The 473,896-nt window shown below is 41.2% G+C and overlaps 7 protein-coding genes and 1 long non-coding RNA gene across 21 annotated transcripts; 5 read left to right on the top strand and 3 right to left on the bottom strand.

The window, feature by feature from the left end:
- Positions 1-11,620: 11,620 nt before the first annotated feature.
- Positions 11,621-15,993, bottom strand: LOC148184674 (uncharacterized). Its single transcript, XM_088052623.1, has 3 exons — positions 15,434-15,993; positions 14,357-14,528; positions 11,621-12,494 (listed from the first exon to the last, which is right to left on the bottom strand). The coding sequence occupies exons 1-3, from the start codon at positions 15,991-15,993 to the stop codon at positions 12,402-12,404; spliced, it is 825 nt and encodes a 274-aa protein (XP_087908749.1). The 3' UTR covers positions 11,621-12,401.
- A 4,806-nt stretch (positions 15,994-20,799) lies between these two features.
- FOXO3 (forkhead box O3) lies at positions 20,800-109,121 on the top strand. The gene is made up of 3 exons (XM_005518261.3): positions 20,800-21,715; positions 92,256-93,690; positions 104,945-109,121. The coding sequence occupies exons 1-2, from the start codon at positions 21,128-21,130 to the stop codon at positions 93,654-93,656; spliced, it is 1,989 nt and encodes a 662-aa protein (XP_005518318.2). The 5' UTR covers positions 20,800-21,127; the 3' UTR covers positions 93,657-93,690; positions 104,945-109,121.
- Positions 109,122-115,028: 5,907 nt separating this feature from the next.
- Positions 115,029-156,109, top strand: LOC106629134 (uncharacterized). Its single transcript, XM_014263280.2, has 6 exons — positions 115,029-115,124; positions 117,161-117,277; positions 150,242-150,360; positions 151,042-151,123; positions 154,489-154,690; positions 155,799-156,109. Exons 3-6 carry the CDS (start codon positions 150,344-150,346, stop codon positions 156,107-156,109), a joined length of 612 nt encoding a protein of 203 aa, XP_014118755.2. The 5' UTR covers positions 115,029-115,124; positions 117,161-117,277; positions 150,242-150,343.
- A 729-nt stretch (positions 156,110-156,838) lies between these two features.
- LOC106629149 (uncharacterized) lies at positions 156,839-188,127 on the top strand. Of its 2 annotated transcripts, none has more exons than XR_015772246.1 (8): positions 156,839-157,058; positions 164,831-165,045; positions 168,924-168,955; positions 169,610-169,713; positions 174,571-174,653; positions 180,689-180,847; positions 185,456-185,572; positions 187,815-188,127. It is a non-coding gene; the product is annotated as an uncharacterized LOC106629149 (long non-coding RNA). The 2 variants fall into 2 exon arrangements; XR_015772245.1 differs by lacking the exon at positions 156,839-157,058 and adding an exon at positions 163,540-163,638.
- Positions 188,128-188,736: 609 nt separating this feature from the next.
- On the top strand, positions 188,737-256,641 carry ARMC2 (armadillo repeat containing 2). Of its 8 annotated transcripts, none has more exons than XM_014263373.2 (21): positions 188,737-188,877; positions 189,121-189,173; positions 191,688-191,943; positions 192,615-192,687; positions 194,896-195,067; positions 196,366-196,576; positions 199,795-199,845; positions 209,000-209,070; positions 212,790-212,882; positions 215,685-215,860; positions 217,186-217,288; positions 219,790-220,010; positions 224,262-224,407; positions 226,567-226,666; positions 238,932-239,247; positions 240,689-240,811; positions 242,626-242,739; positions 244,088-244,220; positions 246,419-246,576; positions 250,559-250,733; positions 256,092-256,641. In XM_014263373.2, the coding sequence occupies exons 3-20, from the start codon at positions 191,702-191,704 to the stop codon at positions 250,708-250,710; spliced, it is 2,655 nt and encodes an 884-aa protein (XP_014118848.2). In that variant the 5' UTR covers positions 188,737-188,877; positions 189,121-189,173; positions 191,688-191,701; the 3' UTR covers positions 250,711-250,733; positions 256,092-256,641. The 8 variants fall into 8 exon arrangements, 7 of the variants coding, with proteins under 7 accessions (XP_014118848.2, XP_087908803.1, XP_087908804.1 ...); XM_088052677.1 differs by having other exon boundaries at positions 194,875-195,067; XM_088052678.1 differs by lacking the exon at positions 199,795-199,845 and having other exon boundaries at positions 194,875-195,067.
- On the bottom strand, positions 253,932-331,734 carry SESN1 (sestrin 1). 6 transcript variants are annotated; one of them, XM_088052683.1, is made up of 11 exons: positions 308,182-308,323; positions 302,335-302,494; positions 263,354-263,419; positions 262,267-262,467; positions 261,182-261,364; positions 259,747-259,989; positions 258,356-258,503; positions 257,449-257,561; positions 257,020-257,210; positions 256,648-256,792; positions 253,932-255,049 (listed from the first exon to the last, which is right to left on the bottom strand). In XM_088052683.1, exons 4-11 carry the CDS (start codon positions 262,435-262,437, stop codon positions 254,963-254,965), a joined length of 1,281 nt encoding a protein of 426 aa, XP_087908809.1. In that variant the 5' UTR covers positions 262,438-262,467; positions 263,354-263,419; positions 302,335-302,494; positions 308,182-308,323; the 3' UTR covers positions 253,932-254,962. The 6 variants fall into 6 exon arrangements, with proteins under 6 accessions (XP_087908809.1, XP_005518319.1, XP_087908810.1 ...); XM_005518262.3 differs by lacking the exons at positions 302,335-302,494; positions 308,182-308,323 and adding an exon at positions 331,456-331,734; XM_088052684.1 differs by lacking the exons at positions 302,335-302,494; positions 308,182-308,323 and adding an exon at positions 327,716-327,737.
- A 578-nt stretch (positions 331,735-332,312) lies between these two features.
- CEP57L1 (centrosomal protein 57 like 1) lies at positions 332,313-356,190 on the top strand. The gene is made up of 13 exons (XM_088053034.1): positions 332,313-332,408; positions 337,741-337,809; positions 344,802-344,913; positions 345,251-345,395; positions 347,134-347,313; positions 347,905-348,026; positions 348,447-348,563; positions 348,837-348,914; positions 350,646-350,744; positions 351,486-351,563; positions 351,666-351,886; positions 353,499-353,643; positions 355,774-356,190. The coding sequence occupies exons 4-13, from the start codon at positions 345,254-345,256 to the stop codon at positions 355,981-355,983; spliced, it is 1,392 nt and encodes a 463-aa protein (XP_087909160.1). The 5' UTR covers positions 332,313-332,408; positions 337,741-337,809; positions 344,802-344,913; positions 345,251-345,253; the 3' UTR covers positions 355,984-356,190.
- An 87,708-nt stretch (positions 356,191-443,898) lies between these two features.
- On the bottom strand, positions 443,899-456,080 carry CD164 (CD164 molecule). Its single transcript, XM_014263706.2, has 6 exons — positions 455,872-456,080; positions 453,310-453,387; positions 451,342-451,416; positions 449,164-449,316; positions 447,994-448,074; positions 443,899-447,031 (listed from the first exon to the last, which is right to left on the bottom strand). Exons 1-6 carry the CDS (start codon positions 455,972-455,974, stop codon positions 446,871-446,873), a joined length of 651 nt encoding a protein of 216 aa, XP_014119181.1. The 5' UTR covers positions 455,975-456,080; the 3' UTR covers positions 443,899-446,870.
- Positions 456,081-473,896: the final 17,816 nt, after the last annotated feature.

Here is a 473,896-nt window from a genome sequence, read left to right as displayed (position 1 = left end):
GTAAAATGTCACACTTATCAAATCCATTAAATGTTTGCTGTATGGATTTTTTTTTTCCCCAGAAAAAAGAAAAAAAGTCCTTTTGGCAGTGAATATAATGGGTATTTTGGTTTGGTTGTTATTCAGTTAATTTACAATTCCTCAATACACAGTTCTTTAAAAGTGAGAGTGACTTCATCCTGTGCTCTCAGAGCACCTGAGGACAAACATCAAGACACCTGCTCAAGCTGGTGCCTGCCACTGCCTGCCCAGCGTTTTTACATACGTTGGTTATTTGTTTTACCAACACCAAGCTGCTGCAATACTGTCTATGTATATGTATTACATGTGCTCAAGGAGTTATGAATGTGTTCTGCAGTCCTTGTGGCCTGTAACTGCTCCCATAGCCATGAGTTAAGACTTGATTAATGGATGCTAATCTGTCAATTCTTGAACAATTCAGGAAATTAGTTATTGACATAATGGAGAAATTATCTGAGTGTATCACAGCAATCCATACTTGAGGACACCTCTGTCTGCTAGGGTTGACCTTAATAATTAACAGCTTTACCCAGTGCCCCAGAGGTGCTTTACAAGGCAAGAGGCTGAAGGTTAAATAGCTTCTGTGCATCAGATGTGCTCATTACATCAGTATGTCTATAATGGCTTTTCTGAAGCCACAGCAGCTTGTTAATTGATTGTTCTCATTTCAAGGTCTTTCCAGGGGTCCCCTGTACCATTACAAAACTGCACCCTTGTCCTTGCCAGATTCCCTTTTCCTCTTCAGACTAACTAGTGTTCCCCCTCTGAACCGAGACTGCCTTTCATCCCTTTTCTTGCCCTTGGTGGCCTGCATGGTGCTGCTTGGGCACCCTCCATCCCACTCCTCCACCTCAGCTCTTCCTTTTGTCACACTCATAGGTTTGACAGCTGGCTTCCTGCTATTTAACCTCCACAGCATCCAGGCAGCCCTGCAGTTCTTGGTTTGGTCCAGCATTTATTTCAGTTTTCCAAAATGACGTGGCGATGATGAATCAGAAGCAAAGTGTTGTGACTTGGTATGGAAGAGGAACAAGGTTTGCAAGGAGAGCACAATCAACTGGGAAACTGGAAACCACCATTCATCAGTCACAGCCAGTATGACTTCCTGAGGGGAAGGTCTTGCTTGTCAAACTTCATTTTACAACATGGGAACCCACCTAGCTGGTCAAGGGAAGCCAGTTGATGTAATCTTTTTGAATTTCAGTAAAGCATTCAATACTCTGACAGTATTCTTCTGGACAAAAGGTCAGGCACACAGCTGGATAAACACATCATGCCATGGGTGAGCCACCACTCAGGCACAAAAGGTTATAGGGAATGGGTGACATTGGACTGGTGACCTGTCATCAGTGGAGTTCCACAGGGCTCCATCTTCAGCCCTGTGCTCTTCAACATCTTCATGAGTGACTTGGATGCAGAATCTGAAGGGATCCTGGATAAATTTGCCAATGATACTAAATTGGGAGAAGCTGAAGCCCTCAAGGGCAGGGAGGCCCAGCAGAGACCTTGACAAATCAGAGGACTGAGCAGTCACCAACCATATGAAGTTCAGTGAGGGAAAGTGCTGGACTCTGCATCTGGGATGGAGCGGATTCTGCATCCTGGATGCACGGACAGATGGGGAATGAGAGGCTGGAACGCAGTGCTGTGGAAAGGGGAAGAGGAGGGGCAGATACTGATCTCTGTGGTGACCAGCGACAGGACCTGGACAGGGAATGACCTCACACTGGGCCAGGGGAGGGTTGGGTTGGGTACTAAGAAAAGGTTCTTCACCCAGAGGGTAGCTGGGCACAGGCTCCCCAGGGAAGTGATTACAGCAGCAAGACCGAGAGAATTCAAGAAGCATTTGCACAATGCTATCAGATGCAAGGTGTGCTTCTTGGGGTGGTGCTGTGCAGGGCCAGGAGTTGGACTTAGATGATCCTGCGGGATCCTTCCAACTCAGCATATTCTATGATGCTGTGATCCTATGACCTGCTTCTCTGATCAACTGCAACAGCTGGAAATAGAAAAAAAAAAAATTCTGGGCTGAGAACACCTTTGCCAGCTCATTTAGAGCTGAAGCCATTGAACCATTAATGCCACAATGCCTATTTTAATTAATGCCTATGTCTCAAACAAGAAATGAGCTTCAGAAGTCTCAGCCTTTGGGTCAAAATCCTCCAATGTATTTAGGTACATGACTAGGGTGGAAGATGGATCCCTACAAAAGAGAAGTTGGGCTCTAGTACCTCCTGTCTTTCAAACAGAAAGATGACTGAATACTTTTTGCATATTAACAGGATAAGCAGAGGGTAAAAGTAAGGCAAAACGAGTTTCAGCAGAGCTTCCCATTTCTTGGCTTAAAACAGACACAAACTCCCATCTTCCTATTACCTTCACCCCACAGATCTCCTGTGGAAGGGGGAATGCCCCTCTTGCATGTGGGCAGGTGTACAAAGCCTGTAATACTACAGGTTCTAGGGAGATTTTACTGTTTCACCTGGGCTGAGATGCTCCTGGTGAAAGGAAATGTTAGGGAAGCTGCTAGGATGTGTGGGTCCCTCTCCTCTAACTTTGGTGCATCTACCATCAGTGACAACAGACAAGTTCAATGCCGTATTTTAAGTGAATTGATGCACCACTGTTCCATTATCCAGGCAAAACAGAGAATCTGGGCTAAGGCAGGATAAACAGTAAATTATCATGAAAGACTGACTGAGAAGGGAAAGCTAGCCCCTAGTTCTGTAGGAATGCTTTTGTAGTTGGGCACATCATATGCCATCATCTAGCTCCACTGTGTGTTGGAATCCCTTTTCTTGCCTCAGAGGAGGAAAAATTTTGTTGCTCAGCCTTTCCTAAAGAAGTGTGCACGCACTTGCCTCACTCTCTCTTCAGCATGCTGTTGTAGTAGTGCCAAGCAGGCAATTTCTCATCAAACACACTCATTGTTTATTGCAATTTCAGTGGCGCTTCCAGTCAAATGGCATTCCCTGTTCTTCGCTTGTCTTCTCCAGAATCTGCACACCCTGGCCTCTCCGATGGTAAAAAATTAGCAGGCTGGGGCTATTAAATCCTAGACTGGCAAGGAATTGTGGGGATACCTCTCCTTAGGATAACAAGAGTCATCCAAATAGCCCAGGTTCCCCACAAGACTTGCACCTGCTGGGACTCTGGAAACACACCCACTCCCTCTGCAATCAGCCATTTCCCAGAGGTAAAAGGGAATACCTGCCTTAGGACACTGCTTTCGGCTTTCTCCTACTCTTGTTTGCAAAATCACAGAACAGCTTGGGATAGAAGGGACCTTAAAGTTCCCACCTCCCTGCCATGGGCCGGGACACCTTCCACTAGACCAGGTTGTTTAGAGCCCCACTCAGCCTGGCCTTGAACACTTACAGGGCTATCCGCAACTTTTTTTTGGAAACCTGTTCTAGTCCCAGCTATCCTCCATATTCTAAATCTGCTCTGGAGATCCCGCTGAAGCCCCGAGCGCCGCAGGGTTGGGCTGAGGGCGGCCTGCAAGGCGGGCAGAGCCCACAAGATGGCGGGCGCGCTCCGCGGCCGGGCGGCGGCGGCGCGGGCCCGCGGCCTGGCAAGGAGGGGTTGAAAATACACCCCAGACTGTCACCGCCAGGCCGAGAACAAAGTCAGGCAAACACGCTGTACTAGCCTGGGCTGAGAGCCCTTTCAGAAAGTTTAGTTTGGAGTACAGAAGACTGAGAAGGGATCCCATTAATGCATCTACACCTGTCTCAACGGCAGGAGCCAGGAGGATGGTGCCAGACTACTTTTGATGCTGCCCAGTGACAGGTTGAGGAGCAATGGATATGAACTAAAACACAGTAAGTTCCATCTCAACATGAGGTAGAATTTCACTATGTTACTGGAATAGAGTGCCCGTGGAGACTGTGGAGTGTCCTTCTCTGGAGAGACTCCAAATCCACCTGGACACATTCCTGTGTCACCTGCTCTAAGTGACCCTGCTTTGGCAGAGGGATCAGACTGGAAAATCTTCAGAAGCTCCCCTCCATTCTGTGAAGCGCTGAAAAAAAAAGAAAAAAAAAAAAAAGAAAAAAAAGGAGACATGAAACACCCACACTCCCAGCATGGGATACAGCTCTGTGTCCCATGTCAGGGAGGGTAGACACAAAAATGGGGGGCAGAGGAGTCGTGAGGGGCTGCAGGGTAGCTGCTGGACAGGGAAGTGTGGGGCAGGTGGGCAAGCAGAGCCTTCCACGGGACAGGGATGACACAACCTTCACCATTATTTATGTTTTTAAATAGATTTATGTTTTTTATACACAACCAGTCAATTATAACTTGGTTTTGGGAAGCAAGGGCTTCCTTGAAATTTGAGCTGCCTTATATCACAGAACATGCTGAGCTGGAAGGGACCCATAGGGATCATCGAGTCCAGCTCCTGGCCCTGCACAGGACAATCCCCAAGAGTCACACCATGTGCCTGAGTACTGTCCAAATTTCTTGAACTCTCCTGGTGCTATGACCCCTTTCATGTTGCTTCATCCTATCCCAGCCTTCTTCCCATGGCCAGATGCCATGACTCAGGCTGAATTGTCCCAGTCACAGAGCCAACAGGATCCTTTGGTGCAGGGTACAGGGCATGCATGCTCCTGAGCAAAGCTGCAGGCAGACCCCTAAAACGCCTTTGGAAAGCTTCTGCTTGGCTACCTTGTGACAGGGATCCACCCGGATCCTGTCTCCAACCCATCATTTGCCCAACTCATATTTGGCAGCATGTTGCCTGGGTGATGGAAGACTGTCTTCACTCTGGGGTGCAGAAGTTCTCGTTGGGGGTCATTGCTGCCCTGCATGTGGGGACTTTTTGCCAAGTGGAGCTGGTAGTGCCACCTATTTCTGGGATTGAAGTAATTGTGGGGTGCTCCTTGCACAAACAGGTGTTCTTACAAGAAACAGTGACTCACACAACTTCAGGTGCTGCAGTGAATTCCCCACACTCAAGGGCAGCTGTGTCGATGAGTTGCTCTCTGTATCTCAGTGAAGAAATCTCTCTATTGTGGTTGTCTTCTGCTAGGATTCTGTTCTCAAAAAATCACAATATCCAGAACAGACTTACAGGATTCTGGCTTTTGAACAAGCCTGAAACCCCAATGCTCTGAAATCTGGAGCACTTGTAGGGTTTGGCTTATGACAGGCTCCTCAAAAATAACCCCATGACTATGCCTTTATAAAAAAAAAGATGGCCCTTGCTTGCACTTACTATGGTTAAGAGCTTTAAGAAGCTCCTAATCCTGTTCTGCCACCCCTTCATCATCAGTGTCTCCACTTCTCCTCCTCCTCCCACAGGGTCTAGATTGCAGAAATCCTATCCACTGACAAATCTTAGGAGAATGTATGGACTGTATCATCTCCAAAAACATGAGCAAAGAAACTAGAAGGTACTAGAGGGGATGGGTCAACCTCTGTTTGACATTTCATGGGTTGTTGTTCAGTTTGGGTTTTTTCTAAATTATTTTGTTGTTCGTTTTTATCATGACAGCAGCTCTTGTCTGCTTGGTCTTCCCCATGTGATTTCCCCTTCCAGGCTCATACCTCTGTTGATTGGTGCAAGCAGCTCCTTGTGCATTCAGGTTCTGTTCTTCTGAGGCACCAAACTTTCCCCTCATAAAGTGCAAGCACTCCACATAGCACTCAGGGAGTAAGGCGTTTCAGTGTTCGGGGTTCTTGCATACTTAAGTACCTTTTAGGCTCCATTTCTTAATCCTCCAGCATTAAAATTGCTAAATTCAAGTGGAAAATATAGATGAACTTGTTTAAACATCGGTCCCTTTGTGGCTTGCCTGAAGGAAGAAATTATATTGAGATTTTTTCCAAGTTAAACTATTGCACAAACACATTGAAGGGAGGTACATAAGAAGAGACCTTTCCTGGAAAACTTTGCCCCTATAGAGAATCTGCTGGAACAGAAGTCTGATGATATGCAGAAAAATTACCTCAGTGTTTCAAGATTATTGGTCCATGTAGAGTGAAGAAGAAACAAATAAAAAAATTAGCTCAAATCAAGCATTTGGTTATGCTAGAGCATAACCCTCTCTGCAGATCTCATAACCGTCCAAGCCCATGAAAGAACTGGCATCAATAGATGCTGAAGCCTACTGAAGGCCTTTAATGTAGCAAGTCAATGAACTCTGATGGAGCTGGCTTTTCTGGAAAGTCAGCTGGATTGCCAGGGTAACCACATCACAAAAGGATGCAGGATGGAAGGATACAGACATTTGCTGAAAAGTTCTATGGGCATGACAAAATTAAATGAAACTGGATGTCCTAGAAAACAGTTTTCACATTCATCATGTCTCTTGGCTGGATTCCATAGCATTACAGAAACATTTCTACAAGAATTGATTAATTTTCACATTCTGGGCCCTGGAGAGCTTCCCATGCTGCTCAGAATAGGTAGGATTTTTTGAGTACAGGCTTAGAGGTGAGATCTAAGCCAGCTGGAGAGGGACAACATCCTTCAGTTACACATTACCATGCATATGACCAAATCCTGCATCAATAAGCTGAAAGGAAAGAGAGTAAAAGGACTATCTGCCTATTTTATCCACATTTAGCAGCAGGATATGCATATAAAAGCAGATGAACTGTGGGGACAACAGTAAGCTAATCTCAGACAGAGAGCAAAGGTAAATCTTTTCTCTGAGACAAAGAATAACCTTCATCTGGCCAATGACTAAACAAATAGATCCAAGCTGTAGCTTGGTAAGGTTAAAAGCAACATTAGTCCAGAGTTTGAAGAAGGTTTAGACTCATGGGTTCAGTTCAGACTAAAACATGGGTCCTTAAGTTCTAAAACTAAATGTTTCTTAAAGTCTAGGTGAGTTCCTGCCTAGGTCTGTTTGCAACTGCAGTCTTTGCAGAAAAGCCTACCAGTGGCTGCAGGTCTTCACCACTTCCATCCCACCAGCCAAAGCCTTATTCTTCTTACATCCTCTGTACTTTCCTGTGCTGGAGATCTTCGCTCATGCAGATACTTCTATTGCTTTCCAGAGCTATGAGGGCTTCAGGAAAACAGGTTGGAAAATTTGTGTGTCTTCCAAAAAACCCCCAAATCTAAACCAAACATGACCCCCCTCCCACCCCCCAAAATTTCTTATTCTTCAAACTTTTTTTCCCCCCCACATAAAATTAAGTTCAGGACTCTCACTATTTAAAGATCTCAGTTCAAAATTCTGCTCTACCTCTGACTTCTCTGTTCTAGAGAGTCTATGAACCAGGTTAATGTTTTGTAAGTATTGACAACAACTGCATGACAACTGGATGACAACTCCACCCCTTCATTTCATATAATCATAGAATGGTTTGGGTTGGGAAGGACCTTAAAGATCATCTAGTTCCCACCCCCTGCCAGGGGCAGAGACACCTTCCACTAGATCAGGTTTCTTCAAGCTCCATCCAGCCTGACCTCGAACACTTCCAGGGATGGGACATTCTCAGCTTCTCTGGGCACTTGTACCAGTGTCTCACCCTCCTCACAGTAAAGAATTTCTCCCTAACCTTTAATATAGAGCTATCCTCTTTAAGCTTAAAACTGTTCCCCCTTGTCTTATTGCTACATGTAAAAAGCCTCTCTCCCTCATTTTTATGAGCCACTTTAAGTACTGGAAGGCTGCAATGAAGTTTTCCTGTAGCCTTCTCTTCTTCATCAAGAGAAGAGCATTCCCAGCTCACTCAGCCTGTCTGGGCAGGAGAGGCACTCCATCCCTCTGATCATCTTCATGGCCTCCTCTGGACTCACTCTAACAGGTTCACATCTTTCTGGTGCTGGGAACCCCAGAGCTGGATGCAGCACTCCAGGTGGGGACTCAGAGAGCAGAGTAAAGGGGCAGAATCACCTCCCTTGACCTGCTGGCCACACCTCTTGATGCAGCCCAGGATGTGTTCAGCTTTCTGGGCTGCAAGTGTACCCTGTTGGCTCCTGTCCAGCTTTTCATCCACGAGAACCCAAAAGTCCTTCTCCACAGGGCTGATCTCCATGAGTTCTTCTTCCAGTCTGTACTGTCTGGGATTGCCCTGACCCAGCTGCAGTACCTTGCACTTGTTGAACCCCATGAGGTTCTAGTGGGTCCAGTTCTCCAGTTTGTCCAGGTTCCTCTAGATGGCATCCCTTCCCTCTGTTGTGCCAACTGCAGTGCTCAGCTTTTTGTCATCTGCAAATTTGCTGAGGGTGCACTTGGTCCTACTGTCATTAATAAAGATACTAAAAAGACAGAGCCTCAAGGGACACCACTCAGCACCAGCCTCTACCTAGGCATAGAGATTTGACCGCAACTCTCTGGCTGCATCCATCCAGTCAATGCCTTATCCATCAAACAGTCCACCTTTTAAATCCATGTCTCTCCAATTTGAAGATAGGGATGCTGTGTGAAATTACTTGTTTCAGCTCTGACTTTGTACATAACTGTCCTTTAGAACAAGGAGAAGTGAGAAAACTTGTTTTAGTGATTGAGAGAATAAAATACTTGCATCATCCCTGGCAGATGGGGAATAAGCAGGACCCCAGAAAAAGGCAACAGGAGATAAGAAATTCCTGATCTCCACCACCAACTGGTTTTCTGAAAAAGGAGCCTTGTTTTTAAAATTAGAGCACTTCTCTAGATACAGACTGCAGGTATTTTGCAAAGATACCTTAGTGTGTTTCTGTCAATAGCTACAGCAGCTACAAATATGTACTTCTGGATGAAAGGTACTTTATCAAAAAGTTCCTGACAAGCTCTTATCTACACAGCACATCACTGACATACCCATCCCATGTGAAATCTCTGCAAGAAGGACAGGTTTTATTTTGTCAAAGTATAGGTAGGAAGCATCTTCCAAGACATCCTGCACCACAGATTATCAATGCAGGAAAATACTCTGAGCCTGGTGGCAAAGGCAATACAAGGAAATGTAGGAGGCGTGAACAGGCAAGTCCAAAGTTTAAGAAGATGGAATTAAAAAAAAAAAAAAACAACTGAAAAAGGAAACTACTTATCCTAGCTACCACTGAGCTGCTGAGCATTACAGATTTTTATTCACACTCTCCTAAAATTAAACGTGCTGATGCCAATCTGTACAGAGAGCTTGTGGACTGGAGAAAGGTTGTTCTTGTGTTGGGAGTAGAGCAAACATTAGTAAAGCCCCAAACAGGTGAAAGACACAGTTCTTCTAGAAATAGAGGTCACAGGAATGTGCCAGCGATAAGGCTGTCATTCTGGTTCCTCCCTCTCACTTTCTGCTAAGTGCTGTTTTTCTCAGCCTCTCAGAGGTTAAGGACACATGGGAACCATTAGATCTTCACAGCTCCATTGGGAGCTGTTAGTCAAGCCTGTCACACATCAGGGTCCTTCAAACCTCACCTGTTTACCTTGCCTGAGACTTGACTGCAGTGTCCCTTCCACTTATAACTGTGGTTAGTGCACACCCTTCAGAAACAGGCCTGTCTTGGCTTGGACACATCTGGAAAATGTTCCAACTACCCCGACAGCTCGTTATGGTGATTAACCACCTTAATTTCAATAAATTTATGCCCGGTTTTTCATATGAATGTATTTGATTTCAGCTTGCTGAAACACATTCCCATAATTTACTAGATTAAAGAGCCTTTCAGTACCTGATATTTTTCTTCCAAGGAAGTTCCTTCACCATCATAATCAATTCTCTGCTCGGCCTTTTTTGATAAACTAAAGAGACAAAGTGCTTCATGTCTCCCATTGTGAAGCATTTTCTTCAGGCTCTGAATCATTTTGTGTGGCTCTAATGTTCCACCATCCATTTTTCAACATCAATTTATAACATGCAAGCCATCCCAGTGCTAGTCTCACAAATACAGTACGTGCTTATATCCATTTGTTTGTCCCTCAGGACTCTTAAAAAAAAAAAAAGAAAAGGAAATCTATTCAGAGTCTGAGGCAGATGCAAGCCAGCTTCCTTCTGTCTGGCATTTGGAGCAACCAAAAAAAGAGCCATCAGTCACCTCTGCTAGTGCTGCCATCTCAGCAGGTAAAGGGAAAGCATGACAAGGCTGTCTCCCTTCTTCCCCATGACATAATTCAACACTGGAAAGCAAGGCTGCCCCTGTGCAGGGTTCTGCTCTGAGCACAGATCGCCCCAGGCACACCCAGACCACATCCATAGGGGTAAAAGATTTATCCAGTGGGCACAGACTAGATGTGTACAGGCTGTTAAACCCTCTTACCCATCAACATTTAGTGGCATATGGGCTTTTTATGCCCATACCTGGGAATTGTTTGGGAAAATGCTGATATCCTGGGGCCACCTGTGCCAGGGACCAGTCTCTCTGTGTACCCAGCTGAGCTCCACTATCTGGGAGTGCTCCCTGGCACTGCCACCTCCTTTTTCAAGAGAAGTAAATGTGACCTTAACACAGAACCAGCCTCCAAGGAGGGAGAAAGATGAAATTGCTCCCTCATTTTCTCCTTCCAAAGAGGTCAGCAGCGTTTCTAAGACCAGGGAGGCGGCAACAGGCTGGGGCATCCAGCAGTTGCATCAAACCTCTCAATGTAACCTCATTCATCTCAGCAGGGGAAAGGGCACAGGACAAAAAGGCAAGAAGGAAAAAAAGGCAGTAAAGGCACTTTTGCATAAGCTCAGAGAGGAGAGCTTGTGTCTAGGGCTTGCAACACCATGCATCTGGGATCAAACCCAGTCTGGCAACCTCAGCCAAGCTGATGCTTTAGCCCTGAGGGGTCCCTGACCTGCCTGTCCTGCACCAAACATCCACGGGGCGCCAGCACCCTGGAGCTTCCTCATCACAGGCCTGTCCTGCAGTTGCTTGTCAGAGCTGAAACAGCAGTCACCCAGGAATCCAATGCCAACAAAGCTGGAGGCACTTCACACAGATTATATATAGAAAAGGTGCCCAGGCTGTGCCTAAATAAAACTTGTCTTCTATTCCAGTGTTCTCAGTTCAGGAGGTTGAGGGGAGAGCGATTCTGGGAAAATATAATCTCAACCCCAGCTCATCATAAGGGAACAAAAATACCTGATGGCTAATATTTTATTAGGTTTTGATTAGAACAATAGGGACTTTCTTTTTTGCTACAGACTTTTCCCCTTTCTTGTATATCTCAGTGGCAAAAAATGCTGAATCACAAACCTGGAGCTTTAAAAAAAAAAAAAAAGGATTTCATATGCAGAAGAAACATATCTTACATAATTTCATGCTTCCTGCTCTGCTGGCTGGTGCCACGTTCCTCATTTTCAGGCTGTTTTAAAGGTCAGCTTCACAGAAAAAATCCTGACCTCAGACATGGGAAATATGCTGCCTCATCACTCCAGGATCTTTTCTCACATGATTAGTCCCAACATTCCTGCAAGTAGAACAGTCCCCATTGCCAGTGCTGCAGACATTAAAAAAAAAACCAACAAAACAAAAAACAAAACAGAAAAGAAAAAGGCAATATTTTTTTCTCTGCATTCTCAAAGTTAATGCTCACCAACATCAGCCTTATTTCACAGGCTGGGGGCCACTTCAGCACTGTAATGCTATTGCCATCTACAGACAAGCAATAGTCCTAACAAATATACATACAAGTTAAAATAGGAAAACATGCCTAAACTGACAAAAAGCTTGAAAGAACTTTAAAGAGGATTTTATTTAAGATGGCTAAAATATAGGATCTCGTTGTAATTTAATTGAAGACAGCAATTAGTCCACATGGTATTGGTTTTAATACTGATTATACATTCATTCAACTGGCTCAGTTTTTCCTGAAGATTTTTGTTTTGATACTATAATTTGAGCAGACAAAAGAGGTCACATTAACGGGCTGATCCAGAAGACATATGCATACTCTGTTTATTTTTAACAAAATATCTGAACTTATTTGAAATTACTACTATCAATTACCAAAAAATGATGGAAGGCACAGCCATGATGAACAAGCTCCAGTCCTACAGGAAAGCTGAAGATTAATTTACTTGCTTAATAAAGCTGCTGAAAATGTAAGCTTTCAAAATTAATAAAAGAGCCAGTCAATTATTCTATTGGTTATAAATGACACATATACACTGAAAAATATTTTGATTGAAGTATTATAGTTACTGCAAACTCTTTTTAGTGTGCTTTGGCCTCTAAGAAGGAATATGGCTCCTACTCAGTAACCTGGTGGACTAGTTTTTGTCAAGATCTGTAAGAAATACAAAGCAAAACTGAAGCTCCCACTCACTGGGAGACTCTACAGTTGACATTTAAAAGAAAGCATACCACCACAGTGAGATGAAAAATGGGGTTTCTGTTAAATTATAACTAGCCAGATGGTTATACTGCTCTCAGGTTCATGATAAAAGCAGAAAGGTTGCCTCCCATGCCTGCAGAGTTCATTGCCAGGTGGCTCAAACCATGCATGGTTTACTTGTCAGACTTGGCCTCTTCTTGTTGATCCTTGCTGAACCAGTGAAAGGGAAATGCCCAGGCCCTGAGAGCAAAGATTGCCCCACAGCTTGTCATTCTGGAGGGGGAAAAAGAAGGCAAAATGAAAAAAAAAGCAGCAAAGGCATCAGACCCATCTCAGTCCCTTGCCAGAGGAAAGACTGAAGACTGTAAGACTGAACAAGTCATATGAAAAAAACCAAAGCACAAAGTCCTCTAACGAAGTCAGAACAAAAACGTTTGGATAGGATTTCTGGAAGAAGGAGCCAGAGGTGTTTGTGAATAAGCACAAGAATAGGCACTTCCAGTGACCACAGAACTACAAACAAAAGCACTTTTGTGCACTCCCAGATTATTTGCTCTTATTTTCTCTTACAGTCACATGCTTATGTAGGCCTGTACTGTTTGAAAACATGATTTATTAAGATGCCTTAAATTGCAACCAAGTATTGTACTATTAATACTTTGTTTTAACTTTCCTGTTACTTAATATAAATTTACATAATTTTAATCTCTTACGGAGCCAAATCCCCACTGAATCCTTTGAAAGTTTTTGTTGATATGTGCACTATATTTCCAAAGTGTTTCAGATTTATGGGCTTCCCCCCCTATCCCCATCATTGTTTCATTGGTTTGGGAACAGCCCCTTCTTTTCAGCAGATTGAAACATCCAGTAATGTGAAACAGATCTGGTGACCCTATAGCATTAAATCATGCATTGTGGTGCTTTATTCCTGCTCCAAAAGACTTTATGCATTAGCGAGTACATAAAATTGCACCAGAGACTGAATACATATTGAAAAGCAATAAATGATTCCATATGATCTTAATTTTTCAAAGCAGTGCACCACTGTTTTAAAGCAATAGTGTTTAATTTTCCAATTAAAGGAAGTTTTTAAAATAGCCCTTCTAACCCAGAGATATGGGAACACTCTCACTTTGGATATTCTCTCCAGCTGAGAGATTTGGGTACACCAACAATTTTCACAGTCAAATGGTGTCCTTGGTTAGCAAGCTAGCAAGGGTGCAATTAGCCACGGCAGTTAATTTCTTCCTTTTATTCAAAAAAGCTTGTGTCATCATTACTGCGAAGACACAGGTCACAAAGGCTCTGTGAGCAAACTGAATAGCACACGTTCCTCTTTAAGCTTCACATACTTGAACATCTGTCAGACCTCAGCTAGAGTTCCTCCCCAGTTTTCCCTGTTTACTTCCAAGGAAAAAAGTCCATTATGATTAAACGAGGATTTTAATACCTCTATTTTAAACTAGACATGTCAATTATGAAGAGTACTACTGTGTTTAGAAGCAGCAAGCTGTTTAGCAGATCAGCATGTATTCAACTAGATGGGCTCACCTAAATGGTACCCCCAAAAAATAAATTTAAAAACCAATAAAATCAGTTCTCGCTCATGCTGTCATTGCCTCTCCATAGGTAAACTGGCATTGAATGACTTCAGTTGAAGTTTTGGTTTGCTAAACTGAAGGAAATGATTTTGCAAGGCAGGCAAGGGTGTGTGCAAATGGAAGAATTCAACTTCTCAGATTCCAGGAGGAGTTTGCAGGGCAGTCGCTATAACTGCATGCCCTGAGCGTGTTTGAGTGACATTCACACGAGCTGCAAGGAACGTAAGGTCTTTAATACCAGAACAGGACAGGGGCAGAACCGAGGCATTTAAGTTCAGAACTGCCCTCTTAAAATCCCCTGCTCAACTGATGCCTAATCCTGGAGGCAATGAAGTCCTATTTTTAGGTTGTCAGCATCTCAAGATGCAGGATATTCTGCCCTTCACATACCCACAACCACCCCGTGTTGGGCATCTCTGTGCCCGTCTTCCCCCTGGAGCCAGTGCTGGAATTCGTAGCTCGGACACGTTTCCATGCAAGACGAGACCCACGGCCCCGGCTGCGTAGCCTGCTCAGAGCACATCCAACACATACCAGCAGGCTCTGGCTTCCTAGAGCATGCCGCTGTGATGGCTCTTCCAAGACGGGACAGGAGGTGCCCGGCGCTATCCCATCGCTCTGCGGCGTGTACAGGCACTCAGGAAACATGACCCCTTTCCCATTCCTCCGACTTGATGCAGCTCCTGAGTCAGCAGTTACCCAGTTCCTCCGAGGTAGGAGAGAGAGAGAGAACCAGCTGCAAATGCTTATAATCGACTTCCCCACCATGTGCTAAGCCGCTGACTGCTTTTGCTTAACACTTCACCAACCCCTTTGAACCCTTCCTCAACTCCCCAGGGGAGATTTCCTTCCCCCTGTGTGCCTTGCAGTGCCCCTCGCACCAGGAGACACGAGGTCATTTTCTCCTTCTTCTGCCTGCCGGGGTTCAGATGCCTCGCTCTGACCTTGCCGAAGAGTATCGTACCAGAGAGGCAGGCTAGCCTAACAAGCGCTCCATTTCCAAGCAGCCTGTTGAACCCGTACTGCTGCTTGGGGGAACAGGGTGGAGCTTCGGGATTCACGGGAGCAATCAAGGAGAGGCCATGACCTAGCAGTAATAACATTGCCATGGGGAAGGGAGGGGAGCAGCCTTGGATTTCAGTCCACTTTTGAAAGTGTGCTCTATGTACTTCACATCAAACATCTGTCAGAGAAGAAAACACAAAGTTCTGGGAAAAGGACTAGGAGCCACATCTTCAGCTCCTGAACAAGTGCTCTGATCACTGGAAATACAGGATGACAGGATGAGGGAGGTGCTTGGACTTCTTCCTCCAGGGGCCACGTACAGGAGAAAATAATTTTGGAGGAAGTGAAATAGGCCATATTGGGCACCTGCTGTCAAAAAGAGAGGCTGCGAGCCTGAGAAAAGGTAAATCCTTTCCTGCAGCCCTCATTCCCGTCACCTGGTCCCCGGTTAAATCCCCTGCTGTACAAGCGTGCCTTCTGTTTGCAGGTAGAGGGAAGCAGGGTTGTGAGAGCTATTTTAGGGCTGTGCTGTGTAAGCACCACCACAACGAAGTAAGGACTGAGGATGAATCTCCCTGCACAACATCATGCGGACAGGACAGTCACCTCGGGGACGATTTTCGTCCCGCGAAGACAACCGACACGGTTTCAGAGGTGTGGCTTCCAGGTCTCCCTGTCGCTGCCCTGCCTCTAGGCATTTGGCACACTGGATCGGCACACCTGGCTGCCAGACACGTACCCAGCCCGTCCCTTCCCCTCCCACCGTACACAGATCTCCACTGCCTCGAAGCTCGTATCTGGAGGGCACCTGCAGCCTGGCACAACTTAGCTTTGAGACAAGAGGATCGGGGAAAGCCGAGAGATGGCTTTACTTGGTCTTCAGCGCAGCAGTAGCTTCTGGCTGAAGGCAATTTTCGTGCGAGCGCCACGGCGCCTTCAGGAAAGGCTTTTCCGGCGGCAGGGCTGCGGGCGAGGGGCAGCTCCAGGGGAGGGGGCGCGGCCGCCGCGCCGCATTTTACTCGATTGTTTATTATTTTCCGAGGGGCGGCGGCGGGGCGGAGGCGCCGGCCAATGGGAGGTGTCGCTGGCCTGACGGGCGACGGGCGCCGGCCAATAGGAGGCGAGGGCGGGCCCCGGCGGTCACGCGCGGCCCCGGAGCATGACATCATTCAGTTCGCACGGCGCAGCCTAGCTTGGTGGGGGCGGGGCCGGCGCGGGGGCGGGGCCGGCGCGGGGCGGGGCCAGCACCGCCTCTCCCCCTCCCCGCGCTGTGTGGGCGCAGGAAGGTGTTAAGTTATAATGATGGAGCAATTAAACGATAAGTGGGTATAATTAACCCGACGTGGGGTAACCGAGACGGGCTTAAGTGGACACGGCCGCGTTGCACAACGAGTCAGTGGCGGGGCAGAACGGTGTTTGGTCACTCGGACCAGCCTAAGCTAAGGGGGAGAGCTGTCTATCTTCACAAGTCAAAATTCTTTCATATAATCCAATATGAATAATAATAAAAAACGTGGAGTTTCTTGCTGTGTCTGAGCAATTTGACTGCACCCTAATAGTATAAACGCAAGAACTACATGTACCACCAAGAATTTAAAAATTACGAAGCAAGATTTTGAGCAACGTCAGCCTAAAGAGCAAGTTTTTTAAAAGGGTTTAAAATACGCAATTAGTTTTTGCTTTTCCCCACCTCTTACCTTTCTTCCTGGCCCTCAGAGTATATTTGGGTCACATCTATGCTGCATCAAGAACTTGGCTATTGATTTAAAATAGAAGCTGAGATGCTCCTTCAATGGGACATTAAAAGAGGGATTTCAGGGAAATACCAGTATTGCAGGCTCATAAATAATGCTGAAAGAGTCTAACTTGAAGTGATCTTTAAGTTTCTGTTCATCACTTCAGGGAAAATTTCATAGTTAAAAATCTGTGGCTGTCTTTGGCAAACCCATCAAGTTTCCATGGCACAGTTTGGACCCTTGCTCTGTGTCTGCCAGTCTTTCCATAACAACTGTGAAACCCATTCGCCAGTTTTAGCCAAACTGGGCCAGAAAGTTAAAGTTTGATTCTTGGGGTTTGATTTTGGCTGGTTTATAAATGACCTTTCTAATCATCAGCGTCCAGGTGGCTCCGAATCAGCCACAAAGGCTATTGCCTGTTGCCCAGTCTGTGTTTAAAGGACACAGTAGGGAACTGTGGGAAGAACAAAAACACACTAAGGGAGCCACTCTCTCACAGGGTGAATGGGAGGGGAACACAGGGTTATTGCAGGGGACACAAACTGCTCAGAGACCAGGCTGCAGGTGCCTTACAAAACTACCCATGATATGCTTGTTTGTGTGAGGTCCATGTAGACAGCGCAGCCATTGTTTAACTTAAGTGCAATATAACATTCATTTATTGAGCGGCAGTACACTTTACAGGAGATGTCCATAATGCTGAACTGATAAGAAATTCCAGGTCTCCCACCCCCCATGAGACTTTAGCTCCAACCCTGCTTCTGCAGTTAAGATATTTGTGTGAGAGGTGAAGCCAGAAATGTCACCTGCACTTCTCTAGCTGCCATGTGACTGTGGGCCTGCCAGATCCATATAATCCAGATACTGTGATAGGCACACACATTCCCCACATCAGCTTGAGCAGCCGTAGTAGATAAAAGGAGATGCAGAGGAAGACACAGCCCTGCCCTAAAACACTTGCAGTCTAAGTAGGCAAAGTAAGTGAGCTGGCTTTCAAATGGCCTGAGGGCTGGCCTAACTTTATTCCTGTTGAAGTCAGTGATAAAACTCCCATAAATGGAGCCTTTTGGAAAATCCCACCCTTGGGGCATGAAAGTACTTAAAGGAAGAGACTGAAAATTGTGCAAGCTTTAGATTCAATTTTGATCAGTTTTTATGTGTATTTCAGTGGGCCCAGCCATGAAATGACAATAAGCAGAGCTCCTGTGTCTTTCTGTTTTGCTTATGCACTTTTCACAAGCAAAATGTGTAGGAACAATTATACTGTGGTTTTAATTACGCCCTTAAACTGCATTATCATGGGCACACACGATGCATGGAGCTGGGAAGATCTGGCACCATGACGTGTGATAAAGGTCGTGCGACTGATATACCAGAGAATTCTGAAGAGGACAGATAATTTTGCTGAAGGCTGGCACTCAGGTGATCCAGTTTTATTTCTCAGTTCTGGCATGGGCTTCCTGTATGACCTTAGTACAGTCATGTAATTGTTCAGTGCCTCAGTCCATCATCTTTTTAATAGGGTTACTACTTACTTATTTCCTTTCTCCCGCCCTCTCCTGCCTCACTTAGACTGCAATTCTGCCTGGGAGTGGAGCATTTCTTAACCACGTGCAGCACCTTCATCCAGTACGAGACCTAATAGCAGTGCCTGTAGAGTAATGCAATGCCAATTAAATGAATAATAGAAGATGATAATATCATTTTGCTGCTTGTAACCCAGCCCAAGGTCAAAGTGCTATGCCTCCCTGGAACCTCAGGATGCACTCCATGTGGAGGTTTCTGCAGTGGTCAAAATCAGCCCCAAGCAGTAGCTAGTTTTGGGAAAGGGTTGAGCACCAGTCACAGTTTCGCAGCCGGCCTTCTCTGGCTAACTGCTGAAAGCCACAAGGAAAGGCTCCTTGGAGATGTGGTGTTGGAATAAGCATCTTCTCACCACGCCTTTTTGTCTGAACTTGGTTCCTGGCTCTTCAGTGCCACTGCGGTTTTCCTCCCTACCAACTGCTAAATCATACACACGAATGCCAGTGTCACAACTGCAGAGTAGCTGGTGTCCTTTTGAGCTGCCTCGCATTCCTGCAGGGGCCATGTTACAACAAAAGCCATGGCAAGGCACTCAACGTTGTGACCCAAAATGGAGTTGCAGTGAGAATTATTTCCATTACTCGAACCTGCATTCATTCTGATTAATTCAGTGTCTCCTGCTATATTTAGATAACCAGGGACTAATTGTATGCATGCTGAAATGCTGTCCCTTGTAATAAAATCACACTAAACTATTCCTAACTTCAGTACCACTTGGATTCAAAACCTAACTGGACCCTAAGGGTCTTAGGCCTTACTTAGCAGGACGTGTAAGGCATGCAGGATCAGGGCCTTGCTCTTTTCTAATCAAACTGAATGGTTTTCAAATCTCTCTACTTGTCTATAATGCAATACATCAGGAATAGTTTAATTTGTCTGCTAATTCTATCTAGCAAAGCTTCAGAAGAACACCTGCTTCTGAGTCCATGCTATTGTCTATATCTTGTCTCAGCAACAATGCTATTGGTGGACTAAATCTAGTCCACAGTCTAGGTCAGTGTCAGGTGAGAACTGATACATAGAAGATGCCACATGAAGCATTTGTAACTACATCCATATTAATAGCTTTTATGTTCCTTGGTTTTGTGGGTCACCCCTTTAATTCAACCCATAATTAACTGTCTTCAAATGAGCTACTTTGGAGGGCTTTCTGCTAGGGCATGACCGCCAAGGAGGAGGTACAGCGGGATTGTATTCACGTGTGGACATGTCTGAACATGTTCCTGGCATCATCCACAGGCAGAGTGAACGTTTTCGAAGAATTACTAAATTAGACTCTGTATTTTAAAGTTTACCAGACTATCTCGTGCACCAATAATTTATGACCAGTGGAAACAAGTACATTAAAGAAACACCCGTGGAAAGATTTAGCGGGTACTTGGAGAAGCTTGAGCGCTTTCCACCGGCCCGGCCGGCCAGGGCTCCGTAGCCGCAGGGACGGCGAGCAGAGAAGCGCGGCCCTGCCCAGGTGCGGGCAGCTTCTCCAGCCCGCCCAGCTCTGGCGGCTCCCCCCGCCCCTGCGCTCCCGCCCCATCGGGGCGGCTCCTGCGCGGCACCGCCCGCCCGTGGGCGGGCCGTGCCTAGCCGTGCGGTTTGGTTGAGTCCCCCTGCGTGTGTCTATAACTTTGTGTTGCTGCCGGTGGTTGTTAGGAGGAGGGATGTGGAAGTCGGCGGCGAGCAGGGTGACAGGCTGCTCGGGCGGGCTGCGGCGGCGGACGGGCTGGGCGCGGGCGGATCGCTTGCCTCTCGCTGGCTGCTCGCAGGGGGAGCGGGCGCTCTGCCGTTTTCCCATCCTTCGCCTTTAAAGGGAAGGCTCTCTGGAGCTGAAGGCGCAGGAGCAGCAGGAACCATGCAGCAGCGCTGCTTCTTCCTCCCGTGAATTCGGATCTCGATTGCTGCCGGTTGTGGAGGTGGCTGTCGATCCAGCACCCCCCCGCCGCCTCCCGCCCCTCCCGATGTGGCTTTCCCTGCCTCGTCTGCCTGCGCTTTTTAAATGACTTAAGTGAAGGGGGAAAAAACTGTCAAGATGGCAGCAGCAGGAGCAAGGAGGTTATGAATGTGGTGTTGATGCTGGAACAAAACCCATTCTCTTTGGCAGCCCTAGGGAGGGCTTAAAGCTACTGGACCTGTTGGAAGACTGGCGATTTGATTTGTTCCCGTTTTGTTTCCTTTTTCCCTGCAAGAAGGAGGATTTATTACTATTTTTTTTTTAAACGGACCAGCCCCCAGGGTGGCCTTATCCTGCCCCCTGCTCCGTCGGCTGTGAGATTTTGGGGTGTTGCTTGCGTGTGGCTTGGGGGCACCGCAAAGTGACAGGTTTGCGCTAGTGTACAGTTGGATGTATGCTAAGACTTCGGCTCCCTTTAGGGCGTTTTGAAGAAAGAAAAAGTCTTCGGCGTAACCCAAAGGACCCCTCTCCCTGCCCTCCTGCCGACGGAGGGCGCAAAGGACCACCCCCCCACAAAAGGCAAGGTATCTGCGGTAGCGGCGAGGAGCGAGCTCGGAGGCGCCGGGGGCGTGGGGGGGTCTTCTCCCGACTGGATACAGCGCGGTTCCCGCTGGAGCTACTTCTGCATCCGCATGGAGTGAAACATAAACAAACGCACACACGCACCGCGGGAGCGGCCACCGCTCCGCCGGCGCGGAGGGCAGTGCCGCGGGCACCTCCGGCACCGCCCGGCCCGTGCTGCCGCCCTGCGCGGCCGCTCCGGCTCCTAATCTGATTTTTTTTTTTTTTTTTTTTTCCCTCCCCTTCTCCCCCCGCCTCCGAGCTCCGGCGTGCGCATCGCCCGCGGGGAGCGGGGCTCGGGGCGCAGCGGAGAGCCGGCCAGCCCTTAGCGGAGCGCGGCATGCCCGCCCGGCGGTCTCCCGCCTGCTAGGCTCCCGTCGGCACCGAGGAGGCGGCGGAGGAGGAGCGGGGTCGGCGGCCGCCCGCCCGCCCCGTCGCAGCGCCCCGCAGCCGCCCGGGGGGGAGGCCAAGATGGCAGAGGCGTCGCCCCCCGCCCCGCTCTCGCCCCTGGACGTGGAGCTGGACCCCGAGTTCGAGCCGCAGAGCCGCCCCCGCTCCTGCACCTGGCCCCTGCAGAGGCCCGAGTTGCAGGCCAGCCCAGCCAAGCCCGCCGGCGAGTCGACCGCCGGCGCCGCCTCCATGATCCCCGAGGAGGAGGACGACGAGGAGGAGGGGGGCGGCTCGGCCATGACCGTCGGCAGCGCGGCCCCCGCGGGCGGAGAAGCGGCGGCGGCGAACACCGCCGTGCCGGAGGAGGCGGCGCGGCTGCTGGCCCCGCTGCCCGGCGGCGGCCCGGAGGGGCCGGGCCTCTCGCCGGGGGGGGCGGCGGCGGCGGGGGGAGGCGGCGGGGGGCGGAGGGGGGGCCCGGCGGCGGCGCCGAGGAAATGCTCGTCGCGGCGCAACGCGTGGGGCAACCTCTCCTACGCCGACCTCATCACCCGCGCCATCGAGAGCTCCCCGGAGAAGCGCCTCACTCTCTCCCAGATCTACGACTGGATGGTCCGCTGCGTGCCCTACTTCAAGGACAAGGGCGACAGCAACAGCTCGGCCGGGTGGAAGGTGAGGCGGGATCCCGGGGCCGCGGCGCTCCTGCCGCGCCGCCCCGACGGGCGGTTACTGCCCGTGGAGGATGCGGCCGCGGAGCGGGGTGCTGGCGGCTGGTCCCCACAGCAGCCCGCCGGGCGCTGATGCTGGCCCCGCTGATGGTGGTCGCCCTGTCGGCTTTGCTTTTTTTAAGGGAGGTATTAAGTAAAGTTTTGTCTCTTTCCTGTTGCTGTGTAGAAGCGGTGAGGGCTATTGACTCTGAGGGCAGAGTACACGCTGGAGCGGAGCTGGCTTTCGTGATGCACAAGCACATAAGCAGGGAAAGAGAGAGGGAGGGAGAGAAAGAAAAATGAAAAATATTTATAAGGCGTGCGGGTTTTATTTTGCCTTTTTTTTTTTTTAAAGTTTTGGTAACACCAGAGGTTACTCATGATGGAAATGGACAGAATTGCTTTTATGCATGGTCAGTCTGAGTCTCAAAGCTTAAACACCTAATGACTTTATTATTTTTGTCAAGAAAACCCCCAGTTTTTTGCCCATATGTTCCTCAAAGACAGTAGAAGGAAATTCGGGTTTTGACATTTCTTTATAAAGTTAAAGCATGGAGTTATTGGCTGTTCAGCCACGGGAGTGCTTGGTTTGCGATTCCTGTGGTGCCAGTGTATGAGAGCACCGTCTACTGATAGCCCAGCATTTTCTGTCCAGCACTGCGACAGTGAGCAGCTAAGAGTGCTACCGTTTTAATAAGTGAGGGTAAAAAAAAAAAAATCTGGTTTTGTGGCTTGTTTACTCAGCGCGTGCAAAAGCACGTTGCAGGCAGGCAGGGTTTTACCTTCAAGAAAGAGTCTTATTAGGCCTACCAGGAGCCAGAACTGCACGTGAAGCACATTTGAAGTGATTTCCAGAACTGTTTTTTTTCTTCTCGTTTTCCTGTTCATCTGTCAGCGTCTATTGGATGCCGAAATGTCACGTACTTGCAGCTGTACAGAAATGCAGGTGCTGCTTGATGCTGATACTGTCTGCAGAAGGAAACCCCGGCAAGGTTCAGTTGCTGCTGAGGGCCGATACAAGTGGCATCTGACACAGAGTTTTTGAATGGATGGCTGAAGGTGATTTTGCCGGAAAGTTCAATGCTTTTACAGAGAAATTAAATTTTCTCTTTGCGTCTGTCTAGGTTTGGATCAGGTGATAACTTTCAGTATACAAATTGGTCAGAAATACTGTATAGATTAAACATTTCTGGCAGTTTCTGTACTAGCAGCCCTGTCCTGTATTTTGGTGCCTGAGTAGGACTTGCTGCTAGGAATTGAAGTGCGGCTGTATGATTTTTACCTTCCAAATGAAGCGCAGTAGTTGACAGACTTGTCTCAGTCTGGAGAAAATACAAACGCAAAGTTTATCGCTGGCATAGCTAGTTGAAGACAAGGCTTTTAAAAGCACACATCTTTTTTACAGCTTTTGTGTCTGTATTAGGTGTTGAATTTTGATCTGACTTTTCAAGTGTGACGCAGAGTGTGATAAAGGGTTACATCTTCCAATGACAGCCTGTGCCTTCATAAGTTGTTTGGTTTCATATAGTAGCAGTGGCTTTAGATGTCAGCTGCTATGACATATCCAGCATTTTTATTGGGTAGTTTGAATTTTCAGTAAATTCTCAATGTCTAATTCAGACAAAGACTGACCTAACAATGGGCCTGACACTGTTTTAGTGGCAAAACTGTTTTTCACTGTAGCAGAAGCAGAATCTGGGCCATAACATGAAGTGCTTACATTGATTAGTATCCTTAATACCATCACAATTTTTCTGACAATTTATACTGTTAATTTGATATTGATTCTTCTGCTGAGCAGCATTAACTGGTACTTGGAGCTAATTAAAATGTTAAAAACTTGGATCCCTTGAGATTCTTCTGTTATAATTTAGTTCAGAAGTTACTCACAAACCTTTAGGATGACCTTTCTCAGGAAGTAAAGGCACACTGGTAGCAGCAAATTCTGCCCCTAATGATTGTGAACTGTCTCTGAAGTTAGGGTAAGGCATACGGTCGCGTTAACAGTGGGTGCAGTTGTGTGTGGGTGGTAGGGGCATACTGGAAGGGGCAGAGGGGAGGTCAGGAACTAATAATGTGCCAGGCATCTTAAACTGGAAAATGTAATTCCTTAGCAAGGCTAGGATTTCTTTTTCAAGTGCATATACATTCAGAAGTGGACTACTTCAATTTCTTGGCTACAGAGTAGCTTAGTTTGTGCAGAGGCAGCACTCTTATATGGGGACTCCATCTTAGTCTCCTGATGTTAAAACACATTATGTGTTATTACCATCTTTGTTTGCTTCACAGGTAATGAATACAACTCTTCAGGAACTAATGTCAGCTTTTCACATTAGGCTTCTTCAGATTGCTAGTTACACCAAGACTTTAAATGAACAGAAGATAGTTCTGTGTTAGAAGGCTTTTATCTTAATTTAGAATATTTTTACACAGCTAAATTCATCGTTGAAGGCAGCAAGCCCATTTAACAATATTCTGCTCTGCCACTGAGTGGGAAAATTGTTATTTTAAACAAAGGGAAGAAGAGAACTTGGTCTTATTACCTTATGTACTATTATCTATAAAATATTAATACTGTTTCCAGTGAGATGTGCCGAAAACCATAATCCGTAAACGTAGCCGGGATTATTCTCCTCAAATAATTATTTTAAGAGCTATAAATTAAAGTTACAACTATCACTTTTTTTTTTTTTTTTTTTTTTTTTTTTTTTTTTTTTTTCCCTGCCTAGGGCATTAAAGCAGAAGTGAATATTTCAGATGTGGTTAGGAAGATGTATATTACGTTTCTGGTAATTCAGATAAGGTTTGCCCAATACACCCCCCCAACAATCTCCTCTGCTTCCCCCTGGGCCTGGTGGGATGTTGGCTAACCTAACAGTGCCTGAAGCTAACGAGGGCATTAGTGTACGGTGCGGTGCTGCAGAGCTGCCGCACTCTGGACACTCCTGTGTGCCACGGACAGCCCCGGTTGGTACAATGCTGTACACTTCCAAGCTACTGGAGAGGGTTTCCATGCATGTTCCAATGTCTGCTTCTGTCTTGAAAACTTAGGGAAGGCTGGTATTTATGTTCATCATCACTGGAGGGAGGAAGAGATGCCAGGGTGAGCTGGTTTCACCCTTGTGAAATGCGACTGTTCCAGGTACTTTTACAGAGCTCCTCCATGACTAGATCTTTCCTCATTCAGGTATCTGTTACCCAATCAAAGTCCTGCAGTCACAAAACTAGTGTGCTGACTTAAAAACCAAGTTTTACCTCACAAGTATTTAGGGTGAAGCACTCACTTCCCTCAATAATCTCGAAATAGGAAACTATAAAAACTTTTCATTTTTTTATGTGTATGTAGTAGAGGTGCCTGGTTTCACTACAGTTTAAGTAATTCCATACCTCTTCCCACAATGTTGTTTAGTAATTTCTTGCAGCACTATCTTGTGAAACGGTCTTTTCTACATGGAGAGTACACTAGGGGGACTATTTCCCTCTTTGTTAAGTGCTATGGCAAGACTATGAATCTCGTCCTTTATACGGAGATACCAGCAATTCCCAAATTTAAATGTAGCTGATTTGCTTTGATTTGTTTTTCATATCAGAAGCCTATTCTGTTTAACATCTGTTGTATTCATCTTCTCCATAAAAGATAAACACTTGCTGCTGGGATATTTACTTTGAAGGGGAGGTTTTTGTAAACTTTGTACATGGACATTCCATCATTTCTTACCATGTTTCATTGGCCAGTATGTACCAAAGGGCTGCAGGCCGTTCAGTGCAGCAAATGCATGAGTCTCTTCTCTAATTACTGAGACTTGAAAAGGCTTGAGAAATTTGCCAGTCATGTAGACAGATATCTAAATCTGTTAGCCAGATGCTGATACACAAGATGTGTCGGACTCTTTTTATCATGTTCTTGCAAAGATGTGAGAAGGAAGTAACACCACTTTCTTCCTTCTTATTTCTCCTTCCTCGGACTGACACACAATGTCTTTATCAGGAGTGGCAATGTAAAACTGGAGTCTGCATCAGTTTCTTTTTTTCCTCTTCTGACTTTTAAACTTGTCTTCTTTTTATTTCTTTAAAGGTTCTGTTTCCCAATTAACTGCTAGCAAGAATATTTTTTTCCAGCCTTCTATTATATTTTTTAAATTATATTTTTGTGTTGCCTTACTTGTCTGTACAGACAAGGGTTTGAGTTACAAGCTGTAGCCTGATTATTTTAAGTTTTGACCTGCCAAAGAGAGCATGGATTTAAGCATGTGAATGGATCCTTAGGACTTCACTGGGATTACTTGTGTGCTTAAACTTGCTGCTTAAGCATATTACCTGATCAAAGCCTTACTATGTTGTGCTTTAACAAAACACTCAGAAACATTTGTAAGTGACTTTTGTGCTGAGCAGTGTAAAGAGATGTGTGGTTCCAGTGGTTGAAACCACTAGATAACAAACGTCTTGCATCAAAGAGGAGTATACTTCAGTATCACAGTAACAAATGACTTTTTTAACTTTCAAGTAGAAACCATATGTAGATATTAGGGCACATTGTTATTTCATATCTGTAATGTACATCAAAGATCCCACTCTTCCCCAGCTCATGCAGGCAGGTGACAGCTATTGAAGCAGTGAGAGAGAGACCAAGTAAGTAGCTCTTCCAGAATCACTGACATTGTTTGATCCACAGTGTGACAGTGAGGAGCACCTCTGTTGAGGGACTTGTTAAATCCAGACATAAACACATCACCTTGGTGAATGTCTTCAGCTGCAAAGAATCACAGGCTCTGATAAACTCAGCTTTTGATGTGAATGGGAAACTTCCAGTCAATGAAGATGTGGTATTTGCTGGATAGTATCGCTGCCAGGTAGACCTGCATGATAAATTCTGGAATCAATGTCCATCCATTGTTCAGAGACAGAAGGTTACCTAAAGCAGTGATGCAGCAATTGACATTGTCTGTAATAGGTTTATTAGTGTCAATATTTGTACATATTTAAAATTTGAACATATTTAAAATAGGAAGCTTGAGAGCCAGAGGTTGGCTTCTACTTTTACCTGTGTGTTTGAAAATACACAGTTAACGCTAATAAAAATTAAATCACTTTAGTGGAAGCTATATGCAATGTACTGTACTGGCTTGAGCAAACACTGGCTGAGATTATGAGGCCGGGGAGGAGAAATGTCCTGGCACTGCTGTCCTGGGACATCCTGCCTCTGCTTGGTGTTGTCCTGGTGAAGTGAGCAGTGTCTTACTCTCGAGGCCATTTTGTATTCGGGTCATTTTGGTGGTGCTACACTACTTTGCTGTAATCCTGGGAGATTAAGGGAGGCTGGGCACGTGCTGGTGCATTTAGAAAGGCGAGTGATTAGGGTTAGCTGTGTGGTTTTGTGAAAGCTCTTTGTGCTGATGTGGACAAAGTAGCAGCCCTGAGTGGAAGGTAGGCAGCTCTGGAGCAGTCCCCCCGCACCCTTCTGCAGCGGCTGGGTAGGTTTCAGCCAGCTTGCCTGGGGTGGATGGGGTGAACAAGCGTGAAACCACCCCAGAAAATTACAGTGGGTGTGCTGACTTCAAAGGGAGGCCGAAGGGATTGCCTTGGAGATAAGGGAAAACTGAGGATAAGCAGCCAAAGCATTTCTCTAGGTGGCAGCCTCCTAAAGGTGCCCTGCTAGATTTTGGCAGCCACTATTTTGCGTGGAAGTATGGAAAATCTTTTGTGAGGATTGTTCCTTATTTGCAATGCAATTAAAGTGGGTCTTGGTATAGTGGCAACTTGCCAATGGAGAAACTGAAAGTGCTTCCTAATGCAAGTTGCTACTTAGACTAAAGTCTCTGCATATTCTTGTTTCTCTCCCACTTTTTAAAAAGGCCTTACTACTATGTCTGTCACAGAAAATGTGTCCAAGAGCAGTGTTACAAAATGGCAATATTAGTTTGTTTTAAAACCAAGAGGCCCTCCGTGTTTGGAAGTGCTCTGTCCTGGGAAGGGCAAGCTCTGAGCATCCTCCTGCTGCTGATTCGTTCCCCTTGTCATGGAAAACTGTGATTCTCAAATTGGCTCTGGAAAGGGCCAAAGCTTGGCCAGGTCCTGGAACAGGAGGTGCATCCAAGTCCCACACATAGTGACGATCCCGATAAAGGCCTGGCTGATAACACTCAGGGAGCTGCAGGGTTTTTTTTGATGTGGCTTTTCTTGGGACTGACAATATATGCGTAGTGCCGCGCTTCAGGAGCAGAATGAAGTGTTCAAGTAATGTGCATAGTCATGCAGTTTTCTGTGCTGCTGGCTCAGCACACCATGAGTTAAGTGAAGATTATGCTTAACCTTTTATTTGCTCTTTTTTTTTTTTTTGTGCTTCTACTAACTTAGTGTTCTGTTACAATTTCCTGAGCATTGCCACACACCAAGCTTGGAAAATGAGGTGCATTTAGCCAATTTATGGCCTGACATATGTTAATTAACATTAATTACCTGCTTGAATAGTCCATTTAGCACTTATTATTAAAAAGTGGCTTGTCTACAGAAGGGGATTTTCCTTCAGAGTGAGATGTTTTGTTCTAACTTGCTTTTGATGAAGTCAGGTTGGGGTATCCTGTGTTTCTCTGCACGGCTCTACCGGTTTCCTGATGTTCCAGTTGTGTGTGTGGGATACAGTTTTACTGATAGGCACCAGCTCCTTACCCATGTGTATCTGGCATTTATTATGCAGCAGCTTAGCTTCCCAAGCAAACGAATACGTTTCCAAGCATTTTCTGCTAGTGGTGGGTACAGCTCTTGCTCATCTGCTTGAGGCAGCCGAGAAAGAGCCATGCTTCTCAGCCTGCCAGGAACTGTAGGGGCATCTGGAGTCCTGTGGTGGTGTGACCCCAGCCCCCTTGTAGGAAAGGAGTAGGAAAAAGTAGGAAAAGCTCAGGTGCGCAAGGCTGGAGAAGGGATGTAGGAGTTGCTGGGGCACATTGTGGTGCTCTGCAGGGAGGTCATTTCAGCTCTACGTGGATGATGGACTTTAGGGCTCCTGCAGCCATTGAGAGCAGGCCACTGCTGGAGTGGAGTGTGATCTCCAACAACAGCAGGAGTCTTGCTGTATTCATCAACTACATTATCTAAGTATCTCCTGGGCAGTGTGTTGGGTGAGGGTTGTCACAGATCATTGGTCTAAAACCTGTGAGGGGAGTGAGAACCACAGAGGACTTGTTTAATTTCCAAATACCAATATAAAAAAAAAAATAAAAATCCATGCCTCAATTCCCCATATCGCAGTTTCTCCTTCCTGTCTTGGGAGATTCCAGGGATGTTATGTCCTGCTTCACCTTCTTCATCATTCCCACTTGTAACACCAGCTGGAGGGTTGCATGGTGCACTTCCGTGGGAGGTGGAGGTCTGGCTCGTAGCTGTGCCAGTTTTGGCTGGGGATACAGCGTAGAGATGATGAGGCTACAGGACTGATGAAAAGCAATGCCAGCACAGTGTGAGGAGTTGGGAACAAGTGAGTGCTTGCATCGGTACTCTGCCTCATCCCTGGTGGGAAATAGCAAGGGAGATGCCTTCCGGTAGAGTTAGAGAAGAGCATTGCTTTTTGGCAGAGTGGTTTCTCCTGGTGCTGTGCTTGGTTGTGAGGTCCAGGAGGAGCTCCTCTTGCCCTGCAAAGCCAGAGTCCTTTCTTTGGGCCACCCACCTTGCATGTTTGCTCAAGGATTGATATGCTTATAATGCTGCTTTGCAGGGAATTTGTGGCAGGTTGGGAGTTAGCAGCATTGATATGTTGTTAATAACTGTCTGTGTGTGTCCTACCTGTATTTTGCTTACTGGGGCAATTTTCTTTTTCTGTATGCTGGTACATATTAAAAATAAAGGCTATTTAAATACTTTTAAAAATACCTTCTTAATATTTCACAGACAGAGAAATGCCCTTCAGTGGATTTGTTCTAGTAAAGAAATGCCTTGTGAAAATTAGCTCTTATAACAGACTTGTGCTAACAAATTGAGTGGATTGCTTGCTCTATCACAACATGCTACATACTTCAGAGCTGAATTATGGAATGCTGGGCTCTCACATGAACATGTTTATTTGGCAAGGTATTATTTTGCTTTTCTTCATTATTTTTCCCTGATGGTGAAGTTTCTACTTGCTGCATGTAAAGAGAGGCATGAGGACGGTGCATGCTGGTATAGAAGGGTAGAGGCAGCCCACGGGCCATTGTCAGAAAAACTGGTGGAGGAAGGACCACTTGAAGCAAGGAGGATGCCGTGTGGCACTGACAGCTGGTCTGTTAGGGCCTTCGCAGTGTGTGCCTCCAGTTTTGGGAGTCAGGAGGCTGTGGGTGCAGGGCTCAGCCTGTGCAGCCTGGGGCTGCCATACACCTGAGTGCTGCCTCTGGTCAGGTGCATGTCCCTGGGCTGAGTCACTGGATCACGCCACTTCTGCGTCCCTTCACCCACTGCCCATGCCGAGGTGAAGGGTGGGTCTGTGCTGAAGTCTCCACGCCAAAATCCAGTTGAGAGCTCTGGAATGAGGGCAGGAAGCAGGAGCCATTTTTCTCCTTTGACACCTGCTTCTGAGGCTGCCTTCACACTCTGTGTTGTGCTGTGGGTCTGCCTGGGGGCTGCTCGTAACCCAGCCCTCAGCCTTGCAGTGTCTTCAGGCCAGCCTGTCTCCCTATCCCTGGCCTGCTGAGATCTTTGTCTCTCTCTAGGGAGCAGCGGAGGCCGTGGCACTCCCGGGATTGTGATCAGTGGGTGGGACTCAGTCCTAGGAAAGAGTTTTCAGTAGGTTTGCTGGCTCCTGAGCCACATGAGCAGAAAAGGCAGGTCTGGGCTGTTTGCCAGGACTTGAACAGGGAGGTAACATCTGCTTATCCCAGCCCTAGAGGAGTGGGAGACAGCAGATAAGTCAGAAGAGTGATGAGGACAGACGGCGGTGTGCAGTGGGAGGACAGATAGAGGAACACCCAAAAACATCAGGATGTGTCTGCTGGGGTTTTGCTCTGTGCCCTGGCTGCTGTGACTGCTCAGTTTGCAGTGGGAATGAAAAAGAGTTTGCCTGGATGTAGGTTTATGACAATACAACTTTCACGAGTAGATGAAGAGGGCAGGTCTGAGTCTCATCCCTGTTAAAGGCCATGTTAAGTCAGGAGCACACATTTGCATTAGTGCTAGACAGACTCAAGCCGGCAGTGCCAAAAATCCTGATTACAGCTGAGCCTGAGCCCCGTGTGAGAACTGAGTATGACCAGGGAACGTTAGTAAGAGTGTCATACTTAAGTAAGCAAAGCTTTGTTTAAAAATGTATTAATTACCTAGTAATATCTAATACAAGCTGCTCTCCTAGTCTAGACAGTCAGCACCTCTGACTCTGGAGGCAATTTGTCCTGATAACTTAGTGTTTTCTCATGCTGTATCATGTTGGTTTCTTTGTGTTTTCCAAAATAGGATGCAGAAGAATAAATGTATTATTCTAAAGAAATAATTTTAGGACATGGGCTGAATTCCAGGGCCATATTTGTTTTATCTAGAATGTGGACTGAATTGTCTTGATATGTATTCACATAGCAGTGCTTTTAATTCCTCTGGTATCTGGTATCTTTTTCTCTCCATGCTATCTCTTCAAACACGTATTGCAGCTCTCCAAAGACACATTGTGACCAAGGTTAACCCCACTTTCTTACATGAAATTTGCAGTGTAAACATACCTTTAAATGTGAGACTTAATCCAGATCAAAAGTTTCCAACTTTGTGTGAACCTCAATCTTGTATAAATATATTTGCTAATACTTCACGGAGGATTTATCAGTTTCATGTATTAAGTTCTAGATATGCTTTAGTACATAAAATTTGGCATCTGACAAGTGAGAGCAGCGCTCAAGAATGTCTTATTGTGAATGTTTCACAGGCTCCCACATTATCACCATTTTTGCTCTTTGGTTTTGTGTAGAGAGCAGTGATGTGGTTTCCTGAAAGCCTATAACTTACTGTTTGTTCTGCACAACTGCTCTGGACCTTGACTAATTTTCAGAGAATGTTTTTTTTCCAGCAATTTGTACAAGAAGGTGACGCCAGTTCAAGTCTTGTCCTGAGATGCTTGTAAGCTGAGACATGTAGTGCTGCTGTCCCTGTTTTTGTGCAACACGATCTATTATGCCTAAGAGTTTCACTATATGGGGGAACTCAAAGCCGTTTGTGTGAGATGTCAGGTTTCAGAGTGAATGATGCTTCTTTAGTATGCATCAAGACCTACAATGGGAAGCTGCTGACCCTTCTCTGCCTTTTTAGGACAAGAACTTTGGCACTGATAATGATGCTGCCACTGAGGAGCTGTAAAAACTCTGAAGCATTTTTTGAATTCATAGCCTCAGCCATGTATGTGTCCCAGATAATTGGGCTACATCTAAAATCTTCAATTTGCAAATGGAAGTCATGTCAGAGCTCTGCATGAATTGGGCCAGAGGTTTCCAGCCTAGCTTGTGCAGCAGCCAGAAGCTCCAGCCTAGTATTACGATGATCATGATGTTGACAATGTGATTTTCACTTCCCATGGCATGTTGAGATTTATTTCCTGCCCCAGTGCTCTTGCATCCTGGTTCATGCATGGCAAAAATACTTCTGATTAAAATGTTCTAGAAAGTTTGCATGCTTGGGGTAGGAGAGAAATATTTTATGAGGAACTGTTCTATATAAAGCTATGGGGAAGGGAGCTGTGTACTTAGGAAGGTATTTGAAAATCAATAGTGAGGCCATTTTCCATACAAAAAAAGAGGGGAAGTGTGTAGTCCATAAGGTAGTGGCATACGGGCCTGGGAGGAGGAAGGATTCCATGAGCTAGCAGTAGGGTGTAAATCAACCTGATGTATGTTCATAGACATCTGATGTCTACTGGGCCTAGTGGGGTAGCTCAAAGCAGGTGGAAGAAGCATACTGTTTACCTAATTAGAAACATAAATAAAATCTTTCCAACATTCTTCTAAATTAAAATGCATTTGAAGCATATGTCAGATTTCTCACATCCAGGAAAGATCTCTTAAAACCCCGCCGTTCCTCATGAAGGCTGTTTCTAGCCCACTTTCTTCAGGGCTCTGCCAGGTAACAAATCTTCTTGGAAGATGGAGTGGGTGTTCATTGGCAGCTGGAGGTACTGGGGTTCTTCCTGAGCGCACCTGTACTGCTTTTTAATCAGAGGGAAAAGGCCTATTGTTTGAGATGATAGACCAGGGAATTGGAATAACAAAAGAAAATTATCATTGTTGAAATCATTGAAGACAGGATTTCACCTCTGTATTTATTGAGAAGTCAGTGATGGTGGGAAGCAGGGCCTGGGCTGCCGTACAGTCAGAGCAGCTTCATATCTCCAGTGTATTTTAGACACCAAGGAGACAATGATGATGCTAATTGCAAGAGAAACTACTTAACTGCTTTGTATTATGTGTGAAATGAAGGGGGAATAACGCTGATTGAATGACCTATTTTGACTTTCTCAGTATAATATGTTTAATGTTTTAGTCTTTTTCTGGAGAGTGAATTATAATTTTATCAAATCCTGCTGGAAATTAATATGTTGCTGGGCAAAGTTATTTTATCCTTGCGGTTTTAACTGTGAAGTTACATCTTGCCACTTGACTTGGTGGCAGTTTTCTCTTTCAGTTGGAAAGGGCTTTTGCCATGCAACACAGCAACAGTAGTACTTTTTGTTTTATACAAAGTAGGGACCTGTCAGGAGGAATATAAAATAGGGCACTGAAGTAGTCTAATTTAGAAGGAGAAAGGGCATAAATCTCCACCTCTCTCAGATGACAGAAGGCCAAAGTACAGCAGAAATGTTTCCCTGCTTGTAAAATGCCAGATGCCAAATGTAAAATACCAGAGAGGTTGCGCTGTTAAAGGCACAGCTGTATCTAGCCTCCTTACATGTTTTTCAGACTTATTTTTGATGTGTAAGGGGATTCTTAGACAACGAAGCAACTCTGTTAGGGTCTTCTCTGCTTATTGTGCTGTTACAGAAATTGTTTGCTGTTTTGGACTAGTGTCAGGCAGAATAATACTGAATAAGTCCCAGATGAATGTGGGTGGTGAAAAGAGAAAAATAATTTCAAATAAAGAGGTGCATTATCAGCTGAGCAGCCAGTGTTGATCCTATGGTGCTGAAAAATGAAAGCAGGAAAAAGGGTTCTTTTTTTTTTTTAAAATGTAAATTTTAGCTGAAAAATCTGTTCTGACCAGAGTTTGGTATTCTACTTAAACTTGCAGCAAATTGGCATTGGTGCAGCAGTGCTGTGAAGTGCTCAGAGGGAGAACAGAACTAGGAACAAGCCTCCAAAACTTGAGAGGATCTTCAGATTCCTTGTCCATTTTGGACAGCATGACCTGTAGCGTCACTTGCAGCTGCTGGATTCAAGAGTATAAATAGTGAAAAGAACACTGATTTGGCCAGGATAAAATGTTCATTTTGGGTTTTTCCAACAGCTGTGTCAGGACTTAACCCTGGCAAAAGCTTCTCACGTGTCATTTCTATTCAGGCTTGTACTAAGCATGTGGAATGACAATGTTCTCTAATTGAAAGAAAAAAAAGAGGAAAAAAGTAGTAAATTGAGAAATAGTGTGTATTTGGTGTCTTCTCAGTCTGAAGGAAAAACACTGCTTGAACTGTATGATAGCAGTTGTTTGAGAAATTAAGTATGGATTTCCTTCAATTGTAGTTGAATCATGACATCTTACTAAATTTATCCAGTTTTGAGTGCCTGCTTTCTGGTTTGACATTTTTGTTGGTGGCCGTTGGTTCTGTTTGGCTTAAAAAAAACAAGAAAGCTTTTCATGGCCATAGAGGTGGTATTTTCCTTATTCTTTGCAGGAAAGTGTATCGTGTGTCAGCCCATGAATTCTTCCAGGTGGTTACAGACTTGTGGGGTTTCTCCCTACAAGTACTGCAATGCAGTGGGTAGGTTTGAGCAATGCCAGTGATGGGTTTTCCCCATTTTCTAGGAGCTGCCAGGGAGATTTTGCACAGTTTGACCACGAACTATCGATCACTGGAGTATCTCTGTTGATAGTTTTCACTGTTCAGTTAAGGGCCAAGCAGAAGTACTAAATAAGAACATTCTTTATTTATCCAAAAATCTTCTCTGAAAAAAATGTATCCATATAAAAGTCAAGTGATTGGGAAGTACAAAATGTCAGAAATGAAGTTGCCTATAATACTTGAAATTACTTCTGCTGGCTGTGACACTCTTACTAGTAAGGAGCTCACAGGCTCTATCCGCCCCCACTCTCCTTGTTGGGCTGGATCCTCCAAGGGGTACTCAGGGTCTCAGCTCATCCCCTGTGCTCTCTCTGTGGGCCCTGTGCCATAGATGTTGCACTTGGCTCTGAGTAAAGAAATATGCCCTTGCTGGTGTGCTTGTCTGTGTCATTTGCCTCCTCAGTAATCATAGGCTTCCCTGACAAAACACTGTTCCCAGCACCATAACTTCTTCTCCCCTCCCCAAGCTCCTTACTATGTTCTCTTATCCCAGTCTCTTCTTCTGTGACTCCCTGTCTTTCTCCATGCATCCCTCCTTCCTTTTCCTGTGATCTTCCATGCCTCTGCCCACCCCACTGGTTTTTGTATCTGTTTTGCTTGTCCAGCTTGTCTGTTTTTTCAGTCCAGCTCTCCATTCCACATTTCTGCCCTGCCCTAGGATTGTGTATTTCCTGTGTCTTGCTTGCCTATCCTGGACCACTTATCCTGTTTCTAATCCCAGTTTCAGGTCAGGTTTCCAAAGTTGTTAGTGCAGAGGAATAAACAGGGTTTTGTAGTAGGAAGTGTTGGACAATACAAGGTGTAGGTGGGGCTCACAGCACGATCTATAATTTAGAACACTGTTTATATTTTTAACTGATCCACCCTTAGGTAAGCAGTCCTGGTGCTGTCAGTGTACAAATCCTTAGTCATTTGGATAATTCTGTTCCTTCTGCTGATACTGGGTAGTGAGAGGTTGCTCATTGTGTAAGAGATGGAGGATCCTGTCTCAGAGACACTTGTATGTCTTCTCTGTAGCCTGATCTAGATGCCAAATTGCATCTGAGGTTCTACAATTCATAGGGTTACTGAGCTGTCCCTGAAGTATTTAATGGTATAGGTAGTAATTTCTCTTATTTCCATGGTGAGGGGATGTTCCTTTTTCCTTCCTTATCTGTGAAAAGAGAGGAGACATTCAAGTTCCTCACTGAAAAAAATAGAAGGCATGAAAGTGTACAATCCATAGTCATAGCATATTCTGTCTTCCAGTAAGGACAGTCTGACTTGGTGCATTTAGACTTGAAAATGTAATGATATAGCTGACCTTTTCCGATATCGCTTCATGGTTTCTTATACCTTCTGCCTCTGATGTTAACTTCATGCCTGGTCTTTAATGGTTCTGGTAAAATGTCTTCACCTCTAGGGAAGCTGATGACAGTGTTTTTGTTACCAGAATTAGGTTGAGAAACTCATATGAATTGTGGTGCTAGCTAGACCAAGTCATTTATTGGTGTGAATAACCTTGTATTGACCTATTAAAGAGCTTGGGCATAGAGTGTGTCGCCTATGAGTCCCTTGTTCTTTCATGATAAAAGTTCATAACTTTAAGCAGGTAACAGGGTGTCCTGTCCTCTTTCCATTGCAATATAGTGTAGGCAAACACACATTGCAACAAATAGCGCAAAGGCAAATCTAGCATGCCCTGCTTTTTCCGCTGCAAGAGAAATCTGCCACTGCTCTCTGAGCCACTCTGGCAGGGTGGTTGGCTGAGGGATTTACTTGTGGTGGCTGATGCCTTTCAGGTGTGGTGCTTCAGTTTCCCAGGCTATTGATAACAGCTGTTTAGACACAGCTCTCTGGGTCACAGCGTATGGGGATTTTGATAGTTGTGGTGACCTTGGCAGGAGAATTAGAGTGGATGTAATGTTTCCAAGAATTGGAGACGCCTGTGCCATTGAACTGGTGCACATTGCTGAATCAATTACTAGCATTGGTAGGATTTTGCTTTAGGGGAACCTCACAGCTATATCACAGTCTTGTTATTAGTGGCGTATTGTTAATTTGTTTTAATACAGAGGCAGATATTTCCAGGGAGAAGGAACCTCAGTAGTTGGTTTCTGTGAAGTATTTTCCCTATATGCAGCACTGTTGTAGTGCATACCCCAGCACTGTCTCTCACTTAATTTCTTAGGAAATTTTTATTAACTCCCGTGTGGAAATAAATTTGGTATAAGACCATCATCCTCAGGTGAGGAATTGCAGCATGGTGCCCCTGCCTCTTCCAAAGCCATTGATGATAACTGAAACTCTTACTATGAAGATTTTCTAACTTTTTTGTAATTCGTCACTTTGGTGACTCGGTCTACTGTGGCAAAGGCGCCTGGTGAGCTTTTGCAGAAAGCCTCCCCAATGAACCTGTGCAGCCCTTGATCTAAATCCATTGTCACCAGCCTCACCTACGCCCACTGCTGTCAGTTTACTGTGTTTGTAATGGATTGTCAAAGTGTTGCATTTAATTCAAGTGCTGGCAAAATTTTCCTCAAAGTGCCTGTGTAGTGTTAAGTCAGTTAGGAGTTACAAATGTAAATATGTTTACAGAGAAAAGAGGAATGCATGAAAGTTGGCATTGCCTAAACAGCCAAAAGCAGTGTGATTTTATGCTAGAGGGACATTGAAAGTGTAGGTTGCCAGAGTGTGCTTCCAGAAGTAAAACCCAGCCAGAAGTGCTTGAAGTCCCTGCCTTCAAATACACTGCCCATCTGCTGTAGCTGCTGACATGGGGGAGAGGGCTCAGGAGTCCGTGGGCATCCTTATGGAGTTTTATAGGGAAATTTGAAATGCCACAGAGAAGTGTCGGCTGTATCTGAAGGGCTCCTTGTTTTAGATTCTCCCAGGCAGGAGCCGTACAGCTGGCAATAAAGTGACTCCTGACACCGGAGTTTCATAACTGAAAGTTCAGCATTTTTCACAAGCTGTCTTAATTGGGGTTGTGAGCACGGGCACACGCACACCCCTCGCACACCCCCCGCACGCCCCCCCAGCACATTGTTTACTTCCTCTGTAAGTTCTGGGACATTCAGTACTAAGGAGCATGATACGCTTGCATAAACACCCCAGCCAGATTTATCTCTCAAGCCTATCTTTCCTTTCCCGTCTTGGAAAGTGATTAATCTGCAGCACACATTTTGTTCTTTGATTGCAGGGCATTATTCTGTAATCATTTACAGTTTTGCAGAGCCACAGCACTGGCTTGATGGAGCATTTCTGTCGTGTAGCTGGCGCTGTGGGCTGAAGCTTTAGCTGCGTAATGTGGAGGGAGCGTTGTTACCCTGTGTCTCTGTGTCATGTTAAAACTGTTTTCTATTTACATTGCCTGGTTTCTGTGCATTCAAAAAACATTGAAATGTACACATTTAAAGTGCGGACAAGTGTCTGCAGCAACACGTGCTGGGGACTGATTTGTAGGTTTTAGGAACAGCATCAGTACTGCAGCATGCTGGCTGCCAGCTGAGATTTTCCTTTGCATTTATGGAGAGTGGAGGAGTTTAAGTAACTTTTGTTTTCCATGCTGCAAGTCATCTATGGAAGCCTGCATCAGTTAGAAATGGGCAACTTATGTAGATACAAGAATTGTACATATTTCTTAGGTCTGCGGAGAACAAAAAAGTGAAGAGATAGAAGATGAATCAAAAAATCTGTCCTTTCTGTACTGCACTGAGGCTTTTCCACGTGCCATTTGTTTATTTTGTTTGTTTTCTAGTGTGCAAGGAAAGGAGATGGAAGAGGTAACAACCTTGAATTAACATTTTGTGGGATTGAGATAAGGCTGTTGAGGAGAGTTTTGTTTGATGCAACTCTCCATGCTATAAACCTCTTCTTTCAGTAGAAAGATATGAAAAATAGGTAGAAAAAATTCAAAGAAAACCACATAACTTTGGGCTCTGACATAGTGGTAATTTCTTTTTTGTAATATATGTGAACCTTTCTGGCCTACAAAGGCCCTGTAGTAGATGGGCCTGGTCTAGTCACCCGTGCCAGTGAGCATCTTTCTCCAGTCTTTCAGAAATCTGGCCCACAGCATGCCAGATAAAGCATTTTTCTGTCACCTTATGACAAACCAAAGTCCTATAGTTACAAGACAGAGACCACAACAGTGATGTATTGCATGCAGAGACCAGGAAAAACTGAAGATGCTGAAGGTGCAGCGTGTCTGTTAAATGAAATATCCAGAGGATCCTATGCCAGAAGTCAAGACAAAAAAAATCTTCCAACAGCCTTCCTTTTCAGCCTGATTTTGAGGGCAGGACAAAGAAGGGGGGTTTTCTCTGACTGCAAATCCAGCAGTCGTTTTCAATGGGCAGGTGTCAATGGGCTCTGCCTTGGGGATCTGACAGTGCCGGACCAGGGGGAGCAGCAGCTTCACTCCTCCAGCAATGGGCTTCGGAGAAGGAAGAAGAGGCAGCAGAGACCACTGGTAGTGTGGTATTTTAGTTTAAACTCCTGTCCCCTGATTTCTGATGTAGAGGGGTGTCTAGAATATCTGATCACAAATGTCCTTTTTCCATCCTAGAAATGTAAATGCCTGAATTCTAAATGAAAGGAAACCTAAAAGCAAGGAGAAGGAGGGCTAAGGATCTTTGGAAGCAGCAGCTGTTTAAGAAAACTACCAAATTGTGAAGAAAATGACAGTTTCAGAGTGTGTGCATGTATGGAGATATCCAACTGCTTGGGTTGTGCTAAAACCCAGGATTAAGGTTCGTTTGGTGCAGCCGACTTTAAGCACTGGTGCGTGAGGGGAGACAACTCCAAACAGGAGGCAGAATGAAGTGCAGTGTTGCAGAAGTGCAGCCTTGCAGCACTGGTGCCTGTGCCCTTCTTGAGGCCCAGCTTCAGGAACACTGGGAGCTTCCTCTTACTCCACTTGGATGCATGCCACAGGGTCATGGAGTCAGGGTTCAGATTCGCTCACCCCAAATCCCTTATCACCTCAAAATGATTTGTAACAGTTGTATTTGTTTGTCTTTAACAGCGAGAGATGAACCCCTTTAATCTCTGTTGTTTATATTACTGTTTATACAAAGTACAGCTGCCCACAGAAAAGATTTCTAGGACATACTGGCTTCAATACAAAGGAGTTTCACATTGAAAGCTCGAGGCCCCGTTCCATGAGGCAGAAAGGAGCCTTTGCCTCAGTGTGGGTTAATTATTCAATAGTCGTCTGAGTAGGCTGGATGATCATGGACAAGGAATGAGGCTGATCAACTGTGTCCAGCGTAACGTTTCAGGGAGTAGGAGGGGTTTTGCTTAGCCCTCCAGAAGCATCAGAGCTAATGTCATGCTGAAGTTACAAATCATGCAAAAGCTTTGGGAGGAAAAGAAGCTTTGGACTTCAACACATTCAATTATGGAAGAATACATGCACTGAAAGCAAGGTCCTCTCAAGTGGAACACATGCCTCTAAGGGAGGGTTTGGATAAGAGCCAGGTGCTGAGAACATCTGTCAGAATGTCCCAACCACTTGCAGAGCTTCTGCTTGGAGCTCAGTAAAAACTTAGTCTGTTCCTGTGTACAGCCTCCTCTGCTCTGTAACTGTGGGGCTAATGCTTTACCTCCACTCTTGCCTGGTGCAAGGGTGGATGAAAACAAGATGTGTTTGCTTTCTCAATCTGTGAGATTGGGAAACTCACCAATGGGTGAGTTTAGAAGGTGATGCTGTGGGTTTCAATGCAGAGAGGCCATCTTCCCGATGCAGAGGAGCCACTGGCTCTTTTTCTTGCATCACATTAGCAGAAGACCCTGAACCATGGAAGCATCCCAGAAGGGTGGAAAAGTGTGCATTTTATCCTATTTCAGTGCAACTGAAAAGCATGTGTGGTGTTCTTTACTGAGAACCTTGTTTTTAGACAGACTAAGATCCACCATTGCCAAGTGCTGCTGTTGTGCACCTGTAGTTTTTGACAGTGATGGCTGCAGTTGGAACAGATCTTTAGAGAGGACTTGTGCTGTGCAAGTAAGATATGTAACAAACCCAGCAGAGACTGGAATAGGCACTGGTATATCTGAGGGACCAGCAGATGACAGGCAGCTCCTCTTTACCACCACCCAGCTAATTGCTAACTTTCAGTCCTTTCTTTTCCCTAAACTGTGAGGCATCAGAGATAAGTCCTACTTATAGGTCATCCACAAGGGAAACCAGACATTGAATTCTAAACTTCTAACCAGGCTAACATGTTACTTCTTTATTGCATGCTAGAGGCTAGTTCTGGTCTTGAAAGCACCTCCTGTGCAATGTAAAACAGGGCCCAGAGAAAGGAAATGAAATCAGAAATGGAGGAAAGTTATTTTAATCATAAATAGCTGTGGTAGGAAGGTAGATGTTTGTATATGCAATAGTACAGTACCTACTGTGTGTATTTTAGGAGAACCTGAGAATAGCAGCTGCTCTGAAATACTTGACGGTGAAGTCAAATATAGTTTAGGTTTAAAAAAAAAAAAAAGTGGCTGGGGAGGGTGGCTTTGCAGTGTGAAGCCTGTCGATGTTATCTCTGCCGTGTGGCACAGAACAGCCTGTGACTCTGGCACTTGTTTGTGAACGCGCAGTTCCCATAATGGGATACGTCCTGCTCCTGTCTGTGTGGTATTGTGCCTGGTAAATGGGGTAAATGCTCCCCACCTCCCAAATTTCCTCAAGAGCCACAGCTGAATGACAGCTTTGTTTCTCTGAAGGCTGTCTTTTCTGAAGTGTTGCTGATTTTGCAGGCAGTGGACCTGTTGAGCTTTATATCTATAGAGCTCAGAAGAAGCTAAGCTACAGGCACTAAACTAGAGCTCTTGCTAATGTGCCAAGGTCAAAAGGATCAAAACCTAAGTTAAACTTGTCCCTGAAATTTGGCTGTGAATCACAAATTCAGGAAGTTGTACATGAAAATCGGTCTGGGCACTGTTTCTTTCTTAAGAGTCCTTTAGTTAAAAATAATGTATTGCGCTATAGTTATAAATAATATGGGCTTTTTTTTTTTTCCTTCCCCTGTCTAATTAAATTGTTACTCTTGCCACAACGAAGGCAAAGGGAAAAGATAATAACATGAATCTGGTTGAACAAGTACGTAGCTTGCAGGTTTCAGATAGAGTGTTTGCAGCTGCAGATGATGCTGAACCCTATGCTCATGCATTTAATTGTCAAAATGAAAAGAGGGTGCTCTGGAGGGATCAGCAGTGTTTTCTATGTGTCCGTCGTATAGGGACCCCTTTGAAAGCTTAAACAAAGTGGGTTTTTCCTGCACTGTCAAAATACAGAAAAAAGGAATTTTTATTTTATGGTGGTGGTTTGTTTGGGGTTTTTTTTGTTTTTTGCGGGTAACTGAGTGGATTTTGTAAAACTATGGTTGAACCATATGGTAGGATGTTTTGAGGGACTATGGTGTTCTACTAAAGTGACAAGCAGTGGCTACAGATAGCTCTGCCATTATACAGTGTGACACTTTGGCAGGTTTGCTGTGGGTAAATAGTGGATAAAGCTGAATAAATGAACTTTTCTGCATTTTGGTTATGGCATTGAGGTGCTCTTTGAAAGCCACGTGGGCAATCTGACTGTGGCCTCCTGCCTGCTGAACGGTAGTGAAGGTCAGTAGCCTGGTAAGACAGTACTTACCACAGCTGTTGCTGCTGCTGTGTTTACTCCAGGAAAGTTTTGTGTGTTTTGATGCTGAGATTTGTCAGTGACTTCTGGGGCCTTTTAGCAGTGTTCAGGTTTGTGGTGGATTGTAGATGTTATTGGAGAGATCATCTAACTCACTTCTGGGAGGGCAATGATGATGGCCAGTGAAAGCAGTAATTCCAGGAGCCTAAGGGACAATGACAGGCAATAACATGGCTGCCAAACTTTAAGCTTAATCGGGACATCTTTCAGGTGGTGAGAATGTTATTTCCGCAAATGAGGCCATGCTGAAGGATAAAGAAGGATCCTACAAAGCAGAGAAGCTGGCCTGTGTGAGCAGTAGAGCTGGGCACAGGCTCAGAGATTTATTGCGCTGAAATTTTTCTGCCACTTAAAAAAGAAGGAAAAAAAAAAGTGGCGAGGCAGCTGTGTTATTTCACTGGCAGTGATGCAATGCTGGTGACACACCAGGACAGGAGGAACCAGCACGCTGTGTGACAGCACAGCATGTACATGGTGTCACCCGAGAGTGCCCCACCAGCCAACAGATCCAACCAAGTGCCAGCACGTTGTCTAGGGCTTCATTTTCAAGCCAATATTTATACATAACAGCTGGAAGTATGTTTTTGGGAATAACACATCATGACTGCACATGTACAATTCCCAAAACACCCCCTTTTGCCCCTCCTATATTCTGTACTTAAGGGGGTTTTAGACTTTTTCCCTAAATTTATTTTATTGCAGTGCAGTCAAGGCATTTACTAATTTTTCATTCACCTGTCAACTTCTCTAAAAGAATGAAAATCTCACAGGAAAACACCATGCTCTGATAAGGTTGTAAACAGCAGAAATCTTGGTATTAATGTTTACTGCATTGTCCTGAAGATTTCTGCTGCCTCCAAAAGTTAGTGATGGCACAGTCAAAAAAGAATATTGTAATACTGAAAAGAAAGACCCAAAAAGAAGAAACCTAAGCATTTTTTGAATAAAAAAATGCAAAAGAGGTGAGGAAGAAAGCTGCTGGTGTATTAAGTGTGTGTGTTTGGTTAAGGAATTGAATGGGTAGCAAATACTTTTCCATGTGTGTGGAAAAAATGAGTTGGCTTTTGCAATAGCATTTTATGGGAAGAAAGATCAAGGGTTCAGGAGCTGAAATACTTATTCATAAAATGTAAGGAGCAAAGACAAGCTACTTGTTGTGCTTCTGCCCATTTGCTGTTAGTCCAATCTAGCTGAATCATTTCTAGGAATGGAGTGGGTAACTGGATTTTCAGCCTCCTCTCTGTCCTTGGCTCCTCTCCTGCATGGCTGTTCCTGATCAGTACTTGTTGTACTGAGCTTTATATGAAGGGTATGTTCCTGTCCACTGCATTGCTAAAGCTTTTGCCACCTTGGGATCTATGCACAGTCCACCTGAAACTGGATTAAAACAGCCAACTTGTTTCACAGAGGTTTCTTAACAGCTATCAGACAGAGGCTTCCCTGGGTAGGATTTTAGTCTGATGCTGGGGAAATGGAAGGCCCTTCCCCATCACTGGTCCATTGCCACACTTTGTCGGTGGTTTCTGACAAAATCAAACCCAACCCAAGCATTTCCCATGGTGCTTGAGGTCTTCCGAAAGGCTGAAGATGGATGATCTGCCACATGAAGCCAAGCTTGCTGCAAGTGTAGCTTCTATTTGTTCTGTGAATGTGATTTTTTATTTGTGTATCTGAAGACATTTGGTGTTAGGCTGTACGGACTGCTTGCCTGAAGGTTTTTGCTGCCTGCTCCCTGTGCCCTGCAATGCCCAGATGATGTGAGCCCCACTCAGCTGCCAGGATGTGCAGATAGGTGTGTGCCAGGTGTGCACAGCAACCTGGGCTCGACCCCTGCACCGTCCCATGCTTGCCTTTGTTTAATCTGGCACCTTCCCAGCTCACCTTAGACATTGCTGTGTGCCTCAGGGTGGTGTGGCTCTGAAAGGCTGCACCACACAGGGTGATGGTTTTCCCCTCTTTCCAGTAAGTGTAATGAGAGGGGGAACTAAAACAGCTGTTCACAACATTTTTAAGAAGTTTTGAGAGCCTCTGTGCTTCCCATGGGTTTCAGGACAGGTTGATGTTGCATATGAAGGCTAAAGTTTGTCTGCCCGTCAGGAGGCAAAGAGGCTGGGCTGGTGCCACACGGGGTGAATTTGGATCTCTGTGGGTAGGAAAAGCAGCTGTGGTTATCTTGGTGATGAGTAGAAACCCTTTTGGTTGTTAACCAGCGAGTTTTAGTGTTCTGCATTTTTGAACTTCGGTTCTGAAAAAAGCACAATTTGGAGCTTGTGATCTTTTCCTCCCAAAAGAAGGAAGTGTTTGTAGTGGTGGTCTTGATCTAAGGTGCAAATTGTTTTTTAGCAGCAAGTGAAGTAGCTTCCTAGACGGAAAAGGTCCTAGGTAAGACTGTCACCTCTGTGTCCTTCAGTTGCTGTGCATTTAATGAATGTCTTGCAAGGGCTAAAAAAATTCATTAAAAGCAGTTTGTTTACCTAAAGAGAATCTATCTGAAAATGCCATGTCTGAAGGAATTCAAAGCCCTCTAATGATTTAGTGGGAGGAAGGAAAGTTTTTTCATTTTTCTTGTTTTTAATCTTAAGCATGATTCTCTTTCACCCCTCGCTTTTCTAGTTCTGCACCCATTTGTGTGTGTGCATGGTTATCTGCCCATGTGTAGTTCCAGGTTCCTCGGGGCAGCAGCCTTTCCCCGCCTAATGGCTCTGAAAGGGCTCTGCAGAGCCAGAAAGATCCCAAGGATTTACAGTTACCACCCTGTTTTTAATACGTGCCTCTCGCTGCCCTGCTGCCAAGGCAGTGCTGTACCAGGTAGGAGACTACTCTGCTGCTTTGGAGCAGCTGTGGTACCTCGGGGGTGACCTGCAGCCAGTGTCTGGGTGAAAGGATGCTGCCAGGCCAGGCGGGGCAGCTTTAGTCGGGATGCTGCCAACTTTCTGTCTCCTCTGGTGGGATCTCCCCACTTCTGCTAGGGGCAACCAAAAGAAAAGGATGTGTACTCCTCAGCATGCTGTTGCAAACACAAATAGGGGTGCAGAGAAGGCCAGCTCACTCCTGTGTGTAGTGCTCCATTGTGTGGTGTATGAAATAGCCACCCCCATTACCAGTTCCATAGATGCTTCATTCCCTTGCTGGCTGCCTCCTGGCTAACCCTCTCATATGGGTATTTTGGCAGTCATAGGTTCAGCAGGGTTAGGGGAGCAATCACTAAGGCTGAGGGTCTGGCTGCCTCTTGCTGCAGGGGGTTTGAATTGCAAGGAGGAGATGGTGATCAGCCTTTAGGGTGTGAGAAGAGAGGCATCTTGGGCTGGCACGCTCCCCATGCAGCTCCTTGTGAGGCCAGGTTTCCTCTTCAAAGCCAAGAGAATACTTCTCACTGCTCTTACTGCTCATCATGGTGAATTTGAGTCCTTCCCTATTTAAAACATATATTAATGTTAAAATTGGCCAAATCAGTGCCAGAATGTTTAAGATGACAAAATGCTAATTGGTGTCTGCTATCTCTTTCCTTTTCATGGGCACAGGTGCCCCACCCTGAGCTCCCACAAGAGTGCATGGCCCCAGTGTGTGAAACAGATCAGTGCTGCTATGCTGGAATTAGGGTGGTTTCTTAGGATGTGAGTGTTCTGTCCACTAGGACTTCTGCAGCTGCTTGGGGGATACAGTGGTGGGGACTTCCTATCTTCCTCAGGACTCCCATTATCCTGTGAGGAGATGTCTGAGTCAGGAACTATAGAGCCATAAAGGGAAGAGTGTAAATGCATGTGATATTTCAATCTGATAGCATGTCTGTGTTTAAATACCTTTTGGCTGCAAGAACTTGTCTTTCATACCTCATGCTGTCATTTAAAGAAATAAATAGCAAGAGATGGGACTGAATTGTTTTTTAAGTATCTTAAAGCTAGCCAAGATAGAGATGTTTCCAAGACCTCTGGCAAAAAGAAATGAAATTGTTTTAATCTACAGTATTAAGAGGATCAGAGGCAACCTGTCTTTAGGAACCTTCTGCCTCTTCTTCCCCAACCACCTGGGGAAAGCAAGCCTCTTTCTTTAGGAATAAATAGTTCTTTACAGTGATGGAACACAGCTGTCCAGCCTTCCCATCTTTGCCACCTCCAGTCAGTACTTCCCCGAGAGAGTTGTGTTTATTCTTTACAGCCTGAGAGCCCATTTCAAATTAGTGCTGTGTTTCCACATAGAGTCAACTCAGATCCTTTGTTATTGTCTCTAATATGTGAAGCAATTAAGATTGTTCAGTATTTTGCAAGGTGAGCAAAATCCAAAGATGTTCCTCTCTCTTCCAGCCTCTTCCACATTGTGCAAATGGTTTCACTCAGAACAGGCTGCATGTTTCGGGAGCTTTTCTGACTTCCTTGCATGTTGCTCCAGCAAAATGTTAAACCTAAAGGTTGCGATCAACTGCCTATGTGCTTTTGGAAGTGTTGCCATGTATGGGGTGATCCTACCAGGCTGTTTGAAGATGGAGGACATTGACATGGTCTGGTGGGGTGGGATTTACAGCTGTCCTCTCCCTCAGGTGGGAGGTAACAGGGACAATCAAAGCCATGTAACCCAAAGGCTTTGTTCATTGCAGAGTGCAGGCAGGTAACACAAAAACCTGAATGTTTCCTATACAAGATCTTAAAAATTTCATTCTGTTGTAGGCAGTTAGATGTATTCGTTGCAAACAAATGAGAGACTGGGCATTTTCTGCATAGTTTTCCAGTAGTAAATTTCAGAGGGTTGCAATTATCACGGGATCATTGTTTTTGTTGGGATAATTTTCAGCTGCTTCTCCATACCAGGATGAAGATGTATTGATAATTATATTGGTGCATAATATGTTAGGTGAACTAATTCCTGCTCAACAGAAAAAAATTCAGAATTAATATTTAATGGAATGGTCTTGGTTATGGAATGGAATGGTTAGCTTTATTTACTCTCCAGTAGCCTCTCTCTTTTCTTTGTCTCCAGTGATTATTTTTGTGGGAGGTTGTTTCATTAGCCCAGTGTGTACGGTGGTCATAGTTTGCTACCCAACAGCAGTTACTTGGATTCTAAGCAGGAAAAAGAGAAAATTAATTTGAAATTTCATACTTGTCATTTTTATTTTATCTAAATACTGCTGCAGGATTATGCCAGAGAAGTCTTACATGTAGCTAATATTCCATATATTTTTGGTTTAATGCAGGATGTTCTTTTGTGTCTCCTGACTCAGGAAGGAGGGAATGAAAGTTGATTAAATGTCATAATGTGTCATCAGTTTTGTACTACAATTCTGTTTTTTCACAGAAGGGTGAAAAGTTCTTAAGGAACAGCGTGAACAACTTTCCCGGACAATAAAAGTACATACTGAGATTTATTTATTTATTTATTTATTTATTTATCATTTACCAAATTTAGGCATCATTTTACAAACTCTTGCTTTAGCATGATAATTGATCCTTTGGAGTCAGTGTGGCTGGGCATGGACAGTGGTTTGGGCTGTGCTTTAAGGATGTTAAACACATTCCCAAAAACATCTTGAGACAGGAAGGGTCAAGATGAGAGGACATCGGTGGGACAATGGGGCGGTTTTGCAACCAGGCTGGACACATCTGCGTGTGGCCAGTGTTTGTGTTAAGGCAACACAAAAGCTGGCTCACTTGGTGTCAGGAGGCTCTGCCGCCTGCCACTCTATGTTGGGAGCCTCTGGGCTCAAAAGGAGTGTCACTTGGGAGACGGACTTCTATTATTATAGTTTTCAGTCTGGCTTGGCAGGCTGCTGAAAAGTGGCTCAGACCTTCAGTGAGTTAAGACAAGCCAACTGAAATTAATACCATATTTTACATTGTTTTAGAGAGTGACCTTTCCTCACTTGGGAAACATAAAGGAGCTCATCTTATTTCCCCAGTACTTCTTCCTTAGTCTGTGTTAATTTCCCCTTGGCTGGGCTGAATTTATAATGCTGGAAACAAAGACAAATGCAGAAGATTTAAAAGAGCTTGTTCGTGAACTTTAAAAGTTCCCTTGAATAGACTGGGCACTTCTAAATGTCTCCTTATTTACAGTTGGTTTCTGTTTTTTTTTTCCTTTTTTTTTTTTTTTTTCTCTTTTCCTTTTTGGAATTACTGACTCAGATGAAGGAGATTTCCAGTATTACTGTGCTAGAAAATGCTGGAAATTTATCTGTGCTTTCCACAATACTTTAACAGAAAGGATCGCAAAAAAGCACCCTATGTCAGAGCTGCATTTCTGTCCTATCACATTGTTAATCTAATTACTCAAGTGTAATCTTAAAACACCTGATAATCACAAACTCACAAACACCTGATAGAATGCACAAAGTCACTTTCTTGAATTTTTTAAATTGCATTGTATTTCTCAATCTCTGGCACATGAATAAGGACAAAAGGGCAGACACCAGAGCAATCTCCTTCCGTCTTCCTTTGCATGAAGGATGGGTGGCAGCTGTAACCTTGTACACTGAATGTCCTTCTCTAGGGACTTGTTACGGTAGATTTGCAAGGTGCTCTTTATTTTCTAAGGATTTTTTTTAGAAATTGTGAGCAGGGAAGTAGAACTGAGTGTAAGATCTAGTGTGTTTTATCAGAGTTATTACCTGTGGATTTAAATGTGTTAAAGGGTGGTGAAGGAAGTTCTTTTGTTCGCCACTCAGTTGCCTCTCTTAGAGCTTTGATCAAAAGCTTTAGGGAGCAAGTTAGTAGATTTTTCTTAACAAAAGCACATTGTATCCTTCACATGTAACCTGGTATCTTTTTTCATCATCAGTGTTTCTCAGTTAGAATCTGTGATGGATTGGATAATTGCATTCATTCTCTATCAAGATTGACACAGTGGAGATGACAACTTGGAGGTTTTTTTTTTTCCCCTAGAAAAGTCCAAGCCTTTGGACCCAAATCATCTTGATGTGGATGCACTTTCTGGGAGTCAAAGTCAGGGTGCTGTGAGGCTTTCAGGATCCCTGACAGCTGCTGGAGACCTCAGCTGTCTTTGTGATGTGCATGCCCCATGCAGTGTGTTGTACCTGTATTTGCAGGTTTGTAAGCCCTGTGGGTCCCAACTCTGATGGACAGAAAGGTGAGCTCTTGACTGATTTATATAAGCCAGCTTTAGCTGTGGTCTTCGAGGGAAGTGTTCCATGGAGAGTTGAGATCTCCATGTAGCTGGTCTAGCAGCTTTTTGAACACAGTTAACCTTTGCCTTTATTAGCAGATTAGTAGTTATCTCCTTACAATACCTTTCACGTTGTATTTTGTAATTCACTTTTGGTAGGAGGACCTGTTAGGCACAGCCCATCTCTGTCGCTGTCTCTCTGTACCCTTTGCATCTAGCTGGGGAAGACAGCCCCAGCCTGCACCACATGCTCTGACACATTCCTTCTAGCTCCAGGGTCTTCTCCAGGTGCTTTGAGTGACTGGCCTTGTTACTGTTTTACCTTTTTCTGATGTTCTCAAGATTTCCTGGCTTCCAGGGCTTTTATTTTCCCCCCATCTTTCAGTAGTTGATACTAGAGGTAAGAGAGCAATGGCTGTTGTAAACTGTGGACCCAGGCTCCTAGTTCTCAGAAGAGTCCCATTTTTCAAGGAAAACAAAAGCTGTGCTTCCCTTGCAGGACAGCAAAATGGCTGAGCTGAGCAATTCTGCTCATTAGGTCTGTGACTTGCTTCATCTCCCTCCCATGCAATTATTTGCAGAGAGAAAGACTCCCATTGCATATTTTTGCTCATATCAACCAAGCTTGAGGACTTGGTCTAGAAAGATTAAACTCGTGTTTTGTGTTTCCTGCCAAGATTCTGCAATCCACTGGAGATAAAATTAATTCCTTTTTGCTGAGTGAGAATCCAAAGCTATTTATTAATAAGGAAAAGAAAGTGCCAGATCTTTCTCCTTGTCTCGTATGTGTGGGCTTAGGAAGGATACTCATCCTGCTTTTGACCCTCTATTATCCCTTTCCATGGGACATTTTGTACAAATGATCATTAGAATTATCAAGTTTCTGAAACCAGGTGTGACAGAAAAGGTTTTAGTTTAAACCCCTTTTAATTTAAAATCATTCATGCTTTCCAGTTTTCAATTTGAACTGTAATGAGGAGATTTTCAGGTATACCAGAAGAGTTAGTTTCTCAACTCCTGTTGGCTTTTACTGGTGGGATATGAAGAGAAAGTTGTGCTGTTGTCCTTGAAAAATCTCTTCATAAATGTCTAGCATTTTGTGATGAGTTGGTGTTTCTCTCCAGGAGTCTTTGAAGCTAGTATTTTCCTGGATCCTTCTCACCAGAATTACCAAGCAAAGCTTTATATTCAAATATTTAAAAGATTGTAATTGCTTTAATTAAAAAAAACATGCACGTACCTGCATTTGATTTATATTACAAATACCTGTATTATCAGGTTGTATTTGCCAGAGTAAATACCTGAAAGGTTTTAAGAACCTCATTACACTGAAGCTCATGGACTGAGCTAGCCTGTTTCACAGGTTTCACGGGGTTTTGTCCTATCTCCCTATGTGTGTGCATGTTCATATGGGTGTATATATGTCCTTGTGTTTACCCTACCAAAAAGCTAGCAGCCTGAAGAGCTGTAGTCATCTGTGGTGGGGATAAATGCCCATTGCCAGGTTTTCTGAAGCTCCTGCAAGCACTGGTGGTATTACCATGAATTGCACGAAAAGGTTTGGTCTGCTCCTGTGGATACAATCTTGGTCTCTTCTGTGCAAACTAAAGCAAAATGGAAAAACATCACTACAAATGAGAGGCAGGCTTGGAGTCACCATCCCTTTCTGTCCAGGTGTGTGTTCCTCTGGTAGTGTCACACGCCGTCACCTGAGAATCGCTGGCATGACTAAGTGATGTGCGGGTGGTCTTCTGCTACCTGGAGATTTGATGTTATATTTCCCCCCCGTGTGGGGTTATATTGGTTTTCTTATACTCCCACTTAAAAATGCATGTTGGGAGAAAACACTAGGTAGGTGACAGCATTTTCTAACCTGTTCTGTAAGGAATTTTATGCACACTATTCTCTAAGGGTTGTAATGCACATTGTTGCACAGTGTAGTGTATCACATATACACTTCAGCATTTATTTATACAGCTGTATGTAATGGTTCATCAAAATGGATTGTGTTGCAGGGGTTTCTGCTTGTGTCACCAGATGAGTTGGGGAACAGTGTGAGCCAAACTCATTTCAGGAGCTGAGGTCAAGTCAGGCACATTTCAACTAAGCCTAACTTCAGAAAACCTCAGGAATTCAGAATTTAAATTTCACTGGGAAGTAAGTTAAGTAAATTTAATAAAGAGCAATACTTTTTTTTCCCCAGAACAATACAACAGTCCAGCTGTATGTGCTTTAAATGTGAAAATAGCAGGGGAGGCTCTAAATAGGAGGGGCGACAGATAGAGCAGTCAGGAGAAGAAAGGAAGCATCTTTTTCCTCACCTTTGTCCAAGGAATAGTGCAGTAGTGGAGGGTCTCACTGGATGTGTGATGGGGGTTGGAAGGTACATGTGTAAAATCTGGAAAGAGCCTTCAGCTTTGAGTGCAAGAAAGCCATCTTTGTTTGAAAGTGGTCTTGGGAAGAAGCAGAGCAAGCAACACTATCATAATGCGTCTTCTCTTCCTTGGCGTGCAGTTGTCACGAGAGATTTGTAACTCTTTTCTTGGTTCATTGTTCCCCAGCTAGTGTGTATTCTCCATTCAGTAGTGCCAGAATTAAGATGAAGCCTGCCCGTTTCAATAAGGCGGCTTTGTTGTCCAAATGGCAGCACTTGTATAGAAATTGGATTGACTCCAGCAGAGCTTGCACGATACACTGCAAAACTGTTGTCATATGATCCTTTTTATTACTAAGAAAAAGCCTGTTCTCAAAAAAATGGACTAGACCTCTTTTTTTTCCTGTTCTGTTAGGGAGGGGGAAAAAAAAATCACCATAAAATTCTTTCTATTAATAATAAAATGCAAATTTGAAAACTATGCCTAATGTTTGAGTGAAATAAAGAGATTGGATTAAGTAAAGTGGCAGTAATGTAGAAATATGACAGAGTCCCATCTACTTCATTTTATGTACCAGGAGCTGTGATTAACCTACCCACAGGTCTAAGTAAGCATGTACTGTTCAACCTTAGCAAGATGGGATGGAAGGTGATGGCACAAAGGGGAAGGGAGAGATGTTGGGGTGATACAAAGTAAAGCTGAAGTTTCCAAAAAGTACAGTTCTCTCACCTACCTTCTGCGTTTCCTTGTGATGTGGGAAAAAGGCAGCTTGCTCTAAACAAGCTGTTTGAAAGAGCAGACATTTCTTGGTATTCTGTGTTCACGTAGCACCCAGCACTGAGTCTCTCATCCAGGCCAGCCACAAGGGAGGATGCATCCTTATGAGAAAGACATTAACTGCTAATGTCTTCTAGTACTAATAATGGAAATTGCTGTTCCAACTAAAGTATTTTGTTCTCTAAGAATTTTTTCTTCCATCCTGGAATGAAGCATCTGCAAAGACAGCCCTTCTTATCAACTAGGGTCCAGGTGCTGGATTTGAAAAGACACTTTTCCTCCCTTTATTCTTGTTTTATTTCCCAGACAGGCGGCAGAAAATAGGTGAATTGTTATGATTATTGATACTATTTGTTAACCATGAACTTTTACTAAAAAAATTGTGTTTCAACGGTAGGGTAATGTGAGGAGGAATTCACTTAGATCTAGATGAGTTTTATAAAGCACCTTTTTTTTAAAAAAAGTAATTTATTAGTACACTTTCATTGTGGTAAGAATTTTACAATGCTTTGTGATTTATAAACTGTTTCTTCTCTAGCTTGTCTTTTGCAGCAATGTGATAATATTTGTATAGGTTTTGATGGTTACAAAATGTGATTGAGTTCCTAGCACATATAGAATAGAATGAATAGATTTTTAAAGCTGGAGTGACTGATTATGCTCATGATCAGATGTCTGTGTGACATACAGGACATCAAATTTCACCAAATAATTCCTGAATAAAGGATGTGAGTTCTGGCTGAGCTTGAGGATACTCTAAAGGCATCTGGTTCTGAATTAAAGACTGAAGATGATAAAGCTTTTGGAATTCTTTTCCCAGTGATTAATTGCCTTAATTGTACAGGGAAGGTACAAATGACCAGGTGTTCTTTTAGATAATCTGAATCCTTGGACTCCTTCTGCTCCTCCTGAAAGTTGTATCTTTTACAGCTTTACTGTCATAGTCCTTTAACTTTCTTAATAAAATTTTTGTAAGTATTGCTATTTCAGTGCATCCTGAAATGTCCTTGCAAATACACTTGATAGTATTTGAGTCTCTTCACTTGCTCCACAGCATCTAGCTGGAGTCTCCATTAAAGGTCAGTTCTATTAGAAGCTTTCTCCTACTAAAATTTTTTAGTCAATATCAAGGTTTTTTGGGGTTTAGATATTTTTGTTCTTATTTTAAAATTGAATTTAGTTTGTCAATTTTTGTATGTTTAGTGTTGTAATTGAATATATTTCTGATGCTAGAATTCCGAAATCCCCACTTTCCTCTCTAGACCTCTTGGTAGGGAAAGGTACTTTCTTCACCTACCCAGATATGTTAAGTGTTTTGTTTTAAGTAGAAATAATGCGGGTCTTCCATTCTGTATTCTTGATCCATTTCCCTGTTTTGTTCTGCATGTGATGGAGAATTTGGGCCTTTGTAGATGCAGGAGCTGCAGCTCTTTTGAAGCCACTGGAGCTCCAGACTGCATTTTCTGCTGCTGTTTGTTTGCCCATTACCTTGCACAGCAATTTGCAGGGAGAAGCAGCACTGAAGCTGCTACTTCTTGAAGGGAAGGAAGGGAACGGTGAGTTCCTGCATCTCAGAGCCACCTGCAGGAGGCTAAATGCCCTTTTACCATAGAGGTCAGCAGCATTTTGGGAACCTTTTCTGCCTGCATGAGGGTGTAAAAAAAGGTAGTATAATACTGTGATTGTGATTTTTTTTTTTTTTTCTAGACGTTTAAAAGGGAGCTGCTATTTCTGTTGTACATGGCTTCTGTTCCTTGAAGGTGAGCCATGGAGAGGGAGGTGCTTGTATCCACAAATGATTGTGGCACTGTCTCCATGCAGGGCAGGGCACAGACATCTTCTCTCAATGGCAGGCCACTGGAAGCTCCATGACAATTTTGGTTTGCTTCTGTGTAAATCCAAATCCGCAGCATTCCAAGTACGTGGCACAGGGGAGGTTACTACAGGTCACTTAGCAGTTTCCAAGTTTGGTGAAGCTGCTGTGTAGTGCTTATTAAGGGGACGGGAATATAACAGGTAAGCCAAGTAAATGGATTAGCTGTAAGCAGTCCTATTGTTGGCACTGCCGGGAGATAGGTTGTGAACCAGGCAGGCATGTCTTGCAAGCGATATTCTTTCATCCCCCGATTACAGAAGAGCAGCATAAATAGAATGGCCTACATTGAAATGATTCCTGGAGGAAAGAGGCATTTAAAGCCAGGGATGGTTACAAGCAAACTGTTCAAACAGAATACCATTTCCAAGAAGGAGGGGAGGGGAGAGGGGAAAGAGCATTAAGCCAAGTGTCTCTCTGTCCATCTCTGCCTGAATGCCTGAAATGTTAGGGACAAATGATTCCTTCGAGGCATGCAGCACTGCTGTCATCTTTAGAACCTTCATGGAGCAGCTTTTACCTTTATTTTTAGTGGTTGGATACTGTTGGCTTGAGGGAGAGTTAAAAGAGGAAGGTCGCTAAAGACGATGCCTTTGTGTTTTATCAAGAAGAATGGTTTGGAGTGGGGGTAGAAGCATTGTCCACTTCCAGTGGTGCATATCGACATGTTTAGAGAAAGCATTTGCTCCAGCACAGGGATTGCTAATAAAAGTCATGGCTTGTGCTTTTGTGCCTGTAGTCTCTGTCCAAGAAGGGTATTTGACTTTTGAGTCTGCTTACCCCAAGCACAAGAGACCATGGCTTTCCCGTGCTCACTGGGCAGGTGGGATGCCCACCCAGGCTGTTGCAGTGGCAGCTGGGGGGTGCATGGAATGGGAATGCCGGCTGGTGTTTGTCCTCAGGCAGAGCCATGGCTCTGGAGGGTGAGCTCTCCTTTCCCCTGCTCTGTGGTTTCATTTTCATCAGAGCAGATAGCACTGATTAGTTCTCACTGAGGCGTGGTATTCTTGGTCATGTGTTTTCAGTGTCTCCCCCCACCATCCTGGCAAGGTTTACAGCACTGGAAGTGCTTGACAGCATGGTTTGTTGGGATCAAAGGAGTTCAGGAGGCTTAAGGTTGTATATTTGTGAGTTTTTTATTACCTACTGTTGTCACTCATATTATCTAAGATTGCTCAAACTGAAAAGCTCAGGCAAAATAGTTGCCTCCACAGTGTTCCTTACTGTACTTGCTGCACTCCAGCCTTCTTTCAGGGTGAAGCAGTGTTACCTGGGGCTGCCTTCCCCTATCAGCTCTTCCAGGTGTTACTGCAATGGCTGTGTGTGTCCAAGGTGCTCTCTGCAGACAAGGAGAGCTCACAACACAGCTCACACCTGCTGGGTTGAATCGTGCTCTTTAGAAAACTACTCCCCATCTTTCCATTACAGCACTTAGGTACCACAGGTATCTAAATTTGGTCTCTTTAGGTCAGAAAAAAGACACTTTCCCAATCCTAGCATCAGTCTAGGCTTTCGACCTAGGTATAAACAAGCCCTTTCATGTGGGATGAAGGGGACTTCAGATACAGAAAAGGTTCTGGGCAGTTCCTGTCCTACCCTTGTTCTCTCCAATCTCACTCTGTCTTTTTTTTTCCTTTTTTTTTTCTCCTTTTATTTTATTAAGCTAATTGGATTTTGAGCTGATAGCAAGTCTTTGATGAAGATAGGACATTTTCTATTGTGTGCATTAAAGTCACCTGTAAGGTAAATGTCTTACATGCAGACTACATTGTTTAAAGTGTCCTACTGTTTCTACCAGGTGGAGTTGCAGGAATTAACACAGTTTTATCACTTAGAAACAATCTTTCACTATCTGCAGGCAGAAAAAAATACACTGGGAGATAGAATGAAAAATCAGATGATTTGTATCTGGAGACTAAAGCTGTTGATAGAACATTCTTCCTCTGCACTTGACACTGGTAAGGCCACACCTCAAATCCTGTGTTTGGTTCTGGGCTACACAAAGGACATTGAGGGACTGGAGCGAGTCCAGAGAAGGGCAATGAAGCTGGTGAAGGGTCTGGAGCATGAGTCCTGTGAGGAGCAGCTGGGGTTGTTTAGCCTGGAGAAAAGGAGGCTCAGTGGTGACCTTATTGCTCTCTACAACTCTCTGAAAGGACATAGTAGCCAGGTGGGGTTGGTCTCTTCTCGTAGGCAGCCAGCAGTAGGATGAGAGGAAATGGCCTCAAGCTGTGCCAGGGGAGGTTTAGTTTGGACATCAGGAGGAATTTCTTCACAGAAATGGTGATTAGGCATTGGAATGGGCTGTCCAATGAGGTGGTGGAGTCACTACCCCTGGAGGTGTTTAAGGATAGACTGGATGTGGCACTTAGTGCCATGGTCTAGTTGACAAGGTGGTGTTAGGTCATAGGTTGGACCCGATCATCTCAAAAGTCTTTTACAACCTAGTAGATTCTGTGATTCTGTGTAATATGTTAAGTGTTCAAGGATTGCAGGGACAGCTTCCCTCTGGGACTTGTCATCTCCGCACTGTAAACCTGTTATATCAGATGCGTATGTGTGGGAAATACAGCAGTCTTTTAGAAGAAAAAATTACTTTAAGCAATTGGTCTAAATAGGAGTACTCATTTTCTGATGTGTTTGATTTTGAATCTTTGTAGATTTCCTCATGGATCATTTACCCCTCAAAAGTAATGGCTTTTTTCCACGTGAAGTAGTCTGGTTATACCAAACAGCATTAATATTTAGCATAGCATGGAGATCATGCAATTTGAGTATGTCCAATTTTTACTTGCATTTTTTATTTAAAGGATTTCTATTAATGCAGCTCTTCAAATATCATGCCACACTGTCTGCACAGAGGCAGACATATAGAGGCTTGAAAATCACTGTAATGCAGAGAACCCTGCAATTCTCCAGTGAGGCTGAAGAACTTTCTTGATGCCTTGCAGCAGGTCAGAGGAAACTACTTCAGCTGCATTCTTCCACTGCCATTTCTGTGATTGCTTCCACTGTAGGAATGATAAAGTGATATTTCACATAACTTTGTTCTTCTGGCAATTCTTCACAGAGAACTGTGCAAAGCAGCAATGATCCATTTGAGCTCTGCTTCAAGCACTGAGGGTGTCAAGGAGTGGGTACATGCCATCACTTCTGGTCTCATTTTATGTGAAGAATCGATGAGTTTCATTTCAGGAATGTTAATTGAGCCATTAGAGTTCAGGTATGAACTCTTTGCATAACTGCCTTCCATCGAGGGAGTGAATTCACGTGACTCTTGCCTGTCCCTCCTGCCTTGTGTTGTTTCATTTTTTCACCACAGCCCTGCTCCTAGTTTATTCCATAATCTAGATTATGGCCAAGGGCAAGACCTATATAAGCATATGGTACACATTGCACATTGCATTATCTGAAGTCATGAGGGTGTGATTAATGGGCTTAGGGTTTTAATTTGGCCTATCTTACTCTCGTGTCTCTTTCCAATGAGGTTGCAAAGCCTGACCAGTGACTGCGACTGTGGGGTGCGTATGCGAAGTGTTGAGGTGATGCTTATTTCCTTGAAGTGCTGGGCAGCCGCTGGAGGTAGACCTCTGCTGCCAGGAGCAGGGGAGAGCCTGCTTCAAACTGGCTGGCCTGGTTTGAATGGCACTGCTTTGCCAGATCTGAGTGTCTTGGGGCATTTTGGGCTCAGCTGTCTGAGCGCCACTGGAAAGACTGGGTGATCTCATTCATGGGTCACATCAATGATGTTTCAGGTGTTGCTTGGGCTTGTGCAGTGGTGTAGATGCAGGTTTGTAGCCAGCAGCTGCTTCTGGTGTACCTTCTGTGATGGAGTTCAACAGATGTGTGGGTACTATCAGGGAAGAGTGCATACAAGCTGGATCAGAACTCTGATCTGCCTTGTGAATTTGCAATCTGGAGCATGAAGGTTTGTACCTTCATCCTCAAATTTAGAGCATGAAATGGTTTGACTGTCCAGGAAAAATATATCAGGTGTCTGTCCTGCACACACAGCAGGAGGCACTGGCTGGCCTGTCAGCTCGTCATGCTAGACAGGGGCTTTTTTACCTGCTGTGTGGCACAGTGGGAGAGGATGAGTAGATCAAAGCGGCAGGTACAGAAGCTCCTGTATCTACACTATATTCAAACTGAGCATTTTGTTCCAGACTAGATTTTGTCTGGTCCTTTGGACTAAATGTCCCTGTTGCATGTGTGGGTTGAATCTGCCCAAAGCACTACGTGTTTCATATACTTCAATCTTAATTCAAGGTTGTGAAGGCATTTGGTACATTTCTGGACCTGAATTTCCTTTTTAGTTTTTTCTGAAAGGAATTTCATTTGGGCCCAGCAGAGCTACCTTGTGAAGAGAGCCAGCTTGCAGTGGGATGGCTGGCCGAGGGGGTTGCTTCAGAACTGCTTCAGACCACCCACTTGTGTGGACACAGCCAGGGTGATCCTAGCTGGAGGTTTAAGAAACCCAGGTTTCCTTTGCATCTCCGAGGGGAGCCATGTGGCTTATGGGAAGTCACTGCACCTCAGGCTTCCCCATCTGCTTCAGGTAGGGTGATTTGAGCTCTCCAGGTGAAACCTGCTTCATCACAGCCAAACACATCCTGGCTGCTGGGGTTCTCGTAAACGCTGCATGTGCCTTGTGGTGGGAGTTGAGGACCTTGCTCTGCATTCGTCTTGCATGTTGTTGCCTTTGCTACTTTTGCAGCGAACCCCACGCTTCATTCATAAAATAATCTTGAATGTATAGCAATGGGACATGGTGGTCAGCCTTGATGATAATTCAAAGACTTGTAATAAGGCATCTTAGAAGGTAAATGAGGCGAAGCTTCAGTTTACAGCCTGCTTGCTTAAGGTAGTGAAATTAACTTAGAGATACAAAAATTGAAGTTGTATCTCTTTTATCCATGGTGTTATGTTCAAACGAACTAAATTAGAAGCTTTGTTTATGGTCTGATAGTCAGAATTCTAAGTTTTTTTTTATCTTGGAAAGATCTAATAGTTTGTTTTTAGTAATAAAAATTCTGCTAATTTTTATGTTAGACAGTCAAATGTTGTTGGCTTAGATATCCATGTCCTTCAGAACTGCTGTTTTTAATTTTTGGATTTGGAACAAACCCAGCATCCTAAGTTAAAAGCAAAACTTTTCTCAGCAGGTTGAGACAAAAAATAAAGCGATTGTATCACAGAATATATGCACTTAACAGCTGAGGTTTTTGATTCCATGGTTACAACAACAAAACAAAAAAGCCTCACACATATAGCCAGTTGGTGATTTTATTGTTCAAGTCAGATGGCCTTTCTTAAAATTAATTTTAATGGACAAGAAAGAAAGAATGTATTGCTGTACTTGTGCAACTGAAGTTTATGAAATAGGATTGGAAAAATACACAGAATAATTGGGCACATCCTGTACTTAGTGAATCACCAAGCTAGTGCAATAAACAGTGCTGTGTTTGGGAATTTAGATCTATACCCTGCTCTTGCCAAGAACAATGGGAATTGCTTGAGATCACAAGCTACCTGAACTATTTCTTCTGCAAAGTTGTTCTTTTCTTTGGGTATTCTGTGTTCTGAGGTAATCTCTGGTTTCATAAAATAGGTGTTAGTCCAGTTCTGTGACAACTTAGACTGACTCAGTGGAACCTAGGAGACAAGCTAGGAGCTGTATGTGGCAGGACCTCTGCAGACATTGGTATTGGTAAAGGAAAAAAGATTATTGAGCAGGAAACTATGCAGTCTAACCAACCTCTTCCTTCAGAGAATCAGTCTTTTGTCTTCAAATGTAAAAATAAAAGCTACAGACATTTGATAATTTCAATCTTGTTTGCCAGATAAGAGGGCTAAACTTGTGAACATGTTTAAGAAATTACTAAGTTTACAGAAAACAGACAGTTAAGGGGCATGAGAACCATTACGAAGCCAGAAACAAACACAACATCCAAATCTGCTCTTGAATACACACGTGGCTCTTGCAAATTATGAGAGCTGCACATGCACAGGCTTAATGGAATCCTGATGGAAACCATCCAGGGCTGGAGTCTGGCTCCTGGTGAAATTAGGACTGCTGTCTGGCTAGGGCTGAAGTTCGGGTCTCAGGAAAACTGATTGAGATGTTTTCTTCCCTCAAGGAAATATGTGTTATGTGTTTAGTTGTCAGCCAGAAAGGCGGGATGGCTTGTGTGCAAGGTTTTTGTAGCATTACTTAGTGTGAGCTCTGGACTTCTTTCATCTTATTTACTTACCCAAAACATGATCATCCTTCTAAGGAGAAACTTTACTGTTTTTCCCAGTAGCAGAGGCAGTGAATCGAGTGTACACTGAACACTGTTCTCTGTTGTTTCACCCTGTGAGGACAACAGCCATCCAGCATTTCTTATACCACTGAGCTGAGTGGCAAAATTTATGTATTCAGCCAAACTCAGCAGTAGTTTCTTTGAGTGTCTGCAAATATGCATTGATAAGTCTCCAAATGGTCTTTTACAGCTCTGCTCCATTTGAGGAACAAGAGCCAAAAAAGTAGGAATAAGCTGGAGAAGTCTCATTAGCCCCAGAGTAGTATTTGAAGTAGTGGGGCAGACAGAAAGAAATGGTATTACTGAAATGCCTGTGTTAGCACAATTTATGAATGTTAAACTTTAAAACATGTTTTTAACAAAACATGGCCTTTTTTGTTAAAGATGAACCCATTTCTCTCTTCCCCCAAGAGAAGCTACAAGCAGACAGCATTCCCTGGTCTTCTTGCCCTCCTGGATAAACACTAGGTTCAGGATGTTTCTTGGGAGGGAAAATCAATTTTCTGCACTCCTCAGTTCAATGCAGCTGCAGCTGTGGCCATACAGTAAGTGACTCACTCTGTGGCCATCTTTTTAATGATGAAACTATTATGTGCTGCACTGCCTATTCAGGCATTTTGGTTTCTAATTCTCTATCCCTGACTCCCAGAAATATGAATAATGAGGCTTTTACTGGAGAGGTGGGAATGCTCCCTAAGACACACCACCAGGGCAGGACGTGCTGTTGGTTGATGCCGTGTATAGTATTAGGGATACAGGAGCGTAATTGGCTTGAACTTTTGCTCACCCCTAGACTTAAATCCAAAGCTTTTTTATCAAGTTCAGATAAGGTCCCTACCTCTATTTGACTCCCATTAGAGCTCTGTGCTTCTGTGTAGTTCCTGGTGGTGTCTCCTTCATTCTGTTTGGGGTTTCAGGTGGGAATGCCAGCATGTTGTGGATGCAGTAGTTGAACCCTGGCCTACAAAACCAGCCAGCTCAGATGATAAGAAAGGCAGCTTCTTACTCCAAGAGCTGCCTTTCCCACATCAGGTAGATTTGCATCAGGGAATTGCATGAATCAGATGCTGATCTTTATTACCAAAAAATACAGTGAGGAAAATCCCATTTCTGGAAGTCTTTCTACTGTACACAGATCCAGATGTATAGCCCTGCTCTGTGTACAGCAAACGGGACTCGTATGTATTTTAATAATGTAAGTGTAATGTAATTATTCTCTTGTCCATCTGGCAGGTGGTGTTTTCATTAAGAAGTGAATAATCTAAGCTATAGGCTCTGTAGAGGGGGATGAGTATGGAGGAGATTCAGGTCATCTGCTGTGGGACCATAAATAGAAGCTAACAAGGGAGCCCTTGCTGTCCTTGTCCACTAAAACTGAAAATCTGTTGCTTTTATTTTTCCTTTAGCAGACTGCTTGCAGGCTTAGAAGCTGGTCTGTTAGTGAAAACTTTTCACCATCATGCAGTTGAATTCCTTGTTTATGGTAGTGGCTGGAGGTATAGTGTGAAAAAATAGGTATTACATAAGAGCAAAAAAACCCCTAAGTCCTTATATAAACCAGTATGGATAGGGAGATAAGATTAAACTCACACTTGTGGAGGTGCCCGGTATGTCTCTGGGCATGACATACTGACTGAAGAAGAAACTTAGATCACTTAGATTGCTTTTTATTCATGTAGAATGTCCTGATTAAAAAACAAAGTAAACCAAAACACACACAGAAGAACAACAAGCCTGAGCCATCCTCCAAAAAAAAAAAAAGTTTTGGGAATAGTGTTGTGTGTAGCTTTCTAAAGGAAGTCTGATTGCTCTCTGACCATCTGTGTGGCATCTTCTGTTTTCCAGACAAAGTTTTCTGATGTCCACATGGAAACGGGAACAATTTCCTCTTTCCTTGTCCTAGCAAGACTTTTCTTGGCACAGCACAAGGCCTAGTTTGAATTTTGCCCTGGAAAGATATAAATATCCTGGCCCTGTCCCAGGAACATTCAAGCAAGGATTAGGTTTTATTTTTTATCTGGTAACATTCAGAGAAACCTATCAGGCTGACCGGACTGGGAGGTTTTCATTCAGTAAACCTTGTAAATAAAGAAAACTGAGCTTTTAAAAAATTATTATTTTTAATCTATAATTTTAAATTTAGAAGGGGATGCTGAAATGGTGCTGAGCATCATTCATTCATGTATTTTGTAGGCATCACCAGGCAGAAGGTTAGAGGTTGTTGTTACCCTTTTGCAAAGGTGCAGATTTCCATTCTGACAGGTTTGTTCTTTCACGGAGAATCCTACTTATTTTCCTTCCCAGTAAAACTCAGATTTGGTTGCTGTTCGGCCAGGGTAGAACACAGAGGCTGTCACACCACCACTTCCAAGGAAACACCTCCTAGGGTGTTCATTACCGTGGCTGCAGATAATGGGAAACTAAAAACAAACCTGAGCAACAGCCCCTTGAAAACAGCTTTAGAGGCTGGGTGCCAAACTGTTTAGAGCTGTCTGGGGGTGCTAGTATGTCTTCTTATTAAGGGTGCTGCTGAGCACCCTTTCTCTTGTGTGGGCACTGAGAACACTTGAAAGGAGATATTTAACTACTGCACAACTTACTCAGTACAAGGAGCAATGGGAGTAGGGACTGTAAATACAGCATCTCAAGCAAGTGGTGAGCTAAAGCTTTGCTAGGCTGTAATAAAGCATGGGTGAGCCTTTGTCAGACATACTTTTTTGTCTCTGTTTAAACATGTTATTTATCCCCCTGACTTCATGAAGTGTTATATGGAAAGGTTCACTGTGCAGATCAGTCTTTACCCTAAGTCTCCTTTGATGCACTCTGCTTTAGAGGGGGTTCCTTGGGTTCTGCAGCAGTCAGTGATTTCAGTGTTTATGGTTTCAAGCGAGAATTCGTTTCTCTGAACGCATCAAGCCTCAGTCATTTGTATATGTGTGTGAAGGTCAGTGGGCTTGTCAGATAACCAATTGTAAATGCTGTCACTAAATCAATTTCTTTTAATTAAAAAAATGTGCTGCTCTTCAGAAGAAGCACACCCTTTCATCTGGACAAAATCCATTATGTCCCAGCACAAATATGATAGCCATAAGCTCTCTGCTAGTCTCATGCTAACTGCTTGTCTCAGCTGGTACATTGGGGGTTTGGAAATCTTGGTGGTCAGAGAGGGGTTGTGTTTTCCCTTCCTCTGAAGGAAATGACTGTTATTACTATTCTAACTTTGCGGCCTTAGAAGCAGAAAATGTGAATATCAGAAAACAATTAGCCACACCAATTCAAGCCTGAAAGATGCCTGCATCAGAAGCATGGAGAAGTCTGTCACAAGGGCTAAGAGCACGACAGGATTTCACATTCATTTGATAATTCCCTTGGGGGGGTTATACTCTTAGATGACTTAATGACTTAGTGTATACCCTGTCTGGAAGATCAGGCATAATTCATTGTAGGCAGGTCATTCATCCTTTGAGAAACCATAGGGAGCAGGGAGATAAAGACACTAGGCATCAGCAGCTGTAGTTCAAGGTTTCAACCCTTCCACTGCCTTCTGTGACCCAGAAGTCATTTACAGTTGATAATTCAGTCATTTGCTTTCTTTAGAGAGAAATACAGTGGCAGTGGTTGGCTGATGTGAGTGCATTTTCCATTCTTCCCCTGCCTTTCAACACAGCCACAGCATAGCTCTACCTGGAAGTAGGCATTCTTGTGTCCCTTAGAGGCTTTAAGGCTGTTAGATGCTGGTTTTAAAAACTTACTGTAAATTGATTCCAGTTTTTCTGGTGTTACTTAAATGTTGACTGTTGTTCAGGTACTGCTTGGGATGCTTAGACATTGTTAGTCTTAAGTTTCAGTGCAAGTGAAGCTTTAAAGGGTCCAGTTTATGTGCTAGGTCCAAACTGAGGCACAAAGAGAGAAAGAGCATATTACATAATATATACATAATATATTGTATTTGTTGATTTTCTTGTAAAAAGACATTTACTTTCAGTATCAGCAGGTACATTTTAAAACTGAAGAAGTCCCACACAGCAATGCTGCTCCAAAACCAACAAATATTAGGATCAAACATATGACATGACTTCTCTATAGTTAATATTCCCTCCTCCAGAAAATCTGTAGTCTGTGAACAGCAATCTACATCTTGAAATCCCTTGCATGCAAAGATAAATTATTGTCTCACTGTACTTTATGACTACTAACTCTCAGTAAAACATTTTTATCATGTCTGCGTGCCCAGCAAAATAAATAACAAATATAAGGCTTTTGATATGGTCATATGATGGCCACAATATGATTCACAGTCTGTGATGCTGCTTTATTTAAGGAGGAAGGGAGGGACAGAATGAAAAGTCTATTTTTGTTTGTTTTCTAATTACTTGGGCTGTTTTTTCTTTGACTCAGCAACTCTGAAGAGTACATACTGTACTACAGTAACCAGCAGTCAGGGCTGGGAAGTGGAACGATGGTGATAATAGAAGTAAATATCCTGCATTCTCAGAGGGATTAGGAGGAGATGGAGGAATTAGTCTCGGTATGGTTTGGTGTGGTGTCACAATCCCTCTGTATCAGTGCTATCCTGTATGTAATCTTTCAATCTGTATTTCTCAAGTGAGGTACAGAGAACAACCAAGTAATCAGAATAGTTTTGTTCTCACTTTAGATTTTTTGCATTTATGAAACCCACATGTTTAGATGATGAAAGCATTCACCTTGCACAAGAAACCATGCAGCAAACAAAATGGGTCTCTTGTTTTCAGTACTTGACAAATATGGTGCTTATGGTCTGTCTGGAGTGTGGCCTAAGAATAGAGAGGAGAGTGATTTTGACTGACATGAAATAATTTGATAAGTGACATGAAAAAATTTGATTGACATGGAATACCCCCTACCTTGTGATGCTTTCCTGTCAGTCTGCATACTACACAGCAAGAGTTGTACTCATCATGGTACGCCACATCACTCAAAACTGTTTGAATCCAAACTTCCAAGGTGAGCCCTTATTACTTTTAAAGGTGTTAGATTACATTTGTGATTTCAAATAATGAAAATGCTCAAGGCTGTAATGGATTGCAGGTGATTCTGTCTGCAAAGGGAAGTAGTGTAGCTTGTGGACTGCTTTGTGCAGGACGGGATCCTCACTAAAGCACTTTTCTTTGTGTCCTGTGTCAACCTGCTCCGTTAATGCAGGACATTCACATGTCAGGGTGCGTTAAATACAAGACTTTCTGGCTCCTTAGAGGATCAGCCTCACTTTAGTGAGAGCTGTTCATTAGAGTTAGTTGGGTCTAAATTTTAAGTAGGATGTGAATTTTAAGCAGGATATCCAGGCAGAAGAGCTGGTGTTGATGGTCACTGGGGAGAAAATTCTGGAGACAGTCTTTCAGAGATGCCTCTCAAGAACTGGGAATCGAAAACTACTTTTTACTCTATCTCATGGGCTAAAACCCCTGCAAAGTGCATTCTTCCCCTTTGCAATGTGCACTTCTGAGAAGTCACAAGTGACGAGGAGGCTTTGTGGAAAGGTAGTGGGCTTCTTGTACAGGTAGCAGCTCCTATCTGGTTCCTTTCCAGAGAGTGCTGTTATAGATTTTAATCCTTTATTCCATGCTCTTGCTTCCAATATTCATCACATTACTGAAAAACCTAAATATGCCCTCTTGCAGCCTTTAATTATGTGATAAAAACCATGTCCAATTTAAAGACTGTTATTTTACCAGGGAGGGTGGCCTGATGATGGCATTCTCTTGTGAAAGAACAGGACTTCACACTTGCTATTGATGGCCTGCCCTCCTTCTCTGTTCTTTACTGTATTTTTTCATTTCTCTGGTGATTGTAATTGCACTAAATGCATTGGATAATGCAGAAGTGGCCTATTTTGTACACAGTTCAGCTGATTCTGCAGTTGCCTGTAGGGTTTCCTAGCAATGTTCTTCAGCTGCTCCTTGGCTTACAAAAGCTTGATAAGTTTGGCATGGCCAGCACAACATACTTGAGGCAAGGAAAGTTCCAGGTAACGGAGGAGGATGAGCCATACAGGTGTGAACGCATTGGACCGAGTGTTAGTAAGGCAAGCTGGAGGAACAGACTGGGACAACTAGAATAGATGTTATTAAACATATTAAACTGTTGGAGGCCCTTTGTACAAGTTTGTTAATAACCAGTGACATGGCCGAACATTGTGCCCCTGTAGGCTCAGCAGTTAATGTATGGTACCTCTGGCATCTGTAGTACCTACTGAACTATTAAAAAAAATACATGAGCTGGGACCCATTACCATAAACACTGTCTGCAGCACTAGCCCTGGTAACAGATTGTTCTGTGCCTCATTAAAAAGGAGATAGCACTGTCAGAGGAGTCAGGGCTTCATTTTGCCATGTTTGCTACATAATCAGTTAATTTTGCTTAATAGTGCATTGTGTCGCAGATGTGCAAAAGGGCAGAGCCGCTTCCTTTTCTGCATAAAATCTCCACTCTGGTGCAGCTGCAATTTAACAGAGTGTGTTACAACCAGTGAGCTGACCTTAATCACTGTCCCTGCCTTGACCTCTTCTGGGTTCTCCCAACAGTCCTCTGGACAAGTGGCGTGCTTGTACAAGTCCAAGGTACAAGTTCCTTGGAGAGAAGTTAGACACAGATGTGTATGAGAGTGGTCATTCAACGTCTGCTGTGCTTGTGCCTTTTCTTTTTTTAAAAAAATCTTATATAAGGCACTGTCAAGGACTTCCACACATTTCATTGGAAAGTACTTAGTTTCTGTCTTTCATCTAAGCATTACTTAGAATGTGAAAGTCAGCATTACTGATTTCCAACAAGATGAATACAAATATGCCTATCTTAATGTGGATCTTTACATTTTACTTTCCTTTGAGTGCTGCTTTTGGGCAGATAATTAACAAGTCAAATACTGTAAGACAAAATATGTGGAGAAGCCAAGCTTAGACCCTTATTTAGGGACAGATTATTAAGCATTACAATTCAAGGTTTTAGAAGATCAGTGTATTACACAGTAAAACAGCATATCCAACCATTAGTACTAATTGTATACTGCTTGTATTTGGACTGAAACTGGGTATGTGTAAATGGTTTTCTTCAGATGAGAATTAATGTATTCCAAGTAAGTATATTCTGTACTCACATATCCCAGTCTGAGAATATTATAAGGATATAAATATAACAGCGTTTATAAACTCTGTAGTGTGGTGTGAACATCTTGATGAAAAAAAAAACAACCAAACTACAAAAAGTATTGCTAGATGTCCAAAGGGCCCTTGTTTAGAAGAAACATGGTAGACATGTAATTAAGTTCAACTGCCTTCAGAAAAGCAAGCAGGCAAGCACCTACTTAAATCTAAATGAGCTTAAGTTGTGTTTACTTCAAGAAATAGTTAAGTATTGTAGTTAACCATCCACATAAAAGATTTTCCCCAATAAAGACTTGTACACACACTCAAAAGGAGAAAGGTATTTCAAAACTTAGGTATGATTATAGATGTAAGCACTGGATTTGATTTTAGAAGAACCTGAAGGAAGTAAGTGCATGAATCTAATTGAAATTCTATGAGTCTGTCTTTCGTCCCTCTGAGAGCCATGGCCTCTTTTAAATGCAAACAACTGAGGGAGGTGCTGGCCCTTACAAACTGATTTCACATTAGCACACCTTGCTGGATGTTTCTCCCCAGATGCTTAGTGCCAGGATGGAATCTTCTGCATATGATTTCTCCAGTATTGCTAAATGCATGTCACTTTGAATATTTTTGAACTGAAAATCCACATCAAAATGCCAGTGTGTTTACAAACTTCACTGTTTATCACCCAGGTTGATTTGCAGAAGATAAAGGATGCGATTGGGGGGGGGATGATGGTTCAATTGCAGTGCTGTGAAGTGATGAGCAGAAGAGCCTTTTGGAAGCTAGCAGATCCAGGTGAGAACTTGAATTCATAGGTGTCTGACTTGCCTCTCAATCTTGTAGGGGTGTCCAGGCATCCTACAAAGGAGGATTAGATTTAAATTTTGAATTGTGCTCTTTCTCTGCTTTTGAAAGATGAACCAAGAATTTTTTAAAAAATACTTAATTTGCAGTGCTTGGTTGATTTCATCTGAAGCCATGGCTGTGAATTCCCAAGGTGCTGCCATTCTCACTGAGGCACGATGCAGAGCACAGAGAGGAGTGAAGAAGAATAAAAAAGAGACAAGTGGACTCTGGGAACCCTGTTTGGAGCAGTGCTGCCCAACATGAGTGGCATCATGGTGGTGTGGCTGTGTGTAGGCAGGCAGCTCCCTAGATAAAGGAGTTGCTAAGGGTGGAAAATTATACACTTGTGCAACCACCTAATCGTCCACAGAAAATTCAGGGGGACAGTCCAGGGGCAGGCCCGGGCAGCAGGTCTGTTGCACAGCTGTAGCCATGGAGTTGTCATGCTGCTCTAAACAGATGCGTTGGGACGTGTAGGTAAATATCTTTAAAGGAAAAAAGGAAGATTTGGGGTTGGCTGGGGTTAGCTCCTAGAACAGTGGGCTGGAAGTCTTGTTGGTGCTCTGTGCCTGGCAAGTCCAGTTCTGATGATTGAGCTGTATGGCCCATGGGGTCCCTGGCCATGGGCAGGCACTGGTGCATGCTACTTCCAAATTGCAGGTTGCTCAGATCAAATGGTCTTGCATAATGGGGCCTACAGGAGCTCTGGAATGCTATTTCATGTTATTGTATTGTATTGTATTTTTTATTAAAAATGACTGGCAGCAATATGCCCTTCTGAAGCTGGCATACTTCTCCATTAGCTCTTCCACTTGCACGTAGACACATACAGTCAAACTTGTGCAGCAGCCTGTCACATGCAATTTGTATTTTTTGTTTGAGAAGCAGCCTATAGACAAAACTCGTTTGCTTCTCCCTTTTGTGGCATTAAGCTGTTACTGAGCGGATTTCAGAGGCGCAGATGGGTTAGGCACCTGATTTCTGCTGATTTGAGTAGGAATCAAGGCATGTGCTACTGCCTCTGGTGACTGAAAATCTCCCCACAGGTTTTGGCTCGCTGAAAGCTTCTTCATTTTGTTTAGAAAAGGACGAATAAGTCTTAAAACAAGGAGTGTACTTTTTGGGGGTGAAGGCCTTGTCTTGTTAAAGCTCTTAGGAGTGTACCTATTTTTGATTTTTTTAAATTTCTTTTAATAGTTGCTTGTTTTCTGAGGTGCAGCTTCAGCTTTCCCGGTGTTGATGGGGAGATTAATGGTCAGGATCCCAGTCGGTGCTGGGTTCTGCACCCACTGCCTGGGGTGCTGGGCTGGGAACAGTAGCTGCTGCCTGCTTTTTGCCTGCACAACACCTTCAAAGTTAATCTGCTTTTAGGCTTGTTTGCACTCCCTTCTTGAACAATGTGTGCTGTGTGTGCATTGTTTGCTTTTCAAGCTTTTAGTCAAGCAGAAAGGCAACTTTTGCACTTACTTTGTGCCAAAAGCAATGGAAGTATTTTCCCCGTGTTCATATTTGGACTCAGTAATGAGCTTAACCATTTAGTAACTGCTGTAAAATAAGCTCAGGGAAAGAGTTTAAAAATTGCTGTAGTTTAGGCATGCACTGAAATGTACTTCTGCCTTACTGGGAGGTGGACAGGTATTCTGTAAGAAAGGGCAGCGTGAAGACTCTCTCACTGGGATTGCTAATGACAGGGCACGATAGCCTCACTGCTGCCTTATTAGCTGAGTACTATAAACATGCTTCACGGAGTCTCCATCAATAGCATTGCCAGCTTTCAATATTCAGCAGGAGAATCAAGGTCACCATTAAGGCCTTGACTCATGGAGTTGTGGGGCAAAGCTCACACCTCCTGCCAGCCGTTCCGGCCTGTGCTGTGCCAGCAGAGCAGGCTCGCCCTGGAGTGAAGGCAGGCAGCGTTGGTCCCACAGCCCTGAGGGCTGTGTCGGGGATAGACAGCTTTGTCTTGTGGATAAGGCAGGAGACACAGCCTGATCCTGTGAGTGAGGATTAGAGCCAGAGGCTGACAAAGGAGTATATTGAATGAGTTTGTGTCTTGGCCATGCACCTTGCTGAATGGTGGCTCCCTTTTGGGAAGTGCTGGTGAACCTCCCATGCTGACAGTCCTGGGCTACATGTGTGGAGTGCTGTCTGTCCCTTCCAGACTGGCTTTTCATGCCCTCTGCACACAGGTGATGGTGCTGGACCAGGGTCTTCCCTCAGCCTGTCCTCTTTTAGAAGCACTGGCAGAGCTTTTCCCTTCCATCCTGCTAGACGGACAAGTTCCAGCATCAGCCTGGGGAGTGAGCCCTTTGGGGCGCTGGGGTTCCATCGAGTGGTGAGTGCAGAGCCTGAACCCCGGCCCCTTGGGCAGCCCCCTGACATGGTGTGAGCACACTCAGGCGGCTCTGTTGTGGCTTGGACGCTTGCTCACATCCCCTTGGGTCTGGGCTCTAATCCTGGCTTGAAATTTTATATTGACAGAGTTAATTCCTGACTGCTTCAGACTGCAGAAACTGGTCTCTGATAAGGCTGTGTTTAATAAGGATATTCGTGGTAAAGAGCTTTGTTGGCTAGACAGAGCTTTACCTTGCTGAGCTCTGCTCTGTCAGACGAGAAAGAGAAGGTCCCCTCCCAGCGCGCTCCCTTCTTGCAGCCTGGCAGTGTGGTGGAGTAGGAGACACAGTGGGGGTGGGGGGTGATACCTCTTTCTTCAGGACAAAAAAATAGCCACTAAATATCTTTAAACAGTTGGCTGGAAGCAGCACATGGAGCCAGAGTAAATGTACTCCTGCAGTAAGCCTAAACTCTTAAGTAAATGCCAAAAATAAAGCCGCCTGCCTTACTTTTTCCACCTTACATAGCAGTTTCCAACCACATCAAGTGAAAAGTCTAGGTGGGTGTATAGTGTTTATCATCACTGAGTAATACACATTGCATTAGCTGGGATGTTTGTTTTGTACCTGACTACTGGCTTAAAAATAGTTTCAGTAAGGGCAGGAAAGATTATTTAAGTTTATATTGCCACCTAAGAGATAGGAGTATGTTCCTGATTTGGGGAGGAAAGCTGAGAATGTAAGGAATACTTTTTTTTAATTTTTTTTTTTTTCCTTCCCCCTTCCACTACTACTGTAAGTGGGTTGAAAGTCAGACTGTGGAAGTGCAGTATCCAGCAGTGCAGTCTCACTTTCTGTAAGATTGTGTTAGAGTGGTTTCTGTTCCTGCATTTATCTGCAGCAACTGCATTCCTCCAGTATTTGAAAATTGTTTACATAGGTGGTAGCAAAATCGGTGGAGCAACAAAAAATTTTAAACAGTTTCACATCCAAAACTATATTGTCACTGGTTCATGGCCAGAGATGGATTGAAGAGGTCCATGAAATTAAGGTGAGAGGCAAAGTTCAAGTATACCCTTTCTTTACAGTCTCTGAAAGTCAGAAATATACCAAACGCAGACCCAGAGGATATGTGAGAGTTAGCATAAGGGGAACACTGGTGCATCTGGAAGTACTGGACAAAGAAAACCTTGTTACCTTGCGGTGCCTTAGCCTTTGATGCATTCATTTCAGTCACAAGATCTTCAAGTTTAGCCAGGAATTGGCAGCCAGATGGACCGCGAGGCACTTCACAGAGTGACTCAGTCTAGGCGAGCATGAAGAGTCATTCACATAAAGGTAACCTATTACAGTATTTTCATAGAATTTTCTTTCCCTCAGTTTTCATGTTTTTGTGGTAGTGCTTGGGTTTTTGTTCATGGTAGTTTTCCAGCTGATCACTGCTTCCTGCCTTCTCTTCTACCTGGTCTTGTCTCCACCTCGGTGGAATGGAGATTGAGGGCTTTTATTGGCCTGGTCCAACACCTGGCTGTTGTTGGCGGCCTTGCCTTTTCCAGGACCTGTCAGGCAAAAGTATGGTCAACATAAAAGCTGTGACAGCATCCCTGTATTTCCTCCCCACTCCTTTGCTGTCCGTGTTAACACCATGGATGCTGGAGAACCACCTGTGATGTGTGATTAAAGGCACTCATCCTCCTGCTCATTATCCTGTTTCTGCAGTCAGGCAAGCTCTTTAGGAAGAACTGTTTCACTTGACCTTTCTTTCTAGAAAGCTGTGGTCTCGAGGCTGTATCACGTGGTGGTGATGGTGTTTTTTTCCTAAATGAGGAAGGTAGGAAAAGCACTATATTTATTTATGCTGTCTTTTCTCAAGAGGGAGCTGAACAGGAAAGTTTCTCCTCTGAGTCAGGGTAGACAGATTTCTCCTTTGGACTGAGATTTATCAGTGTCATATCTTGTCGTTTGATGCCTGCTAAATTGCCGCGGAAGCACCAGAGTGAGGAGCTAGTGATCTTTTTCAGAAGTAAAAGAAATTTTAAAAATGAAGGATTAACTAGTTTATTCTCTGAGGCTGAAATTACGGATATTAAGTGCTTTGTCTGTTTTATTGTTAGACAAACCTTTATTGTTTGTTACAAGTCATTTATTTGAGAAGGGCAGGGAGAAAGTCTGTAGACAACTCTGCAGCTCTTGTTGGTGGAGATGAATTATCATGTTGTTTCTACTACTAATTCCTTTTCCCATACCTTTCTGCCTGCCTGCCTTCCCCATCATTTGGGGCATAAGTGTTTGCCTCCAGTCACCTTAATAGAAACACCATGATCTTGAGATAAATGTCTGCTTTTTCATATGCTATTATTATGATCTGGTTTATTTCTCTGAGTATGCAAAGATGAGAACAATTTGCACAGAGCTTGTAATCCCAGCAATGAAAAGAGAGAAACTCAAAAAATATCTTTAGGAAGAGAGAAGAGGAGAAAATTGTTATGGTGTAGCTTCAGATGTCTCTGCACCTCACATGAGCAGCAGGGAAGTTCTGATCTTGAGGCCTCTGAAAGAAGCCTCAAGTGTCAGGATGCCTCACTAGCCTCAACTCCCAGCTTGGACATCCAGAATGCCTAAAGGTGCACAGTGGAACTTGTCCCTCTCTTCCTTGCCCTCTATCCCCAGCACGGCACGCTTCTCCAGCTGGGGATGGAGAGGGTGTATGCCCTAGCACTGGGATGGTTGCTTCAGGGATGTGTGTATTGTTGGTTTGGTATCAAAGTAGTTTTAAAAACAACCAGGCAGGCAAGACAGCGGCTGCTGGTAAAATAACTTTGGGAAGGTGCCTCAGGAGGGATTAAGGTACAATGCTGAAGCTATTAACTGGGAAGATGCTACCTCCTCAGCTTCAGTTTTTTTTTGCCAGCATTAAGGAGGAACAGATCAAAGGAAATGCCAAGAGTTAAAAAAACTCTTCAGGCAGAAAGTAGGCAGTTGTTTGAGAGCCACTCACCGGGATCAGACTGTCTTTAAGTTTGCAGGAATCTCAGCTTCTCATCAGCTCCTGGAATATGTATTGGCATGGGACCAACCTAGGAGAGACAAATACCCTCTTTTGAGTCAGTTTTAGAAAACATTATGCTGCCTACCTCTGTTACTATAATCATAAATCATATTTTGATTTGAGAAAGCTTTTTCATGGGGGCACTGTCATCAGTGGCCAACAGGACTTGAGGTCCCTGAGTGCTTCTCATCTGAGCTGTGGTCAGTGAGCCTCAGTGGGCATTTTTGGGCAGGGAGAAGGGATGCATCCACACTGGGGAGCATGTCTGTTGCAGCTTGATGCTCTGTTGTACACTGACCCGTTTTGTTCACTGAAAAGTTGGTCAGGCTGCCCAAGAAAGTGGTGGAATCACCACCCCTGGAAGAGTTAAAAAAATGTATGGATGTGGCACCTGGGGACATGGTTTAGTGCTGAACGTGCTGGGTTTAGGTTAGTGGACTTGATGATCTAAGTATCTAATTTTCCAGCCCTGAGGATTCTGTGATTCTATGACCCTTGCATAGCCCAGGGGAAGCAGTAAATCCTTGCTGGCCCTTGAGAAGAAGGGTGCAATGAGACTTGGGCAGGTAAGGTCAGGCACCTCCCACCCCTCCAGCAGCAGTGCTGCATCTTTTTTTCAAGGCAGTTATGGCCACAGGTGCCTGCACAGCCTTCAGCTTAAGGCATGTAGTTCCAGGAAGCCTGAGCTTTTGCAGTCTACTTTGAAGTCTCTCCTGCCTTCTCTGAGCGTTTTCAAAAATCTACTTCTCCAGTGAACAAGAGTCTCAGTCTTTGCCTTTGTGCTTCCTCTCCTATCCCAATCCAGGAAAAAAAAAGAGTTGCTTGGCCTCACTGGCAGACAGTCTGTCATCAATCTCTATGGGCCAGATGGTTCATAATTTATTGTCCACTTTACGCCGCCAAACATTTTCACATTACTCCTGTTACTTGCTGGTCTGATTTTGCTATCCATTTTCCCATTCTTACCCAAATATTTATCCAGGACCTTTCACACATATAAAAATCCTTAATTTAGATGCATCAGTTTTGAAGAAGTCTATATCCTCTGCTTTGGGTATGGTTTGTCCTTCTTGACTTTGACATCTCTCTAACAGAAATTGGTGTTGCAGAGGAATCTGTGGCTATTGGGTTGCCCCTTGTCTCTGCTCTCTTATTTGAAGCAAACAGTCTCTAAATTTAGGAGGCTTAAACTGTGTCCTTTCCTGGATCTCTTCTGCCACATGTCATTTCTTGTATGTGAAGTTGTTTATTTGGCTAAATTATGTCAGTCTCTGGCTTTTGCTATCTCTGCAGACACATATGGTCCTGCTGATAGAGTCATGTGTGTCTGCCTCAGATTTGTGGGCAACAGTGGCATGTGCAGAAAGAAATGGGTGGGGTTGGCCGCACTGTACGGCGTGCAAGGTTCTATGAAATCCCTATCTGTGGGAATTGCTAGTCAGCTCTTATCAGTCACGTCCCGATGCAGTGAGTTGTAGAAATCAAATTAGCAGACAAGTCAATTGCTTACGTCAGTCAGAAGTTTTGCAGTGGGGATGATGTGATAGCCCAGGGCCTCTCACTGGGTAGCTTTCCTAGGTTTGATCACAAGGGCTCTAACGGAATGAAAACCTGATAGTGCAGTTTCACTTCTGTTCTGCTTTTTGGTTTTCCTTCTTTCTTGCTCAGAAGACTTTTTCTCACTGTCATTTGGGGCAAGCAGAGCAGAGACTCTGTCCTTGCTATAAAAGTAAAGAAAGCTCTGCACTGTTATTTTATAAAACAAGTTGTTGTGGCATACTACATGGTATGTAGTACCTCACATCATTCAGTAGTTCATTAGTCTGTCACTGTACAAGCCTACTAAATGACAAGCTAAAAAACAGAAGACAGTACAACAGTCCATTAAAATTCATATAGAATATCAAATATTCAAAGTAAGGGATGTAAAAAGAAGCCGCTTGCTGTAAATACTAATACCTGTAGTTACATAAACATAATGAAGAAGTGCTGTGTACCACCAAGCAGTGGACTGCTGCTGACAATTCCAAAACTGCCTGGGAATCCTGTAGTTATTTATTTCCAGAGAGCTGCTACCACTTCAGGGAAAGGTCTCCTTCAGAAGCTCTGAAGCTCTTGTGAGCCTCTTCTAAACAAACACGGTGGCTAACTTGAAACTGGAGGCAAGAGCAATTACTTTCAAGCTCTCAGTGTCATGGAGTAGTGAGACATGATGTTATTCATTTCTTGTGTCCAGAGCAAAAGCAGTGGACCTCAAGCTTAACATTTTGGAGAGGTTTTGTGGTTTTTTTCCCCCCTGTACTACTTTCTCTGGAGAGTTAACATCATATGTCATGATACCCTCTAGTAATCCATAACTATTTTGAAACTGAAAATGCCTCTATCAGCAAACTGAGACTTAACTTCCCAAGCACAGGCAACAGGCAAGCTTTTAGGTTTTAAGGGCAGGACTTCTGACTTAAAGTATCAGATCTCCCATCAGATCTTTCAGTACCAAATCCCAAATTCAGTTTCAGCTTCATTCCGCCTTTTGGAAGAATATCCAGCCTTAAATGCAAAAACTTAAGGCAATGGAGAATCTACCCCACCTTCAAGTGTGTTTTTCAGAAGGTTAATTACCTTTGCTGTTAATAAGTACACGTTATTCCTGCTGTGGTTTTGGGTTCCAAATACTTGGGCCTTGTTAAGGCTTTGTCTGCTATTAATATAGTCCCCAGCCTCCTCTACTCAAATCTGTAATAAATTAGTTTTCAAGGCTTTTGTCTGTAGTGATTCTAAAAATAATTTCTTATTGGAATCCAATTGAATCCAAGGGAAGCGAGGTGATAATCAAATGATGTCACCCTCACGTCTTGCACTGCATCTCCCTGCCTGCCAAAACTAGCAACTGTTGCTATGTACCCAGGGGAAGGTGATACTCCCAGCCTTTTCTTGGTGCTGGAAAGCTCTCCTTTCCAGTGCTTGTGAGGCCTCTGGGAGCTGCTGACGTCTGTTCCAGGCTTTTCATTTTACCCTTATGTGTTGGGATAGTCATGGAGAAACATGGATCGTGCCCTGTAGGATGCTTGGAATTTTTCCTGTTCCTGAAGGAGACCATTTCTATCAACCACTGCAAGTCTGGAGGACTGATGTGATTTCACCTATTAAGTGCCTGTTATTGTGGTGCTTGGCCTGTAGGGTGGAAACCTTGCTGCAGCAAAAAATCCATCTAACAGGACTGTGGCACGACACCATGACATTTCCCTGGCAGTTTTTTTTCTTTTTCTCAGTAGCTCCCTTAAAAACTTGGCTCACGGGATTCATTCCCCAGCTTTTCCCTAGATACTCATTGAAGTTAAAAATACCTCACCAGAAGAGTGGAGCTCATTGTCCTTTGACACGTGGGGGTCCAGGAGTTCTTCGATAACAAACCAAATTGTGCCCCCAGATGACTTCCAGGCACCTGGGACTCAGGGTGGAAACCTGGGAGTAAAACAAGTCAAATGTTCATAAGGCTTCATCTGGTTAGTGCCGGTGCATCTTGGCAGTCACTCCCTGCCCTGTCTGCATTTAAAAGGGATTGCTTACAGCTTTAGTCTTCATTTTGCTACAGTTGTTATCTAAACATGCAAACAGTGTCTTTGTGGTTTTGGGCAGCAGAAGGGGGCTACATCTCGGGCAGCCTGAGATACAATCCTGGACTTCATTTTTTATTTCAAACATGCATGGCTGCAAATAGCATTGTGCTGAGTTCCAGCAATGTCCTAATTCTGTGGGGAGAGTGGGGGACGGAGGGGAGCACAGCAGAAGAAAGCACTCTGTGTTCACTGGCTGGTGCACCAGAATGATGGGGTAGGGTTGAAGCACTGAGGCGTTTTACGGTGTTACAATTCCCAGGAACGCTTTCCCAAGCATGTACACTGTCCCAGTATATAGCAGCAATCCAAAGCTAATTGACATGTAAGTGCCACGGGGGAGTAAAGTTATTTGAAGTTATTATTTTGTCTTTCACCAAGTGAAAAAAAAAAGTTATCTAGGTGGAAAAAAAGAGAGGAGGAAAAAACCAGCAGACTACCAAACTGTGACTCGTTCAGACTAGCTTGTGAAAGTATCTTGAGGTCATCTATCCTTAAAGCCTTTGAAATTTGAAGACTTTGGACTCTTGTCTCTTGGCACTCTGCCGATTCCTTCTCCTCCTCCTAGCAGATTCTGCCTAACAGTTGCCCTTTTTTTCCACTTTTAAATACCCTGAACCACAGAGCTTGCTCATTTTCTTCATTCAGGTCTAAGGCATTAAGGACTGTGTTGGAGTAATGAAGAGGACAGCATGTACTGGATGTTGGAGCCAAGGGAGGGGGGTGTGGGCAGAGGGAAGGGATGACCCTGCTTCCAGGCTTTGGTCCTAATCCTGCAAATTTTTTCTCAAGTGAAGAGTCCTACAGAGGTCAGCCAGACGTTTTGCACGAACAGCGACTTATTTGCTATTTGGCATCATGCTCGAATTATGCCTAAAGTAGTCATAAAAACATGGTCAGAGTTTGTGATAAGGCGTGGATGGGGTGCTTTAAGCCAACTCAGCAGGGAGTCTGCTGAAGACATGCATGGGATTAATTAAATGGAAATTTTGTGTGTTTGGCAAGCGTGGCTGGGTTTGGCTAAACTCTAGGGCTCGGAGAAAGTGCCTCCCTAAAAAGAAAATATAAATGCAGTGACACCAGTGTCCTGTGTGCACTCCCTGGCATTGCCCTCAAGGAGGAAGATTAGTCCAAGCACACATGATCTTGCCAAAAATTATCTGCCCAGGTGGCCCAGTTCCCTGCGTGCCGGTGCCTTGTGCACTCCCGTGTTTGGCTATCAGATAAGGAGGCGGTGTTCCGAACCACCCCTTGATCATGTTGCATTTGTGATTACATTGTTGGCTCTTGCAGTGGGTACCATTTGTTGAGGCCCGAAGGTGCAAAAGCAGCTCCCCTGGTGCAGCCCTGAGCCAGGGCTTACAAACATGACCTTGGGTAAACAAGCAAAAATTTAATGCTGTTGTGCTCTAATAGCTTATGAATATATATATAGGGTCTGCTAATACAGAAGGCCTTGTCAGGTAACTGCAGTTGATTTCCTGGAGAATCTGCTTCAGTCCTTACTTTTCTGCTGAACAGATATTTTCTAGAGTATGTGTATATTCCTTAGATAATTCACTAAAATGTGACTTACTAAAATGCAACTTGCAGCATGGAGTCCAAAGTGTCCAGCGCTTCTGCAGTGACGGAAAAAAGATGCTCCTCTGTACACAGAGCTTTAAGATTTCCTGCCGTCCTGACTTTAATTGCTTTTGACACACTCATTTAAGGGCAGTGGGGCAGGGAGGGGACACAACTCTTCAGTGTAAGTTAAACAAGAGGAACCCAAGTGCTCCAGCCTCGTGCAGGCAGAGTGCCACGGGGGCAGCAGCTGACGGAGATGGCAGCTGCTGCAGATGCAGGAAAAGACAAGTACCCAGCTGCTCCCTCCTGCCACCTTCCCCCTGTGTTGACAGCAGAGCTGTTTGTCCTGCCGAATCCTTGTGTGGCTATCACAACCTGTCTCCTTGAAGACCAGAGTAGAGTAAAAGGCCTGGCTGCTCCTAGCCTCTTCCTCCTTATTTATGTGTCACAGGAGGAAAAAAACCTAGATGGAGATAGGCTATTCAGGGTCATCCTGTTGTAGTTACGATGATGGCAACAATTCACAGCTGAAGCATTTGATTTGTTAACCTTATAAAAAGATGCCATTAAATACTGTATTTAGCTCCTCAGGGGAAGTAGCCTAGTTTCTTTTTCATTTTCCTTTTCTCATCCCTGTTTTAGCATTAGTGACTCAGCTGTCGCTCTCCTGGAGAAGGGCTGCTGGTGTCATAGCTGTGATTGGATGGCACCAAAAACCCATTTCTGCTGAAAATAATTAATATGGTGCATTTCACCTCAAAAAGAGCCTGTTACAAAACTACTATAAGGTTTTCATTAACTTTTGCAAGCTTTGAGACTTGCCTGTGAACAAAATGGGAAATTTCTGTAGGTCTCATGTTTATCCTTGTCAACAAGGCAGAGTCTGGCTAAGAGTGGTGCACATCTACCCTAGACATTGAGGGCATTCCTGTTCAAGCACACAAAGTAGCTCACATGCATTTAGACATGCAAAGAAATCCTTAGCAGGTAAGAGTCTCACTTTGCAACAGTCACCTAAGCAAATCCTTGTAAACAGAATTAGTTTTCACTAGCTCTGAAAAAAATCAAGCTGGAGATGAGTGTGGACTCTTCCATCTCATTATTTTTTCATTCCCCTTTTTCTAACCTTAACCAGAAAGTAGCCTGGTTCATTTATTTTTTTTTCTAGCTATCCCATCACCTCTAAACTTCAATCATGGCGGGGAAGAGGAGGGGGGGTGCAGAGGTGGGTGAAGAAGAAGGAAATAAAAAGCACAAAGCTAATAAGCCCATTTTATATTTTTGCATAATGTCTTATATTGCAAAAGTATTAGCAGACCTTTCATAATGTATGTACGTCTCAGGGTTCCTGGTGTAATGGGTTCTTTCCCTTTCTGAAAGAGGAAAAATATCCCCATAAGTATTTGCCACTCCTCACTCATTTTGCCCTCATCTCTTCAACTGCAACTTGAAGGTGCTTGTTTCTTGTGTACTTTGGTTATGAAAATGATACCTGGCATACTTAGGAGGCCTTGGATTCTTGAGCTATGAATGCTGTGAACAGTGTCCTAAGAAAAGGTTGATGTACAAAGACATCATCATTCTTGGCATTGTCCTTTGAAATTTGTCCTGTGTCTTGAATATGTAGGTGTTGAAAAAGAGCTTACATCAAGCAGTGTAGTTCTACTAAAAAAACTCAACAGTTTTCCCCTAAAAAACAAATGTGGCCTGTCTCCACCCAACCCATGTGGGATCTGGGATAGTTTCTCTAAGAAGCAGAAAGTTATCTGGGAGAGAATGTATCTGGAGGAATTGTAGGGCCATTTCTGAGTCCATATGGCTACTGCAACCCCAAAACACATAGATTTTGATTTCAGCAAGTCAAAACTTAGAATTTTACAGCACATAGGATGGTGTCTGTGAAGTTGCCTCAAGGCCTGTCCTGAAGGGCAGGGAAGGCAAGGCTGGTTTGTGCTAGCAAATGAAAGCGAAGCAAGTCTCTTGATTTTATTTTCTGTAGCATCTTTATTGAGTTAGTACTTCTTTGTCTGACTCTTGAGGCTGTAAACTTTCAGATGCAAGTGTCTTCCACAGGTGCAGTCCTTCCCACACTTGGGGCTCAACCAGATTGCACTCTACAGGGTAAATAATTCTTGTCATAGTACCTGGTGGCAGCTCTTGCTGTTGACAAAGTCAAGGTTCTAAAACCCATTGCCCTGTGGCTGCACAGCTGCCTCTGAAAAAGGCATTTATGGAGCAATACAAGAACCCCATCGTGGCCTGAGCCTTGGCCTCAGGAGGGATTACTCATGTGTACACATTCAAATCCAGAACATGAAAAGGTTCCTCCACTCATCATTCTGCTATTCAGGCTCTGGTGTTGGGGTGGGGCATTAACAAAGCATCAAGTGCTGAAGCATTTTGACAGTCTACCTTTAGGCTCAACATCCAGCACTTGGGACTATGACTGTATTGATGACAGTGGTCTTATTTTTTCAAATTAGGTAAACAGCTAAAAAAAAATAAATTACTTTCATACTTGTGCATTTACCTGGATTGTGAGGTTTCTGGGATGGTGCTGCTGCCAGTTGCGTGTGAAACAGGAATGTCCTGCTTGCTTTAGCAAAGGGCTGATTCATTGGCATTGTAATAGGTGTCATATTCCCTTTTGTCAGCTCCTCAGGTATATTTTGCCCCTGCAGTAAACAGAAAATAAATTTTAAAAATCCAGTAGAACCAGTAACATGCAAGTCGTCTGAGTGAGGTGAGGTTCAATGAAAACTAAAACAGTTTGTAAGTGAGGTTAGGCGAGGCTGAGATGAATGTGGAGACGTAGAGTTTGGTTTGGGTGCGGAGGAACTCTCTGAAGCTGCCATGTCCTGGAAGGCACTGGAGTCACCATCCCAAAACCCCCCTGCCAGAGGATGAGATCTGCCCCCACCAGCAGAGAGGGTCAGGCGCTCCCAGACAAGAACAGGAAGACAGGCTGGTGGGCCTGCTTGGTGGAGGTGCCCATTTCTCCCCAGGACTCCCGAGGGTGGCTGGTGTCACTAGCTTCGGGTCTTACCTGGAGCTGCCCGGATTTTAAGTCTGCAGAAAATCTTTTTCCATAGGGAGGGAAGAAAGAATCAAATGCTCTCAACTTGGAGATTCCATCCAGAGCATCACAGCATGGAAACTAAAGCCACATGCCTTGGTGGTGAGTTTCTGGGCAGACCTGGTTTGGGACTGGGTGCCCTGATGTAATGTATCAGTGGAAGTCAGATCAAGGAATGGGCTGGGGAAGGACTTCTGGAGTAAATCTTCCTTGCTACTATTCTTGTAAAAATGGTGTGGAAATGGATATTTTTGTCCACCTATGTCATCTGGCACAGCATGAGCTGTGTTTGTGTATATAGAAAGCAATTCTGTATGATTCTTCGAATATACTCCTAAGTCCAGTGTTTAAAATATGTTCCCCAATGCAGAGGGAAAACACAGGAATCTGTGTAACCAAGAGGCTAGGGAGGACCCATGTGTTATTCTCAGGACAAAAGCAGAATGCACATCAGAATAGATCAAAAGGAAAACCGATCACCTTCTGCTTTCGAAAGGCATTAATATTTTACAGCTGCCATTACATTTTGAAGAGTGCTCAGGTATTTATTGGTAGCTATCCAGTCCAGAGTTGTGAAGGAGGAGATACCTGTTTTTCAAGTTGTTCTGTTCACTTATCCCTCAGCTCCTAATTCACACCCTGTCCACGCCAGTGCTGCAGTAACTCAGTGGGTATCTGGAGTCACAGTTGCATGTTCCCACACCGGCTGCCCTTTGTGAAGCTCCTAAGGGCTTTTTGCCTGCAAAAGTCAGTGGGTCAGACCCACTGAGAGCCACATTTAGGTGCATCCCCCGCTTCCCCCAGAGCTCAGGTCTGTGGAGCAGGACCCTTTGCCACCTCAGCTGCCAACTGAAGCATGTCATATTTTAAAACGCTGTTGTTTTTTTTAAAAATCAGATAGTATCTTCTGGTTCAATAATAAAGTAATTATGTGCTTAAAATAGCACAGGAGAGGGGTCCTGTTTCAGATTAGTTGACAGAGCAGAAATGCTGGGGGCTGGTTTGGAGGTTGCTTGTGGGCCTTCTCGCGAGGTCTCAGGTGCCTGTGCTGGCTTTTGAAGGGCTTGCTCAGGCCTGATCAAACTCAGCCAGGCAACAGTGTATCAGATCTATTCCTCTCATCAGTCACATGTTTCCTGTAACTGTCACCAGATTCACAATTCAGTGTGTGCAGCTCAACACTTCCAATTAATCCAGGCCGGGTGTTTAACAATCTATCATTTCAGAGCTAGCACTTCGCAGAGCCGCATGCAGGGCAGCCTTGAGCTTGGGTTCCAGGAGCCCTGGGATGCTGTCTCCATGCACATAGGTTTTACTCTTCCCCACCACTGTGTGGTGGGAGCTGTTGCTGGTTTAATTGCATTTCATAGGCTTAGAAAGCATTAAAAAAAAATTAAGCCATGACCACAAAAGATTTCAAAAAATAAAGATTTATAATAGGTGATTCAGCAGTGAGAGGCTTTTGTGATCTTCCATGGGAAGCTACTATTTTTAGTGAATTATTATAAGCAGTAGCATCACTCACATTTATTTATAAAGGCATGAAAGAACGCCCATACGTGTTTCTAAATAGTCAATGTATAGTAACAGCCATATGCTGAGAATGAGTAAAAATAGAATTGAGCACTCTGGCTTCCACAATGCTGTGTGAGAGTTGTGCTGGAATCTTTGCATCTAGGAAATGAAAAACAGAGGCTTTTTTTTTTCCCCTCTAGATCTTCTTTCTAGCAATACAAACCCAAAGCTTTCATGGTGAAAGTCTGCCTTGCAGTAAAATTGTATTGTTTTCATTGAGGTATAACTGAGTGACCACTGAGGTTTGGGAGGACTCTTCCTGTAGTTTCAGCAGCTGGTGGATTGGGGCTGTGCTGAGTGTTCAGGTTGATTAGCTGTGTGTGCCTGTACTTCTCTGGGGGCTCTGTGGCATGGAGGAGATATGCAGTGATGCTGTGCTGAAGGAGCTCCACAAATAAAGCATGGTTTTATTTCCAAAGTTCCTACAGCGGAAACACTTGAAATGCTGGGGCTTGCCATTGAGAAACAGTAGGAGAAAAGAAAGATGGTATCTGCTGCTGATACCACTCCTGAACAGAAATTACAACTGTTTTGCTCTAGCTCTGCAAAGACCCAGCTCTGTGTGTCCATTGCAGCCTTTTTGTATGCAGTTCCTTCGGTTTAAGTTAAATAATGGCAGCATCTCCCATTTTCTTGCTGACTGTTCGTGTCCCAGTCAAGCCTGTGTTGAGTTGCCTTGAGATTTCACCTTACAAGAGCAATGCCTCGCAGTAAATTCTTGCTCTTAATTAAGTTAAATCCTTTTACCTAAATCACCTGTGTTTTTGGGTATTGGGCAGCCACAATATGAAGCAGGTGGAAAGGACTGGAAAAGGTGCCGCTCTACAAAGGTGCCCTAGCAACCTCTCAGTGGCAGTGCCTGCCTCCTGATTCCCAAATCCTATTATAATGTGTAAAAGCATTGCCATAGCATGCAGAGGATAACACTTCATTTTTTAGGGGACTTCCTATGGCCAAGGGGGCTGAGGTTCCTGGCTCCTGACACTGGGAGGGGTTGCTGGAGAGCCTGACCTTCCCTGTTCCACAGCTGCATTAAAGTATCATCATTTTCCTTGCACTCTGCTTCTCGTCTCCCAACACCCAGTGTAAATGACAACCAGCATGCTGTACTCACAGCAAAACAAATGTTATTTATTAGAGTCCTCATGTGGTCAGAGCGTATCTGACTCTAAAATAACTGGAGATTTTTCTGCTAACTGGAAGCATGGTGCTCTGAGGCAATTTCCAGGCAGTGTGTATTTTCAGCTAAGTTTTATTTACGTCAGCGTAGCAATTTGCAATATCACTGTTTGCAAAGAGCAAGGCAGTGGTTGTTTTAACTAGAATGATTTTTTTTAGCTTTCCTTACTAATTTTTTTTTTTTTTTAGGAAAAACTTTCAAGTCATGACTCAGTTCCCATAGGTCCATGCTTTGAGATGCTTTCCTTTTTAAAGAGGAGGGAATAAACCCCCTTTAGCGAGGTCACTTGCTGCCTGCCCTCGTGGCCAGCGCATCTGGGGAAGCGTGGTGTGCGTGTCGGGGAGGATTTGTTTTCCCTGTGCTAATCACTTTCTCCTGTTGTAATTTGGCACGGCGCGGTGCCCTGTGTGCGGGATGGAGGCAGATCCGTGTATTGCTGCTCTCCTATCCGAGCCAGCACATTTCAGGGGATGAACCTTTTCTGGGCTTACTGTTCTCCCAAGGGGCTTAAATCCCTCAAGGCTCTACTCTTCTGGGGTGGGGGACAATGGGCAGAGGTGCAGGCAGAGCTAATCATAGTGGAGGCTTCTTCTGGTGTTCTTCCCTACCACCAAGGTTGGAAAACTCCTTTGAAGAGAGGATGAGAAGGGGAAAAAAACACAGAGCCACCTTTCAGATGCTGAGCTGACTTTCTTAAATCTGTGGATTTTTATTTTTTTTTCCCCTTTTCCTGAAGGAGGGCTGAGCCTGTGTCACCCCACATATTCAGGAGTGTGAGGATAGTGCCTTTGCCATCTGGGTATGAAGGGGTGTACCCTGCAGGACTCTGGTGTGCTCTGGCTGCCTGCTTCTGCTGAACAGCTGGTGGGATTTTTGGGAGCTGCCTTGGGCAGATGATACCAAACATCAGGCATCAAAACTACACTGGGTGTCAGAAAAGATTTCTTTTTCTGTGTGTAATTTTCTTAATGCTTTTTTTGTCCCTGCAGCTTCCATAATTTAGGGAAAATGTAACAATCTGGAAGACATAATATTTGGTTTGATATGGAAAAAGAGGTATATCAGGACAACATAGCTGGATAGATATTGTGGGAGAACTCTGTATCTGCAGAGCAGACTTACTACTTTATTAAATTATATACATTTTTCTGGTTTGCAAAAACTCATGGGAAAGAGGAAGAAATTCCGAGACCTCTTTGGGATTTCAAAGTTCTTTGAGAAGAGTAGTACTGCAGCCTTATGGAGCTAGGCAACAAGGGACTGTATGGAACCAGTAGTTGGGTACTTCCCAAAGATCAACTTCCCTAGGCTTGCAAATCCCTTTCACTAGGGATTCCTATGTACATGCACACAACTGGCAGCTTTAGCCACTGCATCTGTTGTCTTGTTTAGTTGCAACTGAATTTCCTTGGGGACTTTACAACAAACAAAATGTAAGACATGCGAAATGTAAAATGTGATTGTCCCACTCTGCTCTGCACTGATGCAGCATCCACTTTAGTCCTGTGTGCAGTTTTGGGCACCACAGTATAAAATAGACATTGAGTTATTAGAGAGTGTCCGAAGAAGGGCCAGAAGGATGGTCAAGGGCCTTGAGGAGAAGCCATATGAGGAGCGCTGAGGTCACTCGGTCGGTTTAACCTGGAATAAAAAGAGACTGAGGGGAAACCTCATTGCAGTCTGCAACTTCCTAATGTGAGGAGGAGAGGGTACTGATCTCTTCTTTGTGTTGACCAGTGACAGGTCCCAAGAGAAGGGCAGGAAGCTGTGCCAGGGGAGGGATAGGCTGAAAATCAGGAAAAGGTTTTTCACCCAGAGGGTGGTTGGGCTCTCCAGGTAAGTGGTCACAGCCTCACTTGTCTCAGTTCAAATGTGGACAATGCTCTCAGGCACATGGTGTGACTCTTGGGGTATCCTGTGCTGGGAATTGGACTTGATGATTCTGATGTGTCCCTTCCAGTTCAACACATTCTGTGATTCTGTGATTCTTTGATTCTATGAAAACTGGTAGTTGAAGCTAAGTTTTGAGTTACTTGATGAGAAGTCACGGACGCTGGTGTGGACAGGTGGGCAAAATGTGTTGAATTGTTAACAGACTCCAGTTTCATCAGCCATTGAATGCAAAAAAAGTACAGTTTTCTTAAAGAAAATAATCTTTTGGTGGAAGCTGTCTCTAGGAGTGTTCATACCAAATGAGATTTGTATGACAACATTTTGAGCAAGATGATGTAAGTTGAAAACTAAAATTCAAGTGAGCAAGCAGAGCTGTAGAGAAGCTGGACTCCCTCTCTTCAGCTGGAGACTGATAAGCTGGAGTTATTTTCATGGCTTCTTTTCAGTAGGATTAGATCTGATGCCTTTCTCTACTATGTGGCCACCAGACAACTTCATATGGTGAAGTAAAAACATTAGATATGTTAATACAGGATAAAATAAAGTGTAATTCTCCCAAGTGAGCATTAGCAGCGTTTATGGGTCTGCAGATAGTGTTTGTTTTTCTCCCACCATGTCTTAATATCCCAGTTGTTAAACTTACTGCCTTTGGTTTTTAGCCCTAACTTTTAGGAGCCTGTATCTGAAATAGCAAATTTGCTACTCAGTACAAAACACTGAAAGAAAAACAGACCAGTGTGTAACTTGGACTTGTCAGCCACCAGCTGCACCTCATCTTGCTAATCTTTAGGCCTTTTATTTTTTTAAAAAGAAAAAAAAAAAGCAAAAAAAAAAAGCAGGGACTTTTAAGAGTTAAGTTACACAACTCTCATTTTATTTTTAAAGTGAGTGGATTCCTTGTTGCGTTGTCGAGGATGATAAATTGATACCACATGTTGCTTCCAGACAAAAAAGACTCTGTACTGCAGTGGAAGCACTTGCAGCTGGTGTCTGAGTTAGTGGACAGGCTCCACAAGGTAAACATGGCTTGGGAAGAGGCTGAAATGGGCACAGGGAGGGGGAATTTTCTCCATTTTAAAAGCTCAAGCATTTGCTGCTGTTGTCTGACTGGGTCTGAGTGTTGAAATAACACGTCCCAGCCTCCTTGGGAGACTCATTCAGTTGTTTGTATCAAATTAGGGATACGGCGCATTGGAAATGTTTGAGTGTCCTCTCTGTCAGCTTGCCTGTTTGCAGTCTTATCAAAATATTGAGAGAGACTCGTGTAATTAGGACACGGTAGCTGATCTCAGGGGATTTTCTTGCAAGGAAAATGTAGCTGGAGGAGTATTAACCGAATAAAACATGGTGCAGTGGATCAACATTTATCTCTGAGAGCATGTCCCTGAGTTTGGGAAAGTGATATAAGCCCTGGTGTTGCTGCCCTGGCTGTTCTGGGCACCCAGCTCACCCCTTCTGCTGGTGCCATCAGCCTAAGCCAAGGGAGGACAGCAGCACTGCATGCACGTGGCACTACTCACACCAGTTCTGGCCGGTCTCGTGTGTTCCTCTGCCCTCAGTCTTCCTTGTCTCCAGGGACCATCCCTCCCCTTGCAGGACCATATTCAAAGGGGACTTCAACCCAGCTGGTCTGGCCTCAGGGCAGTGCATGATGCTCTTGATGTTATCTGCAGGATTATCAGTCTTCTGGCGTTCAGTAGAGCCACAACATTCTTTGAGTCCAGTATAAATGATAACACTAATGAAGGGAGGAGCTCATCATATTTCTTTTTTGCTCTGCTTGAGTACAGTCCATATGTTGTACCCATTGGTGGTATCTGAGCTGTCTGCAGCCTGGCCAGCATCTATCCCATCTACATATGGTCTCCAGGACAGATGATGGAAGTTCCTTCATGGGTCTTTTAAAGTTTCTCATTGCATTTTGGCATGGAAAAATGTGTTAAGTTTCCATCATCATGGCCTAATTCATCTCCCACATCAGTCAAATTCCCATTAATTTCAGCAGCAGTGGGTTCAAATGATAAACTGTATTTTTTTTGCTTCCCTACCTCCTTTGTGGTTTGTTGCATGGTCATATATTAGTTATGCATATGGTTGTGAGCAACGATTGTCCCTATATACTTTCCTATCTTTTAAGCAGATGGGAATATTTTTTGACAGCTCAGAAAACAGGTAGAAAATACAGTTATTTCAATCCAGATTTCTACTTGGTAGCACAGTGCAACAGCCTTTACTGATGTGAGTTGCCAATCCTGGTGGCTTCTGCAGCAAAACTTGCATGAGAAAGGATAATAGGATCCAGCCCTAATTTGATTTGGCAGGGCATCCAACAAAAGGAGAAACCGAAAAACTCAGGTACTGTTGCTGAAGAGGTTAGTGGGGGAGGTTATGTGAAAGAAGTGGGTTTTAAGGCAATGTTTTAACAGAGGGTGGAGAGGGGGTACACAAAAATAAATTAGCCCATAATTATGCTTAAGAAAATCTTCCTGCAGAAGAAAAGCAAAGAAAAACAGAAGCAGGATTTTAAGTGGCATAGTGCTTAATGTAAAGGAAAACAAACTGCTTGGATTTTTTTATAACCACCAATTTTCAATGCAGAAGGATTATTACATTCTTTTATTATTTGTGTAAAACCGATGCTGAGCAAAAAGATATAATAACAAGAAAATTACAAATGTGCACATACATATCCACACATGCAGGAGTCCTCATTCTGAAAGGTGCCTCAGTCTCACAATTTTACCATTTAGGATTTTTCACGGTTTTAGGCCAAATACTTTCATACTACAGATACCAGCAGCAGAAATAAGCCCTTTTATCAGAACACTATAGGCTGAAAACTGTTAGCTGCTGGCACTTTGGCTGAGTGTTTTTATATCTGAAACTGTGCATGGCACACTGCATATGCCACCTCAGGTGTTTCTCCTCTCTGAGATTTGCTTTTCATTAGCAAGAGTCATGATGCCATGTATTCTTATACCCAGCATTTTTAGGTGGGGAACAGCATGGTTCCTGTGGCTTTTTAAAGCCTGGCATGGACTTTGCATGGAGAAATCCCTATGCAAATGTTCTTACAAGTGGTTGTCCATGTAAATAATAGGGAGTGAGGGTGAGAGCTACCTGCAGGGATGTAGTACAAGCTGGAGTATCAATAAGGGTTATTTAAAAAAAAACATCAGTTATCCAGCCATTTTACAGCAAGAAACCTGAGGAAGTAAGGAGTGGTGCCTAGTTATTAGAAGTTAAACTGTTGCCAGACTCAAAATATGGTTAAAATGTCATCAGCTGAACAATAAAAAGCTTTTTCCCTCGTTAGACTGAAGAACTATTATGGTGCAACTCAATCCACCATATTTTGATGGCATGATAGTCCCTCAGAAATGGACATGTTTATAGCTGAGGCACTGACCCAAACTTCTCTTGAGCATGTCAGCAAAGTCTGTTCAGCTGCTTTGTGTAAATTGTTTAAAACATAGCAGTTGCTGTTTTGAAGCATGGTCCATATGATTTCTCTTTTCATTAAGTGATAATCACAACCATGTCTGCTGTCTGCGTGCAAGAACTTCAGGCATGAAGTTTCCGTTTCACAATCTGACAAAAAGCACAATGCTCAACAGTGGGGAAAGAAAGGCATTTTATACTGAAAAGAATTGTTTCTAAAAAAGCTGGGCTGTGCTTCTTTATGTGTATCTCCAGTTTATTTATGTCAAGGATCCATTTTTCCTAAGGATGCAAATATTGAGGTGCTGGTGAATGATTTGTTGATTGATTTATTCTTTGCCCATTCAAATCTGGAGTTTCTTCAGTGGTTTGTAAACAAAGGGCACTTGTTCTAAATGGTTTGATTGTGTTATGGTCTTGCTGACTATGTGTTTTTAAGAGATGTTGATAAGACAAATATGATTTTATCCTTTTCATAGATACACCTGGCAATTGCCAAAATTCAAGAAAAAAGAACTCTGGACTCTTTAAGCTTAGAGGAATAGCACAAGGAGTTTTTCAAAGGACTATGGGATAGCTCCAAAAATCTTTTGAGTTCCACATAGGAAAAAAATGTTGGTTTACCAAACCTGGAAGCATTCACACTAACAAATACTATTTCCTTTCCCTTTCTTTGATCCGTATTTCAAGCACAAGATCAGCAGGATGAGTGGAGTGTGATTTTAATCTCAGTTATTTTGGTTTAAATCTAGTGCCGCTTCTCTGGGGGTACTCTGGGCTGGTTTTCTCAGGCTCTTTCTGATTTTGAGGTGATGATCATTGGTTTGAGCCGAGGTGGTGTTTGGGCAGTTGGATGTGCTGACAAGTGCAAGCAGATAGGATGCAAGAGCAGGCTGTGTGCAGGCTCCCCTGAGAGCCCTGTGTTTCATAGCATCCTGTACAGCACGGAGTAGCTGGCTGTGTACAGCAGCTTTATACGGCTCTGTATCCAGCAGCTTACGGGGACAGGGATATCGTTGCATACTGTGTCATATCACGTTCTGAAGACTGTGAGGATACTATAGCGGGGGGACAGCTGGCCAGCTACTGCCGTATGGGCATAATTCTGGTTCCTCTAATCAAGAGAGAAAGTACAGCTTAGTCATGCACAGAGTGCCTGTGGGAGAGGAGCAACAGCACATGCAGTTTTCTCAGGAATTATTATAACAAATATATAGCACACGTGCCCATGAAGAATGAAAAAGACATTTGCAGAGGCTGCAATGATTGTGACTACCCCTCCAGCCAGATTTCTGCTATGCCTTTGCAGTTTTTATTTCAAGGAACTGATGGCAAGATTACTGATAGTAATAGTTTGTCCTGAGAAAAAGTAATGGAGAAACATCCAGCTCCTTTCTGGCAGGAATGTCACGCTCCTTTTCTTAGGATGAAGCTTTTAGGGGTGTAGAGATGGGGACAAGGAATGCACAGCTATTGCAAGATTGGGGCTTTTTTTGGGACAGGCTGCTGCCATGCTGCACTTACACTCCAGCCCTCCCATATCCAGCACCAGAGAAATTCACGGAGATGTCCAGGAGGGTCCAATGATTTTGTCCATGTTGCTGTTATCAGGGGATATTGGTTTAATGATTGAGATTTGGGTTGTAAAAGAAGTGGGATGCCAGTCTTGACGTTCTGTTTTGTTCCTTTCCTGCAGAATTCGATCCGGCACAACTTGTCGCTCCACAGCCGATTTGTCAGGGTGCAGAATGAAGGCACCGGGAAAAGCTCTTGGTGGATGATCAATCCAGATGGTGGAAAAGGCGGCAAGGCGCCCCGGAGACGCGCCGTGTCAATGGACAACAGCAACAAGTACACCAAGAGCAGAGGGCGAGCGGCAAAGAAAAAGGCAGCCCTGCAGACAGCCCAGGAGACGAGTGAGGATAGCCCTTCCCAGCTCTCCAAGTGGCCAGGGAGTCCCACCTCCCGCAGCAGCGACGAGCTGGATGCGTGGACAGATTTTCGCTCCCGTACAAATTCAAACGCCAGTACTATCAGTGGCCGCTTGTCACCAATTTTGGCAAGCACTGAGCTCGATGATGTTCAAGATGACGATGCTCCACTTTCTCCCATGTTGTACAGTAGTCCATCGAGCTTGTCCCCATCGGTAAACAAACCATGTACTGTGGAGTTGCCTAGGTTGACTGATATGGCTGGGACAATGAACTTGAATGATGGTCTGACTGATAACCTCATGGATGATCTCTTGGACAATATAACACTCCCTCCCTCCCAGCAGTCACCCACAGGAGGGATAATGCAGAGAAGCTCCAGTTTTCCTTATGGTTCCAAAGGTTCAGGGCTGGGCTCCCCGTCAAGTAGTTTCAACAACGCTGTATTTGGGCCGTCATCCCTGAATTCCCTCCGCCAGTCACCCATGCAGACAATTCAGGAGAACAAGCAGGCCACCTTCTCTTCCATTTCTCATTACAACAACCAGACGCTGCAGGATCTCCTCACCTCTGATGCGCTTAGTCACAGCGACGTCATGATGACACAGTCTGACCCACTCATGTCACAAGCCAGCACAGCTGTGTCTGCCCAGAATTCCCGCAGGAATATAATGCTCCGCAGCGACCCCATGATGTCGTTTGCCGCGCAGTCCAGCCAGGGCGGTCTGGTCAATCAGAACCTGTCCCATCACCAGCACCAGTCCCACAACTCCTCTCTTAGTGGCAGCCGTGCCTTGTCCAATTCCATCAGTAACATAGGCTTGAGTGACTCCAACAGCTTGGGATCCACCAAACATCAGCAGTCACCTGTCAATCAGTCTATGCAAACACTTTCTGACCCGCTGTCAGGCTCCTCTTTGTACTCCTCTAGCGTGAGCCTCCCGGTCATGGGACATGAGAAATTCCCGAGTGACTTGGACCTGGATATTTTCAATGGGAGCCTGGAGTGTGACATGGAGTCCATTATCCGCAGTGAACTCATGGATGCCGATGGGCTGGATTTTAACTTTGATTCCCTCATCTCAGCTCAGAACGTTGTCAGTCTGAATGTGGGGAACTTCACTGGTGCTAAACAGGCTTCATCACAGAGTTGGGTACCAGGCTGAAGGATCTTTGAGAACAGGGAAAACGGGCAAACAGGTCAGTGCCCCATAGATGTGGTAAAATAATTGGTTCCTTAGTTTTATTGGAGTTTGCACCAAACCATTAATAGTTAGTGCACACTAATAATAGTAATTTCGCTTGTGATGGCTTGCTGTGTGTTGGTATGCAACAGGCACAACCAAGAAACGTGGAGGTGTGGAGGGAAACGAGGCTAAGCTATAAAAGCTGCTCGACTGCAACATTGTCAGCACGCATCTGGTGCTCAGCGCCCTTCTTAATTTAGGCATGAGAAATGTTAATGACAAATCAGGCAAACCAAGGTGGAATATTTGTGGCTTTTAGGAATCGCAGAGCTCTAACTCGTCTTCTTTGAAGTCAAAACAGATGGATTATTTCTTGCAGCCAATGCCATGTGTAGCCAAGCTGTTTTACACAGGGACGGGGCAAGGGGCTCTGCAGTCAGTGGAGCAGTGTTGCTGTGGGAGAGGAGGAAGAGTGTCTTTGCAAGATCAGAGGACCCACTGGGGATCAGGTGTGTGGGACAGATCTGGGCAGGATCAGAGTTGTGCTGCTGCTTTGCAACACTAGCAAAGTTGTTTGGGTTTGCTTTTTCGTAAAATTGTATTTCTTGGCCAAGAAAAGGTATCAAACGGAGGAATTATATATTGGTGGGATCCTTGTCTCAGGAATGTCCTGGCCTATTTAAGTATGCAATAACTCTTGTCCTCCTCCCCCCACCCGTGAATGGGGTAGGTATCTTTTTCTTTTGGACTCCTCCAAGAGAGTATCTGTAGATTTGGGTTCTGACATAGGTGTTTTCTAAGTGTTAACTTCTTCAGATTAATTTTTTTCAAGATTGATATGGTTTTTTCCACTGCTTATTTTCCACAGTTGGGGACTTGTAATCATTGTTTCTGTGATCCTTTTGTGATTCTGCAGGATCCTGCCCATACCTCTGCCTCCTCACACATATTCCCTGACTCATAGGGCAGGTGCCACATAAAGTACCTTTTCTCCTTTGTTTAGTTATTAGTATAAGGGAGTAAATTTCAAAATGTAGTAGGATAAAAGGTTAACTATAAATTATTGAAAGTGTTCTATTAACTTCAGAATAGTATGTAGAGCATCTCAGTGGTGAGGTTAAATGATGCATTCATTCAGTTTACAGCTTACTTCCAGCTTTCTTATTTTCCAGGTGAAGGACGCAAAGAAGGAGTCAGTGTCCTTTGACTTTACAGTGCATAATTTGCCCCTTTCATCTTTAATTGCATTTTCATTCACTGTTTCACAGTTAGATGTTCAAGGGGAAGCTGTGTGGTAGGTGAGCAGCAGTGGTGAACCTCGAGAATGTTTTCCTGTTTTCCTGTGTGTACAGAGCACCCCAGGAGACGTGCTGTGATCTGCTCTCTGTGAGGGAGAACGGGGCTGCCCAGGCATCCTCCTTTCAGTCAATCTGCAAAGCTGCCGTGTTCCAATGGAGTGGTTGGTGTGCACAGTCCTTTCACTGTCAGTGGAAGGATTTCCTCTGGTTCTTGCACATCTTCTCACTTTTAGCAAGAGCATTGCAGTTCACAGCCAGGAGATGGGCTGCAGAGAAGGGTTGTAGAGGATGCTGCATCCCACAGACCTTGAATAAGGCAACAACTCAGCAAGGCCAGGGCCATGCATGAGTTTTGGGCTTTCTTCAGCTCCAGTACTGGAGAATTTAGGGAAAAGAAAGGGAGGAAAAAAAGAGAATTGATTCAAGGATGAGGAAGCAAAAATTCACAGAAGGTCATGCTTGCTGACCAGTTCTTTCTTCCTTCAGGTGCATGAATTGCTTGGATTTAAAAACCATCTTTGCATGATGTAAAAAAGAAAAGGCTGTAGGAACTTTATTGCTGTGCAACATCCAGAAGTACAATCTGTCAAATGGGGCCTGAAGAATAGATGTTATTGACAGTTTTGCTTGACACAGGCAAATAGGGCAGCCTCCTGCTTCCATAGCTTCACGTGCTGCATGTAGGTAGCAGCTGCCGCAGGGAGAATTGTGTGGGCAGCGTGGAGGAGACACAGCACCCCACCTCCTCACTCATGCTCCTTGCCGCCTCTTCACCCCAGCCTCTGGCATCCACGGAAAGCATAGCTGCCGTGATCTTTTTCAGGCTGCTCCCTCCGAATAAAGGAACTGACACATCTGTGTGAGCACAGTTTCATTGCAGAGGACAGATTTATTAACAAGACAGCTCTCCTCGGTGGATTACTGTCCAGTCATCTGTGGAAGCCGCTCTCCCTCTCCCTGACAAGTGGACCGGCTGCTGCGGGGTGCCTCCGGTATCAGGTGCAAGCGCAGATGATTTCTGCTGAGCTGGTTCATCATGTACCCTTCCTCATCTGTTAAGCAGCGCTGGTTGAGAGTTTGCCTCCCTGTGAGCATCTCGTGTTTGGATAGGGGCTTCTCGCATGACATCAGATGCAGTTGTTCTGAATTGCTTTTCTTGGTTACTTCTTCTTACTTGATTACTTACTACTGCAGCAATAGGGATCCCTGAATTAAAATCTTCTTTCAGCAGGGTTCATGACCCCAGTAATGAATCTTTACAAGCCCAAAGTCTGGGGGATGCTTTCGGCAGAACAGCCTGGCAATTGCTTATGCTAAATCTGTTTCACAAGGGTAGCCAGGTGTGTTTTGTAGGCAAGCAAAAGCAGTTACAATGGATTATTGGCATACCTAGGAAGGAATAGTAAGGATTGTGTTTTGTATTAAAAATTAGAGAAACATTGCAGTCAGTTTTCAGGAAGAAAAGAAAGAAGGCAAATACGCAGGTATTTAATTTATACATACTTGGGTATAGAGGGAGGTTTACTTTGGAAGAAAATCAACTACAATTTCTTCATAGGGAAATTAAAAAACCCTGCAGGAGATGCCAGTGTTGCAGGTTTAGTGGCTGTGCACATTTGCTGCACACAAGCCTGTGCATGGTTCCTGCAAAGAGCCCTGCCCAGTCTCACCCCACCAACCTGTGCCCATGAGGCTGCCCAGGCCCAGCCTTTCAGGGGGCCCTCATTGAGGCATATAAATGAATTTGGGTTTGGTTTGGGTATTTTTCTCTTACAAGAAGGAGTGGAGAAAATCTGTATTTTTTTTCTTGCTTTATTCACTCAGCCATAACTTTTTCCTCTTACACTGCTTGAGGCCTCTGTTCCTCTATCTCTACCTTCTTTCCAAAACCACTGGATAATCCCCTCCGCCCACTCAGATAATCATCACCTTGGTATTTCAGTGGTTTAGCAATAAATAAAGACATTTCTATTCCCTCATCTGTCTCTAGAATACCTTTTATTTTGAAATTAATAGGTCCTTCTCTTAGTCTGGGATTCCCACAACTCTGCGCTTTGCTCCAGGTTCTGTCTCACCTGGCAAGTCCAAAGGCTTTTGCCAAAGAGTAATCCCAAAACAGAGCATCAGCCAAGACTATTCAGGACATGTGCTGCTGCCTGGAAGGTCAGGAGCTGGTGAGCAGTTGCTGAATGGGCAAGCATTTTCTCCAGCATCAAAACCCATCCAAGAAGTTGCTTTTACCTGGATTGTTTTAGTGATCCAGTTTACAGTGGCATCATGCGGGCAGCAATGCTGGCAGGGTTGGGCATGGGTGGAGAAAGGCTCAGCACGAGCAGGGCAGGAACTTCGTGGGTCAGTGTCATAGTCTGAAAAACTCATCTAAGCTGCATCTTCTGAAAGACACCTCAATGTGTCATTTATGAGGGTGCCTCTGGGCTCTAACAGAGCTGTGCTGGGCTCACATTGACTTATTTGAAAATTACATGTAAAACGCTTGACAGATCAGTTAAAATCACTCATTTTCCTCTAGTATCATCTAGGTCCCACATCTTCTTATTGCAGAATACACAAGCTGCAAATAGCCACGTCATGTAATGTTCACGCTTGATAATTAACATCTCTGGTGAAAAAAAATCTTAGGAAACCTAACAAAATGTTTGTTAGTCTTTCATTAGTCCGTATCAGCTTGGACTACTTGCCAGTTTGTTAATTGGTGTTCAGCCTGTTTCTGTGTACAGTTCATACTTAAGACAGATAGGTCTGAGGGTGACTTCATGTTTACAACACCATCTTAAAAGTGAAAATAGGTGCTCAAAGATCTCCATTTGGATGGAGTTTTGAATCAGAGAGTTCTGTACAGTTTTCCACAAAGAAGATGATTTTTGATTTCTGCCAGAAGACTTCTACCCATGCTGAATTACTGGACCTCTTACCTGATGACATGTGACTGCCTCAGGACCATAGCTGCACTTCCTTCTCTTTTATTTTCAAAAATGAGGTCTTAGGGATAGGGCTGCCAGGTTTGTTACAGAGCTAAGGTGGGGCTGTCTGCCTTTTAAAAATCTAAAGAAAATTCAAGAGCAGCACATTCTTCTGCTCCATTTCTAGGAGGCTAGTGGTTAAGGTGGTGGCACTTGTAACATTTAAATGTTGTTTCTGCCAGCCTAAGTTTTGAAAGGTGGTTTTGTGACTAGCTGAACTCCACATGTGCCAAGTTTAGTCTTTGAACAAAAATGTCTATGTAGAAAATGTATTTTGTGGGGAACAGGGATCCCTTCAACTCCAAGGAGGGCCTGCCCTGAGCAGGCTCTTTGATGGCTGGGGAACACATCAGTGGCACAGGAACAAACTATGCTCATGGCTGCTGGGGAGGAGGAGAGGGGAAATCTGGGAAAACCCTATTGGGATTGCCCCCCATGAGGTCCCACTAAAGCTTATCAAAGCCCTTGGCATACAGAGGCCAGTCCTGGGCTTGCAGGGATGCTGTGACTTTTGCTGTGTGAAGACAGCAGGAGCTGACACACAAACACAATGAATTGCTCACTCCTTCTGGGAGTAGGGCTTTTTTGTTCTGGTATGTTTTTAATATGGGTTTATTGTTTGGGGCTATATTAACCCAAGGAAAAGATCTGTTAAAACCAGGATTGCCTCCACAGGCTTGTGTTGTGAGTGTAAAGCAGCTGAAGCCAGGACAGTGGTCTTATCCTGTGGTTTGGGTGTTCTTCTCTTGGTGTTTTTTATAGATGTATTTTTTAGAACCTCATGCTTTGTCATGTGATTCAGCAGCAATAATTAGGCAGAAACTTGCTGTCCCTGCAGATGCTAAGATTACAGGATGACATACTCTCACCAGATGACAGCACAAACTGATATTTTTAGAACAGCCCACATCAACTGGTCTCCCCAGTGCTTTCCTCCTTGGATCAGCAGTGCACAGGTTTTGTTACGGAATGAGTCTTTGCAAATCGTCTGTCTCATGTGAATGAGCCATAATGATTGTTTAGAGCTGCAGATCAGTGTTGGTCCCTCGATATGTGGTTTGCCTGATAAGTGGGCTGGGTTACAGGTGGCTTTTCTTTGTTCATTCATTCCTTCCTTTGAGCCAGACTTTTAAATAGCCCCCATGAAAGCATATTTTCTTGAAGAAGTGCGTAATAAGAACTCCTTTTTAGAAACATAGCGTCATGCAGCTGAGGAAAGGTCAGGATCTTCTTTTCATAGCAATTGGGCACTCAGCCCAGGTGATGAACTGACAGCTGGAGAGGTTTAAGTCTTGTGTTGATGACAGCCAAAAAGCACAGGTACAGTGTGGGAATGCATGTTTGAATAGTACTGTGTGCTGATAGCCAGCCTTTCTGTCCTGGCATGGAAAAGGGGAATGAAGGAAGGAGCCACCCTGGGCTCCTGGTGCCAGTGGTGAAGGATCTCCAGCAGGATGTTCCCATCAGCAGCGTCTCCGATCAAGTCCGGAGTGGTGTGTGGGGACGCTGACCCTGTTAAATCAGGTACATGTGGATGAGTGGTGGGAATGCCCCGCTCTGGTCCAGTCTGCCGGAGCTGTTTAATCAGCTTTTCCACTCAGATTGCTGCACAGGGTTGCAGTTATTGGAGTCTGGCAGAGGGGACATCTGCTGAGCAGGAATTTGATGGGGGTGCAGCTCGGCAAGCGGAAGCTGCTGTGCAGCCATGACTGCCATTACTCCAGGAGAAAAGTTTTCCCAGATGATACTGTGGAGGATGCCTTGTGCTTATGCACTTCTACAGCTGAGCTGAATGTCTTGCCCATTGTTTTTGCTTTATTCTGCCCACATCTCTTGGCTTTTATCTATATACAAATGTAGATAAAATCTGGGTTTGAGGTAGGACCTTTCCTCTCTTGCCTTTTCTGCCACTTGTAAGTTATGATAGAAGATGTCCTGCCTTTTACCAACATGGTATTGGCCTCTCATTTTCAACCTACTGCAGAGAAAAACAAGAAGATTCCATAGTGGAAAAGACGTTTTTAAAATAGGCTTGGTACTTGGCAAAGAAAAAGAAGCTGTCTATGAGCACATTCAGAATTACGGGTACATAGCATGTTTCCCTAGCACTATAAACCCATAATTCAGGATGTCTCTAGCCATGCAGGTGCCTTTCACTCTAAAATGTGACTCTTTTTCTTCAGATTCAAAAATGCAAGCAAAATCCTTCTCTGGTCTTGCACAGGTGCAATAGTTACACATCTTTTTGTGATCCACAGTAGACATCTCCTTCCCAGTGCTCCCGAGTACCTAAAGAAAGCACATTAATTCCAGCTGATGGGCTTTACCCCTAAAAAAAGATGTATTTTGTAAGTATTTTTGGCCTTCTTCCTCTTTTCCAGCAGCATCCTGCCTAACAAGGGCTGTGTTGAGTACCCAGGCTGATGTCTCTCAGTCATTGGCAGTGTAACCCATAACTGGCAGGATTTCCATCCCACTCCTTGGGCTCCTGAACAAAATACAGGGGATAAAATTGACCAAAAGGTTTTCAACTAAGAAACCTGTTGACCTTATGGAGAGAAGCTGTCCTGTATCTAAGCTCTCCTGTGTTGGCCAGGGCAGAGGATTAAACCCAGCCAGATGTGATGGTTCTCAACAGCAATTGTATATCAAGAGTGTGCTTGGGCTCAGAGTTTCCTTTTCAACTGTAAAATGGGTAGAAGGGCCTTCACCCACCTTTGTGGGTAAAATTAAACGCCCAGAGGAGCAGTGGCTTCTCCTGTGCTGGAAATACTCCATACATGACAGGATCGTGAATAATCTAACCTAAGGCCCTGCCTTGAACAGAAAGTTGGACCAGATGATGCTGATCCCTTCCAGCCTGGACTTTTATATCATTCTGTAGACCAGTGGGATGTGAAAATAACCTGCTTATAAATACTTGTAGCAGCTTACTTCAGTTCTGGCCTTCTTTCCCAGGGAGCTGATAGAGGATCAGAGGATGATCTGCTGTCTGAAGTTACATTTACTTCCAAAACACTTGGTGGTCTCCTATGGTTTGTAGTATTCCTTGGAAAAGAAGAGCAGCAACAGAAGGAAAAGGGACACTTTCGTGCTTTTTGTGCTTATGCAGCTGCAAGCACTGCAACTCCCATAAGTCCTGGTTCTGTGCTGGCATTCTTCCTCTTTCCTCTTATTCTCTGTCACCCAGTTATGAGCTGGGAAAGACCTATTTTTATGAGCAGAATTTAAAGAGAAAAAGCAAAGTTGCAACATGCCTGAAAGTTCAGGAAATAAAGTCACATAAAGTTGCCAACTCTTTTTTTTTTTGTCCTTGGGCTTTGTCCCCAGCCTCAATGTTGTCCCTCAGCACAGGGCCATCCTAGTGCAGCGTGTGCTAAGCCTGTAGGGTGTCACTGTGGCATACCTGCTGTGGCATTGGGATTTCCAGTTTTTATTGTGCTTGAAATATAAATCTCATGCTGTAATTTTGTCATTACAGAAAGACTGGCCACAGTAATTATCTTCCTTACTTGTTTTTAAATAAATTCTGTGTATTTTCCAGTCTTTAGCTGTGAAACCTCAGGCAGAATATTAACTTGTAACCACACGTAATCAAGTCTTGCTTTTTGAGCCTACCCCCACTTTGGAGTAGGAGCTCTGTTGCTAGAGGCGATGACAAATCGAAGGGCAGAGGCACCAGAATGAATGCACATCTGTCACTAAAGGACACACTCTTCTTTGACAATGTTTGTATCCCAAGTGTCTCGACAGTAAAAGCAGTTACTGGGATTTCCTGTCCCTGGAGAGTTGTTGCAAAGTGGTACCCAGGGAGAATGCTTGTTTTACAGACCTCTAAAGGGTGATACTTTCCAAGATGAGATCCACTCAACAAGCCTTCCAGACAAGTCAGGAGATCCATGTTAGGCTGTCATACAGAAGAGCTGTGTGTTGGTAGTGCAGATTCTCATCCCATAATCATGTCAAGGAGCACATAGCTTTTCTTCCAACAGGAAACTTTACGTGCTGGTTGCTGGGTTGGCTCACTGATAAACCAGAGCATCGCCGCGTCACCCTTTCTGTTCTGAAGAAATTTCCAGTGCTCCATAATTGGCACCATTGGGAATCAAAGGAAGAAAGCAATAGGTGGAAAATAATTCTTCAGAGCTGCTCTGATGGTGCACAAGCTGGCATGGGGCTTGAGCGTCCAGTTAAGTGGTGGAATGATGTGAGACAGAGGTGAAGAAACGTTGTTGCTGGAGGGAAATCAGAGCCAGTCAGCTTGGCCACAGAGTAAAATGAGAGAAACATTTGTAGCTGGGCAGTAGTAAGGTAGAGGATGGGAGGGCAGAGGATAGGACAGAAGAAAGGGACATCTCGTCTCCTGCATGACTGTTTGCAAAGCTTTTAGCAGGGCCTGTTGCAATAGGATAAGGGTAATGGTTTTAAACCAGAATAGGGTGGATTTAGATAAAATAAAAGGAAAATGTTTGTTACAATAAGGGTGGTAAAACACCACAACAGGTTGCCCAGTGAGTTGGTGAATGACCCATCCCTGAAACTGCTCAACACCAGGTTGGATGGGGCTCTGAGCAACCTGATCTAGTTGAAGATGTTCTTGCTCACTTCAGGGGGATTGGACTATACCATCATTGGACTATACCTGCCAGCCCAAGCAATTCTATGATTCTGTGATAAATGGAGATGTAAGTGGAGCACTTATTTCCCTGCATTGATCCAGTTTTCATCACTGTGGGGCAGCAGGCTACTAACTCAGGGTAAATAGGCTTTTTGTGGTGAGACAGAAAGCAAGACTGCGTGAGTCTGTTGCAGATTTTAACAGGGCGACTTGAAGGCAGGCAGGTTAAGACTTTGAGCTAGCTCTTTTCATTTTTAATCCATTTTCAAAGTCCGTGTAAACAGAGCTGTGAAAATGGAACATAGTTTGGTTCTGCTGTGTGATGCACATCTCAGCTGTGCATCTGTCTCCAAAATGTTGGCACTGTCTGAAGTATAGGTCCCACAAGAAAAAATATTGGGCTGTACCACTTCCACAAAAGATGCTGAACTTAACCCATCCTCCAGTTTTTTTCTTATCGCTTGGTTTCATAGCATAATATTAAACATTTAGCAATATTGGGAGTTTCTGTAGTGTTTTAATCAAGAGATTTATTCAAAGTCAGCAAGACTTCTCACACGTGCCACAGTTAAGCCTGTGCTCAGCATAACTGGCAGCTGCCTGAGAGGGAGCTGACTTGCTGGGCTGTGGCATTTGGGACCCGAGCCTTGCCTTCAGAGGATGCTGTGCTTTGGGAAGTCACTCATTTCCAGCCCCCTCTGGTGCTCAGGATTTAAAAGTAGAGAAATGGGCTTGCACTTGTTTGAGCAGCTTACGAGCCACTAGCCAGGTTTTACTGGGGGCTACCAGGCCTGTCTGGGTGTCTTCTGCTGACCTTGTTACAGCCATCGGGGCACACCAAATGGAGTCATTGCCAGGCAGTCACATTAACGAACAGCCAGCGTTAATTTGCCCTTTGAAAATGAAGAAATCAATATGTTGATCCAGTCGGAAATCCCTTTATTCACAAAACAGTCTACCCCAAACCCCTCCACATAATTAAGGCTAAAGCCAAATTTTGTTTGGGTGAAATGCACAATCTGTCTGCTCCCTAAGCTGTGCTGAATGAAGTTCTCCCCTAATGGCGCAGGGAGCAGCTGTCACACTGTTGCTCTAATAACCATGAGACAAAATGATTAAATTTCCATCAATCATTTAGCATTATCAGAATAGGTCATTTTAATAAATTGTTATCATAGGATCAGTGCCTGGCACCTTAGACAGGACACAGTCTTTGAGTGATCTTCCTTGCAGGAGATGCCCGTCCTGGTTAAACTAGCAATTCCACTAAATCCACCATTTTTTATGACGGTGCCTGCTAGTAGGGTCTTTTGAAAGTAAAGGCATTCCTGTAATCAAGTCAATGGATTTTTGATTTCCAATGTCCCCTTATTCTTGCACTGTATAAAAAAATCATAAATCTTTCGTCTTGGGGAAAATCCTCAAAAGGTAGTAAGTGATGTGAGGGGACTAAACCCTGTTTTCAGAAGCCGTTTCAGAGCCAGAAGTTACATGTCCAGCATGTTACATTTCTGAAAATGTGAGAGGATTTCATGGGAATGTTTAAATGTACATATTTTCCGAAACCCTATGTGGTGCCTGCCTATATATTGAAGCCACTGAGTACCTTTAAAACTCTGTCCCCTTGGCCCCCTTGGTTGAAATGTTCATCTATTTTCAGTGTTTTACCTACTTACCAGGTCCCTTCATAGTCATCTCCATGCTGTATCCAAGGTTTCTTCCCCGCTTTTCTCTCTCGACATAGAAATTTCTTTGCTACCGAATAAAATAGACCCTAACCCAGTTTTTAAAGTCAGCTGGACCCTATCTGTTGCTGGTGTGTTGTGTTAGCAGAAAAATGGAAAACTCCGAAGGCCACACTGAAATTTGTGGCTCCTTACTGTTTGTCTTGAGCAGCCTCTTCATCTGTCCTTCAAGGGTGGTGGTGGACGTCAAACACTTACAGAAGATTTATTCAGCTTTTTGGTGATGCTGAGAAAAGGTGATAGTGAAAAATGGTGAAAAACTGGAAGGTCCTTCATTGCTTCTACCTGGAAATATGCTTAACAAATAGACAATACACTGGGTTTCTGTAAATCAGACTTGACCATCATTTTTCATCAGAGAGAGGGTTTTTTCTGTCCTGTTTGGGAGCAGCTAAGCCAGAAAAGAAACACATGAACCTTGGAAAGGAAAAAGTATTTTCAGGCAGGGTCATCTTATTCCTTGCTATATGTTTGAAGTTCCTGGGTGTAAACATATCTAAATTGCTTCTCAGTGTAAGCTGTTGTTTTATTTGGAAGTTTGCTTAGTTGCCTTTTTTGTTGTGGTGTATTTTTTTTTTTCCTACATGCAGTAATCTCACTGTCTTTTCTTTTTTCTCCTCTTCAGGCCCTCAAACTGACACGAGATGTAGAGAGAGAACCCTTTGCCAAATCTGCTGTCAGCAAGTGGACAGTGATACTGTTTACAGCTTACGACCTTTGTGAACCCTGCATTATTTTCCTAATGAAGCAGACTGTTAATAGGCCCCTTACTGGAGTGAAGAACCTACTCTTTTTTTTTTTTTTTTTTTTTCCTTTTTGTTGGAAATTGAACTCATTCTAGAAGTATGCAAAAATCTTCCTTTTCTGGGATGGCCAAGCACCTGCTGTGGAGACAATGTTCAGCACCATCCTGTTGAGAACACACTGTGTAGCCTTTACACTAGTTACTTGTCAATGAGTATGTGGTGTTTCAATATATTAATGGTTTATGGGATGTATTAAGTTGGTTTTTCTTTTTGGAGGTTTTCCCTATCTGCCCACCCTCCCCTCTACAGCCTCCAGTTTGATTTCCGTAGATTTTTAACCATTGTTGCTTTCTCTCCCTGGGGAATCTGAGGCACTGTGCACATGCATGGAAATGACCGTAACCCAACACTGCTCAGGTGTCAGGGTTTTCTGAAGATTCAGCGTTTGTTAATCCTATCAGCCAGCTGGATTCCAGAGAGGGGATGTGTGTGGCCTGTTTGTTTGTTGGGTTGGTTGGTTTGTTTCTTTCTTTCTTATTCTTTCCTTAGTTTTAATGGTACACCCCTGTTTGCCATGAGGGTCAACCTAGAGTTGGTTGCAAAACAAGGGAAGTTGGTGAGTTTGCCTCCTGGCTCATGAGGATGGACTGACAGCGGGTGCCATGGCCCCACATGCACCGAGGCAGGAGCCCCTTTCCTGCCCGCTGGAGCAGGCTCCCCTCCTGCCTCACATTAGCAAAGCTGCCCTCACTGCTGCAGTGAGCTGGTGAGGAGTTACGGGCTGAGCTGCCACACAAGGTGGATTTAGTTACCTGTAGAGATGTGTTTGAAAACACAGAAATTAAAGGAATGGGCAGCTGGGCATCGGTAGGTGACTTGCAGTGACAATGCCAGGAGCTGAGGCATAGATCGCTGCAGGGTGTGTTATGGCATTAGTGATCCTGTTTATTTTTGTTGTTGTTTTTTTGGACATATCCTTGATTATTTTTTCCTTCTCATTATGTATAATCCATTGTGGCAGAAGAAGCAGGAGTGGGAATGGCAAAGTGACAGTATCATACAAATGGCTTTTCATATGAGCGTAGACTGTAGCAGGATAAATGACACTGAAAGACAAGGCAGTTTTATATATTTTGCTTCTAAGATTTTCTTTTGTAAAATGAATAATAATTAATAATAATAATGAATAAAAGGTATGGTGCTGTATAGATCCTGTCTATAATCTGGAAAGTTTGATTGCTTTTTATTAGTATCCTGGGGGGGGAGGGATACAAAAAAAGAGGGGAAAACACCAGTGGTACATAGGAACTTGGTATGAAGAGGTTCTGAATAGGACAGTGTATACATAATTCTCCAAAGCGATATATGAAGTTTTTTTTTTTTCCTTTGCATAAAAGCATTATGCATATAAATATATAAATATATTTTATTATGTACAGAAATGGATCATTATGCATGGATGTTAGGAAAACAAAACTAGCATTTTAACCCAAAGTCTCAGTGCATGAGTTCCCACCGACCCGTGTCCCATGCAATGTGGAGTGACTCCCTCTCGCCACTGCCACTGCACATGCACAGTCATACACCAATACTCACACACATTCGTGGGCCCTTCCTCACTCCTTACTTTCCAGGTCCCTGAGGTGATTTTGGTGAAACAACAGCTCCTAGTGTGATGGAAGTTTTGGTTTTGTACCGTAGCTCCCATGCTGTTCTCTCATAAAGATGCACCTCTTGGTTTCTCCCCTGCCAGTTTTGACTGTGTAGGCTCTGTGCAGTTGTGGTTAGCATAGCCCTGTAGCATATCAACTCTTCCAAGCAGCCAAGGGTTTATCATTTGCCTTTTAAAAAACTTCTCTTTTTCTTTTTACACTGAGGGGTTCTATTTGTTAGTGTGTGACCCAGTTTATTGCATTCATTGGAGCTGGCTGGTGCCCATTGCCGATGTCTATCAGCAGCCGGCTTCCCAGGATGTTCGTGTGGCATAGCTGTGCACCCTGCTTACCCAAGTCCAGTTGCAGGCACCTTTTACTGAAATTGGACAAGAGTTCATCACTGGCCTCATCTGAGCATGTGCCATTAGCTCTTAGCTTCCTGGTACACCCCAAAATGTGAGTGTATGCTGAAGCACTTCCTTCTGGTGTTCTTTTGCTGAGGTTTCTCTGCAGCTGCTGCACTGTGGCTGGCCTTGTTCCCCAGCCCCACATTTTGGCTGTCGGCAGAGCTCACTCGGCGCCTCCCCATGCTGAGATGCAGCTTTTGATCCCTACAACAGATGAGCCTCCAGTGAGACCCCTGGTGCTGCCCAAAGACACACTATCACTGGCAGATCAGTAAAGCCTGACTCCATGGTATAGCCTAAGTGACCAAACCCCATAACTTAAGTTTTTTTCTTAGTTCAAATTCAGTTCTTGTCAAATGCAAGGGAAGGCCTGTTGAAAATTTAACTGAAAAGACTGCAAATTCTGCTCTGTTCCAGAAACTTAGACTGCTTGGGTTCAGGGGAACTGCTTTCCACTGAAAAAAATGAGAGATGAAACTATGGCCTTCTCTCTTCAGAAAATGGAGAAAAAACACTTGGTTTAGAGACAGCCCATCAGTGTCAGAGAAGTTTTTTTAAAAAGAAATAATAAAAGCATTAATGGCTGAAAGGCTTAACCTGTCTCCCAGCAATGTCAAGGAGAGCATTTCCATTGGCATAGCTGGGACAGCTTGGGCCCCTGCCTTGGAGAACATCCCAGCACCCACTGAAGAGGGATGGACTTGGCCATCCTCTTCAGTTTGGTTTGGTTTGTGTTGCTCAGTTTTGGGGCCAAAATTTTCAAGCAGAAGTGCCTGGTGTCAGGCACCAAACATCGGGGACTCCAGCGTGGTCACAGGGGCCGAGCTGCTCTGCCCTCGTGGCTTCTTGAAGGAAGGGGAGGTGACAGGTCCCCCCCAGGCCTGGGGACGGTCGTCACCCTCTACACCTGCTGAGGTGCCCAGCAAAGGCCCTTCACTCCAGAGGTGCTAAATAAATCTCCCTGAATTCAAAGGGCCAGGTATTTAGGTGTCAAAATTAAGCCTTGAATAGCTAGTTTGGGGAACCTGCTTTTTTGAAAAATTGGCCTTTGAGTCTTTGAACATGTTTATGCCTGGAAGTTTTCCTTGTGAAATCGTGTAAAACAGATGAAGGTCAAGGTCACAATTACATGGTTATCTTTAGAACACTTGGTCTAAACAAAAGGTCTAAAAAGGTGTTATTTATGCAGTTTCTAGTCACAGGTTGGGGCTTGATTTAATGATTTTGTGAAAAAAAAAAATCTCTTAAGAATAATCAGATAGTTAAACACTGCTTAACTCCAGAAATTTTTGTGCCACTGCTTAAAAGAGTTACCTTTTAGGTCATGTATTTCTCCAAAATTATATCATTGCTTGGCAATTGGTGTCCTGTAAGTGTTTCAAGTACACAATATACCTTTGGAATTGCCAACAGATGCGAAGGGGGACCAGATACATTTCGTAACTATGGGTTGGAAAAAATGGATTGTACATTTGGCTTCACATGTTTAACTTTTTGTTAAAAAAGTTGCATGATTGGAAAAAATATGTATACAGTATCTGTAAAACTGTTTTATCTGTTTCTGTTTCAAGCCATGTAAATTGGAAGAATATTAAATCCACAGCCTTATCGCGCATGGCCGTCTTTACATACCGAAGAGCTGAACAGTTTTTACTTTTCATTTGGGCTATCTTGTACTTTCATTTGAAAGCAGACACTCTCACGTTGCAGTCTTACTGAGGATTTTATATTAAAAAAAAAAAAAAAAAACAAGAAAAAAAAACCAACGAAAAAAGATGCTGCCCTGGAGGAATATATTACCTTACTACTCAGAGGTTGGAAGGAAGTTTGTTTTGGAGCAAAACCTGCCCCTTTCCAAATGAAGTAGAGACGCAGTGCTTACTCCACTTGGTGTTAGTAGATATTGCCTTGTGTATTCCATTTTAAATTGTAATCTAGTTTGTAAAAGAAATGGTGACGCATGTAAATAAAGCATAATGGATCTCTACGTTGCACATTTGCCTTTGCTCTGTTTTATTGTGTCATAGACAGACATGTAAACATAGGACCTGGACAAGGGGTGATTTTCAAGCAGCAAGTGAAAATGACTGGTGGGGGACTTGGGGCTGGGGAGGGGTCCCCAGCCTGCATCCACTAATATATGTCAGTACATACTGACGTGGGCTTCAGCCCTTCCATGCTTCAGCCAAGCCAGTGTAGTTTTGGTGGTCAAATAACCCCCAGGGGGATCATTTACTGCTGCTAAAAATCACAAAGTTCACTTGAATCTGAGGACAGAGGGGGTTGTCCCCAGGGGTGGCAGCTGTACTCTGCAGCTGCAGACCAGCTCGCCTGACCAGTCCAACTGCAGACCTGTCAGGAGAAGGGTTACACCCCACACCATGGGCTTGGCTGGGTTTCACACTGTCTCTGAAAAATGCCTGGAGTATTTGAAACCACCCATTTGGGATTTGGGATAATAAAACCAGCAGCCTGACTCAGCAGAAGGCTATACCGAGGGCTCTGGCTGAGGCACTGGAGAGTGTGCTTGGAAACGAGGGACATGTTGACAAAAAAACTCTTCTCCCACCCTGTTGGGAAGCCAGAGATGTGTATGGTCTTTTGGAGTCATCTTTCAGGAAGAAATTATATTTTCAAGAAAAAGGAGCTTTTCCTCACAGGGTGGGAGGGGGTTCTCATTACTCCGGGGGACAAACTGCGATGTCCGTGCAGAGCCCACAGGAATGCTATGCCAAAGTACTGCAGCAATAAAGAGCAGCTTGGGGATATCCCTTGTTAAACATAGCAAGAGCTGTTCAGGTTTTGTTCTAACTAGGGATAGCCTGAAACATGACAAGATCCAGACAGAGAATAAATAGCCTTTGACCCGGAGAAGGTGTGCATTAAAGCTCCCAGAGTGAGAATGTACTTGTCCTGCAGCAACTACAGCTTCCTCTCACAAACAAGAGCTTTTTTCGCTTGTTTTTTTCAGAAGACTTCTCCAACAAGGCTCTGCCAGGGAACAACCTGTGTCCTCTGCCTTGGCATTGCCCCACTGATTTTTGGGACAAACCATTGTGATTGTTAGGCCCAGTGAGGTGCCAGGTCAAACGGACTCAGCTTTAACCTGAATTTAGGCAGGGGCGGCAGCAGCAATGAAGATGAGCCGATCAAATGCTGAGCAAGTTTTGTGCTGAACCTACTTGGGTCTGTTGTGCAATGCCTTAGCTGTGACCTTCAGTTCAACCAGCCTTGGAATAGATCATTCTTATCTTTCACAGTACTTTCAAAATAAGTCCAAACATTTTAAAACTTCTCCAGTTTGTCCCAGAAGGCAAAAGACTTTCAAGTTGCTGCTGAGGCTGGTGAGGCAATAGAGAGCTATTTTAGGAGCTCCCCACCACATATGCTGAGTCGTGAGTTCAGCCAGACCAGGGAAAACAGTATTTTACAGCTCTTGTTTGGTTACTGCTTCCAAGGAAGTTAGGGGTGCTTTCAAGAGGGCTGAGATAAGTAAATCTGGGAGGCTACCTCTTTTACTGGTTGGAGCCATCATGACTGGAATCTCCCCCTTCAAAAGGAAGTCTTCCTGGATGAAGTGGAGCCCAAGCTAGATGAAGTAGATACTGTTCTTGCTGGTACACAGATTCATCCCACTGCCAGCAGCTTCTGCAGTGTCTCCTGACATCTCTGTTTGCCCAACCCAGCCCACAGAGCTTTTTTCCCACTGGCTCTGCCTGTGGAATTTTTCAAAATGAAAATATATTTATCATATAAGTACAAAGCATAGAAAATTTCACTAGAACAACAACAACAACAAAAAAAGCAAGTAAGCTTTTTTATGTTTTTTTTTTTAACTGTAGTTTAAATCTTTGAGAAACTTTGGAATTGTCTGACAAAATTCAGAATCTCCATCTTGGAATTTTTATTTTTGCACCTGGATTTTCTTTGCATACTCAGGACACGAGTAGGTTTGCATATGTCAAAACATTTACTTACTAGAACAAAGCGTCTCCTGCTTTTATTTTTTGATCGTTTGATGACAGACCAAGGACCTGATTTAATCTAGAAAATGAGAAAAAATGTCCCAATTCAGTAGGAACAACTGGCCTAAATGAGGTTAACTGTTATAACATTCTTTTATTGTTACATTATGCCATGGAGTTTAAAGATGCCTATATCCTATGAGTGACATGTGGAGAAATGGGGGGAAAACTGTAAAAATATATGACATGTCATAAAATTGTTTCCAACTTCCAAGACAAATATAATACTGATCAGGAGTCTTTTCCCTCAATTTTCACTCTTTTTGAGGCAATACCTTAAAACTTTGTTTTTGCTGAAATTAAAAGCACAGAGCAATTCCTAAGTGTTGCCTTTCCCTGGGGATTAGCCTTCCAGCAATGCTCACTGCAATGGGCATTGAGGCTGCTGCTGGCACCTGTGGACCCCGGCTCCACAGGAATATCAGACTTCAGCGCTTCTTCATGCTCTGAGGGCCACTGTAAACCCTGAAAGATCCCATGGCTGGTGCAGCAAGGTCCAGTGCAGGAGGATGGGAAGGACATCAGTGGGAGCAAACACAGCAGATGCCAGCACCTTGCTCTGGTAACCTCTCTGAAGATTCACCTGCTGCATGGACAATGGTTCCTTCTGCTCTTCCTAACCACCTTGGGAAAGGATGGCATTGGTTAGAAAGTGCTAGTTAAGAAATACAGGTGTACTCTACCTCTGACCTCCAAAGCAAAAGATGGAGGAAAGCTGTGCATTGGCAGAGTCACCTCAGAGGTGCTCCCTGGAGAGCAGCAGAGGGAGCTGCTCCTAACACCTTTCCCTCCAGGAGGGAGAGGTACAGCCTTTCCAAGCTTCTGCTGTGAATGACTGGCCTGGTGCTTGTCTTGCATTTGTAGTTTCAATAGAAAATTCATTCTGAAATTTCTAAATTTGTTTGAAAATTCATTCAAAAATTTCACCAGTGCTTTATCTTAAATCTCTATTAGGCTTCTCTTACTTAAGGCTAACCAGGCTTGTACACCATTAACTAATTAATGGATAAATGTCCTGGAGAAAAGTCACTGCTTAGAAAGCAGTAAAATAACTCATAAAGACATACAATAAAAAAAACCCCAAAAAACCAACAACCTTTTACTCATTAAATGAAACACATTGTCATTCACACTTCTCTGAAGAGTCGTATTTGCAATATCAAATTGTGCTATCAACCTCAGTATGCATCTGTTAGTCAAAATTTATGGTGAGGCTGTGTCATTTATACAGAAGTTTTTGCTATGTGCTGTCACTCAGCCTAGCAGACTCCCATGGAAAAGCCACAATTCAAGTGAAAATTCTACTCTGCCTGAGCGGTAATAAAATGATAGTGGCTTTCAGAGCTGGATCTAAGACTCTTGCTGAGGAAGGCAGCTACCTTTGGGTGTCTTCTCTGAAGCTTCTGCCTCTGGAGAAGGTAGCAGAGGGGAAGGTCAGGCATGGATGCACAGGGCATGTGCGGTGGAGTTGTGTTTGCTCTGCAGTCCGGGTACAGTGGTTGTCACCAAAGGGTCAGCGCTAGCCAAGTTACACAGACAGGAGCATGGGAAGTTTCCCAGGAGTAACACAAGTGCAAAGCCTCTCTTCCCTTCTCCTCACCCATACCAAGTACATCAGAGCCCATTTCAGTCTTTTTTTCACCAGAGGACGTCAAGGTGAAATGCAGAAAGTGCTCTGAATTGCTGGGTCCTGGGGGACGTGGCTGAGACTCTGCAGCTGCATTTCCAGCCTCTTAAATCTCCTACCTTAACATCTTTGCTTTTCCATAATGTCTTCACCTTCCCTTGCCAAAGCTTTTTTCCCTTGTTAAGAAAGGGCCTATGGGATGACAACATGATGTTACTGTTAGCAGGAAACTCAAAGGGATGTGTAAGGAGCAGGGGATTGGCCAGCTCCCACCTTCGGAATTTTATGGAACACGTATCCAAGGGGGCTTCTCCTTATATGCAGAGAAAATGTCAAGAGATGTGAGGACACAGGAGTGAAAAGCAAAGCAACAAGTGGAAAGGGTTTTGTAGAATGCTACTCTTGAAATGATACAATGCCATGGGGGCATTTGAACCACTTTTTCATTCCCTTCAGTCATATCTTCAATCCATATCTAAAGTCACCAATGATTTCCATTGCTGTCAGCAATGATCTTCCTATCTTTTAATCCTCATGAATATTTCTTTGGAAATAATTTTTTTTTTCTTCTTTTTTTTTTTTCTTCATTCTACGACTTTTTTACATTCTCTGTTTTTCTAAGGCTAGTTATTAAAATATTTGTTGGGTCAATTATGTAAGTTGTGGACATGATTATTTTTTATGAGGCTTTTATTTAAGCAAGAAGCCCAGGTAACACAGTTACCTGGTAAGAGCTCATTGCCAGCACAAGTCACAGCATTCCAGCTACACTAGGAAGAAGCACTCCTTGTTTTGCTGCTTCGAGCTACACCTGAGCCTGAAGACACAGTTTGCTGCTTCTAGCTGCATCAGCCACCCTTTCCCAGTATAGCTAAACCCTGAACATTGCCTCACACCAGCTAGTGTGGTCTGGTGGCTGTGTTCACAGGTCTGCTGAGGTAAGGAAACATAGAGCTGAGAGTACAAATGGTTTGTGGACCTCTTACCAGGTATGGCAGCTCAAAGGGACACGAGCCCACCACTTCAGAGCAAACTCCTACAGACAAAAAAATGGGAAAGAAATTAATGCCTTGTTCTTTTAGAAAGTGTCTCTCTTTGTTGGTGCTCTGCCAAGTCTTTTTGTGAGAAATGAATATGGTGAAGTAACTTTGTACAAGTTTAGGTGCAGCCCAGACCAGCTACAGAGTTGACAGTGGTGTCTGCTCTCTGGCAGTGCTGGCACGTACGACCGGCAATACTTCTCTGGGCCATAATCTACAAAATAAAATTGAAAAACTTTGATTCTCTCTATTTCAGTGAGTCAAGAATCTGAAAACTCTTCCAACTGAAGCTTATCAGAACTTGAACATTTTATGCTGATCACCTCATCCATAAGCTAACAAAAGGCTTATCTGTGTCTTTTCCACTGTAACTGGCAGTTCTCCGTAGGCGCATGTTCAGCATTTCAAGACTAACTTAAAGGTCAAATTTACCATACGGGCAGATTGGATGAGCTCGTGGTTGAGGAAAGACCATGTAAAAGTGGCTTGTCTAACATCTGTACGCGCACACACACACATTTCTTTTTGGTCTAGCCTTGTCTCAGACATGACCCATGTGCTGAGTATCAGGATAAAGCTGTACTAGAAATGTTAGATGTGGGTTGAATGTAAGTCTGACAAAAGAAATGTTTGAAGAAAGAGATGGAGCAGAATTACATTGTTCTGATCCCTCGTATTTGAAACCTGAGTTATGACAAACTGCTGAAGTACTTTGTGTTTAAGCAGTTTTCTCCCAGATTTTTGGTAGGCCATTATGGGATGCAGACTCTCATGCTGGAAAACAATGACCAGTCCCTACATCCTGGTTCTACAAACTCTCCCTCAAACAACCTGGTCCCTGGTCGTGTTCCACAAACTTTTGGGCTAATTGTCAGTTCTCAGCCCCTCTACCTTCCACCTGGCAGAAAAACCACAGGTGCTTCACCAGAGAGGAGGAATTTGGAGACAGCAACTGCTTTTTCACCGAGACACTTCAATAGCTATCGGCTTGCTTGTGTGCATTCCTAAAAGTAGGACTTGCGTGCTATCTCCCCTCCCAGCTGTCCCTATCCTCCTTCTGTGACCCTAATCTTGTGCCACACTTGTGTCCCTGGTCCTCCTGCCACCTGCCCCACCCAGCCTTGGCTGGGTGCCCATGGCTGTGGGGCCCTGGAGACCCAAAAGTTGGCAGTAGCCTTTGAGTGCTGGTTTGCCAGCCAGCCCAGCAGCCGGAGGACACGTGCCTAGCAGCCAGCAAGGCCCACGTACAGAATGAGGACTGCTAGCACGTGCCAACATGAGGAACTGGGAGGGAAAATCAGCCAGGTGAGATTCAGCAGAAAAAGGTGCTGTGCTGAGGAAAGAGACCAGCTGCCAGATGCCAAGTGGGGCACAAACAGCAGCCCTGGAAAAGGGGTGTTGTGGGCAGTAATGAGGTAGAAAGTGTCTGAGCTCCTGCTGTGGAGTTGTGCCACTGGGTCCCCCTCAGATGTTTATACCACCCTGAAAAGGAGCAAGGATGAACAGAGTCAGTGAGAGTGGGGACCAATGGGAGAAGGACGATGTTATTTGTTAGAACAAGTTGAGAAGGGGACACAAAATACCTTTGCATTACTTAATGTAGAAAATTACTTAGAACTCCCCACCCTTTATACCCACTAAGGAGAGGACATAGCCATGTTTCATCTGCAGGAAATTTAGGTTATGTTCTCTTAGCTATGAGGATAATTAGCACATTTCCTAGAGGTGTGGACTTTTCTTCATTAAGGGTGTTTTTTGGGAGCAAAACATTTGCCTGGATTTTCCATGGCCCTGCCTCAGAGCAGGAGGATGATCTCCTGAGGTCACTTCTAATCTCATGCTCCTATGACTTGCCTTAAGGACTTAAATCAGCTTTAAAACAAGACCAAAAAAAAACCAAACCAAAACAAAACAAAAAAAGGCACTGAGGATTCTATCCTTTCCTACCTGAGGCCCAGTCTCTATGTACAGTAGCAAACTGTTATCTTTTCTGTTGGTTTGACTGTAACAGGTATTGAGTAATGTTGTCCCACTGTGCTGATGCATGAGCCAGGGTGTGCCCCCGACCCCAGGGAGGTACTGATGTAGTTCAGTCACAGAATTACAGAATATGCTGAGTTGGAAGGGACGCCTCAGGATCATGGAGTCTGACTCCTTCTGGACCAGAAGTATAAATACAGGTGAAAATACAGACATTGCTGCAGTGGGTCATGTTTGTTTCAGAGCTGGCCTGCTTTCCCTGCTGGAGGCACGTGTTGGTCCTCCTGGCAGGGGCAACAGGCCAGACCAGGAAAAGGTGCAAGCAGCAAAGCCCCCACTGGCTGCGAGCAGCAGGACTGGAGTGGGCAGGGACATGTCAGGGAGAGGCAGCTTTGGGTGAGCACCTGCTTATCGGAAAACCCAAGCCCTGGTGGAAGATGCAGCCTGAAGCCTTTTGGGGTGTCCTCATCATTGTTGCCAGGCCACCAAGGCAGGTGACTGGGAGGGTGTCTTTCTGGGGCAGGAGGATCCAGACAGTCCATAATGGCAACTGTGGGCAAAGCTCTGGTGCCTGAGCAAGCAAATTATGCCAGAGGAAAGGAAGATGCTCATGGCAGCACCAGCCTCCTCTCCTGCTGGCAAACAAGAGTGATGGTTGAGTCCTTGCCCTGCAGTAGGGCCAGCAGTAACCTCACCAAACAAAGTTCCAGCATAGTCAGCCAGTAAACTGTACTGGACTTGGGCTCCCAGACAGAAAAAACAACCCCCTGCCTGTTGGATGTTTACATTAGAAGTTTATTTTACAGTTCATTTCACAATCTGTTTCTCTTCTCCCTTTGCTGTGAGGTGATTTATGGTGCTGCAGATCCTATCTGCCTGCCCTGCCCAGAGCACAGACCTGGAGAAAAACCTGCCAGGGATCTGTCCTTGTCCTTGTTGCTCTTTCATCTGCAATTGCCCTTGCCTATGAGTAAAACTAGAGCAGTTCCATCCACATAATGATAAATGAGTCTCTTGCTCCCTTGTTCTGGTGTTGGTGTTTAGAGGGGTGGGTGGCTCAGGGTCTCTGAAGAGAATGAGCAAACAAGGTGCCAAGGGGTACCCTGACCCTCCCTCTGGCTGACTCCTCTCCTGGTCCCACTGGTGGGGTGCTGAGGACTCCTGGCATGCTGTGGGACTGCCGACCCCTGGGTGTGGAGGTGCCATTCCTGGCTGTGAAGCTGTTGGCTCCATGGCTGCAGGAGATGGCTGGTCCTTGCCCGTTCTGTGCCGTACGGGACTTTCAGGGGCTGTAGAGATTAACTGGGATTGGTTGCACAATGGTACATTTAAATGCTGATTTTTCTGTTTCCCTGTCTTAGCGGCATTCAGGGAGGTGGTTTAGCTTCGCCGGTTTAATCAAGAGCTCCAGAGCTGAACATGCAAAAATGATGTGCTGCATTTTACTGAGAAAATAAGAGATCTGATCATAAGATCTGGTGAGAAATCCCTGAGTAATACTTGACCTTCCTTGCTGTCTGTGTGCTTTGAAGGCAAAGGATTTAGTGCTTCCTTGTGCAGAGCCAGGTGTTCCTTATGAATAACTGGACCCAACCTAAAAGCAGGAGGAAGTGTGTTTAAAAAAACAGAGGTGTGGTAATGACCCTATCAAGCTTTTTGTACATTGTGTAATCCGTGTGCTGCGTGTGGCTCCTGAAGAGACTGCTCCCCAGTCATGCCTAAATCATGCCATAAAAACAATAACAAAACCCTAATAAGTTGACTGGCAAGAGGGCTTTGTTCCTTTTCCCCAAGAAAACGGTGTTCACCTCACATAAATATGAAGGTTTATGGACTGAATGCTTGTGTGACAGACACAGTGCCTTGTAAACATTGAAGCCAAAAGTTCCGAAAGAACTTTTTCTCTTGCAGTTTTCTTTATCACCACTAATTGCCCTGATTATGACAATGTGTGCAGATGGTAAAAAACAGAATATGTTCACATGGAGGGCACTGAGGACCTATGATTACCTAGATTAACAGCTAAAGAAGTGTCTCTCCACAGTCTTTAGCAATTTGCACCTTTTGAATTGCAGTTGTACCAAGGGCGGGGGGGGGGGGGGGCGTTTAATGATAAGAACATTAAGAAATTATTTTCATGTTCAACCTAATGCAAACTAGAAGTCTAGAAAAAGTGAAACAATTTGGCAATACATGTGTTTGGGCTCTAGGGGACTAGTCCAAATTTAGTCCATTCCTACAATGGTTAACAGTGCTTAGAGGCAATATAAAAATACCTGCTTTTTGCTCCTTCCCTACAAAAAGCACATTCAGTTTCATGTAACTGAGGAATGATTCTTTCTTGTGTGTAATAATTCTCCAGACGTTGTTATTGGTGAATGATGTTGGAAATAGAGAAACAACTTTGTCAGGGAAGTACAAACTTCTCTGCTTTTGTGCACATGACTAAATACTTGAAGGGAAGATCGTTCCACCATTCATTTCACCATTTTATATGTCAATAACACCACCAAACAGTGCACTCAAGAATACTAAGCTAACACTTTGGCTATAGAAATTGACCTTAGATTAGCTAGAATTCTATCTCATAAGCCCCAGTAAAGCTTAAACCATTTGCACCAATACTGTGAAGCTGAGATAGGTGTTGGGGTTTCTTGTCCTCTAATTGAGAGTGCACATTTTAGGAAAGGTAGCAAAGCTGGCACTGCTCAGCAGCCTTGTGTGGAGACATTCTTAAAAGTTTGTAAGAAAGTCAAAGGCAGAACTGAAAAGCTGAGGGATGGCAGCAAGGGTGAGGATGATTGCAGGATGATCAGGAGGTGCATTTCATAAGAGAGAAACCTTCTCCCTGGATAGTTTTTCATAGCTAGCAACCATGCATTGCAGTTTCTGTCTTGCAACACAAGTTGTCTGCAGAGATTGTGTCTCCCTACCTGACCGGCATGCCCTGAAAGAGGGGCATGAAGCCTCAGAGGAAAAACACAGCCCTGGGGTGTCCTGTGGACCCCAGATAACCTCTCAAGCCTGGTATAAACTCTGCCGAAGAGGCATTGGCAGTAAACAGGCTTCCTCTTTGCAAGCCTGCCTTCACGTGGAGCAGAAGTGGAGAGGTTGTTCCCTTCACCTCCTGCCAACCTCTCCGGCCAGACCAAACTCAAAACCCCAAGGGAAAAGATGCAACTGGTGTGTTGCCACATCCTTCCTCTGTTTTTGCCAATCCCATTTCTCAGTCTGTTGGCTCAGGTCCAATATAATATCTCAAGGACACCCCAGTTCCATGGGGGGGAAAGGAGAGATGCAAACAATTTTGAAAACACTTGTTTACATTATTTTGTAATTTCTCAGGGATCTCAAATTAAATACAACCCATGAAATTAAAACAACCCAAGAGAAAATGCTAGTAAAGGGCTTGCCAATATATCCGATGAGGACTACAACATGGTAAACACACTGCTACTGAAAGGAACAAAGAAATAGCTGCTAAAGTCTGGGCCTGTCTGGTTTGTAATTCAAATTTAGTGCCCATTGAGGGTGTCCACTTCCCAGTTCCTGAACAGTTTGACTCCTGAACCTCCGCTTCTTACAGCAGGCTGTGTAGATTTGGGTCTCCACAGTTCTTCTCTACAAAAATCATGGCAGTTCCTGAGGAATGGTTTTCTAGCACTTTGGTCCCTCACATCTCTCAAGAATGTAGTGTAGGATTAAGGCAAATCTACGATGTATTTTCAGAGCAGTTTGCATTTAGCAGTGCAACACGTAATACTTACAGAGGTAAACCTTCCCCTAAAAGTCCGTGCTGGACAAAGGGCATAGGCACAGGGCTGTCCCCGCCTTGCCACTGGAAGGAACCCAGTGGGACAGGGACAGGGCTCCAGGAGCTGCATCCAGGGAAGGACAGCTTCATGTGAGACTGGCAGCTCAGGGGTCTGCCATGGAGCAAGCTGTGAGGGCTGTGGACCATGGGCACGCAGGCCAGATGAAAAGGAGCAAACTGCTGGCATTAAAAGAGCTCCTGCTCTTTATTCAGCATCCAGAAACAGCCTATGATACTGGGAAGGGACGGATCAGAGATCTGTGGAGCGCTACTTTTTCATGCTGATTGAAGGGGACTGCATTAATAGGGCTGCTGAATGTTGATAAGGGCTGCTATAGTGAGAAAAGCCAACTGATATGATAAGACATGTATTTTTGTGTCATGTTTCAAGCCATTTAATAGCATTGGGTGGGCGTGGGGTAACGTGAGCAAAAGTCGGGTTAAAAGATGTCCTTTATGTTAGAGAAACCTACTTGAACTTGCTTTCCTGTAGTTTAAATGAAAAACTGGGTTAAATTAGTTCTGATAAAGCACTAACTGCATGAATTATTGTTCACAGGCAGGAAAAGTGCAAATTCCTATCACAATTCTGCCCATGCATCCTTTTGGATTTGGGGTAGGCTTTTTATCACCTCCCACAGGACAGTACTTGAGGCCTTTCCTGAATAATACCATCAGTTGTATGAAAATGCATGTGAGGGTTCTGCATTACCACCAGCCCAGGGACAAGGATGCCAAACTTGCTTTCATTGTGGATGATTTGATTAATCTTTTATTGTGTCTGTGAAAGGCTATCGAACCGACTCGGACATGTTTTCTGTGTTTCAGAGACTCAAAGTGGTTTTTTTATCCAGCCCCTCCCCTTTCCCTCTGAGCGCAGAAAGCCTGCAATTACGGGCTGTTTTCAAGGATGGCAGCTTTTGCTGACAGCCAGGACTTGTTGGGGCACAGAGTAGAGGAGCTGGATTGCACTTGGACCAGAATGAAAGCTATTTCGTATGGTGCCACTCAACCCCCCAGGGCTGGGGCCTTCCCTCTGGATGTGCAGGCTTGGAAGCCAGGATTTGGCCTTGGAGCAGGCATGTCCTGTGATTCCAGCTGTAATCAGTTGCTCCTCTGCTGGGGGGAGCAGGCACCCAGTGAATCCATATGCACTTCCATGTCCTCTGCCAGCACCCCTAACTCCTCTGGTCATACCTTCCTGTGCAAACCAGGAAAGAGTAACATTTACATGAAAAGTCCCAGGAACTGGGTGATTACAGAGATCCTCAGTCCTGCCATGCTTGACCAAAACCAGGCAGTGGTTCCGAGAGCTGCTGTACAGGGAGTGTCTGACCTTGTGCTACTTGCTTGTGTAGAAAACCAAGCTTGAACAAATCTTGAGCAGGCCTGAGGGCCTTTGGAGTAGATGAGATTTCTTCACTTGTCTCCTGTTGCCTGGAGCCTTTAGGAGTGGGGTCTGGGTCTTTCCAAGACCCTTTCCACTTTGTCCCCCCCTCAAAGCCTTACCTGAAGCACTTGAGTGTGCTAGCAGCTGGTGTTTTTCCATCAAGAGGCTGGGGTGGTGTGAGCATGTGGCAACACAGGTGAGGAGCACCCAAAGGGCACTGCCAGAGGGAAAGGGAAGGGCACCCTCTATGAGCTCTGGTCTTCTCAATGAGCCTCAGGTCCCTCCATTAGAGGGTTGCAACCTGCTCCTAAAACTTTGCAGTGGAGAAGCAGCTCCCTTTGTAGGACTCACCACCCTGCTCGACCTACATTCAAATCTAAGTGTCCTGGTGGGTGCTCCATGGTGTCACATCTGTCTCTGGGTGGGATCTGTCTCTGTCACTGCAGACAGCTCTGCCCTCTTAGCCTGCAGTTGAGATATTTACATGATTTTTACAACAGTGCAGTGTGCTTGTGGAGGCAAGGCAATTTTTCCTCCTTGCAGAGGCAGTTCTGGGTCTTTCTGGCAGCTTTCTGTCTTGGCTCACAGGGTCATTAATGCTGTTAACGGTTGTAAAATTACTGTACCAATTCCTAGTATCGGTTGACTTTGACCTTGAGAGACAGTGCTACCCTTTACACTTTAGCATTTCACAAAGACTTTAAATGCTGGCAGAGAGCTGGGCATGAACTAATCTGGGCAGCAAGTTACAGGTTGCTTCACTTAAGCTTTTCCACGTGTTGACTTCAAAATCATAGTTACTGTATGACTCCACTGATGTAAATGTGAGAGTTCATTTTTCCCCCTGCACTTGTGACTGAGCTTGAAAAATTAGTTCCTCTGAAAGCCTGCGTGTTTTAGCATTTGCTAAAGTGAACCTTTCTTTCCAGGCAAGTAGAGCACTGGGCTAAGATTGAGCTTTGTGATTCAATTCTTTCAGCCACTCCTCACCTTTGGCATGAGGTTGAGGTGACACAAGGTACAGATCATTTCCTTCAAATAAAAACCAAAATGTTCTTCTAAGTAGGCCTGAAATATCCATGACCTGAAAGCTCCTTCAGGAATATAATTTATGTTTCAGGGTGGGGATGTCAGGTAGATGTATCCCATATGTCTGCGCAGCATGCATGTTTCTTTCTATGATCCTTCACCCAGAATTGTATTTTAATGTTACAACTGAAGACGTGTATTTAATTTCCGTGGTGTCTGTAAGAAACTCCAGGCTCTTCTGAAGTCCTCTGACGATGCAAAGTATTTCACAATGTATGAAGAGGTAATTTGCATGGAGAATCAATATGCTAATTATTGTGTCAACGCTTATTGTTTTGGCGTGTTTCTTGGCTCTTTGTCCCAAGGTATACAGCCACGTATGGTCCCAATTCCTCTGTGAGATGTAAGATGTGCCTTGGCTCTGCGACAGTCACAGGACTTGTTAAAAGAGATGCAAACCAAAGTAGACTGGCACAGCTTGTACTGTCTTATCCAGTCTAGCTTCATTCTGTCAGGGAACATCAATTAAATCAGATGAAGAAATTAGGGAGCTTTTGTCTAGCTGGTGAGTTAAATAAATATTGATTAAAATAAAATGATTGCTAAGCAGATGAGTCAAAGTAACCACCATACCAATTTGTATGTTTATATAAAGCCAAGTGGTGTGGGAATACAAGTGTCAAATATAGGCCCAGAGATGTTCTCCTTCTTCGTTTTATTTATTTCAAAGATGGTTGTGCTCTGAGTCAGGGACCAGGAATAGTTGTGCCAGGCACTGCGCTGCCTCAGAACAAAAAGATGAACTTTGCCTCTTGTCTTTGTCAGCAGCCTGATGGCACTTTGGGACACTGGGGCCATGCACACGGGAGGAGCGTGAGAAACAGACGGACAATACAGCTTTTAACATCATGGCTCCCAGCGGGAAACGGTATAAACACAGGGCACACACAACCTGTGGCTGCAGAGCTTTGGGCCGCTGAGTTCCTGACAGATAACACCGTGACGGGGCTGTGAGCCACACAGGACAACAGCCAAAATTGTCCTGGGAGCTTGAAAAAAGCCACCAGAAAACACTGTGTCCCTCTCTGCTAGACCTGCTAGTTCTTAATTGTTCCACAGTAACTAAAGACTGAGCTACCTAGGGAAAATTACAGTGCAAACTTGGATTACACTTCCAGTCTTAAAGTGCTTGCTTTCAGGGCTGTGTATACGTGTGGGGCATGGGGGAGGCTGCTGGAGAGGTGCTGCAGATTGGGATAAGCAGTCATAAGAGAAGAATGTGGCTCTTTCCTCACCCTTATTGTCCCTGAATGCAGCAAAAGCCAGTGCAGGCAAAAGGGACAGGTGTGCACCTGAGAGCTCCCTGTTGTCCACGTGTTCACAGCACAAATGAGAGTGGCTGGACTTCCTGAATTTGTCCACTGCAAACTTTCTGGCAGATCACTTTGCATTTGCTATTGTTTCCCCCTCACCTGGGAAAAAGGCTGCTGGATTATTGTTTTGCCAGCCAACTGCTAAGTTGCTGAACCAGTAGCACACAATGAAGTCTGACACCCCACTTGACCCAAGTTTGCTTATCAAACCCTGTCACTCACCTCCCAAGGAACAGAATGGCTCTTACACCCACCCTGCATATGTCTTCCCTGGGACACATGTATTTGTTGTGGATCCCAGACTTGGGGGCCAGGCCAGGGGCTGGTGGTGGGTGATGCTGAGTCAATCTTACACCTTCTTCATGCTTACTCCCCACCTCCAGCATGAGGAAAATAGTTTTTTACTCTCTCTCTACTGCAAAGATAAAAAGAAAGAGCAAGGAAGGGTTTATAATATATTTATATTTACTAATAATTTTCAGGTATACTTTTTCTAAGTCTCTGTGATCAAGAGCTAGGAGAAAAATATTTGTAAATAGTGCTACTTCCCACCTCAGGCAACCATCAAAGCTTTCTTTTCACAAATAGTTCTAGTTTTACTTTATCAAGGATTTCAAGGGCTTTCTGAGCCTAACAACAGGCCTTTTAATTTGAACATTTCTTTTTTGAACATTTGAACATTTGAAGCACATCTTCGGGTGTGTTTTCTCCCTAAAGTTGAGAGATGATATACGTGTAGGGTGAAGCTAACCTAGAGATGACCTGCCCTGCTGCTGGTTAACATGTCTTTTTTTGGTCTTTGATTTGCTTTGGGTTTGTTTTACTGGAAAATTTCTGGGCTATATTTGTTAGGCTCATGTTCTAACACTTCATATTTTTGCTCTTACATATCAGCTTTTAATTTTCAAATTGCCAGCTACTATCAGGTAGCTGAGGTTAACAGAGGTCTCTTTCTTTAGCTGTACCTTGGAAAGCAGAGGAAGCGTAGAGACTGTTGAGAAGTCCCACTTGAAATTTGGCAGGGTGCTTTTGCTCCTTTACCTGCAGTAATTAAGCTGGCCCCCCACAGCCTCTGGAAAGCAGCTGTGCCAGCGGGACACCTCCAGCAGCCGCTCTCGCAGGTGAGCACAAAGGCTCACAGAGCAGAAATGCCTTCGGGGCCCCAGCATGTCAATAGGTCTGCTCAGCTATGCCGAGTTTAGTCATGCATTTTAAGTTTCTTCCTGAACCGGGGTCTTAATTCTTGTGCCATTTTACTGGAACAAAGAGGTCAGATTATTTATAGGTCGGTCGCCTTTGTGTGCATGGAGCTAGCAATGCCTTCAGTGCTCCAATTTCTGGGACTCTTTTTCCCTCCGGCTCTTAAGTCTCAGCTATTCTGTCCTAATGCAATAACAGTAATTATCCTATCGCCGGCCACCACAGCACCCTGCATTAGCGCCTGCCTTGCCTAGTGCACAGCGAGGCTGGCAGCCAGGTAAAACCCCTGTAATTTATAGCTCATCAGAGAAGCCAGCCAGCCCACGGTCTTCCTGTTTTGCAAAGAGACAGACTTATCACCCAGACGCTGCTGCGATGGGTGCGCTGGAAAGGCAGGAAGATAAAAGTAGTGCACATACAAGTTCTGGCCCTGTCTCTGTTTGTGTTCTCTGTTGTTTCATCCAGGCATGCAGTCAAGCAAAATCATCATGGCTCGATGCAACCAGGAGACAATATTGATGTGTTTTTGCTTCCCAGTAGACCCATGACATTTCACAATGTAATTGTTGTTTCGCATCCGGCTGTTGAGTGTGGAATGAGAGACGTGGAGCTGGCCATGCCAGGGTGTCTCTGCTAAGGCTCGGATTCAGATGGGAACATCTCAGATGTTTTATGTGACTGGTGTCCTATAGCACCCTATAGGGTGTGCTGTAGGATGCATGGACTGACTTCACTTCTTCAGTTCTTGTACGGTTTGATGACCAGAGGACTGGAGCACCTGTCCTATGGACACAGGCTGAGAGAGTTGGGGTTGTTCAGTCTGGAGAAGAGAAGGCTCTGGGGAGACCTTACAGGATATTTCAGCACCTAAAAGGGGCTACAAGAGATCTGGCGAGGGACTTGTTCAAGGGCATGAAGTGAAAGGACAAGGGAGAATGGCTTTGAATTGGAAGAGGACAGGTTTAGATTAGATATCAAGAAGAAATTCTTCACTATGAGAGTGGTGAGACACTGGAACAGGTTGCCCAGAGAAGCTGTGGAAACCCCATCCCAGGAAGTGTTCAAGACCAGGCTGGATGGGACTGTGAGCAATCTGGTCTAGTGGAAAGTATCCCTGGCCATGGCAGGAGGTTGAACCAGATGATCTCTAAGGTCCCTTCCAGCCCAAACCGTTCTATGATTCTATTCCCATTCTATTCTGTTCTTCATGACAGGACTTGTGGTGTGTCTGCTCTTGTGAGGAGAAGACCTTTTCTTTAACTGCTAGGCTGACACATCCAGCAGGATTTGGAGGATAGCAGTATTTGATGAGGACAGATGAAATTAAGAGCAGATCTTGAAAGAATCACTTTCCCAACCTCATGCAGGCAAGGCCAGACAGTCCTTTGTGCAGAGGGTGCAAACACACACACATCTGCACTGGAGAGTAGAGCCAAGAAAAACCTTCTCCAGCACCTTTTGGACTTGGCCTGCTGCTGTTCTTCAGGTGGCAAGGGCATTTTCTGACATGCCTTAGAACACCTCAGGATGATAAGCACAAAGTTACTAGCAAAGAAGTCTCTGACAATCTTTTGCTGAGTAGCTTTTGCATTTCTGACGGTCCCATGGCCTCTGAAACTCATCAGGAACAAAGCTGTGGGGTCAGTCAGTAGAGAAAGTACACTTTCTCTTCACTCATTTACCTGCTGTTCATGTTTTTGGCTGAGATAAAAACTCTTTTGGAAATTATTCAGATCTTCATTCCATGCTTTGGCAATCTGAAGAGACTTCATTACTCAATGATGTTTCAAGCTAGCAATGGTAGGGCCCAGATATCCTTGATTTGACAACCAACAAACATCTTCATCAGTGAAGTCATACAAGGCGATGTTGTTTTGATGTGCAATTAAGTTACGAGAGATCTAGTCACAGAGCAGAGCTTTGAACTAAGTAACTCTCCCTGTTTGAAGCAAATGGGGAGAATAAACACAAATACGTGTGTGTCTGAGGCTCAGTTTGCCAGCGGGCAAGCTGACAAGTGGGGAAATGTTCCTCAGCAAAACTGACTCGAGTGGAGAAAGTGGAGGCTTCTGTGCAGGGGAGGCACAGACAGAGGTTTGGAGGTGAGGCAGCCTGCACCCTGCCTGCTCTCTCCATGTGGCTGGGGTGCCTAGTTCTCTGGTTAATCCTGAAGAGCCTTGCAGAAAGAGGACTTTATCATTTAGAGGCTGAAAAACACTAGTGTAAGCATAGGAAGCAAACCTAAACTGAAACTTGCAAAGCATTCCAGAAAAAAATGGGAAAAACTTCAGTGTAAGAAAGGAAGAAAAGCAAAGTCAGGCTGCTGTGCAGTAAATGAGATTAAAGATAATTTAGGCATGGCCTGCAATCAAAGGAGTATTTTACCTCTGCTCTGGTTTAAGGAAGACAAATCCTAGGGGTAAAAGAAGGCTGGTTAATGGGAACAGGGATATGGAAATAGAATTGTTACTGTGCTCAAAGAGCAGACAGTGTTCCTCTCGGGAAGGCAGGTCACGCCTGTCCAGGAGTTCTGGAAAGACCAGCATGAGAGATGGCACGTCTACTAGCAACTGTTTTTACACATCTGCCAAGTCAGAGAGGGACCCTGTGACTGCAGGATATCCATTACATCGTGTTCAGTTGTGCAGGGTTAAAAAATAATCCCGCCAACCATCGGCGTCCTTGTAACTCTGACCTCACTGGTATGCGGGGCTTTGGAACGTGCCTTGAAGGTTAATTAAAAATGCAAAGGCACATCAAAAATGGGATGAAATGCAACTGAAGGCACATCCTGACAGACTAACCTGATGGTTCTCTTTGATAAAACAATTATTTTTCCAGACAGGTGATATCTGCCAGATTTCCTTTATCTAGACTACTTTAATGTACTTGCTGTGATGTCAAGTGAGAAACCACTGATGTTGCTGGAGACAAAATAGATTATTAGAGAAATTGTGTTGTTGGTAAGAGAAGGAGACAATGAGTGCTGAGGCTGGAGATCTCAGGTCAGAAGTTATCTGTGAGAGTTCTTCAAGCAGGAGTTTTGGGACCAATTTTGTTCCACTGTTTGTGTTAATGGCATGCTCCTGACCCAAGTGAGCACTGTGCTGATGACATGTGCTGCACAAATCCATGAGGCACTGCTGGCATGGAGGTGGTTTGCAGGCCAGGCAGTATGAGCAGGGCACCTGGAGAATGGCTGTAATAAAAGGAGGGTGACATTCAAGTAAAAGACAAAGGGTCATGCAGGTGAAAACTGATGTCAGAGGTGGCTTTTGCTATTAACAGAGAGTGAATCAGTTGGGAAAAGAACTGAGGATAAAGAAAAATCAGCATTAGATACTCACAGGGGAGTTGTGTGCTACCATCTTGATTCTGATGTTGCACCTAGTTCCAGCTAAGAAGAGGAAGTATAAGTGCCCAGATCAACCCTCCTCCCTTCCTACCCCTCTTTTTTGGGGAAAGATGTGTTGACAGCAGAGCAGCAGAGAAGACCTGCAAGGGAGACCTGGAGAACGGAGACACTGTTTCCCAGGAGGCCATGGGTAGTTACTGGAGCACACGCATGTGGTGGTGGGGATGGCATTTGATGAAACAGGCATCCTCCTGCTGTCACAAGTATCAAAGTGCTACCTGCTCCAGCCTAAGGCCAGCCCCCAATTGTTGCCAGCCACTAGCACATCCACATCTATTTTCTTTGGATTAGGGTCGAAAGCAGCCCCTGGAACAAGAAGCATAAACAGGGGTAGGGTGGGGGATGGAGAAAAGCTCAGTGGTGCCTCCCAATGCTTTGGTACCAAATGAACCTGGGAGCAACATTCCACTCTCTGTCCTGGGAGCTGCCAGCTCTTCCACCCCCAGTCCCTGGCAGCTGAGCTGTAGCATCAGGGGTCCAACACCAACAGCGGCATTCTGTGAGGAGCAGTCACAGTGGTGTGCAATTGCATTTGTTTTAATGTTTTTCCTTAAAGCTTGGAAAAGCAATGAAAAAATGAATAAAAACAACTGCCTGTCTGCATGATTCATAGCCAAAGCAACCAGCTATATCTTGCTCTGCCTAGCAATTACCAGAGTTTTCACACGTGTGTTGTGGAGAAGGGAATTTGCAGGAGGGGTCCAGGTGAAGCCTAACCAAACAGGTACGAGCAGAATCTGACCCTCTGGCTATGCCTCAGGCCAGTCAGATATGGGGCAACCCGGGCCTGGAAGCGACATTGCTGCCTTTGCTGGAGATGCACTGGGAGAGGGGCTGTTGTAGTGAGCTGTCAGACATGGCCCAGCAAGTGGCCAAGAAATGGTTTCCAGCCCAGGTTTGTTGCCCAAATGCTCAGGCCAGCAAGGGGAGCAGAAGTGCTTGGGGCTGCAGGGCCTTTCACAGAGGGACGCAAGGTTACATTCCAGAATTTCTTCAGCTACTCTAGGAGCTAATGTCTCCATCACTACTGCCTTTCTAAAGAGAGGGGTGAGAGAGAAAGGCAAGAATGTGAGAGAAGAGTACGTGAGACAGAGAAAAGCTGGGTGCTCATGAAAAACTGCAAGAATTAAAAGTGGTGGCTCTCAATGCTTGTGTAAGACCCACACGGCATTTGCAGCCTTGGCAAAGCAGTCAGGCGAGCTCTGGCTCCTCTCACGAGAACAGTCGGGAGCAGAGCGGGACTCTCCCACCAGGGAGCCCTGGCAGGCTCTTGATTAACATGTTGGTGTTGAGAAGCTAAGTCAAATACAATTATTAAACTGATTATTCATATTCCATTCTGTTCACTGTGGGAAGATACTCCTTTTGGGTTTGTGTTTATGGGCCATACAGATTGTCGGAGTGAATCTAATTAGCAAGAGAAATCCAAATGGAACAATGACTAGTAATTGTTAATGATGCAAGTGTATATTATACCAGGTCAAATTAAATCCTGCGTTGCAAGAAGCACTGAAAGGCAAAAGAACATTTAGAGTTGCACATAAAACACTACAAGTCCTTACCTTGCTGTTCTCAGGTGTGGTTGAGCTGAGCTTCCACCTGTACAACAGCAGTGACTTGTGAAATGCTTCCTGGTCACCACTAAAATAAATATTCAATAAAATGAATGACCTGCAGAGCTTTGGTAGGAGAGGTGGTCTGTATCTGGGCTGAAAGCGATCCCTTGCTTTGCTTTCACCAGTGCAGACCTCAGCTGCCTACAGAGCTGGTTTAAAAAACCAGGACCCTTTTTACTTGCACAGTCTCTGGATTGTGTCTCCAGCCCGGGGGTCGGAGCATCACGGGCCGCCAGCTGTTGGTGCTGCTCTTGGCATGCCTCTCCAGCTCCACCAAGCAAATGTGGGGCGGGCCACCATCCAAATATTTTGGATTCAGTTTGGATTGTGAATTATGCAATACACACAGGCACTCACACAAAACCTATTTTGTTGCTTCTGCCAAAACAGGTGGCAGAAACAACAGGAGGTGGGCACATAGACCTTTCCAACTGTACAGTGATCTGTGCATCTGAATTTATTGAAATGATCCAGTCCAAGGCCTGCATTTTGGTTAGCAGCCCCCAAAACAGAGTGCTGGTGACTGGCACTCTCACTCTGTGGAAACTGCTATGCTTAAACAGCCAGTGGAGCCGGGACAACTCGTAGCAGTTGTGGGTTTGGTCCAACACTGAGCCTCAGCTCTCACATGAGATGGCCCTGATCCCATGCCTTGCTTCTCTCTTTCTAGCCTTGAAAATGTTTCAGATGGCTCTTCAGTTCAAGACCTGCATATTCCTCTGTGCTTTCTGGGTAGGATGGGTTTGTAAGAAGTGAACTGTATAGAAATGTAGTGAAAGACAGTTTAAGGTGCAACATTTTAGTTTTCAGAAGTTAAACACAAGTTAGATGTCTTTTTGGCAAAACTGTAAATGTATATGTGATGGGAAGCCTGGACAGATGAAACATTTTTTTACTTATTCATCCTTCCAAATGTGTGTGGGCAAGACAATACAGTACAGGAAAAACATACAGAATCTCCCTTGCAGTATTTACTTCACATTTTCTGTGTCATGAAAGATGGGAGAAATAACAGACAAGGGTAGGAAGGAAAGTATAAGGAATAACATGAGTTGTAAGACCAGAGCATTGGATAAGTCTTCTGTGTTCTCCACCAGAATGTGCAAGCTGGCTGATAAATGTAGTTTCATTCATATGGTGTTGGAGTGTTGGAGATGAAGGAGGACATTCATCTAAAATGAAAATATTGTAGTTAAAAGAGAAAATGTTTATATTAACAGTTGCAGAACTTGAATAAAAACAAACAAAAGGGCTAGAAAATCTAATTCAGATACTTTTGTTTTAAATAGCATTGAAGAGAGGTTTGACATGGTTAATGTCTTATAAAAACCATCAAAATTTCAACAACACTTTTTTATAATAAAAGTTTGGCATAATTGTTAAAAACACAGAGAAAAGAAACCTTTCTTCTGTGTGGTCCTCTTCCTATGTAGATTTGAGTCATCATAATGAGCCCACTGAATGGCACTCAGTTTTGCCATGCAAACGTGAGATTGAAAATTAAAAACCTGTGAAAGTACACAGTGCATTTAATATATTTTAAGGATTTTTGTTTGAGGGTTTTTTTCCCAATGACTTCACATAGAACTTTTTCCCTCTATCTAAAGTCATACTTAGAATCGTATTTTTCACAGCTAAGAATGTCATCATCGCTTCAATTTTGTCTTAAAAATAATGATGAGATTTGACTTTTTCTATGCTTTTATTTCTTCAGGATTATAAAGAGTGATTTTTTGATTTCTCTTTGCTATTGAGACGCGTCAAGGAATTTCAAAGGCAAACAAAATTTTGCCATTGAAAGCAAAATTCCTACACTGTCAGGCAACCCTTGTTTTAGACATAAAGACTGTATTTTTGTTTTGTAAATTATTTGTGTAAGAGAAAGCATAAGAACCCCAACTCAGTTATATTCTATCTCAGTTGAACACAGCACTGTGGAGTCTGAACTAGTGTAAGAGCTGGTCCAGTTATGAGCAGGGGGTTGTACCATAGGAGGGCTCCAGAGGTCCCTTCCAACCCAAAGTATTCTATGTTGCTAAAATAAAATATTTTCGCTTCACAGCTTCTAGTATATTTTTATAGACTTATGTGAATTTAGACTTCTTCCAGATTTGAATACTTTTTTAAAAAAAGTCAAAACTAGGCCCAGAGTCCATCTTTTCATTATTATCAGTTACAATAAATAAATCTGTTACCTTCCACTGGAGGACTAGAAGATAATTAAAAATTACAATGAGACCTCTTGGTATCACTTTAAGGATAGGGAACAAGTTCTCAAGAGGAATCTTCACAAGCCATTTTTCTAATTCACTTACTGTGCAAGAAAGCATAACAGAACCAGCAAGACATCTCAGACCATATCATAACCAAGCTTTATTCTGTAACAGCTTCAATACACTAACAAAAACCTTGCATCTTTATTGCCCAAAACCATTGCACTGTAGCTAACTGAAATTGCCTGGTGTTTTAAACGTGCTTGCATGGAGAAATCTCTGTAATGTGAGTTTCTCGCTTGATATTATCAATGGATGGAATGTTTAAGAATACAAAAGAGGAGAAGCGTGGCAGAGCAGGTTGAGGCAGGCTGCCCAGTACAGAGAGAATACAGGCTCTCCCTTTGGCCCACTCTTAGGGAGCACACCATTCCATGTGTACAGACCCCAGAGGAGTCAAGAAGGATGAAAATCTTATTTACTCTAGAATCCATGAACCTGCATAAGTGGAAATAGTTTTGTTAAGCCATAGATCAATCTTCCAAGCCTGTTTCTTTTAGCATGGCTCCTGTGGGTTTTCAGGAGCTAGAACTATCCCACCTGTGTCTGAGAGTGAGCTAGAGTGACTGTTTCTGTGTCTTAGGCATTGAAGAGTTGGTATCTGAAGATGAAAGGACAAAAAATTCAATAACATTTATTGATTAAATGGCCTCATCACTTTTCTTTTGAATGTACATTCAATGCTATCCCAAGATGTCATCCAGTGTCAGTGTCCACTACTGCTTTTGGTCCACATGACTTCTCTATTCATTTGCTCTCCTATGTGTTGAGGTTTTGTCTAGTCTACAAATACAGAACCAGAGGAGGAAGCAGCAGGAGGAGCAAAAACAGCAGCTATCCAGACAGGAGAGAAGAAGTTGTTTTCCCAGACTGTGAACATGGAAGCCTGAGAGAGATTTGTAACAGAGCAGGATGAGGTTTACAGGATCTAAATTCCACCTAAGTCCTAACATCTAATGTTTACTGTTGGACATTTGTTCATCTCCTGAAAAACATTGGTTAAAAAACCACACACCAATGAACTTCATCTCCCTAATCCCCAATTATAAAATGTGATTATCAAAGAACAAATAATTTGCCCCACTATCTTTATGATGTACAATTTACATAGTACCCCATCCTCCCAGTAAAGGTTGATAATTTTTAAAGGGCACTAAAATATGATAATAACAAGTATTATGCTTGCTGATGTATTATGAAATGTATCCCATTAGTCACTTTACATCTGAAAGGCAGAAAAAATTCCAACCTAGCAACAGAAAGGCTTTTAGGATTAAAAAAAAATATTTGGCAGGCAGTAGGCGTGTTAAACTATGCTAGGAGAAACCCAATTGGAGGTTTCTAGAGAAAACAGGAGCATAAATAAGTTGCCATCCATGTCCCCCACCACAGAGCTGGAAGAAAATTCAAAGCTTTGTAACCTGAAGGAGCAAAAGAAAAGCAAAGGACAGCCTGGTAGTAGCTGTGGCCTGGCTCTGGGATCCTTGGGAGGAACTACTGCCTTCCAAAACCATAGAGAGAAACGTGGCAGCAGATATTCCAGCTCACCTGAGCCCTACTGTGCCATGCTCCTGCTTGTCATGTGGGCTACAATAAAGATACCTCACTTCCTTAGCTTAGCAGAACAGATCTACTACCAAAAATGCTCAATTAATGATGGTGCTGACGAGACAGATTGAGATTCTTGCCAGCACTTCTTTTTTCCCTCCTACATAGGAAAATAGCTAGCGCATGAGATTTTACTGGAAAGCAGAGCAAGCAGAACACTTCAATTTCGGACACAAAGCAAGCCAGGCAAAGGACAAGAATTTTTCCTGCTGTAATTTTTCCTGTTTATTTATATCAGTAACTACTTAGAAAAGTTTGTTGTTTTTTTTTTTTTGCTGTGATCTCTAACTTATTCTGGAACAGAAATATTCTTGATTGGCCAGGCAAAGGCTCTTCCCATGGGAAATGTGTTTAATCACGCTAACATTTTCATTCAATCCCTTCTGTTTGGACAAGGAGCTCTTTCAGCAGAAGAGGAGCATGCAGCCAGCAAAACTCCCTGTATAGCACAAGATTGACCTGCTAAAGAGCAATAGGCAGCAATACTTCATTTCCCAGGTGTGTCCAAGCTTAAGACCAGGCAGTTCAGAAGGCAGGGAGCTTCTACAGGCTTTATAGAGGATGAGAAATATCCCCCTGCCTCAGCAGGACACATACCTCAGCCACAAAGTGCTATATTCCCTAAAGTCATCCTAAATTGAGATGGGAAAATTGCTTTTTACACTTTTGAAGAGACACTGCTTTCATGGTCTGAACACAGCAAGTAAAATGAGCAAAATGAGTATCAATGGGAAGGATATCAATCTGTTGGAGAGTGTCCAGAGGAGGACCACCAGGATGATAAGAGGGGTGGAGCTTCTCCTAGGAGGAAAGGCTAGAAGAATTGGGATTTTTTTCAGCCTGGAAAAGATAAGGCTTTGGGATGACCTAATTGTGACCCTCCATCACCTAAACAGAGCCCACAGGAAAGCTAGAGAGAGACTATTTACTAGGGAATGTAGTGACAGGATAGGAGGGATTGGCTTTTAACTGAAGATAATAAATTTAGGCTAGACCTTAGGAAGAAAATCTTTATTTTGGGAGTGGTGAGACACTGGAAAAGGTTTCCCAGAGAAGCTGTGGATGCCCCATTCCTCAAAGTGTTCAATGACAGGTTGGAGGGGGCTGGGTGCAGCCTAGTGGAAAATTAGTCTAGTGGAAGGGGGGGTTGGAACTAAATGATCTCTAAGGTCCCTTCCAACCCAAACCATTCTGTGGATCTATGATTCTATTGAATGAGCATAATGAATGCATGTCACACCTCAGTCCTGGAGAGAGCTGGCCTATTCACAGGACACTCTTTCTGCCGCACACTGCAGGCCAGCAGAGGAAGGAGGCCTGAGAAAGGACAAGCTACACCTGCAGGAGTCAATGTTTCTGCTCTCAGTGGGAAAAGAAGGTGTTTGCCTTATTTCTCTGGCAGTGAGTGACAGTATTTGTGCCAAACCTTTGGGAAAGGCTCTGTGCTGCACAAGAGGGCAGCAGGTTCACTCTGAACTGAGTGTTTCACAACACTGACAAACAAAGAAACACTGTCTGTGCCCCTTGCAACCTGGCCCCCAAATGCCAAGCTCAAGTGGCCTGGTGGCATCCCCCTGGAGGATGCCAGTGAGCAAAACAGCGCTGGGCAGGGGAAAGTGGTCTGCTGCTGCTTATCTGAGAAGCCTTCAGATTCTTCCTTTCTTACTCCCAATTACTACCAGAGGGTGCTGGGACTGATAAACCTCTGCCTGGAGTGAAGCCCTTCCCACCATTTATGTTAAACAGAACCCACTTTACTCTAGTTTGGAGACAAGTTGTAAGCAGTAATTTGAGGATACCTAAAATCGCTGTGTAGTTCCCTTCTGTTCAGCCCAGTCTTTGTGTTCCCTATCATGAACTAGGTAGGGCAAACACAGCCAGACAAAACACGGGCTGAAACCTGCCATCAGAGCTCGGCCCCATCACACAACCAGTGCCTGAGGCTGGAATTCGATCATGAGAGAGCTAATAATAACAACACACAGCAAAGAGCAGAGTACCTTGCTGCTGTTGCTGAAAGCATGAAAAATACCATCTTAATTTAGAGACTTATTATGGATATTATGGCAGGGCATGCTGACAAATGCGGAGCAAGCTAGAAGTGCTATGCTATGGTATGTACTCTTACCGTAATAGTAATAATAATGATAAAAGTAGTAAAAATACCTTCTGAAAATATGATTTAAAAAAAAAAAGGACATTCTGCTGTTTATTCAAAAATAAAGAGGAAAACTATGACATCTACAAAACATTCTCTCTTTAAAGTGGGCAAAAATAAACTAAAATGAGCCAAGTTACTTTTCTGCTTCTGAAAACCTGTTAAATGCCCCCATGGCCTGAAGAATATTTCACACAAATTATTTTGATCTTTTTCAGATTTGTTTTTCATAATTGTTAATATATCCATTTTGTAAAATTTTATTCTTAAAACCAGTACAGCTCACACTCAAAGAAACACAGGAACTTCAAAGCCTTGTGGCATTTCATGGCTTTCATTTTACCTGGATGTGAGAAAAAAACCTAAAAACTCTCAGACATTGCTGTGAGCTCAGTCAGGATGCAGGGCTTGCATACATGTCAGAGGCAGCAGCACATGTGCAGGACCCATCATTTTGCTAGGCTGCCTTCTTGTGCTGCTCCAGCTGGGGAAGCAGAGCAGGGCAGCAGATCTGCTGGTGGCTCCCTTGGGTTGAAGCAGGATCTCAGCTTCAGGCGGCCTGAAATTCCCTGCTCCTCACTGCCCTTGGCTCCCAGCAAACCAGAAACAGGACAGGTGGAGAAACTTAGGCATACCATGGGGTTCCTGTCCTGGGACATCCCTCAGGGCCAACGCTGGTTCTCTGCACCAGGCTCCCCAGTGCCAAGCTGGATTGAGGCTGCTCTTTGCTTTTTCACAGTGTCTCCTATAAAGCCACTGTAGTACAGGAGCAGGCTGCACCACCACCAGAACTGTCAGAGCTTCCCACATGCACCCTGGGAGGTGACCTGCATTTCATTTAACAGCAGCTTCTAATTATTATCTGGGGTTTCTTAGTGAAATACTAGAGAAATCCTAAATTCGGTTGGAAAAAGATCAGCCTTTTCTATTTGCAGTTACTTGCTGGAGAGATTATTCTCAGGAGTTATAAACCATTCTCCAGCAAGGAAGAAGTGTTTGGGATTTCCAGCATTAATGCTCCTAAGAAATCATTTGGCTGTCACTAACGTTATGTAAATAGATGGTTCATGTTTATACTCTACAAAATGCATTTACAAGAAAAAGGCTGACTAATTCGGAGGTCAGCTTCTAATTCAAGGTTAGTGCTCAACAGTTTTTTTCCCTCTGCCAAATAAAACCACTAAAGGCTGAATTAAAACCATGTGCTCTAACTTACCTTTATGTAGTTACTGATATAAAGAGGGTGAAAGCAATTTTGCTGTCAAATTTAATGCCTCTGTCTAAGGAGTGAAGTAAAACATCCTACAGGAGCTTTTGCACAAGGACACATGTCAAGGGTGCTGACCTAGAATGTGTGAAGTGCTTGAGTACATGAAAGCCACCTTTCAGTGACCTGTCATTGTTACAGACTGGAGGTTTTATTTCCCAGGAATACATTGAAATAAATAGCAATTTAATGAACAAATCATCTTGCTACACAGGGGGGGAAAAAAAAATCAGCAAGAAGACATTTGAGCCATACTAGATGGTACTATTGGAGATGGTTGCCAAATTTCTGAAAACTACCAGCTTCCAGAGTTCATACCAGCATTTTATTCTCCCTTCTAGCCGTTTGTTTATTACTGCTTAAATGTGGTACAATCTTTTGAAATTTCACTTAAAAGTGGAAAGAAAACTAAACTCCACTCCTTTTTATTAGCTTCTCTAGTATAAATAAAACTTTAAATTCATCCATCACTTAAAACATTTTTCCTGGAGAGAGTGGCTGTGCTCATCTGAGGACTTGAGCAGAAAGTCAGTGACGCTGTTCAACTTCAGCCAGACTAGAAGCAGGGTGCAATGTTTCTGTTCAGCCCCATGAACATGCTCCAAAATGGCTGAAGGACTGAGATCTGTCTGGCCCCATCTCTCAATCCCCCTGTGTGCCTAAGAAATATTTGGCCCAGGATGTGTGTCAGGGTGACAAAAACCCAAACAGATGTGCTGCTGCTTGAGTGGTGGGACTGAGGTGTGCAGGCAACTCCCATGCAGAGCCAGCCTGGTCAGGAGCTTCCCAGCTCCTTGGCTACTGAGCTATGGACCTGGCTTGGGTCATGTAGACTCTCCCACAGGTCCCAAACAACACTTCTGGTGCTTACAGCTGCAGAAGAGAACCTTTGGTTTATGAATGGAGAATTCAGCTGTGTGGCATTCAGCTGTAGAGCCAGACAACTCAAAAAGGTTCCTTCCTGGCAAAATTATTGTAGTTATCTGACTTTGAATTACAAAATACAAGTTGGATTATGAAATAAAAAAAAATGTTTGCACTTCGTGGCCTCAGTGAAAACAACCACTTAGTTTGTACTACGGGAGTTTGCATCTGTTCCGCAGCATCAAAAATGTCACCTGTCCAAGAGCTCAAGTTTCCCATAATGTCCAGTTGCTGTAACACACACACCCATCACAGTGTCCAAGTGCATACCACAGACTACAGGTGCTGAAGGAAATACAAATCACAGCCATGGATCTGTGGATGTGTCTCCAGAGAAGGCCAGGAAATAAAGAACATCCATTTATTTAACTGCACTGGGCAGGAGCAGCATGGGCATATGGTGGCTGAATGCAGAGTTGGGCTTGCCCTGCTGGTTACCTGCTTCCACCTGGGTCAGGAGGGCTCCTCTGCCCCCACAGGACTGGAAGGTCCCTGCAGCTCACAGTGCAAGGGTGGAGGTCTCCCAAGTGCTGGGTATTTATGTCACCTGGAGATGCACCCTGCTCCAAACAGAAATAACAGGGATGGCTCCAGGATCAAGGCACTGGCTCAGACACTAAACTGACACCACAGCCTGAAAATTACTGAATCTGTTCAGGACAAAACAAAGATCTCACAACTACTATGACAAGTGCTAAGTACTCACCTTCTCAAAAGGATTTCTCAGATGCTGAACCTCATTTATCTCTGCTGAAGTCTCTCTCATTTCCCAAACCCTCCTCTCATTTCAGGTTTTATGTTCATATTGTACCTTTAAATCAAATGAATCCTAAATTTCTTTGCTGAACTGAGCTGTCACTGAATGCAAAAAGAACCTTTTTCAGTATGTGCCCAGACTAGATGTGGTGACACCAGAAGAACTGCTGCTACAGTCATCTCATATGCAAATTTTTTTGTCTCTAAAAATGGTGACAACATGCTTTTATTCTAGGCTCAGTACTGTCTGTAGATCAAACACAGTGTCCAAGGGTGGCACCCAGCATGGAAGGGGAATAATCAGAGGATTTATTAGCTAACATTGAGCCTATATAACTTTAATAACTCCCACTGCATCCGAACCCAGATTCTGACCATGACTATAGCGGTACCATGCCTTCCACGAGGAAGGATATGCTGCCTGAAAAGAAAGAGCTTTAGGTTTTTGGATTAAGTGGAGAAGTGGTTTTGAGTGGATCAGCCAAGATAGCAATAATTGTTATGAGGCTTAATGTAGCTTGTGCAGAAAATATTTCTCAATTGCTTATGGTGGATTGTCAGATGTAAGAGCAGGCAAATTGAGCAGACTGTGAAAATAATCCTAGCATAGCTTCCAATAACAGAAGTTAAACTTTTTTGTTGCTAAGAAATGTGAAATTACAAAAAAGCAGCAATACCAGTTGCTGCAGTACCAACAAAAGCATAAAGTATTGTTAGCTGCAGTCATTCATTACACATCATCTGATTAAAAGAACCTGATAAGTAGCATTTTCCAAGGCCTACCCTTAGATAAAATTAGGTTTTGGCAGAAAAGGTCTTCTGTATTGACACATATTGCATACTGAGAAAATAGTTTAAAAAACTTTACTGAAGACAGCATATTTTTCCTGCTGCTCACTGAAGACTCACATCATATTAAACCACTTCCAAAGGTTTTTCATTATTTGAACAGGGACTGATTAGTTATTTGTCTGAGAGATTTCAATACAGTAGTGCAGCAGTGATAGAAATTTTTTGAAAAAAAATAAAACAATAAACTAGATTACAACTAAATAATTTGTATTTCGATACTACTTTTAGTTGCAGATGCCAGTATTAAATCTGGGAGATGCTACTTTCTAAAAATTTAATGAAAAATGAGAATGAATGATTGCTGCCAGCTAACTGTTGAAATCAAATATATTGCATACATCCATAATAGATGATCATTTAATCTTCATTTAATCTTGAAGGCTATGCTTAGCTTTCAATCATTTAGGGGGTTTAATCATCTCAAATGACAGAATTACCAACCTTTGTCAAACTTCAATTCATGGCAGTGATAAGGCAAGCCTTCACATGGCAGTTTATCTCTATTCCCTAAAGTTGAAAGATCTTAAAATGCTTTCCAGCTAATATAAGTTATTTTTGTACAGTAGTTAAGAATTGCTCAATTGTAATTTTAAAAATTCCTTAAGGATGAGTTAGATGGTGATGAAGGAAAGAAGTTTTGGGTGACTGAATACTCCTTATCTTCATCTCACACCGTGCTAAAAGTTTGACTGCTCTAATTTTCAAGCTATCTAATCTTTTATGTGCTAAAGCATATGAAATCATGCATTGTTAGAAGTATGAATTACAAGAAGAGTTCATTTATTTGGTGTTATATATACCCTTTATCTCAAATGCATTATGTGGCTAAAATTTTTTCATTTGGTAATATTCATTAAGTCTCAAACTCTTCTTTCAGCAAATAAAATTGCTTCAACCTGATTGAGATATTTTGTCTGGGGAAAGAAAAGAGTGACTTTTCTGCAAAATCTATAATCATCAGTGAATGTTTTGATGCTTGACATTGAATTAGATGTGAAACCTGTGTATAAGGGATGTTCTTTACTGGTAGATCCATTCAAGTGAGTGCACAGGCCTCAGGAGTCTCACAATGAAAAACAGCCACATATTCTTCCTTCAGAAATGTGAGTTTTTCAGTTTCTTAGAACATGTGGAATGCGTTATATTCCTTTCACTGTTGCATCTGAGGCACGCATGACTATTTTCTTTGTATACACATAACTGGAAAGAGTGCAGAAATCTATTAAAGGCAAACTCTATTTAATGCTGAGCTTTCAATTTAAATTATTTTCATTGTAGAAGTAAGAAGTTTTATCACTTGACTTTTTGTAAAGATATGATTATAGTACTAAGACAATGCATATAATTTTACCAATAAAGTGAATCTTATCAGAGCGGAGTGCTGCAGTGGAGAGAAGGGGACGTTTCCACCTTGAAGAAAATCGGACGATGCTTGAAAGGCAGAATAGAATTTCCCTGAAATGTCCTTTAAAATGATGTTCCTAATTCCTACCTGAAATGGTGGCCAGCCTTCCCAAGAATGATGCTTTCAGGACAGATGATTTGTCCTACAAAGAAAACACACTGTGAGCCTGCACTCGTGCTTTTCAGTTTATTCCTAGGACTTGGGGATTTGTTTTTTTGTTTTCAAGTGTCACTAAATCTTTCTCCCTGCCCCTCTGCTGCAAGATTAATTATTTTCTGTACAAGGGCCCTTCTTTCAAAGTCCTCCATTATTCTGTTTTGACCATACTGGGGAACTTATCTAAGTCAACAGAAAGGCAGCCTTTATCACAGAGAGGCTGTTCATGAAGTGGATGGTTTCATATATTGCTGGGGGAGAATTGCCTTAACATCGCTTATTCACACGGCTGTGCCAGGTGCATCCACTTACATGGCTCAAAATGCTGCTACCACCACATCCTCTGCTGCCAAGACCATTATGTGCTCCGAGTGATGGAGCAAGAGGCAAGACTTAGATCTTCTCTGCTGGGAAGCGGAGGGAGAGAGACCGATCTTTGTGTCTCAAAAGAAAAAAAAAATCTGCTGTAGGGAGCCTTTTAACTCGCTGCAGCTCTGCTACTGTGAGCGCTTCAGAAGAAGATGTGGAGGAAAATAGCAGGAGTTTAGAACAAGATTCTGCTCTGCATCACTGCCCCAAGATACTGTAAAGAGGACAAAGGGAAACTGGGATATAAATAGAGAATGACATTTTCCTTGCATTGTCCACAATGAATACATTTGTACATGAACAAAATCGTTGGAACGAGTCAACATGCATGCCTGATGCTGAAGAAAAGCTTGTTTGTGCTTAGTACATTGAAGACATTGTTCGAAAATAGTTCATCCTTTTGTAAATATTGCCTCGGCATTGGTGCCAGGGTCACTGTTGCTTTGCGCTCTCAGCTGAATAAGTATCAGTCATGCACATGCTGCTGGGAGAAATTTTAATACGGGCACCAGATTTAAAAAGCAGAAAATTATCCTCCTAAGGACTGTCCCCTTCATTTGTAGTTAATACTCCCTGCTCTGCTCTTAGTCTTTCTTTAAAACTTACCAATTTTCTCACACCTAAAGGGGGTTTCATACATGTCACCAGGAAATAAAACTTGCCCCATCCCTCAGGCACTGCTAATGTGTGTACAGAAAGCAGACCTCCCTTTCTGACAAAACCCTGGAAGGAGGAAACCTTGCCTTTGCTTTTCATCTGCAGTGATACAACTACAGCAGATACAGGCTACGCTCCCGCCTTGTGCAAAGTGGCTGAGGTCAGCTGAGCGGTGCCACGATGGAGAACTTGGCTCTTCGGTTTGTTTGCTTGTTTTCTGGAAAGACACTTACGTGGCAACATTCCTTTTCTTTTCTCCAGAAGTTTTGAGAATCCAGCAAAACAAATACTTGTACCACATGCAAAACCAAATCTACAAAATTAATACAGTATGTTCTGCATCCAGTGAAAGCTTGTATCCCTAAGCAGAAGGCAAATATGATGAACAAGATACACCTGTATTCATCCCCATACCCAGATTTTTTGGCAAGATAAACCAAAATCTGAAACTACAAAAATTGTAGGACCCCCCAGCATTTCACGCTAGCAGGCAAATACAGCTATCCCTACGATAAAGTCAAATAGATGAGGGGAAACTGAACTAGTGACTTGAAAAAGAAATGTTCAATGGAAAAGCTGAAAATTATACCTCTAAAAAATTTCTGTGATGTCCAGGCAATTTTGAAAATGTTTCTCTGCCCTAAATAAGGTATAGTTCAAGTTCAAATAATATGTGGTAGGAGCTATTGTATCAGGCTTACACAGCGTCTGAATATAATGATGCCACACATCCTGAAGATTACTATACTCTGCCACTCTGTGCTTTTATGTCTATGGCCATGCCCCAGGGTTAAAAAGGTTCAAATCAGGCCTCCATATTTTGCAGTTGGAAGTGGGAATTTCATTAGGCTGACAGAAGAGGGACATCACAAGTGTTTTTCTTGCAGCTTGCACTGCTCATTTTGAAGTTAAGTTGTACTGTGTTCACCCACCTTCACCTGGGCAAAAGGGCCAGACACTCAATCTGCTCCTGGCTGGTAGGACAGGGCTGAGGGGACATGTGCCCTGCTCTGCTGCTGGCTGGCTTGCTTGGAGACAGTGGACAACTTCTGAGAGAGCCCTCTGGGAAGGATGGTGGCTTGGAAGCTAGGGAGGCTGGAACTAAATACTCTTAAGGTCCTCTTCAACCTGACTCATTCTACGATTCTATGATATGTGATCACCCCAGGAATCCCATTTTTTTAGGAGGTCCATGTGCTTTAGTTCAACAACTGCTTTTATGCATTTGAACTCTGCCTGCATTTATGGCACAGAAGATGTGCTCTTCTGGCTGTTGCCAGCTCAGATAAACTTGTCCTATTACCACCTTGATACAGCTCTGGGGGGTTTTTGCCATGTTATTGCCTTTTATTTTTTGACATGTTAGTACAATAATAAACAAACAAACAAATAAATAAATAAAGTTTTCACATTGTGCTGTCTCCTAAAAAAGTGTAAAATAATCTATAGATGAAGGATGAATCTCCAAACACTGTACTAATTAATTAATGGAAAATTTACTTCATAAATGCGATAATAATTTGCTACAAATTACTCCAACATATGTCACTTCAGGCTTTCTGATAAATACCTTAATGAAGGCAATTTTTATGTCCTCTAATTCAGTTCTGCCATCCAGGAGCAGTTTGGAGACTGTGAAATACTAAATAATTGCCTGCAAAACTGTTTCACCTATTTGTTTGTTTAGAAGCAATATCACAATGCACCCCAAACTAAAACATACACATGCTTTCACACATGTTGGAATCAACTAACAATGGTAAAAAGTATATAACTGAAAAAAAATAAAGGCAGACCACTAAAATTTGTTGTTCAGTCTTTATAATTACTATTACTTAATTTGTGGCTACTGCACAAGTTGCTAAAGGGATTTTTATTTTTTTTTTTAGAATGTCTTGGTAGGTTTTTGAACTAAAATGTTGAGAAGACTGCTCAAAACCAACTACAGTAGCCAAATTGCTTTTGTTTGAGCCCTGGACAACTTGAGCTCTCATTTCAGTGTAGCTTTCTGCACATTTTCCAGCACTGCAATGAGTCTAGGATTCCATCCTTCCTCTCTCAATGGTTCAAAAAAAAATTAGAAAACCTAGGGATGAAAGGAAAACAAAATCCTTTTGCAGTTAAATTATGCTGACTAGAAATGTGAATTTAAATCAGAACTAGACTCCATTTCTGTAGCAATCACTGCAGTGATGGGCTTTTGTATATGGTAGAATTTAGCAGACTTTTTGAGTAAAATTTGTAAATTTTATTTAAAAAAAAAATGGAGTTAAAAAGTTCCTTCAGCACAGCAGAAAAAAGATCAAAAAGTTGCAACTGTAGAAGTGAGGACTGATTACTCATAGTGGACTTAGTAATCAAGGAGACAGTATATACCTATCTTAAGCAGGTATAGCTTACCTCCCTAATTACATTTTGCAGTGGGTGTAGAGCCTCAACCTTCTTCCATATTTCTGATAAGCAAAAGGAAGTTTATCCATATCTTCACAGGACAGAATGATAACAAAGACATTGCAATACAATGGAGTTATTTCAAAATACTGCTTCTCTTAGTATTGGGTGGTTCCTTGATAACTATAAATATAAATATTCAGGAGCAAGTACTGTCAACAAAGGAACATCACATCTTATGCCCTGGGAGTGATTTAAAGTAAGCAATTTTGTTAATAGGATTACAGCAGTACCCTATACAAGGTTTTACCACTGTCTTTAGATGACACTCTGACATCACAAACACTATATATTATTAATTATAATTTGCTTTTAGCATCCAGGTGTCCCACTTCAGACCAGGGACCTTTCCTTTAGGCACTGTAAAAATTCATTAGAAATGTGTCTCGAGAGATTAAGATGAGTATCTGGCTACATCTTGGCCTTGATTGCAAAAGAGCACTGTCAAGCATCTTAATAACATATTTACTGATGTTCAATTAGATGCTAGAGAACAAAATTGATCACCACACTTAAAAATATTGGCTGCTGCCTTACAGCAGTGAAAAATGTTACTATCCATCATGCATATGGCAGAACCCTTGGCTTAACACCAGTTCCTGCAGTCACCCTCCACACCTTGTGGAGGAGCTGCTAAGTGTATCCAACCCTGCGTCTCTTCACCTACAGTTTTCCACGTGTCCCTGAGCAGCAGTGACAGGGAAGGCTGCTGAAGTCTGAGAACAATAGCCCTCCAAAAAACTATGCCCTTCCTGTCCATTTACAGGTTAATGGATCCAATGCTCTCTCTTGCTTATCGATGATTTTTAGCTTGACATTGAACAGCTGCTTTGCCATTTTTATTAGATTTGATCTATGAGGATAAATTAAGGGAAGAGAGGTGCAAATGAGGATCAAACGATGATCAGACTATTCTACATACACACCTTTATCAACCCTTAGCATGTTTCCAGTAGTTTCCATAGCTATCTCCTCTTATGCTGAATCTTTTTTCCTCTGGGCTTTTCTGAAGGTGGGGGTGAGGCCTGTGAAGTAAACTGGTTTTTTCCTTTAGTGCAGTGGGTTTTGTTTGTTTGTCTGATACTGGCTTTCTAGCTTTGATTTTGCAATGTTTTTTAAACACACATGTTGCCATGCCTTTATGCTAAAAGCAGACAGACCAAAGAAACACGTGCAACACTTAGAAAGTAGAAGAGCTTCACGCAGTACCGTAATAATGAGATTTTTATCCTCTTTTTTCTTTAGATTTTGTTCCCTGTCCCTTTCTTTGCAATTCCTAACATTTTGCATGCTTTTTGAACCACTGCCAAGCTGTGCATTGATGTTTTTGTGGCAGCATTTATTAGAGCCCCATGATGCTACTCCGGAGGGGTAAGAGCCAGCCAAGACCCCTCTGTGTATCACAGGGCATTTATCCACAGCAAGGTTCATCTCCTGTTTTCTTGATCAGCTTTATGGCTGTGTCCCTCATCCTCTCCTCATGCTCACAGTAATCTCTGTAACTTTTATTCTTGCCCCTTCACAGAACACTTCTGAGCTTGCTGGTGAGGGAGTTCTGCTAGTGGACTCCACCACAAAAAGTGACCATTTGTTTCTGACCTTTGCTTTCTTTCTTTCGTGTGATGTTTGTCCATGTGAGAAGCTGCCTCTTTGCCCATGCAACCTAAGGTTTTTGCCTCTGGTAAAAGATGTCAAATGTCTTTCTTTAATTTCTTTTAAGTATGTCAACCAGATCTCCCTTCCCCACAGAGGGACTTGTGAGGCTTGTTTGTAAAAGCTGCCTGCTTCTTCCCCTGTGTCATGCTAATTTTCTTCAAAATACCTTGATAGTTAATAGTGGTTTTATATATATATATATATACATTTATATGCATATATATAACTGGCCAGCTAGATGTTCTTTTCTGATTTCTCCATGTGGGTATAACTTCAGGTTTTTAAAGGATGCTTTTTGACTTGTAGCAGCCCTGACCAAGTTGCTTACCTATGTTCACATTCTTCTTAAGGCTTATAAATCCTCTGAGATATGATCAGCCCTGGGCTGGAATAGAAGTAAAAGTCTTGGAGGAGTAAATTGCAGGATTTAGAGGCTCTTATATCCATGGTCTTCTCAGCTAAATACTGAAGACTCCAAGAAAATCCATGTTTTACTACTGTCTCAGTGAGTGAGCTTCTCTGTGAATCCTTTAGATGGAGGTGAAATGGCAAAAAAAAAAAAAATTAAATTTTGTTCTGGGTTTCTTAATTTCTGGGTGGGAAAACCTGTTGCTTGAATCCAAGCACAAGAGAAGTCACCTCAGCTAAGATTTTAGAAGTAATGAGAGTTTAACAGGAGGAAAAATTGTGACCACCCATCAAAAACTTGGATGCAAGAATGCATGGGATAAAACTGAGTAAACAGAAAAAAAGAAAAACACTACAAAGCTTTCCTAATAATAGATTATGGCACACAAGCCAGACGTTTACAAAATGCACCAAACCCTACTTTCTAAATCAAGGAAGTGAGTTGACCTAATCTGACTGGATTTCAGGAAAACATTTGTTAGTATGCTACTTGAAAAAATAAATAAACTGAGGAAGATAGCAGTTGCTAAATTAACTCTTAATATGAATAAAAGCTTGCAAAGTAGTTTGGAAGGGAAAGTCTCAAGCTAGCAGAATGTTTATAGTGGACTTCCTTAACAAATGATCTCAGACAGATCTTACTAGTTATTTTCACTGACTACCTTAAATTAGGAATGATCAACCAAGGATACAAAGCTGGGCTACTGCCTGCTCAAAGTGGGGCAGTATTGGAACATATGTGGGGCAGTGGAATATTGTATAACAATGGGCATGAGAGACATTTTACATAATGAGCTTGACTCAGTACCTGGAACTCGGCCTATACCAAACTTAGGAAAAGTTCTTCAGTATGGTATTTTCACTATAAAGACAAACCAAGTAGTCAAGTTTCTTAGCTGCCCCACAGGCACAGAAGCAAAATAGACCAAATAAAATTGCTATATAAAAATGCCACAATACAAATGCCATGTAGCCAGTTCCAAGGGAAGGTAAAAAAAAAACCCAAAACAAAACAAACAAAAATAAAACCAACATATTTTTGCTTGTTTTAATTAGAGACAGTCATAATGTTAGTTAACTTCCACAAACACAGCAATCAAAATCCTCCAGATTCAAAAGAGAAAATTCTTATTTTTAGATGTTATTCAAGAGTGCCACACAAATCCTGTACATCCTCCTTCAATTTCACAAGCATCACCTGTAAACTGGAGATTAACCTACAAGATAAATAGAAACAATATAATGAGACACTAAGTCCATCTCCTCTGTTGTTCTTGTAAAAATATTTCAGAATTTAGCCTCTTGCTCCCAGAGCTGTCAAATGAAGCCAGTGTGGGACAGCGAGTCAGAAGTGCTGTACAGATTCTGGAAGGCTTACCTGAACTAACACACAGTGATGTGCTGCAGGTAACCTAATCCTAGAGACAACTCTGTTTCATGAGCCAAGCTAGCTCACCTGCAGTGCCCTGTGCTGTATCGTGTGCGTGTGCCAGCTCACGTCCATAGTCGTGCAAAGTGCAGAGAATCCCAAACAAATCTGGACATGCCGGGAAATTCAGGGGAAGCCCGTGGCTTGTATGAAAGTGATGACACCCTTTCATAAAAAAGCCTTTTGACACCCTTGTCATGCAATACCAGAATGATAGTGTAAAGGTCAAGGTCACAAGCTAGGAATGAAGAAGTTTTGCTGTCAGTATGCATAAAAAAAGGGTAAATTAGGTGTTTCAGTCAATCCTTAAGGCTTTTGAGATGTTGAGAGCAGGTAGGTCTAATATAAAAATAAATGCATTAAAAATCAGAATATTAGTTGCTTTGTGTCTAGGAGGCATAGGGAAGGAATTAATGCCACCATAACAGGAGGCACTGGCAACATCTCATCTGGATCACTGTACTTACTTTCAACCCCACAGATTAAAAGAGATTTACTGGAAGGGTTAGAAGAATAGTCAGGGAAAAGCATCCTTCTGTACAACAGGTACAGCACAGCTGGTCTGGCTGAACCCAGGCTGAGCAGGTTTTGGCAGTAAACTGAAAAGCTCAAGGGAGGGCAGACAGGAACGGACTTTATACCGGGAAAGAAATGCTCTTTAAACTGAAGTCAAAGACCTTGCAGAATGTGAGAGGTTCAGCCGGCCATGATACACATGATCTGAAATCTTTAACCATGCAGAGGAACAGAAAAACAGAGGCAAGGTGATGGCAGGGGTAGCTTCAAGATGGAGTCCAGTGTCTCTGCATGTTAAGTTGAAGAGTGCAACACGGCTGCCTGTGATAGAGACGATCAGGTCCCACAGCAGAGGAGGTCTTCTCTAGCCCTGCCCACTTTGTCAAGGACAAAACTGGCTATGAAAGCTCTGATTTTCAAAACGTATCAAATTTACCCATTTGTCACCGGCCAGTTTATCACCACCCGCTATGTTATATTCAATGATGTTACACAAGAGTGTAAATTAATGTGAAGTGCAATACTCCTAATTATTACAGTTGGGGAGCAAATAGGGCCATGCATATGCAAATATCTAATTAGTCACATTGTGGTTGTCTGTCTGTGGAAATACCCTGTGTGACTATGAAATCATACTGCCTGCTTTGGCTTATACAATGATGTGTGTTGCCGTGAGTCTTGCATAAGGAGAATTAGACCTTCTGTTTTAATAATACTGCACCATTCTGCTCAATTCTGAGCCCTTAATCTTGCATCACAGTGAAACACTGTAACAGCAACACGTAATTGTCTATTTTTCCAATTTTCTGTTTTGTAAAATGCTAGTTCCTGACCTCTGCTGAATGTGTACAGTGGCCTACCTTGACACAATATCAGATTAATCTTAACTGAAAAGAGTTACAATGCAGCTATAACAGAAAAAAAAAGAGTATGACTTCACCTATCCATGAATTTCAGGTTTCGGTCTTCTTTTCTCAGAAGAATGTTATCGCCTCACTATGACACATTTGTAGTTTCACAAGTTGTTTGTTTTAGCCTGAGACGACCTGACCTTATTAGCTCCCTCTATTCCCTCCAGTTTTGGTGGGGTCCCAAGTGCCTCCTTAGCGGTATTGCAAAAGGAAATCCCCATAAACCACATAAATCCCAAAAAAAGCTGATGGCAAAACTGAGAAGATCTCTGTTCGGGCAGGCAGCGTTCTCCCTTTGCACAGTGCTGCCACGGGTGTCGATCGCAGCCCTGCAAAGAGGCAGAGGACGGCACAGCAGCCCGCAGGTTCTGCTTGCTCCCCATGACTGAAAGGACACCCTCACCCAGAGCACTTTTTCTGTATTTGCTCAATATTCAAGGGACCTTTTTGCTGGGATTTCCAGGGCAACATCATCACTCTGGTGCTTCTGTAATTTACAGATGAAGGGTGATGAAACAGAAATGTGGTTTGGAGGACTGGGCACGATATAGGTTTGTGTTCACTAAGGCTGGATACTTGCCTTTCTGCTCAATTTATAGGGCTAACTGTTTTCTGAATTATCCCTTCTTTGTTTAGAGGAGTGCCAGCAACAGATCGATAAAAAATGTGTTTTTATAAATACCTCGACCTTTTCTCCAGAATACGATAATTCCTTATCTTATTGCTTATACATAGCAATTCAGATTCCTCCTAATTACGAACTAATTTAACGGTTAATTTCACCTTCTTCCCCCTTTCTCAAAATGCAGACATACATATTTTTATGTACATACGCATACCTCATCAAAATTATTTCAGCGTAAGCGTGAATACTGTGAACCAAAAGTTTGGCATCCCTGCTACAGTGAAAGATGACTGCCACCTATGGGTAAGAGCTCATGTTAACATATTTAGATAAAATTTTAATATTATTCTTTTTAGTTAATTCAATTTGTAATTATCTGCCAGGACAGAGTTCTGATTCATTTGCTTATATTTTGCCAACAACGATCAGTGAAAATCATCCTTTGAAAGTTAGGTATTAAATCAACTTTCTTACGAAGAAACATCAGCTTTACGACAAATAAAAAATGGGGTACAACATTCTTATTTTTCTTATTCTGAATAAAGACTATATAGAAGTATTCTAATTCCCTGTGCAAAGAAAAAAGACTCATTGATACACAGCTAGGTAGAGCATATTAGATAAAGCTGTATTTAATGACGACTATAATTTTAAAGTTTAGCCGTCTCAAGGTTTTAATATTTTGCTTGCTGCTTTCTTTTACTAAATACATACAAACAGCTTAGCTGTGCAGTTCCATGAAAAAGTGTGCATAATCAGTATGTCATAGTAATTTTCTTTTCAAAATTTTTCATTTTTCATAGTAAAATGAAAGCTAAGTGGGGGGAAGGGAGGCAGTAGAAAAATGTATGTCCCAGTTACGTAAGCCTCAATTTTTCTGATAATCAATCTGCGCAGCATTTACCTAGAAAACTCAAAAGAAAGTACAGACTAGAAAGCCAAACTTATCATATCAAAAATAATTTTTTCCAATTCACTTTTCAGGTACCTAAAAGCAAACAGCCTGACAATTCGGTATATCCGACTACCAAAGAGAAAAACGCTCGATTACGGCTGCTATACTGTGGTAAGCTGCATTAAAATGGACATTACGATCTCTTTCTCAGAAATACCGCATGTAAAAATTGCTGGAAGTCTAGCAAATTAATGCATGTATTTCAGTTTGGGAAAAAATAATTTTGCTCCAGTAAACAGAAACTAATTGTAGCCATTATATTTCTCCCTTTTGGGGCCGGGACACAGTATTTCTGAAGGAACAAAGATAGAACTTAACAAAAGAGAACATTATATTTAAAGAGAGAGCAACTAATACAAAATAAAAGTAAGTCCAATACTAATTTTTTTTAAAAATCTCCCTTTTAAAGTAATCTTAGTTCTGGGCCTTCTCATTCATGTTGTACTTTGCTAAATATGATAATTGGCCTATCTAAAAAACCCGAAATCAGTATTACAGTACTGCTTACCTCCCCCATTTTCACTAAATAAAACTAATAATAAACCTATATTATAAACTTGCAAAATACTGTAAAAGTGGTCAGCAAATATTGCTCAAATATAGTAAATGCTCAAATATCTGAGATTCACACATCACCATTTCATGCTTGCCTTCCAACGGCATCGGTACCCTTTATAATCTACATAATTCAGATGCCTGCAGTAAAATCTTTGTGCTGCGTAGATAAAACCATCTTCTAAAAGGTAAAGTCACTGTTCCACAGTAATATATTAGTGATGTATCTTCCTGACGTATTTTGGCCAAAAATAGCATTCTTCAATTTACTTCCTTGTGTCCACTTTGGCTACTGAATCAAACTGTCACCGGTCCAGTAACATTTCCCTGTATTTTCAAACCACGGTTTAAACTTAAACCACTCAGTCTCCTTTAATGGGAACTTCATATCAGACAGAAATTACTCCTTAGCACATTTGATGAATCCAGCTTAAAATAAAACACCAGAACTGCATGAACATCTGTGACAAATGACTTGTCTCAGTCATCCTGCTCTTTCTTATTTAATCTCCCACTGGAGTACAATTTCGTAGGTACACTATTTTACAGTGCAGACCTCCTCCCACCAACCTACTGCTTGCAAAAGGAATAAAAAAAATATATTTTCCATGTGTCACTCCAAGATCTGAAGAGATTATAATTGAACCTTTCAAAATAATTAGAAGTAGGAAAATGGAAATAAACAAATAAGTTAGTACCTCAAATTTACAAAAGCAATGAAAAGGTAAAAAAACTGTAGAAAAGCAATAAAGGATTGTTAAATTAATAGATCTACTAACGGAATATGAAACAAACCCTCCTTTCCTGGTGACACATCGCTGAATTACTACTTGCATATTCTACCGGTATAAAAGAAGAGCAAAATTTTTTTATATACAGTCAGTACGATGAATTTTGAGATATTCCTATTTCAGTCTCTTTAAAACCAAGACCATGTTAAAGGACAGGGTACTCGAAAAGATCTACATGATATTGGAAAACCCAGACAGGTTTTTCCTGATTTTTTTCTGCCAATGATCTCTGTGTTTTACAGAGGGGGGGAAAAAAAATCCCACAAATCAGGCAGTGCTCCTAATTCTCTGAAGTGCTTGTTGTTAATTTTATACCTTTACAAAATGACAAGTAAAATTCCACTTTCCAAGTAAAGAAATACAGAACATTGTATCATAGCTTTAAAAAAATATTCTTTCTGTTCTATATAGATGTCTCATCAATTTCACTTGAATGCTGCTTGTACTGTATAACACAGATTTTACTTTAAATAATAGTACTTAATGCCCATATGGATTTTTTTTGTTACCTAATAGCTTTGCTAGATTGGTCATGGATTTTTCACTGTGCTATGTATTTTTTCAGTACTTAGTTATATGCCTGCATTCTCCAACAGACGTTCAAAATATTACTGCATTCTGGTCTATTTCACTGTTTTGACACTGAAGTGCATCAGATACGCATAACATGCTTGTAGAGGCAACTCAACAAAAAAAAATGGTTACCTTCTGATGTACTGGAATGAATGGGACTTTATTCTAATGAGGGTAAACCTGTTTGTTCGTAATAATTTAGTTTATAGCTGAGAAAGAGAGCAACACACCTGGAATCACCTCACTGAAAATTCCAGAAATGTAAGGAGCTTCACAAAAAGTCTGCAGTTACCTTGTTTTTTAAGTAACCATGCAGAGCTGACAGCTATTAGCAGTAGCAAGGACTTGCATAACAAGGACTTGAAGGAAGGCTTAGTACCATCCATGCCGGAGTGATTTAAAGAGAATGAAGGCACGTATTTCTTTATGATGCATTATGTAACAACAGAGAGGGCAATGTGAGGCATTCAAAAAAACTACAGAACCCACATTTGATCTCATTCTTGTTATTTATCAGACAAATATTTCACAGTGCTTCTATCGTAAGGCTTATGAAACACCCAACATAGGAATGTTATCAGGTACAAATTAGTTTGAAATGTTTTAGGTGATGTATTCTATGTTTTGTACATCTTTAGGAAAATATAGCAGACCCTATAATTCATCTGCTTAAAACTTCTACAATACATGCAATCTCAGATAAAATAAAATTGTCAAAATCAGTGATAGCTGGACCTTCTGGTTCACATTAGTGTGAAGAGAAAACTGCTGTTGAGCTGACACATTGATAGATTACGAGTTCTGCTGAAGAATAGCTAAAAATGGTGATTCAATCTTGTCGCTACTATATAAGAAGAATAACAGAAGTGGTGATGATACTCATGATATCATGTCTTTTATCAAAACCCTAAAGGGTATTGCTGCATTGAACACATTCTCTTCCTGAGAGCTTCTGGTTCCAAAAAAATACCTGTGTAAGTAAATGAAACTAAATAGGCCTATTTAAAAACTAGGATCAGTTTGTGCCCTAAATTTATTTAAACATTGATATAATTGTAAATTATAAGAAGATTGTAAAAAGACCCTTTTTTTTTCTGTGGGGGGGTTGTCCTCTCTCTTTTTTTTTTACAGTAGAGATGCTGGTCTTGTAATGACGAAATGGAGGGCTAGGAGGATTATGAAACACAAGTAACATGAAGGGCAAATCTGACTGAAAGAGAGGGAGAATATTATTCCAATTCTTTAAAACTTCACTGGGTTTCTTTACTAACTTAAATCAATACGGCTCCCCTGAAATCTATATGGTGATACAGATTCACCAAAGATGCACGTAAGATAACGTGGATCATCATCCTCTGTTAGGACAGTAAATAAAAACACTTGTATAATCATCTTTTCTAAACAGCTCCCTAATCTTTAGATATGCAAAAGAGAACTTTTAAAAGAGGCACCTTAAGTACTTCTGCTATGCTAGCCCTGGTCCTCTGTTATGTGAAACTTGCGTGGTCGTTAATGCTGAAGTGAAGTCAGGTTTAAACACTGACTTCTGTCCCTCAGTGCTTCATACTTCCCTGTGCTGCTGGAAATCACCATGGAAGGCTCAAGATGGAGGGAACAGGGCCTGGGTGGCTTGTGCCTTCCTCCCACAAAGATCACCAAATGCTCCCGGCGCTTACTTCGACACATCCAAGGAGTTCTGCAACAACAGAAGGGGAAACAAGGCTTCACAGTCCTCATCTTTCACTGAGAGGAATAACAGGTAAGGAGAAGGAGCAAACAGAAACATGGGGGAGGATGGGGGTAATGATTTCATTTTAGAGGTCCCCCTTTTCCAAAGGGAAAGAAACCTCAACACAGACTTCATCACATCACAGAGATGTAGACAGGTAGGCACCTCAGATTTCTGGTAACTCGGTAGGTTTGTTTCAAGGGAAGATTAAGCATTCATTTGATCTTTAGTTTTACTTTTACCGGGGCCTCTACAGCAAGAATTTGCAGTTTCTCCTGCAATAAGTAATGTTTCTTGTTGTATAGGAATTTCCGATTACATAAAAAAAAAACCCTCCAACAAAACTGCGGCTTAAGCTGTGTTCTTAATTTGATGATGAATGGGGAAGAAAAGCAGCAAGGCAGAAAGTTTATCACCCTACTCTAAAATGTAAGAGAGAATCAGAAACCAAAATCAAATTAAAAAACCAAAAAGGTCTCAGCCCTGTTCTGTGTTTTTCCTACAGTTTTTACACATGGATTTGCCTTTTGAGTATGCAGGCCGACATCTTTAGGATATTCAGGCAACGCATTAACGCACTGTAGATACGGGAAAGAAATAAGTCAGAAATATTTGTAGGGTGTGAAGCAGTAAACAGTGACCAAGAAGAAATGATTTACGTAATGCTATCATGGCTTGACAGCAAAGTAGATTTATACCATGTCCTCTCAAGCTAGTAAGCTTGGTAACAAGTGAAATGGGTTAAATTTTCTGAGTTTGGAATGCAATTGATTTATGTTTGTTCCACAACGCTACGCAGCTCTTAAATGTACGAGCTCCTGCGGATGAAAGTCTGCTTTTAGGACAGGCCCCGCAGTGACAGGCTGCGGCATGGCAGGGAGAAGCCCAGGTAATTCTGGCGGGGCAGCGGCTGGCGATGCAGGACCCAGCAGGTACCCAGCCATCCAGCCAGCCCGCCTTACGTAAGGACTTCATTTTCCTTCGGCTACATCTCGCCGCCGCGCGAGGCACGGGAGAGGAGCCTATTCCATCTCCCCGTGCAGCCCCATCCCCTGTGCCAGGCCCAATGACCGCATCCTCGCATGTTTTAATTTTTTTAATTTTTTTTTTTTCCTTTCTTTTTCTCCTCTCCAAACAGCACATCTACAGAGTGGCGTTTACCTATTCGCTCGCGCCGTGGCTGCCACGCAACCTATCTGGGCGGCCGGCTGGCACAGCCCGCGGTCACCGGAGCGATGCCGAAGAGGAAACTCCGGGTCCCTCTTGGGGCGAGGGGCGCGCTGCGGGCCGGCTCCGGGCGGGCAGCTCTCCCTCCTCGGCGGCGGCGGCGGCGGGGATGCTCCGCTCTGCGGCCAGCGGCGGGCAGCGTCCATTGCAGCTCGGTGGGTCCGCGTCCGGAGTCCAGGGGCTCCGGCAGTCAGCGGGGGCACCCGGCCCCCGCTCCCCTAAACACCGCTGGCCAGGTGCGTTTATTTCTCATCCCGTCCTCTTCCCACAAATCCACTGTCTGCGGCCGCCGAGCCCCAGCAGGAGCCCGGCCAGCCCCCGAGTCACCACCGATCGCTCTCTCGCTCTCGCTCTCTCTCTCTCTCTCTTTCTCTCTCATTTCGAGCTCTCCCCGAGGAGGAAACAGCACGGCGGGGCCGCTCGTCCTGCATTTCACCGCTCGGGAGATGCGGCCGCCGGAGCGCTTAAAACAAAGCGGAGAACAGTCACTTTCCACACTGTTCCCTTCCCTTCCCGCGCCGAGAAACGCGGCTGGCTATGGGAGCTCGCCTAGCAGGGATGAAAAACAAGGGGGGGCGAGGGCAGGAGAACCCACCCACCCAACCCGGAGCCCCCCGGCTGCTCCCCGTTCCCGGCGCATCCCGGCACACCTGACAGCCCGCCGCGCGCGCTGTATTTCCCTCCCTTAGCGACAGGGGAGGCGCGCGCCGGCCGCGGCCCCGCCATTGGCGGAGCGCAGCGGCGCGGCGCGGCCATTGGCTGCGGCGGCGGCCAATGGGGAGCGCTGTATCCGGGAGGCAGCGGCTGCGGAGCTATTTAAATCCTGGCCGGTGATGTCAGCGCGGGCGGTGCGGGGGGAGCGGCGGGGCGGCCGCGCCTGTCAGGCCGCGTTTAGGAGCAGCAGGGCCGCCGCCCCCTCGGCGGGGAGCGGAGCGGGAGGGAGGGGCCCGCCGCACCTGCACGGCCCGCCCCGCCTCGCGGGACCCGACAGCGTCCCGCTCCCCTCCCCGCCGGCTTCCCCGGTGCCGCTCCTGGAGGGTGCGGGTTAATCCCGGGGTGCTGGCTGCCCTCTCTGGTTGCCTGAGTGTTGCGCTGAGCCGTCGCCCGCGGAGAAAGCAGAAGGGCAGCTCTCCGCGTTAAAAACACTTCTGCCAACTGCTCCCGGGAAGAGGTACCCTCACTGTGATTTATTTGCACCCAGTGCCTCCCTGTGGCCTCGGTGCCGCTGAGCCCCTCACTACAAGAAGGACATTGAGGGGCTGGAGTGAGTCCAGAGAAGGGTAATGAAGCTGGTGAAGGGTCTGGAGCACGAGTCCTGTGAGGAGAAACTGAGGGAGCTGGGGGTGTTTAGCCTGGAGAAAAAGAGGCTCGGGGAGGCCTTACTGCTCTCTACAGCCACCTAAAAGGAGGGTGTAGGCAGGTGGGGTCGGCCTTCTCTCCCAGGCAGCCAGTGGCAAGACAAGAGGACAGAGCCTCAAGCTGGGCCAGGGGAGATTCAGACAACATGATGAATTTCTTCACCGAAATGGTGATTAGACACTGGACTGGACTGCCAAGGAACATGGTGGAATCACTGCTACTACAATTGTGATTCAAACTTAGCCATGCTGTGACCAAAATGCAAGTCATCTTACTTCACACAAAGGTGTGGTGATGGGAACACAACTGCAAGATTTTCTGTTTGCAAATAGGTATGTGCTGTGACCATAGTTTTTTGGCCCATGTAACTACAGGCATTTTGGTTGCCCAAAAAAATGTGTTCAGCTAACTGGCTGCAGAAGGACTTACAGTGAGGTGATATGTGGAAGTGGTTCCTCAAGAGCAATTCTGTGGTATGGTTAAGATGAACACAGGGGAGGTCACTGAGCTGAATATTGTCAATGCCAAAGAAGACTTGTCCTGAGGAAATTAGGACCAAAAGCCAGGAGGAAGGGGGCTGTCAGTGAAAGCATGTTGGTTTCTTTGCTGTGGCAGGGTATGGCAGCAGAGGTAGGGGACAACAGAAGAAGGCTGATCATGGGGGTGGCTTCTGTGAGTTTAGGGATGGCATGTCATAACTTGAGGTCCTCAGGATGAATCTGATATTCTTTTAAGGACATTCTTCCACTGAGAGATGGAAGAATATGAGAGCCCCCTTCAGGAACTGAGTCCATGTGCCTTTTCAGTCCCATTGGCATTTCCTTGTTTTCCTGATTTGGAAGTTGCTTGGAATAAAGATGAACTTGCTGCACCCAGTGTGTTAGGTAATGTATTGGTGTGTCCACCAATGCCACCATATGCCAGATTTTCTGTGAGCTACCAACAAGGCTCAGGAATAATACTTTTTGTTGTTTTGACTGTACTTTTTCCCCCTGGTTCCCAGCTCTGTTACTTCCAGGATGACTTGGGGAAGTTACCTTCCTCTAAAATATCAATTCAGCATTAGCAAGAGATTAAAAGCTGGGCAAAGGTATTCATGGTGGCCCTGCTCCTGACACATGCATCTTGCTCAAATGCTTAGAACTAGTGATCAAATCTGACTTGAGAAGAAATTTTTCTCTAGTGTGGGCTGTTGCATTTGAGGTAAAAAAAAATTCAAAAGGGAAGGAGGAAGCATTCACCCCACTCAGCAAGATGGAATGTGGCTCATTTTGTGAAAGGAATGTGGGAATTTTGGGGACAAGAACTGCTGGAATGGACAGAGCCCTCACCCTGGAGCAGTATAAACCTTAAATCTGTTGGCAGGGGGGTGGAGGGGAAGAGGTTAATATATGTAAGTGGAAGACAAATCATAAACTTACTGGGGTGGAAAGGAATGTGAAGAGTTCATCTCATCTTTCCTATGATTTTACTACCATAAAGCAGGATCCAATCTCCCCATCTCTTTCCTGGTAAATACCCAAATTATGCAAATATCTTTAGGGATGAAACTTGATAACCTCCTCATACATCTTTTTCAGTGCTCTGCTTTCCTTGGCTTAGGACAGTCTAGTTCTCTTTTTGTGACCCTGAGAGACTCCACTCCCTGACTCTTCCACACTCAGTTCCACACATCTGGTTAAGAAAGGTCTGGAGAAAAAAAGGCCAATATTTATGTCAACATTTCCTCATGGTTTTATTTTTTTTTCTTCCTACATAGGCATGGTGAATTAACAAAATTAATGGCAGGTCAAATTTGCAGCCCTGGGAAAGTAGCACACACTGCAGGGGAAGATGGATGATGATGTGATGACACCAGCTCTATAGAGAAAGGTAGGGACAGCTGGGTGCAGGCCCACTGAAATGGGGGAAAAAACCCTAACTTCCAAATTTTAGCATGCTTAAGAAAAGGGACACTGAATGATGAGCAATGAAATAGCTCTGTAAATGTATAGTCACCATACCTTATAGTGTGTTGCAGTACTTCAGCTTCAGAATTTTGAAGGGTGTACAAAGATCACTGTTAGAGTGGGGTAAACAGACACAGAGAAACTGGGAGGCATATGAGTAACTGGAGGTAGAACTCATCTGGAAATCCTTTCCCAGTCTTGACACTGTTTCTTCCTGGACAATCTTTAGAAATCATTCCTGCTCCAGACTAGTGATACATAATACTGTCATTTTTCCTGTTAAGAGCACATTTTGCAGAAGGATCTATAGCACGGTATAGGATTCAGTTAAATTCAGGCTACAAGATGGGGTCACTGCAGTCCTCTGCTTAAAACATTACTGATAAAAATCTTATTTTAAATGTTCTGGTCAGGACTAGAGAAGCTTTTCAATTTTTAAAAGTGTTTTGTGTGGAAAATCCCTCTGTTAAATAATTAGCAAGTGCTCTGAGCATTACTGCATATTTTATATTTCATCTGCCTGGAAGAAATGGACAGTTCTGTTGCTATAGATTAACTGCAATTTATTTTGTAGTACTCTGACTGCTGGAAGAGAGAGACTTCTTAGTTTATTTCTTCTACATTCAATTACTAAAGGAATGGGGCTGGACAAAAGAAAGGTTTAACCATACCATTTCTTCTATTCCCAGTCCTAGCAGACATTTGAGTTTACAAAAAAAAAAAATCTGCACAAGCTGTAAATGTGAAAAACAGAGACTGAGAGGCTCAGCAGTACACAGAATTCCAGTGCTGGATCTTATTTTTTTGGCAGACATTGGCTAGGATGGCTTGTTTATTTTACCTTTTACATAGCCTTATTCCACATTTTAGTGTAAATTTTCCTTAAGCAGGAAAAAAAAAATAAAAATCATTGCTGTTGCATGAATTAGTCTTGGGTGCCAATGGACACGAATTGTGTTTAAAAGGAAGAATTCAGCATAAAAAGCTCTTCAGGTTTAACCTTTTCCTCTCAGAAATGGCATTACAAATGATTAATTTAATGGAATGAAGGAGAAGATCACCTTTTAAGTAATTTTGAGGATCAGATCTGTGTTCCTGAGGCTTTTTGCACAGAAGGTTGTATCAGAAGTGTAGCCCAGGCTCTGCTGTGGGCATTTCTGTACATCTCAGTGCAGTTAGGCTATAACAGCAGGCCTTGGTGTGACAGAGTGGTAACTGTCACATCTGTTTTCCAAGAAAGTTGTTTCATCCAGTCTTCAAGACAAACTTTGAATTCTGAGGCAGTTTTATATATCCCTAGCACTCAATGGGCAGCACCATTCCTGAAGGAAAAAAAATGCTTCAATCCTCCTGTGTGTTGGACCTAAAAGCCCTCCAGGCAGTCTGCGGGACTCTGCCGCAAGTTGCAGATGTGGATTCCTCAGCCTGAAGAAATTGCTCTAGATTACAGAATACAGACAAATGTTGATTAACCAAATGTGCCTACAACACACAAAAGTTCTCTAAGAATATAAACTAACTTCCCAGTCTCCTCCCCTGGTGTCGCACTAATAGCTCAATTCTCTAAGCAGACCTCTGCTTAATTTCACAGCCACTGCTTCGGTGGCTGTTCCAGTTTGGTTTATAAGCTGTGTTATACAGAAAATGGTCACCTGTGCGTGCTGTCTCTGCACGTGCTGGGGCTCAGTCACGTATTTTGCCCGCATCAGTTTCTTCCACAGTGTTGCCTGGTTAGTGCTTGCAACAACCATCCTGTGGAAAGTCTCTTCCAGCTTGCTGGAACACACAGGATGCTGATGACCATCTTAGAGTGTAAAGGGGATGTTTGCAGTGGTACTCGGTGATCTGTTGAGGATCAGGTTCCTAGTCACGCCAATGAGGATTGCAGGATTGCAGGGAAGTGCTTGAATAAAACTAATTCTCCATTCTGGCAGTCAGACTGGGGAAATGCGTGTTTCCTTGCAGCCCTGCTGCAGCTTGCACAATCTCTTCCATCTCCAAAACACTGCCGTGACTGATGCCAATGAAAATAACAGGCAGAAACATTTTTAACATTTATGCTGCTCATTTGCAATTCAAGTATGGTGAACTCCTGTGTGCTGAAAAGCAGGGAGCAGAATATAACTGACCAATCTGTTTATCAAGACTGTAGGGGTTATTTACCATCCCTGAGATTTAGAGGATTGTTTTAATGTTATTGATCAGCATTTCCAAAATGGTGTTGAACTGTAGCTTTCCTATTGTGATAAAGATGAACAACTACGATCTTGATACTTTCTTTGTTAGCAGGTTGGCGCCACTTATCAAAAGGCATGGGACACCAAAGAAGGCTGTAAGAATGTGTTCACAATAGCATAAGGAGGAATTTTGTGTAGTATTTCCTAGACACAATGTTCCTGAAGAAGTGAAAAATTTTACTTTATTATTTCATAAAACTTACCTATATGTGTATAATAGAGTCTGGTTTTAAGTATTGGTTTGTTTGAGCAACTGCTTTTAGGTTTGGGATGAAGTATAATGTGATGTGATAGCATGTCAGTGGGCAGTATTAATCTCTGCATAATTTTCCATAAAGGGTATGGAACTTGACAGAAATGTCCTTTTACAATCCCTTATAATGAAGGGGGAAGCTTGGCAGCTGATTTTCCCAGTATGTGGATTATTTTTGTTTTCAAAAGTTAGCTGTCACATTTCACTGTGGTCTTTCTTCTCTTCACAATCCTGAAAAACAGATTATTCAATCGCTAGCATAAAGTTTAAGTCCAGAGATGACTCTTACAGTAAATACCAGTGTGACATTTAATAAAAATTCTTGCCTAAATATATCTGCAATAAATCTTAGATCCTATAGGTATGCATATGTATGTATTGGTACTAGAGGATGATGTAATTGGGGGTTGAGCACCGTGTTCCAAAAAAGCAAAGCCATGTAAACTACTCATCACCTCTTCATCATCTGAGCATATGCAGACACCTACCATTTTTGTGACACTGTTTTAATCCTATGTGGAATGTCTTCATGAAGGCAGCTGCATTTTTAGAATACATGGAAGATTACTGAGCTCAGCACAGAGCTATTTCCAGTCAAGAATGCAAAACAGCGGAGATGGTTATTGTCCACCTCTTTCCTAATGGCCATATATTTAGAGGATAGAGGATTTGGTGAGGAAATTAGACTTTCAGCACTGTCAGACAACAATTCCCACTTATTAGATGACAGATTTCACCTTAGTGGCATGAGTGGAATCATGACACATCCTCTTCCATGGTATTCAGAGTTGATTTATAGTCTCTACCATGCTTGCACAGGGCTGTTTTCCTTTCTATGACCACTTAAAATGCCATTCTCCTCTAGTTTCTGTGGAATTTGAGGTTTGTAGTAAGGAAAGGGATAATTTTAACACAAGAACTGAAATTGGGTCTGACTGTTGAGTAGATCGAGAAGAATATCTCTAGTGCTATTTTTCCATGGGTCTTTAATTTCTAAGATAAAAAATATATATCTATTCTCTGGTACAAACTTCTCTTGCATCCTTCAAATAGCTATTCTGTTAGGAGTTTTAAAGCACACAGTACTTTTCAATTCATTCAATTCAGCATGCGGGAGAAGTGCATATCAAATTTAAGGACCAAAATGAAATCATCAACCACTTACAAGGCAACATTGGCAAGAAAGCATTTACAGCTTCTTGTCCTGAGAAATACAGAGCACTGAGAAGCTACTGGGTTAACTTGTCCCAACACAGAGCAGAAGCCCCTGGAGTGAATCCAGCATTACTTATCTAGGAGCTGTGTCCATGTGTTTGATTGGTGTCTTGTTTTGGTTTTGTTTTTCCACAGGAATCATAACTCATTTGTACAAACAATCCCTTGACCACAATGAATACACATACCAGGATTTATAACAGATAAATTAAATGAGATGTGCTCAGGGGACAGCAAAGCATGCAGTAGTAGAAAGGAAAAGAAGTACCCTTTTCATTCTGCCTGATAAGAATGATCACTCAGAGCATGATATAATTTTAATTTCGAAGTTATCCAAATACCCACATCAAAAAAGGAAAACAAAGAGAAAACAGGTCATTATGGGCAAACTGGTATCACAAATGCTTTGGTATCTTGCTTTTGTGAGTTGCATTCAATATCTGATCATACAGCATACAGCACCAAAGCACACAGCATTTATAAAGATGTCATTAAAGAATGTGACAGTCTAGGCTGCAGGAGACAGAAAAAAACCCTGTTTCCACTTAATCATTTGCCTGAATCTTATATGACTTTTTCCAGGGCAAGAAAAACAATGACTGTTAAACAAGTTGCAAGTGAGCTGCTGCTCAAAGAAAGGGATGCAACTCTATATGGCATCCTTAAAAAATAAAAGCGAAGAAGTTGTGATCTGCTGCAGGGAGCTGAGGCTGCATGTTACTCTTCAAATGAATTTAGGTAAATTTAATTTATCAGTAAATCAGCTATGATAAGATGCTGGAGAAGGATAACCAGGTTATAGGTGTGGGTGGGAATAATCAGCACAGCAAAACAAGCTGGTTGGGTATGTGGAGAAGTCCAGAAGTTGCTGGACAATACTGTGAGATACTTCATCTAGCTGAAGTACTGTATAAACTTGTGTCACATGCTATTGATTGGGCAGAATTCAAATGTTGAAAAGTCTGAGCTGTGGCAGAGTCTCTGGATTTGTGTGATTGCCAAAAAAAACCCCAGTGTGGAACACTTGGTAGCATCTTAACCTCTATTTTCTGCTTGTTATGACTACGTGATGCTGCTTCATGGCCTTTTTGAGATTATTTGAAGGACTCTGGAGAAGGGAGCCTGAATGGCATATGGCATTGGAATGGACCCAGCAACTGCTAGAAGATGCAGGAGGATTCACAGGGGAGGAGAAGTGCAGAGGGCAATGGAGAGAAGCCAAAGTGAACAAGCATGGAGTGCAAAGAATGAACAGAGGGATACGATTACGTACCATTATGGTATAGTTTAGGATGTTACCTAGCGCTGCTTGGACCTGTGGGAATCTGAAGAGTGCTCTTTGCTTAGCATGGCGGACCTGCTTGTCTAATTATTTTATCTGTGGTAGTTCTAGAATACAAGTAATGTGCAAGCTGTACTGCAATGTGGAGAAAAGCAATAAAGGCAATTCATCTGCTGGATCTGCAGATGCTCATGCCTGAGGTCCCTCATAATCTGGTATGTGCCTGGCAAGTGAGGAGGAAGTGTAGTAAAGAAGAGTCATAGTGCACCTGGTTCCATGGTTCAAACAGCTACAGCTGTCAAACAACAGTGATTCTTGTTTTGGAGTTAGCTTGGGTTAAAACTCTTCAGGCCTACTTGCCTGGAGCAAGCCTCCAGGCTCCAGTGCTGTTAGGAATTTGTAGCTTAAATCTCCTTGGCAGCAGTTGCCATTTTTCAGCTTTTGTGGCAGTGAAGCAGGTTCCTGGGAATGGTAAGGGAAATCTCAGAAGGTATTTGTGAGACACCTGGGAGATACCTGTGGGGATAGGGAGGAAATCTGTGAGAAGCCAGCAGGATGTCATGGATCTGTGGTAGATCTGCAGTGAAGGGGAGGCTTTGCTCGGTTTCTTTCCCTTCTCTCAATGTGTTTTCATATTTTCCTCCTCAGGGGTGACTCCTCATGCTCTTGGGAGATTCGAGCTTTTTTTCTGAAGCCCACAATTGTCTACTTCCCACCTTATAGCTGTCTTCCTCTATCAAGTCAATTGTACCTAGAAAAAGCTTTTTGTACCTTGTGGCTTTGTTGTAGCCACTAATTATTCTCTGCTGAAAAGAAGAGGATGCTGGTGTGGCTACCATTATGGAGCAAAGAGGAGGCAGAAGGTGAGTGGGGATTATTTAGGCCAGAACAGCAGGTTCTGTATCCCGAGGCACAGTCCCTTACAGTCTTCAGCTGCCCCTGCTGGGCTGCTCTCCACTCTCAAGTAGTAGAACTGATGTCAGAGGCTCACCATTCAATCTTCCTTATGTTGCTATGTAGTTGTCAGGGATTAACTTTTGTTAGTAAAGCATGAACAGGCAAGTCCTATTAAGAAAACTTGACTGGTAGAAGTAGCTGAACTAACCTGATACAAGAGTACTTGCCCAGTGACTCAATGTACCCCTCATCAAGCAACACTTTAGAATGAACCACCAACCAGTAAAACTCAGCCAACCTGGATGGTGCTCTCCGCCTCATGATACTCATCTACCTCAACCTGAAGGGCAATAACAGAGCCCTACCCTCAGGAGTATCAGGGACCAAGCCTGTGTAGCTGGAACCAGCACAATAAATGCTGCTCCTCTCATCTATTGACAATCACTGTTCCTGTCAGCAAGGAGAGGGGAGGTAGAGATAGCCATTCTTCTGTAACTTTGTAGTGTCCTTTGCATTATTAATCACTCTTTCATAGAGGTAATGAATAGTCACACTCCTTCCCACATATCCAATTATTGCACAATAATTAATGTGCAATTCAGCCCATCCTGACCTAAACCACAGGATGCCGAAGTCTCTTGAGTCAGTTCAAGACTGTCTTGTAGGTTTCTAAACCAGGATCAATTAATGGTAGGTTTCTGCACACTCTCTGCAAGCTCCTTCCCAGTTCCTGCCCTTTGCCTTTGAAGTCTGTTTTCCAGTGCAGTGGTGATCAGACAGCAGTGGCTATTGGATATGTCAGGATCATAGCTCAGTGGAAAGAGCCCTGATGGACACTCTAGCCTCTTCTGTCTCTACACCTTTGTGTGTAAGCAGAGGTTACATTTATATAGCTTTGCATCTAGTTTAAACGTGCAACAATCACTTGCTAACCGAATGTGCAGGGATGGAATAAAACACTTCCCTCTTCATTCCAAATCTGTTTCTTAGCCAAACTAAAATCTTGGCCAGTTTATGTATCTACCTCATGGATAATGTCCGCTGTCTCCTAGCATAAACAAACCACAGCAGTATGTGTTTCCTGCTAATTACCCTGACTTAAATGACTAATCACATCTTCATTCACCTTCATTGCCTTTGGTCTTCTTGTAACCATGCATAGTGTAAAACTGAATGATTTTCCCACTAAGTTATCCTGAAAATAGTGTTCTTGAACAATAGAAAGTTACCTGGACTTACAGCTTTATTAATGAAAGATGAATTTCAGTGGTTGGAGAAGCTCTTTGTTCTCTTTCCTGGTTTTCAAGGAAGCTGGTTCCTATCTTTGCTCAGAATGCTTCCATAGTGGCTTGTCTATTTGAGTTTCAACTCACTCTTCAAAATGCTTTTTTTCTCACTAGTCTTGAAGTCTGAATACTTCTTTACAAACAGGTAATGTAGGACATTTTAAATATTATCCTCCCAGTCATTCTCCAAAGGTATCTGTCATGATAGGCCTATCATGGCTGGAGTTTAGTTGCAGGCATTCCAGGATTTGCACTCATCATAGTAGCTACTTCATAAATACCATCTCTTTCTACCTCTGCATCTACCTCTCCTTTTCCTAATAATTAAATTGCAAAATCTTTGTGACTGAGAACCTTGTCATATTGCTCTGTACTTAGAGAGATGTCTATTACAAGTGGCTTATCATTCATGACTGGAATTCCTAGGTGTTACAGAAATATACATTTTTGTAAAAAAAATTTTAATCATGTATTCATTCAAAAATACCATGTGTTTTAGGGGAATATTTTAGGATATTTTACTGGAATATTCCTGAAAATACAAAATGTCAGCAATTCAGGATTCTATCCATAAAATGGTTTCTCTATCACTCAAATTGCCATGAAGTTCTTTTTTTTACCTTGTTTGTAAAGCCAATATTAAACACTTTTAGTGTTTATCTGGACCCTCACCACAAGACCATAAACTGGACCAACCTTCCCTGTGGAAATGCAGTGATATTAGGACAGTGCAGTTTCAAAACCTCAGCAACCATGTATTCTTTTAGATACTTAAAGTAATAGATTTTCTAAGCTGTATAATCTCACCAGATTCTTAAAGGACACCATCTGTCTGTACCATCACAAAAGTCCAAGTATGCCCTCCCCCTCCCAAAAAATGCAAGATGTTTTTTAATCATAACTTGAATGTATTTTCACGATTCAAGAAATTTAACAATGCTTTTTGAAGATGAAAGAGCATCAGCAAAATTGAGAAAGCAGATTGTGGGACTTTCATCCCTAGACCTGTTGGGAATGTGTAATTTGAACAATGTTTCTCCTTTGTTTCCCCAACTCAGGAACACTATTCTTCCTGTACTACAGACAAAAATCATAATACAGATGTCTCGATGTACTGTGGGACTAACAGGGCAGGATAAAAAAGTTAAATATTTACAGCTGACCAAGTCCTACTCTTGTTTGTACCCAGGATGGCAAAGGAGCCATTCTCTGAATGTTGTTTCTGGTCAGAGAGTCTTCCTACGCTCTCGGACACCATCACTCCACCTCCTTTTTCAACAGTACCATTAAATTGTGTGCTGGCATGGGTTTCTGTGGAAATCCCTCATGCACATAAATGAGTAGAATGATAATGACAGCAAAGTGCCTCAAGCTGAAGTATCAGCATGCAGTTTCACAATTAGCCTACATTGCTCTCAGTTTGTTTTGCCATATCCTTCCTCTGTGCTCCACACCTGCCAGCAGCAAAAGTGGTCCTACAATTACATACAAACTGATCAGCCACCCTATTTGGCAAAGCCATCTGATTTTGGAGAGGGGAGTCTGTTTTCCACTTAGGCAGGTCCCTTGCCCCCTACACAGCCCTGTGAGAGTCAGCACCAACATGCAACAAGGGGCAGGGGCAGGACATAAGGTCATCCGTGTCTTTAGCAGCAATGCAGATGACTTAAGTTGGTAAAGACTCACATTAGAAAAGGCAATAGAACAGACTGATAAAAATTAATTTAGAAATTGCCAGGTCTTGACAGTATCTATTCCACAGTTCCAGCATGGTTAAAATATGAAACTGCTCTATTGCTTTTTGTGGTGCACCATTTGAATTGGGTGCAGGAATTGAAGGTGGAGGGTTTGGAATATTTTTGGCTAGCATAAGCCAGTATGTCTGATTTCTGTACCAAGAAAATAAACTAAAACTGTAACTAAAATGAGAACTAGTGTGTACAGCAGGTGGATAGAATATGAAGAGCCAGTGTGGCTTCATCACAGGGAAGTTGTACTTTTTGGAGTCCTTTATGCTGAGTGTATGAAAGTAAACAAGGAGCTGAGAGGTGATCCAGTTAGGCTTTCAAAATACTTTTGACCAGGTCCCTCAGTAAAAGCTCATAAAAAAATGTCTGTTGGTTAGTAAATGTTTAAAAGCTGTGCAGCAATGGATAAAAATACAAGTCTTTTCACAAGAAAGATTTGTTGCAATTTCACTGTTAGTAGCCTTTCATTACCCAGTGAAAAGATGAAGAATACAATATGGTGATGAGGTTTACTAACAATACTAATACTAAAATCAAAAGCCAGCTATGAGGTGTTGCAGGAGGACACCACAAATTGCTGAATGAGGAAAGAGCTAACAAAATAAGGTAAACATAAGCAAATCTTAACTTTTCAATACAGACTAATGGTTTCTAAACACCACTAACATTCAAGAAAGAGGTTATAGAATAATTTTGACCAATTTGATTAAAATCGTCACAGTTCAAAGGTAAACCACAAGGAAAGAAACTGAAATTAAGTGGAAAACATTGTTAAAGCATTTTACTTTTCTCTATCTCATATTTTTCTAGGTTACAAGGAAGATCAAGAGGAATGATCAAAGGTATGGAACATTTCCATCTGAGGAGATAGTAAATGAAAAGTAAACAGACCAAGATGTTTCTATTTGGAGAAAGGGTAATTGAGGTGATACTATGAAGGAAATCTATGAAATGGTGAATGGTATTAGAGCAGATAGAGAGCAATCACATATAACGTCTCACAATAACAGAATTTAATGGGAGTCTATGAAATTGTCATTTGGCAGGTTCGAAACACAAGGAAGTAATTTTTTTCCATAAAATAGAATTGAATGTCAAATACACTTGTTGTTATGGTAATAGAAATGAGAATGGGTTAAAAAAGGAATCAGAGCCATCTTGGAGATGGACTCTTCAAACCTATTGAAGACTATTATGCAGTGGTCTAGAAAGAAATCTCCATCTTACAATTATTTGGAGGTAGAGGATATGCCCTGGAAAGAACAGATTTGTATGTCTAATGAGCTTTTCATAAGCACCCACAATTGGCCACTGTGGGGAAGAGGGAACTGAGCTACAAAGACCTCTGGTCTGTCCAAGTACATTTTAACTTCTACTTTCCAAACACAGTAGGTTACTTTCATGAGGCTTCTAATATCAGCCACATAATGTGAGGTTAGCACAGGTAGACAATATTTTAGATATTACATCTAACTCCATATTGCCTTGATTAACAGCTATGAAATATCCAGAGGATGTTATCCTGCATCATTCAAGTGGAAATGGTCTTATGGCATGGATGCAACAAAACCTATATATGAGACCAGAGCACTTTCTCCTGGTAAACACCATGCCATTTGTTTTTATCAGGCACTAATTTGGGGGAGAATTAATCTTTGTAAAGTTACTACATCCTAGTTTTGTCAAACTATAGAACTGGGGGCTTCTTCAATTATACAAATATTGCTAAACGTTTAATCTAAACATTTAATTTCAGATATTCAGTCTGGTGCATACTAAAAAAATGACTATCCACCAAACTTGGAGCATTAAATGGAGACTGTATTTTTGGCAGCTCATCATAGAGGGATTAATATTACTGGAATATCTTTGTTTCTCAGCAATGCCTCCTTAAAAACAGCTTCCTCTGAGCACATATTTCTATTTTATTGAGAAAAGGAAATACAGTATTAGAAATCAATGTTTTTAAAGCGTAATTTAAAGAAATCTATCTTGGCAGATGCTGAAATATTTTCAATTTAGAACAAATAGTATTTCTGTCATCCAGTTGGATTTTTTAAATTAGACCATTACTCCTTGATAAGTTAATTACAAAACAGAAAGAGACTCAACCAATCTAAAAAAGCGTATTGATGAAAGTATAGAGCACATGTCTGAAAGCTGGTTTTACTGATTAATGGCTGAAATTTTACTTTTTATATGAAAAAACCTTGTCTCCAACGTCTTAAATCATAGGGAAAAATGCTCAATTTTTCACGCTATCACAACTAATTTTTTACATTGGTACACTGATGAACTATTGTTTTCCTGTGCTTCCATCCATTACTAAAAGTGACAGCATCATAATTGAAATTATTTAAAATATGGTGCATTTAGATAATTCTTTACTTCGGTATAAATATGACTACACAAGAAATGCTGCTACTGGAAATTGCTAGGATGAGCTACCAAAATGGAATTATTGCTCAGCAGGCCATATTCCTCTGGGGGTAGGAAATGAAAAAATATCAGAACTTCCTTTGAAATGCAGAAAGGTTAGAGGAATGGAAGGAACATTTTTTGTTGTGTCTGCGATGAAGACAAGGGAAACATGGAAGGGAAGTATGTTGCAATCATGGGTTGAAACGTCTCCAGGTCCTTCAGCTGAATCCTGGTCTCCCCAAAATCCCTGACAAGTTTTTCAGCTTGGTAAAACCATAATTTAACCCCAAGGATTTTGGGCTAAAAGGAAGTAAAACTCAACAAAAAAATTGCACTGGGTGATTAGCTAGGTAATCTCTGCCCATGGATGTCCCTGTAACTGTGTTGCATGGCTGCATATTGTGCTTCTTACAGTAAGAACTTGCCAAGGTGCCCAGTGGGAATCCTTCCTGACTAGTGCTGGGGTCTGAGCCAAAATTGTGACAGGTATCAGTCTAAGAGTTTAACAAAATGAATAGTGGCAAGCCAGAACCCAAACTAAATGCCATCTATGAGTAATGTACTAGTATAGAAACTGTTCCACAGAGCCAACAGATGTTGCTGTCCTAAAGTGAACAGCAGATTCAGCCTTTTCAGATACTGTAAAATTTTATAGAATTTCAAAGACCTGGCCAACTGGTGAAAAAGAACCTGGTGAGCTGCAGAAAAATGCAGAAATAACAAATCTGGATTATGGGAGATGTTGTATCTATGAAACTATACAGTATTTGAAAATACTAAATTGGCTTGTCAACTTTGGGGCAGCAACATCTTGGGGTAAGAAAATATTTATCATATTATAAACACATTCAACAGAACTGGCCCTATAATTGAACCTGGTAGAACACTGCTGATGATTGGTCACCATCCAGTTTTAAGTATGCCCCTTTAACAATAACCCTTAGACTGTTCAATTGCAGGTGAAATCATGAGAAATTTTAATAAAAAAGTGTTTGCAGAAGACTTCTATACCTCAAATACAGGGAAAAAAAGAAAAGAAAAAAAAAGGTATAGGATACAATAAAAACCCCAATTTTCATTATACTGTCCAGTGGTAATTTTAAAAACCCAGAACTTTTGAAAAAACAGGCAGTCTTTTTAAATTACATGTGAAGTCTCCTTTATACAAGGCTTTCCATATTATTGCTCACATCAATACTTTCTCAGATAACAGCAAGCCAGAAATTGCAATATTGCTTTCCTTCCTAAATGTGGAGCAAAATTTCGGCACATACTATGCCGTGGTTGTACGCCTTCATCCCCTCCTTCTGATAAACAGCAATACAAGTACCACTGTAAAGTTTGTAACTTTATGCTGTTACATGAGAATAATCTAGGGACACAATTATCTCTATTATCAGAAAGTATCCAGCTGTGTCCACCATCCTTTCCAGATCCTTAGCCACATCTCAGTTTACACTGTAATAGGAGATCTAAGATTGGCCAGTCTGACCATTTCTTTGAAAGTTGTATAGCAGGTAAAAAAAGAACATATTTTACCATGTATACCTGCAATTATGAAAGTAATTAAGTAGCACAGGTGAGCCCAAGAAGCCCCTCAAATAAAATCCCTGATAATCACAATGTTATTGTGATTATCTGCCTGTCTTAGTAGGTTTTGTGTTTATTGCATCTGCCCTGTGTGCTAGGGATGACAACCCATAATTTGACAAAAAATATTTTAAATTATTTCTTGCTGAGATAAGAACTTATTTTCATTTTCCCCAGTTCTTTCTTTCCTTTGCTTTTAATTACAAACATTCATGGCACTGAGAGACAAAGTAATGATCTTCACTCCTTCTATTTAAAGAAAAAACCTGTCTGGTGATGTTTGTTTTATCTTTACCTTACAAAGTGACGTAGTCTAAGGACCCTGAAGGACAGGCATGTCAGCTCTGCAGTTTTGGTTTGGGATTGTTCCAGGTTAGATGACTTTTCAAATACCCCTAATTACAACTGTGGAACAGTGTGCATTTTGATACAAATTAAATCCCTGTCTATAAGTGTGGAGTTCTAATTTCCACAGAGGAAAAATGCAAGTCAGAAGTTCTGTAAGAAAAATAAACATAGGCTGCATTGAAAATTGGACTTTGGATCATTATTCAGTGGTTCACATTAACATGCATTAGGGAAGTTACTGTGAACATGGTAGCAGCATTGTGAGTCCAGGTTCCAGTTCTGTCACTTGCTTGTGGCTTTTCAGCAGGAGTTTCTTGAGTTGAGCACATTGAGCAATGTGCAAGGTCAAGTGGGGAGTGTTACTGAAATTCTGTGTTGGGGACTGTGCCTGGCCTAGGAGGATGTGGCTATGTCCATTATCAGGGATTTGACTCCTTTATTTATCATAGTTATTAATGTACCAGCTCAAGAGGTCAAGTGACTTACATGAGAATCTCAATTTTCATTTGAAGAAAAATGTGTCCCTAGACTTGTGCTTATGGAGAAATCTTAAAAATGTAAATCTGCAAAGTCTTATGAAGTAGAATGATACTTTAAAAAAATCATTAGAAAACACACTAAACATGAAGAGTTTTTGATCTGATGTTATGATCTGGTGGATGAATTCACGACTTTTGAGTCAGGGATATAAAAGTCGAGGACAGACAATAGAAAAAGGAGTCAATCTTCCAAAACACTAATTATTTAAAGAGATGTTCACACGTGTTTAAAACTTGAGATAATATTTCACTGTCTGCTGCTGTAGACTGTGATCTTTCTGGCTGTTATCTCACTTCAGTCAGCTGAAATTTTACTGACCAATAGCTTGACATTTGTTGTTGCAAAAAGCCACCATCTGTCCATGCAGCACAGAATTGCTCTTGCACAAGGGCCTCAAGACCTGCTTCAGGGCTGCTGCCTCTCACCAATCAATTAAATACATTTATTTTTATTTTTAAAATGAACCCAGATTTTACATGAAGTATGGGAGAGCTGTGTGATACAGTTTGCTGTGCGAAAACTATCAATGGTCAGGCCTGAAATAATGTTTTGTTTAGAGTTTGTTCTGAATAGTGAAATGCTGGAACAAAATGTGAGGTAGTTTACTGAGCTTTCAACTACTACAAAGAGCTAGTAGAAAGAAAAGAGGCTGAAGAACTTGACTGAGTGTGAGATCTCCCTGGGTAAATTTTCACATTTGCCCCAACTCCAGCTTTTTGCAGGTGCTGAGTCTCTTGGCACACGTCTCTAACTAGTCTGTTACTGTAAGCATTCCTGTTCCATCTCTGAGTATCCTGTCAAGGGCTTCCCACAGACTTAGTGACAGAAGCATGGGCTACAATTATGGTACCTTGCACAGTGAAGATACCTTATTTTTAATTTTCTTATTTTTCTTTTTTTTTTAGTTTTCTTATAAGCACTTGACATTGCTGGCCAAGTATGAAGAGAGAACTTCTCTACCAAACTCTGGGACTCCAAAATTCCCTTTTGATCAGCCAGTGGTTATATTTTGAAGGGAAGGACACAGCTATTTCAAAAGTGAAGTTTAGCAGTTCTTCATAAATTCCTTTAATTTCACATCCTTTGACGTCAGACGAAATCTCAGTATTTCAGAAGTTTCCAAAAATTGTTTTCTAAAAATCACAGAATTAGAAAATTCTCTTTTAGTGACCATACATCTGTACTTTTCACTTTGAACCAGCTCTCTGTGGTTCAGCTTAATTTGTTTGGTTCATCTATCACTGATAACACCCTGGTGTCCATTCATGGCCAGCTGGGTATTAATAATGTGAGAAGATGTATAAACACACTTAGCAAAATTATGTTCTGTCCCAGAGACAATTGTTGTTGAAAACAATCCTAAAAATTACTGTAAACCTGAGAAAGGAAGAGGATTATTGGTCAATACACTACCATAAAACACAATAGGCTGTCTTTAGCTTGGCAGAAAGTTATCTTTTGTCACATATTTGCAGCCTTAGGGTTGCAGCTGTACAATAAGAGATCCTTATTTGCTTCTTACATTTATTAATATTATGTTGTTCTACTTGCATCACAGCTGGATAATGTTAGGAAGAATTTGGAAGCCTGCTGAACAAAACTCCCTGTGTTTTTCCACTGCGTGGGCTTCATCAAGGAGCAGTAAGTGGAGAGCTGAAAGGTAGAAAATAACTGTCTGAAAAAGTTGTGTGATAAAGGAAGACAGCTAAAGACAAATATTGGAGCTTTTAAACCCCTCCCACTTAGCAATTCTGTTTCTTGCATCTTCAGTTTCATCTGCTTCTCACAATCTATCTATCCTACCAAACATGCCTACCTTTCAAAATTACCCCAGCTTTGGTAGGTAGCAGCAGCTGCAAGACCCCATAGGGTGTGATTATCTTTCTCCTGTTGATTATGTTTAAACATATGCTAAACTGTAAAGGTCATTCTTCTAGCATGACTCTGGAGTACACTTAATGATAGTCTTGTTACCAACTGACCTCCTGTACCTGACAGAGATTAAACATCTTGGGCAAATTTTTATTGCTTGAATCTGTGCCAAATCCTTTTAATACATGAAGGACTTGATCACTTTTAAACTTGTGATGAAGTACAAACAAGGTTCAGTTGTTTGATGCCAAGATGCCTGCTTGATTTTTGCAGTATAGGAAATAGAAATTCATAACCACTATGGGAAGAGCAAAAGAAAACGTATCTGTGCAGATCTTTGTTGATAGCCTAATCTGATTCCTCAGTACATCCTGCATGGACAAGGCTGAGTGATGTTGCAGCAGCCAGCAGTACTACAGCCACACTACCTCATGTGATGAAAACACATTATCTGTTTCCGTGGCTTATCATCAGAAGCATAACCTCAGTTTTCAAAATAAGGGATATACTTTTTAAATATTCATATTGTGGAAATTAAAGTAAATTAAATCATGTTATAGTGTTGGTTTTAGCAACTTGTAATTACTCTTCCTCCAGCATAGTTAGACTTAAACATACCTGAAAAATCCCACTAAATCTACAGTGGGGCTATTTTCAGGGGTTTCTTTTATGCTCCATTGGCCATTAATATTTCATAGCATGTCACAACTGGCCATTCTGATTCTATTGAGCCTTGCTAAATGGGAATTTTTGTATCATTTAAGAGCAATTCATTGCACTGCCTGTAGTCTATATCATCTCCTCAGAAATAGGGATGATGACAGGTGATGTCTCAAAAGATAAGTAATCTTCCACTACATACCCTCTGTCTACAGTGAGTTCTCTAGATGTTGTACATGAGGTTCACCAGGAAAATTCATGATGGCATGTTACCTACTTTATTTATCCATTCCACTTGATACACCTACTAAAAATAGCTGTTCTTAGATGAGTGAGTCTTGCCCTCTCGCATGTGTCAGTCTGCAGGATCTAATTCTGTAGCTAATTTTACAAAACTGAAGAGTCATAAGATGAATGGGCTGCATTCACCTATTAACAAAATGGGAAACTATATCCTCCAGGGATATTTTTATGATTTAGAAATTCCTTAGGATAAATGTCAATTAAAAGGAAAAGGAAGAGAAAGGATTCCATACATACTTTCATGCTTATTTCCTCTTCTTCAGTGTTGTTTCCCTTTTATTGCATCTGTCCTCAGATAAGCCTTCTGTCACCAAACCAATTTTGCCATTTTGTATATATTTTCTTTTCTCTTCTTTACTTTTGCATATTTGTTGTGGTTTAACCTGGCAGGCAGCTAAACATTGCACAGCCACTCACTCACTCACTCTTCCCCATCTCAGTGGGATGGTGGAGGGAGTTGCCTAAGAAGAATATAAATCTCTCTGAGATAAAGACGGTTTCATAGGACAGAAAAAGAAAAAAAGAAAAAAAATATGCAAAACAAATGTTGCACAATGCAATTTCTTTCTATGCCCTGACTGATGCCCAGACAGTTCCTGAGTAGCAGCCCCTAGCCACCTTTCCCCCTAGTTTATATACTGAGCATGACACTATGTGCTGTAGAATGTCCCCTTTGCCAGTTTTGGTCACCTTGTGCAGTTTTCTCTCCTCCCAACCTCTTGTGCCCTCCAGCTTGCCTGCTGGTAGGGTGGTGTGAGAAGCAGAAAAGGCCTTCCTTGACTTCATGTAGCAACAACGAAAACGTCCCCGTGTTATCGACATCATTCTCATCCTAAATCCAAACTACTGCACTGTGACAGTTACTAGGAAGAAAATAAACTCTATCCCAGCTGAAACCAGGACAATGTGCTAGGTTGCACTACTACCATGTGAGATAATATTTCTACTTATTTCCAGGCATTCCCTGGATTTTTATTATTAATGACAATGAGATTGGGACCAAGTTCAGCATCAACCAATGGCTGATTAGTGGTCTTAGTATTTCTTAAAAAAATTAGCAGGTAGGTCAAATTTTGAAGGAGAGTGATTATAAAATTTTCTCACATTTTGAGCTTTTGTTGATACTTTAAGTAGAGAAAGTAGATGACTGAATTTAACAGCTTCTCACTTCTCACAAACTAGGATGGTTTTCTTTACACCATTACTGAAAACTGCACTGACAGGAGATCACAGAAAAGACTGCAAAACCTAAGCTTTATGTTTAACACTGGCTTAATGTTTAAGCCTGGTTTAACATTGGCAATAAATGTCCAGTGCACTAAGACAGAGAAGATGGGACAAATTGTGATTTTCTAGGCATAGGAACAAGGACAAAAGGAAAAATAGTCTTTCACCCAGTCTTTCCTTTCTGTGCTCAGAGGTAGGCTGTAGAATACAAGAAGTGATGAAAAACAGCAGCTGCAAACATACTGAGCAGGCCAGCCTTTCTTTAGAGGTGGTGCTGAGCAGGTCAGCAAAGGCTGCAAACTGAGGTGGGTTTAGGACAAGTATGAAGAGAGTACATCTGCAACAGTCACAAGGTCATGCAAATATCACTCAAGTATCCACGAATATTTGAGCTGCAACGCTGCCAGAAATTAAAGTGATTTTTCTTCCACTGTAATTCTACAGGTAAAAACACATTTTTGTATGTAGGGTCAATCCCCACAGGAAAGTTTGTGTTCCAAAGTAACAAAGAATGCCCTTTTCCTTAGTTTATCATGGAATAGAAGTGTCCACACAGGCAGCTTTTCATTCATAATTATATTGTAAGATTTTTAGTGGTTAACTTTTCCAGTGAGTCAAGTCTTAAAACTATTACTTTCTGGAAAACCCCCCAACCTTTGAGGAAGAACAGGAACAATATTGATATTGCTGTGGTCTGGGGATGGTACCCTTGTATGCAAAATCCATTGCCCTCTTTGGACAAATCTGGACCATCACACAAAGCACTATCAGCAATGAAAGCACTGTGATTAGCAATTTAGGAGAGAAATGTGATGCAATCAGAAAGGAACCCAAAGAAGCAACAAATATGGTAACCAGAAAATGATATATCAGCAGTACTATTTCTAAAAATAATGGTTTCCAAACTTTTCCACGAGGCATTAACAGCTCTTTAAGGGATAATCTTTATTGCTTTGTAATGTACAAAGCAATAAACAGCTGCTGAGATTGATTAATAGCCAAAGCAAAGTTGAGGCATGTAATCAATCTAAAAAGCCATTTATTGTCACTATACTACAAAGCAATGGAGATTATTGCTGTTGCACAACAAACCATAACAGAAAACACAGACACACACACAAACAGTTGTTTTCTTTTCAAGGCTTGCAGTGCTATGCTGCCTTTTCCTTGAGCTTTTCTCTTTAACAAAGGCAACTGACCTTACAGCAAGCAACGTACTGGGAAAAGTAATACTCTAAGAACTTCAGTGTTATCTAAAGGAGAAATTTTATAGCATTTTAGTTCTGTAGCTAGAAATACAAAATTCCATGGGTATTCATCTTGTCTTTGGTAGTGGTACTGTTATTCATATTACCAAGAAAAACAAAAAATTAGCTTACCAGTCAAAAAATCATCTAATTCATGCAAATGCAGTGCTCTTTTAGAAACAAAGGCTGTTTACTTTTGTAGAGTATTTTTATGAATGGCTACTAAATCACTTCAATTTTTTTCACAGTAATACTGAATGAAACAACTGGCTTTCAGCTCCAGCTATTTCCAGCATCGTACTTTTAATAGAACTTTAATCCAACTATTAATATAGTTTGGTTTTTGACTCCTCCAGTCTTCCTGGGAGGCTGTTTCAGAATCTTACCTCTCTACTAGTTTTAAACCTTTTAAAAAATTTGCATTCTGATTTTTCCAGGTCAGATAATACTCACTTCTTCCTGAACATAAAGTACTATTTGCTTTTTATCCCCTTTAAAGAGATGATATGAACAGAGTCTCTCACCCTTCCCTTTGGCAGAATAAACAAGCTATGCCACTGTAGCTTTATGGCATGATAGGCTTGCCCCTGGATCAGTCTCACCACCCTTCTCTACACTCACCCCAGTCTCAGTCTCTCTCTCCTGAATGTGGATGCTCTGGATGGCACTGAGCTACAGAGGGGCTCCCAAAACTGCCTTGTCCTCACATACACTTGCAATGTCTACTAGAAATATCTCACCCAGTAAATCCAAAGATCAAATTTGCCTTTTCCACATCCCTTTAACATTTGAAGCCAGTGGTTAACTTGCACTTCCATATAACTCACATATTTCTGTTTCTGTTTCTGAACTGATGACCTTGCAGCTTATGACATAAATTTGTATTAGTACAGAAGGGCACAAGCTTGCAATTTGCACTATTAAGTTTCAGTCCATTTTTATTACTCTAGTTCTCAAGGTTATTCAGGTCTTCCTGTATCATATTGCCTTTCCTTATTAATGATATCTCCCACTTCCGTGTCATCAGCAAATTTTATTAACAAACTCCTTCTTCCTATTTTAAGGTAATGAATAAAAATATGACTGAAGATGTATCCTTGAGGAACTTTTTGTAAAATACCACTCAAAGTCAGGAATCACAACAGTAGGAACTGAATTCTCCAATTTCACATTTGCAGGAAATACAATTCAGATCTATGAAAATTAATTTTTAGATCCTAGTGGTTCTAAACTTTCCAAACTGTTATCTTCAAAAATCTGAAACTATTTCATATCTGCAAGTACCAAAAATTTAATAACACCTACTTAAAATAATAGAATAAGGATTGTCATAAATACATGTCCATAACTCTTGACAGCTCTAAAAATTTGGGGTAAAAGAATTGTACTTATGATGTAGTCATCCCTTTGGCTGTTTCTAAGCATTTGACTTTGGTAGTTAAAGCAATTGTTTTAAAGTTATTATTGCCTTAGCAGTCAATTGTATCATTTATCCAGCTTTATATTTAATTTCTTATTACCTTCATACTATTCCTGCAAATCACAGCTTCCCTGGAGAAGACGATCTTCAGACTTGAGATGACATTCTCCATGATTCCTTTTCTCTGTGGGTCTGAGATGTCAAATTACCTCATGTTTCCATTTTCAGCAGCCATAGCATTCTTTCAGGAAATGCTGGACCTAGATTCATGACCTTCTTAGCCCTGCTTTACTTTTTATCCTTTTTTTTTTTTTTTTTCCCAGCTGGAGTGTTCAGTATCAGCAAAATCAATGAAAATATTTTTGATAATTAGCAGTGATATTTCTTTTGCTCCTGCTGGAATTTATTTGCAGAGGGATTGTCACTGAAGTACATGACCTTTTGTCAAAATTTTCAAAGAAAATTCCCACTTGCAGCAGGCAGACTGAAGCTCGTACCTATCTCAGCTGTGTCTAACCCTACACTTGCTCATTGTGCTCATGAGGCGTCCTGAGGCTGTGCACACTGCTGCTGCTGCTGCTGCTGCTGGCCATGTTTGAACTAGAAAGTTCTACTGGCAGAAGTTCTGCTGGCATGTGCTATTCACATAGCTGTTTTGGCAGGATGTGTTCACATTTGGCTGTTTTTAAAGAAGCAGTATATCCTCAGATCATCAGGCTTTTATCAGCAAGAGAAATCTGGTGGATCTATGGGAGGCTAACCCAGAGTACCTTGTGCTACATTTTATAGATTGCTTTCTGGTAATTCTTTGCAGCATGCTGTGGAGTTGCACTGTGAGATATAATGTCCCATCCTAAAACCTGTGTAAATATTGGGTCAGATTTAAAAATGCTTTTCTATCTTGTACGATAGCCTATTTTTATATGTGTTGTTTCTCCATATTGCAGATTCCACTACCAGTAACCCAGACTGTATCCAGCAGCAGAGCTCTCTTGTTCATTTAGAGCAGATGAAAGAATCCTTTCATATCCAAAGAGGAACTTAAAATATTGGGTACTGGGAGCAAGTGGAACGTAGAGACAATGAATGGTAGCTAACTATTTCCAGTAAGTATTTGCTAAACCATAAGAACAAATTGTAGTTTTGAGACATACTGTAAACACTGGACGAGGGAAAATTTCAGAGTTGGATGTAAAGTTTGTGTTATCCTTATAGCACATGCACTCTGAGTTAAGAGCTGCTTAAAGCGAAGACAGTGGGGAAATAGGTGGTGCCAGCATTCTGGTAAGCAGTGCCAATCTGGGCATTTTGGCATGATTTGAGGTGCTTGGACTCCAGTTAGATACACAAAGTTAAGTATTTCCTGCTGCACAGCCTTTTCATGCTGGGTAATGTACTGGAAATCAGAGATGAACCTGATACAATGAGCTTTGCTGATCGTGGTGGAAAAGTAAATAAAGTTTATGCCCAACTCAGTCCCATCTTCTTTTGAATGCATAAAATGAAAGCAGTGCTTCTCTGTGGTGATCCCTCTAGAGAGTATTTTATATCAACGTTGTTTGTGAGAAAGCCCATGCTTTCCTTCCCATCTATACGGTTGTCATTAATAGAGCTGCAAAGCTAACCCTGGCAGCAAAGACAAGGCAAATCTGGTTGGAAAGGTGTTTGTTAAAATAAAAATGCTGTAACTGGACAAAAATAACACCAACCCACAAAACTTTAATTTAATAGTCTCCTGCAAAACACATGAAGAGTCTCATTGGGTCCCTCCATTTGAGTGGAGTTTCATCCTGTTTCCTGAAGTCAACATAGAGGCACTGGCAGGGCTTTGTGTTTTTCCATAACGTCTCCAAATATTTGAGCCAAGTGGATTCCTTAGATAGCTATCATACATGGAGAATATACAGATGGATGGAAAACACATGGAGCTTAGAGACCATATGTAGGCATGGAACCTGCTGGACTTGTGCATAACCACATGTGTAAGGCAAGTTCCAAAAAACAAGTCTGACATGTTATGGACCTGCAGCACCTGTGGTCTGCAGGCAGCCTCTGTGAAAACAGGCTGAGAGAGTTGGGGTTGTTCAGCCAGTAGAACAGAAGGCTTTGGGGAGACCTTATAGCACTTTCCAGTACCTAAAGAGGGCTACAAGAAATCTGGAGAGTGACTTCTTTACAAGGGTATGTAGTGACAGGATAAGGGGGAATGGCTTTAAACTGGAAGAGGACAGGTTTAGATTAGATATTAGGAAGAAACTCTTGAGGGTGGTGAGACACTGGAACAGGTTGCTCAAAGAAGTTGTGGAAACCCCATATCTGTGAGTGTTCAAGGCCAGGTTGGATGGGGCTTGGAGCAACCTGGTCTCGTGGAAGGTGTTCCTGCCTATTGCAGGGAGTTGGAACTAGATGATGTTTAAGGTCCCTTCCAACCCAAACCATCCTATGATCCTATGACTTTTTGAACTTTGGCTGAAAACTAGTATTTCAGCAATCTTAACATGCCTTCCCATCAGATACAATTTGACAGAAGAATCTGTTTGGAGGAAGGGCAAGGAATACTGATGTATATACCTTGAGAAAACAAATAAGATCACCATGTTAATTCACTAGCTCTATTCAGTGAATCCCCTTCCTCAGTTTGATATATGTGTGGTTCAGTGAGATTCCTAATGGGTTCTGTATCTCAACAGATCTTTGGCTTTATCCACATCTCTGTGCCCAAAAATTCCTTCCAATTTAGTCAGTTCTTGGTATTCTTCACCACAGGCTTCTGTGAATTTTAAGTGCAGTGTCTGAGCTCAGTACGCTCCATAATGAATGCACATCCATCGTAAGTTGTGCACAACAAAATGCTCATGAAAGAAACACCTTTGACCACTAAACTGAAGGTTGTGCCTCCTGAGGGAAAAAAAGGCCCTTTCTTTTTCCCCTTTCACTGCTTCTTAACTTGCTTTCACTGGTTCTTAACTTGCTCTTTAGGCTTTACACTGCATTGCAACCTTCAGTGACCTTCACACTTTTCTTCCAAATTTATTTTTTCTTCAAAAAATGCTGTTTCTCCACTATTTCTTCTTGCCTGGCCTGAAGAAATTTGGGTCTTAAATTAAACCAGCACCAAAGTCATGGGGAGCTCTGTTCATCTAGCTGTGTCAATAGGCAGAGTAAAAGCAGGCATTTCACTAACATGCCAGGGATTTCCAGTCACTGGCAGAGGCAGCAGAAATATCAGGAAATCAATGAAAACAATCACTGTTGTAGGGATAATCGCATAGTGGGCGTTCAGCTGGTAGATTGCTCACAATGCTTAGTTAGTTGGTACAAGAAGTCTTTGCATGCTGTCTATCAGCACAAACATGGGTACAACTGAAGTGTATTTCACTTGGGAAGCTGGCATCACTGGGAAATCTCAGCTTTTGGCTGGAGGGTTGAGCACTGAGCATGGAGGAAAGCAATTGCTGGTCAGAGAGAGGGTAAGGATAAGAGAATGTTTGCAGGATCCAGTGGTCAAACCACACAAAGAAATGCAAGCTAGAGATTGATCATGGCAATCTCCAAAATCGAAAATTTCAGCCAAACCTGAATAAGATTCTTCTTCATCTTCCTCTTCTTCATCTTCCTCTTACTCTTTTTCTTCTTCTGCTTCTTCTGCTTCTTCTTCTCCTTCTCCTTCTCCTTCTCCTTCTCCTTCTCCTTCTCCTTCTCCTTCTCCTTCTCCTTCTCCTTCTCCTTCTCCTTCTCCTTCTCCCCTTCTCCTTCTCCTTCTCCTTCTCCTTCTCCTCCTTCTCCTTCTCCTTCTCCTCTTCTTCATTCTCTTCTTCTCTCTACTGTTGTTGTTTCACCCCAATACAGGGAGATTTTATTCATAAATCATCCAATCAGCTAAAAACATTCTAAACCATTCTAAAACATTCTTCCTACACCAATCTGAACTTAATTTTAATGTGCAAAAGTAGTGTCACTTCTTACCCAAAATCTACATATATATTTTTATCTGTTTACACAAATAACTCTATCTGTTCTATCTAGAAATGCAAGCAATGTTCTTACTATGTTTTTGTTATGTCTGGAGCTAAGTTAATTTTGTAAAAGGTAACACTACTGAACTTTAAACTAGGCTTTAGGGCTTTTTACTAGCTAACACAGTCTTTTAAGGCACTTAAGATATATTTCTACTTCCTTAAAACTAAAACTTACACTCCTACTTTATGTCTGTGGCTTAATATATTTTAGTTTCTCTGAAGGCTCTAATTCAATTCCTGCATTCCTTTCTCTCTCTGAGGGACTCAGAGAGGCTTCTATTTTATGCATTCCAACATATCATGGAATATTTAAAGTTTGAAAAAACCTCTGGAGATCATCTAGTCCAACCCCCTTACCCAAAGCATCGGTTTAATATCACCAAATATGGAGACCATACAAGCTCTATGAACAACCTGTTTTAGTGTTTGAGATGTTTAGGGATGACCACTCTCATCACAGAGATTTGGTTTTATGATTAAATGGAGTTTCCTGTATTTACATTTGTGGCTTCTTTCTCTTGTTCTTTCATTGAGCACCACCAAAGAAGTCTGTCTCCATCTTCCTTTCACCCTTCCTTTAGATGCACATGAATAAGCTCCCACCAGAGCCTTCTCTTCTCCAGGCTGAACAGTCCCAGCTCTCTCATCCTTTCCTCATACTAAAGATGCTTCAGTCCCTTAGTCATCTTAGTGGCCCTTCTCTAGACTCCAGTATATCCCTTTTATACTGGGGACACCATGACTGGACTCAGCACTGCAGTTGTGGCCTCACTGGTGCTGAGCAGAAGGAAAGGATCACTTTTGTCTACCTCCTGGCAGTGCTTTTCCTAATGCAGCCCAAGAGGCTGTTGGCCACCTCTGCAGCAAAGGCACATTGCGGGTTCAACTTATGTCAGCTGGCATCCCCAGGTCCTTTTCTGCCAAGCTCCTTTCCAGACAGCTGGCCCCCAGCATGTACATGGGGTAATTCCTCTCGAGGTGCAAGACTTCACATTTCCCTTTGCTGTGCTTCTTGAAATCCCTCAGATCTTCAGTCTGTTCAGGTCCGTCTGAATGGCAGCACAACCATCTGATGTACCAGTCACTCCACCCAGTTCTACATCATTTGTAAACTTGCTGAGGGTGCACCCTGAGGAAGAGTGGTCCCCAGCTGCATTTTGTGCGATCTCAACCCTTTGAGCTCTGCAGTTCTGCCAAATTTCAGTGCAGCTCCATATCCATCCTAATAGCCCATGCTTCATCAGTTTGTCTGTCAGGGTGTAATGGGAGACAGTCAAAAGCCTTACTTAAGATAAACAGCATATACCGCTCTCCCTTTATCCACCAACTAGTCATCTCATCATATACCCAGCACTCTTTCCTGTGACAGATTTCTCTGCTGCATGTAATGGAGGTCTTCATAAACTTGCTTTATTAAGACTTATTAGGCTACTTGGTATAGGAGTTGCTTCTACCTGCTATAAAATGAACTACTCCACCTGCCTTTGTAATGATCTACAAGTGATACAAAACATCGAGATTATTTAACAGCACATACCAGATGGTTTATGCAAGGTTGAACATGACAGGAAGATTTTTGTCCAGATTGGGGGTGGGACTATTGTTTCATTTTGAAAAAGAGGAAAGAAATATGGACAAATGGGGGCTGCATTGCCACTTGTGTTGCTCAAATTTCACTGGAGGCTGCTTTTACAGGTCAGCAACTAGAAGCAGCAAATATGGTCAATGAACATGCGGCGGGCAAAGTGCTTAACACTGTTAACTAATTCTGAATTGCATTGAAATACAGCCCTGGTATGTTTGGATATTCAGGTAAGTTTAATCTCTAGACAGATTTAAGTTAGCCAGACCAAAACCTGAGACTGGACACAAAATCCCTTTCATGTTTTTCAAATCAAACCAAATTTAAAGAAAAAAGTAATTTGAATGAATACGACAGAATTGAATACTTTGTATTTTTTCATTGGTTAGGCAGAAATGTTCAGAACACACTGCTTTTACCTTAGCAATCACTTCAGCAAATACTAACTTACCTAGACCAAGTCAATGTATAGGTTTTGATGATATTTCCATCCTAAAGCACTGTTACTGCAAACAAGATTTAATTATGTACCTGCATTTAAAAGGTGCTGAGAAAGTTCCTTCAATAAAAAGCAGAGGATAGAAAGGATTTAAGTGAGAAAGTTGTAACAGTTGAGACATAGAGAGATCACAAAAGAAATATTTGCTGTAATTGCCAAAGCTCAGAAAATGAATAAAATTTAACTCTTCAATTTGATGACCTAGAAAATAGAGAGGAGAAATAATGTGCATATGAAAAGGATTAAAGAAGAAGCCAAGAAAGGAAGCTTAGTGGGTTTAACTGGGTGGATTTAAAAATTGTTTAAAGAATGATGAGATAACAGTAAAAAGAAATTGAAACTGGCTTTACCAGGAAACAGATCTACACATTTTTCTGTGAAACTTCCCTTGCATTATTTAAATAAAAGAAAGGTTGAGAAGAAAGTAACAGAAAATGAGCTAACTGTGAATGATCTGAAAATAGAGTATGTGCATGTGCATACACACATTCTTTCAGCTTTTAAGGAAGAATATACAGAGAAAAGAGGGTGCAATAATAACAAGGTTTTCATTACTTCTGAGGTATTGAACTTGGCTGCAAAAGAAAGAGGACTAAATATCTAATAATTAGAGATAAAGTAGAAGCTAGCAGAGATAATGGCATGTGTTATGTAAACCAGGTAGTGTTACACATGGAGATCTTTTTACTGCTATCATAATGCCTGTCAGAATGAAAAAAAAGGAACTGGAAGAGGGTATTTTTCTAGAAGAGAGGGGCATAACAAAGCTTATAATAAAAATCAGGACAAATTAAATTTAAAATATCCACAGGGTTCTAGTCTTGTAAACATGAAAAAGTAAAAGTTACATTAGCAAGCGATTAGTAAAAGGAACTTCAAGCTAGTAAGATATCTATATATCTATATATCTATATATCTATATAGATATATAGATATATAGATATATAGATATATATTTACATATAAATATATAGATACAAGATTAATTTATTCAGGAGTGCTTTCAGATATATCTGAAGTATATAATAGACGAACAAAGGAAGAAGCTTGGTCAGATGGAGCTGTATTTGTTGTGTTTTTCTATTATTCACAGAGGTAACAACTACCCTCCTATAGCAGTTTTTAGATAAATTTCAAAATGCATTCAGATAGCAAATGAAGTCAGTCACAAACAACCCACTTGCCACAAAAGGCCTGTCTTTGTTGTTGTTACATGTCTGGAGATTTTCTGATACAGGCTGTGATCACATTACTCACTGCAATAGCAGGAGGCACATAAGGGAACTGTTCAGGGGGTGTCTGGTTCACCTGGCCAATGGGATCCCGAAATCTGGAGGTGGATGCATTTTTGGTGGGACCTTGCCCAGAGGCAGCCACAGGAAGTCACTGCAAGTGACCCCTCTGTGCCACTCCAACAAAGCCATCTGGCCTGTGGGACCCATGTGTGTAAAGCTCTGCTAGTCAATGTGAAAATATCCATTTTTCGGCCTTCAGAGAACAGGAGGCAAGTGGGAGATGTGACAGCACTTCTGCCATGCCAGGGAATCACTAATGTGAGCAATCCAACCTTCACTGCCTGACCAGAGTGACCCAGGCACAGGACAGGAGTTTGTGGCTGCGGCTACATCGCGTCTGAGACCACGGTTTTTACTCTGGAAAACTTTCAATGTCTCCATTATGAACCTGTAAATCTGAGCTCAGAGAGAAGGTATTAAAATGATGCTGACATCCAAAGAGTCAGAAATAGTCAACAATTCACCCAGAGAGTTACAGAGAATGAAAAGGAGGTTGGTAAACAGTCTTGCCTTATCAGTGAAACAGGCATCCTGGCTTTAAAGGAGTGACCCTAAACAAAGGATCACCTAGGCTTCTATCCAATAGTCTAGGGTCATCCTGTGAGTGTTCAGCTCCTGCTGTGTCACCTGTCTGTCCATTGTCACTTGCTGAGTCTCTTGTCACCTGTCTGGCCACAGGTCCTGTGCCCTTTATAATTCAAGGAATCAGTTCCAGTTCACAGCCTCTTGATTCCAGCCACGGTGGAGTCTCTGCCACCACTGATCACCAACTCAAGAAACTCAGCAACTCAAAAGAGAAAGATTGAGCATAAGGACTAATTAGCTTGAGAAGCAAGAGAATAATTGAACCAACCTAAGGTAAAATACTAATTAATAGGAGAACTCGCCAATCAGCTGTGATTTGTTTGCTAAAATGTATATTTAGTGTAATTGAAATGGACTACCCAGGGCAGTGGTGGAGTCACTGCCTCTTGGAGGTGTTTAAGGAAAAGACTGGATGTGACACTTAGTGCCATGGTCTAGTTGGCATGGTGGTGTTCAGTCATAGGTTGGACTTCATGATCTCAGACATCTTTTCCAAGCTAATAAATTCTATGATTCTGTAAATATTTGAGAATCTTGAGTACTTGATTTGTGTAACACTTCCACCTTGCACCGTGCACACAGCAAAAAACGTCTCCTGTCTAAACCGGGCCCCGTGTCTGTGTTTAGCGTCTCTAAATTTGGCAACAACATCAGGTCACAGCGAGTGACTTCTGCCAGAGGTGTCCTGGGTTTGTGCCAGCCACCACCACGCCCTCCCTAAACGTGCGCCAGGACCAGCCACGGGGGAAAGCTCCCCAGCAGGAACCCACCGTCCTGCGGGCCGCCGCCGCGGCAGGAGCCCGCACTGCCATCGGCACTGCGCCGGACTGTGGGCATTCCATCCCGGGGCTGTGGGCACGCCGTCCCGGCCAGGCAGCGGCCTCTCCGCGCAGGCGCCCGCAGGTGCTCGCGCGTGCGCTCGGGCGCGGCGGCGGCAGCGCGCGGGGCGCGGCCCTGCTCGGGCCCGGCCCGGCGGCGCCGCGGTGCGGCCGGTTGCTATGGGAACGGCGGGCGGCTGAGCGACGCTGGGGCCTTGCGGAGGCCGTGGCGGGTCCCGACCGTGTCACCTCGGGCAGCGCCCGGTGCCCCCCCGGCCGTAGTGCTCGTCCCTGGGGGTGCCGCCCGGCCGGGCGGGGGCGAAGGGCCGGACCGCGGGGTAAGTCGGGTGGAAGGTTTTGAAAAGCGGCCGGAGACTGATAACCCCTGTTCGGGTTCCCGGCAGCTTTCCCGTGCTCGGGAGAGAAGCTTGATTGCCGAGTGTGGGTTGGGAACAGCGTTTACTCCACAGGTGCTGTTTATTTGGGTGGGTTCTTGGACGTGTTGTCCCACGGATGCGCTGGAAATCTAACTCCGCTGAGAACTCAACTCTCGTAACTCCGTTCTTGTTTCTCTTTGATAGCGATTTCTCTGCGTCAAAATTTCACCAGGGTGAAAGTGCATCAGTTGTGATTGGTAAGTTGCTGGTGTTCAGAATTGTGTCTAATAATAGCTATTATTTGCATATTCCTGTAAGGAGGTTGTTGTGAGGTGGGGGCCCATCTCTTCTACCGTGCCTGCAGTGAGAAGACAAGAGGAAGTGGCCTTAAGCTGAGACAGGGGAGATGCAGATTAGATGTTAGATGAACAAAAATTCACTGTGAGCATGGCCATGCACTGGAATGGGTTGGCCAGGAAGGCGATGGAGTCACCAATTTTGGACATGTTTAGGAGGCATCTGGATCTGGCACTGGTTGATGTTGTTTAGGGGTTGCAGGGGCAGTTCAGGGTTGGACTTGATTATCTTAAACGTCTCTTCCAACCTTGATGATTCTGGGATTCTTACTTAACCTGTACTTGTGTGTTAGCTATTCTAGAGATTTGCTAGGGCAGCAGAACATGGATTCAGATGTCAGAGAGCAGAGTGCTCATAGCTTAGGCACAGGGCTTCTCCTCACCGTACTTAGTGATTGCAAACACACCCACTCTGCATCCTAACAATTAAATGACACTAGCCTTGAGGTGGGAAAGAGAATGGCAGAGCCAGTGTGAGATGGCACAGCCAGAGTGATGCCATATCTGATGTAGTCAACCGTGCTTCTCTCATCCTGATTGAACTAAGAGCTGGGAGAGTACAGCTGTCTCGCTTCTGGACATTGCTGGGATAATGTGTGGATACTGTACTGCTATCTACTGCTTTAAAATCTTCCTGTACAGCAAAGACCAGACTTCTGGAGTAAAAACTGGGGAATAAAGAAAAGAGTCCAAGAATGGCTTTTCAGACACTGCTGTGATACTCACCTGCCTTTCCAGCAGAGAGTCAGAGAGGAGCTCTTCATATGTGCAAGTTAAAGGCTACTTGGGAAATGGTGACAGTCGTGAGGAACAAGATCTGGGTGTAGCAGTTGTGCTGTCCCCATTGACACTGCAGCATTCCCTCTGTTTTGTGCTGGGTCTGGGGAGCAAAATTAGAGAATCGCAGAATACGCTGAGTTGGAAGGGGCTCACAAGGATCATGAAGTCCAGGTCCTGGCCCTGCACAGGACCATTCCCAACTCTATCAGACATAAGGCCTACAGAAAAGACCTGCCACTCCCAGTAGCTGGGGGAATAGGGAATGATAGTCCACCTTCTTTTTTTCAGTGAGGACTGACTGTATAATTTTTCCAGACAGCTGCAATGGAACTCCTTACTTTTTTTAAGTCACATTGTAATAGAGGGAAAAGTAAGGAACATAGAGAACAAAATTCAGTCACAGTGAAGACAAGTAATATATTAATGGTAGTCGGAAATATTAAAAACACTGATAGGCTCCTGATCTGTTCCTGAGGTTTTTTTAATTATGCATCATTTAGTGAAAGAGGTTGGTGCACTTCTCCTTAGTATTCAGTTTTATGTTGTGTGTGCTACCGTGGAAGATACTGTGCCAAAATGTGCAGGCTCTCAAAGAAAGAAGCAGCTAGAAAGGTTAAACTGCAGAACAGGAAGAATTGAACTAAGAAACTAAGGATATAAGATTTTTTTTACTCCATAGTTTAGAAGTAACCCAGATGATGGTGTCTGATCTACTGTCAGTTCATTGTCATAAACTGTGTGAGGGAATAGAAGTTACCAGATGGTCTGAGTCACAGTGCAGAAACATATTTTTGTTTTTATGTAAGTTTGAAAGCAGAAGTGGAATTTTGCATGGTGTAAGACTGATGATGAATTTGCTGTAAAATGACAAGGATAATATCTACAGAGGACTGCACCGTTATAGTGATGGGTTGCGGGTCCAGTATGGAGGCGATGGAGCAAGTCTGTCACTGCCCACTGCATTTACTGGAAACTACAGCAGGACAGAATACTGATTGGAAGTTTGGGTTTATAACTTGTATTAGTGTTATCTCTCTTTGCTTGTCCTTTGGGGTTGGTCAGGGAGTAGTTTCTTTCAGAGGAAAAAAATGGATTGCTTGTTCTTCCTTGTCTCTGCTGATCAGTTGCTGATAACTGTGCTTCAGTTACTGATAATGATGCCTCTGACATGTTAGGAAGCTGCCCTTGGTAGGGTCAATAATATATATTAGGTTTTTCCTAAGTTGGAAAAACCTGTCTCTTTGCATCATATTATTGGATTCTTGTTTTGGCTGTGATGTTTCCTATGTAATTGTGTGTCAAGAAACAGATTTTCTGTGGAATTGTAGAGGACCATTTTTAGCCCATGAAGCACAGTGACTTCCTGTGTCACAGTAGCTTCCTGTAAAAAAACTGAAGGTAGATCCTCCAGATCATACCTGTCAGATGCTTTCTGGTTTTGCATATTTTCCTGCAGAACTGAGGAACAGAGAGGAAATGCAATATCAGTGTACGTTATTTCCTGTCTAGGATTTACTTACCCTTTTTAACTATATTGTGGTAGCATAACCAGTGATGAATTAGTAGTTTGTAATTTAAAGCTAGCATAATACTTTGTGCCTTTCACATATATTTTCCATTGTTCTTCCTGTGTAGCACTTTGTAGAGGAATGCAAGCTTCAAAGATTGAAAATAGAGGAAAAGCAGGACCATTCTACTGGCTATCAGCAGCAAAGCCTAAGACAAGTTCTGAGATTGTAAATGAAGCCAGAGATGCTCTTGTAAAAGAAGCCAGAGATGCTCTACGAACAGTAAAAACTCAAAGACCATTCACACCTACAGATGAACAAAGGAAACTTTTTGGGTCCCAGTCCTCACTATGTCCTCAAAATAGACCCCCTTCAGTTTTTAGGTACTTTGGCTTTAAGATTTTTTCAAATATCCTTTAGGAACAAGAGATTTGATTCTGTAATTATGCTTCCGGTGATTATTTTCCCTGTGTTAATCTGTATTCTTAATCACATCCTTTGCCTTCTTCTAATGATTTTTACTGTTGGTGTTAATCTACATGTCCAAGAAATGTTCCTGTGGATTAGAGCTACCAGAGGCAGACATTACACTAGTTTTCTATGTGGAGAATAGTATAAGAAAATAGTCTGTTACTTACCTTTTCTTGAGATAATTGAATGCTTTTAATTGAGATAGTCTTCAGCTTTTTTTCCTAGAAAATGTGAAAGCTTGCTTGTTTCCTATAACCTATGTGCTAGATCTTTTTTCAGAACCTTCTGAGACCTTTTAAATGAAAAATTTTAGGTCCTGCAGTTTGAAATGCTCATTTTAAAATTAAGTTTTTACTACCTCAAAATGATTTCTAGGTGGAGTATGAAGTGCTCTTGTCACTTTTCCTTTCTTCCCTTTCACTGTATTCACTGGCAAAGGGAAGAAGCATGGAATTAAAACAACTGGGTTTTAAATTTTTAATTTAATTAATTAAATTTAATTAATTAAATTAATTTTTAATTAAAACAACAACCCACAGCTCTGGGTCTGCTTTATGCTAACTATGTTTCATTTCTTTGTTAGTCTTGATACATTCAGTTCTGACTCGTCTGAATCAAGACCACATTCTGGTGTTCGTCTAAGCCCACTGGCTCATGTAAGTACTCTGGAAATAACTCATGCAGTGCTGATATAGAAATATGTGTCTTGGTAATGTTAGGAAAATAAATGGTTTAAAGACATTTGGAAAAAATGGAGGTGTGTTGTAACATTAATCTGAGACTTATAAAGTCAATTTTGTCATTTTTTCCCCAAAAGAAACCTGAAAATAATTTAAACTACTTAAAATATTTTTGTATTGCTTTATGATTCAAAGTGACATTAACAAGAATCAGAAGATGGATAGTTGAGTCAGCTTTCTCATGTAAGTTTACTAAAATAGATGAAGTTCATGAGCATGAACATGTGCCAACAATGTGCCCTTGCTGTTAAGAAAGTGGCTGATGGTATCTGGGGCTGCATTAGGAGGAGTGTTGCCAGGAGGTTGAGGGAAATGATCCTTCCCCTCTACTCAACATTGGTAAGGCTGCACCTGGAGTGCTGTATGAAGTTCTGGGCTCCACAGTACAAGAAGGACATGGAGCTACTGGAGAGAATCTGATGAACAGCCCCAAAGGTGATGAAAGGACTAGGAAGAAATGAGAACGTTCAGCCTGGAGAAGGGAGGATCTTATCCTTGGATGTAAATACCTGAAAGGCAGGTACAAAGAGGATGGGGCCAGCCTTTTTGAGCTGACTGGACCAGAGGCAGAGGGCACAAACTGGGACACAGGAGGTTTACTCTGAACTTCAGGAAACAGTTTTCCGGCTGTGAGGGTGACAAGGCCTTGGCACAGGTTTCCCAAAGATCTTCAAAAGTTTAATGGGCATGGTCCTGGGCACCTGAATTTAGGTGGCTGTAGTTGAATATGGGGCTTGGACTTCCAGAGGTCCCTTCCAATCTCATCTATTTTGTGGTTCTGTGATCAGTAACTTGAAGGTAATTAAGTGGTTGCTTTATATTTTGCTTACATTTCTATAAAATGTCATAATTGTAGTTTACTTCAAACAGATAGAAGTCCTTTAAGAACCTTTTTTATCCCTCTGCTAAAGCTGTGAATTATTTTCAATTTATAAGTGTATCTGCTCTTTCACAGTTTTTTTTTTTTATGTTTGGTCTTCAAATATAAGATTAAGTCACGACTGTTTGCTTAGTACCCAAGATAACAGAGCATGCTATAACCATTAAATGTGCTTGCTGTATACATTGCTTTTTCCAGACAGTAACCTTTAGGAAATTTTTTAGGAAATTAGGGGAAATATCTAAGGAATTTTATACTTCAGTAATTTGGACAAGGTAATGTATTTATATGAATCAAGTTTAAAAATTATGAGCATACGTTTATTTAGATTAAATATATGTACATTTGTATTTAAGAACTGGTGTTAATTTTTTGTTTGTGTGAGTGTGGAAAACAATTAAAGAAAACTACTGATCAATGCAAGACCTGCATTTTTTGCTTTATCAATGGGTATAAATTAGTACCCTGTTAATTAAGAGCTTGTATTAATCATGATGGTTGTGGGTAGTCAGTCTTACCTGTTGGCTTTTCTAATGCTGTGGAGAGTTCTGAAGGATTGGCTGGAGACTTTCTAGTGGATTCTTTATTTTAAGGAAATTGGTATTGATTTTATAGGTCAGTGCTTTTATGTAGGGCAAGGGCACAACAAGTGCTTTGTCGGAGTGATTAAGGGGCTTGTTCACCTCCTCTAAGATGCAAGATACTGACATAAACCTGGGACTTTCATGTTTCTGGATCTGCATGATTTGTCTCAGTGTGATAGAAAGTAGTACATACGATGTGAACATATTTGGAGTGTTTTGGAAATGCTGTTTTGATGCTCAAAAGCAAATCAAAGAATAGCTGTATCTCTAGAATTGTTAGCAGTAGTCATTGGCACAATATTTATTTTGATAAATAAGCTTGCTGCAGATGTAGGTAAATGAGTATTTATGAAGAATAAGTAATTCTGAGTTGTTCTACTCAAACTAGTTTTGTTTTCTGCACCCCTGAATGTTGATTTTAAATGGCGTTTTGTGGTGGTAATGGTATAGACATCTGGTTTGTTTGGTGTAATGGTATCATTATATTCAGAATATGAAAATTTCTTAATGAGCAAGCCAGTCTAACTTCTGTTCTATTTTGGACTTAGCCCTTTGTTAGAAATTATGGGTTTTTTCTTTTCTTTTTTTTTTACAAATTTTACTTAAATGAAAATTAATTTATCTGTGCTTTTGTTTAAGTCTTCTTTATTTTTGTCACAGAAACCAGTACTAGTAATTTCTGAAAAAAACCATGAAGCTGCTTCTGTTTTCCTTCCAACACCTCCTGCTGATGCTGCAGAGGTTAGAAAAGTCAGCAGTGCTTGGAAAGGCTTATTTAGAATAACTTCTCCAAAAGATTTATTTTCTGCTAAAGTGGTTCCTCTGGATCAGAGTAAGAACGTTTTGATATGTATTTTTGCTAGAAAAATAACTGCATGATGGGTTTTAATATTGGTAATTACATGAATTATTGATTATTGACATTAAATTATTATTACATTATTATTATTATTATTATTATTATTAATAATAATAATAATAATAATAATAATAATAAATATTGACATTAAAGGACTTTTGTGTCCTTTCAGTGTGAATTCTAGAAGTACTTAAATGGATTTAAGGCAGTTTTGAAACTGTGGTTTCCCAAAATGATGCTGGCTTGCAATACTGAAAGTGAATTGAAAGCTACTCAGGTGCCTCTTCTTCCTATAGGTTTCCAAGTAATGGAATTTTACTGAAAGTTGTCTTCAGTGAGTAAAATTAACATTAAATGCTGACATGCTTAAAGAGATAATGAGATGCCATCATCTAAGGAGATTCTCTGATGGATTATTGAGCATAAAAGGAGGAATAAAAACGAATGATATGTCTTGACAGGCCTCCAACTCCATTGTATTTGTAGTTAAGAGTTTCATTAGTGGAGACTTAATAAAGGTCACCAAATGTGGGGTTTAAAAGTAATTTTCTTGAAGATGGGAAATCGCATCTTGGCTTCCTGCATGTTGGCTCATAACGAAGTGTGCTGGGACTCAGTCTTTATTTCAGAAGACTCATTTATAATAATGACAGTTCTTATATTGTCCAGGATTGTTACTTCACATGATAAACTGAATATCTCACTTTCTGCCTTACTGCAAAATAGCTCCTACATATAAAAGTACTAAACTTCATCTTCGTGTATTTATGCTATAAATATATATTTATGTAATGTACCCCTTCATGTAGCCTTAATAAGTTGATGTTGCTAATTGAAGAAGTTGAAAAGCTAGTGTAGCTGTAACCTGCCTTAGTCTCTTCTCCCCTTTTGAGGTCATGCAAATGTTTATGTGAAGGGTTTTATTTGTGGGGTTTAATTTGTTGTGTGTACATAGAAGCTACAGGATAAACAGCTACCTTTTTCTTGAATTCCTTCATAATACTCAGGTCCTGAAATACAATCACCTTTTTCACAATGTATAATCCACCTATGCATAAAAGGGAAATAAAGAAGATGAAATATTAAAAGTTCAAACACAACCCCAAAAGACTTTAAGAAATACTGTTCAAAAGAAGACATTGACTACCTTACTCTTAATAGTCTTGAGCTTTTTCACTTTTTAAATTGATACAAGCAAATTTTGATAACGTAACACGACAAGCAGTAATTAATTACACTTGAACAAAATGTGTTCTCTTTGACTATTTCAGATGAAGTGAAGCTAAATTTTGAAGAGCCAACTATGATGGTGAATGATCTTGACAGAAGTAATAATAACTGCTTAGCAGAACAAAAGCTGTACACATCATTTAATGATGAGAGTAGACAGGTAATTTGTAATGAGCATACCAGCAGATCAGGAAGTGGCGAATCCATGGAAGGGACACCAGTAAAATTTTCACTTCAGCTGCAAGGAGAAAGGTCAGCATTGGTCAAGTATGGTAATGTGCATTTTCCATACAATCTTCTTCCTAGATACTCAACTGTGCAAATATCAAAATGCTTAAAATTAATGGAATTTGAAGATAACATTACATATGCTTTAAAATGTAACTGTGTTTAGATTATTAGAAAAATTTACATTTCTTCTTTTAGGAAGTTTCTACATTCAGAAGACTAATCTGTAAAATATTGTTGGTAGAAATTTGTTCTATATGATTTGTTTGATCATTAACATTTCAAAACTAAGTTTCTAATCACTGCATGTAAAATGCTCAAGTTTAAATTTGATGTTCTTGCTTTTGCAGTTTAGTCCTGTTGTTTTAAGGTGCTATACCATCTTCACTTAGCTTGACAGATGAGTAGAGCCATGCTTTCAGTTCTGGTATGTGATCATACACCAAAACCTGGCTTAAACTCTTTGGTAACAGAAGCAGAATTTTTTGTGACTTTGAATTTTTAGTACTTTTTTCTTGCATGACCAATTAAGTGTAAGAGATTAATGAAGCTCATGTGCCTGCAGTCTGTTTTTACTGAACCTGGAATGTCATATCCGTTCTTTAATTCATACTCAAGTAATTTGTTTTTCTTTTGATTTAGATGTGAATTCTTGCGCAGGGAAGAATAGTCCCATGGCACTATATATAGTTGGTGTACAGTTACTGCATTAGCAGTCAGATGAACAGCTGTTTTGTGCTATTAACAGTGACAGATCTGGCAATCTCAACAACAGAAAATGAAAAACACTTTATTTTCAAAACACATCCTTGTAAAACTTGTTCACTCTTAAAAATATGCATTTGCCAGTAGGTATCTTCTTTTTAGCATGTTTGTATGCTTAGGGGAAAGCTATTTCCCTATATATTCTTAACCACTTTTGATATTAAAGATCGTGTTCTTAATTTATAAAATTAAAGGCCTTTAATTTACTAACTTTGTGATAGCATTTAATAGTTTAAAAGAATGTTGTCCATTGAGGCTGTTACAGTAAATGATACATAACAGAGCTATCATAGCACTCTTTTATATTAAACTGTAAGCAGAATTGAAAAAAAAAAGACAGATTCTAAAAGAATGAAGCCTTCTTGTAGCAAAGAAAAAAACTCCATGAGTGTGCAGGAAGAATGAGAAAATAAGAGCAGAGATGAAAAATGTAGGTGATAAAAAGAAAAATAAAGCACCAAGGAGAATACTTTACTGCAATGTAATTTTCTCCCTTTAAAATCAGTGATCTAATAACTTCTTAGATAAAGACGATTTTGATTATCATACTACATAAATTACTGTAGTTTGAATTTTATTTAATAAAGGTGTGGTGTGAAACACTTCAGTGTTGCAGTGGAAATGGGAAGTTCCTTTTGTGGAATATGCATCCTACTGTTTTCAGTTCTGCTTTCTGTTTGGGTTGCTGTTTTAGTTGATGGTGTCCAAGTGCCTCTTGTAGGAAAGGGTCAGTTGATACTTTTGCTAATTGAAAAGGATGACCTTCCTTCTCAGTCATAATTTTAAAACTTGCATGTATAAATGAATAGCTAACCCATTAGGCATGCTTTCTGTCTGTTCAAAATGATACACTTTCTTTATAAGAGCAAGAGCTTTGCACGTTTTTGATTTTGCATTTTAGTTACTATGCTTTTTGCAATCAGGAATCTCATACATCAGTTGAATCAGTTCTTAAATTACTGGCCTTAAGATAATACAAAAAAATTACTTTCCAATATTGTTCTGACTAGTTTTCTCCAAAATGGAAGAGGAATATAATATTCCTCCATCTTTCTGTGTTGAATGCAAGATCTGTATTTTTGAATTGCCCATTTTTACCTCTCCTGTGAGTTGTGGATGCTTTCTGTGTACTTGAGTCAGAGCTGATTTTTGCCAATGCTGCCTAAGGGAAGCTTCCTGACGCCATTTAGGTGCTCATATGGCTTAGAGCACCACATACATCTTCAGTGCTGCAAGATGCACAAGAATAATACAAAATGCTTTTCCTTAGCCACAAAGGTGTCTCATCTATATCAGCCCAAGCAGTTCATGCCATCATGTGATGGGATGGCTGTGGATAATCTCAGCTGCTCCCATACGTTCTAACTCCTTGCTAAGACTTACACCAATGAATACATTGGTCCAGTGTTTGTGTATGATACTACACAAGTCAGGCAGACCTTGCTCTGTATTCAGAGATGTCATTCTTCATCTGACAAGGCAGCTGAAAGGTACCACAAACCTTGCCTTCCATATAGTTTGTTGAGTTTGGTCTTCTGATACTTGTATGTAAAAGGCTCCAGAAATATAGAGGGGTCATTGCAGTGAGAGATTAGGCATTCTTTCTCTGTAGAACATGTTTACTAGATGATTGTAAGGTTAGATTGCATCTGGTTCTGTGTCATAAATACTTGAGGCATCTTGTATGGCGTTACAAGATATTTTCTATTTAAAGTACATTGCATTCAGGAGTAATAGGATGAAAGCTTAAAGGAATGTGAAATCTTTTATTACCTAGCGTCCTGTCATTCTCTATATGAAGCGGGTGTCAACCTCAATTCTGTATTGCAGTGATTTAAAATCCTTGGAGGAATTAAGCAAAAGGATTGTAGTAATAGTACACTTCATACAGGAGAAGGTGTGTGGGACTTCCTACCATTCCTTTCCCTACCATTCCTATAAATGTTCTGAAATAACTTCCCTAATGAAACTGTTTCTCTGCTAATGAGGAAACAGTAGAGCATGGCAAAATAGTATGGCAGATTCCTGCCGTTAATGCTATTATATTTATTTTAAAGAGAACAGAAGGGAGGTATTCTATTCCAGCAAGAGACTTGATAACTTTCTATCTCACATTCTTTTGTTGTCCCAAAAACTGAAGAAAAGAATGAACAGTGCTAATGAAATCACAACTGCCTTATAAAGGTACTGGTGGGGGCAGGGGGGAAAGGACCTTTTGAGGGGAAAAGCTATTTGGCATTTTGTTTGCAATTCTGTTCTGCAAATAACAATCTAGTTGTAATAGAATAGGTAAATTAATTGAAGCAAATTGAATTTATTGACATGTTGCCTCAGGAAAGCTGGGAACAATTTCTGGCAATCATAAGGAAGCTCGGTTTTGTTTACATCTTCCTCTAACCATTGTGCCTTGCCATCTATTGTGATTGCTATAGAAGTGAAACTTCTAAAATGTTTTCTGCATTCATATATTTCAACAGAAGTGTCAACAGTGATGGCAGATTTGCTGATGAAGAGCAACAGTTTCCCTGGTGAGAAAAGATGATGATTTTTTTTTTCCTACTCCAATTTCTCAGTATTCTGAAAGCTTAGATGTCATTCCAGGACTTCTTAAAAGCAGAGATGCCTTGAGTGAGGAAGAGTTTGGAGGCAGCAGTTCATTCCCAAGTGGCCTATTCTTTTTTTAATAAGTGAGTTTTAGAAAGAGCTAAAAAAGGATTAGCAGGTGCTGTAAAGAAGATACACTGTGCCCTGTTTTCTCTTACCATTGCTCTCTTTATTAAATGCCTGTTTTACAGAATCCTTGAAATATATTCTTCTTCCATGAGAGTAGTTTCTCTTTCTTGTGCTTTTTTAGAGTTTTGGAATATTTCAATAGAAAATGATAAAAGCAAAGGATTAAATGATAAAGTGAATCATATTCAGAGTAGGGTGAGTTGGAGAGTACCACTAGAAATCACTTCTCTCTGGTTCCTTAAACAACTTTCACATCTGTGCTCGATATATAAATTTTCTTTTCTCTTCAAAGAAAAGGATTCCCACAGAGGAGAGAGATTTATTTTTTTTTCCTGAGGGGAACATCCATTCTGTTTTGCTCTGGATGATTTTTTTGAAATGAGCAGCATGGTGTGGCTATTGGTTTGTTGTATGGTGTAGCTGATTCTCCAGACTTTTTTCAATATTTTTCCCTTTTTCTTTTTTTTTAATTTTGTTACGTATATTGGCAACTTCTGGAATTCTTATAAAGATGGGGAAATAGGAAATAAACCTACTCTCAACTAATCTTTATTTCTGCCTCAGTTGCACTGGCTATTTGGACCAATGATTTCAGAAAGAAACAATTGGGTGGTGGGAAATCCTTCACAAGCAGAGCTTTCTACAGTGTTTTCCAGGTTGTGACACCTACCCTTTCAAGAAAAGAAGGTGCCTGGTTTGATATAGGCTTAAGGATACTGAGAGAACACTGGGAAAGAAGAATTCTTTTTTTTTCATAACTTGTTATAGACTTCTAAAGAAAAGAATAAGAAGTAACTTATCTCTGGTCTCTTAGCTCACGAAAGAGACAGGGAGTTCAGTCTCATTTCTACCGTGTACTCCAAAGAGTCTTTCCCCTCTAGTACTTAGTTTCAGGCCAGTGTCATTTGGCACCAGTTCTGGGAGATCTAGGTCTTGAGAGTCCTTAATACCAATTGAATTGCAATTCTGGAATGGGTTAATGTGCTGTGCAAAGAGAGTAAAGAAGGAATGCCAGTTTGCTCTAGGTAGACCTGTAGTAACAATGGATTTTAATTTGTTTTCTGTTTAGAAATGCAATGCTTATGCAAGATTCAAGTTAGGAAGATAATGAGGGTGTGGTTTTCAGAGTCAAATATATTTAGGCTAGTGTTTTAGGTATTTTTTATGGTTAGAATTAGACTGTCAGATTGTCTGGTTGCCTAAAGATACTCTGCTGCAAATAGATACTGTTAATATTTTCAATATTAGACAGAACATGCAAAGACTGTGAAGAATAAAAAGGATAGAGACTTTTCATCAACCATGATTATTCTTTTAAGTCATACTGTTTAACATGTGCATGAGGCTCTCCATCAACAGCCTGTATAAATAAGAAATGCTGTATTTTTTTATCACTTGAGTTGTCATAAGAAATGAGTTATTCCCATGATTGTGTTTATGGAATTGTTATTTACTCATCTTTAGGATGACTCAGAGTGTAGTTGGTCTATTTGTCAATATATTTTTGCAAATTATGTTGTCTTTCTACTAGTTATCTTTTCTCATATAAGTGGTATCAGTTATACACTTAATTACAGTTTTCTCTCCTTTCGTTTTTTTCTGTTCTTATAGTGTTCCTTTTAATCCTCTACAGTTCCTGAAATAATTTCAGGATATCTATATTACCAGCTTTTGAATTATTTTCATGCTTTTGAGAAGTTTTGTGGTTGAGAAATAAAACTGACTCAAGTTGTGTGTAATTTGCTTAATACTTTATTTTATATCTCTTTTAGCTGTCTGCAGGTAATTTTGTCTCCATTGGTTTTTTTAAAAGGAAAATAGTCTTTTAAAATTGAGCTATTATAGTGGGGTTTTTTTATTTGAGACTTCTTTCCAGATCGTGTTTATCTAACTTGTTTGTCCCTCAGATGACATCACAGAAGGGAAGATTCTGTGGTAGCTGAGCAAAATAGGGACAGATTCTCTTAAGTGGCTCAGTGAAGGTCAATTCTTTGTCTAAAAGGATAGGGTGCTTTTCAAGTGCTAAGTTATGTGTCAGGAAGAAATCAGTTGGTTTGTAATAAAAACCACAAAAACATATTCCCTACTATTTAACTAATGGAAGACAATACCAGAAACTAATTCTGATGTCCTTCTGGCAACATAAATGGTCTGGATAGTATAATGAAATTGGAATAAAGGGATTAATGAGAAATGCAAATGTTAATTGGTATGTAGAAAAATTAATTTCCATGAGAGTAAATGACAGAACAAAATACTAATTTTTCTCATTTTGCCAAAAGCTAAAAACACTTCCTACTAGCTGCTTTGGCAAAAATACTGGGGTGTTGTTTATACTTCCTTTTGAAGTCTACAGAGCAATGTCTTGTTAACATCAGTAATTTTGGTTTAGAATTAGAACTCTTGTTTCTTGATCACTAAACACAGTGGAAAAATCATGGTAGCAGGGGATTGTGTTCTGAAGCAGTGGATCCTAAAAGCGTTGTGTAAATGAACCTGCTCTGAGAAGATCCACTGCAGTTTCTCTCACTTGCTGCAGCTCCGCATCTGACTCTTTGCCATGGAGCCCTTGCACCACTTTGTCTCTTGCTGCTGACTCAGGGTTTGCTCCATTGTCCTTAGTGCCCTAATTCCCAAGATCACCCCAGGATCATTCCCAGGATCATTAGCTCCTTTAACTTTCCCTGGAGCTGCTATTGTTCTTTTTGAGACAAAGTTGCTTAGTTTGGCTGTGCCCTGATAGATTTGGTCTAGAGCCCTATGTATCTTTGCACAGTGCTCCTGCCAAGAGATCTGATGGGCTGTTCATGAGACCACAGTTCTGAATAATTTAGAAAAAGTGCTAACTGGCAGTCACTACATAAACAACCCATTGGCTGATACACCAGAGAGTTGTCCAGAGGAGCCTCAACAGGCTGGAGAAATGGTTTGACAGGAACGTGATGCAGTTTAACAAAGACAAATGCAAAGTCCTGCATCTGGGCAGGAACAACCCCAGGCACCATTGTATACTGGGGGTGATCCAGCTGGGAGGCAGCTTTGCAGAAAAAGACCTGGAGGTCGTGGTGTACACCAAGTTCATAGAACAGCTCAGGATGGGAGAGACCTCAGAAGATCATCTGGCCCAATGTTTTGTGGAAGAGAGTAGATGAGATTATTTAGCACCCTGTTCATTTTCGTCTTGAAAACCACTACACCTGGGCTGCTGGGACCAGTTCCAGGCTCCCCAGTGCAATAGAGATATGAAATGGCTGGAGGGAATCCAGCTACTAAGATGTGAAGGAATCCTTTGTTTGAGGAAAGGCTGAGAGAGCTGGAACTGTTTAGCACGGAGAAGGCTTGGCAGAGGTTCTTATCAACATCTTTCAATACCTGGAGGGAGGGTGCATTGTGACACCATCATTGATTGTGTGACAAGAGCTCTTTCTTCTCCCCTATGGCAAGCACTCAAAACAGGAAAAACTATTTACCTGTGACAGTTCTTTTTAAGGATTTTTTGGTTGTATATACTTCCACAACACCACCTTGCAGCTTTTCCCTTTGTAGTCCATATAGAATTATGAATCTTGGGTTGAAAGAAAAGCACTCAGCTGCTTAAATAGCCAAATGATCCTTATCAATATAAGACATGTCATCCTGGACAGTGCTAGCAATGAAAATAAACCCAAATTACAGTGTAGATATGTAATCACACTCTGAATATACAGGTGAGTAAAATCTCAAATAACATTCTTTCTAAATGGCCTGTTTAAGGATTATCCACAATCAAGGGAACTGAACTCTGATTTAGTCTGGAAAAACACCTTTGTGCCTAGTAGTTATTTTGATACATCTGGCTTGTCTGAACAGGCCCCCAGGATCTGCTTAGCACTGCTTGAAATCTGTTCTTCCTAACACTTAGTGAAATGTCTTGATTTTTGGGTGTAGATACACCATGTCTGGCATTCCAACGCACACAATGTATGTTCGTAAAATCAGATGTTCAGTGCTTGTATTTATGTATAAACAGTCTGCATCTACTGCAGTGCCTAGACTGCTTCTAGAGCTTTGTGAAAAGTTAGAAATTGCTCTCCTAGACTTTTGCAGACCTGAAAACACTGATATATCAAGGATCCAAAATAAAACTTTGTAAAAATTTCAGACACATTTTTGGGTTTTAAATAAACTAGAAAATAATTTTGTGGGAGCTGAAGGCGATGTAATGAAGGAAAATACCTTGTGGACGAAGTGGATGACTGTGAGGGGAAGATAGACAAAAAGGTTTGTTTACCTTATCAAAATAAAGACCAAAAATAAAACAGCTTTAAGGTTAAATAAATAATCTGGAGCTTAGATTTGCTTCTGAGGAAGTAACTTAAAGATAAGAATGGTGGTTCTATACATATAGAAAGGGCTCTGCAGTTACAGATATGTAGAAATCATGTGCTCGTAATTAGAGTTCTTTGGCTTAATAAAAAGGGTATGTTTAAAAATGGAAAATAAATCTATTTCCAGACATCAGATCTTGTCTACAGTGTAGGTCTTCCTTACAGCATTTACTCAGGGCATGCTATGCATTGGGTAGTCCCAATTCCTGTCTCTACTTTAGGAGAGAGTCCATAGATCCAGTTTACATGGGTGCAAAAGGAAAGGCTTGTAACATCTGGGTGAGCAAAGTTGTGTGAGGCCTTGGCACTTGCAGAAGGAGATACTATGGGGCTTATGATGTTTTCTGTCCCCACTGCCCTTATCTTTTTCTCATTCCCCTTTATTCCTACTCTTCTCTTTGAAAAGTAACCTGTATATTCTTCATTCTTTGATAGCATTCTTGCTATCTCCATTACTGTGATTCTCTGTTCTTCTCCCACTTTGTTACCTAGTTTTGCTGTAAGGATATATGAGATGATACAGGATCCTTACCGTGAGGGGAGGGTAATGTAAAGAGGGAATGCCTTGAAGTCGGACAATTCAGAAAAGATGGTCATGTCCTCTTTTTGTTCTAGTTGAGCTTTTCTACCTTGCTGACCACCGGTACTTGATAGATACAATTCTGTAGAGAAGCATTAACTTGTTAGTATTAGGCCATGTGTCTTCTTAACTGGTAACTAAGTACTCAGGGGTACCAGCAATACATCTCTACTAATAATTAATAAAATTTAAATTAAGGGGTAAGTCTCTGGCTTGGTGGCTATCTGCAGCGTCATAGGTTATGTTAATTCAATGAAACTATCTTTAATTACCTCCCTATTTTTAATACCCACACGTAAGGTTGTGTCTGGGAATGTCCCTACCTCTGCTTATCTGTGCCCTGTGCCCAGGTGTTTGTCAAGGAAAATAACACCTTTCTTGGGCCAAATCTGTAGCAGGGGTGATGCTAAGGGTCTAAATCTGTGGGACAGTGTGAGACAAAGTCCAGGCCCGTTGCCAGACTCTGTTTGGCAGGTAAAGAGATAGCCAGATTCTCCATGTTTAAGGTGCAGTATGAGAAAGGAGCCCAAGCACTGTTCCTCCATTGGGATCTTACTTTCACTTTTGTGATTCAACCCTTGCTGTTGTGTGCAGCTTCTTTGGAGACTGCTAGTTCAATTCTTTGCCTCTGGGATATAGTTTGTAAAAATGTGGTTTTCCCTGGAATACCATGCAAGGCTGAGAGTTTGCAGATTTACTATTAACAAGAGGCTCATGGCAAGAACAAGCAAGTAAATGTCTAAACATGCAGAATTTCTTAATAAATGCAGCTTTCACTTAATTATCTATTCTTCCACCACGGGAAAATACTGAACACGTATTGGGTCTGACTGAGTTATTTTCCCTGGAGCAGCCCTCACAGTTCTGTGCTTTGCATTGGTAGCTAAAGGGTGTTGTTGAAAACACACCAGCATTTTGGCTACTGCTGAGCAGCACTGCACAGCATCAGTGCTGTCTCTCCAGCATAAGCCTGTCACCAGTAGGCTTGGGGTGGGCTAGGTCTTTTGAAGGGACATAACCAGTACAGCTGGACAAGACTGACCAAAGGGATTCCATAATGTATGATGTCTGATCAGCAGTGAAAACTAAGACAAAGCAAGTGAGGAGGCATTTATTATTATGAGGTTTGTCCTCCAGAGCAATCACTATGCATACTCAAGCTCTGCTTTCTTGGAAATGGCTGGACATTGCCTATTGGTGGGAAGTTGAGCATAAATATTTTATGTTTCTTTGGTTCTGCAAGTGGCCTTTGCTTTTGCTTTATTAAACTGTTTTTGTCTTGATCCATGGGTTTTTCTCTATCTTGTTTCTACTCTTGGTCCTGCTGAGGAGCGGAGTGAAAAGAATGGTGTGCTTGGGCACCCGATGCCTGTCCAAGGTCAACCCACCATACCACACTACTCTAGTGTTGGGTCACTTTCCTTTTCAAAGTCCTCACACTATGGGTACATCCAAGAAAGCAGTGTTCTGCATTGAGGCTACTATGATTTCTTTTACATGAGAAGTATAGAAATGATCCAGTTGCCAAGTTCTTTTTCTTCTGTAAATCATCAGAGCCTCTGTCAGTTGATTTCTTGATGAGCCCCTTATCAGACGAACAGATTTCTGCCAATTGACTTCGTTTCCAAGGCAACCACTCTCTTGACAAGCCAGTTCCCTTCAATAGTAGGTGACTTATTTTTTAGAATAGGTCAATTATATTTTAACTGCATTGTTCTTAATAAGATACTTCTATTTAAGTTTCAGTCCTAAATGAAAATGTAAAGATAACAAACCAAAAGTCTGTGTAACTAAAATGAAGTTGGCAGAGTGGTAAAGATACATAAAGGGGTTTTATAATCTCTCACAGAATTCCTAAATTGTACATATTCCCTAAAGATAAGCCTGCCCACCAGCTATTCTCATTTACATAGGTATTCAGTGTATTAATTTTCTGAAAATAATGGACGTTTGCGTGACTTACAAGGGTATTTCCCAAAAGCATAGATGGTTGTACTGCTGGTATTCATAGAATAATTTGCTTTCCTGATAATTTAAGTCTCTGAACTGGTTGATACTGATGTTTAAAAAGCAATAGATTCCAACCCAACTTTTTTTTGTGCACAATTGATGTGGTCTAACTCTGCATCTCACGCGTGTGGTGTTTCTACGTGGTAAGTTAACTCATCCTTTCCTTCAGTGGCTTTTTGTATTAATTTGCTTTTGCTTCCAACAAAACTCATAGGATTGTCTTTGTTGAGTTTCTTGGATTCATCTTGGATTTACATTTTCATGGAAGAAGCACAGACAGGATATACTTATAAAACTTTTTTCTGAGGAGAGCAAATTCAAACATCCCTATTCATACAGGCATGTAGTATCAGCATGCCTACGCACAATTCTGAAGGTACTGATTTCTGAATACAGCTATGTTTAGTATAAGGTGACTGAAGTAGCTCTCTTGCTTATCCAGTGTTCTTTCAAGTTCTAGCCTTGATTTCAGGGATGGCTGAAAGTTGTAGAAATATTTCTGAAACTTTTAAAGTTTGTAGGACAAAGTATTGACAGAAATGGAATCAAATTTTTATTTCTGCCAATACATTGAATTGTCTCTGTGAGTTCTAAACCCCTTCCATCTTAAGAGATGTCACAATTTTAGAGATGCAAGCACTTCTTTTTTTTTCTTTATAAAGTATTGCTTCCCCAGAGGTAAGAAATGCTATATGTGAGCTGAAATAATTTCAAGGTACTTTGTATAAGCATTTAGATTTTGGAGCACTTAAATCCTCATGCTGTAAAAATAAAGCATTATTTTCTGTTAGCCATAATGAGGCAACTGTTCCTCTGTAATGTGATTGCTTGGGAAATTTTTGACTGATCACAGTGAGCTATCCAGTCCTTTTGTAGGGAACTGTTCTTGCAAGAGCTTTGTCTTTTGTTCTGTCTCCATCTGTTGATAGGATGACTTACATCTTCTGTCTGGACTGACAGACAGGATTTAGGCACCAATCCAGCAAACTACTTAAACAACAGTTTAGCTTTAAGCTTTAGAGTAAGTAAATTACCTGGTTAAAAAAATTGAAATAACATTGCTAGCACACTACTGTCATCTTTAGAAGGGAGTTCAGGAGATTAGGTTGTATTGGTACATCAACTTCAAATGGAATAAGGTGCTAAATTAAACATAAATTGAGAATGGAAAACATAGATTAAGACTTTCCTCTTTAGTACAAGAGAAAAGATTCCAGTTTGATAAGTGTCTACATCTTGTATATTTCTTTTAGATCAGTGCTGCTTGAGTGTATAGCTAGGCAAACAGAATTGATAAATAAATTTATTATAGATGTATGTAGTAGTTTCCTCTGTCCAAAGAAAGACTGACCATAAAATCAGCAGAAATTATGGCATTACTTTGTAAAACAATAGAAATGGCGACACTAACAGAAGTAGTGACTGCTATTCAGTTAGCAGTAGTTCACTGGCAGACCCAGAAATTCTAATATATACTTTAAAGTACATACTTAAATATATACTTTTAAACACTTAAACACTCAAGTGTTTGTTTCATTGAATGGTCTTCTTATTAAATGATTTAAAAGTGTTAATCCAGAAAAAAAAATACTGTCCTTGTGAATGGATGAAATTAAAGTTTTAAGCTAGATGAGTTTTATATTCATTTAATGAAGCTGATGGTAAAATAGAAATTGTCTGTTTCTGAATTTAGTTTGGTTCATCTTTCAGTTTATTGAGCAAGCAGAAATGCTTTAGGTTTTGTATTCCATAATGGTGACCTCTTGTGGTGTGAATATGTCAGTATTTCTTTAGGAGCTTTCTGTAATACATATGGGAGGAGGTTGTATTTACATGTAACTTTTAATGAGCAGCTAACTTACTAACTTAATAAAATAACATATTATTTTCAAATTATTTATTAATATGAACAACTCAATGCTTGTGAAAGAAAAAGCTTTTTGAACACAGTTTTCTGATAATGCTTTTTTGTGTCCATACTGTATCTTTTAGTAACCAGATGAAAGAGCCTGGCAAAATGTCATCACAGCCAAGGACTTCAGGCTGGAAGAGAAGAGTAACAGGTACAAGGAATTTCAATCTCCATTAAAAAAATGTGAAATGCACTCAGATAGAAATAATCTAATTCTTGTGATTTGCCAATATTGTTCTTCATTATTCACTGAACAGTATTTTTGGTTTCCTAGATACATTGAGTTTTCTTACTGTTCTTAGTAAAGAGAAACAATATTCAAGAGATCTTCACTCTAAAAATCTGTTGGTATTTTCTATCTTGCTTTTCCCATATCTAGGCTTAAGAATTTGCCAATCCATGAATACCTTATTTGCCTATCACTTTTTGTAATTTTTCATAGTTGCTCAGAAACTAATAAAATTATGCCAGCCTTTATTATCTGAAGAAAAACATTTCAGATTGCTGTGTAGGGATGCATTTTTCTAATTTTCCATAACAGATTTTAATAATATTTCCTCATAGCTGACACATTTCATACATCACAAGTGCGTATTTGAGAGTCTGGTATGGAGACCTGAAGTTTCTACTGCACTATTATTATTATGCTTTATTACTATTTTTCTAGAACTGAAAAATTCTTTGATTCCAGATGATTCTGGCAAAGGTTGTACTGTGCTCTGCTCTCATTTCCATATGAGGAGCAGAGAGTATTTACCGTGTCATGCAAGTTAGTATACATACAAGCCTTTGAATTTGTTTGTGCTATTTTATTGGTGTTACTGAAAATACAAAGTGTGTTTTTAGGATTGTTTCTTTTTATATCTACTTTCTTAACATTATGTAGCTTCCTTAGTTTGTGCAAGCTTCATCTATAATCTCACAGTAAAGAGTGGGATAGCACTAGGAATTCTCCATAATTTCTCCTTTAGAATGGGATTCTGGGTGGAGCATTCATTTACAAATTATTTCTATTTTCTGATATGAATTGTGTTTATGCTTTGGCATTTTAGAGAGGAGGTAGACTGTTTTAATATTGGTCTATTCGTGGCCACTCAGTATTCAGTGAAAAGGCTAAACATTATAAGTCAGGCAGTACTCAGCTTTTGAAAGCTCAGTGTTGCTAAGGCTCTTGTATTTACATGCTAAAAACAGCAACCAATAAATGTAGACTGATTAGTGATTTTTTTTTTTTGACCAGAATGCAAAGCAGCAGTTAAGACCTATGAAAAACTGAGACAACCAACTTGAACTTGCTGCATTCTTTTGCTTGAGTATTTTTTCTGTTGAATTGTAGTTCAACTCTATTAGAAAGTTCTGGACAGCTTTTGTAATATTTTAAATGTAGCTAGTACCCTAACTTTTCATCAGCAGCTTAAAAAATCTCCCAGGACTGAGACATATACAATTTAGTAATGTTGCTTTTCTTTATAGTCGTGTATTGTCTGGTCATTCTTATTGTTAGGATTAATACTGTTTAGTAAAAGCTGATTATCTTCTTTTTCACTTAGGTATAAGAGATACTTTTTTAAAAAAAATTATGCCATTATGACTTTCAGTTTGCTGTATTCTTCTGATGAATATGAGACAAGTGAGGCAGAGTAGTACAAAAACATCTGTTCTTTTCATTCTGAACTAAAAATTAAATGGCTTCGTTTTTGGTTTTTTTTAAGTGAGAAGTTTGGCTCTCTGCAAATGCATGCCTGATGTTTTCTATTCCTTGCCTAATGAACTTGTGTATATGTAGTTAAAAAGTCAGTCCCATTGTCAGTTTAAGAGATGTAGCTACAGATAGAAAATAAAAGAAATAATTCAGTCAGTGTGTGGGTTTTGTGGCTGGAAGGAAGAGTGCACACTATTCTAGTGTTCTCATTTCTAGTTTCTCATTCTAGTGTTCTGTACTTTTACATTATCCAGAACAGAATTTTCACTTCATTGCAAACACTGCATAGTGTTTAGTTAATTAGGCTACTCATCATTTTAAATAAGATTGTCAACTGATTTGATCTAGAACATAAAAATGGTATGCAAAATAATAAGAATAATAATTATATTTGCTAATAACGTAGTTATATATAATAGATACATAAAAATATAGTTTTACAATGTTATGAAATAGAAGCATTTTTTAATAATCATTTGATATAGATACATTTGATAGATTAATTGTGCGTAAGATGTAGGTAGACGGTTAATATAGACCAAAAAAAGTCTGGATTATTTTCTAAAGAACAAGCTTTTAAAATAGGAAGGTTTTAATTGTTTTACTGTTCTAAGTAATGCCAGTAGACAGTCACTGTTTTAAGGTCTGAGGTACTGTTCTTGTGATGAAAACCTCATATTATTGGTGTTCTCAGGTACTATAGTATTTTTGTGTTCGTTCATGTTTGTATTAAGAATTTACCTTGTCCTTTAAATGCAAGAGCTAGTAATGAACAACAGGAGATATTTTCAGACAAATTCGTAACTTAAAGAAATGTGTATAATCCAGCCTTAGTAGCTTTCTAAATGTTATTTAGCAGAGTTGTGTGACTTCTATTTCCCTATTTAAAAAAGCAAAAACAATGCAACAGCCCAGACCCTGACTTTGTAACAAGTTTGTTTGCCTGCAAGATAAAGAGCTTAACCCAGTCTTGAACTCCAAACGCGTGCCCACATGCACCTTGTAAGCAACTATTAGATCCTTTACATCTTGAGTTTCACAGAAACTCTGGCTCTCCACCTGTAGTGGCCCAATAGTCAAGGCCAGAATTTTGTCATTTCAAAAGGTCCTAGGTGGAGGTGTAAAGGATGTTCAGAAAGTCAGAATAATTCCCAGTGATACTGCATCTATATGAAAGTGAATCCTGGATTCCATTTTTTAATAAACCGTAAGTTCACCAACTTCCTTGCCCAATCTGAAAACAGATCTATGCTCCCACTCTTGTTTGCAGAAAAAATCTAGTTTGATGGTTTTTAGGTCTACCGAATTTTGACTTGATGTCTGTAATACATTTTTTTTTGTATTTTCTTTTTGAAGCCAAGTATAAAAAACTTAAATATTTTTAAAAACTGTCTTTGTGGACAAGGTTTCTGATAGTGAAGAGTAGCTTTTTCTCAGTCAAAGGGATATTTGGCTGAGGGCAGCCAAGAACAGTGGGAGTTGGTTGCCTTCAAGATTTATGACATGTTTTTTGGAGGCAAAATATCTTTCACATCTCTATAGTTTACTATTCATTTCATAGGTTGCCATGTGAAAAACTGCTGAATGCAATAAAGAATAGGAAAGAAACATATATTTTATAAAAGTTTAGTCATGAAGTTCACAAAACTAATTGCATGAAGTAGTTGGAATTGCTAACAGGATGTAATAACTAACAGGACTTTTCCCTAACTGACCAGTCAGTTAATCAAGCTTCATGTAATATCATGCATGTGTACTAGATAAAATTCTACAGTCCTACAGGATTGTCTGTAGTATGCACTTTTTTTAACAAATAATAAGCTGTCCTGTGAACACGGAGCAGGAAAATAGTAGGACACTTTGATGTTTAAGTAGTCATTACCTTCCAATTCAGTGATCAAATGAAACATTAATGTCAACAAACAAAAGCTTTACAGTACAGCTTTACATATCAAACCACTTATCCATCTAGTTTTGTTTGAAATGTTCATTTTTGAAAACATGTAAATGAAAAAAGCTTGAATTCATAGAATAACCCAGAATATAGCAAAACGTGACATTTTTAGTTTTTTTTCCAGACTAATGAATAAAGTATTTGTAGCTATTTATTATTGTAGAAAGTGAAATCTTCACTGAATGTGTGCTTTTGTTTTGAATGTATTTTGAAGGTTTAAAGGATGAAACAAGAATAAATGGATGGGAAGAAGAAGATTTCTTTTGGCATACAAAGATTCTACCAATTCTGCATGAACTAGAAAAAAGTGGGTAACACTGCTCTGAAAGGGTGTATTTTCTGTACTGTTTCTTGCAGGAAGAATGGGACTCGTTTGTGTTTACTACAAAATAATAACAACAGTTGGGGTATGTGACCTTTTATGCTTTCAGATGTTCAGTGACTTCACAGTGTAAAACTGGCCTGGGCAGTTTAGGTGGCCTTGCTTGAGCACAGGGGTTGTACCAGATGACTTTCAGAGGTCATTTCCAGCCTTGCCCATTTTGTGATCGTGTGAAAAAAACCCAAAACTGGTTTAGAAAAGATCTTATCTTGTCTGATTAAATTGCCTTATTTTAGACAACATAGCTCTGCCATCTTAGGAGTCAGTGTTGAGCTAATAATAATTTTTAAAATAAAGTACTGCACAGATTCACTGCTTTAACCATAGACTGTATTGAAGGTCTCAATTCATTTAAAAAAACTAAGAAAAGCTTAACTGAAATTTTCCATTTGTGATTAAAATGTTAGATGTGCCAGAAAATTATGTAATGACTCAGAATACTGAAGCAAAATTGAGTAAATTAAGTATAGCTTGAAAGATTAAACTCTGGAATCCATTTTTCATTGAAAAAGTTGTTCAGTTGCCTTCTCTAGACATTGTATTTATTTGAATGTTGGGAATATAGAAAGTAGATTTGTTTTTACAAGTAGTTCTGTTTTACAGGATCTTTAGCAGTGTTTGTGATAGCATGGTATGGATTAGAACTTTTTTTGCATAGTTTTGCAGATGTTGATGAGTATGATGAGTATGAGACACCTGTACAGTGCTAAGTGATTCCCAATATATGTAATCATTTAAAAAAGACAGGATTCTCATCCCACTGATGGATAGAAAACAGTGATCAGGAAATTTGAAAACAGCTATGTAATTTCACATTTTCCTTGCTTAATGCCAAGATTGTCAAATATCAGACACTGAGTTATGGTTTTGCCTGGTGAGGTGTTCTTTATTTGTAAGCAAAGTAAAATTTAGAGGTAAAATCTAATAATGTCTTTCCCTTGTCATGAATGTAGCTTAGGAAGATCAGTTTTTATGCCCCTTTTCCTCAGTCTTTACTTGATCTGGTTAGCATATTGGGGTGTTTTTAAAAACCTGATGAGTTTTGGCTTAGTTTTCTGATAATAGATGACGTTATCTAGTGATACTTTCTCACCAGTTGACTGAGTGTAGTACTAAAAAAACCTTAAAACCTGAGTTTTGCTACTACTTTAATATTAACATGAATTGAAACTGAATTGCATCATTGCCTCCTGCAACTGTGTGATACATTACTTTCTTTAGACTATTTCTGCACGATTCTTATAAAAATTATTATTAGAATTCCATAATTGAAATGCTTTAAGTGGATCTGTTGGTAACTTAATTTTTTTTAAAATTTAATGTGCAGTTATTTGCTTCATACCTTTCAGCTGCACACGAACTTAGGTCACATTTAGTTTTTCAGGTATTAATAGAGAAGCATTTTCTTCACCTTCCTCATGCAAAAATATTTGCAGAAACCTTTCCATTCAAAATCAAATCTGAAGTTAACCTGGTACTTATTTATTGCCTAAATTCTTCTGAATATGATGTGTTTGAGTTGTTTGCAATATGACAAAAAAAACCCCAAAGTCTCTTTTTGTAGAGGAACAAATAATTAATTTTGTTACATTCCAATACTCAGGAGGTTAAGCTTTAAAGTGCCCCATGGGATGACTGATGAATAATTTTCGTTGTTGTTAATTTTGATGAAATGGCATGTAAGACTTTTCAGATTTGGTTCCTTGCCACTCCTGTTTCACTGCTTACTGGAGAAGAGTATTTAGAATCATGCTATATTTTGTTAAATGTTCTGTGATGATGGGAGTAGAAATGGAATAGTCATTGCTGTTCCTAGAGTGTGATGAGTGCAAATTGAGAGTTTCCAGGCACTTCTCAGCCCTAGGGATTGGTCCTTGAATCTGCCTACAGGTTTGGGGCCCTCAGATATATTTTTTGTTGCAATTTCCTGTCCATACATCTGTCATCACAAGTGCTTTGCTTCCTTGAATATGACTCTGTTTCAGTTGTGAAGTACACCCTGAGTAAATGCAAAGTTTATACTGCCAGATCAGGTGGATTTACGTGGGACTTTGTGTCACCTTATGGACAAAAGAAAATATATGAAATTTTCTAAAAAATCTCACTGTTCAGTTTTAAAAATAGACAAGACTATGTTGAGATGCAGTTTTTGTAATAATTTACTGATTTATTTTTGTGTATTTTAAACAGAGTCTGAGATATGGGTGAGGAAGTAGACCACTTTTTTACCAATAGGGCAACATTCCACTCAAATATATCTTGCACCTCTACACTGAAGAGTTCTAGCATGTTTCTACATTCACTTTTTTTTAATCCCAGCAAGGTTTGATGTTTAAAGTTACATATGGGGAGAAAAATGCTCCATAACTATCCCTTTTTCACATCTAATGTTTGGTGGAGTGCTTTAAAGAATGTTTACAGAGACACAGTTTCCTGGTAGACATTTGATCAATCTGATTATTAAACACTAAAGGTGAGTTTCATTTTAGCTGTAGGTATTATTTTGGCTCAATGATTTCTTGGCTTGAGTCTCCTTTTTGTGAAAAACCAGAATAAAATTATTTCTGAGGATTATGTTATCATGTAAAAACATTTATTCAGTGTCTTAGTTTTTGTTGTTGTGCAACCTGTTCTTTATTTTGTTCTTCATGTATTGAGATGCTCTGGATAAAGTGGCACTGATAATTATTTTTTATTTTTCTTTCCCTTCCTACACCCTTCAAGTAGAAGACAATATAGAACACCTTTGTCTAGCTTGTACCAAGCTCTATCAAACCTTGGATGAAGGAAATATGCTTGGGAAAAGATTTAAAAGAAGAAACGTCCTTCTGAAGATACTATATAAACTTGTAGACATTGATTCAGATCCGCTTTCCCTGAAGCTGGCAAAGATTATTCTGGCTGTAAGTGTTTTGAAATGCTCTTTGGTAGAATGTGAAGCTTAAAATCAAGAATTACAACTTGCATTTAATTTTTCATTTCATACTAGTAAACTGTGTCTAAGCCTTTCCTAGGTTCAGTTTACTACCACAGAGATACTAGTTTCCCATCCATCTAGATCAGCACTTGTAGTTATTTTCTGCAGAGAAGTTACATCTTGGAGAGAAAGGAGGGACACAAAATAGCATAGCTGGTGTATTGTGGCAGGAATATTGTATAGGCATGGAAAAGACAGAGTGTCCTAAACTGGGATACATATGCAGGGATTAAAAAAACCCAATGATTATAAAATGTACACATGGAAGTGAAGCTTAGTTTTTGAATAATATCTTGACCTTATTCTGAAAATACCAAAATGGAAGGGGTTTTTTTGAAAATGAGTAAATGTAAATAATATTTCACTTTAGTATTTCTGGTTAAAAGAATATAGGTTAAAAGTAAATAATAGTATTTAAAAGTAAAAAAAAGTATTTAGGTTAAAACTCTCAATTAAATTTTGTGCTTTAGAACTTTGTTCACATTCTGCAAAGCAGGTATGGACAGTCACTGGTGAAAGGATGCCCACTAACATTGTGTTCTAGACATCTGAGTGATTTGTGTGTGTGTGTTGAGGGAGTCATATGTTCTCCTATAAGGTAGTGTAAGTTATTTATTCAGAAGATAGAGTTAGATACCACAGAGATGTTAAATGGTGCTTATTAAAACAAAAGGTTCCTTTACAGACATTTTTCTGTGTAATCTTTTAAAAAGCATGAACCTAGAAGAAATTGCCCTTGAAATACAGAGGAAAGGAAGAGAGATGTCACTGCATTTTTACCACCTTTACTTCTCTTTTGCAATCTCTTATCATAAGATCTTGTTTTCTGGTACCTGAGAGTAAATTTCATTATGGCATGTACTGTTGTACTGGAGGTCTTTGTGATAGGACTGTAGATGCCAAACCATTGATTTCCATACAGAATTTCTTTGTAAGGGAATTGGAGAAAAAAGCCTGTAAGTTACTGATATGCTACCTGTTCATATTAATACATTGAAAGTTAAAGTCTATTATTTTAAAGCTGGCACAGTTTGCTAAATAGAGTTTAAAATAACTGAGTTTCAGGTATTTCAGTTTCCTTTAATTCTGTATACATATTCAGTTTTTAAATGTATTGTTAGGATTTCAGCTGTAATTTAATAGTTCTGTGAAAATACAAGTTTTCCATGGTGTCTGAACTTGTAGAATGCTATGGTGCATTTTTGCCTGCAGAATTTGGTTGTGATTTTATGTCTTTTAATTTCTTTGCAGATGAAAGTAGATGGAAAAAATCTTCTTAGTGTTTGCAAGCTAGCATTTAAAATTTGTAGGAACAAAAAAAACTATTTCATCATTCAAAATGATACATTATTGGGTATGTATTCTTTCTTGTCTGTAAGTTAGATGTTGAAATTCAACAGTTAAAGTTGTTCACCTTTGAAAAAACATTTTCAGAGTTAACTTAGTCACAGAGTAAAAATTGCCTGCCAATTTGGCTCATACTAATGGTTGGTCTAGCCCAGTATTCTTTGTCTAAGTAGTGATGGGAACAGGGAATGCTGCTTAAGGGGAGCACAGGAGCCTATGTGTTTTCTGTGATCTGTTTCCCCAGCACAACTCCAGCATCCAGAACTATTCTGTTCTATTAGGGACATTGGATGGTGCATCTCTGCCTAATCCCTTTTTAGTCTCTGTTATATGTCTTTTGTTCATTAATTTGCCTTTTTGGATTTTCTGATTCTGTCTGCCTCTACAATGTCATAGAACAAGTTCCAGAAATTCTCTGTGTGCTGTTTTAAATCTGTGTATTTTTCTTTATCCCCCTGCTCGCAGTTTTGCAGGATTTTTAAGAGTTTGTAGAGTCAGCTTACCTTTCACTTTCAGGATTTTTTAAAATGCAGTCTTATCGCATATCTCTGTCTTTTCAAGACTGAGGCATCTCAGCCTCTTAGCTCTTTGAACAGATACTGTGTCATTCAGTTGTTTTACAAGTCTTTCTCTGTACCTTCTCAAACTCCAGTGGATCCTTCTTGAGATTTATGGAACAAAACTGTCTATAGAATTCAAGCTGTGTCTACACCAAATTTTATAGAAACGAAATAATGCTGACTCTGGTGTTGGCCATCATCAGGCAGGATCTTCAAATATAGTCATTGGCTTTGTATATTTTTTTTTTTATAGCTGCTGCTGCACATTGAGCCAATGGTTTTGGAGAACTGTCAGCAATGGCTTTAAGTGCTTGTAACAGTGTTTGTGTCATGCACACCCCCCTCCACCCCTTGCAAATATGAGAAATATGAAGAAAATGAAAGTGTGTGAGTGATAGTCAGTATTGATTGATTGATTGATTGATTGTAATTCCTTTCATTAAAACCTGAGTATGTTTCATTAATGTAGGCCTTGATCTTGCAAGCAGTTATTGCATGGTTATTGGTTAAGGCATATGTGTATATTTGCCTAAATAGTTGAGAATATTCATATTCCTAAAGTTTAGTACACAATTGTTGTCAGAAATAAAGACAGGCCTTTCAAGTGATAAGGAAAGGGCTCACAGGAAACAGAACAGCTGGGTAGACTTTTATACTGAAAAGTACAGTTTTGTAGAGAGCAGCATCATACGCAGCATTTGAACAAGTCACATTTTGCTCTCATTTCCATCCTCATTCACTTTTCTTTCACTTTCTCTTCTTTCTCTGTATTTTGAAAACTAGAGAAGGAAAGATCATTGGTAGGCATAGTTTTATTTGTTTATTCACTCTTTGTGTTTTGGACCCACCTTGTCCCAGAAGAAGACATGACCCTGGCCTATCATCACAACTACCAGATCCATGTTGCAGTCACTGGGTTATAGATTCAATTTCTTTTTCCTTTCCTGTCCCTGTGAATAATTTATGTGCATTGAAGCAGCTCCTTTAGAAGAAATAAGTTAATCCTTCATCCCAGAATAGACAACTGCTTTTCAAGTTTGCTTTTCAAGACTCTGTTTGATACTGAGCAGAGCAGGAACATGAAACTGAGTTCTCACATTGCTACAACCCAATTGATATAATTGGTGAGGGTGGGAGTTTGAACAAAAGCCTAGAGTGTGTGTACTTCATGTACATATATACTTGGAGAGACTTTCAGCTTCAGTTGAGACAGAAATTTTTTTTAAAAAAATCTCTTTAGTTAAATGATACAGGAAAATGTTTTTATTCAACTGGAACTGAATGGAACATAGGAAGCAGAAATAAATATCTCTTTGAATCAGTTACTAGAAATTCAAAAGTATGAAGTTGGTTAGGATTACTCATTTGTTTAAGATATCCACACTAAATTCAGAATGTCTCAGTTTGACTACAGAAGATACATTGGGCTTGTGTTAAGTGTAAATTTTAGCATTTCAGATGTCTGACAGTGATTGCACAAAACAAAACTTTTATGTCAACTTTACCTACATAAAAAGTAAATCTTAAAAGGCTATGAACAGATTTCAAATGTGAGAGTTGAATTAGGCCCCTGTGCTTTTTAGTGCTCCATTTGAGATGCTTTAAGACATTTGACTTTTTAAGGAAGTAGTGGGAATTAGTAAACAAAATTCTGGCCACACACAATCACTTTTGCAAATCTTGGCTGAGGATTTCAATGATTCCTGCTATGTGCTTAAAGCTTACACTGGTTCTTGAATTCTAAGAGAACAAAAGTCAGGCCCATTCTCTTATTCATCAATAATTGTTTATTGGTTTCAGTCCAAATATTCAATTTTTCTAGCCCACTTATTAGAAATGTAGCAGTTCAATCCGAGGGTGTTTTCCAGTTGTTAATCTCTTTAATGACCAGGCTATATCAAATATAAATTTTAATGTTAGGCTTTCTGAATAAGGATTTTCCTTTTAGATTACTTGTTGCAGGTTTTGTGGGACGAAGATCTACAAACAAACAATGAAGCTCTCGTCTATTGCATGGCAGCTATAAAATTCATGTCTGAAAATGCAGAACTCCGTTATAAAATGGTCAGCAAAGGAGCTGTTGAAATGTTTCTGGAATTAATGAAGCAGATTAATAACATAAAAGAACATGACACATATTTCTCCAAGTTGGGCCACTTATTAGTCCAGGTCAGAATTTACCTTTATTTCTAAAAGTATGTACTTCAAGGGCAAATGAAAAATTTAATTAGAGGAGATAAGCTAACCCTGTGTGCTACTGACAGAGTTGTAGAGTTGTACCTATATTTCAATAGACTTATTTTTAAGAAGTTTAATGAAGTTGTTCAGGACCTAATTTAATTACCACAGATGTTTGTGAGTAGTCAATTTTAAAGGCTTTAGAAATTCTGAAGTTAATAGAAATAGTTTTAGGAACCTAATAAACCAGTTTCTCATTACTACTTTATTGTGCTGACAAAGTTCTGGATACTGTAGTAAACAGATAAAAATGTGTTCTCTATCTAAATTCTTGAAACGGAAATAATAAATACAAACTGTTTCTTCAGTATTCTAGGAGATTACAAAAAGCTTTTTATTGCAAGAATAATGGCTTTTTATTACAAGAATAATGCATTTTAAAAATGTGTAGGGAAATACACATAGCTGTGTTTCTTTGACAAAGTGGTTTTCAAGAACTGCAATGTAAGGAAAAAGTAGTTGCAGAAGTGAACACCTTTTGAATCTTTTGAAGGCAGCAGGCTCAAAACTGTTTTTGCATACAAAGCACCTTGATAAGCGATGCCTCTGAAAACTAATCCTTGGCCCTAAAACTGTTTAAACCCATGTATTTTAGAAACACTGGGGAATGGGTATTGTATTTACCAAGGATTTGCCAGGTAGATCCCTGGCATTTGTTTGGAAGTTAATATGTAATGATTAGCAGATGGTTGAATTGTAAACTTTCAGGTACTTCATAGGACATTGGGCAATTTTCTGAGGTAGCATTTGCACTGGGTTTGTCAGCTTATTAGGTCAGATTTCTTTAATTCTCTACTAGTTTATAAGCACAGGATTTTATACGTCTTGAAATTATATGAGAAAACAAATTTCATAATCACATTACTATTGGTGATTTTTGTCTGATTTTTTTAGTCTTAGTAATAAAATTAATGAATTTGTTTATTTCCAGGGTCTTGACTAGCTGTCTGAACTTCCCCACAACTTTGCAGGAATGTTTTTCTTCCATTATTTGTCTGTTGATAAATTAAGGTTTTTTTAATCAAGGGTTTAATTTGCAAATGTGTGAAAGGAAAACGTTATAGTTTATGCTTTCTTTAAAAAATCTCTCATATCTCTACTCTTTTCAGTACAAATTGAAGTGTAGCAGAACTGCTTTGTACTGTTTGAATAGACTGGCTGTTTCTAAGGAGTTCTTGAGTGTTTTGTGGAGCTGTCACTGACAGCTCTTACTGAGATTGCTCTTTCATTTGTTTGTGTTCTCTTCTATAGTAGTACAGATATTTTGGCTTTCTTCCTCTTGTGAGAAAAGTAGTGATTCCTACTTCTATGGAATTCCTTTGTGACTTTCTTATATCAGTTCCTTCAACAAATCCACATGCACTACTTCCTTCATGTGAGTTAACTGATCAGTTATCATATATGAACTAACTAGTGGCTCTGTTTTAGAGATGATTGAAGAAAGTTTCTTCTGTAATTGATGTCTTCAGAAAAAAATTTTTGTAGCATATACATCTTGTAGCAACAGATCAAATAGCCAGAGACATAAAGAAAGAATGTATTCAGTGACAGAAAGCAAATTATATTGAAGGAGAAAAACACTTTAAATAGTCACACTGGTCTCTGAAGGAAGTTCTATCTCTTAACCTTGGTAACTGAAGTATCGCATTTAATTGGGACCACCTCTTCATTCTTTAACTGTATAATTGCACAATCACCAGATGGCAGTGTTATACATAGTCTTACTAGATCCTTTTTGTGGGAATAAAGTCCCTATCTGATTTCTTCATTCTTCCACAATGGATTTTTTGCAGAAGTTGTACAATAAAAGAATAAAAATATTTGTAATTTTTTTTTTTTCCTTAACAGAGGACATGAAACCAAGGTCATCTTTGATTAATTTTATGTTGCTTAACCTAACAGTCTGTTAATATTTATACGAAATATAGTAATGCTTATTCAAAATCCAAGATTTTTGGAGAATCACTGTCAAGAATTACTAAGTATTCCGTGTTCCTTAACTGAAAAGCACTTAAATGTCTTCTCCTTTAAAAATAGCATTTGTCAGCAGTTAAATTTTCTGTTTGGGTGAATATGATCTTTCATATGGCAACATAAGGATTAGGGCTGGTGGGGATTGCTAAGGACAATTATTACACATTTCTCTCAGAAACACAGGGTCTGCTTGATGCAATCACAATATCTCTAGGATTCAGCTGCTGTCTGGCTAGCTTCTATTATTTTTAAACTCTTCAAATTTCAGTTGCATATTAACTGTATTTTGTGGATATATACTTCTATGAACTGTTGAATGCTGTTTTCTTGCACATTTAAGTGTATATATTATTTTGCATTGCTTTTCCTTTCCGACCTGTCTTTGTCTGAGGATGGCTCTTGATAGAATGTACTGCTTGAGGATTTTGAACCATCTAACTGTATCAGGCATTGAAAAATTTTACTCTTTTTGGAGAACTCTGTACCACTTGCTATTGGTATTTTTTTCCATTATCCAGTACATAAGTCTCTTTGCTGCAGTGAAAGCTCTTGTCTGGGTTTGAACAACACTTTTAGTATGTGGCTTAGCCTTCATTTCCTTTATTGTCTGTATTGAAGCTTAGCTAGAATTCAACAAATATCATCTTACGCTGACTGTGAACATCTTGAATGTAAGCACTGAGTGGAGTCACCTGTCTCTATTACATGTGACAGGAATTTTTCTGCCAAAACTTTTGAAAAGCAAAGTATTTGATCAGAATATATTTATTAAAATATATCTCCAGTATTGTGTTGATTTTTGAAGCATCATGACTTGAGAAGGAATGTGCATCTGGAATTTTTTTTTTGCAGTTGTTCAGTTAAAATAATAAAAAATTCCAGGTGTCTTATTAAACTATGAGTGATATGAAGCAAATGGCTTCTGTAGGTTCAGATTCTCTGTATTATAAATTTAGTATAAATTGCATATTTCAGTGCTGAAGTTAAATCCATTCACATATCACTTTATCACATTTTTTTTCTCTCTCATGCCTTGCTTCTCCATTTTGACATGTTGCATCTCCTGTTGCTCCATTACAGAACATCATGGGGTTGCTGAAGATTTGTACTCTGCTGTCAAATTTGTTGAAGTAGGACAGCAAATTTGAAAGCTGCTGGAGAATGGACAGAATATGCATAGAGCCCTGTGTGCAAAAGCTGAAACACAACATCTTAACCTGCTCTTTGTCGAGTTTTTCTTTAAAATTAGCAATTGCTTATCACTGGATAAGCAGTCCAGTTTAGTGACAGAATGCCTAATTACCAGAGGTTTTTTTGTGATAAGAAACAATTTGAACAGATAGTTTTTGTACCTTATCCAACTACATCCAAAACCAAATTGAATTAATCAGTTCACACTGAATAAGAAAAATCTGAAGAATTCCCATATTCACGAAAGATTGAATAAGTTCACATTCACTTTGTAGTAAATTCTGGATTAGATCAACATTAACTTAAATGTCATTGCCTGTCTGACCTTGTCATTTTAATACTCTTGCCTTAGGAGAGAAGCAGAACACTTCAAGATATGCAATAGCTATTGCATTTTGTACATCTAGAAGTGTTACATCATGCTTTAAGCTCCTTGAAATAGAGCAGTATCAACTGAAAATATTTCTTCAAATAGACTTGAGTACTAAATCTTTTCATTTTTATATGTTCAAACAATGGATTTCTCATTTAAATTGGAATAAAACTGATTGTGTTTTAAAATCAATTAATTTTAGTTTGCAGTTTACAGTTATCATCAAAATATATATTAGCATTTTCAAGACTTAAATATAAATTTGCGATACTAAGATTTATTGAAGAATTATGCAAAAAAATTACTTTATCCACAGTATTTCACCTAATTCCAGCTGGTACATGGCTGTATACGTGCAATATTTTAAAGTATCTGGAAGATCATGTGTCCCTCATAGAAGGAGGTTGCGTGCAGGCAAAGACCAGTGCCAATCTTACACTTTCAGTTATCCCAAATACAGCATCTTGCATCCTACACGTTTCCTGTTGTTATTTATTGGTTTATACGTACCCGCAGAATGTTAACAGGGCATGCAGTCTGCCTTAGATGCTGTAAATGAGACCTGAGCTTTAGTGAATTTTCACCCCAGCATACTGTACCTTGAGCAGCTGTGGTTAACCAGTGTTCAAACTCTCCGTGTGCAGCTGGCAGCCACTCTGCGGATCCTGGCTGACTGCCCCACGGCCCGGCGCCGGCTCAGCGACAGCGCTGCCATCCCCGAGCTCTGCGTGGCGCTGGAGCAGCGCAGCAGCGACAAGGATTTGTGTCTCTGCATCGTCAGGATCCTCAGGTACGTGTGGACACAGCTCAGCCTGCAGGCAGCTCCCTCTTCCCGCTTGAGTAACTTCAAAGGAGTCCGATCGAGCACTAAGGTTGGAATATTTACATTGAACTTTTAATGATGTTGTATGCTAATTGTGTCTCTGTCAGTACTTACAGAATTGTCTAATTGTAGCCATACAGACTTGGATTCATCATCCCCATGAGAAATATTTTGTTGTATTGTGTCATTCTTTGATCCCACAGATTCTGATTGAGTTTCTTAAAGTACCTTAAATTTCTTACATTTGAAAGCTGCATAAATTACTAGGTATTTATTAATCCTGGTTTTGGCCATGTTTGAAAAAAAAATGAGAGAAATTACACAAAGAACTGTGTATTGTGAATTAAAACACACAAGAGAGAAAATATGACCAGTGTTCATTGTTTTGAGCTGTTACACAGTGTTTGAGTAGATTAATCTCTGGGATCAGGGCTTGAGTGTGCAGATGGAAGTGCTGAAAGAATCTCATTTTTATGAGCAGCCAACGGCTGCTTCCCAAGTTGTGCTTTTTAGCAGGAGATCAGTATGAGCTAGCCACCAAAAAGATAATTTTGTAGTCTGAATAGTTCCTCAGTCAAAAGTCTTCCAGTTACTAAGCATCAGCTTGCAGTATTCAGTGCTAAATGGACTTGCAAACAATGAAAGGATTTTGAAGAAGTTGTGAAATCAGCTGTTGGTAATTTCAGGAGTAGTTGGATTATAAATGCAGTTTATGAATGATGTGCTGGATGAAGTATTTGCCATTTCTGCTCTGTTCCTGCATTAAGTCATGTTGCCTGCAGCTCTGTGTTCAGTGGGGTTCTGTTATGGACTTCTCTTCAGCTCCTCCAAATTATCCATCACATTCTCCTTTCTGGATGAGTTTGAGTTATGCTTTGAACAGTGGCTACATAAGGGGATGGCGTTCCTTCCTCCCCACAGCTGAAGCCAGGCAAATCTGCTCCTTTGCTCTTTGTTCTACCTGTAAAGCATGTGCTACCCAATTTCATGCTACCTCGTTCACATCTGTCTCTAGTTTTGTTCCTAAAAATGAGCTCTAGCAATGATCACAGCACTTTGAGCATATTTACTTCTTCTGAGGAGGAAACATTTCTTTTATTTGGAAAATGCCATGGCAAGTGGCATAATGGGGTTGTAATTAAATGTAATAGATACTTACACTGTAATTCTGATAAGGACATTTACTTGATACAGAATTCAATATGGAGAAAAAATAACTTACCTTACTTAAAGTTCCCCACTGCTTCAATTTTTTTTTCCTTAAGATTAGAACTACATGCTCCAAGAATACAAATTAGCCATAAAATCAATTTAATTAGCTTCTTGAAAATTGCAGTCACCAAAAAAAAATATACTATGCATTACAGAGCTCAGATTTGAATTTTGTTTTGTCTTTTAGTAATACAGAATGATTATTCTCTCAACCTCAGACAGCTTCTTTATAGAGAATATGTTCAATCTATTCAGAATATTCATTCAATAAGACTATAAATCTTCCTGTAATTAGTTGTAATTGAACATCAACACAGATCTTTTCTGGTTTTGACTACATGAGAAATAAGATGTTATCCTAGCTTGTTCTGTTATTGCATTTTTCTGATGTGACCAAAGCACGTTCAGTTCCCTGTTTTGGCAGTGGTCAAGGTGAGCAGTGTAGGACTGGAGCAGCTGTTAGAAATGTGCAGAGATAAATCCTGCTTGCAAGGAGGCACATTCTCTGTATTTGCTGGTGAGAGATGCGTTCTCTTAGTGCTGTTGCTGGGCTCTACTAGATGTGCACTTGGAGGGCACCTCTTATTTCCTCTCATCTGACTTCCCACATCATCTTGAAATTCCAGTTCTCCCGTTTAGCACTAAGAAGTGCTGGTGTTGGCATACTGTGTCCATATGGCAGGCAGGTTGGAAAGCCCTTGTTTGGTTCTTCCCGTAATTCACTGTAGCAAGGATAGCTAGGCTTCTTTTGTGCTCTTGCATAACTGTACATGCCTCTATGAGAAGTCAGAGCATTGGCATTCACTTCATTTGTTGGAAAATACAGCTCTGAGAGTCAAAAGTGACTTTCTAAAAAAATGTTTTGTGGAAAAAAGTCCTTTTGTTCATTTATATTTTATTTTTTTTCTCTATAGCAAACTTTCTACCTACAGTGACTTCTGTGCAGCTTTAGCAGACTGCTCCAGATGTTACATCTTATTTTTAGCCCTACTAAACAAATACCAGAAGCAGCAGGTCAGTTTTTCATCTCTTGATTTTTATATATTAATCCTCTGATGTGTCTGTGTATTATTGTGTATAAGCATGTTTTTAGTGACCTACTTTTATGCATTTACCAAATAAAAATTGTAAATGGTTGACAGTATTTCTAAGTAGTAAATAATTGTAATGAAATAATTTAGATTAAAAATTCAAAGCAGTACAGAGGACAGTTGATTAACTTGTGTATCCATGTGTAGAAACAGTCCTTATAGTACCTGTTTTCCTTGTTTTAAGAACTATTTTTTAAAGCAAAAAGCTATCTGAATATTTAATAGTAGGAAATTGTTGGCTCTCAGTGTCTTGTCTCTTGTTGATAGTTCTCCTGTCCTCCTTACTTTCAAATGAAGTGTGACTTCTCTAGAGCTAAGCCATGTTGAAATGAGCTAAGCAATGAAAGCAGAGGAAAATATGTTCCTTGCTGTCATGTAAAAAGGGGAGATTTACTCAAACCCTTTGTGTGTGATTAGTCTGTAAGAGCCTCAGGAAAACGGTGACCCTTGTGCCCAACCAGTCTGTCAGTGTCCCATTATGGGACCCTTCACTAAGCAGTCCCACTGGATCTGTTCCACTGACTTATTCAGGGTCACACATCTGACAGAGAAACTTCCTCTTGGGTCTCCTCCTTCACCCAATGCGGGCAATGGGCAGTGCCCTTGAAGGACTTGCATTAACAGTTTGCAGAATAGTACTCTTTATTAATAGACTTGTGAAAGGTTGACACTGATAGTATCAGACTGCAAAAATATATTCAAAGCAATATACTGATTTAAAGCAATGTATTAACAAGCTCTAATCCCAAATAAAAGCTAGTCTGAGACAATCATTCAGCATGTAGAGATAATGTTTCTTACACAGTAGGCACCCCTATGAGGGAGAAGACAGGTTCAGCTTGTCGACTGATCCCAGAAGTTACAATGGAGTCTTCCCCCATTTCTCCCCATTATTAACTAATTTTTATACTATTCTCTATGTTTAGGTGGAACTTGAGTGGTTTTGGTCATACCTCTTAATCAGTGAGGGGTGGATATCTTGGGATAGTACCCAGGATAACCTTGGGATGGGGACATGTGTTAGTTCAATTAGAATGATTTCATAACAGTTGCTGATTCAAGAGCAAGACATTTTCCTTTATCTCTCTTGGTTTTCAGCTGCTATGGGGCTTATCAACTAGAAAGTACCACTGAGTTCCCTCCTCTGCAAGGGTTTCAACACAGTGCCTGGCCATGGTGTCTCCACTCTGCTCCACCCTCTGTTGGGTCCTCCTTAGATTGCATAGTATGTGGGAGGTCAGATGTGCTGACCATGTTTCATCCAGGGAGTACAACTGTATTTTTCCCTGTAACTTCCATACCATTATCTTTTTACCTTCACTCAGCTTCCCATACTCTTTAACTGTGTAAGGTATCAAAATGTATCGCTCCTTTACCAGAGAAAACCACGTGCCTGGAGTACCGCGTTTGGGATGTTCATGTAGAAATAAATATTTGTCAAAATGCCTCGTATCATGAAGTAAAATTCTGAGTATAGTTGCTGCCAACTTTATTAGAACTCCAGGGGTGTTGTTCTGTTGTCCTGTTGTATCACGGTGATCTTATATTTACTGAAGAACTAGGTTCTCAGAGTTTGGTGCAGGATCCCAGTCTTACAGATTGATGCATTGGTAAGAGTGGAGTGCCATATGTAGGACAAATTACTCAGCTCTATTGGCAGGTAAGTTCTAAGAAGAAAATAATTTTTACCTAAAGCATAAATGCCCAAAGGTGGAACAAGGTTTCAAAACATAGAATATTAAATTTCATTAAGATCAGTCTTAAAAGTAAGCAACTTGACTGGTCCAGCATCTAGTTTAAGATCATTTATTTATCCTATACAATTTATCCCAGGGCTAGTAATTCTTGGAGATGTGTTGGAAGGAGGTCTTTTGTGCTGCTATCATTGAAGGGAGTTAATGAAGGTAACTAGATTGGCTATGCTGAACAATATTCTTTCTCTTGCCAAATACAAAAATAATTTGTTCCTTTCCTGTTTACCAGCATCCCTGTTTTCTGTGATAATACACATGGAAGAGGAACAAAGATTAAAAATTGTTTCTCTTCTTCTAAATAATCTGCTGATTAACAATTCTGTAGCATATCAGAGTATTTCTAGGTTCAGGCTGCTCTTGCATAGTTTAGTCTTCAAAGATGCTTTAGTAAAATACTATGTAAATATTACATAAATAACATGAAAAATGTCATAGGCATTATATTTTCCTAGACTTATAGTTGTTCTTCCTTGTGTCCATTGTATTAAAACCTCAACAAATTATGGAACTGAGAATAAGGATCTTTAATTAAATAACACCTTTCTCCTAAATTTAATCTGTCATTTTAAGGGTAGCTTTTCTAGGTTCCTGAGATAATAGCTTTGTGTCGTAATGAATTGTAGGTTTGTATCTACCTCAAATTATTTGTTATTTAGTATTCAGAATTTAGCTTTTCATTTGTCTAAGTGGTCCTAAAATACATCTTTTTTTCACAAGGTGAGCATTGCATTTTGTGTTAAATTGTCAGTTGTTTTATCAAAATACAAATGAGTAAAGAAGTACCTTGTGTATCAAAAAAACCTTAGCTTTTACATTGTGTTGATTATATATGCAATGCCTTCAGAATAATCATTTCCTACTGCAGTTTTGAAACAAGCATGCAGTTGTCAGTTGTCAGCTTAGTGAAGCCCTGCAGAAACAAAAAGAGGGACATAGATAATGTAATGCACCGCTTTTTCTGTAGTATATAATAAACACTTGAGCTGTGAGGAGTGCAAATGTTTTTCCTGAGGTGTAGTTGGCACTACTAATCTTTTTTTTAAAATGCCAACAGCTAGTGAGTTACAGTGTGAGTTGGCATGTGTAGAAAAGAAATGAAGTAACACCAGTGTGAGTAAAATTGTCTGTTGTGGGAAGAATCAAAGAGAAGGAAAAACCATCATTATTAAAGCATTAAAAATCTTCAGGACTAAAAACTGACACCACAGTGAAGAAAGGAAGTGTGTGTGTCTGTGTGTGCATGTGTTTTTCTGAGTTCTCAGGTTGCAAATTTTGTGGGATCAGATTTTTTACTTGCAGTCATAGCAACTAGAAACATAGAGGGGAAAAAATAGAGGAAAAGCAGCATTCAGACTTTCTCAAGGGCTATCATAACTGTGACTTTAAACATAAGTATTAAGTATTGTGAAAGTCAAATTGGGAGCACTGGAAATAGGATTAATGACTTGTACCCACACCACACATTGAATTCCACAGTTGCAACCCAAATAGTCTCTGTCCTTTGTTCCACACTGCAGTTACAGCTCTTTTACCTTTTTTTCTTAGCTCATTTTCTCTCTTGGGTCAGAAAGAGTCAGAAGGAAAGGAAGAATAATGATTCAACTCTATGAGACAGACTTCTAGGGAAATTGAATTGGCAAGACTTGATAATGCCATGCATCATCGTCTTAGGTAGGGAATACAGAAGACTGGAAAAGCTGAATCTTCAGCATAGGACTGGGAAAGTCAACTGGGCTTTTATGCACATCTGAAATATGTGTTCATGGTTGGCTTTGGACCTTACTTGTGTGGAGTAACAAAAAAAATCCGTGGTGATTGCCACATGCTGTCAAAACTGTCAGAAGTGTTTTCGTAGAGCCTCTATCTTTGCAGGATAAGCTTTGCATGATTCTGTTTCTAGTCAGCATTGTAGACTTTTGCCCATCTCAAGAATTTTAGCAGGGTTCTGTTCCACTTTCCCACATCATTATCATCTCTAAACTTCCCAGATAAACTGCATAAAGAGTTACTTTCTCAGGCAGTGGTTAATGTCACAAGTCACAAGCAGGCAATGCTTTTGGAACAAGGACATTGCCTAAATAGGACAGTAGCTTCTGTCAATAAGTCAGGCACTCCCTGAGCTTAGGTGGTATTTTGGGGCCCTGCCAGCTTCCATGTAATGTTTTATCAGTTAGGAGCCTATTTTCAATCCTAAGAGCACAAACACGGGGTATTTGTATACAAGCAATCTTATGCTTATGTTGTATAGAAAGGTCCCCTTACACTTCAGTGTATCCTAATTTTGAAATTGGGAAGCATTTGTTTAAGAATCAGACATTGCAGGATGCAGTAATTGCCCATTCAACAAAATAATAATTATATTGGATCACATGAACAGTTCATCCAGTCTGCTCTTGATACTTGGCAGTGATGAGATTCAGATGTCTGGAGAGCAGTAAGAATGGAATAGGCATGTATGATACTTCCTGTTTGTACTTACCAAACCTCCAACTCTTTCCAGTTTGGAAACACCCTTAGCCAGCTCTGTATGAAATAAACCTCAACTGACTTCTTTTCTATGAAATTCTACAGTCTCTTTTCTACCCCACATAAACTTTTAACGTGTTAAAGGTCCATTGACACAGAATTGCATAGCAAGCAGTTCCTTTTGCCTATTTTGAATTTGGCCTTTACTGCCTTTATTTGATGCTTTCTGGTTCTTGTATTGCAAATGTGATGAAGCCCATTGTTCATTTCACACCTCCCTTGATGTTTCTCCTACCCTCTTCAAGGTGCCTCTTTTCCATGTTGAAGAGTTCTTGCTTACTTAGTCCTTTTTGATTGTTCCATGCCATGGTGTATCCATGTTGATTTCCTCATAACATTTGCCAGTCCTGATTCCTGTCTCTTTTTTTGAGAGGAGGAAACCAGAACACGGCACTTAAGATTTGCCATATCATAGATTTACATGCCTGCATACATTTATTTCCCAATAATTCCCAATACTTTATTTGCTTTCTTGATCTGTGATCATTAAACTCTGTCATTAGCTCTAAGATTGCTCTATAGGTGATTATGGCTGATTCAAAGGCTGTAATTTTATACATGAAATATATTTGCTCTGTTCTTTTCCATTGATCCTTTCATGTTTGAATTCATGCCTTTAAATTTCATCTGCTGTTTTATTACCAATTGACTGCAATTCTTTTTCTGCTCTTCAATCAGCCTTCATCTTTGGTACACTGAGTATCACAGTGAAATCAGAATATTCTTCCATATCACTGCTGCTGCCCATTTTTTGTGTTTATGGACAACTTGAATACAACAGATCCAAGCACAAAACCTTGGGAATTCCACTGGTCGTTTTCCACTATTGCAGAAACTGCTAATCTATTCTGTTTTGCATCCTCTAATCATTTATGTATACCAACACATTCTCCCTTACAGCAAGACTCCTTAGTTTTACTAGGATTTTGGTGAGTGACTTTGTTAAAAGTCTCCTGGAAAAAGTCACATGGGTGGTATCAGACGGATCTTTTTTATGCATATTTGTTAAAACCATCCCTTAAAAACACTCAGTGACAGAAATTAGAAGTCTTAAAGCTGATTATCTGGCTGTCCACTCATTTTTTTTGTGGTCTGTACTAATTTATCTGTTCCAGACACCAGACTTGAGTCTCACTTGCAATCTCTTCATGTTTGTTACAGTTTTAGGAGGTTGCATAGTGCTGTTAGTAATTAAGCTATTTAATTAATTAGTTTTCTTTTAGAACTGTTGAATAATTATCCAGTCCTGGTGATTGGTTACTCTGTTTTGTCAGTTTGTTCCTTAAAGTTTCTGATCACTTCAGTTTTGGACAGATGGCTCTGATGAGCCTTCCCTGGAGAATACTGTCGCATTGAGATCTCCCAGTTGCTTCCAGAGTGGGCATGAATCAATGCAAAGAACTCATTTAGCTTCTCTGCAATGACATTTTCTTCTCTCAGTGCTCCTGTTTTATCCTGATCATCAATTAGTTCTGCAGATTCTGGCAAGCTTCCCAGTCCTGATATGCTTGAAAAGATTTGTTATTATTTTTGCATCTCTTGCATCAGCTAGAACTGCACTCATTTTCAGTTATAATTTGCACACTGCTTTACCTGGTTGATTTACCAATCAGTTTGTCAGAAACAATTTTTAAATGAAGAAGTGTTGCCTTCTCATCCTTTCTAAGGACATGTCCACATGTATCAGGTTCACTGTGCCTGAGTCTGCCCAGCTTTCTTCCAAATGCATCTACCAGGTAGCAGCTCCCAAATCAGCTTATTGGCTTCTGTGAGCAAGCAGCCTTTTGCTTGTGAGACTTGTTCTTGTCTCCCACAAAGAAAATAATTCCTTGTTTCAGGGTTGTTGAATGTCCTTTTTGCTCTTAAGAGTGCTGCCATGGGGAAGGTTGTCACAGGGGAGGCCTCTAAGTGCAGGGAATTTTCTCACTGTGTTTCTGGCTTTATTGATTAGGCAAAGGCTTATCTGCATGCGTGACTAGTCTTTCTGGCTGGTATTTTGGTTGGTTTATGGATAACTCTGTGATGAGCTCCCAGGAACCCACCATCTGTCTGTTCCAGTCAGTCATAAAACGTAAGTCATTGTGGTAATGCGCAAAAGCAGCCACAGGCCCTTCCTTATACAGGGTAGTGCTGCACCCGTGTTTAGTTCAGGTACACATTTGCCTTTTAAATACTTTACAAGTATTAGTGGTATTCTGCTCAGTGCCATCACAGTCTTCTGAGATACTAAAGGGGTTTTTAATTAACATTAATTAAAAATTAATGAGGGCAATGATGTCTTCCTGTGTCTACTGCTTGCTTCTAAATAAATGGTTATCAGTGCTGACCCAAGTGTTTTTGTGTTTTGGTTACTCACTTTTTCCTCTGTTCCATCCCTCATTTGGGCTGAGGACAGTTGTTTGTGTGACAGCACGATCCATCATGTCAGAGAACTGACACAGCTTCCAGTAACCCTAAAGCTGAAAAGAGGAGCCCCACTCCTTTTCTGGTTATCATCTGCACTGCTTTCCTGTCTGGCTTGTTGAACAGCCACACAAATGCTTCCTCGATCACAAATACTGAGGCAGCAATGTGGGAGAGGAAGGAAACTCTGTATGGAAAGGAGACAGAGTGCTGTTCATGCCACTACTTGTGCTGAAATGCTTGTCAAGGTAACCCTACAAAGAACTTGCATCGATAATGTGGTTATTTTCTCCTACATTTACTAGTACATGCTTTCAGTTGTCTTCCTCCTCAGTGTAGCCCAACATTGTAAGAGTGCCTAGGACAATTTAGAAAAGGGAATTGATCATTAATGGAATTGATCATTAATATTTGTTTAATTATCAATAATTGATAATTAATGTCATTAAAGAGAAAAAATACAAGATTTTTCTACAGTGTTTTGTGTGTGAACTTGCATATTCTGACCCGATCAATCATTATCTCTAAATCTGCTTTTTTTTTGTTCCAAGGAGGAAATAGCAATTCTAGGATAGATATTCTGATAACTCTGAAGGAGTTTCCCTGCTGATAAATGTGAATAGCTACAGAAGGTCACTCTTTCCCTACAGTACCATTTCTGACAGTGTGCTGAGCTGAAAAGTGTATGTGCATCTCCCTAATGCTTTAGTTGTAATTTTTTTTTTTTTTCTGGTTGAAAGAAAAAGCAAAAATGTTGAGAAAAGTGCAGAATATTTGATCTGTACACTGAGTGTAAAATTATCGGAAATGCAGTGTTCAAAGTTTGTAATGAACCGGTCTTCACTGGCATGTATCATGTAGAAACCTGCTGCTCTGATGTAACAAAAGATACAAGTGAATGTATGTAATTATTAAATAGGTAAACAATAGAATATCAATAATAATAAGATATTACTGCTTGGTGAGACACTGTTATTAAAATATGTTATTGTAGTTTTTGATTATATTTCTCTAAACAATGCTGAAAGCTTGGGAATCCTCTAAAAAAAGCTAAAAGAATTATTAGAGTTAAAATGCCTCAAGGAAATTAATTTATCCATGACAAAGGTCAGACCGTTAGCAAGCTGCCTATTAATAGAATCTGCACAAGGAAGACATTTCTGTTAGTAGACTAGTCTTTAATCTAGAAAAAAAAAAAAAAAAGAGCTGATAAGAAATAGAGGCTAAAGCTGTTCAAATTTAAAGTAGTAATAAGAATAAAGATTTTAACCAGAGAGAGAGATCAGTGGTCATTGGAGCAATGCCATGGATGACATGGTTTTCACCTTTTTTTTGTCAATTAATTTAATTTCTGAAATACTGTTTTTTTAGAGAGCCTACACAGCTTTTCATCAAATATTGTTCTGGTGCCAGTGTTGATTTTCTTCTTTACCTTTCCCAGGTCTCTGTTCATGTCCACAAACAAACTTAAGCACGAGTTCTTGATTGCTGAAATTCACTAAGTGAAAATGAACCCTTTTCTGAAAAGTTTAGTTGAACAGATCAGATTTTGGAATGTAGAAAATGATTGGGTAGGGTCCTATGGTGTATTTACACAGTGGTATAATTACATTTTACTAATGTTTTCTCCTTCTCCCCAGATGCATTAATATTTGGGGGGGGGAAGGAGGTTCTCTTTACTGAGAAGGTAGTCCCTGCTGTCACTGTGGCAAAACTTCTCCTCTCTGCTCCTTATTTCACATTCCACAGTGACCTCAAGAGATTCTCTATTTGTTTTTGATACTTCCAGGATGTTCTACTCCACACCTCTCTACCCCCTTTTTTATTCTTTAAATTGAGTTTCATATTGTGACAGCTGTCATTTCTGGGTTTGAACAGAAATTTTTCCAGCTAGAATGTCACTTCAAGATGAATCTTTACTGTATTTGGAAGAGATTAGCTCTGTCTTAGAATAACGACAGTAATTTTGCCTATAAGTAGACTATCAGACCCTCCAAAGAAAACTCCCAGATTTTCTTTCCAAGGTGCATAATACAGCAGAAACATAAATTTGGAACTGAAGCGTAAATTAGATTTGAATGAGAAGCAGGGCAGGTGGTAGAATTTTGACTTAACTCTACTGAAATTTGTGTATCATGGAAAGCAGATTTCATTTACAGCTGATGATTCAATAGGAACTCAGCTGCTGGCATCTGACCCTTTGTTTTGTACTGTCCCAATCATTCTGAGGGCCCAGACACCAAATAAATAACAACAGGTACTTGGCCAGCATTCACATGTTCTAGATTGGACTGTCCTTCCTTATTGATCTTGTTTTAGTTGGAAACTACTGACCTAATTTGCTTTCCTTCCCTACTGATAAGGACGCCTGTACAGTCTGTAACTGTGCTTGTCATGCTTACACTGAAAGGCAGGTGTACTTTATTTGCCAAGATAAACTGTTGTCATGTTCTGCGACTCAGCAGGTACATGGATAACCTTTGCTGCTAGGGCAGTGCAAGAAAGAGAGTTTTAGAAGTAGGTAAGCAGAGAAATCTTTTGTATCAGTGATGATCAAATGTTTATATTTCAGAAGTGTAACAGTTAAATGGTAATGGAGTATATGGTGCCATTACCACCTCCAAACCCCAAATGTCACAGTTTCTTCACAGACAGGAAGTAAAGAAAAAGATCTCAAGCTTTTCTTGATTTGTTTGTTCAAATTTATTTAAGTGAAGCTCTGTGCTCTCATATATAGCCTTCCACTCAGGTTTGAGTACACTCTGTGTTCATCATGTCTCACATGAATGCCTCACTATGAAAAGATGAAATAACTGTGTAATTCCTATCTTTAATCCAGTTTGTCTTGAATGCAATACATGTTTAAACTTCCATATTATATAAATTGATCTGATAAATGTAATTTTTCTGTGTGAAAGAATGTCTGAAATTCCATATGCAGTTAGTATTCCACATGTGTGGAAATGCCCAATAATGTCATTTCTAATACTGATTTTTTGCTGTGTACAGAAAGGTGCTATGTATGGAAGGGCCCATGGGCTTGCACAGGTTTGGTCTTGCAAGCAGTTTCAAAATATCAGGTAGCTTTGCAGGTATTTTTTTACACAGCCATTCTAAGATGGTGTTTATTACTCTTTCAGTCCTTACCAATGAGCATTTAAAGAAGTACAGCCAAAAATAATACAAACCCTTGAGCATTGTACTACTCAGGAGAAGTTGTACAGCTTTCCTCTTTGACTTTGCTAGTTAAATTTTCACTTGAAGATAATGAAACTTGGATACTATTCTATTAAAGCCGGATGTGCTTAGCTAAAAAAGAAGTATTTTATAAGTTTGTTTTGCTGGGCTGTAGGTGGAAAGCACAGCTGAGATCACACTTCTCAAAATATCAGTTGATTGCTCTGCGATACCTGTTTGTCTCTTTCCTGATTGGGTAGAGCTGTTGCTGGGCTGATATCATTTTGACCAAAATTAGAAAGTCAATATAAACGAGTCAAACTAGATTGCCTGCTTTTTTCAGTTCTCTCTTCTGATTCATCAGTTGTTTGTTTCAAATTTTTACAGCCTTTGTGAGTTGGGTGTTGTGCCAGCAAAGGTGAAAGCTCTTAGTGGTTAGTCATTAAGAATATTCATAAAAAAATTGTCATGATGACATTTAGATCCTGACAAAAATATGATACCTAGTTAAAAAATAAAAAGAAGTGGGTCCTACAGAGTGATATTATTAAATACATGGATGTGGAAACCATTTCCTCGCTTAGGAGACTGCTGCTTCTCATGTTCAGGCACAGCACTCATCTTCCTGAGAGGATGTTATTGCCAGTGTCCTGTGGCAGAGGCTTAAGACCCGAAATGTACTGATGAAGGCATGTATCAGAGAAGGAGTTGCTGCCTGAAAATCTTTTTTCCTTCAGTATTAGCTTGTATACTTCAACAAATTAGACTGTGCCTGGTTAACTTATATTACTGATACCAGGGAGGCTCAGAATATGTGTAAATATAATTATGATATTTGAAGAAAAACAGCGTATGAACTGCTTAGCAAAATTTTAAGTTAGTGCAAATACAGGAAGTTGGCAGCTAAAGGTAGATGGTTTTCATGTAGTTGAAGAAATGCTGTTACTTTACCTGCACAATTAAGCCTGAAGCTACAGACTTATTTTAAAAATGAGTAGGTTTTGATGCAAGTGACGGAAGTGTTTTAAGTAGCTTAAACTTGAGTTACTTTAGACTTTGAGAATTTATTTTTTTCTTGTTACATTCTGGTGGATAAGAAAAAGATGGGGATGTTGTTGAATGCCATTCAGTTAGGATCCACTAGTCTTGCCACTAAAAGGTTGTATCTCAGTATGTATAAAATGAAGGTCAGGCTAGAAAGTGCTTTAGGAGAGCAACTTGGTTAAATCATGAGATCTCAAGATACCTTATAAAAATAGAAAGTAGGTCTCATTCAGCAATGATAAAAATAAAAGGGTAGGAAGAACATATAAAATCAGAAAAAAACCCCAACCCAACAGGGTACAATATGAGGTGCAACTACAAAGGGACATAAAAAGAAGCAAAACTTTTTATAGTACAGTGAGAAGACAACAAGAAAATAATTGCTCTGGTGTTCAGAAGAAGGTGAGCATTACTGACAGATACCACTGTGAATAGTGAAGTGTGAAAGGCCTTTTTACTTTTTTTTGGCTTCTTTTTCTGAAAGTGTTATGTATGACCAAATGAATAATCTCTACTTCAGTCTGGATTCTTTTATCACTAAAAAACAAGCTGAAGCATATTACATGTCATCAAACCAGCTGATGAAATTTACCTTTTGGTGTTTACAAAAGGACAGAGAGGGGATCCCAGTCTCTGGGATTCTTGAAAAGTTGTGAAGAATTGCAAGGTTTTAGGATGCTGGTTTTTAAAAGAAGAAAGAGGAGGAACTGGGGAGTGACAGACCAGCCAATTTAGATTATATTTCTGGCAAAAATCTGGAACAAATAATTCATCTATCTGTAAGCAATTAGAATGAACAACAAAATGAATAAAACCTAATTTGGATTTAACAGTAACAAATCAAGAGGAATGAGTTTAACCTCTTCAGTAGTTAGAAAAGGAAAGGTTGTGGTCTCTGCCCATCACAGCTGACACTGGCTTACTTGAAAGATTAGTAAAATTCTGTCCCATATGATTATTCTAGTTATATAAAGTGTGGTTTTAAGACGTTTTAAGATTACTGTGGCCTTGGTAAAAATAGTTGACCTGTACTAAGTATATCCCATTAGTAATTACTCCAGTGCTATACTAGTTCTGTCAGATGTTTCTGATTTCTTCTGTAAAGCAGGTTATGAAAATCAGTAGCATAAAAAATTATTTCTAGTTGCTGTGTTTGGCATTCCTTCAGTTGTTCTGCATGTGCTGTTATCTGAATTGGAAAGCAAATGAAGTATTATCGTCTTTTTAAGCAGCTGCCACCTTCTGATGTTTTCCATGTAATACGGTTTGTTTATTTTGTTACAGGATTTGGTTATCCGTGTCATCTTCATTCTTGGCAATTTAACAGCAAAGAATGACCAATCCCGGGAGCAATTTTTTAAAGAAAAAGAAAGTGTTAACATCTTGACATCAGTATTCCAAACCTACTATGATCTTGATTTGAATGCACCAACAGGGCACCATGATAAAAAAGGAAAAAAACACCTAAAGCATCCTTCAGAAGCAGAAGATGTTCTGATAAAACTGATAAGAGTGCTGGCCAACCTCTCCATTCACCCTAAAGTAGGCGCAGCTCTGGCAGCTGCCCATCCTGTTGTAGGATTACTTGTTGGAGTACTGGGTAATAAAATTTATGTTGTTCTTATTATCTTTGCTCAGCCTGTAAGGAGAGTTTAGGACTTCCCATTGCAAAAAAAACCCGAAGTCAATTGGCTGATATTCATAAATTGTTTTATGTAGAAGGCCTGCTTGAAACAGTGGAAGCATTGCTGCATTGGTACTGACTTTTCAGTATCTGGGGAAAGATGTAGAAGTCTTTAATTCGGTGATCAGATTTGCAGATAGGATCATTAAAGATAAGAAAACAAATTTTATTTTAAACACATCTCACTGAGAGTTAATATATAAGGAACGTTTGTTCTTATCAGGTGCTATATAGATATGTTTGTTCTAGTTGGGTTTTTTTTAAGGTTTGCATTTTTTGTGACTGTTTTGGATTAAGTATTGTTTCTGTTCTCTCCACCCATAAATTTCAGCCTCTTCTAAAAATTTTCTCTTTTTTCTTCTTTTTCAGTCTTCCAACCTTTTATCTCTTTCAGATGGAAGAGAGTGTCTTCCTCCAAATGGAGGATTAGGACTGCAGTTCCTTTACCACTTACTGATCCCCTTGTAAATCTAATTACAGACCAGGGCTGGTCTGTTCTCCCCATAGCAGAGTTTAGCTGTGACAAGATACGTCTTAAACAGCTCAGTATATTTTACTGTGTAATGAGAACATTAAATATTACGTGAAAATAATCAACCTGATTTGTACACTGTCTTACCAGTCATCAGGGATGAGACGAGTCAGACTCACAACTTGGTTCCGTCTCAATGAGACTGTCTAAATGTCTTAATGATTGTGTAAGTGCTTTTGACCTGCAAAGCTTCTGTCTGTCACCCTCTCCTCTTCTTGAGCACTCAGTCAGTTTACTACAAAATGTTCTGTCTCCCTATGAACTTACCCCTCTTTTATTTCCTTCACTCTTGGCTTCTGAGGCCAAAGACCTCAAACAAGTAAATCTTTCAGACTTTTACATGGGTTAACATTCTGTCAGGAACTCTAAGAGAAAAATCTTCCAAATATTGTTGAAGAGGTTTTTTCAATTTTTTTGCTAGGTAGCTGACAGTTCAGTGTAATAGCCCTTGGCATTCCTCCATGTCTGTCACGCAGCCCTGTTTCTGCATGAGGATTCTCCTCAGTGCCATCTTAAAACAGCTTACAGGATTTGTGAAATGTCTTAACCAACTAAATTTTAAACTATGTTGCCTGAGTCACAATGATTTCTGTAAATTAATGGTGGGAAAGAGTGGTTTTGTATTGCCATTTTTGGATCAGGTGTTCCTGTTAGCTTCTGCCATGTTACTGAACAACAGAAGGTTTGACTGTAATAGTGGCTGTGTAAACTGTTACTCAGTTTGCTTCTGGGATCTAATGCACTGCAAAATTAGACACGTGTGTGTGTGTGTGTGTGTGTGTGTTTATTTACATATGCATATGTTTTGGGATTTTTTACTCTCAGAATACAAGTCAGTCGATGCCTGTGAAGAGCTGGTCATCAATGCTGCAACAGCAATCAACAATTTGTCCTATTACCAAGTGAAGAATTCTGCAGTTCAAGACAAGAAGCTACACATTGCTGAAAGTAAGGACTTTTAAACTAGTACTTTTTAAATAGCTTTTAGAAAGCAGAAACATTTTGACACAAGAGAAAGTAAAGACACTGATAACATTTTGTGGTATGACATTTCAGGAGTATAAAGTTCATAGGGCTAAATTCTTTCAATAATGATTTCCCTTTTTTTTTTTTAAATAACACTATGACTTATATGAAAATAGTTTGGCTCTTCACAAAACCCCTTCTTTTCCTCTGCAAAGGAATTTGCTGAATTGTTTTCTGCTCAGCAATTTTTGCTAGATTTGTTCAAAATCCATATACCTGAGCTAAAATAATCATGTTGCTTTTTCCTTCTAATCACAGTATGGCAAGAAGAGTTTTTTTCTCTTCTTCTTTCTTTCTATATCTGTAAAATTTGATGTCTGTCTGTTTCTGGCTTCTAAATCCATTTGCAATATTGTATGAGTGATTCTCTCCCCTCTGACATTATGGACAATAATCAGTTATGTGTAGGATCTGTGCTGACTTCTGGGACTCTTGTGTTTATGTTGTACAAAAGGTAGAGAGGCTGTGTCTTGCACATCTTTCCATCTAAATAGACAACACACTGGGGAGAGACAGAACCTGAAGTTTGCACAACAGGTGGAACGAGGAATAGAAAAAATATCCTGGCTGTCAGCCCAGTGCCTGGACTGGTAGACATCATATTCTCTGTAGGTACCAGCTCTGCTGCTCTGTCACGACTCATTTTATCACCTATAAGCCAGCTGCCTCTTGTTTCTGGTTGGAAACAAATTACTTTTCTCCTGTCCTATTTGTTGACATGTGGAACTAGTCCCACATACCTTCCTGAGCTGTGGAAAGAGGAAACCTTTTGATGGGAGACCAGCAGGCTTTCTGCTCCTGCAGACGTTTTGAGAATACCTGCTGTTTGATATGAGTGGTGGACAAAATCCCTTCAGATATCTCTTTAAGACAAGTTCAAGGTGTGTCAGTACTGCAACATCCAGAGGCTGAAGTAATGAGAACAAAGCCAACCTCCCTTCTGGTTTTTTTTTTTCTCTCTTCTGTTGTATGAAGGGCTAAGGGTTGACCTATGTGAATCTTCTGTATGATGGACTGATTTCAGTGCTTTGCTGTGTTCACAGAAGACTGATAAATGTAACTTCTGTAACATCACTCCTCTGCCATGCACCAAAATCCTCCATGGTGGCAGCTCTTTCTAGGAAGTGCTGAAGGTCTCATTCCTACTGCTGAAGTACACACTGATCATATGTGAAACTACTAAGGAGAAAAGCAGCAAGGAAGTGAATGCTTCAGATTGGGACAATATTAAGTAGCTGTTCAGAGAAAATGTGTTTGCTTGTTATAGCAGCAGTGAGAGAAAACAGAGCTAATGTCAGAAAATAATTCGAGTTTTAAGAGACATCCCACCATAAGACCATCTGTTCAGGATCTAAATCAATTCTCTTATATATTACAACAGTTTTTAAATTATGTCTTCCTGGATTTTCACATGAGCCCACTCAAAACTGCATAGCAGAACTGGCTCCCATTACTACAACTGTGCTTAGACTGTCTCCATAACTCCTCATTTGTTCCTTTGCATTTAGTCCCATATTGGAGCTCTTTATTTTATCTTCAAAGCCCTACACAATTTCATTCTTGTTCTACCATCAGCTCACCCCCTTCTCTGCCACCAGACAGACAACTGCTCCCATTCATTGCATTTATCTCTGTTGCTGTTTGCATTCTGATATTCACTTATAAAAAAAACAAACAAACATGTATTTGTGATTTACAAGTAATTATTTTTATTCAATTTCTCTGCAAACCAATAGTGCTTTTAAAGCTGTTAATGAGTGACAATATGGATGCAGTTGTGGAGGCTGTCAGAGTCTTTGGCAATCTTTCCCAGCATCATGAGATCCGTGACTTCATCATGCAGAAAAAGAGTGAGTTACTTTTACATTTGTAGGAGTTCTAGCATTTTAAATGTCCATGGTTCTAAGAAGAAAACATTGTTAATAAGCTGTCCCAGTTAAAGGGTAGAAGCAATCTTCCCTGACGTTTTGCAAATTAGGCAATAATAGTCATTGTAAACATCATTTTATTTCAGTTTCATTAAAATGGAAATATTGGAGTAGGAAAAATATGCCATGGTACTTTCACAAAAGTAAATACTACAAAAACTGTTTTTCCTTCAGTTTCGAATCTGAAATTTCCCTTTACTCAAATAGCTTTTCAGATTCTACAGGTTAGTAGTGATATGATATAAAATGAAAATCCTACTAAAATCTCATTTAGGTTCCTAATCTCAGATTTTTGATTCCCATATTTAACAGCTTGTTAGCACTTTGTAACACGCACCTAGGATTTGACTGTCTCAGCAAAGACCTCCTATTTGCCTAGGGGTGAAGTAGGATACAAGTCTTCTCAAGTCCTTTTGCTTTGGGTATCTGAAGAGCTTTGGGAAAAATGGCAACTCCTTGCTATCCACAGAAGCTGTGTCATCAGCTTAGACACCAATTCACCGGAATTTTATTTTTTTTTTTTTTTTGGTCTGCCTCTTGACACCAAAAGTGAGGTGATCATGCCACAGTACGCAGCTCTTTATTCCAGGGGTGGAACATCACCGTGACGCTTAGTAGCTGGTTCCTGGTGAACAGTCTCAGTCAAAGAACTAAATTTTCCAGCTGGGAGAGACTGTGGTGTTGGTATGCCAAGCTCAGGAGTTGCTGAGAGGCTTCCTCTCAAATGAGGCCAGCCCAGCTCCCTGGCTGGGGTTGGCTCCACAGCTCTGCAGTCAGTGCCAGCAGGTGCTGCAGGACGCTGCAGGTCTGTGCCTGGCTCCCACAGGAGCCCCAGGCTGCTGCACTTCCAGCTGGACTTGGAGCAGTCTGGGGCAACCCTGCCCTCACAGGGGAAAGAACTTCCCCCTATGAGTGCCAGATGCCAAATTCTTGCAGTTTCTGCTGACTGTGAGATGGTAAGGGGGGGTTATACTTTCAAGAAGTAAACTGCAATTCAGTTTGGTCAACTTAGCCTCTTCTGACAGGATTTTCATGTACTTTGGTGTATTTTTATTACTTGAATTTCTGGTTTGTTGTTTGGAAGGAAACTGGTTGCAGCATGATGTTACTCTGTCATATGCCTCCTCTGCAAATGTCAGTAATACACTACAAGGGTGAACTTTTGGGTAGGGTATCTGTTATTTGACTGCTTTCTAATAAGTATGTTGTAGTGGCACTTGTATGGTAAATCCATCTTCCTAGTAAAACTATTTCCTTCTTTACAATCCAGTATACAAGTTCATGATTGCTTTGCTGGATTCCAAGAACCGAGAGGTCTGTTTTCCTGCCTGTGGAGTTCTGCTCAATCTCACCGTAGACGAGAACAAACGAGCTTTTCTTATGGAAGAAGGAGGAATTGGAAAGTAAGTTCCTGATTGTGCTTGAGTAAAGGCAATTTCCAGTAGTTTGGCCAAAAAGTTTCAATTGGATTCTTTTTTACTAGGCCCAATAGCTTGTAATACAGCATAGTAAATACTTGGTATGTAAAGTTTTTGGAGAACAAGCCTTTCATAGGAGCCAAACCCCACAGAAAAGTCTTCCAAAGATCCTCTGTGATGTACACAGCAGAAGATACCATAGAAGAAAGCAACTAAGGCTTGGCTTTGAAGCAGCTGCTTGTGCTTGGCTTAACTGGATCCTAGGTGGGCTACAGTGAACAGCACAGTCACTGTGTGTCTGGTGCAAGTGTGAAGGTACTTCAGGAACTGATATCCCACATGGTCCCTTGGAATTTTTGTAACCACTTGGTTCTGTAGGGAAAAACAGCTGATGTAGCCATGCTCAGCAGCGAACAGCTCCAGAGTCTCCTCTCTCTGGGAGTTCAAGTTCAAGGCACTATAACATTGTAAGGGATATTAGACCTTGAAAAACCACTGTGGATGCAACACTTGTGGCTTTGATGTTCAGATAATAGCAGATCGAGCTTAATTGGAGCAACATGAAAGATCATGTTCCTGTGCTTGTAAAGCAGTTGATACATCCCACAGTTATGAAACAATACACTTCACTTTGAAATACTTTCCTGTTCATACGTCATATAATTACTTTTTTATACACTGTAAATAATGCATAGTCTTCTTGTCCTTCCTTCCCATGTTCTAGTTAACTTACAATATAAAGCTGGAAAAGGAGAATAAAAATAAGTTGCTGGCAAATTGAATAATAAATGTGAGAAATTTCTATTATATAGAATATTTTGTAACCTATAGAATTATGTAAATTCAGAATTTTCTATACTGCGTCTGAAAATTTGTGAGGGAAAGAACAAAAAGCAGTAACCCCATGGAATGAATCTAGAGAATTTGGAAGTGATTATTAAGGAGATCATCCTGACTGTACCAAACCAGCTCTATGGATTTTTGGGACTGAGGTTATTGTACCCATACATAGTGGCCCCAAAAAAATAGGGAATTAGCCTCATCAGAGGGTTGAATTTAAAAAAAAAATAGGGCAAATTCTTTTGGCTTTTCATTAGATGCCTCCTGTTGTTCCACAATGACTGCCTTCAGAGAGGAGGAAAAAAGCAAACGTCTTTTTGGGTGGTCTTCAATGACCCTTTTTTTCAGCCATACCTGAATATAGTAGTTATTCTTTACTAATCAACAGATTATAAATCTCTCTGTGAAGTGGAGAAGTGAGGGAAGGAGGAAGGTCCTAAGGTTGAAGAAGAGCACAGCAGTGAAGGATTATTACTGGAGAGGTCACCAGGGACAGCAGGTGGAAGAGGTTTACTTCTGCAGGCTCAAGACCTGGGAAATCTGCAGTTTGGAAATGGGAGCTCTGGGTAGCTATTGTCTGTAAGCTGGTGCAGGCAGAAAAGTTACAGCTTCATTTCAGAGTCCTGTTTAGGATCCAGCCTGAATCTGGTGTCTGCAAGGAAGAGAGTTGGGGAGAAAGGTCTGGAACCTAATGGTCCTTAATAAAACAGGCATTTCTGAGAGGAGTCCCTAAGGAGTACAGGCTGAGGAAGTGCAAGAATGAGTGAAATCTGCAAAACTATGAGACTTTGCTGAATGTGAAAGGTAATTCTTTGATCATGGAAGTAGCAAATTCCTTTGGATTTGTTTCTGTTTTGGTGAGATGATCTGATGTGTAGTAAGATGGATATTCTGACTGAAGCTGTTTCTGCATTCCTGCCACCTTTTCCAGATTAATCATTGGTGCCTGATAAAGTTTGGCTTGGATTGCAATCTCTGCTTTGGTAGTAGCCACAGATTTGGGACAGTCACAGATTGTAATGAAATTTGATGGAATTTTAGTATCTTTGAAATGGTTACATTTGCAAAGAATGTGAGTGAATTTGGTCAGTTGGGTTAGAAATTTACAGAGGATGGGCAGCTGCAGGCAGGCACACACATATGTGTAGACAAAAGGCATGTCCACATCCTTGGGGAATTACACTAAATGAAAAGGGGGAAGTTACTGAGCATCTGAACTTTATTAATGTAGAATTTTCCTGCAAACTTCCATGGAACTTGCTTACATTTCTAGACTGCCAGAATTTGAAGAGCTCAGGAGAAAAATCCATGGAACAAACCACTGTTTTTTTTGGTACTGACAGGTTGGTTGACTGCTTACAAGACTTCGGGCCAGCAGACTGGCAGCTGTCGTGTTTGATCTGCAAAACCCTGTGGAACTACAGTGAGAGCATGAGGAGCACGGCCTCCTGCTTCAGAGGAGACATCAACACGCTGCTGGTGCTGCTCACAGCACTTCTCGGTGAGACTTGTAGTCTTGGTTTCATTTCCTCAATGAAAGAAATGGAAGGAGCAAAATGAAAGCAGGATTAGTTTGGCTGGGAAGTCTGTCCTGCAGCTTTCAGTGGCTGGCCGGTGTGGACTGTCCAGCAGCACAGTGGTCCCTGTGCAGCACACACTGGGCCCCTGGGGATCCTGGCATTTCTGGGGTGCAGCAGGCTGACTTTGCTCTCTGGCCACCTTTCTTTTCTCTCCATGGTCTCCTTGTGGGCAAGGACAACATCCTGACTATTTCTCATCTGCTCCCTAAAGCCAAGAAGGGTGTGCTTATTGCTCCACAAAGGCTGAAAGGTGAATGGTTGAAAGGTTGATTTGCCTTACCCAGTGGGATCTTTTCATCTGGGCATTTACTTTTGCTTCAAATTTTATGGAGTTTAGTGGCTGTGTAATAGTCCTGTAGTCAGTATATGTAATTCTCCTCCTTTAGTTTTTGAGCACGGCTTTGCTTATGATTTTGTTTCGGGTAGGTCACTAGCAATTATCTTAAAAAAAAGATCTTTAAAATAGAAATTAACTATGTTTGACATGGTTTTAATTGCAAATTGAGTAAAGATGTATACTTACTGTCAGACCCAGACAGAATATGAACTCTTGTGGTCTCTTTTGTTGTAGACAATCAGAAAAGTGGGTGGATTTGTGAGGATTTTTTTTCCAGTTACAGCAGAATTACTGATAATCACTGATGTAATAGTTCCTTGTATTACATTCCTTGCTATGATGGACTTTATCTTAATGTGTGCAGTAATTCCATTTATTTATCTGAAAATAGCAATTTTGAATTTTCTGGCAGACACTGAGGGGTATAGATCTTTGTTTTAGAAAGCACGTGCTTATTTTTTCCCTCTGCATTTAACACTGCTTATTGAAGTCATTGATTTGACTGCAGGGTCCAAGGCTGGATAGCAGTTGTAACTCTCATTGAATAGTATAACTTTCATGAGCTGGAAGTTCATGTACAATTGCAATTGCAGTTACAGTTGAGATTGTAATGCAGCTATAATGGTAATTAATTAGGAATAGGTTAGAATTAAATCAGAAGGCCAGTCATTCTTCACACTGTAGTCAGAAGAGGAGCTGTAGAAAAAACACATCTTATTCATTGGATCTGGTTCCTCTGTGTGCAGAGAGCCAACAAATCTTAGTAACAGCAGCTGGTTAATATTGTCCTACATCTTCCTCCTCCCATTGTGTCCAGTAACAGCCTTGAACCGTCATTGCTCTGATTCTATCATTCAGGAAGCAGGAGGCAACTGCTGACAGCCAGTGAACTGTACTTGAGCGTCAGCACACCCTCAGGAAGCGGAAAAAGTGGAGCATGGCACAGCAGACACCTCACTTCACCTGCTGTGCTTGGCCTCCTCCCCTTTATTTTTCCCTCCCCAATCTGGCCCAGGATGACGAAAGATACAAGGAAGCAAAAAGGGACTGGGAATGGCCTAAAAAGATGTTGTGCCCAAGAGAAAGGCTGGACAAAGGGCATTATTTGTTTTGCTTTTCCCCTGACTGATCCCAGCAGCCTGGGATGCAGTGGCCCTGCTCTCCAATGGCATTTGTCATTCACCTTCTTTCAGCTGCTCTTGAGTTTCCCGTCACTCTGCTGGCTCAGAGCTTCTGGAGGCTGCTGTTCCCAGGCTCCTGCCAGCAGCTTTGCCTTAGCCCAGGCCCTCATGAGCAGTGGTGGAAATTAGCTTCTGTCTTGGGAACATTCTTCTGTTTGGTCTTTCACTGAAGAGAAAGTTTCTCCCTCTCTCTCCAGACTTTTTTCTTGTGCTGACTTTTACCTCCACTGTCAATCCCAGGACATTATTTTGGAATCTCAGTCTATGTGAACTTTTACATGACATGACAGAGCTTCCAGGGCTGCCTTGCTGGTGTTTCAAGGATGGGCAGCCTTTGCAGACTTCAGGAGTCTGCATGCCAGTCTCCAGTTTCCCCCACAGTATGCAGGCCCAGTGTGTTTGTCTTGTTCCTGGGCTTGCAGCCAGCACATATGCTCTTTGGCCAGCACCCAGTATTGCTGGTTTTTGAGGACAGTTGTGGGAAAATTAAATTATCTGAGGATGCACAGCTTGCATGCAGAACACTGATCCTTACTGATCCACAGCATTACTCACATTCTGTTTTGCAAAATTTACTGTTTCAGTTCAACACTTGAGCTTTGAACTGCTTCTGACCCTTGTTCTTGTAGGCTGGAATTCTCGACCTCTGTGATTCAATAAATATTCAGTTGACTTCTGGGGAGCACAGCTGTCTAATAAAAGGGAGAAATGCCTCTCACTCTGTGTTAGAACAGAGTTAATTTGGGTAGAAAAAGCCAGGAGCAGGCAAAGCAATTCTCCCTGAAAACAAACCCATAATCCCTTATTTTCCACTTCAGGGTCTCTGGCTTCTCTGCTGCTGAGATTGATTTTAGGTATGCTGGGTTACATTGATAGGACAAGAGCTAATGGGCACAGGTTGAAATAAGACAAAATTGCAATTAAACACTGGGAAAAGAGATTTCCATCGTGGCAGGGCATAAGCACCGGAAGAGGCTGCTGTCCTAGAAGGTGTTCAGTGTTCAACAGTACATGGTCTAGAGCAAACTGATACATGGTGACTCTGCTCCAGAGGTTTTTCCCAACCTAAATTATCCTGTGACACTATCAAATATAGATTTGATGTCACAGGCTAGATTTTATCTCTGATTATAAGTTTTCTTCCTGCAGAGATATGACATCCTTCTTGAAAGAGTGGGTGTTCTTTTCCTCTTTATTTTATTACAGAAAGACTCTAAATGTCTCCTTACAAAGAACACCTTTTGGAATCTTTCTCACAATCAGTCTCTCTTTAATTTTGGTAGTCGCAGTGTAGTGGCACAGGAGCCAAATACTGTTTGCAGTTGCTGGTAACTGTGTGTGAGCTGGAGCCCATCTCCACACACAGGAATATCATTTCCTCCTTCATACCTGTCTCAGCTCAGGCCATCTGGTCTGCACAGGCATCTTGGCATGCTTTTGGATCAGAGTAAGTGCTGTTGGAGCATCTCTTTTCTACACAAAGTTTGACTCAAAATGCGGGTAACTGAAGTTTCTCCTCAGCCCCAAGTTTACCTTTACCTGCTGTGACTGTGTAATAAGCTCCCTTACAGAGTTATTAACACATTGTGAACCTGGTGCCAAGGGTTAAATATTGCCCATTTGGAGCAGGATTCTACTTTCATTTTAGGCCAAAAGGCTGTCAAATATCCTTCTGTTAAACTGTGTGAAATCATTTGTTCAGCATTATCAGTTGTGTTTGTAGATTCCTGATTCAGGAGAATGGTTCTGGTTGCAGACTGATTTCTGTTTTCTCCATGAATTTGTTTCTTTGCCACATCCAGTGCCAAGCAAAATGCAGGAGGAAAAATGACAGATGACTTCCTTTTATTCCTAACATTATCTTCAATAAAGACTGTCCTGTTGTTTTATTTTTGAAATTTGTGAGGAAGGGAGGGCATCAGTAAATACAACTAGTGTGCTTCAAGTTCCTTCAGTGAGAGAGTAGGTAGAGTTTGAAAGAGTCTCCAGATTAGCAGAGCAATTTGGGACAGGAAAAACATATTGTAGTTCAGTGAATGCATTGCTTACCTCAGCAAAACTGCTGTGGGCAGTGCTAAACCCTGGGTACTTTCCAGTCTGACAGTCACAGTAAATGATCAATCTCAGAGACAGTTTTTGTCTGGGAGACATCTGTGAGGTATGAGAATAAAAGAACCTGCAGTACCATTTTCACTGTTCTACTGACCTTACCATCCTTTATTTTCAATTAAATCTAAGATCCTCAGACAGTGATGTTTAACTTCTTTCAAGTGCTGTTGTTTTTAAGCCATCAGCACACAGAGATGGTAAGCTGTATGTGTCACAAAATACATAGTTGAGTGTATTTTTATTTGGAACTGATGACGCTGTTTTCCTTGATTACAGATGAAGAGGTAGAGTTGGAGTGCAGCCTTGACAGAGATATAAAGGACTGCCAAAGAGTTTATTGGGAAAGAGAGTTCAAACCCGTGGCAGAAAAACTTCTTGACAGAATTCAAAGCCATCACTCTTCAGCTGAGTCTATCACTCCATTTTAATCAGTCGAGGGTTTTTTTGTCAGGTAAATTGTATATTTCTAATATACCTGTAACGTTGGTAAGCTTGTTGGAGAGCATGACTATTTAAAAAATAGAAGTCAGAAAAGCGTGGAATTTATGTGCTGGATGCTATCTTTTGAAGAGCTTGTATGAAATTTTTGCATGTGTAATTGCCTTTTACAATATACTTGAGCTGATGAAGCAGCTGTTCAGTGTGACTTGCCTGGTAATTGCATTGTTTCTTGACTGGAAAAATGAAACAACAATATTTGCTGAACTTCTGATTTTTAAAAGGTAAGTTATGAGTGAGTACTTGGACCTCTGTGGTACCAAAAATGCTGTGCAAACAAGTGTTATATGACAGGAGCCGCATCTCACCTGCACAGACTTTGACACTTTTACCTTAAGGAACTTCTGTGACAGAGTAACCAGATGCTATTGGGGCATTTTCCTGTGTTCTTTCACTCTTCAGATTGAACACTGTCGGTGGTCAGGGAAAGTCAACCCTCTTTCCTTGGGAGATCCCCCTTCCTTCTGATATCGGGTGCTAGGGTCTAGGCAGCTGGCCCAGCTGCTGCCTTGGTGCCTGTGGGATGTAGGTTCTCATCTTTCCTGAACTGGGACTTCACATCTTTAGGCAAAGCACCCATATCCCTGATGTCAGAGATTTTACCTTCTTTCAGTTGGTCCCACACTCCCAGGAGCTGCCTGTGTGCCTTTATTTCTCAGATTTCTTGGCCAGCTATCTCCTCTGAATCTGTGTCTTCATCTGTGGGGCCATAACAGGCCTCTTGCTCCCTTTTTCTCCTGACTGCTGCTGGCTTGTTTATTGCTCAGTTTTCATCCTTCCAGCGTGTAAAAGTCCCTGCTTGTAGCCCATGGATTAGCTCCATGGGGACATCGCTGGCCTCGAGTGTTAACAGCCCAGTTGGACACAGTGAGCTTTATAGACCTGACCCATTTCTCTCTTTGCTGACCTCAGATTACTAGGAACAAACTGCTGTGCGGGGGCTGCCGGGCTCCTGCTCCCACGGGTCAGCAGCATCGCACTGGGCCGTGCGCAGCAGGAGCAGCTGCGGCCCAGCAGTCCCAGGAGAGGCTGGGGGAATTTGTTGGGAGGCAGCGATTCAGAGCTCCCTCAGTGGCACCGTTCTCTCTACCTTTGGTAGTGCCCAGACCTCTACTTCCAGGTGAGAAGAGGAAGCGAGGAGGCTGGGAAGTAGAGCCATAGTAGAAGGGCAGGAAGACATTTTTCCTAGTTTAGATCCCTGCTTTTACAAGGAAAGGGAGATTTTGTGGTCCAGGTTTTGGGAGTGCTGAGGAGGAAAACTGGTGGAAGTGAACATTTGCTCCATTCTTTGTGTCTCAGCAGCTCACGTTACTTTTGTCCAGCAAGGTTCAGCCCTGCTTTGGGAGCTTGTGTGGTGGCAGCCTCTGTAACTGCAATCCACGGGAGAGAAGTGCTCAGCATTCAGTGTGGTTTGGCTCCAACAGCTCTGGTCAGCTCAAAAATATCTCAATTATCAATCCCTTCTTTTGCCATTTTAATTTTAGCTGAAGGGAAGATAAATGGCTTCAATGTCCCATTTGTATCTGGGAGAAAAGAATGGATTTGCTTTGAGAGTATTAAAGAAAGGATGATGGGTAAGTAGTCCCTGTGGGGAAGAAACTGGAGGCATTTGTTCCTGGCATTTGTGTCACAGCAAGGCAGGCAAACCCCTAGTTGTGCAGGACAGGGTGAGGGCACTGGAAAAGGCCCCCGTGGCCAAGCCCTGTCAGCAGGACTAACCAGAATTGACAAGGGCCAAGTCTCTGTCAGAAGGCAGCTGAAACTGATGGCTGGCTCAGGTCAAGGTGGTGCTTGGGAAATTAAAATTTGTTCAAATACAATACTAATTATGTCAGTTAGTACTGATCAAACTGTAACCAAGAGCCTGAAGCACTGTGTCAGCAGCACAGGGCAGAGCTGGGGATCCTGTGGCAGCCACCATGTGTGAGCTCTGGCCTTTGTGCAGGAATAGGCACATTCAGAGGAGCTGGATTGAGAAAAGAGGGTGGCACAGGACTCTTGAGCACCCCTCACATCAAGCCCTACCAGCCTGTGTTTTTCTCTGGTGAAAACCCTGTGAGTAGTAAGAAGCAGCCCCAGAATGCTGGATTTCAGGTGTCTTCCTATAGCATTGTTTACCATTTGGGTATCTCTGCCACAGACCTGTGCAGCAGCTCCCTCATGTCCTGGAGCCCACTCCTGTTTCCCGCTTGGGAGAGCTGCCAGCACCGCAGCTGAGCTACGAGAGGCTGCTGTGCTTTACAGGCTGGGCTGGGGCTCTGCTGGAGCTGCCCTGGAGTACTGGGCAGGGAGTTGGGATTGCCAGCAGGTTGTGGCTTGTGCTCTGATGGCAGCTGTCACCAGATGAAGCCGTTCATACACAGATCTGCTGCAGTGTTCACTGCTTGAAAAGCGCAAAGGCACTTGGATGCGGCTGGACAGCGTAGGGTGGCAACGGCCAGTTTAGGTTTCTTGGCAAAATTCATGTCTACCTTTGACTTCAGAAAGAAACTCCTCACAGACTGGAAAGGCACAGCTCAGCTATACAATGCCCTCAAGACAGGAAAGTTTTGCTCTGTTTTTGGAACATTAAAAATCCTGTATTTTCAGTTAAGAGGAAGCACCAGATGCTTCCTGTTAGTCACAATTTTTGACAGTTTATTAATCTTTCTCCCCTAGATCTTTTTAGATATTTTAGCTTCTTGGACTGTAAACTTTAAACTGTTTTCAGAAGGTTCTGTAGAAAGAGAAACCAGTCTGAGCCGAGACCCAGGCCAGAGGACGGAAATTAAACTGATGCCGCTTGTGGGCTTGGGAAAATCCATTTCACAGAATCACAGAATATCACAGAATCAGCTGAGTTGGAAAGGACCCATCAGCATCATCGAGTCCAACTGCTGGCTCTGCACCACACACCCCAAGAAACACACCTTGTGCCTGAGAGCTTTGTCCAAATGGGTGAAAATATCTGCAGTACAGGAGAGGTGTCCCGACTACAGTTCGTGAACCTCTGTTTTTATACTTTTCCTCCCACCATTTTAGACTTGCTTAAAAAATTCATGTCTCTTGAATTTTACTGTGTTTGCTCAGATATTGTTTCAAACTTTTTAAATGGTCTCAGAACCAGTAAGAACAGAAGCTTAAAGTTAAACCACACAGAAACACCAAGAGAAAAAGTTGTTACCTTTATTTCAAAAATACCTGTAATACTGACAAATTTAAAAAGCAATTCACACTCATACAAAAGTATTCATGTGTTCTCCAAAACCATTGTATATTAAACGTCAGCATTTTAATCACGTTTTGATTTACTAAAAATAGATGTTTTTTAGCCTAGTTATTTAAGCAACTGCAAAAATCATTAAGACCAGCATTGGGCATGTAATACAGTAGGACTGTTTGGCAGTCTAGAACAACATTCCCACACCTTGTCCTAGCTCCTTTTTGGTTCATCCGTGAAGAGGAGGACAAGAAGCTACTCGACACTTTGTGTAGGTAGATCTCTAAGAAGCTCTGACGACTCCAGCCCCCTTCTTTCCATAGGAAGACCATTGCACTTTGGAGCTCACAAAATAATGCTGAACAAACATCCTGTTTTTTAAGGCTAAACTAGTTGAGAAAATTGACTGCTATCTTTCAAATTATCAGTGTGGACAGAGAGGTTTAGTTCTGATTAAACAGGCAATCTAAATAACAAGGCTTTTTTGAAACCACACACAATAAAGGCTCAGACAATAGCAGTGCTCACTTTCACTTCTAGCTCAACTGGAACAGCCTGGGTCTGTTCACTCCACCTGCACAAATAGCAGCATCAAGATTTTCTAAAATTATTCTCATAGGGAAAGCAAATGTCACCAAGTCCCAGTTCTTTTCGCGCTCCGACTCCCACAGCATTTGCCTTAACACAAGATCTATGTATCTATGGTTTGCTATATTGCCACAAGTTCAGAGAATGTCCCGGGCTGTCTAAAGCCAAAATACCATGAGCAGGCAGCACTTCTGCACAACCCTGTCTGTCAACTGCCAAGCGTTCGCTGCCCAGTGGCAGCAATGATATTCCGAACATGGAAACAGCTGAAACTAAAGGAGTTATGGCACAATGGGCATCTTAACTTATAGCTACTGTTGGTCCTGAGGCTTCGTATCTTCCTCTGCCACACTGCAGCTGCAGAACATTCCAACGTCGACAGGCAGCCAGAGACATCAGGTCATATAGCGAGTAATAGCTCTCAGAGCATAAAGTAGTTCAGCTTGCATCCGAGCTTCTACCAGAAGCAAATTTACATGGACCTTCAGGAGAGAGAAGTTGTTACGCTTTAGGCACCGTGCTCAATACCACGTGCTGCAGCCAAAGGAAGCCTCGGGGCTGTAGGTGTTGTGCTGGTGCAGCAGCAGGGGAGCACTGCCCCTGTCACCACCCAGACCTTGCTGTGGAGCTCACTGAGGGCGCAGAGGAACTAATGCCACACCTGGTACTGAGGCACAGCACAGCACTGGCTCACAGGCACAGTTAGGCAGGGCCAGGGCCATGGGAAGAGGAAACCATCCTTTAGCAGACCAGCTGGTTTAGCTGGAAAAAACAGACAAGCTTTCAAGCACACAAGCCCTTTTTCAGCAGCACAATATGCACAGCTTGTTCAGTTTTAATGAGGATAGCAATTAAAGGCAGAAGGGCAGTGAGTACCTGTGGAGCAGAGATGGGTGCTAGCAAAAGCAGAGGTGATAGGGACATTTGCCACTGGGGACTGAGAGAGAAACACACAGGCAGCTACCACCTGAACAACACAGAGTGGTTGTCCAAGGTGATGCACCAGAAAAACTCTCAAGTGTTGTAAACCTGCTATCTCTGCTGAGACACAGGTGTTCAGTAGCTGCCGGAGGTTAAGAATTTGAGTTCCCCAGATCGTCTCCTCAATGCCTTCACTGCATTTCTTTGAGGATGAGATCAGAAACTTCTGGGGGGGGGGGGAAGGGTGTGAAAGTATTTTCTCACTGACAGCAGGTTGCTGTGAGTTTGCTCTGGCCTGTAAGGGTTGTGCGTGGTTTTATTTGCATGATCTTTGTGAGGATGTATGGTCATTGTGTTCAGTAATACTTACATGAATGAGCCTTGGATTTTGATGGCTATGGAGATGCAAAGTTTTGAGCTTTAAAGGATTTATATGCTTGGAAAGCTCGTCTATCACAGTCTAACCAAAACATAGGCAGTGTTGAACAATCTTACATCATTGCAGTTATAGGACCCTGCTTTAAGGGGTTTATCAAGAATTAGAGCCTCTAATCATATGAGCTAATCATATGAGTTAATTATTTCTGCATCTTTATGTTTCAGCATTGACTTAAGGCAAGGCCAAGAAATACCTTTCCAAAGAAAAACTGAAGAACATAAACTTAGTGATTCAATATCTGGGAGTTAGCAGGAAATGTGACTGGAAGGTGCAATTCAGACTGTAACCCAGCAGCAGAGCTTTTAGCCTTTAACAAAGGAACTACTTCGGGGCTATCCATGCCAGAAGGACTGGGGACTGGAAAGACCTTGGGCCAGCCAGAGAGCTGTTCCAGGTCTGCTGCCAAAGGATGGATGGATCTTGCATGACTTCCCTGCCTCTCTGGGATACAGGCAGGCAGCTGAGGTGAAGCTCTACCATTCTCATGTCTAACCCCCTGTACTGCTCAGAGCTTGCCCAGTCCATGTCAGCTGTTAGCCAGCACACAGGCAGGAGGAAAGGGGAGATTATTTCAGCATGGAAACATGACACTTCGCAATTACTTGACTGTGAGCAGAACCCCAGGAGCATCAGCTAAAGTTTAAACTGTGTGGCTGTGTCTGTCATGGAGACACTGATCTGGGGCCCGTGGCTATCCCTCAGCATGCACACCAACTGTACCTTCTCAGAGTGTTCAAACTGTCTCCAGAAGCTATCATACATTCTTTTTGTGGTCTTTTCAGGAGTGCAAACCACAGTCTTGATATAAACTTTAAAGCTGCGGTCCAACAACTGATTAATTTCACCATAGTCATAATCATCGTATCTGTTTGGAATTGAAAGAAAAACACTTTCATTTTTGAGCAGCAGTTGAAACACATTGTTTCTACATTCCTGTGGCAAAGCAAATTACTGGGTAAGTGTAGCACTAGTGGCCCTCCCCCATAAACAAAAATATGTTTAAAAATACATGCATGTTTGCTTAATAAATACTTCTGGTTCAACCCGAGAAAGAAAAGCCGGTGTGTTTAGAACAAAACTAGTAAAACTGACCTTATTCCAAACATACAATGAATATAGTTCCAAATAGCTCGTCTTAGCATTGAGGTATCCACATCTTTGTGCATGGCCATTGTGTTGTACGTCAGATTATAAGCAATATGGAACTTCTCATCAAGTAGTTGTCCCACATCTGGATAAAGACGATTAACTAAGGAATAGCCATGGTCTTCCCAGGAATAATCCTTAAAAAAAGCAAAAATGCAGAATGAAGCATTTCAGAAACGAACTTGTGAAGACCCAGAGCTTTAATATAGTTACAGATCCCAGGGCAGATAATCCACTGGGGGTGGGGGTTGTTCATTTGCCGGCTTTAAGCCTCACCCACGGGGCAGTGAGAGCACAGCCATTTCCAGGTTTGGTATCTGGCACAACGAGCAAGTTGTTCCCTAAGCCTCCTGATGGCAGCCCCCAGGTTTTTACCTGAACACGGAAGGTGGGCACATGCATTCCGTGTCTGGAGAAGTCTTTGTAACCATAGCTGGTATCCTCAAAGTGACGAGACACATCTCTTGTTGCTGCAGACTCTTCATCTTCTGTTAATGTCAAACAGAATTTCAAGCATATGACCAGAAGAATGGGTCTCTGTGCTTTTTAATCAAACACATTTTCACTGGACTACCCATACTGAGATTCTCTGGCATGGCTCTGTGACTGTAGCTATGGTGTTCAGAGGCAATTCCACAAAAAACACTCAGGTTTGTTCTTACAAACATATTTTTCTCCCTTCTGCTCTACTGCAGTCTTCACCCTATCCCCTGAATCTAGGGGATGTTTTCCCCCATAACTCAAGAGGTCTGTAAAAATGTCAGGGGAGAAACCTGGGTTGGAACAAATACCTCATTAAAAGAGAGACTTCTGAGACTTCCATACAAGTTTGTCTTTGAAGAAATTGTACTGAAGAGCCATGACAACCCTAAACTTGCAATAGTATTAAGTATTGTCTCTCAGTCATCTGAAAAGTAATGTTTCATTCACTTAAATAGCAAAGTGTGTCAAGTGTCTTGTATTTACAGTATCTTGCAAGATGCTTAAATCTCCTGTGAAACTTCTAAAACTCTCAAGAGAGACATTCTATTTCTTCTAGAGGTTTCTATTAAACACAAGGTCAGAGAGTGCTACGGTGCGTCTGCGAGCAGCCACAAATCTTGGCACTACTTTGCTTTTAAGTATTCTTGGAAGAAAATAAGGCACCCCTAATCTTGATTCCTTCAAAGAAATTGTATTGTTTGTGATCTAATAGCACTTCTTTCCCCTTTTGCCAGGAGTATTTCTTCAAATAATTTGGAAAAGTCTTAATAAATACATATACAGACTACATCTGTGCTACCTGAAGAACACACGAACATGCTTTCTCTCTTCTCTCTTTCAAAACGTGTGGCCATCTCTTCTTGGCTAGCTTCCTCTTCATCTCTGCACTCCTGCAGCTGCTTCATTTTCTCCATAAGAGCTTCAACTTCACAGACAGACTCTGTAGACTAAAAAGAAGAGAAAGACATTTTATTTTCATGCAACAGAAACTGACAATGATGGCAGAAACTGCCAAGCCAGAAACTTTAAACACAACTGAAGTCCTTTACATCTTTAAATACAGATTTTTCCAGGAACACAGTTTTTGAAAGAAACCTTTACTGACCCAATGGTTTACACTGAGTCATAATCTTTTCTTAATTAGATCCCTGGTAATTTTAGCATGATTTAAAAATCACAGCATTCTGGAACTAGTTGTTCTCACACTAAAATTAGTTTCTCTTAGTCTAAATGTTCAGCAATTGAAAAACAAGGAGCTGTAACAGAAATTCTGGTAGAGGAAGTAAAAACAATTTACCACCCAACTGTATTTTTCCTCTCCTCTGCTCATAGAGAAGAAACATTGAAGGAAAAAGGAAGGGTGAGTATAAATGCAGATTTAACAAAGCCTCAAAAGAAAGCCAAGATAATCGTCTTTCACAAGAGCTATCTTAACACCACAAGAATTCAGTAATAGATCTTGTGAACCTTCATCAGCACCAAATGAAAGTAAAATTAATTTATACAGTCCTGCCCCCTTCCTCCCTGCCTTTTGCAGTTTGCTCCTTCAGAGATCCAGCAAGCTCCATCAAACAAATTTAAATGCCACCCACATCACTGCAGTAAAATATCACAGGCAAGGATCTTGCAGTGAGAACACCCTCATGGCTGTTCTTAAACCAACACTTAGTTCACATCATGCTTTTCACCAAGGGAAAACAAGTCCAGATCAGCATAACAGCTGCAGGCAGGAAAGAGTGTTTTAAAGAGGCACAAAGTTGTGAATGATCTGTTAAGAATGATCTGTTGTGTGATGCATGACAAACACCTCAAGGCAGTAAAGTCAGAGCCTGGAATCAAAGGAAGAGCCAACTTTCCACTGCACGATGGAAAAAAGCATTCCTGGCCACTGCTGCTCAGGACACGTGTCATGAACTAGCTGAGGCTAGGACTCATCTCAGTTCACCTTTATGAATGACAGGCAGAAAAAAAAGACAACAGAGATTGTGTCTCTGGAAAGTTTCTCCCTTTGGTAGCTTTTCCCAGCTTCCCAATACCATTTCAACTCCTCCTAAATGCATTTTCTCAATACCTACATCTGGATTAGACTCATCAATCCTGCTCTCAAAGAATGAAAAGAGACAGGCACCCTCCATGTATTGAGTTTACAAAGAAATTACTACTATTGGAAGAGATTGTGAAGACACTTACTGGAATACTTCCAGCTGGGCTGGCATGGATTTCATCCACCCCGTGGTAACCATTTGTTATATCACATATGCAATAGTTACTGACAGAGGGGGGCCTGAAGGTGTGACCCCCTTCACAGTCGATCTCTGGGCTGATCCCACAGCCAAACGTGAAGGAAGCAAGGGAGTGGTAGTGTGTAAGGAGAACGACTGCATGGATCAGCTCTGCCAGGGACCAGCTGTTCTCTTCGGTCTTCAAAAGTTGCTTTAAAAATAATGCAAGACAATAGTATTAAAGTAATTCATTTGACCCCACCTTAATGCAGTTTATCAACACATTTCTTTGCCAGGTAAAATTATTTTTCCAACATCCAAACGTGCGTCCTTAACTCTCAGCTGCCATTAATGTGCTCAGTGACCTGTTACCAGGTGACCTGCCAGACACAGACCTGTGTGGTTAAGCCACAAAGAACACAGCTTCTCTCCCCTCTCTGTCCCAGGGCAATTGAGTGAGTTGGGGTTTCTCTTTTGCACCATGTGGTTTCTCTCGAGGCCATACTGACTTGCATTGAAATTTCACACCTCTGATGAAGATGCAACCACAACTGCTGTACGTTGGTTCAAATGGGCTTTACAGCATAAGAAAACCCAGTCAACTCCTTGCAGATCAGCTGTTGTAAAAACTTGGCACCTGGGCCAGGCTCCCTCCATCTTGTCCCTGTGGGTGGAATGCTCTAGATTTGACAAGAAGCTTCAAACCTCAACTTCCTCTTCAGGCAGGAAAGTGTGGGAGGTTTGGGGCTTTCTGGCAGAGCGTGTGCCCTCCCCCAGCACAGCGTCCTGCCTCCAGCTGGACCTGCCACCACCTCTCACCAGGCCAGGCAGCACTGAGGAAGTCACAGCACCCTCCTGCTCCTTGCTGTGGGCACAGAGGAGAGCATAAGAAGCAGTCCCTTGGTGGTTTGTTGGTGCTGCAGTCCTGGCTGTCCTGTACCACCACCACTCCCGTGGGCAGCTCTGCCAGCCTGCTCCCTCCATCCTGGCCTGAAAACAGCATTTGAACTGGCAGCAAGCCAGACAAAAATGTGGTGGCCGGTGTTCTGCCTGACCTCTGGCAGCATCTCAGAAACACCCAGGGGTTCTGGCTACTGAAAGCACAAAGCTTGGGGAGGGAGGTGCTCTCCTGAGCACATTGTCATTGCACCAACAGAATTCCAACATGACAGGGAAATTTCAGCATGTTGCAAATTAAATTTGTTGCTCATTTAAGAACAGTTACGATCCTGTCAGTTTTACACAACAGGTCACAAGTGATACTATATCATGCAGTGTTGTAGCACTGAAATCAAAGTCATTACCACAAAACATCTTTCACCCTGTCTGGCTCTGAACCTCAAGAATCTGTGAATGCTTTACTGAAAAAAGGGGACATTCACATTACTCCATGGAAGACCTACCTCGATATGTTCCTTGGTGATAAGCCAGGGTCGGTGAGCCAGCATTTTATTCAGTTCTCCTAAATTTTGCAATTTTTGAGGTGCATTTTCCAGACCATTCAACCATTTAGGGTCTCCACCAACATGAAGGAAGTCATTCACATGGAGGTTAACAAGGTAAGAGCACTGATGTCGTGCCGCGGCCTAGAAAGGAAAACAATGTGATGCAGAAAACAATTAGTACTTTATGACAAATATCATAAGCCATCGTTTCCTCAAAACATCCAAGAATAAGACTTGCACTGATTCAAGACTCAGCTAAAAAAAGATTTTCAAGATGAACACATCAGCTTGTTTTAATTATTTTTCTCACAACATGCTACAGGTACAACATGCCTATATCCAGGGAGAAATACAGGCATGGATTTATTACATGTCCTGAAGCAAGTAATCCATACTGCATCATACTCCCCACAGGGGAAGAAGCTGTCTCTAGCTGCATCTTTACCAGCAACAATCAAAAACAGGTTTTAGATTGCATATAGCAAGAGAGACTACGGGCAGCTTCTCAGCAAAGAAAGAAAGTATCATTTACTCCAACACTTTCTACATCAAATTAAGACACAGCCCAAAATTTTAATTCAGTGTCAGTAAGCAAAGATCATTGAACTGGCAGATTATAAATTAGAAATCAACCACTTTTGGCAGAAAACTTGCTTAGAATGTACACATTCAGAAATGCACACATTCAGAAATGCACAATGGGACCAACTATTGAGTTAGAGAGGGGTGTATATGACAGGACACACACACAAAAACAGGCTTTCTTGAGAAACAGTTTCTGAGATTCTAAGGACGCCAATAACAATTCTCTCATTTCTATAGCACACTTTTCCCCTTTTTCTCCAAGTCCTACCAAATCCCTGAAATATGAAACGCTGTTCTTCCGAAACCATCTGTAAAGCAGACATCAGCAAACCTACTCTGCTTTTCCCTTGGCTGCTGGTGAAATGCCTTTCCAGCTAGAAACTGCAAAACAGGTTAACAGCTGCTCTCAGACAGGACTCGAGCCGCGGCCAGCGTGGCGGTTTCTGCCTGGTGCGTACCATTATCCCGATGTAGTGCCGGTAATGGAGCGGGAGTGGGCCATCCATTTGCAGGAGATAGTGCTGAGTTTTTAGAAAGCTTTCAAGATACTGTGGGTGGAAAACCATCACCAAGGTGACATTGTCCAGTCGGCCCAGCGTGGCAAAAGACTCTGCAAACAGCGTGTGCATTGTGGTGTCCTCCTTTCCCACCTGAACTGTCTGATTGGAGAGAAAGAGCAGTGAGCAATATTGTCCAAGTACTACCCAATAAAATAGCAAATAAACATATTACCACAGCACCCAGAGGCCCCAAGTGAAAGGAATTATACTATAAATCTATTAATGGTGTTAAATCAGTGCACATAAGGGATATTAAATCCCTGTAATACCTCTCATTTAGGAGATCACAAGTGGTTATATCAGCAAAAGGAGATTTTTGGATTTAGTCTCTCTCTAATACAACACTGATTTCTCATTTTTAACTGTCTCACCTTCACTTTCTTGAATGCCCCAGGTTGAGCTTAGTTTATTATAACTAAAAGCTAATTGAATCATGACTTTTACTAATGGAAAAAGAGGGAAAGAAGTAAAAAGCTAGCTAAGATGGCAAGAGAGAAAAAAAAGGAAAATGAAAGAGACTAAAATTCCTAGAAAAACACAGACATATTACTAACTTTTCCTCTGCTCCCGATTCTCTTACCAGATGATCAGGAGAGAAACAGCAGAAATGCTTATCCACAGCACTCTGAAGCTTCTCAGATTCTTCAGAGTGGTAGAGGCAGCTCAAGAAAAAGCAGTCCCAGAGCAGAGGGGCAGGTACCTTGTGGACCAGTAGGAAATTACATCCGGATGTTCACAAGGAAACAGTATTGGGTTTCTCTCATGCTAGATAGCAGCATGGGAGGGGTCATAACTATTCCAAAGCTTCCCAAGGCTCTCACTGTTCTGTACACTGGAACTGTGGCCAAAGTCTCAGGACTGAATGTGATCACTACTGAAAATGTTTTGCAGTTCAGCAGCTGTCCTGAAACCAGTGTGGGCTACTACTAAAATGATGTTCCTTAAAAGCATGAAGTTCACTATGTACTTGAAAACACTACCACACCTCTTTCTCAGGGATGAATCTGCTTGGTCCGTGTCCCAGTGGTCTAGGAATTCTTATTCCAAGTTCCTAGAAAAGAAAATTACACCACCTCAGCATTTAGTTATAAACAGCTTTTTAGCTGTGGTTGCAAGAAAGAAAAGAGTTCTCCATTCAGAGCTGTGCTTATTTGGGTACTCGTGGTACTCTTGCACAGGCACTTTTAGTAGTACTGTTTGTACAAATGCAAATCATTTTTTTATACAAGTGCTTTATAATTAGCTGTGCTTGTTTACAGCACACTGCCCCGCTCCAGCAACAAAAAGTTCAACAACAAAGGCCCTGTCAACCAAAGAAAACACACACAAATTTATATGCATGCACACACACACACACACACACACAAACACACTACAGCCTGGTTCACAGAAAATTCTGCATAAAGCATATTTTGGCAGGGTGTCCAGGACAAGGAGTTCCGAACATGCCGGCTGCTGTGTGGTTATGCCACTGATACAAAATGAGGCTGCTGTGTGTGTGTACATCCGCAGTTCGCCAGCACACAACAACCCTGTGCATCTGTCAGGAAATGAAACAGCTGTAACCCTAATCAGATTTCTTTTTCCCAACCTCAAAGAGCACTTAAACTGCTGAAAGTACCTGATCTACATTTGGTTTCTTTTCAAGAAAGGATAAAAAGCTATTCACATTTGCAGGAAGGAGGGAGGGGAGGGGAATTTGCTCCATCAGAACAGCAGCAGCCACATCCTTGCACCCACTTGTATGGATGTGTTGCCTTGCAGGTAAGGTGGAGGCTGGATAATCCTGGCAGTTCACTACCTGTCCTCTCCTTCAGCTGGATGAAGCTTTCTGACAGGCCTGTGGCACCCTGGGCCTTTCCTGCAGCCAAGGAGCAAATACAGAGAAGACTTGGGTGCCTTTGTGCCCTGCCCATTAACACTGTTCCCTTTGGAAGGGTGGGAGTCATGTATTCCAGGGCAGTCTCTCTGTTTACCACAGAACAGCCCCCTGAGAAGGCACAGCAGGTTCCAGGGGGCAGGTACCAAAGCAGGACATGGCCTCACCTCACCCATGCCCCCCATGCCATCACTGCACACCCTCTGCCGTGGGTGTGGGACTCGCTGCAAACCAGCTCTCCTGAGGGGAATTACTCCCCAGTGAGCAGCTTGGCTTCCTCAGGAAAAGATGGGAGCCCTGCCAGCTGATGGCACGGCACTCTTAAAGATGGAGAGAGACCTGGGATTAAAGCTGAGGATGGAGCTGAGTTCTAAACACTAGGCATTATATAAACTAATGGTTTGGGCTCCTTACCTGTGCACTCTCTGCCAATCACCTTTTAGAACACATCCACTGCCTCTGTTCCACAGGCAAACCCATCCATTTTGTGATGATACCAACTTTGTCCAGGTTCTCAAGCAGGTTTAGATGAATAAATACCATGCACTGAGCCAGTTCAGGCCACACAGAGCACAGGGGCATCTTCAGCTGGTTTAGGCCTCAAGAGCAGATGATGCCCCAAGAGCTGCCTGCCAAATTCAGTTGTTAACTTTGTCACATTTTCCTCACATAGGTAAAGGCTGTTACAACCATGCAATACTGGTTGCACTCACTACTGCACATTTTCTCTTTAGCTGAGGTTTCTATCTGCAGTACAGAGTTCACTGTACGAGAAGCAATTTTATTAATCAGTTACTGTTTCCTGAACTTTCCCCTAAGATTAAAAAACAGCTTCAGAGAGCTGGAAACAATGAGTGCAGGCCTAAGTGGCAACTACCAAACTCTTCAGACTCTGTCAGTCTGTCTCCTTAAGTCCTAAAGTCAGATGCCTTCATTTCTCAAGTCTCACTTGGATAAAGTAAGATCAAAGGGCACCTCTTACAATTTTTTTTTTCTTACAAATCTTTGCACTTTTTCCCCTCAGTGTAGCTTTTTCCTGCTATGGGTCCCAACATACCCAAGCAAATTTTGCCCATCAGCCAAGCAATGCCACTTGTAGGATGGAATTTACCAGCATCTCTCTTTAAAACTTCAGCTGAGCTTCTTATCTTGGGTGTAACTACACTAGAGAAACATCTTATAGCCAAACAACAGCAAGGGAAAAGAGAGATCATTAAATTGAAAACAGCATTTAATTTAGCAGATGTCTGCAGTTTGCCAGATCAAGCCCTCCAAGACAAATACCTTGAAGTTTAATTCTTGAACAACTGTTTTTCAATCTTTCCTTTTCCCAGAACAGTCGGAGGAAGGAAAAAAAACCCCAAACCCAGATTTAAGAATCTGAGATCAACAGACTGCTAAAGTATTTTGCCTCACTATCTAAAATACATCACAATCAATACACGTCTGTTTTTTAAAGCATACAGAGGTCAAACTTACAATTACACAGCATGTAACAGGTTATATTACTCAACTATCCAAACCCTCACTGCAAAGTGAATTACGAGGGTTTTTTTAATGATTAAATAAGTTGCTTTGTTTTCCATCAGGAGAGAGATCATCCCCCTGGGATCATGGCACCAGCCTAGTACTTGAGAAGCCTGGGGTCAAGGCTCTGTTGTGACAGAGACATAACAAAGGATTTGTGAAGATGAGCCTGTTTCTCATCTGCAAAATGGGGGTTTCTTCCAGAGAGTGCTGGGAACAGAAGCAACTTGCCATGAGGTGAATACTTAACAGAGTTATGAGAGTTGTGTGAAATCTGGCCCATTAGAAGCCTTCTGAAAACTTTTTCTTCAGTTACAAGCTATGGCAGACCTTTTAAAAACTATTTTCCTCTCTTTTTCAGAAGCAGCATTTAATCAAGTTCTCCTAGTACTTCAGAAATAGCTGTGTGCTTCCAGCATCCCAGCATTTCAAATACTCGACAGCACAGTAATAATTCTCAAAAAAGTCCTAGTAAATCTCTCCTTTGTCCTAAGCATATTTCTATGCTTCATGATATCCTCCACTAAACCTCCATCTTCCAAATACACTTAGGGAGCAACACTCCCCCTCAAAGGCAACACTTGCATCCTGACTGGACACACCACTTCATCTCTCTCCTGCACCTTTCTCTTAAAGCACCACCTCACCTGCAGCACCAACAAGCACTTGGTGTTTGCAGTTGACAAGCAGCACCTGGAAAAAAGCCTGTATTCCTTTTGGTTATTCCAAAAGTGTAAGCAACTTTCATGCCATTCCAGGCCACAGAATTGCACACCAAAGTGACCTACTTAGTGACACATTCTCTGCATCAGCCTTCTCCTGGCTCCTTTCCTCCTGCTGTTTTCAACCTCACCACACCACTTTCATTCAGTCTAGAAACTCTGCAGCTGAATACAGCTCAAAGCTCAGCAGAAAGCCAACCACAGCTGAGGCTTTCGGTGCAAATAAATAATAACAATAACAATAATGATGATGATGATGCATCAGACGCACTCCATCTTCAAAGCCAGAACATAAAACTCAGGTGGCTGCAAAGCTGAGCACCAAGGGTGGAACAGATTTCACCCTCAATACCCAGAAGCTCAAGCTAATGGAAGGAGGTGGGCCTTGCTGGGTGGAAATCCACTTCACTGCTCACCTTCCAGACACACCTTGACAGAAAAGCAAGACTTTAGCCATGTAAATGTTGTATGGCTGTGTTGATAGAGGCAACCTCAAAAAACACAGAAAAGCCTCCTCTTCCCCCTTATGTAATGTAACTTGTAGTTCTGTACAGCCACTATTATTATTTCCATGGGAACTGTGCTCACCAGGTACCTATCATTTCTCAATCTACACATCGCTCACCACTGCCATTATCAGCCCAGCATCGTATCTCACAAATTTAGATAATGCAAGATTTCCTGTGAGGTAGGACAAGTACATTACGTCCCATCTAGAAGAAAAAAAAATCCCTGAGAACTGGAAAAGCTACACATCTTAAGAGAAGCTGCTACAGAAGACTGGTGGCTTGAGCTGAGATCTCTCAAGTCACAGGCTAATGCCCTAATCATCAGACTGTGTGCCTGTTCAGAGACTTCTCAGGCAGGAAATGCTTTATGCAAATTGACACCAAGAAACAGCACTGCAGAGCTGAGACAGAAAAGTTAATGAGACAAGTCTGCAAGCTTAATTATATACTTCCCAGTTACCACTCACTCTGACCAGTCTGGCTCACTTAGCACATCCAACTCCACAAGGACAACCAGACTAAAAGTCTGTACTGCCTGCACATATATGCTGCATGGAAGACCACTCTAAAGCCTCAAACATGTGTAAACTCACACAACTTAAGAGCTTTTGTGTATCTTACAGCTGTTGATCCAGCCCAGTTTTTAAGGAACATCATTCCTGCCAAATTTATGTAAAAGCCTGAGATAAAAAATTGAACTGTGTAGAAGTTTGTAAATACTTAGAAGTACAACACATATTACCTGTGCTAGTAATAGGACATCATCTGCTTTGGTTCTGAATCTCTAAAATGTACGTAAAAAAAAAAAAAAGCCACAGTCTAAGCAGACACCCAGTATCAGAAATTTCACCTAGAAACACTGAAAACAGAACTAAGCTACAAGCCAGGTCACAGAGTCTCTGAAACAGGAACAGATATCTAACCTAAGCTACAGTTCTTCCTCCACTGTATGGCTAAAATGCTTTTCCAGATCCTTGTTGGTCTCTCACTACTGGCTCCCTGCAGCTAAAGCTCTGTCCCTTTATCACAAAACCTCTCCCAAAACTCAATGGTAGTTTTGTCCAATGAATCTCGGGACTGTTACCAGACTGCTAACTTTCCATCATTCAGGACTGATGAGCCATGATCCAGGATGCTCACTCAGACTGCTTCCCTGGTGTTAGCACAGTGAGTCATTTTGCTCCCCTCAAGTAGAGGCAGTACCACTATCAAGTCTACCAGATTTGTATCTACCAGAAAGACTGACTTACATACTTATGCCTTCTCTAAATGGCAAAGGGAACATTTTATCATAGACAAGCCAGAGGCAAATTAAAATTATAATTATCAATTTACTTCATTAAACTAAATTTAAATTAACATCTTTATCTGAATCATCTATGTCCTGATTAAGCACTAAGTGCTGCTAGATTCAAACAAAATTATATGAAAATCACACCCCATAATACAATATAAAACAATCCAGTAAGGAACAGAGAGGGAAATGAGATTGAGGTGAATTTTTTGGAGGTAACATTTTCCTAGACAACCAGTCATCATTTTACATAACCTAAGCGCTTTCCAACCCAAGCTTAGGGTTAAGAAAGGCACAAAGAGCTTTGAGTTAAAAACTCTTCAACACAATCTCCTGAAAATTCGGCTTAGTATAATATGATGAGCATTTGAAGCATGAGTATTAAAAATACCCATTTAGGGCTTTATAAGCTTATAGGATGGAATGTCCCTAAGCATGTAAGTGTCCAAGAAGGTTGTGCTGCATTTCCAAGGGAGACTTGGCACTTACCAGTCTAAGAGGCTTCATGCTGCTGCTGCGCTCTCTGTGAACTGTCTGGTTCCTACTTCCCTTTTAAAGACCACCAAGCAAAACCACTCTGGTGGTGACACTGAGGCTACAAATGGAGTTTCCATGTTTAGGAAGTTAACATGAGGGCTGGCACAACTGGCCCCACAGGACAAGCTGTCCCCAAGCTGATACATACTCAGCTTAAAAACTGTATTTTCAGTTCTGCTAAATACAGTAGCTACTGTAGTTTCCATACTGGACAGAAAACTTTTAGGAAGGAGGGAATTAGGAACAAAGAGTGGTGATTAAATAGACTTCTTTTCCTACACACAGAGAAATGCTACATCTTTTCTAAATGTGGGGCTATGCAGAGCTGGCCGTTTTTCCTATTTTATGTTTATTTAATACCGAAGGAGCTTTAATTGCTGTGGCTTTCCCAAACAAACCATGATTTCACCTTAAAAGGACAGAAAAAAATGATCCTAGAAATGCTCATGTACTTTTACATTTTTGCTCTGGTACCATTTGCTGGGTATGTCAGACTGCCATTCAGCTGAAGCAATAGACATGTCTGCACTTGTGCGGATTTCAAGAACTGGGAACAAGTACTCCCCCTCTGTTACAAAGCACTTTGTTACACAGACCTACCACTCTTCACTGGAATTAGAGCATGGCAAATGCTGAACTGTTCCTCTTTCATATAGAGCGTGTTACTCTTACATGAATTTAAAGAGATAAATTACTTTAATTTCATTATAATTCCTCTGAATGTCTCAAAGTCCTTTGAAATACCTGATTTTAAAAACATCCCCATCTAGTTTCTGTGACTTGACTCAAGACAGAACTCAAGGCAAGAGAGAGTGTGTTCAAGATCACACACCTTGTTCACAATGGCAGGAATAAAAGCAAAGCCCAGACTCCTCTGTCTCCATCTCTAGCACCTCTTCTCCGGTCATTTTCTAAGACTGAGCAGAACAAGCAGGTCCAACTGCAGTAGTCTCAAGGTGCCTGCCTATGTGCTACCTACTCTTCCTCAGCATTAACAGCTCTTCCTGAAGTGGTTTTGTGACACAATTGCCTAGAGTCCACAACCCAATTTACTTTTGATATGAGCTCACTGAAACTGAGGCTGAGTTTCAATCATTAGTGCCTAGCGTTTTTTATATGGCACTTCAGTAATGAAAAAGAAAGCATTAAAAGGCAAAGGATTTCGAATGAATGCCTGCAATTTCCCTGCTGTAAACACTATTTAGATACCAATAAATTGGTGACACAGAAGTAAACAGTCTGATTACGACAGTAACCGTTTGAACTACATAGACTGTACTGCTGGATTACATCAAAGCAAAGCATATATCCAAATATATGTATCTATATGTATCCATGAAGTACAGGATTACTCTCAATCAGAAAATACAAAACAGGTTCTAAGGAATCCTACAGCAGTTCCGAGGATTTAAAAATTTCCTTTAAAAGAAGACTCTTAAAGTGGTGATAATAAGAAATTTATACGAGAGATCCAAATCAGCAGGTTTATTCCTGCCCAAAATAATATTCTTGACTTGTATTTGTTTACAATTACAACCCGCTCTTCTCCATCAGAAACACAAGACCAGCCTTACAGTTTCAAAAGGATAATCCAAATCTATGCAAGAACGACGTAAACGCCGAGCAATTCCGAGGCAAACACCACCCGGACGAGCCCGAGAACTCCGCAGAGGCACCGGGTTACCACACACACCAGGAATAAGCTCTGCTGGGACCACGGGCGTCGCGGAGGATAGCGACAGCATCTGCACTGTCACCGCAGGCAGCAGCTGCTTATCCCGCGGCTGAATAGGACCTGCGAACCCCCGAACGACACCCTCCGAGCGAGGAGCCCGCAAGGAAACGCCGCTGCTCCTTCACAGCCCCTCGGATGATCCGCGGGGGGCTGCCCGGGTCCCCGCCCCTCCTTCCAGCAGGGATTTCTCTGAGGGATGCGCCCGGGGAAAGAGACCCCCGTCCCTGGGGTGGGGGCTCAGCGCCGCGGGGACAGGCGGCGGGGGCACCCCGGCCACCCGCGAGTACCTGGTGCTGCCGGCCCGGCCTCGCCACCGTCGGCCCGGCGCTGCGGGGCTGGGCCCGGGCTCGCCGCTCTCTGAGCCCCGCTGGGCTCTGCTCCAGAGCCGCGGGGCGGTGCCAGCCCCGTCCCGCCCGCCCGGTGCAGGGGCGGAGCGGCGGCCGGGGCGCTGGCCCGCCGGGCAGCGGAGCTCCCCGAGACCCCGCGGCTGCTCCCTGTGTCCGGGAGCGGCACCACATGCCCCGGGTAGGGGCACAAGAGACGGCAGCCCCCGCTCAGTCCATCCCAGCCCGGCAGGACAGCCCCGAGCTCCGGACCCTTCGGTTCCGTTCCGCTCTCCTCCCCGGCACAGAGACGCTCCTTGGACAATGCTTTCCGCCCCTCTCTCCTGTTCCTTATGCAAGAGTTTCTACCTTCTGTTTAAGCAACAAAATAATTATGGCTTTTAAACCGAGAAATCGGAGGAGCTTCACATTTTGCAGATATTTGTGTGACTAAGTGCGCTGCTGCTGCAGAAATCTGGCCTCCTGCCTATTCCCAAGATCATAACAGTCCTGGGCAAACATATGTTTTGCAATCGTATCAGCAAAACACTCGGCCTTTGTTTGCAGCAGGCTGTGCTGCGCCTGCCGACCCCCCAGGGCTGTAAACTCTGCCAGATGCCTTGCATCTCCCACCTCTTTTGGTCTGGGATTTGAAGTCATCAATTACTTCAAAAGAAAGAAGTCCTTGAGCTGGCCCACGTGATTTTTACTTCTTTTTTCTTTCACAATATAAGATTTATAAAGCTACATTCTATTAGATAATTTTCCTTCAAATAATTTGAATTAAAATAAAATATGGCAGTACCCAAGAGATCTTTTGTTGCAGTTTTCATGGGAGAAGGGCCAGGACAGCTCTGAACCCCTAAACATACTCACCTGGGGGACGAAGGCTGCCTACAGTTCAGGCTGTGCGGTTTTGAGCTGTACCAAGTTATCTTCATAACCAGGCAGGGAAATTCCATGACACTGAACTTTACACTTCTGTTAAATGTAAAACTGAACACTGCAAAATTGCTCACAGGCTGTTCCTGTTATCAAACCTAGCAGCTAAATGCAGAAAACACTGAGGACAGTGCTGCCAGGGGAACACGGCAACATGATGCAAGACAACAGTTCTGCACATCTCTACTTCTTAAGCCTTAAAGGCTTTCTTTCCTCTCCAGTTTTCAAATACTACCACACCTCTGGGTCATGAAATTAATGCTGGAGAACCAAGGGATACTCTACTGCTGAAGGCTTAGCAGCAGTTAAAAGGTTAAATTACCTAGAGATGCCCAAGTACCAGAGCTCCATCCTTATTTGGGGCCTTGGCTTGAAGCTGGTTAAGTTTCCCCAAAAGAAACTGAGTGTCTTTACCTTGTTGCACTTTATAAAATGCTCAGCAGAAGCATGGAGAAAGAATAATGCAATACTGGCAAGGAAGATTACATTTTGTGAGATAATAAAATAAACTAATGAAGAACAGTGTTTAATTCCCACTGCTTACTTCAGGCCAAAGTATAACAGAAAGGTGGCATGGGCTCCTCTTTCAACACAGGCAAAGAACTGGCTCACACTCAGAAAAACTATTGAAAGGGAGAGTAATTACCTGAAAGCTGAAATGCAAGAAGAAGCATAAGAAGTCTCCCTGGATGACAGATGAATGGTCATCCCCTTCAATGAATTTGTTAATACCCTTGGAAGAAGGGATGGGGAGGAGGGGCAGCACTCCCTCATTCCAAAGTGGTTTTGTCCCAATGTGGTCATTTGTACTGCCTGGGTATTTGTTAGGAAGCGTGTTTATATTAACAGTTGTTCCTATACAAAGAACCTTGGCAGATACAGATTCTTTTCTGGCATTGACCAAGGGAAATTCTCTCTCTTTAAACAAGCAACTCAACAACAGAAGGTAGGAAATTGTATCGTGCTCTTCGCTTTCTCTGTCAGGAGAGATGGAGGCAGTGACAGCACGTCAGAAAAACTGTGTACAAAGGGGAAGAGGAAGTTGCACAGCCACAGCAAACAAATAATAATGGACTTAAAAGCTCTCCCATATGGCCAGAGTACACAAGCCCTTCTCAGGCCCCAGGTATGCCTCTGCCTTAGCAGAATCCCATCACCCCAGCTTGCTGCAAGCCCTTTCTGCACCCCAGCCCACACTCAATATTTCCAAAGTGCAACTCCTCCAAACTGAAGAGCCCACACAAATCTAAGCCCACTGCTCATCTCTAAGTACACAACTGCAGACTGAAATTATTCCTGTTTGTGAGCTAGTATGACCAATTACATGATCCTGAGAGAATATGGCACAAAGCTCACTTGGGTACTGATGAGTGCAAACTGCAGTGCAGCCAGGCAACATTGGGACAGATCCATGGTTTGGTTTGCATAACTGGAGCGTTCCCCTGGGGAAACACAACAGTATGTTTGACCATGTATTGATGCAATTAAACAGAGATCTAGTGAAATGCTCCTACAGGAAAACACAACAACAGATGTTTAACATTAAAATATCGATAGATACAGAGTTCCTTTCACCCAGAAATGACATTTACTCAAAGCAAACACCACCTAAAGCATGGAAGTATACTCCTTCATAGAAAGCACATCCACAGAAGTTGGCATTTAACATCTGTGCACGCTAAGTTATCAGAAGTGTAATTTTTCCTTATTGCTACATTTAAAGAAAAGTCCTGGGGAAGCTAAAATGAGACCAACCAGCTACAAGTATGAAAAGCCTGATCCTGCAAACAAAAATATCTGCATTTTGCTGCTTTAAGTTGAAACCGTTCTGTTTCAGTCCAATAGGGCAACTTTTTGAGTCAAGTTCAGAACAAACATATTACTCCAAAGAACTGGCAAACCTACATCTTAAATTCTTTCCACAGAAGAGCCATCCAGGCAGCAGCACTTGAAATGCCTGTTACTGCAATGCCCTGGACATCAAATCAGTATCTTGGAGGATGACCAGATGATTCTTTCTCAGGAACAAGTAAAACGAGGTAATTCTTTGGTGCTCTGAGCTGATTTGTATTAGTTTTAGCTCCACCTAACATGGTGCCTTAATGAAGTCACCAGGTGTTTCAGCAAAGACTAAGCAGTCCCACACCAGCCTCTATAAACATTTCCCTGGGGATTCCTCTCGTTTCTTGCTGTCCACAGCCACTACCCTTTTCATAACAAATTTTGTATGTGTCTATTAATCTCTTCTATCCCTTGATTATACATTTGTTATTTCTCAAACACCAAAAATCTTTATCATGATAACAATATGGCACAGCAATCAAACCATTCATTAGAGTGATGAAAGATTTTAAATTAAATAGAAGAACATACCATTGTAGCATGCAAGTAAGAAAAAAAAAGGCCAGTATTTGAAAGTATTCCTCTTGATTTAACCTTAATCTGATTGTCAGGCTTCAAAAAAATCATTCTATTATTAGAATTGGTACACAGTTCTAGGGAGGAGAATAAACTGTATTCTTTGTACAATCAAAATTCTTGCTGTATGTGTCAAAAAGGATCAACCCTTTAGGAATGTCACTACACCTGATACTTTTATAATAATAACAAAAACAAGTTGTTTATTAGTATGGAGGGCTGACAATTGGCCACATCAGGAGATAAGTTTAGACCAATAAACAGAAGCCTTCCTTTTGTAGTCTTTACGACTATAAGGCTGACTAAGACCAAACATTTTACCCTATTCATACATTAGATTTATTGTCTTCAAACCTTATCTGTCCTTGAAATGCTGGTTTTCTATTTCTAGACCCTGCTTAAATGCTGCTTTCTTAATGGCCACATCTTCAGCATTAATGGACAAATGACTTGAAAGTGATCATGCTGGTTTGTGAGCAATTATAAATCACGTCATTCCTAGCCCACTGTATTTCCCATCAAAGTTCCATCTTTTCTCTCAGAGCTACAAGAGGTTGTGAGACTCCTTTGTTTCACCTGAGCTGTTCTCACAATTGACTGACTTGAACTCACCAAGCTTCAAGAATGCCAGTGGTTTTATTTGTTTCCTGAACTATTTGGTTCATCCCTTAGGACTCTTACTGCCCCCAAAGAGTCCTTCTTCTGGTAATTTCTGCCTTTAAGATTTCTACAGCTCACTCCCACCTCTAAACCACAAGTTGTTTTGTTTTTACTGTCAGTACAGCTTGTCCAAATTTAACATTCTGTTCTGCAGTTATTAGGTAGCAGAAGTACAAAGTTTAATTTAGGGAGCTATAAGAAGTTTAGATCTTGAGATTATTCATGCTTTGGCAAGGACACAAAATCAGAAGTATGATTTCTAAGACTACTGCAACTAGGTAGATTAAAGATGCATATCTAAAGCTTAGAAGATTGAAAGAGTGTCTTATCAGATTATCCTTCCCCTTTTTTATGAGGGTATGCAGCTCTTCCTAGGCTGATAGAGAGCAGCTGAGCTACAGAAGTTGTTTGGCTAGCTGGCTGTGGGTCCTGCTGCTGCCATTCTGAAGTGTCTCTGGACTCACCCACCACGTAAGAATACTCAAGTTAACAAGTGCCCCCCGGACATAGCTCTCCCAAAATCAAAGCTGTCAGCTAGCTTCAAAGCTGACCTTGATATCCCACAGGTAACTTCTGAACTTTTGATGGCTAGAAGGTGTATAGAGAGGGGATTGGCTGTTCAGCTGCAGATTGCAGATTCGACACCACTCCCTGGGGAATGGAACATCTGCAGGCTGCCAGTCACTCTGCAGTCTCTCAGTACTAAATAAGCATTAAGGTTAAACAAAACTAGTTTAACCTTAATAAAAGAGTGTATTTGGAGTTCAGACAAGAAAAATAAAACTTAGCTCACAGCTTTCTAGAACTGGTTTGGCCTAAATAGGTCACCTCTCTTTCCTTTAGTAGCAAACTCCTGGGCCATGCCAATGCCAAACATATTTCACAGCTCCTTGGAGCTGGGATATATTCTACCATTTTATACTGGTGTCCCCTCCCTCCAAGATGAGTACTGAAAAGAGATGATTATCATGTGTCCACTGAGTGAAAATTCTCCCTTGGGAACTACCTGCAACTCCTAATCCTCATGACTGATTCAGTGAAGAGCAATGAGACAATTCAGTACCTTACTTGCTATGCTGCCTGGAATGCTGTCTGACCCTGCCTTACCACCATGATGTAGAGATGCTCTTGGAAGGCCTGTCCTGCACAGATGGAAGTGTCCCTATCACCCACTGAGCAATCAACTGCCAATAAACCTTTCACACAATGCAAACATGTATCTTCAAAGCAAGGAAAGGCCGGCTGAATCATCTCTGTGAGTTCAAGGCTTCGGTTTCATTGGGTCTTTTAACTGCATTTAACCTCAGAAATAGTCTTAATATGAAAATAGAAGATAAAACAGAAAAATGCATCTCATTACTAGCTTCAGACAGAAATAAGACACAACATCAAGAACACGGGGAAAAAGGCCTTTAGGAGTACTGGAGTGTTACACTTGACTTTTTGGAATTGGCTGAGACCATGACAGCAAGTGACCCAGTCCTGTAAATAACTTGCATCTAAAATCTGCTCTCCTATTCCAGAACATACAGACTGCAGCCCAAAAGTGCATTTTATCAGAAGCTTTTTGCCATCTTTACTCCTAGGGGTTCAAGTGTGTTTCTAGAAAATTGCTTCATACTCGGACCTGAGGCTCATGCCTGACTTGATTCCACAGGTACAACATACAAAAAGCTTACTTTTGCAGAGCCTCCACCAAGGAACAAACTAGAAATTTATGAAATGCTCTGTCAAGAAGTCAAGTCAACTCTTAATCTCATATATATTCACTCTGCATTCAAAAACTAAGATATTTTTGTGTGTTTTCTTTTTGTGTGTGTTTTGTTGGTTTTTTTTAAAATAAATTCAATGTTTTCCCCACAAAACCACAAGTAACGAGAATGGAATATGACAAAATGTCATGCCATTTAGTGTACCTCAAGACTCAGCTATTTATCTGTAGCTTGATTTTACAGTGTGATAAATGAAGTGAAATAGTACTACACTAATAATGTGAATTACTGCTAGAGATTCAGGAACCCTTCTGTCAGCAACTGCACTTTGGGGAACTGTTTTGTGGCTTTCTTCTTGCACTTGTCACATTCAGACACATGCTCAGAGTGCCAAAGAGCAGAAGCCAGGAAAAAATAAAAATTAAAAAAAAAATAAAAAATCAGTTCTTTTATTTTCACTTTTCACAGTCTAGCTGTGTCCCATGTAATGTACCTTATTTTTACTGAGTCTGGGAATTTTGGAAAAACATCACAGTTTTTTATTAGGAAAAAATTCCAAATAACCATAAAGCTGTATTCCCTTTGCATTGTCTGTAATGACCTATCCTGTCAGGAGGGTTGCAAGTTCCTCTACTGAGTCTCTTTCCTTATTTACTTAATATATGGAGCCTATTACAATACTATTATATAGAGTTTATCAGCTCCTTTAGACCAGTATCTTGGCAAAAAGTTAAGTAGAGAAGTAAACAGCATCATCATAGAAGAGCAACCCACATCATTCATTTCATGGTAATCATTAAGAAAAGAGATCATCCTCTATATACTGTTCAACAACTGATTGTTACAAGTTAAGGAGGTAACACCAGATCTGTCATTTTCATATCAGATCTGTTTCTTTTTGCTTTGGTACTCAGAGACAAACCCATTAAGACCTCTGCATGAGGAGAACCATAAAAAATACCCAGATGAATCATGCATTTCTTGTCATTTCTGGCAATTTTTATTAGTGTTTTGTTTAAATTCAGACAGCACCGTAACCTTCATTCTTCCCATTTTCAGAAGACATGGCTAAGATTTTTCAAACAAATCATTTTTTTGGCCTTTGCTTTCTAAATCAGAAGAACTAAGAAAAGTACTGCATTCCTGCTGATACAAACCCTAAAAGATCTGGCCTGTCTCCTGCTTAGGAATCGATACCATTTCCTACAATGGGTTTTATTCTGTTGCCACTCGCAGCAATGTGCCATTGCTTCCTCTTACAGTGAGTTAAGAGGTCACTGACACTCCATGTGGGTACACAGCAGGGAGCAGAAGCCTCCCAGCCCATCAGGAGCCACCCCTGCCCTGTGACCAGTGCCAGCCAACACCCGCTCTGATGAGCCCCAGCAAACTGCAGTGTCCCTGCCAACACGTGCTTCAAGGACATGGTACACGTGCCCCTGTTTAACACAGCACAACTTCCACATCCTTCTAAATCCTGGATAACTTCAGAGCTTGGAGAGCTCCCTCAAGGCCCCAGGGACAAACTGGCCTGGCACCAAGCTCCTGCAGGACTATCATCCTCCTGCTACCACTGCCACCTTGGCACTTTTCCACTGGCGACAAAGGCTTTGGGTCCCTGCAGGACAACTGTAAAGTCACAGGAGATTTCTGCAACTGAGCTGCTCAGGATCTGAATAAACCCACATACTCTTCTGGACTTTGTGACTGCAATTGCTGTCTGCAATAGTGTCATCTAAACCATGCAACTGTTAACACCTGCCCCCCTCTACCTTCTCAAAAGCATATTTTGTAAGGCAAATAGAAAATACATACAGTAGATATGCTGTAGGAGACAATGGTCTCAGATTTCCTAATCAGAATCAGTAGCATCTTGTAATCAAGCTACTATTGAAGTCTGATTAATAGCAATTTCCAAATGTAAAGTAAATAAAGTACAAGTACATAAATGAAAATGCACAAATACCATACTAAACATACACTTTTTTCTTTTTTTTTTTGCAAGATAGGATTAGAATAGGAGCTGATAAATCTGGATATGAAGCTGCAAGTGTTCAAACACCTTCTCATTTTGTCAGTAAAGCTACAAATCCATACCTGTCCCTTTGCTCCGCACCAGCATGACAACTGCCCTCTGGACACTCAGCAGGGATACCAAACCAGCAAAACACAGCAGAAAACTTGGGCAGAACAGGATCACATTTTCACTACTGATGAAGATGCAACAATGATCACTGCAGCCTGTAAAATAAATATTAGCAAAAAACTCTGCTTCATTTGCTAACTTGTCTATATTACTAACAACAGCAGAGATGATGACTTCTCTTTATCAGGGTACGTTTGTCATCTTCCTGAGAAGTCCTTCTCTTGAGAGAGACACAATTAATTCTGTTATTTTTGTAAATTTATATTTCATTCAAGTAACAAATTATAACTTAATGTGAAATGTGACTTGAAAGAAATTTACATGTTCCACCACACTCCTCTGAAGCTGGTAGGGTGAGACTAAACCAAATTTGGATTGTAGCAAACAAGGGCCAGAGGCCAACTCTTTAGAGCTGCAGCAAATAAGGAGTTACTTGGCAAAGCATATGTCTGGAGATGTCAAGGATCACTGCACAATGGCTAAAACATACAGGACAGACAAGTCCCAGAGAAATCATTTTGGTGAGCCTAGACCAGGGGTTCACAGTGAAACTAGGGTGAGGATCAGCATTAGGATTTGAACCACCAATGACTGGCAGAGCAGAATTCAGGCTTTGGGCTAGGGAATGAGAGAGAACTCCTTAGCATCATCTCTCTAGATTCAAACTTAAGCCTAGTGGAAGTCATTTTGCTAAAGCAAGGTGCTTGCATGTCCATAGCCAGCAGGTGAAATGTAGAACTAGTACATACCAGGAGCCAGAAAGGGAGGTTCAAATGTGGCAAATGAGAGGGCTCCCCAAGTCCCCTCTTGTAACAACAAGAGGCTGATTCTTTGCTCTGAATGAATAAATAAATAAAACCCTGTGTACCTGAATTCACACTGCAATATCATCTATGTTCTTTCTTCCATGTGCAAGGGCCACATTTTCTACAATGAATTCTTTCTTGGGGCTATAGAACAATAAAGTAGGATTACACACACAGGCAGGCACTTATAGCTGTCCTGCTCTAATTAATTTGTTGAAATACAATCAAGACATTGCTGGGAGGGAATGTTTTAAACTGGAGTCAGTTGAGGCTTCAGGTTGTTTCTGGCAACACATTGCCCTGGCTGAGGGAAATGGTCTTGTACAAGCAACCAAAATTAATCATCTGACCACGCCTAAGCTGACCTGAACAGGAAAGAAAGATAACCACCATATAAGCTTGTACAGCAAGTATGTTAGGAGTGAAGGACTTTGCCCGATTTCACATGATACAGCAACTGGACAAATTCTCCTAACGGTTCTGAACCTCAAACACAGGCTGCTCTGAAAGCACAGGGAACATGTTAGCTAGAGGCAAGCTGGGGAGCTGGTTCCCAGGGAGAAACCCCATAAAAGAAATGACAGGATAGGGTCAGGATGTTTCTGCATGGCAATGTGGGCACAGCCCAGGTGGGCAGCACAGATGATGTTAAAGCAGCAAATTTTGAGAAAACGTGAAATGTATCTGCAGCACATCCAGAACCATCTTAGTTCACTGGGTACTGCCAGTGACCACCCAGGTATCATTTGTGTAACAGGTCAGAACCTGTTCCAAAAACATCAGACACCTGTGTACGCATGAAGCCATCATAATACAGATCGTAACCAGCTACCAGAAGCCTCAGATGACCAAATGAATTTTTTTCCCTTTGTCTATGCCATCTTCCAGGAGGGGAGGGGATGGCAGGGGTGGAAGGGACAGGAATGTGTGTGGGTAATGGCAGCCCTGTTTATGAAGTCCTAAAAACAGACTAGCTCTCTGCATGGGTACTCACTGATATAAAAAACCAACCCACAACTGCCTGCTCTGCCTCATAACAAGACAGACGTTCACATAAAACAAAACACACATTTAGATTTTTGGCTCAATATTCTTGTCTCTGAATTGTTGCTCTGCATATCAACAAATGATCCTTTGTTTTGAAAAAGCCTTACCAGACACATGTTTCCCAAGAGAGGGACACTACATCCTCAGGCACTGACAGGCCTGCCCGGTAATAAGTAACCAGCATGTATGGGATTGATGGCACAAATCCAGGTCTGAGTGTAGAGGCATCACAAGAATACTGGCCAAGAGAGAATTTAAGTTAAGAAGGTATCTGGGTACAAGAATGACAGAAAGGTACTGGACACAGTTATCCTACAACCCTGCTATGCTGCCTTGCATGCCAGCTTGTTGACATTTATGTGGCTATTAAAAAATGAGAGAACAACCACAAACAAGTCACTATGCAAAACTTTTTTCTAAAAGTACAATGTTAAGGAACATTGGACACACAGAGGTATCCAAGCCAGTCTTAAAGCAATCAGTCTCACATTGAGAGTTACTGGCTAACAATTCTCAGTCAACAGTAGCTAAAAGCATTCAATTTCAAGCACCTAGAGCATGGGAAAGACTGCAGTCTATTTAAAAGTCAGGAATATCAAAAAGTTGCAGTAGAAACAGAAGTCTGAACTTGGCAAGTAAATGCCTTTTCCACTCCTTTTTAGACAAAATTCCTTGATGGGAGCTGTCTATATTAAAGGAATTGAATTTTGCATTTGAGTATCCCAATAAATTCTTAACTAAGTGTGGTTACAATTTTTTTATAAAAGAATATACAATATAGTAACTGGTTTTTTCATTAAGTTTGTTGACAGACTAGAGCAACAGCACTTATACTTTTCAAACAGTAAATAAAGCCTCTAAAAGCAAATTTATTTCATGTTTTCTCTGTTAACTAGCAAAGTGTCAACTAATTGTTATTGGCATATATCCTGCTATTTTGATCACCATCAGATTTGAAGGAATACAGCTGCATCCATTTCTCCCATGTGTTTTACACCAGTGTCTCCCTAAATGTTTTCTTCCTCTCACCATACAAAACTTCCACTAACTGTTGGAGAAGCTCCCCAGCTGCATTTGACTCTAACATGAACTTCCTCATCAAACTGTCTACAACCTTTAGCCGGTGTTCCCAGTAGTCTCAGGGGGCAAAGGGAGTGGGCAGCTGCTCAGAAAGCTTGTAACTAACAGAACATTGTGAAAGGAACATGAAGGGAACTAGAGTCAACAAATTAGATTTGAAGATTTTAAGCAAAGTGCCTGAAGAGACAGTGCACATTTTTAGTCGGGTAACAACCTCAATGATTACATAAGTGTATTTGTACATCACCCTGGAAAGCCTATGGTTCCTGTGGCAGAAGGGTGATTGACCTCCACGGTTTGCTGCTTACAAACAACAGTTTACATCAAGCAAAGTGTCCCATCTTAGATGCCCTTGAACCAATTTGAAAACTTATTAAAGCAGAGCTGCAATTATGTGAAAAGTAGGTGGAGAAAGACCCAGGAAAAAAAAAAGCTTCAAAGGTTTTCAATTAACTTCTAAGTGCCATTTCCAAGAATCGGCACGTCTGTTCCATACTGTGAAATAGTTTTCCAACTGTTTCCTTTGCCCAGTATTTTTCCAAACTGACTAGTACAGCCAAGCACAGCTAGGCAACTCAGAAGAGTGCACAGTGAAAGACATTTCAGCAGAACCCTGGGTTCATGACCTATTTTGTGTAATGGAAATCTGCTTAAATATAATTCCAATGTAGATATAAGAACCCTTCACATTGAGATGATATCAACCTATGTGTGTCTCCCTTATGTGCCAGTAAGGTTTGTACATCATATTCTCCCCTGATAGGAGGCCACTTCAACAAAATCAGACTCAAAATTCAGAACTCAGAAGCCAGCTTTTCTGCTGCTTTATTGTTTTCAGTCTCTCCTTACTGACCCTACTGCTTCCCAAGCTAGCTCAGTTTTTCAATGACATGAGAATTAGAAGGAGCTAAAGCAATGTACTAAGGTTTCAGGATAAAGCCCCAAAACCAAAGCAACTGCTCAGTTCTCCTCTGAACTTCCACCTGCAAAGACTTTCTTTCATGTTATGGAAGAGTCTTATCTCTGCTCTTCTATAGGTTGCTACTATTAAAAAAAATAAAATCTAGCTGTGCAAGAGCTCATTATTACTTTGCTGATGTCTCTTTATCAAAGCCACTTGCAGACTGAAAACGTCTGGTCTGCCCCGGGAAAAACAAAGTCCAGGAGAATTTATCTAAATTTGAGCTTGTTATGAAGCTGAAAGTTGCACAAGTTCAATAAATACAGGCTTTGTCTCAGCTAGTATCACACCACAACTTACTTCTGCCTTGGAAGAACTAGGAAGGTAGAGGTTGAAAATTCTCCATGTACACATGTAAAAGTAGAAGAAAACAGGCTGCACTCCACCCCAGTACCTGACAGCTGGATCCACTGATCATTAAAGACAGGGGAGAGAGCAAAGCCAGAAAAGGCAGTTTCTGGAAATTAAGGACGGCAAACCAGAGGCTTTGGTGGGGAGAATGAGCATCCAGAACCAAGGACTCCTAGGGAAAGGCATCCCTGTACTTGTTGGGCTTGGAGACAGCCCTCTTTAGTATGGGGACTCACCCAGGATAGCAGCCTTGTAAATTGCCATGTAGTTTATCAGCAACTAGGGGAAACCATTTCTCTCAGACTAAAAGCAGCTTTTAGGGGGTGAGATTTGGTGTGATTCAACTTCATTGAAGTTTCAAACAGTGGAAGTTTAAGATAGAGCAGGTACTTTATGGAAAACATGGGTTTACCTGAGTCTGTGACCAAAATGCAACCAAATCCTTCCCAATGGTCTGAGAGCTTTTCTGTATAACCTGTTCAGATGGATTCAATATGTAGAACTGAACTTCCAAGTTTTATTATTAACCACAACTGCTAGCAAACAGAAACACATAAATCTGATGTGAAAATAAAATGGTAGCCTATCTATTCCTGCCATTGTGGCTACTGTATTTGTTTTTTCTCTTTGGACAAACACTCACCCAAACTTGGGACAGTTCCAGCTGGTTACATCAGCAGTTTAAACAGCAGTAGTTACAGACAAAAACTAGCCTTCATATTACTCTACGGACTTTATTACAATTTCTTTCTAAAATCTGCAGCATGAGTGACAATCTTGTATGCTGTTAAATCCATAGCATCTGAAAAAGAAAACTGAGATACTTTTTTCATCTTCAAATTCAATAAATCAGAGCTCCACAGAGCATCTAATTATCACACAGATTTTCAGAGACATCAAATCATCACCGATGTTTGCAATTAACACTACAGGCCAGTGACAAATGATGCAGGACTACCTGTTAACATAATTTAACAAAACCAGTCAAGTTCCAAAGCAAAGAGGGATTCAAAGCCTTTCAGATGACAAAAAATAGTGGCCAGCTGGCAAGAGGTTTAATGAATACAACAGCATTCAGCAGCAATTTGAAAACTGTCTGCTTGGGTAAGGCTGAGTTATTAAAGAAATCTCCATTTATAAACAGTGTTGATGGGATTTAAACAGCCTGTGTAAGAAGGATTAAAGTCAATTGAAAAGTCTGTACAGATAAGAAAGCAAAAAGGAATTGTGCCCTTGAATTCTGTACATAGTGATTAACCTTATCTCCTTCTCTTGGCACACAGCAAGGAGCCTTATGCCGGTGAGGTGGGCTTTGCATTAGGGCTATTTAATGCTCACACAATGCTTTGAACTCTACTGTCCCTTCACTCTCCCCTTTTCTGTTTTTCCAAACTGTATAGTAAAAATCATCTTTTACCATCCCACCAGTTATATTTAGCAAATACCAAAGAGACACATAAATTGCAAGAGTCTGTCCAGGCATGCTACAATGATTAAGTTTTTCCTTCCTTTATGTAATTGATGATCTTGCTATTCTCTGTAAGACTTTTATAACTGTACACCTTCAATATAATCCAGTGTAAATATTGACAATGGAGATGGCAAGTGGGGAGGATTTCTGTGAGGAGGGAGATGAGAACTTGTTTTAAGGGCTTTTTCCCTCTTGCCTCCAGAATATCCTGTAATATTCTGCTTTACCCAAGACTTACTATGGCTTTTTTAATTTTTGTATCACTTCTTAGAATAAGACAACAGAAAGGAACATAAAACTATCTCTTTTCAGTCCTTAATCCCTCCCCTAGCCTTTCTCATCTTCTCATCCCAGCCAAAATCCAGCCTATTCTGGTAACGTAAGTTGCCTATTTCTGACGTGCTTTTTGTAAAACGGCCAAAGCCAAAGAGCATTTAAGGTGAAAATGTACAATGCCACGTCTTGTCTTGGTTTCCCTTGCCTGTAACATAGCCTAACATTTGATTTGCTTCCTTTGGTCTTGCCCAGGATACAATAAGAGCTTTATGAAAAAGCTCTGTAAGAATCTGGGCCATTGATTTGAACAAGGGCTATTTAGCCATGACACAGCACCAAAGAGAGCTGCTCCACATGCCAGCTCTGGAAGCAGCATTGCCCTTTCAGCGCAGGACTCTTAACAGGAGTGCAGTGCTCGGCAGCAAAGCCGGGCAACTTCTGGGACCCGAGGTTATCTCCTGGCACAGTCCTTCACCTCATTGTACCAGCCTGTCAGAGCTAGTTCTGGTGTGTCCAACGTTGCACCACAAAACATGATGTAAACATATTCCAATTACTTATCTGTGACATTTATCAGCCTGTGTTTTTTTCCAAGGCATTGCAGAAACCACTGCATAAACATAACCAGAATATTATTTGCAGAAGGGGAAAGCTATTCCACTGGGAAGAAATATTTAAGAAACAAACAAACAAGCCACAGATACTTATGAGTACATTGCCTCCATGCAAGTCTAGGGTGGAAATAAAGAACGTCAATATACAATTGCCCTAGGGAGATTCAATGAGCTTATGTTCAATCAGCTCTGTTTGTATAAACCTGTTAGGAAATACACTTCTTCATTTAATGAGTATGATTTTATATCCTTCAGAGTAAGAAGTATATTGTCATTCAAAATACATTTGTGACTATTCATTTTGCAGCAATGTTTTCATGGTGCAGTCCTTACTCTGGATGACATACGCAGGGAATCCTTATTGAGGCTATAGAAATAAACTTCGCAACACCAATCCCTCCTTAAAGCACATCACCCTGTAATCTAGATCCTATTGAAAAAAAGGAGGGTTTCTTGGTACTTTCTTCTGTTTGGGCTGCAAAGTCAGCATACATAAGATAGCCAGGTCTCCCTATTTGTTAGGGTTCCTATCATCTTAGTATGACACTAGAAAGGATTGTATTGCCATTCTGTAAGGGCTGTGAAAGATGAGGTGAACCTTAAAAACTGGAAAACACCTTGTATCTGAATGTAGTCAGGTAGCTGCCTCATTGAAACATCAATAGTATCAGTCACAGGTCCCCTGCCTCAATGCACGTACCCAAGAGGATTATGCTCTAAAAACGTGCAGTTTGGCTGCTTCACTGTAACCTCATGGTGTTATTTGGGCATTTATGAATAGCCAGAGCTGCTAATAACATGGCACGTACCAATCACACTGCAAAGTGAGTGATCTCACCTAGGCAGCTTGTGTAAACACAGCCCAGCCACAGAAACATGACAAGCTTCTGAGCATGCTTAAGGTTATTCTGTGAAGAGTATTTACCTGGAAACACATAAATAGGGCTTTTGGGAGTACACCCCCAATTTTTCATGAAGAAAATTTAGGCCAAGAATTCCTTCAGAGAAGAGGGGTTTGCTGTTGTGGTAATTTAGCATACCATATTCTGAAGATTAACTTTTCTAAATAGCATTTCCAAACCCAGCAATCTTCCCCTTTCTGAATACCTATTTCCATTAGGAAGTATTCTGCTCTTAGAGCCAAGAACTGATGGGACTTCCAGTGGCCTATTTGAACAAATGCACACTGCATTTGTGGAATTAAGACCACTTCTCCTCATGAATGCATTTTGGAAATGTACTTTTGAAAGTACTTCCTGGACACAACAGTGAAACTGAATTTAAATTCTGAAAGATAAGGAAGTCCAAACCCTTTAAAAAAAGCTATAAATATCTGTTACCTTCTTCCTTAAATCAACAGATATTACTTACTTGGCTGGAAAACTAGTAGGAAAATAAAGTTTTTGATTAGTCACAAGGTCTAACGTTAAAAACCAAGAATGGGTAAATTCAACTGTCTTGTGGTCTCATGGAGAAACATCTAAACCTCAGTTCTGTCCAGATTAGAAGAGGGTAAATCCTATTTAGCAGCATTTAATCCTCCCTATGCTACATCTTCCATTATTAATACATAAAAACAGAATTCTATTTCATATGGAGCAGTGTTAATACCATCAGAGTAAATATGAAGGTCAATCTATATGAAATTTCCAGTTTGCAAAATACTTACTAAAGAATCCTGTAAGAAAATAAATTTTGCTTTTATTTTTTATTTTTATATAATGTATTTCATTGTATCAACTAAAGCAGTTGGAAAACAACAGGGGGCAAGCTCTACTTCAGATCAGGCTTAGAAGCTTATCTACTTTTATCAGTTGTATGAGCTCATCTGAGAAAAGTGAGCACCTCTCCCCACAGGTCTGATTTGCTGTTGTAACAGCTACAACGCTATTTTTCTTCAAAAAAGGAAGGAGTTTAGAATGTTTAGCAAATGTTTTTAGTTGGGTTTTTCCTCTCCATCAAAACAGCAAATAATTCTTTCCTAAAAGGCTCCACTGCTACAGATACTAGAGCAGGAGAAGAAATAGTGGTCAGACAACTTATTTTAGAGATATATACTCTGCATTAAGTAGGATTTCAAAGAAAAATGGTATGATAAAGAGGTTTAGCCAACAATTTTGATGTTTTTTTGATGGAACTTTGTAAAATGAGCAGCTATTTATTTTCAATATATAGTTATTGAACTCTGCCTGGCTTACCTGGTAGGTGCAAAAACTGATGGACAAGTGACAGAAGATTATTACATATTCTTCAATGTTTTAAACTTCATGACCATCAAGAGAAATACACCTTGAAATCTGAAAGAAATTTGTACAGCACACCATACAAAATACCTCAGAAACAGTCACAAAGAAATTACAAAAGTAACCCAGCTGTAGAAAAAGGACAGATGGGACCCTTGAAGGCCTACTCGAGACCAACCTCCTGTTTCAGCAGAATCAGCTGCAGCTTTGTCATACTGACAGATGTTTGCCTAACCTGACAGAAGTGCCATGAGTCCTTAAAGGAGTGCTCAAGTAACCTTATCATTAAGAAATATATTTTACCTGATACCATTATCTGAATGAATCTGTGAACATAAAATGATTCTTCATTGTTATTAAAAAAAAACCAACCAACTTCTCTAACTGCTGAATAATTTAACACACCACCAGTTCTCAAAGAACATATTGCTAAGAAAGACTTCTATTATGTTCTTGCAGTGTGACTCGGCTGCTCGACTGTCTTTTCATCCAGATACAAAAGCAAAACAAACTCAAGTCTAGAAGCAAACAGCATCAAATATAGTACATGACAGAATAGAAATGACAGCAGGTATTTCAACTTAAGTATGGCTCAAAGCATTGTTGTTCTTTGTTGTTCTCAATTCTTGTACGGCTGCAGTGGATTTGTAACTGAGAAATAGAGGGACAAGGATAAAGAATAGGGTGAATTAAAATTCCTAAAGAATAACTGTTTTGTGATAAACTTCTCAGAGCAGGCAAATGAAGCTCCTAGGAAGAGCAGCAGTACACAATATTACTGCACCCTAGAACAATGTTTTGCAGAGGATGGGGGATTAAGAGAGGTCTATTCCTACTCTATAATAAACTGGTTGCAGTACACCATTCGCACAGTGGTTCAAAAGGCATAGATGCCGTCTCTATTCAACCCTACTTTTGCACCAGCTCTTGCTAGTTTTTGAGAATTTCTTATTCTTCTCCAGCAGCCCCCCTATTAGTTACTCTGTCAGGGAGAAAGACTTCTTCAGAGACAGGTAAGTAATGACCTTGGACAGCAAGTTTGTTACTTCATCTTTGCCACAGAAGATGGGGACAAAATGTTCTACTTGTTCTGTGCAACTCTTGTGACTGAAGAAAACAAGTAGTGGCTGAAGTACTGCTGTCTCCTCCAGACTGAACAAGCCAAGTGATCTCAGCTCCTCATAAGGCTTCCCCTCCAGATCCATCACCATCCTCACGGCCCTCCTCTGGATGCTCTCTAATAGCTTTATATCCTTCTTGCACTGTGGTGCCCAAAACTGCACACAGGACTCAAGGTGAGGCTGCACCAGCACAGAGAAAAGCAGGACAATCCTCTCCCTTGCCTGGCTGGCCCAGGGAGCAGTCCCTCTCTGGGCTTCCCTGCCAGTGGCTTCAGTTCAGACAGAACTTTCCGCCTGTGCTCTCCTCTATTGTTTCTTTCAGTGGTAATTTACTACAATTATATCCCCATTCCCTGCTCACACGAACTCTGCCAAGAGAGAGCAATCCTGTCCTACATCCTGGAAGGCCCATATATTTTTTTTCCTCACACAACAGATGTCAGCACATCAAAGAACAGTGATGATTATCAGCAAATCTCTCAAGGCACACACAAAGGGAAACAAAAACACACGGCTGTTTAATAAGTCTTGTTCAGGACCCTTGGTATACTTACAAAAATTCACACAAAAGCAGGACCAGGAGTCTCCATGTAAGAATTCCCCCAAGTACATGGTGGTCAGATTTCAAAAAACTAGTCACAGGTGATAAAAGGAAGGAATGCAGGGAAACTCTTCAAGTTTTCATGGGTAGAGGTGAAACAGAAGTATGGAAGTCTAGACCCCAGCCAAGGTAAGATGTACCTGATGGATGGATAACAAGTTTCTGCAGGAGTTTTACTGAGTCAATGTGAAACAATATTTCTAATGCTACTAAAAAGGAAATTCAGGGTAGAAGGGAAAAGAGCTCAAGGATACTTTAAATGTATGTGACTACAGAAATCAATCCTACAGGAAAAAAAGGAGGAAACAATGCTGAGTGCAGCTCTGAAAGACAGTGGTGTAGCTGAGAGGAGCAACTTTCCATCCACTGGAGCCTTGGACTACCCTAATTTGTGAACATTTGCACATGTGTGTATACAATGGCACAGGAAAGACAGGGAAAGAACATGGCTGGAAAACTGTAGGTCTCTTAACACCCAATGTTCCCTTTTATCCTACACATAACCTAGGACTCCCTGTCTCCTTTCAAGAACCCCTTAAAGAAAAACATTTTGCCTGCAGTCATGCACACAAGCCCTATATCTATTTCCACCTTTATTTGTTAATCAGTGCCAGGTTTTCTTAAACTGGCTTCTTCACCATTATGGCTCAGTTTGAGGCAATGATCAGGCACTTCAGTCTGTATGGAGTAATTTCCTTTGAAAAGTCTTAGACACTTTTTCCTTCTTTAAAACTTACAATCTTATTGGAGAGCAGCAAAAAGAAAACATCGTGCTACAGCAGTTACCACAGTGGAAACACAGTCAATGATTACGATGCCTGAGAACTGTCACAACGTAATAACCTGGCAAAAAAGACTAAAACCCATTGTTTATTGAATTATAATACGAATTAGTATAGCAATCCATTAAGTGTAAAGAGCCTACATATGTGGTGAAATTCAATGTGAAATCCCTCTCTACAAATATCTGATACTTATTATTATCATCTTTAAATACATTGATCTTATTTACTCAAGCGCTGTACTTATCTGAAACTGAAAGCTTACCTTACCATCAAGAGAGGCAATTCTTTTCTTACAGTTAACATCTCAAAGAGTTGTCTTCTGCTTAAAAATGTAGTTATGTTCCATCTGAATTATTTTTTTGCCCTTGCACTATATCTGAATGATTCCATAGGAAATACACTTAGTCTATAAACAAAGCTTTTTTAAAACCAGTTTTCTATTGTTGTACGGCTGAGCTTGCAAATTCATCCAGGTCCAAAAGTCCAAAGTGCACCTCTACCGACCATCAGTGCAAGAAGGTGTTTGAACACAAGCCAGCTTCAGTGCAGAAACCATATAACTGTGACACTGTTTTCACCATTTCAGAGCTAATAAACTCTGCCTCTTAAAATGAAAACCAGGTCTAATACTTCCTGGAAGACATTCAACCATAATGAAGGTCAAGTTATATCCCAGATGCATACCTGTAATTTCACTCTGTTCACGTCATTAACAACCATACAAAACTAGAAATGGTATCAGATTTCAAGCAGCTAAAATGACTTTGCCGATGCTGCTCAATCCTGGATGATTCCTTCTTACTCTATTGGAGAATTCACTGACTTAACAGGATTCCAAAGCAGTGAGCATTCCTGCAGATATGCTCAGCAGATAGCTGTACTGTGAGAGGAGACAAGATCTGTTGAGAAAGCCTTAGCTATATGCAGTATTTGTAGGTAAACTGCTACTGATTATTTAAAATGGATTTGGTTAAACTGCCACAAGTTATGTACATACCTTTTAAAACACTGTTTACAAGTGGCTTAAACAAGAAAGAGATAAAATCAAATGAAAAAGAAGCTTTTATAACACAGTGTACACTTATTTACATCAGGACTCAAACCAGCTTACACTTTACTGATTGTTATGTATGAAACAGCATTTGCAAAACAGACTACTGACAAAACTATACAAACATTGTTCTTGCAGTACTGTCAAGTCAGCTTGGGAACAGCTACTGCTGTGGTTTCCTTGTCAAAGTGTAAGCACTTTATGATCTGATAAGAGACAGTGTAGGAGTATATTATAATAAAGACAGAATTTCAGTTCCAATTCTTCATCCTCATAAATTCACTAGGGTAACAAAAGCCCCATATGACATAGGTGTAAGTAACTCTGGGCTTTAAACATAAAAACTACATGTTTGAAGCTTAAGTAGTTGCACTTGATGCTACCAATTCTAGCTGAGCCAACCTAGCTCAATACTAGCTGAGCCAAGACTTCAAACTCTGTCCCTTTTCAGCTTTAGAAAAGAAATTTATGAAAAGCTTAACTTCCAAAATAGCAAATTTAAACATGTATAATCCAAATATCTGCATGTTGTTTACTTGTAATTCAAAATTAGCATACAGTTCTGTCTAACCAGACTCCAAAGAGTCTGCTGGATTACTGATGTCAATTTATTGTTGAAATGCTAATTTCAAATGAGTATAAATGCGTTTCTTTTCTCTCCTTTCCCAAGAATCACTCACTCAGCCATTACCTGGACATCCAAAAAGTGTACATATTGAAGAAACAGCCCCTTTATTTCTCAAATATGGTAATACACCTTCTAAATCAGAATTTTTACCTGAACTGTAGTAATATGGTTTCAGAGAGATGTGTAATCAAAGCATGAAGGGGAAATGGCTATCTCTGCTTCAGGTATCTTCAGGTACAATGAGGCATTTATAGAACTGACAAATCATAAAACTCAAAAACAAAGAAACCTGCTTGTTGTAGAGTCTGTGTGATAAGAGCTCAAATGAGTAAATTTTGGTATACTCTGTAATTAATCTTTGGATATCCCTCCTATGATAAATACTTGTAAGAATACTTTAATGCACATACTTTTTCAAAACATCAGTTGGAGACAATAAATTCAAAATAACCAATGGAATCATTGGTTATGTTATTGTAAAGACATATCTTCATTGCTCAATGAGTCTAGCACAAGCATTTAAATAGATCTGCAGTAGTCTTTAAAGGAGCCAAGAAAGCCTGTGTGATGTGCTGCTCTTCCCCCTTCAAAAAAAAAAAAATAAAAAAAAAAATGGGAGAGGTAAAGGAACTTTTATTTGACAAGCTCAGAAATTCAGGTTTGTTTACCCCAGACTCTAGAGAACTAGCACAGCTACACTGCAATTTTCAGTTCTACAAAGTTCAGCTCTGGCCATAAATTACAGTGGATACAGCCCAGCAGGCATGACTCATTCCTTTTGCAACTGTGCTTTAACATCTAAAAGGGCCTGATCATCAGCCTGTTTCCAGGAATATCATCTTTTTTTTGCACACCTGCCTAACGATCACAAGTAGAATTCCAGGCTTTTGTTTTTGCTCAGGTCCTGCCTCCCAAGACCTGATGTGCCCAGCTGTGTCAAAGGCATGTAAGTACAAGTGTCCTCAGTTTGTGTCAGCCTTGTTGAGGAGCACTTTCCTCCAGACTCTCTGGTCCTCTAGTCCAGTGTTAGGCCTAACAGGACTTCACTACTAGAGAATAATACTCATCTGGGCAAGCAAAATGAGAAAATTACAATAAAGACTGGCTATAAAAGGATTTAGTTCTGGATGAGAAAGTGATTTACAGAAAATAAGTGAAGAACCACTGCTAGCCTTCACTCATCTTTTGTTAAGAAAAGATAGGTTATTTTTTACTTAATAAATAGAAATATATTGCAAAGATTAGAGGCAAAATAGAGGGTGATATCTCAAAAAGTTAAATATATTTACATTTTTATTGATAGTTTAAATTAACATGATGCAATCATTCCTTTATAATGGAAGTTTTATACTCATTTTGAACATTCCTCTTTTCATTTTCAACTTAATCAGACAAAAAATGTTAAAATCTACTATCAAGAAAAGCTGATATTCAAAACATGATATTTCAAGATTCACCTTCTTAAATATGCCTGTATAAACAAAACAATCTAAATAATTATCTTGAAAGAGTTCTCGAATTCATCGGATTGTAAAATTGTTTTAGTAAACAACTCAAAGCTATTTGATAAATATAGGGACTGCTACACTATTTAAATGCTAGTCATAAATTGACAAGACTTTATTCCATAAAAATGTCTAAAAAGCTTGTATTTATGAAACCTGTTAAGTTTTTGTGTTAACCGTAATGAAATCTGTGAGCATGTGTGAACACAACATGTATTTTTTAAATAAAAGGATTTTCCTGACAAGGAAACCAGAACCAGCTACAAAAGCCATAGCTGACTTCCTGCTCTTTCATTAGACCTAAATAATAAGTCAAGGCAAATAAAAAAAAAAAGTGTGGACATTTCTGCTTCTCCAGGAAAACATTAGTACAACTCATCTAACATCTAATTAAAGAGTTCAACTATGAAGGTAAAGGTAATCTGGTATTATCTTAGAAATCCTTACCTGGATCTTCTGTCTATATTCCACTTAGAAACAACATTATCCTTGCTTACTTATTGTATTTTGTCTATATTGTTAATGGTAAAAATGGTAAAAAATAGCTTGAATTATTTGGTACTGCTTCTATTTCTACAAGCATATGCAATTAAGACCTAATAGGATGTTGTAACACAGGCAAACAAGGTCATATGGCAGTATCATGGAACACAGACTTTCATGGCCCTGAAAGAAATAAAAAATGTCAAAATCTCAGAATTTCAGCATCTTTTAAAACCAAAAATTTTGAAATTCAGCGTTGAGATAATAAGTGAATGGAAAATAACAAAAAGGCAACATAACTCATACAAAACCATCTGAATTTTCATTTTTAATCCTCAAAGCTCAACATCAACACAGAAGACAAAGCCTAGAGAGAAGTAAAGAAGCTTAACCAATTAAGAAAATTACTTACATTTCACCTTAAATATTTACAGAATTGACTGAAATGGCTAGTGTTGTTTTCAAGATTTTATGGAGGATGGGCAAAGTACCAAAAACTAGAGAAACAAGAAACAATGCTTTCATTTAAAGAAGGAAACAAAAAAGGAACCAGTTCAGCCAGCTGAATTTCAATTCCTAAAAAAAAAAGGGGGGGGGGGGAAATTGGCAGAGCAGTTTTTAAGTGCCTAGACAATAATATGCAGTGGGGTAAAAGGCAAAATTCAGATTGACATGCATTTTGAGGACAGATCCTGAAAGCTTTCTAGCTTGCCTTCTCCAACAGGTAATAGGTTTGAACAAGGGCAGGCACATGGTGCTGGTAGTCTTTAAAACAGTCAGATGAACTTCTCTAACAGAGCCTAGATAGAGTAATTGTTTCTTCCCTGGGGCATCTCAACAGACCTAATGGCTCTCTTCAGCACCCACTCTACCTTCCCTATTCTGTGAAAACATGTTTTAATTTAGCTATCCCACACATAAGGACAAAGAAAATAATCAACATGCACACTTGGAAAAGTCATTTGGAAAGCACTGTCTCCAGAAAGAACATTGGGAACTGCAGCTTGGGCTCCACTGTGTATTTGTTACTGTGGTTCAGCTGCCTAGAAGGCTAATTTGAGCTAAAACATATAAAAGTAGAAATATCATGTAAAACAAGCAACCCCCTTTCCTGCATACAATATGACAATCTGATTGTTTATGATTGACTTCCCTGGTGGCAGAATTTACTTGAAAATACTGAAAGGATTTTTAAGGGTCCTGTTGATTTGGTAAAGAAAAGGAACCTCTCAGTACACACCTTAAAAACCTCACTATAGGCAAAGTAACAAAAGTTGTGAGATGACTTGATATTTTTGTATATACACATACCTATTTTTATATATACACCTTCAAGACTCATTAAGATGTCTAAAAAGAAAAAAAAGATTGGTGAAAAAAAATTAAGATTTTTTTCAGATTCATAAATTAACTCACAGAAAACCACAATTAATACAAGCTGACATTACACAAATGTGTCTTACAGAGGTATCGCTTCCTAGCACAAAGATTACTCTGAAAGCTCTTACTACAGGAAATGGACATAATTGCTTCAATTTTTAAGTAAATTTAGATACTTTTCAGAAACTTAACTTATATTCAGCTTCTGGGAGAGAAACAGAACTCTCTGACCTACATACACAAGACTGAATCAGATTATCACAATTCTCTAACCTGGCCTAGAAATTTGAAAACTTCTTTCAGCTTCTATGAGATGATTCTTAGTCTGTGCATTTTGCAGCAGAAGGGACTGAATACAAAAGTGACCTGAGCAAAGACAGGCAGAAAGAATACTCTTTCAGATACTTCAAAGGCAACAGCCATATAAAAATAACCCCTCAAATTCCACAAAGTAGGAAAGGAGCTTTAAGACTTGGTAAGTGGAAAACTCAAAGAGCCCTAAGGAAAGGAAAGATGCAAGGAGAAAAATCAACATATCAGAAGGAAGATGACTGCTATCTATCAGGGAAGGAATGGTGAGTTGCCTCTTGAAAAGACTCCGAGCTTGAAATATGTTCAAAGAGAAATAAAATGCATCTGCTCCCATAGCCTGGGCTGCCTGGCATGTTTCAAGTTAATACTACCCCAGGCTCTCTTCTGTCTCTCCATAGGCTCAGACTTGCCTGACAAAGCAGTTCCAAAGTCAGGAACATTACAAAAAGCAAGCGTTTTATTGTTATTGCTGTACTGATTAATCCATGTCTAAACCCACCCTGTACATTACATACAGTCTTTGTTTATATTTTATTACTGTACAAGTTGTTCCAAAGGAATCTTTCCCTTCCCTACAGTAACAACCAGGAAAAAAAAAATTCAATAAAAGATTACGTTTCCAAGTGTGGTAACTGTCATAACAATTTAACCTCCAGTCCATCCTAACAACCATTGCTAGAACAAATTCTCCCTTTGGCCAGCAGTGCATCAAGTCTCATTCCAAAATACTGTCAAGGCTGCTACTGGATGCTCAGCAGAAGACTTCAGCAATGTAATTAATTCATGCTACCTGTCTGCTAAAGAAAATTTAATATGGCCAGTTCAGGCAAGATCTTTTCTGTGACAGAAAAACAGCATATTTGACATGTTTATAACTTACAAGTTCCAGGCTTAAGGTCTCAGTATTTCCATCACATTGTTGTCCCAAATAAATTGTAATAATGAAATTTTGTATGTCAGAGTAAATTCTAAAGTGGTTGGAAAACAGAACCTAAGTTAAATATAATTAGGTTGTTTTTGTTTTTTTTAATTAAGACATGTATGTAGAAAGCATTCTTAAAAATTTAATAATCATAAAAATTTATTATGTACCAACACATACAGGACTCCAGAGGAGCCAAAACAAGATATTTACTCAGAACAGGAGAACCTTAAGACACTTTTGCTGTTTTGGAAGACATGTCAGAATAAGTTAAGCTAAAAGAAATACCAAATACACACATACTCTATATCTTCAGCTCAGTATATTAGATAAATAAGTATGTTAAATATTTCCTAGGACTTTCAGATCATTATGAATCAATGAATAGTTGACTGAATAGTACATCCAGGCTCCCATGGAATAGAGGGTGATATGGAAAGGTTGCCTTTAAAAAACAGTCCTAGAGCAGCTCAGTCCTGAAGTCCTATTTCTGTCTGAGTGAAATTGAAGTTCCTGGGACAGAAAGATAAAACCTTGCTCTACATGATATGGAAACAACAGAACATGTTAGAATTGAGATATAGGAAGAAATATACATGTATCAGGGATATACAGGGAAGAAGTAATTATATATACCACTCATAAGTAATTATATACCACTCATTACCGACCTAAATAATGAAGAGCAGGAAAACATCATCAGCAAAGCATACAAGAAAAGGGCAGGCTGACTATGTTAAAGCTCTTCTGGAGCTGAGCCATCTAACAAACACGGGAAACATTCTGCAAGATAAAATGCTCCACAAAGTGTACTGAGACAAAGTGTTTGTTTAGGAGATGGGGGATTTTTTTTCAGCACTGTAAGGTAGGTTTGGCTCCTCTTTGCAATGTTGGGTACTTTATAGCTGCTTAAACATCTGGCCAGTTAATACTGTGATCTTTTAAAACTTCTAAGATTATCAAAACATCTAAAAATATGATTTTAAATGTTCATAACACTGGAATTAAATTTGTCTTATAAACAGTACTTCCTATACAGAAGAACAATACAGTAATAACTAAAGCAAAAGCCTAAATGCCAGTACAGCCCATTACATTAAAACAGAAGAATTCTCTAATTTGGAGAACTGCATTTAATGTAGATATTTAACATTAGTTCATATTTATTGAGCTCCAACGGGATGTTGTAAACATTTTTATTTGTTATTAAGCCAGAAATGAAATCTGAAATTCTTTCTTATTTATTACCCAAAGGACACATTAGCAGCAGTACCTCCTTACTGAGCTAGGCTGTACATGTATTAAAGGAAAGCATCTGTCAGCTGAACCAGCAAAATCAGGAGTTGTCTGTTTCAGTCAATACTTCATTTCCACATGAAAGCTAAGAACATGTGCACCCACCTAGGAAAAACAACTCTGAACTTGGCAAAACACACAGGGTATAGGTTTATTTTTTACCAATACCAACAGTATATAGTTGTTTCTTAGTCAAATTACCTTAAGCAACCAGTAGAAAAATTTCTGGGAGATTAAATACTCAGTCCTCCAGAATCAAGTTTGAATTTTCTACTTGACATCAAATTAATGTTGTGATGATGTTATTCGGGGAAGCAAAGGAACATCTTCTATCTTTTTTTCCATGTCCTGAATCCATGGGCAAAGAAACAGCACTAGTAGGCTTGTATTTTAATTGCTGGTACAAAACTATTCAGTCAACCATTTATTGATTTATAAGGCTCCAAAAGCCCTAGGAAATGTTTAACATCTTTATTTTTATGATTTGCATATGTAAAGAAGATATTAGAATAGGGCTTAATTACAAATTAAATTCCCCCTCCTCCCCCCATGATGAAGAGGTACAGTACAGAACTTTCCCTGTAGGATAAAGTTGATGAAAGTGATCAAAATAGAACTTGCTGTACAGTTGCTCAGAACCACACTTGCTTTTCTGCAGTTTCAGCATTTCCAGAACTTGGAGGAAAGCATAAATAGACTACAACAATGAAACACAGCTCCACCAGAGATCTGAGACAATATGCACAAACACAGGAACTTCCCTTTTTCAACTCTTGGTAGTCCCTGATTCATTGAATATCCTATATCAAAAAGTTAAAATTATATAAAGTTAGACACGGGAAAGTGGTAAATTTGTCTTCAACTGAAATCTGTGTTTATATTCTCAGAATTTAACTGGACAGCGACTGTGGTGAGGATTGCATTTTCTATGCAATTGAAAAGAATGTCAATGCTTGGGAGAAGAATTCAGGTTGCATGAATGATTTTGAACATAAACAGCACCTGCATAAACTCCCACTAAGCTTCAAGTCTGCAAACTGAGGCACTGTGGCATAATGCTGCTGCTGGTGGTGCCCCAAGGTACAGGGATAACTTTACACACAAGCAGAAGTTCCTTTACACTTAGCAGACTGTAAAGAGTCCAGAAATTCCAGTGAACGGCAACACTTCCATCCACAGTCCAACTGTTGTATTCCTCTCCCACCTCCAATACAACTCCAAGGAAAGGGAAAATCTACCATGTTTACATGACTAGACTGCAAATTTGAGGACAGAGCCCAGTTTTACCCTTACAGCTCCACTCTCACTACTTATTTGACAGCTTCCTTCAACTCCTAAGCAATACCTGCAACTGCTGCAAAGTTTTCAGAGGCTCGTAATTGCACAAAGGTTAATCCTTCTTTTTAACACTTACAGCCTTGACAAACCTGAGTGGTAGCCATGGGGAAAAAGAAAATACCTCTTGTGTAGTTCAAGTGCTCTTGTCAAATATCAAAAGATCTGCTGAAAAAAAAATGGATAACTCTCTCAAAGAAAAGGTTGCAACTTTCCAAGGAAAAGTCAGGGCATATCTATGCAAGTTTTACACATGGTAATGTCTCAGTAATACAAACCAATACTAGTTTAGAAAGATATATGGGTAGGGTGTCACCATAAAACTCTCAAATGAAGTCATAGTAATGACAAGACAAAAGCACTTCTATTGCTACGGTTTATAGCTGTGGATAAAATGGACAATACTTTGTAGTATGGAAATTTTAGATGGACAAATATTTCTGAGCAGTAGCATGAAACAGAAAAAAAAGCTCTAGAAAGTGCAAAAGTACTGAAACTCATCTTGATGCAGAGTGATTTCCATAATCTACTTGATGTATAAACCAACAAACCAAAACTATTGACCCATGCACTTCTTCCTCCCAAACCAAACCATATTCAGTGTCTTACCCAGCTCTGATTTACTGCTTCAAACATTAGATTAGTCAGTCTTGAGTACATTTACTTTGTGGCATTTCATTATTTTCCTTCAGTTATTCAATAGAAGGTGTCTGAAGACATCTGTCTTCAGAAGTAAAGACTTGAGAGAGGAGAGAGGAGGGGGTTTAATCTACAATATCTAGAGCTTTTTCAATGATTGAACAAACTGTTCAAGGCAATTTTTGCCTTAGTTTCCATTTGAAGCAGAATTGTATAACTCAGTCCAATCCCTCTGTGTGGACAGCAATTATTTATCAGCTTCCTTTTGGCAAAGAATTCTTTCACCTCTTATTTTAAAGCACTGAGGGTACCAAGGTGTTTCCTGCTCAGCCATTTATCACAGCAGGCTTATAATTTACTTAAACAAGAAACATAAAAAGGATATCACAGAAGTGCAATGCCCCACAGTAAAGGAAATGCATTTCTAATAGCCACCAAGACAGGTTTCTAATGCTGAAGATTCTCCTGCCAAAGCAATCACTGTTAATGCACATTTAGTCACAGCACTGTACAGACTGCTGGTGTAATCAGGAATTACTGCCCCCTGCTCATTTCCCCCAGTTAGACTGTCCACAGTATTATGAACAATTGAAATATAACACCAGAGGTTACCACCAGCTGTACATGCACACACACCCATACCTAAGCACACATGTACAAACACTGCACCATGCTACTAAAATGCCATGCCTCTTCTGTCAGGCCTCACCTTCTCAGAGGTGTGCACATGCTGTTCCAAAAACTAGTCTGAACAAATGAATGCTTTTACCTTCATTTCTAGATTAAGATTCTTCATTGTGAGGAAAAATTAGTACCAGCTGATGGAGCTATTACTTTGGTTGAGCTTTGAAATCAGTACAAAGTTCACAGTAAGACTGAAGTCACAACAGACTTGATTTTTTTTTTTTTTTTGCCAACACAAGAGAGATGTTCCTACTTCCTCCAGGAAGCATGTAAGTAAATTCCAGAATTCATTAAATGTTTGTGCTCTGCCTATTCCCTGGGCTGCATGATGAAAGATCCTGGACAAGTAAGCATAATTGAAGTTAAACATTTTCCAGCATTCAAGAATAAAATTTTGACCTTTATCATCTAAAAGAAATGCAATTTTTTAAAAAAAACTTCACCTTTTCATTTAAGATTTAAAAGAAGAAACTTTCACATGGGGGATTTTGAAATTTCTCCTCTTAAATTTATCTTTATTATTTATAAACTCCTGCATCCTCTCAGCACAAGGAATTAATCAGTTCTTCTCTGAGCTTTTGCATTTTCCTAGCCAAACATCTGCACTTGCCGTCCTCCATCTGCTGTTCTTGTTGTTGAGTTGCATCTCAATCGCAGCAACTTCCTTTTCAGTTTCACTAAGCAATAGATTGGTGCTCTCTTGAATGAGGTTGCCTTTTGTCTTTTCTATCACTCCATCTTTCCCCTTCACTAACCTGAGGTGATAAGAAGAAACACCACTAACAAAAGCTCATCTCTTTCACTCAGAAGAGAAATTTATTTTGTTTGATTCTCAGTAACTTTCCATGCTAGTTTTTCCAAGATTAAGATATGAAAAAATAGTAAGACAAATGTGAAGACAAGAGCAAGGCCTCACATATATATATATGCACACATATATATGTATGTATGTATATATATGTATATACCTATATAAACACTTGTTTTAAAGCAGATTAGGAAGAGGCCATTTAAAAGGAACACAAACACATTCCTAAAAACCACTGTAACTATTGTTAAACATTTACTTGGCTTTGCCTGGGTGCAGTGTTACCCAATAGGCCATTTCCATTAGTTTTAATAAAGTAAGTGTGATGAGATGCTACAGTAGCCAAAGTTGTCAATTTGTGACACATTTTAGTCACATATGTATTGCCCAGGTTATACAAACGTGTAAATGTAAGAATCTTAAATGAAAAATTAAACAAATCTGTAGTACATGAATCCTACAGGCTGAAAAGCCTAAGGGCAGTAAACAAAAAACCTACAGCCTATTTCTCTAAGTCTTACTGTTTTGGGAGTTGCTAGGAGCCAAGAATGGATCAGCAGATCAGACTGAGGAACAGAACTTCCCCAGCTGCAGACTCAGCAGCTTCAAAACCAAACCACTCCACCATTTTATCATCTTTATCTACATTAAAAAACCTATAAGAATTTTCTTAATCTACAGTAAAAAAAAATTAAGTAATTCCTGTTTTCCTTGCAACTAACATACGTGAGCAAACTCAAGAAGTGCATTTCTTCGGACTTTTTTGTTATTATTGGAATGGTGTATGAGCAACTGAAACTGTAAATCTCATGCTAAGTTAATTCCATATTGACTTGGCTCACACAATGATGTTAGACAATTTCTACACAGACTTTCAGTAATGCTTTGTGTAGGATCCTCTTTTGCCATTACCAGCACATTGGTGCCTTACAGCAGTATGCAAAATATAATGAGATTTATTTAACAGGAATCCATATTCCTCTCTAATCCTTCTTCCAGGAAGAGGAAGACTACTTTGTGTAATATTTTCTTCTAACTTTTAATTTATCTTTTAAATTAGAAACAATTCTTTTTACACCTATGGGGGAAAAGAACAGTTGGGAATGTCCTTGAACATACTTGTTTCCCCATGGGTATTTAATTCATAATCTAGAAACACTCACCTGCAAAATAAATAACACTATGCTTCCAAAGTCCCCACTATGTTTTCAATCACAGTCTTGGGGGGTTTGAGTCTTTTGCCATCCAAGGACTCCTTTCACAATGCTAAGCCTTGTGCTTCTTTTAAGTGTTGGAAACAACTGGTGACAAAATCCAGGACTACTTTAGAAATTGAAAAGACAAAAATTAGACAGTTTAGTTGTTAAAACCAGAGATGTGACACTGTTTAGGTCACTGTGAAGTGACAGGCTCTCTGAATAAACAACAAACACACCAACACTAAACTCTTTCCTATCAGGATCTCTAGATACCTATCACCCACAGTTTCTAAATTGCTAAAACTAAATCCTTACTTTACTGATTTGTCCAAGAATTGCAAAATGTTATTTGAGTAACGTATTCATTGGTCAAGACTTCTTGAGTTTGAGAGGGGAACAGAAGCCAAATCTCCTAGCAAACTCCTTAAAATATAATTTTGACATTTTTTACTTCACCCTTCCTCTTTTTATTTATAATCCTCCACACACCAGAAGGACTCAAAACATTGGAGGAAATGGTTCTCCTGAACAGCCACAGCTATCCCAGTCACTGTAGCGTTAGCTTTTTGTTGTGCACTTCTCATATCATGTATGTTGAGCAGAGGACTAAGAAAAGGCATATGGCCACTAACAACCCTCCTTGGGACACCTTCAGCAATGTGCAGCCTGTGAAACAGGTGCTTCACTGTCTCATTTACATCTTTGACACTTGGCTGCCTTCTTTCTACTTGCAAGTGCAATCCTCTCCCAACAGCATGGCTCACTGTGTTTTTGAGGGAGGGATACTCCTGTTTTTGGGACAAAGGCACAGTCATCCCCTTGGTTAGTTCTAACAACAGCAAGCAGTACCAGAGGCCCAGAACACAGGGTAAGGTGGATATCTCCCAGCCCACTTGCCTTGTTGAGGCACTCCTCGCCTGCCTCCAGCAAGCTGCCACTCAGAGAGTGCCAGAGTTGGACAGCGCATTTTAACAACCTTCCACTTTCTCCCAGCCTCTCCCAGTTTCTGTGCAGTTGTCTGAACCAGTATAAGCCAATGGGAGACATAGTAGCCTCCAGGAACAAAGTTTCAAAGGTTAGCTGTGCCTTATTTAAGAAAAATAATAAAAAGGGAAGTAATCTCATTTTGCTTGCAAACTACCACCCAACAAGGACGTTGAAAGCCTTTTATTCTTTCATGTAAGGTGGAAACAGCAAAATACTGTTCCCATTCTCTAATAGGAATTAGAATTTTCTAATAGGAACAGACAGCTCTATTGTAATTTCATTGTTTTCTGAATAGCAAACACATAGAGCACAGCCTGTAAAATGAGAATTTGCTTCCCCTTACACACATATCTTGCAGCCGTCAGTCTGAAATACCATCTGCTATCCAATCCCACTTTTTTAAGCTCTCTGCTACCAGCTTCCCATTTTACTAACCAACTCAGTATCAGTAAATATTTTAAGGAGGTTAAGAGACTGTCAATTAAGATAACAAAACAAGAACACTCAGAATTGCCTCACTAGCTCTTTTATGCCTGTGGAGAAAAGGAAGAGATGAATCTTTTGTTCCACAAAAGTGACTAAACAGCAGCAACATTTATGTGAAGGGGAGAGCACAGTTCAACATTTTCACATGCAATACAGAAGACTATAACAATGTAATAATGAAACTTCCTTTCAAATTTAGATCTGAAAGCACAGGTTCATACTTCAATCTCACTAAGTCTCAGGATATGCAAACATAATGCTGGTAAGGCAAAGAAACCCTAAACTGTTGTATCAGCCCTAAGGCACAGATATAAAAGGTTATTTTCAGGACTTCCTACAGCTCACAAAAGGGAAGCAGCCAGAGAAGTCCTTTCTTAAAGCAAGTCTTCAGAAATCTCTACAGCACTGAACAAGATTCCCTCCTTCACACAGCTCCCTTAATTACCCTAATTTGAAAATATTCCAATTAACAGCTAGAGAGTGAGCATAAAAGGAGGCTGCTAGCTCTCTCATTCCTATTCAACAGGAAGAAAGTTTTCTTTCGAGAAAAAGTTACTTTTGCTTGTTATCAAGTTGATAACTAACAAAAAAGATTGGAAATCAACAATAGCATTACCATCCCACTCCATTTGTAGCTGTTGAATTCCATACTTTTGTTTTTTTTTAAGCTTCTGAGGAAGACTTTTCTCAGTCACTTTTCCAGGTTAAAATATTAAACAATTAAAGAGATTTGTGTATCAAGGAATTTAAAGTATCTTTTGCTGGTAATTCCTCCATAAGCACACGTGTTATTTCCTCCTCACTTTGCTCCAAAGAGCAAGGAATTTTAATAGGATAATGTGAAAGCTTATAAAATATCACTGAGGGTGCAAAGATTTAAGAAGGGAATGTTTAATATATAGCAACACCACTAAGGTATCACAACTAGTCTTTTAAAAAATCTCAACTGTTAATTCTGTATAGATCAGGAAAATAAATGCTTTTTCAAAAGCTGATTGACAATTTAAGTATTACTAACTACTGCCTTTATCCATATTTATATATAACACAAGCAAAACCAATTATTCAGGGAGGAGAATAAAACCTGAACTTAGGTTTTAAGAGCTTTAGTCAGCCTCTCTTGCCTTTAATCTTTCCTCTCAACCATTTCTATTCTCATTCTCCTCTGTATCTTTGCCTCTTCTTCTGAAGGCAGTAAGTCCTACAGTCAATATTCCTGTGTCTGGTGCTTGTCCAAATCCTTGTTACTTGATAACAACTACAAGTTCCTGCTTCACAAACTAGCCTTTCACAGCCTTCTACTTCTGTATGCATCCCATCTGAACCACAACAAAAGTCATATGTGTTCTCCATATAATTTTCAACCTTTTTTTTTTTTTTGGAGAGAGAGAGAGGAAGTAGGTTAATGAGTTCTGATGTATTCAGCTATGCCAGATACTTACTCAGCTGGAACATTCACTGCAGATGATCAAATCTCTCATTCAGTTGTGGTCTGGAGTTATTTATACAGGGTATCAAAATAGTTTATGTCCTTAACTTAAAAATAATTCCAAGAAAATTCCAGATCTATTTAAATTTATTAACATAATAAAAAAGAAGCCATAGCTCACTAAAACATGATCAGAAATAACAACTTGATATTTACAAAAATAATGAAAGACAGTACTGCAAGTGTAAACATTTTACTGAGCAGACATAAAAACAGTTTTAAAAGAATAACTGTCTTTAATATAAGTTGAAGTCAATACATTATAAAATGTGAAAACAACTTTTTGCTCTAGTTAAGATGCAAGAAAGGTTCTCAAATATCATATATAGTCACCCAGAAAAATGCAAACAACAGATCTAGACAACTCACACAGGCATAATTTTCTCAGGAGAAAATGAGGAAAAAACAAAGCCATCACCAAATAAAACCCCAAAAGCTTGAATTCATTCCACCCATCTAAAGTACTACATCTGTTCCAAAGAGGTTAACTCTGTTTGTTCTAGTTAATTTGGATATTAAATGCAAGATAAAAGATCTCTAGGCGAAATGTAAAAGATTGTATCTTATTTTTGGGAAATAAACAGATTCCTGAGGTGTGTTCCTGCCCAGCCAATCCCGAGGCTGTTGTGCAGCTCTGCCACCTCTGTGAGCCCAATCACAGCGAAGCAGGGAAACTCGTTCAGTAGTTTGTCTCGGCAGCGCTGATGATGAATGGCTGCTTCAGGGGAAGAGATCAAGCTGTGTGGTAAATCGTCCTATTTGTTCCATCTGCTTTTCTATTTTAAACAGCAGCAGTGATCAGCCTGGCACCCTACATTAAGTAAATATGAATTTCATAAGAGACAACATTTCTATAAGTGAAAACATGACCTAGGGACGACAAACCTTTCTCAAACTGAACACTGCTACTTCTGCAAACAGCTGCAGAAATCTACTGTTATTTTGTATTTGCCTTCCAGAAAAGATATGGCATAACCATAGCTCAATTTTACAGCTTTTACAAGGTCTACTTTGCAGCCATAGCTGGTTTCAAGATGATGGTGTTCTCCACCTTTCGTTCTCCTGCCTAGCTCCACTTTGCAATACAACTTGTAATATGGCAGAAGTAATATGCAAACAGAGTATGTTTATTAGAATATGCAACTCAAATATACCAAAGCCTTACTTGTAACTGTGCTGAATTTGTGCTAATAATTATATGCCAATCCAGCCTGACTCTAAAGCTCACCATTTTAAGGGAATGGTTTCAATAAAGCCCATTACTGTTTTTAAGCTAAAAAGACTGGTAAACATACTGAGACAAGCCACGGTTTTTGGTGGTTTTTTCCTTTGGTTATAAACACCATTCTTGACTGGTCAGATTCCAGTGTGGCCAAATGCTGCTTTCATTTATACTTTCACTGTGTTGTTCTTTGTCTCCTGACACACTGTGCAGCACTGCTGTGTTCTGCTAAACAGCTTCCTCACTTCTCAAAGCTAGCTATATTTTAAATGTCAACAAAACTAAGTTTAGCGTCCTGATAAGACTATTTACCCTTCCCCCAAACTGAAATGTTCTAGGATTCTAAGGAAGGAGAATGCTAGCACATGTAGATGTAAAGACTGTAACATGGTTCTTTTCCTATTACTGTTTCTCTCCCTCACTTTAAACTCAGTCTCTTTGAAAGTCTGAACATGTTTAGCCACTTCTGAATTAAAGTAAATGAAAAGTGAAGTGAAATGGCAATAAAATGAAATTGCCAATAGCAGCATTTTAAGTTGCCTTTTCAAAGTCTCACAAGAAATTACAACATCTCTTAAATAATTTCCACCATACTCTATCCATGGATAATTTTCTTCACATTCATATGTCATGCTATAGAAGTTTTCTAAAGTGCAATGGTATATAAAGGTTAGCAGGAAGTATTTAAACTTCAACTAAGTATACTTCTATAACTTCATCCTATCAGTTTTTTCGCATAACTAAAAGTATGGGGAAGTTCCATGAACATTATTTACATTTTACAGACAAGCAAACTGAAATGAGGCTGTAACTCATCCAAGATCACACAGCAAATGAGAATGGCAAGGCCAGGAACAGAACTCATCTCCCAGGCCATTCCTGTAACTGTTAAGCCCATTTCAATATTGCCGAAGCAGAAAGTGGTACATTCTGGGGAAAAAATGCTAGAGGAAGAATTCTTAGTAAGGAGTCAGAGAACACTCCTGGTGCCAAGTTCTTGAGAGATCAAAGTCTTGATTATATTTCTGTCCCCTTCTTGCAATAAGACAACTTGTTGAAAGTGCCTTTCAACAGCAGGACACATGAATGTGAATGTGACACCAAATTGGCAAAGGCTTCAGAAGTTAAGATTTGATCTTAAAGGCTAACTACAGTATCTTTTGATTAGCAGAATTTAAAGCTCACAAGTTTATAGACTGAATGTAAAACTTAGCAAATACAATGACCAAACAACAATATAACCACAATCCCAGCATTAATTTCTTAGGAAGAAATCAAAATTATTTGAGAACTGTCTGCATAGTTTCTATTATTTCATAAGTTTCATTTTAAAGAAGATTTTAATATTTAAGTAAGTTTTAAGGCTATTAGAGACACTTAGCACCTTTAAGGAGAATTTCAGGACAGGAATTGTAACTTTCTGTATTCAGACAGACCTAAAGTAGACATTTTGAGTATTATTTTAATGGTAACACAATACACAGTTAAGTCAAGGAGTTTTCTTTTGGTTTACCAGTAAGGACTGGAGAAATTGTGCAAAAAGCCTCTCCACAACCAACATGAAAAGAACATGTCAAAGTAACAAAACAAAACCCCAAACAAAGCAAAAAGTTTCTACTTCACTCACCTGCTTTCAGCAGTATCTTAGATTTATGCAGATAATCCTAAATTGTCAGACTCTGTCAAGGAGCTGCAACACTAAATTGTGACCTCCCCCAGGCTGACAGTTTTTCTTTCATTTGGGATTTCAAACAGTTGCTCCTTTTGCTTTATTTCCTCACCTCCCCACCCCCATGTCTTCCCTCAGCAGTACCTTCTTCTGTTATGCTACCGTGCGTCAGCGGGGTGCGTTCCTGCAGCCCGCATGCTTCATGATGCAAGAATGTGCAATCTGGAAGGGCTGTTATTGATACAGCCCCAGCAAGGTAAGTGCTGTGTGGGAACACAAAGTTGGGTAGATCCTGTCTGTACAGTCAATACAGAAATCAATACCTTTATGTAGTAAGCACCAGTGGAAATGAACAGATCTTTAAAAACAAATTTTTGACGCAACGTGAAAATTGGCATCATGTGACACTGTAGGAAAATAGTAAGATGATGGCAAAGTAGGAAGCAAGAGCATTGAGATGACGATGACAGAACAGGGAAGAGAAAAGGAGTTCAGTTTAGGATACACTAACTAACGTAATCATCGAGTCATCAGACATGAATATGATCTATGCCCAGACAGCTGAGACAGAAAATGGAATGTGAAGTTCAGAGACAAGAGCTAGTATACCTCAAAGAAAATGAATAGGGAAAACATTGATGAGTCTGATCGTGCAGAGTAAGTATAAAAAAAGCTACAACAATAATATCCTGCACATTTAATTAACATGAACACAGAGAATTAACACAAAACCACTAGAGTCAAAAATCTTAGCCTGGGACTAAAGATATTTATTTAATGGATTTTAACATTCATGTTGCTTTCATTTTTAAATTCTGCCAATCTAATATTTGCAAGTTCCGCTCATTCCTTACAATCCCTGGCTGAAGAGTTTACTGAAGTGACTGGCTGCTAGCAGCCAAGTATTCTTGCCTTAGCAGGATATAGGCACTTCATTCCAATAACATGATTTTATTTGGCAGTTGGCACAAAACAGGCATTAGGATTATGATTCAGTACTTGGTTGTCTCAACAATCTAATGCTGAATGAACTTTTATCTCCCTACCATTTGGTAATCAGATAATTAAAAGGTTAAAATAGGCAAAAATGTTTCTAAAACTTCTTTTCTACAGAAATCTTCATATTTCACAGGGCACTTTTCAAGGACAAGAACACTAAACAATCAGCCAGAGGTGTATAAATTCCAAAGTATTATTTATTGTGTTACTATTAGCTATGCTTTCTCCTAATACCTCTCTCTACTGCCCCATATAAACACTCACACAAAGCTCTTACTGAAAAATACTGCTTCACTACAAAGATATTCTCAAAGCTTTATGTTCTCACAACCTTTTTGGATCACAGAATTTTCCTTTCCCAGACCATAACAGTGAAGGGGAGATAAAATTGAACAAGTGTCAGAAAAGTCTTCTTAACTTCACAAGCTACTGTTGCTCTCCCTCACCAACCTGTACTCTTTCCCACTCCAGAAAGCATAACTAGACTTCATCTCTTGTCTCCAGAGAAGCAAGCAAGCAGCATGCATTACAACCCCTGCTCAGCTCTGAGCACTGCTCCCAGTACTGCTGCACAAGGCTCTGCCTGGCTCCAAACTCACCTGAAGCAGGGAGCCTAAAAGCCTCCATCCTCCAAGAGACTGATATCTTGAGCCAGAGGTGCAACCTGCTAGACTGTCATCTGCTGAAAAATCACATCTCAAATTCTTCTACTCGTAAGAAGGAAGAAAATAAATCACTAGAAGAAGTGGTATTATTTGAGCTTGGACCATGTCCTCATTCCATGAAAGTCTAATGCCAGAGTTCAGCAGTTATCTTCCCTGTCAGCTTATAGAGTGGTTCTTCTAAAAGGTAAAAAGTAAAACTCACAAACCAGCACTTGGACAATGTAAACTGTAGTTCAATGCTATTCCTGAACTCTGGTCTAGGTACAGATCTAACTATACTCACTAAAGGCTCTATAAATCACCCCTTTCCAAACCAGCTGGGTCTAGTAATGCATAAGGGGTCCACAAGAAGGAAGTAATTGTGGGATAGATTAAATAAATAAATGTCCACCATTTAGGCTGGGGACATTCCCAGATTTCCAGCAGGGAGAAATCAAGCAGACCATTACACAAGCACAGCCTTACCAGCTTCCAGTTTGCACAAACTGCTACTTTCCCTGGTTCCACACTGAAAGTGTAATGGTCTACAATAAAAAGGCTGACTCCCTCCTTTCAAGGACATTGATAACAATGTTAAAAGGAAAACTATGGGTTTTTTGTTTTCCTTTGGTTTTGTTGCTTGTTTCTCTAATTGATATTTTGAAGATTAAAACTTCACAGAAGAGGGAAGGAATCGCCAAAAAGGAAGTCTGCTAACCTGACAATGGGCCAGCCTTTGGTTTTATGCTAGCTATTCCAGAAACAACAACGAACCAAACAAAAAAAATCCCGGGACTATTTTGAAGTTCCATATTTATAACTCTAGGCTTCTGATGTTCATAAAAGCTTTTACAACTAGGTCACTAAACAGTCACCCCAGGTATCGTATAACTAATTCATGTCACTTGGGGAAGGTAAGACTTTCCCAGTCTTGTGGGAAAACAGGGAAGAACTGGCCATCATCAGCCACCTTCTTTAATCTACTGCCAATAGATTAAACCAATAATTGTCTACAGCATTACTTGATGTTTGGCATTTGCTACATTTCCTTCCTTTCCAAAATCCTTTAAGTTTTGAAGATGCTGGAACATATGTTTTAGCATGCAGGCATGCTTTAACACAGAAGGAAAAGTAAACATTAGTGAGAGCTGTTATGATAAAAAGTTCACACAACTGCAATCAATTTACCACCATCTTGTGAGTTAAATCTTGTCACTTCAGCCACAGCAACTGACAGCATGCTCCCCATTTGACGCATTTTACACAGCAAGTCAGACAAGCCAGTTTTTATAGATGAACTACTCCAAAGTTAATTGTAATTTAGTTCACGTGCAATAATGGGAAGTTACCCTAAAATCAGAAGACCTGAGTATGAAGGGAAGTGTCAGCACATACCCTGTGAGTTCAACCACAGAGAAACACTCAGGTGCTCTTCATGTTGCAGATTTTCATGGTACTGTTCATGAAACCTCTAGCATTTCACAATGCCCATGGCCATTCACTATGAGCAAGATTCAATGGCACACATCTATATTTGAAAAAAGGTCTATTAAACAGAGTTGAAACATAGTGTCACTAAAGAGACATGTACTTCATCTCCTATTGTTTGATATAATTAGAAGATGGGGAAATAAAAAGGCTTCTGCACATTTAATGCATGCTACTATGTCATCTAGTTGCATGTTTGCTTGAAGCTTACTTCATTTGGCCTGAATATAAACTTGGAAGAACTTCAGGTTCTTTTAATGCTAATGATCTAGTTCCTGCATAGTACAGTCAAATGAAAAGGCTTGACATGGGAAAACTTAAATAGCAACAAGAATATACAGTCTTCAGGAAGACTTTTAGCTTCACCCTCTATTAAACTCAACCCAGTGTACAAAACTTGTTGACACTGTTTTGCTCTTCCTCCAGACTGTCCTACTGGATCTGTAACCCTATTTCAGCCACTTAGTTGCAGTAGTACAGGTTACTCACATCCCACTGCACTTGGATTTTGAAAGGAAATTGCAAATCCACTAGAAACCAATTATTTCCTTTCTAGGTGACAAACTGTTCTATGAAGTCTTACACAAACACCTGTTGATATTTTAAAGAACTGATCTTTTTATTTCATAAAAAATATTCAGAGACACAGTTTTGGTTCAAACTTCCACCAAGAGCTTCTAGCACCGATCAGTTATAAAGGAAGAACAAACCTACAGTGTCCTTAAGTATGAGGGGATAAATTAGAAGAAGTCTGGAGATCTAGAAAGGAAAAGTTCTCAATCCTTCAGAAAGGATACTCACTGAAGAAAAGGATGCATACCAGCATGTGGGGATAATTGCCTTTTTGCATTAGGACAGACTATGCACTATAAACATGTGCAAGAAACAAATGACAAAACATCTCCACTTTCAACTGCATTTTCAGATGCTTGTGAGCTGGAAGTTTCACGTGCATTCTCACCACAGGAACATAACAAAGGCAGTTTAGTTATCTAGTGTAGAAGCCTCTAAACAGTATTTCAAGGAAATACCACCTTAGTGGAAGGTCAAATTTACAAATACAACAAATACTGTGTAGACAAGTCCAATGATGTTGAAGACAACAACGTTTCTTCAAGAGTCTGAATCTCTTAGCAAAGATCACACTTCACTCTATTACCCAGGAACACAAAAGTTATCTTTTCTACAGTTACACAGAAATTGAGGAGGGTAATGCATCTTAACTAGCATTCACAAAAGCTGTAGGTCAAGTTGGAAGTCACCTAAGTTAACCAACAGGAAGCACTGAAGACAGGAGTGCCTTATCAGTCTTATCTCTCACTGTGCTACAGCTTTCGGCCCACCACAAAAAGGCAACTGCATCTATTCATGACCACAACCTCAAGCCAAGAGACTGGTGCTCTCACCTCAGCAGTGAGATCACTTAAATAAGACAGAGGCCAAATCCAAGTCATTAATGGGCCCAAGGTGATTTCACCTCCTCTCTAAATAAAGTCAAGCTGTTGTTAATGATGGCAACACAGCCAGCACTTCCAACTGCATTAGGCCTGCTTTTCCATGTAATTCTTAAGTTGTTCACAGGCCTGGAAATGAGAGCAAAAGCTAGTTCAATTTTCTCATCTTGGGAGCCCAGGCATGTAAAGGGCATGACTTTGAACCACCTCAGGGAGAAAAGGTGCTGAACCCAGAGTCCTCATTCTTTGGGAATGCTCTAACCACTAAGCTATTACTCGAGAGTGGGAGGGGTAGCTCTGGTTTGTTTTGTGCAAAGCCCATCTGATAGGTCTTCAGTAAACATGCTCCAAGAACACCATGTTCTGCAAGTCCTGAGAGGGGATAGAAGGAAACATTTAATCTCTGGATCCAGAGTGAGTTTACTTGAGCACAGGCGTGGAACTACTGCCCACTTCCAGAGCTGAAACACCCTTAAGCATGGCTGAACATCTGAAGAGGTTCTGCCTAGATGCTCACTGACTTTAAGGTTAGAAGTTAGGGTTAGAAGGATCCTGGGTTTTGAAGCTCTGAGCTGGATCATAAACACAAGCTTCCTGAACTCAGCTCCTGTCTTTGGACTGCATAATTTGTCTTTCAGTGACTTAGTGAAAACCAGAACATTTGTCTTGACAAATAATTATAATACAGGACAGAAGAAGCCCCATGTTGGTGGCTGTAAGTGCAGAAATCTGAAGGTATCTTATTCCATTTAAAACAAACAAATAAACAAATTCCCAAAACCCAATAAAGCAAAGAAAAACCCAGCAGCTGTATTATAAAAATATTAGGTTTGAAAGCAAAGCATTCTGATGCTAGCAACTACCAGGAGTTGAGTCTACCCAGATTATTTCAACATTCAATTTTTAAGTTTTCATTCTATTGTAGGGAGAACATTTTCTTGTTAGGGTTCCCTTTTCCTATAGTACCTTCTGTTGCAGAACCTCATCTCTTTTACTGTCATTGTGAATGATATATCAATGATAAAGCAGGGACAAACTTGTCAATGAAAATACTGCATAGTAAGCTGTGCCACAATCATGACCTAATTGTATCCCAAGTGGCTGAACTACCATTCCCCTGTACAAGGCTGTAAGAAACAGTAAGTAACGAAGTGAAAGAAGCAACAGAGCATTGCACCTGAAAATACCTCCAAGATACAAGCTAACTCTTTCAGTTGCACACATATAGCGTGTTAAATATATAGGGAGTTAAAACAATTTGAAGAGTGTTTACATCTAAGAGGCCACAAGCTCCAGCCCCCTTCTTTCACTAAAAATACCACCTATGTTCTGAGGCATTAGACCCTGGTAGTAAATCCCTGGGGACACAAGCAGTCTGTTGGGTCATTGCTACAGCCAGGGTTGAATTTAGTAGAGCACCTTTCCCACTGGATGAGGCCTTACCATACAGCAGGATAAAAGCTAAAATGCAGCCAGCAAGTTTTAACATGCAGGGTCCCTTTGAGCATGCACCAGTGACTCTTGTGCACCACAGTCACACAGCAAATAATAAAGTTTCTTCTAGCAAGTGAGGGCTGCCAAAGAATTCTGTTTTCCACTATCTCTCTTTATAATAGTGGACAATTAACAGTATTTAAATAGATCTTAGCCTTGACAATGCAGTAGTTTTACTCTGCTTGGAATAAAGAAAAAAAAGGCAAATAGCAACACTACCACACATTCTTTTACTTAAGATAATACAGTTCAGAGGAAAAAATATTTTATTCCAGAGGTAGCTTTAACATGTTTATTAGTTGATTTTGTTTAGCAGGAACTAAAAATCCTAAAACATTAAATATCAGCCCTCTCCTCCCAATTAGAATGTACTCTTGTTGAATCTGTTCTTAGAAAACTGGTTAGGTGCCATGTGATAGTTTAAAATTCTTCGCTGGTAAGCTCAAAATTAAAGTTAAGAGTTATTCACTGAAGTTTTATAATAATTTCACTTACCTTAAAGTCTTTCATATAGATCTCTTGCTAGTTCCTTCCAAAAAAGAAAATAGATTGATAATGACTATTATTTTCACTTAGTACCTATACTAGTATTTTCTGTTTAGATCAGGGAAAGTCTATGCCATGGCCAGCAACAGAAGACACCATCACCGATTTCCTTCACAAACCTCAGCTTTTTTACCCCAATTCTCTCAATTATTAAAACAACATTGTAGTTGGCTAGGGGATTTTTTTCTGTTGTTGTTTTTGTTTTCAGGTTTTTTTTTTAATATGTGGGAATGTACGCCTCCTGTGTTCAGAAGAGGTGTCTCTTTGCAGTTAGTGCCCTGTCTCCTTTTTTCAATTTTGTGTTTTTAAAAGCCATACTGATGCCAAGGCTTCATGAACAATACAGAGGTAATATTAGGGAAGTTTCAATTGAAGGTAAATGCCTTACAAAACTGAAATAGTGACAATCATAAATTAAAATAGAAATAGACATGAAACCTGACTATAGTGGTAAGCATTCTTAATGTATACGGTGCTGATTTACCTACTATCACAAACTTCTTATTCTTATGCATGCTTTTCTTCTTCCTTTCCTATAACTGTATCAATCAGCATTGCTTTAAGGCAGTTACAATTACATTATTTCTAAAGAAAACTAGCAAGGTATCATCACCAACAAAAAAAAAAAAAAAACTAAAAATGTGCCCCATCTCAAGAAGTTTTCATGTTACAATTCTGCAAACAGAAATAGCATGAGACAAGGACAAAAGTTTCATTTTTCAAGAGTTTTAGAGTAATAATCTCAATTCATATTGATGTCACTTCAAACAAATCAAAAACTGGCAACAAAATATGAGACATGAAGTCTCCCCCAAGTGTTCCTTCAAATTCATTACATCTTCCTGGAGCAGGTGCACCAGCTGAAGTACAGTCCATGTGGAATTCTGTGAAACACGTACAAGTGAGGAATATCTATTTACTGCTGTGGTAACTGGCACACCTGGTAGCCCACACTGAGCCAATTTAGTCCTGAAAATACTGCAGCTGCATTCATATGACATTTCATTTAACCTCTCAGGCCCTGCTGAAAGGTACACTGCTACCAAAAAATAGACACTGTGCTTCCAGGCCCCATATGGCCCATCCAAAACTTGCTTCCTGCATCTCTCTACTCACAGTGTAACTTCTCAGATTAAGAGACAAATGTGAGTGTCTGCTTGGCACAGCGATCACACTTATGGCCACTGAAACCCCAGGAAACCTGAAACCTGTAAGAGAAGATACATGATAGTTCACAACAAATGCAAGTACTAAGAGAGTTTTGAAACAGAGTCCTGCATCAAAGTTTCAAGATGATTCTGGACAGATCAACTGGCAAAGGGACCTCAACCCTGCAAGCACATGTATCTACCACACAGGAGCAGCCATTCTGGCAATTTAGGGCTGCTCCCAGGAATAATAGGCAGTTGTGATTTTTTTCAGGATAATGTCTGTGGTACATAACACTTTTAATGAAGTACCTGCTGGTTTAATTTTAACCTGTAATTTTTAGATCATGTGATGGTAAGTACCCTCAGTAAAGCAGTTCCTTCCAAATGTGACAGTAAGTGCCCAAAATACTACTGGTAAGACAATAAATACTGCAGTTCAAAAGTAAATTTTTTAGGAAAAAAATCAAGGAAAAAACCCCTCAAATCCTACCACAACAATCTAATTAAACAGATGTGTTTAATACCATAATAAGTTTCATCTGAATAAAGAAAAAGCGCTTTCCTCTTGTGGTACAAAAAAAAATTTGCGTCTTATTTCTGTAGCACAATACATTCTTTTGCCCTCTTCAAAAAAGGATCCCAGAAGCTGAACTTTAAAAAAGAGATATAAACATGTATTTCATCCAAATTTTCTGAAGTCAACCTATTTAGAACTGCTCTAAAAAGAGAGAGAAGATAAATACTTGACGTTATGATTGGAAAAATTATTTTGGCATATTTCAGTTTTCACCAAAATTCTTGTTCAACTCACCTCATTAACCAGATTACCACTACTCAGGTTAAATCCTTCACCCACCTTACAGGCCTTCAAAGCTTTCTCACTACTTTGGTTTTAATATAAAGCACTTTTCGACTGAGGTAAATAAATTTCACAGCATCTGTGTGACAAAATGTGTTTTTTTCCTAACTTGAAGTTTTAAGACCTCAGGTACTTATTTCTCAATGTGACATCTTATCAATAAAAATGACCTTTAGGGCCAAATTAACTTTTGACATGAGGCAGAGCAAGTTTCAAACTCCAGTTCAGTACAGGTTGTACTCATGCCTGAATGAGATACTCATACACCCAAGGCAAATGCTCTACAGTTTTTATGACTTTAATTGAAAACATGAAACTCCTAATGCTTCAGAAGATCTACTTTGTCTATTCAACTGCCTTCACAAGTCACTTACCTGAGAGAGGCAAACCAGAGACAGGAATGTGGGACCTTCATGCTCATAGTTTTTGGCTATTCTAAGTGTATTTTTCTTCCTATTCTTCATGGGACTTTCAGTCATTACTGAGGAAGCCTTTCCCTGCAAGCACTTTGTCAAAAGCAGAAGATTTTCACAAAAAGGGTTTTTTTTGCAACACCAATCGACTTTGTAACAACCAAATACACATTGATATTCCAGCAAATTCTAAATTTCACTCTCAAGAAAACACATCAAAGAACTAGCTCCAATATTGTGGTGGGTTGATGCTGGCTGCATGCCAGGTCTCCACTGAAGCTGCTCTATCCCTCCCTTCTTCAGCTAGACAGGGAGACAGAATATAACAAAAAAAGCTCATAGGCCAAGGTACAGACAGGGAGAGATCACTCACTCACCAGTCACCATCACAGGCAAAACATACTTGATTTGGGGAAATTAAATTATTAATAAATCAGAGTAAGATAATGAGAAATAAACCCAAATTTTCAAGCATCTTATCCTCCCCAACCCCAACTTCTTCTTGGGCTTAACTTCCCTCATTTTTTTCTACTTCCTCTTCCCTAGCAATGAAGGGGAATAAGGAGTGGTGTTGTGGTCAGATACATGGTCTCTGCTGTTCCTTCCTCCCCTCCTCCAGGGGTCCCTTCGCACAAGAGGCTGTTCTCCATTAACTTCTCCAAAGTGCAACCTTCCTCAGGGCTGTAGTTCGTGAACTGCTCCAGCTTGTGTCCCTTCCAGTGGGGTGGAGCTGTTCAGGAACAGACTGCTCCAGCATGGGTCCCCCTTGGAGTCATAAATCCTGCCAGCAAACCTTCTACAGCTCCATTCTCCACAGAGCCACAGGTCCTGCCAGGAGCCTGCTACAGCACAGGCTCCCAGACTTCCTCAGGCATCCACCTGTTCTGCTGGGGGATCCTCCACAGACTGTAGGTGAAGATTTACTCCACCACAGAACTCCACTGGGACATCCCACCTCACCATGGTCTGGACCATGGGCTGCAATGGAATCTCAGCTTCAGTACCTAAAACACCACTTCCCCCTCCTTCTTCACTGCCCTTGTCTGCAGAGCTGTTTCTATCACATATCCCTCCCTTCTCGCACTGCAGTTGCTATTGCCCAGGGCTTTTTCCCCTTTCTGAAAAGACATTATCCCAGAGGTACCACCACTGTCCCTGATGGGCTTGGCCTCAGCCAGTGACAGGCCCATTTTGGAGCCAGTTGGACATAGACGAAATTTTCAGCAAAGTCATCTCTGTAGCTGCTTCGAAACCAAAATCTCGTCATGCAAACCCAATACAAATATGGAGCCAAGGGGGCAAAAATATAAAATCCATTCTTTATTAAATAATCAGCATTACACATTTCCTGGACTTCATTTCCACTAGAAGAGAGAAATAAAAAAGATTGCTGTAAGATCCTTCTAGAAAATTAGAATTTGCATCAATAATAAGAGCATTCCCTTTAGGATGCTCTCCCGCAGATGATGCTGGATTTCCAAATCAGACTCTGTGAAGAGTCATGATCCCATCTAATTATGTGAAGGGAAGCAACTGCCACAAGGACATCATAGTTTCTCTTCTATATTTTCTTATACTAACAGAATATTGTTGCAACAGAATATTATAAAGCATGCTGCTTCAATTCTTTATCATTCGATAACATTCAGAATTAAGAACTCAAGTAACTTCTTAGAAGAAGCTTCCCCTTTTGATTTAGAAGTCTCAGGGTTCAAGACTTCTCAAAGAACTCAATATTCAAAAGCACAAATTATGTAAGAGGTATCACGCTATTTTGAAAAGCAAGTAGTTTACAGACTATTATCCACATGAAGACAGTCTTAGTCTGTTGGAGATAGCTTGATTTCAATGAGCTTTAGGATCTACTGTTGCAGCAGATAAAGGAATAAAGTCTCAAATGAGGCTATTAAATCATATTATCCCTGGCTTCTATTACATACAGAAGGAGAGGATATTTCACATGATACTATCCCTAGGAAAATCACTTCATTCTACTTCAAAATTAATTATGCTTCGCTTAAGAATTTAGAGTTAGTTCTTTGTTAGATTGCCTCTTATATTGTATATACATAATAAAAACTTACAGCGCATGCTCTTTCCAATTTGAATTCCACTTACACGTCTTAGCAGTTTTAGATAACAAAGGAGCTCAATGCTTTTTACAAGTCCTGCCTAGTTGGATTGTCTGCTCTTATTTTCAAACACGTATTCAAGTAGTATTGTAGCAGGATACTCTACCCCTGAATGTGGCCAAGCAACTTAGACAATATCCTATTTGCAAAGCTATCAGTGGTGGGCTGAGCTCAGGCCATGTGCTGGCTTTGGTGTTGAGTCTGGCTAACTAACCCCAAATCAGTACCCTGAGAGTGAGGCAAAGATTTGTCAGACAAGCTGCTAAGCTGACCTGGCAGACACGGGACTGGCAGTTGATCACTTTATACTATGTAAGTCCAGTCCACTTTCATAAGGCTAGGTTTCTCTAGCATATTCCTTCTTGGCACTCCTCAAGGTTAAGAGAGAGATCTGCCCATGAGCATTGGAAGGGCAAGTTACATCCACGCCTACGTAATTATTCCTTCTTGCAAGCTTTAATAGAATTGCTTTGCAATAAAGCACTGTACTACAGTGTACATGCACTGCTAGCAGTTTCAGCTTTTATACTGTGCAGGAAAGAATTCTGGGGCTAATTTGGGATCCAGCCACACCTGGACCCCTCTCTGAGAAAGCAAAGAGTTCCTTTCAGCACCTTATGGCTCAGTGGCAGGACTTGTCACTCCACCCTTGACAAGTACATAGAGCAAATTTTAGATTAGTACTCATTTTTCTACTGAAGTTTTAAAAACACACAATGACAGACTTGTGTGTTTGTTTCTGTTACAGAATCAAGAAGGTGTCTCCTTACAGCTGTCTAAAACAGCTACATACGAAAATTAAAAATTCACACCAGACCACCACACAGGACAGGAAGGTTATATTAGTAAAGGATAAGCTGGGATAAGTTTGCATTAAAGCCAAAGGTCTACACCAAAACTTCAAGCTTTGGCCCTCCCTCACCAGCATCCCTGATAAACTCTTGAGACTATGTCTTCGAAGACATTTTATTCCTCAAAAGGCATTTTTATTTGTGAAGTCATCGTTAAACAGGGAATTTGTGAGTCTGTGTGAGTGTGCATCTAGAGAAATTCTCAGTTTCCCAATGCAATCAAGATGTTTAGAAGACAGTACTAGAATCTGATTTTATTCTGTGTAAAATGCTTTCATTTTTTTGACCTCAGAACATCTTGCCAAGAATTTTTTTAGTAACTGTTTTTTTGAGGGAACAAACAGCAAGTCATTTAGGTTTCATGTGAGATTTCCAGCAGAATTTGCAATTGCCTTAGTGTGTTTTTATACACATGCATGAAGATTTATTGCTACCAGAAATTACTTTTGAGCCATGTGGCTATCCTGTCCCAGAGATCTGGTATCTAAGAACTGTACCTCCCCCTAAAACATGTGGATGTGTGACACACTGCACCACAGACCTTGGAGACCTCCGAGAGGAGGAACATAGGTGAAAGCCACATATATGGGAAGCACACCACAGCTTACCAGTACAAAATTAATTTTTGCATCATGAAGCAGCCATATTTTCCACTGCCCTTAGGAATAATGATCTGTACACTGAATTCAGAGTGCATAAAACTAGCACTATTCCCAAGTCTTCTATCACTATACATAAACATACAGAAAACTCTTAAGAAGTAGAAAGAACACAAAACAGTCTATGCTTCAATCTCAGGTATTCACCTAATGCAGGAGATACAAAGAGTGAACTACTACCTTTAGAATCTAAAATTAAGGTTTTTACATTGTGCATTACAAATGGTATCTTCTGCATTAAAAAACAACTTTCATTCCTAGTGAAACCTTACTCAAAACCTTGAATTCTTTTACAGAAAGGTCTAAGACCCAATAATGAAGGAAAAAGAAGCAATTTCTGACATTCCCAATTTACATACACTCTTTTGACAGATTATAGACAGTATCAGCCAAGCTGAGCTGCCATGTTCTGAATAGCTAGAAAAGCAGAACACTATGAGCCAAGATACCAATACACCTTCTAAAAGCCAGGCAAAAACATTTCCAATTGGCTTATTTACCTGCCTCATGGAACAGAACAGTAGCAATAAAAATGTCAGAATTAAGCTTCTCTTACAGAACATTATTTATACATCAATTTCTAGGTAAACATAAGCAACCGTTACAAACATAACTCTTGAAAAAAACATAATCTAGGTCAAATTATAAGGTTTCCAAAACCTTTTCTGTAACACAAGTACAAAGGACAGAATGGACACAAAGGAAGTTACAGAAAATATCAAAAGAAATCTTATCCTCATAAGGACTTATAACTTGATGAGCTCCAGAAAATGTTTTGTGCACAGCAGTTGCCAAATATTTAGTACTGATAAAGGGACATAAGCTTGCAGCTAGCACTGACTCGAAATTCACAGAAATAGAAAGTTTTTCTTAGGTGTTTTCCTTTCTTCAGTCCTTCATCTACATGGATATCACTGTGAAACTCGTTTAGAGCTAAAATTTAAATAAACGGAAAATGCAAACAAACGGTTTAATCTGAGCGGAATGTGCTGTTGGCAAACAGGCTGCATTTCAAGCTAAAAGCTTTGTTGCACCCAAACACCAGCAACACTCAGCAACAAGCTGCAATGGAAAAATATATTTCAGAAAAGAGGTTCTTCTCCTCCTCCCAAAAACAAACACCACCCCCCTCCCCATAGAAAAAGAAAAGAAAAGAAGAAAAAAAACCCAAAAGGCACATAGGAAAGGCTTTAGAGCTTTAAATAAGTTTGCATCTTTAAGTTTGTTCCGCCTTTGAATAAATGTCATATTATTCCATCTTTACTCTCTAGGAGTTAAGGAATCCTTGAGAAAAACACTTGTCTCAGAAGCAAACTTTTTAAAAACAATTCAATAGCAAGCAAGAATACCCCAGGGAGGGAAATGTGGTGAAGAGGTGGTTACACCTCGACTCTCAAAGCCAAGGCCCACAAAGCCAGTCAGCTATTTAGGCAGACAAAGGACCTGCCAGGAAAGGCCTGCAACCAAGAAAACTTTTATTACCGAGTCCAGAAGGCATAGAACAGTGAAAAAAAGTTACAATTTCTAATTTACAGGGAGGAAAAAAACCTCACGTGTTTTCAGAAGCAAGTTTTCAGTGCTTTTATACACTACGGTGCCTGAATTGAAAGTAAGTTTTTGCAGTTGCACAGAAGGGACACATTATCAGATTACATAAGTAGCATCACCTCTATTTTTAAAATACCAGCCCAGTATATTTTTGGGTAATATTCTTGCACTAGAACACAACACTGGTTGATACTTTTAACCTAAAATTGCATGAAAACAAGCTTGGTTTCTACATAAAGCTGTAGTAAGGAAAATGGTAAGTTGTTTACTAGGTTTAAATAGAACTAGTTCACCTTCCCAAACCAACTTTTGGCAGCTATTAACCAAAGCTTTCCAGAAAAAAACAAAAACAAACAAACAAAAACCCAAACAAACAAAAAAAAAATCAGACAAAGAAAGTCAAAGTCACTGAAAACATTAGGAAAGCAGTAAACAAGGAAAAATGCCACCACTTAACTTTCTGGATTTAATTCATTTTTGTAGCTTCAAGTGAAGATTTCCACGTTTCACTTGATTTCTGGAGAGAGACCTAAGCTTTTCTCACCCTCCAATCCCCATTAAACTGTAAACAATTTACTGGCATAGAAAACCATACTGACAGCAAACCATATTTTTGGAAATTTAAACACTTGGTGTCCACAGGAAAATATAATCAAGCTTTCAAAACTATTTTTTCTGGCCCACAATGGTATATTCAGTACTTTTCCACTATGTTTATTTTAAAAGGAGAAACCCTGACCTGAAGAAAAAGTCAAGAGTAAGATGACAAAACAGCAAGTATTTCTTCAGTGCTCACTTTGCACTTGATACAGTAACACAATGTAATTTTCTTTAGAGTAAGAAACTTTGGTCAGGCTAACAGAACATACATTACTTTACCTAACCCAGAAGCCTATACTTTTTTTTTTTTTAACTTAATATCAGATGCTAATTTACAAAACATTCTAAAATCTTAGTGCTTTTCCTTTTGCTTGAACATCTCCTCAAGATACATAGGGTTTCTCCATTTGTGAGCAAAAAGCATCCAAATGCATGCCAAGAGCCCAAAATGAAGACAGTTATTTACATAATAAACAGGACAAACAAATTATATGATAAAAAAATGACAAAAAACTATAAATAAATTTGCTTTATGGAAACTTAGAGCATAACTTCTAGGAAGCTCAATGGAAAGAGGGGAAGGATCACTGCTACCCATACACTATTAGTGCCAGAGTAAGAAAAACAATTTCAGATAGAAATCTAAGCTGACACTAGAATATGAGCATAGACTGGAAAGGATCATATCCAGCTATGAGCTGAAATGAACAGCCAACATCTAAAATTACATCTAAAAAGAGAAGCAGAATCAAAATAAAGTTTTAAAAAAAAAAATCTAAAAAAGAGCTTGTGTGACTTAGTGACTGCTAGATCAGGAGAACAGATGCTGCTATTTACAAAATGCAGTCAAGCTGAAGCATTTCTGGTTTCTACAGAACTCTAGGTATTAGCTCCTATTAAAAAAACAAAAAAGAAAGGAAACTTTTTTTTTTAACTAAACCACCACTGTACATCCTGTAATTGCTTACCTCATTACTAAACAGCAAGAGATAAGGAAACATTTGTGTTTGATTTCTTCAGTTTTAAAGCACTATCAATGCAGTCAAAAAATAAATATCAACCAAGATCTTATCAAATGTGTGCTTCATGCTTCATTTCTTTTGAAAATAAAAATTCTAGTTATGATGTCCTGAAAATCAATTCAGCAGAATCACATAAAGTCACAAATTTATAGATCAAGTAATTTTAAACAATTATAAGAAAAAGTTGACTAAGCAAAGCTCATTTTCATACATGAAGAGCGGCATACTGTTAGCATGGAAAATTATGGAAAGATTTGAGAACTTTGAGAACCTCCACTGTTTTCAAGCAACTCCTTATCCCAACCAAAGCCATTCCCAAGGTCAGGCAATTCTGCAGTTGAAGATCAGCAAGAGAAAATTTCATCTCTTTCAACAGACTGAAGCCTTAAGAAAGGAGGCCAAGTAGGCTGAAGGAGGGAAGAGTCATATAAGGCCATCTGAGTTTTATTGAGCATTTAAGTCTTTAAAAAATATGTTCACACCCCTGCTCAGAATAATCCCTGACATGTCAAGATTAATTCTTCTCCATTAACATCTCCAGCCAGCCTCACCCCATACACGATACAGACCCATCATCCGACCATGTTTACAATAAATAGTGCAGAGAAAACAGACACTGTAAATAAGACTAATAATTTAAAGCATCATGCCATTACTTTAATATTCTTTCTCCGTTTGAGAAAAGCAAGAGTATTAAACACCACCAAAAAAGCCCATAACAGACAGATGTTTCCTAAACTACTGATCTGGTAAAGCAACACACGGATTTTGAAGGGAGCACCCTACAATGAATAACTAAATCCATTCCATCCAACGGCTGGAAGAGACAGAACATGCTTTTGCTATGAAGAGAACTCACAAAAAAGGATGTTTTAATTCACTGTATATAAGAGCACTATGGGAAATAGTAACTGATTTGTGTACTGGCAGTGTGCAGAGGGATTTGTCAGCTTCCAGATGGATCAGATCACCACCACCAGTGAGGATACCATATTTAAATTCTTAAGCTTGAACAGTTTATACATTTCAACTGAGACACCTTTCTATGGTGGCTGACCACAACAGCAAGCATTACAGGGGAACATCCCTATCATGCAGCAGGACACAGTCAAATTAACTTGGACAAAAATCCTAAACCTAAGAGATCTGCCTAGCTAGAGATCTCAAAGTTCACTGAAGAAAGTGACTAGTCTTGTACAGGAAGGCTAAAAAAGACTTCAGACAAAGTTATCAAGTCATTTATCAAAGATTACTTCCAAGAAGGTTAAAGATTTGGAAAGTTAGCCTGTCTTCCTTAACACCACTCATCAGGATAAACCATTTGGGAGCAATGGGCACAATTTTCACCCTTATTACTCTTAACAAGCATGCAGCACAGAGCTCAGACATGGAGCACTCACAAAGCAAAGAGTGAATTCTCTTGTGAGTTCACACTGCTAGAGCAAATACAGCAATGAAACAGAAAACTAACTCCTATTTTATCCTTTACAGATGCAGACAGGGGAATTACTACCTTCTCTCCTGGCAGAGGCTTTATTTGTCCTGCCACAGTAGCAGAGGACACAATATCTACTTTGGTTATGACCAGAAGTCTTGCCATCCTTTCTGGATGCTCATTTCATTTACACTATACAAGTGTTTTGCCAGGATTCTGAAAGGAAGGATATTCCCTTCCATGTCCTCTGCTAAGCAAGCATAGCTCTCAATCAGTCCCTCAAGGTTTTAAAAGAAGGAGAAATATTTGGCTGCTGACATGACCCCTCTCTTCTGTGCCGTAACAGCCCTTGGCAAACTGTGGAATTCTGATACATTTATCTACTAAAGCAGCAAGCCTGAGAAAACAGAGGTAATCAAAAGCCCACCTGATGCTTTTATGTATGAGACAGGTTTCAGACCACAGGTTGGAGCACTATTTGTCTGGTAAATACAGTCTTGAAGATCAAAGGGAAAGGACTTAGATGGTTCTTGAAGTCCCTCCAAGCAGTTACCAATATAAAACACAGAAGAAGAGGATGGAAGGAAAAATCATCCAGATAGCAATGCTCTGCCTTCCCCCGGGAGAGATAAATAAGCTCACTCCTGCCTGATGTTTAGATCTAGTTTAGATCTAGTGATGAACATGACTGGATAGTCTATCCTAATACTGAAATTTTCCCCAAATGTCCAGCCCAAGCCTTTCTGGAATTTAGATCCATTGTTCATTCATTCTAGCTCATGTTTTTTTTGTTTTTGCAGCAGGCTTTTCATCCCCATTTCTTTGGGAACATATCATCTTAAGCCTCCTTTTAGCCAACCACACCACCACTAAGTTCTTCAAACTTTCTTCACAAAAAACTCCAAAGAACTAAAGATATGATACAAGCTCACATTAAATATTTAATTTACATTAAATAATAAACATTAAATATTATAATTTAAATTTTCTAGTTTTAAATTATATGCTCTCCAGTATTCTTACTCTTCCTCCCAGCCTGTAATCTATTTGACAAAGCATAAAAATTTGTTCACCAAGACTCTGCTGTACAGGACCTTGTAGAGCTTGTACCAAGTACTTGTTAGCTGACCTCATTTGACTTCTGGGGATAGTTTTCCAGCTAATTTTACTCACTGAAGTGTAGTTTAGAGATCATAATTCCCTAGCTTGCTAATAAGGCCATAATGTGAACATTGAGGACTCCAGGATATCAACATATGAATATAATAGAATTTCTCTGCACAACAGGGCCTGTTACTCCATCACAGAAGCAGTAGCAATGCTGGATTTAAAAGAATTTATCCTGCCTAAGTCTGCTTTGGCTGCTGCTCAGCTTGTTTTCCTAGGCACTAAAAATGTGTTCCAACACTGGTCCAGTATTTTTTCTTTGAGCTACAGTTAAAATCCATCAGCTTCCTCTTCATCCCATCCCATTTAGCCCACACTGAAGAGGTATGAACCAAACAATCTCAGTCTGCTACTTCCCTCCACTATCTTGAAATTGCAATCCACTGGAGTGCTTCAACTAGTTGCTTTTTTAAGCACCCTGGAATTAATTTCATCAGGTCCTACCAGATTGAAAATCTACTGCTTATCCAAGCAACCTAGAGGTTTTCCGCCTACCCTCCAGCCTAGGAAGGTACTATTTATGCTTTTATCATGCTATTGACTACACAGGCCGGATTAACCGTTTCAGAAAACATTTCAATCACCTCAGCATTATCTGTTAATCCACTGATCTGTGAGTTTTTTATTTTTTGCTTTCTTCCAATATGCATTTTAGCTATGCCTCCTTATGTTTTTGACCATCTTAGCTTTATTCATACATCTTTGTGCACCTTCTATATGTTCCTTTAGTTTACATCAATGGAAAGATGAAGGGAGAGCAAAGTTCTTTTTTCATTATTAATTTTCCCCTCAAATGCAGGTGTTTGGTATCATTAGACTACTTCTCCAGGAGGTTGAGATTGTTTCTTTCTTCCTTATATTTGCCCCCAATCAAGCTCAGTGTGCCAAATTCTATGCTTTTTGACACTTACGGGTTTTATTCTGCTGTTGTCATCTTTTATCCTATGTAGACTAGAATCTTGTTGCATCTGCAGAACCTGCCCTCCATCTATGTATTCTCTATGTTTTTGAAGAAAATGAATTTACATACCCATGGAGAGCAGTATGTTCTGCTGAGTTTTCTCCACCAAATGGTTACAAGAGATTTTAGTTATCAAATCTCATCCTTTCAGTGATTCTTCTCCAGTTACGGACAGACACCTTGTATTTATATTCCACTCATACATATCTGATTGATCCAAATGAGGCTGGCAGAAGACTTTTAATGAGCATGTGTTGAGACATTCCACTGCTGTTCTTTCCCAATATGTTTGTGTTGGTGTGCAGACACCCAGCACACTGAGAGGAATGACGCACTCTTCTGCAAGGTCACAGGCACTATGCTATAAATACGTGTAAAATACCCCATGAGCAAGAATTTATCTAGAACCTGTGATAGATATTGGGGGTTTTACCTCAAAAACTATTCACCAACATTTGAAAATGCTAACATTGAAACTGCTTTCACTTGATTAACGCATTGCAACTGAAATATCTTTAAAATATTTTTTAAATTATCTATTGAGGTAAAAATGGTTATAGGAAATTCATTTTATTAATAAAAGCAAAAATTAAAAAAAGGGGACTAGTTTGCTGACACTGTCTTCATAATAACACTTACAAAAACAACTTGTCTAGCCTAAATGGGAAAATAGGTATATTCTCTCAGGTAAAAAAGTATATGTTATTATATATAAATATATGTAGCCTCCAATGAGAAAACTCATTACCTGAGCATAAGTCAAATCAATGGGAATTTATGTAAAGCAATAATTAAAATTCTACAGATTCTGATACAAGCAATATTATTTATTAATAATAAATAATGTATTAACAATAGCATTAATAATGCTATTTATTAATAGCAAAGAACAAAGCTGCACACTTAGCATTCCACCTTGTATGAGAGGAATTTTTATCTGGGGGGAAAAAACCCCAAAACATAACAAAGGCAGGCTTAGAGGGATGCCACGCTGACATAGGCTGCTGCCAAGCCTGAAGCTTACACCAGCCATATAATGCATTCTACCAACCTGCTCCAGACACAAAGCTGCAAATTCACCAGGAGTACCAGCTGATCATGACTAAATACTTGCTGACTGCCCCAGCAGACAAGAGGACACTAACTCAAAGAAAGAAACAGCAATCAGACCACATGGAAAATTCTAATCTTTGATTTCTTCACTGATTTATGCTGGAAACAAATCTGAAAGATGAATAAAGCATATTTTAGAGCTCCACATATTGAGGCAGCTGGGGTGGGAAGGGATAAAAAGAAATAATGTATGAGTCCAGGCTCAGACTTCTAGTCTGGGATGGACCATTCCACAGGAGAGAGAATGAGGGGAGCCCCAGTTCACAGGAGAACTTCTGGGCTCTATGTCATTTAATGACTTTAGACAGCGTAATTGTACATATTGCTGTGGACTTTAGTATTGTTTCAGATCCCAAAACAGAGGGATAAAGTAATACAAGTGCTGATGCTGTTCTAAATGGGATTTCACATTTTTATGTTACTAAGCTATTTACCTTTGGAAGCACTGCTGAAAGCCACAAGTTCTGTGGGGTGATAATATTTCATTTAACAGTTTGCTTTATCTGCCATCTTCACTGCAGAGATCTGAACAATATTATTCTTGGTCACTAATCAACAAAAAAACATTTCATGCCTGACAATAGTCCTCAGCATCCAAAACAGAATACTTCCACTGGATTATTTCTCCAACAAATGCAGATCCAAAGATTACAATGAAAATTTTCATTTATGAGTACAGACACAAGAACTAAGATTTGCCACTCTAAATTCATAAAATACAGAATACTGCTGTCTTAGATCTATGCTCCTGAAAAGGAAAATTTACAAAAGCAGCTTTTAAAAATTTTCTTAAAATAATGTTATATTTGACTTTATCTTGTTTAACTTGCTGGTAAACTTTTACTGCACCTTGTGTGCATACAACTTGTTTCACAGCTACTAAACCTTTCACAACTATGTTTATTAATCACACCACCAATGCCCATGGTATTTGAACTTCATCTGCTGTGTGAAGATGGACATTTACTGCCAGAACTTTTTGGCCTAGTTAAAAGAAAAGCCAGTAACAAAGTTTCTAAACCACACCAACAGCTGAACAAGCCATTAACTTCAAATACATAAAAACCTAAAATGGAGTCATCCAGTCCTGTATTCTGACCTCCTCCCAGAATTTAGGTGAGAGATCACCATATGTTTGGCCTTTGAATAGACTGACATGTTGAACCTGACAAAAACAAATCTTCCCTTAGCAGCCTTAGTTGCAGTAACTTATCATTCTCACCAGTAACAGTCTCACTTCTCATATGAGCCTTTAGCAAGGAAGATGCCAGATTAAGTTTTCAACTCAATATTCAAGTCTGGGGTGGTTGCTTGTTTCACTGGCTTTGGTTTTTAAAGAAAAGCTATCAAGCTTTTCATTTAGACCATGTGAAAGGATCAGCTTTGAGAAAAACTCCACATGCACTCCTTTTACCTAAACTGGGTAAAACAAGTCACACTGTATTTATCACACTGCACACTACCGAGAAGTTAGACAAAATAAAGAGACTCTTTCAGCTCCAATTACCCAAACCCAAAATGTGTTTCTATAGATATGATAACATATAATGCTTTTTATGCATATTTATGTGTATAATGTATAATAATGCATATTTATGTGTATAATGTATAAATTATTATATCTATAATACTTTCATGCATTATTATTATGTTTCCCTGGATTTCCCTACATGCAACCTGTTAAAGTTCAGGAGAACAAGCACAGTAGTGAGAATCAGACAGCTATCTCCAAGCACAGCTCTAGGTATTCACTTGTGATTAAAAGAAATATTCAAATTTCCTTTTCCTACTCTGCAGCTAAAAGTAGTATTTCTAGCAGTGCTGATGGGCCCGTTGACACAAGAATTCCAAGACCTGCACAAAAACCTGAGGGGAGCAAGACAATCGCAATGCAAGTAACTATAATTAGACTGCAAGAGTACAAAGTAACATTTATTTTTGTAAGCATTAGGTCAGTAAATGTAACCCTCTATTGGCTGGGCTGCCTATGAGCTATGAAAAAAAAAAAAAAAATAGTTTGGATCCAATCGGTGCCAGCGGAGAAAGTATTTACCAATAAACAAGAAGGGCATTCTGACGGGCTCTGCCTTAACAAGCTCACACGGCTTTTAAAAGCTCCAAAACTTCCCATTTATATTTTCAACTGGCAACACTAATGTTAATACCCAAATCCTTTCTCCTTTTCAGATAAAGCTACCCGGGTAATACCACAGCACTGCTCATACAGACTGAAACTAGAGTGTTAAAGTTGTGATTTTAGTGCTTCCTTGGGGATGCCCCAACTTTCCAGCCATTCATTGCCAAATCCTCTCTGCTGGATTGCACTGAAAGACTTTGTGCTTTTTCACAGAATAGTTAGGGTTGGAAGGGACCTCTGGACATCATCCAGTCCAATCTCACTGCCAAATCAGGGTCACCTAGAGCAGGCGACACAGGAACGCATCCAGGTGTTTTCTGAGTGTCTCCAGTGAAATTTCCCCACCCCCGCCTTTTAATAACACTTTTCCAAATGTTTCTTGGGGGAGAGAGCCGAAGGGGTGGAGAGCACTTAGCACGAATTAATTGCAGGAATAAATCTGACAGGGTGGATCAGACGCCCACCTCGTCGCACCGATGAAACCCGAAGGTGCCCTGCGTCGGACGGGAGAGCCCCCGGCCCGGTCCCAAAGCCGAAGGGGGTGGTGTGCCGCGCTCACCTGCACCCCGCTGAGGATCGCCTCGCTCTTCTCCCTCACGTCGGGGAAGGGGCACCTCCGGGACAGCATGAGCAGGCGGGCCAGCGCCTCGCCCAGCCCGTCGCGGACGGCGGGCACCGGCAGCCCGTCGGCGGCGGCCCCGGAGGCGATGCTCTCTGCTCGGCGGAGCACGGCTTGCCCGATGGTGTCCAGGGTGGCGTCGCGGGCCGCGGCGTCCCGGCTGCACAGCCCGTCCCAGCGCACCTCGCCCTCCCGCTCCTCCATGGGGCCGCCCGGCCGCTGCTCCCCCGCCGCAGCCGCCGCCGCCTTCTCCTCCTCAGCAGCCCCGGCGCGGCCGCCCCCTGGCGGGCTCCCTCAGCCGCCAGCCCGCCCACACAGACGACGACGAGCGCGGCCGCAGCGAGCGCAGAGCCCGCTGCCCGCGCCGCATGGGGGGCAGCACGGGCCGGTGCCCCCGGCAGCCGCCGCCCTCCCGCGCCGGGGCTGCCGGGCGAGCGGCGCCGCTGCGGCTTCGCCTTTCCCGGCGGGGAGAGGGGCGGCCACCACCCCGCGGCGCCGGCGGCTCCTCCTCCCTGCCCCGGGCATGGAGGAAAGGGGCGGCCCCGGCCCTGCCTCTCCCGGGGCGGCCCCTCAGCCCTCCCCGCCGGGACCGCTACCGACCCCCGGCAGTCCCCTCACTCGGGGTTGGGGGGAGATCGCCCCGCCCAGCACGGGGGGCCCGCATGACAGACACGCAGGTCAGCCAATCGTCTTTCAGCGCTCGCAAACAGGGGGCCCAATCGCAGTGGGCAGCGGCTGTGCTAGAGGGGCTGCCGGGATATGTAGTCCGGCCAAAGGGCGGGCCAATGGCCCTGGCGGGGGAAGACTACGTATCCCGACAGGCAGCGCGGCGCACGGCCAGGATCCCGGGGGGGAAGGGGAAGGGAGAGCGTTCGCCGCGGGATGCGCGCACGGTATTGCCGTCATCCTGTTCGGCAGGGTTTTGGGAGGGTTTGCGCTCTATCGCAGCAGGTTATGGAGCGCCGATGGGTGGCGGCAGCCGGGGGTGAAGCAGTCCCCGTAGCAGGTTTGCCTCAGAGCTTTGCACCGGCAAGCATTTAGGCACGCACGTGTTTCAAGGACCGCGAAGGCGTGTCAGAGGCGGAACCTGGGATGTGTCCTTAAGTACGCGCGTCAGCGGGAAGGGAAGAACTGTCGGCGCTTGGGAAACATAGTCCCGTCACCACTCGGGATAAAGGAGGGACTGGGGCGGGGGGAGAAATCCCTGGAATTGTTGCTCACATGGAGCAGCAGTTCCGCGGTGTTTTCATCCAAGTTAAGGGCAGGGGATTGTGCAGGGGCTGATGAACCTGGAGAAGAGAAGGCTCGGGGGGAAATCTTACCATTATATATATCCGGACTTTGATATGTGCCTAGAGAGAAGGTGCAGTGAGCATGGAGCCAGGGTGTTCTCGGAGGTGCCCGATGGCGGTATCAGAGGCAAGGGACTCGAAACACAGGAGGTTCCCACCGAAAATCAGGAAGCACGTTTTTTATTGTTAGGGAGTCCAGGGAGGTTGTGGACATGCTGTCCTTGGGAATATTCGGAAGCTCCCTGGACACGGGGCAGGCTGGGTAGCTCTCTCTGGGTGGGCCTGCTTGGCTGGTGGGGGCTGGACCAGATGGTCCCTGCCAAGCTCAGCCGTTCTGTGATTAAGTGTAGTCTGCCACTAAAGAGGCTGGTATCGCTGTTTCCCTTGCTTTTCCTGCAGGGGAAGGGGAAAAAAAATAAAAAAGGTGCTGTTTATGATAAATCTTAATTTTCAGCCTAGTCAGTTCCTTGATCTACTTCACCTCTTGGCAGAGAAGAGGAGAAGAAAACAAGGGCAGAACTGTTTGGAGCTGTCACATTGAAGCAATCATGAAATTCAAATTTTGAGTATACAGAAAGGCAAAACAATACTTGGGAGTAAATTAGCAACAGGACATTGGGCCTACAAAGGGTCTTGCATAATTATTTTTAGCTTCTCACATACGCATTTCCCACTCTAAAATTCAGATGTCAAAACTGAAGATAAATGCAGAACAAGCTATTCTTATGCCACAGAAAGACACAGAAACCACTTCTGAGTCTTGGAATAGAGTCTGGGCTGGCTCACCAACACCATCCATTGACAGCTCTCTTATTTGTAAAGAATCTGATTTCTTCATCTGACATCCCTTTTTCTGGGACTGCTGCTTTAAAACTTGCATTTACCTGTACCTTTGAAGGAAGACCAGTCTCTTTTTTCCCATAAAGTCCTTTCTGCAAGGAGACTGCACTGCCATTGTTCAGTAGGGTGGACAGGCCTGGACTGCTTCATGCAGCTGCTTCCTCCAGGCCTTTGGCACCCTTGTGAACAATGTATCTGCTGAAATCAGCACTACCTGTAATAAATATGAGTCTTGACTTCTCTAAGTACTTGAGGCCTCCACCCACCATAACTGATGGGTTCAAAGAAAATAGTTCTGCCAGTGCCTTTTATGTTGTTGGAGGGGTTTTTGTTTGTTTTGTTTTTACATTAACTGCCACTTCAGCTTCCCATCCCATTCTGTTGTCACTCATTATGGTCTCCCATTTTCCTGTGAATGGGCATGTCACATCTGTTTGCTTTATTTCTATCTAAATTTTGATCTCCAGAAGTTGGCTAGATCTTATTTTTCCATCTTGAGATGTTGGGTGTCTCTGACAATGACTGCATCTAAGATCAGAATGAACCAGAATCAGAACTGCAACTTTGGTGTTTTAGACTTTGGTACAGCTATATTCACACACTGAATGCCAAGATTGATTGAAAGTCACAGCACTGCCTTTTATCTTTTAGAAGCTGTTTTTTCCACTGGCTCCAAATGAACTCTGGCTACAGGAAACAGATTGTGAAACTGGCTCCAAGGCCTAAACTTCAGATTTCAGCCCTTTGTTTTATAGATTTTAATGTAGTACTTGGGGAATAGTGATGAGGATGGCTTTATTTTTTTTCCAAACCAAATCTCTGCAGTTTTCTGATACCAGGTCAAGCTTCTTTATGCACTGCAAGACATTGTGGAAATCAAGGTCAAAGGCTACCAGTGGAATTAATCAGAGCCCAGAGTTAGGGGAATGTGTTTGTTTGATTTGCATGTTCACTGACTGAAGTTAATATGCTTGTTTTTGATCCCTAAAGAATGGATAAGAGAGAGGCACAATTATGAAGGAAACAATCTGGCAACTCATCCAGAATTACAGCAGTTGAGTTTTCAAAATGATAAGCTGAAGAAAAACAAATTTGTGGCTGTTTTAAACCTCAGTATTTCCTTCCTTCATGATTTATCAACTTCCTTTTTTTTTTTTTTAACTAGATAAGAGCTTCTCTAGCTGTATGAAGATGACATCCAACAGCAGAATTATTTTTGAAAATACAATATCTAGTAATTGTATTCATGTCCCTTCTAAGATACAAGATCAAAAATCTATTATATTTACTTTTAAAAGTTCATTCAAGTTTCTGTAAGTCACAAAAGAGCACTTTACTCCAGAATGTATTTAGTCAAATACTGGAGAAATAATAATAACACAGTAAAACTTGTGCAGTCTAGAAGGAACTGCTTTTTAAATCACTTTCCTTCAACTGTTTTCCTTTACACCTGATTTTGTTAAGGCTTACTTCATTCGAATTGCTAAATACCTAGAATGGGATGACTCTTCAAAAAGTTCACCCTCCCTTTGTAGATCTGTGTTTTGGCATGTTGCCACAGTAATTGGCACTCCAGAGTAAAATGCATTTTTCTTCACAGCTACCCTCTGGGAAAACAAAGTTCTGTGACTGCAAAGAGACACCAAAAAGCCAGAGGCTACTCCTCTAGTGCCTTTGAAACCAGGCTCAAGCTTGGTGGCAATCCCAAACCATTCTGTTTGGGACAAGATGTGGCCTTTTTTTGCTTCTGAGCATGTTTGTATATCTAATGGGTTCTGCCATATTATGTGTTGCAGGTGTACATTTGCACCAAACCCTGGCACCCTGCCTCCTCAGGGGTCACAAATACAGCAGAGATGGGTAAATTAGACCCCAGCTTCTTCTTAGGAGACCAAATCTTCCATGCAGAAAGTCTGTGGAATAGTTCATGGTGAAGAGTGGGGTGTTTTGAGAAGAGTTGGGCTGTGAACTAGAACTAGGTCAGAGCTACAGGCCACTTGAAGTCCTGCTGGATTCTGCCAACTCTCTGACTACACTCAACTATGTAAGTGAGTCCTGAAACACTGAGGACTAGGAAAACATGGGTAAACTAAAAGTGCAGTTCTGAAAAGCTCCTCTGAGCAGCCACCTGAACTCTTTGTTAATCTGTTTTTGGGTAGAAGTGTTCAGAATTGCCCCAAACTGGGCACCTTGGAACCTGTGTCCCCTTTGTTCCCATTTGTGATCTAGGAAGTAGGTGGAGCAGCTGTATGAGAGGTCCTGCTGAGTGGAACCAAGCCCAACAAGTCAGGTTCTTCTATTGTAGCCACAGATGGCTGCAGTGCCTGGCAGAGTTTGGTAGAGTGCTCACCTTCAGTACAGTAACCCAGGGATTAAAGAATTGCCTTTTAGCTCAAAGGCATTTACATCAGCACCTCTTAACTACCAGGAGAGTGTCCCAGGTGCTCAGGAGGATTGCAAAATGGAAGGGAGGCATTCATCATCTCAGTTGTTGAATTTGTGCCCTATTGGAAAGGATGGCAAACGTGTGGCACTAGTGTGAACTAGAAGGAAGGAGACATAGGGATCTGTAGGCACTTATTTCTGGATTCTGATAACTTTTCCCAAGACAGTGTTTTTTTTTTTTATCCAGGGACTATTTACTACAGAAATGCATAAATTAACCCCAGGACCCTGTTTTGATGATTGAACTAGATAAGACACCTCCTTGTTTTACTCTTTTGCCTCAGCTGCCTTGTCCTTATTTGAGACTTACATACTTTTTGGAACAGGGTCATAACTTCAAACGAAAAGGTGGTGACTCCCTGTTTCCTTCCTGCTCTTCCTCCTCCCAGTCTAGCATGGTGGTCAGGGATGAGGCATGAATGCTCCCCAGCAACTCCCACTTCCTGGCCAATGCTCTGGCCACTGGGTAGCAGCACAGAGAATGAGGACACTGTTTCCTCCAGCTGCACTTTAAAAGAAAAGGAACATTGCTTATTGGGAATTTCATATCTGCTGACAGCCCGAAAGGCCCTTTAAGCACCTTTGGCAGGCTGTTAACACCGACCTTGGTGTTTTCCAGCAACAACACAAAGAAAAATGCTGTGACCAGCAGCCACATGAACTGAAGTCACAGACCAGAAAAGCTACAGGACCTCTTTATTCATTGTTTTAAAGAACAGATTTTGGCACTTACTGCTAGAAGAGGACTCCAAATTCTGAGTCCAAAGAAGATAAAGGTGCCAAGCACCAGGGTGGGACTTCACCCACGGCTGTGTTCAGAGTTTCCTCACCCTGAACCGAAGATCTTGTTAGCTCCTCACTGAGTGTGCTGCTTGTTTTGGATCTATAGCTGCATTTCTTTTTCATGCAGGGAATGTAAGCCTATCATTGCCACAATCAGCCCTGAGCCTGAAAGGCTTGTGTATCCTGAAACATCAGTCCCTTACCAGTCCCAACCCTCTGATTTATTAAGGTCACATAGAACGGCAAGAATTGAAGTCAAGAACCCAGAAATCCACTGAATTTCCTTGCACTCAGAAACTGCATATAATTAATAGGAAAAAAATGCCTATTAAAAACTTTATGTTCAATTGAAGTTTGTTTTCTATCTACAACATTGCATGGGATTTTGTAGCATCTTACTCACATTTGTTTTTTCTGTACCTCCAAAGCCATGCAAGTTTAAATATACAGATTAAATGAAACAAGTAATGCCTTTGACTGTTTTAAGTTTCCCCAGGCAATTTGGGGCAGAAGTAGTGATAAAACCATTTCTGCACATTGGAATACTCATTATACCATATGATATTCAAACTATTTGGCATGAATACCTAAAATATTGTGCCTGTTCAGGATGTGCAACATGGATGTTAGATTATTCTGAGTCGTATAAACAGATGATATTTTTAAAAATCATTCTTCAACAAAATAGGTCTCCAAAATAAGATCGAGGAGTTGCTCTAATTCAGATCTGCTTTTATTTTTTCTGCATATTAGAAGACAACTATTTCAGAAAAAATAGGATTTTGGGAATAATTTCTTGCCTGGAATGAAACTTATCTTTTCCTTTTCCTTGCTAACTTTGTTCTTTTTTTTCTCATTCTGTTAGGCTTCCTGACGTACAAATGCAGAATGGAGTTTTTGTTCCTTCCCAGGTGCCTAGCTATCAGTAGCACAGGTATATACGAAAAAAATGTGGGGTGTGGTAATTGGTAAAAAGAGACAAATCCTATAAATAATTACCCTCTTTGTGTTTCTCTGCTCATCCATGTCAAGCTTTTGCAGTTATCTGTCTAAAATCTACCTCCTACTCCATCTTCAGGCTAGGTTAAAGGATAGTGGATGGAGAGACTGACACTTTCTCCGAAAGTATTGGTAAAAACAAAAGTTTACTTTAAAAATAAATTCCAAGGCAGCAGTGGGGACACAATCTGTGTGTTTCATCTGCCTAAAGGGCAAGTTGCAACGTTCAAAACCATCTTTCAGTGATACCATTAGATATTTGAGACATAAAAAGTGAAAAGTATCATGCAATAAAAGAGTTTATTGCGAATGAATCAACACCTGCAACACCTTCTTACATTTCTTCACTATGATTGTCATTTCAACCCACCCTTTTATTTGCCCTGCCCTACCCTAATATGCCTTTTCCTTTTTGCATTTGCCTTTCTAATATCTAATTCTGCCTGTGCACAGATGAAGTCTTTTATACTGGAGTCAGTACCCTTGAAAACCTTCCCTTTACACAACAGCAAATCTTTTTTTTTTTTTCCCAAGGGTCTATAGCCAAAGCCAAAGAAATTCCTTCCTGCTTTCCAGTCTATCAGGACAGACTAAACTAAAGAAACTACATATGGAAGACAGTGTGATGGCATCAGCAGGAAATGAGTGGGCAAAAAAGTAGCCTTTTACATTCTTCATGTAGGGTACTGAGGAGAACACCTTAAATTTCCATATCAGTCAGTATACTAAGAGCAAACAGTATCTCTTGGAACTGGATTTTAAGTATAAAAGGAGGAAACTTGATAGTTAATCTTGGTTGGGGGGGATTGGAAATGGGTATTTTTACTTTGGAAAAATCCTAGATTTTTATGCTAGAAGAGGGAGTAGGAGAAAAAGAAAACCAAATGGCAAAGGGCAAGGAACAAAGTTATAGGATCATGTAAATACAACAAAGAGAAAGGAGATGAGGGACAAACCCCAAATGTAACAGAAGATACATGAAAGAAGAGGAACAGAACTGTGGGTAAAGTGAGGAAGTATGTTAGTGACTCTTTATAGTATTTGGGTTTTGTTTGATGCTTATTGCAAAAAAGATTATGTTTAATTACTTTGGACTGATTCAAGATATATAAATGTAATATTTTGATAGCACTGTATTACAGGCTAAATGTTTTCATGCTAAGATAGCAATTATTACTAGATGGGAATTTGCAGTCTTGGTCCTTTAAATGCTAAGTTCAGTTATCATCTGCATGTAGAGGTTAAAGCAATTTACACCAACTAGATTTCCCCACCAAGGATTGTGAGTGTATCATGTGCTTTTGGATGAAGGCCCAATTGGACGAGGAATTTGGTCTGCTGTACTCATTGAAGAAAACAGCAAAACTCTAATAACATTTTGACCCAAGTTTGCATGCTTGATATGCTGCCAGGTTAGCATCTATTCCCCAAAAATTTGTTAAAAAAATCACGGGTTATTTCTCCACCAGGTTATTTCTTTGTCTTGTTCACAAAATACTCATGTAACTCATTCCATTTTCTTTCTTCCTTTTCTTTTTTTTCTTTCTTCCTTTTCTCTCTAGTAAACAGGAAGTAGAGAAATATCGGTGTGAATGCTTAGAAATTAAATGCTGACACAGTGAAAATTCTTAGGAGTTTTGGGCATTTGTTGGGTTGGGTTGTTTGTGGTTCAGGGTTTTTTTTTTAATTAAAATTCCAGGTTTTATCCTACTTGACAGTACATATGGTATCATAAGAAAACAGAGAATGCCACTTATTTTCCTTTTCTTCCAAGAATGAAAAACAATGATGGTATCAAAGTTCTCCATAAGACTTGATATTCAGGAACAGATGGGATTTGCTACAGTAGTATCAGAGAAGAGACTGGAAATTTAACCTTTATGTATCCAGTTCTGAGACTGCCAATGTGTATCTCTTAGTTTGTACAACAAACTGCCTCCCATGGATTTGGCTGCCTCAGTTTTTCAAAACACTCCCAGGTTCCTTAATTTTTCTAATAAATTTTTTTATTTGCATTTGCTGTGAACTTATTTGAAGTGGAACTTGACAAAACTTCAAAAACTCTTGTAAATGCTTTATTGATTCAGTGAGGTTTCACTTCCTATTAGTTTTGCAGCTGCCACCATTTCATGTCTAACCCACTTGTATTAGAAGAGGCATGGGGGTATCAGCTGCTTAGATATGTTCTGAGCATTGTCATGTGTTTCAGGTTAAACTGATTAAAGTGGTTGTGTCAGGATGCTAGAGACTGGGTGTTCCCAAAACAACAATGTAGTTTGCCCACAACATTATTTATTTAATTTTTTTTCCTCTCTCCCTTCTCTGTGGAAGGGCTGTTCTTTGTCTGCTGGGAATAAAACTGAGTGTTGCAGCATAGCTAGTACAGCTGACCAAGCTTTTCTCCCAGTTCTCAAAGGAAAGTGAAAGGGGAAAAAATGCACCAGTTTGGATTGTGTCACAAAAATGGCCTCTTGCGTAACCTTTAGCTAGCAAGGCTTGGCTCAAGTAGACAAGGCAGCAGCCAGAATTTTGGGGGCTTCTCAGTACAGTGCTGGGGCAGTTCTCTAGAACTTCTGTTATGTCAGATAAACACTGAATCAGTCTTTGGTTCCTCTAAGACGTTGTTTTCAGTTATCAAAAAAACCCGCTATAAATTGTGCATGCCCAGCAGGTCAGGCCAGAAGATGGATATCTTTGTATTTCTTTCTGAAAAATGCTTTGATCTGCTTTTTCTTTTTCCTCTCTGAAGGTGTTTTGACAGCATCTCCTTCTTTAGTTCTAAAAGATTGTCCTCACAGCAATTTGAATGAACCAGTGTCCCTGTGAGATAGCAAACATCAGAGAATTTAGTGGAAGTGTCCCTTACATTATCACATTATTCATTTAGTGTGTCTTTTGGGAGATTGTTAAGCCAGCATTATTCCCTGAGTCTGCTATTGTTTACATGTAGAAAAAGCTTTTCCATACGCTGCTTTACAGTATAAGACATAATTGTATGTGTGGCAAAATGTTTCTGGACTTTCCAGGAGACAAGGTTTTGAAACTTTGTAATGAGGTGGCTTGCATTGGAGGGGAGAAACACAGAGGAGGGGAGGAGGATGATGAAGAAGCCATAAGTGGTCTTTGTGTAATACTTGGGATTTCAGTTGTGTTCAGTAATTCTCCATTGTTAGTATACTTGCTTGGGCCAGACAGCAGTAACTAAAATGTCAGTTGATTTTTACAGCAACCCGATCCAGTAATCTGGCATTTACTGCAGGCCATATTCAGCAAAAGTAAATAGAAATGGTATAAAGGTAAATCGTATTAGTACTTAGATGAATGTGATAAAATGGGAAATTCTGTGTTTATCTTAAGGTACCAAACTCCAGTTGGCTTGCTATCTCCTGAGGCATGAATGTACAGGCACATATATAGGCATGGAGCTGATGGTGGGATTGCTCCCCAGCATACTTTGTGCAAGCTCCCTCTCAGCCTGCATGTGATGGTGAGCCAAGAGGCAGAAGTGGTACCACTGAAGGGACCAGCTATTCTCATGTTCACATCCCAGGGCTGAACACTCCAGCTGCAGCAAGGCAAGGGGTGAGCAGAGCATTTGCATTAAAGCAGTGCTGTCACAGAGCTAATGTGCTATGTCTGGCATCATTCACCATGCACAGGGTTGCAAATGTGTGGCACAGAACTCCGTGAGCCTCCTAGCTGGCTTGCCCAGGCTGATGTTTAATCACAGAATATTCCCAGTTGGAAGGGACCCATGGTAAGCCCGTGGGTGCAGCTAAGTTACCCCATGCTTGATGCAGCCAGTGTTGGAACCGGTTCCTTTGTACTTTTCTGGGTAAAATAACACCAGGTATCTGAGCATCACTACTGCATCCACCAGCACAGGCTGTGCCATTTCCTGTTAAAAAACCCAAAGGGCCAGTGTTGACTCCAGATATGACCTGCACAACACATGTTCTTCACCCTGCTCACCGCAGCAGTGTAGGCTGCTGGGGTGGGAGTGAGGCATTTCTTCCTTCTTCCCCTTCCTTCTGCATGTAACTGGGGTATTTTGTCAGCCTCTGTTAAATATGCATACTTCTCCCTTGGCTCTTGCCCAAGCTCAAAGGAGTGCACTGCCTTCCTCAACCAAGGGCTTGTCCAAACAACGATATTCTGGCTGCTTTAATGAGTGTTGTTCAAGTGCTAAATCCCCCTAAGCCTTGTGGAGTTACATTAGTACAAACATTGCTGTTTGGGAAGCAATATCTGCTTTAAGGCACCTCTCTAGGGCTGTGTACCAGGTGTCCATGGCAGCGGCACCATGGAATAAGAGTGGTTTAAGCTTGATGTATAAAACTTTTTAAAAAGCAAACCTTGTTGTGATGGTTTTATAGAATCTTAAATACTTGGGGGGGAAAAGTTGTGGTAAGACAGTTGACGTTCAAGCATACGTCAAACTACTTAATTATTTCCTGATACATTTATTGTTGCAGTGGGCTGGAAGTGCCCAGGATGTTTGGGGATGTCTTGCTGGTATAGAGTGACCTGGTCCTTTTCCTGGCATGCATCTCCTTGCCTGAGGTCTGCAGTGTTGTAGACGTTCCTTCTGTGCAGTTTGGTTGCTATAAACTCTATTTACCTGCTGAGATACTAGAACTTGTCTACACCAGAGCACCTCTACCAGAGTAATTATGCTGACACAGCCTCAAAGCACTATAGCAACCATGCCCTCAGCTGCCCCACACAGTCTCTGTATCTGAGGAAGCTGTGGTAAAGCAAGGCATCTGTAACTGTGTCTGCAGCAGAGTTTCTGCAAACACAGGTGTCTTGATCCTGTGGTGTTTTCTTACACACCCTTTGCTGAGCCTGTGCTCTTAGGAGCAGCCTGGGGAGCTCCCCCCTCCAGTTGGAGGGTGTTTATTATCCCCTGCTGTGCTGGCAAAGTTGTGGGGTTTTGTGCTGAAGCCCACACCGGATTAGCTGGATCACCACCACCAGGCAGGTGAGCTGGCTGCTTCTCTTTCACTTCCCTTTGGTTTCACTTGCAGAACTAAAAGGGCTTTGTTTCCCTTTCTGCCAAATAAGTGTACCCCATACCCCCCCACCTGTGTATTACTGAGCTTGTCCACAAACTCTCAAATTTTCTGCTGCTTTATTCCCTCCCTTATTCATTATTTGCTTCGGATCACTGCCCTCCTTACAACCGTCCACAGAACCATCTCCTTGGAAACAGCAAAACTTGTTTATGTGACAGTAATAGGGAAAGTAATTGATGTGTAGCTGTGCAGGCATGCAGGGCAGCCATGTTCTACTGAAGGATGTTGGAAAAGCAAGTCTCCACTTACACTGACTGCCAGAATGTTGGATGGTGTGAGGAAAAACCACCTTCTTCCTCTGCTGTTTCCAAAGTTGCCTTTTATCCACAGCAGTGATAGGAAACTTCTTGCCTGTGCATATATTCATTTTTATGCTTGTCTTTTTCATCACCAATAGGAAGGGATTCAATAGCAGGAGGAAAATTTTTAAGTCTTGCTTATCTCTTATTTTCTGGAACTCCGTGCTGATGCACTATGCCATGCATGGACCTTTTCCTCTCTTGTCTTGGCCCTTATCACCTCTGTGGCCACAGGACTTTCTCATCCGTGTTTTGAGGTTTCTGCTGCTCTCTGCTTTGTGCCTTTCACTGCTATTGCCCCTTGTGCTGTTGGACATGGTCGATAGACCTGGCCAGCTGTTAAGGTCCCTTTATGGTCTTTCCCAGCCCTTCAGGAGAAAGGTAGGGAGACCCATAAACAGCTTTAGTGACCATAAATGTGGTGGGGTCACCAGATGGGACCTCTTCTAAGTGATGGTGGGATGCCTGGCTGGCTGCTGCTGCCAACCCAGAGCTGAGAGCTTGTGGCCTGGCTTTGAGTAGGATGGCCTCAGGGCCCCATGGAGAAGTCTTTGGAAAAGACCTGTGGCTCGAGGGTAGCCTGGATAGACTCCTTCTTTGGGGCCAGGGGGCTGCTCCAAATGGTGTGAGCTCAGGAGTGTTAGCACACAAAAGTGGTGGTTGGGAGGCCCCAAGCAAGCCCTGGTGAAGAGATGCCCATGTTGACATCTCTGTGATGACAGGTTGGAGAAAAAAAGGATTTCTGCTTGCCTTCATTTTAGTGCATACCTTGAAGAGGCAATGTGACTGGAAGATGATTTTTTTGGTTTTATTATACAGCCTTTGGAACAGGCTGAAAGAGCTGCAAGTGCTCCTAGAAGATATTTTTGTTATTGAAAACTTTTTTCCCCTGTTTGCCACCCAGTATGAATGGCTTCTTCTGGGGTGTGCTTCATCAGCAGGCTCTAGTCTTGGATCTGTTTCTTCCTTGTGTTACTAGATACCTCCTTTGGGTGGTTTTCTTGGGGACTAAAATCTGTAAATAGCCTTACCCAAGCAGGAAGACTGTTCCAGTTGCATGCCTTGTATTTTAAACATGAGTGATAGAACAGTCATAATTGCTGAACCTTCAAATAAGTTGTTTTTCTATTAGCTTAAGCTGTATAGACTCTTCACTTCTTGCAGTCTATCAAGTGAAATGCCTGATACTACTTTGATAGGGAACTGCAGGATGATTTCAAACTTGCTTTAACTTCACAGAGGTTGTATTAGCCTAAAGCATTTTCTGCACATTTCACTGTCCACGTCTTGAGTATCTAGAGAAATTGCTATTTGACAGAGTGTGAACTGTCTTCAAATGTGCTTCACATAAAACAAAGAATGTGAAAGGGTGGAATGGAAAGGGAGTGAAGAAACAGGACTTAATACATGCGCCTAATAATGGAGATAATACTGGGGATATTGTATATTAAATATCCTCCTGTTATCTCAACACTAAATGTGAAGAACTGTGTCTTTGTTATGTAATAATGGTACATTACTTACCATATTTAATTTGGTTTTACATCCAGAAAGATGAGGAGAAGAGCACTAAGGAGGCTGCGAATGGAAACAGGCTGTAAAACCTGGAATGCTTGGTCTGCAGGGAGCACTTAGAGTCAAGACATTGAAGTCTGTAAAACAGTTAGTAGAAAATGCTCTTAATACTTGGGTTTTAAAAGGACAAAAATCAGCATAAGTTATTAGAAAGCACCTAGAAAAATCTTGGAAAATTTTGCTTGGTCAAAGGAAGCTATGTTTAGTGTTATGAAAAACATTAAAAGAGAGGATTCTTCTGGTGGGGTGTGGATATTGTTGTTATTATTGTTATTGTTATTTATTTATTTGTTTTCTTATTTATTTATTTATTTTGGTATTCTTGGTCTGGTTTGATATAAACAGAGCCAGGGACAGCCCACTGACATACTTTTGAAAGAGTCTGTTAAAGAAATAATGTCATTAAATGTCTCTCTCTCTACAGGCTATGGATTCTGAATCAAAGAACAGTTTCATAGGAAGCTTTCTTCAGCCACCAGATGTGATGCTTCCTGAAGCCTTTGTTTATATAGAATCAAAGAAGTTGACAGGTGCTGCTGGTGGCAGGCCTTCTTTCCCAAATAACCAAGGTATAGCCAAAATATGCCCTTAACATGGTCTTTTTAATTGTTCCATGTGAAATCTCTTGAGCAAACTCCCCATCCTATTTGACTGAGTTCAATGACTTGCTGCAATTATCAGTCTGACATTGAGACAGGATGTATATGTGTCCTGAGGGAGTAGTCTCCCTGAAGTCATACATCTAGAATGGAAACCTCTGCAAGTCTTGTAACATCCTTGTAAACTTTGGCTTTGAAATTTGTTTAACTTAAAATTGTCAGACTTCCTCTGAAAGCAAAGGAGAATGCTTCAAACTCAGTAGTTCATGACTTCAAATACAGTAAAAAAAAAAAGATCATTAGTATGGTACACTGACCTGAAATTTGCTTTGCATAGTGCTATTTGATGTCTTGTAGCTTAAAATCACTTCTAAGTGTTTGTTTTTGTTGTTTTTTTTTTTTTTGTGTGATATGTTTCCTTGGGCAAACTTTTGAACAATTCAGACTCCCAGGAAAGCTAGCAGCATGAAAGTTAGTCCTTATGAGATATGGTTGTTGTGTGACTTAAAGGGTGACTACTTTCTGGAGTTCACAAGGCAAAATGCTCAGTGGCTTAACATATCTGGAGAGCCTGGGGAATCTTAAGGATACCCATACTTAGACTTACTATCATGGACAACTTTGCTACATTGCACAGACATAGTCTGTAAGTGTGCATGTGATCATTGTTCTTCACCTGAAAAATCTGTGATTTCTGTGGTCTTATGTCATGAAGAAGATGGGCTTTTTTTGGATTATGTGATAAGTGATAAGTTTAGTGCTATGTACTTAAGTGGTTAAGGCAATGTTTGGCATACCAATAGAAAGATGGAAAAGGTGGTCCCACTTCATCCTTCTGCTTTCTGGTATTTGCTTTTTGTTTTGTTTTGAGTTTTTGTTTGATGTTTGTTTGGTTTTTGCTGTTGTGTGGTTTTATTTGGTTTGGGGGAGTTTTTGTTTGTTTTTTTAATGGATCTATGATGCAATGGTGAAAGTTGCTAAGGAGGTAGCAATATTTGATGGTATTCTTTTGATTAGAGAGTTTGGAATAGAGAAACTGTTAATTATAAAATGTCAGAAAATAAGCTTGAGTTGTTACAGAACATGTCTTAAGCCTCACAGGTGTGTATGCTTTATGGACATAAAGCTAGCAGAATTTTTCTTGTAGCTGAAAATGCAGCTTTTATTTTTGGTAGAATTTGACACATACTGATTTGAGGCTGAAAGCAAAATCTTCTAGACTTGTTTCTATGGTTTAAAGAATCATCAAATACAAAATGCTAGAGGTTGAAACATTACCTTTTGAAACAATAAAGTATTTAAAAATGTGTTCTTTGCTGAATTGTCCTTTGTATCTAATTTTTCTTCCTGTTCTGAGCATGTTTTCCCTTCTTAATCTGTCCAGACCAGTTGCTTTACACTGAAACTTGTGACTTCACTTGGATACCTGTGTTCTCTGCTTCTATTTAAAGAGAGCTCCCAGGATTTATAATATTCTATTTGCTATGATTTATTTGAGCTTCATACCTCAGTTATGCAGGAAACACATTTATTTTCTCCTATATATGTTCTGCATATGCTGGTGTACAACTGGGGAATATAGTTAATTTTGGGAGTGATTCTAGGAAGAAAATTTAGGTATTTTATTGTAACATGAAGTGTTTTCTAATAATGATAAACATCATCAAAATACTGTTACTTAAGGTGTAGCTGTTGTGTTGTTTGCTAGCTGTAGTGGCAGCCCTGAAAGCTCTGCAAGAAAAAATCTACCATCTAGAGCTGGAGAAGTCACAGGCTGAAGATAAACTGTTCAGCCTCTCCAGAGCAGCTGCTCAGTACAAGAAGGTCTTAGAGCACAAATCCTATGAGAAGGATGCAGCACATCAGGAGCTGATGCAACAGAGGAAAGGTATTTCTTTTGGGTGATAAGGTGTAGCCACAGCAACACTAAGACTGTATAATCCAGGGAGTGTTTTGTTTTGAAAAACTGCTAATTAGTGCAGCCCCCTTGTGTTTTTTTGCTTCAGAACTGAGGAGGGACAGGAGCTTGATAATTGTGGATCAAGTTGAGATATTTTTTTACATATATCAACTGAGTATTGCATAAGCCATAAAGCAATTTTAAAGACTAAGCATTTTTCTGGTGGTATGTTTAACTCCTACAGTAAGCAAGCAGCTGCTTACATAACACTGCTAACTTGAGAAAAGATAGGAGAAGAAAAGAGTCTCCTTTCTCAGATTCTGGTTAGGTATCTGCTGATACAAATCAAAGTAACTGCAGTGTTCATGTCTTTGGAATTCAAATTAGGGATTAGCTTTGAGAAAACATTTTGATTCTCATGTCTTATATATAAAATACATTTTAACCACATGACTTGTTCAGACTAACAAAACTGTTCTTGCCTGTTTTGAAGACAGAGAATTCCTCAATGAAATGACAGGCTGGCTATAAAATGTGTAGCTCCATTTGCTGTACTGAATGTCTTGTTTCTCTCCGTAGATGCAAGTGTGCAGTTAAATGCAGCACAATCCCGCTGCTCCCTGCTGGAGAAACAGCTGGATTACATGAGAAAAATGGTTTCCAGTGCAGAACTGGAAAAGAAAATGATTTTAGAACAACAGGTGAAGCCCTTTAACATAATAATAAAGTAGTGACATGGTTCAAAAGTATAGAAATGTGCAGGATCCAAAGTTTTTTGTGGTCATTGTTTTTCCTCAGCTCTGCTCAGGCTGCTAGCAAACAGAAGCAATTTAGTGTATGGCTGATGACAACCATTCAATGAATTGTATGAAAAGCTCCCTGGGTGGAACTCCTAATGAGCAAAACCATGCTAATACTTGTACACTTGGTAGACAAAAAAGCTGCTGGAAACTTAAGTTGTCTTTGTCTGCCTGGTATTTTTCATCACTTTGCAATTTAAAAAATATGGAATTTAAACTAATTAAACACCTTTACTCTGGTGTGGGGTGGTTTGGTGGTTTTTTTTCTGTCTGAAACAATTTCAGTCAGTTGCCAACTCCATTCTTGCTTTTTTTTTCCAGGCTCAGTTTCACAAAGAGGAAGATCAGAACCGGTTGGAACTGCGTGCAAAACTTGAAAAGCTTGAAATGCTAGAAAAAGAGTGTGTTAAACTTACTGCTACTCAGAGAATTGCTGAAGTAAGCGTGCATGGAACGACAGTCTGAAAGTCATTTAGTATCATTTTGTGGCATACTGTTAATAGGACTAAGTTTTGTAAAAGTTACCTCTCTTAATAGCATACCTGACTGAACGCCACTTTGGCTTCATGTGTATGAGCCTTTTTTCAGTCTGAGCTTTAAAAATTCCTACAGTCCAGTTTTATCCCTACATTACAGTTGTGAGCTCTTCCAGACTTCTGATTCAGCATGACAAATTGAAGTGGGACTAATCATTCTTGCCTTCAAATTCAGGACAAGATCAAACATTTAGAAGAAAAGCTGTGTAAAGAAGAGCATCAGCATAAGCTATTACAAGATAAAACTGCTCAGGTAGACTGAAAAGATTTTATTTTATCTTATTTTTTAGTACTGAAGAAAGCTATTCTCTCTGTTAAAAATGCCCTTCTTGTTTTATTACATTTTAACTCCTCATGTTTATTACCCAGGCAGAACTCCTGAAATACTACCTAGATCAGTTATAAGCTACATATTAGAAAGCTTGCCAGATGTATTGCATATCTCAATGAAGGAAGATTCTACTTGGGTTTGTACTAGCAATACTGTTCATCAGCCTCAACACTGCTCTAAGTGACTCAGGTAGAAAATTAATTTCTAGAAAATCTGTAACTGAATCAGATTAACTTAATTTTCAGTAACTTGAAAGTGGTCACTTATGAAACCTTATATCCCAAGTGAGGTTGGTTATTCTGTTTGTCATTATGTTAAGATCTGTAGAAATCTAATACATAGGGCTGTACTTGGAAAAACCTTAATCAGTGGTACTTCGTTCATGAAATGAGATCTTGTATAATTCATTATTTTCTGAAGCCATAATCAGTTTGCTGGGCCAGCATCTATTGGAGAGAGGAGTATTTGTCAAAGAGAGCAAATGATGAAACCTTGTGTTACAGGGGCAAGGTAGTCATATTCCAAACCTCACTTTGTGCATAAGTAGCAGCCAGCCACTGCAAGAGAGACCAGTTGTGGGGGAATTCCTTTGAGGTGGGGTGGGGGCTGCAGTGCTGAAGGGTAATATTGGAAGAATGTGAGCAAAGCCTTAATTTAATTCATCACTGCTGTAAGCTCTTATACCTCATCCAAGGATGATGGGTTTTCATCAATCCAGGAAGCTTTAAATAACATGCAGATTTGTAGCCCAGATGTCTGACCACCTCCAGAATTCAGCATAATGACACAGTTGGAAGCTTGCAGGTTTTTTGGTTTCTTGCTTAAACTGCTTGCTGCTGCAGAGCAAAAGGCCTAGTACAGAGATTATATCTTCTGTGAAACATGGTAAGAATGACTCTCCCAGAGAAGATAGTCTAAACATTTCCTCGAGTAAGGATTTAGATGCAGTAAACTGAGTCCTAAAGTAGTGTTAGTACCATCTTAATACACTGCAGGATGGATTTAGGTCTGTTGGATCTGGACTGGGAAGCGCAGGGTGTGGTGTGGTTCACTTCCTCTTGATGACAGAAAAGCCAGAATATTCTCACTTTAGTGGAGGACCTCCAGCGTTGTTTAGCTGGAACAATGCAGCTAAACACATGCCAAAACAAAGTCCTTGTCCTATGTTTAATTAGGAATGATTATCATCCTGTTTGTCATGGGCCTTGATAGCAACTTTGAACCACCAAGCAATATGAGGATTGTCCAGCAGGTTTGACCTCAATGTAACACACACAGGCTTAGTTCTTTCTGTCCCCAGATTGTAAGAGCCAAATGTTCATATAATTTGGATTTTATGATCAGATCCTCAGCATGTGGCAGGATTGGCTTATCTCAGTTGCTGGTTGTCACAGTGGAAAAATACAGCTGCTGCTGCAGCTGAATATGAAAATGAGAAATACTAAGACAGAGCTGCAAGATCTGCCTGATACCCTGCCTTCCTAGTAATCTGTTCAGTTTTTAAGAGTAGCTTATGCCTTCCAAGCAGGACAATTAATAGTGCCCTTAATTGGTTCTTATCCATGCATGAAACAGAGAATTAATTAAACATTTGTATTTCATACTTGTAATATTACATTAAATGGCTGTTTTCCTTTTTGCTTACTGCCACAGCTTCAAGCAGGATTTGATATAAACAGAATTTTGGTATCTTCAGTAGCATCTCAACATGAACCTGAAAAGGGAAATGGGAAGAACAAAAACTCTAGGAAGGTAGTGTGGAAATTTTTATTACCATACTGTTGCTGATAGCATCTGAGTTGCACAGAGACTGGAATTAGTGAAAAATGGTGATGTAAGAGCCACTTGACTCATCTGCTGCACTTTACTCCACTTCTAAAATGAAAAACAGTGCTAAATGACTCTTTTTCCTCATTTTTTTTTTCTTTGCTTCATTAATTAAAATGGTACTGGGGCTGGTAGGACATCACTGGAAAATCTTGCCTTACTAGCTTGACAATTACCTCCATTAAAGTCTTGGTGCCATCCCCCATGTCCTGTCTTAGCTGCCTTTCAGTTTACCTGACAAAATTAGTTTCCAAAGGAGTTTTAGCTCAGCATCTTAAGATGGTGTGTTTTGGGGGGGATTACTGAAATCAAGAGAATTTATTTTGCAACACTTGTTCCAGATCAATCAAAATTTTGCAATTGTGGTTTTGAAAACTGAAGTGAACAAGATTCAATTCCTTTGATGTTAGCCTAATTGTTAAACAATCTTCTACATGTATACGGAGTAAAATTTACTTGTGTCAGCTATTGGAAAGTCTTACTTGTTCACATACAGGAGGGAAAATATTTTTTTTTAAAAGCAGAAGAAAACTTAGGTGATGCATTTCACTGTATTGTACTGTGTATTTACTTGAATTTTATTTACTAAAAAAAGTTTAAGATTGTACTCTTGAGTCAGTAGATTGGAATTTCTTGTCTTATATTTTCTTATGGCTCCTATGGCAGAGAAATCCAACAATGAAGAAAATGCACCTTTCACAATTACATGTAAAGGCTGGTGAACTACCTTTTGTGGCTGGGAAGGTAGGTGAAAATCACTGTTCTCACTAAAGTGACATCTACAGTTTGAGTAAGGCTGTGTAGTTGTTAATTACCTCTGTAAGCCACTGATAACTCTTCTTTAAGTCTGTCAGCTCCAGCCATTCTGTCAGTGCAAACGTACAAAGTGTGTTGCACATTATGAAGCATCGCAATCCATGTATTTCATCGCGAAGACAAGGAGGAGATACAGCTGGGATTTCAGGACACAGTGCACTTTCAAAATCTCTGTCCTCTTGTTCTACATCACCCAGGAGCTTTTCAAACCTTCTGTTGGCCTTACAAGATGAGCTGGGACAAATGAGCTCGTGAGTACCCATCGCTGGTGTGTGAATAAACGTGACTTCAGCAGTAGCCCTGAGAAGTGATGGGGTGCTATAATCGAACCTAGCCTGTTCTAGCTATGGGACTATTTGTTAACAGAATAATCTGAGTAGGCTTGACTAGTAGGATTTTTCTCATTCAAAAAATTCTTTCTGTCCTGGTGTTTCACGGGTCTTGTTTTTCTGCTTCCACATCCTGTATTTAAACAACCTGCTGCTGAAGTAGCAGCTGCAGCAAATTGAAAAACCTTTCAGACCTGTGCTTTTTAGACATTTTAAACATGCAAACAAACAGAGTAAACCAAAATTTTTCTCCTGGAGAAGGCTGCAAAGGTGGTGCCAATATTGAGTAGGCCTGCAGGCTGGAGTAAGTCTGGGTGGTGGGATGGGTTAGTACAGCTCTGGCATGAACAGTCCTGTCACAACGTCTCTCCTGTTCCTTTGTACTCACTCTGTGTTCTTTCCTTAGTGGTGTACCTGCCAGGCTTTTGTGCTGAGTCAGTCCGGTGCTCATACCCTTTGCTTGTTGATAGCAGGAGAACTTGCTGGTCCTGTGAGGGGGTTGGGAAAGAGGGACAGTCTCCTGCCAGAAAATGGGCAGGGTGGGGATGAAGCTAACACTTCAGATGGGAGTGTATGTATCTTTCTAGCCATGCAGGTAAATGTGGATTACAGCCTGTTGTGTTCTTGGGCATTTTCCCATTAATGCAGGCTTGTGGGACTGTGAGCCAAAGCTCTGTAGCTGGCCATAGCAGACATGTTAACACGATGAGCTGGGATTTGAACAGAGGAGGATGTGCTGATTAAACCAGTTAGGATGTTGATGCTGATTTGAAATCCTTGATGTGGTAAAATTTAAGCTGGCAAGCAATCTCATGTTCAAAAAGCAATGCCTGGCTTACTCATGGCAGTTCAAGGACAGGTATTTTTTTTTTTTTTTAACAGCAACAACCAGTTGCTTCACTTAAACTGTCAAGGAGAAGCAGTTACTTAGAAGTCAGAAAAGAAGCTCTTAACTTTGTAAAAGGATTACTTATCTAAGAGGGGGTCTCTAGCTTCAACTTGTTCGGGTATCTGGTTATCAAGATCAACACAATTTCTTTTACTTAATCTGGTTAGTTTAATTAAGTAGCCCACTTTGCTGTAAATCTTTTTGAGTAGAATATTTTAATTTGAATAATTTGTCAGAAAAATTGTAACTTGAATGCACTAGTTCAAAAAATACTTTTGCCTATTACACTAAGCCTTCAACGTCTGCACGAAATTGGGCAGGAAGTGAAAATGTTGTACTGCATAGCTGCTTTTCACTTTCAAAAATCTCATTTTGCACACTATTACACATGTAGTTGTTGTGCCTGTGGGAAAAGGGAGAAGTAAGATGGACATCAGCTAAAATTTGGAAATTGAGAAAATCAGACTCATGGGAAAACCTTTTCCCTTTCTCATGTTAATATAGTCCACATTACTGCGTATTGTGTGAGAGTGGAAATAATGCTGAATTGCTGTACTCTGCACAAAAATGGCTAGGAATTTCTGCAGGAAGAAATCCCGGAGACAATATTGTGAATACTTATATTGCCATTCCTGTCTTTAATAGTGAGCATCAAGAACTTCTGCAGCAGATACAGGAGACTCAAGACTCCCAAGCTCATGAAGACCTGGAACAGGAGCTGGATTGCCTTGTAAAACAAATGGAGGTGAAAGGAAAACAAATATCCAAGCTGAAAAAGCATCAGGCTACTGTAAGAATGAAACGTAAACTCTCTAGCGACTAACATTTTTGGTGAAAGACTGCCACAACTCTGCCTCCTGTTGCCATCAGCTGGAATGTCACTGGAATGTTTTAAACCAAGATGTTCCAGTATGGGTGATTAAAAATTAGACTGCTGGCTCGTATTTTTGTACCTCCAATTTCTTCATTTGATCAAGAAAAAGTGCTTACAACTGGCAGTTAGGAATGTATGCTGGTGGGAAAGCTTTCTGCCCTGTGGCAGTTCTGCAATACAGAGCTGGGTTGCACTGTCTGTCACTTCTGCTCACTGTGTTAAGACAAACTGTTGAAATTTCATTCCTTTATATCCTGTCCCTCAGGGGAATGAGAAAAGAGAAGCTGTAATTCTTGTACAGACTGGATTAAGTGCCTTTTATATTACTGAAACATTGAAGCTTTTTTCTTACCTAATCTGTTGACCAGAGCTTCTCCAAAATCATAGCTGGGCAAGCCTTTCAGTTTTGTTTAACCCTTAAACTGTCTTCATTCTGTCAGTATTTAGTTTAGAGCCATAGATAACAATTTTTAAATATGCCCATATAAAATCCCTCTTCTGTAGTAGAACAGACTCTTTTGTAGCAATTTGGTTTGGGCATATGATTAAACATTCAATCCATAATTCTGTCTGATTGTTTTCTGTTTTTTCATCTTATGTTTCAAGATAAATACTCACTTGAGAACCTTGCTTATACAGGAAACAAAACAAAACTCAATGTGAGACCTTATGAAAAGAGGAGGTTATAGTTAATTTAAATCTGACCAGTTTTATTCATATTCATTTTTGATGGATTTTACTCACTTAAACTTTTTATTGTCCCTATAATTGCAAGCATAGAGGTGCTTTATGTCATAGCAGATGTGTCAGACGTGCATGTTAGCAATATGGACAAAGGGCATTGTTTGCTGAGTCCTCACTGCTTCTCTTGGCAATGTCAGCTGTTTTTTTGATAACAACATTTATGATATTTTGATAATAACAACTACAGTGTTGCCTCAAAATCTTGCTGACTTCATTCTTAGGAACCTAAGACAGTGGACAACAACTGCACCTTTGTTTCTTTCTTTTGCATATTTTTATGGCCACAGTTTGCCTTTGTTTTGGGATGATGAAGTGTAGCATATACAATAAGGTGCAACCTTGTTGTCATCTTTGCCTCTTACCAGTGTGCAGATCTTCTGGCAAGTCCTTTGTGCTCTGGTACAGCCTGGTCAGAACACAACCCTTAGGGTCATGCTGTAATAGTGCTGTCTGTATGATTACTGTCCATCATGCCCTGGTCATCAATACAGGCCATTCCTCTAACTCCTTGGCCCATAAGTTGTTGGGTTTTTTTCTAGTGCTTTTGCACACAGACATTTCCATTTGTATTTTGTACAGACCAATCTTAATATTTCTAATGCATATTTCTTTTTCTAGAACCTGCCATACTAAAAGTGCCATGCTAATCTTTGTGTTTCACAGTTACTAATATGATCTAAAATGCAATTAAAGTTAATTATTTTTGGAAATGGACTTAAAGCCTAAATTGGCATTTGGAATGCTACCAGCTTAATTTTATCTTTGGGAAGTGACCTTTTCATGCCAAGTACAAGTCAAGACTCATTATTTGACATTTAAAAAAAATCTTTAGCAATTAACCCTATTTATTCTGTTTTCTACTTTTGTTAAGGAGGCTTCAAAGTAAGCTGCTTAGATCCAGTAACTGATAATTAACAGTACACATTTTAGAGGTTTATTAGTTGTTTGGTTTTTTTATTAGGGTAGTAAAATCTGAAATGGAAAGAGACTGTTGTAAATATAGATTATTAAGAGATGATATTCCAGCTCTCTCAAGCAAGCATTTTTATGTTAGGGAGCAGTGGGATTCAACAGCCAGTTGTGTGTGGGTAAGGTCAGTTTTCTGTGGTGGTTTCTGTGTGGGCAAGGTCAATTTTCTGTTACAGTGAGACGACTGTGCAAGGTTACTAAGTTTAAACTTTTCTTCTTTTTTAATGTCTCTTAGTCATCTGTAGTTTGGAATACTGTAGAAGTCCAGTCAGCTCTACAGCTGTGGCTCTTTGGAGTATGTAACATGCTAAGTAGTCTTTTTTTTTTTCCTAGGTGCAGAAATTAAAAACTCAGAAATTGAAGCAAGGGGCAATTCATGTCAAACTAAAGTGTGGTGAACAAAAGGAAGCAAAGCAGATTGCAGTCACTGTAAAGGAAAGTATGTCTAACCCTTGTCCTGGGCAGAAAAGCAGAAGTTCTCTTCAGCTGCTAAAAGCTGTGAGGAAACTTCAGCTATCTCTGAAAAAAGATGATGTCATCTGAGAAGAATAGTTCTGAAGTTTGCTCTGTTTGAAGTTTTTGAAGTTGTCTGACATCTAGTAAGTCTTTAGGTACAAAATGCCTTTTAAAAATAAACTGGATATAGTAGATATACATTCTAAAATGCCTACTCTCCAGTAGGTCAGGTTGTTCACCTTAGAATTAACTTTCATGTAGTGTAGCTATAATTCATCTACACTTCCTTGTAATAAAGTGATTTAATGGACTAATGAAATGTTATTATTTGTTAACTTGTCTAATAAAATTTTATACCTTTTTTACACTTAAAATAGTATGTGATCTTTGGTGTCCTATTTCCCCGCCTGCCTAAGAGATATTTAGAGCTTGCTTTTCCAGAATGAGTTGTGCTAGTGCTTCTGTAAAAATAAAAACAAAGGCCTTCCTTTCTGTAATAACTGAAGATTAATATCACTGTGAATGAGGCAGAAGAGGTATTGTCTCTTTATTTATATGTGTTTTCATTATTATTATTACTTTATAAGATCTATTGACAGTATTAGGGACAGCTGGGGTCTGGAAGCACAGCCCATGACTTGGTTTAGTCACAAGAATATGGGAGTGTTCTTGATATGTGCATGGGAGGGGCCACTGCCAAACACTTGAGTGCTTGTCTTGTCTTTAACAACACCTGCTTCTAGCACAGTATGCAGTGACTGAGGAGGAGACTGTCATAGAGGAGACCTTCAGCCATGTACCTGTTACAAATCTGCTTATTTATGGATTATTTCTAGCTTAGAAAAGCACATTGTATGCTTAAAGCTGCTTAGACAAAATTTGAAGCATGATATTTTTGCATGGTGCAGTTAGCTTTTCTGAGATAGGTTTATGCATTTTGATACTGGTATTACTGATACAAATAGGGATAGGGTACGTAAATCTCTCTGGCTCCCTCTGTGCCTTGACCTGGTATTTTACTGGATTGGCTGATTCTGGCTAGAGAATCCTGGGGAGAGTGGGTTAATTTGGAGCTGGAGAAGCAGCTCCACTTGGGCAGGAGCTGTGGTGGAGGGCTGCAACTTTGGGTCTGTCAACCAGGGACTGGATGGGGCAGATGCCATTTAAACAATGGCAGCATTGAATAGTCAAGTCTTCAAAATGTAGGTGTTGACAGGGGCTGTCCAGTCCCAGAAAAAAAAAATTGTGTTTGCATTTCTATGGGGTGAGTGGCTGGAGGGAAAGGGAGACAGTTGAACCTGGTCCTGCTAGCGGCTGGGCATTTCTCATCTCTGCCTGCTTCACAGCAGGGCCAGGAGCTGAAAAAGCCATCTTGCTCAGAGCCAGGAGCTGGGATTTGAGAGGGGAAAACAGGAATGGATAATATGTGAGCTTTCTTTGGTTGACTGGTTACCTCACTTGTATTTCAACTCAAAAGATTTAAATACATTTTAATAATTCTTTTCTGCATTTTCTTTCTGAAGCTTTTATTTCTGTAGTGTGTGTGTTTTCACACACCAAAGCAAAGTAGATGCATTTTAGCATCAGCTGAGAGATGCAAACCAGATACAAAGAAATTGTATTCCAAACTAGCTTTCTGGCTCGAAGAAAGGCATAAACTTTGTTTTCAGATTGTATCTTGGGAGGGAGGGGTAGAGTAGGAGGTCAGGTTATATATTTATGTATTAGCATATTCACAGTCCGAAGCAGTTGTCAGTCATGTAAAATAAGTCTTCAAAGAAATGTCCATCAGAGAATAATTGTCTAGGAGCTGCATTGAAAGGTAATCTTGTGCTCAGCTGTGGTAAAGTTCAGCTCCATGAGAATTAGGCAGATCACAGTGAACTTTGCTGGGAGTGAATGCTTCATGTCTTTATGCTCCAAAAATGTTCTGGCCTGGAATTCCATAAACGTACATTTGGAGAAAGCACAGTGGTCAGAGCAGGCTTCTTCACAAGAACAATATGTTTTTGGCTTAGTAAGTGCTTACTCTATTCTTTTGCAAGTCCTTGTTTTGATTTATATCCTGCATGTTTTTGTTTTTGTCTCCTCAAATGAAATTGTATATATCTCTTTTTGATTAATGCTTTGGATCTAGCTCTGCAGGGCAGCAGACAAAAACACATAGTGATCCCAAAAAATTGATTTACCAGTTTATTTACTTGAGATCTAGGTTCTTTTGCGCTGCGTTATGCAAAATTGCAACAACAGGTTTTATTGGTATTTGAATCAAGGGTTGTATTTTATGGTTGGATATCAAGGAAAGCAGACAAAAGATGTAGGTCAAAACAGTATGATTAAAAGTACAGACCAAGAAATGGCATCCAACAATAGTTCAGTTTCCTGCTGCTAATGTATGCTAGCACAATTTAACAGCTAGTTACTTGAGCCTGCTGGAAAGACTTTGTCCCAGTATAACAGACGTTCAGTTTGAGCATGTGTGTTAAAATCTTCTAACTAGCAAAGCTGGAGGTTGGACATAGCCATAAATCCGGTGTATTCTGGGAATAGAAGCTGGCAAAAACAGTCAGAGCTAAATAATCAGGGCAGGATCTTGCTGGGATTTGGATACTGGCTAACATAACTAAGTGCAGATGTTTATGTGGACTGAAATACATTCCCAGAATAAGAATATTGTACAAACACATGATGATTTTATAGCAGGAAAAAAAGCCAAGGAAGTGAGGATAATAAAACAAACACTCTTATTTTTGATGAAGCACGTTCTGTTTCGCTCTGCTTTCCTGAAGTGGCCAAGGCTGCCTCTACTGTGTCCCCTGCTGGAGCTTGTTGAAGCTTCTGAAAGTAGCTTGGGTTGTGGCTCTGGTGCTTACCTGAAAGTCTCCATGGGCTCTCATGTGGGTGCCACAGTCTGTCTTAGATAAGCGGAGAGAAGCAAACGTTTCTGAAAGTGTTTCTCGGAGGGAACAGCTGAAACAGGTCAGATGAATCTTATCCCAAATGCCTGGTCATTCGTTTTGCTGCCATATCTGGGTTATTTTTATCTGAACTCCACTGGCTACGTAGTGGCATAATTTCTTTTCTCTTGATTCCTTCTTATTTATACAGCTGAAGAACTGCCTACTCTTTATTTTCCTTAACCATTTTTAATTTAGCTGTTGTTTCTTGCTTTAGTTTGGGCTTTCCAGCCCTGACTTTTGGGTTAGCTGCACCAGTGTTTTTTGTTTTTTTTTTTGGTTGCAGATGTGTCAACTGTTCAATTTTGAGACCTGAATACACTCATGGGAGCCAAGAATACCAGCTTTTTCATTGTGTGTTTACCACAGAATTATGGTTGGAATGGAATGGAATGTCAAAACATAAACTAAATGCATTTTATGTTGTATATTGTAAGCAAAACTTTAGATCTCTCTGGCAGGTCAAGTGTGTCTTTAGAGCAAAGAGGAAGCAGCTTCAAACGTAATTCTGCAATGTATAAACAGAGTGGTTACATAGGAGACTTTCCTTGGCAGCGATGAGATGAAAGCTAAGCTGATATATCCAGGTTTGGCATTACACTTCAAGGTAGCTGTAGACTGCTTGGAGAATATGTGGAGGAAGAACAAAGGTGAAGAACACTTGACTAAGACACTTGAGACAAAAAAGAAAGGAACTGGACTTACGTTTCCACTCTGTTTTCTCTAGGTTATAAATCTTGAGAAACATGGGACTTTGCTGTAAAGGTGAAGGGAATGAAGCTTGCGCTTATGAATAGGACATAAAATAGTGGACTAAAATTCAAGCTTTCCAAAGAATAGTGTAAGCTAAACACTGACATCTAGGCTAGGAGGTTGTTGACCATCTGTAAAGGCCATCCATTTTTAAGAACAGGATAAAAAAATACCTTTAGGGAACAGATTTACTTTTTCCTGACGAAGAGCAGTGAAAGTAGTAGACAGATCGTAAAACCTGTCCTGGTCTTAACACTTTAGGGCTCTGAAGTGTTACAGTAGTTTGCCATGTTTTGCTTTTGGATGAGATCTAGGGGGCCTTTTTTAATGGTCCAGTTTTTTACTTCTGGTTTTAATTTTCATGCATTCATTTTACTCAAATAGATAAAAATTATGTGGAGTATGCTTCTTGTAAGTATATTTATCATAGAACCTTAGAATGCCTCAGGATGTAAGTGAGCCATAAGAAGCAAGGATTCTAATTCTCTGCTCCTTGCAGGACTACCTAAAGCTACAACAAAGAGCATCATCCAGATGCTCCTTGAACTCAGGCAGGTTTGGTGCCATGACCATTACCCTGTGAGCTCAGTCCAGTGACAGACCACCCTTTGGCTGAAGATTCTTTTCCTGGTGACCAGTGTTGATACATGAGAACTAAAAACCTGTTCTTCTCCAGAAGGTTTCTCAGCTCCCTCTTCTGTGATACAGGCATACTAGGAAGGTGACAATTGTGAAGGATGCTTGTCAAGGAATTCCACTGCATAGCTGTGCAATGTAATATGTGTTTATAGGATTGACAAGTGTCAAAAGATGGACTTTTTGAAGACGTTGACACAAAAAAATAAGAGGTGGAAGACAAGAATTTGCCAGAAAAATCTTCTAATTAAATAAACTCTGCTGTTTTAATATAATCTTTTCATATCATTAAACTTGCTTACTTATAAATTCACCATCTGAGCTGTGTTGAGCCTGATGAATGTTTGGATTATACCAGTTTGTGTGTAGCATCCTGTTGAACATTTTTTCCCCTTTCTGTTCTGCTGGAATTCCAAAGGTTGCATTGTATTTTCAGAAAAGAAAGGGAGGTAATACTGAAGAAAAGCTTACAGGCAGGTAGATAAAATGCACACTGGTTTAAAAAAACCTCTTAGATCTTTGCCAAGAAGGAACTGAAAATTAAAACCAGAGAAAGTAATGTGTTTTTTGAAGCTTGGTCCTGTAAAGACAGAATAAGAGGGGTCACAACGCCGTTTTCACTGTAGTAAAACAGCATAACCCTTCTGTCATCTAAGTAGTACTGTGGACTTGGTTCTGCAGCAGCATTTATTTATGTGAAAACTCCCAGTTAAATTCAATGCCTAATAATTTTTTTTTTTTTGTATTTACCACATTAGAATTATTTTTTAATTTTTTTTACGTATTTTCCTTTTGCATGTGGCAGAAGCAAATATCCTTGTTATTCAGGCTGCTGTCATGCAGAGGGAGTTAGAGAGCTGGGAATAGCCCGGAGAAGGGAGCACACTATAGTACTGCTGCTGCTCCAGGTAAGGCTCCCGCTGACTGCCAGGACCCAGGAGCTTTCACTGGCCCAGCAGCTTGCACTGTGCACATATTAAAATAAAACCAATATGAAACTCCTTCCTGAAAACAGGCATGAAAATGCCAATATTTGCAGTTCCCTTGCACAAGATGAAGATTTTCTCTTCTTCTATTTCCTGAAAAGATGGGAATCTATGACAGACCAGATAGGCTGAGCCAAGGTTTTCTTAATTCCCTGATTTTCTTATGCTGTTGTAATACATCTATGTTGCAGGTTAGTTTTATTTTCAGTTTTTAAGTGGGTTTCAAATTTCTAGGTTCAGTGGTCTGAATTCTGCCATTTTACTTGTATGAACTGTTTGGTCTTTTTATACCCATAATACTTCTCCTGGGTCAACTTAAGAAAAGTACACTTCATGAATAAGTCTAATTGCAAAGTGGCCTTTGATGGCTGATTAGCACTTGTTTTGGTGTTACTCTCCAATGCTAATGATGATATATATGCTCTTTAAGTTTCCTATTATGTCAAGCTGCTGTTGTTTATGAATGTGTGATTTGCTGGTTATTTCTGATTTTATTCAAGTTGCTTTTTTTTGCAGACAGAATTACTCAGCTAATCCAGGGTAAATATTTGCATATCCTAAGACGGAAGAGATTTGTGCGCACAGCAGTGTTATTGGACAGTTTTATCCCCTTTATCAGGATGGAACCAAACCTAGGATCTATCATGCATACATCTAACACAGCAGCTGTTCATGAAAAAAAGTGTGTCAGCAATGGCTTTTTTCCCACCCAAATAAAAATCTATTAACATTGAGGGTAATTTGTCTCTAGACTTTAACTCTCAGCTGTCTACTTACAATCAGAGCTAGCTGCTCAGCAAGATTCACTGTTGGGACTGAAATTCCCTTTTCCTCATTGGGTTGGAAATAACATTTGTAGAGCACTTGGGAAGAAAACCTTTGAGATTACTCTCAGGCTAGTATTCTTCATGCAGTGGGAATGCAATGGCTCTCTAGTTAACACAGGAAGAAGATTCAGAAATGCAGAAGTAGCAGTCTCTCTTTTATATACGCAAGCAGAAGCAATTCAGTCACATCAAGGAGGAGCACAGCAATGCAGTTCAGAGGGCTGCAAGCTTTTCAGTGGCAAGGAAAAGTTCCTGACAGGAAAGAAAAATCCAGCTAATGTAGTGATGCAGGAAGATCACTGATTTACACCCAGTACTTATAGTGTGTTACCTACACTCTCTGAAAGTAGTTTTCTCCAGGTAAGATGAGCATCCTTTGAACAGTGAAGTGTAATTATGAAGCATTTAAAAAAGTAAACAGAGGAAGATCAAATTCGATGTAGGAAATCTACAGGTTTATAAGTAACTGCCTAGGCTGTGTACATGTGACTTTCAATTCTTCTACCAGATTGATTTTACTAGAAAGGAAATGTTGCAATGATAAAAATGATTTAGGGAATTAATGAGCTCCCTGTGTAGGTAGTGTTGAACTGCTTGGATTTGAGGAGGTCTGGGATGAGAAGGAGAAAGCTTGGAGAAACATTTTTCTTTATTATCACTGTGATGATGTTTTGATAGAGTAGGACACTACAGGGGACTGAGACACCTCAATGAAGCCTGCACACTTGGGGAGTATTTGTTTAAGCATCACCTTTTGGAAATAGTTTTGAATACTTCCTTATTCTATCCAATTTTTTCAATATTTTTATTTTATCAGTGCTATGTGTCATTGACAGTGAATAAACTTTTGGAATTATATATAATTGATAGCTACAGTTTTTTCTCTTTTGTGTTTAATTTTATTACTAAATTTGCTACTGAACAGTTTATATGCTTTCTATATGACTAAGAAAAATAATTGATATGTTCTTAACTCCAGTTCTCCAGCCTATTTCTCATAGAATGAATGTAGCTGATGAGAAATATCCTGATGTGGTTCAAGACAATTGGGAAAAATTAAGAAGTGCTTTAGACAGGAATTCAGATATTTTTAATACTGATGTGCTTCCCTGTTCAAGAGTTTTAAAAAGAAATTTTGAAGAATTATCAGCTTTCTCTTAAAACCACAGTCCCACAGATAATGCATTTGTTTATATGTATTTTCTGAGAAAGGTCAACAGTGCAAACATTGCCATCCTTCGTTTTTATGCTTGAGAAATTCAGAGTGTGGCTTTTAAAGTCAGCAGGAATCCTGGAAATCTGGTGCTCAGATTCTAGAGTCTGGAGCCCTGAATCTGCAGTGGTTGCTCCTCTGGACTTACGGTGTCTTGGACTGCAGAAACAGGCAGTTCAGAAGGATATTTGTGGGATCAGCTTGATGGAGGAGCCAAGATATTGTCTCAATTATGCCAAAGCCTGAAACTCACCCTTCCAATTTTCTGCAACAATATTATTTAAAATAATTCTGTGGGTGGCCTCTTTCTGGATAAACTAAGAGAAGGCAGCTCTTGTTTAAATACTTATGCTGAAGTTTCTCTAGGAGTGTCTGGATTTTCACTCTAACCTGTCTGTTAATGATCAGAATTAGCTGTTCAGCAAGATTTACTATTGGGACTGGGTATCTAGGAGTATCTGCTTGTGGTTATTCTCAAGTTCTCTTTCCTTTTGAAGAAAGGGAAGGAGTTGTTTATGTAGAATTACTCGTGTGAGTGGTACTTAGCAAGCAAAACAGCATTCCTGTTGCAGAGTGTTTAAAATCTAAGATTTAACCCACGCTGTTACAGAGTGGAAACAGTGCGGGACTGTAGCAGTTCACAGAATTGTCTTTGGAAAAGTACAACCTCTCTCTTCTGGGAACTAGGCAGGTCTATGCCTTGTCCTTGCAGGTGAGGAGTGGGCTGTCCAGGGTGGAGGAATGAAAAGATGCTGTGACTTGTCCTCCCTGTCTCCTTTCTCCACCAAAAATCTCTAGTGGACGTACCTGTGGATTGGCACAGGGGAGGAAGGCACAGCCCTTGGCTGGAGTGCCATTGCCCAACCAGTGACAATCGACTGGGAACAGTGCTAAGAAAAGTAGATTTACCTGGGACAGGTAAGGGGTCTGTAGCATTTAGTTAGTGGTCTAACCAAGCTGTGGCTGGTCTAACTGGTGGTGCTGGTGCAGTCATTTTTCACTCCTTAGTCCAAAGGGGTCCCATGACAGAGAGACAAGGCAGCACTGCCCCAGAAGTACAGTGTTACCAGGGCAGGAAGAGCAGAGTTAAACTCTCTGTTCCAAATGCAGCCTCTTGAACCTGCCACATTACTTTTATACGACCAGGATAGATGATCCATGATCTTGGATACAATGGGCTAATAATGTACAGAGAAGGGAGCAAGACCTACAACATTACAAAGTTCACCTGAGCCACTCTGTGGAATAGACCCTTATTAGTTTTAAAAGCAACTCAGATGTGCTCTGAATCATTTTGATCTTCAGTATCTGGTTATCTAATATTTGAGGAGCAGTTTCATCTTAGCATCATAAGTGTCATTCATCTTCAGTCTAGATCTGAGTGTCATAGATGAAACAACAGAATTATTAGACAAGACATTAAAAACAAAGTTGAAACAAAGCATGGAACAGAAACACAGATGGGCCTTTATGATGAAACTATGAGATAAAAATTGTATTACTTGTAGTTCCAGTAAACCCCAAAGAGTTTTGCTGAACTTTAGCAAATTCTATCTTATCTGTTAGGATCATTGCATATATAAGCAATACTCACCAATACTGGATAAGGAAGAATCTGCTGATACTTATGTAGACTCTCAAAGATCTCTGGAAAAGAAGTAATAGAAAAAGTCCTGCTGTTTGTTATGGTTTGGCCTTTTTTGACAAAAAGCAGACAACCAACAAACCAACTAACCAACCAATCCCCCTGTGTTAAATATACCCATCAAAGAGCTGAGAAAAGGGAAGAAAATATGACAAAACTTACAGGAACACAGAAGCTTCGGCTCTTCAAGGATGAAGTCATATTGGTATCCTTCAAAGCATTGAGCAAGCCTGAGATGATGTAAAGAAGAAGGAGAAAACAGTTTTCTTCTAAAAATGGGTGTTATGATGCCAACAGACTCTTCAACACTGATATCAGGCCAGACTCAGCCATCCCCAGGACACCCTTGTTTCAGAAGCTGGCGATAGCAGTATCGTGTCAGAATCAGATACCAGAGGAGTGATAACCCTGAAATAGTAACATACTTTAAGTTGTCATGGTATGTGAAGATTTGGGAGGTGTGTGTGTGTGAGAAGAATGTTGTACATGCCTGAGCAGGACTCTGTTCAGGCAGAAGGATTTGTTAGCTGATGTCCTTTCCTAGAGGATAGGCAGTCCTCCAAGGACTGTGGAGGTGCCTTGACCTCCAGCAGCTGTTTGTCTTTTGGGGTCTGGAAGAAGGCCCTTTCTTAAAAGAGATATGAAATTAATAAAAATCCACACAACATGGGTTTCCCCTGCCATCATATTCCATTCTCTGACATACTTCTGCTTCTGGATAAAAAAACTCAGGGAATTCAATCATGGTGTGGATGAAAATTAAAGGGCACTGACTGTGTTGCTTTCAGACATCTTGCACTCGTATTGCTTAAAGTGTTGATGTTTTCCAGCTGGTCTGATTATGGGTTTTTTGCAGAGTCCTACCACAAGGACAATGGCTTCACTCTGCCCTGGCACAAAACTGAAACCAAGGAGCTGAAACCTCAGTTCCAGCTTCTGCGTTCTTGCTCTGATATTGACTATAACCTCAAGAATATCACTAACTCACTGATGAGATTTGACTTCTTTTCCCTGGTAACTGAAATGTGCTTCCCAATGGTAAAAGAAAAAAAAATAAAAATAAAAAAAGTTAAAGAAAAAAGGTCTTTAAAAGCATGGAAGAAAGTTCCATTTATTACAAGTCAGTGTTTTGCATCACAGAAAATAAGAGTGTTATTTTTGCTCTTGACAGGAAGCAGCAGAAAGGCTCAGCTCACACCCACTAAGCTCTAATAAGTGCTCACATTCATATTTTCAGTATCTTGGTTCTGAGGATGTGCCTTTGTTCTCTCAGCTCTTGCTAGCATTTTCTGTGCATTTTCTCGAGTTTTCCTGCCTTATTTTGGTGTCTCCCTGAGCTATGGTCCTTCCACTAGAGGTCGGCTGCAGCACACCATCACCCAGGAACTTGCCAACCTCGACAGTTCTCAGGATACCAGCAGGAAAACTCTCAGTTTCATTTTTATTGTCATCCAAAGGGCAAAACCAAATGAAAATCTCCACCGTGTGCCCAGGGTTCAAAAGAGCTGGGTAGCTGTTAAACAGAAAAAACACACTGCTTTTAAATGCATGACTTGCCTTTCATACTGCACCTTGAATGAGCACAGGTGATCAGCTGAAAAGGACAAAGGTTTGATTGCATAAACTGGTCTGTAAGACTTTCCTCAAATTAGATTTGAGCTATCAGAGATAAGCTCAGGCAGACAGGTTTACCCAACTAGGCAATGATGTACATTGCCTTCATTGTAGGCTGGCTTAGTTTGTGGCTTCTTAGTTTTTGAACAGGACTTTCAAAGTACACATTCTGTGCTAATGTTTGTCTTACCAAAGCCATTGATAAGAAATTTCCTATTAACTTTTGTTGAAAGATGGTGTTTTTGAAAACCCTGGTTTTCTATTTGGAGGTGCCAGAATTAACAGCAGGGAGTTTCATTGTGTCTGCTGGAAAAGAAAAGAAACACAGGACCAGAATGTCTCCTTTGTCCCTTTACCACTCCACTTATTTTCATCTCTTTTTTTTTTTTTGGGGGGGGGAGGGGGTAATAATATGCACTCTTGCTTTACTCTAGGATTTCATATCTAGCTTAGGAAATTTATATCAGTACCATCTCCTTTTGAGTTCTAGGTTCTGTAAAACTTCAGAAGCATCTTCTGCAAGCAGCAGGAGATGAGAATATTTCTAGTTTATGATACAGAGGTTTCTCAGTCAAAGAGCTGGGGCATGCTAGATACAGACAGGACTTTGGAAAAGAGAGACTACAGGATTCCTTATTTAAAGGTAATTATGAGGAACTTTCCTTTTTCAGTTGTGTTACTCCTAACTAGTCTTCAGGATGTACCAAGGTACATTTCAGCAAGTCTAAAGTCTAAAATGTTTCTTTTGACAAATGGAGGGATGATTTTTTAAGTAATTCAGGCCTCATCAAACTACAATGTTTCTGTATAGTCAAGAATCTCTATTCATATCTGCTGAAAATACAAACTGAATGTGCTGCTTTTGCTTTACTATATATTGCCTCCCATATAAAAAACATGCAGCAATATTCATAAGTTTTGTGGTTACTTTTATGTCAACCAGATTAATCCTAAAGTAGATCCCTGGCAGCAAAAGCTTTTGATGAAACTGCAACAACAGAAAATAGGAGATAAACTGATGGACCTTCATTCTAAATTTGTAGAGGTAATATAAGTGAATTAAGTGATTTCATTTGAAGTTATTTTAATTTATTTATTGGACACTTCCAGGCAAATTGAAATCTCTAGAGAAAGGTTGCCTCAAATTTATGTATCATGTACTTATGCTTGAATTCCTTAAAGATCCATTACTAAGGTGCTACAGAGATTTTTTTCCCCCTCTTTCTCAGTTCAGCAGTTTCAAAAGGCAGCTCAAACACTTGCATAAATATTCAAAAGCTCTGAAGTTCACCCAAGTGAGTCAAAATCAGCCCTAGAGTTTGTGTCAAAGGGATTGCTCAGAACAGCTCTTTTTGTAATGTGACCAAGGTTCAGACCTGTGCTCAAAAGACAAGGAGAGATGCCCTAATAATAAGGTACAAGTCAGCAGGGCACAATGTGCCCCAGGGAGTGGCTACTGTCTCTATTTTGGTTCTAGCCTCCCAGGTTCTCTTGACTATGGTGATACAAGGCTATTTTGGGACATTTGGAGGATGTGTTACCTGCCACCAACCTCCTTGGAAAAATGGCAATGTGTCTTCATGGGTCAGGTGTCTTTTGCATCCACAGGAAGCCTGAGGCACCTCTAACACCTCTCATTCATTTGTCCTAATTGCATCTGATTCACTGTGTGTACCCTCCAGGGCTGACCTGCACCTGCCCAGCAAGAGCTGCTCATTCACCCCTGTTGTGGATGCTTGAAGCAGCTGCAGGGTGTGACAGGCTGGTCAACTGTGCTGGGGTCTTGCCACATTTTCTCAGTGAAATTGGAGCAGGTCTGGTATCCTTATCTGTATAACCGGCGTAACAGGAACGTTCTGCCTCCAAAACAAGAGGAAAACTAATGCAGTTCTGCTACTATAGACCTGGATCTATATAAATATCCAGTGGCACTGATACGGTGTCAGAGCAAGAGGTTACTGCCTCTCATCCCCTGGGTGAGCCTGAAGCACTATGAAAATAAGAATACCTTGTGGGTCATCTCCCAGTTTTATGGAAAACAAATACCTTTTCTGAAGCTGTGGAGGAGTTTTGCCCCTGTGTGCCCTTTTCTATCAATAATCACATTCCTGACAAATAGAAGGTCCTTGGTGTGCTGTCTCTTTCTTCTTTTATTGCTCATGTGGTGTCTCCAGCTCATGTGAGGCTGTTTCAGCCTGGAAATGTTGCTGAGCTACCAAGTTTTCCCAAAGAACCACTGCTGCGGTCCATCCAAATATCTGCTCAGGCTCGAAAATCCCTGCTGTCTACTGGGGGAGTAGTGGTCTTGTGGAAGAGCTGCAGATGATGTTGCAGATGTGTTTGAGTTGTGGGCAAGCCTTCATTTGGGACCCTTGCTGTCTGGTAGCTGTTTAGCAGAGAAGCACTAAAGGATTAGAAATTGTTGACTCCCAACCAGTAAGAAAGAGATTAAGGTAAATACTTGGGAAATTAATGGAAATGTAATTTCCATAGGGTTTGATATTTAATTTATGTTTTTATTAAAGGCTTCTCCCTTTTAATTTTTTTTTCTCCTCTTTTAAGCAAGGTTCCATTTGTTCAAAATAAATGACAAAGAGTCTTATGAAATTCCTATCCTTAATATCCTTGGAATTTCTATAATGTTTTGCTAGAAGTTGTATCAAGAAAATTTTATGGATACTAATAATTGCTAAAACATTACTATGTTCTTGAAATTATACTTCTCACAGAAATGGCAATTAAAAAAACTCCTGCAAGATGAGATGTGTGTTTTTTAAATTACTTTAGTAGTGCTATTAATTTTATTTAACCTAGTGTTTGGCAGTACTCTGTATATTAATATTCTCACTGGTTCCTATTTAACATTTATTGTGGGTCTCACAAAACATTTGAGAGAGGACTTGTCTTAAATTGCAGAATTCAGAAACTGGAAATGTAGGCTGTACAGCTGAATTTGGCTTTACAATATTTTAACTAATGTAATGGGTTTGATTTTGGTGATACTCTCAGAAAGATTAGATGTTTATGGCCTTTAAAAAAAAAAATTAGGACTGAAATTAGTTTTCTTTTATGATTCCTGTTTTCAGATCTTTTCCCCTTGCCAGATACTTCACAAAGAAACTATTCTTTCAAACCTTGCTACAGCAGGTAGTTTCTCTGGAAAGCTTGGGTACAAGCCATCATTACTAACAGAAGTAAAACTGGCTTTGCTGCTAGCTGAGATAATTAAAAAAAAAAAAAGCTCATTCTTCTTGTTTTTTTCTATAGTGATTTACTCACCAAATATGGTATGTTTGATTTTGATCACTCCTTAAGGATGAGGGGTAACAGGAAATGAAAGAGGTAGTCCCTCTCCTCCATAAATCTTAAAAAAAAACACTTCCGTATTCTTTCCAATCTGGTGTATTTCCTCCATATGCTCTAACAGGCAAATCCATTCTACATTTTCACCTTGGAGAGGGGGCAGCAGAGAACTTTCTCAAATGAAGGAGAAGCAGTTAGATGCAGTGCTGCAGCGGCCAGATGCTCTAAATTGATCTTGACTCGCTGCGGGATGGGGTCTGGTGTGCTGACTCATTGCCCTTGTGAATCTTTTGTCTGTATTTGGTGTGAGAGTGATGGAGGATCTCCAGCAACACGAGGCAGCAGTGTTTGAAACACATCCTGTGTGGTCAAATTCTACCAGTTCTTTTCACGCTGCTGGACAGCAGAGCTATGATCACGGCTGGGAGGAGTTCCACCAGACACTTAGAAGGGTAGAAATTATGTACCATGGACAATTAACACATTTAGCAAGTATTTGTCAGCTTTGATAGAAGGCTTCTGTAACAGATTTGTTCGGACATCAGCCTTCCCCTTTTTCAAAATTCAGTCTCCTGCTACTGCTGCTAAGCAGGAGCTGCCCAGCTGCAGAGCATGGTGGAGTGCCAAAGTGTCCTCTGCTCCTTGGGCTCACCAGCTCCAGTACAGCACAAGCAGTGTGAGACTGCACCTCTGCAAAAACAACATGGGGATGTGCCTGTAGCAGGGCTCAGGTGTGGATTTGGCCACAAGAAGTGCACCCTAGTATTTACTGAAGGATAGTGGTCTTAGGGAATGGGTTAGCACATGTGTATGGCGGGGAGAGGAGGAAGGACGAGGGCATGCCCTGATTGTCGGAAGCCATCAGGCAGCTGAGCACCTGGGGACCTGAGAGCAAATGCCTGCTTCATGCGGGGGCAGGTGTGATAGCAAGTTCCTCCTCGAAAGGAGGAAGTGGCATCTGTGGACATTGCCTCACAGAGGCTCAGAAACTGCAAAAAATCTCCACATTTCGTAAGGGGGAGGGAGGGGTGGAAAGCCCAAATGGTCTCACTGTGGGGGTAGTGAATGACAAGTAGGACCTGGTATCTGGGGAAGTGACAGTATCTGTGTGGCAAGCTCTATGACTAATCCTCTGAATGTAAAGCTATCCCTTCAATGCAGATGGGCTTTGGTTCCTTACTTCTTTATTGTCCTTTGGACTGAGAAGCCCTTCACAGCTGCTGCACTTTGCACAGAAGGGTTACATCCCAGAAGTTTTTGTATCTACAGCCCAATGTTTGATTTGGCTCCCTCTATCCATGCCTGCACCAGTGGGCCCTGGTGGCAAGGTAAAAAAAAAAATGAAAAATCTCCTCACTTTGCTGCTGTTTTTTGAAGAGAAAAGGTCTCAGCTACTGGTGCTGATGCAGCCCTAATATTAATGAGAAGGTCTTGTGCCCATGCACTTGGCCAGGATCAAGCATGGCAGTAATACAGGAGCAGGGGAAAGGGAACAGAGAGAGAGAGCATTTAGTCTCATGTATTCCCTCTTTCCTGCTGATCAATCTGTCCCAAGCTTGTTACCAACGCTGTGTTAAAAAACATTGCCACATTTTTTGTCAGGAAAATTTCCCACCTGCAAAAAAGTACTGAAGGTCTTCCTACCTCAGGCTGACCCAGACCAGGAAATATTCAATTACTAAATGACAACTTCAGGAAAAAACCTCCAAACATTGGGTTGATTCATGCAAGCAACATGAAAATAAATTTAAAAAAAAAAAAAAAGGAAAGAAAATAGGTTTTCATTGTACATCTTTTGTCAAGTGCACCAAGTCCACAGCTGGGTTGGGAAAGAGTTTGAGGGCAATGCAAGGAATGTGATGGATTAAAATTTTAAAACAGTCTAGTCATCAAGGTTATTGAAAAACTAGAATTAGTTCCTCCACAAAGAAAAAAAAAATAAAAAAGGTGCTGTCCAGCACAACTTCATATAAATAAAATAAAAAATAAAATACAACTTCAGCTGCTAGCCAAAAATGTGCCATCACTTTTTTCCTCATGTCACTCACATTTTTCAGACAGCATTGTCTGTTTTGAATTGGAAATTTTAAATGGAAATGCTTCATCCCATGCTTAGTCCATATACTTACTGTGATATTTAACAGAGATGTACAATTAATGCTATTGATTCAGAAAAATATATTTTAATACTATTTAACCTCATGCTATTTTAAATAATAGAGGCAGAAGGACCTAGAGATTCTCAAATTTAAGAAATTAGACCTTTAGAGTCAATGAGAACAGAATGAGTGAGGATGATCATACTGAGTAAGACAGAGAAATTGATTCACAGATAATCTGTCATTGCAAGGATTATGTAAAGAATTCATTGCTTGACAGTTTGTCGTCAAGATTTGCTTGGCTTGAAGGAATTCTTGGAGACAATACACTCATGTCAACTTGCAAATTTACAGAACTGCCAACACAGTCCTAAGTTTATCTGTGTCACTTCTATTAGAAGCTTCGTTAGAATGTCTCATGTTGAGCAAGATAAATCTGACAAGCACCCATTTGTAAAGATACATTAATAGGATTTTCTGTAATCAGAAAAACCAAACCCAAGATTAATGCTATAAAACCCTTAGCACACTGAAAATAATTCCAATTTATGCCATCCAAATAAATTTGGTTAAAGATGTAAGAATTTTTCTTATCTACTTGATTGTCTGAGACAACGAAATGGATAATGCCAAGTAAATCACCATCCATAATGATCCAAAATTAATAAATAGTGCATAACTCACAGTGGTCTTCTCATTTACACAGATACTAATGCCAGTTTAATTCCACTGATACTTAGTGGAACAATTCCTGATGTTTGTGAGAAGGCCTTGGAATTGATACCAAGGCAGGTGTAGCTGTTTTCTTGCTTGCTGCTCTGCTATTCTTTTGCTACAAAAGAAGAAGCTCAAAAGAAAAGAGTAGCTCAAAAGAAGTGAGAAAAAAAACCCCAAACCAAGTATTCAATTTCATTTTACAGGATGTTGGATAGAACATTTAATATATGCTTGTTTTGGGGGGTGTTGTGTATATGTCACAGTAAAACTTCCCTAGAGCCTAGTCTGATGTTACTTCTTTGTTCCACACTAGGATTTTACCCCACACTGTTCCTATGACCTGCAGGAGACCAGAAATTAGTTTTCCTTTTATGTCTGGAGGAAAGAAGATGAACTAGGAGGTCAGACATGTCAGTAGCCATAGCTGTGTTGAGGTTTCAGTGAAACAGTTGTTCTGAATTTCTTCGGAAAATTTCCTTGTTCTGTCCCTTGCCACAGTTTTGTCATTGAAACAGGGACAGCACTTTCATACAGCCCAAGGACACACCACTAAGGACTGAAAAAGAATCAAATATTGTAGAGTTATATGGTGTGATAATTTCACTGCCAGCTGGATTATGAATTTCATCCATTATGGAACTTCCTTCCCTTTTCTTATTATTATGATGAAGTCTATGCATAAAACTGTTTACATATGTATATACCTAATAAATCCCAAAAGAAGGAAAAACAGTGATACCAACAATCATATGATATTAACAGAAGCAGTAGTGCCAACCTTTTCTATTATTCCATACTGCAGGTTTCCAGGACTTTCCATGACCTTCCTGTAGCCAGCACCAGTCTTAAGACAACAGACATAGCCAAACTGTTTGCTTTGTAGAGGTTCAGAAATCTCCTTGAATAGTAAGAAACATAATTATGTATTTCCTGTCTGGAAAAAGGTATAGTTATACAGGCAGCTTGCAGCTCCTCAGGCTAGAAGGCAGAACAACCTACTTGTCTTTTCTTTTCTTATGTCCCCTGAGGAGTCTGTGACCTAATGGTAAAAAATATGGACATAAAATCTGTAGAGATCATAGTTAATTTTTTTAAGAGGGGAGCCATCATCCAACTGAAAATGCAACTGTCTTCTTGCTCCAGTTGAATGTGCCTGAGGATCCTTCCATACTCATACATATGAGTATTCCAGGTCCATAGAGAGAAGCCTGACCATCACTGCTGCTGGCCACTCCTTCAAGACTCATTGCCTAAATCCCAGCACAGAAGATGCTGCCAAAGGAGGCACTGGGGTTTCTGGTGGCCTGAGTTCTCAGCTGCATATTCAGTACACGCCGAAGTGAGGTACCACCCGAGTCTTCCAGAGCATTTTCTTCACCAGGAGTACTGTATCCAGTGTTCTAGATCTCTCCATGCCAGCTGTGTTCTGATCAATTGCTGAATGATCTGAGGGATTCAGGGTAACCTGTTCCTCAGAACCCCATATCTTGCCCTAACCAACAAAAACTTGTATTTACCAGTGGTCTGTAACAAACCTGAGAGACTTCAGGCATGTAGAAGTACAGTGTCAATAACGACTGCCAGATAAACATTCACTTAGACAGGTGCTGTTGGTTGTGCGTAAACTACAACCTTTGTAAGTGTGGGACTGTCATACAGCACAGATGTTCCTGAAATATTTGAGGCATTCTGCAATTTATAGAAATGCTTGTTTAAGTAACTCCTAATGACTTGTAAAATGAATTATTAGTTTAGGTAGACTTTAGGACTTACTGTTTTTTAATCTTGCATGAGGGCATGTGGCCAAAGCAAGATAATTTGTACATTTACTTCACAGATTTGAAAAGATAACTACAAATGGAATTCCTAAGGCTTCTTAAGTTCTGAGTCTCCAATTTTTTTGGTGCAATACCCTGAACTTAACTGGTATCTCATGCTGATATTAAGTGGTTTGATGTGAGATATATAGTATTTTGTCTTTTGAGCTGTAGAATTACTGCTACTTAACACTCACCCCAAAGTTCTCATGTAGAAAACTTAAAAAAGTATGATAGTATTCTACAAGGAGATTTTTTCAGCATTTTAAACTCATATTTATTTCATATTTACTGGAAACTTGTTTGTGTGTTTTTCTCCATAGAAACACATGGAAGTAAACACAAATACAGAAGACCTGTGGCTATAACCAAAAAAGAAGTAGGCGTCCAGCCCCCGTTTTTTGCTTTGTAAGACCGTCGCCGCTGAGAATGAACAGATCACACGGACACAGGTCGAGGTGTGGTGAAAAGAAGAGAAAGTTTATTTTTCCTCCCAGGATTTATAGGCTTTTGACCACTGCCAGGGATTGGATGGTCAGGATAACACTTTCTCACTGCACTGGCCATGAGAGATGCCCATCACAAGCCATGTAACAGAAAGAATGTACACATATCTATGTTTACAGTTACTGCCCTGGGAAAGTCCTTAGAAAACCATGTCAGCAATCTCAGCAGATAAGTTTTCAGGGCGACATAAGACTTCAAACATCTCATCCACCCCCTATAGAAAAAACAGAACAAAACAATCCCCCACAAAAAAAAAACAAACAAAAACAAAAAACAAACAAACAAAAAAAACAAACCAAAAAAACCCCCACCACCAAAAAATCAAACCAACCAACCAAAAAAAACTCCCACACCACCTTCATCCAGAAGCATGAAAAATCCTAAACTTCCTTAAAAATAAACAAAATGTAGGGGACAGACATGAAATTGATTATATTTTTAAGGTATCTTTTGTTTTATTTGTAATATGATCACATTTTTCCTTTAAAAATATAAGTAGCTAAATTCCTAAATGAAAGCAGCTTGGAACTAGAAAATTGTATTTTTCCACTAAGGAAATGTTGAACAGAGTGCTCCAGCATCTTCAAATTTTCAAATCAGAAAACGTAATTTGAAAACTTTTGCTTTCCAGTGGGTGGTGTCAGCTTTCCAAGGGAACAGGCACTGGGACAAAACCTCCTAAATTCTAGATAATATACCTTTGTTTTCATTCCTCTTTTTTTCAGTGGCAGAAGAAATGATGCAAAGATCAGTTCTGACCTTCCATGTACTCAATCTCTGGATCCAGAGATTAGATGTGAAATACTTCAAAGAGCCCCTGGAATGAGAGAGACATTATTGCACAGGGGCCTATCTTTCCCCTGGACTAATATATGGATAGGGATATATACTCTTGAACTTCAACTAGAGCCTTAATAAATATTTACTAATCTCATTACAGTTTATTTGGCAGTGAATTTAGAAGCAGAGGCAACAGTACTTCCTTAACAACAGTCTCTATAGTGTTTTGTTTGTTTTGGGTTTTTTTTTAATATGCTGCACAGACTGTCTTTCAAGAACTGGAACAGGAAAGCAAATTTACTGGCAACCTACTTGAGACCTACCTAACATGTAGGTAGCTTGTGCTATAAACACAAAGCATATGACATTGTTTCTTAAATGCATTATCATTTCAATGCTTAAAATTGGAGGGGTACCTGCACACTGTAAGCCGTGAGCTAGTGTGACAGCTCAGCACACAATCTATCTGAAACTGAGATTGAGTCTGCGTTGCACCCTCCCTAGCAGACTGCTTGGGATGATTAGAGGTGTGAGTTGCAATGACAGAAGGCCCTGCAAACCAATGAATTACATTACATTAAAACTATTTTCTGTTCCTCTTTGAGACTCAGCTGTAGGTACGTAAGTGTTGCTTCATAACCCAAAAGGGATTTACTAAGCCCCAGTAAGCCTGAGCAGAACGAGAGGAGAAAACCCAAAACCTGCAGGCAGAAAACATCACACAAATATCCAGTTACTTGATTTGCTGCTAATATACCTAACTGGATATTAACGTTTTTTATAGGCATAAGTAGTATTTAGAAGACTTAGGTAGTCTCTTTAAAATATGACTCTCAAGCACAACAGGGAGAAAAACTTAATTTCTTCTTTTGTTTTTCCTTTGTAAGAGATCTCTAGTTTTGTAGTCACACACCCCTTCTGCAAAGTGCAGTAGTCTTAATTGAGATGTTTAGAACTAAAAGCAGTTTTTCTGGAGCATTTCTGGAATCACCAGAAAAAAAAGTTGAGACCTTGAAAGCGGAAATATTTCAATGAATGTTCTCTATAAGGTTGTTTAAAAACACAATCAAAAACCTCTTCTATCTGCTATGGTGAAGTCAGCGCAGAGTCAGTTATTTACCTCAATCAAGTTGAATTTAGTTCTCCTATGAAGGGCTTTGATTTAACCTTTAGCAAATCCCGCACCCCATCATTAAGAGCAGTGAAACTAATAGTCTGTTCAGAAGAATAAGGAAAGGAATCTGACCAGACTGATCCAACATGATGTTCAAATAGGTGAACATCTTTCAGGGGTGTCTCACAAACCTTACAGTAAAGAATAAATTCTGATTCGGCATAGACTTGTGAAGCTGGCAAGCTGTTCTTTCCAGCAAGTTTAAATTTTACTAAGATTTCAATGACTAAAGAAAATAGCTTTTCCTTTTCTCCATCTTTTCTTTGAATACAATTTGAGACACCTGGGAAGCATTGGAGATCCTGTCAAGGCAGATGTTAGGACAGACAGTAAAAAGAGGAAGTATGCAGTACACCATTGTCCTGGGATGACTTCCCAAACCAGGACAATCATGCATCGTTATTTGACACTGAAGGGAGAACAAAGGTGCATTAAACACCAGGAAATAGCAAAACCAGCGGAAAAGCAGGACCCTGCATTTACTAGCTAGATTCTTACATGGGGAACCGATTAAAAAATTTCCATGGTTATACCCCTCTACCAAGTGTTTATTTATACTTGAAGATAAACTTCAGTAATTATATACCCTGTGAAGTATGTATGTAATTCTCTTTGTGGCACTCCTGGTCAAGAAACAGAATCCTTTGAAAATGAACACCACTTCTGCTGACTGCAGTACTGTATTCTTGCCTGGGGTGTTACCAACCTAACTAATGACTCATTGCCAAGGTAGACAATTCTCTCTTAAACATGCTCATGGGTTTTTTTAGAAAAATAAGGTCATTGTTAAACAATTCTACTGAACAAGTTCTGATGTCACAGCAATTTGGGACACCAAATGTTCCTTTTAATTAGTGCTAAAGTCCTCATGTTGTGTGAGCTTATCTTCAAATCTTGCAAGTAGAACTTAGCCAAAAAGGCTTCAAAAATATGTTGACATTGAATATCAGAATTTAAGACATTTTCCAAACTTGAACTAAATTAGAAAAAATAATAAAAGTTCTACCTTAGTTCAAGAGCTAATCTTTTGCATTTTAATGCCTTCTTGGTGCTTTTTGTGAATTTATATGACTGAAGGAAAAACTATGCACAATAAAAACTTGTACAGTGTGTCTCACTCTGTGACAATATAAAAGAAGCCACAGTGTAGGTCTTACCTGTAAAAAAGTAATACTTTGGTTATATTTTATTTAGTGTTCTTTGCTAGTGATAAAACACCACGTTCCAAAACCAGATTCACTCTTAGGTTGGTTATACAGAATTGAAATCTTTGCAGAGCTGGCTGCTGTTTCCTGGGTGTCCCTCTTCATGGCACAAGTCCACAGCCCTCAGTTCATGGAGTCTGCAGAGGTGGAAAACCATGACAACTCTCAGACTGGTGAGGGTGGATATATTCACGCACAGAAGCAGTGAGAGTTTTACATAACATATGATGTGAATTTAGAGGACCCAACAGAGACTGGGAAGAGCTGCTGCTTGTGACCAGCCAGTATATTAAGAGATATAAACATAAGATATCCACAGATCCAAAAGACCTGGGATAGTTAGGTTTGCTCTTTTCAAGTTAGGCCAAGCCCATGACTTGAATTGTTGCTGTACTTCTGCAAGACCAAGTGCTGACTACATTTCTGGGACCTTTCTTTATCCTTCTAGTTAGTTAGGGGATAAACGTTCTACAAAGACAGAACTGAACATGTGGAATTGGTTGTCACATACTGTTAATGTCACAGTTTTGCAGTTTTTCAGGGTCATAGACAACAAAGTCACCCTGGAGGGAATAATAACAGAGAAGGGACATATACTGATGTAGTTCAGTAATATAATGAGCAAGCACATCTTCAAGGCAGAGGGAGATGGAAAAGAAAAATCTTAATTTTTTTCTGAATGTCTTTTAATTAATGTATTGTATTTCTTTTTCCACATAACTCTATTTAACTTCCTACCATATTAAACTTTTCTCAGTTTTAAATAAAAATCCACAAATTATTTGATGTTCCAGATTTCCTTTTTCTTATACAGTAAGATCTGAGTTAAGTGAGACTATTACAGATTTCTAAATAAAACCAGCTGTACTTCTAGAAGTGTGAGGAGGAAGAAGCTTGGAAACCCCACGGCTGATTTTTAACTCTGCAGCTCTAAACTTTTCAGATTCATTCTACTTGATTTATCATTTATTGTAAAAAATTCAAATTTAGATAGCAATACAACCAATAAAACAAAAGCATTGGTTCTTTAACGATTTCTCATGGACCGATAGCATTGAAACAACTGTAGTGTTGTTTTTTCCTCCTTTCACAGTAATTTTCAAATTATGAAAATTGACTATTCCAATACTAAGCAATCTGAAAAGAAGGTCTACCCCTTTGAACCACTCTGTCCTGCTACACCTCTCAGTAAAATTTATCTGAGAAGTCTGTGCTGCTTTTCATTGATCTGAGAGTGAAGGTGAAGAGATGACAATGATACCAACAGGATTTGGTGCTGTGAACAATTAAGCTTCTCTTCACTTTCCTCTGCTAGTTTTCTTGTGTTTTCTCTGTCTTTAGGTTTCTTGATGCGGGTCTTTTAAACTTGAACTTCACAAAGAGTATTTGTCAAATGATGATGGAAGAAATATGTTTACACCAAATGGCTGGTGCGCTTGTTCCTTTCCTTGCAGGATATTCTGAGGTGAGCCAAAGCTTATGGAACTTGAAATCTTTTCCTGGCCTGGGGTTCCCTGCAAGCAAAAACCACAACCCTGTGCTATAAATAAACAGAATTAACACAAGCCCTGAGACCACAGGCATGTGGAAATCCCTGTGATACTGACATCTGCTTGTTTTCTCCTTTTTTGGTTCATCTTAGGCAATGTAACTTGTGAGCAATTCAGTGACAGCAAGCCAGTCCTTGGCTGGGCACACGCCTCTGTGGATAAATCTGCTATGCTGCTTGACCTCTGGACCTGTGAAACTGCTCTCATGGAAAAAGTAAGGTGCAGATGATTTTTGTATGAAAACACTGATTTGCAATCAGTTTGCTTTGAGTTGCTTAAGATTCCCTTTCAACATTTCCTGTTGCATATACATATGGATGTTAGAGCCAGAAATTATATATATTCTATAAATATCACTCTATATTTACTATAAATTTTTTTTTTCACTGTTATTTAATCAGAGAAAAAAGTGCCATGCTTTATTGTGCAGTTAAGAAGGACAACGAACAAACCGACATTAAAACTTATATTAAGCAATGTGTAGCATCATTGCTCACTTGGGCTGCTACATATCCTGAGGGCTCTCCCCTTCCTCTCTATGAATCCAGAGATGTGACTGTATTTTACCATGGCCCACAGAAGCATACAGGGTTTCTGGCCAGAGATTTCAGCATTGAAAGATGAAAATTGGGCAAGTTGAGAGGAATGGACCCAGAGAAGCTTGGAAGTGTATTTCTGTCTAGGGGACTCAGCAGTCTCAAGGACAATGCTGTGAGTGTCAAAAAGTGGAAAGGGCCAGATAAACCACTTCGGAAGCAGGGAGAAATGGCACTAATTGAGGTCATCTTCACACACTTGAACTGTTTTGTTCTCAGTCCTGGAGCAACACAGGTCAGCTTTCAAAATAGGAATAGTGGAGGGTGTTATGGAATCTCCTGTGTACCCTTGAAGAGGCTTTAAATAGAAAACCTTTTAAAACATAAAGTATGTAGTTTAGGAAATCTCCTAAGGCCACTTTCCTGTTTTCATGGGTGTTACGGAGATATATAAAAGACTGTCTAATTGCCTCTTTCACTAAGCTTCTGCCCTCATCCTAACAGACTTCACTTTCCTTTTTTGTATGATCATGCTACCTCTGTGAATCTACCTTTCATTTTTACCACGGGTCTTCTGTACAAGGAAACTTACTTTATTTTATAAAGAAAAAACTCCAGCTAGAGAATAATGAAACTTCTACAACAACAATACAGTAATTATCTTCCAAAAGCATAAAAGGGTATATTCTGGAATTGCTCTCACAACCCAGCTATCTAGGCAGGATTAAATGTACAGATGTGCTGTTGCTGGAGGTCTCACTTTTAGCTGAAATTTTAGCTTGCTTTCTTTCCATCTGGGACAGAGTTCATGCAGAAGAATAAGGAAACAAAAGCACTTTGTCCAGCAGTTTAGCTTAGCCAATACAAAACTTGCTATCAGTCTACTGCTCAAGCACTCTCTTAGCTTCCTCAAAACAGTTCAGGTCAGCCAGGTCTAAATCAGAAAAACTGAGTGCTCAATTCTGCATTCTCAGCAACCAAGTTACCTCCTAAGCACTTCTGCATCTTCCTCTTCCAGAATCCTTTGGTTTCAGTATGGAAAATAATATGAATGCTTTTCTACTTAAGTGTTAATGGAGAAGAGTCAGATCTAGATCACTGCAGAGTGACATTAATGGTATGTCCAGAAGGAAGAGCACTAGTTCATATTTTCAATCTCCTAATTACCATTGGACCAAAAAGTACTACAATGTCATCTCAAGTGTTCACACGTGGCATTGTTCTTGAAACATTTCTTTTTCTGACCTAAGCTGTGGGCATTTATAATTAAAATTTTTAAAATTAAAAAGAAAATTAAGAAGAACTTCACAGCTATTCTTGGTAGAGGAGCCTAAAGAGGGCTCGAGTCCTTGTGCATCTTTAATTACACCTTCATTTAATTTGGAGTTTTTCCAAAAAATATTAAGTTATAATGACAGTCATTGCCAAATGTGGTAATGGAAAGTCTTGGAGGAGTCAACAGGTTTCAGGCTGAGGGAAATGGAGCTCCTCAAATATACGAAAATGGATTAGTTGTCAAAAGAAGCAGGTGTTTTTAAAGCAGTAACTACACTGCCTGTTACTCTTTAAAAAGAAAAATCTGTATCATAAAAATCTTCATGTTTCAGTAGAAAAAACCCAAATGTTAACTTTGCAAGATTTGGAAGAAATTTCTCTCATGAGTGGTTTTTTTATGTTCTGTTCTTGAGCCTTCTGATGAAGCTTTCAATAACATCCCATACCATAAACGTGATGCTGCACCAGGTTATTGGTGGTTTGGTACAGGCAGCAACCTCCATGTTCAGAAATCTCTCCCCCCAAAAAAATGAATACTTACACAAATAAACATTTCTAAATGTGCTTCTGAGTATCTTCTCAGCTTTTTAATGTTTACTTTTAAATTTATCAGATTGATTTGGACTCAGAGGAAAGATTTGCTTTGGCCTGAGCAATGATTTGCATCATGCATAAGCATCCAGGGTTTGATTTGAGCTTCAATGTATGTTAACACCTACGAAGATAACGTATGTGTTTGCAACATCACCCCACTGCTGAGGGACATCATAAAACCAACAAATAGGTTGAATTTACAGTATAGCAATCTTGGGCAAGTAGGTGAAATCCATAATGGGAAACTTTGATTAAAGCCTGCATGAATTTATAGTATTAAGGTGGGCCGGTACTAATTTAAAAATTAAGTCCATGGATGTTTTGTAAATAGAAGGCCTGAAGCTCAAGAGCAGCTAGCTATCATTTCCTCAACAAAAGAAATGAAACATTGGAAAGATTGCAGAGCTTCAGATGTCATGTTAAAGCTCCATCTGCTACTGTTTGAGACAACTAGAAATAGTATTTGAGAGGCATGGAAGGTAAAAAAATGATAATCTAATTTTTTTTCTGTAATGCAATGGATAAGGAACATGTTTAGAATAAGAGAACAGAGACTTTAAAGAGAGTATAAACAAAGCTTGTACTTTGTAGGGCACTTTGAAAAAATTCAGATGGCTGAGAATTCCTGTGTTAATAATTAAAGCACAGCATTTCGTATCCTCACATTTTTCTTCAGGTCTAAAAATCTGCCTCAGCTCTCTGCTTGCTGTATCCTGTCACAGGGTATTTCCTTTATCCAAGCTTTGATTTCAGAATCTGCAGGTTGGGAAGATTAATTATCTAACTTTTGTAATGTGGCTTTTAGTCCACAGACAGAAGTTTGGGGTTTGGTACTTGAAGCTCTTGTTGTGCTGCTGTTGCTACCAGTGCTTCCACATTGCTAGCAATAAAAATGGAATATTGTCAGCATCACTGGATCTCAAATTTTGTTCTGAAACAATATGAAAGACTCAATTTTAGCATGAATGATTCATCTAGAGTGGGTATATAGATAACTGACATGAAAATTTTACACAAATATATATATATTTAATTATTTTTCTAATTTCTATTTAAATAAAGAATAGTTGATTTTTGCCTTTATTTCTAGCTATATGTGAATTTTGTTGGCTAACATCACTGTATTTATTGGTAAGTTTTATGTAGAGGCCCAGAGGGAATATATCCACAAGACTGGTTTGCTTCTAGAAGCTTCCCCCACATCTGACAGAGCCATTGTCATGAGGCTCCAAGATGGACCCACTGCTGTTGAGTGGTGAGTCCCTCAGTGGGAATGGCAGCGCCTCTGGGATAACAGGTCTAGGAAGGGAGAAATAAACCTGTGCAACAGCAATTACAGCCTGAGGGAGAACTCAGAGTAAACAACCCTGCAGACACCAAGGTCAGTGGAGAAAGAGGGGCAGGAGGTGCTCTGGGTGCCAGAGCAGATTTCCCCACAGCCCCTGGTGCAGAGTATGGTGAGGCAGCTGTGCCTCTGCAGCCCATGGAAGTCCATGGTGGAGCACAGATCCACCTGCAGCCCCTGGAGGGCCCCACACCAGAGCAGGTGGTGCCTGAAAGAGGCTGGGAGCCTGTGGGAAGTCTGCGCTGGGGCAGGCTCCTGGCAGGACCTGTGGCCTCACAGAGAGAAGCCCACACTGGAGCAGGTTTGGTGGCAGGACTTGTGGCCCTGTGGAGGACCCATGCTGGAGCAGTTTGAGAAGAACTGCAGCCTGGGGAGAGGACTTGGGTTGGAGAAGTTTGTGGAGGATTGTTTCCTGTGGGAGGGACCCCCACAGGGACAGGGCATGAGGAGTCCTGGCACTGAATGGGAAGGAGTGGCAAAGACAGCACATGATGAACTCATTGCAGCTCCCAGTCCCTGTCCCCTTAGATTCAGGTAGAGATAATCACGAGTGGAGTAGGGCCTAGGAAGAAGGAAGGGCTGGAAGGAAGCTGGTTTAAGATTTGGGGTTTTTTTTCTTTACTCTACTCTGATTTTGAAAGTCAATATATTAATTTTCCCCAAACCAGATCTGTTTTGCCTTTGACAGTAATTGGTGAGACTTCTCCTAGTCCCTATCTCTCTCTATGAGAATTCTGTTATGTTGTCTCATGTCCTGCTGGGGAGTGGAGTGATAGAGCAGCTTCATGGGCACCTGGCATCCAGCCATCACATTGATTGTGAAAAATTTAGGATCCAACACCCAAAAGTAAGACTGAAAAAATTGCATCTTATGGTGAATCAAGCAATAGATAAAAAGTCTCATGCTGTTTAGATACCCAGAAAAAAAAAAAAAAAAAAAGAGAAAAATTATTCCTCCCCAACCAGCTTTACACCACCCTTTCATGACAATGGATTTGGCAATTGCATCTTGCAGTGCACGGGGGCATTAGTATTCCTATGGGTACAGAATACTAAACAGTAAAGGTGGAAGTATTCTCTGGGGCTAGGCTGGCCTCAGGGTCACTGCATCAGTATTTTGACCTGGAGGTACTACTTCTGCCCTTTGGTCACAGCCTGTTACTTGTCTGAGTACAGCTGCCCAGCTGGATGTGCAAGCACTGTGATTTCACATATGGAACCCACACATTACCTGCAGTACAGGCCTGCCCCTCGCTCCTGATCCTGCAGCTGTGCCACACTGTGGGTTATGCAGAGCAGCCACAGAGCAGCTGATACACAGCGAGAAGCCAAGAGCTCTTTGCCACAGGTCCCTTCTGGATTCCTGCCTCTGTCTTCAGCCCCTTGCCCAGATTCTCTCCCCACAGACCTTGTGATTTTGTGTTGGTTATCTGAGGGCTTGTTTCCAAGTGCAGGCAGTTTTAATGGGTAGACATAATCACAGCAGATGTGACAATGTAGTTAATAAACCATGACAGGTACAAAAGAGGATTTTAAACATTTTCTGTTTTCATTAGCAAATGACACTACTTAGATGTATTCCAATATAAGTACATTTATTACAGCTTCAGTTCTATTTTTGTATTTGATGTTTGATATCTGATGTGCACTAAAGAATTTCAGTTTATTCTTGCAAATGAACCTATTGCAAGTTTTCTTATATAGAAAATCTATAAAAACCTTATTTTAGACCTATTTGTTCTTTGTTTTTCTTGGTTTTAAGTTCTACTTTGAGGAAAATTTATTTAGCTGGAGTTTCACCCTTTCACCCAGTGCTCAGTTTCATGCACTCAATCCCCAAAGCTTTTGAGTGTGTCTACCAGGAATTCCACAGCATCTACAGACCAAAAACAGACAATAAAGGAGGCAATCTAGAAAAATAAGTATTGCAGCTAATAGTTGATAAGTGGCTAACTATGGAAAACCCAGAGACTTTCCAGAGTTCTTGGATTCAAAAGGACATAAGTTTTATTTTGCTTACATTAGTAATAACTCTTTCAAGTAGAATGCCCCAGTATAATCTTGCTAGTTCAATTACACTTCCAGATTAAATTCTACCTATATGATTCATAATTTATTTATTTATTGCTTAAGATTGGTGAAGATACATCCTATCCATCCTTAAAACAAGACTTTTTTTCCTGCAAATGACCACAGAAAGGTAGAACTTGTGACCTCATGGTGGCAGGAAGTAGAAACAATCAGCTTAATGAGAAGGAAAATATACATGTTTAATACTGATGTGAGGTCATGGTAAATCTCCAGATTTTGTCTTTGTATGTGTGTACAGTCTGCAAAGAAAAAAAAGACTTGACATTAAGGCAAATATAGTTGAAGCAAATTATTACTATAATGTCTACCATTTCCTGGTGTAGGACTCCAAATTTGGTTGGGTATAATTTTGATAAATGCTAATTATTGTGAATGAAATTACTGACATCGGATGTCTCTACCAGGTCAGGGATTTTTTAATTAGTCAGCTTAGTTGTTGCTTGCTACTTCTCCTGTCCTCACTGAAAACAGAAAAGATCCTGTTCTCCTTGTAGCAGCACTGTGAAGAGGAGTGTAAAAATGAGTTTCCTGTCCCACCCATCCAGAGTCACAGAGTTATAAAAGTACGCTGTTAAGTACTGGGTAAGTGGGACAGAATAAAGTTGCACAGCTTCTGACACTGAACTTTGGGGTGCTGTCTTTCCAAACTACTTTTTTCAGTGTAGTTGTGAAGGTGTGGGGAATGGCTGGTGCTGAAATCTAAACATTTATTACTAATAACTGCATGGCTGTGTTCATATTTTCTTATGATCTGTGATTCATTGGTCATAAGCAGAAAAGTGTGAAGCCACTCAGCTGTAGCAGTGGCCACATCTGCCATCTGCTGTGAGCAGGGTGGCCCAGTTGTACAGGTTGGGACAGATGTAGAGGAGCATCTTTCCATGTACAGAGCCAGGAGCTGCTCCTGCCACCACTTCCACAGAAAATGAGAAGATGGACCGTTGTCTTTTCAGCTTCCACATGACCAATCTGCAGCTTTTGATAATTTTTATTTTCTGAGGTTTCTGTTCCTTTGGAGGCTTCCATCATCAGTATAAAAGAGGTCCAGCTCTACAGACCACAGGTATTTGCTGTCCCCATTTTGGAAGCAACATAGGTACACTGGTGCATGTGCTGGGATCTGCACAGTCTTTGGAGGAGGAATGGCCTCAGCTAGTAATAAGTGAACCAGGTTACAGAGGTATTTGTACTTTAGAGAGGTATATACAGCTGAAAGCCTGCTGAATTTTGTTTCAAAAGGCAAATATCTTGTATTAGATATAAAAAATAGATAATACGTTTTTATGGATAAAATAAACTTTGAGCAAAGCCAGGTTTACAGATTCAGTGTCTTCTACCTTCAAAGCAAAAGACAAAATGCCAGCATATTTTTAGGGGACAAGATAGGTCAGGATGAGCACAATTCTGGCCTTGCATGGGTAGCAAGTCAGAATCCAGCCACAATTTATTATTTATTTTTGAGTGGTCCCCTAAAGTATTTAAAGGCATTTGTTATCTGTATGTAAATGATTTCTCTGTTTCCTTTTTTTTCCATCCCTTTGTTAGCAGTTATTTGCTGAGGTACTGATAGAAGACCCTGTGTTGGTGCAAGAAATTGATTTCTCACTATTAGAGATGGAAGCAGATGGAGACAAAAAGGCAGGCAGAGAAAAACAGTTTTTTATCCTGGATTCCTTCTCCACTCTCCTGGACCTTGTTAAACTCTACCATTGGCTGAAGAAGGTGGTAACAGAGAAGGCATGGTTAGCTAGGTTAGTGCTGTTTTAGCTGTGGGGATTTCAGAGAGGTGCGGTTTCTAGTGGGGGGAAAAAAGACTTCTTTTAAAAAGACCACCTACTACTGTTGGGAAAAAATTCAGTATGAAGGAGAGTGCCTGCATTTGTGTTGTGGGAGCTGTTCACCTGCCTGTGAGGATGGCGAAATGGATTTAGGCTATGCTACTCCTCAAAACTTGACAGAAGAAACTCTTTCCCAGTGAAAATAACAAAATTCTGTCAAAAGGAGCAGGCAGAATTCATTAATCAAAAAACCCACAAAGATGCCTCCTTCTGCTGAGTTTTGCACACTCAAATATTTTAACAGACTTTTTATGAAAGGTAGTTCAATATAAGAGGAGTGACACAAGAAGTACAAATTTTCTTCACCACCAGAGGTAGGAATATCTCAAAATTGCCCTAGCTCTGCTGATCTTTACAATAATAATGAAACAAGATAGGCATGGGAAGACAGTGTCATTTATGGAGTTACCATCTGGAGGAGAAGACAATTTGTACAGGAAGACAAAGAAGATAAGGACTGAGATAATGGGGAGACTACAAAGGGTAATGTTGAACTGCTGTCTTGGAGGCAAGTTACTGGTGAAAATTCTTTTTGTTCAGCTCCATACTACTTGACACTTTTATTAATGATGTTAGTAGAAAACATAAGGAGGTGTTATTAAATCCAGGACATTGCAGTGCTGGCAGATAAAACTGATATGGAAAATAAACAGAATACCTTGCAGAAAGAATTCACAGTTCTAAGGATTAGAACAGTAGAGACAAGATAAGTATCAATAACACATATCTTAAGGTTATGCATAATAATAGAAAATTCTCCTGTGGGCTTTGAGGTATTACTTGGAAGCAACAGAGGAGGAGGAATAACTGGGTGTAGAGCTAACCTTGGGATGATTGTAAACTGCCAACATATTACAACAACTGTGATGGGCAGAAAAAACATTATTTCTTACTGTGAGTCAGGCAATGAGTTTTTAGATAGAGGGGAAATTGATGCCTGTATGTGGTTCTGGTAAGGCCTTACCTGCATTATTAAGCATAATTTGGAGATTTGTGTTCAGGTAAGATAAATTCAGCCTGGAATGGGGGCAAAGATGATATACTGGCATGCTGGGGCGAAATAGAGGACACATTTTACAAAAGCAAATTAAATATATTGGCTTGTTTATTCTAGCAAAAATGAAGGCTGAGAGAAGATAAGATTTTTCTCCATAAATACACCAGAAAGATAAGCACTGAGAATGGAAGGAAGCTATTAAACTAAAGACCAATTTTGGCAGCAGAACAAATGGATCTAATCACTGTGAATAAATTTAATCTTGAAATTAATAGGGGATTTCTAAGAATCAGACAACAAAGTTCTGGAAAGGAAAGAGCAAACAGTAGAAAACTAAGTTTAAAAGTGGGGCTTGATTCATTTATGGAAAGGATTTGTGGGATGTATTGCTTGCAATAGCAAAATTGGGTGAGTAGGATAGATGACATTTGAGTCACAGTTTTTTTTTTGTCTTAACCCTTTCTCTAACTTTCCTCTTAAAAAATTCAGTCTGTATCAAGAAGTCATCAGCTTTTATTTTCAGCAGCTGAAAACTTAGATGTCTTTAAGATATGTGAGCCATGACCACTCAACTTAGTTTGGTGGAAAATACAATCTTCTGTCACAACTCTTTTTCATTGAAATAAGAACTTCTTGAACTATAATCTGACATGTGTAACTTTCTTGACCAAACTAACAAACAGGTTAATCTACTTCAGCCAAAAAATTCCATGAAGCAAGGAGGTCTCTTTTCTTAGCAGTTTTTGTTTCTTGTTTGGATACTAAGCTTTCTAATAAAATAGGAAGTCTAGTTAAACTACTACTGGTTGAGCTTTTCCTTCAGTTATACACACACATACGTACAAACACAAATATTTTCTGGTAATTAATAAGGGGTAAAGTTACACTGAAACTTTTCACTTACCTTTTTTTAATGAAACCTGTAGGAACTTAGTATCTTGAAAATTCTGTCTCTGTATCAGATTTCATTAATAATCACCAATTACTATAAAAGTCACCTAGAGCAGACAGATGGGCAGTCCAGATCACTGCCTGGCTGCATGTCTTTTGGGAACAGGACTAAGAGGGCGTACTTATCTCATGTGGCTTACTTACAAATCCCTGAGCAATAGCAGTAAATTATCATTTTCCAGTATGAGAACTGAGTGGCAAGTTATGACAGAAAGTAAGACCTCAGAAGCATATGTAAGACCACTAAGAATAACATTATCTTCATTTTAGAGAAGATGGTTAAGTCAGTCTAAATATTAATATAAGTCTATATAGTTTATTTGATGTGGTACTTGGTGGTGATGTTTTTACATCTTCTTTTGATGTGATGAAGTTCACAGTTCATTACAGTATGAACAGATTCAGACTGAAACATCAGAAAGGTTAGTGATCTCTTTTCCTGTTATGCAGTGTTAAATGTAGTCAATTTGTGGATTCCTCTATCTCATAAAATAGCTTTTGTCAGACCTGTCAGAATTACTCCCATTACTTGATTGTCTCTCCATTCCTGGAGTGGAAGGTCATTTATAGTTAAAAGTGTGCATTTATATTATATGTACTGTTCCTTTCAGCCCCCACTGCTTCTCTTTGTTCCTCAGTGTTTTTCCAGTTCTCAGTTTCTCAGTATTCCTCTTCTACCATTTGATGACAAGGAACATCCTTTGGTAGAAAACAGTGCAGCTTTAGTCTGAATTTTGCTTCTTTTTGGTTTTGTTTGATACAGACACTTTTAAAATATATTTTATTGTTCTCTATTTTTCCCCTTTACATGATAACAACAAGCTGTTTTGTGTGCTGATGGCTGTTCTGTACAGGCTCTTTATATATTTATACTGGTTAAATGAGAGCAACATTTATAATAATAACAGAGAGCTCTTTGTTTTCAGAACCTAGAATTGTTTTTGGCTGTGCCCTGTATGATTCTTTATTCATGCACATGGTACCTTTCACCTATTATTATGTTTCCTCCCCTTTTCTTTCCTTTACTTTGTAGGCAGGGAATGACACCTGATTTTAAAAAATTAAGAGTTATGTCTTCTAGGTCCTCTTTGTGTTTTTATCACATTCTCACAGCATAGACTCTCTGTGACCTGGTTGTTTGACTGATAAAACACCCAATTAGATGTTAGGAGAAAGCAAGGGAGTATCTTATTCCTTTGCACTCTGTACTGAAAAGTCAAAGCCTTTCTTTCTGACATCTTACATTATACAATCACAGACCAAATCAATATTTCTGTGGTCTTGCATCTGAAGGAGTGCAGTGATGGATCTGTAGGGAAGGAATACTAAAAGCAGATCAGTGCCCAGCTTCTGGTGGGCACTTGGTGCTTTAGAGGTTTCCTGAGCTAGTGGTTGCATCCAGACTGTAGGTTTACTGTCTGCTGATGGAATGCTCTCATAATTCGTTAGATGGGGGAGGTTGTGTTAGGGTTGTGTCGTACTGGGGCCATCTGGAATAAATGTTTCTTAAGTTATGAAATCTCTGTTTTAATAGTAATGATGTGTATGAACTCCCCTTGTCTGTTTAAGCTTCCTCTCCAGCAGTCAGTCCTCTGCCCAATTTTTAGCCTAAAATAATGTTATTCATCTCTCTGCCAAAGGCTATCCTTTCTAAATAAGAACAGTTAGTTTATTTCCCTTTATTTTCCATTATGACATTACAGGCTTTCAACTGGCTGCCTTTTGTGAGTGCTGTCTTTGTCAATTGAAGGGGTAATCCTGAGCAACCATTAACTATCTGGGTACAACACTTGTTTGCTTTGTATCTGTCACACCATTTCAGATGCCAAGAAACATAAGTTGAATGCAGGTGTCTCACTGAAATAGACCTAATGGAGGTAGATTTCTAGACATGGATTGTTCACAGCAGAAGGAAAGTTAATTTTTCAAATGTATCCACATGGTTTTGGTTTTAGGTTATATAAGGCTTTTGCAGTGGAAGCAGGTTTGGGGGGGTTCCATTTGTCCATTAATGAATCAACCACAAAAGTCAACCACAAAACATCATGAGAACATATTCCTTTTCTTACAAAAGTCCTTTGAAAATTAAAGCATTGTCCTAATATCACAAAATGAAAGACTAGAGTGACCAATTCCATTATTGTTCTAAATCTAAAGGGGGAAAGAAATAAAATGTGTTTCTGAACTTATTACAATTTTCCTTTATTCTCAGTTTGGCTTCTTTCTGTCACACTCCATGTTGATAAATAATTTTGCTTTTATTGCAGATATTTTCCATATAGCTTACCAATAAGCATTCAAGAAATTGACAATCATATTGGAAAGTTTTGTGTCTGTACAAGAGATCATATAAAACAGGAGAATGATTTAATCTGCAGAATAAGCAAAAAGATGTGTATTAAATTATGAAAGAAAGTTACTTCAGTCTTCAATGGGTTTTTGCATACTTAATCCTTTCCTCTTGGTACATGTGTATAAAAACAGTATCACAGCCTGCCAGGCCATGGACATTTCTTCTTTAAAGCTTTCCACAAAGTCTCTTTCTTGCCATCAATTCAGTCATGACCTGTGCTTTGCAGTATGGTGGCATGTAATTAAAATTTTACCAAGAAATATGTTTTATTTGGTATCTATTCCTTTCCCACCTGTTTGCTCTTGGCTGAAGTCTCTTGCACTCTGCTCTACTGAGTAGAACTGAGCATACAACTCAGTAAACACGAATTAAAATGTCTCCTCCATCTCTACATTAGTCATGTTTCAATTATAAAATGCATACAAATGTAACAGAATGCCCTCCCTTACTCCTCCTTTCTTTAATTAAGCTGCTGAAGTCCTACAAAATGGAGAGCAGTTTATGTAAAATGAACAGCAGAGGAAATACCTAATACATTGTTTTCCCTTTCCTTAGCTCTTCTGTCTATCTGGAATAAGGAAAATGTAACATCCTGGCCTGTCAGGTCATTCAGAAAAATGCTCTTTTGGCAGATATTCAGCAAACTTCTTGTGTTACTGGATCCAGCCTCCCCATACCCTGGACAGAAAGGTTAGCAGCATTTTCTTCCTCACACTGCACTAGTAGTAGTGGGGTTTGTCAGACTTAGCCCTAAGTCTGCTAATTCTGTTTATAATCAGTTGGATGGCAGTCCTGCACCATACTTGGAACAGCGTCACTTTACTGCAGGAACTGTAGTGGGTGAGTATTAGCATATGACATAAAAATATATGGTGTCACATCAGTGATTTATTCAAAATCTATGAGTTGGGTTAGCAATTAAGCACAGCTAAAAATACACAAGAGAGGACTGATGGAAGTTGGAGGTGAATTGGATTCAAAAGGCACAGGTGAAGTCTTAAAGCCTGTGTTATGCAAAAGGCCAGCAGTCACAACCTGACCTTGAAATATGCATTCTTCTGGTGTGGTGAAACCATTAATTCCCACCACTTTCATTTGTCCTGTCTTCCAAAAAGAGAACTATGATCAACACTATTTGCAATGGGAAACATGCGTGCCAGTCTGATGCCATAATGTTGATTCAAAAGCTATCTCCTAGGCTTACCAACATTATTCTTCCTCATATATGGCTTTCCTTTTTTCTTTGAACATCCTGTATTTAATATATGGTGTTCAGGAGCTGCCCTTTCTTTACACATGTTAAGTTTTTGTAGAGCTTTATGCAGCATTGCCTTACACAGCTGTTTTGTCTCTTCCAGAGACAGCTGCCTTACAGTGGTGAGCTAAGTGATCTCATGTGCAATATTGAATTCATAAGCAAAGAGAGATTCTTTGGGGCCTGTGCCATGTTCCTTAGTACACTTCTCCCATTTCCTCTCGGCTCCCTCTTGCATCCCGGATACACCCCGTGCTCAATCCCTCACCACCAGGGAGTATCCTCAGCCCACTCCTGAGGATGGGAAGTGCCCGTGATTTGCTGTCTAGCCAGGCAAGAAACACCGTGTTTTGCAGTAGGTTTGTAGCTGTGCATGTGCTGACTGCCTGGCTGTGATGCTGGGAACCCAGCTGGCTGCTGCCTCCTGAGAGCTGAGCAAGCCAAACAAAACAGCCAGTGATCAAACCCTCCTTGGCTTTTCCCTGGGCAGGGAGTTCTCCTCACTAGCTGAATGCTGATTTTGCAAAACTGGAAGGAACTTTTTACTCTCGAGACCTCTGTTCTTATGTCAAATGTATTTAAAATTAGTCAGAGGGTTCAAAAGTTGCTGGAGATGAACCAGCTAAGGGAATGAGACTAAACCATTTCCTGTGTGACACACCACTAGTTTTTTTTGAGTTTAAAAATGAAAAATAGATGTTATCATGACACTCTATTGTCTCATTTTGGGTCACTCATAGCTGTAGTGTAAGGAGGGGAGGGAACACATCACATGCACTGCAGCTGTGACTTGCAAGCTTTTGAGCATGAATTGCTGTTTCTAGAGCAGTGACCTACACGCTGTCTTTCCTTACAATGGAGATGATTGTAAAGGAAGTCCTAGGGTCAGTACTGCCCCCAGAGACTGTCAGCTGCACCAGAACAGACTTGTTGCGCCACTACATGGTCTGCATTCTGTCCTGCCACAAGCAGGACAGTGATTCTGCACTGTATGGATGAGATCCACTGGCCCAAACAAATTGATACTCTGATGATCCCCCAGGAAAAAGCCTTGTGCTGTGTGGTCAGAGCTGCCTGCTCACTGCTGAGCAGGAACCTGCAGAGCACTGAAGTGCAACTTTTGGCAGCACACAGCCCATGTCCCTGAGGGCTGCTGCACTCTGCAGCCACTTGGTGGGCACCCAGGCATCGAGACCAGCTGTGCAGCTTCCTTGGACTGGCCAGGGTCTCCTTCATCCAACAGATTGTTTTCCATTCCCTCTCACAGACATGTCTTCATTTCTAATCAGATCCTGCAGTGCTGATGGCTTCAAGGGGAACTGAGCAGCCAGTTGAAAAGAATTGATCTTCCAAATATTTGGAGCTCTCTTACTGTCTAAATGCAGAACGGTCTCTTTGCCACAGAATGGCAGCAACTCTGTTTTTCATTTTCAGATGTCTCCTCTCCTCTGTAAATCATTTAGTGGCTGCTGCATCCATTCTGAATCAGTTTTTGCTGATTTACTGTCAGTGGGTATTGGCTAACTTATCAAACTCACACACAGGAGGCAATCAATACAACCAACAGAGGCAGTGATAAGGTGGTCATGCATCTGTTATTCCAGAGTAATATGTAAAAATGGAACAAATCTCATAAAACATCCTTACATAGGAAAAGGAGATGGATTCAGGATGTCATAGGCTGTATCTGCACTGAGGGACCCACTGGTGCCGCGAGTGGTGTGGTTGCCCACCCAAAACAGGGCAAGGTTTGTGGTGATTCCCTTCAGCCTGGTTGAAGGAAAGCTGTTTGTCTGATGCCAAGGGAACTGTGTGCTCTGTAGCACCTGCCATGGCCTGGCTGGTTGACACCCAACACACTTGGGTTGTGCCACGAAGGGCACAGGCTTAACCAGGCCAGACTCACTGTGCAATAAGTCTTTCTGCAGACCAGTCTCTTTGATAGAGGTCTAAGACTTTCAGAATTATGAAATTCCCTGTATTTGAAACCTCAGTGTCCAGCTTTACTGTATTGCCTTTGTTTATAGGTGAACTATTTCTCAGGAAGACGCTGCTCGTGTCTGCCCATTTACTTCTAAGGCAATTGCTGACCACTGATTTTTAATATGTTTTATAGTCCTTGTGCTCAGAAGAGTTGTTCTCTGGGCAATAAATCAATTTTCTACAACAGAGACAAAGCATTCTTTGGTAGACCTATATCTGCAAGCTGCCACTAACGCAAGCCAAGTTAGTACTTAGTTAAGAGAAGGAAGTCAATCCTCCAAAACATGGCTTTTTTTCCCTCTTTGATCTTTCCCTTTCCTGCTATACATGCAACAATAGTTCTCCTTGATCTGCAATTGAATTAGTGTGCTTTTTTAGCACTCCTGGACTTCAAAGTGCCTGTGACACTTCTCAAATATGACTTAAACTATTTGGAATACCACCACTTGTTCCTATTTGAAAATTAGGATTATTTTTATATAAATATGCAAAATTTTCTAAGGCTTCTTCATACCAAAAGCCAATGGGACTTACATAGGAGTTGTGAGGGGATGAGTGTAATTTTTTGTATTTGTGGGCAGGCAAACTGATTTTCCAGACAAGTAATCTAGAGAAACAATTATTTGTAGGTATTTGAAAAACGTGACTATCTGTAAATATTCATATTTTATTTGCAGCTGATCTATTGTTGAGAATGTTATCTGATTTATAAATAGGGTACTGCCTCTAAGTCTGCTGCTGCTACACTTTCATTATGCTTGTGCTCAATGAGAAATGTTTTTCTTCTGTGACTTTCAATGATCCCAGTGAATTATTATAGTATAAAACTAGAGTAAATGAAAACACGCAGAAATCACACACATTGCAAATCCACAATGATTTAGTAGGAAGAGCTGCCAGTCTTTATGACAGCAAGCACAGAATTGATGTTCATGATATTTTAGGAATGACAAGTTAAGCCTAACAAGTCAGAGCTGTTCAGCAGATGAAAGAAATTTGGAAAATCTGGGAGTGAAATAGAGGATTGGCTGCTTTGATGGCATTTAAGACCAGGTTTATGGGGCTTTGGGCAACCTTGTTTAGTGGAAGGTGTCCCTGCCCATGGCAAGGCTGTGTGATCTCTAAGGACCCTTCCAACCAAAGCCATTCTGTGGTTTTATATGACTCTGGTATCACATTAAAACCCATGGAGAAAACTTCAGTTAAATAAAGGAGAAAATCCAGATACCTCTCAGGAGTTTGTAAGCATCATTGAGTTTACAACTGAAAACACTGCAAAATTTTGACAAATAATAAGTGGGCCAGAATAAGGCTATTAAATATGTTTTTTTATCCTGTAGAACAGAGCTTGGTCTCAACAGTTTTATGCCCACTTACTACTTCCTGGCTTTTACATGGTATACTGTGTACTAACAAGGTACTGGAAAGATATAGATATATTTTTTAATATTATTCAGTGCTGATTAGCTGGAAGTTGAGCACAGAACACTTTGTGCTAATTGAACAACCTGGTTCAAAAATACAAATAAAAGGGCATTCAAACTGTCCAGTTTGGCCCAAGCAGACTCATGGTTCCCATTGCTACTTTAATGCCAGTATGAAGAGGTTTTTTGGGGTTTTTTGTTGTATCACTATTTCATTGTACTGAAATTAAAAATACATAAACTGTGTGTCTTTCTCCAGAACTCATCTCATCTCTGATAGCTGATCCACAAGGCCCTGTGTATTTACAGCTGTTATATATAAAGAATCAGTAAAATGCATGTTTGAGAAGTTACCTAAAGAAGTTGAGTGGCTCGGAAGTAGATTATCAGTTCACCTTTCAAAAGATGACTCTTCTCAGCTCCCGTGCTTTTCTTCCCTCTTTAGGCTTCCAGAGGCTTTAATTTCCCCTCAGCTGGGGACAAATGGGGACCTCGAGATAGGATGCTGAACCCTTTCACTCAAAAGAGAGATGCACTGGGCAGCAGGCTGCAAAGCCCTGTAAGTACATGAGGATGATCCCAAGTGATTTTGAGAGGGTCTGTTGAGTTTTGGGACATAGGTGAAGTGGCAGCTTTGAGTTAGTGTTTGTACTTTCTCTGTGGTTACTTTAAGGGGAAGGGTAAGCCAATGGCAGGTGTGGAAACTCCAGCAGAGGGGAGGAGGCTGGGATGTGGCCAGGGTGTCTAGACAGTGGCCTGGCTCTTTCTTCTGCTGCACAGTCTCCCTGTGGTCTCCCATGGGCACGGCAGCAAGGCTCATGATGGAGTGGGGCATGGAAAACAGCAGCAGTCCACAGGCACAGAGCTGGTTAAGGCTGTGGATGCTAATAGACATTGCTCCTAAACTATTTCCAGCCTAGGTGAGGACAAAAATTCTTTCTGTAGTTCTGTTGATGGGTGCAGAACTGCTCTGGGCTTTTGCATATGAAGTGTCCAACAGTGGTCCTAGCTAGAGAGGGACACTTTGTGATAAAGGCTCCTCTAATACATATTTCTATGAATACTTTAATTTTAGAAGTGATAGTTATTAAAAAAAAATAAATGTAAACATACAATTATGACTATAGTTTTTGTCTTTTTGCAAATTCTTATTTATCCAGTGTCTAAAGGTGAGAACACAGATCCTGTAAAACATACAATTATGACTATAGTTTTTGTCTTTTTGCAAATTCTTATTTATCCAGTGTCTAAAGGTGAGAACATAGATCCTGTATTGAATTGCTTGTGATTCTGAATCTTGTGCTGACTGCATTACAGGTTAGGTACAGCCTTTAAGAATTTACCAGGTAGTGAAATCAAACTTCTTCTACACAGCCCCCTAATGCCTATTCTGTTTTTAAAGTAGCCAGTATAAATTATTTAGTTTAATGTACTCCTAAGGTTCTTGCCAACTCAGCAAGCTTTGTGAGTGTACAAGGAAATAACTGCAAGCTGCGGGCTCTTTTGAGGAAATACTACAGTATTTGTGAACACAACTTTATGAACCAGACTTTAATAAAATAATTCTGAATTTATTTACAAGACTGACATAGCTGTCTACAGGACCTGGCATACTGGTTGAAATGTTTTTTAATGTTTAACCTCCTTAAGGTTTTGAAGTTTCATAGTTCAGATGTTTGTAATACTGTACATAATCTAGAGAGGTTTTAAAATTATATGAATAGAAAATTTTACAAGTGTTTTGGCTTTGCTAGATTCAGAGTGCATCTAAGTCCTACATGTTGCTAAGAAGAAAATACCATCTCTTTATAGGTTAAAGTTCTGAAACCCAAAAGAAGAAATATCTTGAATATTCTTGAATATTGCCATAAGTAACTATGTATGATATAGATGTTTACTGTATGTCTAATAAATGTTTAATATAGACCTAGTATAGCCATTTCCATACAAATACATCATGATTTAAACCTAACTCTTGTTCTGAGGTCATCTTTTTTCATGTGGATAGTATGAACTTACAGACTTTTTAATCAGAATATTATGAATATGCCTGTAAGCTATTTTGCGAGGTGAGAAGAAGAACATTTTCAGTGGTTTCGTGGGATAACATTACAGGTAGTACAAGCCATGCTGATGAGTAGGAAATATGCCACGTGGTTTCTTTCTGAGAAGGAAGGATTGATGGTGGGATGCTAAACAACATCAACAATTTTTTGGTGCTTCAGCAGAAATACCAGATAAACGTCATTGATATGAGTGATAAATTGCAGTGGAAATAATGTGCAGTAGATCAGAGAATGAATGAGTGGGATGTGCTATCCTGTGAAGTCAATATAACTTGTAAAACAATTTGTGAGAAAATATAAGTTCAAACAGAGTTGGACTTGATTTTATTTTTTTAACTCTGTCTTTGTATATAAATGTTCAGTATTTTATTGTTTTTATTCCCAGAGAAGTTTATGTTTCTCAGACCTTTCTCTTGCACATAATATCTTGAGATTGAGCACAAATGCCAATAAAGAATAAAAGAAAAAAAGAAATGGGCTTTTTCTAATTTTCACAAAGAAACAGACCACACTTGGTGTAACCCCATAGCCTAGTTTAATGTTTGTCCTTTCTACTGGGAGTGCAGACTGTTGTGAAGCCACCTAGAACAGTATGTTCCGTTCTGTCAAAAGGCTGGGCAAGAACACAGCATGTGGGCAGCATCCAGGTCTGCCATTTCATATGCCCAGGCCTGGAAAGGTGCATCCGAGCAGCCTTGGGAAACACCTCGGCAAGGAGAGAGCTGCGAGCAGGCCAGCTGGTCCAGGAAGACATGTTTTACAAACAGGGTGGGTTTGTGTCACGCTGCAGGTGCAGACTGCCTGTAACCCTGGTAACACTGCATGGGTAAGGCCAGAATGAGGGGTCTGGAGGCAGCTTGCAGCCCAGAGTTGGAGCAGAGTTTCAGCACAGCTCAGAGGTGATGAAATCTGACTCAGGGTCACAGTGTCGAATCCTCAGTTCTGCAATTAACTCATCATCTCACTTAGCTCCTTCCTGCTTCTGCTGCCTTATTGTAACTTAAGTATCAGCACCTATCATAAAGTGGCTACTGTATTAATTTGTGGATTTTTCTAAAGCATTGTAAAGACACATGTAAAATGAAAAGCATTAAATCTAAAGTTTACCTTAGTTCTTAAATGTCACCTTCACAATTTTTATCATTCTGGTCATCACAGTACAGAGGAAGCATATCTTGTAAATCTGGCTATAGAAGATGCCAGTGTCCATACAGAAAGTTCAACAATAGAAGAGCTTATCTGAGCTGATGACACCCTGCACAAAATTACATATTTAAATTATAGTTTTTTTGGCTGTGTCACCATATGTCCCAGCATGCCCTGAGAAGTCAGCTCATTGGGTATTACCATAGCCTAAGAAGCCTCTTAGATGACGTCCCTGTCATCAGAGACAAGTATTTCATAATTGGACTATCTCAAGGGAGAAAAAGAGGAACAAGGATTAAAGAAAAACCCTGCAGCTGATGCCAGGTTTGCATTACATTTGCAAAAGAGTTCCTGGGGGCCAGAGTCCTCGTTAAGTGCATACTGCTAAGTAAAGGTAAATACATGTCTGTAAAGGGAATGATAGTGTGAAAGTGCCTTGAGCTGTGTGTTTTGCCAGTCTTCAGGCAATTTTTGGTGGATGAAGAATGTGCACTGAGTCTCCTGCAAAAACTGGCATACAGAGAAAGAAAACTGAAAATGTTCTTGCTTCTAATCCCAGCACTACATGTAAGGGAAAAGCAAACAGATAATCTCATTTCCAGGATATAAATCCATTTCTCTAATGATTAAACTTAGGTAGTGAGGGTTGTTTACACTTTAAATTTTATTTATTTAAGATTTAAATTAAACCTGTTAATAAACTGCAGACATGTGACTTGTTGGAATTTAGGAAAGGAGGGGAAGAGCATACATCTTAGGAGATGACCCTGTATCAACTGCCCCTTTCAGAAAACACAGTTTTTTGACCATGTTACAAGGATCTCCTTCCTCAAAACTCGTGTCTAGCAAGGCGTGCCCTTCTGCTGACTCCCTGCGTGACTCTGTTAACACCAGCAGGTGGATTTAGAAGTAGTCCCCCAGCACACTGGTTTTGCTTTTTGGTCATCTTGTTCTCCAGTAAAAGAGAGGCTCAGCAGGAAACAGGAAAACATGTGTCAAGGTTTAGGCAGAAGCTTGTGTCAAGGCTGGAAGCTGTAGTTACCAGCCCAGTGAGGTATAAAAGTTGAGAAGGTGCTTGTCAGCCCTCCCCTGCTGTTTAACTGCAGACCACTTGCAGGCATGTGGAGCTATGCCAGTTTGGGGTAGCTCTTATTTGCCTAGTAGTTGCTGGAAAGTAACCCAGTCACAGGTTCTTTCTACAGGCTGTTTTTCTTCCTTTATCTGCCTAGTTTTGTTGGGTGCTGTCTAAGCTGCTGTATTTTGTCTCAGACTGCCCTGAGAAGCTTTTAAGCTTTATAGTATTTTATGTATTATCATAAAAAGTTGTACACAGGCCATTCATAGCACATCTACTCTTAGATTGAAAAGGAGTTTTCTCTGGACATAATAAGAGAAGAGATAATAGTAATCCTAGAGCAGATTATTTTAGTAGACTTAAGTTTCAAGCTCCTGCTGCCCCCACCTCAGATTGTTTCAGTCTGTGGGTTCAAGAGTCTCAGTGTCCTTTTGCCCTGAACTCATTTGGGAGTTAGGACAAAACTGGTCGTTTTGGTCTTGATTTCCATTCCTAGTTTATCAGCAAGAACTGAATCAAACCTGATTTATCTGCACCAAGGAGCTGAGTTCAGCTGCAGAACCTACGCACATGCAGTTCATGCCATGCACTTCCTGCTGCTACTCTTGGAGTCACAAGGATGTTGAGTAAAGAATAAAGCCATGGTACATTTCAGGAGCATCCATCTTGTGACAGAGAAGGCATTCCAGACCATTGTCTATGCTGGGATAATTGAGAGAGATCTGCGAGTCCTAATGCTGTGCACTCTGGTCAGATACTGATTTGTGCTTCTTGAACCTGCAACTTTCCAACAGCAAGAAAGTATTTCAGTACCCTATAATATTTTGTAGAGTTATACTATTATACTTCTTCAAAGAAGTTAATGTAAGTGTATTAACTTATAAGCAGTTACACATTGTCCTTTTATACTTTAAAATGAAACATCCAAAACACCAACACATCCTAGAAAATGTGTGTATACATTTTAATGCCCTGTTATTTATTTAATAGCACTGAATTTTCTTAAGTTCCCTGCTCTCCTCCTATGCTTTGACACTTGCCTGTGTCTCTCCATCAGCTTGTGGCCCAGCCACACTCACTTTCCTATCACTTGATATGCTGGTTTTCTGTGCTTCAGATACAAAGGAAGCCGAAGGCAAAACCTCACCTGCTGGAGGGAGGCAGATGAGAGGGTGCCCAGAGAGCAGTGAATGTGGGGACGGCTGCAGTATGGGAACTGGGGATGGCTTCAGTACAGGTTTCAGGGACCCCTGTAGCATGGGGACCACTGCAGCATGTGAACTGGGGACCCATGCAGCATGGGGACCACTGCAGCATGCCTGCTGCATCTGCATCAACCTGCACAGGCTGCCACAGAAACTGATATTAATGCCAGAAAGGCAGCTGCAAGTTGCTGGAGAAAAGGCTTTAATTAAGAATTGATCCTGCCCTTTCCACTCCTCTGGTCTTTTTTCATCCCTGCTTTATCAGTTATTACCAGTTAATGTTTCATTTTCTGGTTTTGTTTAACCAAAGCGAAGAAGCACCGTGTAGACAGCAACTGCCAATTAGTTACAATGAAAGCAGAAATTTAGCTTCCAGCTTGCCTGCATTTGGAGGGCTACAGCAGGAGTTAATTCAATTGCTTTCTTATCTTCTGAACTATTCTTGCTACGTGCATTTGCGGTTGCCAGGTGCTTCTGAGGTGAACAGGCCCTGTCTTTCCTGTCCCTCTCTTCCTTCTTCCCTCTGATAAGGAGAGGAAGGAGAGGAAGGAGAGGAAGGAAGAAGAGGAAGGAGAGGAAGGAGAGGAAGGAGAGGGAGGGAGGGAGGGAGGGAGGGAGGGAGGAAGGGAGGGAGGGAGGGAGGGAGGGAGGAAGGGAGGAAGGGAGGAAGGAAGGAGAAGGAAGGAAGGAAGGAAGGAAGGAAGGAAGGAAGGAAGGAAGGAAGGAAGGAAGGAAGGAAGGAAGGAAGGAAGGAAGGAAGGAAGGAAGGAAGGAAGGAAGGAAGGAAGGAAAGGGAGGAAGGAAGGAAGGAAGGAAGGAAGGAAGGAAGGAAGGAAGGAAGGAAGGAAGGAAGGAAGGAAGGAAGGAAGGAAGGAAGGAAGGAAGGAAGGAAGGAAGGAGGGAAGGAAGGAAGGAAGGAAGGAAGGAAGGAAGGAGAGGAAGGAAGGAGAGGAAGGAGAGGGAGGGAGGGAGGGAGGGAGGGAGGGAGGAAGGAAGGAAGGCAGGAAGGAAGGAAGGAAGGCAGGAAGGAAGGCAGGAAGGCAGGAAGGAAGGAAGGAAGGAAGGAAGGAAGGAAGGAAGGAGAGGAAGGAGAGGAAGGAAGGAAGGAAGGAAGGAAGGCAGGCAGGAAGGCAGGCAGGAAGGTAGGCAGGAAGGAAGGAAGGAAGGAAGGAAGGAAGGAAGGCAGGAAGGAAGGCAGGAAGGAAGGAAGGAAGGAAGGAAGGCAGGAAGGCAGGAAGGAAGGAAGGAAGGCAGGAAGGAAGGAAGGCAGGAAGGAAGGAAGGAAGGAAGGAAGGCAGGCAGGAAGGAAGGCAGGAAGGCAGGAAGGCAGGAAGGCAGGAAGGCAGGAAGGAAGGCAGGAAGGAAGGCAGGAAGGCAGGAAGGCAGGAAGGCAGGAAGGAAGGAAGGAAGGAAGGAAGGAAGGAAGGAAGGAAGGAAGGAAGGAAGGAAGGAAGGCAGGAAGGAAGGATGGAAGGAAGGAAGGCAGGCAGGAAGGAAGGCAGTCAGGATGGCAGGAAGGAAGGAAGGAAGGAAGGAAGGAAGGAAGGAAGGAAGGAAGGAAGGAAGGAAGGAAGGAAGGAAGGAAGGAAGGAAGGAAGGAAGGAAGGAAGGAAGGAAGGAAGTTGCGGAAGGAAGGAAGGAAGGAAGGAAGGAAGGAAGGAAGGAAGGAAGGAAGGAAGGAAGGAAGGAAGGAAGGAAGGAAGGAAGGAAGGAAGGAAGGAAGGAAGGAAGGAAGGAAGGAAGGAAGGAAGGAAGGAAGGAAGGAAGAAGGAAGGCAGGAAGGAAGGCGAAGGAAGAGGAAGGATGGCAGGCAGGCAGGAAGGCAGGCAGGAAGGAAGGAAGGAAGGAAGGAAGGCAGGAAGGAAGGAAGGAAGGAAGGAAGGAAGGAAGGCAGGAAGGAAGGAAGTAAGGAAGGAAGGAAGGAAGGAAGGAAGGAAGGAAGGCAGGAGGGAAGGATGGACGGAAGGAAGGCAGGCAGGAAGGAAGGCAGTCAGGATGGCAGGAAGGAAGGAAGGAAGGAAGGAAGGAAGGAAGGAAGGAAGGAAGGAAGGAAGGAAGGAAGGAAGGAAGGAAGGAAGGAAGGAAGGAAGGAAGGAAGGCAGGAAGGAAGGAAGGCAGGCAGGAAGGAAGGCAGGCAGGAAGGAAGGCAGGAAGGAAGGAAGGAAGGCAGGCAGGAAGGAAGGCAGGAAGGAAGGCAGGAAGGCAGGAAGGCAGGAAGGCAGGAAGGAAGGCAGGAAGGAAGGCAGGAAGGCAGGAAGGCAGGAAGGCAGGAAGGCAGGAAGGAAGGAAGGAAGGAAGGAAGGAAGGAAGGAAGGAAGGAAGGAGAAAATAGATACAAAGTTGCAATGCAAATCTTTCTGGATATATATATATGCATTTCCATAAGACTAAAATTAATTAATATTAATGGAAACTGAGAATAGCCCATCTCACTGTAGTTGCCTGTATCTGAGAAGATTCCCCTGATTCCCCTGATCATCAAGAGGTGCTTCAAAGGGATGACTTGTTTCAGACTCCTGGATTTGGATTAGATGTTTTGTGTCATGAAAGCCCCTCTTTCTCTCCCCAGGGACTCAAGGGAGGAGCTGACATTCTCAAAATCTGTATTTGGTCAAGTGAATCCTCTTAATTTCCTGATTTTGCTGTCTTCATGTTACATAGAGTTGAGCTGAAGCAGGATGAAGGAAAGGCTGTGGATAGTAGTCTGCATCTACCCTTACTGGCTTACCTAGGCCTTAGCAGTGTCTCTGAGTAAAAGGCAGAAGCGCTGGGTGCAGAGAAATGCTACCTTACAGAAGACAATAAAGGACTCACACAGCAACTGCTTTAAAGTAGATGTTGGTAGCAGGATAAAAGGGGACAATGTAGGGCTGTGGGTCTAGCGCAGTGGTGCCATCCTACTCTTCCCTTCCCCCAGACTTTTTCTTTGTTCCCAGATTTGGCATATGAAATTAGGTCAAGGCTCTTAGCCATACATGTTTATAGTCATTTTGTCAGCATGACAAAGCATGGAGGGGGGAGGGTAGGGTTTGGGGGTTTTTTACACATAATATGGAAAATCAATTCTATTTGGGATTAAACTGTGTTTTAGCTGTTTCTTGGGAAATGGCACTGCAAGTCTTTAATCTGTTTCTGGGCTGATCTAGATGCAGTAACATGTTCTTCTCTCTCTGAAGTCAGGTGCCACATCACAGAAGAGTGAAAAAGTGTTGAGACTCCTCTGCAAACATGGCTACAGAGAAATCACCCTTAGTGTCCTGCAGTGAGAGGGAGAAGAACAGCACCTGTGACAGGCAGCTCACAGTCCTTGACCACCAAAATCAGTGAAGATGACGCACATCTAGACAGTGTATGTGCTTCTGCCCTGGGAGGAAACCCTGCTCGCCCTGCTTGCTGGTACTCTGCTGGTATCATTTACGGGTTGTGATGTAAAACAGAGGAAATGGGAGTGTGAATACCAATCTCATCCTGAAAAGGATCTGGTTTCCTCAGGTACAGTTTGTGCTTATCATTCTTGTGCAAAAGTTAGTAGGTCACAGCTGGTTAAACAAACACTGGCCAATTATAATTTCCGTGCTTACAACACAGAGTACTTAACCTTTCATTCCTCCTTTCCACCCAAATCAAAGGTCTAACGTTTTGCATTTGATTTTACTTTGTTCTTTTTTCAGCATGTAAGAAAAAGGAAAACATTAAAACCCTGTAAAACTCACTTTAAAAAAAGACCTGAACTTAATCTCCAAGATTAACTGATGTCTTTTATTTCAGACTGTACTAACTGCATATTGTACTTCATGTATATGAAGACAAGAAATGGCATATTATATATAAAAATGGGAAAATGCATTATTCATGTAATAAATGTTGTTTCTTTCATGTCTTCTGGCAAAAAAGTGGTCTGCCTACTAGTAATTGCACATCATATTTTAAAATAATGATGCAGACTTTTAATGTGTGTCATTTGCATTGCCCTGCGTGTCTCCTGTCCCAGCCAGCAAAAGCACATTCCTGGAGGAAGAGACCCTGAATGCCCTCAGTGCAGCAGCTCACATACTTGCTTTATAAATTAGATGCTTTTAGAAAGTTTCTTCCAAATGTTGCTCAAATTCAGCAGGTTTTGAAGGTCAAACTTTCACCTTGTACTCTACACATCATAGCTAAATCATGTTATGTCTAAAATACACTTGCTTCAAATCTGAGAGACAAATCTTATGTTCAAGTAAAAGTTTTAACTAAAATAAAACAAAGAAAAAGGATTTCTGGGAAATGACAGGCACAAAGAAGCCTCAAAACACTATATACATCCAACTCCTTGCAATATCTCCTTCTAACCTCAAACACACTCTGCTGTCTAAGTATGGGCACACATTCCTTAACTTGTGGATAACAACTCACGCTAACAAAGTGCTGGTCATGTACAAAATGCTCCAAGAGAAGGTCAGTATTTGTTACCGCTAAAAGAGAATTTGTCCTAGGCACTAAGCCATCCACAGCTTTTAACATGCATTATAACATGGCTTGAAATTGGACATGTGGAAAAACAATTACAATGACAGTCCAAATGCAGTCAGTGTGAGCCACAGATGAAGGGTTTGGCATGCTACAAAAGGCATGCCAAAGGAAGCACGGCATTGCTCTAACACAGTTCCCTGCACACCTTTCTCCTTGGCACCAGCCAGGTCATGGCCACCTCAGCTTGAAATAAAGGCTGCATTTACTGCTCTACTTAGGGTTAGGGCTATTCTTAGGGATAGGTTTAAGAAACCCACAAAGCTGAGAGCTCCAGGGACACTGAAACCACAACAGGCATGCCAAGGGAAGCATGGCACTGCCCCAACATTGCTCCCTCCACACCTTTCTGCTTGGAACCTGCCTCAACCAAAGGCTGCTTTTACTTCTCCACTTATGGTTAGGGTTACACTTAGGGTTAAGAAACCCACAAAGCCCAGAGCTCCAGGGACACCGGAACTTCAAAACACATGCCCAAGAGCAGCATGGCACTGCCCCAACACTGCTCCCTCCACACCTTTCTCCTTGGCATCTGCCATGTACTGGCCACCTCAGCCTCCACTCATGCTCCTTTTACTGCTCCGCTTAGGGTTCGTGTTATGCTTAGGTTTGGTCTTAGGATTTGATTTATGCTTTAAGAAAACCACAAAGCCTAGGGCTCTAGGGATGCTGGAATTTTAAAAGCAGAGGGTGCTTCTACAGATACTCATGGTCCTTAATGGCCAGCCCAAGGTAAGGCAGAGTTGTTCTCTCAGGAGGCAATAACTGCTATGCTGAATCTCAGGAATCACCACAAGAAATCTCTTGTGTGTAGGACTGGGACATGCTGAGGCCAGGGCTGTCTCACAACTGTCCAGTTCCAGAATGATGCACAAGCTATCATTCATTCCACACACAGAAATTGCATCCCTGACTTCCAGCCCTCCTGCAACACAGTCCTGCTCTGTCCTGGAGCTGTTCCCTCAACAGAGTTCATAAATTAGTTAGAGGCAAAGACCATGGGCCCCCAGGATTGGACTGGGTGTCTTCAACTCTGGTAGTAATGCATGGGAGATAGCCCTGGGATACCTGGAGACCAGAATGGAGCAAATCTGATATGAGCTCTATATTCAAACCCACAAATTTTCTGTGAGAGATCCAGACTTGTCAATTTAAAATGCATTGGCCTTATAGGGACATACCCACTGAGCGCTGCTTCTTCCCTGACCCATTGCATGACAACAGTGTTTTCCAATGCCTACAAGCACAGATTTCACCCTCACTGTGTCATCTTGCTCTTTCACTTCCTTTCTCTTGGTTTCTGGGGACAAGGTTTTTTAAAAGGCAATGTTCCATTTTCTGCTTTCAGAAGGACCTCTCTGATGGCAATCTTCCAAATTTCTATTCTTGACTGCTCAAAGCTGAGCCAAGTGGGAGGGTTAAGAAGAATTCTGCTACAATCCATCAAACAGGCTTCCCAACTTTCCATTTATGAAAGTACTGTATTTAACATTGTTTATGGAACCTGAAATACAGGGGCGGGTCAAATGACTGAAAAGAATGCACTTGGAACACAGTGTCAGCACACAGGCTGAACAGATATTGAAAGAGGGGAAAAAACAACTGTATTGAAATAGAAAGTAACCTTTGAGCCTTTAGAGAAAAGCTAAAGTAGTTAACTAATAATAAGCAAAAATAAAGAAAGGCAGAAATTTAAGAAAAAAAAAAAGGAAAGTAAAAGAGGAGGACAGGAGGAAAATGCATGGACAAGGCAGAGACTTTTCTTATTTTTCATCTTTTCAGTCACTCTGGAATATTCTTGCATTCTTATGGCTCACAAAATTCTTTGTAGAGAGGAATTATATTGATGTTCTGACGCTGCCTGGTCTTCACGGCCTCTCACGCTCTGGCTAGCTCAGGACTCTCTGGCCGTTGGCAACGCCAAGAGTGGGGAACCGTGCGAGTGCGATTTGCCTCAGCACGGAACCTCCAGAGCTCCAAGCAGTTAGGCTCTGTTAATCCCAGTGGTCGTAGGTCACGGCGAAAGGAGAGAGAGAGGACTCAGTCTCTTCCAACTTCCCAGGAACGAGTTTTATTGTAAGGGCAAAGGAGCGATGACGAGGGAAAGGGCTGGGACTGCAGGGAAGAGGTCTGAGCCGAGACCCTCAGCACCTCTGTGCGTTGGGTTTTAAAGGCAAGGGGCGGTGAAAGTACTAACCAATGGGGATACATCAGAGGAGTGGTCATAGGAGGGGATTACAATGTTCAGAACCAATGGTAAAGACACGGGGGAGGGACAGCAGCAAGACAATCAATGGGGCTTCGAGGAAGGGATAAAGGGCAGGGAAAGAGCTAGAATAAAGGGTTGGGCTTACATGGACAGACAGGGGTTGAGGGCAGGATAAGGGTGATGGATGGGGAAATCTCTGGAAATAAGGGATGGGTTTACAGTGGTGGAAAACTGGGAACAGACCATTCCGGCTAACAGGGGAGCAACTGGGGCAAACTAATTCGAGCTTAACAAAGGTAAACAAACTGGCGGCAACAATGCTCTCAGTGTTCAGTTTCAGTCAGCCCCATTCTGCCTTTAATGTTGTTCCACAGTATCAGAAAATATCTCAGCAAGTTAAGTGATACGACCAGATCATGAACCCCCAGTAAATGTTTGCATGCCTTTTTTGCCATCCTGCAAACAGTTAGTACTTGAGTCAAGCATTTCTGCCACATTCTACTAGAAGTCACAAGGAAATGTTTTCTTTGCTTAATATCATCTCATGAGGTGTGCGATGAGACAAGACGTGCGACAGGCTGTTGTGCAATTGCAGCCTTACACCAGAGGATTGTTCAGAGCATGGCACAGGGAAAAAGGGCCTATTTTTTGACTGCAGTGGGTACTCACACACAGCAGAGATGGGGATAAAGTTGCACAGAAGTTAAACCCTTTGTTTTATTGCTGCTTTCCTCAAGTGGATCACTTCAACAGCATCTCTGCTTGGTCGCTGTGAAAAGTGCTCTTACAGAAATCTGCCTTTCTACTCATTTTACTTTAAAAATTGATCAGTGCATTTGTTTTCCATCACAAAGAGTTTGAATCTCTCCCCATTCCTTGAACCAAATCTTTATGTAGTTTTTGATAGACTTAGGTGTCCCTAGGAGCCATCCCTCACAAACACATCCAGAATGGAAGTACTTGGTGAAGTACAGCCTGGAAGTACCTTTCCTCTCCTTCACTTGGTTTTAGACAATGATCAGCCTGTTCCTCTTCCCTTTGCACTGAGTGGTTCTTGACAAGAAAGACCTTATCCTTTGGTGGAGTATGGGGTCTCTACTTTCCCCAGAAGTCTGTCCTCAGTCCAGGAGCAGGTCCTCAAAATATGTCACCAGGGCTTCTCTTGAGACCACTCAGGATTTATGAGACAACACTGTTCTCTTTGCTTATCAGTTGGCCAGGACTAGGCCAGAGCACAACTCAGATCTAGGTCACTTATGTTTACAGAGATTTGGCTGAGAATATTAAGAGGAGTCCTACACAGAAGCTGTACAGCCCTGAACAAACTGAGCTGTCAGAGATACCAGCTTGCTCTGAGCTAACAAGGCCTGACAGTCAGTGTGCTCCTCCACAGCATGACTATGGCTGCAGGACATCCCTCAGGAGAAACTGCATCACCACCAGCTCTGCAACTCTTCAGGCTGCACAGGTCCAGCTGGGAGGAAGGCAAGGTCTCTGAAGGTCTGCTGTCAGAGCTTCACCAGTAATAGCAAACCTCATAACTGTCAGCACAGGGGCTTTTGTGATACAAACACAAATGGTTTTCAAGTTTTTAGCACCATGGTTCTAAAACACATATGCCCATGAATATTTGTAATATTTCTAATGAATATCATATAACATAACATAATATAATATTTTGTAATAAATATAATTACATTACATTTTCTAGCTCTAGCACACTAGAAAAGTGCGAGGTATAAGTTTAGTATCAATAAAAATGCTGTGTTCTGCCTGAAGAAAGATCAGATGTGATGCAAATGGTAAAAAGGGCTTTTGGACAGAAACTGAGGAGATTTTTTTTCACTTCTGTCCTTTAAAAAACAAAGGCAGGAAAAAGATAGTCCTAGTTTACTTTCCTCCTGTGTCACAGAATCATCCTCTCTTTATGTCTTTGGATATAGGTACAAGGCTACTGTCTCACTGTACTTGTATATTGTAATTTAAATTAATTGCATTGTTGATAGTGACTGGAAAAAAATCCCCCATCAATTAGGAATATCCTCCAAGGAAAATGCATGTGTGCCTAAAAAAATAGAGATGACTCTTTGTAAATAAGAACAACATTCAATTAGCTATAAGAGTCCCATCTAATATGATGAGGAAAAGTCTAGTCAGAGGCCACATTGATATTTGATATGTGGTACACTATGGTCTGACTTTGAAAGTAGGTCATGTATGAGAAAAGAGAGAAGCATCTGTTATCAATCCTTGTGGAAAAAAACCCCAACAAGATTAATTCCAGAATTCTTGTCCTACCAAGATGCTGGGCTACTTCTGCTTCCACAAAATAACTCCCATGTCTTTACTTAGCTACTGTCAATCATTTATTGTTGGTCCTACCTCAGAGGCATCAGGACACCTTATTCATCAAAGCTGTCCCGATTTTGCATGCCAGTATAAGTCCTGTTTCTCAGTTATGCTAAGTAGGTACTATGTGTCATTGGACCTAAATCAAGGCAGAAAATTGTATTCCTATAAATCATTGTTTGGGAAAGGCATTATTAGTGGTGAAATCATAGTATCTAGCACTGGATAATTAGCAGAATGTCATTAAAATGAAGAAAGATGAAGTGAGAATGATTACTTAAAGTTGCCTATTTCCTTGGAATATATTAGTATTGCCAGCAAGACTCATCTTTACTTTCCCTAACACAACATCAGCTTTTTTTGCCAGTGTCATTCAAGGTGCATCTCGAGCACATAGGTATGTAATTTGGCATTATGTAACTCCATGTAATGCTATATCCGAGAAAACCACTCCACCTAAATATCTTGTACACAACCATGACAGACATGTTGATCAATCAAAACTGCTGCCAGGCAGTAAGAGAGCTCAGAAGGGTAATTAATCAAAACTGAAAGTTAGTAGAAACACCAACATCTGTCATGCAGAATAATTCCATTCTGGTGACGTCAGTGTGATTACATTCTGTCTCAGATTTTTGTTATTCTCTATATACACTTCTGTAGAGAGTGCTTTCTAGAATTCCTGATGGAAAGTCAAATTAATAAGCTCTGATCATGGGAATTTTTTAATTAACTGTTAGTGGTTAGGTTCTTTGCCCCATGGTAGGGAAGGAGTAAGCAGTGCAGAGGATGTTTTTCTCCGAGGAGCTCATGGCAAATGGAGGAAGGAAGAGTGCCTCTGAGGGTAGGCTTTACTCACCCTGCAGCTTTGAGGATCCAGGAGCTGTGGGAGTTGGAGCTGTGAAGCAAATGTGCTCTGAATCACAGTTACTCAACAGAGGCAGCGCATGGTGCACCCTGTCTGTAACACTCTGGTAGGCTGGAACACACCCTGAGGACTAAAATGTCTCTCAGTAAAGGAATCAAAATGTATTAAAAAAAGAAGCAAGGTGACTTCAAAGTTCTCCAAATGGTCTGTAACAGAATTACCTGCACTTCTTTTTAACCCAACATGGTGGCAACTAAAAGGGGTAGTGGCAGACTTGATTAAAACAAATAGATACAAATATTAGTGATCTAGAAAGAGGTTTGAAAGCACCTCTGACGGGGGACATTTACAGCAAAATGTATATCTGAGAGGAATGCTCATAGAGAGGAATGTTACTGTAGCTAATAGATTGGATAATAATTCAGAAGCTCTACTGCCTGCTATTCCTGATGTTAAGATAATTTCCTATACAAAGTGGGAGAGCCACTAAAGCTTTCCAAAGATTTCAAAAGTGCTTGTGGAACTTTGGAAACTAAATGACAGGATTCTTGGAGTCCAGAGCCAGATTTAGCAGGAACACTACACACTGATTTTCATGCGACCTGGACTCACATAGCAATGCAGGAGACATCAGTACCCAGCTAAACCATCAAAATGCTCTTCCAATAGAGTTGTACAAGTGCTTCCAAGATCCAGATGACTCCTCATGCTTGGATAGCATTGTGCTGTGCAATGCCACACATAAAGTTTTTACTGCACTCTATGCATTTTGTAAATACATTACTATTAACCAAGCTTAGATATGACTTTGTCATTTCATTGCAGCCTCCTTGTCACTCTCAGTCTTTCTGTACTTCTTTCTTATGCTTTTTAAAAAAAGAGTACCTGTTCAACCAGTTATTGCATTATAAAAAGCAATCTACACTGCAACTTTTTCTGTAGCTGCATATTCTCCTTTGAAAGGCAGCTCTAAGGCAAGGATCTTGTTCCTCATTTTTGTCAAACACACGCAGGTGCTTTTAAAAGTGACATGGAGTTTGTATCTGTCACAGGACAGGCAAAAAAAATACAGAGGCAAATAACAGCTTCTGGGATTGAACTTGGCAGAGAAGTTCAAATGAGGTCAAATGTGATTTAGTGTCACACTAAGCTCTGGTGTGAAGAAAATGGAAACTGCACTGGCAATAAGGAACAAGAAAGATGAAGCATCTTGTATTTTGTCTTACTTCCTATTAACACACAATTCCTTATTTGAGGAAAATGTTTCCCTTACAAATTGCCTTCATAGTACTTTCAGCGGGGAAAAATAGAAATAAAAGCATTCAGTAGTTTTATCTCCTTGCAAATCTCCAGAAAAATCCTCTGTTTACAATTTCGTACAACTCCACTGGATAGCACACACGTGATCATACTGGGTCAGAGCAAAGGTCCATCAGCTCAGAGTCCTGCCTCCCACAGTGATCAAAAGCAGACTCGTGAGAAGATTACAAAAATCTCCAGAACAAGCATATGATGGTATTTCCCACTGATGTTCTCACGGCCTCCTCAGGCATTTCCTCAGCCAGACGTGATTCCTAAATGTTTAGTCTTGCCAGATTTGTCTTCCACAATCCTGTGCAGGCTCCCTCCAAGTCCTATGAACTTTTCCTACCCACCACACAATGCAGCAAGAAATCCCACAGTCTAATTACAGGCTATGTGCAAAAAACACCTTGTTGTTGTTGTTGTTGTTGAGAGCTGGTTATCTGCTGTTCACCTCTGCACCTTACACTGGAAAAGACTGTGAGCAAATGCTCCTTGTTTATCCCCTGACCTTGACTGACAATTTTACAGGGTTCCCAGTTGAACCTCTTGCTCCTTCCAGCAACCTTTCACCATCCATGTGGCTCCATCAGGAACCTTTCTGAGTGCTCTCTCCTTCCTCAGAACTGTGTAGGCTTGTCAACACTTGAAGTGTTGTTCTTATTTTTTTTAACCTAAAGAGAATCAATTTGCTTTTGTTTTTATCACCACTGAGCTGAAATTTTGACAGAATTATCTGTTGTAATTCTGAGATGTTGTTATTGCATGGTCAATGCATTGACATGTAATGGTCAAGTCAGAAGCTGTAATTTTATACATTGGGATTGGTTTCTTTCCCCCAGGGGCATAATTTTACCAACACACTGAACTCTTCCTTTGAAAGAAAGTTCAGCTTTTTGAAGTACGCCTTCTTGCTTTAATAATCTGTTTAAATCCTGCTGTTTAGCAATGCCAGCATCCTGTCACCCTTTTATAAGGTTTTCTTCACATATGGTATGCATTTCTTGAATGCCTCTGTTATGTCCCCAAAGGGTGTCCTCACCATCTGCAAGGACTGAATTCCCCCAGCCTAGCCTTCTGATTTTTTTTTGGGCAAGTATGCTCCTTTTTATGTAGTCTCTTATTTTGAAGTAGGTAAGTTCTCTACCTGCTTATTAAGCATACTTTGACAGAGGAGATTATAAAATTGGACAAGAAAAACAAAAATATTAACTTGTAAATCAATCTCTGCAGCAGCCACCAACCTCCCTGATGTAGTAAACTATGAACATAAAGGTGATATAATGCTCAGGTAGTAGGACAGCTGTACTCAGACATGATGTGTTGAGATCCCTCAGTGAGGTGTGTAAGGACCTTCAGCACTTCAAGTTAAATAAAATTAATGCTTTTTAGTGAAAGGAAAATGTCTGTGCTTACAGGGCACATATCATGATCTTGGAACAGACACCATGGACAAAATTTAAATTCAACTTTCCTACATTTTCTTCTTTCTTTGTGAACAACTGAAAAAAGCACCTCTTTATCAAAAAAGGTGCCAGTCCCATCCCCAACAAGTTGTAATTCCTACCATAATTGATGCCTGATTGCTGCATCAAACTGTAGAAATACCACTTCTCTGTGAATGGCTAACAGCTGGTATATTCTGCTGAGATCCAGTGGATTCTGGAAGCTGTAATAATATTCTGTATTCTTGAAGTTCAGTCCCTGCAATCTCAAGAAGAGTAAGTTTATCAGGTAAGGTGTCAGAAACTGCACATAAAAATATGTTGATTTTGTAAACTTGTTTTCCCTCCAGAGGAACTTTGTACTTCAGGACTTTCTCAGTTTTTCATCCTCCCATGTTTACAACCCCCTCAACATTACAAAAACAGGCTTTAAGAATGGAGACCATGGCAGGTGGAGATTTATGAGGATGCAGTAGTCAGGGAGGAAAAGGCATAGTAATGAAAAGTTACAAGCAACTCAAAATAGTGGTTCTTTCATTAGCTTTTCCCATTAAAAAGTTAAACTTTATAAAATACAAGCCAAGGATTGTGGTAAATCCTACTGACTATCATTTTAAGATTAGGTTTGTCAGACACAAGTAGAATCAAGTCCAGAGATGGAATTTTACTTACTCCAAAGATCTAAACTAGATACTACTTGATTAGGGATGAGAGGGACAACATTTCCAACAGTTTTTAAATTAAATACTATTGTAGCTCAGTCCTGCAAGATACAGAATATTTTCCTGCTGAGGCTCTGAAGTTTTTTATTCCCTCTAAGCTTAGGAAAAACTTCTCAAAGCAATGAGTCTCAGCAAGTCATTACCCTTACAAGAGCACCTGCTCTTACTTGGTGCTTGTAGGAAGCGTGTGCACCGGGCTTGACGGTTTCCCAACGGAGCCCTGGTAGAAGCGATTTAACTCAGAACTACCTGTTATAGAAACCCAATGTTCTGAAGGGCCTGCCATCATTCAGGGAAGTTAAATGGTCTGATATGGAGGAGAGGGAAATTATTCCTCAGCAGCAGGAACCAAAAAGATCTCTTGGTCATCAGCAACAGAGTAAAACTGAAAAATGTGTTACAGAGACAGCAGAGCCTATATTTTCTGTTTTAAAAGTAATAGTTAGGCACACATTTAATGTGTCTGAAATTGAAATACATTACACATAATATTCCTCCTACATCTGGTTATGTGGTTTCTCACTGATCATCAAGCTCAGACTTTTTGATTGTTTCAAAGCTCATTATGCATGCTAATTTACATGAGCTTTCTCAGTCATATACAAATGAAGTTACTGATATGCACTTGATTGCACAATGAGCACACACCACAGAACAGGAAGGGTTTTTTTGTCAAAGAAAATAAACCCACTTCAAACATCAAACATTCATAAGCACAGTAGTAAAATAAAAGCTGTAACAAGTATTTATGATTCACTGACTCCTTTCTTCCTTCCGAAATGAAAATTCAAGGAGATAAATTCTGAACTGATAATGAAAACCTTACTCACATAAAAAGAAAAATACATAGAGGATAAAATCTGGAGATATTAAAAGACCAAGCTGGTCTTTTATATGTTTTAACTAGTTATTGAAGAATTCATTGTTTTTTTTCAAATTGTTGTTATACATTTGTCATTTTTTAACAGATGCCAGGACAAAAGGAAAGATGTGCAGAGAAACTTTTTACTCCTGAGTTGTATGTGAGCAGCACTAAATGTACAGATATATGAAGAGGGGCATTTCCTGGTGACAGAAAAACAGTCCAGACATGCAGCACTCACACCCACAGAGAAGATGGTATGCATAAAATGCCATGTTTTGAAATTCCAGCTCATTATACTGTGAGAATACTCCATTGGCTGAAAAGCAAAATGCCAAAAGAGCACTTCAGTACTTGAGACAGGATTATCTGACGTGACCTTGGTTGCCTAATTATCATACATCAAGTTTAATTTGGCTCCTGCACTCTCAGGCACCTCCAAAGGGACTTTCATCTTACTCACAATGAACACATTTTAGCTGAAGGTGTCTGTGTAAGAGTGTCCTGCAGAGGTGTTCAGTGCCAGCGGAAGTACCAAATGGGTGCTGAGATGCCGGTAGTTACACACCACCTCCCTGCTAACTGCTAAAGGAAAGGCAGGCAAATCCCAGTCCTGCAGATGTTTGACTTGAATAATAAGTCAAAGCTCTTAGGGAAGCCAGTACTATCTGTCTCTATGCAGGATGACACATACCTCAGCTGTTTCACCCTTTGGAAAGGAAAGGAAATGACACATTTACTATAGTAACCCAGCCTGCCATTTCAAATCTTCTGGTAAAGAGAAAGTCATCATAGTCTGATCAGATGGTTTAACAGGCACTTGCTAAAGGTGGAAGAACAATTTTTGGACCATGTTTTCTATTCCCTGAAGGAGCAGACCTCCAGGCCTAGTGGGTGCATTACTTTTCTGTGAGATCATGACAGATCTGTGATGCTGTGAACATGCTCTGGAAACACAACAGCGTTCTGAAAGTAAAATGCAGAAGGAAAAAAAAAAAAAGATGAAATTTCATCTTGAGTTTATTCTTCACTTGCCATCAATCTCCTCTTTTTTGCCCTTTCTCACTATCAGCATTTTACATTCTTTTGCACCTGGAACCATCTGCTTAAGCACTCAGTATCAGTCACTTTTCAATCCTCTTGGTCACTCCCCAGTCTGGGGTCAGAGGTTCTGGATTTATGATGTAAAAGCAGTTTGTGGAATTTCCTAATTGAGCAAAATCTGGGATATATGAAACCACATGGTAAAATGCATCCGCTATTTCTAGGCTTAGGTGGGGAACCCTGAGAGCAGCCTGCAGACAAGACAAAGGCACAAATAAAACCTTGCAGATTAGTGTCCCTAACTAAACCCACCAAAGTAGCAAATATTTTTGCTTCTTGGGCCACAGCTGCTCCCAGAGACCAAGTAAGACCTTGCTGGGGCAGCACTGGAGATCTCACAGCAAATTCAGCCACTAGGTTTTGTTTAGGCTCAGGGTATCGCTTCCACTGTCAGCATTCCATCTACTGTTACAGCTTCTGGTTAAGAAACTGTTTCCCCAGTGTCCCTTACAAATGCTTTCTTCAGTGTTTACACTTGTTCAAACAGATACAACCAGCCTTCCTCCACAGTCCTTTCCCCCAGCTCCCACAATGCCAGGGCCCACCAGGTACCTCATCCCTCCTGTTCCCTACCTTACATATTTCAGCAGAAATAAGTCAAGAGGTCAAAAAGGACCTAGCTTTAAGTTTCAGGGTGCAAAGGAACAGGGACAATACTATACAAACTGGTGGGCTGGAAAAAACTTGGAAAATAGGAAGTATTTGGGTTGCTAGGTTTTGGTTTACTCACATATGACATTTAACCTAAAGGACCCTTCATTTTAATTTACTTTCATTTACACCTAAAAATCAAGAGGACCAGACCTTTGTCCTTTCTGGCAGGCAAAGTGTCCCTGGAGTTCTGGGCTTTTTGGTTTTTTTCAACCCTCACCCTAAGTGTAACCCTAACCCTAAGAGAAGAAGTAAAACCAGCCTTTTGCTGGGGTGGCCAGCACACAGCTGGTGCCAGGGAGCAAGGTGTGGAGGTGTCTTTGGGATGGCTTGTATCTTATAACCATTTTTGGTTTTGTTTTTTTGGCCAGAATGGTCACTACCTCCCCTCTCCCCCAGCTCTGGGGTGAGGGCAGCCCAGCATCCTCTGGGGCTTGCGGCCGGGGGCTGGTTGCTCTTCCTTCCCATGGGGGGTGAACAACCCAACTTCCGCACGGCACAGCACATGTGACTGGAGACACTCTTGCCTTGTGGTTTTTGCCTTTTTCCCTCTTGGTTGTTTTTTTCCCTTCAGCATTGTGACTAGGCCTTGCAAGGGTCGCATCTCTGCTCCTCTGCCACATGGGAGGCTGGTGCTGTGCCAGGACCCAGAAGACAGGAGCACCCCCTCACCCGCTGGGCCATTCCCTATGCACGGGAAAACACTGACCAAAAAGGTGTTGCCTTTCCCCCAACCTGGAAATGAAACTCAAGATACTTTTAGTAAGGAGCTAATATGAGAGCACATCTTTATTTGAAGGCCTTCAAGGGTAGTTAGAGAAAGATGTCCACAAAAACCCATCCCCACAGGGATGAGGACATTTTTATAGGTTTTAGGGAATTACTATAATAGATAAAAAGCACCAATTAGGACGACAAGTGGTGATGCAATTCCCTCTCAGGTCATGCTCCTCTCTGGAGTCACTCCCTCAGCACTAGCTGTACTTTGTCCATTAAATGTTTCTTGAAGAGTTGTTCTCAACCTTGGCTCCCAGGAAGAACCAAGATAGCACTGGGGCCTTGTACCTCATGGGGCTTGGAGTTCTGGAATTTGTTTTGAGTTTCTGCCTAGGGGAAGGCCATGGAAAATTACTGGGAAAGCTAGTCACTAATACAATAGGCTACAAAGCTACAAATGTATGTACAAAGAATATAGAGAAAATATGAAAGGAAAAACAAAAACCCCATAGCATCACTGGGACCAGCCACTGCCAGTAAGCTGTGCAAAGGAGCAATCCCCTGCCCAGCCCCACTGTTCTCTAGGGTTCAGGGTTTTTGCCACACTTTAGCCTGACATCCTGTATCCACCAGGACCCCCAGCTGCTCCTGCCACCCATTTGGGCTAAGTGCTACAATTTGATTTTCAGCCCCCAGGGGTCTGCTCACCTCTTCCAGCCACCCCTCAGAGGTTCCTGCTACAGTCTGTTTAACCACCTGGAGTGGCACTGAGACCAGCTGCTCCCCATTAGTTTGCAAAGGGAGCCACGCTCTCCCTCTCCCTTATTGACCGAGCTGCCATTACCGCCCGGCGTGAGGCGGCTGAGCCTGCGCCACAGCGCCCCCTGCCGGCGCGGAGGAATCAGCGCGCCCCCCCTGCCCGGCCGGGAACCAGCGGCGCCCCATTCCGGCGGTGCCCAGAACTGCATCGAGGGGAGAGCACCTGCAGCCAGGAAAGCCACACCGGGTTCCTGTTCTGTAGATCTTTACCTGAAAGGCCTGTAAATTTATAACTATATTAATTTGGAGGGAAGGGGGGTCATATTTTCCATTCCAGGAAACTTTGCGCCTTTCTTGGCAGACACGTGTCTTTTAAAACAAGACAGGATAGAGCAATGTTGGGACAGTGTTGTGCTACCCTTGGTGCCTTTTGTATTTCCAGTCTCCCTGCAGCTCAAGGATTTATGGATTTTTCACACCCTAACCCTAAGCAGAGCAGTAAAAGTAGCCTTTTCCAGAGGCTGGAGTGGCCATTACATGGCTGGTGCCGAGGAGCAATTTGTGGAGGGAGCAATGCTGGAGCAGTGCTATGTTCTTTCACAGCAGGCAATCTCCTAAATATACTGGATCCAAAAATTCTTCTCTTTCCCTCCTCCAAATCCCCACCCATCTCCTCTCACAGATAAGAGCTCTCTAATTCCCTCTCTGTGCTCTGTGCTGACTTTTGTGTCATGCCACCAAGTGTTTTAAATGCTGCTTGATTAAAGCAATGAACTGCAATGAGGGTAGGCTTGCTAATGGCTCCTCCATTTCCAAGAGCACAATGATTGTCTGCCTTGGCACTCAGAAGCACTTAGCAAAGCCATGATCAGATACCAAGGAGAGCAGGGATAGGAGCTGGACTGAGCTTCTTCGTCTATTTGGTCAACAGTGGTAGACGTGTTCTTATCAGTGACCAAATGTCCCTGGTTTATACCCCTGACCCCCCCAGTTTCTTCCCCTCGGTTTTAGTTTTGTGTTATTATAAACTTGGAGAGACTGAACTTTGTAAGGCAGGACCAACAAAGAAGAGACAGATGATCCTGTCCTGCTTGTAAGTCGAGTGGGGCTGATGCAGTGAGCTGAGTCTCTGGATTAGGAACACGGAATGACAAAGGAAAATCAAGGTCCAAGGTCAGTAAATGCAAACACAGTAATTTTGAGAGAGAATGTGTGAAATAGCCACATCTCAGTGATTCTAGTGCAAGTATCCATGAAAGCCACAGTCAGACAGGCATGCAAGAGGAGTTTTTGGTAAGTTCAGCAGAGGCCCATGGGGGTTGTCAGGAGGGGAGGTCTGGCAGATGTGAGTGACCCTGGAGGCTCGGCAATGTCACCTCTGTCACATCGTGCCAGGTGGGGGTCCTGGGAGAGCACAAAGCAACAGTGGAAGTTGCTCCTGTCCAGAATGTTTGTGGAAACACACTAGGCATACAGTCACCCACAAATAATAACCTTGATATTCTATGGGAAAATTCTGAATTTTAGAGAAGAATGGCAAGAGAATTACTTTTGTTCACTGCTACATTTTGCTAGCAAGTTGCTTTATAAACAGCATAGAGATATAGTAAAAGCTAAGTATTAAACTTGATTCTAGCTTCCAAAGCTTCTGGAAAGCCCCAAAATCCACATGATCCATGATGTGCAGAAGAAAATTAATCAGGAGATAACCCTAGTGACATGTGAAAAAGCCAGACAAGAGTAGTTCTTCCCTCTAGTCAGGAGAATTAAGATACACGCTCTGGGGAATATGGGAGCTCAATTCTTGTGTGGAAAAAGTAGCCTTGCTGCATAAAGGCAGCAAAACCTTGTCCTGTGTGTGAATACATTTGCTTTCAGCTCCCCACTGGAGTTTGCAGGCAGGCTGAATTGGACTGATAGGAAATTGCTTCTCTACTCCTTTGTATTGGAATATTAATATTTTAGGCCTAGCAGAGCAATTTAAATGTCAGAATTTTTAGTATTTTAGGTATGTTGTGTTTGTACAATTACTGCACAAATGTGGGCAATTTGAGAATTCATGGACACAAGCAGTAAAACAAAGAAAAAGAGGAAATAAAAGGTAAAAAAATGTTCCCTACTGCCACTGCTTGTGGTTGCAGGAAGCAATAATTAGTGTACATAAATGCTCAGTTCTAAAAAAAAGCCATATTTTTTTTCTCAATATTTACAGAGAACTCCAACATAGAACCGTGGGCCAGGTCATTATTGACAGAACTGGTCTGTAATGAAATTGCATTTTGGCTTTGATACCAGAATGAATTTGATACTGCTGCTCAATACAGGCTTTCCAATCTGTTTGCAATAACATCTACTTTTTGCTGTAAACATTTTAGAAAAGCTGAGAAGCAGTAAGCTATAAAGCATACCCAGTGTCAAATCCCAGGGATTACTGAAGGATCAATATTTTCTGACAATGATACCCATGGATGTGTGGTTTTGTTCTGGATTTTTTTTTTGTTTGTTTTATTTTCTCCCTCTGTCCCTGCAGAGCTCTGGAAACACAGGGTAAAGCAAGAAAATTTCTCAGTTGTACACCCACAGATAGTTGAAACAGTTGTTCAAAGGTTGGTGGATAACCACCAAGAATCAGATACAGAGGTAAATACTCTGCATTTCTAGCTAAGCAGCAGCTAAATTGTGTTTACAGCTTTATTTCTTAAAGCTCTTGTCAATCAGTGACCTAAAAGAGAAACACATTTCTTAAGCTTATCAGCTTAGATGTAGATTATGTTGGTTTGTAATAGCAGCATTGGCAGCAAACTTCTGCAGCACCCAGCTGCCTTCTGACGGGTTTATTTCATCTCTCAGGACTGTAATAAGGTAAAGATGAGTTAGGGCTGGAGGCTTATGTGCAGCTGCAATGCAGGATTGCAGGACTTTTTTTGCAGAGTCAGTAGTGGGAACCCTTCTTCCTGAGTCACTGCTAAATCAGGGGTCAGTCATGATGTTAAGAAGCAGAATTTGTTTCTTTCAGGGAAATTTGAAAAAAAAATAAAATATGAAAATATGACCACTTCTAGTAAAAAACACAAATCACAGTTTTCAGTGAGAGAAGGGATGTTGGGGCCCAACTGCAATCCATGCACTTTGGGTGCTGGTGATTTAATTTCTCTACTGAAAATTCGCTTTTAGCTTCAATTGGAAAAAACAACGTTATACACTTGCAGCTAGAACCAGCCAAAAAAAAAATGGCAAATCAGTTTTCCATTAGTTCAGTGAAATTATAGGCTGGGCATGAACTTTTACATTGAATGATTTGATTTTGCTTCATATTGGTATTGCAGAAGCACTTTATTTACAATAAAGTAACCATATTTCATTTTGATGCATATTGTGTATAGCAACCCTTGTGACTCAGGCCACCCACAGGGTTTCTTATTTTGTTTTCCTGGGTTATTTTTAAGAAAGTCATTTACAGCAGTGTTTCACTGTACTGGGCTGTGACATCACGGCCAGAGAGTGCAGCACCTTTCAGCCCCATTCCATTATTTATGAAATATTCTTTAGCAGCAGCATCATTTACTTTGCCAAAATTAAAAGGTATGCTCAGAGCATTGATCCTACTCTCCGAGAACAGGAGAAGGTGGTTTCTCTGGGTGGGAGGCAGTTGCTAAGTAAAAATTAAAGCCAAGCTGTCTGGCTGGGAAGTTGTTGCAGGGGAGCTGGGCTGCACAAGCAGAGTCAGTGTGCATCTTCGTGCTTTGCTTCAGGAGCTGCACGCAGTAGAAGAGGGTGGCAGCTCAAGTGACACAGCTCTGGCACAGGCTGGTGATGGTGTTCCGTCGAGTGGCAGCACTTAGTGGTCTCAGCTGGGACAGAGTCCCACTGTACAGACACGAAGTGACAGCCTTTGGCAAGGAATGCACAGAGGCTCTGTGGCTCTTGCTTAGTCATGCCAGAAGGACATGAGGAAACTATCACCAGCTATCTCTGGTGAAACAAAGATAACCTGAAGGCAGAGGTAGTGCCTGCTGCTCCATGGCTCATGTGCACAATGGATTTTACACTGGTAACCTTCTAACTTGAACTTCTATTCCCGGGTCTCTTTTTTCACAAGGCATTCTCCCAGAGCAATTCAACCCTGTGCATTGACTGAGACAGAAAACAGAAGTGGGTCAGGCACTGCAGGGTCATTACAAGATATTCTGCCTTATGGCTGCAGAACCAACTTCTCTGGACTTCTGAGCTTGATTTTGCAGCTTCAGTTGTGTGTTTCAGGATAGCTACTACACGTGGGTGGAATTTTGAAAATAAGTAAACCCAGCCAATAAATCAGAAATGCTGTCTTGTGGAATCGTGACATCCATGTAATCTGTTAGCTGACTTGGAGCCAGGGCTCCATTAACATAAACTCCACTGCTACAGGCATGTCAGCTTCTACAGAAACCTGTACTTGGGACAAGACTTCTTGGGTTTCAAGGATGTTTGCACAGCAGTGTTAAAACACCTGCACTTTTTATTTCATTCCTGGGTTCCTACTCTAATCTGGCCTCATTACCGACTACATGATTTCAGTTCTTCTCTGGGCTTCTTATCAGGATTTCTTTTCTGCATTTTCTCATGCTTCTATATCCTTTTCTGTACAGTGTCTGTTTGGCAACATTCCTTCTTGCCTGATTTCACTGTCCTGTTCCATATGTTTGAGAAGGCTCAAGTGAGAGAGGAAATGAGAAATGCATATAAGGTTTCAGCTGGATGGAAAGATACAGGAGGAGTCATTTGGACTTTCCTATAGCCTGTGGGCAGTGGAGACTCCCCCCACTCCCTCCACTTTGCTAGCCCACCACCACCAAATCCCTGTGACACCTGTGTTGTACTCAAAGGAAGTGGTCCATGGTCACCAGCTGCCTAATGTCACTGGGCTCTGCTTCAACCTTGGAAGAGACATCCCCCTCCCAGTTCCACTTCTCACTATCCTAAAGCAACCAACAGAGGCCACTTGCATGTCTGAAGAGCAAACTCAGATGCTCCGTGGAGCTGTTAGAAGCCACAGGAAAGTTTCAGGCATGATCAGCTAAAAGGGGATGGCAGATAGTTGGAAAACTAAAAAGTATCTAAAGAACATATATGAATAATTTGGGTTGTTCTGTTATCTCCAGTAGAGTCTTAGAATTCAACAAGCTTTTGGCTGATTTTGGAAGAAAGAAAGCCAAATCAGAGGTAAGCTAGTGCTGCTCTGAATAAAGATCATCAGATTTTTTAAGCAGGGCCAAAATACATGTATTTTCTCCCAACATTAATTTTTTGGAAATCTCTTTGTAATGTTCATTATAAAACAAAACAACAGCCACAAACCAAAACCAAGAAAACCAAAACAACAAAAAACTCAAACCAAACAAAAGCCAAACAAAAACCAAACCAACCAACCAAAAAACAAAAAACAACAACAAAAAAAAACCACAGAAAATTTCAGCAAGAACCATGTGTAGTTATTAGCATTTACTGCTTCGATCTGGCATGCAGAGGTGCCGGGCAACCTTGAGAGCAGACTGTGCTGTTGGCTGAGCCCAGTCTGCAGTTGTGCCTCTTTCTTATCTGAGTAACATGATATGCTAGGAATGACTTCTAGCTTCCCTGCATTGTGTTCATCTGCTTGAGAGTGCTGTTCAGTGGTATGAGAATGACCAAACATTTATACCTAGCAATGACCTACCCATGTGAAATTTCAATACTGGCATTTAAATCTGTTTAAGTTTAATCACATACCTTCCTACTTGTGCTAATCTGTGTGCCCTTTCTGAGGGCAGCTTGATTGTCAAATATCAACAAATGGAACACAAAATTGTTTTTATCATATATTAAATGGTCTGTATGTACAAGCTTATCAGAAAGAGCATATTTGTTCTGGTAAATGCATTACCTCACAGCTTGCTGAAAGAAGCCTGGTCACAGTTGTTCCAACTTTCTCTCTGAAGGCAGGAGACAGTATGCTATGGGAGGCCAGGCTCACTGATGTAGCAGAACCAGGCACAGGATCTGCTCCTAAAATTGGATTTCCCAATCCTGCTCCCCAATCCTTCTGCTCCTCCATCTTTGGCACATTTCATTCTGTCAATTCTCATACCTACCAGTGAGGAGGTCTTTCTTTCCTGATGACCAGAAACAGACATTTTAAGATTATGTATGAAACTTACACATTTACCATAATCACAGAATGGGTAAGGTTGGAAAGAACCACAATGGGTCATCTAGTCCAACCTCCCAGCTCAAGCAGTTGCCACCTTCAAATACTGGTCAAGAACTGCTTCCAGGGATTCAATATTTCTATATTTCTATTCAACAAACAGAGAAGAAAAAAATTTATTATTTCATATCATCAAAGGGTTCTTTTCACCAAGCCACTCATTCAGGAAAACATTCTTGTTCTTATTAAATAGGTATCACAGAGCATATCCTGAGCTCTGGATCATTTACTCCTAGGCTGCAGTATTTGCTCATCTCTAGCTTTGCTCATTCACTGCCTCTTGTGGTAGATTGTGGGACTGTGCCATGGAATGATTATGGAAATAACCGCTCTCAGAGCCCAGCTCAGTGAGCAAGAGGAGGAAAATCTTGGTCTCAAAGAACAGGTTAGAAAAGTAAGGGATGAATATGAATCTCTAGTGAAGAACCTTTTTGTGACTTGTGTCCATCTAAAAGTACAAAATAAGAGGGGGTACTCAATCAGTGTTTCTGTTCTGCTGTATAACTCACCACAAGTGTAGCACTCAAAGGAATAAATTGCTGCAGTGTGCCAGGTGGATGAATGTGTGAATCATTTGTCTCCTGCTGCTAGGAGCATCTTGTAAAAACGTCTGGTGGAAAAATAATGTACCTTCTCTTAGAGAGATGTGTTCTCGATGGAACAGGTACCACATTACAGAGAGTGATGGAAGTTCTTTTTAGTTACAGCAGAGGGAATATTTTGGATATACCTCAGCTTGTAATATTCTGCATTATTTTTCTTGGAAACTTTATGTCTGCTGCATAATTGTATTGCTCACTCTAACAATGCCTTTGTTTTCAAGTAGTTCAGTGATTTCTTGGGGCTACATATGTCATTACTTTGCAAAAATAAGACATCCCAAAATAGTCTATAAAAACTGATCTGATTGGGAGCATAGAGCAATTACCTGCATCAGATCCTCAGAGTTTTGATTTGATGGTACTTGAGTCCATTAATATCAATAGTGACTCTAGCAATATTGTGATTACTTTTGCAGTCCTAAGAGTGAATCCAGTTTTCAACAGAGAGCCTGATTTTTCATCATACTTTCATTAAATACATACGTCCCAGGACTGCCAATAGATTGCCTGCAAATGACACAAATGAAATTCCACCTTTTTTGGTGCCTGGAGGCAAGAAGAATATTGCTCTGTCTTCCTGATACATTGATTCTAGGAAAATAGTAAAGAAGAAAGACCATCTGGTTGTAGTTAAGAGACTTTTGAAATCATCTGAACGTCGCTTTCCCATAAGTGCACACTCCATCTCTTACAGGTTTGGTTTGTAATTGCAGGGAAAGTTGGATGTCTATTGCCTTAGCACTGAGGAACAAGTGTTTGAAATCAGCAGTGAAGTGAGAAGGGACGAGTTGACAGTATGATTGATCTGAAGGAAAAGTTTGGCTCCACTGAAAATAATGGTGACTTGAAAGAACATTTTTCTAAAGCAAGGAAATACATCTGTGTGTCAGAGACAAGGATAATATGCTGGTTGGGCTCACTGCAGATAGCTGCTGTTACTGCGTTCTGCCTGGGACTGCGTTCTGCCTGGGTTGGGTGAAGAGCTGGAGATGACCCATTACTAGACTGACTCTGTGGATTCGTGACTTCTTGTCAGGAATCTTTGTGTGCTTATGCTCCAAAAGCAAAAATGTTGGGCCCTTAGAACCTGACTAACTACATGTATTTGAACTGGATCGGGTCCTAACTTAAAAACTCTGCTTTCAGACTGTTCTGAATGAAACCACCACCATGCTTCCTACACAGGTGATCATCAGAGAGGCTGGATTTGGATCTGAGGAAGCATAAATGTGAACACACATTCAGTTATAATGTCAGCATTTTCATGTACTGCCATTGTCCTTTTTCTGGGCAGGGGAAGAGACTCTGGTGCTTCAGTGACCCTGATAAATGTGCTGATGGGAGTTTTGTCTTCTTGTGCAGACTGGTCACATAAAAGCACGTGGGCAGAATCCTTTTTCACACTAGTGGTTATTTAGAATAAAAAATACATTCAGCTTTATATTTTGAATAAGAGCCCCCAAAACTGACCTTCCAAGAAATATGAACTAAAGCCTGGAAAGTTATTTCCAAGCTGCAACTTCCAGATCAATTCCTTTTATAGTCAAACATATTCCTCCTCAGCAAAGTTCAATTTGTACTGAAATTATGGTAGTCAGCTAGTGAATACAAATGAGAACAAATGGATAATTGCTATATACTTCTGTCTAAAGCAAGTATGTCTGCAGCTCTCTCAAGCAGAGAAGCTTGCAAAGCAGGATATAACTGCAATGCCATCAGGGTGAGAAGGGCTTTCAGCACCCCAAATGTACCTGGGAGGTGGGGACAGCCACAAGTAAACGAGGAGCCAGTGGAAATGGAAGAGGTCAGTGTGTGAGAAGGCATCAGGGAGACCCTGGTGTCCCCACTTTAAAGGGACAGTGTGCAGATGTGGTGGAACACGAGGAGTGGGGAGCTCACGCGCAGTCAGGGGGCTGTGGTTTGAGCAGAGCTGTGGGAAATTGGTGGGCTGCTGCACACCACGGCCAGGGGTGCTTAAGAAGGATCAGCAGGGAACAAGAGGAGTGAGGATTGAATTCTGTGTAAGGGGTGCATTCCCTGCACAAAGTTTGTGAGTGAGAGTGGAGATGCACTACTGATAGCCCATGAGTCAAGGTCAGAAGAGGGAGGAATGTTAGTGAAGATTAATGACTGTGGTGGGGAATCCGTGACAGCCTGCCTGATCAGGAGAACAAATTAGATGGATTTGTCTATAGAGGGATAGGGAAAAGTGGTTTTGATTTGATGTCTTGGTGTTCATCTGGAAATGTACTGGAAGGGGAAAACAGCACTGGGAAAGCTGAGGCAGTTCCTGGGTAGCGTTAGTGATAATATCTTAAAAGTAAATGCTAAAGGAGCCAACTCTGGTAAATCCCTACTTCTGCTGCTCACAAGCAAGGAAAGCCATGTGAGGCTGCATTGACTGTGAAATTATTTCATGATCAGGAGAAAGGTTGCAAAATTATGCTTCAGAGTTAGGATTTGGGACTTCAGGAGAGTGGACTGTGACTTATTTAGGGAATTTATAGGCAGAATCCCTGAAAGACTGCCAAGAGATGAAAGTGCAGAGGAAAACTGGTTGATTTTTAAATAAAACCGAGAAGATTTCGTAACCAGATACCCTGTTATGCAAGAAGACCAGGGAGTTTAGCAGAAATTTGGCCTTGCTTCCCTTAGCAATGAGCTTCTGAGGAACTGAAATAGAAAAAGGGAGATTGCAAATAGTAGAAACATGGGCAGGCCACAGAGCTGGAGTATTTGAGTTCAGATCCAAAGTGGTGAAATTAGGAAGGCCAAAGCCCAGCTGCAGATAAAATTAATATGAGGCACAAAGGCTGAGAAGGTAAGTGGACACTGAATGTTAGACCTTCTCTGCAGAGACACTTCTGCCATGAGGGCCAGAATCTCCAGCAGCTCCCTGGAACCTCTGTAAGAGTTTTAAGCAGGAAGTCATAGAATCATAAACTGTTAAGGGGTTGGAAGAGACCTTAAACACCGCCTAGTCCTAATCCCTCCTGCCATGGGCAGGGACACCTTCCACTAGACCAGGTTGCTCAAGGCCTTATCCAACCTGGCCTTGAGCACTGCCAGGGATGGGGCATCCACAGCTTCTCTGGGCAAGTCTATTTGGAACAATGAAGAAGAAAACGTGGTGACTATACTTCTCAAGAATCCACTAATTTTGTTTTTACTGAGGACGCTGTAATTAGCGTGGACCAAATATATGAACATAGTGTGAACCAGAATCTCCACTTGGCATAATAGTGTTCATTACCATTAAGAAGGCTTCATTTCGGGGGGTGGTCACTGCTTGCTCTTTTTGGATTAAATTTCTTCAAATTTTTCCCATTCACATTTCCTGTTTCCCCAAAGATGCAGTAATAGAAATTTATTGCCAAAGGCTGCACTGCTTTATACTGCAAAGTTTGAGCATTTAAAAGTTAAGAAGTGATATAAAGAGTTGCATGCTTTCCCAATTGTATTTACTTCCAAACCACATTGCTTCCTGGGGAAATAATCCTTTTGGGTCTACTCTTAGCAATGTCTGCTTTAGCAGGAGCAGCTGCAGCTCATGTAGGATGAACATATCAGGCTTAGCAAGCTGGTATGTAAGCTAAAGGCTCTGAACTGCCGGAAGGCAAAACCCTCAGAAGGCACAGATCTCTGCTAAGCTCAGAGGTGCTGAGAAAATGCTATTTCCTTACCATTTCATCTGTTACTATGTCTGATTTTTTGCAAAACTCGTGGTCAGTTTAGAGAGGGTCATGGAATAATGGTGAGCTTATAGGAGCTCTTGGTAACTGCAGATTTTAGGTAAGAATTCTAAATTTTTCCCCACTGTATTATGGGTATAATGGTGGTCTTCAAATGAGAAGAATGTGAAACAAATCTCTGATGTTTGCTTGAAGCAAGAGTTTAGGAAGTATGTGTAGCCTACAGTATTCCTAATTCTGTTATTGACTCACTGCATCAAAATTTACTATTCCGTAACTGACCAGAGGATATGAAAGAGAAGACAGGCAGACATGAAGTGAAAATGAACTAGATTGTTATTTGGGAAGTGGGGTGATTGTTTTCTTTTTTTAAATTGTATCTGCTTAAATGAAGCAGAACACAGCATGGGGTTTATAAATTTAATTAAAGAAATACAAGATTAAGGACACAAATTACTAAATTAAACTGCAGTGAAGATGGATGGAAAGAAAAGTGCCTCACTGCTTTAAATGAATCTGATTAGGAGTGAACAAACAGGCTATTGATTGTTACAGAGGCTAATTAGCTGCACATGTCAAACAAAAGAAAGCGGAATGGATCATATTTGTTAACTTAAAAAGGGTGAAAACAAAATGGGCTTTGTGTGCTTGTTAATTTTAAACCCTAATAAAATGGATGTGCATACACTTAGTTCAGCTGTATCAGGGAGATGCAAAATCATCAGAATATTTTACTAAACAGCTCAGACAAGAATTGATGGAATTATTGCAAATTGGTTGATTTAAATAAGAAATGAGAGCCATCTTCACAGGACTTAAAAGTCTGAAACTGAGAAAAATTATTGGGAGAATTTTACTTTTTTTAATTTACAAATTAGCTCATCTGACTCTGCCAGAGCTTTCTTGTGTTTGACTTTGAAATGATCCCAAAGATCTAAGAATTTGTATTTCACTGTCCTCTACTCCAAGTGCAGAGGATCCTGGAGCCTGCTTTTTCCAGTTCAAATGGCTGGGAAAGGACAGAGGGCTGCTGAATCTGTGCCTGACATAGTAAGTTGTATACATACACACATTTATGTTTGTGCTTAAAAGAATCAAAAAGACCTTGCCTGGAAGGAAAACAAGCTTCATTACACACATTTTTGCTTCAGAGAAAATGAAGGGAAAAACAGATTAGTAGATGGACAAGTCCTTCTAATGCATAAGAAATACCAAATTTTGCATTTCTCTGGGTTTATTTGCACGCAAGAACTTGAATTGCTGAAATGTAAATATAATTACAGATGTGCTGTTCTACCCATAGGAAACATCATCTTACATTTTCCCCATTAGGGGACCCCTCTTGTCCATCCTCCTCCCGTCTCTGCTTTAAAAAAGGTCCAGCTTTTGTTAGAAGATAGGAACAATTCAATCCCAGCTTACTCAACACTGTCTAAGAGATTTACCTTTCTGGAAACCCACTTCTCTATAAGAGAGAAAATGACTGCTCTCATATTGTTTCTGTTATGTGCTTTCTATTTACAGGAAGCTCTTCAAAACAAAAAATGTCTGAATGCTGCTTTGTTTCAGAGGCAGCTCATGTATGTAAGGAAAGCTCTTGCAAAATCTCAAGCAGACACTGTCAAGCTAAAGAAATGGCTATATAAACTGGTATGTGAATTCTCCTCTCCATCTCACTTGCTTTAATGAGCAATTTGCCTGCTATTATTCTATGAGAGAAATGGATTAAAACCTAACTACATAATACTGTTAATGGAGTTGGATGTGCATTTTATGGCTTTGAAGCAATGTGTTTGTCTGAGTGTTCTCACCATCCCAGGCAGAGAGAACTAAGGAAAAAAACTGTAGCCTCTTGGAAGAAGTTTGAGTCACATACCAAAATGACACCTACAGGTACTACATTTACATCTGTCATCAACAGTGCTGGGTGTATGTTTTAGTAGCACAAAAGACACTACTAATATTTTATTCCACAGATTAAAAAAAATTAAATTACAGATCATGAGGTTATTAGTCTTCTATGCAAACATTAAATTTCAAGGGAACGTTCAGGCCGTTGTCAGTAAAACCAGAATAAATTAATAAAATGGTTTTTTGGTTGGGTTTTTTTTCCATCTGAACACCTTCATGGATATATCACTATGCCAGCAAGCTGCCTTTCACTTCTACACATGGCTGCACATGCTGAAATACCCCATTCCTCAAAGTCAGACTGAAAAGCACACCCTTCACTTGCAATATACTTAATGCCAGACAACATTACTGTATGGAAAGTAAATCTTGTCAAACCAACCTCATTTCATTCTGCTGATAAAATTACAAGTTAGATAGATAAACATTATGCTAGAGATGCAATATATATTTGGAAAGGCTGTGTGGGTTAGCTGCACATAAATTTTGTATTTTAAATTTCAGCATTACACCATATCAATAAAAATGCTAAATGGATTGAGAGCTAGATTTTTTTGACATATAAAAATGCAGCATTTTTATTAAATTTAGTTGGTTTCTGTTGGGTTTCTAGAAGGTTTGGTAGCAGAGCTATCAGTATACATTTTTGTCAGTGGCTTGGAAATAAATATAAAATTATAGATTATAAAAATAACCAATGACATACTTGGGGATGAATGTTAGTGAATTTGATAAGGCACATACAGTGAATAATGATGTGGGCAGAGCAGGAGTACAGAATCACACAGGTAACTCAGTAACTTGGTTCTCCCTCTGAGACATATTTCAGTGCCTGCTTAGATGAAGAATGAGAAGAAAGCAGGATTTGTGCAGAGCTGGGTGACTACATCCCTGGACAGGACAGGGAATTTAACAGACAGATGTCTGGCTGTGTAGCGTGGTACTGGAAAAGATGGATGCTGCAATCGTTTAGTTTATGAAGAGGAGAGCAGGGCAGATATAGTAAAAAAGAGTTTGTAGCTCTATGTACAACACAGAAATGCTGCTGCCAGTTCCAGAGTGCACTATGTAAAACAGAATTATTTGAGGGCTGCAGGAAATGCTTTCTAGCAGAGGGCTCAATCTGTTTAGCTTATCTGAAACAAGTGGCATGCCTACAATCTACAGGTAATTATGTTGAGAGAGATCAGACATTAAAAAGTACTTAAGAAAAGGTGAAGCTTCAAAGTTGAGGCCAGAAAAACTGAAAAAGGGGAAATTAGAAACAATTTTTTCAAAATGTGATTAAGCAATGACAACATGGCTAACGGAGTATCATCAAAAACAAATGCCCTTTGGGAAAACACGGATTAGCCAAACCAATTTACTCATTCCAGTACAAGGGTGATGAAGGTAAAGGTGATATTAAAAATTCACATCTGGTAGATTGATTGTGCCATTCTGAGCTTATCAGTCTATGAAACTCCAACGTTAGTAAGGCTTAGAGTTCCCCAGTGAAAAATGTTTGGACTGTGACTGCCTTAAATTCTGCGCGTTCAGATTTTTCAGTAGAGTGGAATTAATAAATGGGTGTTTTTCACTGACAAGCTGTCAAGTTACTTCCAGAAGACCCACTGCAACTATCATATTTCTAGCAGCAGTTTTTGTTGGTTTTGTTTTCTTTTGGTTTCTGACATCAGCTTCTGGTTCTTTCTTTTTTTTCTAATTCCTTTCTTACCATTATGATGATGGAATTTACCAACAGCAAGCTTCCAACCTTGCCTGCACAGGATGGTTTGTCCTGATATGGGTGGCTTGTAATACCATTGCATTTGACTGAAGTGCAGATTCTCACATGTAGCCACACTGTCTGTCTCTACAAACTATGTACAAATGTTTGAAAAAGCTGTGCTCATTTTCCCCCTCTTTCCTTTTTCATACATTGTTTTAAAAACAAATTTCACATGCAGAACAGAGGCTGGTTGCAGAAAGCAAATGACAACAGAATGAGGAAATGGGAAGCAACTGAAAATTTTATTTGCAGTTGAATGAGTTCTCCACATGAATGTTGTTTTGAGGCTTCTCTCTCTAACAAGCAATGATATAAATTCAGCATTCTGTTTCTAACTCACCCTACCCTTCCCTTGTGCTCCCTGTTTTCACAACCCAGATTTTATTTTGGGTTTAGGTCTGACTGGGTTTTTTAGATACCAGGATAATTCAGATTTGTTTACCAACATTTCATTATCTTCATTACCAATGAAGACAATGTGGGACCAGGTCTCTTTTCATTCAACTCAGCTGGGCTTGACATCTGAGGATTAATCATCAAGGATGATTAAGGATGATTTAAAAGGAAATCCAAAAGGTGGGTATGGGAACTGGGATAAAGCAATTAACTCTGAAGTGTTTATAACTGCAAGTTTTGGAAACAAAAGCTGTTGGAAGTAGTTTAGAGGAAGTTACAAACAGCCAAGAACAGCCAAGAGACAAGTAATCTTTGCAGTGAAAGCTAAAAACGTGGAGAAGCTGTTTGAAGAGAAGGAAGAAAAAGAGCAGAGTGAAAAAGGGCAATTCCCTTCTTTGAGGGGAGCTGAAAAACCTTCTAAAACATACTATCTTCAACAAAAAAGGGGACAAGAAAGAAATTCAGGAGATACACTCATAATGCAGAGTTGAAAAAAGGAAACATTAGCATTTCTGAAGAGATGTTTCAAGTTTTAATACTGACCACATATCAGAGTGTGCTCCTTCAAGTGTCTGAACTTCAGAGCTTCTCTGCAGCCATCCAAGTGTCCTGGATATGTAGCACAGAAGGAACCTTGGCACTGTGCTGGACCCTGCCTGCAGGGTTTTAGGGTCATGGTCCACTTGTTGGTGGCATCTTGTGCATTAAGCAAAGCATCAGCAGTTGGGCAAGGGAGGGGATTGTCCTGCTCTGCTCTGCACTGGGGTGGCCTCACCTTGAGTCCTGTGTACGGTGTTGGGTACCACAATATAAGACATTAAGCCAGGTGAGAGTGTCCAAATGAGGCTACAAAGATGAAGGGCCTTGAGGGGAAGCCGTATGAGGAGCAGCTGAGGTCACTTGGTCTGTTCAGCCTGGAGAAGAAGAGACTGAGGGGAGACCTTGTTACAGTCTGCGACTTACTCATGAGGGGAAGAGGAGGGACAGACACTGATATCTTCTTTTTGGTCACCAGTGACAGACACAAGGGAATGGCCTGGACTTGTGTCAGGGGACGATTAGGTTTGATATCAGGAAAAGGACAGTGGGACACTGGCACAGGTTCCCCAGGGAAGTAGTCACAGCATCAGCCTGACAGAGTTCAAGAAATGTTTGACCAATGCACGCAGGCACATGGTGTGACTCTCAGGGATGGTTCTGTGCAGAGACAGAAGTTGGGCTCAAGGACACTGATGGGTGCCTTCCAACTCTGCGTATCTTATGATTCTATGTCTTTCTGCTACTTCTCAGGATCATCCTGTTGACCCTGGGTCAGTATCCTTGCTTTAGAAAGTGAGTATTCTCCAAACTTAAGAGGTAAACTGCCTAAGAATTTGTGTAGGGTGCTGGTGCAGAGGGAATGGGTGTCCAATGTCAGACAGAACATGCTGGCAGCCCTGGGGAGACTGAGGTGGTGCAGCTAAAGCAGCAGCTGGCTGGGTTTGGTAGCTCTGGGGGACTTGGATGTACCCCAGGCCTCTGCCAGAATGGCCATTCTCATCACCAGGCAAACAAAGAACTTTGGAGCCTCACTTGGACCCTGCCTCCCTGCTGGGGCTGTGTTCCTGGGTCTGCAGTGTCTGTGATATTTTCCAGGCAGGGCTTTGACACCAGTGCTGCAGAGCTGACAAACTGCTGTCCTTTGGCTTTATCTACTCTGCATTGGACATGAACTGTCTGCCCTTACCTCTGTTTCACATTGTCACACATTACAACACTCGTCCCCAAACTCTGAACCACCAAATGAATGGACTGAGAAGAGAGCTGCTTTAATCCAGTCAGACCACAAAAATGGCATTAGTTTTCACTAAACTGAGGCCACTGTACTGAACTGATGTGCTGAGTCTAAATTTTAGTGCATATTTGCTAATCATTGATTTAGTGTAACTGAAATCAGATCCACTCTTAAGATTGTCTCCATGCAAAAGGTGCTGTAGAGCTTTAACTGCTTCAATTTAAAAACTGTTTTGGCCAAGTAAATACAATCTCTGTGTTTAGCACATTTGGTAGAGTAGGCTCTTGGTTGTGAAATGTGCAGTGCTTCTTTTGTAGTATAGCCTGCAGAAAAAAAAAAAAAAAAAGCAGCTGTTTGGAAACTACTTGATTACACTTTAACTAGATGAATCCATCTACTGACAATTTTGCCGCCTCAAAAGCCTCCCTTACCCTTGCTTTCTTAGTTTATTGAGAAAACTTCCTAAGTGTGTCTGAATGTCTCTCCCCTAAAGTGAGCAAAATATGTTCTCTCTTCGGTCTTTCCAAGCATCAAGGTGAAAGCATGAATTGTTTGTTTTCCAGAGTCAGGATGACAAATGCCATTCTGTTGGAAATAATTTCTCAGGCTTCTGGCTTGTTTTCTAAACAAAATGATATAAGAGACTTTTACACAGCTACAGCAGTTGGTGCAGACACATAAGGCCACTGATTTCATAGGTGTCTATCTTTGATGGGGCTCTGAACTGTTTGCTTTGTTTGAAAAATAACCCCTCAAGATCAGAGATGTCAACAGCTGTATCAGCCTTTGAGGAGAGAACAGAAAAGGGTAACTGCAGCGCTCATACTTTTATTGCCACACAACAGTCCCAGCTGCAGCTAGCAACTATGTGGTCATTAACCCTAACAAACCTCAAATATAAATTTATTTAGCAAATTATAGTCGGTGTGAGAGGTGAGGGAAGAGGTACTGTTTTTTTCCACACACCTTTGCCCTGAAAATGGATGTAAGACCTTGTCTAATTAGGGTTACCTGCAGATAACAGTGAGAAAAAGGCCTCTTTATTGTTTTTATATTCCTCCAGCAATGCCTGAAACCCAGATGCTTATTAAACAGTAATGAGAACGTCAATTTGCACTATTCATGCTGTACTTTGCATCCAGAGGGATTATAGGCATGTTCAGAAAAAACGTAATTATGGATTATTTCAACCAGAGAGAACTGATAGCCACGCATTCACTTGAGTGCACAAGGCAACATCGTGCCATTTCAATCTAGGCCCCTGCTTTGAGGCAAAGCTATCAGATGATAAATTTTTGTTGCTGCCATTAATCCTTTTCCCATCTTTAAGATACAAAGTCAGTTAACCCAAGAGTGCAGTTTCAAACAGGAGACAGGCAGATGAACTGCAATGTCGAGTTTATGGTCTGGAAGCTGCAGTGTCCCAGAGGAATGTGACTGCAGGTAAAGGCAGGTTGTGAGTTATGTGTCCATGTCTCTGAATGCTTCTTTAACCTTTGAAGGAATAGGCAACTTAAGCCAAACATAAAAGAGGAGACGACCTGCTCTGTAATGAAAGCATTTAGGTAAAGGAGAGAGACCAAAACCTACCTTCAGGAAAAGTCATACAACAGAAAAGCCATATCTATGCTTTCTGACACCACAGCTGCTGAAGCTGCACAACACACCCAGTTAATAACTTTAAACCATAATTTGTATTCTTTTGCTTTGTAGGGATATAATGGGAAATAAAAGGAGAGCTGCATTTAGTGGGAGAGGCAATTAGGAGACAAAAGATCCCAAGTGGTAGGAAATCAGGCTTCAGTAGTGGTTCTTTTCTTGGAGCAGCTTACTTAGAAAACATGTGGGGCAGTCAAACAAGACTGCATCCTTGTAATTCAGTTAGATACATGTCTATGATTGCAGGAGTTTTTTAGAGGCTTTCAAGACAGCAGTGAGAGTTTTATAGTTTTTAATTGAATTAACCTGGAACTTAAACCTTTTAACAGAAATCTTTCTTCTCAGCTGTTTGCTATGTAACTTTTAAAGGTAATGCTTATGTAATTCATGTAATTGTAAAAGCTTGATTAGGGATTTCTACCCCTACCTGTCTGAAGTTTCTGCTTTTTTTCTGTGTTATTAAAATCCTACTGTCAGTCTGGCAAATACATGCAGAAAGACTGATGGGCAATACCCAAATTCCTAGTAAGTTAAGTACAAAGCAAAAAACTCCAGTGATCTTTCAAGGTCCATTTCTATGCTATGAAGAATATAAGGAACTACAAATTTAATTACAGTTTCCTCCTGCAGGAAAATGTTGGCTATTCCTGCTGCTGGAAACTGAGAAATGCTCATTTGCGCACAGCTGAAGACAAGACACAAAGCAAATCTGGGAAAATCAAGAAATGGGAGATATTTTTAATTAATGCACAAATATACTTGGCTTCTCTGGCTTTAAGCCAATCAAGTTCAAGTGAAAAGTTGGTGCAAAACTTTTAAGTCACATTGATGCCACTGAGCACAAGGAGAGCAGCTGTGACAGGAGATTTTTTTTTCTCCCACAGTGAGTTACTATTGTTAAAGGTGATGCAGAGCTAGAAAAATTGTCTGAGGAGGTTGGAATTCTCTGTGCTCAACACAGGAGCGCCATCAAACTCTAGACACATAGCCTGAAATGCATCAAAAACTTTGCAGTGTATTGTAGCTACCTTTTCACCTGCAATATTTTTAGTCTTATGTCTAATATTTAATGGATACTGTGAAGTTTGGTTTTTTTCCATTTCAAAAAGGTAGAAGGAAGCTTGCCCAGCTGTTGTCCCACAGTACAAACAGGATAAGAAGTAATTTGCCAGACAATAAGGCAATATTAAACGGCTCTTTTTTTTTTTAAGCATTAACACTAGTACTTCTGATAAGGCAATCCAGGCTTGCATCATGTAAAGAGTTGTCTTTTTTGTTAAATTGACTGCACTGTGCCACTGAACTGACTTCAGACCTATAGTACTTGGCCAGATGTATCTATATAGGAGTGGCAATTCTAACGTGCAATAGCTGTGTTGTGACTGTAAAGGCAATGGTGTTTTTGAAACAGATCATGTCAACTTCAGGAATTGCCCAGGTGGACTAAGACTTCAGACAGTTTGTAAGAATAATCTACAGATTAGCAGTCTGAGCCTTTTCCTCTAGGTATTTTCTCCAGTCTTTTTCCTTTCTCTTTCCAATCTTCCTCTTCTTCCCTCTCCAGTGCACTAGGTCCTGCCCTGTCTCAGCAGCATAGTACAGTTGCTGCTCTTCTTTCTGGGTTCATGTGATGTTTGTGTAGGCAGCCCTCTCAAGCCCCTGCTGCAGAATGTGTGGACACCTGATGCATCTGGCCAGACCAGGTCCTTGTGCACGCTGGCCAGCTGCCAGCTGCTCTCCTGCTGCTTCAGCAGAAGGCCAGAGTCCCTTGGGCATGCACCCTGAAATAATGCCAGAAGCAGTTAACCACACCTAAAATCTTGGATCATATCTGAGAAGTGTCTCAATTAACATGAGGTGCAGGATCACAGATACACTGCAAAAACACCCTCATCTTTTTTAGCTAAAGTTAGTGGGAGATGCTAACACAGGGTGAGGAAGTGGTACAATCACACCACATTGCACACAGATATTAATCAGGGCTAACTCACATCAAAGCTGATAGCAAGCAAAGCCTTTGAGTCAGTGGTGATTTTTCTTGGTAGCTGAAGGGCTGGCATTAAGTGGCTGCATCTCTGTTTTTCAGAAATTAAATTGAAGACTGGAATTCACTAGAGAATTTGGTGTCACTTGGAACAGATCGCCACCTTTTAACACCTCTCCACACCTTTTAATCGTGGCTTTCAACAGGACCAGAAAAGATGCAGTTGTGGGGAAAATAGTTTCATATAATAAAGTAGATTTGGGACAGCAGAAATCTTCTGCTTCACTGAGATGTCTCTCACTGCAGGAATGAATGCTGATAAACTCATTACTATGAATTGAAAGGGCATGTGTTGAGCTGCAAAAATTGCAGAAAATTTCAGGTTTTGTGAGTGGTTGCAACTGTTTGCAAAAATTGTCTCCTGTCAAGATTATTCATGGATTGGTTTTTGCAGACTAAGCAATATATTATTCAACTATATTATGCTGAATGTTCACAACTTGGGGTTCCTTTTTTTTCCCCCCTTTACCCTAACACTTTCCTTAGAGGTTTTGACCTCTTAGAGGTCAAAACCAACAGCTTTTGTATTTACTTGAGTTCTAGTTTAACTCTGTGTTAGTAACTCTTCAGGTTTTGCAGCTCAGGTTCAAGCTGTCAGCATTACCAGCAATATCTTTTTAATTTTGACCCAAGAAGCAGCAATGACACAGGAGGAAACACTCTAAGACCAAAAACAGTAAGTAATGACGGCATCGATAATCAGCTGATATGGTTGCAGAATGAGCAGATTTTTTGCTAGTCTGCAAGATGTGATTTGTATACAGACTCAAGTAGGTTTCATGTGGACAGTAAGTCAAAACCCTTTGAAGATTCCAAGAGCAAGGTGATAATAGGCATTGCTAGTAAATGGGGAAAAGAAGTTCCAAAAACTGACTAAGGAAAGGGAGCAAGAAGGAGGTATTTAGTTAGCAATAGTGTAAGAGATAATTTTTTTTGAGTACTATGCCATGATTAATGACACTTCTTTTATCTTACTCTTATGCTTCCACGTGCCTAGCAGATGGAAGGAGAGAACAGCAGATAGGATATTACTACACCTAAATGAAAAGTCTCTCCCTACTGCCTTCACAGGCTACAGTAACAAAGGCTGGTCCAGAAGTAAACCTGAATGTATTTTATAATCATTGCAGATAATTTTAGAAAATGCCACTGAACTGGCAACCTTGAAGTAAGAAAAGAATAACTCACACATAAATCAAAGAGAGGCAGTAATACTCCAGTGCTGTGCACATGTACTTCAATGCATCTGGACGCAGTATTCAATACCAGCTCCAGTCATTCACTCTGCTAATCCATCCTAGGTACTGGGTGATGCAGATCCTCCTCCTGAGCAAGAGCAGCACATCATGTCCCCCCTTCACACAGTGCAGCACAGTACAGAAGGGCAAGGACGTTGGCTGAAAGGCTTCCTTTGATCGTGGTAGCCTTGGAACATGGTGATGCAAAACACAGCTAGGTGCTTAGAGAAAAACATTGGTATCTTGTGTTTTATTTGTTTTGTTGGTTTTTTTTTACTGCCATCCTATTGCAACCCTTGTCTACCACATCCTGCCCGATGCAGTGCTCTCATGCCCAGAGGCTGCTACCCGCACACGAAACCTTTCGTGTCTGCTTAAAGATGACTCATCGAAAGTGTTGTCTTGACCTGCCCCAGTACCTTCTCTACTCTCCACCTAGAGAGGGGAAGAAGTGCAGCTCCTTCCACAGTGCTACACTACTAGAAAAAAACAGAAAATATTCATAAGTATATCTGCATTTATCTTGCATGGAAAAAAGCTTGCTTTTATAGCCTAGACAATAAAGGCCTCAGAGTATCTTCCAGAGATCAAATTGTACTGCAGCTTTTGATTAGTGACAATACTAATCTATGTGCCTTTTGGCATCATCCACCTGTCTGGATGCTTGTAAACACAAATAATCAAACACTCTAAGCACTATTTTTATAAGTAACTAAGACCTAGAATTAAATTCAGGCAAAACTTAACAGCATTGTCTTGGTTAAATACTGATTAAAAGAGCTCAGAGTTGCATTAGAAATGCTGCAGTACGTAGAGATACAGGATTCCTAGAATAGGGCTGACATCCTTCATCATTACTGAAAAGAGTTTTAATTCATGCATGCTTGCTGCTACATTGAAACAAGCAACTTTATTCCCAGAATGCTGTGGAATCAGCTATCAAATAACAGGAGTTCTTTCTAAGGTATGCAATAAATGAAGGACAAGGTGAGTGATAACTATCCAAGGTCAGTTGTCACTAGAGAAGCCATCAAATGTGATTTGAGCATGCTCCAGAAACCAAATGCCAATTTGGAAGTAGAGCAATAGCATCTGTATGAAGCACTTATGTGCCACTGCAGTAGCAAAAGGGAAGGACTGTCTCTTGTTAAAGGGCTGCTTCTTGTTAAAACACCTGAAGTATTACTCAATATAGCAAAATTCAAAGTCTACTTTAGAAAAAATATTATACCTACAGGAGATTGTCTTCAAAGAACAGCAGTAACACAGACTGGTCTTATAGGGATAAACCACTATACACAGACTTTCAGTGGTGCACTGTAACAAAAGCTGAATTCAGTCCTCAACTCCATGGAGTAGATGGATGATTTCCCAGAAGGCAAAGCAATTTTAATAACATCAGGAGGCTCTAGGTTTCCTTCATTCCCATACAGCCTTTCCAGAACTACAGCTAACTTTTTTGCAATTTCTCACCATATACAACTGAGTCATGTCAATACACATTCATACTTGACACACTACCCACATAACTATCAAGGTCATGATGTGTAACTGAGGCTTCTTCCCCCAGAGCTGGTTATCATTTCAGTCAGTCAGCAACCACAGAACTGCACACCCTCTGTTCTCTTGCTCAAGCATACTGATAATTTCCCTGGCATGTGGGGACTGAGGGAACTGGTAGATGAAGCTGCTATCCATCATATTTGAGAAGTCAGGGTAGTCAGGTTTAGCTCCCATTGACTGGAAAAGGGGAAATGTAATCCCATTTTTAAAAACAAAAAGAAAAAAGGAAGGTCCAAGGAACTACAGGCTGGTCAGTGTCACCTTGGTGCCTGGCAAGAAGATGGAACAAATCCTCCTGGAATCTTGTGCTAAAGCACATGGGAAATAAAGACAGAATGGGTGACAGCCAGCACAGCCTCACTAAGGGCAAATCATGCTTGACCAATCTGGTGGCTTTCCACAATGGGGTTACAGCATTGGTGGGTGAAGGAAGAGTGACAGACATCACTTACCTTGACCTGTGCAAAGTATTTGACACTGTCCCGCATGACATCTTTGTCTCTAAACTGGAGAGACCTGGATTTGACAGATGGCCCACAGGGTGGATAAGGAATTGGCTGGATGGACACACTCAGAGTTGCAGTCAATGGCTCAATGTCCAAGGGGAAACCATTGAAGAGAGGCATCCTCAGGGCTCGGGACTGGGACCAGGAATGTTTAACAGCTTTGTCAGTGACACAGACACTGGGATCAAGGGCACCCTCAGCAAGTTTGCCAGTCACCAAGCTGTGTGGTGGACACACTGGAGGGAAGGGATGTCATCCAGAGGGACCCTGGCAGGTTTGTGAGGTGGGACTGTGCAGACCTCATGAAGTTCAACAAGGCCATGTGCAAGGTCCTGCATCTGGGTGAGCACAATCACAAAAATACAAGCTGGGCTGTGAATGGACTGAGAGCAGCCCTGAGGAGGACTTAGATGTTTTGGTCAATGAGAAGCCCAACCTGAGCTGGCAATGTGCACTCACAACCCAGAACAACCATGTACTGGGGTGCATCAAGAGAAGTGTGATCAGCAGGTCATGGAAGGTGATTCTTGCTCTCCACCCAGCTCCTGTGAACCCACCTCAAGCACTGCATCTGTCAAGACCTGCAGGAGTGAGTCTAGAGCAGCTGCAGATATCACATCCCTGGTAATGCTAAAGCTCCATCCAACCTGGCCTTGGAGCAACCTGGACTAGTGGAAGGTGCTCCTGCCCAGGGCAGAGGAGTTGAAACTAGATGATCCCCAAAGTCCCTGCCAATCGCAACCACTCCATGGTTCTTTGCAATCAGAAAAGGCTCAGAGCAATACCTTTTTCATGAAAGTTCTAACAGCCTCTGTGCAAACACAGACAGCAGCCCCTCTTCCACCTGACATCCAGTATTACAAACTTTGCTTAGAAAAAGGAGTATTAAGTCTCACAGGTTGTTACAAGTGTTAACACTTAATGCATACTTTGCTCCTCTTTTGCTTTAAGTGGAAAACAAGAGTTAAGCTAACATGGAAAAATATGACCTGAATGAAAATTCTTCTTGAGATAATTCTAAATCTGAATTGGTTTTGTTAAATACAAAGTTAATACTGTTTTTAGGGGAACTAACTCTTCAAACCTTGCATTATTCGTCTTTCCCTTAATATTTCTCAATTCCCATGGGAAACAGCTCACCTCCAAGTCAGCAAGCAGACATTCTGCTTGGGGCTTGCTCACATTAAAGAAAGTTCACAAGTAAAATTCCATTCAACAGATTTTATTTATCAATTTGGTTTTGTGATTACAACTTCTTCAGTTTTCTTCCACTGAAGATAAATACAAACTTTAACAGCAACACTTGCAGAGAACATTCGTAAGGTAACAGCTTGGTATTTGCACAAGTTGGCTTCAAGAAAAAGCCAGATAACTTGAAGAGTCACTACGATTCAGTGCCTAAAACTGATTTAGGGGCAAGTACAACTACAGATCTATGAGCTACCTTCCACTTCAAAACACAAGGCCAAGAAAAACTGCAAGTTGTTACTTCAGGTTTTTTGCTAGTACACAGCACAGATCAGCTGATACTGCATGTCACAAAGGAGTAATTACTTTTGACAGTGAGGCAGCCAAGCATATGGTGAAGATGTATAACCCAGCCTCCCCTCCCCCCAAACAACTAAAAGGGAAACAATTCAAGCCATAACTCTGAACTGTGGAATTACACCTTGCTGGCAAGGCTAATGAGCAAGAGGTGTGTAGTGCAGGCCTTCCAGAACGTGACTAAATTGACACAGCACAAACTTGAGTTCTTCAGATAGGCATTTTTACATGCCAGAGATCCTGGGTTTCCTAAAGTCTTGGAAAATAGCAATTGCTGGCACCACAACAGATTTAGTAACTAAGGCAAGGTATTCCTTCTATCCTTTTAAACAAAATTTGAGGCAAACAAGTAAGCAATTTTAAGGCACTTTAAACATTATTTTTAGTTTGTTTTACCAACATATTTTATCGGCAACCTAAATCAGGATAAGCAAAGCTCATGAATAAGCATTTCAGCAATATTTTACAGAGAGATTTTTCTGTGGCAATGTTCTCCATGCTATGAAGTGTTCTGTAAGACTTTTCTGCAAGTTTCCCAAAAGAGCCTTTTGAGGCCAAAAATTGTATACTACATACAGTTTGCTTTGCTGAGCTGAAGGCAAACTGTCATATTTCAATTGAGTATTTTGTTCACTTCAAAGCACAGAATACAAGCTCATGGATTTTTTTTTTTTTAACAAATGTAGCAAAATAGTTCTTAGATAGGGAAAGGACAGATTTAAGTGATTTCACAATAAGGCCAACGATATACCGCCTAACTCATCCACATACCGTTGCTGAAAACTGGCTGCTCACTGCTGTTTTCATAAACCTGAGCTGATTGTCTTAGTTTTGTTTAGAAAACCAAAAGCTAATGAACTCAAAGATACAGTACTGGTGAGTAATCTCTGCACTGTGTAGCAATTTGAGTTTTCTATGCAGCACAATAGAAACAATGCCATTCAAACTAAAAGAACACAAGAAAGCAACACTATACACTTCAAGATTCCAACTGAAATGCACTTAATTTGCTTTGTAATTCAAGTCCCACTGCCATGACTATTATCTGCTATCAATGCTATTTTTGTCTTGAGTGCCAATTTCCAGTCAAGTCAGAGCTAGTAAGACAGTACTACAGATCATCCCAAAACTGATGATCAGGGGATATCATCAGAAGCTATGCATTATGTGCTACCCACACCATTTGATTTTATCTCTACTTCCGTTTTTCCTGTGGATTTATTTTCACAGGTACTCAAGTCAGTCCTCATTGGAGATGACGTACCTTTGATACTCAGATCATGTGGCTGATCCAGCCAAAGGCAAAAAAAAAAAAAACAAAAAAAAAAAAAAACAAAACACAACAAAAAACTAGCCTAAACTATTTGGCTGAATAGATTTCCTTAACCAGTTCACTGCAAGGTGACACAAACCTGAAGCCAGGAAGGGGAGAAGGGAAAGAAAAAAGATGTAGCTGTCAGTCCCAGGATTACAGCTATCCTGACTAGGATCAAATCAGGAGATCCTCCAAATGACCCTTAATTGCTCCTTCAGCAAGCAGACATACAGGAGAGTAATAAAGAAAAAAACAACCCAAGCTTCTGAAATGAATTGCAACAAGTTTTAAGAACCATTTGAATAACAAAAACATCAGGATTTCCCAAACATCAGGATTTCAAGTATAAATGTGAGCTGTTGCCTTTTTATACAGGGAGTGAACTGAATTATAGCATTAGTTTTATGGTTGATCTTTGTAGGCCAGAACAAAAGGTAAACAAGTCAAAGCTTCTGTTTGTGCCTGAACATCGCTGCACCATACTCCTCACTCTAAAACAAAATCACTAAGGGACAGTTATTCTAGGGATTTTTTTTTTAACTGGAATGCTCAAGTCACATATATTCTATATTCCTATGTAAAGCAAATACTTAAAAGTTCTATTTAGCTTTGAGATAGCTGGGACATGTTTACAGCCTACTGAAATTTAGTCTTTTAAGGCACTAATATTTATTTCCCCATTAGAAGGATTATTCCTACATCCACCCTCAACATTAATTGGAAATGGCATAGGAATTCTGTTTGGAATGAAGTATTTTATGAGGCAACTTTTATTCTTGTGTTTAAAAAAAAAAAAAGGTTATGTTATTCTGTTAAGACATTGTCTAATTCTACATTTTTGTCCATCTTTCTAGCAACACACTGTAAGAGCCATAAGCTACTATAAATGGTATTTCACTCCCTGAAATCAGTCACCAGTAATTCACATCTTAACAAAACTGAAGGGATACTGTATCAGATGTTGTTTCAATTAGCCTTCAGAAAAAGTAATTTTACGATTGTCTACTGGACAGTGTTGCCACTGAATAAGAATCTCTAAACATTCTACATTTGGCATATCAAGAAAAGTCCCACATCAGCAGCCACTAAAGGAAAATAAAACAGCCATTAGAACCCATGCAGCATATTGCAAATAATCCTGTTGAAGAGATTCATATCACTTCTTGCCAACTATAATGTTGCAAAAATATTCATTTAAAGTCTTCTTTTAGAGATTTAAAGGATATTATGAACTGCTGTCTTCCACGAGCAACAGAAAATATTTTGGTTCAGTGAACTACAGGTGTTGGGCTACTAGTCCATTACCAAGGGGCAGGTCCTAAAGCGTGTGGTAATTTCGGTCTTTAGATCTGCAGAATTTGTACAGAAAGAAAATAACAGCCTGCAGACCCAGAACAAGGACAATTCCACCTATGAAACTTGCAGCATCAAATGTAGATTTGCGTGGAACAGGTACAGGAGCCACAGTAGTATCTGAACCTGTTAAACACCAAATTAGAAACTGTAAGTGCACAATGCCCCCAACAGTTTTACAGATTTTAGTGCTCGATTCTTTGTATTAGGATTACTCAAAACATCAAAACACCAATAAGAAAACAAAAAAAAATCAAAAGTGAAGACATTACAGCATCAGTATTTAGATTAGTGGTACTGAAATTCTGATTAAATGTTGTTTGCACAAGGCTAGAACTATTTATAGACAAACTGCTCTGGACCTCAAAACTGAGCAATACCCAGCTGGACTTTACTTGTATTTCAAAAAGACAAAGCCTTTCTCCTTTACATAAAGCACATTATTGATATGCCCACATTCAAGGCATATTTTCCAGTCGCTGCTCCATGTTCCATTTTTTTCTCGCTTAAATTTAACATAAATTGTTATCTTCCATCTACTGGACCCAAGAGTTATGCTTAAAAAAACAGCTGAAACACAAATACAAGTCTGGAAATAACAGCCATCCGCTGATGGGTTGTTTTAAAGAGTTCTACTTTGTGAGAGCTTTTCATGAAATGGCATGTTTAGGACTGACTTGGAAATAAAAAACTTCAGCTTATTCCCATCACTGTAGCACAATATCATTTAACAAAAACAAAATAAAAGCATTATTATGGTGCAAAAAAAAAATACCACCTCCCAGAGACAAGGGAGTTAACAAGGGACTTCCAACCACACTATTAAAATCATCCAGCTGATCTCATTTGACCAACATGTTACTGACTTTCTCTATCTCACCAATTAGCTCTGTTTCTCAGGCTAACCTTGCTACTTGCATACACCACCCTAACAAAATTAGACTTGCCATAAAGTTAGAAGTGACAACACCAGATACGCCAACGCTACTTTAATATTGTCACTTGGTAAGTCTTTCAAGATAGAAATCAGTCTTGCTTTAAAAGAGCTAAGTAATTTATGCTTTAATTATGACAGTTGTAGCAGTTACCTGCAGTAGTGGGTGTCATGGTAGCTGAAGTAACGGTAGGTTTAGGCTGAGGAGCATGAGTAGTTGCATTGGTGACGTTGGCTGTTTGAGAGAAGACAGTATGTATACACCATAAGCTCCAAAGAAAAGTCTGCAAGCACTGGAGTTCCTATACAAATGATTTCTCCTGTTTTGCTTTAACAAGGATAAGCTTTGCCCTCAGTCTGTATCCCACACAATTTAGGTGGTGAGCTGCATGGCATTAAGCCAAGTTTCTGCAACAAGGATTATTTTCAGACTTGCGTACTATTGTTATCCAAATATTTCAAGGTTCTCCGCAGATCAGTGATTCTTTGTTCAGACAAAATGACTTTTCTTTCAAGCATTCATATAAATGCTGGTATTTGAACAAGAATCAAGAGTTCTGCTTCAAGACAAACTGAGAATCTTGCATCAAGGCAAAGGACTTTAATTAAACTGTCAGTAGAACCAGTTAGTATTACTTGTACTAAAAACTATTTAATGTAATACAACTAGACAGGAGACACACTCTTTCTTCTCCTGACCTCAAAGAATGCCATCATTGGAATAAAATCACTCACCTAAAACAAAACTGTCTCCTAAAAACTTCCATTATTAACCTACATAATCTGGGTCTATGGCCTCTTCCCCACCCCTAAAGATTAGTATTACTAAAAATTCATCAGTATTCCACTCTGAGCCTGGGACAAGTGTCAACATTTGTGGGTTTACTCAAAGCTAAACATCACCCTACTGTACATTAGGATGTTCTGAGCCTAATCAAGTACCAACTTGTTACCTCCCACCTCCCTTAATCAGCAAGTTTTTAAAGATTAGGTTATTTTTTTAAAAAATACTTTAATTGTAGAGATGGCAGAAAAATTTTTGAAAAAACCCAAAAAACCAAACTCTTAAGAATTCATGATTAGCGGCAATTACTAATTCAATTACCACTGCACCAACTTCTAACACAGAAAATACTTTCCACCAACATTACTAAGAGTTTTCTAAAATCCATTTCTTCCAAACCTTGGAACCATTTATGCATTCTGCACACCAGATTTTTAGCAGCCAAGCTACTACAGTGAACTTTGGAAGAAGCCCCATTCCCTCATGTTATTCACCAGTTCCTAGTTTCCTGCTATTCTGAGTTCAGTGCTACTGTATTACCTATAGGAGTAGGAGCTGTGGTGGCAGAACTGGCTGTGGTAGCATTGGAAGACGCTGTGGTTGCATTGGAAGAGGCAGTGGTGGCATTGGTGGGTGTTACAGTGACATTGGAAGATGCCGTAGTAACATTGCTAGGAGGAGAAACTGTGGCAGCTAAGAAAAAATGAAGAGTTACATTAGAGATGTTAATGCTGGTATTGAACTAAAAAACAACCCAACAAAACAAAATCAGCAGGCATAGCTTTAGGAATTTCATACAGCACTGAGTTCTACTGTAGTTTTAGTTTGAAATTACAGAGCTTTTCAATCCACCATACTAACATCAAAAGTTGCATGAGTGACTACATGAAAAATCTTGTCACAGGCAGCCCAATCAAGCCAGCGTTCAACTGGCAACTCAAGATTCCTCAAAGCAAACCTGAGCGAGAAGAACCCTACTGTCCAAGCAGAAACTGCACATGCTTTACACAGGAAACTAGGTATAGAGTACTGCTTCTCAAACTCACTGCAACTGAGACTGAACCTGAGCTATCAAGTTCAACAATAAATAAGCGTTAGTTAGATAACTGAATCAGAATGGAGTGAAAACCAATCAAGAATCTGAAAGTTTAGCTACAGTTCCTGTTCTGAGAGTTGTTGTTGGATGTAGGTGCTGTCATCTTCAGTACACATTATACCAAAAAAAACCCCTCACAACCCACAAAACACAGAACTGAGAAGCCTCCTGCAACTTACTATGTTACCAGCTGTAGTGGGTTGATCACACATAGACAGCTTATCTAAACTGATACATCAGCAAGCCTCCTGCTGAAAAAGCATGATGCCCAGAAGTTTTTAATGCTCAGGCTCATTCTAGTGTGGTTATTTATATCTTGAGCATAATTCATCAGGGTGGGAAATCAGAGGTGACTGTTTCTACAGAGATAAGTTGGATACATCAGAATCTACATTCTCTTGGCTCCCACTTTCATCTAGGTAGTTCAAGGCCACCTAAAAGGCTGCCAATGTTCTTCCCGTGTCAATCCCTTGAGGCAGTGTTGAGCCAAAACAACTGCGATTCAAAAAGGTATACAGATTTCTCTCACACCTACTTAGTCCCCTATTTGTTTCCAATTATTGAAAATTTATTTCCTTGAATTTGCAGAAGTTAAACACAACTGGATAATGTCAGCACAAGTTTAACAGAACAGACTGCAGAAACATTTCTCCTCAGATACATTATAACAAGGCATTATAACAGCATGCGGTCTTTGGAAAGCACTAAAAACCAGTTCTTTCAGCACTCCTGATCAAGAGGTGATTGTTACAATTTTAGAAACAACACACAAGTCCAAGCCAAAAGGAATTATTTCTGACTGGCTGTCACCACCACAAGATAGCCCAAAGCAGCATGGAAAATTCATCTCTGTTGGTGTCAGCCAGTCTCTTTAACAGAACTGTTTAATTCACCTAGGCAAGATTATTCAGTGTTTTCATTTGCTGTTCTAAATCTTAAAGCCAGAAAATCCTGTTGTAAAGTTCATTTCTTAACAGAATTTAGAAAAACTGAAATGGGGGGGGGGGGGCGGCTTCACAAAAGTGAAATTCAAGATCTTATCTAAATTATACATATCCTGCAAAACTGCTTTGCACAACAAGCACAAAAGTCTGAAGTAGATACGCAACTGAGCACATTCCTAGCATAAAGGATTTATCTTAGGCAGTTCTATATCCTGTATTTCAGAACTGCATGAAGATTTGAGCTAGTTAATTAAAACTGGAAGGTTCATAAGCTCTTCCTATTTACTGTGTCTCAGATGACTTAGCAGGTTACTTTTTTTGTTCAATATGCAGCTTACTGCCTTGAAGACACTGACAAATTCCTTGGGATGTGCTGTATCTAACAGGAAACACCTACTTTAATGTAAGAAACCAAGGCAGTAGCCAGATGTGTTAAATGAAACATATCAGGCTTCCTGAAACAGCAAGAGAAAGCATTTAACTGAATGCACAATGGAGTTGTATATTTTAGTATCACATATCATACCTTTAAGCAGGAAGCAAAGTTCTTATTTACATACTTGTACGTGCTTATATAAATTGTAGAAGGCATCTCAACAAAAGGCCAACAGACAAAGGAGCTCTAAACACAACTGCTTCACATTAAACCACGTGAAAACTGAGTATCTAAACACTTACGTGAACACTGTGTTTCAGTTTTACATTCTTCAGGCTTAGATTTTGCTGTTTCATTGTGACATACGGGTTTTTTATCTGTCAGAAAAGAAGAGACAAGATATTATACAGTAGCTGAAGTCTAAGGTGCTTGAGACATTGTTCCTAAATAGTAATAAGCTGTTCATAGGACCAAACTAAACACCATCTGCTAGCCAAGATAACATTAAAGCCACTTTAATATACAGGACTTCAGCATTATATTAATAATACAAGAAGTTTTAGTGCTTTCTTTCACTAGTTACTCCCTCACTGAGCATTTGGGCAGTATTTATCATACCTTTTGATGTAGCAGTATAGCTTGATGTTTTTTCTTTATAGGTGATAAAATCAAACAGTGTTTCTACTATTTTGTGGCATTTTATAAGTCAAACATTTTGCATGTCTATGGTAGCATCATAAAAAAAAATCTTACTGTCTTGAAAAATTCTACATCCAAGCAAAATTTTGTTTCAGCTTTTCAAAATGGTCCTTGACCTTGAAATTGTTGAAGACATCAGTTTCTTATTCTCTGCCTGCACATAGTTCTCCCTCAAAAAAATTACACAGATCTCTTGGGCTTTTGCAGGATGTGCCTGGTGGTCCAACACCACATGCAGAACTAGAAAAATAGAAAAACTAGAAACTTCTTGAAGGGCAAGCTGAATCCAAAATTGATTTCATTAGTTCCAAAACAACCCAGCCTTCATATATAATCCTTCTTGGTCACCTACAATCAAGTGCTACAAAAATCATTACTGCAGTCAAGCCATTGTGTTTCTACCTCACATAAGATGTACTAATAATCCACCTGAGGACTGCTTATGTAACCTTTGTATGATTTTGTCAACAGCAACCTCATCTTCTCCAGGACTGAGTACCAGAGGTCACCTAAATGCAGTTACATCCAATTCACCTACAATGGGAAAAACAAGGCTCTGAGACCAGCTAATGCTTCTCTGCCTCTGTCATGCTCCCTTCAGTGGGGCGCATTTCTAAGTTTTATGAACACTGCTATTAACTACTCTTATTTAATGAATTCCTCTCCCTAACTGTACTTCAGTTCAGGAGCAGCAGTTGTGACCACCAGGTGAAGCACAGAGCCATGCCTGCATCACAGAATCCACTTGTGGCTCCCTAACAGCAAACACAAGTGACTTGTTTGTCCTAAAAACATTCTGAACCACCTGGAAAACATAAACTTATCAACAGCACAGGTTTAAATCAGAAGCCTTAAAAATTTGGGAGTATTTTGAACATGTTAAGCATCTCAGCTTCTCAGATGAAGACAGATGAATGACTTGTGTTACAGACAGGTCAGACTTGTGTTAATGCTCCTTTAGGTTGTAATCAACATCAGTGTAAATGAAGCAGGTCTAGCTGGGTGTAAGGCTCTGCACGGTGTTGAGGAACCCATTCAGTGCAGGCAGCTCAGTGAACAGCTGCAGTGAGAGCTGCAGATTGAGCTCTGTGGGGCAAGAGAGGCAAAAGGCTGGGATCTGCAGATCCTTTACATAACCAAGGACATGGGGACCTGTAGTCCAGTCAGGTGACTGGACACAGAGACATGGCAGGGGCTGATGATCCTCAGCTTTGGTCCACAGACTGGGAGGGTATAAAAGCCCATGGACTCCTCCATTGGGGGTCCTTCTTGGAGGCACCTGCTCGAGCTGTTTTTGTGTTACTGCACTAGGAATAATTTGTTTTATAAAACAAGACATTTGAGACTCTGTAATGGGAAACCCGGGGCTGAACCAGTGAGGAAACCTGGTCTGACTGGGTGTGAAGGGAGCTAAGCTGGGCACCCGTCGGGTCACTGGAGCCACCCACGGCAAAGGGCCCTCAGTTCTGGCAGTGGAAGTCTCTGGAGATATGAATGTGACTGAAGGGTCAGACATGGAAGTTTCCTTAACAATGGCAAAGTGAGGATCTGCACAGCACAGTCCTCCTTACCTTCACATTTGATCCACAGGCAGCCTAAATTTGTCTTATTAATACAGGAATTGCAGTCAGAAATGTTTCCACAGATGTCTAGAAAACAAAACAAACAAACAAAACAAAACAAGAAACCCACATTGATTAGAACACTGTCAAAAGAGCAACTTCACCCACAGAAGATAACCTGAGATCTGTACCCGCCCACATGTACATCTCTCAGGTTAAGGCGCAATCCTCTTCAGTGAGCAAAGTACAATTTAAAGAAAGCTACAGCTTATGAATGCTTTTGACAAGAAATAAATGCATTTCCCTCCAGATACTGCTGATACTCTCAAACCAGACCCCATATGTACAACATGATTTTGCCTTATGCAACCTCTAACTATGGTAAACTCAGATAATGGAGCATACACTACTCTAGCGAAGATACTGAAGTCCAGTAAATTAATTTTGCAGTTAATTGAAGCTTCAGATGGTAAGTGCTTGTTTCCTTTTGATTACATTTTTCTTTTAGGTAATGCAGCCAGCTATAAATAGTGCTACAGTAGAAAGCAATCAAAGTATGGGAAATAAAGACAAGAACCTGAAGAAATTAATGTACACATGCATGAAAAGGAGAGTAGAAAAAAAACTCCATCTGTTCGTATTTTGATCACGGCAGAAGCCAGAAATCTAACCAGTCCAGCTGCTTTTTTACATCAATCTCAGTCAAACATTGTTACCTTAAAACCACAATGACAACACATCCACTAACTCAAGTTAGTGAATCAAGTAAGATCTTCCCTCCATCTACACATTAGTTTTACCACATTAGTTTTAATTGAGACTTACTCATACAGCCATCATACTCAGCAAGCCCACATACAACCCACAACTCCTTCTGTTGCATGTTCTTCAGCACATTTCACATTACATCCACCCACTCCAGGCACCTTGGGGTGACCTTTCACTTTTCCCCATGAAAGGAACGTTGCTATCCACAGATCTTTGGCAGTCAGCACGCTCATTTACCTCTCAAGTAACAACTACAAATGAACTAACTTCAGTATTCTGACAATCCAAAGCAAGCCTGAATCCACACAGCCTTTCTCTTGGTTATGGTAGGATCAGGTCAGAAAGGCTGGCACTATTTCTTCCCTTTCACACAAGAAGAGATGAAAAGATCTTTGTGGGTTTGCATGAGTGAGGTGTGCAACAGCTGCCCTATTCCCTTCAGGAAGGCAGCACTCAAAGCACTTCAAGAGCTTTATGACTGTTTCTCGATAACAGATTTCAAGGGGAAAAAAGTCAGTCAATTATGGTGGGTATACATCTGAGGAATGACCACAGCACACACAACAGCCTCTGACAAATGAACAATCTTCACTTTTGTAGATTTCTCACTGGTATGTGGAAAATTTAGCACAGTACATCTGTTAAGATAGGAAGACAGCCAGTAGAGCCAACTTACACCAGGTACACTAGGACTTCTAATTTAGCTCCAACACAGCCTTCCCAGACAAACATAGGGGAGGATCAGACTCAGATCATCAGATGTTTTTATCAATTAAAATCAGAATCTGCAGCAGGGTCTCATTGTCCCAATGACACCTCCTGCTGTGAAAGACTCTGGTGGGGTCTTTTACATGGGATAACAGCAAATTCCCCAGCTCTCCCCACCAGCAGACGCCTGTTCTTCAGTGACCAAAAAAAAAAAGAAAAAAAAATACTCTGATACCACGAACTCAGCTTTTCAGCTGACGTTCGCTCCCAAGATAAACCCGCTGTACTGGCTCTCGCACAGCATAAATTCGGATACTCCCCTTACACTCGAGGAGGAAACCAGGAACCACTGGAGGGGTCTGTCCTGCCGGCCCAACAGCGCCCTCTCCCGTCGCAGAGGAGCGGCGTGTTAACCCCTGGCGGAGCAGCCCGGGAGCGGCGCAGGCTCCCGCAGGCTGTCCCGCATCCCGCCGGCGGGGCACGGCTGGACAGGGGATCCCTGCGGGCTGCAGCAGCGGTGAACGGGCAGCGTCACCCTCGGCTGCACCCAGCGCCACTACGGAACGCGGCCAGGGAACACTGAAGCACTTCCAGACAACTTTTTGTTATTTTTTGTTGCTGTCTCCTTGACTTGGGGCTCTATTTCGAGGTTCTAGGCCCCGCAAACACTCTGGCAAACAGCCCACAGGGCCCGAGCTGTGGGAGACTGGGGGCAAACTCACGGGGCGAGTAACGGGGCTCACACCGGGATAAGGAACACGCGGCAGCAGGGACAGAACGATAGGGCTGAATCGAGGCACCCGCCGCTCCCAGACCCGTTCCAAGGGTGCAAGAAGCAGCCGCGCACAATTCCCTGGCACCCTCCAAGGTCCCCGGGGGTAACGGGTCCCGGACGAGTACAAACAGGACAGCGGCCCCGCAGCGCCCAGGAAGCAGGGCGGCTCCGGAGGCTCCCGGGGCTCCCGGCAGAGATACAGCCCCGGCGGGGCTCGGTGCGCGGAGCCCGCCTCGCTCCCCACAGCGCCGGGCATGGGGCGGGGCTGCCCCGTCAGCAGCTCCCGGAGGAAAGGTGGGGGGAGGGCGCGAATCACTCACCGTAGTCGCCACTCGCCTCTGCGATCGCGGCCAGCCCGCAAAGGCAGCACGCCACGGAAACGACGACGAGGGGGAACGTAAGTGTCCTAAGGGTCCGACTCATGGTGGCGATACGGTGAAACGAGAGGGCTGCTGCTCCCGCTGCTGCTCGGCGCTTCCCTGCCTCGCTCCGCTGCCGCCGCCCGCCCCGCGGCGCCTCACGTCACGGGAGCGCCCCGAGCTGGCCCCGCCCCCGGCCCGCTGTGGTTCCGCCTGGCTCCTCCTGCCCCCCCCATCCGGCGGGTAATGGAACGGTCCGCAGCGTGGCGGCGCGGCGCTGCCCCCCCCACGTGACCTCGCCGCCCTCGCGGGTGGGAGCTCTTCCCGCTCGTCACGCGCCGGCACGTCACAACGGAGGTCCCGCCTCCTCCCCGCTGGGCCCGCTCATTGGCTGGGGGCAAGGCGGGGGGCGGGGCAGGGGAGCGCGGGCTCTCGTTTCCCGCGCGCGGGCGGTGCTGGTCCCGGTCCCGCGGGCTGGGCGGGCGGTGTCGCTTGCGGGGGTCGCGGTGGGCGGCGGGGAGGGAGGTGCTCCCGCCTGCCCACGTCGGCTGCTGACCCGCTCCCGCGCCCTTCCCCCATTTCTGCCGTGACGAAACAGCGAATTGTACTTCAATTGTTTTTCAGTGAATCGCACGTGAACCTTAGCAGTCGGCGTGCAGCACTTGAAAAGTGTTGTCCAGCCGTGCTCCCAGCAGCACTGGGGCCATCGCATGTGGAAGCTCTGCACACTGGGAGTTTGTGTAGGTCCAGGCTGAAATGGCTGCAATAATAGAAGGGAAACGCGGTAGAAATTGTAACCTGTGTCTTTACAGCTGTGCTGTAAGGAGCGCTTGGAGAAGGCTCCTTGGTCATCCCGCTGCTTCTTTTTGTGGACTTGGCCGTGTCAGGTTTTCAGTTGGACTCGATGAAAGGATTTATCCAACCTGAGTGATTCCAAGAATCAGTGATTCCTCCCGGACCACTGAGTAGAGTTCCCCCTATGCCTATCACGTTTTTCTGTCCTTTGTTTTTCCCTAAGGCAGCTTGAGTCTATACATACCATCATCAGTGGACTCTGCAAATAAGCTTGTTTGTGTAAATCTGCCTCAGCATTTTGTGCAGTGAGTGTGAATGTTGGGAAACCAAGGCAAACATTAACGTGTGCTTGTATTCAAGGAAAGCTAAGCTAGATCTATAAAGCAAATGTTATTGTGGTCTAGGTCAAAGGACAAACCAAAAGAGTTATAAGCAGGTGATTGGTTCTTCTAAGTGTGAGCAGGACTTGGGCAGTAAAGAGGAAACTGCCAAATAAATCCCTAGCTTAACCTTTCCATTTTACTTTTTTTCCTGAAGGTGTTATATTGCCAAGAGCCAAAAGACCAATACAAACTCAGAGATTTTAAAGCAAGCTACCTATCATGGTTACTGTGTGAGCTATGGAGGGGGCTGTAGGGCTGCTGGTCATACATAATTTGGGTACAGAGCTTTCTGACAAGGTTCTGTACTGTCATATATTGTGGTCCTTTCTGCTAGCCTTGCTAATGCCTTGCCTTCCTGCAAAGAAGTCTCAGGGAGAAAACATAAAAGAAAGGTCTGCAAAGAACAGAGAGGAAGTTTTGTGATATGAACTGGAACCTTGTGACAGCTGCATTAAAATGACCAAGCATGTTCTGTTGTATATAAATGTCAGTAACATCAGAATTTAGTTCTAAAATGTGATAAGGAAACAGAAGTTGCACACTGACTCTAGTTATCTCTCATTCTCTGTTTTTACTGGAGTGGTAATGTAAAATAATTTAGTTATTTTTACAGTATGATGAAAGTTTCTGGCCTTTTAATAAGAAATACTTTTCACATGAATTATTAAAATACGATATTTCTGTTCTACCTTTGAATAAATTGCAGAGCAATTAAAAATTAAAAATAAAAATTGCAATGTAACCAAAATTGCAGGGAGCATGGAATAAGGGAATTTTCTATAGATTCCACTCATCCTTCCTGGCCATGCCTGCAGAGATTTTTATGTCCTTCTGGGACAAGGGTCTTCAGCTTGGATCAGGGCTTGATTCAGAGTGTCTTGAGATTTCACTAGGCATGTGGTATTGTTTGAACTTAGGTTTTCTTTTTTGCACGTCTTGTGGGTTATAATGTAAAATACATCTTCAGCAGTTATCAGTGTTTTATGAGGGATTGCAGTGGCAGTTCTGTTGATGTGCTGGACACATGAAGGGTAATGGTTGCTGCAGTCTGCATTTCATCAGGAGTACATACTAAAAATCTCTTCTTTTGAGAAAGTAATAGGACAGTTAAGTTAAAAAAGATAAAAGACAAGACTTTAATCCATGTTTATGTATGTGGAAAAAGTGGGAGAAAATGAAGTACATAAAAAAACCAGAACTAAGACTACCAGCAAGGGCAAGAACATCTCCACAAGCGAGTGAAAACATGTTTATCATTCTGGGGGCTGGTGGGAATCCAGGGAAAAGATAAATGTGGCTTGTCTGTGTTTTCTTATAGTCAGCATCTTGGGACTTTGTTGTAGCAAACAGTCAGCAGGATCATGGCAGCCTGGGTTGTTGTTGTTGGATTTAAAACACCACATTCATCACTGGATTCAGTTCTCATTGCACTGTTATATACTTAGTGGTTAGTAAGGCATTTACCTCTGTTTTGAATCTATAAGGAATTCCAAGCACTGCATTACTGGAAGATTATGTAAAATCCTTGACAAAATGGGAAAAACCTAAGAGTCTGCAGATGCCCATTTTAGGGAAGCACATTTGGAACATAGGAAATGCCCAGGATTTGGAGCAGATTGTGTTGTATCAATTGGTGCTTGGCAAGATGTGATAATGGATTGAAGAGATTCCACAGGAGCGTACAGCAGTTTGGGATGACAGCGGTAAATGAAGAACAAAATTTAGTCGATAAACTGAAGAGAATGTCTATTTCCTTCATTTTGTAAACATTGGTTCTCATTTCCATATTGTCATTTCAAGTGCATGGAAAGAGAAGTGCCCGTGAAGTGTAAATACGTGGTGCATGTTTTAGCAGGGAAAATGCAGCATCTACGGAGCTTTTGAGGTTTTTGTTACCATTGCATAATGATGCATTATCGCCTCCTGGTGCCATTCACCAGACTGGAGAATTGTTCAGAAATAATACGTTGACTCCTGTGCCCAGAGCTTTGTGACCTTTGTTCTTGCATCGTGAGGCAGGTATGGCAGTAAATCCTGCTGGAGTGGTGTGTCCAGCTGTGGCTGGATACAGCCCCAAGGCACATCCAGGGTGGTGCATGCTGTATGACACCAGGGGTGCATTTAAGGTGCCTGTGTGCCTGTCCCCAGCAGGAATTCTGGGTGAGGACATTGGCACCTTACTGTACAAGCTGCTTGCCTGAAGCAGATGCACATTTGTGTGTTTGCTGTGTTACAGGCACTCACTCAGCCCCACCAGGTGGGGTGGAAAAGGCTGCTTTTAAATAAGAAACAAAGAAAATAATGGACAGAGTGGTTAGTGATAATAAAATAGTGTTGAAAATATTTTCTTAACTCTTTCAGAGACGATAGAGGTACAGGCTGATGCTTTTAGCCTAAGGCAAGCCAGAGACATATCTTGAGAAGAAGAATGGAAGGCAACAGGCAGAGGTAAGACGGACTGGAAGGAATAAACCTTTCACCTGTGCAGCTGCAGCCAGCCAGAGAATGTGGTCAGGCTGATTTAGGTGATCACAGGAAAATAAGGCTGTTGTTTAGATGGAGTTCTTGCAATAGTACATCAATTTACTGTATTTTTAATGTGCATTTTTTAGTTGGTGATAGTGCAATACAGTGGTAGGCTTTGGACTGTGTCAGGTCAGGAGCATATTCCCTAGGAGTTTAGCTGTGTCCTCAAGGCTGGCTGTCTGATAATGAGGCCTTGGTCAACCTGGGAGTTTTTCAAGTGAAGGAACTTCAGGGGGGTCTCCACAACTTTTTCTCAGTAGATGTTTTTTATTTCTGAGGCTCTTGCATCTGGCCACTGCGGGAGATGTAACACCTGTGGGCTGCCTGTGCCTGCCCTTGGGTCCTACTCACCTGGCATCTGCTCTTGCTGTGCCCTGATGGCCTGGACCATTGCTTCTTCCCTTACAGCAAATGAGGTACAGGCACTATTGAGCCACCCGTTACTGTCTCTTAACATCCTAAAGCTTATCAGAATTACAGTATCAAGATTTTTTCTATGAAGTTTGTAAAATCATTCCACTTACCCATTTTCTTTGTGCAGTAGCTGTCTTACATCATTCTGATCCATATGATGTGCTGCATAGTTAATATTATCAGTAAAGTTCTTTCAAAACCAGTCCCTCTGAATACTCTTTTTTCCTCCCTGGAACTGGTGGCAAGAATTACAGCTGGGGGTCAACAGTGAATTAGTGAAGGGTATCCTAAGCAATAAACTATGTGAAGGGCAATAGCAGAGAGCTGTAGCCATGATAGTCTAAAACGGAAGGTGAGGCTGGTCTGTTGGAAGGTGAAATATGTTGTCAGAGGTCTGTCTGATACCTTGAAAATGGACATACACGTCAGAGATCGGAGGGCTTCCCCAGATCCGTGTGGAGTACCTACACAGCTGATGAGCCACACTAACAATTTCTGCTGGCTTTAGCAGCCCTCCTGGATCAGGTTCTCTGACCTCAGATTAGGTAAACTACCTTGTAGATAATGACTTTGGCCTCCAACTTTTGTCTCATCAGTGCTTGAATAAGTAGGGGGGAATGATTGGAGCCTACAGTCTGTGCTGTATTAACACAATGTCCTTGTGCTTTTAACACACACGCCTTTGTAAAGAAAATTGGTGAGAAGTCTGAGGGCTTCTTTCATCACTTTTCATTTAGAGCAGTGTTTAAGAGAGTGTTTTGCTGGAGTAAGAAGCTCAGCATAAAACCCCAATAAAGCAAAACTTGAAAGATACCAGTTTTTCTTACAGTGGTGACACATTACATAAATACAACACTGTGTAATCCGGTAAGATAATCATTTTCTCAGAATGCATGTTGCTGCCAGTTGTTCTTTATAGAAGGGAGTTGTTTTATATGGTTGCTGGGAAGGGAACTTCTCCAAACCCAGCAGCTGACAATGAAAGTCTTCATCTCCCCATTTGCTGACTGCCCCTGAATTTCCCAACATTGTGGAGACCCTATGGCTTGTATCTGGACTTGCACATCCTGTGGGTGCTTGTGCGTGCTGTTTCTCTGGTATGGCACTCTGAGAGGCAGCACTCTGTTCCTAGTGACTTGATCAGAGATGCAAGTTGTACCAGAAAATATGTCACAAAACATCATTTTGGATTAAGATGAACATTTCATTTTTGTTTCATTGTTCGTAGCCTTGGACTCCCAACTTGCAGGCAGTGGGGAACCAGGCTTGAAAGAGGCACTGTTGTTTCTTTAGGTGACCTCTTTACACTGGATGAAAGATTTTACCATGTTTTCTTCTGGCAGAGTGTCCTGCCATGACCAATGCAAATACAATATTTATGGCTTGCCTAAAGAACTGAAATTCAAAATATTTCCTGGTTGTACTCTTCTTTTCTCATTATAACTTTTTTCACGCGGTGTAACTTCAACCAGTTGTCCCCTGCCCATGCATTGTTATCTCAGATTCTGAGTGTATGACATCCAGCTGTACATCCAACCATCATCTTTGTCACCAGGTCTGTGACTTTGGGCACAGGATCAGCTTTCTGATACTTGATGTGCTGAGGCATTTTCCTGCCCTCAAAGTCCCTGAACATTGCCCATTGCCAAAGCATGAGTTTCTGGGCTCTGACATTTGTTCAGATCAAGTAATTTGGACTCAAATCACATGCTGTGTTCTGCTTTGATCCCTTGTGGAACATGGGAGACACTGGGGTGGCAGCCACAAAGCAGACCTGCCATGGGTGCCCAAACCAACAGCACATAAAAAATCAATTAACTGGCCTCCTAAAATTGTTCTCTGATAGCCTTCAGAAATAAAATTGCTTTCCTGACTTTAAACACCTGAATATAATTTAAAATCCTTGCAAGAAATAAGAGCCACTAACCTCTGTCTCAGTACTGAATATGAAAAACCATATATTTTCATAGCAGTAGTCTCTTTACTTAAAAAAGTAATTTGTCAGGAAATGTGGGGGTTTATGGAGAAAATACTACTGTCTGTTTTAATCTTTGACCCAGAACTATGAAGTGAAAAAAATTACTTTCTAGGCAGATTGATTTGAAATCAATCTGAAATCAAACTCTACAGAAGATTTAATTCTTATACAGTAGTCTGTGTATAGACTACAGAATTCTTTAGAAAATGGAAGAATGAAATGTGTTACAGGCTTCTTAGGTAGCTGCAGATATACAGAGGTATTTTAGGTTAAATAATCTTTTTGTTTTGTAGCATAAGTAAAGAAAAACCTAAATTCCCTTGCTAAAATTAACATTTTCTTCCTACTCGGAGCAGCTGGAGATCAGTCTGGGTCTATGCCCTCTTCAGGCATTCAGTTAAACATTTGCTGATTATATTTGCTGTTAAATTTGTTCCCATCTAGCAAATAAGATTGTTACTTTTCATGAAATCCATGGACTTAAGCTTGGACAAAATCAGGTCTCTCCAAATACTTCCCTAATTCAGCCTTTCCCACCTTACCCCAGCGCTGTTCTGTGAGGTTTAGCAGCTCATACAGTGCGCCCAGGAGCAAAGGTCACTCAGCACAGCACTCTTGACAGAGCTGGGAATAGGGCAGAGAGAGCTGCACTCTGATGGTGTCCAGGTTGCCCTGGCAGAGCAGGGCTGGTTTAGCATTGTATCTGCATCCAAGCTCCACAAATGAGTACTCTTTCCTTTGAGCCTCCAGTGTACTTGGTTATGGCCTCTCTTTCCAGCCTGCATTTTGATCTTACCCATACCTTCTCTTCTTTTAATGCTCACCTGGAGCCATCCATGCCCCAGGTCTGCACTGTGTGTCACAGAGATCATTCATGTAAGAAATCACTGACACTGGTAATCATTTTGGATTATACATTTACATCCACACATAACCTTAACTGTATTGCAATAACATTATAAATAATATTTTTCTCTATTTCAGTGTCAGTAGTCACTTTTTTTTTTTTTTAAATTGACATCATCTGCTATAAGTAATTATTTAAATCTTCTGCTTGCTCTTAACATTTCCTGGTTTTAGCCTCATGCAGCCAAACCTGATTTCAAGGACATTAGTTTTAGTTTATAGTAATCAGTGCAGGATCAAATGTTTGGCCTTCACTGAGGCCACAGTCCTACAAACATATTTCTTCTTCATTTTGGCTGAGATTACCATTTTACCAATTATATAATCATATTAACACTATTTCCCATAAATTGTAGGTGAGATATGTTCACAGGTCCTTTTCTCTTCTCCTCTGAAAATAATTTTCAACACCTTGTGAACATTTCTTTTTAAGACAAAAAAAAATATGTTTCCAAGCCACATGTGCAAGATGACATGGTTTTATTTTTGCTGTAAGTGAAAGTCATTGTGGTCTGTAAAAAGCTGACTGGGAAATAGTGCTGTACCTTACAGCAGGCGGGAAAACCATCTGGGAATCATGAATTGCAAGTCTCACAGTTAATTATCTTGCAGGCTACTGTAGGCTTTTTGTTATATCTAGATACAGCCTCCAGTGTTTGGAGGATCTCTATGATCACTTGCCTCTACAGGATGGAGAAAGTGCACATGGGATCTGTCTCCATCCAAAGCCTCTGTTTTGTCTGGGGCCATTGCAAACCCAGGCACCTGTTTCCTACTGACAGGCTACACCCACTACGCTCTGTAGAAAGTTCTTCTTCATAATGTATGCTGTCAGTTCTTGATTAAGTAGCCTCCAGTTGGCATTTTAGGAGAGGTAAAAATATTACGGCTTTATGGAGCTACATTTATTTAAAGAAACAAGTGTTGTTCCACGTGCCTCAGCTACAAAATGGCCAGTACTTTTGAGATGAAGTAAGGAGACACTGTGAGAAGTGACAGTATTAGAAGTGACTCCCTGTGAAATATCCTTCATATCCTTCCTTCGTAGCACTAATCTGAATCCTGAAAACAGTCCAACATTTTGCGATCTCTGTGGTTTTCAGCCTATCCTTTTCCCACACTGTGGGAGGGCAAGCTGTGCCTCCTGCAGGCGCCAGCATGGTGATGGATGCCAGCAGAGCTTCATAAAGCTTTGTCTCATATCCCACCCCACCCCATCCAGCAAAGTGGTACCAAGCAAGGAGGATGCTGCAGGCGTCCCTTGTCCAAGTGGAGACATCAGAAAATCTGAACAGAGCAGATGGAAAGTACCTAGCTGTCCTTGTACACTGGGGCTTCTTTTTGCTTCCTCAGGGTTAAACTCCCACTCAGATTTAGGAGGGCCTGGCTATAAGATCACGGATCATCCTACATCTTTCAGATTGCACAGGGCCAGTGGCAAGGCAGCAACTTGAACTAAATGTTGCTGGTTATGAATATATCCAGCTTTTGTTTTTTTCTCTGTAGGTTTGAAAGTAATGCTTTTTTGCTACCGTTAAAGATGCTGTCTTTCTGTGTCATGGTAACATGGAAGCTACAGTGTGACTTTTTCTCTCTGTGGTAATACTTAAATATTTTGTTCTCTTCCATCAAGCAAACTGCTCAAAGGAATATTCTTGTTTATTACATTACTGAAAATCTAAAAAATTTAACAGGCTAGTCCTATATGTTTAACCTGCTGAGAACAAACTTTTAGTATGCATTTGCTAAAATAATGTTTTTCAGCTTGTGAGGGCACAGCAGAGCCTGGAGGTTTTGTGAAATGCCACCCTGTCTGTCAGGGCCCACCTTTGGCTTGACACTGAGCTCTACGGCCACAAGTTTGTAACCTTTGGTCCTGGAGATGCCCTGGTATCTTCCTTTTTTTTTTTTCTAGCTTGAGTAACATATTTCTTGTCCATGTGGGGAGCTGGCTGAAAGGTGATTTGGAACTGCAAGCTGTTCCTATGGTGATTCTTGTTGGCCATCCCGAGGATTCCTCTTCCTTTGTGAAGGATGGAGAAGCTTTCATCCAGGGAAAGAGTTGGGGGATGAAAGGCTGCAGTTGTGGTGCTCCCTTCTCTGCTTTTACCAGTTCCCTCAAGCTCCCTTTTCTTCTTTCACACTCACCTTTTTCCATTTCCCTCAAAGGTTTATTTAACAAAGTCTTATGCCAGCAAAGTCTGGTTTAAATCCATCTTTCAGCCAGTAGAGAAGCTAATGAAAATGTGCCCATAAAAAAGCACTCTGGATCCCTGTTGCTGGTCACCAGAGTAGCTCAAGATTCTTATCATGTCAATTCCCTGTGGCTGCTTGTGATTATTCCTACTGTATGGACAGGGAAGGTAGGAGGCAGAAAGGATGCTCCAAGCACTGCTCTGCCTCCCCTCATGCTGCTGCTGGTGGCAGAGGACAAGACTCCTGTCAGCACAGTCAGGGCCATGAGTGTGGGACATGGCTGGCTGGGGTGGGACACCCAGCTGCTCCCAACCCATGGCAACTTGCACAGGAGGGGGAGTATGTTACCTCTTTATCTAAATAAAATGACAGCGCTGAATAAATGGAGAGCAGATACTGAGTTAAGGAAGCCAGGTTGCTCCCAGAGTAGAAGTTTTTTTCCAGGGTGAGGAGAGGAGGCAGGTGATGGGAGTGAGAGCTGCGAGGAGGTGAAGAGGATCCTCCACAAGGCTGGGAAATGACTCGTGAGAGAGAGAAGAAACGATTCTCAAGAGTGATGACAGGGGAGAAGAAAGCATTAGGCGTGCTTGGGTTTGGGGATTATGGCACAGACTTGACTCCTTTTCTGTGGAGAGGAGCTTGGCTTTGGGGTGGGGAGCAGGGGTTCCACTGATCCTGTCATCCTCCATCACCATCTGACCTGATCACACTAAGCAGTCAATAGCTCCATCAAGCTCTCAACAAGCTTTAAGGAAAGTGAAGAAATATTTAGATTTTATTTTTCTGATCTTTTTTTTAAATTCTTATTACCTTGAGAGCCTTTCTCAGAAAATGATTCATAAAAATGGTAGTTAAATTTTAACTGACTGCTGCCTTGTGGCTTGCAAAATTACTTCAGCAGACTAATTTTGGAGTGGGATGCTTTGTCCTTTGACACGATGCTCCAGTATGAGTGATTCTCTGTAATTGCCTCAGTCCTCTCATCTCATTACAGTCAAATGAGGTTGTGTCCCATTAATTCCAGCAGGCACTGGTTGCAGTGCCCAGACATATGCCAAGCACAGAGTCTCCCAGAACATTACCGGCTGATAGAGGCATCTCTCACCCTTTTCAGATATCGAAGTTATTTGTCCTCTGCCCTCAGAATAAAATAGTTTTGCGGGAAGCATCGGGAAAGCAATCTAAGCCTTAAAATAGAAAGGCATACTCAAGGGAACACCTTTCTCAAGGGTGGAAAGAAACTTTTAATTAAAGAGGAGGAGAGCAAGAAGTAGCAATCTCCTCCTCTAATGCATCAACACATGGAGTATGTGCAATATGGGTAACAAAACTCTAGCAGGGACACATTCAAGGTTGACCGATTCCAAATGAAATGCACCTTAAAATTACTGGAGCAGTTTTTAGTATATTGTCCCCTTCCCACATGACATGACAACTTCTTTCCTGAATAGCACAGGGAAAGCACAAGCTCCGCCTGGAAGAGGATGACGGAGCTGGAGTCAAACAGTGCACCCAAGCTGCCACAGCTCCCCTGTGTGCAGAGGTGCCTGGGTATGTGCAAACTTGTTTTTACCCAAACAGAAGGTGAAAAAGGTGCAAGATGGGCTCTACCACAAATACATTGGATAACATTGCTGGAAAAGAGGATTTACAAATTTTACAAGTCCTTGCTGACACCCACCTTGGAAACAATTTAACAGCCAGTCCTGTTTTTTTCCAATACCAGCTTATGTTCTCTGGGAGACATGTGTGCCCTGGGAGCCTGGGCTTGCTGCTGTTCCAGGAGCTCCAGCATCAAAGTGACTTCTGCCTTTTTCTTTCTACTCCAGGAAGCTCTTAGCATTTAGTGCCTTAAATCCCCCACACCAGGCTTCTACATCCAGCAGCTTTCCTGCTTGCCAGTGCTACTACATTTTGCTCTATCTAACCTGGGACCTTGAGGTGAGAGCAGCTTCTCCTCAAAGGCAGACTCTTCAGCATCTTGGGAAAGAAACTTTTCAGCTGCTTTTAGTGATCTCAGTGTTGGCTGCTGCCCAGCCTGCTCAAATTGTTTGCACCATTGCCAGTGGGAAACCTTTTATATAAGGGAACATAAATAATTTTCAAAAGTGCTTTAACTGTCATAAAGTGTCTTAATGGGTAGCATTTAATCTAAACAGAAAATCCTAAATGCCTATGTCAATTATATGGGTTGTTTTTCTTAAATATTAAAAGTTAGAATGTTCTTTTTTATTTACATTTTATTACTTTATGCCAGTATGAGGGAACATTTTCTGCTAAACTCTAAGTAATATTTGTCATTTCTTGACTTTCAGGTTTTTATATGAGATTCATGGGTGCCCTTCCATCTGTGGAGTTGAGGCTTCTGGCAGCAATGTCTGACACCTGCCCAAGCCTGAGAAGCTGCCTGAGGTCCAGGAAATCTAGAGCTAAAGCTGACTTCTGTTACTTTAAATGCATTTAAACAGGTGGTAGGTGTGCCTGGAGATCTGTAGCTAATCCACTTCTGCATTTCCAGAGTCCTGTCCACAAAGGGTGAGTATTTGAAGTTTGAAGTAGGCAGTGGGTGACCATCAGCTCTCATTTAGGCAAGGACAAGGGGCTGGTGGAGCTGAGCCTCAGGCAGGGGACGTAAAAGGACAGACAAGGTTACAGATCAAAAAGTGTTCTCACTAAAGCAGTCTGCTCTTGCTAATACAAGATTATAATTCTGACTGAAAACCAAACCTTTTTGCTTTAGGGAGAGGAAAAGCAGTTCCCAGGGTATTATATGAATAAGATCAACAACTTGATTTTTGTGGAAATTCACCATTTGCAGAGTCAGATAGTTGGGGAGACATACCTTCAAAAATAGGACCATAAACTGACTCTCTTTCACCTCCCTTTCCAGTTATGATATCTGCAGGGTAGGTAAAAGTAGTCATCAGAGACCATGGTTATCACAGGTATTTGTCACAAGGTTGTCAATGAGCAGCTGAGGTCAGAGATGTGGGTTGCCCATCAGCCTGGGTGAACAACCATTTCCATCTCTGTTTCACTAGTGAAATTTTGACAGACCTTTGGGCAGAGCCCTGCTTCTATTCTAGGAGATGGTCTCCCTATGAATTATTTCATGCAGTGTGTTTAATTGCTGCTGCTCTGATGTCCAGCATCTCCTGCTGGGAGAGCTACGGCAGTGGCAGCGCTGAGCCATGGAAGCAGTGCCCCAAAGAAGCACTGTCAGAGGGAGTAAGGTTAGAAGAAAGAAGGATGAAAATGCAGCTGTGATTTTATGGTAAGTTAAGGCCACTAACGTATGTAAGAAAGGAGAATTGATAAGGGAGAATTGATAAGAGAGAAATTACTCTTTCATTCAGCTGAATGAGGCACTAAGAAAAACTGATTTATTTTTTTTTTGTAAGTCTGGTTTTGCTACATTGTTTAGACATTGTCCAGTTATCATTAGTCCTCTACAGTAGCAAACAATATTAGATTGCTTTTGTGGACTACATAGATATTATTAATTTGCTTCAAGCCCACACCACTCCCTGTGGCTTCCAAACTGGTGCTGGGGCTGAAGCCCAGGGGTTACCTCTGCCATAAACTTGGTCACATGGAAAACCAGATGCTGGAGCAGCCCCACCACCATCACTGCCACAGGCGCTCACCACTGGCTGGTGGCAGTCTGGCCACCGTGAGTTTGAGTCTGTCACCAGGGCCCAGCTCCACGGAAACACCAGACACCAGCCCACACCTTACCCTGCATTTCTAAACACTTCCTATGCCTAATGTAAGTAGTTTTCAACCCTGTGAAAGGTTAGAAAATGCTCCAATTTATTCTCCTGAAGGAAGGAAAACCAGGTTACACAGAAAGCATGTGGTGGAGCAGAGGACTGAAGCCAGCTCTTTCCAGAGCTCTTGATGGATGCTGTCAATAGTACTTAAAGGATGAAGAGCCTCCTGCTAATAGCAAATGCTGAGCAAAAAGTGGTAAGTAAAAGCAAACATGAGAGAAGTGCTTCCCCACTGCACTCCCAGCCTCCAATGAGCTTCTGCTCAAGGATTTCCTGGTATTTCTGTGTTTAATTCTCCCTGGCAGCTCTTTTCCATTTGAACTTCTTTGCTTTTCAGGCAAATGGGAAAGTCTGGCATCCACAAATTTCTGTGGCAATGAGATTTACAGCTTAATTACACCCTGTGTAAAGTGTGTGCCTCCTTTTGACGCAAAAACTCCTACCCACAGCTGTATTTGCTGGGCACTGCTGAGACATCATTCCCGCCGGCAGCGCGTGGACCGAGCAGTTCCAGAGGGGTCGCGGCTCCCACAGCAAAGCTTTGTGCCACCGCGGCAGCTTTGCTCTCTTTTAGCTCATGCAGCACGTGCAAAAGCTGCTTTGTGGGACAGCTGTAGGTTCAGCTTGGCCTTCTGTCAGCACAGCAGGGTCAGGTCACTTTTCATCCCTGAGCACTGTGAACTTTCATGTGTTAAAGTCCTATTGCAGATGAGACAGTTGTGATTTTCATGCAGAACAAACCTATGTTAAATTTAAAACACCCAAACCAACTGATTTCTCATCTTAATAACAATAAGCACTTTTCCCCCAGCTGCATATCCCACTGGCTTTATAAAGTGATACATTTTTACATAACCACAGAGTCAGAACCAAAAAGCCTCTTAGCTAAATCTTGCTAAATTACAATGTCTATAAAAAACCCAGACTGAGAAAAAAATCACAGGTTGCAGATGGGCCTCCTCCAGGTAGCCCTGAAGTCTCTCTGGTCTGGCTCAGTGGTAGTTTCCTACTGTGATTCATTAGGGAAATGCTTTTTAAAGAGTTTTGTTGGGATTTACAGCAGTGCTGGATTTGAAGAGCTCCATCCTCGCAATATCAGAGACTGTGAAGATCAGATTCTTAATGTTTAGCTACCACAATTGCTCCACTGCCAGAAAGATCTGTGCACTAGGTATTATCATTTCATGTGATGATGTTCTCTTGCTGAAAAAATGCAGAAAAATGAGGCAGATAGAACAGTCTGGACAAGGAGATGTTAAAATGGTAAGACAAGGCAGTTTTAATTCACAGCCAGGTCCTGGGCATGAGCTGAGGTGTAACAGTAGGTAACTGCAAGCAGCACATGCAAATGTAGGGATGTTTTGTGGGCTTTGACTGAGTGATGCAAAGAAAAGCCCTTTCCTTCCTCCTCTCAAAGGCTGGCAGCACGGCTGCTGGAGCCTCTGTAGGCTGTAAGCTAAGCAGAATCTAATTTTGGTAGCCAGACCATATGGCTTTCTCTATAGCCAAAAAAATCTATAGCAACCTCATGTAAAGTCCAGAGCAGAAGCATCGTACCCAGACTCAAATATAAAATCAGCTTCAGAAAATATTGTCTTGGCTATCTTCCCTACTTCCATATTTTTAGCTTGATACAGATTAATACAACTGAAGCTTATTGGGCTTTTTAAAACATCTCTTTTCTCCTTTTTGCACCACAACATTTAAGGATTAAACACAGAGCAACCCACTACATATTATTTTTAAAACAACCTGAGATTGATGTCCGCATTTTGTAAATGTGCTTAAATTTACACACAAGAAATCCTGTTCTTGAAATTTAACTCTGCACATACATAGGGCTGGCTCCCATTAATCCCTTTTCTTTGAAAAAAAAATTACTTTTTTTTTTTTTAACTGGCAATCTCTAGGCATTCTTACTGTCATTGTGGGAAAGAAAAGGAATTTACTATAAATATACTGGTAATAGTCAACTGAGAGTCAAAGTCAAAAAGAAAAGCAATGGTTAGCCTAACAAGCATAACAGGACTGTTTTCTGAAAATTTACATTGGGTGTTTTTTTTTATAAAAAGAGCATGCCAAGAACCACCAATTACTTGTTGTCTCAATCTACTTTTTTCTATTTCTCCATTTCTTTTCTCATCACTTGGTAATTCACGTACATTAAATTCTATTCAACGTGTTGCCAATTATGAAAATGACATATATTAAAATCCTGAACTGGATGACTAATATTAATTTTAGACTCTATTTATTACCTGTTTATGACAACATGATATTGTTCTGCAGCCTATTTGTAGTGCTCAGATGAGGATAAATGTTCTGTGGGTAGCAATAATTAGATGTGAATTAGCCAGTGTTGTTCTCCTTGCCAGCTGTGGCAGATGTGCTGTGCTGCATTCGATTCAGAGAGGAAAACAATTACCACGAATGAAAATATGGAAAGCACACGAGGTTGTGCAGCACCTTTAAACAATGATCCTGAAAGCCTTTCAAAGGTTGTGAAGTAGTGCTATTGGAAACTTGAAGTCCTTTGAAAGGTGTACATATACCCTCACACAAACCCAAGAGTTTTGCTTCTGTGTGATTCTTAGAGGGTTTTCTTAGTCCATACTTCTCCACCTGGTGCAGCTGCAGCTGTTTCAGTTCCTTTTAGTCCAAAATAGCATCTGAAAAGGACTGTGAAACAGAAGAGAAAGCAGACTAATTAAAAAAAAATTATACGCACACACACACATATATATATATACAAATATATATTTGAGAGAGACCCCCACGTGATGGTACTAAATGAGAGCTGCTAGGGGTCACCAAGAGACATTTTGGTGAAGGGCAAGTAAAATCACAGAATCACAGAATGGGTCAGGTTCGAAGGGGCCACAGTGGGTCATCTGGTCCAACCTCCCTGCTCAAGCAGGGTCATCACAGAGCACATGGATTGTGTCCAGACAGTTCTTGAATATCTCCAGTGAGGGAGACTCCACAACTTCTCTGGGCAATGTGTTGCAGTACACTCAGTCACACAGGAAAGTTCTTCCTCATGTTGCAGGACAGGGTAGGAAGTTTGCTAACTAAAGCAAAAGTTTGCTTCCTGCAATTCCGAAGATACTTTCAATTAGGTAGGATTAAAATATTAGCCAGAAATGAGCAGTAAGCATACTACACAGTGGGATTCTGAGCATATGCCTGGATGGGTTTTTCCATTTGGAAGAATTGCTTGGGACAGATATGGTCAGTAGTCCCTCTGTTCTGGAAAACCATTTATTGTTCACCGTGTTTTACAGAGGATCTGAAAAGGGATAGAACATAAATAACTGTTGTAGCTCATGGGACTGCAACCCTGCAAGAAGCAGACTCCTTAATTAGTCTCTAATGAAGAAGTAAAAGAGGTCCTGGCGTCATAGCTCTGGAGAATATGGCGTTCTCTCTCCCTCCTCTGCTCTTGGTGAGAACCTGCAGTGCAGAAGGACTGGAAAAAAGGCCTGCACAGATGGGACTTCTGCCCATGCGAAGATAAGCGTACCCAGGAAGGACCCTTGGCTGCTCCTGCTCTCTGGGGCATGCCTGCTGTGCAAACTAGCCTCTCCCCAGCCACTCCCAGCTCAGACTCAGCTTCTCTGGGATAAGGATACTTACACATGATACTGTCAGGGGGAGTCTCTGCAGTTGGAAGACATGGGGAGACAGGAAATGTACCCAGCTGCTGTGCTCAGACAGGCACTGGGTTGGCAATTAGGAATGAATCCCATACTAGCTTTCACAGTTAAGATGAAGTGGGAAAACACTGAAAATACCCACATTCAAGCATACCAGAATAGGTATTAGCAAACACCAACCATGACCTTCATCATGATGACTAACCAGCTATAACAGAAACAAGTCTTTCACAAACAAGAAATGCAAGCAAAACTCTTTCCTCAGCAACTGACAAGATCAACATCAGACTCAACATCCTTAATTTTAACTTGTGAATAGGCATTCAGTTGGAAAAAGTTTGTGATGGGGTAGAGTCCTCTTGTTTTCCTCTTAGATGCTAAGAGAAAATTGCTGTACAATCTCTAGAAGCACTTTCTTTTCCTTTTGGCAGGGTAATTTGCATTTACAGCCCATATGAAATAAATACTCTGATATTCATTTATCAAAACCCAAGATGATGGACTGGAAGGCCAAGCAGGGAAATTACACACACAACAGGCAAATGCAGGCTCCAGAGTGTGTTTGCTCTACCTCTTAGGGATTTGTTTCAACTTGCACCTGGAGAACCAACCAAAATCTTCAGAAAAACACAGAATCTGATAAACTTGCATTTGGGAAAAAAAGAAAAAGTGAAATCCTATTAGAGTTTAGCTGCACTGGGTAACTTACAAATTGAACAGAGGAAACACAATGGTGTTAAATGCTCACAAAACTGGATCTTTCTGTAGTACTCTTACTGCCCTGCATTTATGTCTAAAATCTTAATCTCATTTTAACATAGAAAGTAGCAAGACAGATTTGTTAGGTTTAGTTTACATGAGAAAAAGTAACATTAAGGTGTTTACTGGCTAAGGAGTAAAGATATTTAGAGAGATGTTCTGAAACATAGTTTCTAAGGGATGTATTTTTTTCCTAAATCATTATTTGTGGCAGCTGGACTGAAAAACAAAGCTAAAGGAGTTTCCTTTCAAATTCAAAGCAATTCTGGACTTCAGCTGTAGCCTTAAAAATGCACAGACAGAAAAAGGATTAATTTTCATCTTTTAACAGAAATGCATTCACTAGAAAGGAAGCAAATGGTGTCCAAAAAGCAACATTTGTGATATGAGAAGCCACGCCAGCTTCTTGAGTGCAAGCTACAATATGTGCTGACAGCTTAAGCAATGCAGGGTGCAAGATTAGTCATTGCTCTGCTATTTACAGCAGCTCATTTCTTCACTGGTAATCTGCAGAAAAGCAAAACAGGATTCCAAACACCAAACTTCAGGCCTTTTAGTTACAGGGAAAGCACTGAGAAATCACTATGTGCAAGTGTCCTG

The sequence above is a fragment of the Pseudopodoces humilis genome, chromosome 3 (genome assembly GCF_049639895.1).
Source record: "Pseudopodoces humilis isolate 2021_Gansu_Grassland_sample_001 chromosome 3, ASM4963989v1, whole genome shotgun sequence".
NCBI classification, from domain to species: Eukaryota; Metazoa; Chordata; class Aves; order Passeriformes; family Paridae; genus Pseudopodoces; species Pseudopodoces humilis.
Note: the sequence above shows the minus strand (reverse complement) of the source record. Positions and strands in the feature narration are given on the sequence as shown.

Excerpts from the sequence above, each read along its gene's own strand:
- LOC148184674 (XM_088052623.1), bottom strand. The coding sequence starts at position 15,993 with ATGTCATGCTCCGGGGCCGCGCGTGACCGCCGGGGCCCGCCCTCGCCT. Across the intron at positions 14,529-15,433 it reads GGACGAAAATCGTCCCCGAG|GAACTGGGTAACTGCTGACT; the intron begins GTGACTGTCCTG and ends CCTACCTCGGAG. Across the intron at positions 12,495-14,356 it reads TAGGAAGCCAGAGCCTGCTG|AATGACAAGCTGTGGGGCAA; the intron begins GTATGTGTTGGA and ends TTCCCCCTCCAG.
- LOC106629134 (XM_014263280.2), top strand. Across the intron at positions 151,124-154,488 it reads ATTACGGCTGCTATACTGTG|TGCTTCATACTTCCCTGTGC; the intron begins GTAAGCTGCATT and ends TCTGTCCCTCAG. Across the intron at positions 154,691-155,798 it reads TTCACTGAGAGGAATAACAG|CACATCTACAGAGTGGCGTT; the intron begins GTAAGGAGAAGG and ends CTCTCCAAACAG.
- CEP57L1 (XM_088053034.1), top strand. The coding sequence starts at position 345,254 with ATGGATTCTGAATCAAAGAACAGTTTCATAGGAAGCTTTCTTCAGCCA. Across the intron at positions 345,396-347,133 it reads TTCTTTCCCAAATAACCAAG|CTGTAGTGGCAGCCCTGAAA; the intron begins GTATAGCCAAAA and ends GTTGTTTGCTAG. Across the intron at positions 348,564-348,836 it reads CTACTCAGAGAATTGCTGAA|GACAAGATCAAACATTTAGA; the intron begins GTAAGCGTGCAT and ends CTTCAAATTCAG.
- ARMC2 (XM_088052677.1), top strand. The coding sequence starts at position 191,702 with ATGCAAGCTTCAAAGATTGAAAATAGAGGAAAAGCAGGACCATTCTAC. Across the intron at positions 199,846-208,999 it reads GAAGAGCAACAGTTTCCCTG|TAACCAGATGAAAGAGCCTG; the intron begins GTGAGAAAAGAT and ends TGTATCTTTTAG. Across the intron at positions 212,883-215,684 it reads TCTGCATGAACTAGAAAAAA|AAGACAATATAGAACACCTT; the intron begins GTGGGTAACACT and ends CCCTTCAAGTAG.
- CD164 (XM_014263706.2), bottom strand. The coding sequence starts at position 455,974 with ATGAGTCGGACCCTTAGGACACTTACGTTCCCCCTCGTCGTCGTTTCC. Across the intron at positions 453,388-455,871 it reads AGAGGCGAGTGGCGACTACG|ACATCTGTGGAAACATTTCT; the intron begins GTGAGTGATTCG and ends TTTGTTTTCTAG. Across the intron at positions 447,032-447,993 it reads CATGACACCCACTACTGCAG|GTTCAGATACTACTGTGGCT; the intron begins GTAACTGCTACA and ends GGTGTTTAACAG.
- SESN1 (XM_005518262.3), bottom strand. The coding sequence starts at position 331,719 with ATGGAGGAGCGGGAGGGCGAGGTGCGCTGGGACGGGCTGTGCAGCCGG. Across the intron at positions 258,504-259,746 it reads GCCCAGCTGGAAGTATTCCA|TCTACAGAGTCTGTCTGTGA; the intron begins GTAAGTGTCTTC and ends TCTTCTTTTTAG. Across the intron at positions 257,562-258,355 it reads CATGTTCGTGTGTTCTTCAG|AAGATGAAGAGTCTGCAGCA; the intron begins GTAGCACAGATG and ends TGACATTAACAG.
- FOXO3 (XM_005518261.3), top strand. The coding sequence starts at position 21,128 with ATGGCAGAGGCGTCGCCCCCCGCCCCGCTCTCGCCCCTGGACGTGGAG. Across the intron at positions 21,716-92,255 it reads ACAGCTCGGCCGGGTGGAAG|AATTCGATCCGGCACAACTT; the intron begins GTGAGGCGGGAT and ends CCTTTCCTGCAG.